General features: G+C 44.7%; 3 protein-coding genes and 1 pseudogene across 5 annotated transcripts; 2 read left to right on the top strand and 2 right to left on the bottom strand.

Moving 5' to 3' along the window:
• The first annotated feature begins 122,923 nt into the window (after positions 1-122,923).
• On the top strand, positions 122,924-181,085 carry SMYD2 (SET and MYND domain containing 2). 2 transcript variants are annotated; one of them, XM_075530301.1, is made up of 12 exons: positions 122,924-123,223; positions 149,709-149,772; positions 158,310-158,420; positions 160,221-160,281; positions 160,894-161,018; positions 167,201-167,268; positions 170,153-170,255; positions 172,531-172,641; positions 174,011-174,131; positions 175,548-175,722; positions 178,059-178,167; positions 180,623-181,085. In XM_075530301.1, exons 1-12 carry the CDS (start codon positions 123,051-123,053, stop codon positions 180,701-180,703), a joined length of 1,302 nt encoding a protein of 433 aa, XP_075386416.1. In that variant the 5' UTR covers positions 122,924-123,050; the 3' UTR covers positions 180,704-181,085. The 2 variants fall into 2 exon arrangements, with proteins under 2 accessions (XP_075386416.1, XP_075386426.1); XM_075530311.1 differs by lacking the exon at positions 149,709-149,772 and having other exon boundaries at positions 123,093-123,223.
• Positions 181,086-188,597: 7,512 nt separating this feature from the next.
• Positions 188,598-417,129, bottom strand: PTPN14 (protein tyrosine phosphatase non-receptor type 14). Of its 2 annotated transcripts, XM_075530321.1 has the most exons (20): positions 416,506-417,125; positions 362,307-362,407; positions 315,021-315,337; positions 302,482-302,651; positions 260,993-261,090; positions 256,722-256,789; positions 245,840-245,910; positions 244,172-244,259; positions 240,706-240,794; positions 236,516-236,603; positions 235,692-235,774; positions 231,936-231,993; positions 228,745-228,823; positions 224,695-226,166; positions 218,112-218,255; positions 216,582-216,800; positions 210,489-210,617; positions 208,265-208,499; positions 200,649-200,812; positions 188,598-196,638 (listed from the first exon to the last, which is right to left on the bottom strand). In XM_075530321.1, the coding sequence occupies exons 3-20, from the start codon at positions 315,192-315,194 to the stop codon at positions 196,510-196,512; spliced, it is 3,558 nt and encodes a 1,185-aa protein (XP_075386436.1). In that variant the 5' UTR covers positions 315,195-315,337; positions 362,307-362,407; positions 416,506-417,125; the 3' UTR covers positions 188,598-196,509. The 2 variants fall into 2 exon arrangements, with proteins under 2 accessions (XP_075386436.1, XP_075386446.1); XM_075530331.1 differs by lacking the exons at positions 208,265-208,499; positions 210,489-210,617 and having other exon boundaries at positions 196,498-196,638; positions 416,506-417,129.
• A 71,423-nt stretch (positions 417,130-488,552) lies between these two features.
• CENPF (centromere protein F) lies at positions 488,553-564,422 on the top strand. Its single transcript, XM_075530343.1, has 20 exons — positions 488,553-488,668; positions 495,738-495,936; positions 497,129-497,325; positions 501,835-501,956; positions 502,365-502,456; positions 504,437-504,728; positions 505,847-506,049; positions 518,980-519,105; positions 520,050-520,178; positions 523,035-523,157; positions 529,506-529,641; positions 532,184-535,572; positions 537,293-541,219; positions 544,324-544,476; positions 548,321-548,497; positions 548,997-549,158; positions 553,461-553,623; positions 554,807-555,283; positions 556,359-556,537; positions 563,539-564,422. Exons 2-20 carry the CDS (start codon positions 495,775-495,777, stop codon positions 563,740-563,742), a joined length of 10,413 nt encoding a protein of 3,470 aa, XP_075386458.1. The 5' UTR covers positions 488,553-488,668; positions 495,738-495,774; the 3' UTR covers positions 563,743-564,422.
• Positions 506,235-506,579, bottom strand: LOC142437380 (mitochondrial import inner membrane translocase subunit TIM14 pseudogene; annotated as a pseudogene).
• Positions 564,423-576,716: the final 12,294 nt, after the last annotated feature.

The following is a 576,716-nucleotide window of genomic DNA, read 5'->3' on the forward strand; positions in this document are numbered from 1 at the left end:
TATACATGATAGATGAAATTATAACACATAATGCATACATTTAATACACATTATATATAATGTATTGTAGCAACCCTATAGGGCAAAGTAGAACCGTCCCAGTTGGTTTCCAAGACTGTAAATCTCATGAAGTGTTAAAAAAAACTTCATCTTTCTTCCTTGGAACAGCTGATGGATTAGAACTACCAACCTTGACGTCAGCAACCCAATGTGTAGCCTACTACTGCCAACAGGGTTGATTTGAAACTGACTGGATGATATATATATTACATGTTACATAATAAATATAGTCATATATTATATATAATAAATATGGTTATCTAATATATTAATATGGATGTTAATATATTATATAAAATACATTTATAAATATATTAATGTTTTAATTATAGTATTTATATAATATCGTATAATAAAATTGTTCATATATCATATCACTATATTTACATATTATGTACATATAATTATATATATATAAAACCCACCAGCCATCTATCAGTTTGTGACACTGTGGTGACTTACGAGTTGCAGTGGTGCTAGAAGCTATGTCACCAGCACGGTCATGCATTGTGACAGGTTTTAGGGGAGCTTCCAAACTAATACCATCGGGGAAAAAAGGTCGGTGATGTAGTTCTGGAAATGGTGGATCACAACAAAATATTATGTTGGAAATGAGCCCCCTAGGCTGGAAAGCACTACACAACCATCACAATAATGGACTGAAATATATAAACCAAGATTTGATAAGTAGTTTAAGTGCTGTTGAAGTCAAACTTGATCATCTGAAATATAAACCTATACCTAACTCACAATAAAAAGGCTAAAAGAAAGAAAGGAAGAAAAACATACCAATCAACAGTCAGGAAGGTGGTGAATGGCTGGTTCATGCTGTTGTATAAGAAGGTGACTGTCAGTTGGTGCAACTGAACAGCAGCTAACACACACACACACACACAAATATACAGTAGTTTGTGGAGAATGGAATTTTTCCAGAAACTTTTTGAAGCCCCACATATATCATAAGCATATACAAGGGGGTATTGCCCCCCAAACAGAATTTTTCCCTAACGTTGTGTATTTAAATCTTTTAACTAAACAACTGTGTCACCTTCAAAGTACGCTTAATACCTTTGTCAAAACAGTGATTTAATTCTTGCAAACAATTTTCAAGCTCATCTATTTGGATAGCTGACACATCTCCATCGGTTTTTTTTTTTTCTTCATCTCTTCTAAGTTTGTAAGTTACTGTCCTTTCAAGTCCCTCTTCATTCGTAGAAACAGAAAGAAGTCACACAGAGTGAGGTCAGGTGAATAAGGTGAATGGGGCAAGTGAGGCATGCTATTTTTGGCCAAACTCTGACACACTGAGATGGCTGCATGAGCGGGCAGCAAAATTAGTCCTCCATCTGCCCCTAATCAGGCCTTTTTTGTCTTACACTGTGTATTAGTCTGGGGACTTTAGAGAAACAAATCCACAGCAGAGAGAGTTTTATATAAAGTTTAAGTATGCATCAAGATAACATCCCCACGCAGTGCTGCCCAAGCCCACAAGTCCAACATTATACCACATGTCCAACACCAACCCACAAAGTCCTCCTCCATCTCACAAAGCACACGCAATGATGCCGACTGCAGAAGGAAAGCCAAGTCAGTGAATGTGTAAACATCTCAGCGCTGGCAGGGATCTCCACTCGGCTGCTCCAGCACCCAGGGCTGCATCGGGGTAGGTCCATGTGACTTCTGCTTGGGGATGTCTTGCAGGAAGTGAGCCTTGCCAGCTAAAGCAGGGAACTTGCTAAGGCAGCTTCACCATGGTCCTACCATCAGAAAGCAAGAGGCCTGAGAACTAGAAAGGCGAGGCTCACCAAGCCATTTATCCCTCCGCCCTCCAATTAGCTCCACATGTGCTTATTGGCCAGGTTGGCACCATAAACTAATTACCTCACACTGTTATGCTGTCTTTCAGAACCTCTAAAGAGAAAGCTTGATGAACAGTCTGACCTGGTGGAATGAACTCCAAATGCACTATGAGTTGACATTTTCATCCATTTGGGAAGTTGATGGATATCCAGGACAAGGTTAGTCCTCAATCCACATTTCACCTCTTTTGAAAACACACAGACACTTGAGCTTGTCCCATAGTACGGTCCTTGTAAGCTGTGTTCAACGTCACAACAGTGTCTGTGGCATTTTTCCCAAGCAGGAAACATTTCATAGATGCACACTGTTCTCTAAAATCAGCCATTACAATAAACAAGGTTTGAGCTAACTTCTTCCACAAAAAATTCATTGTGACTAGAGAGAATCTTCCTGGGCAACTCCACTAGGTGCACTAACTCATAGTGAGTTGCTTGATGCTCATCTAGCAAGAAAAGTACATACTACTAAAGCTCTGCCCAGCGGAGCTTTTTTCCCTGTTTTGGAGGTGAGTTCCCCCTCCTGTGTAAATATACGATGAACTTTTGCAGTACAGGTGTTAACATGCTGGGCTGCTAACAATTAGATTGGCAGTTCAAATCTACTGCCCAGTACAGGGGAACGAACATGGCAATCTGTTTCTATTCAAAGTTCAGCTTTGGAAACCATCTGGAGCAGTTCTGCATCCTACAGAATTTCTATGAGTTGGGATCTACTCAACGGCAATAGGTATATGTTTATACATGTATACATTATACATGTATAATAGTGATCCAAATTATATCTGCATAAATCATACGCAATGTTCAGTACCTAGAAACAAATTAAATAAACTTCTCCCCAATTCTTCTTGATCAAATAGAATTCAAACCCCATGGATTGACTAGTCCCATAGATTTATTACTCTTGGCTAACTTTTCTTTAGTAGCTTTAATTATGGAAATCTTCTTCTATTCTTTGTCTTATTATTTCCTCTTCTCTATCTGTTCTATTTCCTTTTTTTACTCTTCTTAGGGAGCTCTGGTAGTATAGTGGGTTAAGGATTGGGCTATTAACCACAGGCCAGTAGTTCAAGCTCACCAGCCACTCCTTGTTAGAAAGATGAGGTATTCTGCTCCCATGAAGATTAACAATCTCTGAAGCCCTAAATAGCAGTTCTAGTCTATCATATAGTAGTGCTGAGTCAAAATTGATGAGGCTGCTGGGTTTTGTATTCCTCTTAGTTGCAGTTACCCACAGTTTAGTACTGTGGCTAACGGGTTAAGCTGGTGCAGTTAGCAGTTCCAGACAACCAGTATCTCCATGGGAGAAAAATGAGGCTTCCTACTCCTGAAAAGATTTACAGCCTTGGAAACCCACAGGGCTCCTGTAGGGTGGCTGTCAGTAGAAATTAACTTAATGACAATGAGTTTTTCTTTTGTTTGTTTGTTTGTTTTACTTGTGAGTCAACGAATCAATCTTCCATGTCTCTTATCTTTTCATTCATGATTTTCTTCCCTCTGGTTTTTAAATATTTAGTTGGTTGACTTTCTTTTATGAGATTTTTTTTCCCTCTCTAGGTCTCTTAACTCACTGATGTGAATCTCAACAGTTACCACCCTGCTCCTCAAATTATAGTCAGCGTCATACTTTACAAATCTCATATTTCAGTTAGAGAGTTTTTTTGGTCTTTGAGCTAGCCTTGAACCCCTCTAAGTAGTGTTACTCTCTTAAAAGTGACAAGTTTAAAAAAAAAAAGTGACAAGTTTTCTTCAGCTTCTCTGATGGTCTTATTGGATTTTTGTTCACATTTATTAAAAGTCTGCTAGGCTGTCCTCCAAGAGGTTACACAAAGAAGAGGTATAGCTGTAACCCAGGTGGGGACGGAACATGGTAGTAGGACAGGAGGAAAGTCTGAATAGGACAGGCTGGATGAACTATCTGGAGGAAAAACAATGGAACCGACAGTTCCGGGGGGACTTGGGGTGGGGGGAGGTGGGGGTGAGGAAGTGGTGTTAACAAACACAGGGACAAGGGAACAACATGGGACCCAAAATGGTAGTGAGGGGAGAGTGGCAGGCCTGGTGGGGAATGATCAAGGGTAAGGTTGCGTAGAGAAGAGGTATAGCTGTAGCCCAGGTGGGGACGGAGCATGGTAGTAGGGCAGGAGGAAAGTCAAGGGAGATGGAAGAAAGAGCTAGGAGTCAAGGGGCATTTATGGAGGTCTAGACAAAGACAAGTACATGCAAATATATATATGAGGATGGGGAAATAGATCTGTGTGTCTATATTTACAGGTTTAGTATTAAGGTGGCATAAGGACCTTGGGCCTCAAGCACTCCCTCAATGCATGAATACTTTCTTTTATTAAATTGGCACTCTATGATGCTCACCCTCCCGACACAACTGCTGAAGCCAAAGTGGGTGAACAAGTAAATGTGGTGAAAAAGCTGATGGTGCCCGGCTATCAAAAGAGATAGTGTCTGGGGTCTTAAAGGCTTAAAGATAAACAAGCGGCCATCTAGCTCAGAAGCAACAAAGCCCACATGGAAGAACACGCCAGCCTGTGTGATCGCGTGGTCCCGAAGGGATCAGTTATCAGGCGTCAAAGAACAAAAAAATCATATCATTGGCTGCACAACTCCATGATATGATTGCCGAAGACAAACGGGTCCATAAGTAAATATGGCGAAGAAAGCTGATGGTGCCCAGCTATCGAAAGAGATAGTATCTGGGGTCTTAAAGGCTTGTAGGTGAACAAGCGGCCATCTAGCTCAGAAGCAATAAAGCCCTCATGGAAGAAGCACACCAACCTGTGCGATCACAAGGTGCCAAAGGGACCAGGTATAAGCCATCATGCAAAAAAAGTTATATATATATATATATATATATATATATATATATATATATATATATATATATATATATATATATATATACCATAGTGAGTGAAGGGGGAAGTGCAGAGTAGAGACCCAAGGCCCATTTGTCAGCCACTGGAGATCCCCTCACAGAGGGATTTAGGAGAGGAGATGGGTCAGTCAGGGTGCGATGTACTACCGATGAAGAACACAGCTTTTCCCCAGATCCTGGATGCTTCCTACCCCCAACTACCATGATCCAAATTCTACCTTGCAGGACTGGATAGGGCAGAGGTTGTACACTGTTGCATATGGGAGCTGGAGGCACAGGAAACACAAGGTGAATGATACCTTCAGGACCAGGGGTGTGAAGGGTGATACTGGGAGAGTAGAGGGTGAGTGGGTTGGAAAGGTTGAACTGATTACAAGGATCCACATGTGACCTCCTCCCTGGGAGATGGACGGCAGAGAAGGGAGGGAAGGGAGACTCCAGATAGGGCAAGATATGACAAAATGACAATCTGTGATTATCAAGGTCTCATGAGGGAGGGGGGAGCGGGGAGGGAGGGGGGAAAAAAGAGGACCTGATGCAAAGGGCTTAAGTGGAGAGCAAGTGCTTTGAAAATGATTAGGGCAAAGAATGTACGGATGTGCTTTATACAATTGATGTATGTATATGTATGGATTGTGATAAGAGTTGTATGAGCCCCTAATAAAATGTAAAAATAAAAAAATAAGTTTTTAAAAAGTGACAAGTATCTTTCATGCAGATCCACTTCATGTGATTGTTCCAGTTGATCTATACCTATTTGGCTGAAGGGGGCCTTTTTAAGTGTTGTTATTTTTCTTTGCCTGCTCTTGAGGGCCTTGCCCAGCTGTTGAAATTCCCAAGTAGCCCAAGACCTCAATTGCTCTGAGCTACTTGACAGCTGCCTGGCACAACATTAACAGCTAGGTTTAGACTGGGAATGGAGTCAGGTTGCCACCACTCCCAAATAACCTGGAAGCTGGAGATTTAAATCACGCTTCCCTGTATTTTTCAAGAGTCCAAGATCTGGCATTTTATTCACCCTTGTGATTTTGAATATGTAGTTGGGGGTTGGCGGTACTGCTCTGCTTGCCTCCCGGGGCTTGTCATGAGGATCGAGTGAAGCAGTAACACTCCACTGTGAACACTGGTGTGTCTTAGTCATTGCTATGCCTCCAACGCCAGTTCCCCTTCTTTCTTGGAGTAAAGTAATAACAAGGCAAGAGCAAAGAACTTGGGGAGGGTGGGTAGGAAATGTCTATTGCTCATTATAACAATAAATACATAAACTCCTCAAGTCCTATAGAGAAATGCCTATGCATAGAAGAAGTATAAGATGATTTCTAGAAAACCATGAGTTTATCTATTTGACACAAACTGAAGAGAGAAGGCAGCGAAGGGCACTCCCTACCTACCTGTAAAGCAGAAAAACAAGGAGGCTGCAAGTGGAGGATAAGAATGGCTAAGGATAGTCGTGCAGGGGCCCACTGAGGGAGACTAATTTGTCACTCACCCAACATGCTCCCTTGGGCACCCCGTTGTAGATTACCTGTAAAATGCAGAAATAATATGAGAGCTTTGCCATGGGGGGGGGGTGTTATGAAGATCAAGTGGGATATTAACATGTTATACTTTGCACATAATAAACCCCAAACCAAACTCATTGCCATTGAGTTGACGCTGACCCCCAGCCACCCTACAGGGAGAACAGTCCCTGTGGGTTTCTGAGCCTGCAATTCTTTACCGGAGTAGAAAGCCCCGTCTTCCTCCTGAGGAGCTACTGGTGGTTTCCAACTGCTGATAATAAGCTCTAAAAAATAGGAGTAAGGAATACTGGTGATGGAATAAATAAGCATGCAGCTGCTAATCAAAAGGGTTCAGGTTCAAGCCCACCCTATGAAAGTCCTGGCACTCTGCTACAGTAAAAATAATAGACTAGAAAACCATATGGCCCAGGCCTTCTCGTTCACCTGGGATTGCTGCAAGCTGAAATTGGCTCAATAGAACTAATAACGTTTATATGCATTTCTCTTTTCAAACTCTGCTCACTCCATTGGCTGGATTTGACAAGCAGACAGATCTTTTTCTCAATGGTCTAATTTAAATCCCCAGCCTATTAGCCACCATTGAAAAGGGGAAAGAATCCCATTTCTTGCTTGAATTATGAAATGACAGCCCTTCTACAAGGGGCTTAAAGGATGAGTTTTCTCTCTGCCAAGAATAAAAATAAAGTGAAATTAGCATTCTCCTCAGCTGAGCACAGGCCCCAGAGAGACTGGCAACTGTCACGACGTCATCACCACCATGGGGACACGGAGTGCCTGGTGCAACACTGTATATCTAATTATAGAGTCTTTAATTCTCGGGTCTATTTTGGCAGGGATGGCCCCCAGCACAGATTCAAGAGGACAAATAAAGCTTCTGCATCTTAGCACTTGGCTTGGCAGCCAACGAGCGCTGACTGAACACCTGCTCAGTGCTAAGCACCAAGCATTAGGGGGAATCAAGAGAAATTAAAGAGGGGGTCCCTGCCCTTGAAGAGCTTACGGTCTACACAACCCCATGGCTTCTACCCTCTTTCTTAAAATAAAAAAATACACAATCTGGATTGCATAGACTCTTATTTTTGTCATCTTAAATTTATTTGAAAGGTTTTTCTCATCTTAAATTTATGTATGTTATATAATTCAGCTCTCTTAGGGGACTGTGAAGTTTGCAGAGTTTGTGTGACTTGCTCAAGGAAAAACCATGAGTCAATGACTTTTGCAAACTGAGGCCTGACGGATCCTTAAACCTCACACTAACTTCCAACGAGCATGCTGCAAGCAGTGTGCGACCCAGTATTTATCAAGGCCTCATTCTTCCCTTTCCACGTGGCTAGGGAGGAAAACTGATGTAAAGGAACTTTCAGGACAGATTCTAAGGAAAATATCATGGAGGAGAGTCAGTGTGTGCGTGGGCAGCTAGCCCCAGGGGCCGGAATCGTGAACAGGTCATTTGGGTCTGCTTCAGCAGTCCCAGTGGCCACTTACTTCCCAGTTCACCTCCAGCTTAGACTGTCTTGAAGGACCATTCCCAAAGAGCAGGTAGAGAAATAGCTCCTTAGGTTGGGGTCAAACTTTAAAATTTTCCCCACTAAAGCATTCACACAACGTAACCGTTTTCTTGCAGAAATTCCCCCAAAATCTTTAAAGATGGTTTGTTTCATTTAAACTGAATGCCTCCAGCTCCAGTTGACATAGAGTCCTTTTTGACTCGCGGCGACTCCATGTGTTTCAGAGGAGAATTGTGCTCCGCAGGGTTGTCAATGGCTGATGTTTGGAAGTAGATCACCAGGCCTTTCTTCCAAGGCACCCGGGGATGGATTGAACCGCCCACCTATCCATTTTCAGCATCTTCATCATTTGCCTTATCCAGGGACTCCAACCCAAAGGCAAAACTAAAAAGAGCCCTGCTGTCAAGTCAGTTCCAGCTCATCGTGGCCCTTTATAGGACTTCCAAGGCTGTGCATATTCACAAGAGGAGAAAGCCTCATCTTCCTCTTGTGAACTGGCTGGGGGTTCAACCTGTTGACTTTACACTTTAGCAGTCCAGTGAGTAGCCAGGGTTAAGTGAATACTCATCCTCGGAACTCTGCATACCACGCATCGTTCTGGCTACAATTATAAACTCAAAGAATATTCAAAGACTTTGCAGTTAGACAGATGTGGGGGTTCCACCCATCCCAATACTAATTGGTTCTGTATATTCAGACAAATTACTGGAATTCTCCAAGCAAGGGTTTCCCTCTCTTCCAGGGGTGCTATGGTCCTTGGCATCAGTGAGTGAAAGTGCTAGGGCTGATGAAGGGATCAGGGAATTACAATTGCCCTGATCTGCTCTGGCTTTGGGACTGATTTTCACAGGTGACCTTGTCTGTGTGACTTCCTTTCAGTGAGATAACTCCTGTCCTTATTTTGCCATTTTATTGTGAATTGGGTGAAGTTTTAAGAGCAGATCATCTGTTTTCCATTCAGGGATGCAGACAAATGTTGCTTCATCTCAGTGACTGCACTCTGCTCAACATCAGCTCTACAATAGCCACCCCAGAGAGGAATAACACTAGCAAGAGAAAGAAAACACTGCTGCAAAGAAAAGACAACTACAAGAAACTAAAGGAGACCTACATAAAAATCAGGCATCGAATTCTTGCCTTCCATGTGGGAAAAGGTTCAATGCCAATATACCTACCCCATTTGCAGACAGCTTCTTTAAGTGGAGGTTTGCATGCTTCTCTGATGCTTAATGGGAGGTACCCTGGTGATATAGTGGGTTATACATGGGGCTGCTAACCAAAGGCCAGCAGTTTGAGGCCACCAGTTGCTCTGAGGGAGCAAAATGAGGCTATCTCCTGCTGTAAAGATGGAAAGCCTCAGAACCTCTGTGGAGCAATTCTACTCTGTCCTGTATGGTCAATATGACTCAGAATTGACTCCCTGACAGTTGTTTTTATCATGCTTAGCAGGTTTCAGCAGAGCTTCCAGACTAACAGCAACAGCTCCCTACCAAAATTAAGTTAGAAGTACAGGAATTAATTGTGACCAAAGGGTGCTATAACATGAAACTTAATAGGGTCTACTCAACCTACTCTTCTCTCCCCCAAATTCGTCCCCCCTATTTCTAAGTAAAGTCATATGATTTCACGTTGAAAAGGCCAGTTTTCTAAAATAAAAGATTCAATTTACTTAATATTTTACAATTTTATATGCACTGACATATATTATGTCATTAAATTTTCACTATAAGATAAAGTCTAATTTTACAGAATGATTGACTTATAAAGATAGGATTCTCCAAGAAGAAAAAGTATGGATCAAGAGCTACTGTAGCAAATAAGACTAAAATTTATATCATTGATATCCAAAATAGATTCTCAAATGAAAGCTAATGACACACTAACTTGAGCAATCCTTTTATTCATTAATATTCCAAGGAAATAGGAGCCTTGAATGTTGCTGAGGCATAAATTAATCCAACCATTTATTCATTGCAATTGTTTCTGGGGTAGGCAATGTTTATGAGAAAAATATTTTTAAATATAATTGAGAAGGGTATATAGCTGTAAATTTATTCACAGATGCTATGGTTCAAACCCATTATGACTGTGGTAGTTACATAATCTGTTGTCAATTTGAGACTTTTGAGTGAAGGGGTGGAGTTTAGTCTGTCAATCAGGTCACAGCTTGATGACCTCATTTGGAGGTGCTAAGGAGATAAATAGCTCGCTGGAGGCAGGACACATGCTGACTCCCTGGGAGACATCCCTGTTGAGAAGACACATGGAGACAGGCTGATGGATCCAGAGCTCTGGAGCCAAGGTGCCACGTGGAGACCACTGCCAATGCTGAGATGCTTATCCGCCACTGGATCCACAAGACCTTCTATCCACTGACCTGTGATCTTCCTGCATTCAGTGTCATTGCATGTGTTTTGTCAGTCTGAAGAGGACTTTATAGATTGGTATCAGATATATGGGCTTATATTGGACTTTCGGACTTGATCTGGACTAGGCTGGGATGTTTTCTTAATATACGATTGCTCTTTTATTAAAAGCTCTTTCTTATACACATATATGAGTGTCTCTGGATTTGTTTGTCTAGTCAACCCGTACTAACAAAATGACCTTCTGAGCATTAAAATACTGCCCAGTCTTGCCTCACCCTCACAATTAGGTTTGTATTTGATCCCATTGTTGTAGCCATTGTGTCAATCCATCTCATTTAGGGTCGTTCTCTTTCTCACTGACCTTCTACTTTACCAAACACAATCTCCTTTTCCAGGGACTGGTCTCTTCTGCTCTAAGTTCATGTCCAAAGCTCATGAGACAAAGTCTCACCTTCATTGCTTCTTAGCAGCATTCTGACTGGACTTCTTCCAAGACAGAGTTGTTTGGCAGGTCTTATGTATAGTCAAATGAAATGTGGTAGCAGCTTAAAAATCTCAACTTTATGAACCTTTTCTTGTTATTATTGCTATTGATAATGTGTACGTTGAATTAATTTAGCCAGTAAGGAGTTTTAATCTTTGGCATATTGCAATTGAAACATTCTAAGAACTCTATAGCTGAATTGGAGGGAAGGGAAAGAGTTTTGGTCACTTCAGTATTTAGATTTTTTATTTTTAAAAGGGTTAAAAAGTCCACTGACCCATGAAATTTGTCCTCCCAAGCCACATCTGTGGGGTTTCCATTAAACATTGATGTGGCACAAAAAATTAACATTCTTGGCTGGAGGTTGGAGTCCACTCAGACGCTCCCTGGGAGAAAAACCTAGTGATCTATTTCTGAAGTAAAGGAGCCATTTGACCCTGTGAAGCACATGGGATTACTTTGAGTTGACATGATGTCAACTGGCGTAACTGAGGTTTAACATCAGACCTCTGACTCAGGAACCTCTGTTCCCAGGGACCTGACTCTGCTCACGGGCTTTAGTAGCAAATGCATCTCGAATCTACTGCTGGTGGTGTAGTGGGTTAGCCACCAAGTGACTAAGAACAAGGTCAGCAGTTTGAACCCCCGAGCGGATTTACAGCCTTGGAACCCCTAGGGAGCTGTCCTACTATTTCCTATGGAGTCTCTATAAGTCACAATTTACCTGCTAACAGTGGATATAGAGCCATATATTCGAGTCTTTAAAGAATAAACTACTCTCTTTGAATATTCAGCATAAATACACTATCTCCAGAAAGTAAAAGACAACTAGCCTACTCAGATTTGAAAGAAAACACACAGTTGCCAGGTCTTCTCTTAAATGTGTCATCAGATGTGAGTGACTCAGGAAGGTTCAACTTTCCCTGGTATGTACTCTCCAAGGGAAGGGATGTTTTGAAGAGAGCTTTACATAAATCCTCACCACCACCCCCAGTTATGATTATTGAGGTAGCATCTGCATGTGAGATTTAAACGGAAGTCTTCTGAAGCAGATGGTGATGTTTGTTCTTGCCGTGTTTTGAGAGAAAGCTGTAATCTCAGGAAGAACCAGCTTGGACGCCAACGATGACGAAGACTCAGTAACAAGGCGAGTCAGCCAGGAGCCTAAGATGACCCCCGCCAGGTGGTCCAGATGTTTCCTCTCGCAGAGTCCCATCTCTTCATTTCATCTCCACTGCACCCCTGCCAACTTCTTCTACCTAAAAGTGCAAGCTCTTCTCTCCCTCCAAAACCAACAACCTGTGATGTCTCCAAAGAAGCCGGAGGCTCGGAGCTGAGAGAGGATGTGATGATAAAAGTGATCATAAATCCTAAGCCGGATATACTTATGCACCAGTATGAAAAAACACATCCTTATCTATTCCCAGCTCACTGAGTGACATTTCCATGCCGTCTCCAGAAGGTGTTGGTGTGTCCACGGAAATGGTCTTTCTGGAGCCAGTGAGTGGAAAAGAATTGCCCTAGAGGGTGGAAGGTTGTTGATGTTGGAGCCGAGTTCATGGGCTCCGGTGTTGTCCCTGCGGCCAAGGATGAGCGGAAATGGTCTTCTTCAGATACACAAAGAACTGAACAGCATTCTCACTCCTATGCTGTCACTGCTGATTGTTGTTTTCAGCATTCGGCAGAGTGGTGTTCTCAGATCAAGGTCTTCCACGATGATGGATTTAGACAGGGGTGATTCTCTGACTAATTTGCTTTGAGTGAAATGAATACTTAGAAAATCACATTATTCCAAAAACTTCACATCCTTACTTAAAACACAATGGGAAATGGGTTACATGTTTTGAGAATGATGAGGGCAATGAATGTACAAATGTGCTTTAAACAATGTATGTATGGATTGTGATAAGAGTTGTATGAGTCCTTAATAAAACAATATAAATAAATAGAAGTGATCCAGCTTGCCCTGAATATAAAAAAACTATCTTTTATCAAATTCCTCAAGACAATACAAATTATATAAGAAAAACCAACAGCCAACATGGTAGTCAATGGAGAAAAGACGAACCCAATCTCACTGAAAAAGGGGACCAGACAAGAATGCTCCATTATACTGGAGGTTTGAGCTAACAACATTAGGCAAAGAAGAGACATCAAAGGTATTCGTCTGGGGAAGGAAGAGGTGAAACTATCGTTATTTGCAGATGATATGATTTTATATGTGGAAAATCCCAAAAGCTCCACAAGCGGAGTACTGGAAGCAATAGAGGAATTTGGCAGAGTGACAGGATACAAGATCAATAAACAGAAATCCATCAGACTGCTATACACATCAGATAAGATCACAGAGGAGATCTAAAAGGTGGTGCCCTTCATAATAGCCAAGCACAAATTGAAACATCTAGGGCTATAGCTCATTAAAAGAACAAAAACTCTATATGCGAAAAACTACAGAACACTATTACAAGAAGCCAAGAGTGATCTCAACAAACGGAAGAATATCCCATCTTCATGGATTGGAAGGTTCACTGTAGTAAAGATGTCAGTTCTGCCTAAGGCGCTATATAAGTTTAATGCAATCCCGATATAAATACCCTCATCTTCAAAGAAATGGAAAAACTGATTGCCAACATCATCTGGAGAGGGAAGAAGCCCTTAATTAGCAGAGAACTCCTCAAAAAGAAGGACACATTGGGAGGGCTTGCTTTACCTGACTTTAGGACATATTATACAGCCACAATTGTCAAAACCGCATGGTACTGGTATAATGACAGATACTCGGACCAATGGAAAAGAACTGAAAACCCATAAATAAAGAAAGTAAAATATATAGAGAGAGAAATAAAATCATCAGCATACAGAAAACTGATCTTTGATAAGGGCCCAAAAAATATCTGATGGGAAGCAGATGCCCTCTTTAACCAGTGGTGCTGGGAAAAAATGGATAATTGCCTGCAGAAAAATGAAACAAGACCCTTATATCACTCCATGCACAAGAGTAAACTCAAGGTGGATCACAGACCTTGAAGTTAAACGCCAAACTATTAGGGCCATGAATGAGGGAATTGGGACCAATTTGAGAACTCTGGCACATGGAATACATAGGTTATCAGAAATAGGGAAGGACACAAACACAGAGGAGGCACAAATTGAAAAGTGGATGTACTGAAGATAAAACACCTGTCTACATTGAAAGAATCCACCAAGAGAGTAACAAGAGGGTCCACGGGAAAATATCTTTAGCAATGACACATCAGACAAAGGCCTTATCTACAATACTCTGCTAGCTTCCAAAAAGATGAAAACTAATTGCCCACTGAGGAGGTGGGCAAAGGACCTGAACAGAAGTTTCACAGGGGCAGAAATTCAAATGGCCAATAAGCATATGAAGAAATGTTCCAGATCTTTAGCCATAAGAGAAATGCAAATTAAAACCAGAATGAAGTACCACCTGCCACCCTCAAAGATAGCCCAATTCAAAAACTCAGAAAGCAACAAGTGTTGGAGGGGCTGTGGGGAAGCAAGAACTCCCATTCACTGATGGTGGACCTGTAGGTATGTACAGCCACTATGGAAATCGATCTGGTGATATCTAAAACAAATGGAAATCAAGTTACCATACGACCCAGCAATTCCCCTCCTGGGCATATTCACAGAAGAGGCAAGAAACAAACCACAGTCAGACATCTGTGCTCCAATGTTCATTGCAGCATGGTTCACAATTGCAAGGAGTTGGAAACAACCCAAATTTCCATCAACTGACAAGTGGATTAAAAATCTCTGGTATCTACATACAATGGAGTACTACGCATTGCGAAAAAGCAGTGATGAATGTATGAAGCACATCCTCTCATGGGAATAACTAGAGGAAAGCTTGCTAACCGAAGTAGCCAAGCACAAAAGGACAAGTACAACATAAGCTGAGGTAAGCTTAAAAAAATGCACAAGGGGAATAGGAAAAGAAGCTGCCGTATACAAACATTCCTGTGACGAGGACCAGGTAGCATGGCAGGGGCCAGACCAAATCCACGGATACATATGGTAGCCAATTAAAAATGGAAACACAGGGAATCCAGGACAGATGAACCCCTCAGGACCAGTGGTGAGAGTGATGATACCGGGAGGGAGGAGGGAAGGGGAATACAAAGGGGGAACCGATTACAAGGATCTACATATAACCTTCTCCCTAGGGGGTAAACAAAAGAAAAGTGGGTGAAGGGACACATTGGGCACTGTCTGGTATGATAAAATAATAATTAATAAAATTTCAAGGGTTCATCAGGGAGGGGGGATTGGGGAGGGAGAGGGGAAAAAGACAAAAATGAGGAGCTGGTTCCAAGAGCTCAGGTGGAAAGCAAATGTTTGAGAATGATGAGGGCAACAAATGCATAGGTGTGCTTTACACAAGTGATGTATGTATGGATTGTGGTAAGAGTTGTATGAGCCCCAATAAAATGATTTTTTTAATTAATAAATAAAATAAGGAGGGGGGAAAGGGAAAAAATGAAAAAGAAATGAGTAGCGGGGTGACAGGGGAGGGTATTGTTTATATCTCCAAGGGGAGGATATTGTTTATATCTCCACAGGGAAAGAGGGACCAGACTTCAACCTGGTACTCCAAGTTGTGAATGCAACATGCTGGCATGTAGTAAGGAACCAGTGGAGTGGTCTGAGCGTCTGGCCCCAATCCCAGCTACGTGAACAGCTGCCCCTCCCCCACAGAAGAATTTATTTCAGAGGACAGCAGTGAAGCTGCAGCTCAGGGAGAGGGACATGTCTGATCAGAGCACACAAGAGCAAATGAAGGGGGAGGAAGAGATAATGGAGCACACCCTGGCCCATTAAGCCTTGAGGACGATATTCGCACTCAGAGCAGCCAATCCACAGAGAAGACCACATGGCCGGCGCCAGTAAAAGACACAACATCCCTCACTGACCCATAGCCCTACAGGGAACAACACTGGAGACAGTGAGGGAATTCCGCCTGATCTGATCCCAGCACACCGAGGCAAAACACTAAGGGCGTGCAACAGAACAGCCAGAGGAACAGAGCAATGAAGTCCCCAGGGAATGCCAAAAATAGGCTTTGGGGCCAGGGCTTGACACCCCATCAAACTCAACTGGAAAACACTCCTAAAGGTCAACAAACGGTCCTTGAACTAACTATAAGCTTTTCTTTTTTGTTGTTGTGTTATGTTTTTGTTTGGTTGTGTTGTTTTTGTCATTGGCTTTCTGCTGTTGTTGTTGCTTTGTTTTCTTTTGTTGCTTGGTTTTGCTCTGTCTTGTTCTTGTGCATGTTATTATCGCTGCAGGTCTGTCTAAATAAGATATGCTGGATGAAGAAAATGGAGGAGAAAACAACGGGACCGACAGTTCTGGCGGACATGGGAGAGGGGGCGGGGGAAAGGATGTGGTGTTAACAAGCCCAGGGACAAGGGAACAACACGTGATCCAAATCGGTGGTGAGGCGGGTATAGGAGGGCTGGTACGGCATAACCACGGGTAATCAAGAGGAATTGCTGAAACCCAAATGAAGGCTGAGCATGATAGTGGGACAAGAGGAAAGTCAAAGGAAATAGTGGAAAGAGTTAGGAGACAAAGGGCATTTATAGAGGTCTAAATAAAGGCATGTACATATGTAAATATATTTATACATGAAATAGGGAAATAGATTTATGTGCACATATTTATAAGTTTATTATTAAGGTAGCAGATGGACATTGGGCCTCAATTCAAATACTCCCTCAATGCAAGAATATTTTGTTCTATTAAACTAGCATTCCATGATGCTCACTTTCCTTACACAATCGTTGAAGACAAAGCGGCTGCATAAGCAAATGTGGTGAAGAAACCTGAAGATGCCCGCCTACCAAAAGATATAGCATCTAGGATCTTAAAGACTTGAAGGTAAACAAGCAGCCATCTAGCTCAGAAGAAAGCCCACATGGAAGACGCACAACAGCCTGCATGATCATGAGTAGCCAAAAGGATCAGTTATCAGGCATCAAAGAACAAAAAAATTATATCATTGTGAATGAGGGGGAGTGCGGAGTGGGGACCCAAAGCCCATCTGTAGGCAACTGAACATCCCCTTACAGAAGGGTAACGGGGAGGAGATGAGCCAGTCAGGGTGTAGTGTAGCAACGAGGAAACATGCAACTTTCCTTTAGTTCCTAAATGCTTCCTTCCCCCCTCCACCCCACTATCATGATCCCAATTCTACCTTGCAAATCTGGCTAGCCCAGAGGATGTACACTGGTACAGACAGGAACTGGAAACACAGGGAATACAGGGCGATGATCCCTTCAGGACCAGTGGTGAGAGTGGTGATACCAGGAGGGTGGAGGGACAGTGGGATAGATAGGGGGAACCCATTACAAGGATCTACATGTAATCTCCTTCCTGTGGGACGGACAACAGAAAAGTGGGTGAAGGGAGACGCCAGAAAGTGTAAGAGATGACAAAATAATAATTTATAAATTATCGAGGGTTCATGAGGGGATGGGTGAGCGGGGAGGGAGGGAGAAAAATGAGGAACTAATGCCAGGGGCTTACGTGGAGAGCAAATATTTTGAGAATGATGAGGGTAACAAATGTACAAATGTGCTTTATACAATTGATGTATGTATGGATTGTGATAAGAGTTGTATGAGCCCCCAATAAAATGATATTTTTTAAAACTATTTTTCGTCTCTGAATATCAAAATTGATTCCTCCACCACCCTCAAGCCCTATCGGTTATGTGAATTTTTAAATGGATCACAAACCCAACTGAACTTCTTTCTTCACCAAAAACTTCCAAGACCTCACAGAATTTCTTTTCCTTCTTTTTTTCCCCCTTCTTGCTAAAATGTATTCGCATATGGGTTTTTCTCCCACCTTCCATTTCCCAGGAACTAGTGAATGCTTTCATGTGTTGGGGGTTTGGGGAAGTCCTCTGGGACTCTCATTATCAGGGGTGATGCGAGAGATCAGCACATGGTTTCAGTTGGTTTCTGATGGTACCTCACTAAATTAAAAGTGAGCTTACAAAGTCCTGACATTTGTGAACTAGGGTGGATATCAGTTGCATGAGGCTGAATACAGGTAGATCGTTAGAATTTTATTGAATTCCCAAGAGGACTTAAGGAATTGTTGTTTCTTTACCAAATAGTCTATCCTTTTCTCTCCTGATTGGTCTCTCCTGATAACATGCCCAGGGGAAGTGAGATGAAGTCTCACCCTCCTCCTTTCCAAGGAGCTCTGAGGCTGTCCTTCTTCCAACATAAATGTATGTGTGCCCTGACAGTCCAGGCTGTGGACAACATTCTTCACCACATCCTAGTAATTCAAATGCATCAAGTCTCCTTTGACTTTCCTTTCTGACTGCCCAGCTCCCATACGCATAGGAGGAGATTGAAAATACCATACTTGAATCAGACAAGGCCTAGTCATCAAAGTGATATCTTGCTCTTAGAGATTTTGAGAGAGGTCTTCGGTTGTAGATTTTTCCCAGTGCCATATATCTATTGGTTTCTGACTTCTGTTTCCATGGAGGTTGATTGTGGATCCAAGTAAAATGAAATCCTTAACAACTCCAGTATTTTTTGTTTATCGTGATACTTGCTTTTTTGATCCAGTTTAGTGAGGTTTCATTTTCTATCTTTTGTTTGTTCATTCATGTACATATTTTTATTTGGAAATGTTTTCATACTAAATTTCATACTAAATGTTCCTGAGCTAAAACTAAATTTTAGAGACACCGAATATCATTAGTTTATAATAAAAAAGAGAGATGAGGTGATTGCAATGATGAAAGATTGCAGAACTTAACCTCTATCTAGGTGTACACATTTCTGAAAGCAGTGGTTCCACCTCTCTAACCATTCTCTAAATAATCTTATGCTTTTTTATTTAAGCTGAGGTCAAAATGACAGTGTGGGCATTCCTGAGGGTCTCCGATCATGCTCCTTGAGCTTTGGCAACAAAAAGGAGTCTGAAGGTACTAGATCAGGGCTGTAGCAGGGTGGACGTGAACAGGTTTCCCAATAGAATTGTTCAGCCCTTGCTGAAGAGAGTAGGTGCATTGTTGTGATGTTGGCCCGGTGGTGGGGGGACAGTTGGGGGAGGGTGTGCAGACAAGGGGCAGAATTCCTCAATACAACTTCTCTGGCCTTTTCCTCATCAATTAAGTTTTCAAAAATTCTTCCAAATAAGTGCATCTGTTCATCCTGGGTCCTTTGAGAAGAATGATCAAGATTGTATGTATGGAATACCCCCAGATAGTCACTCTTCACTACCCTCTTCGGAGCTGACCACTCTGCCTTGACTTGAACTTGCCCAGCAGATCCCCTAACACATCATCACGGGTCCGGTGGGCGCAATTGTACAGCGATAATAAGTAAGGATCATAGTAAAGTTATTGAGAGCATGAGATAGAAGTATTGAAATAAATGGAGTCAGACATGATTCGTGGTAGCATGTTCACCTCAGCCCCACATGATGGTCCACGTGGAGGGAGAGAGACATTTAATGCTAGCCCAGGCTTTTTTATATTCTCTGGGGACATGCAAGCCTCCTAATTACAGGTGAGGACATACGTCACAGGAAGGGGCTGTGCTTACAGGTAATACAGTAATGAGAGGGGGTGGTCTAGGGACATACACGCAACAGGAAGAGGAGGGATTGGGGATATACATGCGACAAGATGGGCGGACTCTAAATTTAGGATGGCAGCTTAATTTTGACCTGTTCTCTGGATCTCCATAGGATCCATTATCAGCAGGGTGTAAACCCCACCTACTGGAACCAAATAGATGACTGCAGGCATCCATTGTCTTTAACAGCAGGGAATGGAGCCCACTGCAGTCTGGCGACTGATCGCCCTCAGGGAGGATGCCTGTGAGCATCTGACCTCCCCCCACACCCCTCAGAAGCCACTGTTTTGATTGGACTCTTTTTTTGAGGGTGCGGTGGGGGGAGGATTTTGAAGTTCACACTTTTTCCAAGGGTTTTATTGGCATATAATTCACATATTCTACAATTCAGTAGTTCAGTCACACCCAGAAGAGTTGTGACAATCATCACCACAATCCGTTTTAGAGCATTTTCTTTATTCTTCTACTCTTTGTTATTAACTTCACATTTCCCCCATCCCCTCCTGCCACACGCCCAAGGAACCCATTAATCCAGTTATTGTCTCTATAGAGTTACCTAGCCTGCATCGCATCTACAGAAAAAAAAAACTTTAAAAAAATAACAATAGCAAATAAAAACTTCAATAGAAAAGAAAGCAGAGAATATTAAAAGCTAGAACAAATTTAAATTGATCACAAGGGAGGTCAGATGATAGAATATAAATTTTAGCCTAACTGTGTCTGCAGCGGTCTACTTTCCAATGCATTTTAAATGATGGCAATGCTGTTCACATGCCTGCTCCATGCTCAGAGGGGATCCACCGGGCTTAACCCAGGTGTATTTCCCTTTAATTTTTCAAAGAACTGAAACAGCTTTAAAGTGGGTCGGAAGGAAGACCAAATGATAATATATTACATTTGATAATGTTCTCTAATAAAAATAACAATGATGCCTGTAAGGTGAACTAGAGAGATATATAAACCATAGATACATGAATGGAATAGGCATTTGCACTAAATTAAGCCCCAATCTAAGAGCAATTCGTTCTTATGCCATGGCCCTGCTTGATGCTCATCCTCATGAAGAGGTCACTGAAGATAAGGGGGTTGTAAAAAAGTGCGATGATGGCACCTGGCTACCTGCAAGAATAGCATCTGATGTCTTCATGGCTTGTTTTCAAACAAACATCCATCTCAGTGAGGTATCAGCTAAATCCACATGGAAGAAGCACACTAGCCTGTGTAATCCAAGGACTGTAAATAATATAACCCAAATCCAAAGGAGGGAATAGTATTAGAACTTACATTGTGGACACCTGGTTTGCAGAAGGCTATGGATGGCAATGGAAACCCAACATTCATTTGCAGGGCCCACACATGGATTACGCCTCCTTAGGTTAAGCAAAGAAATGGAAACCTAAACACAGACTTGCAAGACAGGCTGAATGAAAAGAAGACCTCAAGAAAACAAGGCAAGGAACGCAGGAACAGAACGAAGAAAGCCAGGGGCACTGCCAAGGCCAGGGTCAGTGCTGGCTAAAACAAAGAATAAAGATGCTGCAGTGACTTGATCTGCGGTGGTTATGTGGATTTTTCCCCCGATAATTAATAAACTATGAAATCTTTGTTTAAAAGGTGGGGGGAGTGGAGTGAGGTTTGGCAGTTCAAAGCTACTTGCTGTTCCAAAGGTGAAATGAATCGGTCTGCTCCTGTAAGGTTTACAAAGCCTCAGAACCCGATGGAGGCTCACTGTCAGTCACAATCCACTGAAGGGCAGTGGATCTGGTTTTCAGCAGCTACTGTGTATCTGGAACTACGCTATGCTGCTTAAATGCATTATTTCATTGACTAGGGACAGCAACACTACAAGATAGGATATTATTACACACGTTCAAAGATAAGGAAACAAATCCTAAAGAGATTCAGAAACGTGGCCAGTTAGTAAGAATTTGAAGTAGATGCGTCTGACGTTGAACCTTTTAAACAATTACAAGGGCGGGAGTACTTCTTATTATAGCAGTTGGCATCCCAAGGTCTAAGCTATTTTCAAAATCTTTACTTGCCTTTTAAAGTTTTTCACTCTGTCACGAGTAAGTGGTGACACCAATACGCTCATAGATACTGGAATATAAACTCGTGTATTCTTGTGCCTTCAAGATTTATCTGTTTTGATAGCTTACATCTAAATAATCATATAAATAGCTCACCTAAACAAAAACTCTCTTCAATACATTTTAAAAGGCATGCAGTGCATAACCTCTGTTCCGGAAATATCCGACAACATAGGCACCTATGGTTACAACACCCATAGAGCCTATTATATTAAAAATCTTAGGTACCAACCAAACTCCAGACTCACTGCGTTGAGTCAATTCTGACGCAGAGCGCCTCTGTAGAACAGAGCAGAACTACCCGTGTGGGTTTCTGGGCTTAACTCTCTACAGGCCTAGAAAGCCTCGTCTTTCTTGTTTGGGACATTTGATGGTTTCGAATTGCTGACCTTGTAGTTAGTAGCCCAATAAGTAACCCGCTAATCCCCCAGGACTCCTCTCAAATCCAAATGAGGTGACAAACTTCAACATATTATTATTATTAGTGCATTGTTATGTTAAAGATCTTTTAGTGGATCTAGAAGTGGAACTTTAATGTTTTTGTGCATAGAAAAATACAGACTCGGATAGACTACAGCAAAAACTGATTAAATGAAGTTAGATATGAACAATTCCTGAAAGTTCAGACAAATTCAACCTAAAATCAGACCTAAGGATGGAATTAATTTATCAACTAGCGAATGCCTGTGTATGATACAGTATTTGCAACATATCCAAATCATACCGCATCTGTGTCAGCCTGGGTAGACTAGAGAAACAAATTCATAGACACTCATCCCAACCCAGTCCAGTCCAAGGCCATAAGTCTGATATTAGCCTATATGTCCAATACCAATCCATAAAGTCCTCTTCAGACTCAGGAAACTGACACAATGATGACAAATGCAGGAAGATCACAGGCCAGTGGGTTGGAAGTCTTCTGGATCCCGTGGCATTGTAAGCATCTCAGTGTTGGCAGGGGTCTCCACGTGGCTTCTCTAGCCCCCAGGGCTCTAGTGTAGTTCCATGTATCTCGTCAGCTACAAAGTCTCCCAGGGAGTCAGTAGTGACAGAGAGTCTCTCTGGCCTCCAAGGAGAAAAAGGTCAGAGTTCCCAGAATTCTCAGGAAACAGTCATGCCCACACAGAGGCCCCATTGGCTATGACCCAATTGACAGACTAGATTCCACCTTCACTCTTAATCCTCTCAAGTCCCAAATTGACACCAGATTATGTAACTACCACAGCATCCTATTCACAGAACATCATACAGACATTAAGCAACACATGACTGTATAAAGCAGTACTGAGACCACACAATTTAGAAACTACAGCATTCTATTATACTTTCTTCTGCTTATCAAAGATCCTCCAACTTCAGGCATTAAGTAGCCTAGGATAATCAAGCAAAAGAAATTTTGTTAACAAAGTATGCCTCCCCTAACCCACTACCATTATAAACCCTATAGGAGAGAGTAGACGTTCCCCCATAAGGGTTCCGAGGCTGTAATCTTAATGGGAGCAGATCACCTGTGGAACAGCTGGTGGGCTCAAACCACCAACCTCTGAGCTAACAGCAGAAAACGTAACTATTGTGCTACTTGTTGTGTTTTATGGGGTGGAAATCTTCCATTTCAAGGTTGAAGAGAAATGGTGAATTCTTTCCCAGTCATAGTTTTCAGGCACATTTTCTCTGCATTCTGGAAATTTCGATGTTCTATAGGAGTTTTCATGACCAGTCCTAGTACCTGGAGCTTCACCTTGACTTCAAATAAGAAAGCCCCTTCCTAACCCATCTATTCACTTGAGCTTTAAGCTGAAGACTTTGGATCTCTTGTTTTGAGGATTCCTAATGAATGGCTGTTTGGGACTACTATATAGTCGCTATTTCATGCTCTCTTTGCTTTTTGTATGGCATCTCTCAGACTAGCAGGCACGGTTTTGCCTGGGTGAATAAGGGTCACTGAAAGTTTTGCCCTACCTCCAAGCCTCTTTTGTTTGTGCAGATAGTGTACAGTCACTTAAAATTTTAATGTGTATAAATCAATAATCCATGTATTTTGATCTTTGAAAACTGTCCTATACATATATACTTTCCTTCCTTGCAAGTTTTAAATTAGATATCATTGCCTAAGTTAATGAGACTATTAACAGAGTTACTGTGTGAGTCTGGGTAGACTAGAGAAACAAGCCCATAGAAACTCATATGTCTATAATAGAGTTTTATATAAAGGGTAATTGTACATTAAGAAAGCATCTCAACCCAGTCCAATCCAAGCCTGTTAGTCTATATTAGGCCATATGTCCAATATCAATCTATAAAGTCCTCATCAGACTCATGAAACACATGCAATGGGGGGCATCAGATGTGGGATGATCACGGGCCAGTGGGTAGAAAGTCTTTGAATGCAGTGATGTTGTAAGCATCTCAGCGCTGACCGGGGTCTCCATCTGGCTTCTTCAGCTTCCAGGGCTGCATCAGAGTAGGTCCATGTGTCTTCTCCAGCTCCCAGGGTGTAGTGCCATGTGTCTTGTCAGGAGAGTGTCTCTCAGGGAGGGAGAAGGGAGAAAAGGATGTCTCCCCTGCTTCCAAGGAGGAAATCCAGAGTTCCCAGAATTCTCAGGAGAAGGCCATGTCCACAGAGGCCTCATTGGCTATGACCCAATTGACAGACTACACTCCAACCCTCATTCTTAATCCTCTCACATCCCAAACTGACACCAGATTATGTAACTACCACAGTCACCATATGCCTCAAGGAAGTGATTTATAATGTTCCCCAATAAGAGGAGAATGATACCTCTAAAGTGAACCAGGAACACATATGAGCCATAGATACATGAATGAATTTTGAGCTCACATTTAATTGTAGCTCTAATCTAAGAACAATGTATTCTTATGCTGTGGCCGTACTCAAAGCTTGCTCTCATTGAAGACATAGGTGTATATGGCAAAGTGTGGTAAGGAAATCAGGTGGTGTGTGGCTATCAGAAAGAATAGCTTCTGGGGATGTGTCTTAAAACAAGGAGCCCTCTGAACCTTGCTGAAGTGGCAGCAGCATCCACACAGAAGTACACCAGCCTGTGTGATTCAGGGATTTCAAATAATTAAATCTAACTATGATACTGCATAGGTTTCGATGGGATTTCCAGACTACAATAAACTAGCAAGAAAGACCTGGTGATCTATTTCCAGAAATGAACCAATAAACATCCTGTGGATAACAATGAGTCAATCCCTTTGTCCATGGAGTCCCCATCAGCTAGGGGCTGGCTCCGGAGCAGCTAACAACATCAGTAACAATATCATATTATTAGAAATAAAAAAAAATTCCGTGAAATCGGGGCAAGTGTCAAGAAGCAGCTCAATTGTTGTTTTGCTCAGTTGTTGTTGCTCAATTGTTGTTTTGCTCAATTGTTGTTTTGCTCAGTTGTTGTTCAGCTCAGTTGTTTTGCATTTTTTTTTAAAACCATCTGTCCAAGAGAGTGATTCTAGCTTGTGTTGTCAGGTGTTGCTGAGGCAGTTCTGACATACGGCCACCCTGTGCTCAGCAAGACCAAACAAAACACTGCCTGGGCCTGGGCCATCTTCCAGTCATCGCCATGTTTGAACCCATTGTTGAGACAATGGCAGTGATTCTAGCCAGAACCTGAAGCATGGACTTTGCTCTGAGACTTGTTTTGACTGTAAAGTGAGGGTATGGTCTAAAGCTGGGCAGTTTGGTTTTCCCTGAGAGGGGGATAAGAGAGGGGTTTTCACTAGATATTTTATAATGATTCTTGCAACTGTGTGATCCTAGGATTACATCTTTTCAGAGGTAAACATTTTGTCCCCCTTAAATAAAGTGGTTGAATGTTTCATGTGTTTGTGACACATTCTTTTAAAAATGGCTAAGTTTTGCAAATAAGAATTATACATATTATGAAACATCTGTATGTTTTCCCTCTAAAACACAGGCTTTTCAGTATGCATGTGGTGTTTTACCCATTTTCTTGAGCATTTCTGATTTGTCATAGGAACATAATCTAATCCTAGACTGATTTCCCTAAGGGATTAGTCAATGTTTTTTAAATGCTTTCTAAATCTTTGGCTTCATAAAATCTTACATCATTCAATATAAATCAAATCTTGATTTCCTGGAAATCCTGGTTAATGTCGACAATCTCTTGAGTCCTCAAAGAGGAGCTGATAACTCAGGAGCTACTTGAAGCCGATTAGTACTTAATGATCACAATGCTCCCAGAAGGAGAGCAATATATTTTTAGCTCTATTTATTCATGTCTTAATAGAAAGAATGGAAACAAATTTTTCAGTTAGTCAGTCTTCAAATATTTATTGAGCACTTTCTGTTTTGTGATGCTACAATATTACTAGGCTAATTTGTCTATTAAGTTAATCCTTTGAATGTACATTGTATTCATCGTGTCTTTGTTTTTTTCCTACACATCACTGTTAGTTATAAAGATTGCATTTGTAGTCATTCTCTTGTAAATTCTTTTCAGTTCATTTCTATTCCAGTTTTCTATCAAGCTATCCAAAAATGTGAGGATGAGTAAGACACTGTAAGAGAAAGATACTCATAGAGAATGCAGTCATGCTTATATACTCTTCTAATTGACCAGTTGTATTATAGGCTTAAAAGCAGCCAAGACTGTATTAATTTATATTTATTGTTTTGACTTCCTCCTTCCCTCCTTTTGCTAATAAGTATACAAATGTTTCACACACTCAGCAGCTAACTGAAAGACTAGAGGTTGGATGCATCTTGAAGGAATGTTCTACCAATCTATGGCTAAGACAGTCCCCAAACTAATAGACTTACTGTATATCCTCGAATACAAGCCAACCGGAGTATAAGCCGAGGTCCCTAATTATTACCTGGGAAACCAGAAAAACTGATTGACTCGAGTGTAATAAGCCTAGGGTGGGAAATGCAGGATGTGAATTAACACAGAGACCAGAGGGGAGAGACGGAGCACAGTCACAGACACATCCTTACCAGTTCAGCTGCCGGCGTAAGTGAATCACTACGGGTGCTTCTGCGAATTGGAGCCGTCCACGTCATAGGACGGCTCTGATTGGTTAGATGTGAGTAAACAAACATTCAAAGCCCTGCAGTGTCAGTGGGGCTTTGAATGAATGGCGGAGGAACCGCAATCACCCGCAAGATGTTACACCTCACTGGGGTACCACTGACCCGTGTATAAGTCGAACCCCAGTTTTTCAGCTAATACATGAGTATATATGGTACTTCCATTGAGTCAATTCTGACTCATCTCGACCCAATAGGACTGAGTAGAACTTCTCCCGTGGGTTTTCAAGACTAACTCTGTAGGAATGCCTCATCTTTCTCCTAGCCTTTGAAAAAGCCCTATTGAACACAGCTCTGTTCTTACACAACCAGTAGAGGCAACATGAGCCAGAATTGACTCCAAGTTTTTGGTGTTGTTGTTGTTTTATTTGTCTTTTTGTTTGTCATTTCCTGATGATAGAAGACTAGCCAATACTGACTTATTGTTATCATTATGCACCGGAGAGTGCCATTGCTAAAGAACTGGCCCAGTCTATGATGATGCTAATGGAGACTCAAAGAGGATGTCCTCATCGGAAAGCCCATCGGTATGCAGGTTGCACGGAAGAACACTGTCTATGGCATTTAAAGGAATCATCTTGTGACACTCGCCAGGAGCAATGGGACAGGGGATGTTCACCACCACCATCCTTATCAATCTAATCACCCACACATGCAATAACCTGATATCTCTTTGATTGCACGATTCCGAGATGATATTTGAGTCTGTTTCTGCTCATCTGCAATGTCCTATTCTGGGAGAAGACATAGGGAGAAGTTCATGGAAAAAAAGACAAATTAACAATCAGGGAATTTTCCTAATGGCCTCTAATATTCCTCCTTGGAGGAAGTGGTATAAATTTGGAGGAGCAAGGAAAATCGAGAAAATACACAAAGACTTAGAAAGGAAAGGATCTGCCAGAAAGAATCCTGTTCATTTGAACAAGTGAATCCTAGGAGAGGACAATGAAAGGGAAAGAGGAGAGAGGAGGAAAGAGAGGATAGGACCCCGGTGGGACCCTGGAAGGACCCTGCCCTGGACACTGGTGAGTGGCTTCTCAGGAGTGAGTGACATTGGACACACAGGATAAGCCTACAGGCCTTTGTGCAGTCTCTGAATACTGGTGTGGATTGGTTTATTCAGAATGAGAGTTTTCGGCTTAAGCATTAGGCTATATCATTAATTTTTTTTAAAGTTTAGGCACACAACACTCTCCGTGACTATTTTTATTTATTATTTACTGCAATTCATTGTAACTCAAATATATTGTAAGTTGTGAACTACCTGAATACATACATTGTGTGGCTAAACAAAATAGATGACTAAAGCTCTGCCCCTTTGGGAAGACATTCCCACATCGCTTCTCTTTCAAGGCCCTCCAAGTAGAGCTAAAGTACAACTGCCAGCAATGTATGGCTTGTACCCATTTATCCATCTGATCCATCCATGACCCGAATTCAGATGTTCTTCTCATACAAGATCACAGATAGCAGGTGAGCTGGCGAAGAGGCCCTTGTACGACAGTGGTGAGCAAATGGAACCCGAGATCCCTGCTTGTGCAGCTTGCTTGTGCCCTAGAGGCCTGCTAATAGGCAACAGGAATGTACCACTCTCATCGAATGACAGGGTGTTGGTGAGGCTTCCCCAGCTAACAATAGAAACATGGTTAAGACAATAGAAACTGGTTCGGGAAGGGCAGTTGGAGCTCCATTTTCACTGGGTGCCTCCATCTCTCCCAGGCACCATCTCTCCATATGCAAGATGTATAGGCAACATACCTGAAACTGTTTACCAAAAGCACAAAATTATCTACTGCATATGCTGTAAAATTACTTCCTGCCATGCCATAGAATCCCACTTATTTCTCACTAAAATCTGCCTTAAACACAGCTAATCAGCTTATCTTCAATAAAGTCTACCATATTTTTTCTGTTTTCATTTTCATACTATCTTTTTTTTAATCGCTTTATTGGGGGGCTCTTACAACTCTGATCACAATCTATACATCCATCTATTATGTCAAGCACATTTGTGTATTTGTTGCATTCATTTTCAAAACATTTGCTTTCTACTTGAGCCCTTGGTTTCAGCTTCTCATTTTTCCCTTCCCTCCCTCACAAACCCTTGATAATTTTTTTTTTTTTTTTTTTATGTCTTACACTGACCAATGTCACTCTTCACCCACTTTTATGTTGTCAGACCACCTGGTAGGGGCTTATATGTCGATCATTGTGATTGCTTTCCCCTATCTGCCCCCGCCTTCCCCTTCCCTTCCTGGTATGGCTACTCCCAATATTGGTCCTGAGGGGTTTATCTGTCTTGGATTCCCTGGGTTTCCAGCTCTTATCTGTATCAGTGTACATGCTCTGGTCTGGCCAGATTTATAAGGTAGAATTGGGGTCATGATAGTGGGGTTGGGGTGGGGGAAACATTAAAGAACTGGAGGAAAATTGTATGTTTCATTGGTGCTATACTGCACCCTGACTGGCTTGTCTCCTCCCCTCAACCCTTCTGTGGGTGTTAACAAACCCAGGAACAAGGGAACAACAAGTGATCTAAAATTGATGGCACAGAGGGTGTAGGATGCCTGGTAGGGCTTGATCAAGGGCAGTGTACCTGGGAGGAATTACTGAAACCCAAATGAAGGCTGAACATGATAGTTGGACAAGAGGAAAGTAAAAGGAAATAGAGGAAAGAACTAGGAGGCAAAGGGCATTTATAGAGGTCTAAATACAGGCATGTACACATGTCAATAGATTTATATATGATGATGGGGAAATAAATCTATGTGCATATATTTATAGGTTTAGTATTAAGGTAGCAGATGGACATTGGGTCTCTATTCAAGTACTCTCCCTCAATACAAGAACACGTTGTTCTAATAACCTGGCATTCTGCAGTGCTCACCTTCCCGACATGACCACTGAAGACAAATCAGGTGCATAAGCAAATGTGGTGAATAAAGCTATGGTGCCCAGCTATCAAAAGTTATAGCATCTGGGTTCTTAACGGTTTAAAGATAAACAAGTAGCCATCTAGCTGAGAAGCAACAAAGCCCACATCGAAGAAGCACACCAGTCTGTGTGATCACGAGGTGTTAATAGATCAGGTATCAGGCATCAAAGACCCAGAACAAAACAACATATCATTGTGAATGAGGGGGAATGAGAGTGGAGACCCAAAGCCCATCTGTGGGCAACTGGACATCCCCACGTCAATTTTTGCATCAATTTAAATCCAAGGGTGACTTCTAAAAGTTCATGAAAAGAAATCCAGTATCTTTCAATTCCATTATCCCTTGAACTTGTGAAGTCCCTTGGTGGAAGCAGAGCCTAAAATTGTACATGCAGAAGTTCAGAGAGTTGGGTTTTCTGCTCATTAAAGTGAAGCCGCAGAGAAGGAAAGCCCAGGGGGTTATAAGATTTACCTGGCTAGCCAAGACAGTCCCATAGTAGACCTCCTGGCCTAAATCCAACCACTCCACCAAGCAGGGCAGGCAAACCACCAAGACGTGTGCTTTCCTGAGGCAACCGCTAACTTAGTTTCTTATTCACCTTCTAAATGCCCAGGACACCTTTGACCTTAAGGAAATAGCAAAGCCTCCCATCCTTAGCCTGCAAACCAAGGTAACTTTGATACTTCGTTGGACAAAATATCTGATGTCGAGGGCCAGCTTTGGCTTCTAATGCTGCCTTTCCCGTGGAAAAAGAGCTGCTAGAACATTCTTATTCTGTGCCTCAGAGCACTAAGACCTTAAATGTAGTTGTGCTTCAAGATTTCCTGGGCTCCTTGCTGAAATCTAAGATCATTTCGGTTATCTTAAAGAGGCAGACCCTCCTCTGCCTCCAGCTAGTAGTTCCTCAGCTCTGGGGGTAGGGTCCAGGCTTCAACCTTCCAGGTGGTTTCGATAGACGTCGTCTAAATGCTTAAAGAAATGTTACAGACACGCTGTTGGTTCTCTCGGGCAGATTTGGACTCATGGACATCCCCCACATGGACATCCCTGTGCGATTCTCCCATGGGGTTTTCTTGGCCTCAGCCCTTATGGGAGCACATAGACTGGATCTTCTCCCAAGCAGCAACCCTGTGGGTTTGATCCATCCAGTCTTCCGGTTAGCAGTCAAGTGCTTAACCACCACGCCACCAGAGTTCCTACACTGCAGCTAGACCCCCAGCAAACTGTTTTTTAATTATTTTATTGGGGTGTCATACAGCTCTTATCACAATCCATCCATACACCCCTTGTCTCAAGCACATTTGTATATATGTTGCCATTATCATTTTCAACACTTTTTCTTTCTATCTGAGCCCTTGGTATCAGCTCATTTTCCCCATCCCCCACCCTCCCTTCCTCATGAACCCTTAATAATTTATAAATTATCATTTTTTCATGTCTTACACTGACCAGTGTCTCTCTTCACCCACATTTCTGTTGTCCATCCCCCTGGGAGAGGGTTATATGTAAATCCTCCTTTCTCCCCCCACCTTCCCCTTCCTCTCCTGGTATCGCTACTCTCATTGTTACTCCTGAGGGGTTTATCTGTCCTGGATTTCCCTGTGTTTCCAGCTTTTATATGTACCCATGTACTTGCTCTGGTGTAGCCTAATTTGTAAGGTAGAATTGAGTTCATGAAAGTCGGGGGAGGGGAGTGCGGGAAGCATTAAAGAACTAGAGGAAAGTTATATGTTTCATTAGTCCTATACTGCACCCTGACTGGCTTGTCTCTTTCTTGTTACCCTTCTGTAAGGGGATGCTCAATTGTCCACAGTTGGGCTTTGGGTCTCCACTCAAAGCTCCCCCTCATTCACATTGATATAATTTTTTGTTTTGGGTCTTTGATGCCTGATCCCTGATCCCATTGATACCTCATAATCACACAGGCTGGTGTACTTCTTCCATGTGGACTTTGTTGCTTCTCAGCTACATGGCCACTTGTTTATCTTCAAGACTTTAGGACACCAGACACTATATCTTTTGATAGCCGGGCACCATCAGCTATCTTCACCACATTTGCTTGTACACTCGCTTTGTCTTCATCGATCTTGTCAGGAAGGTGAGCATCACAGAAAGCCGGGTTATTAGGACAAAGTATTCTTGCATTGAGGGAATACTTGATTAGGGACACAATGTCCATCCCAGCAGACTTTTTTGATGTCACACTGTCTTAGTGTTTGCCCCTCTTTGGGCTTTCCAGGCTCTGGAATATAAGCCTAGGGAATCAGACTTTACAGTGCAAACACTAAAAATCCATAACACTTCAAGGTGCGCATGTGTGTATTAATATGCATTCCTATAGGCAAAAGGTGCACTCAGACCCCATGTGATGACTCATTTTGATTGGTCTCTGTCTATCTACAGAGTTATGGGGGGAGAAAGAGGCTTCCCAAAATAGCAAGCCTGCACTGGAAAAATGAAAGCGCTAATGCCTGGACCTGGAACCATGTCCATAATCCAAACTGATGTCAAAGGGAGACCACTTTGACTATTTCTAGTTCCTGTAAGAAAACAAGCTAATTCACATTCCAAAGGAAAGCCTCTGGGGGAGGGGCGGAAGGGCATCTACAAAATAAATTATTTTATAGTTCTTAAATTCATTCAAACCCTCTGCCTATTCCCTGTGAAGATTCGTGCAGAACGTAAGCCCTCAGCGCCTCAAGCTGGATTTCTCTGGAGCTTGGTTTCTTTGGGCAGCTTTGCCCTGAGGATCTCCCTGGAAGAGCTGACTGCCTGTGAGAAGAGGCTGGTATTACTTCCCAGAGGGCAGAGAAAATGGAGGCGTTGTTCCCCTGTTCTCACTATAGGGGACAGAAAAGTGTTTGGCACATATTACATCAAAGAAGTTCCCCCAAAATCATAATTATTTATACTGTCTTGGGCTGGGTTCTCTGGAGAAGTAAAACCAGTCAAGCACCTATATGTATGTACGCATTGCCATCGATTCAATTCTGACATATAGCAAAAGGATAGGTGCACGTATGTTTTTCAGTGCTTTCCACTTACAGCCACTCTCTGCACAGTAGAACGAACCACTCTGTGGTCCGGCAACATCTTCACAATTGTTCTGATGTTTGGACCCATTGATACAGTCACTTTCTGTGTCGATTCATCGTGTCGAAGGCCTTCCTCTTTTTCACTGTCCCAGTACTTGATCAAGCAGGATGTCCCTCTCCAGGGACTGGTCTCTCCTGGTAATATGTCCAAAGTATGCAAAATGAAGTCTCACCCTCCTTGCCTCAAAGGATCGTTCTGACTGTGCTTCGTCTAAGACAGATTTGTTCTTTTGGCAGTTCATGGTACTCTCGATATTTTTCACAGGCAACATGATTCAGATGCATAGATTCTTCTTTGGTCTTTCTTATTCAAAATGTTCAACTTTCACGTGCATAGGAGGTCATTGTAAATGCCATGGCTTGGAGCAGGCACACCTTAGTTCTCGAATTAATATCCTTACTTTTCAACACACACACACACACACACACAAATCAAGTCAATTCCAGTGCATAGTGAACCTGTAGGACAGAAGAACAGAGCTGCAACCCTTGTGTTTCAGATAATTTAAATCTTTGCTTGAGCAGAGAGCCTCATCTTTCTCCCATTGAGTATCTGGTGGGTTCTAAATGCTGGCCTTGCAGTTAGCAGCTAAATATGCAGCCTACTGTGGTATCAGGGCTCCTTTGTCTGTATACAGAGAAGTGCATATCATGAAAATGGTTCACATCATTACAGAGGCGAACAAGGTCCATGCCCATGGGTCAGGTGTCAGGCTAGAGGGTTCCCCTGACTCACATAGCTGCATAGACTGCTGAACCCAAGGTCAGTAGGTCAGAGGGCAGGGTTCTGGCTAGAGAGGTGAATGAATCCAAAGTTACCAGATGAGATGGAAGGCTACTGATAACTCCTAAGATCTGCAGGCAATACAACAGGCTGCTGGCTCAAATCCAGACAACCAGAGGTCAGATAACAAGCCAAATATGGGTTCTAGACCCAGGAGAAAGGAAGCCAGCTTTTCCACATCGTCTACTTATATTTGAAGCAGGCCACATCCTTGAGTAGATGTCACTGGAAGACAGTGGGTAGTATGTGGAGCTATTAATTACATCTTAACTCAGAATTCTGGCCCAGTCAAGCTGACCCCAAACCTTAGCTATCACATATACCGTTATAAAATTTCCACTTCCCTGTTTTTGGTACCTATATAGAATGCTTTCATATCAACACAATTGAGTGTATGCTCATTACAATTCAAAAGTTGTTTCATAAAGTTGAGCTTCTTCTCCAAAAAATACTGTGCACAGACTCCAGGAGGACTTTCATTTCTCTCATACCTCTGGAGTTATTACTCCTCTCCCAACTCCAGCACCCTTATCACCCTCCTTCAGACCTCCAAGATGCTCAGGCTCAATGGTCCACAGCCTGTGGTTTTCAGAAAGCTTCCCAAATAAAACCCTCTGTGTGGGGAATCTGGAATAAAGAGGTTTGTTTCAGTCACCTGAGGACTGCCTGACTGAGCATTTCTCTTGGTCAAATTTAGCTAAAAAGATGTGTCATCTCTTCCTCCTCCTCCTCCGAAGCTACTTGGATTTTAAGAAGATGAATGAGCCTCTCTGCTCATCTCGCTAACACACATCCGCAGACGCACCATAGTTTCCTAAGACAGAATCTGGTTAGCGCCTTCTGGACTGTCTCCTCAGATCGGCATCTTTGCTCTAGAAATAGCTTTAGGGTGCCTTGCCAGGAGTGACATAAAAACTAAGCTTCCTGTCTTCTGGACTGAGGACCCTTTTGGGGATTTCTTTATTATTTAACATGGTTCTTAAATTTAAAATGACTCAACACTAGAAATCTTTACGAAGAGGGAGGAACAAAAAGCAACCAACGACATATTTCCATTCTAGATTATAGATAGGTGGTCCATTTTTTTCATTAAAATTGTATTTCACTGTGAGTTCATCAACGTCACATGGTTTTATCAAGTCCTCTCTTGAGTCTTGCCCTTCATATTGCAGCGGTTTCATGGCCCAGCATTTTATCTGCATTAAGACAACCTGTTGAGAGTCCAGCGTTGCCTACTTAGAAGGACAGAAGTCACTATCTAATTATCAGCCACAGCAAGAGAGAAAGTGAGTCAGGGAGGCTAACCTAGGGAAGATAGAAAGCCACAGCTTTCGAAATTGCTAATTAGCTAGCTGACTAACATAACAAAACGCACAAATTGGTTGCAGGGTCAAACACACTACTTTCTATTGCTCTTTGCTCAATGGCTCTTTTCTCCTGACCCTTTCCTTTCTGACTTGCCAGGGTGGGTCTCACAACACCTGCATAATGAGTGCAGAAATTATCGTGGGAAACCATTTGAGTTAAAGAGATGAAGTCATTGACAGTGCACTACATAAATATAGGTATGTGTCACTTAACATGCATTTGAGTGACCTCTGAGTGCATGTATCTCCTAAAATTTTTATGTGAGTGGTTTTTCCCAAGCAACCATCCTTTTTGTTCATTATTCCCCCTCATGGTTTTAAAGACTCAGAGCCCAGATTCTTGCAGGAATACTAGAATACAGGTAGGATACAGGCATAGAACATAATTCTGGGTTTCAGACCCTGGGCTTTGTTGGGTGGTCAGATCGCAGATCAATGGCATTGGACAGTGCCAGGGCCTGACTGCACCTATTGCTCGGGTGGGCAGAACAGCAGTTGGGGTGGGCATGCACTATTGAAATAAAACTGGATATTTTTGATTGCTCAGTAAATCATCATCTTGTGTCTACAATTTACTCTGCTGAGGAAAAGGCATGGGGGCCCCATCTGACCTCTGTCTCCCAAGGCAGATGGCCCCAAGGCAGAGGTCAAACATGCCCCCATGCTCCATCCCTTTTTACCTATTCCTGACACTCGGCATCTCTTTCACAGTAGTCTCTGGTTTCTATAAATCATTTAAATGTCCAAATAGAACACAAAAACAATGCTTATAATTATGAGGTTCATTAGGGAAGTCAACAGGTAAAAATTCAGGTGAGAAATATTCATGATGCAATTGTTTGCTTAGGAGATTTTCTACTCGACCGTGCAGGCAGGTTTCTTTTTTTTTTTTTATGATTTAGACATCTCAATGATTTTATTTATTTAACTATTAAAAATCATTTAGTGGGAGCTCTTACAACTCTTATTTTTTAATCATTTTATTAGGGGCTCATACAACTCTTATCACAATCCATACATTCATCAATTGTGTAAAGCACATTTGTTCATTCATTGCCCTCATCATGCTCAAAACATGCGCTCTCCACTTAATCCCCTGGCATCATGTCCTCACTTTTCCCCTTCCTCCCCACTCCCCCCTCCCTCATAAACCCTTGATAATTTATAAATTATTATTTTGTCATATCTTGCCCTGTCCAACGTCTCCCTTCACCCACTTTTCTGTTGTCCATTCCCCAGGGAGGAGGTTACATGTAGATCCTTGTAATTGGTTCCCCCTTTCCAACCCACCCTCCTTCTACCCTCCCAGTATCACCACTCACACCACTGATCCTGAAAGGATCATTCACCCTGGATTCCCTGTGTTTCTGGTTCCTATCTGTACCAGTGTGCCTCCTCTGGTCTAGTCAGACTTACAAGATAGAATTGAGATCATGATAGTGCCGGGGGTGGGGGTAGCACTTAGGAACTAGAGGAAAGTTGTACTTTTCATTGTTGCTACGTCGCACCCTGTCTGGCTCGTCTCCTCCCCAAGACCCCTCTGCAAGGAGATCTCCAGTGGCCTACAAATGGGCTTTAGTTCTCCACTCCGCACTCCCTTCCTCAGTCACTGTGGCAAGAATTTTTGTTCTGATGATACCTGATACCTGATCCCTTCAATACCTCGTGATCACATAGGCTGGTGTGCTTCTTCCATGTGGGCTTTGTTGCTTCTGAGCTAAATGGCCATTTGTTTACCTTCAAGCCTTTAAGACCCCACATGCTATATCTTTTGATAGCCGGGCACCATCAGATTCTTCACCACATTTCCTTATGCACACATTTGTCTTCAGCGATTGTATCATAGAGGTGAGCCCAGAATGATATGATTTTTTGTTCTTTGATGCCTGATAACTGATCCCTTCTGCACCTCATGATCACACAGGCTGGTATGCTTCTTCCATGTGGGCTTTGTTGCTTCTGAGCTAGATGGCCACTTGTTTACCTTCAAGCCTTTAAGACCCCAGATGCTAAATCTTTTGGTAGCCGGGCACCGTCAGCTTTCTTCACCACATTTGCTTATTTACCCGCTTTGTCTTTGGCGGTTGTGTCGGGAAGGTGTGCATCATACAATGCCAATTCAATAGAAGAAAGTATTCTTGCATTGAGGGAGTACTTGAGTGGAGGCCCAATGTCATTCTGCTACCTTAATATTAAACCTATAAATATATGCACATAGATCTATTTCCCCATCCTCATATATAAATATACTTGCATATATGCATGTCTTTATCTAGAACTCTATAAAAGCCCTTTGCCTCCCAGCTCTTTCCTCTATTTCCCTTGACTTTCCTCCTGTCCCACTATCATGCTCAGTCCCCACTAAGGTTTCAGCAATTCCTCTTGGTTAAATTACCCTTGATCATGCCCTACCAGGCCTTCCACACCCTCCTCACCACCAATTTGGATCACTTGTTATTCTCTTGTCCCTGGGTTTGTTAACACCACTTCCTTTCCCCCCACCGCCCCCTCTCCCATGTCCCCCCGGAACTTTCAGTTCCATTGTTTTCTCCTCCAAATTGTTCATCCAGCCTGTCTTATTTAGACAGACCTACGGAGATAATTACATGCACAAAAACAAGACAGAGCAAAACCAAGCAACAATATACAACAAAACAACAACAAACCAATGACAAATAAAAAAACACAACAAGAAAGAAAAGCTTATAGTTAGTTCAAGGATCGTTTGTTGGCCTTTAGGAGTGTTTCCCAGTCCAGTCTGTTGGGGCACCACGCCCTGGCCCCAAAGTACACCTTCAGCATTCCCTGGGAACCTCATCGCTCCATTCCCTTGCTGTTCCGCTGCACTCCCCCATTGCTCTGCCTCAGTGTGGTGGGATCAGGTGGGGTGCAATTCCCACTGTGTCTCGGATGTTGTCCTCTGTAGAGCTATGGGTCAGTGAGGGGGCATCATGTCTCATAGGGTGGCTGGCCATGTGGTCCTCTCTGTGGACTGGCTGCTCTAATTGGGGTCATCGTCCTCAAGGCCTGGTGAGCCAGGATGTGCTCCACTCTCTCCTCCTCCCCTTTCATTAGCACCCTTGTGTTCTGATCAGATATGTCCCTCTCCCTGATCTGCAGATTCAACGCCGTCTTTTGAAATAAATTTTTCTAGGGGGAGGGGCAGGTGTCCACCTAGTAGCTCCCACTGGTTCCCTACTCCAGGCAGGCAGGTTTCTTTCTGGTCATTGGTCTCTTGGCATGACGGCTGCCCTGACTGGACAACAGTGCAAAGTTCTTTCAGGGCTACTAATGAATGCCCAAAGGGCATACCACTCTGCTATTATCCTCATCCCAAAGGGACTTAGCTCCATCTCCATGTGTAAGCAAACCCAGATCCTCATATATGTGCCCAGAGGCACCCCACCCCATAAGCCAGGCCTACTCAGAAGCACTCTGTTTTACTTGTTCTGTGTGCTGGAAAGTGCATCACTCTGTGTCATATTCATCTGCTCTTGTTCTCATTCTGCTGCTGCTGTACCACTCCTTTGGTGTCAAAGCTGTCTCTTAGATCAAGGAGGTTCAATACACAGGCCTCTCAGACGCCAAAGGACACGCTCCCCTCCTGGCTCTTCTCTCTAGCTGGTAGTGAAATCCCCCCTTTCCCATGTCCAAGATGACTCACTTTATATCAAATAGGATGGCAACACAGGACTCATCTCCCACTTCAGAGGAAGGAGTCACAGAAAATCTAATGCGGAGCTTCAAAACTTGGTCAGATACGGAAGAGCTAAGGAGTGGAAGCACAGCATTGTCAGAGATAGTGGTAGAGAGCACTCAAAATGTAACTGAAGAGCTGATTTCCCAGCGTGGATATGAGTGAGCACGGGGTCGTGAGTTGGGTAAAGCCAGTGGAGTGGAACCTGGGGGATTTTCCTTTGCTGATGGGGCATTACTCTGTTTGTCATGATGTTGCTTATTGACTCAATTGTGAGGATTTTTATTTTCATTTTCTTTACAGTTATCTGTAAGTGCTTCAAGTCTTCTTCCCTGGCATCTAGCCAGGTTGATAGAGCCTTCTTCCAATCCAGATGGCGCTTTCTTCTTCATCTAGTCCAGCTTCAAGGATTATTTGCTCAGCTTGCAATTTAATGCCAGTGATATCCTGACACACAAGTTTTCTGACTTGAAACCATGGAGTATTCCATTCTTCTGTTTGAACGGCTACCTCTTATCCTACGTAAAATTTCCACATGTGCACTAGTAAATGTTTGGGAATTCCCATTCTTCACAATATTGTTCAAAGTTTGCTATGGTTCACGCAGTCAAATGCCTTTGCGTGGTCAATAAAACACGAGGGAACATTGTTCTGTTATTCTCTGTTTGCTGCCAAAATTCACCTGGCAATAGTGATGGTCTCCTTTGCTCCATGTCCTCTTCTGAATCCACCTCGAATATACAGCAGTTTTCTATACACACTTCCGACATTTTAAAATTAACTTCAGAAAAAAATTATACTTCTATGTGATACTAATACTGGTATTGATATTAATTGAATTGATATGATATTAATTAATATGATATTGGTATAATGACTGTATCCCTTGCATCTATTTTTTAAGATCACTTTATTGGGGGCTCAAGCAAATCCTTGCATCTTCTTCTGATGCTTCCTGCATCATTCAATATTTTGTCCAAAGAATCCTTGAGTACCACAACTTAAAGTTTGAATTTCTGTCTTCAGTTTTCCATAACAACATTCACTTTGTCTTTGCAAGTTGCCTTTTGATATTGTCTGGTCAGTTCTTTTACTTTCTCATTTCTTCCTTTCCCTTTAACTACTCTTTGGTCAAGAGCAAGTTTCAGTCTCTTGCGGTATCTATTTTGGTCTTTCTTTCCTCCCTGTCTCTTTAAATTACTTTTGTTTTCTTCATATGTTCCTTGTGTCATCTTACAATTTATATGGTTTTCCATCATGAGGGAATGGCGTAGGGGCCATGTCTGACTCCCCTGGCTTCAAATAGGGAGCAGGAGAATCCAGCTCCACACTAGATCAAGGTCAATTGTCATGAGGCAGAGGTCAGACCTGCCTCCACCCTCGATTCTTCTTTACCTTATTTGGATACCATCACAGTATGACAGATGGATGGGGCCTCTAGTAGAGCTGGCCTTCATGCTGTGGATGGACTAAAGCTCTTGAGACCTTCCTTTGTGGATGGGGCACAACTCAAAATGCGAAGAAACAACTGCAAATATCCATTAATAATCAAAATGCAGAATGTACAAAGTATGAATTTAGAATCACGAAGTCATCAAAAGTGAAATGGAATACATACGAATTTATACCCTAGGCACTAGTGAGCTGGAGTCGGCTGGTGTTGGCCATTCTGAATTGAATACCCACAGGTTCTACTAAGCCAGGAATGACTAACCAAAGAGTAATATTTCAAGAGCTGAAGTGCTGTCAGTGATAGGCTAACATATGTATGCATTCAATGAAGACCGATTCGTATGACTATTATTCAAATGTATGCGTTAATTCCAAAAATTAAGAAACTGAAGACTTCCATCAACATCTGCAGTCTGGCATTGACCAAACAGGTGGTCAAGGTTCATTGGTAACTATTGGCAATTGGAACGGGAAAGTTGAAAACAAAGAGGCAGGATGGGATAGTTAGAAAAAATGGCCTTGGTGACAGAAAAGCCAGGGGCTGCATGATAGAAGTTTGCAAGACTAGTGACTCATTCAGGGCAAATACCTGCTTTCATTGCTATTAGAATGTTTTGCAGACATAACGTATATTTATTGAGTCTCTACATTTAGACTCTGGAAACTTCAGTAAAGCAAATACCCCTGCTTTGGTTATTCTTTGCAGTGACTTGGTAACCATTGTGATTCGTGATGGAATAACTTAAGGGTACAATCACTGATTGTAGAAAATCAAATGAAATCCACTGTATATCAGCTAAAATAACCAGCCTGAAACTACCATGGACTTAGCTCGCGTGATCCTTCTGCATAGGCAGTGCCCAGGTCACGAATGTCCAACTAACAAACAAACTGACCTTTAATGGCAGGTAAATTTGTCCTAGTTTTGAAAGGATTAAACCACCCCTATTGGCAAACCTCGACGCTCCACCTTCCCTTGCTGCACATGCAGCTTTTAAATCACTGGGAAGCCATGGAGGCTTTTCTCAGACGGAAGTGAGGTCATTTAAGAATCCTATGCACCCAATCCGACTTAGCTAAAAACCCGACTTAAAGACACACTTTAGATTCTGAGAAGGATGATGGCAGCAAATGTACAAATGTGCTTGACACAATGAATGGATATATGGATTGTGGTAAGAGTTGTATGAGCGCCCAATAAAACGATTTAAAAAACAACAACATTTACCAAAAAAAGATGTCCTTTAGAAATGGATCTCCTTCAGAGCCCAGGAACATCCTGCTTCAATGGACACTCATCAGTGTGAGGACAAATGGCCCAGAACCTGGGGGAGAAAAGAGGGAGAGAGAGGGAGAGAGACCTGCTTTGCCAGGCTCTTCAGTGGCCTCGCTGCAGGAGATCTTAGAACAACAACTACATCCTTGGCAGAAACGAGATCCTGAGCATACATTTCCTTTTCCGCAGCAAATAATGCAAAAAAAAAAAGGTTTAGTGGGGTTCTGTTCTGGTGTTATCTGCTCAGCTGCCCACCCACCCCCACAGCTGGCAATCCAGGCTTCTACTCTGCAGAGCCCTACCATTGACACATATGCCGCTCTGGACACAGAAATGGACAGGACTTGACTCCCTCTTCCAGGTGTACTGACTCCCTGATGGAGTGCTCCAGAAGCTCAGGAAAGGCATCCATTTTCCACTAGCCACGCCCAAACACGGGAGCAGACTCGGGGCTCACTGAAGCTGCAGACAATCCTGCTTCTCACTCTTCTATCTTTGCTTATGGTGCTTGGCACAGGGTCCCAACTCTGTAAGAAACGATGTTCGGGTTTTCTTTATTTATATTCAAATTCTCTTCTTTTCCATCTGGGTGGGACTGTACTAATAAATGCTTACACAGGCTATGAGTGGCCTTTCGTTGCTGGAATAAGTACCAACCTAACTAGTTACTTAAGTAAGTCCTTGGCTGGCATAGGGGGAAAATCACTTTATTGTTCAGAACAAATAATAAAAGGAAAATCCCATGCTGACAGAGGCATAATGTTCCATAAAGGAATGCTAGGGATTATTTCCTGGCCATCTCGCTCATATTTTTGAGAACAATGTCCTAAAGGATGATAACCGTCCTCTTTCCCAACACCCCTCAGTCCTATCGGAGTGAAAAATCATGAGATTCCTGGGCTAATTATAATGATAATTCATAGGCTAATTAAACTGCCTCCAACTTGCTTGTTTTTAATCAAAGAATATTAAATGGGTTTGCCATCCACCAAAAGAGAATTCACTTTGGGTCTCTCATGTTCAGTTGTCTTATAATTGACCTTGTTCATATCTTGACTTGTGTCTATAGTCATACATTCTTTCTTATCAATGACCTAATTATGAATGAAATTCACTGACTTCCTTGAAAGCATGGTGGGAAATCTGAAAAATGGACAAGGATAATGGTTGGACAAACCATAGACATCAGTAAAGCCACTGATTGATTCATGTGCTGAGTGTTTCTGTTACAGAGGTAGCTAGCTCAGTTTTTGGAAAAGAATTTCTATGCCTTCAGAAAGTTTGTGGGAATTGGAATCTTTCCACAAACTGGCTGAAGCCCTCTTGGATATAAATGTAATCATCCCTGACTCAGAGCTGGGGCAAACTTTCCTCTCATGACAAGGACTCATCTCCCAGCATTTGAATCATGAGCTTCTCCGTCCGCTTGCAGTGTGATTCTGGAGAGAGTTGATCTTCCCAGAGACAATGCCCCCAGCCCACCACGCTCCGAGCCAAAGTCTTATCTCAGGTTTGCTCTTGCACAGCCTCCGTGGCCATCTCTCAAGTCCTTTTCCTGTTTATTGCCTTAAAACTGGGAAATGGCTCACTGAACAAAGGCAGGCTCCCAAGGCCAAGCAGTGTGCATCACACTACTAAATACGCAAGCCAATGTCTTTCAAATGTTATTGTGAATCATCTTTCCCTCCTTCCTTCCCGTGGTTCAGTCATCTTGCTGGCTCCAGAGCAGTACCTTTTGTCACAGGTCTCCGCCATTGTCTTTGTCTCCTTTATCCGCTTCCCTGCCTCTCATTTTCCTAAAGGACCTGGCACCCCTGTTTCCACAACATTGTTCCTTCGTTGCAGGAGGGGGGTGGGTGGGAAATCTCTGAATGCAGCAGAAATACAGTTGCAAAGGCCACAGAGTGACATCCTCTTTCACCTGATCTTTATTCATATCTGGCTTTTTAATTGCATTTTTTTCCTTGTCTCAAGCTCCAGGCACCTCCCTTCCTCCCCGACAGGAAGGAACAGTTTCTTTCTCATTCAAAATGCTTTCCTACTGCTATCTGTTCCTCAGAAGTCCAGAGGCCTCTTGGGCCCTGTTGGTTTTTCTCATGTTGGTTGATCTGTTGGCCTTGCTATAGTTTGTTACCTTTTCAACCTTTGTCCCCTTCTTTCCCAACTTAGGCCAGAACTTACAACCTGCTGTCTTTTCTCATCTTCACTATCATTATCTTCAGACCGAGTCTTCCCAAAATGGATTTTTTTTTAAACCAACCCGTTCTCTTTAAAGAAACAAAGAGGAGAGTTGTGTGATGGCCTCCACCGCCTGAGCGTCTGTGGCTTTGTGTGAGTGAGAGCTTCAAACCCAAAGCTAAGCCTTGACTTAACACACAAACTCAATTGACAAGAGGAGTACCCGTGTTCAAGCCCACCAATTGGCCGAGGATACAATCAGAGGGTTATTGGCAGGTATCTTCTTATCTCCCTGGTGCACAGAAAAAACTCAATTCATTAAAATAATAAAAAAAGATCTTGGTCCCTCATGTGAGCGGCATGTGATTTTCCATGAACATTCAGCTCAGAAGGCAACGTGCCTATTATACATTCCATTTATAAATCAAACACCCCTCGCCCTGCGGCTGCACGCTGACATGTCAGCGAGGTTTGGGTCAGCCGCACGCACTTCCACGTGCACAGCAGATTAAGGCAAAGAGACAGGGAAGCGGCTCTTTTTTGCCCCCCTTTTCCACCAGTAATAGGCAGCTTGAACGTTAAAACTGGGCTGAGACTCCAAAACCAAAGCCCATGAACCATCGAAGCAAAGAGACTTGAGATGAAAGACAGGATCTGTGTGTTCCCTTGGATCCTCCACCTTTCTCTCTCTCCCCTTCATCGGGTTCATTGGAAAGCAAAGTGTGTGCGTGCGTGTTTGATTTAAAGAATAGAGCTAGGAAAAGGTGGGAGAAAATCTAGCCCAAGAAAGACTTTGGTTTCTAAAGCTTGTGAAGGTGGTTTGGGGCTTGGGAGTCTAGTGCTTTGTCCAGCCCCAGAGGGGACAACAGGGAGAAACTTTCTGTCCCCGGTTCAGATGGTTGCCAATCAGAAGGCCATGGCGGACCCTGCTGAGGAGCTTCACCATGGAGGCAGTATATACCAAGTCAGCCCAGCCGTATTCTAAGTCACTGCAGGGCCCTCGCTGCGTGTGGGACTGGGTTTATCCTGTGGCCTCCAATCCATGTCAAAAACATGCAATTCACCAAGATCTGCTGGGGGGAAGTTTTCAGTAAGAAACGTCCTACAGTACAAGGCATGTCAAACCTTGCGAACCTTTGCTCTCTCACCCTCATCTCAGCACTCAGAACATTATTAGAGTTTGTTAAGTGTGATAAAATCTAGCCCAATAAAAAATAGAAAACAAAATTGGAATTGACGGGGAGGGAGACCACAAAGGAGAAGAGAGCTACTTGTAATATTTAGTTCCTGTGGAATTTTTTAAAATCCCCTGTACTAGATAAGAACCAGAGAGAAATGAGTTGAAGGGACCTGGAAAGATAAGAACCCACTGAAAAAATTATGTATGATCATGGAAAAATGGTTAAAACCCATGGACTTTGATTCTAAATACTCTTGAGATAAAACTAGCAATGGAAATGAGATACTGTAACGTACTGGTAACATCATTTTTTACCCATATTTTCATATGACCTAATACTTGCAGATCTTCTCCGTGCTCCCTGAGCTTTGGAAACTATAGAGGAAATAATGTAGTGTAACTTCTTGAAAAGGAAAAACAGTCAAGAGAACTGAGACACACGTAGACCGTGCTGTGGTAAGCCAACAAGATACATCACGAATATTTCCCTCCCAGTGATCAGATCTAAGGTAATGATCCAGAACGCAGGTACATTTTAAGATTAGTTGGTTCTGTAAGAAACGATTCCTTGATGGGTTTAATCAACATATAAAACAGCCTTTTCAACCTTGGGTTGAGATCAGACTCATCATTTACTATGGTTTTTTCAAAAGATAGACTGATCAAACCAGTGTCGGGATTCAGTCACTTTGCAGTGGTTCCGCAGAACCGTTACCTAATTTTTTGTTGAGTTTGGCAAGCCAGTTGTTAAAATGGCACTTGCAATCAGGGTTCTCTCTAGGCAGCTGCTTAAGGCAGAAATCACAAATTTGTCTTCCTTACTCTTTTTTAACATTCATCTGCACCACAGCGTATTCTAAGTGTCTGCAGTACTGTTCATTCCATCCACAGGTAGAAATACTTACACAGAACTATGCTCATAATATTTATTTTTTCATTTCATAATACTTGTTATACTTTTGATACACTTTGTTACTTCAGTAAACAAATATCTAATGTCAACAGAAAAGGTGCCAAACAACTTGAACGTGACTTGCTGTCACTGTTTCAGCTTTGTGTCGTGCACCAACTTCCCACAAGATATTATGAGTTAATTATTTAATTCCTGGAAGTGTTCAAAGAGCTAAAAATATCATCAGAACAATTGCTGTTAAATTCAGCAGAATCAGGAAGAGAGTTTTCAAAGATAAACATAATATGTCCAGAGAAAAGAAGTCACCTGCTTCTAATCTAACAAACCCAATGAGTACTGTTTAATTGGCTTACCTCTAAAGGAATGGGATCCCGCTCTTTTTTAATTAATAATTTTATTGAGGGACTCTTACAAATCTTATGACAATCCATCAATCAGTTGTATTAAGCACACTTGTACATATGTTGCCATCAACCTTTCCAAAACATTTTCTTTCTACTTGAGCCTTGGGTATCAAAAACTCTTTTTCCCCTCCCTCCCCACTCTGACACCTTTGTGAATTCTTGATGAATTCTGTATTATTATAATAATTATTATTATATATTATTGTTTTTATTTCACATCTTACACTGTCCATTGTCTCCCTTCACCCACATTTCTGTTATTTGTCCCCCTGGGGGGTGGGATATATATCCAACCTTGTCATCGGTTCCCCCATTCTCCCTCTCCCTCTGGCCCCATTCTCTCCCTCCCTCCGCCCCCATGATCCCCTTACCCTCATAATATTGTTACTCCCACTACTGCTCCTGAGGGTTTGAGTTTTTTAAATCATTTTATTGGGGACTTGTGCAGCTCATCGCAATCCATTAATCCATCCATTGTGTCAAGCACATTTGTACATATGTTGCCATCATCATTCTCAAAACATTTTCTTTCTACTTGAGCCTTAGGTATCAGCTCCTCATTAGTTCCCCTCCCTTCCCATCCCCTCCCTCACAAACCCTTGATAATTTATAAATTATTATTATTTTATAAGGTCATACACTTTCCAACATCTCCCTTTAACCACTTTTCTGTTGCCTGTCCCCATGGGAAGGGGTTATAGATAGATCATTGTAATTAGTTTCCCCTTTCTCCCCCCACCTCCCCCTTACCCTCCTAGTATTGTTACTCTCATTATTGGTACTGAGGGGGTTATCTGTCCTGGATTTCCAGTGTTTCCAGAACTTATCTGTACCCGTGTACATTCTCTGATCTAGCGGGATTTGTAAAGTAGAATTGGGGTCATGATAGTGTGGGGGGGCGCGGTGGGGGGAACATTAAACAACTAGAGGAAAGTTGTATATTTCGTTGGTGCTATACTGCACCCTGCCTGGCTCGTCTCTTCCTTGTGACCCTTCTGTAAGGTGATGTCCAATTGTCTACAGATTGGCTTTTGATTTCCACTCCACACTCCCCCTCATTCACACTGATATGATTTTTGGTTCTGCATCTTTGATGCCTGATACCTGATCCCATGATCACACAGGCTGGTGTGCTTCTCCCAAGTGGACTTTGTTGCTCCTCTGCTAGATGGCCACTTGCTTATCTTCCAGCTTTTAAGACCCCAGACACTACATGTTTTGGCAGCTGGGCACCATCTGCTTTCTTCACCACATTTGCTTATGCACCCATTTTGTCTTCAGTGATCATGTCGGGAAGGTAAGCATAGTCGAATGCCAGGTTATTAGAATGAAGTGTTCTTGCATGGAGGGAGTACTTGAGTAGAGGCCCAATGTCGGTCTGCTACCTTAATGCTTAACATACAAATATATGTACATAGATCTAATTCCAAATCATTATATATAAATATATTTACATATGTACATGCCTGTATTTATTTAGACCTCTATAAATGCCCTTTTCCTTCTAGTTCTTCCCTCTATTTTCTTTTGCTTTCCTCTTCTCCCACTATCATGTTCGGCTTTCATTCAGGTTTCAGTAAATCCTCTCGGCCCTTGATCAAGCCCTATCAGTCATCTTATTCCTTCCTTACGATCAATTTTATATCACTTGTTCTTCCCTTGTCCCTGGATTTGTTAACACCCACTTCCTTTCCCCCTTACCTCTTTCCCAGAACTGTCAGTCCCATTGTTTTCTCCTCCAGAGTGTTTATCCTGCCTATCTTATCTAGATAGATATACAGAGACAATAATAAGCACAAAACAAGGCAGAGCAAAACAAAACAACAACAAACAACAACCAAAGAAAACCTAATGACTTAAAAAAGAAAAGCCTATATATAGTTCCAGGTCTGTTTGTTGAACTTTAGAAGTGTTTTCCGGTCCAGTTTAATGGGGTTCCATGCCCTGGCCCCAACTTCTATTTGTGGTATTTCCAGGACTTCATTGCTTTGCTCCCCTTAATTGATGCTCTGTTGCACACCCTTAGTGTTTCGCCCCAGTGTGCTAGGGTCAGATCGGGCACAATTCCTGCACTGTGCCTCCATTGTTGTCCCTTGTAGCATTATGGCTCAGTGAAGAATGTCATGTCTCATGGTAGGGCTGACCCTATGATCCTCTCTGTGCATTGGCTGCTCTGACTAGTAATATCATCCTCGGGGTTTGGTGGGCCTGGAGGGATCCTACTCTTACCATAAAAAGATGACTAAGGATAAATCAAACAGCCAGTGATGCTCAGATTAATGCAAAGAATACTACAAGTGAGGATGGCAGTCAAAAAGCAATGTATAAATAAATAATGGTTCTGTTGTTTTTGTCAGGTATTATTTAATATTTTAATTGATATTTTAAAACTCTTATGATCTAGCGTTTTGTGCCTCTTTTATTGTGCTTATGTAAGTATTAAGTGTATAAAATAGTAAACTACTTTTTGGCATATCTTTTTTTATATATTTAAAATGGTCATTAGAATAGCAAACCAATTGTTAAATTATTTGAATCCCTCCACTGAGGCAAACCCATAAATACATATTGAGAAGAGTATCAAAGGGTGTGGTCTAGGCATAATAATTTTGGGGGAAAATCCTCAGATAATTCTAATGTATGTCCAAACTCAGAAACAATTGAGGTAGTAATTGGCCCAAGGGCTGTGATGGGTTATTATGTGAACACCGAGTTGACACCCATGTTATTTTTTGTAGTAACAGTAAAAATCCCATGTTGCTCACCTGGGTCCCCATATGGCATGCCAATTATCAGAGGTGGTAGACCTGAGATATGAGACACCAATGGTCCTTCTCAACCCCTCTCTAATATCACTAAGAGTATACTGCCTGGGCGTACTGATAGCAAACAAAATAAGCACATGTCCCATCATTTCCCAAACTTACTTGATCTACTGCCTCTTTTTCAGAAGAAAAATTACTCATCACCCCTTTGACAATTAAAAAATTTTGTCCTATATCCCGTATTCCAGGCTGAAGTGTAAGTATCTGATTTCACACCACCAGCCACCCACTACCCTGGATTGTTTCAGTGCTCGCTTTGGGGAAAGGTGATGTGACTTCAAGTTTAAGGCCATATGGCTTTGTAATAGTAATAAATAATAGTAACAAATGTTACCATTAGCACTGCTTCCACTGTGCATCAAGCCAATTCCAACTCATGACAGCCCCATGTGTGACAGCAGAGAACCGTACTCTGTAGGGTTTCCAGTGGCTACCTTTTTCCTTAGGCTCAGATCGTAGGTCATTGCGAGGGTCTCCATGTGGACCTGAGTGGCCAGCCTTGGGGTAGCAGCTCCAGCAGCTCTGCACACGAACCGTTAGCACTACCACCCAAAGACTCCATTATTGTTAGCAGCAAAGCTTACTAATGTTTTCATTCCATACAGAAACTAAACGCAGAACAGTTTTCATAAGTAATACATAATATAATAGAATATAAACCTATGGAACATTTTTGTTACATTTTCAGAATAGCTTCTAATTAGTCTTTAATGAACTGAGTATAGATGACTCAGGTTGTCAAGGCAGCCATCCACCTAACTTTGCAAGGCAGCTTCGACCTTGGCTGGAGGTCAACACCACAGGTCCAATAAAGCTCATAGTGAGAGCAGAAGCAGGATAAAATCCAATGGATTGATATTTTAAGAAGCTAATTTGCTTAGAAGCAATATTTAGTAAATATATGCCTCATTTGCTCAGAAATGTGCTTCAACCAGTGCAGAATAATTTATCCCTAGAATTTCGTGTTAGGATACATAAGTAAAAGGCGCAGAATGCTAATGCTAATATTATTTTGTTTTGTTTTTGTTTTGAAGAGTTGGTTATGCTCTATGCCCAGATATTTTCTTTCCCTGGTAATTTTATTATTTATCTCTTTCTTTCATGTCCTTATTTGCCATTCTATGGAGCACACTGAAAGCAGAATTTAGTGTGTTTTTTTTACTACAATCAATCCACATTGTGATATCATCTAGTAGTATGGTGTTTAGATAGTACATGTACACAGAATCTTAGAATATTACAGCTGGAAGATTAGAGAACTCCAATCCTATTAGCAAAGAGACCTGGTAGCCTAGTGGGCTACCAGCTGGGCTGGTAACTATAAGTTTAGCAGTTAGAAACCACCAGCTGCTCCGAGGGGAAAAGATGAAGTTTTCTATTTCTGCAAAGACTTATCATCTTGGAAACCCACAGGGGCAGTTGTACACTGTCCTATAAAGTCATGATCACTTTGAGTCAGAATTGGTTTGATGGCAGTCAGTTTAATTTTTGATTTGGATTCCATTAACAAATGGGAAAGTTATGGCACAGAAAGATGAGAAGGGCACAGAAGAGCGCTTAGATGGCCCAGCTGGGTAGGATTCAAGTTCCTGATTCCTGAGCCAATCGTTTACCATTTAAATCACATTGCCCTGGCCAACATTAATTATCAGGATGAATATTTAGGAAATGTGACAGATACTATTTTTTAAATCATTTTATTGGGGCTCTTACAGCTCTTATAACAATCCATACATCCATCCATTATGTCAAGCACAATTGTACATATGTTGCCATCATCATTTTCAAAACATTTTCTTTCTACTTGAGCCCTTAGTATCAGCTCCTCATTTTTCCCTACCTCTCCCACCCTCCCTCCCTCATGAACACTTGATAATTTATAAGTTAATTTGTTTTTCATGTCTTACACTGACTGCTGTCTCCCTTCACTCACTTTTCTGTTGTCTGTCCCCCTGAGAGGGGGCTACATATAAATCATTATAATCAGTTCCCCCTTTCTCCCCTCACCTTCCCCTTCCCCTCCTGGTATTGCTACTCTCATTATTGATCCTGGGGAGTTTATCTGTCCTGGATTCCCTGTGTTTTGAGCTCTTATCTGTATCCAGGTACATGCTCTGGTCTAGCCTTATTTGTAAGGTAGAATTGGGGTCATGATAGTGGTGGGGGCAGGAGCATTAAAGAACAAGAGGAAATTTGTGTTTCATTGGTGCTTTACTGAACCCTGACTGGCTCAGAGAGGTACTAATTTTTAACTGTAGAAATCTGATCATGATCTAAGATCGGAGAAGATGAAGAAGAATAAACTACGTAGGGTGGAGTTTTAACTGCAGATTACATGATCTCTTCTGAAGTATATCAAGTCAATGATAGAATAATAACAATATGCCTGCAAGGAAGACCAATGAAGTAACCATTATTCAACCAATCACTGTTGCCAAAGATTAATACCTTGAAGATTTTTCTAATGTCATTATCGATCTGAAATTGATCAAACTTGCAGTCACGATGTAATGATAACTAACTGAAATGTGAAATTTGGAAACATACAATAAGGCTCAAAACAAACACTCAAACAAATTCACTGCCATTGAGTTGAAGCCAACTCATAGCTACCATATAGGATGAAATAGAACTGGTAGGTCAAGCCTTGAGGGCAACATACCAGCACAAAGCAGTGAGGTCTGGGGGCCTGCCCCTGTCCCAGCTACGTACCAGCAACATACCAGCACGAAGCAGTGAGGTCTGGGGGCCTGCCCCTGTCCCAGCTACGTCAACCCCCGCTCCAGAAGATTGCACTACAGAGGACAGCACTGAAGGTACAGCCCAGGGAGAGGGGTGGGTCTACCTAGACCACATGGGAGCAAACTAAGAGGAAAAAAGAATGAGAGAGTGGACCTCATCCTGGCCCAACAAGCCCCAAGGATGACACTCCTGTTAGGAGCAGCCAAAGCAAAAAGAGGACCATAGGGCCGGCCCCACCATGAAAGACAACAGCCTCTCTCTGACCCATAGTGCTCCAGGGAACAGCATTGGAGACACAGCACAGGAATTGTGCCTGGTCTGACCCCCACCTCACACACACCCCCACACACACCTGAAAAAAACACAAAGGGAGCACAGTAGAACACCAAGGGGAACAAAGCAATGAAGTCCAAGGAATCCCAAAAATAGACTTCAGACACAGAGGGTAGGGCTTGGCACTTCAGCAGACTCGATCAGAAAACATAAGTTCAGCATACAGACCTGGAATTATTTATAGGCCTGTGTTAGTCTGGGTAGAGTAGAGAAACAAATCCACAGGAACTCATAAATATGAGAGAGTTTTATATAAAGGGTAAGTGTACATTAAGAAAGCATCCCAACCCAGTGAGTCCAACATTAACCCATATGTCCAACACCGATCTACAAAGTCCTCCTCAATCTCACAAAACACATGCAATGATGCTGACTGCAGGAGGAAAGCTGAATCAGTGAGCATGTAAGCATCTCAGTGCTGGCAGGGGTCTCCACATGGCTATTCCAGCACCCAGGGCTGCATCAGGGTAGGTCCATGTGGCTTCTTCTCAGGGATGTCTCACAGGAAGTGAGCCTTGCCAGCTGAAGCAGGGAACTGGCTAAGGCTACACGCTGGTTTGACCATCAGAGAGCAAGAGACCCAAGAACCAGAAAGGTAAGGCTCATGGAGCCATTTATCCCTCCGCTCTTCATTTAATCCCACAAGTGTTTATCGGCAAGGTTGGTACAAGAACCTTCTGCTTCTGCTTCTGCTTCTGCTGCTTCTTTCATGTCTATCTTCCATATGCATATATAGCAATGGAAATACTAAGGCTTGTGTCAGGTGCACTTTGGTCCTTGAAGTAACATCCTTGCTTTTAGGTCTGGTGTAACAAATTTACCTAATGCAACACATATTCTGATCTTTTGACTGCTGCTTCCATGAGCATTGATCGTGAATCCAAGAATGAGAAAATCCTGGAAAATTCCAACCTTTTCTCCATTTATTGTGGTATTATCTATTAGTCTAGTTGTGAGATTTGTGAGGACATTGATCTGTAATCCATCCACACAGAAGGCTGCAATCTTTGATCTTCATCATCTACAGCTTCATGTTCCCCTCACTTGCAGCTCACAAGGTTGTGTCCTCTGTATGTTAGCAAACCTTCCTCCAATCCTGATGCCTCATTCTTCTCCATATCATAAAGCTTCTCAGCATGCAGATTGTATAAGGATGATGACAGGATACAACCCTGCTATAGACCTTTTCTGATGCTAAATTATGCAAGATTCCCTTCTTCTGCCTCTTGATCCATCCACAAGTTCCCCATAAGCACCATGAAGTGTTCCGGAATTCCCATTGTTCTCGAGGTGATCCATAGTTTGTTATGATCCACACAGCGGAATGCCTTCTCATAATCAATAAAACACGAGTAAACATCTTTCTGGTATTCTGTGCTTTCAACCAAGATCCATCTGACATCAGTAATGATATCCTTTGTTCCATGAGTGCTTCCAGACCTTCATCAGCTTATTGCAACCTTTCCATTCTCATTCCATCAATTCCTGAGGCCTTGTTTTTGGCTGATTCTTTCAGTGCAGCTTTGACTTCTACCATCAGGACCATTGGTTCTTGTTCATATGCTACCTCCTGAAATGGTAAAATGTGCACTGGTTCTTCTTAGTACAATAACTGCATCATTTCATATCTGCCCAAAGGATCTTTCAATATTGCAACACAATGCTTGAATATTTTCTTTAGTTCTTTCAGTTTAAGCTATGGAGAGCACATTCATCCTTTTTGATTTTCTAACCCAAGTCCTTGCTAAAACCAGGCCTGAGATTTTGGAACAATTGTGGAGCAATTGCTTACATGTAAGTTTAAGGTTGAAGCTGAAGAAAATAAAACATATCCATGAGAGTGAAAATATGTCTTTGAGTCTATCCCACCTGAATTTCAAGAACAGATTTGACCCATTGAACACTAGCGACACAACATCTGATGAGCTGTGGAAGGACATCAAGAACATCACTCTATAAGAAAGCGAAAGGTCATGAGAAATACAAGATCAAAGTAAATGTCAGAAGAGATTCTGAAGCTTGCTCTTAAATATAAAGTTGAATAGAAAATGTCAAAGGGCAGCTTGTGAAGACAAAGTCAACCATTATAATGAAATGTGCACACACCTGGAATTACAAACACAAAATGGAAGACCATGCTCAGCTTATCTTAATCTCTGACCAGTACAGGCTCACAGTTTCAGCGTGTTACCCAGGTCACAGTGAGGAAGCACTTGTCATTTCAAAAGGACTTCATGAAGATCACAGGGGGGTTGCCGTCATCAAGGCCTTAATTGTTTATGACAAAAACAGACTAATCCCGAGATGAAAGTTAGACCATTTATTTAGCTATATAAAGGGTTATAAAATTTGCATTTATTATCCATTAGCTGAGAACTTGAAATACTTTTGGGAAGAATAATATGCATGTAAGACTTTGTTGTTGTTATTGTTTTTGCTCTGGAGTCAATGACCCCTTGCTCCATGGGACAACATGCTGCTCAATCCTGCGCCATCCCCATATCAACTGTGGATTGAACTGTTGACTAATTTTTGAAAGTAGCTTTCCAGGTCTCTCTTCCTAGTCTTTCTTAGTCTAGAATCTCCACTGAAACCTGCCCAGCATTGTAGCAATCTACAAGCTGCCACTGATAGATGGGTGATGGCTAGCCACAAGGTGCGTTGGTCAGGAATTAATTCTGGGTTTCCCACTTGGAAGGTGAGAATTCTCTCACTGAATCAGCACTGTCCCCAGTACACAATACCTACAATTAATGAAAACACACCAACAAGCTTCTCTGGCTCCTACATCCACATATAACACACGTCAACAAATTGCAGATGACTTCTATGTTGTGTCTTTCTCCAGTAAGCCAATAATTCTAATGTTCTAACAAATTGCTCCTGCTGCCACCACAGCACTCTTCTCCCTTCTCAGCTGGGCTAGTCCTTGAAGAGAGTCCACTTCCTTTCAATTTATTCTCTTGACTCTTCTATTGGTTTGAAGATTTTGGAGTGATAATCATAGGGCAAACGCTGTACTCTAACGCTGTACCACCAGTTTTTGACAGTTTGCCACATTTGCTTTCTCCTTTCTCACAAATATTGTCACACCTATACTGCTTGACAATAATTTAGATGCAATTGTTTTACTTTTAAATACTTAATCAAGTGTCACTGAAATATGAGAAAATGTTCCTATATAATAATCATGATAGTGTTACACACAAATTTAACACTGACCTAGTAATATCAAACATAAAGTCCATAATCAAGTATCTGGTGGTTCTGCATTCAAATAATGTCATTTAATTAACTTTATATATATTTATCACTTCCTATATATTGATTATATTTAGGTAATATATATGTGTGTACATATGAATATATGTATCATGTTATTGACATTGATTTTTTATAGCCATTTGATTGGGAGCTCTTACAGCTCTTATAACATTCCATACATCAATTGTATCAAGAATATTGGTACATAAGTTGCCATCATCATTTTCTAAACATTTACTTTCTATTTGAACCCTTGGTATCAGCTCTTCTTTTTTCCTTCCCTCCAACCCCTGTGAGCACTTTTCACACCTTACACATATTACACATATTACACTGTCTTCCTTCACTCATGTTTCTGTTGTTCGTTTCCCCCGGTGTGTGTTTTGGTGGGGGGAGATTGATTTTTTTAAGTGTCTAGGCCAATTCTTTGTGAAGAATGTCCCTTTTGGCTAGTGTGATTCTTCCTTGATGACTACTCTCAGACAATGTATATGACTTAAACGGTGCTGGCAAAGAATATTGAAAGTTACTTGGACGGGCAAAAGGACAACCAAATCTGTTTTGGAAAAAGTACAGCCAGAATGCTCCGTAGAAGCAAGGATACTGAGATTTCATCTCACATACTGTGGACATGTTATCAGGAGAGGCCCGTCCCTGGAGAAGGACACCATGCTTTGTAAAGTAGAGTGGTGGTGAAAACAAAGGAAGGCCGTCATGAAGCTGGATTGACACAGTGGCTGCACATGGACCCAAGCTTAGGAACAATTATACAGATGAAGCAGGATGAGTAGGTGTTTCCTTCTGTCACCCATGGGGCCACTAGAAGGGGGGACAATTCATTGGCACCGATGAATTGGTTAACATTTGGGACAAAAATATCTACCTTAAAATTAGGCTTTTAATAAGTCCATTGATAGCTAAAGAGAGGTACCACAGTGAAGTGCTCATAGATCCAGTCCACACAGCCAAGCCCCCCGGGCTCCAGTCTAGCTCTCCCACACACTATGTGGCATACTTCATAGTTCTTCACCTTCACACACCTGTTTGGGAAGAGGGGCTGAGCATACTGCTGTGCAGATTAAATGGGTTACCGTGTGTCAAGAATTTAGAGAAGCACCTGGCATGTGTAAGGGCTCTGGCAGTGCTAATCTCTTCTCATAGTTTTTACATAACCCTAAGTGATTTCCATTTAGTAATGGAGATGGGGGAGGAAGAAACACAGAAGTTTGCTACCTTTCTTGAGAATTTTAAGTAGATCACATGATGCTGTTGTTTGGGAGGCTTGGGGTGTTTCTATCTTGTCTTTTTCGACAAAGAGCATTTATCAGAGCTTCAAAAGAGAGGAAGACGAAGTCCAGTCCTGGGAAAGGAGATCTTTAGCTGCCCCATATCCAGGGGGCATTGCTCGCAGCTCTCTGGCTGTAAATGAGATAGTAGGCCTTTTGCTTTCCTCAGTAGACTAGACCAACCTACAATTGTTTACTAGGGAAGATGAAGCAAGCAACCATGAGTAATAATGACATACATTCTCTGTTTGGGTAGAAGGCTAATCTAAAATGTGTTTCTGAAGACTAAATATATCACGCGCACGTGCTTGCACACCTCATCCAAACCATGGAAACATGAGGCTCACTCCCTCTGGTGCCAACAGTCTAATTCCTAGCAAGCAGCTGAGTGTCGAGAGTGACTTCCTTATATAATCGCTGTCAGCGCCCAAGGCAGGGGCGCCCCAATGCCTCCCCACCTCAGAGATGATCTACCCCACTGCCACCTCTGATTGTTCTCTTTCAAACGTTCAACACGTGTCTATGAATCCCCTACTTTACATACACTTTAAGACCATGGGGCAAATGTTTCTTATTGTCCAAATTCAAGCTTTCTCCTAGGGCTCAGTTGTTAATAAGGGTTGAAAAAGGAGTCTCCTAAAATAAATAGATAAATAAAATTTTTAAAGGCAGAGCACTCAGCAATAGATTAAACAAGAAATGATTCCGGTCAACCACGATCAGCTCGTTCTTTACATTCCGGGTAGAGAGGCAGAGAAATGAGTGAGAATGAGGAACCCAGCTAAAGAGAGCCTGGACTCACATACCAAGTATCACAATAACAAGCTGTGTGACCTTGAGTACATGGTATAATCTCACTGTTTTTAAAAATTAAAAAGCGTTTTTATCTCAAAATGATATTAGGAGAATTTAAGAAATTATCCCATGTAAGAATCTTAGAATATGTCCCTTGCACATAGTAAGCCCTGTACCTTTTTATCGATTTCGATTCATAGTGATCCCGTGTTAAGAGTAGAATTACATAGGTTGTCTTGGTTGTTATCTTTATGGCGAAATACATCACCAGCTCTTTCTCCCATGGAAGGGCTGAGTGGGTCTGAACCACCAACCTTGTCAGTATAAGCTGAGATGTTAACCATCGTGCCCCCGCGGTTCCTAATGCACTATGTGCGAGTTCGTGTTTACCAGCAGGGTCTCACAGTTGCTTGCAAGCAGCGCTCATTGCAGTGTTTTGGCCTTTTCCTTCTTCCTTCTCTCCTCCTTATTAGAGCAGTTCTCTTCATAGAAAGGTGCAAGAGAGAAGTCTCCCTTTACACCTCAACCCCGGAAGCAAAAGCACACACACTCACATACACACACTCACATACACACACAAGAACAATATTGTAATTCCTCGATTTCCTAAATCATCTTGAAGTGCACTTGCTGCTTAATCTTGTGTTTCCTCTTCTCTGGACCAGTTAAGATGTCGGTGCAGGTTAGGTTGCCATTTGCTTCTCTCTTAGTCTTCTGGGCTCCCACAGCCAGTCTCAGACTCAAGAGATCACTTACCTGCTCACCCACCATTTGTGCACGAACTCTCCCGCCTTCTACTAAGTGGAACAAGATGGGGGGGGGGGGGGATTACACATAACCCTCTTTTTAAACGCACACAAAAAACTAAGAGAATTCTTCTAGTAAAAATAAAACACCTTTAAAGGTTAAAAAAAAGTTTCGAAAAACAAAATTACACTAAAATTTTAAAAGGAAATCTAGTGACTCAGGAAACAATACTCTGGGTTTTGAAAAATAGAGGACTAGGTGGATGATGCTCAAATAGAAATAAGAATAGCCTTTATTTTAAACAGTAATTTTAAATGCAAAACATTACTTGTGAATAAATCATGTTAAGAAAGAATTGTGGACTTCTCATATACTTCTTTGAGAAGTGGTCAGCTTTGGGGAGCATTACATTCTTTAATGTATATTCAACTCACTACCATTGAGTCAGTCCTGCCCATAGTGGCCCTATAGCACAGGGTAGCACTGTCCCAATGGGTTTCTGAAACTTTCTAGTCCTTACATGACTAGAAAGCTTCACCTCTCTCCCTTGGATCAGCTGGTCTTTGAAACTGTGGTGTTAGCAATCCAACATGTAATCCCCTGTGCCACCAGGGATCCTATTAATGTAAACTAGTTGTCGAATTTTTGCATCCGTGCTTTGAGCTTACTTTAGGCTTTGAAAGTTAGTCCAACACAAAATGGGTGCATAAGCAAATGTGGTGAAGAATGCTGATGGTGCCCAGCTATCAAAAAGCTATAGCGCCTGGGGTCTTAAAAGCTTGAAGGTAAACAAGCAGCCATCTACCTGAGAAGCAACAAAGCCCACATGGAAGAAGCACAGCAGCCGGTGTGATAATGAGGTATTGAAGGAATTAGGTATCAGGCATCAAAGACCCAGAATTTTTAAAATCATATCATTGTGAATGAGGGTGCGTGTGCACTGGAGACCCAAAGCTCATCTGTAGATAATTAGACATCCCCTTACAGAAGGGTCACAAGGAGAAGATGAGACAGTCAAGGTGCAGTGTAGCAACCATGAAACATACAACTTTCCTCTAGTTCTTAAATGCTCCCTCCCCCCCGACTATCATGATTCCAATTCTACCTTACAAATCTGGCTAGATGAGAGCATGTACACTGGAACAGATAGGAAATGGAATCACAGGGAATACAAGACAGATATACCCCTCAGGACCAATGGTGAGAGTGGCAATACCAGGAAGGTGGGGTAGAAAAGGGGAACCGATTACAAAGATCTACATATAACCTCTTCTCTGGGGAATGGACAACAGAAAAGTGGGTGAAGGGAGACGTAAGACAGTGTACAATATGACAAAATAATAATAATTTATAAATTATCAACGGTTCATGAGGGAGTGGGGAGCAGGGATGGAGGGGAAAAAATGAGGAGTTGATACCAAGGGCTCAAGTAGAAAGAAAATGTTTTGAGAATGATGATGGCAACAAATCTATAAATGTGTTTGCCAAAATGAGTGGATGTATGGATTGTGATAAGAGTTGTACAAGCCCCCAATAAAATGATTTTTTAATAGAGCCCCTCCCCCAGAAGAATTTACTTCAGAGGATGGAGCTGGAGCTACAGCTTAGGGAGAGGGACATGTCTGATCAGAGCACATGGGAGCAAATGAAGGGGAAGGAAGAGAGAGTGGAACACATCCTTGTCCACCAAGTCTTGAGGACAATATCCCTGCTTAGAACCGCCAATACACAGAGAGGACCAAATGGCTAATCCCACTATGAGACACGAGGTCCCTCGCTGACACAAAACCCTACAGGGGAAAACAATGGAGACACAGTGTGGGAATTGTGCCTGATCTGATCCCACCACATCAAGGCAAAACACTAAGGGCGTGTAACAGAACAGCAAAGGGAGCAGAGCAAAGAATTCCCCAGGGAGTACTAAAAATAGACTTTGGGGTCAGGATGTGGCACTCCATCAGACTCAACTGGAAAACACTCCTAATGGTCAACAAACAGACCTAGAACTATTTACAGGCTTTTCTATTTTTGTCATTGGGTTTTTTTGTTGTTGTTTTGTTTTATTTTGTTGTTTTGTTTTGCTCTGTCTTGTTTTTTGTGCATATTATTATCTCTGCAAGTCTATCTAGATAAGATAGGCTGGATAAACAATCTGGAGGAGAAAACAATGAGACCAGCGGTTCCTGGGGCACATGGAGAGAGGGAGGTGGGGGAAAGGAAATGGTGTTAACAAACCCAGGGACGAGGGAACAACAAGTGATCCAAAATCAGTGGCAAGGAGGGTATAAGAGGCCTGTAGGGCTTGATCACGGGCAATATAACTGAGAGGAATTACTGAAACCCAAATGAAGGCTGAGCATGATAGTGGGACAAAAAGAAAGTAAAAGGAAATAGAGGAAAGAACTAGGAGGCAAAGGACATTTATAGAGTCTCAGTATAGGCATGTACATATGTAAATATATTTATATATGAGGATGGGGAAATGGATCTATGTGCATTTATTTATAGGTTTAGTATTAAGTTAGCAGATGGACATTGGGCCTCCACTCAAGTACTCCCTCAATTTCTATTAAACTGGCATTCCATGATGCTCACTTTGTTCTATTAAACTGGCATTCCATGATGCTCACCTTCCTGACATGATCGCTGAAGACAAAGTGGGTGCATAAGCAAATGTGGTGAAGAAACCTGATGTTGCCCAGCTATCAAAAGATATAGAGTCTGGGGTCTTAAAAGCTTAAAGATAAACAAGCAGCCATCTAGCTGAGAAACAACAAAGTCCATATGGAAGAAGAACACCAGCCTGTGTGATCACAAGTTGTCGAAGGGATCAGATAACAGGCATCAAAGAACAAAAAATCATATCATTGTGAATGAGGGGGCATATGAGTGGAGACCCAAAGCCCATCTGTAGACAGTTGGCAATACCTGTATAGAAGGATCATGGGGAGGAGACAAGTCAGTCAGGGTGCAGTGTAGCAACCATGAAACCTACAACTTTCCTCTAATTCTTAAATGCCTCCTCCCCTACCCACTATCATGATCCCAATTCTACCTTACAAATCCACCTAGAGGATGTACACTGGGACAGGTAGAAACTGGAAACACAGGGAATCCAGGACAGATGAATCCTTCAGGACCAGTGGTGAGAGTGGTGATACCAGGAGGGTGGAGGGAATGTGGGGTAGAAAGGAAGAACCAATCACCTGGATCTACATAGAACCCGCTCCCTGGGTAACAGAAAAGAGAAAAGTGGGTGAAGGGAGACATTGGACAGTGTACGATATAACAAAATAATAATAATTTATAAATTATCAAGGGTTCATGAGGGAGGGGAGAGCAAGGATTGAGGGGGGAAATGAGGAGCTGATACCAAGGGCTCAAGTAGAAAGCAAATGTTTTGAGAATGATGATGACAACAAATGTACAAATGTGTGTGACACAATGGATGGATATATGGATTGTGATATGAGTTGTATGAGCTGCCAATAAAATTATTTTTTAAAAATGAATAAATAAAATAGAAAGGTAGTCCAACAAACCAAGAGATTTCCCCTCATATTTTCAGTATTTTAGAAACTCAATTTGAATCCATCTTGCTTCTGCTGTATAGTTTGTTGTAAAAACTGGAAAGCATACCTTGATAATGCTACAAAATCAGAGGCCTTTGAGTTCACTCTCACTCCCAGCAACCTCTTGTGAGAGAGAGCTATATTCCATACAGTTTTTAATGTTTGGAAGTACATCTCCAGACTTTCTTCCAATATGTCTCTCTGGGTGGACTGGAACCTCCAACCTTTTGGGTAGCAGCCAAGTGTGTTTGCTGGTGGCACCACCCAGGCGCTCTTACAATGCTAGAGCACACTGTAACAATGCTGTCTGTCTAATATACCTGAAAGGTTCCATACATGTATTCTGCAATCAGTTTGCAGGGTTTCCAATTCCCACTATTCAGCTTTGAGACTTCAAGCAAGCCTCAGGGTCTCTAACTGCAGCACAGAGATGCTAGTAGCCCCCCAACCTGTAGCAGCCAGTGCAGATGTTCCTGTGCACCCCCCTTTCTTCTTCTGGCCTCCCTCCCCCCCCCATTTTACTACCTCTAGAAAGGAGCTATGGTGGTATAGCGTTGTTTATGCATTGGGCTGATAACTGCAAGGTCAGTGGTTCAAAACCACCAGCCGCTCCAACTAAGTGGCTCCAACTGGTAGTATTTGTTGTCCTGGCAGGCCCTCGTATTTAGCAAGTGCTGGTGAAGAATGTTGAAAGTATTCTGGACTGCCAAAAAGAACAAACCTGGCCTGAAAGAAGTATAACCATGGTGTTCCTTAGCGGCAAGGACGGCAAAGCTTCATCTTACGTACTTTGGACATGCTATCTGGAGAGGCCAGCCCCTGGAGAAAGAGCTCATGCTTGATAGAGGAGGGGCCACAAAATAGAGGGAGGCCCTCCTTGAGATGGATTGACACAGTGGCTGCAACAATGGGCTCAAGCACAGGAACAATAGCGAGAATGGTCCAGGGCTTGGCAGTGTTTTGCTGTGTTGTTCATGGTGTCACTATGGGTCAGAGCCATCTCAATGTCACCGAAAAACAACTACAGTTTACATAGCAGCTCTCTTGTTATCTCAAGTTGGCCCTACAGAGCCAAGGGGAAATGGAGAACCAGCGAGCTCTGTCGGAGTCCGAACCAACATACAAACTCTTGAGAAATGTTAAGGGAACAGAATAATCCACATAATTGCTTCTATTCACAACACCTGTTACACGCTTGGCCTTAATTGCCAGCGTATAAATACTCCCGACTGAGCGGGAGGATGAAGAAGCTGCTGGTGTATGCTCCCATGACACCCACCACAGGCATTCCATTTTTGTTAATAAGTATAGATACTGGAAAACTTGAACATTCGCTCTCACATGTCTGCTTTTTTTTCCTGTAAAGTGAAAACTCTTTAGATTGTCCTTTAACTGGGTTTCATGGAGTAGTGTCAAGGTTGCTTGCTTGAAGGTAAGCAGCAGGAGTCTTAAGAACTTAATTTTAAGAAATTCAAAGCCCCCAAAATGTACTTTGCACTTTGGGTTTCTTAAACCTATATTTCTTATCCTTTCCAAATAATGTGTCTCTTATGGATGAAATATACACAAAACATGCAGGAAAAAAGGCACCTGAAATGACCTTGGGTGACCAAGTTTTTCTGTTTTTACATGGCAAAGGCTGGGTGTATTATTAAGATTTCTGCACGATAGTATTTCTTGCACTTAACACAGCTCAGAAAGAATTTGCCATTTCCTTATTTCTCTGTTCAAATAGAAGGGCAAGGAAGCTTACTCAAGATGTTTTTTAAAGATTTTGTATATCAGCTCCTGGACAAAACTAACACAGGCGAAATCCCAACATAATAAAACTGGAACATAGGTAATTGGGCTAGGGTGGGGGATCCTCTAAGTAAATTGTTATGGTTCTGGGTCCTAGAAAAAATTATTATTCTTTGCTTCTCTTATCTGAGCCCCCTGCAGACTAGTCTAGTCCATCTCTTCCAGGCCAAACTGCCTGTTTTCTCTCTCTGCTCATATTCACTTTCCTATATTTGTTTCTTCGTTCAATTTGACCACTACCTTTCTCCTCCTCCATGTGTTTCTCTCCTCCTAACTTGGTCTGATCCTGAAGCATTAGTTTTCTCTTCAATTATATTATATATTAAAGATAAAAATGAAAACAATTATTAGAGGAGAGGGAGGGGGAAGCACTCCAACCTTACACACTAATTTTACTTACATTTCTCAATTATTCTTATTAAATTTTGCATATTGTAAGTATAATTCTGCATCCTTTTCTTTATACCAAATATTTTCATTATTTCACAGGTTGTTAGATAAGTTTCATCATCTTCAACCTTGATTCCTTTTCATCTTCAACTCCCCTCTTCAGACTATTCCAGTCACCCCTGAAAATTTACCCCTAAACCTTCCACGGATGAGTCAAAAATCACTTTTAGCTCACATTCTCACATTGCATGCAATTATGCCTAAAGAGTCCTGGAGCTGCAATCATGACACTCTCCGCAAGTGGTCAGTAGTCTAAACCCAATAACTTCTGTGTAAGTGAAAAATGAGGCAGTCTGCTTCTGTACAGAGTACAGCCTTGGAAACCTTATAGAGTTGTGGTTCTCAACCTGTGGGTCGCGACCCCTTTGAGGGTCAAATGACCTTTTCACAGGGGTCGCCCAATTCATAACAGTAGGAAAATTACAGTAATGAAGTAGCAACCAAAATATTTTATGGTTGGGGGGTCACCACAACATGAGGAAGTGCATTAAAGGGTCACAGCATTAGGAAAGTTGAGAACCACTTCGATAGAGAAATTCTACTCTGTCCTGCAGAGTCACTATAAGATGAAAACAGCTCATTGGCAGTAGGCTTGGTTTGGGTCTGTTTCTTCTAATGATATGAGTATTATAATACAAAATATTTTAAATGTTTTAAATAAAATTCCAGTATTCCTGCTGATATATTTGTACAAAACTATTACTTACTTTGAAAGTTAATCTGACTAGTTCAACGATACAGACTTCTGAAAGGCTTAAAATAGATCTTCCCTCTGAATAGTTCCCAAGAGTTTTCAGAGTTCTTGAAAAAAATAACAGGTATTTAAATGGACATTTCATGAATGGTTTCCAACAAGACTCACACTATATTAATGTTTCAGATAAAACTAGTAAAATATACGTAAATATTCTATTGAAAAGCAAGTGGTAATATACTTTAAAGGAACCAAAACTTTAAAAAATATATATGTACATATATATGGAGGCTTTTTTATTAAGGGAATTCTCAGAGCCTTTAACATGTTGATTCATTACCTAACACAACTATAACCCACTGTCATCAAGGGGATTTCAACCCATAGAAACCTAGAATAGAGTCTGAGGTTCTAAATCTTTATAAAATAGAATGTCTCATCCCACAGAGTAAATAGTGGGTTTGAATCACTGACCTTGCAGTTAGAAGTTCAATACTTACCCAACTGCACCACCAGGGATTGGTGTTTAAAAAACACCACTTAAAAATGAATATTAAATAATTTAATAAAAACTTGCTTAATTGTCTAATTTAAATGAACACACATTGTGAATCTTTAAAATGCCAATCCCATGTAGCATCTCTCAAAAAGAAAGAAGGGGTTGGATTTTTTTTCGGGCAGGGAAGGGTTTTGTTAGAGATAGTTTAAAATAACTCTGAAAGATTCATTACTACAGAATTGTTTAAACTAATCAACCCTATAATGCCAAGCATGACATTTTCATAACCTTTAATTAAATGTATATATTAGTATATATATACATTGATAACTATGAAAGTAAAGAATAAAAAGAATTTTTTTCGCTGAAATTAAAAATTCAGGCATTATAGGGTTAAAATCTCCGAGGGACTTCCAGGAAGATGGCAATGGAGCAGCACATAACTGAGGAACTCTGCAGAAATCAGCCCAGTAGAATTACTTGGAAGGAAATTCAACACTGCTGGATCACAGGAGAAGCATCATAAAGATAAGTAGGCACAGATTCACAAGGTTTTAAGGGACTGGGGGCTTTTGGCTTACCACAATGGAGGCCGGCTAGGGCTTGACCTTAACCCTGTCTCAGCCCAATCCAGAACCATTTGGAGCCTGCTCCTGGGCTTAATCTCAACACAGCCACAACTTGCCACCAACTCGGGGCAGGGAATAAACCCTTGCAGCTCCACCAGCAGGGATTGGGGCTCAGCTACATTGTTACTCTTGTTTCCCTCTTTTCTCTCTAACCCCCCCACAGTCTCATCGGGCTTACTCTTTCATTTTTACCCCTCTTTGTCTCTTTCCTGTTCTCTCACACTACACTGCCAACCTCCAGACCACTCACTACCCTTAGCATAGGGCATCTACGCCTGATTCACACCCAGTTAGGGGTGCTCCACCATGTGCAGGTAGCGTGAGGCTGGTGAGAGCCCTGTTGACCTCAACCAGGGGATACTCCACCCAACTTCTTACTGGGAAATTCTTGCCTGTGGGCCTTGGGGCTTAAGGCAGCTCGGCCAACACTCGTTAACATTCCAAGCTGCTGCAGGAACCTCTACTCAACCTCCGCAACACCAAAGCAGGCAACCCACCAGCCTTCTGGGACACTTCCTTGAGAGGGAAGCCACAGCAGGATAAAGTTGTAGGCTAATCCAATAGTGAAATTAGCTGTAGGCAGTTCAAAGAAGTATTCCTAAAAATCTCCCAGAGAGAACCACCCAGTGCTTTTCAACTCCCTGGAAAATGGCACCTGGCTCCTCTAAAACAATGCAAACAGCCATCAGCCCCAACAACCTCAACAACAACAAAAAACAGGAGAAACAAAAGGCAATGCCACAAGATGTCCTGAACATAATGACATGCATACAAGAGGCAGACATTGAGCTGCCACAGAAAGAAAATTTCAGAATGCTGCTTGGAGTCATACAGGATTTGAGGGAAGCAATACAGAAAAGAGATGAAATGATAAAGGAGATAAAGGCCATACACCAAAGGGAAATACAAGAGCTTAGGGAGGAGATAACAAAAACCAGTAGCAGACACACAGACCTCGAGAATTGACTGGAGGAAGCAGAGAAGCGCATCAGTGACTTGGAGGACAGCCAAGCAGACTTTAACAAATGCAAACAAAAATCTAATAAGATCATCAGAGAAGCTTAAGAAAATCTAAGAGCTATGTATGATGCTATGAAGTGGAACAACATTAGAATTATTGGCTTACCGGAGGAAGACACAACATAGAAGTCATCTGCAACAATAGTAACAGAATTCTTGGAGGAAAACTTCCCCAGCATAATGAAGGAAAACCAGGCAACCATTCAGGAGGCTAAAAGAACACCCACTAGACTGAATCCCAAGAAGAAGTCACCAATGCACACAGTAGTGAAGCTATCTAACTTTGAGGAAAAGGAGAAAATCATGAGAGCAGCTAGGGAAAAAACAAGCAATCACATATAAAGGTTCCCAAGTTAGAATATGTTCAGATCTATCAGTAGAGACTATGAAGAAGAAGAGAAAGTGGAGTAGCCTATTCCAAAAATTGAAGGAAAAAAACGCAAACCCAAGAATACCCTACCCAGCCAAATTATCGATCAAGATAACTTTGGAAAAGTAAGAGTCTTCCCAGACAAGGAAAAACTCAAAGAATTCATTAGAAGAAACCCAGGCCTACAAAATATCCTTGCTGACCCAGTATGGGCAGAAGAATAAAACTCACCAAGCATAAATAGGAGACTATCACATAGAACAACCTCACCCAGAGGGCAACAAAGACAAAACAGACCCCAAGATAGCATTGGCTTAAGGATGGAAAGATGTCAAGAATGATACACACACACACACACACACAACACGCTAATAAGAAGGGAAGGCAGGAAAACACCCAACACAAAAGGTATATTATGACATCACAGAGTCTGCAGATGGAGATAATAACCCTGAATATCAATGGCCTGAACTCGGGCATTAAAAGACTGAGGCTAGCAGACTGGCTTAGAAAACACAACCCATCCATCTGCTGCCTACAGGGGACCCACCTTAATGCTACAGATGAAAATAGGCTGAAAATGAAAGGCTGGAGAAAGGAAACAACAATTTTTAAAAAGCAGGGGTTTCAATTCTAATCTCAAATAAAATTGACCTCAAAGTGCAAACCATAAAAAGAGATAAGGAGGGACACTATGTAATGCTCAAGGGAATGGTAGACAAAGAACCACAAAGCATTGTGAACATATATTCCCTGAATGAGAGCGACGCTGAATACATCAACCAAACACTCCAAAAGATGAAAAAAGAAATCACTGCCTCAACAATTATTCTGGGTGACTTAAATACACCGCTCTCTGAGAAAAATAGATCACAGGGAAAGAAACTCAACAAGGAGGCTAGAGATCTAAACACTACAATTAGACAATTTGACCTGATCGATATTTAGAGAGCTTTTCATGCAAATACCAAAAAAAATCACATTCTTTTCAAGCCTTCATGGCACGTATTTGAAGATAGACCACATGCTGGGGCATAAAGAAAATCTAAATAAATTTAAGCACATTGATATCGTACAGGCCTCTCTCTCTCTCTCTGACCACTGCGCCATATGGCTGGAAATCAACAAAAGGAAGACGAAGAAAACAAGAGCAAATAATTGGAGGATGGATAACTCTGTTGCAAAAGGAGTGAGTACTGGCACAGATCAGAAATGAAATTAGGAAATTTCTAGAAACCAACAAGAATGAGAACATGACATACCAAAACTTATGGGATACAGCAAAGGAAGTTATCAGAGGACATTACCTAGCAACACATGCACATCTGAGAAATGAAGAGAGACTCGTGATTGATATGCTGGAACAAAATTTACAACACCTAGAGCAGAGTCAGCAGGAAACTCCTAGTAATAGCAAAAAAAAGAAATAATAAAAACCACCGCTGAAATTAAGGAGAGGGAAAATAAGAAAACTATGGGAAAAATTAATGCTGCTAAAAGTTGGTGCTTTGAAAGGATAAACAGAATCGACAGACTGTTGGAAAACCTAATCAAAGAAAGGAGGGAACAAATTTGAATAGCAAGAATGAGGAATGAAAGAGGGGACAATACAACAGACCCTAATGAAATCAAAAGGATAATTACACAGTACTACGAAGGATTGGGCTCCAAGGAATTCAACAACTTGGAAGACATTGACAAATTCTTGGGAAAACAATCCCTCCCTGTACTATCCTTGATGGGTGGCAAGAATCTCAACAGACCCATAGCAATAGAAAAAATAGCCAAGGTTATCAAGGATTACTGACACACAAAAAAAGCCCCTGGACCAGATGGCTTCGCTGAAGAATTCTACCACGCATTTAGGGAAGAACTAACACCAATCCTACCCAAAATCTTCCAGAACATAGAAAAAGATGGCAAACTCCTGAACTCCTTCTATGAAGCTAGTATAACTCTGATACCAAACACAAGCAAGGATCCCACAAGAATTGAGAACTACAGACCAATATCCCTAATGAACATCTATGCCAAAATCCTTACTGGCCGATAGAATATAAAAGTATAAAAAACAAATAATTCACCATGACCAAGTAGGATTCATACCAGGGATGCAGGGATCAACATATGAAAGAACATTAGGATCATTCATCAAATTGACATGAAAAACTATAAGAACCACATGATAATATTGATAGAGGCAGAAAGAGCATTCACCAACATGAAACACCAGTTCCTGATTAAGACACTTGAGAAGATAGAATGGAAGGAAAATTCCTCAAGACAATACAAGCTATATATGAAAAACCAACACCCAGAGTTGAAGTCAATGGAGAAAAGACTAACACAATCCCACTGAAGAAGGGGACCAGACAAAGATGCCCCTTGTCCCCACTCTTATTTAATATTGTGCTGGAGGTTTTAGCTAACACCATTAGGCAAAGAAAAGACATCAAATGTATTTGTCTGGGGAAGGAAGAGGAGGAACTATCGTTATTTGCAGATGATATAATTTTATATATGAAAAATTGGAAAAGTTCCACAAGGGAAGTACTGGAAGCAATAGAGGAATTTGGCAGAGAGACAGGATACAAGATCAACAAAAGTCCATCGGGCTGTTATACACATCTGATAAGACCACAGAAGAAGAGATCAAAAAGTTGTGCCCTTGACAACAGCCAAACACAAATTGAAATATCTAGGGATATACCTGACTGAAAGAACAAAAGATCTATATGGGGAAAACTACAGAACACTATTATAAGAAACCAAGAGCAACCTCAACAAATGGAAGAATATCCCAAGCTCGTGGATTGGAAGACTCAATATAGTAAAGATGTCAGTTCTGCCAAAGGTACTATATAAATGTAATGCAATCCCGAAATAATTACCCCCATCTTTCTTCAAAGAAATTGGAAAAACTGATTACCAACTTCATATGAAGAGGGAAAAAGCCCAGAATTAGCAGAGAACTCCTCAAGAAGAAGGACACCGTGGGAGGGCTTGCTTTACCTGATTTTAGCACATACTATACAGCCACAGTTGTCAAAACAGCATGGTATTGGTACAATGACAGATACTCAGACCAATGGAAAAGAACTGAAAACCAGGAAATAAAATCATCAGCATACAGACAACTGATCTTTGATAAGAGCCCCCAAAATATCCAATGGGAAGCAGATGCCCTGTTCAACAAGTGGTGCTGGGGGGAAAAAGGATATTTACCTGCAGAAAAATGAAGCAAGACCCTTATCTCACTCAATGCACAAGAATAAACTCAAGGTGGATCACAGACCTTGAAGTTAACCCCCAAACTATTAGGGCCATCAATGAGGGAATTGGGACCAACTTGAGAACTTTGGCACAGGGAATACACAGGCTATTAGAAATAGGGAAGGACACAAACACAGAGGAGGCACAAATTGACAAGTGGGATATACTGAAGATGAAACACCTGTGTACATTGAAAGAATTCACCAAGAGAGTAAAAAGAGAGTCCACAGACTGGGAAAGCATTTTTAGCAATGACACATCAGACAAAGGCCTTATTACTAAAATCTAAAATACTCTGCTAGCTTCCAAAGAGAAAAAAAATTAATTTCCCACTGAGGAGGTGAGCAAAGGACCTGAACAGAAGTTTCACAGGGACAGAAATCCAAATGGTCAATAGACATATGAGAAAATGTTCCCGATCTTTAGCCATAAGAGAAATGCAAATTAAAACAACAATGAGGTACCACCCAAAACCCTCAAAGAAAGCCCAATTCAAAAAATCAGAAAGCAACAAGTGTTGGAGGGGCTGTGGGGAGACAGAAACTCTCATCCACTGCTGGTGGATCTGTAGGTATGTACAGCCATTATGGAAATTGATCTAGTGATATCTAAAACAGATGAAAATCGAGTTACCATATGACCCAGCAATCCCCCTATTGGACATATACCCAAAAGAGACAAGGAACAAACCAAGGCCAGATATCTGTGCTCCACTGTTCATTGTGGCACAGTTCACAATTACAAGGAGTTGGAAACAATCCAAATTTCCATCAACTGATAAGTGGATTAAAAAGCTGTGGTATATCCATATAATGGAGCACTATGTTTCACTAAAAAGCAGTGATGAACTTATGAAACACATAATTGTATGGCAAAAACTGGAGGAAATCATGCTAAGCAAAGTAAGTCAAGCACAATAGGACAAGTACAACATGAATCCACTGAGGTAAGCTTTAACAGAAAAGTGGGTAAGGGAGACGTCGGGCAGTGTAAGATAAGATGAAATAATAATTTCCAAATTATCAAGGGTTCATAAGGAAAGGGGGAGCAGGGAGGGAGGGGGAAGGGAAAAGGGAAAATGAGGAGCTGATTCCAGGAACCCAAGCAGAAAGCGAGTTTGAGAATGATGAGGGCAATGAATGTATAAGTGTGCTTTACACAATTGATGTATGTGTGGATTGTAATTAGAGTTGTATGAGCCCCAATAAAATGATTTTTTTAAAGAGACACCAATAACAAGACAGCGTGTAAAATAGTTTCTGTGTCTAAGTGCATAGCTAAAATATCTAGTCATTAAAAAAAAGTGGAGAGGTCTGAGCGGACAGTCCCAATCCCAACAACATTGACACCTGCCCCTCCCCCCAAAAGAATTTATCTCAGAGGACAGCACTGAATCTGCAGCTCTGGGAGAGGGACATGTCTGATCAGAGTACATGGGAGTAGATAAAGGGTGAGGAGGAGAGTGGAGCACATCCTGGCCCACACGGCCTTGAGGACGATGTTCCTGCTCAGAGCAGCCAGCCCTACAGGGGACAACACTGGAGACACAGTGTGGGAATTGTGCTCATACTGATCCCACCACACTGTGACAAAACACTAAGGGGATGCAACAGAACAGCAAGGAAATAGAGTGGCGAGGTCCCCAGGGAATGCTGAAGGTAGACTTGGGGCCAGGGCTTGGTGCCCCAACAGACTTGACTGGAAAACACTCCTAAAGGCCTACATCAGTCCTTGAACTAACTATAAGCTTTTCTTTCTTGTTGTTGTGTTTTGTTTTGATTTTTTTTCATTGGTTTGTTATTGTTGTTATTTTTGTTGTATATTGTTGCTTGGTTTTTCTCGGTCTTGTTTGTGTGCATGTTATTATCTCCGCAGGTCTGTCTAAATAAGACAGGCTGGATGAACAATCTAGAGGAGAAAGCAACAGGACCAACACTTCCGTGGGGACATGGGATAGGGAGAGGTAGTAGGAAAGGTAGGAGTGTTAACAAACCCAGGGACAAGGGAACAACAAGCGATCCAAATTGGTGGTGAGGAGGCCTCACAGTGTGTGATCAAGGGTACTGTAACCAAGAGGAATTGCTGAAACCCAGAGGGGGGACTGAGCATGATAGTGGGACAGGAGGAAAGTCAAGGGAAATAGAGGAAAGAGCTAGGAGGCAAAGGGCATATATAGAGGTCTAAATAAAGGCATGTACATATGTAAATATATTTATATATGAGGATGGGGAAATAAATCTATGCACATATATTTATAGGTTTAGTATTAAGTTAGCAGAAGGACATTGGGCCTCCACTCAAGTACTCCCTCAATACAAGAACACTTTGTTCTATTAAACTGGCATTTTATGATGCTCACCTTCCCCCAACACAATCGCTGAAGACAAAGCAGGTACATAAGCAAATGTGGTGAGGAAAACTGATGTTGCCTGGCTATCAAAAGATATAGAGTCTGGGGTCTTAAAAGCTTGAAGGTAAACAAGCGGCCATCTAGCTGAGAAGCAACAAAGCCACATGGATAAAGCACGCCAGCCTGCATGAGCACAAGGTGTCGAAGGGATCATGTACTAGGTATCAAAGAACAAAAAATCGTAGCATTGTGTGCTCACCTCCCTAATACAATCGCTGAAGACAAATGGGTGCATAAGCAAATGTGGCAAAGAAAGCTGATGGTGTATAGCGTCTGGGGTCTTAAAGGCTTGAAGTTAAACAAGCAGCCCCATAGCTCAGACGCAACAAAACCCACATGGAAGAAGCACACCAGCCTTTGCGATCATGAAGTGTCGAAGGTATCAGGTATTAGGCATCATCAGAACAAAATATCCTATCATTATGAATGTGGGGGGGAGTGCGGAGTGGAGACCCAAAAGCCCATCTGTATGACATTGGACATCCCCTTACAGAAGGGTCTCGGGGAAGAGATGAGCCAGTCAGGATGGGATGTAGCAATGATGAAAATTAAAACTTACCTCTAGTTCCTAAAAGCTTCCTCCCCCTGACCCACTATCATGATCCCAAATCTGCCTTACAAATCTGGCTAGACCAAAGGATGTATGTACACTGGTACAGATAGGAATCAGAAACACAGGGAATCCAGGGCGGATGATCCCTTCAGGACCAGTGGTGTGAGTGGCGATACTGGGAGGTTGGAGTGGGGATGAGTTGGAAACCGGGAACTGATTACAAGGATCTACATATAACCTCCTCCCTGGGGGATGGACAACAGAAGAGTGGGTAAAGGGAGACGTCGGACAGTGCAAGCCATGACAAAATAATAATTTATAAATTATCAATGGTTCATGAGGGAGGGAGCAGCAGGGAGGAAGGGGAAAAAATGAGGACCAGATGTCTGGGGCTTAAGTGGAGAGCAAATATTTCAGAATGATGAGGGCAATGAATGTACAAATGCCTTTTACACATTTGGATGGATGGATTGTGATCAGAGTTGTATGAGTCCCTAATAAAATGATTAATAAAAAAAAAAGAAACTGGTTACCCAAAAATTGGGCAGAAAAAAAAATCCTCCAAACAACCGCAATGTCCATCATCCGTGGGTTGCTTGAACAACCCCCATGATCCAGCAAAACACCATGTAGCCATTATAAATTCCTGATTTTAAAATACATGGATGATGCTAGAAAACAGCAGATTATAGAACAATAATCTTGCCTCCTCTTTTGGTAGACAGCAGCGAATCAGTACGTGGCAGGTGAGGACACTTCATGGGAGTATCAAGGCCGTGACCTTTAGGAGATCGCAGGCCTTTCATTGGAGGTGCAGTGGATTGGTGAATTTCGCCATCAACTACTGATTAGTAGTCAAGCATTTAACCATTTGTGCCACTCCTAAATATTTTTTACACATTACTGCCTCTTATTATAATTCCATACTTGAGGTTCTTGTCTCTAAATTTCAACGACTAATTTAATTCTAGAAAGATAGGGGTAGTAGAATCCCCAGAGGAGAGGCCATTTTATTTTTCCTGGAACATTAAAAAGAGTCCTATCTGAAGTGCTCTAGGGAACTCATTCCAAGGCCTACTGCAGTGAAGTAACATCAAATGGGATTTACTTAAAGCACAATAAGCATTACAATGGGAGATCATGAACCCTCATGCTCAGGGATCTCAGAGGAAAAATGCAAGTCATAGTTTAGGGTTAGGGTTAGGGTTAGGGTTGAGTGGTGAAGGGGTAAATGAAATTATAATATTCTGATTAGTTTACTATAATTATTTGAAATCAGCCCAAGGTAAACCCAACTAAATCATAATCATTAACATTATTGGTTGTGTGGATACACTGATTGACTAACAGACATATTGAAAGACAAGCGGCCAGGCAGGCTTACATTGCTTTGACTACAAAACCATGGCATGATGGATTCTTCAGGAATTTGTTAACAATTACCTCTTTCAGAGTCTGATCTCTGAGAGAGAATGGAAGCAAAGTCTCCGTGCTTTGGCTCTGAGCAGCAGGATACTAGAGGAGACTGAAATAAAAAATTTCCATGAAGTATTCACATTTTTTTTTCAACCAAACCCAAAGAAACTCATATGCTTCCCAATAATAGGGGTTAGTCCCCGGGAAACAGAAGTGGAAGCTAGAAGACAGGCTGCTGTGGAGTTGGGTTCGAGGTGGATCCATCTCAGAGACTCCATGCAACAGAACAAAGCACCTGGGGGTCCTGCCTCCTCCTCACAATTTTCCTTATTTTTCCGGCCATTGTTGCATCCAGTGTATCAATCCATCCTGTCCCGGGTCTTCCTCTTTTTATTACCCCTCTACTTTACCAAGCATGATGTCCTACTTAGGGACAGGTGTCTCCTGGCAACACGTCTAGAGATGGGAGACAAAACCTCACCCACCTTGCCTGAGGAACATTCTAGCTGTGCTTACTTCTTTGGGCAGCCCATGGCACTTTCAATATTATTTTCCAGCATCTTAATTCAAATGTATCAGTTCTTCTTTGATCTTCCTTATGCAATGTCCAACTTTTACCATCATGTTAGGTCATACCTAAATACCATGCACATGAGGTGATTGGATATGTTACGTTTCTGGATGAGGTTTACCTCAGTTCTTTGCTTCATCTGTAGAAGGGATTCGTGCAGCAGAAGCACTTTTATAATCTAAGTGAGCTTTTATGGAGGAAAGGGACGTTTCGGGTATGACAGCCTCAAAAAGGTAAACACTATTACTGGAAATTGTGCCAGGCTGCGCTGAAGCCTCGTGGGGTTCGCCAATGGGCACAAAAAGCCACGTGGAAAGAGTACAGGAAGGGGGAGCATGAACCCCACACGTGGAACTGGGGAATCCCCGGAAGCCAAGAAGCCAAGAGCATGTGGGCCCGAGTAGGCCCAGAGCAGGTCCTGAGGGGGCACGCAGGTGCGTGTGTGTGCATGTGGGAGAGACCCCCGCACCCTCCACCTGCAGCTGGATAGGAGCAGGGTAAAAGAGGGACTGGCCACAGGCCAAGAGGCTTGCCTGGCTGCAGGCCTGGCTCCTATTCTCTCCCACTCCCCTGGCTGGGGGAGGCATGGTTGAGGGCATTGGCCGATCCTACCAAGTGGTAGGCCCTCCTGTGGGATGCCATGCAGCTGGACCCAGTCTGTACATCCAGGTGGATCTCCTAACTGGGTTCAGGGCTCTTAGTTTGCACATACACAGTTCTGGATTTTCCCATAGTTGTCCAATTAGTGTGCCTGATCTCCCTGAAATCCCTCTATTATGGCCCTATGTAGGCATTGGAGAGATAACCCCCTTTGTTCCTAATCCAGCAACCTAATAAACATACCATGGCCTGGCTCAGACACACCTTTGTCCTCAAAGTACGATCCTCATGGACAGGTTGCATTTGAGTTAGTGGAGTCATTTTACAAACAAGTCAGATGCATCCATCTTGATTTTATACTCCCTCCTTTTGATCAAGGATTTCAGAGAACATCCTTTGATTACACTTATGGGCATACTTCTGCAAAGTTTTGTTGAGATGCCACTTCCAGGTGGTTGCTCAATCTTTGTCCTGTTAAACTTCTTTCCCCCTATATTTCAGATCACCAGCACATTAATTGCCAAGCAACCTAGTAAATCCACCATGCTATTGCTGCACAGCTTATCTTGGTGTGGGGAATAGATAGGCTATGGCAACAACAGAGGAAACCCCTGGCATACTTTTAAATTGCTAATCAAGTTATGAAGCATACTGTTAAATAACTAATTAAGTTCTTTAATTTTGGGATCTGCATGCATTGTTAATGTATAAAATTCTCTGGGCACAAGAGTAAACAGAGTGCCAAATTCTTATGCTAGATGTGCATCTTATAACACATTGTGTAACTCTAATCAAGTTTTTAGTGTTAATATTATTAACTTAGTTTGCAACAGAGGTTATGACCAACAACTATTTGATATCCAATTGAGTAAAGAGATCAAAAAAGGATGGTAAATCACAGGGGTAGAGAGTATAACCTAACAGTCTTTTAATGAATCTTCTTAAGGTCTCCTTGTACTTTTCCCATAGTATTGATCCAAAGCAATCTAAGGGCACACCCTGTTCTACTAGTGAGAAATCTAGAATGATGGGATTATCAAGTACTATCTTCCCTAATGGATCAAAGAATGATTGTGCTGCCAGTCCATTTGTAACATTGTCAACTATTTGAGGTATGGCAGCTGATAGGTTATGAATAGACTGTCCTAACTATATGACACTAAGCCAAGGAATAGGTGCTCACAAAAAACATAGCAACTCCATCCAGGGTAGTCAGCAATAGGATTTCTGAGGTGTTAGGCTACATTGAGAGAGAGGACTTTATTTAAATCACTGTCTAATGAGGACCTCCATGATAGGAATGCCTACTTAAGGGAGCGCCAAAGTTCACAATGTCTCATCACCTATCTCTCCAAGCTGGGTGCAGTTCACTCGTAAGAAAAATTTGGGGGGTAGGAGTCATTTATAGTGCTGCCATTCTGAACTTCTTCAAAGGAATAAATAAGTATGGGGACAGGTTTAATTTTTGTGTGAAGTCAATACCAACGCATAAGAACGCTATAATACTTCCAAGGATGTAAGTGTTTACCTTAGCAGACTGCCACATCTTTCTCCTGCCCAGCAGCTGCTCTGCACAGTCGGCCTGTGGGTTTGCAGGCAAGTGCTTGAACCACTGTGCCAACAGTGCTCTTTTGGGAGCACCTGGGGTCTGTTTAAAATCAAAAGAACTAGGGGAAGATAAGTTTGCATTTATCCATCAAGATTCTCTGTCGTCATAATTACATTTTGATAATCTTCTGAAATTTAATTCTCATTGAGTATTGTTTTGAAAACATGGGTTATTATTGTCAGGGGAAGCCAGCCCCTAACACATCATTATGGGTCCGGTAGGCGCAATTGTACAGCGATAATAAGTAAAGATCATAGTAAACTAATTGAGAGCATGAGAGCTAGAAGAGAAATATTGAAATAAATGGAGTCAGACACAATTCATGGTAGCATGCTCACCTCAGCCCCTCTTGGTGCTCCACGTGGAGGGTCAGAGAGAGATAGTTAATACTAGCCAGGCTTTTATATTCTCTGGGGACATGCAAGCCTCCTAATTACAGGTGAGGACATACGTCACAGGAAGGGGCTGAGAAGCATCAAAGCCCACATGGAAGAAGCACACCAGCTTGGCTGACTATGAGGTGTAGAAGGGACCAGTTATCAGACATCAAAGAACTAAAAATCGTATCAGTGGGTCCCCACCTTCCTGACATGACCACTGAAGACAAACGTATGCATAAGCAAATGTGAAGAAAGCTAATGGTGCCCAGCTGTCAAAAGATATAGCATCTGGGGTCTTAAAGGCTTGAAGATAAACAAGAGGCCATCTAGCTGAGAAGCATCAAAGCCCACATGGAAGAAGCACACCAGCTTGGCTGACCACGAGGTGTAGAAGGGACCAGTTATCAGACATCAAAGAACTAAAAATCATATCAGTGGGTCCCCACCTTTCTGACACGACCAATGAAGACAAATGTATGCATAAGCAATTGTGGTGAAGAAAGCTAATGTTGCCCGGCTATTAAAAGATATAGCGTCTGGGGTCTTAAAGGCTTGAAAATAAACAAGCGGCCATCTAGCTGAAAAGCATCAAAGCCCACATGGAAGAAGTAAACCAGTTTTTCTGACTCTGCAGGGCTTTGAATGTTTGTTTACTCACATCTAACCAATCAGAGCCGTCCTATGACGTGGACGGCTCCAATTCGCAGAAGCACCCGCAGTGATTCACTTACACCAGAAGCTGAACTGGTAAAGATGTGTCTGTGGCTACGCTCCTTTTCTCCCCTCTGGTCTCTGTGTTAACTCACATCCTGCATCCTCCAACCGCACATTGAGGGGGTGGGGGACAGGGGACATTATCATGAAAGTTCTTTTTCAAAGTCTTGTATTATATCCTATTAGAAATGGATACTCTTGAATCGAAACAAAAACACCAGTCATATGAGGCTGGTTTCAAAATGAAGGTTGTGTCAAGAGCAGAAGAGAGCAATAACAGTATTGCAAGGAGGGAATTCTGTGTTGACAAAAAGCAAGTGAGGGAGTGGCGGAAAATGAAGGCTGACTTGGAACAGAGTACAAAAACTAAAAAAGCTCATCATGTTTAATGTCTTTTTATGGGGCTCTAGAGAGTCAATTGCATAAATGGGTTATGGAGTGTCGTCAAAATGGTTACTGTGTAACATGCATGGGAATCCGAATACATGTTCTACAAATGGCTAAGGATGACAAATATAAAGCACCAGGCATTGAAAAATTTGCTGCATAAGCAGGATAATGTACCCGCTTCATGAATAGGTTTGGTCTACTATGTTTGAAACAAAGAACAAAGATTTCCCAGAAATTGCCACAAAACTTTGAAGAAAATATTATGTCATTCCAGTTATTTATTATAAAACAAAGAAGGATTTATAATCATGACCTGGCAGATATTGGGAATATGGATGAAACTGCCATGACTTTTGATCTTCCAAGCAACAGAACTGTGGCAAGTTTAGGAGAAAAATCCATTTTTCTCAAAACCACAGGAAATGAAAAAAAAAAAACACTTTACAGTTGTTCTATCATGTTTGGCTCATGGAACTAAGCTTCATCCTGTCATTATTTTTAAAAGAAAGACCTTGCCTAAAAAGATCAATTTCCCACCAAGAATTACTGTGCATGCACACGTTAAAGGCTGGATAGATGAAGATGGAACCAAAAAATGGCTGGAAGAAATTTGGAACCAACGACCAGGAGCAGCCTTAAAGGAAAAGCCATCGTTATTCGTTTGGGATATGTTCAGAGACCACCTATCAGATGACATTAAAAAATTGGTAAAATCTAGTAAAGTTACTTTAGCCGTTGTTCCAGGTGGGCTTACATCTGTCCTGCAGCCTCTGGATGTATCTTTGTGTTTTTTTTTGGGTTTTTTTGCCTTTCTTTTTTTTTTTTTTTTTTTAATTTTAACAATTTATTGGGGCTCATACAATTCTTTTCACAGTTCATATATATACATACATCAATTGTATAAAGCACATCTGTACAGTCTTTGCCCTAATCATTTTTCTCTCTTTTCTTCTTTTACATTTTATTAGGGACTCATACAACTCTTACCACAGTCCATACATATACATACATCAATTGTATAAAGCACATCCATACATTCCCTGCCCCAATCATTCTCAAGGCATTTGCTCTCCACTTAAGCCCCTTGCATCAGGTCCTCTTTTTTTTCCCCTCCTCCCTCCCCATTCCCCCCTCCCTCATATGCCCTTGGTCATTTGAATAAGCCTTTTAAAGACTGTGTGGAAAGGATGTGGCATGAATGGACGTCATCTGATTAAGCCCGACTAACAAAAGGAGGGAATCTCATGAAGCCTGACATCGAGTTAATAGTAAAGTGGGTTCGAGATGCATGGGAAGATATTCCAGAAGACATGGTGCAACGTGCCTTCCAGAAATGTAGTATTAGTTATGCTATGGATGGCAGTGAAGACTGCGCTTTATATGAAAATGACAGCAGTGATGGTGATGACGGTGATCTCAGTGAGGACAGCGTCTATGATGACCTCACATCAGCTGAAGCTCTGCATTGGGATACACATGATGATGAGGAATCCAGTTTTGAAGGATTTGAACTCTTTACATTTTAGCTTGGTTGCTGATTGAGCTCAGGGAATAGTACTCTTAAGGTATCATTGTTGATACCTTATTGTTTTTGTTGAACCTATTTTCCACTTACTGTGCTGGTTTACTAATGTTAAATGACTTGTCCTTTTATTTATGTTTTTATTTAAATAAATATTTAAAAAGATTACCCCACTGATGTCTCAATTTTTAGTAATTTTACTTTCATTTGTTTTGATTATTGAAACTCACCAATAGATTCTGCTTTTTCCACCCTAGGCTTATACTTGAGTCAATCCGTTTTTCTGGTTTCCCAGGTAATAATTAGGTACCTCGGCTTATACTCGGGTCGGCTTATATTCGAGTATATAGAGTAAATCCAAATATTTTTAAGAATTGCAGAAACATTTGCCTGAAATAACCAAAAAAAGTGAATCTAGAGTAAGTATGAAATGGCTAAATTTCGAGTACACCATTATAGTTAACATTAAAGCATGAAGTCCGAATGCCTCAGCTACGTGCATAACTCCATCACCTTGAGTAAGTGGATCATTCTCTTTGTCATCTGTTTCTCATCTGGGTCTGTTTTAAACCTTAGTTTTAAAACCTTCATTTGGACAGACAGATAAGGTAGCGTCCATGTGAGTGTTCTTTAACTGGGACAGGTGAATTCAAACTCTGATCCTCTGGAGCTTAGTAGCACAGGGGTTTGTTAAAAGCATTAAATAGGGCTCCTTCTACTTAGATTAAAGAGAATCATTTAGCTAATACCTTTTCTAATAAACATAATCCTCAGGCACAACTTCAAGTGTCTTCATCTGTTTCAGAGCTTGATTATTAAAGGTTTCTTTTCTCATAGAGGCTTTTTCTTTTACATAATGAAGTGAAGTCGTACCCTTTTGGAGACAGACAAACCAGCTTCCTAGTGACATACACCACCCAACCCTCTACAACAAAGGCAGAAGAAAGCAGAGTGGAAAACATATAGGTGATAATCCTGGAAATCTGAACGTCAAAGAAGAAGACAACGCGTTCTGATAAACAATATTTGAAAAGGGAAGCAGAACAAAAACTGTGATGCAAAAGAGAGACGGTGTGTGGATCCACACAGAAGGCAATACACACCTTGGTGAGAAGCAAGAACTTTCTTCACAGAATCCTGAATGGGACAGAGACACCGAGGGGCCAGATCCTGGGTGAAACAAGCTGAGCAGATTGGAGGATGGACTTGGGAGAGAAAAATGCAGCAAAGCCGACAAGAATTTCAGTAGCCTAAGCAAATGCAGAGCAAGGAGGACTTCTGTGAAAGAAATCAAAACAAGTCAAAAGTAAGCGCCCCGGTCATTTAGGTATGGGGGCGCTCGTGGACTTGGTTGAATTTTCTTTAGTGTCAACCTTAACCTACATGTGAGCAGGTGACGGTCTGGTCTGCAGTTTTAGCTGGCAGTTGGACTTGTGTTCGCTGCTGATATTGAGCTTGTCCATCATCTCTTCTCAGGAATGTAGTCAATTTTAGTTCTGTTCATTCCATCTGGAGAAGTCCATGTGCACAGTTACCTTTTGTGCTGTTGAAAAAAAGGTATTTGCCATGGAAACATTGTTGGTCTTACAAAATTCTATTAGGGAATCTCTGGCTTTGCTCCCATCACCAAGGCCACATTTTCATCCCATTGTTCCCTCCTCTTTGTTTCCAACTTTTGCATTCCCCATTGTCAATTATTATCGATGCATCTTGATTGGATGTTTGATCAGTTTCAGATGGAAAACATTGGTAAAATTCTTCAATTTCTTCATCACTAGCTTTTGTGGTTGGCACATAAATCTGAATTATAGTGGTATTGACTGGATTTCCTTGAATGCATATGGATATAATTGTATCACAGACAGAGAACTGTACCGGGCATACATCTTGGAAATGTCCTTTCTGATAAATGCAATGCCATTCCCCTTGATTATCTCATTCCCAGCACAGTAAATGACATGATTTTCTGATTCAAAATGGCAAATGCCAGTCCATTCCATCTCACTAATGCCTAGAATGTTAATTTTTATGTGTTCCATTTCATTTTTTGCAACTTCCTATTTTCCTAAATTCAGAGTAGCCTTCCATGTTCCAATTATATAATTGATGTTTGCAGCTGTTTCTTCTCAGTTTGAGTCGTGCCCAATGAGCCAACGAAGGTCTTGAAGACATTGCTCCCCCAGGCTTTACTGTATCCGTGTCCTTTTGTTGACTCTACTTTGAATAGTGGTGATCTGTGTGTACCCATTCCAAAGAAAGGTGACCTCACTGCACACTCAAATAACAGAACAATAGCATTAAGATCACATGTAAGAAAAATTTTCCTACAGATCATCCAACAGTGGCTGCAGCAGTACACTGAGAGGGAGCTTCCGGGGTTCAGACTGGAATCAGAAGAGGACATGGAAAAAGGGCAGCACTGCTGATGCCGGATGGATTGGGGCTGAAAGTAGAGAACACCAGCAAGATGTCTACTTGCATTTTATTGACTCTGCTAAGGCATTCAACTCTGTGGATCATGACAAACTATGGATACCCTTGAGAAGAAAGGGAATCAGAAAACATTTCATTGTGCTCCTGTGGAACCTGTGCATGCCTCAAGAGGCACTTGAGTGAACAGAATGAAGGCATACGATGCGGTTGAAAGTCAGGAAAGATCTGGGCCAGGGTTGTGTCCTCTCACCATACTGATTCAATTTGCGTGATGAGAAAATCATCAGAGAAGTTGAATTATTTGAAGAAGAATGCAGCATCAGCATTGGAGGAAGGCTTAATAACCACATGCGATGTGCAGATATCACAAGCTTACTTTCTGAAAGTGCAGAATACTCGACGGACTTGATGAAGATCCAGGACGGCAGCCTCCAGGATGGATTACAACTCAAAGTAAAGAAGACCATGGTCCTCACAACTAGACCAACAGGTAACATCATGATAAGGGAAGAAAAGGTTGAAGGTATCCAGGATCTTGTCTTGCTTGGATCCACAATCAATGCTCATGGAACCAGCAGTCAAGTGATCAAATGATACATTGCAGTGGGTATATCTGCTGCACAAGCTCTCTTTAAAGTGTTGAAAAGCAAGGATGCTACTTTGAGGACTAAGGGTTGCCTGACCCAAGCCATGGTATTATCAATGGCCTCATATGCATGTGAAAATTGAACACTAAATAAGTAAGACTGAAGAAGAATTGGTGGATTTGAATTATGGTGCTGACAAAGAACATTGAAAAGTACCATGATTTGTCAAAAGAGCAACAAAATCTGTCTTGTTAGAAGTACAACCAGAATGCCCCTTAGCAGCAAGGATGGTGAGCCTTGGTCTCATATACTTTGGACATGTTGTCAGGAGAGACCAGTCCCTGGAGAGGATATCATGCTTGGTAAATCTGAGGGGCAGCAAAAAAAGAGGAAGACCTTTAAGAAGACACATCATTGGGCTCAAATATAAAAATAATTGTTAGCATGGCACACTGTTTTTTTCTCTATTGTGATAAGATATGTGCCCGGTGGAATAAGACCTCCTCAGAGCACAAATGTTTAGAAAGATAGGGCAGATCTAAGATAATTTCCCCATGATCAGTAAATTTGATCTAACAATTCCATTTTGATAAGCAAGTCTCTTCCTAATAAATTACTAGGAGTTTGTGAGTGTGATAATAATTTTAAAAAGAATGCACATCATCAGTGGTCTCTAAACTTGAGAGTCTAAAGGAAGAGCTACCAGTTACCAGTGAGTGAGTTTGCTCATGACTTGAAACCCTGACAACCCTTGAAGATTCAGGAATGCCGGGTGGAGATGCTTGCAGATGTAGGGGTAAATCACAGAGGTGTTTCTGTATCCATTAAGATTGAGCACTATTCTCCATGCCTTTGAAGGACTGTTGATCTGCAACCACTCCTGGAAAAGCATCTAATGTGTCGCCCTACCTTCATTTGGGGATGACACTTTCTCTTTCTTTGTTGATAAGTAAGTAAGCCCTTACATGTTCTGGGTTTCTCACAATAGCAGCAGATTCCAGAGACGCTGGACCCATGGACCTTAGACCTATTCCCGAAGGAGTGTGACAGTCTCTGACGGTGTCCAGGAGACTGTAACTGTAGAGACATGTGTCTTTGTGGATCCTTCACTTTCAGCTCCATTCCTTGAGCCATTTGTTCTAAGGTTTGGACTAAACAAATAGGCAGAAGTGGTCAGTTGTGAAGTTTCAACATTCTCCCTATTTGACTGATGTTTATCTAAGTTAACTACACCAGGAGGTAGCCTTCCTACAAAAATAGAATAAGAGCTGTCTTTTTTTTTTAAGTAAAAATCTTTTTATTGTAATTTGGGTTGGGGGTTCTATTTCAGATGATTAACTTTGTATTCCACAGTCTAAACTACTAAGGAATCCCCTCTCAGCTTGCCTCTCAGCCCTTCTGTGATTTCCCTCCCTCTCCTATGGACCACAAGCTTACACTTTCCCCAAACTAACCCTCAGTCATCTTGTAGCCCCTCGCTTTATCCTTCCTCCTTTGCCCGCATAACTTGGGCAAAATCCCAAATCTGTTCCCTTTGGTATGGAGCTCTTTGTCGTTTATGCCTTACAGCAGTGGTTTCCTATACTCTTTGCCCTCTTGTGGTTGACCCATTGCACTCGGCCTCATGTTCCGGAGGTCCGTACATGTTATGAGGTGTTTCGTGGTTGTGTCATCATGGTTTTAGCGGTGCATAGTAGATATACATTGTGTGTATGTACCAAAGGTTCTCTACCCCTCCTTCTACTGGTGGGCACTTAGGTTATTTGTGTCATCTTGCTTTTATGAATAGTGCTTAGAGCAGTGGATCTCAGCCTTCCTCATGCCGCAACCCTTTCATACCGTGCCCCATGAGGTGGGGACCCCACAACCATAACATTATTTTTGTTGCTACTTCATCACTGCCATTGTGCTACTGTGATGAATTGGGTGACCCCCAAAGGGATCACGAGCTACAGGTTGAGAACAGCTGGCTTATGGGAAGAAGAGTGTGCATGTATCTGTTCATATTATGACTCGTTTTTAGGATATATACCCTAAAAGCAGAGGGATTGTTCGATCATATGGAATTTCTATCCCCAGTTCTCTGAGGGAGCACTGCATCACGTCCCATGGTGGTTGTAGATATTTATAGTCCTGTCAGCGGGGTAGGAGGGACACGATCTCTCTGCAGCCTCTTCAGCATTAAAAGCCATCTTGGCTGTATCATCTTTCAGGCCCAACTCCTAACACTCCGTGAACATTTTAGTTAAGCAGTCTCGGTCATTACAAACGTTCCCCTCCTTTTCTTGCTGGCAAGCCTGATCTGTAGCCCAATTTTACTAGGGAAAATATGATACTAAATTTGCAGTGATAGCTTTAGTTTGAGCTACTAGCTCTGAACTGAAGACATTTGTTGGATAGAGATGATTTTCAAGTTCTTTCCATTCACCTTTGAGCCCCCTCAAGTTCTAGACACACATGTAAGTTATATAGATCAGTGGGGTAAGTCTTTTGAGATTAGGACAAAATTCTTGAGTAACAAATTGTTAGCTATATTGAGGGTTTTCATATGGGGTGGGTAATAACTTAACCATGGCTCAGAGCTCCGCTTTAGAGAAGGGGGCAAAGGTCATCCCAGGCTGTCCTCTTCTGGTTGAGTGCAGTTTACAGTAAAAAGCATCTCCACCACGGAGCTCGCTCCAGCTTTTGGTTTGGCCACTTCCTCTAAAGCAGCGATTCTCAACCTGTGGGTCACGACCCCTTTGGGGGGTCGAACGACCCTTTCACAGGGGCCGCCCAGTTCATCACAGTAGCAAAATGACAGTGATGCAGTAGTAACGAAAATAATTTTATGGTTGGTGGGGGGTCACCACAGCATGAGGAACTGTATGAAAGGGTTGTGGCATGAGGAAGGTTGAGCACCGCTGCTCTATAGAGTGACATGGATGTTCTCGTAAGATATGTTCAGATTGGAGAAACAGGGTTATAGAGCTGTTAGAGGTCAGGTTAGACAGGATTTGCTAAGGAAAAAAAGATGGCCTCCGTCCCTTAGAAAGCAGATTAAAAAAACACTTTGATTTTGAAATTTCGTAGTGAGTTCTGTTTATTTTCATACAGCATCTCACAGTGAGGCTATTGATGTTACTATTATTTTATATTGTAGCAGCTTCCAAATAATCACTTAAATAGGCTTCCTTCAGGTTCTAGTTAATCCTGTAGTAATCATCCTCTAATGTTCTGCACACAAAAAAAGTAATTTATTTAGCTCAAACACTGCTATACGCTGGCCATTTATTGGTACAATTTTTCTTGGGAAGTGCTTGCCACCCTGTAGATACTCAGCCGCATTGCTGTCATAATTCCTGGCCATAGATAAAGCAAGGATTCCAGAGGGAAATGGACCGTAAAGGGGCCATTCCCCATCTTACCAAATATCGGCACATGCCAACAAGAAGTTGTGTTTATGGACTTCACTCACTGCCAATTCTGACCCACAGCAACCCTGTAGAGCAGACCCTGTGAGTTTCCAAGGCAGTCTCTCTTTACAGGAGTAGAAAGCTTCATGTTTCACCCACAGAGAGACTGCTGGTTTCAAACTGCTGACCTTGAGGTTAGCAACCCAATATGTAACCACTACACCACCAGGGCTCCTCCTACACAATGCACTTAGTGGAGCTTTATACTTTTTGTCCACTAGAGGGTACACACCTCAAGCTCTAAATTTTTACCTAAAATGACTTGAACCACAAAAATATAGAGAGAGATAGTTAAGTAAATAAATAAACATTGTAAAGGCCAAAAGCTCAAAAGGTACACTGAAAATCTTAGCATTCCCAGGGTTGGACAAAAAAAATTATCAGGAGCATTTCCCCTTTTGCTTCTTTGGCTTGTAAGATCTGAAAGACTTGCCATGTAGCAACGATGAAAACACAACTCTCTTCTAGTTCCTAAATGCTTCCTCCTCCCCCACTATCATGATCCCAATTCTACCTTACAAATCTGGCTACACCAGAGGATGTACACTGGTACAGATAGCAACTGGAAACATAGGGAATCCAGGGCGGATGATCCCTTCAGGGCCAGTGGTGAGAGTGGTGATACTGGAAGGACCGAAAGAGAGTGGGTTGGAAAGGGGGAACCTATTACAAGGATCTACAGGTGACCTCCTCCATGGAGGACGGACAACAGAAAAGTGGGCGAAGGGAGACGTTGGACAGGGCAAGAGATGACAAAATAATAATTTATAAATTATCAAGGGTTCATGACAGAGAGGGAGGGAGGGAGAGGAAAAATGAAGAGCTAATGCCAGGGGCTGAAGTGGAGAGCAAATGTTTCGAGAATGATGAAGGCAGTGAATGTACAGATATGCTTTACACAATTGATGTATGTATGGATTATTATAAGAGTTGTATGAGCCCCTAATAAAACGATTTTTTTAAAAAAAGATCTGAAAGACACCCCAATGGACAGCTGCTCAGACTGCAAGTTCACACACAGAAAGAAAAGACAGCCGAGTGTGGACACGCTTAACAAGATGCACACAGTACATGGCATGTCTGTAACGCTAAACGACAGCTAAAAACACAAACCTCTGACAAGCTTCCAGCGATGAAGAGCTACGGTGGAAACATTGATCTCCAGTGACATTATAAAACCTCAATCAATCCCAACAGAGCCACACATAACTATAAAAAAGAGTTCATTTTTAAAACACCTTCAGTAAATTCTCAAATTGTCACAAAAAAAAAACACACAAAAACTGGGAGGCACACATAATGATCATTAAGTACCTTAGTCCAGGATATTTGTTGGCCCTTCCAGTCTTCTGGGAAAGATCAGCCAACTACATCAAGTGTTTTAGGGACATGAAACTTATTTCACAGCAGTAAAATTTAAAAGATATTATTTGAAATCAAAATGAACATCACAAGTTCTACCTGACAAATGCAGCTAGACTGGAGCATGTGAACTGGTACAGATAAACCCCCCAGGAACAATAATGGAAGTAGCTCTATGATGAGGGGGGACAATAAGGGGAGAAAGGGGGAAACCTATTGCAATGATCCACACCCTGAGGGGGCACAAACAATAGAAACATGGGTGAAGGGAGATAGTGAATGGTGTAAGATATGAAAATAATAATGTATAATGTATCAAGGGTTCAGGAGGGTGGGAGGGCTGGAGAAGGAGGGAAGAACGAGTTGATCCCAAGGGCTCAAGTGGAAAAAAAAATGTTTTGAAAATGATAATGATGGCAACATATGTACAAATGTGCTTGACACAATGGATGGGTGGATGGATTGTGATAAGAGTTGTACAAGTTCCCAATAAAATGATTTAAAAATAAAAGAAAAAATGTTTTTAATATTGCAATGGGAGATTTTGAATCCTCAGTCCAGATTATAGTGCTGAAGAAGTAAAATAAAATTTCAATACTTTTATTAGTTTACAGTGATTCCTTAAGGTCAGTTTAAGGTGAGATGAAATAAAGCATGATCTTTATGGCTACTTATTATACAAATATATTGATTGACTAAGCAACTAAGCAACATTATTGGAAGACATGAAATCAGGAAGGAGTTTCACGTTGGTTACAAAGAAATGATATACTGTATATTTCCAGGAATTGTTTGTTAATAATTATCTTGCTTAGAGCTTAGATCTTTGGCCAAACGATCTTTGGATAACAATGAAAACAATCTTCTTTAAGTGGAATTCTCCGCCAGTTGGGAGCTGCCTGAGATTCAGGGCTAACTACTCAAAACACAAGACTGAGTCATGAGGGAAATGGAGAGAAGCTGAGGAGAGAAAAGGGGACCCCTACTGAGCTTCTCTGCTTGTCTTGTGCCAAAGGAGGAGGCTTACAAAGTGTCAACTGTAGGAAACATTGAGGGCACAACAACTTCAGGCTCAGGGTGTTCTCAAACTATCAAAACATTCTCCCGTGTAAACACATTCGAAAATATGTTCTGACCTAAGGGAGGATTTCCTCTTGTTTCAAACAAGGAATATCCTTTTCAGTCAGCATTTGCTCCAAGTTCCCGGCACATTCAAACAGTCAGGTCTTGGAGGCTTAATCAGTCTTTGTACCCAAGTCACCCTCCCAGGAAAAAGAGAGCAATCTCCCTTTTCACCTGCTCCTTCTTTATTGCATAACGCAGGTGGTAAAGTTGCTGCTGCGGCAACATATGTGCCAGTCATCTTTTGAAGTACCTGGAGCTAGACAGTAAAACTTGTTAAATATCGAAAATTTGAAGACTATGAGAAAAAACAAAAACATTACAATAACTGCAGTTCCCCGCATCCGTGAAGAAATTCCATGAGACCAAATATTAGGCTTTCACCATGGAAAACTCTCCTGCAAAGTTTTAAGGTTAAAAAAGTTGAGTTTCCTGCGAATAGTAACAAGTTGTTTTCTGAAAGCAGCTTCCAAGTGATTAACTTGGGAGCAGAAGTTAATAGGAAAAAACTCCAGGGAAGTTTTATTTTCAAGGCTGTAAATTACATTATCAGGTAAGGCATAATAAGTAGGGTGAAGTTCCCAATAACATTGTAAGATTTGCTTTGAAGCTTGCACTTCTCGATGGTCTCCTATGCACTGTCCAGCTGCTTCAAAGGATTGCAATCGAGACAACATTCCTATTGGTCCTCGCCTGTCATAACCATCGTTATATGGCTATATGGTTACTCACAAAGTTCCTGTTAGTCATAACCATAACCACAGTCTATAGCAGATGTATATGAATTGATTCAGTACCAATTGTTGCTGTGCCCAAAATTATGACTAGTTAAAAGACATGCTGTTTGACTGAATAAGTAGCCCCTGAGACCACTTTGCTAAAGGGTTTATAAAGATTGATAAACAGAGCCTAGGGTCTTCTAAGATTAACAAAGAACCCAAGCCTAATAAAGCCTTCTTAAAGGAATAACAAGTTTTTTGGGGGATATGGATACACCAAGATATTTTTTAGCACCGTTGCCACTTGAAGTGGTTTTTAAAACTGTCCCCAGGTGACCCCTGCTGCTTGTTGAGTTCAAGTTAGAGGACCTCTTCAGCCAGCCTGAAATTCTGCATCCTCGGTATAAGTTAGGGCCCATGATGGAACTTGACTCATTTTATGGGTACCCACCCATCTCCTAAAGGAAGAGAGTAAAGACAAACACAGGAATAGGTTGGCATTGATGAAACTTTTGTTTAAAGACTTTGCCAACTTGTTCCTAGAGCTCAACACTTAACTGTTCATTCACCTGGGAACTAGGATGCTGCTGAATCATCGGAAGCAGCTGATAAAGCGCCTTTACATCCTCTATACAGAAACTGAGGGTCTTTCAGTAAATGCCTTGGGGCTTTGTCTTCTGCTACTAACCTAAAGATTGGTGGTCCAAACCCATCCAGCAGGTCTGTGGAAGAAAATCCAGCGATACACTTCCATAAAAATTATTTCCAAGAAAACTCCATGAAACAGTTTAACTCAGCAACATTAGTTGTCATGAGTTAGAATGAACTTCATGGTAAAAGTATCTCAAATTTACTTACTGTATATACTTGAATATAAGCCAACCGAGTATAAGCCAAGGTACCTAATTATTACCTGGGAAACCAGAAAAACGGATTGACTCAAGTATAAGCCTAGGGTGGAAAATGCAGTAGCTATTGGTGAGTTTCAATAATCAAAACAAATGAAAGTACAATTACTAAAAATTGAGACATCAGTAGGGTAATCTATTTAAATATTTATTTAAATAAAAAACATAAATGAAAGGACAAGTCATTTAACATTAGCAAACCAGCACAGTAAGTAGAAAATAGGTTCAACAAAAAACAATCAGGTATCAACAATAATACCTTAAGAGTACTATTCCCTGAGCTCAATCAGCAACCAAGCTAAAATGTAAAGAGTTAAAATCCTTCAAAACTGGATTCCTCATCATCATCCGTGTCCCAATGCAGAGCTTCAGCTGATGTGAGGTCATCATAGACACTGTCCTCACTGAGACCGCCATCATTGCTGTCATTTTCATTCAAAGCGCAGTCTTCACTGCCATCCATAGCATTACTAATACTACATTTCTGGAAGGCACATCACACCATGTTCTGGAATGTCTTCCCATACATCTAGAACCCACTTTGCTATTAACTCGATGTCAGGCTTCATGAGATTTCCTCCTTTTGTTAGTCGGGCTTGACCAGATGACATTCATTCATGCCACATCCTTCTCACACGTTCTTTAAAAGGCTTATTCAAAGATACATCCAGAGGCTGCAGGACAGATGTAAGCCCACCTGGAATAACGGCTAAAGTAACTTTACTAGATTTTGCCAATTTTTTAATGTCATTCAATAGGTGGGCTCTGAACATATCCCAAATGAGTAACGATGGCTTTTCCTTTAAGGCTGCTCCTGGTTGTTGGTTCCAAATTTCTTCCAGCCATTTTTTTGGTTCCATCTTCATCTAGCCAGCCTTTAACATGTGCACTCACAGTAATTATTGGTGGGAAATTGATCTTTTTAGGTAAGGTCTTTCTTTTAAAAATCATGACAGGACGCAGTTTAGTTCCATGAGCCAAACATGATAGAACAACTGTAAAGTGTTTGTTTGTTTGTTTTTTCATTTCCTGTGGTTTTGAGAAAAAAATTTTTTTCTCCTAAACTTGCCACAGTTCTGTTGCTTGGAAGATCAAAAGTAATGGCAGTTTCATCCATATTTCCAATATCTTCCAGGTCATGATTATAAATCCTTCTTTGTTTTATAATAAAGGACTGGAATGACATAATTTTTTCTTTAAGGTCTTGTGACAATACTGGGAAATCTTTGTTCTTTGTCTCAAACATAGTAGGCCAAATCTATTCATGAAGCGGGTACACTATTCTGCTGATGCAGCAAATTTTTCAATGCCTGGTGCTTTATACTTGTCATCCTTAGCCATTTGTAAAGCACGTATGCGGATTCCCATGAGTGTTATGCAGTAATCATGTTGACGACACTCCATAACCCATTTATGCAATTGACTCTATAGAGCCCCATAAAAAAGGCGTTAAACTATGATGAGCTTTTTTAGTTTTTGGACTCTGTTCCAAGTCAGCCTTCATTTTCCGCCACTCCCTCACTTCCTTTTCGTCAACACGAAATTCCCTACTTGCAATACTGTTATTGCTCTCTTCTGCTCTTGACACAACCTTCATTTAGAAACCACCCTCATATGACGGGTGTTTTTGGTTTGGTTCAAGAGTATCCATTTATAATAGGATAAAAAAAACAAGACTTTGAAAAAGAACTTTCGTGGTAATGCCCACCCCCGCCTGTGATGTTTTAGCCAGGAGGAGGGGGGCAGTCTGGATGCAGAATGTGAATTAACACAGAGACCAGAGGGGAGAGACTGAGCACAGCCACAGACACATCCTTACCAGTTCAGCTGCTGGCATAAGTGAATCACTACAGGTGCTTCTGCGAATTGGAGCTGTCCACGTCATAGGACGGCTCTGATTGGTTAGATGTGAGTAAACAAACATTCAAAGCCCTGCAGTGTCAGCAGGGCTTTGAATGAACAGCGGAGAAATGGCAATCATGAGAGAGATAACAGGCGCTAGTTCCATTACCTAGGGGTGGGGGGTGGGGGGTACCACTGACCAGTGTATAAACTGAACCCCTGTTTTTCAGCACATTTTTGTGCCGAAAAACTCGGCTTATACACGAGTATATATGGTAGGTATCCTGATGGTACACTAGATGTTAGCTATGTAAAGGCTGAGTCTAATCAAAGTAACATATATCAAGAATGCAACCTATCGTTTCTGAAGCTCTCCACTGAACCCTGAGAGAATTACTTGGTAAACTATTTTAGAGAAGAACATGATTTTGTTTGGTTAGGGTTGTCTTGCTTAAAAGTACATCTTGCTCAGAAAACTAGGTCCCAAACAATTCTCAGCATAGATGCTTACTCAAGATAAGTCTTAGAATTAAATGTCTGCCCTTGGATTACAAAAGGAGAATCTCATAATTGTTTTAAGGTCATGTACTCAATTTAATAGTTACTTTGTAACTTTAAAAATTAATTTAGAAGCATATGTAATCTCCTACCATTAAGATGTAACCTGATGCAGTGTTTTGACCATTTTCTAAATAATGGCCAATCATTGAATTTTTATTGACATTTCTTATATTTTCTAATAAAACCTCACTAATCTGTATCCTCCTTGGATCACTTAATTCAGAGTCCTCTGGATCTTGTGGTTATCAATTCATGCATTGTTGTTCTGTTTCTTTCTGTGCTTGTTTGGTTGGTTGGCTGTTTTCCATTGTGGTGGGGTTTTGGGTTTGGTTTAGTGGAGGTTGGTTCTGGTTTCAGAACTGCAAGGTTTGAATGCGCCTATTGTCCATGTCTCTGAGAAGTGAATGACATGAAGTTTTTGCATCAAAACAAATTCCTTGAAGTTCATCCATCACCCCAGATAGTAGAGTGCTGCTGGAGTAAGCCACACATTTTTACATAGGGTTTTTTTTGAGGTTTAATTGAAGGATATGATTTCATTTGTTGTTGCAAGAATTAGTCTTAGCTAGTGGCAGTAGTAGAGGCTTTGAATTTCTGCAACAACAACAAAAAATCCTATATATTGGTTTTATACCGCAGAAAAGGATATATATGTTGATCAGGATATTGAGCATTGCCATTTCAAGGCCTGTGCTATAAGAGATGCAACAATGCAAAGTCTAAAATGTTTATTAAAAAAGGAAATTTATTTTAAATATCTAAATTTTTTATTTGCTATGGATAAAGATTGATAGATTAATTTCTTAGAATTTTTCAGAGTTTTAATGTCATGTGAGAATAAGTCAAAAGTATTCCTATGAGGGTCCCAGTTCATACACGAATGGGTTCATTCCAAGCAAAACACACTAAAATATGCCTTTTCCATCAGTGGATATCTACAAACAAATTATCTCAGCAATATATTTGTCTTAGTCTTATTAGGGAACTTTTTTTTTTAAGTCCAGTAGAAACAGTGGCTTACAAGAGGATCTGCTGAGCTAATTAAATGTAAGGCAGAGAGGTCAGAAAAGAAGTTTACAGTGACTTTTTTCAGAAATGTCAAAGGGGTGATCTTGATAGCCACCTCTTTTCTGCCAGATTGCAGTACTGTGATGCCCTTCATGTTGCAGCAATGCTGGAAGCCATGTCAGTGATATGGGCACCCAAGGGGAACAGGTTTCAGCAGGGCTTCTGGCCTAAGCATAGACTATGAGCTGTGGGAATGACATCAAGAATATCAGACATGAGGAAAGCAAGGTCATTAAAAAGACAAGAAAGAAAAGATAAAAGTGGGGATCACAAGAGAGTCTGAACCTTGCTCTTAATCCTAGAGTTGCTAAGGCAAACAAAGGAAAGGATGAAGTAAAACAACTGAATGGAAAATTTCAAAACACAGCTTGCAAGAATTATACTGAAATGTGCAAAGACCTAGAGCTAGAAACCTAAAAAGGAAGGACATATTCAACATACCATCCCCCGCAACATATCTCAACTTGAAATAATTAAAGAAAAATTCAAGCTTCAAGTTGTAATAATGAAAGATTCTATGGGCAAGATATTCAATGATTCAGGAAGCATCGAGAGAAAATGGAAGGAATGTACAGTCACTGTACCAAAAGCAAACTAGTTGACGTCCCACCATTTCAAGAGGTAGCATATGACCAAGAATCAATGTTACGAAAGGAAGAAGTCCAAGCTGCTCTGAGGGCATCAGCAATAAACAAGACTTCAGGAATTGATGGACTATCAATCGAAATACTTCAATAAGCTGACGAAGCACTAGAAGTATTCACTCCCTTATTGCAAGAAAATTTTAAGATAGCTACCTCACCAACTGACTAGAAGAGATCTCTATTTGTGCCCATTCCAAAAAAGGTGACTGGACAGAATGCACAAATTATAGAACAATATAATTGATAACATATGCAAGTAAAATTTTGCTGAAGCTCATCCAACAATGGTTGTATGATCATTCTTTGTAAACAGCAAGGACTGTCCTGTGAGAGTTTAATTGGGAAACTTTACACTTTCCATCCTACAGGCCTGCTCTTGCCTGTTCCACCTTCTCTTTGTTCCCAAACCTAAAAGAACACTTGACAGAATCTCAGTATGGGTTCCTGGAGGATGCCAACATTGCTGTTTCGGTGTTCTATGAATCAAAGAGCAAAGGATTCAGGGCAGAGCCAAGGAGACGTAAATGGCATTCTTAGAAGTGTATAGACCTATTTGGGAAATATGTCAACACATGATAGCTTCATTTCTAAAATATTTTTGTTTAATAAAGGTTTCTATGATTTTTTGTAGCAACACTTTTTGACTTACCCTTGTATAATAATGAACTGAGTTTCTTACTGTTAATGTGATAATGCTATGTTTGGTTACTGAGTTGGAGAGTTCATTTCTTCTTTTTATAATATCCCACAAAGGGGAGGACCCAGCTTCTCATTAGAATAAATTTCTGAGTCAATGACTAACACCATAATTTGGGGGGAGGAGGGCCGAAATGTAGGGTTTTAAAATTACTTTTAATCATTTGATTGGAAATAATACAGATATCATAACGTTTCATTGTTCAATCATATCAAGCATTGTACAATTGCTAGCACAATCAGTTTCGATACTTTTTGTTTATTTATTTTTTAATCATTTTATTGGGGATTTGTACAACTCTTATCACAATCCATACATTCATCCACTGTGTCAAGCACATTTGTACATTTGTTGTCATCATCATCATTCTCAAAACATTTTTTCTATTTGAGCCCTTGGTATCAGCTTCTTATTTTTTTCTCCTCCTTCCTCCACCCTCCCTCCTTCATGAACCCTTGATAAATTATAAACAATTTTTTCATGTCTTACACTGACTGATATTTCCCTTCACCCACTTTCTATTGTCCATCCCCCTGGGAGGGGGTTATATGTAGATCATTGTGATCAGTTCCCCCTATCTCCCCCCACCTTACCCTTACCCTCCTGGTATGGTTGTTCTCAATATTGGTCCTGGGGGATTTATCTGTCCTGAATTCCCTGTGTTTCTAGCTCTTATCTGTACCCATGTACATGCTCTGGTCTAGCCAGATTTGTAAGGTAGAACTGAGGTCATAATAGTGGGGGAGAGGAAGCATTAAAGAACTAGAGGAAAGTTATGTGTTTCATCGGTGCTATACTGCACCCTGACTGGCTCATCTCCTCCCTGAGACTCATCTGTAAGGGGATGTCCAATTGCCTACAGATGGGTTTTGGATCTCCATTCTGCACTCGCCCTCATTCACAATGATATGATTTTTTTTAATCATTTTATTAGGGGCTCATACAACTCTTATCACAATCCATACATGCATCAATTATGTAAAGCACATTTGTACATTCATTGCTCTCATCATTCTCAAAACATTTGTTCTCCATTTAAGCCCCAGGTATCAACTCCTCATGTTTTCCTCTCCCTCCCTGCTCCCCACTCCCTCATGAACCCTTGATACTTTATAAATTAGTATTTTGTCATATCTTGCCATGTTCGACATCTCCCTTCACCCACTTTTCTGTTGTCCATCCCCCAGGGAGGAGGTTATATGTAGATCCTTGTAGTTGGTTCCCCTTTTCCACCCCACTCTCTCTCCACATGGTAAGATTTTTTTGTTCTGAGTCTTTGATGCATGATACCCGATCCTATCGACACCTTGTGATCACACAGTCTGGTGTGCTTCTTCCATGTGGACTTTGTTGCTTCTCAGCTAGATGGCTGCTTGTTTACCTACAAGCCTTTAAGATCCCAGATGCTATACCTTTTGATAGCTGGGCACCATCAGCTTTCTTCACCACATTTGCCTATGCACCCATTTGTCTTCAGCGATCATGCCGGGAAGGTGAGCATCATGGAATGCCAGGTTAATAGAACAAAGTGTTCTTGCATTGAGGGAGTACTTGAGTGGAGGCCCAAAGTCCATCTGCTACCTTAATACTAAACCTATAAACATTTGTATATACCTATTTCCTTCCCCCATCATATATATTTACATATGTGCATGCCTGTATTTATTTAGACCTCTATGAATACCCTTTGCCTCCTAGCTCTTTCCTCTATTTCCTTTGACTTTCCTCTTGTCCCACTATCATGTTCAGCCTTCATTTGGGTTTCAGTAATTTCTCTCGGTTACATTGCCCTTGATCAAGCCCTACCAGGCCTCCTATACCCTCCTCACAATTAATTTTAGATCATATGTTGTTCCCTTGTCCCTGGGTTGGTTAACACCCTCTTCGCTCCCCTCCCTCCCCTTGCCTTCCCCACTCCCATGTCCCCCACCAGAACCATTGGTCCCTTTATTTTTTCCTCCAGATTGTTTATCCCACTTATCTAGATACACATGCAGAGATAATAATATGCTCAAAAAACAAGACAGAACAAAACAAAGCAACAAAAGAAAGAAAAGAAAACAACAAAAATTCAATGACAAAAGAGAAAAGCTTATAAATAGTTGCAGGTCTGTTTGTTGACCGTTAGGAGTGTTTTCCAGTCCAGTCTGATGGGCTGCACGCCCTGGCCCCACAGTCCACCTTTGGCGTTCCCTGGGGACCTCGCTGCTCTGCTCTACCTTGCTGTTCTGTAGCACGCCAGTAGTATTTCCCCTCAGTGTGGTGGGATCAGGTGGGGCACAATTTCCATACCATGTCTCCAGTGTTGTACCCTATAACGCAAAAGGTCAGTGAGGGATGATGTGTCTCTTAGTGAGTCCAGCCCTATGGTCCTCTTTGTGCATTGGCTGCTCTGAGCAGGGATATTGTCCTCAGGGATTGGTGGGCCAGGATGTGCTCCACTCTCTCTTCCTCCCCCTCCATTTGCTCTTGTATTCTCTGATCAGACATGTCTCCCTGAGCTGCAGCTTCAGTGCTGTCCTCTGAAGTGAATTCTGGGAGGCCTTGGAGTGGGGGGCTGTCCACGTAGTTGGGATTGGGGCCAGTCCTGAAATGGAGGTTTTACCTTCAAGATCTTTGGTTAAATGACTCAAGTATTGTTTCTTAGTTAAGTGTTCTAAACTTTTGGAATCTTTGTAAGTTTGTAGAACGTCACAAAAGAACTATTCCTGTTTTATAAGGAGAAAAATGCTTTAAATTTTTTAATTTCGGTTTTGTACTTCAAATAGGATTAGAAAATAGTATAACACATTTCAAAATTCTTGACTATTCAGAAATATTTAGATGATTCCAACATGGACCCCAAGAAATGACTACTGACATGACTATCATGAGAAGTCATTATTCCAAAACTCATGGCTCTCACTGATGATATTTTATCAATAATCTTTCATCTAATACTCTAAAATATATTTTTTTCACATGTAATAGAAAACTTTGATAAGTTGGGACTAGAATCCAAAAAATCTACTTAGCATCTCCCCAGAAGAAAATATACTTTAGATGAAATAATAATTAAAGGACTTACTGGAATCTTACTAGAACCAATTCTATATATTATCTCACCAGTACTTGTGCCATTATATTAAAGGGAATTAAAACTTAAATCTATTTGTCTCCGTTAAAGAAGACTAAAATCCCTGCCAACTGAAAGACTTAAACTGAGGTTCAAACCTCCTCATTGACAGAAGCAAATGACATGGAAAATAAATGGCTTTTCCCTAAGACCCGGGAACAAGATTTCATGCAGTTTGCTGGAATTATATGTTTGCCCCCCTGATTATTGACATTATTATGATAATGTAGTTATTACACACATGTAATATTACCCCTTGTTTCAGTATCTTCTTTTTTCATGCAAAGTATTCCTTTATCATAGTTAGTATTTTTATTTTATTTCTATTATTTAGCATAGCTATTATTTTCACATTTTCCTTATATTTGCTTTATTGTGCTACTTTGCAGTTAGTATTCTTTCACTATGATCCATGTCTTAAGAAGCTCAATCAATATTTAGGGCTGGTCATTTAATTTGCCAACAAATCCTCAAATACAGGCATTCTGGCTCAGACCTTTTAGCTATACATGTACCTGGTTTTATTATAAATCTGAATATTCCTTTTGAATTGGTTAAGTTATTTTAAGTTATGGTCCCCTCCAGAAATACACCTGTTTCCAGGTGCCTTGTTTCAAAAGTCCAACTCCTTATTCTCTCGATTCACTATTTACCATGTGATGGTATCAAGCTAATTAATTACAGTGTCTGAGTTCATAAATATCCATCGATCCAGATTGCCTTCTAATTAGAACATAATGTGAGGGAAACAAGTAACTCTGAAAACCAACCCACTCTGAAGATGAGGCGCCTAACTCAGCAAGGCAGGAGACGTGAAATGTGACTAGGAAATATCTTTCTAATGAGATTCACGAGTAAGAGCATCCCAAATTAATCTGTGACTCATCACAGGAGAAAGTGGGTATGATCAGGTCCAAGTTAAATCAAAGTAGCTTCTGCTTTGAGAATGCAGCCTGTCATTAAAGGCTACAGAGCTATTAAACTCTGGGGAGAGAATTTGATTTGGTTGCTTAAGGTTCTTCTGTGCTTAAGAATATACACCCTGCTTTAAACTACTGAGTTCAGAACAATTCTGAATACAGATGCTTACTGAGGGTCTCATGATTGTTTAGAGATCAAATGCACTCAATCACTTTAATAGTTACTTTGTTGCTTAAATATTTGAAAGGAAATCTATATAATCTGCTACCAATCAAATATACCCATATTCAAAGTTGTAACCATTATTTAAATGTCAACCAATCACTGAATTCTTAGTGAACTTTTTTGTATTTTTTAATAAAAACACTCCCAAATGTTTTCTCCTCACATCACTACCATCAAGTAGATGATGATTCATAGCCACCCTGTAGGACAAGGTAGAACTGCTCCTGAGTTTCCAAGACTGTAACTCTTTACAAGAGTAAAAATTCCTGTCTTTTCCCATCAAGCATTTGGTGGTTTCGAACTGCTGACCTTGCAGTTAGAAACTCAAGGCATAATTACTATGTCCCCAGGTCTCCTTAAGAAACTATTAATCCAGTTGCTGTCTCTATAGATTTATCTATCTTGGATTTCCTATACAGAAAAACATCCAAACAAAAAACAACCCCATAACAATGACACAATAAAAGAGAAAAGCCTCAATCGAAAAATAATCTTTGATTTAATTTTAACAGAGACCCCAGTTTGGTCTCTCAAAATGGCAATGGGTTTACTTTGCATTATAAGTACTCATGTGATCTAGTAGGTTTTCAGAGACGTCTTAGAACATGTCATTGTGTTAGGCTGAGTTTTCTAAAGAACCAAAACCAAGTACTCTCATGTACGTATAAGAAATAATTTTATACCAAGAAAGAAATATATGTCAAGAAAATGGTTCCACTAGGGCTAGATGGCAGCTGGAACACATGCAGGGACTGGATGGTGAAGTGGAAGGCAGGCAAGAAGTCTGGAGATCAAAGGCCAGTGGATGCAGACTCATGTAGTTCTACAACCATCATTTTTTCCAGCTCCCTTTCCCCCAATGTCCCCACCCTTCCTGTATCCTCGGGGAACCATTTCTTCTGTAACTAGTTCTGAAGAGCTATCTATCTTGATGTTCATGTACTGCATAATCTTAAAGATACAAATGAGCATATGCAAATCAAACTTGATTAATAAAGTAAAACAAGTAAAAACCATAATAGTAAGAGGAGGAAATGTTCCTTAACGACAGGATAGTTTTATGGCTCATCGGTGCCATATCACACCCTGGATTTATCATCTCTTCCATGTGTCCATTCTGAGAGGGACTGTCCAATTTTCTTACAGGAGGGTTTTGGGTCTCCACTACATCCACGCCCGTCACATCAATTTGGTTGTGTGCTTTGAACTTCTGATAACTCTTCCGTGGACACCTCATGATCAGACAGACTGGTGTGCTTCTTCCATGTGGGCTTCATTGCTTCCCTGCTAGATGGCCACTTGCTTAACTACAAGCCTTAAGACCCCAAAAGCTATATCTTTTGATAGGCACCATTAGCTGTCTTCACCACATTACAGCGATCATGTTAGAAAGGTGAAGATCATAAAATGCCACATTGTCAAAACAAACTATTCTTTTACTGAGCCAGGATTTAAGAGAAGCCCACGTGTTTCCTTGTTGTAAGTGCACCTATATACATATATAAACAAACGCACATATATTTATATATTTTTTTCCTCCTACCCCATTATTATGATTAACAATTGTTCACCTCTCAGTAATTCCTCCCAGACACAAATAGGTTGAACAAACACAATCAGAAATGCTGCACCATCTTCGCTGTCACTTTTAGAACACTTAATCTATTCCCATGTACCCATTATTGCTGGCTCCCTGCTCATCACCCCAACTTCTCCTCCCCTCCCATACGCCCTGAACCCATCAGTCCAGCATTGTCTCAGTAAGATTGCCTATTTTACATATCTTGTATAGATAAACACCAAACAAAAAGATAACACACACACACACACAAAATACCGATAGTCACAAGTCTAACAGGGTTCGTGACATAGTACAGATGGATATCTCTTTGTTACATATAGAGAAGGGCATGTTATAAACCTTCCGTCCTGACCCCGTTTCTTTCAGGTTTCCCTATCCAGGTTTAACAACACATACACCCGTTTAGTCTTCATCCATCGTGTCCAAAAGGCAAGTATCCTGTAAGACCACATTGCTATTCCCTCCGTCAGGGATGGAGCTGTCTAGTGCCCCTGCCGCTGCCTTGCCCCGACCCCAGTTACACCTTAGACTTTCAGTATGGCCCACTTGTGAGCAATCCCCAACCAGTTCAGATGGGGCGTCAAATGCTGTCTCCCAAATCAGAAGCCTACAATCAGGATTCCTCGGGGACTCTATATCTTTGCTCCCATCACCGGTCTGTTGCACTCGTATCTTGGTTTGTCCCAGGAGGACAGGTCAGCGCCTCTCTCCTCGAACTGTACCTTCAGGACTGTCCTCTGAGGATGTCACCTCTAGAGCTGTGACCAGCTCTGCAGTCGTCTCTGGGAATGAGCTGCTCCAAGCAGAAACATCGCCCTCGTGAATTGGCACCTTGGCATGAGGTCTCCTCGTGTTCTCCCTTTCTTGTGGGGATATAAACAAGACCCTCCCTTGGGTTGGTTAGCACCCTGATCCCCCATTATTCTTCCCCCTATCTCTCTGTGGGCCTTAAAGATACACGAAAAGGAAGCAAAATATGCCTTTCAGTGCAGGTACTATTTGCATTTGTAACACCTGGTAGGAATAGAAGGGAAATTAATCAGCATAATAAAGACCAAAATAAATGCCCGATATCTTTCTCAATAGGTAGAAACAGAAAGTATTTCCCTTGCAAATGGGAAACAGACAGGGTTACCCTTTATTGCCTTTCTTACTCAATATTATGCTATGTGATAGTCTAATTGTATGTCAGTTTGGCTGGGCCAACATTATCAGTGGTTGGCAGTTGTGGCCTAATAATCCCCCATGATGTGACCTGAAATAATGTAATCAACTGCATGATGGAATTGCTGTGAGTGGCCATGTAATTTTAAGAAGATTGTGGTGGAATAAAACCCCCTTACTCGGGACACAATCCTGATGTAATTGGAAGGAGGTTTCCTCAAAGGGTCTGACCTAGTTTCTCTAGCAGTATACCCTGTTCAAAAGCTTGTTTGATTCTTGTAGGGTCTGGATCCTGTATGTGGCTCATCAACATCCAATACTTTTGACTTGAATCAATGGTCTGCCTACCCTGGGAGTCTTCAATGGCCAACCATCTGACTTGCCAACCTTGGACTTATTCATCTCTTCAGTGATCAGCCTGTTGTCTTCATGCCTATCTTGGATTCTTCAGCCCCATAGCTAGTTGAGTCAGGAGAATCTCTATCCTCACATCTGGCCCATGAACTTCCTACCTGCCTAGACTTGGATGTGACAGCCTCTACCACTGTGCAAGCCCATTTTCTTTATACATAGAAATTTCTTTCTATAAATACATAGAGAAGCATTTTGGGTTTTGCTTCTTTAGAGAACCAACCTCACTTATATTGGAAGTCTTATCCAGAGCTATTAGACAACAAAAAGAGATCAAAGGCATCCAAATTGGCAAATAAGAAATAAAACTCTCTATTTCACATAATATATGGAAAACCCCAAAGTCTCAACAAGAAAATTGTAGATCAATATATAAAAATTAATCAAATTCCTATGTACTAAGATATCACTAAAGAGGAAATCAAGAAATAAAAACACCATTTACATGAGCCAAAAGATGAAATATTTAGGAATAAACAAAGAAAACTATAAAACATTACAAAAAAGAAACTAAAAGACTTTTATAAATGGAAAAATATACTATGTTCATGGATAAGAAGATATAACATTGTGAAAAATGTCAGTACTATCCAAAGTAACCTATAAATATAATGTAATTCCAGATCCCAGCATCATTCTTTAAAGAGATAGAAAACTGAATTGCCAGGTGTATATGGAAAGAGACCCAGGATACCAAAGTATCACCAAAGAAGGAGGACAAAATAAGAGATCTCACACTTCCTGATTTCAAAATCTACGACTACATAGTCACAATCATCAAAATAGCCTGTATTGGCACAAGGGAAATATAGACCAAGGGATCAAGAACAAAGAATCCAGAAATAAATACCCACCTAGATTGTATCCACCTAGATACAAATGATTTTTTTTGACAGAGAGCCAAAAGATATTAAATGGGCAAGAGATGATCTCTTCAACAAATGTTGCTTACAAAATTGGACTTATTTTTGCCAGAAAGTAAGATAACACCCACGCTTGAACCCATAAACAAAATTGAGCCCAAGATGGATTAAAAAACTAAATGTAAATCCTAGAACTATAAAGATCATCAATGAACAAATAGAGATAAACTTAAGGGTCCCAATACATGGTGTAAACATTATCAAATATAATGAAACAAACACACAGCAAAAGTTAAAATGGATGGCTGGTGCCTCCTAAAACTAACACATTTATATATGTAAAAAGACTTCACAAAAAGAGGAAAAAGAGAATCCACAAGATGGGAAAAAATTGGGGGCAATAATATATTGGACAAGAGACTAATCTCTAGTATCTATGAAACACTTTAACACTTCAGCAAGAAAAAGATGAATAATTAAATGAACAAATAGGCACATGGCATGAACAGACAGTTCACTAAAGAAGATATCCAGGCATCTAACAAACGTGAAAAATGCCCATGATCATTAGCCATCTGAGACATGCAAACCAAAACAATGTTAAGATACCACTTTACAAGGGGAGGGTGCTGTTTATATCTCTACAGGAGCTGGAAAGAGGGCCCAAACTTCAACCCGGTGGGTGCACCAAGACCTGATGCAACATACTGGCATAAGGCAGGGAACCAAGAGAGAGGTCTAGGAGTGGGCCCCAATCCCAACCACATGAACAGCACTTCCCACCCTCGCCCCGCAGAAGAATTAACTTCAGAAGACAGCACTGAAGCTACAGCTCAGGGAGAGGGACATATTTGATCAGAACACACAGGAGCAAATGAAGAGGGAAGGAGAGAGAGTGGAACACATCCTGGCCCACCAAGCCCCGAAGAGGATATTCCTGTTCAGAGCAGCCAATGCATGGAGAGGACCATAGGGCCAGCCCCACCATGAGACACGACGTCCCTCACTGACCCATAGTACTTCAAGGGACAACACTGGAGGCACAGTGTGGGAATTGTGCCTTGTATGACCCCACCACACCGGGGGGAGGGGGGATAGTTCCAAAATGCTAAAGGTGTGCAACGAAGCAGCCAGGGGAACAAAGCAATGAAGTCTCCTGGGAATACCAAAACAAGACTTTGTGGACAGGGCGTGGACTGCAAAACACTCCTAAAGGTCAACAAACAGACTTGGAACTATTTATAGACTTTTTATTTTGTCATAGTTTTTCTTTTGTTGATTTGTTTTACTCTGACTTGTTTTTGTGCTTATTATTATCTCTGCATGTCTATCTAGATAAAATAGGTTCGATAAACAAGCCGGAGGAGAAAACAAAGGGAGGTTGGGAGGGTATGTTATGGGAGAGGCACAGGCAGGGGAAATGAAGTGGGTGTTAACAAACCCAGGGACAGAGGATCAAAAGTGATCTAAAATCGATAGCGAGGAGGGCGTAGGATGCCTGGTAAGGCTTGATCAAGGACATTGTAACCGAGAGGAATTACTGAAACCCAAATGAAGGCTGAACATGATAGTGGGACTTGAGGAAAGTAAAAGGAAATAGAGGAAAGAACTAGGAGGCAAAGGGCATTTATAGAGGTCTAACTAAATACAGGCATGTACCAATGTAAACATATTTATATATGATGATGGGGAAATAGATCTAGTACAAATATTTTATAGGTTTAGTATTAAGGTAGCAGATGGACATTGGGCCTCTACTAAGGTAGCAGATGGACATTGGGCCTCTACTCAAGTACTCCCTCAATGCAAGAACACTTTGTTCTATTAACCTAGCATTTCATGATGCTCACCTTCTTAACACGATCTCTGAAGACAAAATGGGTACATAAGCAAATGTGGTAAAGAAAGCAGATGGTGCCCATCTGTCAAAAGATATAGCATCTGGGGTCTTAAAGATTTGGAAATAAACAAGTGGTCATCTAGTTGAGAAGCAACAAAGTCTACATGGAAGAAGCAGACCAGCCTTTGTGATCATGAGGTGTTGATGGGAACAGGTATCAGGTATCAAAGACCCAGAACAAAAATCCTATCAATGTGAATGAAGGGGGGGGGGTGCAGAGTGGAGACCCAAGGTCCATCTGTAGACAACTGGACATGCCCTTACAGAGGGTCACAAGGAAGAGACGAGCCAGTTAGGGTGCAGTGTAGCATGGTTGAAACATACAACTTTCCTTTAGTTCTTTAATGCTTCTTCCTCTCCTCCCCCCACTATCATGACCCTGATTCTACCTTACAAATCCAGCTAGACCAGAGCATGTACACTGGTACAGATAAGAGCTGGAATCTCAGGGAATCCAGGACAGAAAAACCCCTCAGGACCAATAATGAGAGTAGCGATACCAGGAGGGGAAGGAGAAGGTTGGGGGGGGGGGGGGGGGAGAAAGAGAAAACTGATCACAATGACCTACCTATAACCCCTTCCAGGGGGATGGACAACAGAAAAGTGGGCCAAGGGAGACATCGGTCAGTGTAAGACATGAAAAAGTAATAATTTAGAAATTATCAAGGGTTCATGAGGGAAGGAGGGTGGAGGAAGGAGGGGGCAAAATGAGAGGCTGATACCAACGGCTCAAGTAGAAAGAAAATGTTTTGAAAGTGATGATGGCAACAAATGTACAAACATGCTTGATACAATGGATGGGTGTATGAGTTGCACGAGCCCCAATAAAGTGATTTGAAAAACAATAAAATAAGACTGGAAACCTCAAAAAAATACCACTTTATGCAGCCATTGATAGCCAGGTTTAAAAGAACAATCAGAAAAGAAGCAATCCTGGCGACAGGGTGGTGGAACTGGGACTGCTGGTAGTACTGAAAAATGTGCAACCACTGTGGAAGGTGGTATGGCGCTCTTCAAACAACTGCAAACAGAACAACGTACGACCAGTAATCCCACTACTTGGTATATACCCCAAAGAAGTAAAGAACACAGTAGGAGCAGCTATGTGCATACCCATGTTTACTGCAACGTTATTTACAATAAAACCTAGATACCCATTGGTGGAAGAATGAATAAACAAATTTTGGTACCTATACATAATGGAATACTGTGCATTGTTAAAGAAGAATGGTGAAACTGACAAGCACTTCATGAATTTGGAGGATATCAGGTCGACTGAAATTAGTCACGAAAGGACAAATATTGTATGAGACCCTGTTATTAAAAACAAGATAAAGGTTTTTACACTAAAAGAAATAAACTAAAATGAGTACAATAGATTAGAGGGTAGGCAGGTGTTAACTTGGGTGAAGGGGAAGGTAGCATCCTACTACAGGGAGAGAAGAGAAAGGGGAGGTCAGGACAAGCCATTGGGGGATTTGACAAGTTGTTTTAAGTTGTTGAATGCACAAATGACAACTTAATATGCAAATCCCCATGTAACACAATAAAAAGTTTATTTTAAAAGGTTGAATAATGAAAGGATATGTAAGCTATACAATCCCTGCACTCTCTCCCCCAACACCATGACCCTCAGTACTACGTGATTTCATAAACTATATATTTCAGTTTTTGATTGTGTGGTAGTTATATAATTGTCAATTTAAGAATTAAGCATGTAGGGATGGAGTCTAGCCTGTTAATCAGGTCATAGCTAGTGAGGCTTCTGTGTGGGCATAGCCTTCCCCTAAGGGAATTCTGGTATTTTTCCTCCTTGGAGGTGGGAGACACACCCTGGGAGACATAGCAGCTGAGAAGACACATGGACCCACCCTGATGCTGCCCTGGGAGCTGGAGAAGCCATGCAGAGACCCTGCCAGCGCTGAGATGTTTCCAAAGCCACTGCATCCAGAGACTTCTACCCACTGGCCTATGTCTTCTACATTCGGCGTCATTGCATGTGTTTTGTGAGTCTGAAGAGGGCTTTATTGATTGGTATCAGACATATTAATTTTGGACTTATGGATTTGATCTGGACTGAGCTGGGATGTTTTCTCAATGTTCAATTGCTCTTGTATATAAGTCTCTTTCTTATACACATATGTGTGTCCATGGATTTATTTCTCTAGTCTACCCAGACTAACCCAGATTGTTCTCCATTTCCTATAAAATTCTTAAGATGAGAAAATACAGAGATGTGATTATAGCAAAGTAAAACCAGCAAGTAATGGAAGAAAAAATTGTTCTTCTGCTGCCTTCAAAGTGCTGTTTTGCAGTAATATACATGTCAGTGGAATAAATGAATTTTTATTTAGAACATAAACAGATAAATATTTCTTGCCAACTTTGGTGTACCTTCCAAAAAATAATTAAGTCTTAAATAAATTATATTTAAAGATTATGGATCAACGTGTTTGTTTTTCCCAACCCAAGAAAATATATTACATTACATTTGCTTGAAATTCTAATGACTTTTCAAAAGCTTGAGACAGCACCATCTAATTTACCTATTGCTAGCCCAGATTAGGAAAGAACACGAAGCCGAGTCTCTATGCATTGGAAGAACTCCTAGTTCACATAGGAACGTTCACAGTTCTGCATGGATTCGTCTTCAACACACAGCTCTTAATTATTTTTTCTTCCTCATTTTTTACCCATCTGGATTGGAGCTTAAATATCGGAATACTCAGTTTGCAGAAGGCTCCCGTTATAGTTGTTGATGCCGTTAAGTGCCATCGAGTCGATCATGACCCACAGCGACTTTGTGCACAGCAGAGTGAAACGCTGCCCGGTCCTGTACAATCTTTAAGATTGTTCCCTTACTTCAGCCCATTGTGGCAGTCACAGTGTCAATCCTCTCCCTGAGGGCCTTTCGCCTTTTCACTGCCCTCCACTTTACCAAATATGATGTCCTCCTCCAGGGACTGATCTCTCCTAACGTGTTCAAAGTATGTGAGATGAAATTGCCCTATCCTTGCCTCTAAGGAGCATTCTGGCTGCACTTTCGCCCAAGACAGTCTCCGTTTGTCCTTTCAGTAGTTCATGGTACTTTTAATACTTGATAAAGTGGTCATGATCGACTCGATGGCACTTAACGACATCAACAACTATAACGGGAGCCTTCTGCAAACTGAGTATTCCGATATTTAAGCTCCAATCCAGATGGATGAAAAATGAGGAAGAAAAAAATCAAGAGCTGCGAGTTGAAGAATCCATGCAGAACTGTGAACGTTCCTATGTGAACTAGGAGTTCTTCCAATGCTTAGAAACTCTTGACTTTGTTTTCTTCCCTAATCTTGGCTAACAATAGGTAAATTAGATGGTGCTGTCTCAAGCTTTTGGAAAGCCGAGGCTTGAGTTTTTTCTCTAGTTCTTTCAGTTTAAGATATGCTGAGCTTGGTCTTCCCTTTGGGTTTTCCGATTCTTGGTCTTTGCACACAATTTACAAGAGAAGCCCTGAATCCATTTATAAGTTTCCACATAAATTCAGCCTCCACTGAATTTCTGCTGAGCACGCACTGGCAGCGGGAATAGCTTTCCCCTCAGCAGAGTGTGTTAGAAAGTGGATTACTACCACTCCACTAACCAGTCTAAGGAGAGGGCCAGTCTCCCCTGAGGCTGCGGCGTGAGGGTGTCCTGGATGGAACTTTGGTAAACTAAGGCAATCGGTCAGGAATCCCGTCTTGTCTGCCGTGGTCAGAGGGCCATGGACCAATCTTGTAAGTTCTGTTCAATTAACTTCATGTGTCCCGATCATGGTCCTTTCCCCACTTCTGTCATCTGCCTGTGACTCTGACATACTCACCTGCTGCCATCAGATCAGGTGGAGACAGTTCCTTTGGCCTCTCTCTGTCTTATTTAAGTCTCTAGATCCTGCAGCCGTTTGGATGCCACTGCAGCCTCATGCTAACGGTCTCCCTCATCTGGAGGATGTGCCTTTCTCGTCTTTTCCTGTTTGAGACTTGATAAATGTCCTCCTTGAATCCTAAAATTCATCTTATAATAGAAATAAACTATTCTCACATATTCCAATTCTATATAAAGCTTAAATCTATAAGAGAAACAGAATAAGGTTTTGGTGCTTTAAATATCCCCGCTCGTCTCCCTCTCCTTTTGATGGAAATCTTCGCTCAGTGGAAATTTCCTTGAAAATGTGGCTCCATGTGAGCTATTCAAGGTCGGCAGACTTTGGGAAGAAAGTCAAACTCTGTACATAGTTTCCCCTTCCAATCACTAGAGGACACTGCCTAAAGTTTAAAGTTGTTGTTAATAAGGTACAAGTACAAGATACTTACACACTCCGTGATCATCAGTAAATCTCTTAAGTGGGAAAAGGTGTGTGTGTGTGTGTGTGTGTGTGTGTGTGTGTGTGTGTGTGTGTTGGGGTGGGGGTGGGGGGGAATCCAAACAGTGAGATTTCTCCAGAGATAAAATCAACATTAAATGCTTCCAAATCTATAGCAGAGAAAACATGTCAGTCGAGGGGGGTCTCAATCTTTTTAGCTTTTTATTGGATTTTTAATATCTGGATAGAGCTATTATATTGCTTGAATCATGAGGACAAAGCCAGGTTACGCTTCGTCTTTGCCTCAAATGTAAGAGAACTTGGCAGGGAGTTTAAAACTTCATCAACCTGGCCCTCAAATAGTTATTTCTGTACTTTCCTCTGCCTTCTTTACTCCTCCCACTGTTATAAATAGTTTCCTCCTCTTGGGCAACTCTGCTTGTAGTAAAAACACTGCAATGCGGCTGAGATGCTAGGGTGATGCCTGTAAATTCCATTTAGGGATGCTTTTGCTGCACCTCAGCCTGGAAGCCAAGACTTATTGCTGCTTGTGTCCACAGTCTGTGTTTGCCAACCAGACAACAGGGCTTCCAGGGGTGCCGTTGCCACCAGGACTTGTGGGTTTTCCAAGTCAGCAAATAGGACTCCGTGATCAGAAAAACAATGCACCCCCTCCAAATAACCACAACATACCCTAACACTGTAAGATTCACAAGATACTGTGGATCTCCTTACACTCCTCAGCAATAAAACACTGCCAAAGAGCCAATGCTGGTTCCAGTGGCTCCAAGATGCACCATTGGCAAGTGTTCACTCATTCTATGAATAATGGTTTAATGAACTCTAGAGGGGAGGTGAAAAATACAGCGTTTAGCTCACTCTTTAAAATCACTGTCGCCACTCATTACAATTTCACAGAACTCTAAGTATATCATCCAGAAAATATTTGTGGGTCTGACCTATAACAAGTACTGTGCTATCCACTAGAAGGATTCCAAATAAATACACAGCATCCTCCTTTCAGGGTTTGTTTTTTAAAAAAGAACTTACATGGGAATAGATAGATACACAGTAACATTTTCTGGAAAACATAACATAGGGGAAGGTACCATGTGTGTGCATACCTTGAAAAAGCCAGAACCTATGTAAGGTGGAAACTTGTCAGAGAAGGAAAACTCATATTTCCTCCAAAAAAAAAAAGAGCAACAGAAGAATGGTGACGTCACAGTATCAGAGATGAAAATTTGTAAGATCCCAAAAAACAAGGCAGTCCTGTGGAGTTCCTGCTCTCACAAGCATCATATATAGCAATATATATAGTCAGTGATAACATGATTACATGCAAGTGTGTGTGCGTGTGTGCATGTATATACATAGATAGATAGATAGATAGATAGATAGATAGATAGATAGATAGATAGATAGATAGATAGATAGATAGGGAACCCATATGCCCTGGTGGCATAGTGATTATGCATTGGGCTGCTAACCATAAGACCAGCAGTTCAAAACCACCAGCTGCTCAAAGGGAGAAAGACAGGGCTTTCTACTTCCATAAACAGTTACCAACTCAGAAGCCCACGGGGGAAATTCTACCCTTTCTTAGGGCCCAAGTCAAGGCCAGTGAGGTTGGATTGGTTTTAGAGAGAGAGAGAGAGAGAGAGAGAGAGAGGCTTCAAAGAGCTTGTGGAAAATTTCCATAACATTTTAATTCTATTTTCTATGACCTTTTGGAGACACAAATACAAATATAGGTCTCCATGTACATGTATACATATATATTTAATGATTATGTGCCAAGATGAGAAGATCAGGCTTACCTTAGTAAGTAGACCTTTTTATGAGCAGAAAGGTTTAGAGAAGGCTTCTCAAAATAGAATTCAAGTTGAGGGTGGGAAATACAATTGGAGGCGAGTCTTTAAGTCAGCTAGAAAAGCTTGACATTGGTGGGACAGACTATAAAAAGCAGTGGATAGCTCTTGAAAATAAAGCAGGTTTTTTTTAATTGTTTTATTAGGGGCTCATACAATTCTTATCACAATCCATACATACATCAATTGTGTAAAGCTCATTTGTACTTTCATTGTCCTCATCATTCTGAAAACATTTGCTCTCCACCCAAGCCCCTGGCATCAGCTCATTTTTCCCCTCCCTCCCCGCTCCCCTCTCCCGCATGAACCCTTGATAATTTACTAATTATTTTGTCATATCTTGCACTGTCCGACATCTCCCTTCACCCACTTTTCTGTTGTCCGTCCTCCAGGGAAGAGGTTTTATTTAGATCCTTGTAATGGGTTCCCCCTTTCTAACCCTCCCTCCACCCTCCCAGTATCGCCACTCACACTAATGGTCCTAAAGGGATCATCCACCCTGGATTCCCTGTGTTTCCAGCTTCTATCTGTACCAGTGTATATCCTCTGATCTAGCCAGATTTGTAAAGTAGAATTAGGATCATGATTATGGGGGTGGGGGTGGAGGAAGCATTTAGGAACTAGAGGAAAGTTGTATGTTTCATCGTTGCTACATTGCACCCTGACTGGCTTGTCTCCTCCCCGAGACCCTTCTGTAAGGGGATGTCCAGTGGCCTACAAATGGGCTTTGGGTCTCCACCCCACACTCCCCCCTCATTCACAATGTTATTTTTTGTTCTGATGATGCCTGATCCCTTTGACACCTCGTGATTGCACAGGCTTCTTCCATGTGGGTTTTGTTGCTTCTCAGGTAGATGGCTGCTTGTTTACCTTCAAGCCTTTAAGACCCCAGACACTATCTCTTTTGATAGCCGGGCACCATCAGCTTTCTTCACCACATTTGCTTATTCACCCGCTTTGTCTTCAGTGTTTTTTCGGGAAGGTGAACATCATGGAATGCCAATTTAATAGAAGAAAGTATTCTTGCATTGAGGGAGTACTTGAGTGGAGGTCCAATGTCCATCTGCTGCCTTAATACTAAAACTATAAATATATGCACATAGATCTATTTCCCAATCTTAATATATAAATATATTTGCACATATACATGTGTTTATCTAGACCTCTATAAATGCCCTTTGCCTCCCAGCTCTTTCCTTATTTCCTTTGAGTTTCCCCTTGTCCCACTATCATGCTCAGTCCCTACCAGGGTTTCAGCAATTCCTCTTAGTTACATTACCCTTGATCACGCCCTACAAGGCCTCTACACCCTCCTCACCACCAATTTGGGTCACTTGTTGTTCCCTTGTCTCTGGGTTTGTTAACACCACTTCCTTTCCCCCAACTTCCCCTCTCCCATGTCCGCCAGAACTGCCGGTCCTGTTGTTTTCTCCTCAAGATTGTTCATCCAGCCTATCTTATTTAGACAGACCTGTGGAGATAGCGTGCACAAAAATGAGACAGGGCAAAACTAAGCAACAAAATAATAATAACAACAAGCCAATGACAAAAAAAACCCAAAACAAAACACAACAAGAAAGAAAAGCTTGTAGTTAGCTCAAGGACTGTTTGTTGGCCTTTAGGAGTGTTTTCCAGTTGAGTATGATGGGGTGCCAAGCCCTGACCTCAAAGTTCACCTTCAGCATTCCCTGGGGACCTTGCCACTGTTCCCTTGCTGTTCTGTTGCATCCCCTTAGTGTTTTGCCTCAATGTGGCGGGATCAGATTGGATGCAATTCCCACTGTCTCCAGTGTTGCCCCCTGTAGGGCTATGGGTCAGTGAGGGGCGTTGTGTCTCATAGTGGGGCCGGCCATGTGGTCCTCTCTGTGGACTGGGTGCTCTGAGCAGGAACATCGTCCTCAAGGCCTGGTGGGCCAGGATGTGCTCCACGCTCTCTTCCTCCCCCTTCATCTGCTCCCGTGTGCACTGATCAGATATGTCCCTCTCCCAGAGCTGCAGATTCAGTGCCACACTCTGAAATAAATTCTTCTGGGGGGAGGGGCAGGGTGGTAGTTGGGATTGGGGCCTGCCCCTGAGACCTCGCCACTGGTTCCCTACTCCATGCTGGCATATTGCATTCATATCTTGGAGTATTGGGTTGAAGTCCGGTCCCTCTTTCCCTGTGGAGATATAAACAATACCCTCCCCTTGGGTGGGTTAGTGCCCTGTGCCCCCGCTACCCATTTCTTATTTATTGATTTATTTTCCTTTCCCCACCTCCTTTTTAGTTGGCTACCATATGTATCCCTGTATTTGGTCTGGTCCCTGCCATATTACCTGATCCTCACCCCAGGAATGTTTGTATACAGCTTTTTCCCTATGCCCCTTTTGCATTTTTTTTAAAACATTTCCCTCAGTGGACTCATGTTGTACTTGTCCTGTTGTGTTGGCTTACTTCGCTTAGCATGATGTCCTCCAGTTCTTCCCATGCAGCGATGTGCTTCATATGTTCCTAACTGCTTTTTAGTGATGCATAGTACTCCATTGTATGTATGTACCACAGCTTTTTAATCCAATCATCAGTTGGTGGAAATTTGGGTTGTTTCCAACTCCTTGCAATTGTGAACTGTTCCGCAATGAACATTGGATCACAGATGTCTGGCCTTGGTTTGTTTCTTGCCGCTTCTGGGTATATGCCCAGTAGGGGGATGGAAGCAGGTGTTTTTTAGATAATGCGTTTGAGAGCAACAAAGAACTAAGCCTCGGGGAAGGACTGACAAGGTGACGCTCCTCGACAACCTCAGGTGCTTAAAGAACTGTAACGATTCCCATCATGAGCTCTAACATTCCTGGGTGGTAAAAATAGGTAGAAAGCCAGTCAGTTCTTTGGGGTTACTTCTCAGGTTTGGAGACACATGTGGTGCAAAAGCATTGCTAGTCTGGTGGTGGGTGAGAACATCTGGTCCTTGGACATCCTCAGAACAGGTCTCTGCTGGATTGGACCTTGCCCCCAACTACCGTGGCTCACGGCCTGTTTTAGGGTTTGGGGCACATGGGTCAACAGTGATTCGGTGGTAGAATTCTCATCTCCCACGTGGGAGCCCTAGGTTGGACTCCTGGCTAATACGCACCTCAAATAAAGTGGGAGCTTGTATGTTACTATGACACTAACCAGGTTCCAGTGGAGTTTTCAGAATAAGACAAACTAGGAATAAAGACCTGGCAGTCTAGTTCTAAAAATAAGCCAATGAAAGCCCTATGGATCCCAATGGTCTGATCCCACTGTACATAGGGTTGCCTTGAGTCGGGGATTAACTTAAGGGCAGTTCACAACATGAGTGTGTGGGGAATCCCTGTCAGTCCCACTTCCTAGGAGAGATGTCTAAGCAGTCTCAGACCTTTCTCCCATAAAGTTATTGCTATTACACAGGGGAACACTGTCAGCTACTTGAAAATAGGGGACACAAGTTATCTCTGTTCTGTATCCTCAAAAGCTATGGGAGGGGGTGGTTCTGTTATGTCGCCTCAGTCCCCTAGGGTTACATCTGGAAGAAGCGTAAAGACATTCTTTTCTTAGAGAATCACCCCAATGTCTCTTGCCTTTTTCTCTCAGTCTTCACTTACCCCAGACTCGGAGGATCCATCCAGGCAGGCAGGGTCGTCCATCTTCCTACATTCTCAAGATTTTGCTATGCTTGGAGCCTCGAGCCCCCTCAGATTTTGAACTTTTGTGATTTAAACCCTAGACTTTTTTTTGGTTAATAATCTTTTTAAAAAAATTCTTTTTGCTCACCTTCCCAACAAGATCTCTGAAGACAAAATGGGTACATAAGCAAATATGGTGAAGACAACTGATGGTGCCCAGCTATTGAAAGATATAGCTTCTGGGGTCTTAAAGGCTTAAAGATAAATAGCTGGGAAGCAACAAAGTCCACATGGAAGAAGCACACCAGCCTGTGTGATCATGAGGTGTCAACAGGGTCAGTATCAGAAGACCCATAACAAACAGTCATATCGATGTGAATGAGGGGGTGAGGCAGAGTATAGATCCAAAGCCCATCTGTAGACAATTGGACGTCCTCTCACAGAAGGGTCACAAGGAAGGGATGAGCCAGCCAGTGTGCAGCACTGCACCAATGAAACATATATCATTGTTCTAGTTCTTTAATGCTGCCCCCCACCCCACTATCATGACCCCAGTTCTACCTCACAAATCCAGCTAGACCAGAGCATGTACAGATAAGAGCTCTGAACACATAGGATCCAGGACAGATAACCTCCTCAGGAACAATAATGGGAGTAGCCAGACCATGAGAGTAGTGGGGAGATGGAGGGAGAAAGGGGAACCGATCAACTGCGTAACCAGGCAGGCATTTAGTGCTGGACAGAGTGCTGTACAATGGCCCAGAACATGGGTCCTACTGTCAGCTGGCCTTGCTCGGATACCCCGCCATTCACTTGGGCAAGCCACTTCTGTGATTTAGTGTCCCCATCTGTACAATATTGCTAGGAGAATTGAATGAGAACATATACAAATTGCTTAAAACTGTACCTGGCACACGGCATTTTTGATCTAATTGTTCATAAAAGTAGTTTTCTGGATTGTCAAATTCTTTTGAACCCCAATAAAATATGCAATTTCAGTTTCTTACATTTATTTTGGGGCGCCCTCTTCCCTTGTTAATCCTCTACTCTTCTAAAGATGCTGAAATGTCAGATCCTCTATGAAGTCTTTTTCCTACACTTTGTACAACTTCGTGTTAAAGTGTTTGTTACATATATCTTGTGCTATTGTTTGTATTCATTTCCTACGGCTACTCTAACAAATTACCACAAACGTGATGATTTAAGACATCAGAATTTTATTTTATTACAACCCTAAGAGCCAGGAGCTGAAAATCAGCATCCAGCATAGACTTTCCATCTCAAGATAAATAACTTGATGTCAGTTGCAAGACCCTTTTAAGGCAACATTTATAGATTCCAGGGGTTGGGACAGAGGGATATGGTTAAAAGTCAGAAAAGGAGTGCACCACGAATGCATCCTTTGACCAGATTAGTTCACTTGTGTGCTGAGCAGTGATAGGAAAAGCTGTATGAGATGGAGAAAGCAGCATTCGGATTGGAGGACGATTATGAGCAGCCTGTGGAATGCAGAGGACACAAAAGGCTAGCTGAAAGTGAAGAGGGCTAGGAAAAACTTAATGAAGAAGACCAAAGACCGCAGCCTTCGAGATGGATTACACCTTAGCATGAAGATAACAACAATCCTCCCCACTGGGTCAATAGGCAACATCAAGATAAACGGAGAAGAGGTGGAAGCTTTCAGGATTACATTTTACTTGGATCCACAATCAGCTCCTAATGTCAAATCCATTTCTTCCCCCTTCACTATTGACCTTGCCCTCTGGGCCACTGACATTTCTTCTCTGGATATTTAGTACATTATAAAGCACAACCAAACACATGGCAGTAAAAAAAAAAAAAAAAGAGAGAGAGAGAGATCAAATGCTCTCAAAGATATCCATAAAAAGATGTCAGGTTTACCTGACCCAACCATAGTATTTTCAATTACCTCATATCCATGCAGAAACTAGACAATGAGCAAACAAGAATGAAGAATCAATGCCTTTGAATGTATGATATTGGTGAAGGAATACCGAATATATTATGCCAGACTCACTGATATCAAATCAATTCTTGCTCACAGTGACCCCAGACAACAAAGTGGAACTGTGGGTTTCTGAGACTATAAATATTTACTGAACTAGACAACCTCAGCTTTTCCCTAAGGAGTGGCTGGTGGTTTCAAACTGCTGACCATTGGGTAACTCGCTACACCCGAGGGCTCCTCAGGACTGCCAGAAGGAGGAGCAAATCCGTGTTGGAAGAAGCATAGCCAGAATGTCCCTTGGAAGCAAGGATGGTGAGACATCACCCCAGGAACTTTGGCAGATTGCCAGGAGGAACCAATCTCTAGAGGAGGACATTATGCTTGGTAACGCCCATGAAAAAGAGTTAATACTGAGTAAGATGGCTCAACACAGTGGCTTCAACAATGGGTTCAAGCACAGCAATGAGGACGGCCAGGACTGACAGTATTTGGTTCTGATGTACACGGGGTTCCTACTGAGTCGTAACCAACTCAACAGCACCTAACAACAACAGGAGACAAGGACTACACCATTGTCTACGTGTAAGTTGGTCTATTCACCTTTAAATAGGGACTGTGACCATATAGAGGGGTCCTGTAGCACAGTGGTTAAGCGTTTGTCTGCTAACCAAAAGGTCATTAGTTTGTACCTCCAAGCCGCTCTGAGAGAGATAGGATAGTTTGCTTCCATAAAAATTACAGCCTTGGAAATCACATGGGCAATTTCACTCTGTCCACTCTAAGTGGACACATTTCATTACTGTAAATTTGTGAGCTGTACCCAATAACTGAAAGGCACGCAGAGAAATAATGATATACATATTTACCGTTTATTGGAATTCCTTTATTGCTAAGACTGTACTTCCCTAAAGCAGAGCTCCCTTTTTTGGATTAAGGTGTGGTTAGAAAGTTGCCTTACCCATGAGTTATAACCAAGTCCTAGGTTAGAGGCACTCAGCAATCAGGGTCTTCATCTCTGTGTCGCTTCTCCATGACTAGGTTCCTTCCCATTCCATTCCATTCCTTCCAAGTCATGGGGGGTGGAGGAGGAGGAAGGCCCTGGCAGCTGGAAGGTGACATTCTTTGAATGGGAGAACACTGAGTGGCAGACTGACAAGCATGAGCTGCGTTGAGTGCTGTCATCGGTCTGCCCTGGCCTGAGGTGCTGCCATTCCTTGGCGTTTATTTTAAACACATTTTTCTTCGTAATTTAAGCTCCTAAACTCATGGCTAGTGCTTCAGTGGCCATTCCCCCATCTTGAGTCCCCTGAGTTCAGCCAGGCATTTTTCTAACATGAGGCGGTTTCTTTTCCTGTGCTCTCAAATCAGTCACCTTTACCCACAAGACTAAGCCTGCTCTGGCCACCACTTACCTGGGAAGACAATTCAATAGATGTGTTGTTGTTTTTGTTCCCTGGGCTCTGTAACTATTTTCCAATGAGCAATGAGTGAGTGAGAGAGAGAGAGAGAGAGAGAGAGAGAGAGAGAGAGAGAGAGAGAGAGAGAGAGAGAGAGAAACTGGCCATAAAAATGTAAACCAGGTTACTGTACTTTGCTAAATGAATCCTTGAAAGAGTAAATCAATGATGGTATTATAATCGTTTATGGCTGTACCACACTTTATGGTGCTTTGAAATCAGAATGTGAAAAAAGCTCGTCTATTCTGATGTAACTGGTTGTGGTGATGGTTGCACATAATTGTGAATATGCTGAAAGGCATTGGCTTCTACAGCTTAAAGAGGCGGGTGGCATGGTATGTAAATATTCTCTCTAGCGCGCTCTTTAAGATGTACCAGCTGTAAAACTAGGTGGCCCAAGAGTTTAGTGACGACCTCTTGCCTGGGTAGGAGGAGTGGATTCAGAAATGTCTCAGGATCCGGATGGTCCTTTTATTTACATATAATGTTTACTTGTGCTAGAAGACCATCGTCAGAAGTGACTTAGGTCACCCCAGCATGACTGGAGTAAATGAAGTCCCACAAGAGGGCAACAAGGACAATCCACCAGCCAATATCAACTTGAACTGCCTTCCCCTCCAACTCTGTTTCAGTGACTCCATCTGAGTCCTTCCCACAGCCTTCTTCCTACCAACAGAACGTCGTGCCTACTGTCCCTTTAATCAGAATACTTGTCCCTCCGTCTCTTGATAAATGGCTACTAAGATCCTTTCGCTCTCAGCTCAGACATCACTGACTCAGGAAGACACACCCAGCTGAGACCCAATCTCCTCTGGCTGCCTGAGCTCGTGACCACTGACGGTTTGCATTTGCACCCACTGAACATTTCGTACACACCACAGTAACGCTTGACCCAAACCCAAATGACCAAGCCCGTCGTCACCCAGATGGTTCTGATTCAAGGAGAGTTCAACAGTGTTAGAGAGTAGAACTCCCAACGGGGTATTCCTTGGATTTAATCTTTATGAAGCTGATCAGCAGGACTTTTAGGGGAGAGATCAAATGCAAACTGCCTGGGCCACACAGGAGCAAATGCAAACTGCCTGGGCCACGCAGGAGCTTTAAATGTCACCTACGGAACTGTGCTTGTTGGCAGTGACTTTGTGGATAAGCACATGGAACTGAGATCACATCCTGTAACTTACTCTGTGACCTGGGAAAGAATTCTTCCATTGCCCAATGTTGGTGAAAATGGGAACTCTAACCCTGAACTCACTGGGTAAGATTAACGCTGATAACGTCTTTACTGCACTGCGGACAATCTCTGGGTCCCCATATTCAGTAAGTCACAGTGATCACTACACTATGAACTTCTTCAACGCCACGATTCAGGGCAACCTCTTATCTTTCTATCCTTCATTTATGTTTGTTAAGAAGCGTTATAATCTGTCAGTGCTTCCTAAAATGTATAAATGAAATAGCATCCATGATGTCCTTAACACGCAGACGGGCTTAATCATTTTGCCATGAATATTGGCATCTTTATTGAAGTGCTCAAAATGCTACCAGTCTTATCACACGCATCTTTGCCTTTGCTAAGCTAGTCAAACTGTTATCTCAAATTATGGGTAACGTGACCACTTGAAGCATTCACGTTTTATGCCAAATTCTTTCTTTCCACATTACCGCATTCCAGACAGCTTTAGTCTTCACACAATCCTAAGTGCAACACACGTTATTTTCCTCTCATACAGATAACAGCAGCAGCAGCAGCAGCAGCAGCAGCAGCAGCAGCAGAGTATGTCTAGGACTTATTTGCTAGGCACGGTTCTATGGGCTTTATGTGTGTTAACGTGCTAATCCTCTGATTGACGCATGATGTGATGAACTTTTATAAGATGATTGAGTGATCAAGCAGACTGAATCCACTGCAAATTCTAGCAGTGTTCTGGCCACAGTATCACTTTGGCCTCCAACTAGAGTCTAAGTTCCCTAGGGGAAGGTGGTCTGCTTCTTCTGCAGAATGCACAGTACCAGCGGTGTCACCAATGTTAGTGCCACTATGTGTGACTAACTCCCCCCGCCACTCCACCCCATCCCATATCACCCAGGGACTGCCTCCTGGGTACCAGCAGAATTCTTGGTAATGTTTATGATCAATTTCAATCGCTGAATCATACAGGATATATGTTGTATATGGCTTTAAAACCCAAACCAAACCTTAAACTCTACTGCGAATCCATTTCAACTCGTAGAGACCCTATAGAACAGAAAAGAACTGCTTCTGTGGGTTTCTGCGGCTGTAACTCCTTAGAGAGCACAAGGCCTCATCTTTCTCCCGCTGTGGGGCTGGTAGTTTTGAATTGTAGAACTTGTGGTTAGCAACTCAACGTGTAACACCATTATTAGTAGTAACACTGCACTATTATTAATCAGAGAAGTCTTTAAAATTTTTCTCTCCTTTTCCTCTTTAACTACGCCATTCTCAAGAAAGTTACTGACACAGGTTCACAAATATTAAATAGTATACGTATATTTTAGCTAAAACACTAGCACATTTGACAAAACCAGTAGCTATAAAAACAAGGCCGGGATGTGAAGAACAGTGTGTATTGCCTGCAGCACCAACCGGTACTTGTGGTGCAGATAAGACCACACCACATGTAGCAGCATTTCAATGAGGTAATAATAACAGGTCTGACCCGAGCACATTACGAGGGTCAAAGGTACACTTGCGAGTTTTAGCCTGTATTGATAGATGTAAAGTGGGCTTTGGACATGTTGTTGAGCAACTCGTCTCTGGAGAAGTCATGCATGGGGCAGTAGAAAATGGGGAAAAGATGGACTGACACAGTGGATACACTATCCGGCTCAAAACATAAGAATTGTGAGGCTGGCACAGGACCTGGTAGTTTCCTGCTGTTATGCATAAGGTCACTATGAGTTGGAATACACTGTACGTCACTGGGCTTATGGAAAGTTTTGTTTCAACTAACGCCTGGCATCTTTTTATAAAAAAAGTAGCTTCTGCGGAAAAATCTGCATTAGCATTTCATAGACAATTATTTGGTGTTACTCCTTCGGGCAATGTCATCTGGTGCAGTCCACCTCCCCCTCTCAAGCCTACCGCCCCCCCCCCCCAACATAGTGACGCCACTGCAGAGCCTTGAACTCAGGTGACCGTGCGGTGCATTCTACTTCCGTCCATGTAATCATGGAATAAGCTTCCACTGAGATGCCGAGGTCAAACTGCCATCCCGCCCGTCTCCTGAAAGCTTAAAGTATCACCAGCACACCCATGGGAATACACCCAGGCCTGGCTGTGCAATCCGTTTGACACATGGCCACCCAATAGGCCGGCCCAGAACTGCCCTCCCCCGGGTTTCCAATGCTGCAGATCTTTCCGCCTTCAGCAGCCACGGAGCGTTTAACCATTGCGCCACCGGGGCTCCTTTGGGCATGTAGTGGCCGCGCTCTCCGCTCATCAAACTTTTCTACTGCGGTAGCTCTTTCCCGTTCCCCGTCAGTGTCCCCGTGCTTTCGACAAGGACAGAAGAGCCCAGCGTTGAGAGCTCTCGGGCTGGTCGTCGAGGCCGGGCTCGGGTGCCTGCTCTCCTAGGCGACCCCACCAGGGAGGAAGCAGTGACCCCCACGCCCCGTCGGGTCGCGGAGCCCCCCCACCGGCCTCCCCCCCGGGCCGCAGGAGCGCAGCCCTTCGCGGCTCGCACACCGGAAGCGGCTCCGGAGGCGGCGAGGGTCCCGCGGGGGGCGGGGCGCTGGCTCGGCGCCCCCGGCCGGGGGCGCGCACGGGCCGGGCGGGGCCGCCGTCCCTTCCGGGGAGCGGGCGGGCGGGCGGCCGCCGCCGCGTCGTCCGCACGGCTTCCCACCCCGCCCCCCGCAGCTCCGTGACGCTTCTCCAATAACAGCTCGCGGGGAGCCGCCGCTCGGGGCCCAGCCGGAGCCCAGCGCCCCTTCGCGCAGCGCGCGCCGCCCGCCCGGCTCACTGCCACCATGTGGGCAGACGGCGAGGGCCGCCTGGAGAGGTTCTGCAGCCCGGGCAAGGGCCGGGGGCTGCGGGCCCTGCAGCCCTTCCACGTGGGGGACTTGCTCTTCTCCTGCCCGGCCTACGCCTACGTGCTCACGGTCAACGAGCGGGGCAACCACTGCGAGCACTGCTTCGCCAGGTAGGGCGTCTGGGCGGAGCGGCCGGGAGCCGGGGCCGCCGCGCCGGCGGGCGGCTCGGCGCGCGGCGGGAGGAAGTGCGCGAGGCGCGCGGGGTCCTAGCGCCGGCAGGTGACGGGCGGCGGGGGAGGGAGGGCAGGAAGGGCGCGGCGGCCGGGGCGCGCTCCTCGCGGTCTCGGCCCGGCCACGTGCCTTCGCCCCAGCAGCCCAGTTCGCGCCGCACTCTCGGCCACGGCACGCTGTCCGAGCTGCTCACGCAGGATGCCCTTACACGTGGGCGCGGAGCCAGGTTTGTGCCAAGCATGGGCCTGAGCTGCCCACTCCGTGTGTGACAGTGGGGCCCCAGGTTGGGGTACAGCCACAGTTTCTCACCTCTGACTTATTCTGACGGCGGATGCGTCCTGCCCTCCACAGCCCAGCCCTGCCCCAGGCTGGCCGTCCCCCCGCCCCCCCACTCCCCGAGGAATAAAGTGACTTAATTTCTTGAAAAGTCTGTGGCTCTGCATGTCACTGACCACGCGCCCAGGATTCTCAGGCGCTCCCTGGAGCGCCCGCATTTAGCTACTGCTGGTTCGGGAGTAAGAGAACATGGTCCCTGCAGGCGGTGTGGTTGGGTACTACTTAATTGTAGCATGTGTATGATATGTGTGTTTCCACCCACCCACACATAACTACATTCTCCAGCCTTATGACAGTTTCAGAGCTGGAGAGCGCATTTGGAAATCTCCACTGCAACCGCATCTCCCTCCATTTTATGGCTAAGAACACTGAAGCCCTCCCAGAGAACTGGTTGTTAAATCCACTCCCATCACTAATAAGGAAGAGCCTCCTCATTTCCCACCCAGCTGGGTGCTCTGAATTTACTAAGGCAGGAGACCTGGCTCCCACTGTTCTTTGAAGGAGGAGTATGGCTTCAGTTTCTTTGACCCTCAGTTTCTTCATCTTTAAAATGGAGATTCCCGAGTTGAATACAGCCCTCAGCCCAGCTTGCAGTGAGGTATGCTCTCTGTGTCTTGTTATTACCATAAGATGTAGACTAAGGAGGGACAAAGGCAAAGTATTAGAGTAATCTTGCTCAGACTCCCTGCCAGAACTGTCTTCCACTTGGGGGACCTGGAAAGGAACTAGACACAGACTCATGCAGTGGGCAGATTCAGGGCTGTATGTGATGTGGCTCTTTGAATTGGTGAGCCAAGAGCTAAAGGGTCATGGCACCACTTTGCGACATTTAAGTGAAGTGAGCATTGGGTTTTCCCAAAGTTAAAAAGGCTGCTGTGACTGGTCCCTTGATCTTCTGAGCCTCGCTGTGGCTCAGTCTGCCGCAGTGTGGGTGTCTGCAGTGGCGGGAGCAAAGCATTTCCCCCCCCAGCCCAGAAGGAGCCTCCATTGGGATCCAGGTGATTGCTAGGCCTTCTTGTGAGGTAAGGAGGTGAAAGCCAGGCTCCAGTAGGTGCTCACAAAATAGCTACCTGTCCACTCCTCTAGGGAACTAAAGATCAAATCTCTCTGGGTTCAGAGGGGAAATGAGGAACTGAGGGATTCTTCTCTTTAACTCTCAATCTAACGGCATCTACTCACTGACGGCATGGAGTTGATGCTGGCCCATCATGACCTATAGGACAGGGTAGTGCTGCCCTGCAAGTTTCCAAGACAGTTCCTGTTTACAGGAGTCGGAAGCCCCATCTTTCTCCTGAGGAGAGGCTGGTGGATTCAAACTGTTGACCTTCTAGTTCACAACCCAGTGCATAACCACTAAGCCACCTGGGACCCCACTATCTACTACACACACCCCAAACCCTAAAGCATGAATATACAGTCAGATGTAACTTCACAAATCGTTCAGCCATCGTTTTCCTGCATGTTTCCATTCTGCCTTCAGTTTTCTGATTGATCTTTGTCAATGCCACTGACTGTTGCCTTAGGCCCCACTTGTAATGATGTGTGTGGCTCTGTCCCCAGCCACTGCAGTTTGGCCTTGGCCTTGGCCTTGGGGAACTTTTGTCAACGTCTATATATAGTTTGTCTCCCTCCTCCCCACCTTTGAAGTCAATGAACATAATCCTTTGTTCCTATGATACTCTTGCAATTTGAAGTACCTGTGTACCGAATGCTATGATTTCTGTTCAATCTGATGAGTTAGAATTAGTTCGATTAGGTAGTTCCATTGTCAACTGTTTGCACGTGACCGAGGACAAATCTAGTTCTGCTTATGGGAGTGCCTGTGGGCTGCAAACATGTTCTTCTTGGTGGCACGGCCATCACGTTTCTTGAGCAGTGAAGTTGGAAACACTGACTGCTGGCCCCAAGTTGGCTACCAACTGTGCCACTTTGAAGAGCCTGGCAGGAATACTGTATTCAACTCCTGAAAGGACTTGTGACTCCTGAGTTTCCCGTTCCATAGCTTCAGCCTATCATTTTCCAGTGCTAGATTTGGTTTGCCAAACTCACATTTTACAAAGTTGGATGTTTCAGTTTTATTGTGCTGACCATGACTGAACCACTTCAGACTGGTTCCAGGCCCCGTTTTGTGGCTCCTCCAAAGAGTGGGATCCTGCCTCTTCTGCCACAGGGAAGCTCCTAAAAATATCCATGTCTGCCAATCGGATGTGATTTCCATCAGGCTATGTGTATACACACACATTCCCCAAACCAGACCAAACTCACTACCATCCCATCAACCCAACGTGTAACAACCCTATAGAACAGCAGAACGGCCCTGTGGGTCTCGGAGACTTCCATACTCTCTACGGGAATCGAGGGTCTCATCTTTGTCCCATGGAGTCTTTGGTGGGTTCAGACTGTTGACCTGTGGTTAGCAGCTCAGTGTATAGCACACGACCCCACCAGAGCATCTTTAAACACATACGCTTATATACACATATACATATGTGATACATCAATGTATACATGTCACCCCACCAGAGCATCTTTAAACACATACGCTTATATACACATATACATATGTGATACATCAATGTATGCATGTCACCCCACCAGAGCATCATTAAACACATTATGCATATGTACACATATACATGTGATACATCAATGTGTACATGTCACCCCACCAGAGCATCTTTAATCACACATGCTTATGTACCTAGATACATGTGCGATACACCAATGTATACATGTTACCCCACTAGAGCATCTTTAAACACATATGCTTATGTACCTAGGTACATATGCGATACATCAATGTATGCATGTCACCCCACCAGATCATCTTTAAATATATGCTTATGTACACATATACATATGTGATACATCAATGTATACATGTCACCCCACCAGAGCATCTTTAAACACATACGCTTATGTACATATATACATGTGCGATACATCAGTGTATACATGTTACCCTACCAGAGCATCTTTAAGCACATATACTTATGTACCTAGATACATATGCGATACACCAATGTATACATGTTACCCCACCAGAGCATCTTTAAGCACATACGCTTATGTACATATATACAAATGCTATGTATCAGTGTATACGTATGTAATGCATACATATACACAATTCTGCGAGGCTGTTGGCCAGGCATTTTAAAACTTGTTAGCAGACATTTTAACCCTTTATGTTTACGTATTACAGAAAAGGTGAAGCCTGCTGTTTTCCTAGTTTTCTATCTGAATAGTCCATCAGTGTGCAACTTCTCAGACACCTGCTCAGGTGTCTCTTCTTGATCTCTTATTCTCTTGGCTCATGGGTCACCTGAGAACATACATTGGCTTTTATTTTTTTCCTTGGAATTATTTTTTTCCTTGGGGTAAGAGTAGCAAGACCTACTTACATCCTTCTAGAACGAGCGTTTAGACCCAGTTTCTATGAGCTTCTAATCATTTCTGGATTCCTCAAATGGTTGTTTTAAAGAGTGAAATGTTGGCAGGAGCAGAACACTATAAGATTCCTTAGTCCAAGCTATCAAGTGTTTGAAACTGTTACCCGCCAGTATTCGTCACGTGGTCCCCATGACTTTACCAAACTGTTTATTCATCTTTAGCTGATCTAAGAAAAAAAATAAACGCAACCTAGGACAAAGAGTTGAATCCAGCTCATAGCAATCCTATGGGACAGAATGTAACTGTTCTGTAGGGTTTGTAAGGCCATGATTCCATGATTTTAGGAGTGGACAGCCTCTTTTTTGTCCCATTGAGGGACTGGTGGGTGTGAACGGTTGACCTCATAATTAGCAATCCAGCATGTAGTTGAACTGACAGCACCAGCAGGGCCCTCTGGCAGTAGTAAGCCCAGAAAAATCCTGAGGCTGATTCCTTAGGTTCTCTGAGGTTGACTGGTCCTGACCCGCTTCATTTGTACACCGGAAGGGGACACTTGCCCAGGGGCGGCTATGAATTTTGGCTCTTCTGCGAATTGTAGACTCTAAAGGGAGGAATTGTATCAGATGTTCTCAAATGACAAGTTCTCGATTAAAAATCGCACAATAACTCTGATAGGGGTTACCCCCCCCCCCCGTTGTAGGTGTATTTCTGTAAAATGGGCAGTAAGATTTACGATGCCCTGACAAAAGATTTCCTCTGCAAAGTTACATGAATGAATGAAGGCAAGATTCAGCTAGGCGCCTGTCATGTATTTCCAGTGATGTCATGATGAGAATCATGGTGAAAGCCAATTCGCAGCAGGCAGACATCAGTCATAGCCCCATATTCTCGCTTTACCACATCATTTCTGACACAGCTACATAGAGCATGCACACTCTCCTGATCCTAGCCAGCCAAGCTTAGGTCAGTGCTTGGTGACATAGTGGTAGTGAGTTGAGCTGCTAACCTCAAGGTCAGCAGTTCAGCACCACCAATCCCTCCTTGGGAGAAAGATGGGCTTTCCACTCCTGTAAAGATTTATAGTCTCAGGAAACCCACAGGGGCAGGTCTACCCTGTCGTATAGGGTCACTATGAGTCACCATTGATAGTAGTGAGGTGTTTTTTTTTTCGGATTGGGAATTCATTAATTCAGTGAAGTGACCTACAGGATTCAGAGAATATATCAAATTGGAGTCAGACAAGCCTTCCCGGCTCATCCTTCCCGATCTAGTCCAACACCAACCGTTTCTCCCCTCTTACCCCCATGCTAGGTTACCAGGTTTATTGCACTGGCCGCAAAGAACTCACAACATCCACAACTAGGGGGTTCACTAGGGAAGTTAGGTTGCCACAAGTCAGGCCCGCAGCCAAGTCTCTCCAGTTCTCAGCTTCTCACCAATGTAGCAAAATCTCCCTCTGGTTCTTAGTTTTTCAGCCACAGATCCCTTAGCCTTTGGCTTCATGGGCTAGGAAGCCAGCTCACCTGTCGCTCTGTCCCACAGTCTCACAGTCTTGGGCCAGGGGAGAAGGTACCCCACAGTCTCAGTGCTGCGCCTGAGTCTCCGTGCTACATAGAGTCTGTGAAGTATCTGATCTCCGCAGCTTCTGCCACTTCACACAGAGATCTTGAATGCACTCTTCCAAGCACTTCTGGGTCCCTGTGCTCTCCACTGCTGCTCCAAGGATGGCTATCCTTCTCGCCGAGAGTGGTCATGAAAACGGACCAGTCCTCTCGGTTAGTCATGCACATGTCCTGTTTTAATAGTCCCACCCATCAAACAAATCTGTCTTGGAAGGTACAACCAGAATGCTCCTTAGAGATGAGGGCGGCGAGACTTTGTCTCACGTACTTTGCACACCTTGTCAGGAGAGACCTGTCCCTGGAGAAGGACAGCATGCTCAGTAAAGTGGGGGAGCAGTGAAAAAGAGATCGGCCTTTGGCAAGGTAGACAGACGTGGTCAAGGCGGATTGACGTGGTGGCTGCAGCACTGGGTTCACACGTAACAATCCTGAGGACGGCGCAGGACTGGTCGGCGTTCCATTCTGGTGTGCATAGAGTTGCGATGAATCGAAACCACCTCGCCAGCATCTAGCAACGGCAACGATAACAACAACAGCCCATATACTTGGTGGGACTTAGCGAGACTTGGATAGAAGAGACACATTAGAAAATCTCGCCCCGCCACAGTGGCAGCTTTTCCCCTCACACAGAGTGTGTTTGAAAGTCATGCAGTTCCTGGGCCCACCCTGGGAGGAAAAGGCTTGCCCGCAGGCTTGCACAGAATCTGGGAGTGATTTACCAAAAATAGTTCCCCTGTGTCTATAAAGTTGGGGCCCTGGAGGCTGTGTCTCAGGGCCACATGGACTTTGAGTCATGCCCTGACCATTCCACGGCTAAGTGGTCAACGCCCAGAACCAATTTGGTAAAGTTTGTGTATCTGCAATGGTGCATGCATGTGGTAGTCCGACTGCCACAGTGATGATTTGATCTGCCACAAACAGCGGCTTTGTGAGCCTTCTGTTTTCCATCAGCTCTAAGGAGCCCCCCCACAATAGTCAATTCTTCAGCCAACATTTTAACAACATGCTGATGACGCCCAGGTCCAGATGACTATCTTGGTCTGATTCAGGGGTCTCTAGAATATGTTTGAACTTGGGATCTTTGAACTTTTCTCCCCTAGAACACTAGCACATACTCACACTCATTCACTGCTTTTGACTCGTGCCAGCTCATAGCAATCCTATAGGAGAGGGTCGAACTTCCTCTGTGGGTTTCAGAAACTGTCACTGTTTACGCAGTGGTTATCTACCTTCCTAATGCCGCGACCCTTTAGTACAGTTCCTCATGTTGTCGTGGCCCCCCCAACCATCAAGTTATTTTCGTTGCTACTTCATAACTATAATTTTGCTACTGTTATGAATCGTCATATAAATATGTTATGCAGGATGTATTTTCATTGTTACAAATTGAACATCATTAAAGCATAGTGATTCATCACAGAAACAGTATGTAGTTCTATATTGTGAAATATTTATTTTTAATTACAAATAAATGAAACTTTATCTTGAAGCATGGTGTAGCATGGGTGACAGTCTTCCCTCCAGGTACTCATGTGGGTGTATCTGCATGTGGGCAGACATTCCTGGAGATGGACAGAGGGCCAGTGTCTAGTTTCCTGAGGCCATCGGAAATATGTGTTTTCCGATGGTCTTAATATTTCCAGCGGTCTTAGGCGAGCGACCCTGTGAAAGGGTCGTTGGACTGCTAAAGGAGTCACGACCCACCTGCTGGTTTACGGGAACAGAAAGCCTCATCTTTGTTCAGTGGAGTGGCTAATGGATTCAAACTGCTGACCTTGTGGTTAGCAGCCTGACATGCAACCCACTGCCACACAAGGGTTCCTAGTAGGCTCTCAGCGGCAGTGGAGTTTTCCATTTGTCTGCCCTTGATGAACACTGCTTGCTGAATGTTTGACTTGATCAGCTCATTTGGTTCACTGTTGGGACTCTGGGGTAGCAGTGGGAGAAAGGGAGTCCTGGGACACAGCACATGCTGGGAGTGCTTGTCCAGGGTCGGCCTCATTCCAATGGTACAGGGCCAAGACTAAAGGCAGCAGTCCTCATCCTGTGTCCCCTAGAAGACTGGGAGAAATCCGTGATCTGCTGTCAGTGTTTTTCAGAGTCAGACTCTGTAATGTAATGAAACACAGTGATGCCTCTCTCAAAGCACAAAGCAGACACATTGCCATTGAGTTGATGCTGATTCATAGCAACCCTGCAGGACAGGGTGGGAACCCCCCTCCCCAACCCCCCCCACCTCCCCACCCCGGAGCTTTTCGATATTGTAACTCTTCACTAGAGTAGAAAGCCCCTCCCTTCTCTGGAGGAGGCTGGTGGTATCAAATGGCTGGCCTTGCCATTAGCAGCCCAGCATGTTACCCCTTGCCACCAGTCTACCACAGATACAACTCCTTAGGGGATAAAGGGCAGTCTACCAGCTCTCACGTGTTTAGAATCTTCGTTATTCCCTAACTATTCGATTAATAATAAGCAAATACTTTTGAAAAGAGACATGGAGGAACGTGGAATTTTCCACCTGGCAAGGATACGGTGGCTCAGCTCTGCTCCCATAGCTTCAGGAAAATCCTGGCAGCTGGGGCCAGGAGCCTCCTTCAGGACTTCAGATGTGCCCGGGCCGTAACACACACCTTTTCATACATGGGAGCGTAGGTCTCTTACAGCTTCTCTGGGTTCAGTGACCGAGCCGCATATTTGGAAATGATTTTCAGATGAAAGAGGCAGCACAGAGGCAGGATCTCCTGAGGTGAAACTCAAACCTGGGTGAGATAAAACCGCCTGTTAACACCTTTCCTTCCTAAAAGCCCCTCCACAAATGATCCTTTCCATCAAAAAAAAAATCTGAAGATTCCATGTAAAGTGCCCTTGCTTTACATCCCAGGGCTCTTTGCAGCTCGTCCAGCCCCTCCAGTCCAGTCGCCCTTGACCCGACCAAGGGCGAGTGGGAAGGACACAAGGCCTCATCCCATTTCACGTAGGAAGCTGCAGCAAGCGGGAGAGAGGAAGCCTGTGTCTGGAATTTCACTTACTTTTTGGGGTCAAATATTTCTTGAGTGCCTTCTGTGCCCTTCGGGGACGTGCCCAGCGCGTCCTGCTGCAGGCTCCATCTTCTGCGTCCCTTCCTGGCCTAAGGCTACTGTATGCGTCACCCGGGCACCTTGCTTGCTGCTGCTATACCAGAAGTACCAAACGCAGGTGACTCCCAAGTAATTCATTTTCTCACAGTTTAAAAAGCAACTGCCATCATGTCGATTCTGACTCAGAGTGACCCTGCAGGACAGGGTAGAACTGCCCCTCAGGGTTGCCCAGAGCGCACATCTTCCCAGGAGCAGGAAGCCTCATTGATCTCCCTTGCAGTGGCTGATGGTTTCAAACTGCAGACCTTGTGGAGAGCAACTCAACTCTTGACAGTTTAGGAGGCTAGAAATGACAAATCAGGGCACTGGGTCTAGGAGAGGGCAGGAGCCCTGTCTCTCAGCCCTGGAGGAAAAGTTTGTCTTTTCTTCTCTAGCGCCAGAGTCCTGTCCTGGTGACTCTTAACCCTTTCCATTTGTGCTTGCTTGGTGCCTAATCTCTTTCTACATCACAAAACTGGTTAGGTTCGAAACACACCCTCCACTGAGGTGGCCTCATCAACATAACACAGAAACTTAATCTTAAGTGGACTCACATCCATAGCCACATACAAACCGAAACCAAATTCACTGCCATCAAGTTGACTATAGGACAGAGTAGAATGGCCCCTGAGGATTTCTGACACTAATTCTTGATGGGAGTGGAAAGCCGCCTCTCTCTCCCATGGAGTAGGTGGTTTAGAATTGTGGACCTTGCTGATACAAGTATATAGTTATACCTCAGTTAATGGACTCAACTTGTGTTCAAACACTGAAAAGTTTGAGAACTGAACTTATTTTTCCCCATAAGAAATAATAGAAAACCAAATAATTGGTCCTGAGGCCCCAAAATTCCTTTTTTTTTTTTTGCCCTAATCATTTTTTTTTCTCCTCTTTTCTTTTTTTACATTTTATTAGGGGCTTATACAACTCTTATCACAATCCATACATATACATACATCAATTGTATAAAGCACATCCATACATTCCCTGCCCCAATCATTCTCAAAGCATTTGCTCTCCACTTAAGCCCTTTGCATCAGGTCCTCTTTTTTCCCCCTCCCTCCCCACTCCCCCCTCCCTCATGTGCCCTTGGTAATTTATGTATTGTTATTTTGTCATATCTTGCCCTATCCGGAGTCTCCCTTCCCCCCCTTATCTGCCATCCCTCTCCCAGGGAGGAGGTCACATGTGGATCCTTGTAATCAGCTCCGCCGTTCCAACCCACTCACCCTCCACTCTCCCAGCATCGCCCCTCACACCCTTGGTCCTGAAGGTATCATCCACCCTGGATTCCCTGTGCCTCCAGCCCTCATATGTACCAGTGTACAACCTCTGCCCTATCCAGCCCTGCAAGGTAGAATTCGGATCATGGTAGTTGGGGGTAGGAAGCATCCAGGATCTGGGGGAAAGCTGTGTTCTTCATCGGTACTACCTTGCACCCTGATTGACCATCTCCTCTCCTCAACCTCTCTATGAGGGGATCTCCATTGGCCGACACTTGGGCCTTGGGTCTCCACTCTGCACTTCCCCCTTCATTCAATATGGTATGTGTGTGTGTGTGTGTGTGTATACACACACACACACACACACATATCTCTTATTTTTGGCATGATGCCTTATACCTGGTCCCTTTGGCACCTTGTGATTGCACTGGCTGGTGTGCTTCTTACATGTGGGATTTTCTTTTGTGAAGTGTTTTGTTCTGTTCTTTGTCTGTGGTTTGTTTTTGTTGTTTTGTTGTCTGGTTGTATACTGTTGCTTTGTTTTCCTCTTTCTTGTTTTCGTGCATGTTAGTGTCTCCACAGGTCTGTCTGAATAGGACAGATGGATGAACTATCTGGAGGAAAAACAATGGGACCTACAGTTCCGGGGGGACTTGGGGTGGGGGTAGGGGGAGGTAAGGAAGTGGTGTTAACAAACACAGGGACAAGGGAACAACATGGGACCCAAAATGGTAGAGAGGGGGGAGTGGCAGGCCTGGTGGGGAATGATCAAGGGTAAGGTTGTATAGAGAGAGGTATACTCTAGCCCAGGTGGTGTCAAAGCATGGTTGTAGGGCAGGAGGAAAGTCAAGGGAGATGGAGGAAAGAGCTAGGAGTCAAAGGGCATTTATGGAGGTCTAGACAAAGACATGTACATGCAAATATATATAGGAGGATGGGGAAATAGATCTATGTGTCTATATTTATAGATTAAGTATTAAGGTGGCGGAAGGACCTTGGGCCTCTACTCAAACACTCCCTCAATGCATGAATACTTTCTTTTATTAAATTGGAACTCTATGATGCTCACTCTCCCAACACAACTGCTGAAGCCAAAGTAGGTGAACAAGTAAATGTGGTGAAGAAAGCTGATGGTGCCCAGCTATCAAAAGAGATAGTGACTGGGGTCTTAAAGGCTTGAAGATAAACAAGCGGCCATCTAGCTCAGAAGCAACAAAGTCCACATGGAAGAACACACCAGCCTGTGTGATTGAGTGGTCCCAAAGGGATCAGTTACCAGGCATCAAAGAACAAAAAATCTTATCATTGGCTGCACACCTCCATGATAGGATCGCTGAAGACAAATGGGTGCATAAGCAAATGTGGTGAAGAAAGCTGATGGTGCCCGGCTACCAAAAGAGATAGTGTCTGGGGTCTTAAAGGCTTGAAGGTGAACAAGCGGCCATGTAACTCAGAAGCAACAAAACCCACATGGAAGAAGCACACCAAAATTCCTTTTATAACTTCACTATGGAGGCATTTAGTTTCTTGCACATCACTACTTAGATACACAATCACCAAAGAGTTGTTTCTGATCTATCCAAATTAACAGTAACTTTTCAGCCTCTTCCATGGTCTGGGTTCTTTGTTTCATAGTTAATGATTTCACTACATCAGCTACTTTGCATTTTTTCCCCTCTGAAATCTTGATAATGTCAACTTAGCCATGTTGTATTCAGCTGTTAAATCAGACAAGCGGCGACATGATTTGAATTTCGCAGTGATTTGTTTCTTTAACTCTATTGTGCTTATCACAGTTTTTCTCTTGACTTTACTGCTGTACCACTTTCTTTAGAGCCATGCCATTTGAGCCAGAGTAGCACTTTAGAACCCTTTGTGCTTAAGGTGAGACATGATGTGACACGATGTTTGACTCACCTTCAGCCTTACAGGTTTTTTTGAGTCAGATTTCCAGTTCAACTATAGAACAAAGTTACGAACATTGAGTAGATTTTTCTTCAACTTTGCTGTTTGGGTAGTGTAAAGTTCAAGGATGGAACCGCTCCACAAAACCCAAAAACCCGAAAACCCAAACCCTCTATGGAGTCAATTTCTACTCAGAGAGACCTATGGGACAGGGTGGGACTGCCCCTGTGTCCATATTTATGAGAGCCAAAAGCCTCATCTTTCTCCCACAGAGCATCTGGTGGGTTTGAACTTCTGACCTTGTAATTAGCAGTCCAACATAGAACCAGCCTATTATGGCCCAGAGCTCCTGTGTGGATGTGTATACTCACTGCCATCAAGTTGATGCCAAGCCATAGTTAACCCAATAGGACATGGTAGAACAGTCCTTGTGGGTTCCCGAGACTGTAACTATTTACAGAGATAGAGATTCATTTTTCTCCCAAGAAGTGGCTGGTAGTTTCGAACTGTTGACCTTATGGGCCGCAGCTCAACCCATAACCACTGTACCACCAGGACTCCTGTATACATAAAACCTGGCCTTCCAAGAAGTTCCAACTTAGGAAGACTCCCTTGTGTGAGTTCGGATTTGCAGCACAAGTTTTGAAAACAACTCATTCCATAGACCTGGGGACCAGGAAGTTAAAGTGTAATGCTGTTTTTATCACCTCCTCTCTTTATCACCTCCTATCACCAGGAACTTAACGTGAAAGCCGTTTTTTAGCACTTCCTTGCCCTCTGCCTGTCCCAACAAATAATGCCAAAAATGGATGCATTGTTTCTAAAAGTGTCCAAGATAATTTGATTCTGCTTCCTTGGATCTATTTTGGATAGTTCTGAGAAGTTGGTTTTATTATGATGTTTTGGAATTTATACACAATACATGTAAATTCATATTCTTTGGTATATACCAATTAGTACATAATACAACATAAACAACAAGGCTTTGGATGTTATGTGGCTGTAGATTGTTTTCAAATATGCCAGTACGAACCGAGATTTTGTCATCTGAGACTTTATACTTCTATATGACAAGTTCATTTTCTGTGGCCTCTAATAGACAATAGCAGTGTGTTCTGCTTGAGCCCGTTGCTGTAGCCACTGCATCAGACCACTGAGGATCTTTCTCTTTTTCACTGACCCTCTACCAAGCATGATGCCCATTTCCAGCATGTGCAAAGTAAGGAGACTTAGTCCCTGCCCTCATCTGTAAGGAGCTTTCCAGCTGTACTTTCTCTAAGACCGCGTTGCGCATTCTTCTGGCGGTGCATAGTCTGCTTGGTCATCTTGGCCTAGCCTTGAACTCCTGATTGTATTCAGTGGATTTCAGCACATGTTCTTATCTGGTCAGCCGAGCCCCAGCTGAAGTAATTTTCCATAGCAGGAACCAGGGCAGGCATCCTCCTGATGGTGAGCAGGTTCCAGGGACCCAGGGTGAGGGGGGGCATGTGGGGGATGGCTCTTTCCCTGTCAGCTTTTAGGGCCTCCCCCACCAATCCCCAAATCCCCAGTCGTTACATCGTTAGCTTTTTCCAGAAAATCTGCAGTAGTTTAGTGTGCACTTCCCCTCCATCAGGGAATTGACTGTAGTAACTGCCTCCTCTGGGGTTGAACCAATGACCTTGGCCTCATTAGCACCAGCCTCACCCACACACCTCCCTTTGTGTGAACTTCTGCCGACTCCGCCCCTACCACCCTCAGGGGCCTTCTTTTCAATTACAAAGGCGTTCACACCAACACAATAGAACAGAAGGAAATCAGATCTCTCCAAGACTTCTCTGAAGGACAGAAATATGCCATTTGGCAGGAAAATCATACCAAGAAAAAAGTCTTGAAGGTTCAGGAAACAACTTATCTTTCCTGCCCATGCGTTGGCCCAGAATTCAGCTGTGACTCAGATTCTCCTTCCACCAGAAATTTAAAAGTAGTGTGGGATTCCTAGTGACAACTTACTAGCACACAATCGCATGACTTGTACAGCAATGGCAGGTTCCCGCAGGTAGCACGAGCATGGTGTTGGAGTGGACAGGGCTCGCTTTGTGAGCTGTGTTTCCCAGAATGGCGACATTGCCTCCTGGAACTCTGCAAAAGCAGATAAAAAACCCCAGACTCGCTGCCATCTGGTCATTTCTGGTGGCGGAGTGGGTTACGCACTGGGCTTTGAACCACAAGGTTAGGAACTCAGACCACCAGCTGCTTCGGGGAAGATGAGACTCTATTCTCATACAGATTTTCAGTTTTGGAAACTCACAAGGGCAGTTCTGCCCTGTCTGATAGGATTGTAAGATCCGTGGCTACACTTTATCCTGGATTATTAGTTATGATTTTATTGCGGGTGGTGGGGTGGGGGGGCACTGAGTAATTTTTTTTGAAGGGGATCGTTGGCCAAATCAATTTGGGAACCTGTGTTTCGAAGGAAGATGTGGACCCGAGACTTTAAGTGCTCACCAGTCCCCAGAGAGGAAAATCCACTCTTGTCTTTGTTACATTGTATCTTGTATCAGCTGGTGCTTGTATTAGAGGTGTTCAGGGGTGTGGGTGCCAACTTGATGGGTCCCAGATACCAAAATCCACTCTGGTCTTGATACAGTAAGAAGCATTCAATGATAAATAGCATTTAAGGATAAAAAATAGCATTTAGTGATAAATAGCATTTAATGATAAGTAAATGAGAAATTAATGATAAACTCCTTAAGATAGATCTGTGTGTGTATATACACATATTTAAGTTAGTCAACAGATGTTCATATTTGTCGAGCACATGTTGAGGACACCGTGGAGTTGATTTTGAGCACCGTGGCGACCCACGTGCTGGAGTGGGTTGCTGTGGCCTGGAGTTTTCTAGGCTGCCAGTTTCCTGCGGGCAGATTGCCAGGTCTTCTGTAGAGCGTCGGGGTGGGCTCCAAGGGCCCGCTCTCGGTTAGCAGCACACCCAGGCCTCGGGCTCCTGGTGGGGCTTGCACTCACTGGGTTCTAGAGCCCTAGAGAGCAAGGGAGGGAGCAGCCGTCCCTGCTTAAGCAGGGACTATCCTAGTAGATTGTCATTATTTTGCTCAGAGTGCCTCCGACTTTGTGAAGGTTGTACTAAGATGTTAGATGCTTTTCTTTTCTTTTACTCAGTTTCAAACCAGTGCTCCACGGATAGCATGGAAAATCGGCTAACAAGAAATTGTAAACAACAAAACTTTGCTCCATGTCCTATGCTTTGTCAAATAATACTTACCCAACCCCACAACCGCCACGGAGTCAGTTCTGACTCACCCCCTGTAGGAAAGAGTAGAACTGCCCACGTGGCTCTCTGAGGCTGTACTCATTAGGGGCGCAAGACAGTCTCATTTTCTCTGTCAACTCACGCTTCGGTCTAATGGGATTAGAGAAGCCGTGCAGGTTGTTAATGCCAAACCGGCAGCAGTGGGTAGATGCCTGGACGTCAATGAAATGGAGCCTCGCCACACACCTGAGTAAATAACTGTCACAAGAGAAAAGCCTTTCAGGTTTTCCCCAACTATAAGGCTTTCAGGTTCACAAAGCAGTCAGGATTTAGAAGCAATCTACATAGTTTGCCTAGTATCTAATTTATTCCTCCAGACGGGATTTCAATATTGTTTGAGACCTGGAGCAAAGCCTCCTTCCCCTCCCATTTAAACTCCATTGTAGAGACAGGATGCCTGATGGCAGTGTACCGTGTCTGAGTCTGCTCGATCTGCCACGTTTGGTTTCCTGTGTCGATCCCAGATTCCTTATACAGAGTGACACACATCATGCTTGGTCAAATGGAGGGAGGGGCAGCGGAAAAGAGGAAGACACCCTCGATAAGATGGATTGACATGGGAACTACATACAGCAATGGTCTCAAACACAGGAACAACTGGTGAGGGCTCAGGACCCCGTGTTCCATTCAGTTGTACAGACGGTCTCTAAATCGGAACTGACTCGATGACATCTAACAACTTAAACAGCAGTGAGAGACAGACAGACAAGACAGATACCCCACTGTGTGTTTCTTCTGCCTGACTCGCACAGTTCCATTGACTTAGGTTCTAAAAGTCTACGGTGATTGCTTCAAACAGATTTGTTCCCTTTGTCTTTATCTCATAGCAATGTGTACATCTATCCGGCTCCTGGAGGGCAAGCATTAGCTGGGGTTCACCTCTGTCACCCCAGCGTGTAGCACGGGACTAGCACACGCTTACTAACTCCACAGTCTCGCTTCTGGAACTACTGTATTCGTGGTCTTGGGACCGGCTCCCTCAACTAGCTCACTGTTTGCATTCTTTGAAATGAATGCTCACATTCACTCGCACCGCCCTTTGTGGACTCCCTGTCCCCTTCAGGACAAAGTCAGGACCAAGTCCCTTATGCTGTGTGCCCCTCTACTCTGGCCAGACAATCCTCCACTACTTTTTAAATGTAATCTCTGAACTTAATCACATGGCAGCCCCACCCCTGGACAGTAGAATGCTCCACAGAGTTTCTAGGGCTATGACCTTTCACAGGCAGCTTGTCAGATCCTCCTTCTGGGTGGCTTCAAACCTCCAGCCTTTCAGCCATTTGCACCATTCATTGATTCAACAGCAAACTGACAGCAGCAGCAAGCTCAATGTGGGTGGTCTCCCCAGGAACCCACTAAGGCTCTGTGTCATTCTGCCATTTGCAACCTCCACTACTTCTGTCTGCATTTTCATTTCCTTAGCTTCAAAGGGAAGGAGCCTGGGTGATACTATGGATTGGGTATTGGACTATGAGGTCACTGGTTCAAACCCACCTACTGATCCATGGGACACAGATGAGGCTGCCTCAGAAACCTTAGGGAGCAGGTTGCTCTGTTTGGTATGGTTGCTATGTGTTGGACTTGATTTGATGGGCTACCCTGGAAGATAAATTTTAGGCAGTACCTGATCCCAGGGTGGGGTTGTCCGAAAGATTCTATCCTTGTCAGAGCAGATTCTGTGCCAGCTGGGCCATTTGGTTGCTGAGTCATTCAATCTATTGGTATTTACCCCACCCATAGAGGCCGAGATCCCTCCCCTCCCCCGCCCAGCTCATTTTTCATACAACTGCAAGGGGCCTTCATGAAAAAAAAAACAGAATTAAAAGGTAATGGCATTTTCCACAAATGCTTTGAAGCTTCCCTGTATTCTTCCCATAGAGGCCAGTACAGTACTTTGCATCCAGAAGGTAACACTTTCTGAGCAGCAGTTACTTGATAATTCTTCACTGCCATGTGTACAAGGCTTTGGAGCATGAACGTGATCTTCATTCAGATATAAAAAAGGAATTAACAAGGATTTAGAGAAAAATATCTTGTTAAATCTGCTCAAATAACATGATAAGTTAGAGCTCACCATTGGGACTTAAACGATCAATTCTTTTTTCGCCTAGAACATGATGATGTCTGTGGGAAAATAAAACTTAGAGGGTCAAACAGTGTCATCCATTCATAGTCTCCTATAAGCAAGTTAAAAGGTATATATATTTTCCTACAAGCAAGATTGAGTGGGAAGGGGAAAAAGCAACCCCCCAAATAAACCACAAACGCACGCACACACACAACCTCCCTCCCAACTGCCTTTGAGTCAATTCTGACTCTGAGTGAGCCTATAGGACAGGGTAGAACTGCCCCTCTGGGTTTCTAAGACTGTATCTCTTTCTGGGAGTAGAAAACCTTGTCTTTCTCCCCTAGAGTGACTGGTGGTTTTGAACTGCTGACCTTGCAGTTAGCAGCACAATGTGCATTTCCATTATGCCACCATGTGCCTCTGAAAATACTAGAGAAATGTACTAGGAAAGAAGTAGCAAGGAAATGTTGTTCTTATCTTGCAGGAAATGCAAGATATCACATGTCTTCCGAGGAAAGTCCTAGATGTTTTGAAAGTAGATCCATACATTCTCTGGGTAGGCTGTACTGTTACAGTGATCTTTACAGGATCCACAAGATCAGATTTGACGTAGGTGTTGTAGACAAATTTCATCCCAGCCAGAGCCTTTGTCAAAGGAAACTGAATTCGTGCTGTCATTTTAACAAGGCCAGCCATGGCCCTGACCACTGAGCTCTGTTTCCTTCTTGTGAATCCTGGCTCCAGTTCGGAGAGTTGGGAAAAGCTATTAGTTGCTGCCCTAAATATTTCCCACCTCCCTTGGAGGACCTCTCTAACTTTTAACAAGCCTCAGAACAAAGCCGAGTGCTAAGGCGAAGGTTCAGCAAAGCTCTGGTAAGAAGCTCCCTGCTGCACGTGGCTCCCGTGCCACCGTTACATTGTGGATTAAAGTGATGTGTAGCATCTTTCACTGTCACACAAAAACCCTATAGTATTATCCCTGACCAGGATTATAATAGGGTTCTGCCACAATTCCTCCGATTTTAATTCTCTCCAACAAGATCGGAGGCATTGCTAGTGTAACCACCCTCCTGGGTGGGAGGCTAACTTTGTTTCTGATTGTCTTGTTTCAACCCATGGTGAAGTGATATTGCGCTGCTGGGCTTCCCCCCTCCCTTTTCTCTTTTTCATTTGGCTGGGGCTGCCTCTGTTCAACACAGCATCCTTGTCACTTCTTCTGTCACCGTTAGTTAAAAGTAATTGTTATTGCAAACGTTCTCTTTCATGGTGAAATCCACTAAGCATTCATTTCAGTGGCCCGAAAGTAGGGAGCTTACAAGATCAAATTCCTTTTTATCTAGACCAACAGCACCTGGGGCAATGCGTTAACTAGCAGGAGTTGTTAATTACATCTCCAACTTGTTGATCTTCAGGCTTCTAGGTTTTAAAAGCAAGGAAATTAATCACGGTGTGTGTCTCATTGAGTAGAAAATGACTGGAGCGTGTATTCCAAGTTCTGGTCTAGTCACTAATAATCAAATACTTGCGTTCTCCCTTTGTGGATGGGACCGCTTGCTCCTTAAATTCAAAGAGCTCTTCCATTCATGCAGGGTAATATTTGCCCATAAGACAAAGGCTTTAGAGGCACAATTCTCTAAATACGAGTTGGAGTGAATATGTAATTGAAGATATTTCAGGAGTTGACATTTTTTAAAAAGGAGAGAGCTGCAAGGGCTAATTAAAAGGACAATAGTAATACTTAAAGGGAGCCCTGGTGTCACAGTAAAGTGCCCAGCTTCTTTTTTTTCTTTTTAATTGTTTTATTAGGGGCTCATACAACTCTTATCACAATCCATACATATATCAATTTTGTAAACACATCTGTACACTCATTGTCCTCATCGTTCTCAAAACATTTGCTCTCCACTTAAGCCCTTGGCATCAGGTCCTCATTTTTTCCCCTCTCTCCCCACTCCCCCTCCCTCATGAACCCTTGATAATTTGTAAATTAGTATTTTGCCCTATCTTGCCCTGTCCGGCGTCTCCCTTCACCCACTTTTCTGTTGTCCATCCCCCAGGGAGGAGGTCGCATGTAGATCCTTGTAATCAGTTCCTCTTTTCCAACCCACTCGCCCTCTACCCTCCCAGTATCGCCACTCACACCACTGGTCCTGAAGGGATCATCCGCCCCGCGGATTCCCTGTGTTTTTCAGTTCCTGTCTGTACCAGTGTACATCCTCTGGAATAGTCATACTTGCAAGGTAGAATTCGGATCATGATAGTGGCGGGGGGTGGGGTGGGTGGAAGCATTTAGGAACTAGAGGAAAGTTTTATTTGTCATCGTTGCTACATCACACCCTGACTGGTTCGTCTCTGCCCCTAGACCCCTCTGCAAGGGGATGTCCAGTGAAAGTGCCCAGCTTCTAACTGGAAGGTCAGCAGCGGTTAGAACCCACCAGCCCCTGCCCGGGAGAAAGACTGTCAGCTCCTGTACAGGTACACAGCCCTAAGGACTCCGTGGGGTCTTTGTCAGGACAGCTCTCTGTCCACAGAGGGTCAGGATAAGTTAGAATTCACTTGATGGCCATGGGCTTTTGGCCATTTGGCTTTAGAAGTTCCTGGCATTTATTGAGGACATTTCCTGTACCCAAGTAGTACTTTAAGCATGTCACTTATATTGTGTCATTTCAGAGCAGACCTGTGAGTTATATCTTACAGTTGAGGAAACTGTGGTTCAGGAAGGATTCATGACTGGCCCAAGATCACAAAGTACCCCAAGCCCCAGGAAGGTGAAAGGATTTGAGTTGGGGAGGCAAACACAACTTCTCAGTCTATCATTCCCGGGAGCCAGCCAGCCAGCTAGCCTGTCTCTCTCTCTCTCTCTCTCTCTCTCTCTCTCTCTCTCTCTCTCTCTCTCTCTCTCTCTCTCTCTCTCTCTCTCTCTCTCTCTCTCTCTCTCTCTCTCTCTCTCTCTCTCTCTCTCTCTCTCTCTCTCTCATATCACACACAGCAGCTCAGTAGTTTGAATGCGAGTTCTACTCCACCCCCCTGCCCCCCTCAGCTAGAATTGCTCCAGCCAAAGTGTATCAAAGCTGCTTCTTAGGTTCTTCACTTTCCCTGAGTCTTTTGGCTTTGCAACTGTCTCCTGTGAAGACTCCAGGTCAGAGGAATTTATGTTGAGGAAATTCATGTAGAACCAAACAGTTGGCTCGAGGAGTGGACAGTGAATTCCGTGTCCGTGCCAGGGATGTCTTTTCAGTTGTTAGTGAGAGCTGGCGTGTTCCTGCCCCTGCTCCCCAAGGAGCACTCAGTTCAGCAGGCAGAATGGCAGGGAGAAAACTGCTTTGCACTGAGGGAATACAAAACCCAACTCCTGTTTTTGCCTGTCTTGTTTCAAGGGAAATCTGTCCTCTGGGGAAGTTGGCTGTGAGTGAGGATGCTCTCCAAATCCCATGTTTTAAAAAAGACCTCCTTCATTTTTGTCTTTGAAGCAAAGTGGTATCAATAGGATGCCGCCGGAGCTGTAGGCCTGTGGAGACGCGGAGAGACTGCGTCTGCTTGTTTTTAACCATTACTACTAACTTAACCACCAGTCAAGGAGCCCTGTGTCGCCGTGGTTATGTGTTGAGTGGCTAACCGCAAGGTCAGCAATTCCAACCCACCAGCCACTCCTTGGGAGAAAGAGGAGGCTTTCTATTCCTATAAAGTGTCTGAAACTCCCGGGAGCAGTCCTACCCTGTCCTGTAGGGTTGCTCTGAGTTGAGGTTGAGGAACAGTGAGTTTTTATTTTATTTTTGTGGGTTCATGTAACTTATCTTCGTGGACAGGTTTCATGGTACGCAAGGAAAGATGGCTTGAAGAAGACAGAAACTACACTTCCTTGTGTTCTACATACTTGCCCTGTGACCTCCTTGGACTAGTCATTTCATCATTAAATTACCAGTTGCTGTGGAGGCAATTATAGTTCATGGCAGCCTCATGTCAGACTCTCCCTGCCTTCGAGTGGATTCTGACTCAGTGACCCTATAGGAACAGGCAGAACTGACCCTTTGGATCTCCAAGACTGTAACTCTTTACAGGAGCAGAAAGCTTTCTCATTAGCCCTTAAAAACCCAAACCAAACTCACTGCCTTTGATTGTGACGATGTCAACTCACAGTGACCCTACAGGACAGGGTAGAACTGCCCCTGTGAGTTTCCAACACTAACCCCATTAAGGGAGTAGGAAGCCCTGTGTTTCTCAAGAGGAGTGACTGGTGATTTTGAACTGCTGACTTTGTGCTCAGCAGCCCAATGCTTAGCCACGACACCACCAGGGTTCCTGTGTGTCAGAGTAAAACTTTTTTTCAGTGGCTGATTCTCAGAAGTGAATTAGCAAGCCTTTCTTCCAAGGTGCCTCTCAGTGGACCAGCCTTTCAGGTGATCATGTTAGCCAGTTAAAACTGTTAGGGGCTCCATTTCACCCCTGCTGTGTGTACCATCCAGTGGACTCAGAAAAATTGCGCCTCCTAAGGATGTCCAAGGGGAGTTACAAGTTTGCTGCTAAACTCAAGGTCAACAGTTTGAAACCATGAGTCCACTGGAGAAAGATGGGCAGTTCTATTCCTGTTAAGAGGTATGGTCTCCATGATGAGGGCAACAAATGTACAAATGTGCTTGACACAATGGATGGATGGATAGATTGTGATGAGTTAGTTGTACCAGCCCCAATAAAATGATTTAAGGGGAAAAAAAAGTTACAGTCTCAGTAACTACCTGGAGCAGTTCTACCCTGCACCACAGGGTCACTATGAGTCAGAATCAACTCAGATGGCAATGAGTTTGAGTTTGTTACGGTTTCCAAAGCTGTGACTCTTATGAGATCACGTCATCCGGTCTTTTCAGTGAGTGTCTGGTGAGTTTGAACTGTCGGCCTTTTGGTTATCAGCGTGCTTAACTGCTGTGCCACTGGGCCTACTTATTTCACATCTAGAAAATAGGGATGATAATAATAATTTCTTCATAGAGCTGAGAGGGCTATTAAGGTGTATCAGCAGTTCTCAGAATTGTTGGTCCCAGGGTCTTGCTAATTATAAAAACATTTTGAACAATTTTATCTGGGCTGTGTATCAACATTTACAATAGTTTAATGGAAACATTAATTTTTAAATGTCATCTTAAAATGACTATTACTCTTAACATCTTTATTTTAGAGAAATACATTCTAAAATGAAAGAATTTAATAGAAAGATGTGTTTTCACATTTTTGCAAAAGTTCTTAAAATATTTGCCTTCCTAGACGACCACTGAATTTTCAAATGCGTTTTTTAATGACTTTTTTTTCTCTTGGTTGAATGTTTTTTTCTTTCGGTTGAATATGTGAAAATCTGGCTGCACATTTATAGTTAGAAAGAAGAGAGTGTTTTATAGTCTTTTCAGATAATGGTGACTACTGTTCAAACACGGTCAGTGGTAATTTCATAAAAGGCCAGTTGTAATGTGGAATGAAACCATAGAAATAAACCTTTGTTTCATTAGCATTCATCTTGTATTTTTTTCCCCACCCCCCATCCCTGGTCCCCCGCCCCCTTCTCATCTTGTATTTTTAATGAATCTTTTAACCTTTGCATACTTTAGTAACATCAAGCACTGGTAACTTGAAAACTGTTGGTTAGATTGTACAGATCTTCTAAATATTGACTCATTTCACCATAAGGCAAACAACAAACAAAGGGAAACCAAGCCCATTGCCTGAGCGTCTGTCCTGACTCATTGTCACCTGACAGGACAGAGTAGAGCAGTCCCATAGATTTTTCATGTTAGCTATCAAAAAGACACAATTGCTAACATCATCAACCTATCACGAAAATCATTTTAGTTATTAAGAAGCCATCAAGCTCAGGTGGCAGGTAACTATTTCCCAAACTTGTAATTTTTGCTTGAAAGCCTAGTTTTATCAGTGACAGTGAACACTGACTGCATAGGGCCCCACTCCATTCATTTCAGGAGCGAGCCTGCAAATACTGCAGTCTTAGTAACTACAATTTCTCTGAAGTCTTTCTTCCAAGTAAAGGTGATATCACAAGGGGGAAAGCAGCGATTTTCTGCCGCAGCTCAATCACCCAGTGTTTTTCTTGAGACAGTCGCAGGGCTTTGGCGTGCAGCAGAATTGCTGGTACAGGCCTTGGGCCTCCTCACAGAATGGCAGGGAGACAGATACTCAGGGGTTAAGATTTACTGAAAGTCATACTTGTAACGCTTCATCGGGCATTCTTGGGCATACCTGGCCTTCTTGTGACAGCTTGGCATGAATAATACAGTAGCTTCCAGGACAGTTTGGTGTCACTGTACCTGCAGCTTTACACGCCCCCCTTTTTGCATAATATTTGTCAAGATAGTGGTGGGCGAGGGGAGCACACCAGGCTGTAGTGTGATGTTGAAAATAGTCTTGACCTTGCAGCTAATCTCTGTGGCCCCCGCCCCCCAAGCAGACTGCAGACCCTTCTTTGAGAACCACAGGAGCAGAGACTGGAAATTGCACGATGTTTTGCTGACACTGCGCAGTGAGCTCTTTTCTTTCCTGTTCTTCTTTCTGCGTGGCTCATAGGCTGTGAGGCCAGTTGGTAGCCCTGGAACCTGGCCTTTGGGAGTTGTGCTCTTTGGATGAAATCCCACTAGTGCATTCCCAGTTCACCAGAGCCCGAGGCCTCTGCTCTCTCTGGGCTGTTACTTTGAGGCTGAAAACAAGCCTTGGTTCCAAATCAAACTTAACTGTTGGCTGGAGACCTGTAACCCCTGTATTTCCCATACGTTGGGCAGGCAGTAAATACCCCTTTTGAATGTGACAGCCTTCCCGATCCTTTTATCAGGAGGTCTGCCCCAGGGTCCAGGGCTGCCTTGGCGCCCTTGAGTGTGGATTTTGGATGCCTCCCCAGCCACTGGCATTTAGCAAGGCTTCTAGGTGAGGGGTGGGGGGCTAGTTGTTGGGGAAAGCTGGGGCTTCACTCATATTCTCAGCAAGGTCCTGTGACCCCTGAGAGAACAAATTCGGAAAAAAACGGGCTGTATTGGGTTGTCCTTGGCAGTGGGGCTTAGCTGCCTACCCACTGTGCATTTCCAAGGGCATGGGCTGTGGAGAGCTGGAGAGTATGTCTGGGGGATCCCTCCGGGCCTCTGCTCCCCTTTGCTTTGCTCTGCGCTCTAGGCGGCTCTTCCCAGTCCACACCAGCGGCAGCGGCTCACACCTGCACACAAAGTGGCTTGGCGGTTCTCTCAGGTACACCTCCTTCTCCGCCGGCTGTCCCTCACTACCAAGTCCCAACTTGCAGAGTCAGGCCTAGGAGCCCTTCAGAGGGGCACTGCCCCCCGAGAGTATTTCAGGCCTGAGAACACATACACTCAGCTGGATCCGTGGGTTCCTCTCGGGACTATTGAGCTGTGCAAATTCCGGCTATTTATTTACGCCGCAGCCCCCACGACATGCGCTTTCCTCCCCCACGTTCTGTCATGAAAGCGGGCAGGCAGTCTGGTGAGTTCCAACAGTAGGCATTTTTGGAAAACTTTCCAAGTTCCGTGGGAGTGATGTGGTGACTACCGACCGCTTGCTGGCAAGCGGCCGCAGCCCAGCAACAGTGATGGCCACGCGACAGTGTCTGCCCAGCGCACCTGCCAGCCCTCCTGGGACCTCCCACCGGGCAGGCAGCTTGACCAGTCAGAGCTGCGTCGGGGCGCCCACCCCGTGGGTGAGGGTGCCTGCTCCCGCTCACGGATAGCTCTCTGGATTAAACGGCACAGTTGTTTCCCACTTAAAAAAAAAATCCTGTGTACTTTCGTTCAGTGGCATCACAGGCTGAAAGCTTTGGCTTGTCTGACAGCACACACACTAGGCCTTAACCACTGGGATGTATGTCCAGTGCCCTGTCCTGCACAGGGAGCAGGGAAGGCTCGCGCCAGGCACAGGGAGAATTGACCTGATGACGAGAAGGTGTAAGAGTCACATCTGAATAGACTGACGGGGGTGGGGATGCTGTTTACACCCCACTCAGCTCCCAGGTTGCTCTGTTTAGGATGGTGTCTGCTTGAGAAGAGGTTGCAGCCTTTTCCAATTTAGCTTTCCGGATGGGCCACTTGACTGACCCATGCTAACTCGCACCTTTTGCATTTCTTCATATATATATTTACCTTTATTAACTTTTAGTTTAAGCTTGATTTACGCCCGAGCCACACGTTGTTGTTTCTTCGGTTTCTCTGGGCTCTCTGTGTCTTCTGTGCAGCCTCTTCCGGTTTAGCACGAGTGGTGGTCCTTTCCCTAAGATCGTGTCCTTCAGTGCCGCAGGGGAGCTCCTGCAGGGGTCCATGCGACCGTGAATTCCGTGAGTCCCCCGGTGCATCTTGGGAACCTGGTTCACCTGGATGTGTTCAATGACTCTGGTCTCCACATCTAAACCTTTACATTCAGCGTTCCTTTCTGCATTTTTATGCCTGAGGAGCAAAGACCTGGCACTCTTTGTAGGCCGCCGCCACCCACCTCACAGTCTAGCCGGGTCCGCCAACCAAATCTGCCATGGTCATGGCAGAGGGGCACACACTGCGTTTGCAGAGTGACATCTTTCAAATACTTAGTGACTTTCCATATACGCAGACGCTTGAAGCTTGACCTGTTTCACGGGTGTTCTTAAAATGCACCCAACAATTTGACCTGTTGATTGACACACTTTTGTGGGGTTTTCTGGGCCCAGTGAGTAGAGAACCATGCTGGCAGATCACCTCAGGCCAAGGTGGGAAGTGCCTCTGCCCGTCGTCGCCGCTTCTCAGTGCTAAAGTTGGCCGCCACAGTGTGTTTTCCCCACCCAGCCTATGGCTTTCCCAGGCCTCCACCTCTGTGGTGTCACCAAGGAGCTCTGTCTACTCCTCTTTGAAGCTAACAAACCGAACACCAGTTATCCTGACTTGAAGTCTGATGCTTAATGATCCCATGAGTATTTTGTAAGGTTTCCCACAGCGTATTTTCTAGAAATAGATTGCCAGGGCTTTCTTCCTAGGCACCTCTGTGTGCACTTGAACTGTGAACCTGGTGGTTAGGGGCCAAGTGCCTAGCCATCTGCACCCTTCAGGGTTCCTCGTTAGCAAGTAAGACGGTCAAGACATAGCACCTTTGGCTCTGCCCAGAGTGGAGACTCAGGGTGCAGACTGTGCTGGAGGCCGAGGCCTCCCCAGCCAGCCTCACCCTGAGCCTCAGAGCACGGTTTCCCACGAGGTGCCCTTCACTGCCGGGGCTTGGTAAACCTGTGCGCAGTTGCTCTCCAGTCAGCCTGCTCCTCGGGGACTGAGTCTGGTCAGTGTCCTCTGGGGAAATGCCGCTTCTCAGGGGGAGAGGAAGATACGGGGAATCCTGGCTCCGCTAGCCAGCCAGATGGCTTCTGTGATTTGCATGCTACAACGTGCACGCTTTGCGTTGCTGTGCCTCTCGCCACTACAGTGCCCTTTCTGTTTTTAAGGAAAGAAGGATTGTCCAAGTGTGGAAGATGCAAGCAGGCATTTTACTGCAATGTGGAGTGTCAGGTAGGTGCGGGCCATCTGGTAGGGAGGGCCTGATGTCCCCAAAGATCAGGACCCCAGCACCCCCTCTTCCTTAATCCAGCCTTTAGGACCCAGTCTCAGCACCCTCTGGCGGCTCCCGCCAGAAAGCTCAATTGTGGGACAACATTTCAGTCTGCAGCCTGCATGGTGGAGAGCCCTGTTAAGAGACAGAGCAGTCTGTCACCAGAGTTGACAGCTGGGCCCCAAGAACTGCTCTCCAGAATGAAGCTCCTCTGAGACTCGCCTTGGGAAATTCACACTCCTCCGTTGGTCCTGGAGATTGTCCTCATGGTTCCTCTTCGGCACTTCCTATGACCGGCTCCATGGGCTGTGGGCGGAGGCCAGCGAGACTGTACCTGGAGCTTGTTGTGGAGTTGTTGGGAGCATGCCCTATGGCTCTGTGGGTTAGGTATTAGGCTGCTGAACAAACACAGCCTGATGTTCAGAGCTGTCAGCCACTCCACAGGCTTCTGCTTCCAGGAAGGTTTAGTCTTGGAATTGGGCTCATGCTTGTTCCTGTCAATGGTGGACTGAGAGAGAGGATCAGGGGCTTAGAAACCAGTGGATCTTGAGGTGTTTCAGGAGCAGGCCGGCCAGGGAATTCAGTGGTTTGTATTTTTAAGTTAAACATGTCTAGAAAAATTAACCCTTGAAGCCCTACCTTGGTGAACCTTAGTGATCCTTAGAGAAGCAATCCTAGAAAACCAACATAAAATAGTAGGATGTCACTGTCCCAGCCACCCTGCTGTGTGCTGACTCTGAGTGTAGCAAGTCACAAACCTTCTTTCAGGCTCAGCTTCTTCAGGTGAGAACTGGGGAAACAGCGCCCAGCAGCTGATGGGTTATAAGGGCCAAGTGCCAAGAGTAGATATTATAAAACCGTGCAGCTCAGTACAGATATGAAACGCTCAATAATCTTACTGTCACCTACAGTAAGGTAGAATCTCTAAAGTAGCATTCAGGCTGGGCTAAAGCAAAGCTGTATGCAAAGAATAAGCAGCAGACTTCAGATTTAAGGGGCTTTAAAAAATTCTAAACCTAAGCGGAATAGGTAGAGTCTAAGAACATGAGGACAGGAGCGACATGCCTGCTGCAAATGGGTTCCCCTGTTGTGAGGTTTGCTGCACACCCTTCTTCACAGAGTGCTGCGATGCACAGGTGCCTCTGGGCTTCCCCCACAGGTGAGCTGCTATGCTGCTGGCCATTAGGTCCCCCAAGGTGACCTTGTTTTGCAGAAGCATCACATAGAACAGGGCCCCAGGCACCATTCTTCCAGACTTGCTGACTCAGAAAGCTCATTTATTGGTTTGCATAACTGAGTATTCCAACTTGGATGGGCCGGGATGCCAGCCTTTACTTGACAGTGAGCGTTTTGTCAGCCCACACCGTGCCCTTAAACCTCTTGAAGGTTCAAATCACACTGAGAAGACTTGTGAGTAGCAAGGAACCTCGGGGTGGCAAAAGCAGTAGTGTGCTTGCCATGTTCAGAGGCCTTAGCTTGGGTGCGGGCTCATGACGGGGGGTTCCTTCTGCTAGGCACCCTGCCCCTGGACCAGGGCAGCGTCAGCCCTGGAGAGTTCTCTGCCGTTCCATTTGCCCGTGCTGCTGTCAAGTGTCTAGTGCAGAGGTGGGTGGGGGAACCTTTTTTCTACTAAGGGCCCTGTAGATCAGTGTTTCTCAACCTTCCTAATGCCACAACCCTTTCTTTCATACAGTTCCTCGTGTTGTGGTGACCCCCCCCAACCATAACATTATTTTTGTTGCTACTTCATCACTGTCATTTTGCTACCGTTAGAATTGGACGACCCCTGTGATAGGGTCTTTGGCCTGCAGGGGGGGGGGTCGCGACCCACAGGATGAGAACTCCTGTCTTAGAGGCTCTGCTTTAGGATAAAAAGTGGCACACAAAAAGAGCTGAGATGAAGGCCATTGAATGATTCGCCACCTAAGCAACCATTTTCCTCAGCCGCTAGAGGGGTCCTCTTCAGAGCAGGGCCCCACCCACATGCAGCCCTCAAGGGAGGAGGGCCACCGAGCAGGTGTTTGAATTGGAGCATTGGTTGTCAGGTCCAACCCCATGGTTAGAGAAGAAGCTGGTGTCTGGAGCGGACCTGTGCCTGTCCAAGGCCACATAGTGGCAGACTGGGCCTCGGCTTGTACACTCAGCCTCCAGTGCCGTGTGTGTGCGTGTGTGTGTGTGTAAGGAGGGACTGTGTCATTCTCTCAGAGCAGGAGGCGTGGCTCTGATGGATGGAGGTGAAAGGAGGAACCTCTTCTAATGCCTTTCTCTTTGTCAGAAACCGCTCCAAGACTCCAGAGAGACTCGAATTCTTTCCTGAGGGGTTCCTCTTTCCCCAGGACGCCTCGTCCTGGGGAGCTGTAGGCACCGTGCCCACCCCCTCCGGCCGGCCCCGCCCCTCACAGTGCTGTGGGAGTCTGCTGTATTTCATCAGCTGGGTTGTATCCTACTGTGTACACCTCCCTCTCGCTTCACTTGACTCCGTGTGAATCCTGCCAGAGGACAGGTTTCACTTGACAGTGCATAAAAGGGTAAAGGGAGGAACTGTAAAAGAAACGGGGGTTCCTTTATAGCAAGGTGTATTATTTTCTGACTGGTGTGTATTTTACTGAAATCTATTTATTTGTATAAATGTGATTGGAAAGCTAAATGTATATATATATATTGCTCGGTCACGCCGACTAGCTCATTAAATTGCACCGTGGCACGTCAGAGAGGATCGTGTTAGAAAGTCACTATATAGACTTTCTGTCTAGTGCACCCCAGCATTCTGCCCTGTGCCGCAGAACTCTCTGGGGTGCACCTAAGCCTGTAGACAATATGAGGGACCTGGAAAAAGTTCACGAAAAAGGAGACTGAAGGGGTTGTGGGATTTTTGCACACACTTTCTGAAGCCCCTCAGAGAAAGCAAGGATGGACCTGAGTCAGTGGAGGTCCTAGGATTATGAGTTTGCCTTTGAAAGTAGGAAGGAGTTGAGGGAGAGGGAGAAGGGAAGGAAGGGAGGAAAAATGAGGAGCTGATACCAAGGGCTCAAGCAGAAAGAAAATGGTTTGAGAATGATGAGGGCAACAAATATACAAAAGTGCGTGACACAATGGATGGATGTACAGATTGTGATAAGAGTTGTCTGAGCCCCCAGTAAAATGATTTTTAAAAAAGAAAGTCGGAAAGAGCATCCCCCCTGATGGGGTAAAAAGACCAAGTGTGGAAACTAAAGATACAGGGATATTCTAGTTGTGTGTTGTTGTCTGAAAAGGTACCTACATTGTAGGAAATACTCAGTAGATGCTTCTACAACCAAGTCACTGTTACTGGGTGACTAGTGAGGGGGCCTGAGTCATAGGTTCAGTTCTGGTTAAATCAACTTTGGTGTCTTTGGAAGCATCTCATACTTGGACCTCTCTAGCCCCGCCTCCCAAGTGTGTCATGTTGCCGTCAGAGGGGAAAGTGCGTGAACGGTGGGGAATATGAAACACAACGCATGCCCCCAGCCTGGCTTGGCCACGGCGACCTTCTTCCTGAAGGATGCTCAGCAGGGCCCAGCGCCTTTTGCAGTTTTCCTCTTGAAGAAAAGGGCAGTGGCATGTTGGGAATTCTGGGGTATTTCCTTGCCATTCTACATTTTAAGATCTCACATACATACACGAGGGGACTTTGAAAAGTGCATGGAAAATCCCATTCACTTTGCATTCCATCTGAACCTTTTGAAGCCCTCAAGTACAAGTGGACTGTTAGTAGGGTTGTTTGAAAAGCTCCAGGCAAGTGGTAGAGACGCCCAACACTAGAGACGGCCAGTGGAATCTCCTGTAAAGTGCAGCGCCCGGACCAGAAGGGCTGCACATGTGTCTTTAGCAGAAAGATGGAGATCTCCTCTCTCAGTGCTGGAAGGGATGGTGCGCCACGAGACCACGGTGCAGTGTTGTATGCATCTGTAAGCAATCGTGCTCACACACAACACTAAAGTCTCGCAGAGTACATTACTCTGTTGGCCTGGGAATGAGATGTTTAGGAAGAGGATCAGGGGTGCCAGGAATTCTGTGTTTGGCTTTGTTACAGATGTGATGGCCTAAGTTTGTTTATTATAAAAAGCAACACTGAACCTGTGCCCGTTATGGAAACTCCAGGAAATGCGGGAGAGCATCGACCAGGGAGTCACCGAGCAGCTTTTCCTCCGAGGAAAAGCACCACGGCCCCGGGTCTGTGGCTTCCTCGCCCTGCCCAGGCCCATGGGAAAGTGGGCTCCTACTGCGCCGAAACGGCACGAGGGTCCCAGTCAGAGAGGAAGAACAGGTTACATTTTGAAGAAGATAATAGGAAAAGCAAGGGGAAAACTGACACAGGATTTGGAAAGCATAGTTGTAACACAATAAAGCTATTCCTTGGTAGCATTTGTTCCTGTTCATCAGATTAGTCAGAATTCCCCTCCTGCACCTCACCCCACCCCCAGTTTTGTTCAGTCTGGTGGCTTAGTGTTTGCACAGTGGACTGCTCACTCAGCAGTTTGAAACTACAGGAGAACGGCAGGACTTTCTTCTCCCGTAAAGAGTTACAGTCTCACTCCCTGTCTATGGGCTTGCTCCGAGTCAACATCGACTGTGACAGTGGGCTTGATTTGGTCTGCTTTTATCACTTCTGAAGAGCAGAAGGTGGGCAAGTGGCGTCTGTTGGGTTCTCTGAGATACGTCAAGTCTCTCTCTGATAGTTCTTAGTTGTCGTAGAGTAACTTCAGACTCCTGGCTGCCCCACGTGTACTGAGTGGAAGTAACTGTGGCCCAACAGGGTTTTCCAGATAGACGCAGATCGCCAGGCCTTGGTTCTGAGGTGCTTCTGGGTAGGATCAACCCCCAAACGTCAGAGTAGGAGTCCATCGCGAAGCCGTTTGTACCGTCTAGAGACATCACTCTGATCGGAGAAGGTTTTCAAGACAGTTCTGTCACCTGCTGAGCAGCTCTACCAGATACTGGTATACCTTTTTGCTTGACTTTATTTCTGAATCAGAGCTGTGATTTGAGGTGGTGGAGAGGTACCTGTACTTGCCTGGTCCTCTCCTTTTCCTGGCCTTCAGTAAAGAAAGGGAGCATTCCCTGTGAGTGGGTACATTTCCCTGCATGTAATTCGAGTGATTCCACAATGTCTCGGATCCGCCAGCTGTTTGGTCTCACTGCTCCTGTGAGACCATGTCTGATGTTAGATGCTCCTGCCTTTGTCTCATCTTCTGACACAGCCGGGTACTGCTTGAAGGTGCGTCAGCTCCTCACCCTGCCTTGCGGGGTCTGTTGCAAACTTTGTGTAATGAACTAATACCTGTCCAACCATTTTTGAGCAAAGTCCAACCATTTTTGAGCAGCGTGTTCCCAGTATTGCTTTTAGGGAATTTCGGGGATCAGCTGGTGTATGGGAAAGGGGTTCTAGCCAGGACCCTTGAGGTCATATGAATGAATGCCTGCCTGGTCATCCCAGTTTCAGGTTCAGCATTAGTTGGTAGTTCTTCAAGCTTTACATCCGATTATCACTGTTGGAAGGTGTCACATGGTAGACTCAGAATATTGAAATCACTAAAAAATTCTAGGATCATGCAATTTACAACCAAGGGGACAGGCCTGAAGGGACCCAGAGGCCTGCCAGTGTCTCAGAGCAGCCTCGCCAGAGAGAATGCAGGCTTCCTGAGCCCAAACCAGCGTTCCTGCTTAGCAGTACTCGGCTCACCTCCCATCCCTTTGAAGACATAATAATAAACGCTAATAATGTCATTTGTTCTCTAGAGTCACATTGGTTTATATTATTGCGATTGATTCAGTATGTGGATAAATAACAATTGATTGTATTACTGAGCGTTACTGTAATGTTAGGTGCTCGTTTCTTGTAGGAAGGGCCTAGCCGTTGTTAGATACCAAAGCCTGTGCCCGTCATTGAAAATACCTGCAGCTGAAAGGTCCTTCAAGGACAGAGACCGGTCTTAGAGCATAGGTTCCATAGCGCTGCTGTGGGCAGTGGGCCATTTTCAGCAGTTGTTGATTCATCCACCTGCTTCAGCTGTGGGCCCCCTGGTCCTTCAGGTCTCTGCTGCTGCTGCTGTCTTTGCTTTTGTTTGCAGCTGGGTCCGGCCTCCTCTGCAGCCCCTTCTCTCCACCTAGACTTCTGCTCCAGCAGCTCCTCTTCTGTGCTGTGCATATCTGGTTGTTTTCTTTCACGCCCGGTTCTATGCTTGGCGTAGGGTTATTGAACTCTGCAGAGCATCTTGACACAGAACTTGCGCCAAGGGGCTGTGCCACGGGCCTCGCGTCCTTAGACATGGAAGGCAGGGGTAAGGAGCCATTGTCATTTATCCTATGACTGTACGGAGTGCTCCACACATGCCAGGTATTGGTATAGGTCCTCAGGTTACCGGTCTGAATAAAGCATGCTGCATTCTTTGATTTCCATGGTCGGAGGGAGATAGGTATTAAACAAACCGAACCCCCAGAGAGGTAAGCTGTCAGGTGGCGAGAAGCACTGAGAGAACAGGGAAGCAGGGAAAGGAGGGGGGGGGGTGTATGGAGGAAGGGCTGTTTGGGGCGGGTTAGCTTGGCCCAGGTGACACTCATTACCACAGAGGCTTGGAAGAGTGGCCTGGGAGCCATGCGGCTCTCTTGGGGAAGGGACTGACTACTGGCCAGGAAACACAGGTACCAAGGGTTTGAGGCAACAGCATGGTCAGTGTTTTGCAGGCAGCACCGCACGGAGACTGCTGGGGGGAAGTGGCTGTTGAACAGGTTAGCAGCCGGGCCGTGGAGAAGAATGGAGGGGGCCAGGGCCAGGGGACCGGGGCGGCAGTCCTGGTGAGCAGTCAGCAGGGGACTGCTCCAGGGCAGAAAGGTGGCTGCTCAGGAAAGGTCAGCATCTATATAGTGTCTGAGGAAAGAGGGAACCCAGGAGGGTCCAGGTGGGTGGCCTGAGCTGCTACAAGGTTGCGCTTGCCATTTCCCGAGGGGAGGAGGCTGCGTGAAGTACCGCACAAGCCCCAGCTCTTGTGGGAGTAAGCCTAGGGACTCCCAGCACTGTACAGATTGTGCCTTCTGACAAAGGGGTGATTCCTCATCCCTTCCTCACGCTCAGGTATAAATGTCCCACCTCTCCCACCTTCTCTGTCTCCTGTTTTCTCGAGCCCCCATTCCTCTGGCCAACCTGGCTTTGTCAGAGTTGGCAATGACCTCCAAGATCACCAAATCAGCTCACAGCCACCTCACACACCATGTGTCACCAACCCTACCAGAATCGGCCCGCCCTGATCCAGAGGACTCGCTGCCCTTGGCCTTCCACTGTGTGTTCTCTTGGGCTTCCCCATCGCAACTGAGGGAGCCTTTCAGGAATGGGAGCCTGCCGTCCCCTCTTTGCCTGGGCCAGAAAAGCAAACTTCAAGATCTCCGCCAGGAAGGAAGGCGACATCCCATTTTTATCCAATGACTGCTTAGGAAGACCGTGTTCGTGTAACTCGTCCCAGCGTTGCCCTTGCCTGACTCTCTGAGGGTCCCAAGGAAAGCGCTTCTCTGAGCTCTTTTTGTCACCGATGAAATGGAGCTAGTTGCCTCGTAGGTCAGCCCTCACTTATTGCGCGATGTGAGAACAGCCAGACCAGGACTGCAGGGACGGGGCCACGTCAGCAGCAACAGCCCATGTCACTTTACCCGATGCGGCAGGGCGAGACAGGGCATGGAAAGGGGGCTCTGCTTTGGGCAGTAGGAAGGGACTGCTAAAAGCTGTTCTGGGGCAAAAACACAGCAGGGTTTCTCATTTCAACACACTAGATCAGGCCCGAGGCAAGTGTGTTAATCTGGGTACATTAGAGAAACAAATCCACAGAAACTCATATATATAAGTTTTATCAAAAGGGTAAATGCACATTATAAAAGCATCCCAACCCAGTGCTGTCTAAGCCCGTAAGCCCAACATTAGCCCATATGTCCGACACCGATCTACAAAGTCGTCCTCCATCTCACAAAACACACACAGTGGCACCAACTGCAGGAGGAAAGCAGAATCAGTGAGTGTGTACGCATCTCAGCTGGGCTGCTCCAGCACCCGGGGCTACATCTGGGTAGGTCTTTGCGGCTTCTCCTCAGGGATGTCTTGTAGGAAGTGAGCCTTGCCAGCTGAAGCAGGGAACTGGGTAAGGCAGCTGCACCCTGGTCTGATCATCAGAAAGCAAGAGACCAGGGAACTAGAAAGGCAAGGCTCAGGAAGTCATTTCTCTCTGCCCTTCAGTTAATCCCATATGTGTTTTCTCAGCCAGATTGGCACAATAAACCTTAACTATCTCAGCAAGGTTACGCAGCCACATCTGTCTCATAAGATGTTATTTCCTTTCACTGTGGCGAATACCCTCCTGTTCAAAAGGAAACATATTTCTCTTGACCTTAACCAAGGGAACTTACAGCATCCTCTCTTCTCCCGCTTAATTTTCCTGTGTGTTATTTCGTTATTTATTTATTTTCCCCAAAATGATATTTTCCATCTTCCCAGAAAGAAGATTGGCCCATGCACAAGCTGGAATGTTCTCCCATGGTTGTTTTTGGGGAAAACTGGAATCCTTCCGAGGCTGTTAGGCTAACTGCAAGGATTCTGGCCAAACAGGTGAGGAAATGGGCTGGTGTCCATGTGAATTTTCTGTTTTTTCCCCTTGAAAGTTAGAACATGAATATCTGGCCCACAGTGACAGTATCTTATCCTGTGTTCTCTTGACTTGCTTCCTGTGACATCCAGGTGGACGAGGGGAATAAGACGATGGTTGTTTGCCTTACAGTTTAGTCAGGATATCCCCTAGGGTGGACCAGGAATATAGCCACCATGGGGGTGACATTCTGAGCTTTGGGGGTGGAGGGGCAGGGAGACCTTAGTCTTTCAAGGTGTGAAAGACCAGACTCAATAGAGCTTCCTTAGGGAACAGACTAAGCTGAGAGCTGATGCATAGCATTCGCCTTTTTGCTGTGGCAACCATTGTATCCGCCTCCCTGCAGACAATGTCCGGTCCAGGCAGGTGCTCTCTGAATGCCACCACTGTGGCTCAGAGTCACCAAAGTATTCAAGGCCTGCCTGGAGGGTCAGCCGGTGAAAAGGCAGCATTGTTCTGCCCGAAGGAGCAGCAGCGAAGGTGCAGGTCCTTGATAGCTGTTACCGTGAACATATAAGTAGAGCATTTGGACAGACTGAAAGGGTCTGGGGACATGGTGTCACTGGGCCACCATCGGATGTGCTGTCGGGATGAATGAGTTGGGGCGTGATTGGGTGGCCGATCTTCAGCTGTTACTGATAGTGCTATGGTCAGGAACCAAGAGGAACCGGTGTACTTTCCTGAATGGAAATCCTTCGCAGACAAGATGACTTATTAATCTTCTGGAGAGGCCCCCTGTGAACGGAAGATCTCTGCTACACAAAAGAACCCCAGAAAGGTGTTAGCACGAGTAGGGGGGTCTGACTGTGGTGACGAGTTTACACTGGTTTCATTCAGCTTGTGTGGTAATTACTTCTCTGACTAATCGCCCATTTAAATGACAAGGTACCCGGCCATGGTTCATCTCCACAGGACTCCAGTGATTAAAAAAACACCAGGCCATTTGTATTCTAGTGGCTTGCAAAGGATTAGGGGAGACAGGCTACCACACCACCAAGGGGAAGCTTAACATGTTAACTAGGGAGGTGAGTGTGCCCCACGAGACCACCTGTATCCCCAGATTGAATAGCCAGATTACAAAGACACGGCCTCGGGCCAGCTCTTGAGCTCTTGCCTTTGAACTCTTGTCAACACCAAGTTTATTCATGTCCTCAAAGCCTAGCGGGTTGACTATTGTTGGCTCCTCTTGGGGTGTCTAGAACAAAGACGGCCACACGTTTAAAGTGAATCTGGGCTCCCAGGTACAACCAAAAGAGTTCTTTTTGAAACACGGAATTTGAGATCATTTTCTGTCTCCACTTAAAGTGTGAAATGGATGGGGGATTGGTTTTTGTTCCTTTTCAGAAGGAGAGATAATAAATAGGATGGTGGGTCTTCAGACTTAACCCTTTTAAGTCAGGGCCCCCTAGAACGTAGTCTCCCAGCCCTCATTTGTTCCCATAACAAGCATTTCTGAGCCTACTTTGTGCATAGTGTCATCCGCATGCTAGGAGCCCAGGAGAGAACAGGCTTGGGATGGGGTGGGGGTGGGGGGACCCTGTAAAACATTGTGAGCAAGTATATTGGATTTGGATGTCAGGCAAACACTGCCGCAGACCAAGTTGTGGATGTCTTTGGTAGCGTTCTTCATTGAGTAAGATCACTAAATCGATTCTCTCCACCCCCGCCCTGCCTGCCCCCCCCCCCCACGGCTTTAAAAGTAAAAGCTCTACGTTTTACACTCATGGGTCAAATCTGTCTCCGATTTCTTCTCCGATGCCTAGAAAGTCCAGCCAGAGAGGACGCCGTCCGAGAAGATGCTAGCCGTGAAGGAGTTCGAGTCTCGTGAGTCCCCCTGCCCTCGCTGGGGAGCGGCCTGTCCATGGGGGACAGGGCAGCCTGTGCCTCTGGGAGCAGCGCTGCTGTTGTTACTGACTGGTGCTCCCTTTGGCTCACACACCCTTTGAACAATGAGTTTGACGCCTTTTCCTGGTGTGTCAGGATGACCAGGAAGTAATCGAGGGGGTGGTAGCAACTCACAAGATGGAATACTGCATCCCGGGCCATCCCGCACTGGCTGCTCCGGCTGGCTGCATATTTTGGGATCTGTGCCATGCTGCAGTGCTGTAAACAGCTGAGGCCCTTCTTGGAAAGCACTACATCAGGGGCTGCCCACTTGCTTGACTACAACACAGATCCCAGGGCCACCTTGGGGTGCTGGACCAGGCTTAGGCTGGCTGCCAGTCACCGGTGCTCCTTCTTGACCACGGTTGCTGGGCAGCTGAGTTTCTGTGGCTGGGGTGACTTCTGGCTGCCGGAGGGAGGAGAGAATGGGCTCCTTGCAGCAGGATCTGCCCTAGTCCAGTGCTTTGGGGGTATCCTCTTGGGCAGTAACCGGAGTAAGAGAAACTGAGGGTTTCTCCCTGACGCATGACCGATGGGCTTGTGTGTGCACAGATCTGGATAAGCTGGATAACGAGAAGAGGGACTTGATCCAGAGCGACATTGCCGCTCTCCACCACTTTTACTCCAAGCACCTCGAGTTTCCGGCCACAGAGAACCTCGTGGTGCTTTTTGCACAGGTAAGGATGCCAGCCTGAGGCCCCGCTTCCTTGAGCCTCTCCCTCTCTGAGCCCCAGCCCGACTCCCGCTGACTGAAGAGGAATGGAGATAGGAAGGCATCCGCTTGATGACAAGGCTCTTGACCCGCCTGGCCCTGCTTGCCACTGACGTGCTAGGTGATCTCCGGCAGAGCCACATCTTCCCGGGGCCGGTCCTCCCGGCCGAGTTGAGCACCGACAGGTTGCCTCTGGCTCAGAAAGTTTGTGGAGACAAATGACTGGTCACAGGGTTACCCATGGAAGGCAAAAATGCTCTGATGGTTGAGGGGAGGGGAGGAGAGGGAAAGTCACAAAGCTGGATTATAGACACATGTTAGTTTAGGAGATGGGAAGGGGGTGACTACACAGTATCTGTCACTAAATTAAAGAACGACTCAGGAGTTACAGACCCCACAACAGCAACCCAGCGCTGTGGGAAGGACGGGCGAGTACACATGGGTGTGTGCGCAGACAGGCAAGATGCCCAAGAGGGAAGAGGCAAGAAGTTTCAAGACCGTACCAGTGTGTGGCAGGTGATACTTCTACGAACTTAGTATTGCATGCTGTAGACCTATCCGTCTATGTAATAGAGCAGAATGGGGCGATGCTTTGGTAACGTCTTAGCAAGAACCAAGCACTGGGGTTTGGGATGCTGGAGACTAGTCACAGGGACCCTCCAAGCCAGTTGACAGAATACATGCAGACACTGCCCCATTCTACATTGGTGAGCAGGATTGGAATGTTCAGAGCTTGCCAGCAGATGCCTCAGGTGAGAGAGATACTATTAGTCTCTCTCCGCCCAGAGCAGAGAAAAGTGAAGAAAATTAGTTCACGTGAAGTTTGATCTCCCTCGACCTGAGACCAGAAGAACTAGATGGTGCCTGGCTCCCACTGCCTACTGCTTTTAGAGTGATCACATGAGAGGGTCCTGGGCAGTGGGAGGAAAATGTGGAATGAAACTCGGCGTATGCGACTGGTAGAAGTCCCCAAGACGGTGGCTCTGGATCACCGTTCACTTCTGGAAAAGAGCTCACCCTGATTGCTTAAGTTTCAGCCCAGCCATAAGGCATGTGGTGAACAGTAGCAACCAACCATAAGTGATAAGAGGGCAGCGTTTGCCCAAGGCCACAGCTCAGAAGTCAGGGAGGGGACGCGGAACAGTAGCAAGGAAGTGGGCTCAGTGGGTGGTACCACGCCACGGGGACGGCGATCAGCGAGATGAGAAAACGCTTATTTATTGTTGAATGGAAAATTGATCTGCTCTGTAAGCCTTCACCCAGCTTACAATAAAAAACCTAAACCGAACACAAATAAGTGGCTAGTGTAACACAGGACTATTTCCTATTTCTTATAAAAAGCATTGCCATGGAGTCGATTCTAACCAAGGGCGATGCCAGTGCTCCAGCTCAGAACTGCCCCTGGAGGTGTCCCTGGCGAACTCACAGGCTGCTGTTGTGCGAATGCCAGCCACCAGCCTCCAGACCGGTGGTTCTCAGCTTCCTCAGGCCACCACCCGTTCGTACAGTTCCTCATGTGGTAGTGACCCCCCAACCATAACATCATTTTCATTACTGCTTCATCACTGTTTTGCTACTGTTATGAATCGTGTCACTCCTGTGAAAGGATCGTTCGACCCCCAAAGGGGTCGCGGCCCACAGGTTGAGGACCACTGCTCTAGACTAATAGCCGTGTGCAAACCATTTGTGCCACCCAGGGGCCCAAAGGAAAACACTGCTGGCCAGTCAGCCCTCTGAAGGGATCCAGGAGCCCTGGAAGCACTGCGGCTCGGGTGTCGGGCGGTTTGCTAACCACAAGGTTCAGATCGACCCCTCTGCTCCCCAGGGGAGAGACGCGGCAGTCTGTAAAGATTTCCTCTTGGAAACCTGAGGGCACAGCTCTGCTCTGCTCTGTGCCATGAGGTCGTGATGAGGTGGAATCAACTTGACAGCATTGGGTTTGGTTGTTGTACTTAATGTGCATTGTTGATTCCTTCACACTGAACTCGGGCCAGCAACACCACAACGAAATACCAGGCTGAAGCGTATCTAACACACATGCTCCCCACAAGACACAACACAGCCTTCCTGAACGCAGGAACTCTAGCCGGGCTTCAGCTCTGCAATTGGGGATCAACTCAAGCAAGTATGACGATCAGCACAAAGCCCCAAAAAGGGTGTAACGTGTGGCACTTGGCAGACTGAGAAGGATGCTGGTTCATCCTGAGAGCTGAAGCAAGGCACAGTGTTGCCTGGCTTACCCTCAGCCGCAAACGTGCCGTGTGGGTCGATTTTGGAGTGACAAATGCAATTTAGCAAGTGGGTGCATTTCCCAACGAGCCCTAGTTCAGCTGGTGCAGCTGTTTGAGCACCTGGATGCTGACCTAAAGTTTGGTGATTTTGAACGGATGGAGCAGTGGAAGAAAGACCTGGCAAACCACTCACCTGAAGACGGCAGCCAGGCACAGCTGGAGGGGCGGCTCTGCTCTTGCCTCTTCAGGGGCTATGAGTCGGGGTCCACGTGATGGCACCCAGTAAAGACAACAGCCATTGTTGAATTCACAGATAAGGTATCAATGAACTAGGAACATTGGCTGCCGTTACTTTGTAGGTTTGATAGTTTCATGTGTCAAATTACCATATCCATACGTAAACTGCTAAGGAGCCCTTGCCTATCTTCAGCAGGACACTGGGAACAAACCAGATCTCCACGCCCATTCTGATGCTCCTTGCTGCTGTACAGCCGCAGCCCTGCCCCCTGGGTCATGGGCGGGTGTTGTGGGTTCACTGTGGCCCCACAGCAGCTGGCAGCACAAGGTGACTGCCCTCCCCCTCCGACAGCGTCGAGGTGCGTTTTCATCACCGGGAACGTGTGCATGCCCGGGGAGTGTATTTTTGTGTGCAGCCTCCATCCAGTCTAAATGCTAATTACGACAATAGCTGTAGCAAGGCACTTACGCCTGATTGGACTGAAAGAGAGGGGCTATGGCCCATGCATCTTCCTTAATTTGCAAGTTCACTTTCCCCTCTAGGGATATCTCAAAGGAAAGGGAAGCTGGCACGCAAATTGCTATGCAATTTGCCTTAAACACCATCCCGCCTCCCGAAAAGGAGCAGTACTGACACTTGCTCTTATAGAAGTCTTTGCTTATGAACACACACACACACACACACACACACACACACACACGGTGCGTGCACACACACTCTTCCAGAGTAAGAAGAGGAAGGAAAGGCAGGAAATGGATTGATATTCATGGAGCCTTCAAATCTGAATTTAGAGTCAGAGAACTGACGCAGGGGGATTGACCCAGGGCGAAGGAGACCAGGAAACACAAGAGTCATCCCTATCCCCTCACCCCCTGACCCCAGAGGTGATCAGAGGCTGACTATACCTAGGTCAGTTTTGAAAATTGTCAAGATATTGTTTTCTCCATTCTGCAAATATTTCTCATCATGTGAGGGGCACCGGACACTCCTGAACCATCCCAGTACCCATTGAGACCATAGACATTAACGGGAAGCCAGTCCCCGGTGAAGGTCTTCATATTTGGTAACGTGGAGGGCTAGTGAGAAAAAGGAAGATCATGGTGAGAGGGACCGACACAGGCCTGCAGCCTTGACCTCAACCCTGGCAGTTGTGAGGATGGTGCAAGACCAAGGAAGGGGTGGTCCGTACACTGGCATGGAGGGTTACTTTGAGTTGGAGCTGGTTGATGGCACCCAGCCCCTGTAAGGGATACTTGACACTCCAGTAAACCTTATTAAGTTTTAGTTTACTCTCACCTAGTGTTGGTTGTTGGTCCTTGGCTAATAATCAAAAACCAAACTCTGCCTTCGAGTCAACTCTCACTCACAGTGACCCCGTAGGACAGAGTAGAACCGCCCCTGTGGGTTTCCACGACTGTGAATCTTTACAGGAGTAGTAAACCTCATCTTTCTCCTTTGTAGTAGCTAGTGGTTTCAAACTACTGACCTTGCAGGTAGCAGCTTAACGTACAACCCACTATGCCATTAGGGCTCCTCCACTGATTAATACCCTGAACACGGAATAGGTCAGCTTACTTGGAGTTGGCAAAAGGCTAATTAATATGATACATCTTTTATGTAGAAATGCTCAACTACTTCAGGATTTCAAAGGCTGTGAATTGTTTTACTACGAACCTGTGATAGCCCTTCCTCTTTCCTCGTTTTATATTGAATTGTAAGTACTGCAGGTCAGATCCATCATGGCCCTTATTTTTACATATGTGGAGGTCTTCCAGCGTAGCCATTGGCCAGTTAGTTTTAAGTGAAATTGAGCCACATGAACGCTGAGTTGACCTGAAACATGGAATAGCATGGAATAGCATGACAGGAGCAAGCCTGGCTGTCAGGATGTCCAGTTTTAATTCTGACCCTTGTTCTGCCCTGTTAACGTGGCCTTGAACAGAACATTTAGTCATCCAAGCCTCCTACGCCTCGGCTTCTATAGCTGCAAAGTGAGTGATAGGACGCCCGTGGCGGAATGCGGCAGGTTTAGAAGATGGTGAGTGTGCAGACCCTCGCCTAGTATCCGGCCTGAAGTGCCTCCTTAGCGAATGCTGCTCTAGGAAGCCCATCTGTTGACCTGAAACAGACTAACGGGTTGTTTCCTGGTGTGACCGGAGAGGCTCCTAGTCCGTCTTCTGTGCAGTCTCTGGCTTTGTGACCTGTGCGAGTCACTGCTCCTCCCTGGACCTTGGTGGCAACATCTAATATGTGAAGAGGGAAGAGCTGCCCAGTTCTCAGGTGCCAGATAACCTGTGGAGAACACCTCTTGGTGCTTCCCAGGAGGCACGTGTCCCCCGCAGGCACCGGTTATAGCCAGTTCATCTTTCTGGCCATGCGGCCTGGCCACGCGAGGGCTCACCGAGGCTCACCCTGAGTGTCAGTGTCCAGTGTGAATGTCCAGAGTGGTATAGAAGTTGGGGATGTCCAAGTTTGTACCTTCAGTCTCAGCCCCCTTAACTCCAAGCTGGGTGATCACAGTGGGGAAGTTGGAGCCCGTGGTACCCTGTGCTGTGACACTTTCTTTCAAAGGATGGGCGAGTGGCAGGAGGCGGATTTGGCTGAGATTCGGACCACAGGGCCTCAGTTCCTTACTTCAAGCCCTTGGTCACTCTGTCTCTGGGGTCAGGGGGGCGGGAAGTCACTAGATAGGTTGATGAGGGCTTCGTGTGACACTGGATTGAGTGACTCCTTTTTCGCTCAAGGGGAGAAAACTGAGGACCAAGGGATTCAATAACAATCTCAAAACCTGTGGCATCCTGGGAACTAGATGTCAAGTACCCATGAAGCCCTGTGGGTCTAGGTAGCATTCTTGGACCACTGTAGGTAGTTGAGTAGGTAGGACCGACTAAAGCGGGCGTCCTCAAACTACAGCCCGTGGGCCACATGTGGCCCACAGGGTGTTATTGCCCCGTTTGTTTTTTCCTTCAAAAGAAGGTATGTGCAGTGTGCATAGGAATTTGTTCATAGTTTGTTTGTTTTTTATAGTCCAGTCCTCCAATGGGTCTGAGGGACAGTGAACTGGCCCCCTGTTTAAAAAGTTTGAGGACCCCTGGGCTAAAGAGTCCCAATCGCATCCACTGCCTTGATTGGATTCTGACTCTTCACTACCTTATATAGCATTGTTTCTCAGATTGGGTGATTACCGCCCCCTGGAGGTGCTGCAATGCTTCAAGTTGACTGCAAGCACAGATACCCACACTTTACTCTGCATTGAGGGCTACAGTACAAAGGTTTTTAGCTGTCTGAGGGACACTTGGGCAACTTTTTGTTTTCTGAACGGGGAACCCGTGCTTTTCAGGGTGTGCGATATTTGTGTGAGCAGACAGCCGCATCATTCTCTCATAGAACGACTGGTGGGTTTAAACCACCAACGTCGCAGGTTAGCGACCCGATGCTTAACCCACACTGCCACTTCCAGCCTTCATTGCATGTGTTCATTAATTCACACCTGGGCCAGAGGGCCAGGTTGTTTGTACAAAGTTATACCATGGCCAAAAAAAGAAAGACTGCAAATCACTAAACCAGCACATCTTCCTGGTTTACTTGTTAAAGGGCCAAGTCAGTGAAATGATTCTATCCCAGAGAGGAGCTTCACTCACCTTTCTCTTCTGTCTCTCTCTCCCTCTCCCCCTGCAGGTTAACTGCAATGGCTTCACAATTGAAGACGATGAACTCTCTCATTTGGGATCAGCAATATTTCCGGAGTAGGCTGAGTTTGACTTCGTTCCTCTTCTTTTTCACTAATTTAACACTAATTTGATTTTTTTGATATTTAAATAACCCACCTACCTGCATGTGGCAGGCATGACACACTCCAAGTGCATTAAGACACCTTTTTAAATTCTGCCAGATTTCAAAATATTTCCCCTACACTTAAGGCTCTGAAGGGAGTAGTTAAGAGAAGAGTTGCTTGTTAAGCCCCTCCGGGCAGCGAGCTGTTATCAGAGAACATTTTACAGTGCGCATAGAAGAAGCAGCCTGTGTCCTGCTGAGAAATGTGCTTTCTGCATATCTGTGGTTCTGGAAGTGTTTGGGTTTCTTTGTAGTCAAAGTGAAGCATTAATTGCCAACCAAGAGTTGGCCACAGGCTGGTATAAAGCATCCATGAGCTGCGTCTCCATCTCTCCCTTTTGAAAATCACCAGCACAATTTGGAGGAGGGTAATGGACTTGGAGTGAATTTTCAAAGCGCTGTAGGCCTTTCTCTCTCTCAGCTCCAGGAGGACTCAACACAGTTCCTGAACGGCTAGCCACTTGGCACACGGGGATCTCAGCGGCTGTGGCGGGAGTGGAGGGAGAAGTAGGTCTGGCCATGTGCCAGGTGCACGCTGCGGAGTCCACTCCTGTCAGAGCCATCCTGTGCTCTGTCTGTGAAGTGGGGCTTGATTCCAGGGGCCTGGGTGCTTCCACATTGCTCCTCCGGGCCTCCAGACGCAAACCCTCACTTCATCGATGGAGTGCAGAAGCCCTTCCCTTCCAAGCCCCCACGTGATGCTTGCGCGGCACTGGGGCACTGGTGCCACCTGCACCCTGCTGCGTCCCGGTGCTGCAGGAGCCGCCTGAGGTGGGAGTGGGTGTAGGTCCTGCCTCACTGCTGGGCGATGTGTGGGGAAGCCTGTGCTCCTAGTGTGGGTGTTGGTTCTGCCCAGCCTGAGAGGCAGGTGTCCCGAGCCATGTGACGTGAGCAGCTACTCGGGAGAACAAAAAGACACTCGCGTCCTCTTACTGCCTTTGGGAGGCCCAAATGGTGTCTGCTGTTGGAGTCCTGAGGGAAAGGAAAATGGTGTTTTGGGTAGGGAAACTCCTTGAGATTTTTGCCTCCGGGACAAAAGGAAAGTGTGAAAGATTGTGGCAGACACCCCCCTCCTTGTAGAGAGCCCGCAGGGCCACCCCGGGGCCTGTGACAGACGTAGGGGAGGGCTCTGCTCGAGGCGGTGATTGTCGGGGTGTGCTGGCGCAGGCAGAACAACACTGGGCCGGAAGCTGGTAACATCGGAGAACACAGATTCTCTCGCTCAGTCTGGAAACTGAGTCCAAATCCAGGGCTTGTCAGGAGATCCTTCCATGCCGCCTGAGCCTTGCATGTCTTTTCTCTGCTTTTTACCCAGCCCACCTACTCGTATCTTACCGATGGCAGTGGTGGCAGACCTTCAGCCCTTTTGGCGGGGATACAGTTCACTTCATGGCAGTATCTTACAGGATATAGGTCGGCCATGAGTCTTGAGCAGGAGTTGGTTTCTACCTTTGGTCTCACTGTATTTCCTGATTTCCTTAGGGAGACGCCTGGGAGTGTCTCAAAATGATGCACTTCCGGATTCCTCCATAACGTGGTCCAGGCATCTGCTATCCCTCAAACTGCCCTCTCAGTACCCGACTGACGGGTCTTCCCTCAGCCAGTTGCCCCTGTGACACGTGCCAGGCAGCTGGGTGTGCCACAGCGCAGGTCCTCAAGGACGGAGGCAGGGAAGTTGCTCCTTGTCTGTCCAGGCCTAGAGCTGGAGGTGGGCCACTCTGCCCTCCTGCAGTTGTCCACGGAATTAGTGCCCCTTCAAATCTTGGCAGCCGGCTCTTGGCCAGGCTCAGCCACCCCCTTGCTGTTTTGCTTTCTAGCGACAAGCCTGCGAGGGCTTAGGCTGCTGAAGCATCAGGGTGGTGACACGGGCCACCACGCAGTGGCATGCATGGATGTGCCAGCCGCAGGAGCACGAGCCCCCATTCCCAACAGCTTTAATTGGGGAAAAATCCTTCTGGGCTGAAATCACATGGGCATTGTGATTTCAAAGACCGCATTTTCAGAGATCAAGCACTTTTTCCCTGTAGTTTAGAAATTTTTGTTCTCGGAACTTTGACCTTGATATAATCAGAAAGCTCAAAGCCCTCGCATAGGCGAATCTCTCTGTCCTCCCTGCCATCCCTGAAAAGCAAGCGGCGACAGCAGGGACAGTAATGTCCCAATTTTCCAGATGAGGAAATTGAGGTGCTGGGAGCCCCCCGGTGGGCTTCGGCAGGGGGAGCAATGGGAAGGGGAGCCCACGCCGTCCAAGGAGCCCCTGGTGGCGACTTACTGGCATCTGAAGAAAGCCCGCGTGGGCTGAATCACCCTCGCGGATCACTGCTTGGAAGCCAGCGTCGGGTGAAGGCGCAGTTTGCTGCGGGCTTGGGCTTTCTGACGAACATCTCACAGGAAAGAACTTGCGGGAGGTTTCGTTGCGGGTGGTCTGTGCCTCAGGCGCCACTGTTTTTAGTGTGGATTTCACTTGTCAGTGTGGTCGAAAGTGGTTGTTTGTGGCCCCCGGGCAGCCTGGTCTACCTTCTGAGGCCCCTCTGTGCCAGTCTTTCCCGGGTAGTCCTGCCCTGATCAGCACTGGCCTTACCTTAAAGGCTGAGTGACGCTGCTAAAGGTTAAGATGGTAGATGCATTCAGAATACGGCGGCCAACGAGCCGGCTCCCCCCCCCCCCCACGTTTTGAGGAGGGGGAAAAAATAAAACTGCTCTAACTTACAACAAGCGAGCAGCCAAGCGGAGTAATGGCATAAACAGCGTCCCTCCCTCGCTGAGAAAGGGTTTTTTCCTTCTCCTGATTGACAGCGTTGCATTGATGAACCATAGCTGTTGCCCCAACGTGATTGTGACCTACAAGGGGACCCTGGCAGAGGTGAGAGCCGTGCAGGAAATCAGTCCAGGAGAGGAGGTGAGTGCGTGGCTGCAGATGGCGGTGGCAGGCCGTCTGTGCAGTGTCACTCAGTCCCCAGGCGCTCCAGGGGGCTGGTGGCCACGTGTGGCCTGTCTGGGGGCAGGGCTTCCATCTGGTGCCCACCAGTCCTTGTCTGGCGGAGAAGCACCCGGAGAGAGTAAATGCGATTGAGCTAAATAAGAACGGGTCTAGAGGTTTGCAAAGGAAGGAGGTGGGCGAAATGAAGCGTCCGATTCTCTCTGGTGTGTGTGACTTCCATCGCTGAACGAATGAGTCAAGTTTCGTTTGGGCTTTCTAGTAGAGAGTGCCCCTCCTCTGCCAAGACCGGTCAAAGGCAACCCTCTTTCAAAGAGCGCACAAGGGCCCAGGTGCTGCTGCTGAGGAGCTCCGGCTGACACGTGACCGTTTGGTGGCGTGTCTGTCCCCCACGTGGACATAGCGCCCTTTCCCACGCTTCAGAAATGCCGTTGAGGGGCCAGGTGGGCGCTCAGGTGGGGAGAGCAGGTCTGGTCTGTGGGCCAGAGGCCCCTGAACCAACTGCCATCCACTGGCCTCTGGCCCTCGGTGGCCTCCTGTGCGCCCGCGCCGCTCTGGACGCAGTGAAGCCGAGCAGCACACTCCCAGCTGTGTTCCACGGATTCCCAGGGAGCGCCCTCACCCCACTGGCTGCCCGCGCCCTGCCCAGTGAATGGTGCCGCCTCAGCAAGAAGCGCCCGTGTCTGTCACCCAGTCCTTGCGGTGACCACAGGGACTCTGGCTGCTGTAGAAGACATGCCTCCTCCCGGAAGGCCTGCCCGGCACGTGCTGTTTGTATGCCATGTGCAGTGGTCTCCCCAGCAAGCCACACGCACGCCTTGCAGAGAGCGCTTCCCTGTTGTAGCGGGGACATGATTCTGAGGTGCGTGTGGGCGTGAGGCAGTATTAATGTCGCCGTCCCTGTGTGCAGTGGTCGATGCGGTGACCTCTGCGCGGTCAGTTGCTCTCTGGCCCACCGTGAGCTGGGGCCAGACCTACGTTGGTTTAGTGCAGGTTGTGGGTTGCACCCTTTGCCAAATTGCTCATGAGGAGGCCTCCAGCCCCCTCTGCCCCCATGCCGGGTCCGGGTGTCTGGGTTGCTGGGTGTCTTGTAGAAACTGCCCATGCTTACTTCTTTCTTTCTCACCCAGACTGCTCCATTCTGTTAGAATGTAAGCCGCCAGCCACCCCTGCCTCTAGAGCTGCCTGCAAGAGGGCGGAGTGGTTGGTCCCTTAGACTGGCTCCTGCAGGCCAGCCACACTGGAGTGGCCTCTGTCGCCATCTTCTGGGCCCTTCTGGTGTTGCACTGCGTGCCCTTCAGTCACCGTGGAGGAGGAAATGGGGCAGGTCCCTGCCATGGGAGGCCCCTTGGCTTCTGTTCATGCCTGCCACCCTGCCCTCGGGCACACATCAGAAATGCGGTCATGAGCACCAGAACTTAAGACCGTCACTTGCCCTTGAGAGAGAAGGGAATCCTTTGCCCAGGGCGGCGGAGTGAGCCTTGCGGGTGCTGGGAGTGGGGAGAGCTTGGCTGACCCACAGGCTCCCAGCCCTGTGCCTGGCAGTGCCTGGCCATGCCCGGAGTGGCGGCTGTTTCAGTCCATCTGTTCAGTCAGACGTGCGCCTGGTTGTGGGATGATCAGCAGGCGTGGGCGTAGGGAGTAGGTAATGGGTAGTCAAGTGCTGGTCTCCTCCATATGCTTTGTGCCCGAGGTATAGACCCGGGTGGAGAGGAGTGGAGAGGGAAGCCCAAAGGCAGGGCTTTTCTGAGTTCTGTGGCCCAGCTAGAGGGGCCCGGAGCTCGCCCTGGGGTAAGGGACTGGCCAGCTGGTGTTCTAGAAACTCTTTCCCCTGGACTAGTTGACGCCGTCACCCCAGGCTGTGCGGAGCCTCCTGCCCACCACCGCTGCTGTCAGGAAGAAAGCGGTTGCTGCTTCCGCTCCCGCAGCACTCGGCAGCGAGGGCAAGGGAAACACCTGAGCCTTCCCAGGTTACGGAATGAAAAGATGGAGTAACGGCCCTGGTGACATGCTGTGGGTTAGGCGTCGGGCTGCTAACTGCAAGATTGGTGGTTCCAACCCACCAGCAGCTCCATGGGAGAAAGAAGAGGCTGGCTGCCATTATAAAGCTGCACAATCTCAGAAACCCTAAATAGTCAGAGTCGACTTCACGGCAAATTCAAACAACCAGCCCCACTGCCACCGAGTCAAAATTGCTCTTTAGCAAATCAAAGCTCTGACTCTTTGGCCCTCTCAGGTGTTCACCAGCTACATTGACCTCCTGTATCCAACCGAAGATAGGAACGACCGGTTAAGAGATTCCTATTTCTTCACCTGTGAGTGCCAGGAGTGCACCACCAAAGACAAGGTGAGTGCTGCTGCCCCGGCGGAGGCCCACTCGGAACCCCCCCCCCCCCAACCCGGCATATGCTTTCTGCAGAATGAGCGCCCCTCGTCTGCCACAGCGTGTCCCCTGAAGATGTGGCCGACTCTTTAAGGCAGCCCTGCTCGACAGCCAGGTGGAATCGTTAGACCAGGTGTTCGTGAAAACCTGCTCCTGGTAGCTGGGGAGAACGTATCCATTTCACCTTGTAAATAAGGGCGGGTTCTGTTGAAGAGCTGGTTCTTGAAATGAATGCTGAGACGGGGAGGGAGAGAGAGAGACATGTTCTAGGCCAGGGGTCCTCAAACTTTTTAAACGGGGTCAGTTCACTGTCCCTCAGACCCATTGGAGGGCCGGACTATGGTGTAAAAAAATGTGAACAAACCCCTATGCACACTGCACATATCTTATTTTGAAGTAAAAAAACAAATGGGGCAAAAACACCCGACGGGGCCGGATTGATGTCCGTGGCGGGCCGCATGTGGCCCGCGGTTCACCAGAGTATGTGGACTTATTCCTTGGCTTTATCTAAATTCTTAGGACTGTCATTCCTGAGGAGTCTCTTCTCAATGACTTGTAGATGCGTGAACAGACATACCTGCTCAGAGCAAGCACATTCTAGATTGTCTAGGGAGCCCTGGTGGTATCATGGTTACACATTGGGCTACTCACTGCAAGGTCAGCACTTCAAACCCCATCAGCTGCTCCTTGGAGAGACAAGGCTTTGCCCACTCGTGAAGAGTCACAGGCCTGGAAGCACGTAGGACAGTGCGACTGTGCTGTAGGGTCACCGTGAGTGAGCCCTGATAGTGCAGTGGTTATGCCCGCAGCTGCTAGCCCAGAGGTGGACAGGGGGAACTGTCCCGCTGCACTGCGCGAGGAACACGTGGCAGTCTGCCTCCCTCAAGATTGCCCACTGCCCTGGAGTCCGTTCGACTCCTAGGGGCCCTGCATAGGGTTCCCCAGGCTAACTGCTTCAGGAAGCGGACAGCTTCATCCTTCTTCCCGGAGTGACTGAGGGTTTGAACTGCGGACCTTACTCGGCACCTAGCCCAAGGCACCGCCACGGCTCCTTTCCCTGAAGGCTGTGGCCTGGAAACCCAGTGGGGCTCTTCGCCTCAGCCCGGTCCTGCCAGCGTGCATCGACCCTGCGGCAGTAGGTTTAGGGTTAGGTAATTCGTGTTTCTGTCTTTTAACCCTGCTAGCCGATTTCCTCCTGTTTGTGCTTTTTTTGTACCCCTGGAAGAGCAAGCCCGCCCCCCTTACACGAAATTGCGTAGTGTTTGAGAGGTGTCTCCACCCGTGGCTTCCCCTTAGGTAACTGTACACCTTGCCTTTTGGCTGTTTTGCTCAGGATGAGGCCAAGGTGGAAATCCGGAAGCTGACTGACCCCCCGAAGGCGGAAACCATCCGAGACATGGTCAAGTACGCCCGCAACGTCATTGAGGAGTTCCGCAGGGCCAAGCACTACAAATATATCCTTCACCGCCATGCCCGACAGCTGAGCGCCACACCCTGAGAGGGTGGGGAGTCTGGGAAAGGGCTCAGGAGAGAGGTGGTCTTGAAATTGTGGATTTTGAAGGAAAGAGGGTCTCCTGGTAAACATGGGAAGGTTCAGTGACCACCCGGTAAGATGGTGCCAACCATAAGCAGTGTTGAAGTTTGTTTTGTTTTTTACAGTTTTATTGGCGTAGAATGCACCTATTATGCAATGCAGTAGTTTGGTTTTATTAAGAAGAGTTGTACCAATTCCCACAGTCAATCTTAGAACATTCTCTTCTTTCCTGCAGTCATCGTGATTAACTCCACCTCCCCCCAACCTTCCCTGCCATCCCTCCAAGAAACCCAGTCACTCTCTAGAGACTCCCGCAGCCTGGATTTCATAAGATGATATTTCTGTTTGACTGGTTTGGGCAAGGGCTCAGCCTCATTGCAGAGATTCATTCTCTAAGACTAAAGAACTCGGTCCTCCCAGCCCATTACCTAGGGCTCGTTTCACTCGGGGCAGTGCCGAGTGCGCCCATGTACATAACACGCTCAGCTAGTGCTCACGGGGACACTTGAGGGAGGGTGTGGTCCTCGGGTGGCAGCTAAGGCCACAGGCTCACAGTTGTCAGCCTACTGTCCCAGTTTCCGGGCTCTGCTACTGGTTTGCTGAATACCAAGAGCTGGGCTGTTACTCCCTGTACTGGAGCCCTGGTGGACAGCAGTCAAGCTTCAGTCGCTAACACGAGGCTGTCGGCTTGAAGCCACCCCGCCTCTCCCTTGGAGAAAGGCCTCGGCTCTGCTCCATCGAGAGTAGATTGTGGAAGAGCTTAAGGGACATACTCTGTACTCAATCCCCTGTGGTCCCCTGCGCGTTGAAAATATACATGATGGTCCCTGGAAGCCCCTACCACCACCATGTTACAGCATTTTCTTGAGAATTGACAAGGAATTAGATTTGTACCCCGGAGTAGAACTAGAGGCCATTGATTTGAGGAAGGCCCAGTGTTCCTCTGCATAAGAAAGCTCTTCTCCCCGTGAGGCCCCACTTTAAAATGCCCCATATCTAGCGCTCCAGCGTCTGCCGTCAGCAAAGATTTGGATTCGTGTAGAAGCTTTTGAGGGTCTCTGGTTCTGAGCCCTACGCTTTTCATCCGGCCGTGTTCTCTGCGGTCACTCTGCTTGCTGTTTTGTGTTGCGTTTGAGGTCTTGAGATTCTAGTTTGTTTCTTCAAGAAAAATGTCATTTCTTTCACTCTCGCCTGGTTTTCTACAACTTACTTTTGGGGGTGGGGGTGTGTGCCGGTGGCAATCCAGCGGCCCCCAAGGGCCCCTTGAGCCCAGCCTTGGGGAGTGAGTCTCCCTGCCAGTTTTGCCAGGCCTGTGGTTTCCTTGACGCCACAGCACCCCCTAGTGAGCTGCTGGAGATCTGCGAGCTCAGCCAGGAGAAGATGAGCTCCGTGTTTGAAGACAGTAACGTGTACATGCTGCACATGATGTACCAGGCCATGGGCGTCTGCCTGTACATGCAGGACTGGGAAGGAGCCTTGCGATATGGACAAAAAATCATTAAGCCCTACAGGTGACTGCCTGGCTTTTCTGATGGCCCTGGGAAGGAATGGTGCAGAGTCTCAGCCTCTGCCTGCACCGTGCTGGAGCAGGCCTGGAAGGGCCATCTCTTCTCAGCGTTCACTCTGGAAGGCTGGGCCTAGGACACCGCTCCGCCTGGCCAGGCTCGAATGTGCACCATCTTCGGGAGACCCTGAGGGAGGCAGGTTGAGGTGTTGCAAAAGGTGGAGGGGATGTGTGGCCCTTCCTGAGCCAGCACTAGAGCAGTCAGGGCAGTATTTAAAGTCCCCCCACCCTATTAAGTTATGTGGCACTTACTGATCACTTGGTGACCTCGAAACCCCTGCTTTTCCATAACCACCACACCACCAGGCTCCTCTCAGAAGGGAAGGTTTTGGCATTTTCCCCAACCACATCCATTTCCAAGAGCAGGTTTCAGGAGGCAGCTTCTCCTTGGGCTCCCCCTGCTGGCTACTGGGAGCAATGGGGGCGATAAGTGGAGGGCGCTGACTCCCAGAGACAAACCTGCAAGCACCCTCTTGCTTTTCCAAGTGGCAGCCCGGTTCACGGAGGGTGGCCAGCCTACATGAACAGCAGGTGGGATGTGCTGCCGTAAGGGCTCCCTTGGATTGAAGAAGAAAAAGACAGTTGGATTATTAACTTGGCCTGGTAGCAGATGGTAGCCGTGTTCCTATCCGAGATGGTTATGCCATACAGGAAGTTACGGCCGTGCCTTCTGGTCTTCTGACCGGTCACTTCAGGGCTGGGCTCGGGTGGGGGTGCTCCCAGTCACAGGCACTGTTATGTGCTTTTATGTCACACACTTAGGGGCTCTGCCTCTGACCAAGGGGATTGGACCCAGGCCTTGAGGCTGGACATCTGTGTGTTCCCCAAGCACTGCGGGCATTTCTCAGTCAGCAGCCTTCAGAGTCCCTTCAGGCCCTAAGTCTGGGACTGTATGGTTTGTCCGCACCCCCCACCCCCACCCCATTGCTCTCAGTAGCCAGCAGGGGGAGCCCAAGGGGAAGCTGCCTCCTGAAACCTGCTCTTGGAAGTGGATGTAGTTGGGGAAAATGCCAAAACCTTCCCTTCAGTGAGGAGCCTGGCGGCGTAGTGGCTATGCATTGAGCTACTAACTGGAAGGACAGCAGTTTGAAACCAGCCACTCCTCAGGATTAAGAGGGGACTTTGTACTCCCGTCAAAGAGTTGCTATCCCAGAAACCCCCAGGGTCCGTTCCACCCTGTTCATTTGGGGTGGAGGTGGGGGGTGGGGACTAGGAGTGGAATTGATTCAATGGCAGAGATTTAGTCCCTTCCTTGGGGGCTAGTGAGGAAGCCCTCTGGCCTCTTGCAGACTTTTCCCAGTGAGGTGGAGAGGAAAGTAGGGGTGGACCCCTCAGCCTGGTGGTGGTCCCTCTGCAGGGCCTTGGCCTGGCAGATGACCCCCTCCGGCCCCCGGTTCTCCCCGGGCAGCACAGGTGCCTTCTGCCCAGGAATGCAGGTAGAAGCTCTCTCCGGAACAAGCTTTCAGGATAGGGAGTAGAACAGATTTGCCTGTAAGTAAGCACCCCGTCTCACACAGTCTCCACAACCCACAAGGGCAGCTCTAGCTGCCCTGGGGAGTCACACAGTCGCCATCAGCTACACACACACACACAACACTCAGCAGTGAGCTGCCTCCTGGACTGTGTTTCGGGGGAATGGCCACTGTTAACAGCACCTGCTGATTGAGTGCCCTCTGCCTGGCGACCAGAGCCCTGGCGGCACCATGGCTGGTTACAAGTCGGGCCGCTAGCCACCAGGCCAGCAGTGTGGAAGCACCAGTCGCTCGGCGGGCCAAAGACGGGCTTCCCGCCCTGCCTCTAAAGAGTGACAGCCTTGGACCGTCTCAAGGACAGTTCTCCCCGCCCTGCAGGGCCCCTCACAGTCAGTTTTATGGGGGCGTTGGCCTGACACAGAGCAAGCATCTCTAGAAGGCACAACGTTTTCTCTGACTTCTCGAGTTCTGACAGGCCAAATGGCTCTGCTCAGGAGGGGCATTTCATTTCAAAGATGCTCTCTTGATTGCCGGCCTTCGGGCACCCCAGCATGCAGAAATCCGGGCCTGGATTCAGCATTGTGCTTACGTCACTTGTGGAGAGGATGTCTCTGGGGGTCTTCCTGCGGATTTTCAGAAACACCCAGACCACACAAACCAAAGCACGTGCCCCCAAAGGGTCGCCAGCTGCGTGCCATCCACTCTCGCCCCCTGGGTGCCTGACCCGGTGAGAGGTCTCCTGGCTGCTGGAGAGCTCAGCCCTGGGCCCACCCCGTTGCTCAGGCGACCGTTCTCCTTTGTTTCCCTCCAGTAAGCACTACCCTTTGTACTCCCTCAACGTGGCCTCCATGTGGCTGAAGCTTGGCAGACTGTACCTGGGCCTGGAGCACAAGGCCGCCGGAGAGAAAGCCCTGAGGAAGGTGGGTCTTCCGGCCTGTGGGGAGGGTCTCCGGGTGTGGCCCAGCTCCTCAGGGACATCCCTTGGTGCCTACACCCATTGCGAATGAATGACTGCCTCCACGGCCACCGCTTCTGACCCACCACCGCCCCCCCTCCCCCCCAGGAGTGGAAGGGGCTAGACTAGGGAGGGAAGGAGCCGGCGCTGTCAGCACTTCCTGTGAGGGAAGCAGCTGGGAGGTGCTGGCCAGAGGGCGCTGTCACCTCCTTCAGGGGGAGGCTATGACTTGGGGCACAGCCCTCAGTGGGGGTCTTCTCCATTTGTCTGCCCCAGGGGACCTTGTGGTAAAATCCAAGGGGTTAGATAGAGATCATTGCGAAGTAGAGCCCACAGTGAGGTCACCATTTTTCTTTGAACTCTCCCAAGCCTAATGAGATTTTCCTGATGAGGAAGCCCAGCCAAGGGTGGGTGGTGGAGCCTTAATTCAACCTCTGGGGGTCTTCTTGAGTCCAGAGCACCAGCTCCTTCCCCTTGTGCTGGGGGTGCGACGTCTGGGGGACCCCAGAGCCCGGGCGGCCTGTGGCCCGGGGCTGCCAGAGGGGCTCGGGGAGGGTGGAAGTGAACAGTCTAAGCATCATCCTTGGGGAAAGTTGTGTTCCTATGCAGATAAGGGCATGTTGGGCACCATGTGGCCAGGACTCGGTCTGCAGGCTTCGTCCTCCAGACGCCTGTCTGGGATGCAGGGAGTGCGGCTCCGTGTTCCAGAAGGCAGGGTCGGGTGCCCAGCCAGGCTCCCACGATGGGTTAAGCCTGAAGTGTTCAGTTTTTAAATCACAAGATGACATAGTGAGGCCGAAGAAAAAATTTAGGTCCTGTTCCCAGCCTGTCCTTGTCTCTTTGGAACCGTGAAGAGCTGGTGGGTGGTGCCTTTAACCAGGTGATTCCTGAAGGCCAACCCTGTTACTTGGCCTGCCCCCTCCTGGCCTGAGATTCAAGACGGGACTAGTGTACACTAGAAAGGAAGCCTGCTTCCCAGGCCCTCAGACATTCCATGTTTGAGAGAAGTGATCCCATTTGATACGTGCATTTCTGTGTCACCCACCATCCCAAACGCTTTTTGAGGATCAGTGCCCCCGGGGCGTGTGTCCTATTCCTGTTTTACAAGTGAGGAAAGTGGGGGGCCCAGAGAGGCAACTGGCAGCGATGGAGCCACAGTAAACACCACCTATGCTGCCTGCCTCGCGGTGAAGAAGCCCTGGGGGGCGCCAATGGCACAAGGGGTCGGCGCTTGGCTCCTCTCTGACAGGTCAACGGTTCAAACCTCCCGGCCGTCCTGAGGGAGGGAAATCCTGGCGATCCGCTCCCGTAACAGTTCCAGCCCAGGAAACCCTACGAGAGCAGTGCTCCCGTGTCCTGTGGGGTCAGTCAACTTCGATAGCCGACAGCAAGGGCCTGAAGCAGCCTTAGTGAACCCAGCCTTTGTAGCTCTTCAGAATGAAGCTGCGTCTGTGCTGAAGTGTTCTGCAACGAGGAGAGGAAGGCGTGCACCCTCTGACAGGGTTAAGCTGTCTCCCAGCACCTCCGTCTCTGCTCCGGCCACTGCCAGCATGTGCGCTCGGTTCTGTGCTGGCCAGGCAGTGGAGACCGGCTCACTGGCTGCCGGCCACACGAGTCCTCTTTTCAAAAGCCAGCCTGTGTAGGAGATCATGGGCTCCTTTCTTTCTTCAAAGACAGTTTTATTGGCACTTCGGCCACGTATCATTCAATTCAGTAGTTCAGTCATGTAAACATTTGTTGCACAATCTTTACCACAATCAATTTTATAACAATTTCTTCTTCCTTGTGCCCTTTTGTTATTCTTATAATTTATTTTTATATCAATTTTGACAAAAATATACACAAGAAAACGTTCTCCAGGTTAACAACTTGTACATACATAATTCAGTGCCATTGACGATACTTTCTGTGCTGTACCACCATTACTGACAGCCCTCTCCAAATTATCCCATCACCAAGAGAAACTGCACCTGAGCAAAACTTCCTCCTCCATCCATGGCAGCCATCGGCCAAGTTCGGTTTTTTTGCGTGTAGTTTTCTTAGTATGCACACACCATACACTTTCATAGTAAAACCACTTTTCTAAAGAGTTGTAGCCATCATCATAATCAGTTCTTTTTAAATCATTTTTGTGGTGTCTTAACAGCTCCTAATACCATCCATCCATCCATCCATCCATCCATCCATCCATCCATCCATCCATCCATCCATCGTGTCAAGCACATTTGTACATTTGTTGCCATCGTCGTTTTCAAAAGATATTCTTTCTACTTGAGCCCTTGGCACCAGCTGGAGACCATGCGTTCTATTAGCGAGTTTGCGCACATCCTGGGCCTTAACAAACGAGGTCTCCCTTGCATCAGTGTCGCCTGGGATAGATGGGAAGCCCTTGGTTCTGATCCCTTCTCTCTCTGCCCTAGGCCATCGCCATCATGGAGGTAGCTCACGGCAAAGATCACCCGTACATTTCTGAGATCAAACAGGAAATCGAAAGTCACTGAAGCTATGCGGCAGCCCAGTTTCTATTTGAATCCCAGTACAGAAGCCTGAAAACAAACGTTTGAAATCTTACACATCCCTCCAGAATGTAAATGCTACCTGCACTTCTGCCTTTCTCATTGCTTTCTTGGAGGTGGGTCTTAAACTTCAACTTCAGAAACAAGTTCCTTTTTGAATGCTGCCCGACCCCCAGGTCTATGGCATGATTTCATGTACAATATTCTGCACAGGCTGCGTTGACAAAGTGCAATCCTTTTTCCCCTTCATGCCTGTTGTTTGGAGTAGATGGACGTTTTTTAAATGCCACCTTTCCCCCTCCATGCTTGTTGGTATGTGTCTCAACAAACCTCAGTGGTGCAGGGAATAAAAAAAACAGAACTCGCAGTGTTTCCTCCTTTCTGGGGGAGGGGAGGATCTCCGAGGTGCTCCTACTGTGGAAGTGGCACTTGGGTACACCCCAGTGGCCCCAGGTGGCCCCTCAGCATGGATGGGGCCCAAGGCCTCTACAGGTACAGCCCTGGGGGAGGAAAATGGGATGGGGGGGTGTAAGAAAGAAAAAGTAGGCAGGTACCTTGTAAAGCTCATGGAAAATGGGAACAAAAAGATGGTCCACGTACTTTTTGCAGTCCTTCGTATGTATCGGTGGCAGGGAACCACGGAGTGTGGGGAGCACGTGGCTGTTGATTCCCTGGGGAGGGGAAGGCCTTGTATCCATGAACTGCAGAAAAGCGCTTGAAGGGACTTTTGCTTTCCGGACTGTTTTTGTTTTTCAACCCGTCGAAAAGCATGCTTTCCCTTGTGGGTTCTCAGAATTGTTCTGAGCAGCGGTCTTCCTTGTTTGAAGAGTCTCCAGGGTAAGCTTGAGAAAGCAACGACAACAAAAAAATTTCTTTTCCTTCCCACGTCTCATGTTGTGGAGCAAACATTGATCTCCACTGGCACTCTGCGGGGCGGCCACGTGGACGGAGAAGGGGCTTTGTTACCATCGCAGAGAAGACTGGCTCCCCAGTACTAGGACACTTCTTTTTTGGGGGGGCTCATATAACTCTTCTCACAATCCATACGTACATCAATTGTGTAAACCACATTTGTACATTCATTGCCCTCATCATTCTCAAAACATTTGCTCTCCATGTAAGCCCCTGGCATCAGCTCATTTTTTCCCCTCCCTCCGCCTCCCTCACGAACCCTTGATAATTTATAAATTATTATTTTTGTCATATCTTGCCCTGTCCAACATCTCCCATCACCCACTTTTCTGTTGTTCACCCCCCAGGGCAGAGGTCACATGTAGATCCTTGTCATCTGTTTCCCCTTTCCAACCCAGCCTCCCTCTACCCTCCCAGTATCGCCACCCACACCACTGGTCCTGAAGGGATCATCTGCCCTGGAATCCCTGTGTTTCCAGTTCCTATCTGTACCAGTGTGCCTCCTCTGGTCTAGTCAGATTTGTAAGGTAGAATTCGGATCTTGATAGTGGGGGAGAAGGAAGCATCTAGGAACTAGAGGAAAGTTAGATGTTTCATCATTGCTACATCGTACCCTGACTGGCTCGTCTCCTCCCCGAAACTCTTCTGAAAGGGGATGTCCAGTGGCTTGTAAATGGGCTTTGGGTCACCATTCTGCACCCCCCCCATTCACTATGGCATGATTTTTTGTTCTGATGATGCCTGATACCTGATCCTTTTGACATCTCGTGGTCGCACAGGCTGGTGTGCTTCTTCCATGTAGGTTTTGTTGCTTCTGAGCTAGATGGCCGCTTGCTTACCTTCAAGTCTTTAAGACCCCAGATGCTATATCTTTTGATAGCCAGGCATCATCAGCTTTCTTCACCACATTTGCTTATTCACCTGCTTTGTCTTCAGCGTTTTTTTGTTTTTTTGGGGGGAAGGTCAGCACCACAGAATGGCAATTTAATAGAAGAAAGTTTCTTGCATTGAGGGAGTACTTGAGTGGAGGCCCAATGTCCTGCTACCTTAATACTAAACCTATAAATATAGGCACACATCTATTTCCTCATCCTCATAAATATATCTGCATATGTACATGTCTTTATCTAGACTTCTGTAAATGCCCTTTTCCTCCCAGCTCTTTCCTCTATTTCCTTTGACTTTCCTTTTGTCCCACTAGCATGCTCAGTCTTCATTTGGGTTTTAGTAATTCCTCCTGGTTGTATTACCCTTGATCATGCCCTACCAGGCCTCCCACACCCTCCTCACCACCGATTTGGATTACTTGTTCTCTTGCCCTGGGTTTGTTAACACCACTACTTTTCCCCCCACCACCCCCTCTCCCATGCTCCCCCAGAACTGTGGGTCCCACTGTTGTCTCCTCCAGATTATTCATCCAGTCTAGGACACTTCTTGCAGGAAAGTGTCTTGGAGTCAGAAAGGAACTCCCCTACTGGTTAGTAATTAAAGCCTGTTGGGTTTGCACTTGAATTATCTTGTGATCTTGCACTTGAACTGTTCCAATCTGGAAACGGCTGGAGCATACCTCATGCCTCTCACACACCATTAACTGTGAGCCCTTTGACCCCATGGCAGGGGGTGGGGGTGTCCTGGTGACACGTCACCAATCACTGTGGTATGTGAAGTACTCACAGGCTTGTTAGTGTGGGTTTCAAAAATGCTGACTTCCCTCTTCCTGCGTGGCCAAGCCTACAATACGCCCAGCTCATCATTTCCATAGATCTCATCAAGCTATAAAGGTCTTGCTTGCTTAGAGTAGGTGCAAATCTTGTTTGAATGTGCATGTGCAACTTCACTGACCTCTGCAGTTACATAAATGTTGGAGGGGCTCTGCTGTGGTAGCGGGCTACTCGTTGGATCAGTGGTTCAAACCCACCTGCTCCTGCAGGAGAGAGATGAGGCAATTTGCACCGATGAATGTGTACCCTGAGCCGTGGGCTCTTGGACTCTGCCCCGGAGGGTTGATAGGAGTTGGAAAGGACCCACTCCATAGGTGCCCGATGAGGGGTAGTCCGCTGCCACCCAGAGTGCAGCCTGGGACCCCAGGGGGCCGTTCCACCCTGTCCTACAGGGCCGCTCGCCTGCAGGATCCTGAGTCAGACTGGACTTGGTGTCAGTGGGCTTTTTCAGTTCCTCTGTAGAGATTTGAAAACAGGCCGAATGACAGTGACACACTGTAGCCCGCTCTGACAGTTTGGGTGTCTGTTGCGCACCTGCAGGTGGGCCTCACTCGTTTAAAAGGCACTGAAGGCCTAACCCATCCCACCACCCTCCTGTTGGTGCTCTCCCCCATTTCTGCTGCTATTCCACACAGTACCCTAATGGACACACTTAAATCACGCTACTAGAATGTAAAATTATATTGGGAAATTCTTAAGATAATTGTTGGTTGTTGAAAATATACCCAGTAAACCATGCGGCAATTCATGTCTCCCAGTGCCATTTTGTGATACTAATTATATTCATCTAGCTTTTGACCATTCAACCCTTCTCACGTACCTGTAAGTTGTCCTCCCCATTAACATGAATCCACTGCCCCTACGAGTCAGAATCAGCTTGATGGCTGGGAGTTTGGGTTTTAAGGTAGCTCTCTAATGTTCTGAGCTGCTGTTCCCAGTTTTGGAGCCCTGCTGGTATGGTTCTAAGTTGGGAGGCTAACTGCAAGATCAACAGTTTGAACCCACCCAACTGTTCCAAGGGAGAAAGGTGGATCTTTGTACTCCTGGAAGGTTACCGTCTCTGAAGCTCCCAGGCAGTTCTACCTTGTCCTGTAGGGCCACTGCGAGTCAGAATCAACTGGACGGCCCTGAGTTGGGGTTTGTTGTTGTCGAATTGATCCTGTACAGAGAGTTCTTAAGAGAGCATAGTGCTCAAAGTCGAGCTATTTTAACCGTGAAGATACACTATCGCCCGGATGTAAGGAGACTTCAGGGATACTACTTGCACTTTAAAGATGGTCCCAGGGCGATCCTTTCAGGAGTCCATCTAGCCTTCCTGACACGAGGACAAGGGGGGACGTTTTTGTCTGTCAAGGGCCATTTGGATTTTTCTCACATTCTCGGGCCCGGCTGGTCAAACATGTAATTACCTCACCCCTCACGCGGTGGCGGGAGCAGCTTCTCTTTGGCGAGACGTGATGTGAACTGGTAGTCAGGATTTCCGGGGCCTTTCAAGATCCCCAGGCGAGTCTTAGATAACTTGAAATGTTGTTCTGCATTACCCTTTCCCCGCCCTCCAATTGACTAGGCTTCTTCTGTGGAATCTTCCGTCAAAACGCTCAGCAATGGCCCCAGTGGCGGTTGACCACACATTCCATGTAGATCTCCAGTTCTGACTCTGGTCCAGTGGCCTTGAATGACCGCTTGTCAGCGTCGACGCCCCTGGGCACCGAGCAAGAGCCGGGAGGCAGAGCCACACCACACAGATAGCAGGAGGTGTGTATGCGGCCCATTGGTAAGCTTTTCAAGGTAAAATGTCAGAATCAAATAATAGGAACTTTTATTTGCATCGAGTACCAATAGGAGGTGATAGTACTCATTTTTCCCTGTAATGTTTTTCATTGTTTGTCTTTCTGAGGTGCATTATTTTATTTTCAATGCATTCATCTCTGAAGCTAGGCACTTTTTCATATACTTAGAAGTTATTCTATATCCTTTATGGCTTGGTAGGTCTGGTAATTTGCCTAATTTGCCATTTGTCCGTGTGTGGAGTAATTTTTTCCTGAAGATTATAATCTGCCGCCCTGAGTGTTGGGTATTGGCGTTGTTTTGAGAGTGCCTTCCCGGACTGCCCTGCACTTCCCCTTTCAGGCTATGTGTTGCAAAGGCAGGTTGTTTCCATCTGTCAATGAAGAAGAAACGACTTTAAATTATTATCTAACTGGAAGTTGTTTAATGGTGAAAGATCCAGTTAGATCCTTAATAAAGTTTAATTCTCAAAAACTCTAGCCACTTGCACCAGCATCATTTATTGAATAATTGCTTTCCGCCCTCTGATTGGAAATGCTACTGCCACTGTCCCCCAGGACTCAGCTCTACTCCTACCCCGTCTCGCTCATTGATGGGTCCGCACCAGCTGAGCCTTTCCAAAAGAGGCTACCTTTGTGGTGGACGGGGTTCCTGCTTGGCTTTTGCCGCTCTGTGACGAGCTCTCTTTCCACTGGGTGGAGGGGTCAGGCAAGTCTGGTGAGTGGCTGGAGCTTGTCATTAAAAAGAATACGATGGAGAAGTCGGCCTGGTTCATCCTGTGTGACGTCACTGCCCAGTGGTGGTGCACATGTACATGCCTCCTTGTTGCTCTGACTTTATGTGTAGCTTTCGCTTTGCCTTTCTGGATCTTATATATATATTTTTCTTCTTTCCTTCTTTTTCTTTCTTTCATCTGGTAGTATTTTTACTAGTGGTTGCCATTTTGTCTCTAAGAGGAAACGTTCATTTTTTTTCCACTCAGCAGTTGAAGAAAATAAACTTCTTTATTCATCCATGAAAGATAGTTAAGTGTACCTATTCTTCCCCACCCTGCCCAGCGTGTCACTGCTGTCACCGGCATATAGTAACTATCTATTTTTTTTAAGACATCTTTCAGGAATGACCATTTTCCTTTGCTGCTGCCGCGTTCTGGAGTGACCTTCAGTATTCTCGTTCTCACGATGGGAAACTGGTGGGGGCCTCTAGCAGGTGAAAGACCAGTTAGAGCCAGCTCGGGGGCAGTGACTGAGGCGTAGCAATTAATATGGCTCTCCTAACTCTGGCTTCTTGGGTGATGGATTCTGAGTCTGGATTTGGTACTTGTGGCTGTGGTCCCATTTTGGAGGGAATTCTGTTATAGGATCAAGGTGGGGTTAAGTCTGGGCATTAGCAGAACCAAGTCATAGCCCGGGTTCTTGGGGGCATCCTTCAGTCTAGTAGAGGGTGGGGTTTAAGCTACGATCCTTCCTATTCCCTGGAGGTATGGTTGGCTGAGACACATCACACTTCCATCAAAGTCATTTCTCAGTGTGTAGGGCCATCCGTGACCCCGGAAAAGCACAGGACCATTTGGAAGAGCATGTCTAAGCTCTCTGTGAGGAAGGTGGAGTCCCGAGATCAGATGCACTGGGGACTGGCGCAGAGCTCAGAGCAGCAGTGCTGGCACGGAGGTGCCTCATATGGCCTGAGACGATGGAACTGTGGGACAGAGTGATAGGCATGCTGGCTTCCAGGACCATGTATGTGGCTGAGAGCCTGAGAACTGGAGAGAGACTAAGCTGCTGGCCGAGACGAGCTATTGCTGTGCACCAGTGACTGCTGCCTTAACTGTTTTGCAGAGCCTGACTTGTTGTAACCTGTTAATTTTCTTAATACACTTTTAATCATGAGGATTGCAAGTTGTGTGTGGCCATTGCAGCAAATCACCAAACCCAGCATAGGAGAGCACCACGTGGTCAGTGTCAGCATAGGGTAAGGGATGGGGAGGCATCTGACCCCTGCCACGTGGCAATAGGAAAGCCAGGGGAGACCAGATATGTCTACCTCGATTGCAGTTGGCTACAGTGATAACAACCAAACCAAACCCACTGTCACCGAGTCCATTCTAAATCAGCACCCCCAGACCCACCACTGCTCTGGAGTCCAAATGAGAGTGACCGTCTCCAGGGTTTCTGAAGCTGTACATCTTCACAGGACAGCCCAGCCTCATCTGTCTCCCCTGGGACAGCTGATAGGTAAACCCCACGCCTGCCAAGGTGGTGCTGTCGGGCCAGTTAGACTGCTAACAGGTCTGCACCCAAATCCTCCAGCCACTCCTTGGAGAAAGCGGCACTGCTTGTTCCCCAGTGTCACTGAGTTGTAATCAGCTCAGTTACAGTGGGTTTGGTTTTTGGTTCGGCCAAGTTCCTTCTGACTCACAGCAACCCCCTAGGGGAGAAGAACTGCCCTTAGTGTTTCTGAGATGAGCCCTTACACAGGGGCAGGGAGCCTCACCTTTCTCTGTTGAGCGGCTGGTAGGTTTAAACCACAGACCTTCTTGTGAGCCTCCCTCTGGCATGCTTTGAGGGCTGTGGTCATTTCCGGGAGCTGTTCCTTCTCCACGGCACCCAGGAAAGGGTCCACCCTCGTGAAGAGGGCCCTTGTAGGTGTGCATGGACGACTGAAAATCATGGTGCTGGGCAGCTACCTCCAAACCTAGTGAGTTCAGCCGTTATTAAACGTTGAAAGACAAAAGCAAATACTCCGTGTTTTCTACAGCAGCCGGGGGCCTGGCCTTTTCTAAGTTTGTGTGGGATCTTTCATCAGTGACAGTCTTGGGATGGATGCGATGACCTTGGAGCTTTAGAAGGGATGGGAGGTATGTGACCGATTCCTACAGATCTGTCATGCCATTTGCCTAGTGATCAACTCTTCGGATTTCTGAACCATATGATTTTGGAACTTTCAAGCTAAATATCTTAAAGTGTGATCAAGTTCTACAGGATTGAAAAGTCTATAGATATAGACGGGGGAAAAAAAGAGGAAGCCATTTTTCCAGGCATTTGGTTCATAAAAATGCTCACACCTCCGATCTAGAAGTGAAGTCAATTCCGTGGTTCAGTTTTTAGTTAAAGCTGCCCTACAAGGGTAAAAATGCTGTGGAAGCAGCTTAGAATAATCAGCCTTTGAGATGAAAGGGGGCAGCATTGAGCCCAGGCCAACAGAAGGGTGAGGAGAGGAGGTGGGATGGCAGCAGGAGATGTGGGAGTGAGTGAAGTGTTGGTCCACTGTGGGGATTGCAGTCCACGAGGTGAAACACAATGTGTGTAAAGTGTTGAGTAGAACAGTAATCTACTTTGTACAGTCACCCAGTACACACACACACACACACACACACACACACACACACACACCCCCCTAAAAACCCGTGCTTAAACATGCTTCAATTAAACGACAAAAGAGCCAACTGTTTTCTTTGAAAAAAAAAGTTTATTGCATATGGAAATAATAGATATCTTTTAAAAAAAGGTTAGAATAAAGATCTCACATTTGTGAAGGCACATGTGAAACATTTTACAGCAATAACAAAGGCAGTGTAACATAAGACGATACGCAAGAAGACCAACATCTAAATAAGACTTTTAAAAAAAGATAAACAGTGCAAAAAATACTGTCAAAAGTCAGCCTTATACACCTGGTAATTATGTATAAAGCTGGCGAGCATAAGCTTATTTACTGATAAAATAGCACATAGACTAGCATGCGTAGTTAAGTGTAAGGCTTTTTAATATTAAATTGATAAGGAGTTACATGAAACTATAGTTGCCATGGTATTGATCAAAATCAGTCCCCCAACTTAGGGAATGTCATTAGCTTGTCTGTCCCTCCCCTACTGGACAGCTGTAGCGTGGTGAGGGACCTGGTTTCCATTTTTCAGGGTAACAAGCGACACCCATGGGAAGGGAAAGTGTTCTCAGGATCCCAAGTCCCATGCGGGTGGAATGCATTTTGTACAGCAACATGCATGGTGATTAAACCCACTAGTGTGCCCACACAGCCCCCCGGATCCCAGGGCCACTGCAATAGGATCTTTCAGGGACTGCTGACAGATGGTGGCCTTTTGTGGGCTAACCCAAGAACCTTCAGAACAAACTGCCTTCCAAGTAGGGGACTTTGCTGTACATCAAAGTGAAAACCAACATGTCAAATATTTTGAATTTTACCAAGAGTCACGACATTTTATGAAGCAGACCAACAAAAGCACGAGAACATTGAATTAGGTACAGCTCAGCCACACGGTCCAGTGACAAACTAGATTAGCCTGTTACTTGATGGAACCCACGTTACAGAGGTTATACGTATAATAGTCATCTGCATGTGTAAACTTCATCTCACTGACGAGTCCTTAAGCAGGTTGGTTGGGCACTGACGGCTGGAGGACGCAGGCAGGGCACATCATCTCTGTTGAAGGGGAAACTAACTTCTGAAATGATCACGTCACTGGGTCCTTAACAGGTTCCACATGATGGCAAGAAAATCGAATTGCAAAGAAACTACACAATGTTCAATTTGAGGCGGGTAAGGAAAAGAAAGCTTGCAATTGGAGTCTTTGGTTCTATGCTGAAGGCAAGCATGAGCTGTCCCCGCACCTGGGGGGTGGGCCCGGAGAAGGCCAGCGCTGCCGCTCCGAGCCGCCACTGCTTCCTGAAGTGGCATGAGAGGTGGGGCCCAATCGAACCTCCCCATTCGCCCCGTCGTCGGGCGATGGGCCTCGTCCACGCTCCTTCTGTGGAAACGCACAGCCGTGGAAACCCCACAGGGCGCGTCCACACAGTCTTACAGGGTGGCTTGGAGTTGGGACTGATACTTGGGCCATGGGTTAGCAAACAGGGTAACCTACAGATTGATCGGACAGCTGAGAACAGACTGTGCCATGTGGCCACGTCTTCAGGGAGTAGAGGGCTTCTCTTTCCTCACAGGGGGCCAGTTTTCTGGAAGCAAGCAGGACGCAAGCAGGGTTCATTAGGAAGGAGTCAGAAACTAGCGAGCCTATGACCACACATCCGCCACCGCCTCTGTGATCCTGTGCAGGTTCCCCTCATGTCTTAACGAGGGCCCAAAGGATTCCTCTAACGAGCTAACAGCCACCTTCGGGCCACTGGCAGTGCTGAGCAACCGACAGGACCGAAGGTGGGGGGGTGGGGGAGGGCGGTTCTTCCTGGTTGCTGTTTCCTAACTTTAAATTCATCCTGGCTGCCTCCATGAGCCAACTCCTATTTTCAAATCAAAGTACGATGTTGTCATCTCAGGTGTGGGGCAGTTTCAGACAGTGACTCTCTCAGCATGTCACATTTTGGAAGGGTGACAGAAGGGTCCAGGAAAGTAAAAGGGTACCACCGAGAGTTGGTGCTGAGAACACGTTTTCAGTAAAAGGCCGGCATGGTCCTGGGTGCAGGAGGAGCGCTTAGAAGATGGTGACCTCACCAGATCGCCCACCCTCATGTCCTTCCGGGACCTGAGCCCTGATCGACATTGCTGGGCACAAAGGGGGGGGGGGATGCGCTCTGCACATGCCGGTGATGGCAGGGGAGGAATCCTGTCATGCGCTGAGACTGCTCATAGGGCTGCCAGGAAAGGAAGAGCCACCGGTGGCCAGTGAGGGGACCAGCGAACTCTGGTGACCTACACATCAAGCCCCTGGCATCATTGGGTCTGTCTCCACAGGTGAGGGAGGAGAGCCCATTGTAGCGGTAAGTGTGGGCTTGCCAAGAGAAGCCAACCCACAGCTCCCGTCAGTGGCGTGACTGAAAGCGGGGTGGGGCATCCCAGACATTCCTGAGGGGAGCCAAGAGAATCGATGTACTTTCTGACGACAACTTCAGGGCTGATCTGAACGCCCCCCACCTTCTGCCAGCTCTTCTCCAGGAGAGCTTACAACCCTTTCTGGAAAGGTGGGCCTGGGCGGCCCCACCTGTGACAGAGGCCCTTCCTAACACATCCCTCGTAAAGGGATGTCCCTGAGTTTATTTTTAAGACGCAGGGCTGACCGAGGATCTGATGCACATCCTCCTCATTTACTGCACCAAACAATGAGTGGCCCAGGCGCCTGAGGCCAGGCGCCCTGACACTGGATTTTCCAGGGGACGTTTTCGTTGGGGGTGAAGACCTCGCCTTGGGAAGAAGATGCAGCTATTAGGCTTGAAAAGAGAAGAAGGAATGAATGAAGCTGCGGGCAGGGGAGGTGACGGCTACATGAGCATGGGACAGGCCCCTAAGTAACGGGCACCCCCCACCCCACCCCCGCTCCCACAAGAAGGCCTCTTGCCCTTCAACACTTCAGTAGATAAAACATTTTGGGGTGACGATGAAAACCATTCTGCCACCACGTTTGGAGGTCAAAGGCAGTGAGTGCCAAACACTGTCACAACTCGGAGCACTGCGGCGTAGCGAGCTACACACTGAACCACCAGTTTGCTCCAGGACAAAGAGGAGGCTTTCTACTGCCCAGTTACAGTCTCAGAAACCCACCCGGGCAGTTCTACCCGGCCTGACAGGGTCACTAGGAGTTGGAATCAACTCAATGGCAGTGAAGTTGAGGTTAGAGAAGCCAACCAGGTTGACACGTGAAGAGCCGTGGGGCAGTGGAAAAAATGTGTCCGGTACCCACGGACAACTTGGGTTTCTGTTTGGAAGCAGCACCGGATGATTTGGTACTTTGCTCGCCCGAGAGAAATGGCAGCGTGACGGCTGCCGGATACAAACCAGTCACTCAAACACGGGGCAGCAGGAAAACCTTTGGTAAAACACAAGGGTGCAGACTTCTCACACAGGGCTGTCCTAAGAACTGGAAACACAGGGAATCCAGGACAGATGAACCCCTCAGGACCAGTAGTGAGTGGTGATACCAGGAGGGTGAAGGGAAGGTGGGGGAGAAAGGGGGAACTGATTACAAGGGTCTACATATAACCTCCTCCCTGGGGGACGGACAACAGAAAAGTGGGTGAAGGGAGACATTGGACAGTGTAAGGCATGACAAAGTAATTTATAAATTATCAAGGGGGAAGGGGAAAAGGAAGCTAATTCCAAGGGCTCAAGTAGAAAGCAAATGTCTTGAGAATGATGATGGCAACAATTGTACAAATGTGCTTGACAATGGATGGTTTATGATGAGTTGTATAAGCCCCCAATAAAATGATTTTTAAAAAAGAAAGGGCTGTCCTAAGAACCCAACGCTGACTGTTCGGTGCTTCTGGCTGGTGATTTCTTTCTCTAGGACCGTCCCAATAAAGTGCTGACACTGAGGAGGGGCGAAGGAATGCTTTAACCACCACTTGGGCCTGACCCAATTGGCACCATCTCAGCCCCATGCCTTTGCTCTCCCAAAGCACCCCAAGAACCACACCGTTTCCCAGCAGCCACGCTGTCGTGGGAGAGGCATCAGAAGGCATCTTCAGGGCCCATACATTATGTTCCCTAACCGCTGGGCTGAGGGGTGACAGAAAAACCTCACTCAGATTTTACCCCACAAAAGGGTGGCAGCTGGCAACCCCACAACGACCTGGCTGATAGGCCAGACTGTCAGAAGCAACAGTGAATAACCCTGGGCCTTGGGAGATGGCTTATTCACCAGTTAACCAGCGGTCACGGTGTGACAGCAGCCGGCTCACAGGTAGCCAGCCATGCTCACCAGCACCAGCCTGGACACATGGCGTCCCCAAGAGGAAATGGAGGTGTATGAGGTCTGGTATGGACAGGCCCTGGGCGCCGTGTGACGCAGTACCCAGAGCCCTTCCGTTTGAGCCTGGTGGACCTGCCGAGGCATGGCAGGGTAGGAGACGCTTGTCCTCAAGTCCAAGCCCAGTAGGGGGTGGGAGGTGGGGAAGGGGTGCACAAAGATGAAAGGTGCCCGGATAAGGCAGCCAGGCAAGATGGGAGAAGGTCTTTTGGCTGACGGAGCTGCAAATCAACTTAGGTTCATCTTGAAGTTGGGGGGTGGGAGGTAACGTAAAGGGGATTGCAGTCTTTGTGCACTCGGCAACCTCACGAGACCCAGGAAGAAACAAACTATAATGAGCCTGCGTATGGGTGAATTCTTATTGTAAATAAAATAAGATTCAAATGGACATTTCATTTGGGGCAACCTAAAATTGGCTGGAAATGATCCCAAAGATGGCTGGCTGGGTAAAGTCACTCACCTAGTGTCCCTGCTTGGGTTTGTGAACCAGGGTCTCTGAGTTCTGGGTAAGCCAGTGGCTGGTAACCACAGATGCCTTCCTGCAGAGCCCACAAAGACACTCCCGAAGCTGGTGGAGAAGGGAGGGGCCCCAGGTCACTTGGGCAAGCGATGGCAGTTTACAATTCTCAACCTAGGATCACAGCGACTGCAGATGCCACAATGTCTTCATGCAACCTTGTCAGAGCAGATTGCTCCCTCCCAAGAGCCCATGTGCAGATGTCCGCTCCTCCCGGCATCTACTGTCCCCTCCGACCATGTCACTCAGTGCACTCTCCCCATGTTGACAGAAAGCAAACCACACTGGCATACCTCACAAATGCAGGGGCCCTCCCTTTTGGCCCATCCACATAAGCAGCCACGTGTGTAGACCAATGCTACCACATACAGACGCTACTGCCACGATACTTTCTCAAAGTGGGAGGGTGTCCCCAGAACCCAGTGACCCCCAATAAGGCTTGGCAGGACTTGTTCAGCCTCACCAGCAGTCTTAGCTCCTCCTCCTCAGTAGGAGGAAGGCCTAGAGCTGGGCTCCCACGCCCCAGGGGCTGCAGTGGAGCAGGATGAAGGACGTCGGTCAGGGAGAGGAGGCGAGAGAGAACATGGCTCAGTGAAGAAATTCCAAATCCAGCAGCTGAGAGGTTTAGATGGCCTTGTCATGAGGTGGATTTTTCTTCTCCCCCGTCCCCGACTTCCATTTTTAATTTTCTCCCTTCAAGTCCAAACTGCAGCAATTGCATCGGACAGCTCCAGCTTCAGACTTGATACATCATCAGGAAATCATTCCAAAAGCTCTAACTAGATAACTAATGTAACACACTTTGCTTCAAGGTTTATTCCTTGGCTGGCTTCCCAGCTAGAAAGCATCTCTGGGCAATTATTATGCAGATGCCGGGAGCGGACTCTCAATGGCTGCGCTGATTTAATGGGAGCAAGGTTGGCATCGCCTGCGATGTGAACAAGAGTACAAAAGTGTGCTCAAGAGTCAAAAGCATTTGTCTTTCTAAAACTGAAATACGGATGTAGAAGATAGCAGACTAACTTGGGAATGTTCTCCTTTGGGTTTAAATGCAAATGTCAGTTGGAAAATTGGCTGTTAAACCCACTCCTTCCCCGCATTTGGCGTATTAGCAGATATTCACATGGCCCAAGGTGGGGAGTGGACAGGTTTCCAGGAAGCCTGTACGATGGCTTCGGAGACACCAGATCTCCGTGCTGCCCAGGGCGCACGTGAACAGTGAGCACGTTGGGGCCCTGGGAGATGAAAGGACTGCTGGTGGGGTGTCGGAGACAACTCCATCCACACCGTACATCAGGGACTGCAGAGCAGAGGACCCCAAGGATAGTGGCCCTTTAAGTAAGGAGACAAAACCTCTTCGTCTGAGGAGGATCCTAGGTCTGTGCTTCTCACAGGGCGATTGAGTCCGTCCCACTGAAAAGAAGCACTACACGAATAGTTCTTTCCTGAACACACCGAGAATTCCAGGATCTGCAAAGCTCAGTTGAAAGTATACTTCCTGACCGGTCTTCCCATCTTGGAGCAAGAAGGGAAGCTCTCCAGTCCCCGGGTACTCAGACTCTCAATTCAGTACCGCCACCGTGACACCTGGCCAGAGGTGCAGCTCTGCTGATTGAAAGCATTGATTTATACTCCAAAGCCGCTCTCCGAGAACCTGCGCGTGTGCCCCCCCCCCTCCCATCTGCTGTTGTGTGGAGACAGAAGCCGCACAGGCATGCTCTTTGCGGTCATCGTTCCAGCTCAGGGAAAAAAGACAACCAAGGAAGAAGGCCTGGGAAGCATCAGGTCCAGAACAGCCACGATGCACAGACAGATACTCAAGGAAAACCAGACAACAGAGAGGAGCCTTCCCCCAGAATCCCAGCCAGGGGGGAAATATGTACAGCAGGATTCTTCAGGAATTAAAAGGGAAGAGACGGGTGAGATGGGGCAGAGGTCATCCCACCTTGGACCCCAGAGGGAGTCGCACGGAGAAACATGGAGAGAAGGACTAGCTAAGGACCCCCAGGGGGACAAACAGCCCCTGGTTCTCCACGTGGGCCACGGTCTGGACTGGAGGGTGTGAGCAGGGCCTGTCTGCTCTCCTGGGCCAAGGCTGTGGGCTCCGACTCGGTATGGCTCCTGGCCAGAAAGCCCAGCGCTCAGCTCCCCAGACTGTTCCCTTTACAACCTTTCCAAGGGCTGATGGAAACCCGGAATGCACCCAGTGCCCCCCCTTCAGGCACGGGGCCAGCACAAACAGTATTAACATAAGAACAACGAGCAAGGCTCTGCCTGATGCCTTTCTCTTCCCACTCTGGTCCGTTATCCCTCTCAATCAGGCAGGAGGCCTAAATGAACAGATGGCCTGGCCCAGGGCCTCCAGGCCACCGGGCTGGGCCCACAGAGTGAGCAGGAAGCAGCAGCAGAGGCCCAGGACATAGCTCCCGGCAGGCAAATGTAGACTTTAAGAGCCCAAGATGATGGGTGGTCGGGAAAGACCGGGCACAGAGCTGCCCGTTTAGCCCAGAAGATGGAGGTTAGGTACTATGCTGCAGGGGAGCAGCTCCCCTGGCGGCTCCTGCCTTCCACTCAAGCTTGGAGGCAATAGAGCGAGACGGAGGAAGGCGAGGGCCGAAAGGACGGAGAGAGGAAGTCGAGTAGCCTCAGCGAAGGGTCTTGACCCCTCACATTTTGAATTTGTATCTCAAGATGCATTCTTTTTCTTGCCATCGTGGATTTGTGTACAAGCGATTCCGCTGGTGGATTTCAAGGTTGGTTACAAATCCCTCTGTAACTTCACTAGAGACAAGCACCCTGCTGCCTGCCCGGCCGTTCAGTCATCCCTGCTGCCGTGTTACGATGCAGATCAGTCACCACGTGGTTCAAAGGGAAAGATTAATACACTGTGAAGGCTGCATTACAATGACCACGAACATTATCCAAAAGGGAGGGGGGGAGAGAAAAATAAATTATCTCATATAAAATAATACAGGCGTCTGTCTGGGAAGAACCGCAGCCGCCGCTGGGGACAGCCTGTGGCCGACCTGCTGCCAGCCACCTGCACCCTGCTGGTGAGCAGAGGTTGTCTAGGGAGGGAGGGCCTACCCAGCGGCGAGACGGCGCGGAGTTCCTTCTGGCAGGTGCCGGGTGCCGGGGACTAAATGAGCCGCGAGCTCTGGAGGAACTGGAGGAGGACTTGGTAGACAAACGTGTACTGGGCGATGGTCTGGATCATAAACATCCGTTGCTCCCGGAGGAGCCTCAGCATCATGGGCACTTCCACTTTCTGCAAGAGGAGAGAGAAGGCAGGTCAGTCCGTTGTCCAGACTCTCGGCCCGGGTCCAGTTCCAGATGACGCAGAGGGCTCTGTACCTTGAGGTTTGATCAGAGTTCATTTCCAGCAACTGGAGCTTCGGCTGGCCCCTAGTGGGCCTTTGTCTACATCACACCTCCAACACTAGCAGTCTCATAATACGTTGCCTAGAGCCGTCGATAATGAAATTCTATCATGTTTGTGGAGCATTGCTGCGTGTTGGGCGCTACCACTACATGGAAGAGGCTGACAAGAGGACACACGTTCGCTAGGCAGAGGCAGACTTTTTATGCTCATCAGAGGCTGCTCAGGGGCAATGGGGAGGGTACTGCCGACACGTTTCTTTGAGAGCCAATGACATACTTTTGAAAATAACGTAGTGGTGTTAGATAAGGTGGTGAGTACAGTTAATGCCGCTGAATTTTACACTCGAAAATGGTTGAAATGGCACACTTTCTGTCCTGTAACACCGAGCTGGCTCCTCTGCTGCACCCACATGGTTCTTTTCAGAGAGAGGCCAGATGCCGGTGTGCCGAGAGCCCAGGCTTCTGGAGCTGAACATCCCCGCGCGGCTGCCTCCTAGCGATGGGACAAGGAATACTACACTTCCGACCCCTGGGCGCCCGGTGCTGTCTGCACAAGAGCAATCCCATAGGGTGAGTAGAGGCTACTCAAGTTTACACCTATAAGGCTCGTAGAAACAGTGCTGGCACTGGGCAAGCGGTCAATACCAGTTAGCTCGTTTGTTTGTTTCTGGTTAGCTTTTGTTAGGATATATAGGACGGGGATCCAAATAATTTGTGTGTAAATTCTATTATCTTTTCATTCCATTTCCCCACAAACTTTTTGAAGCTCTTCTCGTGTTATATTCTGATTTTTGGTCATCATTTTCACCAGCCCAACCAGTGTCATGGATCCAGCACAAGAGCCTATGAGACTGAATGCTTCCCCCCCCAACCTAAAAAAAATCCCCCAAACAGTGCATTCTCTGATACGGGGCGGTGTGTGGAACAGGCAAACAACGTCCCTGTTTCTCAATCAAAGGATTCCAATCACCTTGAAGATCCATCCCCACAAGTTCTGCTGCCACTTGACCCCCTAACCTGAGGCAGGTGACATTTGCTCTAACTGGCTGGGAGGGAGTTCCTCCGCTCCACCCCATGAAGAAGGGCCATGTCTGCCAGGAAATCAAAATGAAGACATCTGCTAGTTGGCCAGTAAAAACCTGGCCTTTTGGAATGAGCTCATCTGGGGCCTGGAGTGAAATCCTTTGGGCCGGAAGAAAGCATGGCCAATCATAAGACCAGTGCTTTTGACAGGGAGGAGGCTGGGAGAGGGTGTTACACCCTAACTGCTAACACAAGGTGGGGCGGCGAGCAAGGCAGCAGCAGGCCGCTAGGCTTGTCACCACTGACCAGGAGACCGCCCCCTTCCGGCCCAGCTCACAGCTACACCCCTCTCCACTACCTGTGATTCCGTGTCTGAGCTCAATTAGACCTGGTTAAAATAAAACCTGAAGGGGGGCAATGTCTAGAAACGAAACAGTGGAAAGCCACTTCACTGGGAAAATACTAACCAGGCCTGAAACTATCGGTACAAAGTGGTGAGCCCCACCCCCAGCCGCAGCCAGGGACCCACAGCAAGTATGGACAACGGATAAAGCTGGAAGGGAAGGGAAGCATGAGTCATCTGGCTATCTTTGAATATCAATGGGAACAGAAGTTCTTTCTGGACTGACTGAGTTCCAGAAAGAATGTCCTGGCGTGCACTGGGCACTGAGGAAATCCGCTCTGGAGACCGAGTGGCCCTGCTGGCCAAGTCCCTCGCTCAGCACCATGTGGCTCTGAGGATCAATGAGCCCCGTGTCAGTCATCGCATCATGGAGGCTCAGCCTTTGATGGTCTCCAAAGAGCTCAGAGCGGAACAACCTGCCGTGTCAAGCAAGGCAGAATGGACAGCTTCTCCAGTGGAAACGGGGGAAAAGGAGGGACGGTGGAAGAGATGGCAGGGAACGGAGGAAGGAAGGGGGAGCCGGAGACCAGGAGAACTCTCCCGGCGGGGGCCAATGAGGAGGCCTTCCCCTGCCCTGCAGTCCAAGGGGACCAGTGTGAACTCACACATGCCGCTGCTGTGTGCACGGCTGCACTTTGTCAAGCTCAAGGGTCCAACACTGGGACTTGCAGGCCAGTTATTCCCTGTACCGGAGACCCCGGGGGTGCACACGTTCCAGCGCAGCTATTAACCACAAGGCCAGCAGCTAGAGACATCTGAAGTGCCTGCGAAGCAAGGCATGGTGAGCCACCTCTGACGGCTCCCACCATGGAAAACCCCCAGTGGAGCACAGCTCTACCCCCCCAACCACCCACGGGGTCACCTCGAGTCAAAGGTCTGGCTAGTAGGGACAGGGAACAGAAAGGCATGTAGAGGCACAAAGGTGAGAACTCCCGGAAGATGCTGACGCTGCATTCGGTGGGTGACTTGGATTCCACAGGGGTGTCCTGCCTGGCATTAGGGTTTTCCTGTTTTGTTTTTTTTACATTAGGCCATAGTTCATATATAACCGCTCTTCTGCTTGCCAGCAGTACTCATGTCCCTATGAATACTAAAAGCTCTCAAAATTAATTTTTGAAAGGCAGGGTGTTTGCAATCATTTGGACATGCTGAAACTGAGCATTGATGGCTTTCTGGGGAGGTTTCAATCCAACAGGCTTGGTGGCACCATGTGTACCGGACGTTCCAAACCGTGGAGCACACACACAGGCTGTGAACTGCCTTCCTCAAACGTGCACTCTGGCCGAGCCCTTCGTGGGAAGAACCAAACCACTACAAACGCATCCTTGAATTTGCTGGGCTGGAGAATCGCACACCCGAATGAGAATTAAACAATGCTTGGCATTTGGACAATTTCTTGTCTGGGTGCCACGGCTTAGGGGGCACCACTAGACACTAGCCAAGTCGCTCGGTTATCTTGGGGCATGTGTCTGGTTCCACAGCATGGCAGCTGTGGGGACGGAAGAGAAAATGTAGGCAAGAGTCCTTAGAACCAGCACCGGCGACCAGATGCTGGCGGGCCAGCTTGCCTCAGGGCCAGCCCACGTGAGCCAGACAGGAGTTGTGGCCAGGCCGGTTCTCAGTGTCTGGTCTTTCCCTTGAGGTACGTGAATGTCTCCTTCTTTTGCACCACACAGGGACTCCAAAATTTGTACCCAAACCCAAAGCACCCCCGCTGCCTTGTATGCTAAAACCTGCCATGCCCCGGGTGAAGAAAGTGCAGGGGGACTGCTCCTTAGCCTCTGGTGGCGGTCTGTCTCCTCTGCCCGGAGGCCTCCCCCTTGGTGTCACTCCTAGCCTGACAGCAGTGCGGGCAGGCTGGGCACCCAGGCACCCAGGCTTGGCAGCTCTTCTCCCTGTGGAGCTGGGCTTGCAGGGGCTGCAAAGACAGGTGATGTTTGCCTACTCAGGTGTCTCCCTGGCCTGCTGATGCATACCACTCCAGGTCTAGACTAGAGCAAATTACCACGTTTAAAAGAAAGCCTTGCTCAGAAGCACAGAAAGCATTTTCAAAGCATACACAAATCTTCCCCCCATCGGATTTAGGCCAAAATATATCCTCGAGATACAGCTACACTCTACTCACCCGAATAGCCCAGCATGGAAAATTATCTGCCATGCAGCCAGATGGTCTGCCAGCCACGGTGGGCTTCTGAAGCTAGCTCCCGACCAAGCTTGGGTTCTCCAAATGCTTCCTGCCAAGTGCTCTCATTTCTTACTCTCATCTGGGCAGCTCTGGGAGCAGCCCGGGGCAAAGACAGGAAAGACTGTAAAGGTCAGAGTCAAACACGGAATCTTGGGTCTGGAAAACAGGCTGAGTGTGTGTGTGTATGGGGGGGGGGGACCCCTGGAAAAGAAAGGGCACGGGTAACGGTTTGGCCAGGCCAGCGGGCCTATTTGTGGCTTGCTCGGGAGGAGGCCGAGTGACTTACTTCATTATGCTCCAGGCAGTAGATCATCAGTTCTGAGAGGATGACCACGCCCGTCCGGCCCACCCCTGCGCTGCAGTGGACGACGATGGGGGGGTGCCGGTTCTCGGGGCCTTCCAACATGCTGTTGGTATGGCGACGGACGGACTGGATCTCCTCCAAGTAGGCTGCAAGACAGAAGGCCAATCCTGTCACCCAAACCCTCCGTGGCTTTGCAGAAGACGGGGGAGCAAAGCGGGTGCTGAGTGTCCTTCCCCCACTTTTTTTTTAAAGTGACAATAATTTACAGTTCTTACAAGACACTAATTATTTGGCTGGTGCTCACTGCCTAGTTCTGGATCCAGAAAGGACCAGCTGGGAGTCAAGTAGTTCATGGGAGAATTTGTTCTTTAAATTAAACAGTTCTTTTTAAAAAATTAAATTCTGTTTTCCCCTCTGCAACTCCCCAAGTCCCCCAAGCAGATGATTCTAGACATTACTTACAGCAATTTCTACTATTAACAGCCTGGGACCAGAATGACACGGAGCCCAGTTGAAACCCCTGCCTGTCAGAGCCAATTTCTAGTGGGAAGAGAGCATCCATCTGCCCGCTTCCTCTCCCGCCCTGAGGAGCGAACGGCACGGGAGGCCTGGCGGCAGTTTTAGGTTTCCAAATAGACGGTGCAGGGTCTGCTTCTCGGCATGTGGCTATGATCAAGGCTTTACAGTGGGGAGCCCAGGATGAACCCCCAGCCAAAGGCAGCGTGAGTGGGGGGTGAAGGGGAGTGCGCCATCCCCTCCTCCATCTCCTCCAATAACCGGCGGGGAGGGGAGGTCATGCAATGTCTGCTCACTGACTCCAATGTGACACAGAAGAGATAGGACTGCAGGACAAATGCTCATGCCAGCATCTTGGAACAAGGGGAAGAGTGTGTCTGCGATCGACAGATCGCCCCACACTGCAGAGAGTCCATGACGCATTCGGATCTTTCAGAAGCTTCAGGAAGAAGCTGGTCTGGGAGGCTCTCAATATTTGGCAAACTTCGTTGCTGGGCAACGGGATCAATAAAACTGGAGGGGAAATGCTCAAATTGTTACAGAGAAAATAGTGCTCTGAACTGTCCTAATAATGTAAAAGCATCTGCTCACATGTAATTACAAAGAACCCATATTTTCCATTGCCACGTTATGCAATTATAAAGTGATCGGAAGTAATTTGCCAAAATACATGAGTCATCACAATGTCGGATGAGCACAAACACAACAAACCAAGAGGGACGAAGAGTGGCCTGAGCTGGACAGAGGCAGCAGTGCCTACTGGGCACCTCTAGATGAACTCAAACAACCAGTGCCTAGCATTCTCTTCGTGACCCTGTGCTTGGGGGGAGGTGGGGGGGGTATTAGAGGACCAAGCATTCCGGGCTTCACAAAATAGCAATGGTTGACCTTGGCCTAAATAGAAGATGGAAAATGCAGGGGATGTTGGGCTACATAATCGATGTCACTCTCAAATGGGCTTTGACCAAACAAAAGTAGATACGGTGGATTCTAGCAGAAGCATGCCCTGTCAAAGGCATTAATAAAGTATCTTATAAGACAACGTACTACAGACTTCAGTCGGGTGGCAGGCAATTTAGCCTGGGTACTATTTTGCCACCCACCCCACAGTAGCCTAATTTACCCATGAGCAAAAATATTTTAAAGTTTTCTTAAAACTTAGAAGAAAAGGACAGCCAGTGTTTTTCTTTCTTAACAATGACTTTTTCATTGCGATTTGAGAGGAGGATTCAAGAGCAGGTCATTTTTCTATTCAAGAATCCACACACGTTTCATGCCATTGACTGCAATTCCCTCATTCCTCTTTGCACTTCATCCCCCTTTCCTAACCCTCCTGAACACTGTCCGTGAGGACACGCTGCCCTTTGCGTCTCAGATGGCTGCGTATTGTGAAGTGGACCTTCCTGCTTAGCATTAGTGTTCTCCTTCTAGATCTGTTTGCTCTTGAGCTGAAAATCTGACCATGGGGCTGGGTTCCTTTCCAGATCTGAGCGGTGACTAAGAGCCACTGTCTCAGGGGCTCCAGCAGTCTCTATCTGACCAGCCCACCTGGTCTTTTTTGTGATTTTGAGTTTTGTTCCACACTCTTTCTCTCACTCTATCCAGGCCCTTCTAACGTGATCGCTTTCAGAAGAGCTGGTAGTGGTAACCAGGCACCATCTAGTTCTTCTGACCTCGGGGGTGTGGTGAGTGATGTTTACCTGGACTTTCAGTCAACTGGGCTAATTGTTTTCATGCGTCTTCAATTTCCATCACCTTTCCTTTCTCCAGCTAGGGATGACAAATAACTGCATCTCTGAAGGCAGCGAATAAACCGTCGTTGCAACAGACCACAGATCACCGTTGTTTCCGTCTTTACCTCTGTTGCCTTTAACTCGTGCAAACCTCACCGTGTGCCTTCCTCCATCACGGCTGGCTGGCCTCTCTTTTACTGTAGTGCCTTGCCCTTCACTGGAGCCAGCACCCATTTACCACTGGCCTCTCGTTTACCTTCCCCGTCCACATCTGACAACAATCAAAGAATGCTTCTTCTAGTGTGAAAGGTGACGTTTTTAAAAGAGTGGTCTTATATGGTATTTGCCCTTCAGACTTATTTCACGTCGCACAATGGTCTCCAGATTCATACCTGTCACGAGGGGTTTCATTTTCCTTTAACGCTACATCGTATCACATCGGGTGGATGTCTCATGGTTTGTTTAGCCGTTCTTCCAGGGATGGGCATTTGGGTTGTTTCCGTCCTTTTGATATTATGGACAGCGCGGTGGTGACCACAGCACCGACTTGTGCTACGGCTTTGGTTTTTGCTAGGAAGCAAGGTGAACTCCTGTTTCCAATTTGCGAAAGGCACCACTATGCCTTTCCCTCGGTTTCACAGCCCCACTAGTAACAAAGGAGGGTCCAGTCCCTTGACACCTTTGCTGGCATTTATTGTTCTCTGTGTTTTTGAACTTTGCTTTTACTAATGCCGGTGTGATATGTTGTTGTCTTGAAGTGCATTTGTCTAGTGGCTCTGGTGGTGCAGGGGGTTATGTGCTGGCTGCTGATTGCAAGATCAGTAGTTCAATTCTATTAGCCACTCATTGGGAGAAAGATGAGGCTGCCTCTCCTCCCATAAAGACTTAAATCTCCGATACTCTAAGCGGCAGTGCTTCTCTGTGCTCTCCGTCACTGAGCTGATGCTGACTCATAGTGATCCTGTAGAACAGGGTAAAACTGTCCTTGTGGGTTTCTGACTGCAACACTTTGCGGGAGCAGAATGCCCTATCTTTCCTTCTCCTGAGGAGCAGTTGGTGGTTTTGAACTGCCAACCTTGAGTTTAGCAGCCCAACACATAACCACTACCCCACTCGTTCCTAGAGGGTTTACTGTGATTTAAAAATGGATTCAATGGTAGTGATTCGGTGGGTTTAAAGATTGATGGATCGAGATTATTTTTTCATATGCTTGTTAGCAGCCTGAATATTGTCTTTGGTGAAGTGTCTGTTCATGTTCTCTGCTCATTTTTAAGTTGGATTTTTGGTCTTTTTCTTGTTGAGGTGTTGAATATTTCTATAAGTCTTAGAGATAAGTCCCACGTCTGATATTTCATTGCCAAAACATTTTCCCAGTCTACGTGGTCTCTTGTTACTCTTTTGGTGAGAACATTTGATGCACATGTGTCTGATTTTTAGGAGACCCCGGTCATCTATGTTGCCTTCTGCTATTTGTGGTTTCAGCTATGTGTAACAGGGGCCCATGTATTAAGGCTCCTAAATGTGTCCCAGGTAGTCCTGGTGGTGTAGTGGGTACAAATTGGACTGCTAACTGCAAGGTCAGCAGCTTGAAAATATCAGCCAATCTGTGGGAGAAAGATGAGGCTTTCTAACCCCCATAAAGTGTTGTGGTGGGGCTGGGGGTAGGGAGTTAAGAGGGAGAAAGGACGAGCCGATCACAAGGTTGGATATAGAACCCACTCCCGCCCCAGGTGAATGAATAATCGAATTGTGGGTGAAGGGAGACAACGGACGGTGTAAGATAAGAAATAACAATAATATAAAATTGATCAAGGATTCATGAAGGTAGGAAGGAGGGTGGGGGAAAGTTGATACCAAGGGCTCGAACAGAAAGAAAATGTTTTGGAAATGATGATGGCAACATATGTATGATTGTGCTTGATACAATTGAATTATGGATTGTTATAAGATCTGTAAGGGCCCCCAATAAAATGGTTTTTTTAAAGTTCATCTTGGGAAGTCACAGGGGCAGTTCTACCCTGTCCTACAGCGTTGCTAATAGCCAGAATTATCTAGATGGAAGTGAGTTTGGTTCGGAAGTCTGTCCCTACGTTTTCATGGACAATCTTTATAGTTCTATGTTTTAGTTAGGTTTTTGATCCATTTTGAGATTTTTTGTATGTTTTGAGAGTTGGGTTCTGCTTCATTTTTCTGCAAAAGGATGTCCAGTTTTGCCAGCACTATTTGTTAAAAGGACTTACCATTTCTCCATTTGGTGTGCTGGGACCCTCTCTCAAAGATCAGTCCATGGATGGATTTGACCTTCTAGAAGGCAGTATACAGGGGCACTTCCGAGGCTCTCCATTGTGTTCCCGTGTTCTGTGTCTTCAGTGTGCCACACTGGGATGTTTGGAATACCGCAGCTGGACAGCAGGTTTGGAGATCAGGAGATAAGCGGTCTACTTTGTTCTTTAGTCGTGCTTTGCTTATTTAGAGCCTCCTTCCCTTCCATATACACTAAGCGATTAGTTTATCCATCTCTCTAAAAATGGTGTTGAACTCTGGATTCAGATTGCATTACATCTGTAGATCACTTTGAGCAGTAAGAACATTTTCACAATGCTAAGTCTCCCTATCCATGAGCATGGTATATACTTCCATGTATGTAAGTCTCTTTTGGTTTCCTATAGTAGTGGTTTTATAGTTTTCTGTTTATATTTACTCCTAGGTATTTTGCTTTTGGGGTGGCTATTGTAAATGGTGGTGTTTTCCCGACATCCCTTTCAGAGCTCTCTGTGTTAACATAAAGGAATCCAACTGACTTTTACATTTTGATCTTGCACCCCGTCAACTTTATTGATGTTTTAATTAGTTTCAACAGTTTTCCTGCCAAGTCTTTGGGGTTTTCTAAGAGAAGGATCACATCCATTTGTACACAGTTTAAGTTCCTTGCCAATTCAGATTCTTTATATATCCTCTCTTCAGTTATACCTATGGCTAAGACTTCTAGCACAATTTTGATAGCAACGGTGATAAACATCATCCTTCTCTGTTGATCCTCCTGCACTGGGTCACCGTGCCTGACACAATGACAGCTAAGGACAAATTGGTTCAAATTAAAGTAAGCTTCAGCTGTTTCACCAAAGCTACTAGCCATTCCTCAAACCAATCTTTTATTAATCCCATTCTCTGTCTCCTAGAGAAAGTTTTAACAAATCAATTAGTGAAAAAAAATCACCAGAAGGGGGGTCGTGGTGGGGGTGAACAGTGTCAGGAGGAAAGGATGTTCTGCAAAACATCACTGTCTCCTGATTAATGTGTTGCTCTGCAAATCACTGGCTATTTGATCTCGGATAAACCCCCAAACCTCTCTAGATCCTGCCCTAAATTCTCTGACTCCTATCATCATTGCCACATTCTACTTCTATTTCTCAATCACCAGCACAATGAGAAATGAAATACTTCAAAGTATGCATCAGAATTTCCCTGTGAGAATTATAAAATGGTACAGTTACATATTTAAAAACCTATTCTTTCTATCCTTCTTCCCCTTTCATTTCTTCAACCTACCTCTTTCTCTCCCACTCCGTTATAAGTAAATATAAAAATAAAATCAAGGGTTTTCTTTTTTTTCATTATCCAACACCTCCGCCTGGATGCGGGACTGATGCAGACCATCTGACCTCTGGCCCACTGGAGATTCAGGAACACAGCAAGTATAAATCTGCAAGGAAGCCCAGGACTTGGCCTCCCACCCCCCTTCTTTTATCTCCCCTCATCTTGGTCCTTTGTTTTTATTTTAAGTTATTGTAAAAATGTAGCAAATACTTGCCTATTCACCATGTTTTGCATGTATAATTCATCGATGACATAAGCCATGTTGTACAACCATTACCAATGTCCGTTGCCCAGGGCTTCCTTCCGAGTTAGGTAAGCCAGGAATGTGGTCTCCCCACGAGCGGAGGGCCAAATCTAGGGCAGCTTGTAGGAAGCAGCATCCCTGGATGGTGAAAACAGCTAATGTGCTTGGCTGTCCTCCCAAAGGCCGGCGGTGTGAGTTCACTCGGAAGTGCCTCAGAAGAAATACCTGGGGGAGATCTACTTCCCCCAAATCACCCACTGAAACCCAAGGAGGACAGTTCTACTCTGCCACGACTGGGGCTGCCAAGGTTGGGAGCAACTCAATGAGAAGTTGCATGAGAGCTCCAGTCATCTGGGGAAAGCAGGATGACGGGTCACATCTACCCTGGATTATAAACACTAGCTTCTTTCCGATCAGATTGTGTTGCTGAGTGCCAGGGAGACCACTTTCATTGTGGCTACCCCGTTTGACAGAGCAGAGCTGCTGCACAGGGATTTTCTCGGCTCTCATCTTTACAGGAAGGAATCCTGGTGGTGCCATGGCTAAGTACTTGACTGCTAAAAGAATGGCCAGGCGCAGTTGGAATCACTAGTGGTTCTGTGGGAGACAACTAAAAATCTCATGGCCAAGTAGTCCATTCAAACTCATAGCGGCCTTCCAGGGCAGGGTAGAACTGTCCCTGTTAGAAAGCCCTGTCCTCCTCGGTGGGAGGAAAGATCTGACAATCTGCTCCCTGTAAGATTACAGTAAGGGAACCCTTTGGGGCAGCTCAACTCTGTCTTACAGGGGCACACAATAACAATCTTTATGGGAGCCACTGGTAAGTCACTCTAACAAAGAGCCAGATGGGGATGAATTGCTAACCTTTCAATTAGCAGCTGAATGGTATCCCAGCAAAGTGTGAACACCTTTAAAACCAAGACCTCGGGGCCCATTTTCCTTTCTGTGATCCCAGAGCAAGATCTAGTGAGCACACACTGAATATTAGGCTTTCCGATGCATTACTCCATTGGAGCTGGGTGAACCTATTTCCAAAATAACCGTAGCCAGAAAAAGAACAAAAACAAAGCATCAATGGATTTGTCTTCTGAGCACATTTGGTTCAAGAACCATAAATTGACTTCACTGAAAGGTGGTATATCTTCTTGTGGGTATGAGAAAGTCCTGCGATGTATGGTGGTAGGAAAACCCAGGGCTTGCTTGTGAGATGCAACCCTCCATGGGAAATCTAAAATAAGCTCTTTATGACCCAGTAGTCAAAAGTCTAAACCAAGGTTGAACCAATGAGCTTAACAGTTTTCGCTTATTTGCCTACAAGGTCAACAGCATATAATAAATTGCACTGCGTTCTCCTCGTCTGGTCTACATAGTGCTCAAGGGCATAGGTGTCAAAATCACAACACTTTTGTTACCTAACAGAAACCATTCTCGGGCTTTTCCCTGCACCGCCAACTAATAAACCATCGACGCAGTTGGTAAAACCAACAGAACAGGAAGGCAAAACTTACACAAGAATCCTTGGACGTCCTCAGGGCAGCCATGATCTGGCCAGTCGGTATACTGTAAATGCCACACTGTCCTTTCCTGCCCAGACAAAAGGTGCTTGACCTTCAAGCCTGTGGTTGCATAGCAGCCGGAATCTGTCCGGAACTTTGTGGTGACCTTGAACTTGCCATAGGTGGCTGAGCTGTGCTTGGAACCCAGCTTGGGCCAGTATCGGTGGCTCTTGGTTCGCCCCCCCTCCTGAATCACAAACAAAAGCAAAATTGGAAATGAGGCAGGGGAAGATCTCATCCTCTTCCGCCGATAATCTGAGAACAAAGGCAAGGCAAAGCGCTTCTAGGTTACTAGCTCAGGAGCGTTGTGTGGAGCCTGCCACCCAGCGCACTGCTTACACCCGCGGAGACGTTTCGCCACGCTGGTTGCAGCAGCAGTGGGGTTGTTGAAATGCACAGTGGGGCTGTGGTTGAACGTTAAAGAGAAGAGCCAGGTGCAAACCCCAGCTTCTGGAACAAGCTCAAGCAACAGAGAGGTCAGCAGAGAGGGGGCAGTGTGGGTAGTGAGGGGGAGGTGGTAGGAGAGGGGTCAGAGAGGCCTCTGGATCCGTGGTGAGGACCGGGGATGTTGCATTGTGTGCACCAGGAAGGAGCTGTTGCCAGCCATGGTGCTCCTTCTCCTACAGGCAAGCGGCCCCAAGTCTCAGCCACAGTGGAGCAGGCAGCACAGGACAGTCTTGCGCTTCTTCCTTTATGCCAGAGTCCACGATGCTGTCACTGTCATTGAGGGTCTCCTGGTTTTCCAATCTGACCCTCTGCTTCAGCACCGTCTACCACACCAAGGTGGACAGCAGCTGGCTGCCCTGCCGCTCATGCCTCCTTCATGATGATCATCTTTTCAGAGCAGGTGTGTCCCCCCACCAGTTACAAAATGGGGTTTAAGTTTTCTACGGTTTTGAGGCCTCTGGATTGGGGCTGTAAGAGAGGAGGGAATGTGGCGAAGAAGGAGCCCCAGAGTTGGGGGTTGGGGGCAAGTGCAGGGCTGGCGGTGGGCATGCTTGTCATTATTGAGAGGAGAGCTCAAGTGTGGCATCGGGACGGCTCCTTCTCTGCCCGTGACCTTGACCATTTTCTCCACGGCACCAAACACTCTGCTTGGGCCCTTACTACTGTCTCTCCCATGACAGGGTAAGCTCCACTGGGGCGAAGCCCGTGCCTCTGAGGGGCACACAGATGGTGTGCTCTATTTATTCCTTACAGCAAGAGAATTTCCTGAGGCTGTAAGTCCACTTTAGGGACCTCAGGGACGATTCCTCTTGGTGGGAAGGTCGGCCCAGAGATGTGTAACTGGCTTTAGAGAGGGCCAAGTCCCTATTTAAGTGCCCAATGAGCTGCTCTGGAAAGCAGCTGCTTAGAACAGTCGGTGAAGAGACTTGGACTTTTTTTCCCCCTCAGTTCTTTGTGTTCTCCATTACCTCTTCAGATAGTTCAGAAAGGGGAAGATTATTTGGTAAAACAAAGCAAGCTAGCTCTTTAAAAGACTTCAAAATATAGGTTGGCATCTCATCAAAGGCTAATTTTTTTTGACACGGTTAAAAAAAAAAAGAGGTTGAGAATGTGATGAGAAGAAACATAAAACATCTTCCCCAAAGACGGCAGGCTCAAAGCTGACGGCTGGGCCGACTGGTGGTGTGTGCGGGTTTTTGTTTTTTTTTGCACTATGTAGAGTTCTCCAGTTACAGTAGGAAGACTGTGTTTGGCTTGGCAAAGGAAGAAAACGATTTCTCCCCTCTCCCTCCAGAACAGAGACGTCGGCAGGAACAGCAGCCAGCCTCTGGTCTCTTTTCAGCTGATAAGCGGGCTGGCTAAGCCCGGGTGGGGAATACGTCTGTGTGCGCAGAGCCGTCTAGGGCTCTCAAATGTCAGTCAAGAGACCGCTTGTCTGGCACAGTAAGAGTCAGACGGCTGAAAAGGAGTTTTTAAATTTTCTAAAATGTCAGCTTATGGCATTCCAAGAAAAAGAGTGAAAAACAAGGAGAAAATAGGTCCTGTGACAATAAATGACCTCTGGGGGTGGGGGGAGCCCAAATCGCGGTAGAAGTGAGAAAACACAGGGTCTGCAGAGAGACAGCTCTCTGCACAGGGAGGATGGGGCAGGGAAGTCACGGCCACAAAGCCGGTCTTCGGGCCACCCTTCCCCTGGGAGAAGGCTGGTTGGTGAGGACCACCTGCTTACCTCCTCTGCAGTGACTATGGCGATCACATTCGCCCCCTGCTCCCACACCATCTGCCAGAAGTCGTGGCACGTATGTGGCAGAGGCCCCTGAGTGGCGATGTAGTGCCATTCTGCCCCACCAACCACCACCTGGAGAACAAAGAAAGTATGGGTGAGCGAAGCCTGTCCGCCGGGGCAGCGTCAGCTGCTGAGCACATGTCCCTTTTAAAACCAAGCAAACTCAGCCGTCGAGTTGGTTCCAACTCTCAGTGGCCCTACAGGATGGGGTAGAACTGCCCTTTTGAGTTTTGAAGAATTTTACATTTCAAATCCTTATGGGGGCAAACGGCCATATCTTTCTCCCCAGGAATGGCTGGTGGGTTCCAACTGCGGACGTGATCATTAGCTTAACTCACTACACCGCTAGGGCTCCCTTTTAACCCCCTCTAAATCTTGGATAGTGTTTTGGGGGTAAAATGCAATTAACAACAACTCTAAGACCACGGGTGGCTACTAAAACATTCTCAAATAAAAACCCTTCCGCTACCCAAGCCTATTAAAACATCTACCTGATTTTGTGTGTGTGTATGGGGGGGGGGGGTCTGTGACACAGTGAAATGTACAAGCCAGTGCACCTTAAAAACACCTATGAGCGGTCTTCAAACAGTTCGTGAAAAATGTGTATTATGAAAAATGTATGTCTTGACTTCAAAACGTGGGGCACTAACTAAAGTGAACTCTGAACTACTAGCTTGTTACAACATATCTAAATAGGATCTAGTTTGAGGCCCTAAGAATAAGAAAGCCTCCGTTTGAAACGTGCCCCTAACAGGGCAATATGAATTCTGCTAAGATTAAAGCAAGAGTAAACATCGAAACTCGGGTAAAAAGAATAGTTAGATAACTGATGCTTTAAGAAAAGTTTACGAGGGCAATGGCCCAAAGCAGTCAGCAGTTTGCAAACAGATAACTTGGTTAGAAAAGGAGTGAAATGCTGTTGAAGACGAAGCACACAAGGGCAGACTACCCATATCTATTTATGAGGAAACAATTGTGTCCGTGCCCTGATTAAACAGGGTCTGTGATTAACAGCAGAACCAACAGCCAACGCCATAGACATCTCCACTGGTTCAGCTTATACAACTCTGACTGAAAAATTAAAGTGAAGCAAACTGTTTCTTCGCTAGGTGCCAAAACTGGTGTGCCCAGATTAGCTGCATAGAACAGAGCTTTCGATGGAAATGTTAAACAGGTGGAGTCAAGATCCTGAAGCTTTTTTTCCCCGAGAATTACACAAAGAAAAGAAACAGAGCTTTACCAGTACAATCCTGAGGACAACACATGCCCAAAGCACTGGCTAGCCGGAGGCGGCGGAGGTTAAATCAAAGGGAAAGCAGATCTGTCCAAACCAAAGATCAGGGCAATAGCTTTGGGGATGCTCCAGGCATCTTGCTAGCTAACTTTCTGGAGGGCCAAGAGTTGCTATCATGAAAGTGCTTTGAAAATGTTAGCCAAAGCTTCAGCAGAAAAATGTCCAGGAAAGCTTCACCAGAGAGTTCTCTACCAGGACAATGTCTAATCAAACGAGCGATTTTGAAAGAGTTCTGATGGGCAATCAAATCAGATACTGTAATCCTGATTTGCCTTCGACTGACTTTTTTATTTGCTTATTTCCCAATCTTAAAAAATACTTAAGGGCCATGCATTTTTCCCTCTGGGAATATAAAGAAGGCTGCGTCAACATGATTAAACTCCAGGAGCCTCAGTTCTTTAGCATGATGAATGGCGGGTGTCACCACTAACAAAAGTGCCTTGACCTGGTTGGAGCTTACGTGAGATTTGAAGTTTTCATTTTAAAATGTTTATCTTTTAATTCCATGTCCATGAACTTTTCGAAGGTCCCTGATATGCGCACATCTGGAAGGATGCATTCATACCAGGGGCCTTCAGAAAGTGTGTGGAAAGATTCCATTTGGTTTTAATTCAACTTCCAACACACTTTTTGAAACCCCCTCATATGGACATATGTGTGCAGATACACAGATGCATGCCCACATACCAACACACGTCTGTTTGTGTATCTACATATATCCGCATACAAAAACGTACATGTGCACACGAAAGATTACATGAATGTGTGTACATATAAACTAACAGGGTTTACTTGTGGCAGAAATAATAGCTATGTTTACGATGCGCGGTGCACTCTGGCGCTTTCCATTCTAGTCTATTTAATTTACAAGACAAAAGCAAAACACCTGGTTATAACCACTAAATAGTGTTCATCCCGCCAACATGCTGTGACCCATGGCTTGCAAAGCACTTCCCACGGCTTCCTTGTCAGTGGTGAGAACATCTCCCAGGGGTGCCACGCCTTTTGGAGACACGTCTTCTAGCGCCGGCCGTTCGGATCCATGGGACAGAGCCCCGTCTAACTGTTGCTCTGCAGAGCAGGCGTGGGCGCCTTACAAAAGCCCCGGCGTGAAGAGCACGATGCTTTATGAATCATCTCACCTGTACGCTACTGCAGGACCCAGTCTCCCTTCCTTTCTGACCTTGAAGTCCGAAAATCCCACACTGAAACGCATGGTCATCGGGTCATTGTCCTCGGGTAGGGATGTCTTTGTGGATTTCTGAGACAAGAACTCTTTCAGGAGTCGAGCCTTGTCTTTCCCCTGAGGAATGGCGGGGTTTTGGTTTTTATACCTGCTGACCTTGTTGTTAACAAACCAAAGCGTAACTAACCCACTCCACCATCTGGGCAATCAAGAGAGAGGGCTATCAAGAGCTAGTTTAGAATAAGAAAATAATGACCCCATGCAGCTCAGGGTGATCTTGGGAGGCAAACTGCAGCTACCAAGTTCAGCTGCAGAGACTCGTTCCCTAGCTATTGGTCCAAGGCACTGATCAGGGATAACATGGCAGTCTTCGGGTTTGTTTGTTTCTGTTTTCTCTGTGCCCCGTTCCATCCCCATGCCTCAATACTGCAGCCTCGATTCAGCATTCCAGAAGCAATGAAGTTATCATTGTTTGAAACCATGTTTCCGCCTTTCTTGTATGAAACGATACACTCACTAGATCCCAGTGAGAACAATGTCACTTATTGTCTCACTTCCACAAGGCAGGTCTAGGTCAAACCTGGCAAGCAAAAGCCAGTTTTCCAAGGACGGGTGGGAGAAAGCGTTCACTAGCTTGCTGGCTGTGCGTTTGCTTAGCTGTATAATTGTGATCGTACATGTTAGCTCCTCTGGTACCCGACACACAGAGGCGCTGTACATGCTTCCCGATCATGCTGCTGCCTGGGTTTGCTTCAACATGTACCCAATACCGACAGACAGTAACACCTGCATTACAAACACAACCGCCAGAGCAGCTGAGGCATATTTCTTAAATGCAATTCCATCTCAGGAGCAAATAGATCTCTGCTCTCTGTTGCTGGCTGCTAAGGATCCAGGGAGAAAACATCGGCAAGATAAGACAACTCTATTCCAAATACAAAAGTTCTTGTGAGCTCTGCGGGTCTACTAAACACACCCAGACCGAGGTTTGATCCACAAGCCGAGACGTGGGCTCTGGGGAACACGGAGAGAGGGGCTGGCGCTCTGTTGATTATCCCCAGTGGGCACAGTTCATGCACAGGGGCAGCTTCTTCCTGGGAGCCGAAGGAAGAAGTTGGAAATGTGGGCAAAAGAAGACAATGTAACATTGCCATGGACGGTTTTCACAGAGCAAAAAGCCTATACAAAATGGCTCTGAACAGAAAAAAAAATGGCTCTGTGATCTGCATCTTTGTCTGGGAACCGTACTTTGATCATTTATTTTGCAAGCTAAGCTGAGCTAAACCCCTAAGATTCACCAGTCTGCTTCAGGGTTCGTCCCTTGTGTTAGCTCCTGCTGTCAAACAGAAGCATGGCAGAGGCAGCAGGAGACCCAGGAAGAGGAGCAAAGAACAGATGTGTGGCCGGTTCTCACCACGCACAACGGCCTCTGTGATGAAACCAGAAGAAATGATGGGCGGCAACCAGCGCTGGAGGTTTAGATGAAAGCGTGTACATGAGACTCCTAACCCACAGGGGTACATGTAGAAAAGGACTTAAAATGCTCGTGGACTGCATGCTTTCCAGAACCAAGACCAGGGTGAACCCCTGGCATTACTGTCCTGAGATCATCTTTAAACCTTTAACCAAAAAGCATGCCATGAAGTTGTTTTAAAAACCCAACAGTGGAGTTCCACTCGTGCTCTCGGCCTGGAGCATTGTGCTCGCTGAAGAAGTACCTGCAGGGGATCAAACTGCCAACAGCCACTGCAGAGATTACAGAGGAACCTTCGGAGGCAGTGGGCTTATGCTCGCGAGGAAAGTGTAACTTAGGAAAGGGGGTGAGGATGGTTACACAACTTGAGAAATGTAACCTGGGTCCCTGGGTGGCCCATGTACAAACTGCTGAACTGTATGGATGAACCACCACCAAATAAATTACCAAAAAAAAGATGTTCAGAGTGAAAATAACCCACAGTCTACGCCACCCACTGCCATTGAGTGGACGTCATTGAACCAGACCTTACAGGACAGAGTAGAACTGCCCCTGTGGGTTTCTGACCTGGAAGCAGCAAGTCACATCCTTTTCTCTTAGGGTGGCTGGTGGGTTTGAAGTACTGACTTTTTAGTGACCGGCCCAACTGGTCACCCACGACTTGATTCTACTCTCCGATTCGCAGGCCACTGTATGGGTGTCTCTGCTCCGGGTAGAGAAACACCAGACCTCAACACAGCACATGGCTCACAGTCTCTTTTGAAATCAGATATAACCGATACATGAACCAAATAATCATTAGCTTCAGAGGTGTGAAGAGACCTAGGCTAATTACGCTGCAGCGAAGAGGTCCAGTCAGAAAGGAAAATGACTCCAGGCAAAGCCAGAAACCAATTTCTGGTCCTACTGATCACACTAAACAATGAAAGGGAACGTCGTGTGTTTAAAAATGACATAGAACAACTGCTTTAATGTTAGTATATGGACAGTTCCCCACCTCAGCGTTGTGAGCAAGGGGTAACATTTTAAACACATATACTTTCTAGAGATACTAGGAAAGCCGAGCTGTTTAGGAAATAATTTAGTTGTACAAGCACATGTCCTTTGAATTCTGATTAGGGTTCAGCTAATCTAACTTTCAAGGTCATGAAATGCCAAGATATGGGGGCTGAAGTGTTAGCAAAAGTGCTATGGTTCCCTTTTTTTCAACACAGACTGAGTGGGGGGTGGAACTGGCACAGTGGCGCTTACAAAAATACCTCTTGGTGGGAGGGAGCAGTTGGCAAACAAACATAAAAAGCACGTGGTGTGTGTATAAAAATATGGGAATGCTAAAAATCAAACTAAATCCACTGCCATCAAATCGACTGCAACTCCTAGAAACGCCATACGGCAGGCAGACCGGCCCTGTGCCTTTCCCACACTAACTACGCGATGAAGAAGTCTCGTTTTCCTCCCATGGAGCGGCTGGTGGTTTCAAACTGTTGACCTTAAGGTTGGCAGCCCAACTCATAATGACTGTGCCACCAGGGTAGTAGCTCTGATTTCCAAAGTCTCCATCACCTGTTAATTACAAACGGTAGCGGATAATTCTCAGTGAGTTAAAGGAGAGTAACCCTCCAGGAGCCTCGGAGTGGCACAAACAGCTAACAAATAGAACACTAGCCCAGAGACTATGGGTCCAAGTCTATGCAACGGTCCCTCAGAAGAAAGGTTTGCTAGTCCTGAAAACTCAGCCTCCGGCCTTAAACGCCGGAGCCGGCTCTACCCTGAGGCACACAGGGCGGTCGTGAGTTGGGAGTCGACTCACCGGCAGCTGCTTTGGCTTTTATCACCCGAGAGAATGAGAAGTCACTCTTCACTCCCGACCGGGCTTCAGAGGTGCCCAGCCTTCCTTCTCACTGCGGGGACAGACAAGCCCTTCTCCAGCTGTCTAAGAAAGCACCAGGACCGAAGAGCCTGCAGCGATGGGCCCCAGGACAAGCCAGGATGCACAGTTGCGGCCCTGTGGTTGCTCTTCCCCCCGATTTGCCTGTAACCAGCCGTCGTTGGCAACATTCCGCGCCACGCGCCCCTTCTCACCTTGATGTGGGAGGCGTTGATGTAACCAGTGTTGTTCTCTTTGGTTGGTATCAGCTCCACCCGATTCTCCTCATAAGGGACAACCTCTCGGACCCGGTTGCGGTCGGCGTTTTCGGGGAGGGCTGCTGTGCTGAAAATGCCGTTAGCCTTTTTCTTTGGGATCTGCTCGTATTCCGTGAACACCATGCCCTCTTCCAGCCTCTTCTTCAGCGTTCGGAACTGCAACAGGAAACCAAGCTTCAGCTCGCGGAAGGAGCTGACCCGAACGTTTGCATTGAAGCCACCAGGTGCCTCTAAACAGTCACCCTGATACTTGTTAAGGAGAGGTTTCAAGAGGCGCAGCTCCTGAAAGTAATCCTTGATTACTTTAAAGTCTCTGTATTGCCCACCTGGCTCATTCCTCCTGTCTGAGAACCATTTTCCACCTCCCTCACAATGTACACAGAACAGCTCAAGGATAGATTGCCAGTCTCAGTTAGCCAGGCATCCTTTCCTCCCCTTGCCACAGCTGTTTTCTGAGATAAATTTTAACATGGTACTGGTCTACAGTTCTATAGTTCTGAGGACTAGAGGCGCCCCCCCACCCCCCGCCGCCCGCACGCGCGCTCGCACGCGAACATACACCCACACACATCTTTTAGGGTGGGCTTTGGAGAAACGGCAGGAAACTACTAATTATAATACATTGAATATTCATTTAATTAAATGACCCCTTTAAAGCCTCTTCTGGTTTTAAAAGCATAATAATATTTGACACACATACTAGCAAAAACTTTGGAAGCCTTATGTAATTAGTGCTTTGCTAAATTCTACACATCCTGTGTCTTAACCTCCTGAGAGCAGTACTGGGAAGTACAGGAACCCCCTCTTCGCCTCTAAAACATGATCGTGCAATATCTCTTTGCCTTTTACCATCAAAGGTCCCACGACGCGCTATCCTAATCGCCATAATCAGGCATGTTGTTTTACTACTGCGGAGCAGACGGCGACATAGGAAAACCACTCTAGAAATGCTTGCGTAAAACAATTACCTGGTGCAGCAACACAAATCCTAGCGCTTGAGAGGGATGGCAATCCCTGAAAGGCGCTGACTTGACCAAGGTCGTACAGCCTGCTAGGGGCTGGCCTGCTTAGGTAAGCAGCACTTGACCACTAATCAGAAGGCTGATGGTTCGAATCTACCAGCAACTCCAAGGGAGAAAGATGTGGCAGTTTGGGTCCATAAAGTCTAACGCCTTGGAAACCCCGTGGTGCAGTTAGGTCTGATAGGGCTGCTAGGAAGCCAAAACGACAGCAATTGTTTATTTTGTTGTTGTTGCGATTGTTTCACATCATTGCACCAACTGGACATCGCAGGACCCCTAGCTACTGAAAAGGGTGGATCTGACACCGCCCGTGTAGGCCAGATCTTGCCGAGCTCCCACTGGAGTTAATTCCTCGCACGAAGGCAGAGCTGGCGTGTTCAGGCGAGGAAGGAGCTTTGGAAGCCTCTGAGCAGAGCGAGTCACACGTGATACGGCTGGCACTTACCCTCTCATCTATGTGAACTCGGGTGGCGTCACCCCTGCTCTCGTCTCGCCCCGAGACCCGTGCCACGGAGAGTCCATTGAGCGCTGCCAACATCAGGGGCCTCTTCTGCGCCTCCAGGCCTGCCATCTTTTGCTTCTCCAGATTCTTGGGGCGAGAAAAGGCATGTTCTCATTACTTATGGTGCCAGTAGAATGTGGGAATGTGTTTTAATCTCCCCAAATCTGTAACCCCCTGATCAAGGAATGCAGACAATCACCATCCGTAAAGCAAATTCAAATACTGCCTTCCGGTTCCTCCCACAGTGCCTGCAAGAGCAGGCAGCTACGGGACTCGCCAGCTTTGCTCGGTCATAGCACTCATTAAAAACAAACACAAAAATGGTATTAGCCAGACATTTTTGTTAGGCAAATAAGGGCTGGAGAAAGACAAGCCAAGGAAAAGAGAGAGAGAACTGAATGAGTAATCTAATGCAGTTGTGCTGATGGTCCTTATGCTTTGACTAGATGTAACATTAGTTAAATTAAAAAATAAACTTTTGATTGACAGGTCTAGGTCAGTAAGTGGTAGGGAAAACCTTTCCAGGTCTCCACTGCAAGGGCTAACGCTGAAGATGTCAAGGTTACATTTAATCTCTGGTTGTGGGTGAACTACTGGGCATGGTCCCCAGTATGTGACAAGACGTGGGTCAGTTACCTCACTGCCACCAAGACTGTCGTCTTGGGAGATTCCCATCAGGCCTCCCCTTCCATGCTGCATGCAGCGGGCTCGCAAGGTGCGCAATGACTGCGGGGGTGGAGAGGGGGCACTGGGTGAGGCTCATCTGTGGAAGACCGTGGCTTTGGGGGCTGAGCAGACCAGTGAAAGAAAGCTATCACGGTTTCCAAGGCTAGTTTGGTGTGTTTTTAAAAAGCATTTCCGATCTCTTGATCCGTACCCGACTTACATTGCATCCGAGTTAATAATATCACGTACAACCAAGCCCCAACCGTCCACAGGATGATATCCTTTCTTTACTGGGTGCACCTCTTTAGCACTATGCTGCAAAATGTACTTTTCTGATGTTACTGTTCTCAGATATTCACTCACAGATGTTCAATTCCATGTTTACTGTTCCAAGCACTTGGCAGATTTATTAAGATCTGATAATAAAGGCAGTAATAATGAAAACTCAGAAAGCAAAAACCAAATCACCCAAGGTGTTACATCAGCATCAGCTCGCAACAGCGAGTCATCGGAGCAGAGCCCCGTGGAACAGTATGCAACTGCACGGACCTGCTCTCCGGGACAGGCTCATCACCAGGGCTCTGCTTGGAGGGGAACGGCTGCTGTACTTCCAGACCCTGTACACCAGCGGGCCTCAACGTGAAGGTCGAGACCACATTGGGGGTCGAAGGACCCTTTCACAGGGGTCCTATGACCATCAGAAAACACATATTTCCCCTGGCCTTAGGAACGAGACACCGCTCCTCTATCCATCTCCAGGCGGGTCCGCCCACATGCAGACACGCCCACATATGAGTACCCGGCGTGAAAACTGCTACCCATGCTACACCAGGCTTCAAGACAAAATTTCACTTATTTGTCATTAGAAATAAATATTTCACAATATATAATTACATATTGGTTTTGTGATGAATCACTATGCTTTAATGGTTCAATTTGTAACAATGAAAATACATCCTGCATATCAGATATTTACATGACAATTCATAACAGTAGCAAAATTACAGCTATGAAGTAGCAACAAAAATAATTTTATGGTTGGGGGTCTCCACAACATGAGGAACTGTATCAAAGGGTCTTAGCATGAGGAAGGTTGAGAACCACTGCTCTACACTGACTGAGCTGCGAAACACCTCGGCTCACTAACTTCTGGCAAGTCAATGCGAGTGGGTCCTAATTTTGCCTCAGAAGTTATGGGAGGAGCAGAGAGACTTCTTCATGAATCAGAGGAAGAAATGAGTTTGACAGAGTTTTAAGATCGTGGTCCAAGCTGGAATGAAACTGATCTGCAAATGAATGCAGATTCATCTCTGCCTTGGTTTTTTTTTTTAATGCCTTTTATCACTGTCTCCTGCCATTTATCTATGTCCCCAGTAGAGGGCTGTATTGGTGGGCCCTGGTGCTTGGTGGACCACAGGAATAGGCTCACTCCAACCCAGTGTGGAGGAGACGGCATTACAGCCATGCACATCTCCTCCCTTCCCAGGGGAGCGAGGCTGCCACAGGAAGATGCTCCAGGCACGGAAGAAGCTCATCAGACTCCAAAAAACCCACCACCACAGGACCTGAGGCCAGAAAGTGTCAGACTTTCCAAAAGGCCTTGGTTTCTCAATCCCTGTCGTCTTCTGGGGGAAAGGAGCAGACAGACGTGTTTTCATTTGTGGCTTGTTTTGTGCGGGGAGATCTTCTTCTATCCCTGCCACCTCTTTTCGTTGCGATCCGCTTCACACATCCCTCAAAACTTCAAATAAGCACGCGTTTCGTTCCGGCGGTTTTTCTCTTTCTCCTCACCCATGTGCACTGACAGTGATGCTAACTGGACCGGAGACAAAATGTGAACAGCATGCTCTAGGAGGGAAAGGATTACGAACTATCCAGTGGAAGCAGAGGGCCGTGATAGTTCAATAGTAAGATTCTCACCTCCCATGCAGATGCCAGGAGCCCCCCCCCACCGGGGGGGGGGGGTTAGTGGTGATGCGTGGGGCTGCTGCCTGCAAGGTCAGCAGCTAGAGACACCAGTTTCTCCAGGAGAAGAAGGTGGCTTTCTACTCCCAGAGGGGAGTTACGGTCTCAGAAAGCCACAGGGGCACTCCCACCCCTGTCCTGTAGGGTTGCTCAGAGTCGGAATCGCCTCGATGGCAGTCTGTTTGGTTTGGGTTATGAGAAGGCCTGGGTTTGGTCCCAGTCAATGTCCCTATTTACAGTCACCACCTGTCACAGGAGGCCTGTGGGCTGCAATGACCTCAATGGTTCCATCAGAGCTTCCAGACTAAGACAGAGCAGAAAGACAGAGTTTGTGGTGTTAACCTACTTCTAAGTCAACTTCTGAAAATTAGTGGCAGTTCTGTGGATCACAACGGTCCCCTCTGGGACCAATCGACCAATCAAGGAAGTGGTTTTTGAGTGTCAGTCTGCTGGCCACGGGGCTGCCTTGAGGGCCGTGAATAACAGACAGTGAAAGCTGGCCTGCGGCTCCCCTCCTCCTCCGTAAACCATGGCATTCCTCTTAGCTGCTTCTCACGTACCCTATCAGCTTTTAGCACAGAGAGAAATAAATAAACAAACAACTCAGGAAGAAATAAAGTGGCCTCATCTCTTCTCCACACCTGCCTCCTGGTCAGAGGGATATGCAGTGGGCTGTCTTCGTGGTGCGGGAAGAGGACAGAGGAGTAGCTTTGAAGGCAGCAGGTTCTTGCTTTGCTGCTGCTTTTAAGAAACCCAAGGCTAGGAACTATGGGGGAAAAACGCTTTATTATCAGTGAGTTACTTTTTCCCAAGCTGGAAGCCCACTCCCCCCCATGGCAGCCTGCCCCCACATTCTGCCCCACACCCAGCCAAAACCTTTATTTGCAGAGGGGCCAGCACCTCTTTAACGGTGTCCCTGTAGGCTGCAAACATGGCAAATGTTTCTGCATGCACCAAATTCTCAGCACTACTTTATCTACGGCCACAACCGTGAGTTCTCCCTGAAAGAATGTGGCTTCCTTCCAACGTTCACCCTTGACCGTTCTTCGCAGGCAGGTTCCCAGTGGTGGGTTAGAAAGTCTCAGTGAAGGGAGACCAGTGAAACCCCAGCAATGCAAGTTTGAAGTCACAACTCTTCTGGGTTTCTTAAATAAGCCCCGGGTGCTGCAAATGTTTTTGCCTTGCCTAGTCACCTCAGGACTGGTGGTGTGAACCTTCTTAGGCAGTGCTACAAAACAAAGGTCTCGCTCTCTGCTTCTATAAACATTACAGCCTTAGGAGCAGAGTTCTACTCCCCAGCACATAGGGCCGCCAAGAGTTAGAATCGGCTTGATGGTGATGAGTTGCATTTTGCGAAGGGTACCTTAGGGTAAAACCCACCCACTGCCATCAAGTTGATTCTGACGCATAGTTGGAATCTTGCAATACAGAATAGAATGACCCCTTGGGGTTTTGCAGGAGCAGACAGCCATATCTTTCTCCTGTGGAGCAGCTGGAGGGTTTGAACTGCTGACCTAGTGGTGGGCAGCCCAACGTGTAACCCACCACACTCCCAGGGCTCCTTTAGGGCACAGAGGTGACAGATGCCACTCTGGGCTTGCATCATTATCATAAAGTCACATACCCGCTTTCAGGATGTGAAAACCTCCAGCACCAGCAGCCATGAGGTGTGATGTTTTTAAAGAAGCGCGTACAAAGCAGGGATCGTTTCATTCGAAACGCACTGCTCTGGGTGTGTCCGTTACCTGCATTCAGGGGTGGGGGCTCTGACCAGGCAGCGGGTTCTCTGGATTGTTTCCATTCTAAAGGAATGCTTTATGCTGCCTATTGGGGTGCATCTTCACATGTTATATGTGTGCGCATTCACATAAATTTTTATTTTTTTTTTACACATGCCCTTCAGGGACATTGATTACATTCATCCTGTCATGCGGCCATGACCGCCTCTATCTTTTCCCAAGTGATTCCACATGGAGGGTAAAGTGTTTGATAGAAGCCTTGAAGGTCAACAAGCAGCCATCTAGCTGAGAAGCAACAAAGCCCACATGGAAGAAGCACACCAGCCTGTGCAATCATGAGGTGTCGATGGGATTAGGTGTCAGGTATCAAAGAACAAAAAACATATCATTGTGAATGAGGGGGAGTGCAGAGTGGAGGCGCATCTGTAGGCATTGGACATGCCCTTACAGAAGGGTTGCGGGGAAGAGATGAGCCAGTCAGGGTGCAGTGCAGCAACGATGAAACATACAACTTTCCTCTAGTTCTTTAATGCCACATACACACACACACACACACACACACAAAATCATGATCCCAATTCTACCTTACAAATCTGGCTAGACCAGAGGATGTACACTGGTACAGATAGGAACTGGAAACACAGGGAATCCAGGACAGATAAACCCCTCAGGACCAATAACGAGAGTAGCGATATCGGGAGGGGAAGGGGAAGGTGGGGGAAGATAGGAGTATCTACATATAACCTCCTCCCTAGGGGACAGACAACAGAAAAGTGTAAGACATGGCAATAATCATTTATAAATCATTATCAAGGGTTCCTGAGGGAGGGATGGTGAGGAGGGAGGGGTAAAAATGAGGAGCTCAAGGGCTCAAGTAGAAAGCAAATGCTTTGAGACTGATGAGGGCAACAAATGTACAAATGTGCTTGAGACACTGGACGTATGTATGGATTAGGGTAAGAGTTGTAGGAGCCCCCAGTAAAATGATTTGAAAAAGAAAAAAAGCAAGGTCTTGAAGGAAAAAAAAAAAAGGAAGAAAAAAAGCAGCAGCTGGCTGGGGAATAGAAACTCAAGGTAAAGTCCAAGTAATCTACCCAATGACTACAATTTCTTGAATGCACGTTAAACTTGTGTTCAAGAAAACCTGAATGCAAAGCTGGAAGCAGCAGGTGTAGACGACACTGGCAATGGGTCACAACATACTGAGCGACACAGGAAGCTGCTGCTTGCTCCCCATGACACGGCTCTTGGTAGGTTTCGGGTTGGTTTCTTAGGCCCCAGAAAGAGATGTTGAATTCCTAACCACCCGCCATCCTAGTCTGTTTATGAAACTTTGTTTGAAAACAGGGTTTTTGTTGATGGGATCCAATTGAAGACTAGGCTATTTTGGATGAGAGGCGGCCAACATTCATGGAGTGACATCCTTAGAAGGAGAGGGTATGCTTGGAGATACAAGGACAGGCACGCGCTGAGAAGCCAGCCAGGTGAGGATGTGAGCAGGGACTGGAGTGACGCAACCACTGTCCAAGGAACCAAGGCCTGCAGCAAGCAGCGGGTGCTGGGGAGAAAGCAGAAGGGCTCTCCCTGGGGCCCGCCTGCCTTGGGAGCGCCCCTCGGCCAGCCAGATCAGACAGCTAGCCTGGTGCACTGAGAGGGAATCCCATCGCCTGGTTTCAGAAGAGCCGGTTTGTAACGCGGCTACAGCAGCCTAGGAAACCAAGAGGATATCTAATTGAAAAACAAAAATCTGCCAACAGGCAGAAAGCTGAGGGTGTAGCAGCCCCCACCATCAGGAAGGTGAGCCCTGGAAAAATAGCACAGTCCTGCAGTCAGCACTACCCCTCACCCCACCCCACCCGACTGCTCTGTAAGGAGCCGTGAGCACCAGGCACACCCAACAGAAGCAGCAGCGGGTGGAAGGAAGAAGCACGTCAAAGGGCTAGAAACAAATTTGGGCATAACAGATGGCTGGTACCTCTTTCCGTGCCAATCCTGACATCCCTAACACGGGCCCTTCTCCTGTGCCCCCAGTCTGTTTCCGCGCCTTGACCTCGGCGCGGAGGACATGAACGAGGCGGTCTAAGGTGTGGGGGAGACCCGCCCCCGGCTGTCCCTTCTTCTCGGGGTGACCCCACGAAGGAAGGAAGGACACTTACCCTGATCATCATCTCGCGCTCGATGATGCTGTCCTCCAGGGAGAACATTTCCGACACGGGTCGCTCCTTCACCGGCTCCTTTTTGACGCGCTCCTTCACGCTGGTCAGGTCGGGCTCCGAGAGCGAGGGCCCCAGCGCGGCGCCGCCGTTCCCCGCCGGGGGATCGGCACGGGCGGCGACCTTGGCGGGGCCGTGGCGGAGCACCCGGGCCCGCGCCGCGCCCCCCGCCGGGCCGGCCTGCTCCTGCCTGAGGGCGCCGTTGCTGACGCTCTTCCTGGGGCCCGGGTACTCGGGCGGGGGCTTGTTGGGGATGCGGGCCAGGGCCGCCTGCAGCTGGGCGCTGTACTCCATCTTCTCGTGCAGCACCGGGATGGGCAGCGCCGCCGCCGGGGCCTCCTCTTCCTCCTCGCTCTCGCTGCTGTGGATCAGCATCGTGGCGTCCGAGAAGGTCTTCTTGTGGTGGTACTGGGGCAGCGGGGGCACCTCGTGGCCCCCGGGCGGCTCGGCGGGCGGCCCCGGCTCGCGCAGCGTGCTGCGGCGGGCCATGGGGAGGTTGAGCGACTTGAGCGTCATGGCCTCCATGCCCCGCACCATGTTGCTCATCACCTCCAGGCTGTGGCGCTTGTTGGCGGCGCCGGGATGCTTGGAGGCCGTGAGGGGCTCGCTGACCTCCTGCAGAGACTGGTGCACCACGGGCGAGCTGTCCTCCTGGAAGGTCTTCACGGACAGCTGCACCTTGCGCGTCACCAGGTCCGGGCTGCTGCCGCTCACGTACTTGTGGCGGTGGCTGGCGAGGTCTGGCGTGCTGGTGGCCGGCCGCGGCAGCGGGTAGGGGGGTGGGGGCCTGAAGAGATGGTTTTTGAGCATGTGCGCCGCGCTGTAGGGATGGCCGCCCTGGAGCTGCATGTTGGCCAGCTCCGGGGTGCTCACCGTGTGCGAGATGGCACTCGCCCCGGGCTTGCTGGGCACCATGGGGTTCTTTGGACTTAGGTGGTCGGCCGGGCTGACCAGTTTGTTACTGTAGCCCCCCTGGAGCCCATAAGGGACAGTGTAGGGGTGTCTCTCCCGCATCTCAGGCTGGCTGTACACCAGCTCCTCGGGCTGGTTGTAGGCGTGGGTGTTGATGATGTTGAGGTTCCGCAGAGACTGGCTCTGACTATCCGGGTGCACGACTCCCCGCTTCTTCTGCCGCATGACTGTGTCATAGTCGGGGGTGGGCCTGTAGGAGGGGACAATGATTGCACTGTGCCGGTGGCTGGGGATGTAGTCAGCCCGCATGATGTCGCTCCCAGGGATGCTGAGGTTGGAGGACATGGGAGAGGCCTGTACGAAGCTTTGCGAGCAGTTGAGGGAGTTCACGCTGTGGACGCTGCACACGCTGCCGTTGGTGATGGTGCCGTTCGGGTAATTTAAGTCCAGGCTGTTGTGAGAGTTGCAATATAAGGCTTCTTCGTTCCCGTGGAAGATGCTGTCTACAGGGAGTCAAACAAAGGCACGCACGTGAACCTTCAGGCCATCATACTGCTCAAGTTCAGTCTTACATTTGGCAGGGTGTGGGGCGGGGCATGACTTTAAATTAATCAGTAAATGTAAAAATCCCTCAGTCTCCTCCCACTTAGTAAACTGAAAAACGGATACCTTCTTGGAGAATATTCCAGCACATAGGCATATTCTAAAGGCATACTTTAGAACATTGAAGGGGGCAGGGGGTGGGAGGGCAGGAACCAACCTAAGCAAAGAAAAGGATCCCGGTTGGGGGCAGCTGTGGCCTGGGTACTTACTCCATTTGCTACGAGCTTTGAAACCAAGTGAAAATGGCCTTCCCCAGGACCGTCTACCCCGCCCCCCCCCCCCCAGCTCAGAAACTCTGGGAAAACAAAAACCCTCTCTTGAAGTCACTGCCACTGAGTCCATTCCGAACGACAGCACCCTATCAAAGACTAGAACTATCCCCGTGGGTTTCCAAGACTGCTCCCTGAAGGAGAAAGCCTCTTCTTTCTCCTGTGGAGTAGCTGGTGGTTTCAAACCGCCAACCTGGAGGATGAGCAGCCATAGGACTGCCGTGTCAGGCAGTGGAGGCGGTCAACAAGCGCAGCAGGCATGGCACTACCTGGAGCTGCTCTTTCTGACTTCCAACTAGAAAAGGCCCCTTTGCTTGACAGGCGGTGGAGTGCTCAAAAAGCCTCCAAACAGCAATGCCACCAGCGCTGTAGCATAGCCAGCTAGCTCCTGAGTAGCAGTAAACAAAAAGCAAGCAAACAAAACAAACCCTCACTGCCACAGAGTCGATTCTGACTCACGGTGACTATGTTGAACAGGGTAGAACTGGACTTGTGGGCCTCCAAGACTATGAATCTTTGAAAGACTAGAAAGCCTCATCTTTCTCCTGCAAAGCAGCTGTTGGGTTTTGAACTGCTGACCTTGTGCTAGTAGCCACTAGGGCTCCTTGATTAGCAACCACTGGTGGCAAAACAAAACTGAATCGGGAGTAATTTTGGCCCTTGCCCAAAACCCTCCTCTAGGATTCATTTCATGATTCAGCCAATTCAACCAAACATCATTAACAGTTTAATAGGTAGACAAAAGTCAGATTTCTAAAGTCAGGCCAATTTAGATGCCCAGCATGCCTTCAATCAACATATATACCCCTACGTGCGTACTCACAGACCCCTCTAAAGACAATCTCTTGCCAGGCCAAAGCTAAGAAGGAGGGAAACAGAGATGGGGTGACTGAAATCCCTCTGATGCTGGAAGAGAAGGGTGTGGACATGAACCTCAGTGAGATGAGGCAGGCAGGAAAAGCCAGGAGAACAAGGAGACAAATGTGTGGCATTTAGTCTCCTTGAGGGTTAGGTACTGGACTGCTAACCACAAGGTCAGCAGTTCAAACCCATCGACAACTCCTTGGGAGAAAGAAAAGATTGTCTCTGGAAGATTCAGTCTTAGAGCCTCTAGCTGGGGATGGGCCACGATGAGTCGGAATCGACTCGATGGCAGTGGCTGGGTTGGGTTTTCTGGTGAGTTTTGTGCCTTCTCAGAGACGGGGTTACTTCATTTGCCTGCTCAGGAGAAGCACAGCTCAACGCAATGAGAGCGCCTGGGTTGTCTTCGTTTGGGATCTCACACCTGCACGACACAAGGAGCTGAGCAACGGCCCAGCAACGGCGACCCGGGAACATCTACCACAGCGAAGCGCCAGGACACACGGCAGTGTATGCAGCGACCATGCATGCCGGCGCTGGAGTCAAGTACTGCTTTCCCAATGCAAGGCCCACCAGCTGTGGCCCAAGCTAGCTGTGAGATGGAAGTAAGAGTGGAACTTTTCTCTTTGGGTTGCCGTATATACTCGTATGTAAGCCACAATTTTTAAGCACATTTTTAATGCAGTTTTTGTGGTAACATTAGGTGCCTTGGGTGATGTTCCAGTCGGCTTACACTCTAGTATATATGGTATTTTCAGGATTCAATGGGAAGGCGCTTAGCACAAGTTCAGAACAGGCTGCCACAAAGAGCTCTGGAATAATGTTTCTTGTTATTACTTAGTTACAAGGTTACTGTTACTGAAATGGGCTTTCCCACACCTTCTGCATGTGAGTGACAGAAGAAATCTGCTAACACAGGAGGGGTGGTGGGAGCATGGAACAGCACAAAAGCTGTAGTTAGGAACTGAGATGACCACGTCTCTGGATGTCTGAACTCTCTCGACAGTGTGACAAGCAGCCTGACATGGGCTCGAGGGGCAGGCACTCAGCTGGGCATTGCTGGCATCCTCTCACTGTGAGCCCACGCCCAAAAGGGAGGAGCAACAGTGCCTGCTCTCTGCATCGGCCCCACCTCCCTTCGTAGCAATCCGGGGACCCTCTGTTCTTCCCAGGGCGAATGCATTCTATGCCTCCCACAAAGGGAAGCTTCCAGTTGCTGTCCTTCAGAGGATGGCAGAGTTTCTCGTGAGAGCACCACTGCACAGTCCACTGAAAAAGGCCCTGTTGATCACCAACCCCTAAGTCCCCATCTGAGTCAACATGAAGGGACAGGGAAAGACGGAGTTACCTTGGGACGTGTGGGTCTCCAAGTAGTGCTCACCACACTGGACATGCATGGGCGGCAAGATGTACGGCTGCTGCCTGGGCTGAAACAGAGCACAGCAGTGAGGGGGCAGCTTGGGCGGAAGTACCATCGGCGCACGGGGGAAATCAGCCCAACACGGGATGGTCCCCAGTCACCTAGATCCATGCGGAAGCCCCCCTTTATGCCCAACCCTCTGACTCCTTTTCCTCCTCATCCATGTCCCCATCTCGTCGCCATGTTTGAGGTAGGAGAAACGAGGAGGGAGAAATAAGGAAGTTCAAGGTCAGAAGGTGATGACCACCAGTAGGCTGGATGAAGCTACCATGAAACCCACAGCAGCTGGGCCACCACCGGCCTGCCTGCACTGTCAAGTCTCACGCGCTCTCTGCCTCTGACAGGTGCAGTCCTACCACTTCCTGTCACCCTCGCTTGGTGGAAGATACTGGAGTTTTCCTTCCCTGATCAGTTTCCGCCTCCCACAGGTTCCAGGTATCACTGCATTTACTACCTATTTGCAATGCTCTTTATGCATTCTTTGAAAGACAGACCCAGAGAAGGTACATTGTTATGTCTTATGTAAGAAATTATAAATGTACACAGTCACCCATTCAAATTTGGGTCCCTCCGTTGTGTCTGCGACCCCTCATTAAGCACTTGAGAACTGGGCTGGCGTTAAGTGCTCAGGTGCAGGCTTACATAAACCCACAACAATGGGTGTGTAGTTCTTGAGTCAGGCAGTGCAAGCTAAAAAGAGTACAACTAACTTGGAGAGAAAAAGCAGTAGCAATACTTAGATTAAGTGTTTTGTAAGTCAACAGGGGGAAACAGTGTATGTTTAGATCACTTGCTAATGAGATCTAGAGTCGGTCAGTTAACCTCAGTAGGTCTGTCTCTTTTTTTTGGTCAATAAAAGGCAGTTCCCTACCGCTGGTCCTCCCTGCTTCTACTGCCTGATCCATTTGACTTATATGTTCATACTCACTTGCTGCCATCAAGTCGATTCTACCCCATAGCACTCCCAGAGGACAGGGGAGCACTGTCAAGACTGTTAGCTCTTCATGAGAGCAGAAAGCCTCGTCTCCCTCCCACAGAGGGGCTAGTTCCCTGCGTGCAGCCCCTGAGCCAGCAGCGCCACTCGAAGCCAGAATAAGCCCAGCAGTACACAGGAGCAACCATTCCTTTAGTACGAATAGGAGGCTTGAGTGTGCAAAGAGCAAATCAAGGCTGTCATAGAGATAAGCTGAGGAAAACAATCAGTTTTCTTAAATATTCTCACATATCCCTTTGGCTGGTTTTTGAGAGACAATGGTACTACAATGTTATTCTCCTGTCAAATGTGTTCTCTCTTCTTGGAAGAAGCAACCCAACTCGGTTTTCCATGGAAGAGCAGCAGACCGACAACGGAGCTGTCCGAGAACGGGAGAACAGAAACACACGCAAAGGCAGACCTCGCTTGCCGCCACCTCATTTAAAAACAAACAGAGGTGACTCTTTTAGTCAGTCCTTCAAATGGCCTTTCATGGCCACATACTCCATTTCTTTCCGGATCCGCTACCCAGAGGCCCACCTGGAGACGGCGTGGTAAGCAACAGAAAGGCAAGGGAAACCTGCGGCCGGGAGCCCCAGTTATCATCAAGGAAGCCAAGGGCATGGCTACATCCCGTGCCGCTTGCCTCCCTCAACCCACGCGGCCCTTGGTGCGATGGTTTCCAGGGCAGGGGGAGGAGAAGCCCCGAAGCTGGCTTCCTGCAGATTGTCTTCATCCAAACAAAATAGGAAAACTCCTGCGTCCTCTCTAGATAATTATGACAAAGGATCAGATTGCAAGATCGCCTTCAGCCACCGTGTCTCCTGCAGTGCTCGATGGACGATAAATGGAAAGCCATTTCACTAATTAAGTCTGTGGACTTAAAAGACAAAATAATGTGCCTCTTCCCTGAGTGGCTAACACGGCAACCAGTGCCGTGAGCAAGTGCGCTGGGGCTCCAGAGCAAAAGCCGGTCACCGTCTAGATCTCGGAGGCCCACGTGGTCCAGACTGGGGCCAACACCGAGATCAAGGCGTTCACACGGAGACTCGGGAATTGCTATGTGATCGCATGGCGGCACAAGTCTACAGGTTACGAGATCGTGTTCAGAAAAAAACAAAACAACATCTCCTCAAAACCTTCCTTCTAAAAGGCAGGTTAAAAGTGCACTCCAGTGTAGGCACTGCTTCTGAAGGCAATTACAATGCTAGACTCCTGTGAGCCTGATGGACTAGCTCATCTAGAAAGAAAAATAGGGTGACATGGTTAATAGGTTTTTCTTTTTTCCTTTCAAAATAATCTAAAGCATAATTATTACTTAAAACAGGCACCCCAAAAGAAAAAAACTCCAAAGAAGACTAATTCTCCAGTATCTTATATCACCCTTGAATAAATAGAAAAATAAAACATAGCCTAAACAAAACATATGTACTGAAGTCAGAGCTGTGTTTCCACCTGATGAAGTGAGCAATAAAAAAACAACAAAAACCCCTCAATGTTAAGAAACACCATGGGTTAATTCTAGTTCTCTTGGCTACTTTAAACCTGAGAATTAAAGGTGGGCAAGCGGTCCTTCTCACTGAATAGTCTACCTTGATTCAAGCAAATCCGTGCTTATTAGAAAGGCACCTAGGGACTAGCTGACTAGAACTTAACTGCAAGGTTGGTAGTTCAAGTTGACCCGGGGCAGGGCTCAGAAGCAACACCAGGAGATTTCTTTCAGAAAAAAAACAAGCACTGAACAAGCTATGGAGCATTGTGGACATACGTGGAGTCACCAGGAGTTGAACTCGAGGCAATGAATAGAAATTAATCTGTGGCACATATAACCAAGAGCTATCTATTTCTAAGAACCCGCTGTAGCTAAAAACCACAGTTACACAGCAACGAATGAGCAACAACTGGCTGTCAGCTTGAACGAGATGGCCAGACTCCCTCAGGAGTAGACCCTGAGCTTCACTTACAGAGGTTGGGGACATGGGCCAATACATAGGGGGCGGTATAGATACACATCACACTTGACAGATTGGTGCATTTCTGAGCTTTCACGGGGTCGCGTCACTTTCCCTCTCAAATTCCTAACAAAAGCACACACTAAGGAATCCCAGTGGTTACCCTAGTTGATTACTAAAGATTGCATACATACCAAGGAGGACCGGCTCCAGGTGGGCTGGCGTCTGATGGGGGGTGGAGAATTTGATTGTCTACATGAAAGGGTGAAAAAATGAAGATGGTCAATATCTGCCAGGTATAATGAAGATGGATAAACAGGAGAGAGGAGGGCAAAAAAGACCAGCTGGGTAAGACTTAGACCAAAAGCCACAAAATAGAAAGACTGTTCTGGAATTGAAGCTAAGAATTATTTTAATCTTTTGGGGATTCTTTTTAAAATGTCTGGAGCATATGATACTTTTATGTAAGATTTACAAAGTAGGGTTAAAAGAATGGGGGTAATATCTAAAGAAAGACAAGAGGAAAATAAGCATGACTCAAGAAAATCATCATCATTGTATACATTTTAGTTATCCATTATATATGTATAAAACACATCATTGTTTTTTTAAAAAGGGAAAAATAGTTTTAAAGACCACAAGTCCAAAAACAGACTGAAAATAGATAAGGTTTTCTGAAGATGATCATATCAATACACTTTATTAAGATAATTTAATAAAAGATATTAAGAGATTGTGGTAATGATTATACAACTCTTCTTGATATGATCAAACTACTGAATTGTGCTATATATAGAATAGTTGCTAATAAAACTGTTTAAAATGTATTAAGATACAATTATTAATTACGATGTTATCTTTTATTAAATAAAAGATTTATCTAATCAGACAATTTGCGGCCTAAGAACCAAGATGGATTTTTTTTTTTAATGTAGAGATCTGGATTTCACACATACTGGACACCAAGACAGGTGGAGACTCTGCATTTATTGCTTGGAAGTAAGTTTTCAGTTTTGAACAGAAACTATCCCAGAAAGTTATCTCTGAACTAATAAAACTACTGAATAAAGAATGCTGATCTGTAATACTGGGTGTGTATATATGTACACATATATATGCACATACATATATATACACATATACATATACATAACCTAGAAGTTGTTAAATGCCTTCAGTATGGACTTCAAGTCCTTGTTAAAAAAAACCCTCATAACGCGATCATTGGCATCATAATAAACAGAGAAGTGATTGAAGTTGTCCAGTATTTCATTTTACTTAGGTCCAAAATCAATGTCCGTGAAAGCAGCAGTCAAGAGATGGAATGACATCATGCACAGGGCAAATCTGCTATGAGAGATCGCCTTCAAGTGTTCAAAGGCATGTCCATTTGAAAACGAAGGTGCGCCCGGCCCAAGTCATGTCATTTTCACTTATCATATATGCATGCCAAACATGGACAAGGAAAAAGAAAAACGGAAGAACTGATACGTTTGACTACAGTGTTGGCGAACAGTATTAAATATATCCTGGGCTGAACCAGGATGTAGTACAGCACCAACGAAACATGCATTCCCTTAGTTCTTCAAGGCTTCTCCCCCCACTATCGTGACCCCAGTTCTACCTTACAAATCTGGCATGTACACACAGAATCCAGGACAGATAGCCCCTCAGGAACAATAATAGGAGTAGTGATACCAAGGAGGTAGGGGAAAGGTGCGGGGGAGAAGGGGGAGAGAGGGAGAACCAATCGAAATGATCAACATATTACCATCCGCACTCAGGGGGGAAAATGACAGAAACATGGGTGAAGGGAGACAACAGATGGTGCATTCTTATGAAAATAATTTATAATTTCTCAAGGGCTAGAGGGGAGGAGAAAGAGGGAAAAAAGAAGAGCTGATACCAAGGACTCAAGTAGAAAGAAAATGTTTTGACAATGATGATGGCAATATATGTACAAATAAGCCTGATACAGTTCATGTATGGATTGTTATAAGAACTCTAAAAGATCCTAATAAAATTATTTATAAAAAAGATAAACTAAATAACTATATCCTGGGTTGTTAGAAGAATGAGCACACCTGTCTTAGAAGAAGTACAAACACAGCCAAAACGCTTCTTAGACGCAAAGCTGTTAAGACTTAGTCTACAGTATTTGGGACATGTTATCCAGAGGTCTCGGTCCCTGGAGAGAGGCACCAGGCTTGGTAAAATCGAGCATCAGCAAAAATGAGGAAGCCCTAGACAGGATGCACTGGCACAGGGGCTACCATGGGTCAAGCACAGCAACATCTGAGAGGCTGGTTTCACTCTGTTATACATGTAAGTGCAATGAACTTGAAGACACCCAACAATGGCAACAGAGTAGCCTGTGCTGATACTGACTTGAAAATGTCCCACGACTTTCAGGCGCGTGTGGTGTCTACTGGTGTGTATTTGTGTGTGTGCATTTTATTTTCCTCCTCTTTTAAAAGTTTCCCATCCTTTAGATATATTAAAAAGAGTTGTGTACTCTGTGCAAAGGTTTAGAAAGGGAGTCCTAGCATTTATCAACTAAGAGGTTAGAAATTCCCCGCGGTTGGCAAAGAAAGAGAAAGGAACGATTATTGAGAAAGAAGACAGTAAAAACAGGATTTCTGTTCCATGAGGCTCATTAGTATTAGAACAACGAGGGGAGAGGCCACAACTAAAAATACCAGTGTTCAGTCAACTTCAGAGGAAGGCCGCCTGGAATCCATTGCTCCTGGCTGGTCCCCCACCCATTCCCGCTACAGAAGTCAATGTGGAATTCCAGTCCCTATCAGACGGCCACCCCAGTGGAAAGCAAGAGCAGAGTAGACGTGCACAAAGGAAACATGCGCACAAGGACATGTGCATGTCTAGATCCTGTCTCGGAAGGAAGAGGTGTCTGCTTCATTTGGCACTCCCTGATCAGTCATTCCTCGGAGTGACAGCTACAAACCTGCCGGTAGCCCCAATACCATCAGATACACTTTTAGGTCCCAATTTGCAGTGAGTAGTCTGCAAAAGCCTTCCCAGTGGAGAGCAAGGCTTGTGTTGACCAGATGGCTCAGCTCTAAAGCGGCCTTGCCCTGGCAGCAGGGGCTGCCCCCGGCCGCTTGGATGTGTCCTCTGGGAGTCTGGGGAATGGGAAAGCAGCTATGCGTCTGCATTTACATCTCAGGCAGCTCTTTGAAACAAAATTAAACACCTTGGGCTCCCCAACAGTGGGATGTGCTCAGCCAAGGAACGCCTTTTGAAGGTGACCGAGGTAAAGACGGTGATTGCCGAAGCCCCAGCACGCTGCGGCTGAGGTCAGGGCACGTCGAACTTGGCTCTCATCAGACTCCTCTCTTATCAGCTGTAACTTCCAAATTAAATAGTATCTATATGTGTATGGACTCGGATCGGTGACCTCTATTAGTGGCTTCCGATTCTTCCTCTAATTACCCGGGCCTCTCATTGACAGTCGGCTGACACGACCCGGGAGCACACGCGGGGGTTGCCAACTGTGTCAGCGAAGCGGCCGGGATGACAGGCGCGCCTTTGCTTTCAAGTCGACTCGCCTCCCGGCTGCACGTTTCTGAACACGCTCCGCGACTGACCCCCGGGCGCCCCGGCCAATTGGGGGCTGCTCGGCGACTCCACGCTCAGAGCAGAGGGCGGCCGAGGGGCTAATGCGGGTCAGCGCGTCCAGGAGTGCCGCTCGCCGAGTCAATTTGCGGAATGACTTCTCTAGGGCACGCGGACCCCCGCGGACCCCGTTGGACAGGTTCCTCATTAAATCAGTCCCTCCACCCCTGCCTGGCTCCCCTTTCCTTCTCAGCTGCTCCATGGAAGGAGGGGGCAAGAGCGAAGGACCAGAGCCACCCGCACTGCGTCCGTATCCACAAGGGAGGGCGCGGCGACCCGGGTAAATACTGCGGGCCAGCGCAGCGTCTACTTACTCGGTGCAGATTTTGTTTTGTTTGTAAAACTTGTGCCGTAGTGTAAACAGTCGTGAAATGTATTTGGCGTTTTCGATGTCATCCTTGGAAAAGAAGAGACGGGGTGAAAGTAAACATGTGCACGACTGTGTAAGCATTTCGGTCGGATTCTCCTGCACAGGGCCCCCCTGCAAACCCTCCTTTCCTCCACTCCTGACGGAACACAGGTGGGGCTGGCACACCAACGCTGCTGCTCAGCCAGGCCACAAAGCCCTCCCAAGTGTCTGGCCACTGTCGTTTGCTCGAGAACCCGCGAAGCCCACGGCGCTAGGATCGCACCGGATGAACCGCTGTCCAGGACATGAACTCCACCCCAAGCGCTTGATTTACAAGTGAATCAAGGCCCTGCTTGGGGATCAGGCCCTGGCATTTTTAAATGGCTACAGCGGATGCAGGAACAGAGTCAGTTCTCAGGAACGCCCTCCACAGAAGTCCGGTCTCCTAGCAAACTTCATAACTGCCTTGGGCTGCGATGGTGCACCAGCAACGCCATGCCGGCCGGAGAAAGACGATGCCGTTCAGTAGAACCAAGAATGGTTTTGCTAGGGCTGGAAGGAAAGTGCAGACATGAAGCAGGTGGAGGGCACGCTGAGTCTAGGCAGTCTGCCGAAGCTACTCCACCTGACAGAAACCGCCCTGGCCAGTGACAGGCAGCAGGGGCAGGTGCTGCGAAGCCTCTCTTCAGGAGAATGTCTGCTTTCTCAAGAAAGGCCCTTCCTCTGAAGGGCAGGACCCTGGGAGTGAGCTGTCCACTGTGTGGCCTCTGCCCGGGCCCACTTGCTCACCGTGTGAAAGAGGCTGGTCTCTTCTTTGTTGGGGATTTCCACGAGAATGGTGGACTTGTTGTGAGTGATACTCGCGACATCATTCCACCTGGCCAAGAGAAATGGCAGTCGCTTACCCAAAGGCATTTCCCACCATTCAGGCTCCAATGGGGGGTGGGGGGGGACAGCATCTGATTATGTCAAGTGGGGCTTTATAAATTTTGATTCAATGGTCATTTTATAAAGCCAGATGTATTCCCCCCCTTTCAAAACAGCAAAGTCAAGAAAATGAAACATGTATCTACGCAAACACCTCAAAATCCTTTGTAAAAGTATCACTCTTCGGCCAGGATCGCGTCCTTTGCAATTAGCTCTGAGAAGACTTGCGAGGGGCTTTTGTTGCTGTTATCTGTCATATTTCCAAGTTGACAAGGCATGCCCTGCTTTTTAACGATGGGGAGGGATATTATGTAAAGTCCTATGTACATAGGGATATAGGGTGAAAAAGCCGCATCGACTGCATGTTGCAATGTGGGGGGCGGACTTAGCCTCACCGCCTAGAGGGCAGTGAAGGTCGTTACATTGTCGGGACCTAACCAAGCAAACCGTACAAGAAACCCAGGTCTTTGTGGATCCTCGGGGAAACCATATCCAAAATAAGACCTTATGAGACAGTGAAGTGACACTCCTGCTCTTGTCCAACTGGGAGCCCCATCTGAACTTTTACTGTTACCTGGAGCCCTGCAGTGGTGCAAACGAGCACATACCCAGTTTCCAGGCAGAAGGGTGAGGGTTTGAAATGCCCAGAGGCACCTTGGGAAAAAGCTTGATCATCTATGTCAGAAAGCATTGGCCATTGGAGATTTCATAGAGAGCCCTGCTACTCAGACACACACAAAGTTACCAAAACTCCGAATTGACTTGATGTCAACTGATTTTCCATGGACTTCCCTGCCCTTCCTCTGGAACTGTCCTGGCGGAGCTGTGGTTACACACTCAGTTGCTCCCCTATAGGCTGGTAGTTCAAGTCCACCAGATGCTGGGTGGGAGAAAGAGGTGGCAACTGGCTTCTATAAAGATCACGGCCCATCAAAACTCGATGGGGCTGCGCTACTCACTCAGTCTGGTAGGCTTGCTATGAGTCAGAGTGGACCCAACAGCAATGGGTTTGCTTCAAAGGTTGATCTGTCAGTCTGTCACCTTATATCAGGGGTTCTCAAACTTTTTAAACAGGGGTCAATTCACAGTTCCTCAGACCATTGGAGGCTGGACTATAACTTTTAAAAAAAAAACTATGAACAAATACCTATACACACTGCACATACCTTATTTTGAAATAATAATTTAAAAATGGGGCAAAAACATCCAGTGGGCCAGATAAATGTCCTCGGTGGGCCGCATGTGGCCCGCGGGCCGTAGTTTGAGGACCCCTGCTTCCCTGCCCAAGGCCACGGCTTTTGTAGTCCACTGTGCTGTGGCCCATGGTACCTCCACCAGCCTTTGCCTGGCGAACTCCTGGTTCCCCTGCAGGACTCAGGAGTCATCCTTCCTAGGAAGCCATTCCTCATCCCCGTCGCCCGTCTGCCAGGAGAAGTAACTTCCTCTCGGAGCCATAACATGTGTGAGCACTCTCCCTCTTGCCACACTGGACTGTGATTCTTTATTTCTGGATAAAAATTGTGATTCTTTATTTCTGGATTTATAACTGGAACCCTAATTAGACAAAAGCAGAGCCACCCCAGGACCACTTGCCCTGAACACACAAGGTTTCTTCATCTTGGTACACCAGACTAAGTCAAATGCCTGCCACCGAGCAGACACTCCATAAGTGTTTACTGACAGAGCTAAAGATAATAATGTTGCCTGTCATCTGCACAGAATATGATTCTGTTGTCAACTCTCTAAGGTAGACAAGGCAGGTATTTTTGCTCCTACTTTGGAAGGGAAGTAATTGGGGCACAAATGAGTCCATGACTTAGCTGTGTTCATTTGTCAGGGCTGTGAACCAACTGTGTAAGTATATCTGCTCGGCACAGCTGGTTGCTGGACTCACGGCCCTACCTGATTACATCAATGTGTACTCCTAGCTACATGCTCCTCGGTGAACATCTCTAAAGATAAGAGAGATTTGGTTTCCTCTTTCGAAGCAACTGTCACTGCTCCGGACACAAGCCCTGTCCCATCATAGGCTAGCCATGCCTAAATTCACAGTACGCCATGTTGCTGCTGCGCGCTACTGAGCCAATCTCCACCCAAATCGACCCATGTGGCAGAGGAGAGATGTCTGATAAGGTCCTCTAGGCTGTAATCTTTCTCCTGCTGGGTCACTCGAATTCAACTCATGGCCATTGAGTTGATGCCAACTCACAGCGACCCTATAGGACAGGGTCCAAACTGCCCTGTGAGTTTCTGAGACTGTAACTCTTGATGGGAGTAGAAAGCCCCATCATTCTCCTGCAGTGATCAGTGATTTTGAACTGCTGACTTTATGGTTAGCAGCCCAACGCGTAACCCGTACTCCACCAGAGCTCCTTACAGGGCCACTGTGTGGTTCTAAACCACTTACCTTTCAGTTAACAACCAACTGTTGTTTAACCATTTCAACACCAGTTTTCCTTACATAATACAAAATTCACTGCCACTGAGTTGATTCAGACTCATATTGACCCTTCAGGACAGGGTAGAACTGCCCCCTGAGGGTTTCCAAAACCGTAACTCTTCATGGGAGTAGAAAGCACCATCTTTCTCCTGGAGAGTGGCTAGTGATTTCGAACTGTTGACCTTGGGCCATAATCCACCTGTGTTCTACATGACACTATGGAGGAAGGAAATTCCCAACTAGTAGGGTTTTCAAGATAAATCCAAGAAAGTAGAAGCCTAGATGTACTTCCTCAAGAAACGGCAAAAGTTGTGTCTTACACATATCACATATGAAATATCTCACTCCTTCTATCCCATCTCAATGGTCTACTTTTCCTTTTGAGGAAAGAAGAAATCAAAAGCATCAATTTAGCTATAGAGAAACATATGGGACAAAAAAATGCCTGCATACCTTTGATTGAGAATAAAAATGTACAGTTAGGGCTCTCTACATATTTGTCCGCTTTGCCCAGTTGATGCATAATTTGTTGTAGTTATATAAAATTGATTATGAATAAATTTTAAAGTTTATTGTTTAGCTCCAAAGACCTCTCCATCCACTCACACTTGAACCGTGCTTTTTTTCAAAGATGGAGAGTAAATCTTAAGGGAATGGTGGGGTGGGTGCTGGGGGTAACAAAAGCCAATCAGGAGGCTTCTGTTCAGATAATAGCCTTGCGGGGACGAACAGTAAGTGCTGATCCTGAGAGGGTAGGCGGGCCAAAGTCAACTTCAGAAGTGGGCTGTGTTTGGCCTCTGAAAGCCATCTTTGACCATCTGCCAATGAAATGCACACACAGAGTAAAACTGTTCTCCCAGCAATCATGGGTCGTATTGTCCCGGTAGACTAGAATGGTTTTTTGTGTTTTTTTTGTCACTGACAGTTTAGTGGTTACAAGTTGGGCTAACAACCTAAAAATCAGCCGTTTGAAACCACCAGTGCTCTTTGGAAGAAAGACAAAGCTTTCTACTCCCACAAAGAGCTAGAGCCTCGGAAACCCACAGGGGCAGTTCGGTCCTGTCTTCTGGGGTGGCTGCGCGTCAGAAACGACTCCGTGGTGGTGCAAGTATGTTGAGAGTATGATGAACTCTATGGGTACCAGCACAGAGCAAGTTCATGGTCATGTAACCTGGGGAGAGTTGGAGGTCGGGGTCCAATTCTGGCTCTACTCATGTGAACTGCTAAGGGAGGGCTAACGTGTGAAAATGGCAAAGAGCACCCGGGTCCTTTAGGTTACCACAGCAATAGTACGATGGCTTCTTCAAACCCATCGTCTCGGCTAATGTAACAATGAGTCAGTGCTCTTGCCCACGTGGGTGGCAGAGGGTGCAGGACAACCAGGAGAAGTCAAGTTGGATTTCACAGCCATCTCCAATTCTAGGTCTTCCTTCAGCCTCCGTGGGGCTGACAGCCTGTGTCCTGGAGTCACCTGACTTACACTCAATTCTGACCCACAGTTTGGCTCTTCATTCATTCAGGTAACGTCAGTATCCAGTCATGTTTCCTAATGCCCTTTAAGAAGAAAAGGAGGAGGAGGAGGAGAAGAAACAGTATAGATCCCAAAGACTACCTGTATGTGACTGCTTGTCTTCCAATTCGGCTCCTCACGAAGATCCCCATGAAGAAAATACCCAGGTGCACGCCGTTTCCGTGATTGTCCTGTATTAAGAGCAACAGAAGAGATTTGCGGTGAAAACTGACCCCCAGAAGGCTTTGAGAACCACTCCCTTGGGCCACAGCCCACCCATGGGTACCACGCTCACTTTCCTGCCCACTGCTGGCATGACTCACGGACCGCCTACTGGCAACAAGGTGACCATGTGTGTGGGGGGAGCACTTCCTACAGGACTCACCCCACCACACATCCTGCCCACACAGTCCAGCTGGCAAGGCCGCCCGGGCTCATGGTGGCTCTGTGTGCATCAGAGTAGATCTGGGCTCCCCTGGGGTTTTTAATGCCGGGCACCTTCTAGAAGCCAATCACCAGGCCTTTCTTCTGAGGCACCCACAGGTGGGTCAAGTCCCACTCTTCTAGTTAGAAGGTGAGCTCTGAACTGTCTCTGCCACCCAGGGACCTCTGTGCACCGCAGTGGTACACTTTATTTCTATTTTCTTTTTCCTCGATTTGTCAAATTTCTTGTGTAAGAGGGAATGTTAGGAGGTGTGGTAGTTGATCTCTGGGTTTTCTTTTTCATGTTAATAGCATGTGTAACTTAGTGTTTGTTCTTTTCATCTAAGCTACACATGTGCATAATTTGGGGAGTCAGGGATTCTTTGGGGCGTGTATGAAAGAGACAACAGCAGAAGCTGGCCCCTGTGCTGCCCTTCCCCAGGTCACAGACGTCTGGGTGAGCCAGCCTGCCTCATCGTGTTTGCCCCTTTCTGTTCAGAACCGCGGTTCCCAACCTGTAGGTTGAGACCCCTTTGGAGGTCAAATGATCCTTTCACAGGGGTCACCCGATTCATAACAGTAGCAAAATTACAGTGATGAAGTAGCAACAAAAATAATGTTATGGTTGGGGGGTCACCATAACACGAGGGACTGTATTAAAGGGTCGCAGCATGAGGAAGGTTGAGAACCACTAGTGTGGAACCTCCTGCTTCTCAGTCCTGAGGCATGTTCTCTAGCGGCCACCTCCTGTTTCTGCTGCCCATTCTTTGAAAGAGATTCTACCACTCCATCAGATGCAGGATCTTCTGGGCCTGGTCTCTCATTTTCTTATCTCCTACAGGGTCACCAGGAGCCCGAGTTGACTCAATGAAAGTAAGTTTCAAGCTCAACTTGGAGTGTCAGGTGGTTTAAGGGGTTATTACACTCAATTACGACTTAAATGGCTGGTGATTTGAGCTCACTCAGAGGAGGAGCCTGGTGAATCACTCACAAAAGCCCAGCCCCTGGAAACCCTATGACGCAGAGTTCTACTCAGACACCCACAGAGTGGACAGGAGTTGAAATCTACTGAGTGGCAACGGATGGCTTGTTAGTGGTTTGACTGGCCTCCCCCTCCTAGAAGCACCCAACCTGTCCTTGTGCTCGGGTCGGCAGGAGAGGCTTGAGTAGCGGCCACTCCTGGGTGTGTGGGGAGGAAGGGAGGCAGACCTGGTGGGAGCCTTGAACATTTCCCAGCGGCCACTCGTGGAAGAGCCCACATGAAATACACACGCTCTTCCCTGGTACACGTTCCTGTCACACTTGTGACTTTATTTGGTCAACGAGATCCTGTCAAACCCAGAGGCATGACCTCGCTGCTCTCGTTCCTGGGAGGATTCTTCTTCTGGGCATTCTTGCACTTGGTTCGGAGCTGACCACATCACCTCCCCCAACAGCACTGCTGCCCCGGGCCCTGTCACTGGCTTGGCAGGAATTGTGTGGTCTGTAGGTGGTCACCTTAGTCATGAGCAGATATGTGAGGGAGGGAGGGAAAACGGGGTTGGGGGGGACACCATACCATGGACCTAATACTCTTGCCCTGCTCCAAGTGAGTCAGCAATGCCTGTCCGCCCACTCAGTAGTGGCCACAGGGTCCCCTGAGAACCTAGCCTTCCAAAGGGCAATCTGGAAAACACAGTGGTTTTCAGTACGGTCTCAGCCAACCCTCGCTCCCCACAGCTCAGTATAACTCACAAACCAAAAACAAGTGTATGCTCACAGCCACTAAACTCCCCGCTTTCAGGGGCTGGAAAGTCAGTTTTCTAGAAGTGGATGAAAGTTTACCCTGCTTTCTCAATGATCCAAACATCCTGACTCTATCTGGGCTGCTGAAATGTAAGTGGGGTGCAGATGGCTTCATAAGGCATTATTGCAGGGGAAATGGATTACAACCCTAGGAAGGGCAGCCATTAGAGAAGCAAAAGAAAATTAAACAAATCTAAAGAGAGAGTCATTTAGCCCTTTTCGCAAGCTGTGGCCACCCTGCTTGATTCTACTTGATGCACATGGGCAGCTCTCATTAAGGCAAATTGCAAGCGTGCAACCAAAGAGGAACAGAAGACTTATAAACCAGTCGGGGGAGCCAGTTGGAGTGTATTGTTTGTGCTGAAATTGCAGGCGTGTCCCAAATTGCTGAGATGTGCCAGTTGCTTTAGGATTGAGCTAAAACTCCATTTTTTTTTTTTTTTGTCAAGTTGGTCAGCAGAGAGGAAAATGTGTTTGGATGTGGGCTCAGCCCGATAAATGACCCTGCACCATGATCCCTCCCCCTAACCCTGCCAGCCCCCCAACCACGCCCACTTCAGGTGTATTTATTGCAAATGTCATGACGTGCTGTAAGCGGTTCCCGGGCACCGCTTGGGAAACACCAGAGGGCCTGGGACCCCTCCACGGAGGCAGAGCTGGGGGAACCGATTGTGACTGTACAGCCAGGAGCTGCTTCGTTCTAGCTCCCAAGCAAAGGATCCTCCAACAGTTCAAGGAGGCCACAGAGAGTCAATCACGAGGGAGAAAACTGCTGGCTCAGCTCATAAGCACATGACACCAGCTACTTGTCCCTTGGCCAGGCTGGGTGGGTCCCTTGAAACCTTCAACGCACAGGTTGGGCTGGCGTGTGGAACGTAGAACGGTGTCTTCAAAATGAGAATATGCTGAAGACCAAAGAAGACTTCAAAACATATTTCCAAAAAAAAATAAAAGTCCTCGCTTTACGTACGTGGACTCACCAACAAAGGCAGGCCATGCAGTGACCGGAAAGCAGAGCACTAAGGCACTCTGGTCCACTGCTAACAATGCTGCGTTCTTAAACCACCACCCCTTCAAAAGCCTCGACCCTTCTGGGAGTTCTTCAGCAGTATAAATGGTGCCTGGTAGCAACCCGAAGGTTGAAAGTTCAAATCTACCTGCAGGTGTACTGAAAGAAAGGCCTGCCACCTGGCTTACTGAAAGGGCTCAGCCACTGACGACACTAGGGAGCAGTTCTACTCTGACACGGGGACACTGGACACATGACCACAGGAGAGGGAACTGGCTCAAGGGCGGCCGATTATGTTTTGTTTGAGGCCCTACTGAGAAGATACAGCAAAGACGGGCCAGAGTAGGTTACCTTCACAGGGAAGCTTTCCTGTCCAAACCCATCCAAACGTTCCACTTCATTGATGTACATAAGTTCAGCTTCTGCTGGCAGGATGCCACTGAAATCAACATAACATCAAAAAAGGAAACGGTTATGGGCAACCAAGTGAATGGGAGAGCCCATCCTCCTGCTGGCAAATTCCAGAGCTGTGCTTTAGTGCCTGGTTTCTGGGAAGAGCAATCATCCCCCAGCTGTGCCAGGATGGTGCGTGCAGTAGACCTTAAATTCTGAGCACCCCAGTTTGCAAACGGCTGTGGGTGGCGGTGATAGCCCAAAGTCCATTTGCTGAGTCCCCACATCGATTAAGCCTCCTTGAATTCTTTCGGACCTTTAAACAAGGATACGGATAGTCTTCCCCTCAGATAGGGTGCATTAGAAAGTAGATTATCTCTACTCCTCTCTAGCCAGCCCAGGGCAGGACAGTCTCTCTTAAGGGCTGGCCTGTGTATATATTTGATGGAGGTCCCCATCTGGGGACAGCACAGGAGGTCACTTAGTCATGAATCACACCCTATCGGCTGTGCCCTAAGTCCCTCAGTCAAAGACCCTGTTTCTGCTCTTGTATGCCTACCTATAACTGATATGTATCGATCGGCCACCAGTCATGAATGTGTGACTGTTTCCTTTGTTGTGTTGTGTTGTTAACTAGCATCTAAGATCCCACTGTGTTCGGGACATGGCTTTGTCTTGTCTCTGTCCCTTTTAAGGCGTAAATGCTCACCTTAAGTTATAGTTGAGATGGAGTCTCTTTTGTACCCTAACATGAGTTACTTAGTAATTCGTGAACATCGCCCCCGTAGCCTTGTACTCAACAGAGAAGAGGGGGTAAAGGTAAAGTACTTTCAGAGTCACGGCCCCATAAACACTCAATAACCATCCCAGCCTCCTTGGAAACAATGCTGCCAACTTTCTGAAGGGACTTTCCTCCAACCCGGGAGAAATCTCCACTTTTAACACAAACAACAAGGAAAGAAGAGGCAGAAGGGAGGAAGAAGGTAGAGAGGGAGGGAGGGAGGGAAGAGAAAAATGAAAAGTTCCACTTCGAAAGCCAAGTGGCCAAGCTAAGGGCAGCCTCCTGCACCGGGCCTCTGAGGGGAGCAGGCAAGGAGAGCGGTCTCGCACTGGTGCCAGACATCCATGACGCTCTCGGTGCTTCCGGGAGGGCGCCCTCTCTTCCTTTGCCCTGCTGCTGGGTGATGAGGCTCCGTGGGGAGGTGGCTCTGCCCTTGGCCCTCCCACCCTAAGTAGACCTGCAGGTCTTACTCTCACCTCGGGGAGTCCTGGGCGTCTCAGATTTGTCAACAGGTTTTTAGAAAAACCAGAGAGAGGAATTCTGGTCAACAAATCTACATCTCTGTTGGCTTTCTGATGTTAGAAGAAAATGGTGGGGGTGTAGGTGTGGGGGGGAAGGAGACATAAAGAAGTAAAGGAGGAAGGTAGACTGAGAGAAGGAAGGAGAAGGAGAGCCCAGTTTCAAACTCACATACACCTCCCAGAACAGGCAGGAGTCGGGAGCTTTGTCCGGCACAGGAAGTAGCAGACTTCTGCCGACACAGGGCAGGGGGTGGAGAAGGGAGGCCAATGCCGGCGGCCCTGTGGCCACTGGCTCTCCGTGGACCGAGCAGCCCCGGGACCTACCTGTGGGCTTTGTGTTCTTGGGCTACCTTCTGTGTCAGCTCCTCCAAAACAGCCTCTTCCAGAGCCAAGTCCTGTAGCAACCGAAAGCAGCGCAGGTCAAGGGGATCCACGAATCTGCCGCTGTGCCTGCAGACTTCAAAGCTCCCTCCTCAGATGTTCCCGAGAAGCCCGGCCGCCTCCCGCTCTCCCCTAAACTCCTTCAGAATCAAAGGACCAAAGGGCCGTGTGGCTTTTGTAACAACGGTCTGGCCTCCTCAGAAACCCAGGTTATTTCAAGGTCTGTTTCAGGATGGGGCTGAAATTCTGCAGAGTCCAGAACCTGCACCCTCTCCCCCCCCCCCCGCCCCCATTTCTTCCTTCTTCATTGAGCTGCTTCTCCCTGGCTACTATTCTCAGAATCACTTCTATTGGCGATGCTTTGCATGTGTGTACATCGTTTCAGCTAAAGACGGAGGAATATGTTTCTAGACCTGTTTTCACGAGTCAAGCCCAAGAGGGACCTGGGCCAGGCAGGCTTCTTTGGGCCCCGCTGAGAAGCCGGCAAACTGGCTGAGCCGGGTAGGAAGGCCCACCCCGAGGCACCTTGCCTGCGCTCACGGCACGGGATGGCTGAGGAGCTCACTGACCAGCTGGCCTCTCCAGTGGACACCAGGTCCTTGGTCATGTGATGCCAGCTCTTGCAAGCTCAGGAGAACGAGCTACAAACATCTCTTTCCAACTGCTCCCGTGGCAGTGTTTACAGCCTGGAAACCAGAGCTGTTTAGAGGATGGCCGGCAGAGCCCCACCTGGGATGGCGAGATGGTGTCTAGAGGAAGACATCAGCAGGGACAGGACAGCAACGCGCCGCTGCTGATTCCAAGGCACAGCCGCCTACACGCCGGAGGAGAACTGCCCCCCAAAGGGTTTCCTAGGCTGATCTTTACACAAGCCGATCACCAGCCTTTTTCTCCCACAGGATCAAGGGGCCGGGGTGGGGGGAGGGTGAGTTCAAACTGCCAACCTTTCCCTTAGCAGCTGAACACTTAGCCAGTCATACCACCAGCTCCCCTAAGAGCCTGAGAGATGGGATGAGCTGAGTTCTTCTCATCCCTGGAGGGGCTGGAAGGCTCCTGGCCATGGACCGGCTGTCACCAGCATTCCCCGCAGTCGTTTCCATTGGCTTCTGCTGTGAGCCCCAAGGGGGGGGCCACCTAGTGGCACGGGGGTTAAGTGTTCGGTAGGTTGGAGTTAAACCTACCTGCCGCTTCACGCGAGAAAGGCGGACTTTTTACTTCCAGAATCATGACAGTCTTCCAAACCTTACGGGGCATCTCTGTCCTGCCTACATGGTCACTCTGGCCAGGAGCGGGTTTGGATTTGCAGTGTAAGCTTTGCAGAGAATATTGCTACTCGAACTTGGCCTCTGAGCTGCAGAGAGGGTATCCAGGGACTCTGAACGGTCGCACCTGGGGAGGGCCTGGATCCTGGCGGGGGGAACCAGGCTAATATTCTGACTGCAAACATCCCAAGCAGCTCTTTGTCTTTATTCCAAAATATCCTTGGCATAAAGATTTACCTCCAACTCGGTAACTTTTCACGAAGGGCACGAGACCACAAGAAACGCACCCCTCCAAGGTCAGAAAACATCCCGTCTCAAAACCACGTTACACGGGAAATCACGAATGTTTTGGAAAAAGCAGAGAAACAAAGTGTAGCTATCAACTAGAAACCCAACCCTCTGCAGATGGTTGGGAGACCTCTGGGCAGGAGGAGGGAGCTATGGGCCCATCTGATTTTCCCATGTTAACGGGTCCACGAGCTCTTTCCCACTAGGTCTGAGTCGAGTCCAGAGAAAGGAAACAAACTCAACAGCTCACGTTTTAAGTTGGGTAATAAGGAAAGGTCGCAATGACACTGGAAGAACGTTGGTCTGTGCACGTCTGGGTAGCAATCACCCAACACTCATTTTGAAAATCCAGTTGAAAGGCATGAGGTGACTGAAAAAAATGGAAGATCACAGTGTTCCCTTCAACCTCCGTTTCTACTTTCAAAGAGAAAAGGGCCCCACGCCTCCCCAAGTCGCTATTGTGCTCGCCTGCAACCACCCCGCCCCGGGCCTGGGGGCCCCACTGAGGCATGCCTCTCTGCCACAGAGACACGCCGGGGTGGCAGCGCCCCGGTGAAAAATGGCAGCGTGCGTGCCTGTACACAGCCGCACACCTGTGGCGTGCCCTGTGTACTTAACCGTGTTCTTTTCTAGGCAGAAGAAATGCCACTTGACAAACTCAGTTATTTTATAAGATCAAACACTGCCCTACCTCCCTCCTCCTCCCCCACCGGAGGAATGCATTCTTCCCTTTCAAAGCTCCCACGGAACCAACCAGAAAGTTTACAACCTCCCACAGCTCCCCACTGGGGACTCCATTAAGTCAACACCTGGGCCTGGCAGTCAAAAAAGCCTGCCTGAGACCCAGCTGGACCACGAAGGTGCTCCAGGTAGGCTGCCTTCCTCTCATCTGCACCACGCCTGCCCCCCCCCCACCCTTCCTGGGAGAAGCAAGCCCCATCACACCCTGATCTCTCTCTCCCTGCCATTGAGTCAATGAGTCTGACTCCGATCTACCCGACAGGGCAGGGTAGAACTCACTGTGGGTGGGTTTTGAAGACTTTACTCTTTACGGGAGGAGAAAGCCCCAACTTTCTCCCTCGGAGCAGCTGGTGGTTTTGAACTACTGACCTGACAGTTAGCAGCCCAACTTGTAACCACTATGCCATGGGCTCCTCAATGCAATTCACTGCCATTGAGTCCATGCTGACTCAGAGCGACCCCATAGGGCAGGGTAGACCTGCCCCTTTGAGTTGTTGAGACCATAACTCTTTACGGGAATAAACAGTCTGTCTTTTTCACACAGGGTGGACAGTGGTTTCAAGCGGCTGACTTTTCGGATGGCTGCCCAACACTTACTGACACTGCCACCACGGCTCCTGCCGGACCCACTCGCCTGGCATCACCTGCCCCGTCCCACAACTAGATATAAGCCTTTCCTCCTCCGGACCTCTTTGGCTCCGGGAGTCCCTCGATGGCTCGGCTCCTTCTGCAGTGGGTGGCCGTTGTGACACAGGAGTGTGTGTGCTCCTCTTGGTTGCCAGCCTCTCCTTCCCTTTGCTGCACTGGCCCCACCTGGACGGCAGAGGCTAAGCCTCTTACCACTGCAAAGTTCAGCCACCGCCCCTCTCCTTTTTGACCAAACAACGGGCTCTAGAAATTCTCGGCATACAGTAAACGATCGATGTTCAGCAAATGGAATGTGTAAATAGCACAGTTTCCAACAAGAGGTCTGGCGTGATGCAAAACTGGCTCATAATCTTCTGTACCTTCTGCCAGTCCCCTGCTTGTTTTAAAACGCACTCAGTGATGTCTCCGGAGAACACGTTCCTCGGCCCCTTTACAATTACAGACGAGAGTGAGAATCACAGTACTGATGGCAACAGCTAAACGACGCGACTGAGAATTGACTACGGTCAAGGCCAGAAGTCCATATGCATTGTCCCCTTTCATTCTCACAATAACCTCTGGAACAGGGCTTGTTAGCTTTGTTCTTCTAGAGGTGAAAACTGAGGCGAAGGCACATTCACTAACTTGCTTCGAAGTCATTTCCCTGATAAGTGGCCCAGCTAGGAATGTTGACATAGAATCCCTTGACTGCACCCGGGACACAGCGGGGGTGAGAGAAGCAGGGGGAGTTGACAGAGGATGGCAGAAATCCCAGGCACAGTAAGAGTCCACTCTGCCGGCCAGGGTCAACTTCTGCATGACACCTTGTATGTGAACATGAAAAACAGTCTTTCTGCAGTGGCGGCACTGTCCTCCAGCCAAGCTGTCCGTGTCCACTGTGCACTCAGAATATAGCGAACTCAACAAGGAATGGGCATTTTCTATTAACATTGTAAACAAAATTAAATTCTGATTTTATTTGAATTCTTACTTTAAATTTAATGTGAATACCAACAGCCACATGTGGCTGGTGACTCCCACATTGAGGAGGCTGGTTCTAAGTCCAAGAGTAACACAGTCAGTACGTGTCTGTCTACAGTGAGATGCGTGTGGCTCCGCTGGTTAAGTCTGCAATGTGCCCAGAGGTCAATTCTATCGTTCAGTCTCCACCTTCGTGTCCATCAGCAAGTCCCTATTTTCCAACTACTGTTCCTCCCTCTTTGTTTCCAACCTTTGCATTCAATCAGCAGTAACAGTGCATCTTGGATTGCATGTTTGATCAATTTCTGTCTGAGGTCATTGGTAGAATTCTTCAATGTATTCATCCATAACTTTTGCGGTTGATGCGTAAATTTGAAAAATAGTTGTATTGATCGGGTTTCCTTGAAGGCAGACCCAAGTCCCTGGGTGGGGTGGTACAATTAGTTAACGTGCTGGATTGTTTACTTAAAGGGTGGAGATTCCGTGGGCCAAGAGGTGGTGATCCACTTCTTAAGCCATCAGCCACATTAAATGCTGCGGAGTGCAGTTTTCCTCTGACACACACGAGCTTGCCGTGAGTCAGTCATCGATTCCCCAGCTGTGAGTGTTGTCAGATGCCAGAGTGGTTTCCCACACCCACAGACTAAAACACTGCCCAGTCTTTGCCCAGACTCACCAGTGCTATGCTTGAGGGCCCACTGTCAGCCACGATGCCACTCCATCTCCCACAGGGTCTTCCTCTCTTATCCCGAGTCCTCGAACTACCAGGATGTCCTTCTCTGGGGCCTGAGCTCTCCTGATACCGTGTTCAAGATGCATGAGACCAAGTAGTCTTGCCACCCTCACTTCTAAGGTGCATTTTGGCAGTTCTTCCCCCAAGTCAGACGTGTCCTTCTGGAAGTCCACAGTACTTCCCATACTCCCCACCAACACCATAATTCATAGGCATCGATTCTTGTCTGGGCATCCTTATCCACTGCCCAGCTTTTACTTACATACAAGGCAACTGAAAGCAGCCTGGTTTGGATCAAGTGCACCTTAGTCCTCCAAGGGAAAGCTTCTCTTTTTCACATTTTAAAGAGGCCATGTACAGCAGATCTGCCCAATGAAATATGTCATTTGGCATTTGATTTTCTGATTAATGATTCCCAGAGCGTTGACTGGGGATCCAAGGAAAAGGAAACGCTTGAGCACCTCGATCTCTTCTCCATTCATAATAATGTGGTCGACCGGTCCAGCGGTGGGTGTTTTTGTTTTCTTTTCACTGAATTGTAATCTATGCCGAAGCCGGTAGTCTTTAATCTTCATCAGTAAGTACTACAAGTCTTCTTCAATTTCAACACTGAAAGCTCTGTCATTTGCATATCACAGGTTGTTAATGAACCTGCCTCCCACCCTGACCCCTTGTTCTTCATCTAGTGGGGTTTCTTGGGCTATTTGCTCAGCATACAGACTGAATAATTGTGGAGAAGGAATTAATCCTGGTGTACGCCTCTCCTGGTTGGAAACCACACAATATCTCCTTGTTGTAGTTGAACAATGGCCTCTTGGTCTGTGTACAGGTTGGCACATGAAGTCACATAGGTGTTCTGGAATTCCCATTCTTCGCAATGTTATCCATAGCTCGTTATGATCCACACAATTAATAAGACACAAATAAACTTCTTTCTGGCATTCTCTGCTTTCAGCCAAGATCAATCTGGTATCAAGGATGACATCCATCATTTCACGCCCTCTTCTGAAATCATCTTGGATTTCTGGTAGCTCCCTGTTGATGGACTACTGCATCTAGTGAACTTTAGCAAACACTTTACTTGCATGTGATAGTAATGATATGTGTGACAATTTCTGTAAAATCTGGGGTCACTTTTCCCTGGAAGGGGCACAGATATGAATCTCTTCCATCTATTGGCCAGGTAGCGCTCTTCCAAATGTCTTGGCATAGACTAGTGGGTGCTTCCGACACTACATCAGTTTGATTGGTACTCGGTCAATTCTTGGAGCCTTGCTTTTCATTGATGCCATTGGTGCAGCTTGTACTTTTTCCTTTGGTACCACTTGTCCTTGATCGTATGCTACCTCATGAAATGGAGGGACACTGACAAATTCTTTTTGGCACAGTGACTGTATAATCCATCCATCTTCTTTCGATGCTTCTTGCATCATTTTTGCCCACAGAATCATTCGGTAATACAACTCGAAGCCTGACTTTCTTCTTCAGTTCTTTAAGCTGAGTGTGTCCTCTGTTTTGATTTTCTTCCTTCAGATCATGGCATGTTTCATTACAACACTTTATTTTCTTGTCCTGCCTTTTCAAAATTCCTGTTCAATTCTTTACCTTCATTGTTTCTTCCTCTGCTTTAGCTACTATAATTTCAAGAGCAAATTAAAGAACCCCTTATGACATCTACTGTGGCCTTTTCTCTTTTCTGCCCTTTAAACGATCTCTTGGTTGCTTTCTTCATGTACGATGTCTTTGAGGTCATCTCGCCTGGAGTCACTGGTGGGGATTGTGTCCAATCTTTTCTTCAGATGGTTTCTAACTTCAGGTGGGATGTACTCAAGGTTTTATTTTGGTTCTCGTGGACTTGTTTTTACTTTCTTCAGCTTCAACTTGAACTTACATTTTAGCAATTTGTGACCTGTTCCACAGTTGGCCTAATTTGGTTAATGATATTGAGCTTCTCTGTTGTCTCTTGCCACAGATAAAATCTGTTGGATTCCTGTTAGTCCAGCTAATGAACTTCACATTTATGGTGTTGAAAAAGGTTATGTGCAGTCAATTGTTACTGGTTTTACAAAATTTTATCAGGTCATCTCCCATCTTTTTACCTATCACCAAGGCCATATTTTCCAACTAGTGAACCTTCCTCTTTGTTTCCAATTTTCAAATTCTAATCACTAGAAATTATCAATGCATCCTGATTTCATGTTTGCCCAATAAATCTAGTAGAATTATTCAATTTCTTCACTGGATTTACTAGTTGGTGCACAAATCTGAATTTATGGTAGTCGTATTAACTGGTTTTCCTTACTGGTGTATAGATATTATCATATCACAGATAATATTATACTTCAAATAGACGTGGGGATGATTAGTAAAACATCTTTCCTCTTATAGATGACATTCCTGGCATAATAAATTCTATAACTGTCCATGTCAACTCTTAAATGCCTAGGATCAAACTTCATATGTTCCATTTCATTTTTGAAAACTGCCAGATTCATATGTTGCACATTTTCATCTTGCGTCACGCCCCGTCAGCAGGTGAAGATCCCCAAAGCTTTGCTCTATCCATGTCATTGCCGTTGAATTTACTTCAAGGAGGCAGCTCGTCCCCAGTCGTATTCTGGATGCTTTCCCACCTGAGGGGCTCCTCTCCCAGTCCTAGAGAAGACAGTGTCCCCTTGCTGTTCACAAGACATGCACATGGCTAATCCCCCAGAAACAGATTGCCTATCCCTTCTTCCTAATCTGTTGTTAGTTTGGAAATTCCGCTGAAAGCCACTCATCATGGGGGCCCTGCTGTATTTGAGATACTTACTCTAGATCCCAGCATTGCTCTATAACACACAAGCCACCACAAGCACAACCAACTGACAGACGAGTGGTGACACAGTCGCTGGCTTATTTTTTCAGGTCATCTTTAAGACTGTGGAACAGCACTCAACCCTGGCCTCAACTTACAGCCTATTTGCCAGAGTGTCGGAATGCCAAAAGGGGTTGAAAAGCATCATTGGTTCTCCTCATTCTATTCCATTTGACTGATTCGAACTTACCAAGTTCCAACGCTTTACTCCCCTCACACCAACACCAAAGAACAACCCCACTTGGGAAGTGTGCTTCTGACACTGAGGCCTAGAAAGACCTTTCTTGCTAAGTAATATTCTAATCTCTGACTGAAGGGGGACTTCACAAGCAGAATTAACAGGACATGAAAACCTAATGCTCAGCAGAGAACACTACTGCCATCTTGGTGGAAAGAGCAGGAATAGACCGATTCATGAAATGTTCAAGATTTTGCAGTATTTCTTTGACCTGTAAGAATAAGGAAAGTTTTGGACCAGTTTACACTCATCTCATGTGATAGTCAGGATGTTAACCCCAGTCTCACTCCTTAGTGTCTCAAAACTGAAAAGTTTTGCCATCTTTTTTTTTTAAATGCCATAGCCAACCAGATCCTTTACCTCCAAAATATCTCTTCCCCTGCTCCCTTGTTTGTAGCTTCATTGCTAACAGCTAAATGATAGATACCTCTTGCCCAGACCACTGCAACAGATGACCCAATGATCTCCTCCTACAAAGAGTTTCAGAACTGGTGGTGATGATGTACACACAATTCTTTTAAAAAATGATTTAACTATGGAAATTTTTGATATGTGACTATTATATCAAGAAAACTACTTTAAAAAATAGAAATCAGGCATCAAGGAACAAAAAATTCATATCATTGTGAATGAGGGGGAGTGCAGATTGGGGACCCAAAGCCCATCTGTAGGCAACTGGACATCCCCTTACAGAAGGGTCACAGGGAGGAGAGGAGCCAGTCAGGGTGCAGTGTAGCAATGTTGAAACATACAATTTTCCTCTAGTTCCTAAATTCCTCCTCCCCCTCCCACTATCATGATCCCAATTCTACCTTGCAAATCCAACTAGACGAGAGGATGTACACTGGTACAGATAGGAACTGGAAACACAGGGAATCCAGGACGGATGATCCCTTCAGGACCAGTGGTAAGAGTGGTGATACTGGGAGGATGGAGTAGAAAGGGGGAACCAATTACAAAGATCAACATATAACCTCCTCTCTGGGGGATGGACAACAGAAAAGTTGGTGAAGGGAGATGTCAGACAGTGTAAGATATGACAAAATAATAATAATTTTTAAATTTTCAAGGGCTCATGATAAAGGGGGAGTGGGGACGGAGGGAGAAAATGAGGAGCTGATATCAAGGGCTCAAGTAAAAAGCAAATGTTTTGAGAATGATGATGGCAACGAATGTACAAATGTGCTTGACACAATGTATGTATGTATGTATTGTGATAAGAGTTGTACAAGCCCCCAATAAAATGATTTAGAAAAATAGAAATCAACCTTAAGCAATGGTTCCTATGGGTGAAGGAGAAAGAGCTTTTGCTTAGGGGCATTGAGTTTATGTTCATGGTAGCTGAATAATTTGGAAAAGGATATTAATACTGATTGTGCAACAAGAAGAATATAGTCATTAGCACTGAATTATACATGTAGAAGTTGTTGAATTGGAGAATGTTTTGTTGTGTGCATTTTGGCCATATTAAAAAAAATTCCATGAATAAGAAGTGCAAGGAAGAAGACTGTGTGGTAGAATTGACAGTGGTGATGACTGTACAGCTCTTCTGGATATGATTAAATTCTTGAATTGTATGACATGTGGATGAAGTGCAAAGAAAATTGTCTAAAAAAGAATTCTACTGCTATCATCCAAGGAAGGAACTCAAGTTTTCTAGCCCAGATATTTTCAGTTACATCTACCTCTAAGTCCCTCTGACAACCCTGAGATAGTCAACCTGTCCAGCCTAGTTCTTTCCCAAGCACCCCTGGTAGCTTGCCTTCCCCCTCCTCCCCCAGACCGCACCATTTCAGCATACCTGTTCTTTAAGCTGTAGCTCATGCCACTTAGGCTTTGAGGCTCCGCAACCCTCCAAGCACATGCGACTTCTCTTCCCACAAAGACCTGACTTCTTCATTGCACTTGGCCTTACTTTCTGGTTTTGAATTTTTCTTACTTACCTAGCCATACTGTAGTCTCTTTAAGAACAAGCACCATTTATTATATAACCTAATCTCTCCACCCTCCAGGGGTACCAAGGTCAGTGCTTTGGGCAAAGCCAAAGGTCAGATGATGGTGAAGGATCCTAATTTCTAAACTCGGTGCTAGAAGGTTGGATTGGTTCCGGTTCTTTCTAAATATCACATTTTATGCATCTAATGATAAAAACAGAGTCCAAGGTGGCACCAATGGTTCAGTGCTGACCTACTCACTGAAAGGGTGGGGCTCTAAATGCATCTAAAGGTGACTTGGGAGACAGCCTAGAGATCTGCATCCCAAAGCCCTCTGGAGCAGCACTACTCCCACCCATGGGGTCACCATGAGTCACGATCAACTCACAACAATAATAAAGCCAAGCACCACGCCCTTAAAATTCTTCTCATTTTTTTGAAGCCACCCACAAAAGAAACAAACAAATAAAAACCAACAGTTAGCTAAATAAAATTCCCTTGGGATTAAAACATAGAGACTCATCCTTGGTTTAACCCCAAAGGGATAGTTGTATTTCTTTAAGTTCACCCAATGAGCTTTTATGAGCACATATGCTGTGCTGGACAACAGTGCATGTGACAGACATGGTCCTGGCTCAGAGACCACAGAGCTGACATTCCAGCCGACTGACAACAAAGGGGGAGAAAGGCACACCCAGGAAAGGAGATCAAAAGGAGAGGAGGGCCCCTCTGAGAAGGCCATGTTTGAATTGAGACCCATGTGACAAAAAAGGTCCCAGCATGGGATGACAGGGCAGGACAGAGGAAGAGCACACAAAGTGGGCATGAGCCCATGAGTTTCCAAAAGGATGGGAGCCAGTAGGAGGGAGGGCGACTGGCGCACAGTGGGGACAGGGGGCAGGAGAGTCCTTGGAGGTGCCTCCACCTTCTTCATGTTTAATGTAAAGTGTCACTCCTACTTTTCCAATGACTGGATTTTCCTCTGCAGGGAATTATGTGTGTAAACCCTCTGAGGTATTCAAAGGGGAGAGAGAGAGGAGAGAGAGAGAGAGAGAGAGAAAGAGAGAGAGAGAGAGAGAGAGAGAGAGAGAGAGAGAGAGAGAGAGAGAGAGAGAGACTCAAAGAATGTAGAAAACTAATTAAGAAAAAGGAAATTCCACTTACCATAGGAAACAGTACATATTCTCTGAGGAAATCTTGAGAGTCAAACTGATTATAATCTCCAAAATCAGCTGAGGAAAAGGGTGGGGGAAAGAGAAAGGGAAAGTTTTTATTGCATGAAATTGAAGACGGACTAGAATAAGGCAGACTTATCGCTGTATTTATTCTTCCCTCTGGACCCAACGTCTGCATGGTTATGAAGCAGAAACAGGGCACAGATGTGTTCGGTCCGGTTACTCCGTTTACCCTGCGATGCTATAAATACCCACATTGTCAGCACTTCTGGGGAGAATGGGGAAATCTGAAAGCAATTCCCATTGGGTTCTTGTACATTTTTAAATGAACCTACATGTAACTGTTGGGTAAATATGAACCTAGCCACATCTTAAGAACAACTGCCAAGGGGCCGTTTTCTGTTTTAACTCAAGGTTATTTGGACAACAGAGGAGCAAAACCCATCTACGTCTTTTCATTTCTCTGCAGCTGGAAATTCCCTCTGCAATCACCGTTGGCAAGCCACCTCAAAACTCTCTTCACCTCCCGAACAACCTCACATGCGGCAAGATGCCCCAATTCTGTGCTGTCCTGTTTTCCCTCACAATGGTTATGTTTGAACATGTGTTCAAACTGAATGCTTCCAGCCTGTGGCATCAATAGATCAATGTCATGCTTGCAATTCCATTCCCTCTCATGGAAATCAAACCAGCATAACATTCTCATTTCAGGTAAGAGATTTAGCAGCAGGGAGTATTGGATGCAGGCAGCTTTAAGGTAACAGCAGAGACAGTGGAAGGGGAAACAGCCACAGAGAGGTTGTTGAAAGGGTGAAAACCCACCTACACACTCTGCAGCTAACCATGATCAATTAGTGTGGTAGTCAAGAGCCGACACAATCACCTGCTCAGCCTGCCCTCAAGTTTAATCATCCGTTATCATATTTTATCACAACTTGTATCTCTGATGTTATGCGTTTCTAAGAACCCAGCGAGGGTTCCCAGGAAAATCATTTAAAACGACGATAGCTAAGGGAGGCCTCTCTAAACAGCTGGCTTCCGGAACCCAGTGACACAGGAGACCGGAGTAAGTTCACCCATTAGTCATCCTGAGAGCTCTCATCGTGCTGAATGGACAGGGTAGACTTATGTCTTAAAGGGAGCAGGCTGGACTGGAAGAGGAGGACCATGCCAAATCATCACGTGCTTCTTTCTCTTCAAGGAGTCTTCTCCACTCTTCCAACAAAGCATCTGCTGATGGTTCTCTTGAAACAGGCCTTGGCATCTGTCCTTCCTTTTGCTATATTGGCAGTTGTGACACAACCCGCATTTGCCTGTTTTCATCTCCAGGGTAACATCAGCAGCTCACAATCCAGGAAGTGTTAGGTCCACCAAAAATCACCAAGCAGCATCAAGGACGGCCTGCCTTCCAGACACTTAAGAGGCCAAATGGTTCCATTTCAATTCAAAGTTTGGGGCAGGAGGTTGAGTTTGCAGCTTTTTTTTTTAAAAAAACAAAACAAAGTGTAATAGTTAGGTTTATTGTGCCAGCTAGGCAACCATGGAAAAATATGGGAGAAATGTAATCAGGCTGCCGCTTGATTGGAAAGCGACTGAGATAAATGTCTCTATGAGGCTGCTTCTTCCTCTCTTTCTGCCTGGGTGATTGGACCAGCGTGCTGCTGCCTGAGCTAATCCCTTGCCTCAACTGGATGCTGCACTACCTGTGGGCTGAGCCAGCCCGTGGATTGTGTCACCTTGCTGTGCATCGCTAGAGCTTGAGGCTCCATCAGGACCTGTTTTGCCACACTGCTGGTATATTGTGTCACTGTGCATGTAGCACTAGATCTTGTGGCTCCGTTAGGACCTGCAGCTTCTTAAACAACAGCTGCTGACAGTTTACACTGGCATAGTAGCCGTGTTTAACGAAAACAGTGACTGAAAGAGAAACAGGCTTCTCCTGCAAAAGTATGGCACCGGTGGTCTTCTTGTTTTCAAGAGGGCTAACGGTGACGTAAGAGTCCTGCTGGCAGAGTGGTTTTGTGTTGGGCTGCTAAGCACAAGGTCCACAGTTTGAAACTACCAGCTCTTCTGAGGGTGAGAAAGGAGACTTTCTATGCCTGTAAAGAACGACAGTCTCGAAACCCCTGGGGGCCGCTGTCCCTTGTGCTATTGAATCACTATGAGTCAGCCTTGCCTCAGCGGCAAGGAGGCTGTGTGTAGTGTGTGTGTGTGTTTGTTGAGATAATTATGTCGCTATTCAATGAAAAAGTACTGCACGAAATAGTTGATCTTTGATATTCACGAATTTAGATTTTTTATAAATTATCAACTTGCTAAAATGTATTTGTACATTTACAAATTCTGTACTCCCGAGGTTTTGGTAGCGTTTTGTGGACAGGCGCCCCAAACACACCCACTGTCATTGAGTCACTTCGGACTCCTAAGGACTTCAAATAGGATTTCTGAGAGCACATCTTTCCGGGAGCAGATAGCCTCCTCTTACTCCCGCAGACCCTGTGGTGAGCAGATCAACACCCCATCCACAGCGCCATCAGGGCCCCTTGTGGACGTGCGAAGAACAGTCAAAAATCCGAGTCACTGGCCACACACTTCCCCAGCTGCTTTCTCCCAGCAAGGTGATGCCTGGACTTCTGGTTCCAGCTTTCGTACTGTGAACAAGTATCTTTTGCACGATCCATTTTATTTTGGTGTCGGGTTTTCTCATTTTTATGACCCTTTTCTTTTTTGGTAATGTTCCTGTTTAGCAGGATGCTGATTTGCTGGTTAATACTCCTAAGTGGGAGAAAGAGTGGGATCTTCCGTACAGAGAAAATATGAGAGAGCTTCAAAAAGTTCGTGAGAAAACAGAATTAGAAAGTAATGGATTTTTCCACAAAATGTTTACAGTCCCCTCGTATGTGTGGGAGGTAAGCTTCATTCAGGCATGGGTTACCGCACTGCTGATTGTTAGTTTGAGGTTAATGAATCAACAAGATATACTACACAAGGAACTCAGGCAGGCGCTCACATAAAACTAGGTTATGGACTGAACAGCTGACAAAAATGTGTCCAGAGTTCTGCAGGTACCCAGCTCTGCCTTTCCTGAATAAGCAGTGGCTCAGAATTAACCTAATTCAGTATTCATGTGACTTTATGGAAGGCAAATTCGGTGAATAATGAGACTCAACTGGTTATATATATAGCTACACATAACAATTTAGAGAAAAGCGTGGAGCTGTCTGATGAATCAAATAGGGCAGATTCAAAGACAGCTTTATTATGGCACTTGTGATTACACATGGCAGATAGGCGCGTTTACCTTACCTCTCGATTACTATGAAAGTATACTATGATATCTGAAGCTAACTCCCTCGAAACTGTCGACACAGTCACATAATTACAGCATTCAGCTACCGAATATGGCCACATTCTAGAGTAGGCCAATTCAGGGGGCTGGAAGGTAGGGGTGGTGTTTTCCAAAAGTCCTGAAACGCAGCTTTAATGAAAGGCGGGACAGAAGGTGCTCTCTCGTCAAATCAAACAGAATGGCCCCAGCAGCGGCAGGTTTCCAACAGCTCAGAGAAAAGCACTAGCCAGTCGCCAGCAAAGCCGACGGTCTTCCCATTGTGGATCGGACAGGACCACGCTGAGAGACGGTGCATGCTGCACACCACGTGGACGCACCTTGGATACACGATGCTGTGTGAAATGAGTCGACTGCACGAGGCTAAATATTATTACATCCCACCAACAGGAAAACAGGAGAACCGGCAACTCTAGAGAGATCAACCTCTATTAGGGGTTTCTAAGGCTGGGCAGGAGCCCTGGTGGTATAGTGGTTATGCACTTGGCGGGGATCTAAAAGTCAGCAGTTCAAAACCACCAGCTGCTCCGAGGGAGAAAGATGGGGCTTTCTCCTCCTGTAGATAGTTCCAGTCGCAGGAAGTCATGGGGCAGTTCTAACCTTTTGTGTCGGGTCAGCATGCACTCGATGGCAGTGAGTTGGGTTTTAGAGTTTGGAGGGTTGGGCAGGAAGGGGGGTCTCAATGCTTAGGGGACACTGATTGAGCTTCTGTTCACGGTGAAGGGGAAAAATTGAAAGTGGTGACAGTTGAACAGTATAATATATATGTAGTTGATAACACTGAATTTTTTTGGCACGCAAAACGAAACTGAGTGGTCAACACTCTGTCACATATATATATTTGCACAATGAAAAGGGCCGCCCCAATCAAACAGATCTTACAGGTCCACGCAGTGGTCGCAAGCACACCTTACCTTGCACGGCCAAGCCGGCCAGCCGGATCACCTGCTCCAACGTGCACCGCAGCCGCCCTTCAAGCACATCTTTTTTGACTTGCAGGTAATACTGATACCTGTTCATGGGCACAGAGGAACACACCACTGTAAAAATGCATACTTGGCTGGATTCCCACCCCAGAGCTGCCTCCACCTGGAGAACCCTGTGAACACAGCGGGACACATGGGCAGTGTTGATAAAGGTTATCGCTGTGGAAGATGAAAAAATGGCCTCTGGTCTTTGTTTGATGCGCCAGGTGCTACATCCTGCGCGTGCTCAGTTTGAACACATGCTCACCATGTCATTTATTCAGGGGCAGCAGGCTGAACTACCATTAAGGGCAGAGATGGAGACAAACATGCTCTTCTACACTTGCACGCCCCCCATGTGGCTGCCCGAGCAACATCCAAGAATGCATGGTCCTGAATAAACTCTCAAAGCACAATCTTCTTTGTCACTCAGATGCCTGGTGCGGTCGATCCCCAGTGGTCCACATGACTTCCAATTCGGCTAGAGGGTAGAATCACGCTTCCCTGAGCCAGGCTTCACTCCACATGTCTGCGACTCATAAAAAGTTCATCTCATGCAATACTGAACCTTTCAACCCCAAGTACATTTTCAAACCGGCAAAGTTCAGACGAAAGAATGTGCCCATGCACAACATCGAGCCTCAGACTAGACCACTGTGTGCACAAGTTAACACTGTGCATTGTTTCCCTGCCAGTAAAATCATGCTTGCAGGATTACCGAAACATTTAGACATCTCCTTACCCAGACTCAATTCCAAGACTCGGCCCTCATTGACCAGACTCTTAAAGCCTCCTCTGCCCGTGGACAGGAGGGTGTGAGGAAGTGCTCACAGGGCACAGAGCTTGTCAAAAGGGATGAGAAAGATCAGAAATGAGCAGGGGTGATGATCGCGCAGCATGATGAATGGAATCGATGCCACTGCTGGGACGACACGTGTTTGTTATAAGTTCACCACAGTAAAATAAAGTAACCTGATGGCAGCCAAACAGCACCTCGTCTGGATCTGAATGTGTACCAACTAGTAAGGAGGGATCACGAAAAATCCCCATCAAGTTCAAGGTACTTCTTTTTGTATGTGTCTGAAATGAACTTGTTTATCACCACAGACTCTAGTCTATTCCAATTTCCAACGCACTCTCTCCGCCCATCGAAGGAGTTTCTGACAATATACGTGGTGACAAGAAATGGGCAAATCACCACCTGTTCCTTACTTTTTAGGGAAAAAAAATCAAGAATAAATGAAAGCCTGTGGCAGCAATGATTGTATATGATTGTAAAGAAACATCACACGTCAAATAAAAATATAAGGAATTCCAAGTTGCTCCTGTAAAATATGTGGCTCTATCAATACCTTTTGCACCTCCACATACACGCACGTCCCCAACACCCCTCACTAAAGTCAGGTACCCCACTCACGCTTATTTTCCAATGCTTCACCCACGGTAGGTTAACATAGCAGAAAGGTGGTCCCCATCTGTTATGAAGCCCCCTCAGGAGGGAAGAGCGAGCCCAAAGCAAGTCCGCTCGTGGCTCATGTCAGGGGCGCAGGCTCTGTGGTTCCACCCAGCAGCCCGGGAGCACCAATAAAAATACTTTACATGAGCGCGTTGGTTTCACGAACTACGTGCCTCATCAATTCCCAGCAAATCACCAAGGCTTTATAACCTGATTTAAAATGTATCACTAACTCTTATGTTCAAGTCTGGCCTAATGATGTAGGGTAGGAATCCGTCCATCCCCCGGGGGAACGTTCCGAAAATCCTGCATGAGTAGAGAGAACCCATACTGGGGAGATTTCTTCTCACACCAGATAGCAAGCCTGTTTCCTCTCCGTGTTCTTCACTTCTGCCAATGGTTTCACTCGTCACCTTCGGCCATGACTGTCACTGCCGGGTTAGTTCCAGGTTCCTTCCGGCATTCCTCTTGTGCCTTTGGGGAAGTTCTCAATAGATAGTAATGGGTCCACTCATTTAGTCGCTGTAGCTGTCCCTTTGGGAGACTTCAGGAGCCGCTCTCTGTGACCCCTGAGCCTTTTAGGGAAGATCCTTTTGCTGTAACCTCGTCAGTTCTTAGCTAGGAGAGCTGGTGCCTGTGGAATCCTAGATAAGTGAGTCAAACTCACGGCTCCTGAGTCGATTCTGATTTGCAGAGATCCTGTGGGACAGAGTAGAATTACTCCTTAAGGTTTCTAAGATGATACATCTTCACTGGAGCAGACAGTCTCATATTTCTCTAGCAGAGCGGCTGGTGGGTTTGAAACACAGACCTTAGCAGCCCAATGCCTAGCCCACAGTGCCATTTAGTTAGGCAGCGAACTAATCGAAACAAAACAAAAACCTCAAAGCTCACTGGCTCCTGGGAGTTTTCAGACTGTTTCTCTTTACAGGAGTAGAAAGCCCGTCTAGCCAAGCACGAAGTCCTCAATTATCAAAAACTCTTCATGGCTTCGGAGAGACGGCAGAGAGATCACTGAGAACACTCAGGGAGAAACTGAGGACCACACGAGACTGTGGGCACGGCTATACGGCTGCAGGATGGGCACAGGCTAGTAACACTTTGCAAATTACCTGGTACACTTTTATTCAAAGGGCGCTTTTATCCAATATAATAATTCTGTCCTACAGAAAGACTAAATGGGAAAATAACATCTGAAATTCGATCTCCAATGGATACTTTTTGTGGCTTATTTTTGATTATTCAATTATAAGAATGCAGCAGCGAATCCTTTTTTGGAAACATGCAATTTCATGGAAGCGTACTCCACCCTTTCACAGCTTTGGTGGAGGGGAAAAGGGGGAGGGTATCATGCCAGGAAGTAGCTCTCTGCCAACTTTCCAGAAAGATCCTTTTTGAAAAGCCCAGGAAAAGGTTCTATATTCTTTTCACATTGGAACACAGGGAAGAGCCATCTGACAGCTGAGGGCCAAGGAGCAGATTTCGATCAGGGCTCCTGCTAAGTGTGGGTGTCAACAAGGGTACCTGGGGGATAAATGCACATTGTCCACGTCTGGATACAGCGCTGGCTTTGCTTGTTTCTAATCGACAGAGAAGGTTCATTTGTGGACGGAATGCGAGTTTCTCTCAGTGATGGCGAAAACACCTTCCCCACAGGGTGCGGGCAACTGACTGATAACCGGCAGACTGCTCTGTCTGGAGTGTGCCCATGCCTTAAGAAGAAAAAAAGTGACTTTTCCGAGTTCCTTCCTCCCCTAAGACCCGGACAGGGAGGTTTTTTGTTTTGTTTTTTACATTCCATCCTGGGCCACATCAGTGAGAGCATTCAATATTGCATTCTGGTTCGGTCTCAAAGAACGCTTTGAAAGAACAGCCCGTGGAATGATGCTCAACAATCGATTCACTGCTAAGACCTCTAAGCTGCCTTTCTAATTCACACGACCAGACTAAGGACCTTTATAGGAGAAACTACCCGAGCCTTGGGTGGAACGTGTTTGACTTGAAGTCCGATTAGTAAGCCTCAGATGGGGAAATTCCATGTGGTGTTTCAAAGAAAACATGGCCTGTCCTACCCTAGAACCGCAGATGAGAGGAGAGGAAGTCTTTAAAAATATTTATCCCACCTCTCACACAAGTGAAATATTCATTGCAAGCCTGGGTCAGAGAAGTGACGTGCGTCAAACGGGAAACAGCCAGGTAAAACAAGAAAGGCCTGAGGGCTGATGTGGGTCATACATCTACCTCGCATAGAGCACAAGGGGATGGAGCTGGGGAACAGCGTGGGCCAGAATGCTGCTCGAAATGTTTGCTTCTGCTTTGACCAGGCCTTCTCCTGTGGAGGGGTCAGATCGCTGACTTCATAAGCCCCGGGAGCAGCTTTGCAGGCAGAGAAATGGGGGTATAATTGGTGCATGTTTCTCTCAAATAAATGTTCCGAGCCTGGTTCTCCCCTGCACGGTCCAGGCAGTGTGACCCCTCAGGGACACGTAAAGCAAACCAATCCCACAGTCTCCACGTGGGTTCTGAACTAGGACAACCCTATGGGCCAGGCTAAAGCTGCTCCTGTGGGTTTCCAAAATCTTTAACGTTTGGAACTTTGTAAAATACTCTTTACGAGCATAGAAAGCCTCATCTTTCTCCCGCAGAATTGTGGTTTCAAATCGCTGACCTCGTGGCTAGCAGCCCAACACATTAACGACTAGACCAGTGGTTCTCAACTTGTGGGTCGTGACCCCTCTGGGGGGCGAACAACCCTTTCACAGGGGTCACCTGATTCATAACAGTAACAAAAGTACAGTCATGAAGTAGCAAGGAACATAATGTTCTGGTCGGGGGTCACCATAACACGAGGAACTGCGTGAGAGAGTGGCAGCCTGAGGAAGGTGGAGAGCCGCTGCACACCATCTGGGCTCCTGGAATACGCAAGTGGGGCAAAAAAAGGAACCCTGGTTTTTAAAAGCCGCTGAGACGTGGGGTGGGGAGGGGTGGGGTGGGTTGATAGTCGAGCCTGGTGGCTGCTAATGGGAAGGTGAGTGGTTTGAGCCCACAGACCTCCACAGGAGAAGGATGTCGCCGTACAGTCGGCTCCCACCACAAGGGCAGCCCAGGGCACCCTGTGCAGGCAGGTCTGCTCTAGCCTGCAAGGTCCCAGGGGTCGGAGGCCACTCTCAGGAAGCGGGCTGAGGTGGTTGGTCTATCACCAGCATGGTTTTGCCTCTGCTATCCAATCGGAGAGTCTTTATAAACCACGCCCAATCCTTTCATCCATAAGGATGGCGACTGTGAAGGAAGAATGACCAGCCCCCACACCCTCCCCGCGACCAGGACCAGCTCCGTTTGGAGCCACCTTTTCTACCCGGCAACCACACTGATGAAACAGGGGATTCTGATCGCAAGTCACGGCAGGGACGCCCTCAGACCCACCAAAGTCTGGCCGTGAAACCACCACGACCTGGCGCCTGGGCAGGGTGGCTGTGTCCGGATGGGCTCGGTGGCAGAGTCTTCTGACCTGGGGACTCCAGCCTTACAATCCGCAGCGTGGAAGGGAGGGCTTTCTTTGCTAGCTCCTAAACGAAGGCTGCGTGTGTCTCCGTATGCCGCGTTGAAATTTAAAGTTTTCCATTGAAATCCTAATACACAATGTGGTTCACACGTGGGCCCCCGGGTTATTCCAGCTCATTTCCCCCCAGCAGCACTTCACTGGCTGCCCCGCCCCCAATAACACACACACACACACACACACACACACACACACACACACTTTGGAAGAGAAAGAAAAGGGAGCCCACGCCTACTGCATCTGGGGACTTGCTAAGTGCAGAAAGTATCACCGAGGGAGAAGAGGGACAGCCCACCATGGGAGAAGCAGGGCAGAGCCCGCTGCCGCAGGGGCAGGTTTCGGAATGCGGGTGTCAGACGACGTCAGACACAGTAGAAGTCCGTCCCGCACACAGTCCGCCGGTCACCGGGAACGTCCAGTCGGGATCGCACGCGCTGGTCTGGACTGCCTTGGGTTGCGATCCCAGTGCCCAACCTGGGGAAGCCGTAGGAACCGGGGAGAGCATTCACCACAGGACCCCGCCGCCCATGGAGGCCTGAGAGGAGGAGAAATGGCTTTTTCACAGTGAAAAACGGGTCTGCGAAAGCCACTGCCACTACCACACAGCCCCTCGCTGGACGCCATCAGAGCAGTAGCCCGCTTCCCAGCGCGCCCCATATCACGGTTGGGAGGGAGGTGGCACTCTGGAGCAGGAAGCCGTCCACACCACTGCATCATCCCTAAGGACCACAGCCAGGGCTGAGACGGGCAGAGGGACCGGAAAAGACAGGTCCTCTTTTCACTGCTACTGTTCAAACGAGGAGCCCTGCTGGCATAATGGGTTATGGGCTGGGCTGCTAAACACATGGTCAAGAGTTCAAAACCACTGGCCATCCATGGGAGACAAGGAGGAGGAATTTTACTCTGCCCTATAGGGTCGTGAGTGGGTGCGGGAAGGAGTGAGTGAGAATGAGTGTGAGTGTGTGAATGAGTAAAGTTGGAAAGGAGTGCAAAGGCCAAACCCCTCTCCAATGGGCAATACCAGAGGGCATGTGCTGTAAAGCTTGAGACCCAGGTCTCCCGGGACAGTGCAGTCGGCCCAGCATCCCCACTGCTTTCTCTGTTATAAAAGCCAGTGAAGAAGAGACACAGGACAAGGTGTTTTCAAACTTGGGGGTGGGGGAGGGCAGGGCAGCAAAGGAGGGATGTTTGAAATCTCAGCCAGACAAAGGTATCAGGAGGAGAGAGAGTACATTCCACCCATTCCACCGGTGCTTCCTGGCTGTCAATCCAGATAAAGGACAGGTGGTCCTTGCTGACCCCCGCCTGCCAGCACCAGATAAACCTGACTCCCTCCCTCCCTGCCTGCCAGTCTCCTCAGCCCTCCAGCCCCAGCCCCTGGGTAGAGTTTCCGTTTATGATTAAGTATAATACCTTGTTTGGTGCCCGACCCTCCGCGCTCTAAGAGCTTTCACATATTTACCGAGTGTTTCACAGACAGCGAGAGCTCTGCCTCATCTAACAGACTGCACAGCCGGCGCACCTGCAATGCGGCAAACGCTGGACTGGTTCAAAAGGAGGGGTAAAAGAGACCAGCATGAATAAACACTCACTGTCACAGAGTTGTGCCCGACTCCAGGCAACCCTACCGGTCAGAACAGAACCGCCCCGTGGGTTTCCGAGACTGTGCATCTTCACAGGAGTGGAAAGTCTTGTCTTCCTCCTGCAGTAGCTGGGGCTTTCAAACTGCTGACCGTGCAGTTAGCAGACCAAAGAGTAACCCGTTATGCGAGCAGTGGTCTTGAAGAACTAATAAAGATAACCTTAAATGGGAATTGTTTTTCTCCTAACCTCTAACGTGCCACAAGCTGTTACATGTGCATGCAAAGAAACCCACCCCACCCCCCACACACCAGAATACACAGGTATACCCAGACACAAACAAGACAAGGTTTTCCTGGCAAAAGTTCAATTTCAGAAGTTTTCAACAGTCATCGATCAAGGTTCTATTTGCCAGGGCCAGCTCACTTCTCATTGAGGCTCCTTAAGTGTCAGTGAGTCAAAGCACTGCAATTCTTCCCTAAGAAGGATAATGTTTGTTTAAATGCACACAAACACTCACAGGGGAAAAAAGCCAATGACAGCAAGGTGTTGCCAAAGAGAGAGGCATGCCGCAACCTGAGCCTGACTTTCTGCTCTTGAACTCTTGCATTAATTATAACAAATTATAGAGAATCCAAGCACAGTTTGTGTGTACAATGAATTCCCTAATAACAGCCCATAATTTAATCAGGGTTTCTCTTTAAACAAGAAAAACTCATTCCCTACAATATATCAGAGAGGGAGAGTAAATATCCACACACCACTTCCTCTGGTGTAATAATTCTATGTTGGGGGGGGAGGTGGCACAGATTCCTTTAAGCATAGGCTCCCAAATGTATCTGGCCTACCGCCACATTTTCAGGAGGTTAAAAAAAAAAGTACATGCATCCCTGGCAATTAAAAACTTTTGTACTATAGCCCATAATCGAGGTTAAAGTGTAGGCATCTGCTTTTGCAGCCCTCACAGCCAATGAATTGTTTTAGTGCCCTCCAGGGGGCGATCTAGCTCACTTTGGGAAACAGCAAATGCTATGCATGTTCACAGGATTTAAAAGCAGGACCTAAAAAAAAAAAAAGCAGGACCTGACGCGGAGGGCTTAAGTGGAGAGCAAATGCTTTGAAAATGATTAGGGCAAAGAATGTACAGATGTGCTTTATACAATTGATGGATGTATATGTATGGATTGTGATGAGAGTTATATGAGCCCCTGATAAAATATTTTTTTTAAGGATTTAAAAGCAGGTGGGTGGTTTGGACGTTTGTGTTATGACGCTCTCAGTTAGGAAAGCTTAGGGACACACCTAGAACATCCCAGCCTCGAAGCGAAATACTACTGCTCTACACAGTTTGATGGGTGATGTAAACAAGCTGAATCTGTTTACAAATCTCTAATGTTGTACATGTCCAGAAAGTTGAAAAGGTAAATGTCTGATCACATATACACTTACTGCAATTTTAAAAATGAAATAAAAACTCCAATGACTTAGAAAACCTTCTGAGGTTCTTAAACAAGTTAAACATGGGTCCACATAACCCAGCAATTCAACTTACATATGTTCACACAAAAACATGTGGAAGGATGCTGATTAACAGTAGCCAAAAGAGTGTAAAGAACCCCAATATCTATTAGCAGATGAAGAGACTTTTAAAATGTACTATATTTATATAAAGGAATACTATTGGGTTATTAAAAAATCACCAGAGTAATAAGTGAATGTAAAGATGGGAGAAGTTTTTGGCAATGGAATGCCTGATGAAGGTCTAATCTCTAAAAGTTATAGAAAATCCCCAAAGCTTTAAGAACAAAAGGTAAACAATTAAATTAAAAAATGGGCAAAGGACATAAACACACACCTTCACCAGAGAAGATATTCCGGTGGCCCACAAGAAACCACGAAGAGATGCTCACAGTCGTTAGCCATTAGAGATGCACATCAAATCAACCAGGAGATATCATCTCATCCCTGAAAAAAATGACCCTTACTGAAAAGCAAAACAGAGAACAAAAGCTGACTGGCCTGCAGGGAGATTGGAACCTGACCTGCAGTGTGTATGAGTTGAACCTTCCCACAAAACAGTACCATCACTCCAGGACACGGGATGGGGTTTCTTAAAAAGTACATGGGATATATATATATATTATATAATCATATTATATTATTATATATACCCCAGAGCCAGAAGAGCTGTGGCACAAATAGGATGAATGGGTAAACAATCTGCAGGGCTTACAGTCAAGGGAATAATATGTAACAATAAAGAGAAACGGTGAATCCTGAAACACACCCTAAGGTGGATGAATTTGGAAGGCATTAGGCATTCTGCTGAATGAAATGTCGATTATAAAAGGGCAAATACGTAATGAGACCCAGAAGAGATTTATACGCAAATAAAAAGATTCTGCGATGGGTACCATGGAAGGCTAGGGAGAGAGAATCAGGAACTTGATAGTACCCAAGAGTTAACCATGGTGAGCGAAAAGGTGATGTACAATGCGGGGGAATGTGTGGGAGCACAACATGAACCAAGGTAAGGAAGGCAATGAGAGGCAAGAAAGACAGCTGTGATCAACACCGGAGCAGAAACAACCCTGCAACCACAGCAAGAACGAGCAAGAGCTGTGAGTCGATACATAGGTAACTGTACGCCAAACAAGTGAGGGCGGTCGCACGGGAGTACACCACAAGCATGTTTACGAGGGGGCTTCAAAGCGCTCAAGGGACAAATTCCATGATCTTCTTTCTTACTATTCCATGATTTTTTTCCATTCCATTTTCCACGATCATTTTGAAGCCGCCTCGGTTAGGTAAGCTCACGGATATTTCTACATACATGTTTGTACAGTCTGCCGGTATCCTCCAATTCGCCCCCAGGAGGCACTGACAGAATCTACTTAGGCAACGGACTGAGAAAACTACCTGACGGCTATATAAACCAGAGTCTGCAGGCTGACATCTAGATGGATGGTCAAACCCCAGCTCACAAAGTTAATGTTCTATATTCTAGTCTGATGAGTGATGGTTGAAGTCTCAAAAGCTTTTGAGTAGCCGTCTAAGAAGCTACTGTTGGTCTTTTTCCATCTGGAGCCAAAGAGAATGAGACGAATCAAAGACACATGAACGCACAGGTCCAGAGGTCTAATGGTCTACATGAACCACAACCTCTTCTAACTCGAGACCAGAAGAACTAGAGAGTGTCCAGTTACTATTCCTGGTCATGTGGAGCTGGGCAATCAGAGAAGGTCGGTTAGAATGGGTGGAAAATATAGAACAAAATTTAAAAGCCAGAGTTACTGGTGTAAAAGAGATGGGAGGAAATCCTGATACTGTTATCCTATGTCAATTGTCCAAATTGAAACTCCAGATACTCCCAGAGGCCAGCTCTCAGCCAAATAATAATAATAAACATTAGCACCCCATGAAGTACCTACGCAACACCCGTGGGCAGTTCTTTGCCCAAAACAAAGTTGAGAAGGAAGAGGGCCTGGGAAGCCGAATGAATACAGACAAGGACCCCAGGGAGGAACTGTCAGCGTGCTCACGCACTGGGGGGCGGTATCAATGAAAGACAACAACTGTGTATAAATGATTGACTGAAAGCTAATTTGATGCACAAACGTTCACAATGACATGCTGCCACGCAGACGACCGTGAAAACCTTACAGTAAGTATAACTGAGTCCTACTCATGCTGTATGACTGCACTGACGCGAAATGCTCAGAATAGGCAAATCCCGCTGTGTTTGATAGAGGCTTAGGGAAGTGGGATTAGGGACTGACAGCTAAGGGCTACAGGGTTTCTTTCTGGGATTATAAAGATATTTTAGAATTGGCAGTGGAAGAGTTGTACAACTTTGTGAATATATTTTAAAGCCACTGAAGTTTATGAAATAAAATGGTCAGTTTTATGTTGTGTGAATTCTAGTTCACTTTAAAAGCAAAAACCTTCTAAACACCCAGGACAGTACATCAGGCCATTCATGAGCTCTCCCTCCCTGTTCCACCGCACACCCTCCACTTGAGCTGGGTCGATTGAAGCCGTTCCCAGTACTCACGCTGCTCTTTTCTAGCTCCTGGCTGCTGTCAGCAGGAGCTCCGGGGGCAGAGTGGTTGCACTTTGGGCTACTACTGGCAGGGTCAGCTGTTTGAAACCACCAGTGGCCCTGAAGGAGAAAGACGGGGCTTTCTATTCCCGCAGAGTTACAGTCTCAGAAACTCACAGGGGCAGTTCTACCTCATCCTGCCGGGTCACCTTTAGGCAGACTCGCCTTGCTGGCAGTGCGTTTTGAATGAGCTGGTTTGGGGTTTGTTTGTTTGTTTGTTTAAACCATTTTCTTGGGGACTCGTACAACTTTTATCACAATTCGTCTATCCATGTTTGTTGCCATCATCACTCTCAAAACATTTGTGTTCTACTTGAGCCCTTGGTATCCTCATTTTTCCCCTCCCCCCATCCTTTCTCCCTCACGAATCCTTTATAATTTATAAATTATTATTTTTTTCATGTCTCTTCCACTGTCTGATATCTCCCTTCACCCACTTTTCTGTTGTCCATCCCCCAGGGAGGAAGCTATATGTAGATCCTTGTAATCAGTTCCCCCTTTCTACACTACCTTCCCCTTCCCCTCCTGGTATCACTACTCACATTATTGGTCCTGAGGGGATTATGTGTCCTGGATTCCCTGTGTTTCCAGATGAGCTGTTTTATCTGTCTAGATGCCTGTACTCTTCCATTTGGATAACCATTTGCTCGTCTTTTCAGGCTCAGGGTAAATACACCACCTCTCTTAAAGTTGCCCAAACTCTCTCAAACCAGTTGCCCTTCTCCCAGGCCCCACAGCCCTCTCAAGGCTCAGCTGGATCCGGGGTGCACACACTGTCATAGCCTCACACTCCGTGTGATCTGGGTCTGATCAAATTTTGAACCAAAGCACCTGGCACCAGGTGGACCCTCAATACATGTTTCTGAGTTATAGAAGATGCACAGAGTCTCTGCAGGGAGACAAAATGAGGGCAAAAACAGGCAACCAGACAGACAGACAGAAGACAGAAGAGGAGGGGAGGAGAAAGTGTGGGGAAGGGAGGTCAGAGGAATGACGGCAGGCTACCTCTCTCATGCTAAGGTTATTAGATGTTCTTTCCATGGTAAGGGAAACCCAAACCACACCAAACACACTGCTGCTGGGTGGGTGCCGACTCAGAGAGACCCTATAGGGCAGGGTAGAACTGGTCGTGAGTTTCCGAGACTAACTCTTTACGTGAGTGGAAAGTCTCATCTGTCTTCTGAGGATTGGCTGGTGGTTTTGAACTGCTGACCTTGTGGTGAGCAGTGCACCTCAGAACCAATACATCCTCGAGGCTCCTGTCAAGAAATAGAACCAATCACATGTCAAGCAAGAAGCCTTACGAAACTCTTGCTTTGATGTAGAGGGTAAAAAGAAGGAAGAACCCCTCCGTGTGGGCCCCAAAGGAGGAAACCTCCCTCCTTACTTGCAAATGATTGAAACTCTTTTCCAAGCTACCCAGGAGAGAAGGAAGAACTGGAGGATAAGTCACATCCAAGGACTAACAGCATAAAATAAACCTTACAGTGGGCAAGACCCCAAACCAAACACACTGCTGTTGGATGGATTTCCATTCATAGGACAGAGTAGAATTTCCCCCCTAAGGGTTTCATGCTGTCTTCTTTACAGAAATGGACTGCCACGTCATTCTCCCATGGAGTTTAACCAGCAGCCTTTTGGTTTGCAGCTAAATACTTTAACCGCGGCACCATCAGGGCACCTGTGCTGTCTGCTGAAGGAGCACAAATTAAGGTGAATCAGGCCCATGGCTGGCCAACATCGCTCCTCTACATTGCAGCTGTAAAGTACTGAGCTTTACCCCTCTTCCACGAGTAATCAATATGGCTTAACTCATCAGGTCCAAATATACACCTACCTACCCTGAAAACCACTTGCTCATACCATTACCTACAGCTCCACTGTGGGAAAATGGAACTTCAATTACATTTGGGAGCCAGTGAGTCAACGACCCAAAGATCCTTCGCCCTGGTAGAGAGTCAGGACCGTGGTTCAGAAGTCTGTATAACAACCTAAAAATGTTGGCGCTCCTGCAGATGGAAGGCCGTGCTGTTGTCTGTACAACATGCCTGGTCTAAAGAAGAAAGTAAGATGTGAAGATGTATGAGCATGGCACAGGAGCACCACCTCTGTGAATGGGCATGAGTTCTCCCTCATAATCCCCACATGCTCATAAATAAGCAACTGCCAACAGAAACCAGTTCTCCCAACCATGAAGTAATGGGCCAGGAAATAATGTCCCACAGCTGAGAAGGAAATGCTAACAGGCCCAACCAATGTCTGATGAATGGATGCTGGGGTTCACGTCTTTAATTAGCGGCATCTCCCAGAGACTATGGTAGAAATACAAGCCCCCAGCCAATAACAAGTCATTTCTGTGGCGGGGCATACCGTGTGTGTAATCAATGGCGTTGACCACAAACCTCCATGTAGAAGGAAGCAAATGAAGATGACACTGGGCCCCTACCTTCTTCCATCCAGCTCCATACCATCATAGCTCAAGAGGCCTTACATTGGTTTACAGATTCAGACACACAGTGAGTATAAGTAATGTTTCCTTGGAAGTGAGCTGCCCAAATAGTGGCATCAAACAATCCTGAGCTCGGCTGCAAACCAAAAAGCCCAAGGTATCCAATCTCTAGGTGTTGCTCAATGTAAGGCCTTCCCCAGGCACCAGCCAGGAGTAATTCATTCCACCCTTCCTGTTCTTCTTGGTGTATTTTATAACTCTAACATGGACAGGATCTCACAATTTATTTGTGGCCCATTTCTGCCCCTGGGCTATATTAAAAGTTTGCTTTGTTTATCTTCACATTTTTCTCCAATGCCTACCATACACCATGGGCCTTCACTGTACGCTGAGATCGGAGTACGACATCAGGACAGTCACACTGGGTGTGGCTTTCTGTAAGAGCCGGGCAAGTACAGTCTGGCAGGAAGAAGCTTGACATGGCTTTTATGGAATGTTGAAAGAAGTCATAAAAGCATACAAATGTCTATCAAAAGCTTCCCTAGACCAGAATCCTCCAACGCAGAAGTGCTCATCAATTTCCCTACACAGTAAGAAATGAGAGTTGAAGCAATCATCCCCCATGAAACTGCTTTGCACTTGCGGTTTTGCGCATGTGGCATTTTGTGTTGGGTCTCTCTCACAGGATTCCTCTAAATCTGCTGCTGTGGTCCCCAATTAAACCAGTTGCCAACCAGTAAACTCTGACTCATGGCCAACCCATGTGCGTCAGAGTAGAACTATGCTCCACAGGGTTTTCACTGACGTGTGTGTGTGTGTGTTTTCCCAGAAGTAGACTGCCCAATCACCCAGCTGTTGATTTTAATGTCTACAACCTTTCAGTAAACAGTTAACCATTTACACCAGGAGTGAGGAACCTCCGGTACGCAGGCATTTGCCACCATCAATACCAGTTCCCATCACACACCGCACCAAAGAGAAGCGGTCCCAGCCGTCTCAATGGGGACGAGTCAATGAGCGACTTGACCAGCATGGCCCTGGAAGGATGTGAGACATATCCAAATGGCTCTTGGCAGAAAGAAAGGGCCTCCTTCCTGATTTGTACCGCCCAAGGAACCCGGGAGAGCACAGGGCTCCTGTCTTGCTAGGTCTTCTGGTCAAGAGCTGTAAAAAGGAAACGGAAAAGTCTGCAGCTTCTACAAGTCTGGGGAAGAGATGACAAAGGAAGAAAGGAAGAGTGAATGCAACTTCCTTCTCTTACTGTCATGGCATCAGGTGATCTGCCCAAGTGGCTCGCCTGACCCAGAAAATGACACAAAACCATGCAGGTCCATTTCGTGAACACCTGGGGAACTGCCCCGGCAGTTTGCTCATCAAGGGCGTGCGCACACGTCTGGAAAGCTACCGAGTGTCTGAAGGATGGCACCTTGCAGAAGCCGCGTGTGCCCTTCTGTCATTCCGATGGGGGAGTTGGCTGGCACGCCCAGGCGAGGCAGTGGGGCTGGACACCAGGCCGGCGGCCTGAAAGGAACGCCGGATTTTCGCTGCACAGGCATAAAAATGCAGAAAAGACACAGAATGTAAGGGTTTAGACATGGAGACCAGAGGGTCATTGAGCACGTCCAGGTGAACAAAGCCCCCAAGATGCACCATCAGACCCAGAAGCCATGATATCGGGTGGACCCCTACGTGAGCTCCCTTTGCCTCACTGAGATGACCCTCCCCGGGAAGGAGCAAACTGGTCCTGAACCAGAAGAGGAGGCTGCACGGAAGAAAGATCTCCCAGAAGAAAGCGAAGAGGCAAAACTGCATGGCTCCAGAGTAAACTAAGCTTACAGTAAAAGCTAATGAGAGTGCAAAACAGAATAAATGGCAGAGGGAAACAGGAAGGGAGATGAGCTGAACTGTACGATGCTGTAAACACATTGTAACCTGAGCCCAGAGCAATGCCCTGGCTTTCAACTGCTGGAACTGAATCGTTTCTCTTGTAGACTCTTTAAAGAGAGCGGCAACTATGAGGTGTGCCAACAACTGACAGAGAAAAAAGTACCAAACCAGCAAACATCTCAGTGCGCAAGAACCTAGTATTTTCTTACACGTTAATTTCTGCCAGAATTTTGCTTGATAGTTTCAAGCGTGGAAATGTCCTTTCTACAATTCTTCCTTTCTGCCTGCTTCTGAAGCCCTCTGTTGCAAAGAGCGCAGACCTACACTGTTGAGTGCGGTTCTCGCATGCCATGTGTGTCCGTGAGTGCTCTGCTTTGTGGTTGCCTTACTCTGAAAAGCAATCTGCCACAACCTTCCACAGAGCAAGCACGAAGGTTAGAAGCCTGCTGCTGTCAAGTCGATTCCCACCCTAGACAGGGTTTCCCAGGCTGCGATTCTTTTTTTTTTTTAAAGGTTTTGGTTTATTAAGGTTTATTGGTTGTTGGTTTTTTTTAAAAATCATTTTATTGGGGGCTCGTACAATTCTTATCACTACCCATACATCCATCCATTATGTCAAGCGCATATGTACATTTGTTGCCATCATCATTCTCAAAATAATTGCCTTCCACTTGAGCCCTTAATATCAGCTGCTCGTTTTCCCCCTCCCTCCCCACTCCCCCTACCCCATGAACCCTTCCTAATTCATAAATTATTATTTTGCCATATGTTACACTGTCCAACATCTCCCCCTGACCTCTTCTCTGATGTCCATCCCCCAGGGAGGAGGCTATACGTAGATTCCTGTAATCAGTTCCTGCTCTCTACCCCACGTTTCCTCCACCCTCCACGTATCGCCATTCTCACCACTGGTCCTGGAGGAGTCATCTGCCCTGGATTCCCTGTGTTTCCAGTTGCTATCTGTACCAGTGTACATCCTCTGGTCTAGCCTGATTTGTAAGGTAGAATTGAGATCATGATAGTGGGGGGTCGGGGAGAGGGGTCAGGCTGCGATTCTTTTTTTTTTTTAACAGGAAATTTTCATTATCTTTTCTTTTTCTTTTTTAAATTTTAACAATTTATTAGGGGCTCATACAATTCTTATCACAGTCCATACATATACATACATCAATTGTATAAAGCACATCTGTACAGTCTTTGCCCTAATCATTTTTTCTCCTCTTTTCTTTTTTTACATTTTATTAGGGACTCATACAACTCTTATCACCATCCATACATATACATACATCAATTGTATAAAGCACATCCATACATTCCCTGCCCCAATCATTCTCAAGGCATTTGCTCTCCACTTAACAGGCTGCGATTCTTTATGGGAGCAGAGAACCTCATCTTTCTCCTGCAGCTGGTGGGGTTTTGGCACTTACTTTGTAGTTAATAGTCCAAAGCTTACCCAACAGCACCAAGAGAGTGCTGAGGTAGGGACTGTAATGTCCTAGAGACAGATAGATGTACAACACCATTTGCTGGTGGTATCGTGGTTACACGTTGGGCTGTAATTTGCAAAGTCAGAGTTCAGAAACCACCAGTGACAACGAGGAAGATAGATGAGCTTTTCTACTCAGGTGAAGAGTGACAGTCTCAGAAACTCGCAGGGGGGAGTTCTACCCTGTCCTGTAGGGTCACTAAGAGTTGGCAGCGACTTGCTGACAGCAAGTTCATTTGCTGTACTATGGTAGCCTAGTGTTGCTATGATGTGGGAACCTGTACTACCAGTATGTCAAACACCACTGAAGGGGCTTCCGCAGAGCTTCCAGACTGGCACAGACTAGGAACCAAGCCTGGCGAGTCCATTAAAATTCCCCAGGTCGCAACAGACAATCGTGCAGTATGGTGCCGGAAGATGAGTCTCCTGGGTCAGAAGGCGCTCAAAGCACACAGGGGTGGCAATGATGGACTTGAACATGCCACTGACCACGAAGCTGGGGCAGGCCTGGCTAATGTTGTATTCTCTTGTACAGAAAGTCACTGTGGGTTGGAGCCAACTGCCGAGCAACGAGAGAGAAAAATGACCTGTGACCAGTGGGGTACACAGCGGAAGGACTCCTTTGTGTAGGACATGGGGACAAGAAAGGAGGCATGGCCGTCACACAGAGGACTGTAAGTCCAAGTTCAGCGGAAATTCTTCATTTCTCCTTTTCCATGGAGGAAGCTGTAATATACACTGCCTCCTGTTAAACACATTCTGTGTTAAAGAACTTAAGAGTAACTGTCGCCAGGGAAACCACACAATGAAATGTCACCTCAGGAACCAAGAATTCAGCATCACGAGACCCAGAAAAGATACACGTTAGAAGCATCAGAGGTGACTATTGGCAGGCAGGCCCCATGGCATAAGGCCACGTGCACAGGAGGGGCTTCCTCCTACCCAGAAGGAGGGCCCAGGGATCTGACTTCATTCATTCCAGTTCCACTCCCTACTGAGCAGGGTACTGAGTCAGAGTCTGCATGTCCACGAGACCCCCTGGGACTTGGGGCGGGCACAAGTGATGTGGATCCTACATTACGATGTTGCCTTTCTTCACAGCAACATGGGAAAGAATGACGTGTGGCATCAGGAGGCACCCGAAGGGTGAGGGCACCAGCCAGGGCGAGCCCAGCGGGGTGGGCCAGGATGGCAGCAGGGCACGGGGAAGGACGCAGCCAGATGTGGATCTATTTCCAAGGTGTGTAAGAAGAAGGGAGAGCGCAAGGATGAAGGCCAAGTTTCTGGGCCGAGCAACTGAAATGAAAGTTTTAGACACAGTCTTCTCCCTGTCAGAAAATTGACAGAGTGCTCTTTCCCAGCACAGACTCAGGGCAAAGTGAACCGAAACTACTGGGGTTAAAGAGGGGTGGGGTGGGGGTGAGGAGACTGTCCCAGTATTATCTTCCACTAAAAACTACAAGTTCAAGAAAGTCATTAAGCCACTTCAGTCAAACACTTGACCTAATCTTGAAAGAACAGGGGTTGTCTGGTAAAGAGCCCACTCTCTGGTTTTCATTGTGCTTCGGTGTCTGTCACAGAAGCATCCCTGCCGAAGAAAGCCAACAGCCCCTGCTCCCTGCTTCCTACAGCCTGAGCCTGCCACAGCCAACGCTCACGTGGTGTTTGTCAAAAAGGCTGCAAACACACTCTGGCAAAAAGCAACGGAAACTCAAATCAAGTGGGCTTCCTACTTCGTCCCCATTACAAGACTGCCACATTAAAAACATCAACAACAACAAACTCCCACCAGCAAATACAGGAATAATCACAGCAAACAGTGGTCTTTGCACCAGAACATGTTTCAAGCACAGGGAGCCCCTGTTACTGATAGGAATTGCTTACTCTTTAGAATAGCCGTTTCTCAACCTGGGGGTCGTGACCCCTTTGGGGGTCGAATGACCCTTTCACAGGGATCGCCTGATCCATAACAGTAGCAAAATTACAATTAGGAAGTAGCAACAAAAATAATATTATTTGATAAAATAACCATTTTATTAAATAATTTAATACATGAGGAACTGTATTAAAAGGGTCGCGGCATTTGGAAGGTTGAGAACCACTGCTTTAGATGTACCGGGGAGAAATCAGACTTAGAATCCCTGCCCCGACCGCCTTCCCTTCCTTCAGTTGTGATTCACTAATCAGAATCGCGGGCCTTTGTCAATGGGCACCTCATTCCACTGGCATCACCCCAAAGCTCCCTTATCTCTCTGCCCAGAAAGATGCTGCCAGGAGAAAGCTGCCCCACAGGCCTTCGCGGCTCAGATATTAATGGGAAAGAGTGGCATCTTGGGGTACTCTAAATTGTGGAGGGTGCCTTGTGGTTATCAAGGAACATGCAGTCAAAATGTTAGCTGGAGGCCTGCCTGCCAGGGGATGCTTTCAAGGCGGAGGGGAGGAAGAAAGGAAGTGGGAAATGCTCCCGGCCCTGGCCGAGAACTGTTGTCAGGAGACACTGAGTGGACCAGTCAGACGGGTCAGGAAGTAGCGTCAGTAAGGAAGAAATATTCTTGCGATGTCTCAGATGTTTGCCTTTATCGTCAAGCAACGGTAAGCCAATAAAGATTTTTTGATAAAAGAAAACTAGTTTAGAACATCGTTTAAGAAGGATGTTTGGAGTTGGTATGTCTGTCCTGCTATAGGCATGGTGTGATACACACCTCCCTAAGGGTCGTATCGTGTCTGTCTGCCCAGTGTGCTGCACTCAGTGTGCTGGATCGGACCCATGGTGATCCTACCCACAACAGAACAAAATGCTGCATGGGCCTCACACTGTTCCTATGCTTCAGCCCGCTGCTGTAGCCACTGTCCATCCATCTTGTTGACAGGCTTCCTCTCTCTCACTGCCCCTCCACTTGACCAACCATGATGTCCTTCTCCAGGGACTGCTCTCTCCTGACCACACGTGCACAGTGTCTAAGACAGATCTTGCCATCCTTGCCTCGAAGGAGCATGATGGCTGTACTTCTCCCAAGACAGATCAGTTTGTCCTTGTAACACTCAGGGAATATTCAAAGTATGGACTAATGAATGAAAGACTGTCTTCTGACAACAACAAAATCAAGAATAAGATGTGGATACATGGGGGGAAAATGAACAAGCCTCTGTCATAGAAGGGAGGGGAGGAGGGATGAAGGCAGGGAGGAGGGAGACTTCTAAATGCTGCTTTCTGGGAAGTGGAGATGGGGGGTCTCAGTGTTTATTGTCTGGGAATGAAGAGAAAAGGCACACTGATTCTGGGGTGGGAGTGTCGCCTGGCGTGTTAGACGGAGTTGACTCGAGAAACAAATCCAAAGGCGCTCATGTACGTGTAGGAGAGAGCTTTCTATGGAGAAGTACTTCCGCACCAATAAACCACCCCACCCAAGTCAAACTCAAGTTCATAAGCCCTTCTTCCAACTCACGAAACCATCTGCAATGACGCAGAATGCAAGAACATCACCTGGTGGTGGGTGCAAGGCCCTGGGATCCGTTGATGGTGGACATACCTCCAGGGCTTGTGCAGGTCTCCGTGTGGCATCAACAGGAAGGTGAAGGGCGAGAGGAGTGGGAGGCAGGACCCTCCTATGGGGAGGTCACGCCCACAAGGAGGCACCATCAGGCCGTGACCTGACTGACAGGCTAGACTCCACGCCACACATAAAGTTGACGCGAAATTATGTAACTACCACAGCTGGTAACCTCTGAGAAGATACTGTGAGTAAAACGGATGTTAACACCAACGTTTCTAGGATTCAAGAGGATGTGAAAAAATAGGGGATAGAAAAATTTGCAAGCAGCAGGTACACAAAATGGAGTACAGGGATTTTGACTTTTGAGAGTAGGCATGGATAAAAGTTGAGGAGGATCAAGCAAAACGGGTACAAAGGCCAAGCAAGGAGAAGACAGCAGACACTGGGTCCTTGGACCGCGACGGAAGGTGCGAGGCAGGACTGACGCGTGGTGGGGGAGCATGTGTCCTCCAAAACCACCTCAGCAGAAGCAGCCTGAACTTTGCTCCAACGCTGGTCAACTAATCATCTAACTGGCAAGATCATATTCCGTAAGGAGGAGCCAAGTCTGCATTTCTTAAACGAAAAGGACAAGAGGCTAATTGGTGCAATGTCCCAATTCGTGTCCTTCAGGCCCCTCACTGTGTTGGTAGGTATCAGCCAGTCAACTCCCCGCGTTAACAACCCCTTGTGGCCGAGAAGAGCCACCGCCCCATGGCGGTTTCTGAAATGATCACGGAAGCACTTCACCAAGTCTTTCTCCCCGGCTGGGCGGCTTCGCAGCTGTCAAATGCACCCAAGCTTCCTGACTGTCCTCCACAGTTACAAATACGTACTGGGATCCGTGCTCCAAACCTAGATTAGCTGTGTCTCCCTTATTCTGGTGGTCTCTAACGCACTTAGTTACATGCTCAGAACAAGGGGAGGGGAAAATGTTTTAGTTGTGTGTGCAAATGAGCAAGCGAGCAGTCACATAAAAAATAAGCATCATAGTGGAGGGTGAGTGGGTTGGAAAGGGGGAACTGATTACAAGGAGCCACATGTGACCTCTTCCCTGGGAGAGGGACAGCAGAGAAGGGGGGAAGGGAGACCCCGAATAGGGCAAGATATGACAAAATAACGAGGTATAAACTACCAAGGGCATATGAGAGGGGGGAAAAGGGAGCGAGGGGGGGGAAAAAAAAGAGGACCTGATGCAAGGGGCTTAAGTGAAGAGCAAATGCCTTGAGAATGATTGGGACAGGGAATGTATGGGTGTGCTTTATACAATTGATGTATGTATATGTATGGATTGTGGTAAGAGTTGTTGGAGTCCCTAATAAAATGTAAAAGAAGAAAAGAGGAGAAAAAAATGATTAGGGCAAAGACTGTACAGATGTGCTTTATACAATTGATGTATGTATATGTATGAACTGTGAAAAGAATTGTATCAGCCCCAATAAATTGTTAAAAAAATAAAAAATAAAAAATAAAAAAAATAAGCATCACAGAATGAAGCATCAGAATATCTGTAATTCAACATTTTCCTCCTACGGATGCCCAAAGCTCTAACTGGCTAGCTAATCATATTCTATAAATACACCACACTCTAAATTAGAAAATAACCACGTAAACCATGAAGGAAAAATGCCGACTTTCGAGTGTAATGGCTAAGCAATTCCTGGCACACTCTTGAAAATATTTGATGAGCCACACGTTAAGAACACAATTTTCCTTTATCTGTTATGTTCCAACTTCCTGTGGATAAAACATTTCCAAGGTGATTAAAAAAATAGTGGAATATTGAGTGTGTGTGTGTGTGTGTGTGTGTGTGTGTGTACTGTCAGAATATTAGCCTTCAGGAAAATATTTTTCAGTGTTCTTAACAAACGGCAAGAGCACATGTGTATAGACGTGTGTGAGACATACACAGAAAACTTCTCAGTGTGCAGAGGTCACAGAATCTGCTTGGAAAATCAGGGTGACTACTATCTAATAATAAGCCTCTCTACCTGTACATATTGAATTTGCCGGACTGTGCTTCCGGTTGGGCAGGTGCATCAAGGATTGCCAGGAACCACTGTGGAAAACAGTCTTTTAAAACCAACCCATCAGGAAACGGAACTCATGCTTTCACAACTTTTGGCTTCCATGATTTTATTGTTGTTTCTCAAGTGTATATACATTCACCTTGCATTAGCCAAAATGAAGTAGAAATCACCATGTTGGAGAATGGCATGAGAATGAACATACAAATGAAATTTATTTTACAAAATCCTTGTTCTGAAATTATTTTAAAATCTACAATATCAAAACCTGGGGAAACAATGAGAAAATTCTCAGTCCAGTCTCACACATCCAACATAAAATCATTATGATTTGGAGTTGACTCAATGGCAGTGGTTTTTTGAGTAATATCACTCAGGCCATGTAGTAGTTATATAATCTGTTGTCAATTTGAGAAGATTATGAGTGAAGGGGTGGAGTCTAGTCTGTCAATCATTTCACAGCCAATGAGGCCTCTGTGTGGGCATGGCCTTCCCCTGAGGATTCTGTGAATTCCTGTATTTCCTCCTTAGAGGTGAGAAACTCTCTCTCTATGTTGACTCTGTGAGAGATGCTCTACTGACAAGACAATGGCACTATGCCAATAGACCTCATGCCCTGGGAGCTGGAGAAGCCATATGGAGACCCCTGCCAGCGCTGAGATGCTGACGCCACTGGATCCACAAGACTTCCCACCCACTGGCCTGTGATCTTCCTGCATTCGGCATCATTGATTGTGTAGATATATAGGCTAATATCAGACTTATGGACTTGATCTGGGCTGTTTTCTCAATATTCAATTGCTCTTGTATATAAATCTCCTTAGATTTGTTTCTCTAGTCTGCTCAGACTAACGCAGGCCGGTTATTATGACTCCTACAAAGGAAACCACGTGGCACTGCATTTTCACCCAGGAATCTCGCTTCACATCAAATTCACCAACATAACAAAGAACACCTGCTCTAAGGGAAAGACATCGGGATATGGTTGCTTTCACTTCCGCAAACTGTAAAGAGTAAGAAGGAGCTGTGGTGTGAGGACGGGCAAACTTGGGACTGTTAACCAGAGTCAGCAGCTCAAACCCACCAGTTTCTCCATGGGAAAGTCATGGGTGTGTGCGCTCAGAGATTCATCACCTCCGAAACCCTGTCTAGTCACGATGAGCTGGAATCAACTTGACGGCAGTGGGCCTGTGGTTATAATAACTATAAATAATAAATAAGTACATGTAATAAGTAAGGATCACTTGAGGCACTAACAAAAACTGATGTTCTTTAGGAAATCAGGTGTTGGGTAGAGAAATCTGCTTTTTCCCCTTTCATGCCACCAGTGATTCTGACCATCCTTAGTTGAAGACACTTCCCAAACCAAGGGCCTCCAATGATTGCGGTTTTGGTGGTTTTGGTGGTTTGTTTTCAGTCTTAACTCGCCAAGAGCCCATCATCCTATAGTGATCTTTCACTGGAAGCGGTTTATCCTCCTCGGACTGTAACTCCGCTTCAGGTTACAAACACTGCAAGATTAGCATCAGGCCAGCCTGTCCCCTCCTGCTGCAGCCAGCCTGGTCTCCCTGTCATAAACAGCTGCTCAGACCATCTGCGAAGCTGCAAGCTAAGGCTTGCCTTATCCTGTTTCTGAGCACTTGCTCGATAGATAACCTTAGCTGCCCCCACTCAGCGCAGTGACCGCGCCGGCCTGGGCGCTCTGCACAGCGGAGCGCTCTCTTCCCTTGGACAGGAAGGTGAGTGGGGAAGTGAGTGACCTCTCTGGCTATCAGACATGCTGAGGATACCCACTGCTGTGGAGCTGATTCTCACTCACAGCGGTCCTACAGGACTAAGCCGAACTGCTCCTTAACGTTTCCAGAGGGGCGAATCTTTAACCGGCAGACAGCCTCATTTTTCTCCCTGTGGTTAGCAGCACATCACTTAGCCCACTGTGCCACCAGGGCTCCTATGCTGTGATGGTGTTTTGTCTCCTTGTTAGCTCCTGTCTCCCATAACACGCTCAACTTTTCCTCTGGGTTCTACAATTCACTGTCATCACTACACTGAAATCATAGCCAATATTCAAGACGGAGGTGTTTATGAAAGAAGTTACAAGGCAGGTGAGAAATGGGCAGGAGAGAGCTGTTCGGTCTCACATGTTACAGTGTTTCTTTAGAGCTGCTATAAGTGACTAAAAAGCAGGTCACTCCATTTACTGTAAGCCTCTAGCCACAGGCACTCAGCTCCATTTCTGAGTCTTCAAACCCAGCTCTCCCAATTAAGGGCCCAGAGGCACCCTACTCCACAAGCCAGCCTCTGGCTCCTGGTTCTGTTGCTGCTGCTGCTCCTGTGTCACTCCACCACTGTGAAAACTGTCTGCTGGATCTAGAGGATTCACTGTGGACCCCATCCTACTCTTGCTGGTCGTGAGTCCCCTACCTCCTGCTTCTCACAGGCTCAATTTACGTCCAGCAGGATGATAATCACAATGGTCCAGTTACAGTCACTCCCAGCTGAATCCTATCAATATCCCCCCTGCTTCTCTTACCTAGACCCTCCAGAGAAATCGTTTGGCGGGTGTTACAGAGACTAATGGCTAGAAGAGCACATTAAATAATTCGCTGCCCTGTAGATAACAATTTTTGTCGCTTGAGGGTGGACTTCAGTGCTGGGGACTCGTGAGTCAGCACCAAGTTCATATGCAATACAAACATATCCCATTTCTATGTAATACTGTGCATTTATAGTGTTTACATTAGAAAAATTCAATTTGTGATTTGGGAATTATTAATGAGTCACTATGAGTTAGAGTAGACTCAATGGCAGTGAGTTTGGTTTTGAGAACCATCATAGGTCTGTGACGGACTCACCGTGATGGCCTGAAGGTTACCATGAAGTGGAAAGCTCTGCCACTGATGTTTCAAATACCAGCAGGGCTGTCCACAGGTGTGGTTCAGGAGCTCCCAAATGAAGACGGACTAAGAAGAAAGGCCTGGCTGTCTACTTCCAAAAATTAGACAAGAAAACCTGATGGATCGTCATGGAATATTTTCTGATATTGTGGTAGAACAGGAAGCCCTGAAAATGCACAGTGGTGTGAGATGACATGATGCAGGACTGGACGATGTTCTGTTCTGCTGGACGCTGGGTCTCACAAGTAGAGAGCTGAGTAGAAGGCAACTCCGAGATCACAGGCCCAAACACCACGCCTACTGCCAGTGAGTCATCCCGACGCAGAGCAATCCCTCGGGAGAGCACACAACTGCTCCACAAGGTTCCCAAGGTTTTTATAATCTTTATACAATCAGTCTGCCTCATCGGGCCCCTTTGGAGCAGCTAGTGGGATTCAAACTGCCGACCTTTCAGTCAGTAGCCAAGCTTATAACTTATACTGTGCTACCAGAACTCCTAACAACAATTCCACAATGGCCCTGTTGTGGCTTGACTTGGCTAGAACAATTTCCCAGGGCTCTCTTTCCTGTACCTTTCTAGTTAGTGTGGGCTAGCAGAGATTCTTCTGCCTGGCGACCCTACACAGCTTCTCGGGAGATGCAGTAAATTCTTGTCACCTCTACACTATCTTCTTTATTTAAAAACTTTTTTTTAGTACTCATATTATGAACCAAAGGCTGTCGTAGCACCGTGGGTCAGATATTGGACTGCTCTCTGCAAGGTCGGCAGTTCAAACCCACCAGCTGCTGCTCCCTGGGAGAAAGTGGAAACTACCTGCTCATGTAAAGACTGAGTCATGGAAACCCTTATAGGGTTGCTAAGAGTTGGAACCAACTGGGTGGCAGGAGCTTAAGTGTTTGTGTGTGTTTTATGTTGTGAACACACTAATCGTATGCTTCTGAATCAATCCCATTTCTGACACTGGGTTTGTGATCCTTATCCCTCTATGACATTGTTCTGTTTGGGGGGGGCACTTTCTGTTTTATTTCTAGCTATTATTTTCCTTGTAGAGTGGACCAAATATAAATACGTTGATGACCACACCCATCATTCAAAGTAGACAGCGTCATTCTGGCATTCAAATTGGCATCTGTGCCGCTTAGAGGGGAAAACAAAAAGTCCCAATTTCCAGTTGATCATTTATTTCGATGACCCAAACCGCTGAGCTTTCTCATTCTGTTGAACACGGGGTCGCTGAGTCAGAACCCGCTCCAGGGCGCAACAACAGCAGCATGGCCCTGGCTACAGTCCTTGGTGTGAAGAAAGCTCCGTTGCCTTCTACAAAGCAGGGTTGCTGGCCCCCAATCCATTTGCTATTAACCTTACTTCCCTGGCATGTGGCTACTGAGGTAGCACGTGTCTGATTGGTGCTGGAGGGTGACAGGTAAAAGGTGCTGGGATTTACCAAGTTAATGGTAACTCATCTTTCGGTGGCAGGGCAGCAAGGACGAGATGTCTACTCCATCCCTCCGGCTGCCACCAGTGACTGACAGGCTGACCTTGGAGAGCATGCTGTAAACTGAAACATGTTGCTATGATTACTCTCCTCCACTTTCACCAACTACACCAGCAAAAGCAGTATCATTATTTCACAGTCACACCTGGTAACCTGACGCCCGCTGACACCTTCCCACCTCGGCTGATTTCCAGGGTCTCAATTGCCCCGCTCTTCTGAAAGGGTGCGTGCCAGCTGAAAGCCTTTCACTTTCACTGGGCCCAGGGCTGGAGATGGCTGACAAAAATGTTAAATAAAACCCATCTCACTTCCAATCTCTTCATAATGCCCACTATTTAGAAGACTCCACTCAAAGCAGGGCCTGTTCTCCCCTATCCTTTGTTTCCTCTGTCTAAACAACTTCCTCCTCTTTGACAACGTTCACCCACCCCTTCCAATTCCACAGCCCGTCTTCAATGTGGTGGCCTGGGGGGGCGGGGAGCCTTGGCAAAGGTGGTTTGAAAATTTAAATAGCTCCTACCTCTATCCTCTCCCAGGTCTGCCTGCTCCACTACCTAAAAGGACTACAGTACTGGTCTTAAGGGTGTGTTCCTTGGTAGCACAACATGGTAAGCACCCAGCTACTGGCCCAAAATTTGGGAGTTCAAACCCAGGAGGTGCCTCACACAATGTTTTGTTTATATAATGAGTTACCTGTTGGGCTGCTAACTCCAAGTTCTGCAGTTCAAATCCACCAGCCAGATATTGGGAGAAAGATGAGGCTTTCTACTCCCATTAAGATTTAGTCTCAGAAGCTCACAGGGGCATTCTCTGCGCTATGGGTCGTTATGAGTCAGAACTGACTCCCTGGCCGTTGTACCTCAGAAGAAAGATCAGGTTACCAGCTCTCAAAAGGGCACAACATTGACAATGAAACGGAGCACAGGCCCATGCTGCACACCTGCCAGACTGGACAGCAACTGGTTGGCTGCTTTAAAAGCTGGGTCTGTCACTCAACAGCCATGTGAGCCTGGCCAAGCAATCCTTTGACTTCTCTGATTCTCCATCAGTCAAGTGCAGCAAGTGGCCGACAGGAGGGAGCTTCAGAAAGTTCACGGAGAAATGGAATTACAAGATAGCAGATTTTTTCCCCCAAACTTTTTGAAGCTGTCTTGTCTAACCTGTCATGTTAGATATAAAATGTTATATTTATATATAAATCCTAGGATGTTGAAAAAAAATCCTATGATCCCTCTCTTGAAAGAAGGTGAATTCTTCTTTCTCAAATAGGCTGTTTGTTTAAGATTCATGTGATGCTTTATTTTTTTCGTGACCTAGGGGTCTCTTGATACCCTTCGAATGGATGGAAGCTGTATAGGTAATCAGAGATGAGAGAGGGACTGTAAATGCTAGTGAGAATCTGACAAACGTCAGCACATCTCTAACAGAAATTAACAGAGTGACATATACACACGTCTGGGAGTGTTCACGACACAGAAATACATCTTCAAATAAGAGAAGTTGTCATCTCACACTGGCTCGGCCATCTCGAGCTGTCTGGTCAGGGGAGTGTAGGAGGCTGGCACATCAGTAATACCAGCTAACATCCATCCCATCCCTCGCCAGAGAGAAGCAGTGTCGGGCATCACATTAGGGCTGAGTGAATTAAACGGCTTGCCCCTCGAATGGTGTTCTAAATATCCAAATGGCTCTTGGCAGCCAAGGGTCCCCACGCCTGCTCTGCAGTCTCTTTGGGGCTGGAAGCTGAGAGGGGTAAGGGCAATGGGGCCAACGAGAAGGCATGTTTAGTCCAAGTATTCAGAAGCACTTCAAGTTTCAAGGGGGCTTGAAAAAGCTCTCTCAAAAAGTCGAATTGAAAGACCATGGGAAAAGGCCCACAAGCTTGTGAAGCCCTCTCTTACATAGAGAGCGCAAGTATCAAAGGCCACAAGTTAAATGCACACCAGGCCAGACAGGTCGGCTACACATGGTGCTCCTACCACCACAGAGAGTGGGGTAAGCTGGACCAAATAGTCTCGTCTTTAAAGGATCTACTGCATTACTTGAAAAACAGCCCGAGCTTACAAACAAACTCGTTTCCATGGAGTTGATGCTCACTCGAGGAGACTCCATGTGTGTCTGAGTAGCTCAGAGCATCAGAGGGCTCATTCTCAATGACGGAGTTGGGGGCGGTAGAGCACCAGGCCTTTCCTCTCCAGGGACTGCAACTCCCAAGCTTGTGGGTCGCAGCTGAGCAAATTAACCATTTCAGCACCCAAGGACTCCCCAGGTGAAAGGGATTCCACCTCTATCAGCCCTCCCATTCTCATACTACCCCCCACCCCCCCTCCTGCCCCCGGTGTTTATCGCCTCTGATTTCAATGGGACTTCAGTCACCTGAGGAGCCCAGGTGGCATCACAGTAATGTGCTAGGCTGCAGTCCATAAGGTCAGCAGTTCAAAGCCACCAGCTGCTCAGCAAGCAGGAGAATATGAGGCTTTCAACTCCCATGAAGAGTGACAGGCTCGGAAAAAACAGGAGAAGTACTATAGGGTGGCTGTGAGTCAGAATCAACAGGACAGTAGTGAGTCTGGTTTTGTTTGGTGATTCAGTCACCTGGATTTCTTTGCTAAGACTTTAGTCTAAACCAGCGGTTCTCAACCTTTCACAGGGGTCGCCTGACTCATAACAGTACTGAAATTACAGTTATGAAGTAGCAACGAAAATCATTTTATGGTTGGGGGTCACCACCACGAGGAACTGTATGAAAGGGTTGCAGCAGTAGGAAGGTTGAGACGACTAGTCTAAACAAAGTGTGTGCGCACACACACGTCCCCTCTGCCAACCCAGGAAGTGAGCGAAGGATTTATCACTCTGGCAAAGTAAACAGTTCCATTTACTTTATGGCCTATACCTGCACTTGTTAGTAATAAAACTTCTCTCTGTGTCTGGGGGAAAAAAACCCAGTCCTTGCTTGGAGAGGAATGATAGTCCTGATTTCATGGGGCTCGAGTTGCGGCTGAAGGAACCCCGGTGGTGCTGCCAGTTAAGCACTGGGTTGCTAACTGTGGTGCTCAGGTTCAAGTCTGCACCGGGGAAGATTTGCCCTCTTCAGGGTCAATATGAGGCTGAGTTGCCTGGGTGCTAGTGGGGTTGGTTTTTGCCTTTTCGTAAGGGCTGCAAGAGAGCAATGCCACCTTGACGCTGGCGACAACTTGCACATACACGCTCACTGCGCAGGACGACTGTTGGGGAGTTGCCTTCGCTGATGGGTTGCAAACAGTGCCCCACAGACGCTCGCAGAAGGCGAACGCTCTCAGGTGGGGGTTCAGAGGGCTTGTGTCCAAGCAGACACCGCTGAGCCATACACAGGCACAGAAAGGATCCAGTGCTTTCCAGATCCCGGTGGCGCGGGGGCTGTGGGCGTCATCTCTGCGGCCTCTTTAAAGTCTGGTTCCGGCACTTTCCCCTGAAGGCCTGGTGGTGCCCAGGGCAGTGTTTGGCCGCTAACGAAAAAGGCAGTGGTGTGAATGCCGTCCTTTCTTAAGAGCAAGACGAGGCAGCGCCGCTTCTCTCCAATCTGACTCGGTAGTACCCGCTCCCTGTGCAGCGCAGGGACTGCAGAGCAGTGGGTTTGGTTTGCGATGGGTTCCCAACCCATCCCTGATTTAATGTCCCACCACTGAGAGAAAGGGGGGGGCGGGAGTAGAGTACATGATTTTTGCAAATAATTTCTGCAAACACCTACTTCCTTGTGGCCTCCCTCAGCACCGATTTTTTTTTTTTCAAATCCAGTATTGAAATTAACACACCATCCCCAATCCCACCCATGATAACGACATCCTACAAATCTTAAAAATCCTGTGTACGAAAGCCGATGTCTTTTTTAAAAATCCCTATAGCATAGCCCGCGTGCTTTGACGTGCCCAGACACCTTTCCTTCAGCTCCTGTTTGTTCTTCCCCGCTCCCCACCCTCAGCGAAAGGTAAACACGGCAGCCTGGATCATCCTGTTCTAGTCAGCTCTTGAAAAATAAAATACTTAACATTTCTAACCCATGCTCTATTACAAATATTTATTATTTCCTGGGCTGAATGTTGGATCTCATTTTAGACACCTGCAATGGAACACTAATAAAGAACTATTTAGCATGAATGAATGTGTGCGTGCACAAATGAACAGAGGGCTCTTCAGAAATCAAGAACACAAGGAAAACAAAATCAATAACCTGCTTAAGGATGTTAGGGATCTTGAGACTGCTTGACAGAAACATTGCTTCTGTTTCACTTGGGAGAGGTTAAGAATAGATCAATCAACTGTGAGATTAAAACAGGCACTACTTAGAATACTTTAAAGCAGAGGTTTCTTTGAGGTACACTACCCCTATTTGCTGTAAACATTGCTCTATTTGAGGGGAAAGCAGCAGAGGTGACAGTATATTTTGTTTTACAGCATGCAAATTAAACCTTTCAGATGTAGTCACGAATGCTAACAGACAGCTTCTTTTGAAATACAAACGGCTCCTCTAATTCTAAGTTTTCTTTAATTAAAAGGCACCTGCAGTGAACAATAAACTATATTCCTGGTATTAGTTCAACACACACACATAAACAGTTTTATTTTACTGTATGTGTTTTCTCTTTCCTCAAATGAAAACCGTGGAGACCCATCAGGTTCTATTTCAAGGATAACTTCACTTTGTTCACCGATGCCTCACTTTTTTTCCTGATGGTCCCAAGATGGAGTGTAAGTGGTTTGCTCTTGAATGCTAACCTAAAGCTTGGTAGTTTGAACCAATCAGTGCAGCAACGGAAGAAAGACCTGGAGACCTGCTGTGGTTACTGCTGCTGGCTGCCCTGGAGAGGACCCTGCGTGTGCAGAGGAGGGTTCTGTGGGCAGCAGAGTGTCCTAGGGCACTCAAGGTTGTGCAGATCACAGTCACGAAAACCTTAGGGAGTTGACTGTAACACATGAGCCACAGTGAGTCAGGATCCACCTGACGGCAACTAACATCTGGTTCTAACGGCAGCACCAAAATAAAACCAAACTCACTGCCACTGAGTCGATTCTGACTCACCGTGACACTATAGGACAGGGCCCTGTGAGTCTCCGAGACTAATTTCAGGAGTTGAAAGCCTCACCTTTTTCCCTCGGAGCAGCTTGTGGGTTTGAACTGCTGATCTTTCAACTAGCAGCCCTGGGAGTAACTGTGTTAGTCTAGAGAAACAAATTCATAGACACTCATATGTGTATAAGGAAGAGCTTCATGTACAAAGCAATTGAATATTGAGAAAACATCCCAGCCCAGTCCAGATCAAGTCCCTAAGTCTGATATTAGCCCATAGGTCTGATATGGTCTATGAAGTCCTCTTCAGACTCACGAAACACAAGCAATGACGCTGAATGCAGGCCGATCACAGGCTTGTGGGTGGAAAGTCTTGGGGCTCCAGTTGAGGCAGAAGCATCTCAGCACTGGTGTGGATCTTCGCATGGCTCCTCTGGGTCCAGGGCTCTGGCTGACATCAGCGTATCTTCATGTGGTTCGCTGTCAGTGATGTCTCACAGGGAGTGAGCGTGTGTCCCCGCCTCAAGCAAGCTATTTATCTCCTTAGCAACTTCAAATGCGGTCATCCAGCTGTGAGCTGATTGACAGGCTAACCTCCACTCCTTCACTCCGAAGTCTCGAATTGACAACAGATTAGGTAACAACCGCGGTAGCCCACTTTCTCCTGGCAGTAAGCTGCCTAAATAGCACTTACCCATCTAGCAAATGCTATCTTTTTCATCACCCAAGAGCAAATGCAGTGGCTTCTCATTGACTCTGGGTCACAGTGATCCTTTGGGCAGGGGGAAACTGTTCCATCGCGTTTCCGGGGCTGTAACTGTCGCAGAGGCAGAAAGCCCCAGCTTCCCTCTGCAGAGTGGCTGCTGGGTTAAAACTGCAAACCTCTGGCTACCAACTGAATGCTTAACCACCGCGCCACCAGGGTCTCTGCTTCCAGAGGGAGGGAAAAGAAACGCAACTCTTCCAATTTCCTAGACCCACGCCATGCAGGGCGCACTAATAAGCTCACTTGAATTCAAACGTCGGCGGCGTGGTCAACGTCAGAGCCAATCGTGAGGAGGCCGCAGGTGAGGGTTGAGACCAGCAGATTCATTCACTTCCCTGAAGGAAATGATATGCTTTCACAGCAGCTTCTCAGTCTCTGCGAAGATTCTCCAGTGAGTCGAGGCCGGCAGTCAAGTGACCAGGGCCACATTTCTCTCTGTGTATTTGCAGAAACAGTGCCAATGTTATTTTTGTTCCTCGGGGTTTTCGCTAGACACATTTTGTTTTTAGTCACACTCCTGAGCATCAGACTCAACACCACCTGCAAAGCGGGTACCTCACAGAGATGAACAGAGGAGAGACGAGGAGGTGGCCAGGGCAGAACCAGCTCTGTTAGTCCGGGTAGACTAGAGAAACAAATTCAGAGACACTCATGTGTAAGAAAGAGGTTTACATCAAAGAGTAATTGTACATTAAGAAAGCATCCCAGCACAGTCCAGTCCAAGTCCATAAGTCCAATATTAGCCCATATGTCCAGTACCAGTCCATAAGTTCCTCTTCAGACTCATGCAACACATGTAATGATGCCAAATGCAGGAAGAACACAGGCCAGTAAATGGGAAGCCTTGTGGGTCCAGTGGTGGTGGAAGAATCTCAGCGCTGGCATGGGTCTCCATGTGACTCCTCAGCTCCAGGGCTCTGGCTCTATCAGCCTCTCTCCATGTGCCTTGTCAACAAGAATGTCTCTCAGTGAGTGGATGAGTGGCCTGCCTGCAGCCAGCTATTCATCTCCTTAGCGCCTCCAAATGAGGTCATCAAGCTGCCACCTGATTGACAGGCTAAACTCCACCCCTTCACTCTTAAGTCTCAAGTTGGCAACAGATTGTATAACTACCACAATCTCATCATGTGATCTCCCTTTTGACCCATTTTAAAAGCTGTTTCAGTTTTTTTTTTTTAATTGAGGAAGAAATATATGTAGCTTAAGCCCCTAGTGAATCCCTTCTGACCATGAACCGGGGATGTGAACAGCCTGTCATGCAGAATGCATTGGAAAGTGGATCATTATAGATGCAGTTACATTAAATTCTAGCACTCTATCATTCGATTTCCCTTATGATCCACTTAAATTTGTATTTTTAATATTTTCTGCTTTCTTTTCAATTGGGGTTTTTAATGTTTTTCTTTGTAATTGTTGTTAGGGTTTTTTTTTTTAATGTTTTTCTGTATCTGAAATTCAGCACAGGTCAATCTACAGAAACAGTAACTGAATTAACGGCTCCTTGGGGGCATGGCAGGGGAGGATGGGGGTAAATGGGGAGCTCATAACGAATAGTACACGAATGGAGAAGATGTTCTAAACCTGACTGTGGGGATGATTATACAACTCTTCGTGATGTGACTAAACTACTGAATTGTATGATATGTGGATTATATACAACTGTTGGAAGAAAAAAAACAGAACAAAAGAGCAACTTAAGAGATCCAGCACTTTGGGGAAAATGTTAAGATCTATGCCTTTATTTTTATATTCCCACCAACTAGCCAGCCATCTAGGATGGAATAAGCTGAAATAGTAAGCCAGCAGCAAACAACAAATGGCCACTCACTTTGTGGTCAATTAATCTTTTGAGAAAGTCATTCCTGTCTTCAAGGTGGTTGTTTGTTCATAGACGGCCATTTCCCCTCACATGTTCTCATAGATTACATTAACGGCCCAGAAAAATGTTTGAGATTATATTCCAGTATCAACAGCATCTTAAAATATCTGGCAGAGAACCACGCTGCTCTTGAGAACAATTCTCCATTCACCAGTGGGAGCTGGCCAGGAGGAGGATTTGCCATTCTCAGCAAATTATTCGATCCAGGGTGAATTTGGGTGGAATCTTGCACCTGGGCTTGAAGGAGTCCCCTATTTCCCAGCCCACGGAAAACGTTCAATATCATTAAAATGGCATTTCCAATAATAAAAGAACTGGGAAAAACAAAATAAAAGGTGCGGTAAAAGGCAATAAACACACCACCACAATTAGGAGGCAGGTTGCAAACTTGCTAACAGGTGTGCACGAGGCCGGCTGGGATGTCAGCAGCCAGAATCCACTGGGAGGTTACTGACTAGCAGAAACCAGTGGGGAAAAGCATCCCAATTCACACAAAGGGTGGATGCTTTCTATAGGGTCATCGGGAACTGCTTCCTGAAAACTACTTCAGTTAAAACCAACACAAAACGAAACACAGAAAGCTATTTTTGCCTTCATGGAAAGGCAAGGTGTCATTTAAGAAACCCTAATGGTGCAGTGGTTAAGTGCTCAGCTGCGTCAATTTAAGACATGGCGGTCTGCTCCCGTAGAGGAAACCTTACGGACACTCCTGCCCTGCCTTATCAGGGTGTCAGGAACCAGATCAACTCTGGCAACAGACTGAGCTTAAGCTAGTCTGCCTTTGCCACCGTTAGGCCCTAGGCCCAAAGTTTAACTGCAAGAACGGGGCCCCCGTCCCTTCCTTGTCTGAAATTGCACCCATCTGTTTCCCTTCTTAGGAGGCCTAATAGTCCTATTGAGTAAGTGAAGAGCTAGCAGTTCAAACCCAGCAGCCACTCTGAGGGAGAAAGATGGGGCTGTCTGTTCCTATAAAGATTTGGAAAGCTTCAGCGGGAGGGGGAAATATATACATATATATGCTGTGAGTTGGAATTGACTCAATCACAGTGGGTGAGCTGAAGAATTTCCTTGTTGGAGTCCCTGAGTGGTGTCAATAGTTAATGGGCTTAGTTTCTATTCAAAAAGTTGTAGGTTCAAGTCCATCCAGAGGCACCTGAGAAGAAAGACCTGGCAGTCTACCTCCCCCCAATACAACCATCAAAAATACTATGGAGCACAGTTCTATTCTGACACACAATAAGATCGCCATGATGTGAAGTCTCCACGTTGTTTTTGCTTTGTTTTCACTTCCTTTGATGCTATCATTAAAGAAAAAAAAATAAGGAAGACCTTGAAGGAAATGGATTGACACAGTGGTTGCAGCAATGGGCTCGGGCCTAGAGGCAATTGTGAGGATGGCACAGGACTGCCAGGGCTTGGTTCTGCCGTATGTAGGGGCTCGATGGTACCAAACAACAATATCATCATAAAAAATGCATTTGCCCTTTTTATGGTACCCAACACAATTCTAAATTTAAAAAAATCCTATCCTACAGGTTCTTCACGGGCAAGAACCACATTTAGCAATGAATGTGCCACCCGAGCTGATGGCAGGGTACAATGCACATTGTGCACAGAACGGGGACCCACAGGAGCAGAAGAGGTGGGGCTCGGCTGCAAAGAGAGTGGCCATGCTCTCCACAGGCCCGGGGCTGCCCCGCGGCGCTGGAGTTGCCCAGGTGCTGAGGCTCCCCTTGACGGGCAGAGCAATCACAGGTACAGTGCTTATCCCAGGCACCTGCCTGCCCCCGCTACAAACGGGCACTCGGAAAGAAGGAAATGCTGCCTGACCGCCTGGTGCCATTTCGACACCACTATGCAAAGGAGCCCTGAGGGTTGCAGTGGATATGTATTGGGCTGTGATGCGCAAGGTAAGCGGTTCGAAACTACCAGCAGCCCCTTGGCCAAAAGGGAAATCATCCTGCACCTATGAAAAGTTAGTCTCAGAAACCCACAAGGACAGTTCGCCGCTGTCCTCCAGGGTCCATATGAGTCAGCCTCGACTCCAAGGCAGTGAGTTTGTTTGGTTTTTAGTGCACCATGCAAGGGGGACCTGCTTACGCTGTTGGGTAAGCATTGGACTGTTAAAATAGCAAAGGCCAAAATTTTCCTCGGAAACAAGTTCAAACCCACCTGCCCAGCCGGGGGAGAAAGATGAGGCTGTCTTCCCCGTAAAGATTTTCAGCCTCGGAAACCCCCCACAAGGTCCCTGTGAGTTGGAATCAGCTCATTGGCAGTGACCTAGGGCTGCACCATGCAAACATGTCATGTAACGTTGAACACAAAAATAAATACGTTTGGATAAAAATTAAAATGCCCCAGGTTTTAACATTTGAAAATCCGTGTACACACTTAGCAACTTAAGTTTTGAAGCCCAATTCTCTCTTCCAAGTGTTACTTTTTCTCTTACCAGTTTTCTCCTTGGAACTGCAAAGGAGAAAAGGAAAGAAAAAGCTAAAGCAAGCCTTCCTCACTTAGAGAGACCTGGAACACCCCCAGATCTACGCGAACAGCCATGGTCTTGGCCAGCAGTGCTGACTTGCTATTATTAAATATCCTTCTGGTGAACGGAGAATTTCTTTCCGTCTTACAATCTATTTTTCCCGTGTCCAGAAAAAAAAATCTGAAAGCCATGTGTTGGTAATGTGTCAGTTGCTATGTAAATCAATAAAACACATTACAAAACTCTTTCCTTTGAGTCAAGGGATCATCACGCGGGAAGATGAACTGCTAGCAAGAGTCCCTTCACAGAAACAGAAAAGCTGGCAGAGAGAAACACGTGAAGCCAAGCTCATTAGAAAACATCATGGTGGTCCCAGTCCTTGAGCCATTCTAACCAAACGGGAAAGGTAGCATCAAAAGTACTTTCCAAAGCCCCCAGGTCGAGGAGTGAACCTTTTGGAGATGTGTTCGCAAAGCTCAAGGGCTCTCCACTCTTGAATGCCTATGGTTACACTTTTGTAGTAACAGCCAAGGATTTTTACCCCCTTTTATTTATGCTTTGATTATATTCTCCTTTGGAAATCTTCTGTCTCCATCACCTAACAGCAGGACCTGAGTCTTCTGTTTCTTCTCTGACTCAGTCGATGGCCTCTCGGCAAGTCCCGCACCAAAGTCATATCCAACAGTCATCGTACTGGGATGAGATGCACTATGCCCCAAAAGTACTACATTCCAATTTCCTAATTAAAAAACAACAAGCCAACTAAGACTTGATTACTTCAATAAAGGCATTGAAAAACTGGCCACCAACTTCATTCTCCAATTTTTGTTGTGTTGTTCAGAACATGCTGCTACTGACTTGCAAGCTTTCGAGGGTAGGCTTGTATGAGGGCAGGAAAGAAATGTTTGTAAAGGATCTCTCCCCTTTATACCTAAGAATCCTGATGCACACGAACTTACCAAACAAACCCCAAACAGCCAGCTGCCAGTAACAACCAAGTATTGATGCTAGACTCCCTTATCCACAGTCATGGAATAACCATTCATGACTAATGCTAGAGAACCCGTTTTACTCTCAAACTGAAATAGGCAGGCCGCTGCAAACAGGTTTGGTTGGCTCCAGACAAAGGCTTATTTTTTGAAGCACAGATGGTCGAAGGGTTGCCTCCTCCAACAGGGTTGCCCACAGATGAAAGACAGATTTCTATTTCTAATCTATGCAAATATCACACTGTGTGGCATCACAAAGACTAACTGTTCTGGGACAGACACTGCAGATCCCAGGTGCTCCCAGAGATGCCAGGGCCCACCTCCACCTGAGATGCGCAGTAACTCACACAACAGCCAGGTGACTGGAGAGTTAGCCATTAACCCGCTCCTAATGAATGTTGTTTGGACCTTCTGTGAAGCATTCCTCTGGAATCCTGCCCCACCACCGCTGCTTCTCCTTGGCTGCTCTGCTCCGTAGCTGGTTTCAAGATTCACTTTGAATTCCAGATGCTTCTAAAAACCTCCCAAGAAGGCTCCAAGTCCCAAAGGCTCCTAATGAGAGGTCAGCAACATCCTTCACCATGAGTTCAGCTCATCTGTTGGTCTCTAACGCCAACTCGGAAGCTCTGATCATTTAAAGACATTTGTTCTGCCCAAAGCATGACTCTTGTGCAGTCTAGTCCATCTGCCAACAACTCCCGGCAGGTTTCACTGGTGGCACTGGCATGTCTGCATCTCCCTAGCTCCTATCTCTGACTTGCTCAGATACCACAGGCGCATTCCATTTGGGGGTGGGGGCAGCGATGCTGAACAGGGAACCACAACTTTCCTAGGCCAGTGCCTTCATGTCGAACATTGTAGTTCCTACAGAGGTTATACCTGAAACTTACTGGCTTAGTTGAAATGTTTACATCTACTCTGAAATGTTGTCTTAAATACACCAAGCTACGAAACAAAATTATTTTTTTGCTGTTTTTTTTTTAAGTGGGGGAGTCCTTAATTACCACCAGCAAAACATTTTACCCGGTACCTCAATTTGTAAGCTATAAGCATTTACTTGATTTTTTTTTTTTAGTTTATGAATGCAAATATTGACACATTCTAAACTGGCACCTACCGATGTTCCAGGCTAACTATACTTGTAAAAATCTACAACTGTGAAGAGTCCCAGAGGTTGACGATTGCTTCTCAAGCCTCTACGAACGTCAGAGTCACTTGAGGGACGCCGTTTCCTCTAAGAGTACATCCTTCCTCTAGAGCTCAACTCTAGACATTGCAGTCTCGACCCAGGGGCAGTCCCAGAATCTACACTTACTCCTCCAACATGGCAGTCTCCTCTCCACGACTCCACACACAACACCAGGTTGTAGCAGAACCACACCACTAACCCTTGCAGGAGGCTGCCTGTCCCATTTTTATATGGCTTTGAGTATGAGACACTGTTCCTAACATGAGCCAAAACAACCCAAGTCTTTCAAGCCCTTGAACTTAATACATACTATTGGCTTAATTTTAAAGCTAACACAGAATTTGTCCTTCCCATAAGATGATGTCTTCCAATTTCAGGAGACAACTACTGCTTCCTGTAAGTTTTTGTTTCCTTAAGCTTAACCGACCTTAAAGAAAAAGAAATGATAATGTAGTTTCTTTTAAATGCATTGTTTCTTTGAAAAGCACACTTTCTAGGCCCTTTCCCATTTCAACTGCTCTCCTTCAACGAGAGAGATTGTAGAACAAGTCTGTCTGATACCAGGCTTCCAGATCTTGCTCTGTTTGGAAAACATCATGTATGACAATGCTCTTCCTAAACTAAATGTTGTGTCCAAAATGAGACACAATTTGGAAATGATGATGGCAACATATGTACAGATGTGCTTGATACACTTGATGTATAGATTATTATAAGAGCTGTGAGAGGCTCAATAAAATAATTTTTTTAAATCAGACATAACACTCCAGTCTGAGAAAAGTCAGCCTCAAGAACTTGAACTTGTAGTTCCACGTCAATGGCTAAGTTTTGTATGTGGAGAGTGGTTAGTTACATACAGGTTTAAATAAGAAAAAAAAAAAAGCTTCTAATGAAAATTGTTTCCTGCTTTCACAAATTTACCTTTATTTTAAAGTTCCTTCTGGCTATTTTCCCTCACAAATAAGTCTGTCTGAAGTAACGCTCTTCTTTTGCATACACTGAGCTTTTCAAAATGGAAGCTAATTTAGAGTCTGCATTCGACCTGTGTCACTGATGGCCTTGCATTTAATAGCCCCCCACCCCCCAAATCAGCAAGTATTTATTAACCCCCTGCTACACTACGCTCACTGTCATCAAGTTGACAGGACTCATCCGGCGCCCAGGGCACAGTGGGAGCCGCTCCTGTGGCTTCCTGAGACTGCAAACCTTTGCAGGAGCAGAAACCCTCCCTCTCCAAACCAGCTGGAAGTGCAAACAGCTTGCCTTGCAGCTCGTAACTCCGCGCATAACCCACGATGTCACCAGGGCACTTGGCACTTCTAGCCCGGTGTGAATTCATGGTGGAATACTCCAGGAGAACTCCAGGGCCAGGGGACCCATCCATTTCAAGAAGCTAATGATGCTTGGGGGCAGAAGGATTTACATTGATAAAACAACCTGAAAACCCAGCGTTGAATGAGAGGCGCAGGAAAGACAGAACACAATGGTCTCCAGGTCAGACTGTGAGTGACCTCACAGCTCCATTACCTCACACATCTACTTTGGATTAACTTTTCAAGAAATAAAAGAAAAATAGAAGCCATCGCTTAAAATGGCTAGGAAAATCACAAGGGCATCTTCATTTCAGAAATGTGCCATTGGAGAAGCCGTGCATCAAACAGACGGTAGCTCCTTCTAAGCACACCACCCGCATTGCTTCGTGAGCACTCTCATCCCACGACCGAGGAAAGGGCGCAAAAGCAGGAGCTCTGTGAGCGACATCTTACTCTCGGAAATCTCCCATGGGGTGAGGAGAAGCTAGGTATTTCCATGAAAAACACCGACTGATAAAAGAGCTGAACCCACACCAACAAAACGCACTCGCTTCCCACACAGAATCGCAGACTGTCAGAAGTTTAGCAACCGATCCAAAACCCTGGATAAGTTGAGAAGGGCAGGTGCCATCCTGAACACGTGGGTGGCTTCTCCAAGGTGGCACAGTCACTGGGCAGCAGGGAGGCATCAACACCTAGGTCTCCTCTACAAGGTCCACTGCTTCCCATTTCCTCTTACTTAACCAAAGCCAGCCAGCACCCTCGCCTCTCAGTGCCACCTCCCCACCCCACCCACTACGGGCTCCATTTGTAGTTGCCAGCTCAATCCGTGACTCCGAAGTCAGGTGAACTTGGTGCTTGTGGGTGCTTTGAAGGGAGGAGCGCATAAAAACACACGAGGGGGTTATTCCCCTCCCCCTCTTTTAATTAAACGTTGGAAGCGCCCGATCACCTACCATCTGTAATAAAACACTTGTTTGCAGCTCCACCCTAAGTTCTACCTGGCTCCAGGTGACCTCACTCCTACAACCTTCCAGGAACCACTGGGGTTAGCCAATCAATCCGAACAAGGATTCTACAGCTGCACGGCAACGGTGCCATTGCTCCAACTGCCCCAACCTCCGCCTTACACCACACACACCACACACACACACACACACACACACACACACACACACACACTTTCACTCACTCACTCATACCCTACATCAACCAGCACATCTACTTTGTCTGACAATTAGTCTACACCCATATATGGAACATGGGGTGAGGGTGGGGGGTGGGAGCGGGACACGGCACCTACCTTGTGGCCTCTTGCTGCAGCCAGGACACATTTGGCACATAGAACATGACTCCGAAAAAAAGCAGAGGCTCATTAGCAAATTTGTCCAGATGTTTCTTCAGAGGCTTCTCCAGCTCCACCCATCGTGCTTGCTGGCTCTTGCTGAGAAACCAAAGGCCAAAGTAGTGTGTCTAGATGAAAGGATGAAATCCCATCAGTGCATTGTTTACAGAGCATCCCCAGACCACCCAGGGAGCATAGGCCCAATGCCTGGTGTCAACTTCAGTCCCCGGGCCCATACCCAGGAACCCAGCTTTTACTTTCAGGGGAGAAACTGTATCTGGAGGCACAGTACCCCACACTCATCCCCACTGCCGTCCTCATCCCCTCTGTACATGTGCTTGGAGCAAGGCTCTGTGGAGCCACGGGTACCAGCAGAGCCTGTGTGGGCTGAGGGCGGTGTCCACGTCAGAGCACGTTGCCGACTGGCTAAGATTGGAAGGCTGATTCTCCCGTGTGCCCCCTGAATGATGTGTGATCTCACATGGAACATGCTGGCAAAGGCCAGCACAGTCCCTGAGCCTCCTGTCCATTAAACTCATTACTCAACTCCCGAGACCAAGCCCTCTGCCAGTAGAGCACTTTCACACGGCCCCAGATTTGCACACGTCACTCTTTTTAGAGCCTGAACAAAGCCATTCGACACTCTCCCATTTTGGAGTGCGCGAACTGCCGCAACGCTCTCCCCAGTTTCCAGCTGGGTGGGCGCGCCTCCTCGCCCCTGCAGCCCCAAGAGGTGGTTGGACGAGGACAATTGTGGTAGGGTTTGATCGATGACCGGGAGGGCTTCACCTTCAGAGTTGAAACCCCAACCAGTTTCGTTCTGAACAACATGCCAAATGAGGAGCAGGGGCGCTGTCACGCATCCACGCAGCCACGTTTGTATGAATTCATGCTGGGCTTTAAGGATCAGCATGGCAATCACGGGAACGAGATCACTGTGTTTGACGCACTCTCTCATATGTCAATTATAGCCCAGAACGGGCTTGCAACACACCTGGAAACCTGCCTCCAAAAGGATATTTTTATTACAATGTTCCATTTCCAAGGGCATTCTTGGGTGAGCGTTCCCACCCCAGCTGGCTGCCCCCACAATTCAACCACAGCCCAATCCCACCACAGGTCTACCATGAGCTGTCAGTTCTGACGCTGGCTTGACAAGGAGACCCTGTAAGTGGGTTTTGCCCGGATGGGAGAGCAAAGGGTCTCTCCGCTTTCCCCCATAGGGTGAGCTCACCACAGACATGCATGCGTTTCTCAAGCTGCAGGAGTGCCAACACACAGAGCCCAGGCCACGTTTCTGGCTATTTTGAGACAAACGTGGCTGAGTGGAGTCTGATGCTATTGCTCACTCCCCAGTGTGCTTGAGTCTAGTCACGCTGTTCCCAGGTTCCAGACGGTGTGAGGGAAGGAAACATGGCTGAGTTGACAGCAAACGGGCTCTGGAGTCACTGTTATCTCCCAGCTTTGGCCCACTGGCTTTGTGCAAGGTGCTGAGCTTCCCTGGCCCAGGACATTCTCGCCTGTCAAGTGGGAATGAGGGTAAGAACCATCACCCTCAAGGCTGTTGGGTGTACATGTGAAACCATGCCCATAAATCATGTGCATCCATGATGAAGAACGACTTCCCCCACAGGGCTCCCCACGCCTGCTGCTATTCCTACCAGCACCGCCACGTCCCGGAGACTTTCAAACAAAGTCACGCAACGGGCAAGTGTGCACGAAGAAGGGCCTCTTTAAAGCAGGCCTTCCCAACACCGTGGTTATCTCAATCATGTCAGACATATATGGGAGCTCAACCGAGAGTAAGGAAGACCGAGGAAGGGTTGACGTGTTTAAAGAATGCTGTTGGCAAAGAACAGAGACGCGGCCATAAATCACCAGAAGAATGAGCACATGGGTCTTGGAAGAAGTACAGCCACTAGGCTTCTTAGAAGAGAGGTTGGCGAGATTTCGCCTCACATACTTTGGACGTGTTGTCAGGAGAGACCAGTGCCTGGAGAAGGACCTCATGCTCGGTAAAGTACAAGGGCAAACTCTCTCTCACAAGATGGATTGACAGCGTGGCTGCAAGCCTGGGCTCAAAGGCAATCTCGTGAGGATGCTGCAGGACTGGAGAGCGTCTCCCTCTGTCCCCCAGAACCCACTCGGTGCCACCTAAGCACCACCCCCACCCACCACGGCTGTCGCCATCACTGGTCAGTGAAAGCAGGCAAGTGCCAGGAACCTTCTGCACGAGCACCCAGGGACCCTCAGAGAGCTGAGTTAAATGGAAATAAATGAAACAGGAGGAGCCAACGCAGAGCCAGAAGGCTTGTACGTGACATAAAAATTCAAAAGGTCTAAGGAAAATAATCATTACGAAACAGTACTTGCCCTAAGATTTTCTGGGGAATCTCATTACAGATGTTTATGAGACACTGGAACATCACTTGGCTGCTATCTTAGGGGATCTACGATGCAGGCTTAAACTAACCTGAAATGAGGTAATCTGGCTTCTTAATTTAATAAACCTGTCTGAAAAGGGCCCAGGGCAGTTCTCCATGACACCGAGCTCCTTCATGGAGCCCGGTGCCGTACTGGGGCATCCCACTGTTTTCTGTGGCTTAGAGTGAGCCTGTCTACAATGAGGTAATAGAGAGAAACTGAAATGTGCTACGTAATCATTATCAGTGTTGGAGAGCATCTTTTTATAAGCATAAGTATGTGGGGGGGGGGTTGAGGGGGTGCTTCAGACTGCCAAAAAGAATCGCCATGATTTATTGTCTTCCAAAGTAGTTTTGACATCTGGGGAAAACATTTTTGACCACTCTCCATTCAATTTTTAACACCCATTCAAATGACAAAGGGTTTACAGTATCTGCATAGACATTCTACAACTGAATTTGGAAAGAAGAAAATATTTTATTGTCCATATGCCTTTAAGATAGATATTTTATGAACATTTCTTCAAATTCCTACCCATCCAGATTATTAAACCAGATTTGAATGCCCCCCACAAAAAACAGACCAGAGAAAAGATTTCCATGGAGGACCCACACAGGTGCACTGCACACATGCTACAAATATGCATGCGCACATGTGTGCACACACTTAAGGACACAAACACTCCAGCACACACAAGCATGCCAACTGATAAGGAAAGGATGAGGGACAAATCTATGTCTCACACACACACAGTCAACCACGCATAATGTAGGATATTTCAGGGCAACTCATCCTGCAAGTGACCTATGAGAAAATCCATGACCACTTGAGAAGTGGGCTTTTGTTGGGCAGGGCCTTTGGGGCAGGCACAGCGGGTAATGTGGAGGCTACAGTCTCTACGTAGTCAGGGCCTGGTCTCCCTGATTTGCAAAGTCCTGTCCTCATATATCTAGTACAAACTGAAGCCCATTTACAGAGATCCCCTGACTTTTTCTGGAAGCTGTGCTCAAAGTCACTCACTTTCTCCACTCTGACCTACTCTTTCTTCCGCTAGCTGTTTCCCTGCTCCGGAATCCTCGCTAGAGAAGGCGGCCCTCCTGAACCTTCTTCGCCTGCTTGAGCCCCGACCCCGTGTACCACAAGCGCACGTGCATCCCGCTGCCCCTCTGGAGATGGAAACGTCTAGGAGCTCCCTTACACTGGCCCGCTCACCACTCGACTTCCTGCGCATTAGCCCAGGGGTTGTAATCCCATCAGGCCCAGCTGAGACCACCAGGCCTCCTCATGACACAGTGGCCAGTTAAACGCTAGCTCAATTTTGGAAACCGAGCTTCCCTGCTAAACACTGCCACATGGCCGAGGACACGGTGGTGGTTGATTTCAAACAGAAACCACCTCTCTGCTGACCAAAAGGGTTCCATTTTACTGCCTGAGGAAACGCTTGAAACATTTGCTTTCTCTTATGACTGGGGCGCCAAGCTGAAGGCAAGTCCATCGAAGTCTCACAATATGTCAGGCTAGGATCCCATCCCCCTGTCATGAATCAAGTTTTCTAGAAGAAAAAGGACAGCAGGGAGCTCAGGTGTCATGAGCTCTGCAAGGGGTTATTGCCAGGATGAAAAACGAAGGGGTTCCCAAGGAGAAGAGCCGCGTCGCTGAACTAGTTCCTCAAACACACCCTTCTGTGGTAAAGTAATGAAAGCAGAGGCAGGCCCACATGCTGCTGCCCCGTGAGTCATGCTCTGTGTGACTGGGTTGGGGGTCCTGCTTTAAGGGGCAGCATGGATGTTGGTAACCCTCACAGGTGGGCTCATCTCTCCAGCTGGACGAGCTGCTGGTGAGCGCTTCAGTGTCGCACTCAGACCTCGCGTTCGAATCACGAGCCGAGTCCGGCGCCGAAAGGCCTTGACACATAGTTTAAGGGGTTTGTCCTCACCTGTTGCTTTGCACAGGAGGTGATGCTGCCTGTCACCTTCGTGGGGAGGTTCTCTGGGGGTTTTGTTTCTCCCGTTCTGTGACCAATGGCATGGCTTTGATGCTTGCAGTTGGCAAGCATTCCAGATGTGCTCTTGGCAGTTAAGGAGGGATTAAGCCCATGGCCATATCTCAAGCATTTTGAAGGGCTAATCATGCAGAAGAAAAAGTTTAAAATACCTCGAGTTAGGTTGTAAGAGGCTGTCTGTCTGCCCCAGTGTTTCGGTCGTAAATTAGGAGCGGAGAGGTTTGGTACGTCTCCGCGTTAAATACACGGGAGTTGCCTAAGAGTACGAGAAGTTCCACTGAGGCATGGAAAATACTTCAGAAAGATGACTAAACGCAGGCTCCGAGGCAGCACTCCATGCAATTACATTCCAAAGGCTCTGGAATATAAACCACTGCGCATCAGATGGATGACTGTTTGGGGAGGAAAAAATCAACCCAAAAAACCCTTGTGTGCAATCAACCTCAACTCTGGGTAGATCTGGGATTTCTACAATTGACAGGTCTATAATTAACAACGGCACCACCTTCATTTTCTTATCCAACCTCTTCATAAAGCTTCAGGAAGAGAAACGGCAGAGCAATGCAAGCCAAGAAGCAACTCTCCTAGCCAAGAAAAGTCTCCCTTCTGGGGAGCAGGGCTCCCATAGAATACACAGAAAGATGAAGGCTGACTTGATCCAGACCAGAGAGTTACGTCACCTCCACAGGTGTCATAGAGAAGATGGCGGCACCGATGTCATTTTACCTTATGGGGCTGATTTAAGGTAGCATGATTCCACATTAACATTTCTACAAAGGCAAAAATGTAATACAAAATTCAAAGGCCTGGAATCTCTCCAGCACGCCACTGTGAGTCAATTCTTTTAATGTATTTTTTAATACTTTTATTGGGAGCTCTTATATCTCTTATCACAATCCATACAGTCATTCATGTGCCAAGCACATTTGCACATATGCTGCCATCATCATTTTCAAAGCATTTTCTTTCTACTTGAGCCCTTGATATCAGCTCCTTAGTTCCCCCCTCCCTCCCTTATAAATCCTTGATAAATTATAGATTATTATTTTCATATCTTACATCATCCTCTCTCACCCTTCCCCCTCTTTTCTATTGTTTGTCCCACTGGGATGGAGTTATATGTTGATCCTGTGATGGATTCCCCCTTTTTGCCCCCACCTTCCCCTAATCCTCCTGGTACCTCTATTCTCATTGTTGGCCCTGAAAAATTTATCTATCCTGGATTCCTTGTGTTTCGGAGTCTTATGTGTAGCAGTGTGCATGCTCTGGTCTAATCTGACTTATAAGGTAGAACTGAGGTCATGAGAGTGTGGGGAAGGAAGCGCCAAAGAACTAGAGGGAAGTTGTCTGTTTCATCGATGCGCTACTGCACCCTGACTGGCTCATCTGTTCCTCGTGACCCTTCTGGGAGGGGATGTCCAACTGTCTACAGATGGGCTCTGTGGCTCAATTCTTAATCCATGTTGTTTTGTTTAATCCTCTGCAAACACAGAGACGGATATGGTAAGCAAGCTCCAGTAGGCAACAAAATTGCACGATTATCTGTTGTTGTTGTTGTTAAGTGTTGTGGAGATGGTTCCACCTCATAGCAGAAGAACAAAACCCTACCTGATCCTGCACCATCCTTGCATTTGTCGTTGGAGCTCATTTCGGGCAGGCACTGTGCTGCTTCATGTCATTGTGTGGCTTCCTTTTCTTATCTGACCCTCAAATCACCAAACATGATGTTTTCTTCCCCAAGTACTGGTCTTTCTGGATAACATACCCGAAGAATGTGAGACAAAGCCTCAACATCCTCACTTCTAAGAACAAGTCTGCATATACTTCTTCCAAGACAGATGTGTTTGTTCTTCCAGCCATTTTTCAATAGTCCTCACCAACATTAGAATTCATCCGCACTAACGTGCATCTGGGCTTTCTTGGTCACTGTTAAGTTTTTACATGCCTGTGAGGTAATTGAAAATACCATGGCTTGGATCAGGCACACCTTAGTCCTCAAAATGATATCCTTGCTTTTCAACACTTGCAAGTGGTCTTGTGCAGCAGATTTATCCAATGCAATCCTTTGTTTGATATCGCAACTCCTGCTATCCTAGGCGTTAATTCTGGAACCAAGTATCATGCAATCCTTGACAACAATCAATATTTTCTCCCTTTATGGTATTCCCTTGTTGTGCTCAAACAATTGCCTCTTGGTCTACATACAAGTTCCACTTGAGGACAGGTCAATATTTTGGAGCCATCCATATATAAAACAGAAGCAAACATCTTTCTGGTATTTTGTGCTTTCAGCCAAGATCGAGCTGATGTCAGCAATGTCATCCTCTTCTGAAGCTGGCCCCTCCCGCTGATATATTGTTGCAGCTATTTCTGCATTATCTTCAACTAAGTCTTACTTGTATGTTATATTCATGGTAGTGCTTGATAATTTCGGTGTTCTCTGGGTTGTCTTCCTTTGGAATGGGCACAAATACAGCCCTCTTCCAGTGGGTGGGTCAGGCAAATGTCTTTACAGCTGCTGGCATAGATAAGTGAGAGCTTCCAGTGCCGCAAAAGCTTGTTGAGATTCTGAAAATGTATTCATTCAACTTCCGGCACGTTGGTTTTCATGAATGTCTTCACTGCAGCTTGGATTTCTTCCTTTAATGTGATCGGTTCTTGACCAAACACTACCTCTTAAAATAGCTGGATGTTGTCCAGTTCTTTTTGATATAGTGATTCTGTATATTCCATCCATCTTCTTTAATGCGTCCTGCATCATTCGATATTTTGCACATAAAATCCCTTCAATATTGAAATTTGAGTCTTGAATTTTCCTTCACTTCTTTCAGCTTGAGAAATGTTGAGTGTACTCTTCATTTTTAGCTTTCTACCTCGAGGTCTTTGCACATTTCATTATCATGCATTACTCTGTCTTTGATAGCTGCCCTCTAAAATCTTCTGTTCATTTCTTTTGATGCATCATTTCTTCCTTTTGCTTTGGCTACTCTAAGTTTAAGAAAGAGATTTAGAATCTCCCCTCCCTCCCTTTCCTGTCTTTCGCATGACCTTTTTGCTTTCTCAGTGTATAATATTCTTGATGGCATCCCACCACTCGCCAGTTTTAGGTCATCAGTGTTCACTGGAGCAAACTGTTAGCAGCCTGGAGCGTAACTACAGTGCCATCAGAGCCCCTGAAACCCAGACTGCCTAGGGTCCAACAGCCTCTCAACGTTGTCAGCTCCATGTCACAGACAGGTCCTCTGTGAGGGGGTGGCTTCCTGTCTGCAAAATGGGGACAGTATTTGTAGTCTCCTTACATGCTCGTTAAATGAATCAAATGAGATGTGTACAGAGTGCCCAGGACACTATTTGGTCCACTGAAAGGTAGCTGTTATTATAATTATTCTTCCTGACACATTTTAAGAAATGCTGTCCTATTGAGCCTAGTTAAAATTCCGAGTTAGACACACCAAGCCTGTTAAGTCAACTGTTGCTTACCTTGCCACACTTAACCCTCAGCAGGCTGCCAAAGTGCCCTCCACACACAAAAACCAAACCGAACCAGACTCACTGCCTTTGAGTCAATGCTGACTTACAGTGACCACATTGGACAAGACAGAATGGCCTCTAGGGGTTTACAAGACAGTAACACTTTACATTGGTAGAAAGCCTTGTCTTTCTCCAGTGGAGTGGCTGATGGTTTTGAACAGCTGACCTTGCAGTTTATAGACCCATGTCTAAACAACTATGCCACCAAGGTCCCATCACACACAAACAGACCTGTGCAAACTAAACTTTGCCCTTCCTGAGACGTCCCATGCTCCTTGCTGTTTCTAAGCTTCAGCTGGGGGCCACTCCCTTTGCTCTGTTTCTTCTTGGTAGTACTCTAAACGCCAGCGCTATTGAGAGTAGAGGCTGTCACATTCAGCTGTCTGTTCCCAGGGCCTGACTGTAATGCTCAACCATAATCTTACACAATAAGCATGGCACTTACATAATCTCCTGTCAACTTGCAAAGGGTGGAGTCTAGGCCTGTCAATCAGGTTGCAGCTTGATGGCTTCATTTGGAGATGCCATGGATATAAATAGCTCACTGGAGGCCAGATTCTCTCTCTTTCTCTCTCTCTCTCTCTCTCTTTCTCTCTCTCTTCCTTCTTCCTGCTGACAAGGCACAAGGAGCTACACTGATGCCCCCAGACCCCTGGAGCTGGAGGAGCCATGTGGAGACTCACACCAGCGCAGAGATGCTTCCATCACCACTGGATCCACAAGACTTTCCACCAACTGGGCTGTGATCTTCCTGCATTCAGCATCATTGCATGGCTGCATAAGTCTAAAGAGGAATTTATGGTCTAGTATTGACATATGGGATAATATCAGACTTATGGACTTGATCTGGACTGGGCTGGGATGTTTTCTTAATTGCTCTTTGATATAAATTTCTCCCTTGCATATGAGTGTCTCTGGATTTGTTTCTGTAGTCAACCCGGACTAACACACAGGGTTTCTCAGCCTATTAACCAGGTATAGGACCTCTGAATTCCATTTTTAAAAGTTGACATGTCAGTGCATTAAAGCTCAATTCAACTCTCAAAAAGTCTACCATTTCTGCCCATGTGGAATTTCTATTTTAAAGCTCCCTCTTAGGGATAAACCTACTCTACAGGTGACTTCTAATGGCACAGCCAATACCTAACACCAGATGGTTCCAAGACTTCACAACATAATATTAAACATGCTGGTTACATTTTTCATCTACCTCCTCCTCTCAAACACCATGGACTCCATTGGGGAAAAACACCCAAACTTAAGGCAAAAGTGGAAGTGGAGCATACAGCCCCTGCGTAATCTGACCTGTTTTTATGAGTGGAGTGTACCTTCCTTGAGGTGTGTGTGAGCCAAGTGGTCTCTGGCTATACTTCATCCTTTAATTCATGAGTGTCTATAGGATTGATGCATAAAAGGTTGAGGGATGCCCCCTCTACTGTACCAGTCATAGATGGAAAGCACACCATTCAAACAACACGCGATGAGAACTCATGCGGACACACCCATTCCAGGCAGGTCAAAATCCAGTCGACATTCAGCAGGAGCCCCACCTGAGCCCTGGGACCTCAGTCACACCACCACGCATTCTCCCTGGCTGAAGCTGGACTTCACTGCTGTTGCCTTTGTGTGGCAATGCAGTCATGGATGCAGGGGTCTCGGTCCCCTCTTTAAGGGAGCCCCCAAATGAAGTCATCAAGCTGAACCTGATTGACAGACTAGACTCCGCCCCCTTGCAAGTTGACAGGAGCTTATCTGAATGCCACACCCTGGTCGAGCATTTCCATACCCTGTGGAAAGTGATGAATACGATGCGTGTACCCAGATGCCCTTTCCCTTGTACTCTCCCCTCTAGCTCTACCGTCCACCCCAGAAGTTGCAGGAATGGATGCCTGCTCAGCACCCGAGAAAGGCCAGTCACCCTCGGGCACAATCCTGGGCATTAGCAAATCCAGGCTGCGGTAAGGAGGATACACTTGCCCTGCCTCGGCCTTCTGAACTCCTGTGTATCCTGCAAGACCCACCCCAAAGACGGAAGGCTCTGCTGATGGGTCAGGGGGGCTTCCTGCCCCCTTCCCGCAGGCCTACCTTGCCTTCTTTCCTCACAGCATCCCCAGTCCTTCCACACGGCTTATTTCAGTCTTGAAGACAAAACTAGACCTTATTGATCTGATTGCCCCAAGTCCTCCATCACTGCCTGGAACAGTGTAGCTGTTCAATAGTTCCTTCGCTAGGAAATTCATGGCTTGTTTTGCTTTTGTTGTGTTTTTTCCAGAGACTTCCAAATCTGAACAATGTTAAGTTCTTAGACACCACACGAAGCATTTCCCAGACAGGAACTCTCAGTATTTACAACTACTGGTGGTATGATTGCAGCTTCCCAGGTGGGAAGCTTGATGTTCAAAGAGACCCAGTAAGTTTCCCACAGCTCCCTAGAAAAGAGCGACAGGAGCACCATTCAGCCCAAAGCCTGAGACCTAAAGCAGTGTTTTCAGCCTTCCTCAGGCCACGACCCTTTAATACAGTTCCTCATGTTGTGGTGATCCCCCCCCTCATCCATGTAATTATTTTCATTGCTCCTTCATCACTGTAATTTTGCTACTGTGATGAATTGGGCAACCCCTGAGATAGGGCCGTTCAACCTCCAAAGGGGTCACGACCCATAGGCTGAGAACTGCTGGTCTAAAGCTTGTTGTTTGTAGCTAGTATTTAGCCAAATGCTACGCTGCGTCCCCAAGAATCCTGAAGCTACTCAACCTGAGCTAGCGGGAGGAGTGCAAAGTAAAACCTCTGCCCCACCGAATCCACAATTTAAACTGCATCACAGTAAGAGCAGTATCAAGTTGACAACTTTTTAGCCTATGTAAGTATTCCTCACATATAGAATTATAGATCAAATGTTTTTATAAGGCCATAAAAATAGGAAAGGAAATGCCACTGCATTTAAAAATCTATCTCCAATTTAAAATTTAATAATAATTTAGAGCAGTCTTCTGCCCAATCAACCCACATCCTTATTCTTCCCTTCTACCCATACATATATACACATGTGCCTGGTGGGGGGCAAATGGTTAATGTTTTCCGCTGTGAACTGGAAGGGGTGGGGGAGGAGGAAGGTTAGAATGAAGTCTACCCCCGGGGGCCTCCAAAGAAAGGCCTGGTGATCTGATTCCTGTGGGGCGGGGGGAGTCCACAGTTCTACCCTAGTACACAGGGGATCACCATGAGTCAGGACCAAAGGGATGGTAACTGGGTCCTGTGCTGCTTAGAAAGAAAAAAGAAGCTGCTACCAGATAGCACGGTGCGAACACTGCTCATGCTGATACGATTGCATCAGCTATCAGCAACACATCTGCTGGGCAGGCCAGTGTCCTGTAGGAAAATAAACTTCCAGGGAAGACTCTTATCACTGACACCAGAGTAGAAATGCAGTGGGAAGCAGAAGAGCTACTCCAAGTAAAACCTCCTCCTAGAGGCAAGCTAGCTTTAACATAACTCCCTTATTTAAGGAGAAGAGGTTGGGCTGAGGCATGTGGGAAGAGACTCAATGTGATGACTTAAAACAGGGTACCCCCACTCTTCCCTGTCATCCTGAGTTACTGGGCAGTGCTGTTCCTTCTCCCTCCGAGAAGCCAGGGCCTAAGGTTAGGCCACAACATTTCTTGCTCTCAGAATGTCTTGGATCTCAGGGGAGCTTGCAGACAGCTCAGTATCTGCGAGCATGCAACCGCCCCACCTTCTCCCACTGGCCCACATGGCACAGGAGCGGCTCTCAAGCTGCAAACACTCTGAGTGTGGGTTTCTCACCAGAGCCCTTGTTCCCACGTGTCTGAAAGCCGGGAACATTATACAGGCTGGACTGTTATAAAGGAGATCCTGCCCAACGTGTTTTTTCTAGAAGGACCCCATGACATTTTGAACCTGTCAACCTTCTGTTTACCTCAAGACCCAAGAGAAGTCTCGGAGGTCAGTAGAAGGAAAGCAAGAACCTCAAGGAATCTGAAAAGGAACAAAAAATCCATCTTCTCACAGGCAACCACAAGGAGCCTCACTAAGCACATTCACTTCAAATATGCGCTCCCCCACCCCCCAACTTTCTGGTTTTCCTTTTGGAGGAGAAAATATAGAAGCAAACAAACAAATGAAGCAGCTGCTTCGTGGGAGTTTTTTCCTGATAGGCAGCCAGATGCCAAATCACAGGCTATTGGTGATTGTTTAAAATAGAGCAAATGACTTTGGTGGGGAGCACCTCTCATTTCCAGCTCTCCCAGCCCTTCCCGTGGCTGAAAGAGAGAGGAAACCACCGCCCAACGCAAGCTCCAGGTGGTGGTCTTACTTCTCCCAGCACCAGGGCAGGTCTCCCTATCCAGGAGCAAGTCCTTGCTAAGAATAACTGGTCTTTTGTAGACACACAAAAATTTGGCTTGTGCCAAGGGACAGATGGCTGGTTCCTTCAGACAACTGAATGTTCTCCTTTATACAACTCCATGTGTGTGTGCTTGCACGCGTGCATATGCACACACACACACACACACACACTTACCTCCCGCAGCTCCAGCCTCTGAGCCACAGCTTCCAGGCACTCCTGGCCGGTGCTTTCCACCGACAGTGTGCACTCGATCACATTGCTGTCCAACAGGCGGATCCGGGTGACAAAGCAGTTCTTGCTGAGCACGTTGTAGCGCCGCGTCCGGCGGAGCTTCAGACCGAAAGGCATGGCTCTGCGGCCCTCGGATGCCGCCTTCCCCACTTGCCGAGTGCGTCCTGGAGACGTCCTTAGCAGCTTCGTGGTGATGTGAGCCCACTACTGACCGCGCTCCTCCAGAGGTGGAAGACAGTGTCCATTCCCAGGGTGGGACTCTGGAATAGAGTGGCGAACGGAAAATAAACGACAAGGTCATTAACTGCAAGGAAAGCGCCTAACTCTACACAAAAGCGTAGCAAGCCCCAGCTCCTGGGTGTCTGGGAAAAGCCATCGTCTTTACTAGCTTACACAAGTGATATACAGAACCCACTTTATGACTGAGGAAACTGAGGCTGGACGAGAGAAATCAGTCAGCAAGGAAGCACAGAGTAAACAGCTCAATGTCTACCCAAGACCTTTGTGCATTTTTCAGCCTACAACCCTATTTGCTCAAGGGAAAGGCTCAATGATTTACGTGGGACCCTGAACCTGAACTTAAACTGTCACCTTGTCCCTCCTCACTCACTCACTCACTTACTCCCAAGGAGTTGATGGTGACTCACAGAAAACCCTATAAAACAGGGTAGAACCGCCCCTGTGGTTTCTGAGACTGTCGACCTTCAAGGATGTAGAAAGTCTCATCTTTCTCCCGCTGGTCCCTCTATAATTTTATACATGTTGAATTATTTACTTTGAGGTAGACATTTTTTAATATAGCTAGATTAACACAAACATGGGCGACATAAAATGGCAGAGGAAACATTAAATAGCTACTTTCCACATAACCTTTTAAAAACATATGAAAGAGTGAACACACGTAAAACCACTCCCTGTTATCATTTTCAGTTGGTTTTGGTTGGTTTTAGGCCAATATTTAGCCACCTTATTATTATTTTGCTCCCTTACAAAACGCTCTGTGCACAGTCCTGTCCCCAAATTACAGATCATGTACCTCGCTAGGAACCAGACTAGTGCCAGCAGAATGCCCGACCACAGGAAAGCGATGGCATCACCACCGTGCAGAGCACTAGCAATAACAATAACACAACCAGGAGCCAAGCTTCCCGCCCCCCCGCCCCCCCCCCCCAGTCTCCAGTGGTCCTCTGGGGACGCTCCTGAAGGGCATCCTCCAAAGGACAGCTTTCCTGTTCTGTTCTCACTCACTCACGTGACTGCTTTGTTAGCTTCAGCTCACCTTCACGCCCTTCCTCCACCTGCTGACGAAGAATCACCCCTGAGCCCGAGGCACTCGGACGAGCAAATATGAGTAACGACTTACTTGCATGCATTCTTGAATTCATAAACAAAAAGGCTTCAATAGCGCTAAGTCACCCTCTGCCAGGACCCAGCTCACGGAGGCTGTCGGGACACAGCCCTAGAACACAGCAGAACACTCCCCCAAGACTCCCACACAGCCAGCACATTCCTTAGCATGACAGGTAGATGTTTTATGATGGTTTAAAATACATAGGCGAGAGACTCAGCTTGGGAAAATATATTAACATGTCTAAATCACTGTAAGTTGGCAGCGTCTCGTGTTTTCCTCCAAAGTTGGCCAACCTGGCTTCTTGAGATCTGCAGGAAAGACTACAGGGGGGCCTACCCCCAAAACAGCAGAGCCAGAATTCAAAGCCAGAGGCCAAACTTGCTGAAGCACAGGACAGAAGGTGCCAAGACTCATTCCTCCGTGAGCCAGAGAGCCCCAAACACAGGAAAATAAACAAACCAACGTTTTCTCTGTGGACACAGTCACATTTCTAATGCAGGGCCAGGTACTTTACATCTTGGGTGTGTCTCTGTTTAAACAGCTCTGAAAGAATGTGGCAAGCTTGGTGCAAGATTATCTCAGCCACCAGTGACAGCAGGCCCTCCTTCTCATTCTATGAGATGCCAGCTGCGGCACATAGCCAGGGAAACCGCAGAACAATCGGTATGCCTTGATGGTCCCAGTTCCAAAAATACACAAATACACACGCAAAAGCAAATGTAAAAGGATGTGACGCTCACCACAACTGGCAGCAGTTTTCTCAGTCTGGTGGTGATTTTAATATATTCCATAATGAACTTTTATTATTTTTAAACAAACAATAACTTTTTTAAAGTGTCAAATTAACCAGGAAACCTGCCAAGGAAGATATAAGAAAGCTGGTCATATCCTTCCAAAAGTCAATTATCATTAAACAAAAATTCAAGGGTGAGACAGGTGAGTAGGCTATGCTAGAGTAAAAATAAAATTAAGGAATTGTTAAAAACACACACACACACACACACACACACACACACACACACACACAAAGCAATGTGTCCCTTGGTTAAATCCTGACTTAAAAAAATACCTTTGAAAGACATATCAGGACTAATTAGGAAAACTGAAATAGAGAATGGATACAGTCTGATGCTAACACACTGTTGTTGCTTTTCTCTGGGTTTTGGTCATAGAACTGTGGTTGTGTAAGGAAATGGCTTAAGAATACCTATACTTATAGGTAGATGCCTGGTGGTATGGTAAGTTATGCACTGGGCTGCCAAACGCAAGGTCAGCAGATTGAAACTACCAGCCACTCCGCAGAAGAAATACAAGGTTTTCCATACCTGTAAACAGTTACAGTCTCAAAACCCCACAGGGGCAATTCTATACTGCCCTAAGGATTTGCTATGTGCTAGACCTGACTCGATGGCAGTAAGCTTTTACATAGTCATAGATACATATGTCGGAGTAAAACTGATATACTCAGGATATATTTATAGGTAAAATGTCATGCTGCCTGTAACATCCTTTCAATGGCAATTAAAAAGCACTGCTAAATATGTATACATATAAGCACATCATATGTTCAGAGCTGAAACAAACATGACAGTGTTAATAGCTGTTAAAATGAGGCAATGAGCATGCGGACATTTACTATATCATTCTTATCACCTTTCTGCGTGCTGGCAAAATTTTATAATCAAAAGTTTTTTCAGAAACCAACGCCGCAGCAGCCCTAGGCCCGAGTACTACAATGCTCCAATCACAGTAACAGCGACAGGGATACCATATGCCCTCAGTTCGACTCAGACTCACAGGGCCCGTATGTGACGGTAGAACTGGCTGCTCACTAGGTTTTCTTGGCTGGAAACTTGACAGAAGCAAGCTGCTGGGTCTTCTTCCCATGGAGCCGCTGGTTTAGTTTGAACCGCCAACCTTTAAATAGCAGTCACATGTTGACCGTTTGCATCTTTTGAAGGCTGTGTGACCCGCACAGGCAGAAGTGTGTAATCTTTATCTCAGCCGTTCTCAACCTGTGGGTTGCGACCCCTTTGGATTGAACGACCTTTTCACAGGGGTTGCCCAATTTATAACAGTAGCAAAATGACAGTGATGAAGTAGCAATGAAAATAATGTTATGGTTGGGGGTCACCACCACATGAGGAACTGTAGGAAAGGGTCGCGGTATTAGGAAGGTTGAGAACCACTGCTCTATCTGAACTCAACAGTCATTTGTGTTTCTTTTAATGCACAAATATAACTTTATGTCAGAAGTATTAATGCACACCGACTCTAAGCTCCTCCCTAGCAGAAACCCATCTTTTCTATCTTTCACATCATCTCAGTTACTTAAATAAAAGCCCACTGACACCGAGTCAGAGCTCTGCCTCTGGAAAGATCTTCTAGGCCCTCCCGTGAGATGCCCTGACCTATAGGAAGAAACCCTGGCGGCACCTTGGGTTACACATCGGCCTTCTACCCACTCTGGGGGGAAAAGGTAAAGCTTTCTACTCCCTCAATGGTTTAGTCTGGGAAACCCACAGGGTCGGTTTTCTACCCTGCCCCAGAGGGCCACTGGGAATCAGAATGCACTGGATGGCAGTGAGAGTTTTAGCTGAGTACTTCAAGGAAGGACAGACACGCCCAAATCTTCCCAGGAAAACAACCTGACTGGCAGTAACCTCTAGTGATCAGACCCTTTCAGTGTTAACTTTTAAATAGTCTAGCCCACTTTTTATGCAGCCCCGGTGGCACTGTGGTTACACATTGGGCCGAGACCCACATGGTCGGTGGCTCAAGACCACCAGAAGCTCGTTGGGAGAAAGACAGGGCTTTCTACTCCTGCTATACCCTGTCCGATAGGGTTGTTATGAGTTGGCATCATATCATAATGGAAACGACACCGGTTTCCCATTGCCATAGCACCCGTTCCAACTCACAGCAGCCTCAGGCATGTCAGCACACAGCAGGGCCCCACACAGCTTCTTTTTTTTTTTTTTTAAAGTTTCATTAGCACTTCACTCACGTGTCTTAAAATACAGTAATTCCATCAGATCAAGAAGAGTTGTACAATCATCACCCGTTCAATCCGAGAACAAATTATTCTTCCTGTACTCATTGTGACTCATGTACTTTTTTCTAATTGTGGCAGAAGGATACACAACAAAACATCCCCCAACTACACCACGTCTGCATGTATCATCCAGTGCCATGGGCCGTGGTCTTCCTGCCGGGCAGCCAGGACTGAAGTCCTTTTCCACATTATTCCACCACCAATGACATCAACTCAATGCCCCCTGAGCAAGCCTGCCTCCTCCTTCACCAGGGTACCCAGGCCTCGAGTTTGGTTTCTTTCTCTCTCTCCTTTGAGAAGTTTTCTTGATATAATATTCATATAGCATACACACGCATGGTGGACTCGGTTTTAAAAGAGTTCTGTAGACATCACCACAAGCAGTGCTCGTGCTCCCTCACCCCTACCCATAAGGTTCCCAATGCCTGGTTTTCTTCAAAATGAGATCAGCAGGCCTTTCTTCCGAGGCACCACTGGGTGGTTGAGCCTCTAACACTTGGGTTAGCAGTTGAGCACGGTCAATGTTTATGCCACCCAGGGACTCCTAGAATAATGCCACACACAGGTGAAAGTTCCATCTTTTTTGTTTTAATTATTTTATTAGGGGCTCGTACAACTCTTATCACAATCCATACGTCCATCGAAAGTTCTATCTTAAAGATAGGGCCATTCCCCGCTGTTATTTTCAAGCCGGTGCCCTCGGTTTTGCCTTCGATTAGCAGAGAAAGCGGGGATCGGAGTACTTCACCATTTAGTGTATTTGACAAGAAGCCCCTCCAAAGACCTCCTCTCCCTTACATCGCCTGGCGCCTAGCAGCCCCTCCTCATTTCCCCAAAAGGCTCTCTGGGGCCTCCACGTTGACTTTATCACGCAAACCTTATAAAGCCTCGAGCGAAATGCCAAATTCTCACACAAAGGTCACAGATTTGTCATGCTTTAATATTTTTTACTGTGAGACCCACTTTTCAAAAGATTAATTTTTTAAAATGACACTTCCTTTTTGAAAAATACATTAGGCAGTCATTGTACAAGTCTGGAGGCATTTTTTAAAACGGAAACCCTCTTTATTATAAAAGAGCCCTTAAACTATGTCATTTTCCTTGTCTACTTTTCAAGAACATGCCTGGTAGGTAACATCAAGCAGCCATTGTTTGCAAGACCCATTCATGGAAGTCAGAGCAGCACTTTACTCTCTCTCTTTTTTTTTTTTTGGAATAGAGTGAAACTGATGGTGCTGACTCCTGATTTTTCCCCCAAGAGAAATAGAAATGTATCCTCATGTCAAAATAAGGCCTGCCAATTCTTTGCCCTCGAGGCGGCTCAGAAAGCAAACCTCACGCACCGAGGTCTAGAGTAATTTGGAATGCCGAGCAAAGGAGGAAACTGGCAGAGAAAAGGCCCCAAACTCGCTGCACTCTCTACGTCTGAGGTCTTTGCCTTGGGAAGGATGATCCCAATGTCTTCCAGGCCGAGAAGCTATTGGCTCTGAGCATGGCGGCCTGTAAGGAGGAGCGCCCGCTGGGTAGGAGGAGAGAGCATGGGGTACACTCAGCATCTCCCTCTGGTTAGTCAGGAAAGGCTCCAACCAGAGAGGCCTGCTTCCACCCCACACTATGTCTCACCTCAGCCTCAGTTGAATCACCGAGCAAGAGCCCATCTGCCTCACAGCAAACAAACAAACACAATGCTTCTGGCGAGCACTGAGAAGGTGCAGGCTGCCTGCTCCCCGTCCTCCCTCCTACTAGGCTAGGTTTGGGCCACAGGAGAACAAAACACTTGTGCAAACATGGGCGTGGGGTCTTAGCCACCTCCGGTGGAGAAAGTCCTTCGAAAGAAAAGAAGAAGGCCACGAAGGATTCAGAAGTTGCCGTGAAGCTATGATACTCCGACGGGAAGACTGACCAAGTCTAAAACCAGCAGGCGCTTCTCCCCACCTCAGCCACTGCTACCTGGTTGTCACCCAAAGTCAAGGACACCTGAAGATGACCATCTGACTCAGAGCCTGGTGAAAAGACTACAGCTATCTGTCTGTCCTTTTTATCTCACTCAATAATGTGCACGGTGTCTGGCATCAGCAAATGCCTTTTCTTTATCAAGCGATTATCAGTCCCACCCACACTCCCTTCCGGCTTGGTCCCCATTTGGCCTATGGCACCTCAGTCTCTCCCTCTCACCAGAGTAACTTCGGATTCACCTTAGCTCCCCAGCCAGAAGCCTGAGGGAAAGGTCTGCCATATCCAATGTGGTCTGCTCTTTTACTATACGCAGCATGCTGTGCAGGAGTTGCAATTTGTGCTAAGAACCAGAGTCAGCTCTCAATTCACAGCCACATAGGGTGACCGAGGAAAGCTACCTGCAGGGGTTTCCAGCTGCCGTCCTCATGGGACTGGACGGAGAGTTCTTCCAAAAATCCTCTGGGTACGTTCGAACCACCAAGCATGTAGTTAGCAGCTGAGCCCTTACCCACGGAGCCTACAGGGCTCCTTTTTGAACATGGCACCCAGGCACCCATTATTACTGTCCAGTGGGATCCGACCCACAGTGACCCTCTGAGGCCAGTAAACCCCGAAGGGTTGCCCATGCTGTTAACCGTTACAGAGACACACACTGCTGCATCTTTCTCCAGCAGAGTGCTGGTGGCTTCGAAACTCCGACCCTCTGGTTAGCAGCTGAAAGCTAAACCATGGTGCCACCAGCGCGCCTAAGCTCCAACTACCGGGACTCAAGCCCCCTTCACAACTTGCCAAACGAGGGACCACAGGCAGGTCCCCCCGTGCGGTGGCGGCCTTCCATCTGTAGGAGGGGTAGCAGCTGCACAGTTCTGTCTCCATCGTGCAGAAGCCTACAGTGGGACTGCAGGAATTTGGGACTTTGAAAAGAAGTCGATGCTGTGTGCATTGGTGCCTGCTATGGGGAAAGGGCACAGTAAAGCCAAGAATTCTAAAAGGACGTGCCATTTCTGGTAATGGATTGTCTTCTCCTGGGAGTGGTCCCACAGACCAGAGAGATGCCATATCCTAAAGAAATTCATTGCCAAACCCACCCACCCCCACCTACAACCCCCCCAAACACACACACACGAACTGCCAAAGGGACCAGATGTGTGGTGGTGTGTTTGAGGCCGCTGTTTGCCGGATATCAGCGTTGTCCACACTGTACCTGGAAGGTCTCTTCTCCATGAGCTGACAGGAGACAAGAGCGGACAACATGCAGGCTTCTGAGGTCACTTAAAGACCCGCCCCAGAGCTGTCAGCCAGTTTCCCAGCAGCTCCGATGCATGTTTCCATCACAAATACAGGCTGTGGATTCCTGGATTTCATACTCTCCTCACCCCCCTTCCCAAACCTATCAGTGGAAAAACATTACGAGTTGAAAATAAAAAGGTAAGATGGCTTCTCGTCGTATTGAAAAAACTCATTCGCCTGATCTGAGAAATCTTTAAATACAATAAGAAGTAGAAAGAGCTTTCCTGAATACCCACCAAACACTCTTTAATCCACTTTTTACTGAATTACCTGGACGGTCTATAGGGAAATAAAAGATGAAGATTCAACCCCCACCCTCAAACACGGCCGACACATTCTTCTAGCTGCCAGACTGTGTTACATGGACTGCCCACCTTGCCCGCCCCGTCCTCCCTCGCCATCCCCAAAGGTCAGAAATCACCAAGAACAGTTCACGGCTGTGCAGCTGCCCCTGGCTCCCCATCTGCCAGCACGGGGCGTTTCTAGCCTTCCATATTATTATTATGCCTCTAAGCACACGTCCCGCAACGACGGCATCCTGCTCTGGGTGCGAGAAAGGAAAAGCTGATGCACCCATCCATCCTGCGCACAAACCTGCACAGATAAGCAAGAGGGCATTTTTCTGAGAGGTTTAAAAGGGGGATGTGGGTGGGCTGGGGTGGGTGTGTGTAGAAAAAGAGTTGAAAATGTCTTTGCTGATTATCCCTAAAGTATAGCCAGCAGGAAAGTTTGTTTGGTTTGGTGAAATGAAGACTCCAATCTTAGTCTCTTCTGCATATTTCTTACAGCCATACCGTCCCAGAATTATAGCAGCACATTATTTTGAGCCAAGTTTAAAAGAAAAAAAATTAACACAAGTCCTCCACCTGAGCGCTCCAGAGTGGTCGAATTTGAAAACTCCCTCAGGGCTTAGTGCCATTAACGGACGTCCAAACCTCCGGTGGAGAGAGGGAAAGATATTTGTCGCAAAACACATTTTCCAACTCTCCTGTGTGCTGACCATGCAAGCAAGTCCATGGGCAGTGCCAAAACATGGGCAACCACGGGCATGCTTAAGCCCACCCACGGGCACGTTCGAAGATAAGCTGGGCGGTCTGTTGGAGGAAGGCCACCATCCTACCAAGCCCTGCGGAACCATTTTGGTTCTGTCCACGTGGGCACAGTGTGCGTCAGAACCGTCCCAGCGACAACAGACCACAGCGACACCATCGCTACCAGCCAATGACCTCTGGAGTCCCTCCGGAAGCTGTGCCGGCAGTGGCAAGTGTATACGCAGTGCCTGGTACCCTGCACTCGATGACCAAACCACAGGTAGCTTGGCGGCAGCAGCCTCCTCTATGCAGAACACAGCTGACAGCCAGCTACATAAAGACCTCGCTCCACATCACAAACGTAGCTTAGGACACAGAAGGCCCCCGACAGCGCATCACTCAGAACTTGACATGACCAAGCCAAAAAAACCAAGCCCACTGCCACCAAGCCCACTCCGACCCACAGTGACCCTCCGTAGGGTGACCGCGGCTGTACATCTTTGCAAGAGCAGCCAGCGCATCCTTCTCCCTCGCAGGGGCCGGTGAGGTTGAACAAGCAATCATGTGGTTGACTTCAAAGCGCTTCCCCAACAGGTTTCTAGAGACAGGAACTCTGCGAAGGGAGGGTCTTACCAAGGAAGAGTTCACTTATGAACGGACCGCAACTTTTCACGGAAGGTGTTCAAGAGTTCAGCTTGAATAGTCATGGATGAATATTATGTGGCCTGGGGCAGGGTGGGCACCCCCTGTAGGGACACAGGTGAACCAACACGGTGTGATTGTGTGGTATTCATGCTTTGTTCTCCAGTTTTGAAAGTGTTTGAAATTTTCAATAAAGTCGGCGGTGAGAAAGGGTGCATGCGACACGTGTCCTCACCAAGGCTAGGTAAAGTACCTGGTACCAGCTGCCTGCAGGCCCTTTGCAGAGGAAAGTGATACACACAAGGGGCCAGGGGTTTCCTGCAGGCCCCACGCCCTCTTGCCCTCCCCAAAATAAAAAGTGCGTTCAACTTGAGCAAACAGAGAGCTTTGCCCATTTTCAAGACAGAAGGAAGAATTTGGTGTGTAGTCCAGGTGAGTAGCTGGATAACACGCCTCCTCTGGTGGACTATCTTCAGATATGGCACCGAGGCCACCTCAGGTTTGCTCACTCACTGCCCTGAGTCGATGCTGACTCAGCGCAGCCTTACAGGACAGGGTAAACTGGCCCTGTGATTTTCCAGGACTGTAACTCTTCATGGGAGTAGAAAGCCTCATCTTCCTCCTCCGAAGTGGCTGGTGGTTTGGAACTGAGCTTGCAGTTAGCAGTCCAACACACAACCCACTACTCCCCAAGGCTCCTTAACTTGAGGCTCCAATTTCAGCCGTAGGACGTTCCATCCCGAAGGCAGGGCAGTAGAATACGGGTCCCACCGGAGCACCACGCCAGCACCTCTTACCTACAAGACCTTCCTTCTGCCTTTGAAGTCTGCTTTAGGAGTGGGAGATCCCTGCTCTTGTTTGTGGGCTGTCTGGTTGATTCTGATTCATAGGACCCCATGTGACAGAATAGAACCACCCACAGAGTTTCCTACGTGTCACCCTTACAGAGCAGACTCCCAGATCTTTTCTCCTGCAGAGCTGCCATCTGGATTCGAACTGCTGACCTTTTAGTTAGCCGTTGCGCACCTAACCATTATGCCACAAGCACTCCTTGGGAGAATTCTAGCATGCGAATATATACTCTTAATTGTTTGTTTTTTTAATCTGACAGCACCATCACAAAAACAGTGGGCAGGTTTCCAGGCTCTAGGCTTATGACTCACTTGTCCCAGCAGAAGAGACACGCTGAAGACGATCACACCTTGAACTTGCTGCAACCTCCTCAGAAGATGTGGGCTAAGGGACAGCATGGCCACACAGAAGGGCCCTTCCGGCCAGGCTGCTGCCTGAGAGCTCCCTGAGCACAGTTTTCCACACCTCTGCTTCCGTTTCCTTGCTGCCCATGCCATTGAAGGGAGATCCCTATACTTCCCTCCCAGCTCCAGGCCTTTCGGATGGGAGGGCTCACCTGGGTCACTTCCAAGTCACACAGTGAGCAGCAGCCAAATGCCTCTGCCAATGGCCTCCTTCTGGCCTGATCACCTGGCACGGAGTGCCCTAGGGTCAGGTCTCATCCACTTGCTTCCCTAGCCCTACCAGTGGCCCTTGCCCAGGTGCAGTGTGACCACGGCTCAGGGGGACAATAACAGGAGCCCCCTCATGGGGTTACTTTGAGAGTTCTGGGAGCTAGTAAGACAGCATGTGCAATGCCTACACCAGGCTTGTCACAGTCAAGTCACGAAGATCTCACGTGTGTCACAGTAGATCTGCCCCTGCGGGGCTTTCAAAGGCTGAGTGTTCAGAAGTAGAACACCAGGCTCCTCACAACGCCAAATGCACTGCCATTGTGTCAGTGCCGACTCATGGCGACATTATAGGACAGGGGAGAGCTGCCTCCGTGAGTTTCCCACTGTAACTTTTTTATGGGAGTAGAAAGCCCTGTTTTCCTCCTGCAAAGTGGCTGCTGATTTCGAACTGTTGACTTTGCACTTATCAGTCCAATGCATAACCACTAAGATATCAGGGCTCCTTGTTTGTGCCCAGGGTATGCTCAAATCACCTTTTGGTTACAACCAAGTTCATTAACCATTTGCAGCACCACTAGGGGACTCTGAGAGAACCGTGTAAGGCCTGTGTTTGCTGTTTCCGCGATTACTGCGGTTGCTTTGTTACTGAGTAGGGAGCCCTGGCGGCTTCGTGGGTTACGTATTGGGCTGCTACCCACAGAGTCAGCAGTCAGAAAGCCCCGGCCTCTCCGAGGACAATGATGAGGCTTTCTACTCCCATAAAGAGTTACAGCCTTGGAAGGCCACAGGGCAGTTCCACCCTGTCCTATAGGTGGCCATGAGGTGGAATCAACTCGGTGGCAAAAAATGTGGTTTCTTTTACCAAAGACTGCTGGAAGCCCAGGGAAATGCAAGCTGCGTGTCTAACTATGCCCACAATAAACACTGCCATCCAACAAGCCAATTGGTACACAGCAGGGGATTTTTTAAAAGTTAAGACTCTTCGACATCAGAAGACGGGGCATGAAAGTGCAACAAGCGGCGACAGGCCCAGTAGCTTGGCACCGTGACAGGGGGTTTTAGATCCGTGACCACTCCAGTGAGTCAGGGACACTACCATGTGGGTTCTCCAGGGCTATCCTGAATCAGAGGAGAGAAAGAATGAAAAGCAGGTATGAACTAGTGTCCGCTGCTGAAGAGCTGTATAATCTGGACTGATGTAACCCAATGTTCCTTGCTAATCGGGAAGCCAAAGCCTCTACACAGAGGTGGGGGTGATATGAATTGCAAGTCGGCTACACAGGCGTAGGCATGCATGCACATGCACACACTGCGAGCACAGTGTGATGACCCCCCCTTCTTTCTGTGTGTGAGACACACACACGCGCGCGCGCACACACACGCTCAGTTATGGGGGGTTTTTGGAACAAGTTACATTGTACCCGGCAGCTCCCGGTGGCATTACTAAGGACAAGCTGCACACCTTTATCCCTGCAACTTTTATCTCAATAACTGTACTAAATGCCATCTGTTGGTTTACTAGCATTCCTGATGCCACTGGTGACCTTAAAAACTGAAGATTGGCTACCTGGTTGGTGCTGGGCAGGTCTGGGCTTTCCAAGGCGAGACCCGGCTGGCACATGGAGCTGGTTCAGCCCACAGTCTGCAGCCCTGGAGCGGGTGAGCACCGCCAGGAAGGCAAAGGTCAAATGCTTTCCTTCTCAAATGATTGGCCCTCTGGTACAATCTATGTCTGTGAACTCAAGGGAGTTTCCATGGAATATTGTGAAATCAGTTTCAGAGTTGTGTGTGTGTGCGTGTGCGTGTGCGTGTGTGTGTGTGTGTGTGTGTGTTTATGGAACCTTGGAGACTGTTGAGGGGGGCAGGGCAGCAGCATTTCTACCCTCAAGGTGTAGGAGAATTAGTGAAGGAACATCTACTTTTCCTTCATGCTATTTTTGGATTATTGATATTACATTAAAAAAATTCAAACCACTTACACTCGGCCCCAACTATAAGTAAGATATGTAAGAAACTTTGGATGGTGGTTATAGTCACAATACCAGTCATCATTTATCATTTCAGCTACAATGTCAGTAGAACTATTAATATAAGCCAAGAGTTATGCTAAAGACTTCCATAAGTTATTTCATTTCATCACAATCCCAATACATACATAGAACAGAAGCTACATAACTTGCCCAAATTTCCAGAATTTGCAAAGGGGATAGAGTTACTCCAAAACCCAATCTTTCCCACTAAATTATACTTTAAGATGCATTTCCACCATTGCTCCATACACAACAATACCTAGACCACTCTACCATAACTCCATACACAACAATACCTAGACCACTCTACCATTACTCCATACACAACAATACCTAGACCACTCTACCATAACTCCATACACAACAATACCTAGACCAATCTACCATAACTCCATACACAACAATACCTAGACCACTCTACCATAACCACATGGCTTTCACTGCCATCTCCACATCCAACAAAGTCATGGAAAAAATCCATTACCTTTTAACTCCGTTTTTCCAAGAAACTTTTTATATACCGATTAAAAGAAAAAGAAAAAAAGAAAGCATTTAGACTCAAACATTCCCTTTCAAAATCAGAACTGGTGGAAACCACTCAGATTCTAAGACTTACCGAATGAGTATTCAGTCTCTTGAATCAGAAAAGTTAGAAATGTCCCTTGCTCTCTACTTTAACAAATGTTTAATAATTGTTATCCTTTCTGAGTAGACATATAAGAAATTTAGGAATTGTAAAAAACTAAAGTCAATAAAAACCAAGATAACACATCCAGAGGTGGCCAATGTAAAAACCTTGCATATTTTGTTCCTCTTTAAAATAGAAGTATATGCTTAATTTACTCACGTAATAAGTTATATTTAATTTCCCATATTACCGACAATTCTTCCAAAAAAGATCCTAAATTCTTGCGTAATATGTTCACCTACTCTTTCACCATCCCCCATTAAAACAGGCTGCTTCTGACTTTTTCCTATTGTTTAAAATAATTTGCCTATATACCTCTAATTTTTTCTATTAGATTCCTATCAAAATCTCAAAACCAAACTAACTGCCAGTGAGTCGATTCCAACTCAGTGACCCTATGGAGCAGGGTAGAACTGTTCCTGTGGGTTTCAGAGGCTGTAGTTCATCACAGGAGTAGAAAGCCTCATCTTTGTACCATGGAGCAGCTGGTAGTTTTGAACTACTGACCTTGTAGTTAGCAGCCCAATGAGGAACCACTATGCCACCAAGGCTCCTGGATCAGATTCTTAGGAAGGAATGATACCAAGTAATAAGGCTTCACTTTTCTGTTTCTTGATGCATATTCCTCAATTGTTTCTTATAAGATTGCCAAATGAAGAAACTGTGTTAAATTACAATGGTTGCTATTTCTTTACCCATGATTGAATACGTTCCTTCCTCAGTATTCAATAAAGACAATCAATAAATCAATTCAACAAAAGGAATCAAATGTGGTGTCAAAAGACCCAAATAATGGGTATAGTTTTTTTTCCTCTCTCTAATGAGCTACCTTAACCATGATTCACGAAGGTAGTAAAAAAGCTCTCCTAAATTTAGGAATTTCTACTAAAATGGGGGTACATTAAAAACTCAATGTCAAAAAAAAACCAAAAACTCAATGTCCCCAAATTATATCTTCCAACATTCAGTCTGCAATAAATATAGGGAATTGTGAATCAGGAGAAAGATGAGGCTTTCTATTCCCATAATGAGTTACAGTCTTGGAAACCCACAGGGGCAGTTTTATTCTGCACTACAGGGTCACTGTGACTCAGAACTGACTCGAAGGCAATGAGGCTGAGTGAGTCCTATAGGTAGCACAGCAGCTATTATGCTCCACGGCCAGCCCAAAGGTTGGTGGTTCAAACCCACCACCTGCTCCTTAAAAATATATATATGGCAGTCTGCTTCCATGCAACTACAGCTTTGAAGACCCTATGAGGGAAGTTCTACTCAGTTCTCTAGGTTGCCATGAGGACAAGCTTTGTTGTTGGTTTGGAGGAATGACCTTGTCATGACTCTTTCTCAAAAACGTCAGTAATTTCACATTGACCTCCATCAGGTGGCAGCTAGGTTCACTTGAAGGACAAAAGAAAACGTTGCGGGGTCTGAATATCAAATAGTCGTGCTTCCTTATATGATATATCATTCCCTCAAAGACTATTCATGCAGCACAGAACATGGATTGTGCTATTTCCCACAGAACAACAAAAGACGCCCTCGCTGCCAACCACATTACTTGAAAGGCTTGATAAGGGTGAAAACAAAGACAGCAGGGACCCTGGGCAGATGAGAGATTAGCCCCAAGAGAGGCAAAAGTGAGGAAGAAACAAGGTGTGGACATGCACCCACAGCGACTCTCGGGAGACGGTTCTGGGCTTGGAAAACGCACAAAATGTGTAAAGCAGGAAGAGCCAAAAGGAGCAGGGGAGATAGTGACGGTAAATGAAGAGCTTCATCAGCTTTTGCCTGACGGTTGTGTCCAGGCTCATTTTCGTTTTCCTAAAGGTGCTATATGAAATGAAAGCAGTCGGGAGGCTCAGGCAATTACAGAACAAAGAATAGAATTTTCAATAGCTTACTGATCTCACCAATATGTATAGTTTTAAAAACTGGTCCATTTAAGCCCTTCAATTAAACACCGGAGCCGCACAAAGCCCGGTAACTATACCAGTTGTCATCGAGTTTGATCCAAGTCCTGGTGACGCACTGTGTGTCAAGAGTACAATTGTGTTCCCCAGGCTTTCCAGGGGAGCTTTTCTGAAGTAGGTCACCAGGCCTTTCCTCTGAAGTGACTCTGGCTAGACTCACCCCTCCAGTCTTCAGGTCAGCAGCGAGCACGTGAGCCATATGCACCCCAGAGGCTCCTCCAGGAGAAGGACTCGGCTTTCTACTCCAGAAAGAGCGCCAGTCGCGGACTGCACAGAGGGCAGTTCTACCCCATCATCTAGGGTCACTCACTATGCATCAGCAGTGACTCATGTGTGAGGGGTCTGGGTTTGGGAAGATCCTCAAGAGCACGACCGAACTTAAAAGCTTCTAGAAAGTGGCTCAGCTGCCACTGACCCGCCTCGGTCGGTGAAGGATCCCACATGGCTGGACGGAAACTCTCTCTAAAAGCCATTGACTGGATAGCTTGGGGAGACGATACCCCGAAACCCAAAGGCTGTTGCCAACTCACTGAAGTCCTGGAAAGAGGTCCTCACCTCCAGGTTGGCAGTTCTCCCTGAGGCGCCTCCCACTATCGAGTGGGTTTACTACAAGGCCAACATGGCCAAGGCCAGCTTACTGGAAAATTTGAGAAGAAGTTTAAGGCCCTGAAATCCTTGTGCCAGAGGATAAATGTACTGCCCTGGGGGATGCTGAAGAAAAAGAAGTCAAGACGTGTCCCGGGTTTGTGTCTCTTTCCAATACCAGGATTGAGGAGTACCACAGGCAGCTGGGGAAAATGAGGAACATCATTCCATTTGACCAGATGACCATTGATGGCTTGAATGAAATCTTCCCTGAAACCAAGTTAGACATGACCAAGTATCCCTACAGGCCTCATCAGCCAGTGAGAATTTATAAAGCTGAGTCTGAGCAGACACGCTGGCCCTCCTATGAGGAGCTCTGAAAAGTAAAAATAAGACTGCTAAAAAAAAAAAAGAGGTGGCTGAAACATCAAAGAGAAATGATTCAAGAGTTGGGTGTGTCCTGATGCAAGCATAGTGGTGCCCGTAGGGCTGAGATACCCTGTGGGAGATGTAAGGACAGGCCAAAGAATGCCTGGGGCTACCCAGCACTGGAGACCAGCTCTCCCCTCCAGATCGTAAAGTGAGGTTGGCTTAGTCAGCACACTGATCTGAATAGTTCTGATCTAAAACTCTTCCTGGTATTTAAGTGAATGTCCTTAATCTATTTCTCCTGTGGTATTTCTGTGAGAGCCATTCAGGAAGCTGTTACAAGCCTTTGTCTCCCACCTCAACCACTGTCATCCACGCTAACATTTAATAAACACTTGTTGTTTATAAGTTTAGTTTACCTACTGGTATTGTATGTTTATTAACTCAGTAGCATGTTAGTACAAGCAACAGGTCTACTGACTAATGTATCCAGATACAATAATATATACAGATTATTTTGCAGACGATGTGATTGTCTCTGAGTCCAAATCCAAACTCACTACTATGAAGTCAAGTCCAACTCATAGGGACCCAATCAGCTAAAGTAGAACTGCCTTTGTGAGTTTCAGAGGCTGTAACTCCTTATGAAAGTCAAAAACCTCATCTTTCTCCCATGGATTAGATGATGGGTTTGAACTGCTGACCTTGCCGTTAGCAACCCAGTGCATGTCCATTACACCATCAGGGCTTCCTTGTGCCCCTAGGCCGTAGTAAAATAAGCCTGGTGCAGGGGAGTAACGAAAGCTCATAAGGAGAAAGTGATTGCTGGAGTTGCTTTTCGCTGTTGTTTTCCCCTCTGTGCTCTTCCTCGCTGCCTCTTCCCCTTTCTGTGCTCCAGGTTGCTCTCCTACTAAATATGAACAGCAACTCTCTGGCCTGCCTAATTTAACAAATAATAGTTTTAGGTTAATATGAGGCCACAGATGTAACTGCATTTTAGAAAATCCTAAAACACTGTAAGAATGATTAGTTCACAAAAAACAAAGTCTCTCTGTGTGTGTGTGAAGGTGTGTGTTTGGACACTGTGTATTTTTAATCCCCTAACAACATGTTTACATAAGCTCCTGAAACAGCAATCCCTTGTAGTTCGATACCATTGAGTAGACTCTAATCACCATGCACAAGTGCTTCCCAGTCCTGCTCCATCTTCACGGACCTTGGTGTGCTTGTGTCCGCTGTAGCGGTTACTATGTCACCCATTTTACTGAGGAGCCCCCTCCTTTTTGCAAACACATGAGGTGACTGAAAGGCTGCGACTTGGGTCTGATGTACCTTAGTCATTAGTGACGACTAAGCGTCTTAACATTTTAAACAGATCTTGTGTAGCAGATTTGCCCAGTGAAGCAATGGAGAAGAGGGTATACTTTTCCAAATAACTACGTGAAATTGTGAAAAGTTAGTGCTCTCCAATTTACACCATAACTTGAGGGGAGGATTGACCCCAAATCACTTCAGACTTAGGCACCAGGCCTGAGTCTCGCCCAAGAGTCAGGATGCTGCACGGGACCAACGCCACCACAGGAAGGCTCATCAGGGATGCCCTGAGGATGCCCTGAAGACTGTTTGCAGGATTCACGCAGCAAGAGAGGAGCTTCGGGAAATCTGGGAGCACCAGGAGCAAGACCTCATCAGGCACAGGTAAGATACTTCTCTTGCTGTCATTGTCAAGGGCAGGCCAACGCAGAGGGACTAGTGAAGGAGAATCCAAAATACACCAACTAACCTAGAGCGCCAACCGAATGCTCCACTATCACTTGTGTAACACAGAAGGCTAATCTAAACTCAAGGCGTCTTGGAGAAGCAAAGGATGGTTCGGCGCTACCTTGCTAATGGAAAAGTGGCAGTCCAAACCCACCAATGGCTCCGTGGAAGGAAAGATCTAATTCCCATCTGTCCTCATAAAGATTGCAGCCTAGGACACCTATGGCACAGTTCTCCTGTACCCTACACCGGGACTCAGGTTGGAACTGACTCAATGGTACACACAAGAGCAGCAATCTAAATGAAGTCTAAAGTCCACCCACCGACACTCCCACCTCCCACCCTGCAGCTTGGAGCACAGATGTCTACAGATGCTGCCATTATGGTCAGTGTTACTCCAGGGATTAGTGAACTGTGGTCAGTGAATGTTCAAGACCAAAAACCTTGACCTTACTGAACCAGTTACAACTGAGAGAGCATTCCCTCCACACTAAACACACATTACTTCTAATTCAGCACTAGCCCTACAGCCAACACTGCCTTCATTTCACATCTGAGTGTCCTGGAGCTTTCTTAATCTACTTAAGACCCCCCACTAGTTGACAACAGCGCCAACTCTCTCTCCACTAAGTCATGTAGTCTTCCATGCTACCTTCCATAGGACTCAGGTAGAGCCTGGAGGGATCACTCACTCAACCCGCTGCCATCAAGTAGATTCCAGCTCCTGGAAGCCCTGCAGGACAAAGCAAAACCGCGCCACACCTTTACAGAAGCACAAAACCTCATCTCTCTCCCAGAGCAGCTAGCAGTTTCGAACTTCTGGCCTTGTGGGTAGCAGTCCAACACATAGCACCCCACCCTTCGCCACCAGGTCGGGAGGGATACAAGGAAGTAAATCTCTATCATTGGAAACGTAGTTCAGAGATCATTAACTATTGGCATAACGTGATACAAAAAGTTATCCCATTACAGAAATTGACTCTTTGCAGTAGAGGGTGGGGCAACTGAAACAAAGTTGTGAGATCATCAGAGGCCCAGAACAACAAGGAAAAGAACTGAGATGAAGGGAATTGAAGGGCGGGAACTTGATGTCCCGATTCAGTTTACTCGGCTTTCACTCTACACACGTGAGGCATCACCTGGTAGTGCTCCTCCCGGGGGGGGGGGGGGGGGGGGGGACTGTCTTGTTTTGTTGTTAAACAACCTCTCTTTGGACCCTCACACCATTCCCAGCAGCCAACCAAAGACCTAGCTTGATACGGCAGTGCTAAAAAAAATCAAGACATCAGATAGGTGAAAGTGTTAAAACGTTTAGCAGACAAATTGACAGATCCGAAAATGTAATTCTAGTTGAGCTGCTAATCACGAGATCAGCAGCTTGAACCCCCCAGTCGCTCCCCGGGAGAAAGAGGAGGCTTTCTACTGCAGAAAGACAGTCTTGGGAAACCCACAGTGGCAGTTCTACCCTGTCCCTTAGGGTTGCTATGAGTTGGAAATGACTTGAAGGTGGTTAATTTGGTCTTTTGGGTGTTCTCAGTCTTGGAAAGTTGACACAGTCACTCAAACCTGCAAGCCCTCTACCTTTTAATACACGTTGACTGACACCTTCCATCTGCATCCACAGAGAACTTCTTCACATTCTTTTGCCAAAATAGCACTCAATCTATATGTGTTGTATTATTAGGGTAAGTGTAGAAGTGATCACATATCGGGCTATTTTCTCTCCTCTTATAATCCAACTCCAATATTAATGTGGTTTTTGGTTTGGTTTCCAACAAATTAAACAGATTTTCTAGGATATATCCCAAAGTCATTGATTCGTGGGATTTCATGTGTGTAGAGAAAGAAAGCGAGAGGCAGAAACGAAGTAAAGGAGAATCAAAGAGAGAAAGCAAGGTGGCAGCCCTCTTTCTGAAAGGTCTCAAAGCCAAGAGGATTAAGCTGAGTCAAGGACAATTCAATGAAAAGGCAACATAATCAGCTTACTATTTGCATTAACATAAGGAAAGAGTTTGCAAGCAAATTTCTGAGAAGTGACATGCAAAACGTCTTAACCATGAAAGGCAACGTCAGCCAACCAATGTTGGAATCTCTGGCCAATACAACATAATGGGCTGTGCCTGGGACAGGTGGTGGAAGAGCAAGACAGGGACTGCTGTCCCGGAATTATCTAGTATCACACAACGGCCCCAGGCACAGAACAAGGACAGGCAATGTAAAGGGCAGAGCTGGGACCTAATGTCCATGCCCTTCATCACAGTACCCACTCAGCCCAAAGACTTTGCAACATGACCCAGTATGGCACCGGGAGTGAGAGTGAGGCTGTATATATGAGCATATAGTGTATGTATGACCACATGAGACAATACATATGAGCGTGCGACTGAGCACTACAGACTTACGAGCCAACCTTTCAAAGCTAAGACCATCTCCACCCCAACTTGAACTGAATTTCGCCCTGGTCACAGGCAACCCTTCCTACTGACATGCCAAGGAAAATACATAGGAAGTTGAATTTGCTGTCCCTGTTAAATGGCCCAACCCATGTTTTGTATAAGCATGTGAGTGGATTGTCACAAATATTTATCCAGTACAGTTGATTCTCGTTACTCACAGATTCCATATTTATAAATTCACCTCCACTGCCATCCAGTTAATCAGACTCATAGCAAACCAATATAGGGTTTCTGAGACTATAAATATTTACAACAGAGGTCAGCCTTATCTTTCTCTTTCAGAATAGCTGGTAGGTTTGAACCACCAACCTTGTGATTAGTAGCCTGGTGGATAACTTACTGCGCCACCCACCAAATCACTACCATTGAGTCAATTCCCATGGGCTTGGTCAAAGAGCGCCCCTATACAGGGTTTCCAAGAACTTATAAATCGTTATGGGAGCAGACAGTCCCATATCTCTCCTGAGGATTGACAGCGGATTTTGAAATCACTGACTTTGCAGCAAGATCTGTGATAACATATCATTATTAAAAGGAGTTAGGGTTATAGGAAACATTAGAGTATCAAACTTTTAGATTCAGCTCTTTATTAACTGTGTGACCTCAGGTGAATTACCTAGATTATCTGAGCTTTGTTATTTGTTTCTGCATTTGTAAACTGTGGGTAAGAAAGCCTGTTTTATCGTGTTATTATGAAGATAAACTCAGAATGTATACTGAGTTTGTACACTGTAACAGCCAGTAACTGTTCACTCAAACACCAAACTCACTACCCTTGAATCTGTTCCAGCTCACAGTGACCCTATGGGACCGAGTACAACTGACCTTGTGGGTTTTCAACATTCTCACTCCTTCCGGAGTAAAACGTCTCCTCTGTCGCCCATGGGGCAGCTGGCGGTTTCAAACGACTGGCAGCCCAGCTCCTCACCCCCCCCCCACAATCGCGTGACCGTCAGTTACCATCATTTACCTTTCAAAGGCAACACAGAGGAAGTACTGGGCCTACTGGTCATTGCCCTGCTGGTCCTCGGACTCCACGCTGTGCATCAGTGTTGTGGGTAGCCGCCACCAAGTCTGCCTTTCCCTCGTGGTGACGCCATGTGTTACTGGGTAGAATTGAGCTCCCTGGGGTTTCCTTGGCTATAATGCTAAGCAAACAAACAAAACCACACTGCCACCAACTCCATTCCAACTCTTGGCAAGCTCAGACAGGGTTTGTGAGACGGTAAACGTTCCTGGTAGCCGACAGTCTCATCTGCCACGCATGGGGCAGCCCAGGGCCAAACTCATGCCGCAGAGTCACTGCAGCCAACTCACCTGCCAGCAGCTAAGATGTCTCTGTAGTCCTCGATTCATACGGTGGCACTTCATGGCCAAAGCCAACAAGAAGCCCGAGCCTCCAGTACACATGTCCCCAGCTGAGGTCAAGCAAAGTCACACTCTCCCTTCTTGTTTCTGCTCTCATGCTGGAAACGCATAGCCTTTTTGGCAATTTGGCTAGTGCCAGGATTTTTGGCATTGGAGGGTTTGTTTCCATTTGTTGGTTATTTCATGGCCCCCGTTGCAGTCCTGGGGCGCTGTCTGGTGTTCCCACGGAAAGCTCTAATGTGTCTGATGGGGTAAATATGTAGATGGAAAGCTTCATCCGGTATGGAGCCAGTGCCAAAGTGCTCAGTGTTCATGAACCAACAATTTCATACCAGCCAGAAAAAAGGAAGAAGAATTTGCTGGTCTACACAGGAGGCCTTGAACGTGCTACCGCAACAGCTATCATGCGTGATGAAGCGAGGGAACAGGTGGAAAATGTCTTGTATTCATGAGATAAAAACCAATGAACATAGCACAGTGGTCAGGTAAGCACTGCTGTGAGGCTGAAAGCCAGAGAAATGTATGATCACACGGCCTAGGGCACAAAACTATCAAAGCTGCCTCAGCTATTGTTTAGTTAAACACACTCTATATATTTTAAATAAAGTATCCTATTAAACAGGGTATCTTCAAGCAGACACACACATCAAACAAGGCTATATCTTGATTGATTGATTGATTGATGCAAATGTTGTGACCAGAGGGCCACAGAATCCTGAGCCTGTACCTTGCCCTGAGCACAGTGATTCCATCTGAGTGTTGGCAGCGACTTTATTCGGGATAGTTATTGAGAGTAACCAGCAGCATCTGCACCTAATATGTACCAGGCCCTCTGCTAAAGAAAAGCGAGATGGCGGCTTTGGGCAACCAGAGCTAACAGTACTCAGCCAGTCTGCCTCTGAGCCTTAACCTGTCTCGGAATGAGACGACCCCTCTGTCCGCAAGGCGCGCTAAAGAACAGAAATTACTACAGCATCTACATAGGGCAACGCCAGGGCTGAGCACATAAAAATCACTGGCAACAAATCAAATCAGTCACTGCCACAAGACTTATTTTATCTCTTTAACATGATTTGAAAAACCCTCGTGGTGTAGTGGGTTACGTGTGGGGTTGCTAACGGCAGGGTCAGCAGTTTGAATCTACCTGCCACTCCGTAGGATAAAGATGAGGTTTTCCACCCCTGTAAATAGTTACAGTCTTGGAAATGACCACAGTTCTACTCTGGTCGCTACAGTCGCCATGTGTTGGGATCCACTTGATGGCTGTGAGAGCTGAGAGTTAATAATAACTGTCCTTTTAAAAATGCTAACTACTGGAACATCAAAAAACACCATTCACGTTCACTCATTCAACTGACTTTCGCTGAGAACCTACAAGGAGGTCAGACGTTGTGGCTCTAAATGTGAGTGAGACGCAGCTCTGATCTTCAGAGTAGGGACCCCAGGGTCCGACAATGCAAATGCCCTTCTCTGGCAAGCAGTTTCTGACAGATAGCTAGATTTGAATTTGCCTCAGGGGCTCAAGAGGGAAGAGAATGCTTTGAAAATGATGATGGCGGCATACGTGCAAATGTGCCTGACACGCTGGATGTATGTATGGATTGTGATAAGAGATGTAAGAGCCCCTGATGAAAGTATTTGGGAAAAAAGATTTGCCAAAAATGATACCAAAAGAAATATTATTGCTTTTCTCTCTTATAAACATCCCCAGTAGCAAACACAGAGATCAGAACAGGCCCTTGGCTTAGAAGCCGTGCTTCTGCTGGGTTGGAATGCACTGCACCAAAACTGGTTCACCGTCACCTCTCAAAATAAGAACTTCATCCTATGTTCCCATTGGGATATTAAAGGATATCAGAACTTCCTGAAGCCATGATGTAGTAAGACTGCTCCTAAATAGGAAAAAGGTGTCCTAAGGATTACTTTTCAAGGTGTAGCTCTTGCCTGCCTAGTAATGCTACTAACAGAGAGAATGGTAATCATGATGCTGGTCATAGTAATTGTAGCTACAAGCTACCATGCATTATGCTGAACAGTCTTTGAATGATGTCATTTAATCCTTGAATCAGCCCTATGAAATAAACACAGCAATTCCCATTTTACAGACAAGGAACTTGACTCTGAAAGAAGTTGATGGTTGGAAACTGATTGGGGTAGCAATTATACAATTCTACTTGATATGATTGAGTTATGGAACGATGTTATATGTATTAAATCCCAACTTAAAAATAAAAAAAGTTGAAACTTTGCCCAAGACACAAAACTAGGAAGTTCTAGAGCCAAGTCTATTGCCTTCAACCCCAAATGCTGAACCCATTGTCTTTGCCATCATCCCTCACTTGCCTTTCCCCACAGGCACCGGTCACTCTCAGTGGCAGGAACCCACAAAGCCTTTCCAGTCTCCGAGTCTATCAGTGCCACTTCCCTGCTTTACGATCTCATCCGGACAACTCCAGCTTGTCTTTCAGAACAACTACTCATGAATTCACTTGGACTTACCTTTCAAGGAAACGGTTCCAGACTGCCGGAAGTACATTAAATAGTGTCCCCCCAAAAGCTCAGAAGATGACCTTCTTTGGAAATAAAGTCTCTGCTCATATAATTAAGATGTGGTCACACTGGATTAGCCACCTCCTCTGTCTGTTTGCCATACCGTGACAGCCTCAGGGTTACTATGAGGCTGGGAGTTATGCCATTGATATTTCAAATACCACCAGAGTCGCCCACGGTGGGTAGGTTCAGGGGACTGTTCCGACGAAGACAACCTAGAGAGAAAGGCCCGATGATTAGCCAGTGACTACCTTGAGGATCCATCACAACAGAGCACTGTCTACTTACTGATTTCGGACACGTCATCAGGATAATTAATCACCAAAAGAGGAAACCATGTCTGGTAAAGCAGAGAGCCACCAAGGGAATGGGAGGCCCTCAGAGAAAGAAGATGGACTGGCGTAAAAGTCACAACAACCGGTTTTAAAATGCTAATGACCTTGAAATCATCTCTACATGTTCCACATGAGCGAGCATGGACTTGATGACAGCTAACAATACCAGCAACAATGTGAAAGGGTGGGCCCTAACTCCAATGGCTGGTGTCCTGTACAAAAAGAGAGGACACGAAACTCAGAGGAAAGACACTATGAGACAATGACGGAAGAGGTTGGAGTAATGTACTTATAAACCAAGGGATATTCAGGAATGCCTGCAGCCACCAGAAGCTTGGAGGCCATGAAAAATTCTTCCCTAGAACCTTTAGACGGAGCAGGACCCTGTGAACACCCTAATTTTGAATGTCTAGCCTCTAGCCTTTAGAACTGTCCAAAAATAGTTATGTTCTTTAAAGTCCCTCGGTTTGTGGTATTTTAACCTGACAGCCCTAGGAGCTACTCAAGGTCACGGATCGTTTCATATCCACCTAGGAAGCATCACAGTCCAACAAAGCCATTGTATCAATTCCAACTCACAGTAACCTTTATGAAAGCAGACAGCCTCATCTTTATCCACAGGAGCTACTGCTGGGTTTGAACCACTGACCTTGGAATTCGCAGCCCAACATCTAACCACAGTACCAGCAGACTTCAAATCAACTAAGTGGGTAGGGGGTGGGTTGGTTGGCTGGTTAAAAACTGAAGAAGGCAAGAGAATTAAAGGTAAGGGATTATCTCATTCTGGAAAGTTTTTAGAGAAAAATCTATCTGAGTTCAAGTCCTGATTGACCTCTAAACAGAGATGGGAAATGTCCAGCCCATCAAGTTGTATAAGCCCCATGAAACTACCACTGTAATCATCCCACTCATTCAGGAGAAGCAGTTCCAGCCATCACATTAATTCAATATCTGATCAGGATAACCTGTGAATAATGTTATAAATATCCAAATGGCCCCGGCAGAAAAATATGTTCCCCATTATGAGTGCAGGCAGCCTCATCTTTCTCCAGAGGAGCTGCTATTGGGTTTGAACGACTGGCCTTTGGATTAGCAGGCAAACATATAACACAGTAGACACTGTATAGTTAAAAATGGCAGTCACCTCATGTCATTTTCTTTCTTTTTTATTATTAAATATTTTTACTGAGGACTCTTACATCTCATCACAATCCATACATTCATCCATTGTGTCAGGCACATTTGCACATATGCTGCCATCATCGTTTTCAAAGCATTCTCTTCCCACTTGAGCGCTTGATATTATCTTCTCAATTTCCACCTCCCTCCCCCGCCTGCCCTCCCTCATAAACCCTTGATAAGTTATAGATTATTATTTTTACATCTTATATCGTCCTCTGTCACCCTTCACCCACTTTTCTGATGTTCATCCCCCTGGGAGAAGGTTATGTTGATCCTTGTGATTGATTCCCCCTGTCTCCCCCCCCCATCCCCTTCCCCTCCTGGTAACTCTATTCTCATTGTTGGCCCTGAGGGGGTTATCTAGCCTAGATTCCTTGTGTTGTGGACTCTTATCTATAGCAGGTTCTGGTCTAATACGATTTGTAAGGTAAAACTAGAGAAAAGTTGTGTGTTTCTTCAGTGCTTTACTGCACCCTGACTGGCTCATCTCTTCCTTGTGACCCTTCCATGAAGGGATGTCCAATTGTCTACTGATGGGCTTTGGGTCTCCATTCCATGCCCACCCCCAACTTCACATTGGTTATGATTTTGTTCTGGGCCACCTAATGTGATTTTCTTCAAAACATATGGCTATGAATAAGACAGCAGAAATATTTTCCATTGTGTATTTATAAGCAAAAAAACATGAGATGTCAGAATTCAAAATTTTAGTTATGCTACTTTAAGAAATAGAATTGCTTGATATGGCATGAGAAGCAAAGAGAACATTTACTTTTAAATTATTTTTCTTAGAAGATTTAAAAATTGATGGATTTCATTACAATTAATCATGTAGGACTGGGATTGGCCTGGGAAATTAAAAGCAAGCCCACTTTTATGGTCTTTTGATGCTGAAACACAGTGTTCGTTCGGATCAAACTGTATGTAAGAGTCTCACAGAACTCCCTTACTGACTGCCAGCACTGCTCACCAGAAGTCTGACTTGCATTCAGCAGTGTTGATCGAGCACAATTGGATTTACCCTTATTTGCTTGTTTGTTTTGGATTTACCTTTAGGCATATAATGAAAACTTCTGACCTTTAGAAACAATTTGGGACTGAGACTAAGAGCTTAAGTTATATGTACAAGGAGAATTTCCCTATCAGCCTAGTTCTTCTGAGAAGCACCCACCAGGGCAAACTTCTGGTGTATATATATGATATTATAAATATTCTAACATACTACATAATGTTTCTGAATTATAAGTAATATATATTATGAATACTCTAACATATATAATGTTTCTGCAGTCTAAGCAATATCATATATGTGTATCTACACGCACATTAACATAATAGATTTTAGTCCTAAAACCCAGAAATGATACCAAAAAGATACTAAGACAAGTAAAAAAGTCGTGTTAAACATTCAGACGCCCTTATTAAACACGAACACAGAGTGTAAAGCTATACTTCCATGATAGAGGCCTTCATCTAGGTCATTGGTTCCCAGATGTCTTTTGCCCACAGCTTCCCCTTTTAGAAAATAAAAACAACTAACACTACTAAAAACTTTTGTGTTATAGCCCATAAACCAAACTCAACGCCATCGAGTCAGTTCTGACTCACGGCAACCCCACAGGACAGGGTAGACATGCCCCTGTGGGTTTTCTGAGACTGAAACTCTTTAGAGGAGTAGAAAGCCTCGTCTTTCTCCTGAGGAGCAACTGGTAGTTTCCAACTGCTGACCTCGAGGTTAGCTGCCCGATGTGTAAGCCAGGGGTCCTCAAACTTTTTAAACAGGGGGCCAGTTCACTGTCCCTCAGACCCATTGAAGGGCCGGCCTATAGTTTTAAAAAGAAAACTATGAACAAATTCCTATGCACACTGCACATATCTTATTTTGAAGTAAAAAAATAAACCGAGCAAAAACACTCGACGGGCCAGATAAATGTCCTCAACGGGCCACATGTGGCCCACGGGCCGTAGTTTGAGGACGCCTAGTGTAAGCACTACACCACCAGGGCTCCTTCTAATCCAGGGTAAGTATAGGTATCTGCTTTTGCAGGCCCCCACAATCATTCCAGTACCCCACAAGGAGCAGTATCTTCCATTTCAGGAAACACTGTAATCTAACCCTTCCCCCCCCAAAAAAGTTTGTATTTTCCAATTTATACCACATCAAAATGGCAGTTTCAGCACAAAGTTTTTACTCTAGATGTTCTTTCTAGAATATTGTTAAATCCAAGACTTGTCCCCCATCACCATTCATTCCATAAGATCTTCATTGGCTTTAATATTACTTAAAAGACTAATGGAAAGATCAGATCCTGGAACTAGCTGATCTTCCTGTATCCTTCTGTTCCTGTGTTTAAGGCACTCTAGTAAGATGAAGACAAGTGAATCACTTAGAGAACTGGTCCTGAAGCCATCTGTTGATCTCAGAGACATGTTTAAACAAGTTTTGTTTTTGGAATGAACCTGTGCAGGTATGAACTGGAAATCTAGTCGCACTACTTATTGCTTTACTCTCCACAGCATCGATTATACCTAGACTAGGCGTCGGCAAAGTTCTGAGACAGAGGAGCCAAGCCTGTTCCTCACAACAGTTTCAAAATGATTCAAACGCCATAAATATATACTCTTTTGCCAACTAATGAAATCACCATTTAAAAAATAATATCCTTGAAATGAAACTTGGATAGTTTTATTTTCATTTTCCGTTTCACTTCTGAGCCACATGTACGCACCTGTGTTAGTCTGGGTTGACTACAGAAACAAATCCAGAGACACTCATGTGTGTGAGAGAGAGCTTTATGTCAAAGAGTAATTGTATATCAAGAAAACATCCCAGCCCAGTCCAGATCAAGTCCATAAGTCTGATATTAGCCAATATGTCCTATAGCAGTCTAAAAATTCCGCTTCAGACTCACGCAACACACGCAAAGATGACAAAGACAGGAAGATCACAGACCAGTGGGTAGAAGATCTTGTGGATCCAGTGGCAGTGGAAGCATCTCAGCACTGTCATGGGTCTCCACATGTCTCCTCCAGCTCTCTGAGTGTCTCAACAGCAGGAAAGGGAAGGCAGAGAGAGAGTGGTTCTGGTCTCCAGTGAGCTATTTAATTCTGTCACACCTTTAAATGAGGTCATCAAACTGCCACCTGATTGACAGGCGATAGTCACGCAAGTTGACGGGAGGTTATGTAACTGCCACAGCACTGAAAGAGCTGACTAAGGCTCAGGAACCATATTTTTCGAACCCCTGATGTACATGACCTAGTCTACTCATAAAACCTGGTTTCTCCTTTCAATGCTGGGATTGCCCTTCCTAGTTTCAAATGGAGTATTTTCATTTACTATTCCATATTCTAAGGAGCCTGCTGGTATGGTGCTTTACCATGCTCAGCTGCTAGCCACAAGGCCAATGGTTCAAACCCACCAGCCACTCTGCACAAGAAAGATAGGGCAGGCTGCGTCCATAAGCCCTTGGAAAGCCTGTGCTGTGCAGTGAGGGCGCCATACGTAGGAATCAAATCAACAGCAGCGAGTTTTAACAGATTATCTCATTCTCTGCTTATTTCCACTCTCCGTGCGATCTTGGAAACTATGTGGTATTGATTCTTTTAATGGATTAAACATCTATTAAAATAACCTATTTAACATGGGATAGTATGTTAAAGTGCTGGGAGAACACAAAGGTGAATAAGAGATCAGCCTGTCCCATCCCAATCAATAACCACGTAACTGACCCAGAAAACGGAAAGTTACCGGGGCCAGAGGAGAGGCACCACGAACCTTTGACCTATGCAGGTTCAGCGGCTTTAAGCTCATTCCCAAAGGCGCACGGAGTAGAGTCACAAATATACTGAGATACATGTAGCGCCAGCTTAATTCTGACAGAATTAAAAATAACCTCTATCAATTAGTGAAGGCATCTAGGTGGCAAAGCACTGGGCTGCGAACAGAAAGGATATTTTGAGTTCACCCGGCAGCCCCATGGGAGAAAGGAGTTGGTGATCTATTCTATAAAGACTGCAGCTCTTAGAAACCCTCTGGGGCAGTAGGGTCACATGATGCAGAAATGACTCAGGGGCACACACCAACAACAACACATTATTTGGAGTCGCGGATGGTTAACACATTCAGAAAGGTCTACACTGTGCTCCCTTCCCACTAAAATATGTGTTGGAATCCTGATCTCTGTGAGTAATACATGTGACTGTAATTCCCTTAGGGAATACAGGTTTTCCTATATTAATGAGGGGTACATATATTAAGCCCCTATGTAGGACATGCCCTAGCCCTGATGGATTCTGATTTACAAGGAGCAACATACACAGAGAGGAGGCACAAACAAAGGAAGATGACGTCACATGAAGACTGCCAAGGAATCAAAGGAGACTAGAGGCCACAGAGGCTGAAGGCGCCAATGAATGATCTGCTAACCAAATACTGGGGATTCAAACCCACCCAGGGCCCCCTGGGCAACAGTCTGGAGGTCTACTTCTGCAGAGATAACAGCCTCCAAAGTCCGGGGGCCAGTCCAAGCCTGTCACTTAGGGTTTACTATGAGTTGGATTCGATGGCACCCAAAGACAACAGCCTACGGAATCCCTCAAAGACATAACTGACCTTTGAAGCGATGTGTGGTATTTCTGTCACAGTCATATTAGGAAATAAGATAAAATTCAAGGAAAGAAAGGTCTCTCGTGACATTGCTACAGGACTGGGCAGGAGAAAGGGAGATTCTCTCCCTTGACAAGAGCCGAGGGAAAGAGCCAACAAGTATAATTAGCCATGCTGACCATGTGTCATCCTCACCACAAGTGAACTTAAGGGAAGAGATGCCTGAAAGACCTGGGATTCCTCTTGTCTGACTCACTGAACTAAACAGGTCTTGGAAACCACTTAATAAATAATGCGAGGCCATGAAGCAACTCCCTGGGATCGGGAGCCAGCGTTCCCGTGGTCAGATGCGTTTTCTCGTCTCTCAGCCACATCTCAGAAAGAGGTGGAGATACACCGAGTAGCCAATGGAGTAAAAAGCTAAAACCAGTCTAACTCAAAGAGTGTTGTGCGTTCTGAATAATGCCAAGTTTGAGTTTGAGCCAACTATGAAACCTTGGGCAAACTTCTAAACTGCTCTCGGCCTCCCCTGACGATGAAAAACACAGGAAGGACACATCGCGGGTTATTGGAAGGATTAAATGGGCTCACACACACAAAGCTGTTATCAGAGGAGCTGGCACACGAATGAACGCGGGGCCCATTCTTGGTACATCTATTACAATTAGTGAGAAGGTAACTAGATTACTATTAGTGAGAAGGCAATTACAAAAAAAATCACTGCTCAGAACTGACAATAATGAGCTCAAGAAAGAAGGAAATGGCCTGACATTGGTTGTGGTGGTGACAGCACCATTCTTCTTACTATGATTCAACTACTGAATTCTACGAGATGTGAATTACAAAACTGCCTCGGAAGAAACGAAGCCGTCAACAAAACAGCTTTAAAAATCAGTGCTCAAGAGAATTTACAAGGAAGTCTAAAAAACAATAATCCATTGCATACCTCATGGGAAAAAAATTAATTCAAATGAAGCCCAGACATAAGAATCGAATGATTAAAAAAAAATCTTCAGAAACATTTAATACATGTGTCATTACTTGTATTGATTGTATTTGTACAGAATAGGTATTTGGAGAAACTGAAGTGATCAAATTAAGATGGAGTAAGAAATTCTGCATTTGAAAGCGGGCTGAGGGTTATTTTCATCTATCTTTTCACACCCACAGATAAACATCACTTCATGTTTCTTTTCTAAACATAAAAATAAAACTCTCCTGGCAGCCGTGGTCCTGTGCATACAAAGTGCTCAGTAATTTTCCATCTCAGTTTTGCACTCACAGATTTAGAAATGTGCTTCGGTTCTTAACAAAAATATTTATGCTTTGAAATTTGTATTACTCCTGCCTAACTAGGTCCCCGTGAATTGATGAGAAAGGTATCCATGAGGAAGTGCGGAATCATAGTGTGCAGAATGTTCTAGAGCAGAAGGTTAAACGACAGAGCACACTTTATGACTGTAACAGGATAGGGCTGGATACAGAGGGAGGCTCCCAGCCAAGGGAGCTCTGCCCAGGGCTTCAATGGAACGAACACATTTTAGCTTCACAGAACACTGGCCGCATGACCTCCACCAACTCTCTGAAATCCCTGGAAAAAGTGGGGCACTGTTACCTCCAACGCTCTCCTAACTTCAAATGGATCATCAAATCACAGGCTTTCTGTTTCTATCTTTCTTTTTATTTTAAGCTATGCCTTGCTTTTCAGATGAAAATATTTGGGTGACGGCGAAGACAATGGGTACCAAGGAAGAAGTTGGTAAAAAGTTATCAGAGTAAGAGACTGAGAGGTTGGCGAGAGTTAAAGGCAACAGAGGCAAATACTGTTGGGCACACAACCCTGCAAAAACGGTGTCCCATGAGCAGATGCATAGACAGACACGCAGAGTGGGAGTACTCCCATGCATATACAGAGATTTGACAGAAGACAGTGGTGCATGTTCATTTATCTTGGCTGCAAAGATATCCATGAATTTAGCAGCATGTATACGAGACAAAATTATTAATATTCCTTAGATATAACCAAACTCCTAGAGGGAAGGAGTCGCTGGACCTGGGGATCAGTATCAAAATCTTGGGGGACATCAAGGCATACTGGCAGAAGCAAAGAGAGTGACCTCCAACCTACTTGGGTGAGTAGTGACTAAGGTCTTAAAAGCCCATTAGGAGCCACCGATTGAAACCATCGATGTTTCTCCCCCCAGAGAAAAGAAGTGTGATAAAAGCCAAAGACGTGTGGACAGAATCAGTCCAGTGGACTAACAGAACACACAAGCATCAGTCTTCATAACCCTGAGACCAGAAGAACTAGATGCTTCCAGCGACTGTTCTGAAAAGATCATAGTAGAAGGTCCTAGGGGGGTAAGGGGAGAGGGATGTGAAACAAAACCCCAAACCACAAGAGCCCAGGCTTGGTGGTCAGAAAGAGGCAGTTGGGAGCCCCGAGACTCTGGCCCTTAGCCACCCCTCAGGTCTGGAACGGAACCCACTTCTTGTGGTTAAAAAAAGGAAAGAATTTAAGATGTAAGGGGCATCATTTAGCTAGCATCAATGTTCAGAGGGTTAAGAAAGAAGGGAGACTGGAAACTGGAACCGCCAGGGGAAAGCAGAATAAGGGATGGACTATTGAGGGGATTGCAACAGATGAGGTGAAACTAAACATGTATGGATTGTTGAATTTAAAACTCATGATCTGCTCTGCAAACCTTCAACTAATTCACGAAAAAAAGGGTTTTAAAAAGAATATAAAGGGCAGGGGGGAGGGTGGGGAGGAGGGATCGGGCTAGAACTTAAAAGAATTCTGAGTGAAAGTCCTAAGCAAGAGAGACATACAACCTAAAGTTCCTTATGTTACCTATGAACCTTCTTTTCTCAATTGATGGTTCAATTGGAAAATGTCATATAAATGTCTAGTTTCCCCAAAGACACACTACTAAAAAAATAATACTATGAAATAATACTCAATAAGGGAAAGTCTAGGGTTTTTTTTAAAGTTTGTTGAAAATTTCTATTATCTTTCCATTCCTTCTCTCAACAATTATTTTTTGAAGCCTCCTTGTAAAATGAGGCATATTTAAATAGGAACACACATGAGGTTAGTCCAAACACCAGTGCTTTAAAAACATCAAAATTAAAAAATCAAACTAAGACGCTATTATTTTGTGACCTCTCTCCTCCAGGTAGAGCAGGTGTTGTCGCCTTCTCCAGGTACTCTGACTGACACCACATCAAAGGGCCATGCTCTGGCATCGTCAGGGGATTCGAATTGTGCTCTGCTCAATGATCTTTGAGTGTATGGAGCAAACACAAGTCTGGAGACAAGATAAGGCTGTAGGGTGGTCAGGTTTCCTAAGGAAATGCTCAGGGGACAGCCCTTCTACCTTTGAAGAGTGAGCAGGTTCAGTGATAGGGAAAACAAACAAACAAACAAACTCTTCAGCACAATTTTCTGTGCTTGTCTATTTTCTTAAAGTTTCGTCCTAACAAACCTCCATGACACTTCATTTTAAAAGTTTATCAAGATTACCACTTTCAAATTAAAAAAAAAAAGACACCATAATCTCTGGGAAGAACTGACTCAGCAGATCCCCTCAGAAGCTACCTGATTAGACCATTTATAGGCCCCTTCACCGTGGCGAAAACAAGCGTATCACTGAGCGAACTTGTGTGCATTATCTACTGATGACAGAGCCATGTTGAAGCAGGTTTCTGCTTGGAGTAAACCCATGCATGTATGAATTGAAGCCCTGGCAGCAGCAAAACGTTTCGATCTTACCCTCGTGTGTGTTCTATTTTTTAAATACATAGGCTTTTAATTTCCTCGTCTCCCCTGTAAGAGAAAGTCTTCATCGTCCTACAGGCGATGTCTACAGGCACTCCAATATCTTTCTAGTGAGACCATGGTGGTAAGTAATTTGACAATACCGATTAAAAGTTTTAAATTCAAATATGGTCTGCAGGCACAGTCTGCCTCCTGAGTGGTTAATGTTGATGTGTGGGCAGGAAACCCTAGAAGCTGCAGAAAGTAAGGTTCAGCCTCTTTCCATCTTTCAACCCTTCCAAAGGATAGCACAACCGGAGGATACTCGTCTTTGACTAGACAGAATTCATCCATATGGAAAATCATAACTCCCTAGAGGTCCCAAGCCCGGGTGCTTTCCTGCTGAGTGAGTGACTCATTGGCCCACTGAGGTCTTCAGATCAATCGGCAAACAAATCATGTACAAATGTAAGCATATCAATCATATCCTTGGCGGAGCAACTTATTTGCCCTTTGGGAACCCAATTAGCCTTTCATGTCTGAGTAGTCGGACGAGACTCCTTCTGAAGCAACTGGTGTTATTTTTCACACTGACCCTGATTCCTAGTCCTAGGATGAAAGGCATCATTTAAACCTCAATACTGCATACACCCTGGGCCCAGCAACCCCACTCCTACGAATTTATTGTCAGATCGATCCATGCATGTATGAAAAATTCTTCATAATTGACAAATCTGGAAGCAACATAAAAGCACACCAAAAGGACAGGCAAAACAGTGATGTGTCCGCGTGGTAGACCAAGGAATCAGCCCTGGTGTTGTGGTGGGTTATGCAAGGGAATGCTAACCCCAAGGTCGGCGGGTCGAAACCACCAGTCTCCCCTGAGGAGAAAAATAAGGCTTTCCGAAACCCACAGGGGCAGTTGTACTCTGTCCTATAGGGTGGCTGTGGGCTGTAATCAATTCCATGGCAGTCAGTTTGTTTGTTTTGTTTCTGAATACATGAGGAATCCCTGCGTAGCGCAGTGAATACACTCAGTTGCTACCTGACAGGTTCAACTCCACTGAGGGCGCCACCGAAGAAAGGTCTCAAAATGCTTCTCATCAATCAACCACTGACAGCTCTAAAGAACGCAGGTCTACTTGGACACACCTGGGGCCACCGCGGAACAGAGGAGCCTCACTAGCAGCTAGTTGGTCGATTCATGCAATGTTAAAAGGCAATAAAAGGTACTGATGATTCCAAACCAAACTCACTGCCAGAGTCCATTCCAACTCACAGTGACCCTACAGGTCAGGACAGGACTGCCCCTGTGGGCTTCTGACACTGTATGCTTTTATTTTTTTAAAGTTTTATTACCACTTCATCCTCATATCATACAATTCAATCGTTCAATCCTATCCAGAAGAGTTGTTTCTTGAGGGTTTCTGAGAGTTAACTCTACAGGAGTAGAAAGCCTCTTCGTTCTCCCGGCTGGTTCTGTCCCAACCGCCCTCCTTTCAGTTAGCAGGCAAGTGACTCACCGCCAGGACTCCAGAGCTCCTCTTATTGACGATTAGGAACAGCATGTCATTACCACGTAAGGGAAAGGGAGATGGGAGAATACATGCTGGTACACACACGAAATATTTCTGGGAGAATATACCAAAAACTAATGGCCCCTGACCTCTTGGGGGGAGGGCGGGGACCTGCAGACTAGAACGCACAACACGGATGGGATCCTCCGTGCTTTCTGAATGTTGCTTCATCAAACAAACAAAACTCAAACAAAATAAATACCATCTACAATGCTTTAAATTATCACATTTTTATCCCCAAGAAGAAGACTTCAAAGCCAATGCTTTCAAGTGCATAGTCAAATGATCCACTTACGTGAACTCTCTCAGTCTGCCAAAGTTCACAGAACTCTTCCTCGTGTTTTTAAGTGGCTTGTCTGGCACACTCTCTGGAAAGTTGTTATATTGGGTCCACTTTGAATATAGATTTCCCCCAAAGTGCCTACAAGAAAACTAGCGAAAAGACAAGGACACTCGGCTCAGTTGACAGTGTCTCTAACCCCAGATCCACTCATCACGTTACAGGAAGCGTGACTTCAAAGCCCTGCATTTCCTCCGGGAACTCTGGCCCCTGGGGACACTTCAGCACAGGCCCCTGAGGAGGGGAAAGGCAGAGGGTCTTACCTGCAGGGTTCTGGCAGCTCCTCGTGTGCAGAGCAATTTCTGTGCTCGGCAGTGAATCCAGATACTCATTTACAGCATTTGAATCCAGTATGAAATCAAGGATGGTGTGTTTAAGAACGAAAGCTCCTTACTGAATAGTTCCTCAAAGCAATACGCCCATGTGCAGACAAACATGTGTCTACATTTTAATATGCTCATACTTGATGCAATTTTGAGAGAAACTCCAAAAAGTTATCTCAGCTGCTTGGGACAAAGCGGGCTTAGGCCTCAAATTCCACACCGGAAAGAACCTCGAATCCGCCTTCTAACTTTTCCAGTCACCCTCGCTCACTGAATTGCCTCTCCAAGTCAATTCCGACTTTGTTGCAGCGCCCTGACTTGCACAGCTCTTTCAGAAGCATGCCTTGACTCTGAAGCAGTCTCCACTTGAGAGGGTTGTCATACAATGTCACCCTTTCAGCAACCAACAAGAAAGTACGGGAAGGTGGGGAGAGCAGGGGGAGGAAGAGGGAACCCCACCCCCCAGGGGAACAAACAACAGAAATAAATCATGGGGGAAGTGAGACAGTGGTCAGTGTAAGATATGGAAATAATAATAATTTATAATTTATCAAGGGTGGGGGTAGAGAGAAAAAAGAGGAGCTGATCCTAAGGGCTCAATAGAAAGTAAATGTTTAGAAAATCATGATGCTAACATATGTATAAATATGCCTGATACATTTGATGTATGGGTTGTCATAAGAGCTGTAAGAGCCCCCCAAAAATGATCTCTTATTTAAAGAAAAAAATGAAAGACAGTCACTGGCACCCTCCCTCCTTAACACAGGGCAGGTGACTCTTTTTATACAAAAAAATTGTTTTATTTCCATATACTTCACATATCATACAATGTGATCGTTCAATCCTACTAAGAATGGGCGCACTCACACCACAAGCAAGTTGAAACAGCTCTAAACTAGGTCTTTGGGGAGATGAGATGAGAAGATGCCGCATTTCCTAACTCGCTCTGCCGTCACTGACTTCACCATGCTCTCTCTGAGAGCAAGGCAATCCTCGTCCCTGTACTCTCATCACGGGGGATTCGCCGTCGGAGCTCTTCTCGGCCAACCCCCTCATGCAAGACAAGGAGGAACACATTGGGGTGCTGGCAACACTTGTTAAGGACCATCAAGTCCGCTCCCACTCACAGGGACCCTGCCCAGGCCTGTGGCATCCTCACAGTGATGATGTTTGAGCCCTTTATTGCAGCCACTGTGTCAGGCCATCTCACTGAGGACCTTCCTCTCTTCCAGGCACCTTGTACTCTATCAAGCATGACGTCTTTCTTCAGGTGGTCCCTCCTGAAACCGTCTAAAGCATGTGAGACAAAGTCTCACTGTCCTGACTTCCATGGAGAGTCCTAGCTGTCCTACATCCTGGGCCAAGCTGTTCCTTCTTCCGAAGTCCCTGGTACTTTCAATATCCCTTGAAGACTCCATAATTCAATCCTGTCAATTCTTTAGTCTCCTTTGGTCATTGGGAACAACTGGCATATTTAAATTATAATGCTGGTGATTAGAATAAAAACCTCGGGTCAATCTACTTCTGCCCCTTCTGAGCCAGACAACTGATTTGCATTCTCTGGAAGCCTCAGTTTCCCCATTGTAAAATAAGCCCCAACTTCCTATAATACTCTGCACTGAGTAGTAAGGATCACATACAAAATACATATATATACAATTAGTCTAGTATACTGCCAAGTACACCCTAGGCTCTGAAAAACACTGTACAATTATCCTTGAGGCTTCCTCCCCCGCCACTACCATGACCCCATGCTGCTTCTCAAGTCAGACTAGACCGGAGCATGTACACAGGTATAGAAAGGGATGGGACCTCGCGACACACACCATCCAGGAACAGGAGTGGGAATAGTGATACCAGAAGGGGAGGGGGGAGAGGAGGAGAGGAAAGAGGGAAGGAGAAAGGGGGAACCGATCACCATGATCGACACATAACCAAACACCCCTCTACAGGGGGAAGAACAACAGAAAGCATGGGGGAAAGAGACAGTGGTCGGTGTGAGAGATGAGAATAATAATAATGTATAATCTATCAGGGGGTTATGGGAGGGGGAGGAGAGCTGATACCAAAGGCTCAATGGAAAGTAAATGTCTAGAAAAGAATGAGGGCAACATATGTACAAACATGCCTGATTCAATTGATGTTTGGATTGTGATAAGAGTTATACAAGCCCCCAATAAAATGATTAAAAAACTGTAAAATTATGTAAATATTATATATGACTGCAAAGCTAAGGGAATAAAAGTAAGCAATTCAATTTAAGCTTTGGAGGAAATACAGTATCTGCATGCTGAAGAAATGCAAGAAATTATCAAGAACAAAGGCAGGCTTATTTAAATATGTATGTGCTTCATAATAAGATACTGTAAAATAACTTTATGAATAATATCATAGAAAGCATGCATGTGCAAAATGAAAAACTGAAGCAATGTTGTTCTGATATCAATTTCTTGCATACAATATAACAAGATTCCTCTCAAGGATCCTTTATAAAAGACAAAAAAATAGATGGAGAGTTGTTCATATTTAACATTAAAAAAACTCTATTAGTGATGATGACAGCAAATGTACATATGTGCTTGACACAATGGATGTATGTATTGATTGTGATAAGATTTGTACGAGCCCCCAATAAAATGATTTTTTTAAAAGATACAAAAAAAATCTATTAGATGGGAGAGAAGGAAAGAGGAGCTGATACAAAGGGCTCAAATAGAAAGTTACAGTTTACAAGATAATGATGGTAACGTATGTACAAATACGATGCAATTGATGTATAGATTGTATAAAAGCTGTAAGAGCACCCAATATAATGGCTTTTTAATTAAAAATATGATCTTAAAAAAAACAAAAGAAATCTATTATTTCGAACCAGTGTTTCCCAACGTAGATGATATCACACATAAGGGGGGCGGTTGCTGACATGATCTAAGGGGAGCTAATACTTATACTTTACCCTCGATTGTGGCAATAATACAAAAGTTTTTGATTGCTAAAGAGTGCTGAGTAATTTTTTTCTTCAAAGGGGGCAGAGGCCAAATAAGTTTGGGAAACTATGATCAAAGTTATTCATAATATACTTAGATATTATCAGCCTAACTTTATTTATAAAACTAGACAAAATTATCGCAAAATAAAATCAACTAACAAGACAAAATCTGATTAATACAGAATATGGGGGTCTTCGCATCAAAGACCCAGAACAAAAATTCTTATCAGTGTGAATGAGGGGGGGTGCAGAGTGGAGACCCAAAGCCCATCTGTAGCCAATTGGACATCCCCTTACAGAAGGGTCACAGGGAAGAGACGAGCCAGTCAGGGTGCAGTATAGCACTGATGAAACATACAACTTTCCTCTAGTTCTTTAATGCTTCCTCCCCTCCCCCCACTATCATGACCCCAATTCTACCTTACAAATCTGGCTAGACCAGAGCATGTGCACAGGCACAGATAAGAGCTGGAAACACGGGGAATCCAGGACAGATCAAGCCCTCGGGGGACAGACAACAGAAAAGTGGGTAAAGGGAGATATCGGTCAGTGTAAGACAAGAAAAAATAATAATAATTTATAAAGTATCAAGGGTTTGGGAAGAAGGATGGGGGAGGGAAGGGGGAAACGAGAGCTGAGACGAAGGGCTCAAGTAGAAAGCAGATGTTTTGAGAATGATGATGGCAACCAATGTGCACATGTGCTTGACAGGGATGCATGCATGGATGTGATAGGAGCTGTGTGAGCCCCCAATAAAATGATTTTTAAAATAATAAAATGTGGGGGTCTTAATGTCCAACTGTGAAGATTGTACCATTAGTTTGTTTTGGAGAAACGTATCATTAAAAGGAAAATGTCCAATTCACAATAGCAAAGACTTGGAAACAGCCTAAGTTTCCATCGATAGGCGAGTGGATTAGCAAACTTTGGCACATACACACAATGGAGTATTATGCAGCACTAAAAAACACCGATGAGCACATGAAACACGTTATTTCATGGGAAGAGCTGGAAGGAATTATGTTAAGCGAGGTAAGCCAGACCCAAAGGGACAGGTACAACATGAGTCCCCTGAGGTAAGTACAATCAGCATGACAGAAATGGGGCATGAATCCACCCAAGGGGAGGGTATGGTTTATATCTCCACAGGGAAAGCGGGACCAGACTTCAACCCAGTGTCGCAAGGTGTGAATGCAATATCCCGGCGTGGAGGACGGAACCGGTGGAGAGGTCTGGGAGGCTGGCCCCAGCACCATAAATTAAGTGGATTCCTGCCCCTCCCCCGAAAAGAACTTGTTCCAAAGGACGACATTGACCCTGCAGCTATGGGAGATGGACATATTTGATCAGAGCACACGGGAGCAGATGAAGGGGCAGGAGGAGAGAGTGGAGCACAGCCTGGCCCACCAGGCCGTGATGATGATGTTCCTGAGTAGAGCAGTCAGTCCACAGAGAGAACAACATGGCTGGCCCTACTATGAGACATGATGCCCCTCAGTGACTAAGGGCGATACAGGGGACAGCACCGGAGACACAGTATGGGAATTGCACCTGACCTGATCCCACCACACCGAGGCAAATCACTGGGGGAGTGCAGCGGAACAGCAAGGGAATGGAGTGGCAAGGTCCCCAGGGAATGCTGAAAGCGGACTTTGGGGCCAGGGCGTGGTGCCCCAACAGACTGGACTGGAAAACGCTCCTAAGGGCCAGCAAAGATCCCTGAACTAACTACAAGCTTTTCTCTTGTGAACTGCTTTGTTCTGTTCTTTTTCAGTGGTTTGTTTTGGTTGTATTGTTGTCTGGTTGTACATTGTTGCTTTGTGTTCCTCTGTCTAGTTTTCGTGCATGTTAGTGACCCCACAGGTCTGTCTGAATAGGACAGGCTGGATGAACTATCTGGATGAAAAACAACGGGACCGACAGTTCCGGGGGGACTTGGGGTGGGGGGTAGGGGGGGTAAGGAAGTGGTGTTAACAAACCCAGGGACAAGGGAAAAACATGGGACCCCAAAGGGTAGAGAAGGGGGAGTGGCAGGCCTGATGGGAAATGATCAAGGGTAAGGTTGCTTAGAGAAGAGGTATACTCTAGCCCAGGGGGCGATGAAGCATGGTAGTAGGGCAGGAGGAAGGTCAAGGGAGATGGAGGAAAGAGCTAGGAGTCAAAGGGCATTCATGGAGGTCTAGACAAAGACATGTACATGCATATATATATAGGAGGTTGGGGAAATAGATCTTTGTGTCGATATTTATAGGTCAAGTATTAAGGTGGCGGAAGGACCTTGGGCCTCTACTCAAACACTCCCTCTATGCATGAATACCTTCTTTTATTAAATTGGAACTCTATGATGCTCACTCTCCCGACACAACGGCTGGAGCCAAAGTGTGTGAACAAGTAAATGTGGTGAAGAAAGCTGATGGTGCCCGGCTATCAAAAGAGATAGTGACTGGGGTCTTAAAGGCTTGAAGATAAACAAGCGGCCATCTAGCTCAGAAGCAACAAAGTCCACATGGAAGAACACACCAGCCTGTGTGATCGAGTGGTCCCAAAGGGATCAGTTACCAGGCATCAAAGAACAAAAAATCATATCATTGACTGCACACCTCCATGATAGGATCGCTGAAGACAAATGGGTGCACAAGCAAATGTGGTGAAGAAAGCTGATGGTGCCCGGCTATCAAAAGAGATAGTGTCTGGGGTCTTAAAGGCTTGAAGGTGAACAAGCGGCCATCTCGCTCAGAAACAAATAAGCCCACATGGAAGAAGCACACCGGCCAGTGCGATCACGAGGTGCCCAAGGGACCAGATATAAGGCAGCATGCAAAAAAAAAAAAAAAGATATGTGTGTGTATGTATGTGTATATGTATATATGTATGTGTATATATATATTATATTAAATGAAGGGGGAAGTGCAGAGTGGAGACCCAAGGCCCAAGTGTCGGCCAATGGAGATCCCCTCATAGAGGGGCTTAGGAGAGGAGATGGGTTAACTAGGGTGTGAGGTAGTATTGATGAAGAACACAGCTTTCCCCCAGATCCTGGATGCTTCCTCCCCCCAACTACCATGATCCGAATTCTACCTTGCAGGGCTGGATAGGACAGAGGCTGTACACTGGTACATATGAGGGTTGGAGGTACAGGGAATCCAGGGTGGATGATACCTTCAGAACCAAGGGTGTGAGGGACGATGCTGGGAGAGTGGAGGGTGAGTGGGTTGGAAAGGGGGAACTGATTACAAGGATCCACATGTGACCTCTTCCCTGGGAGAGGGACAGCAGAGAAGGGGGGAAGGGAGACCCCGAATAGGGCAATATATGACAAAATAACGAGGTATGAATTACCAAGGGCATATGAGGGAGGGGGGAAAGGGGAGGGAGGGTCGGGGGGGAAAAGAGGACCTGATGCAAGGGGCTTAAGTGGAGAGCAAATGCCTTGAGAATGATTGGGGCAGGGAATGTATGGATGTGCTTTATACAATTGATGTACGTATATGTATGGATTGTGGTAAGAGTTGTTGGAGTCCCTAATAAAATGTAAAAGAAGAAAAGAGAAAAAAATGATTAGGGCAAAGACTGTACAGATGTGCTTTATACAATTGATGTATGTATATGTATGAACTGTGTAAAGAATTGTATCAGCCCCAATAAATTGTTAAAAAAAAAAAAAAAAGGAAAATGTCAATGCACTTCTGTTAAAACAAAACAAAACAGTGATCAAACAAGAACACTGCTAATATAACGAGGCAAACTCAGCTGAGAGCGAAGCCAGGCACTGCTCTAAGGACTTTATATAAACTCACTCACTATATTGTAAGGATGGCACAGGACCAGCAGTCCCTAACAACACATCTCACTGGGCAGTCGACATCATCTCTAATGACAAGTGAGAGGTGACTTGTATCTAAAGATATGCTTACATTTGAGGGCTGGTGCGGGAAAAGGCACTGATGTCTTTTTCAGAGAGCATTCTACTACACTGCTTGGTAATCAGAAGGGCTGAATGTAACCTAAACACAGAGAAGTGACTTCAGCCATAATTTAACATCAAGCAACTCTCTTTTCACTGCCAATAAAGAGATGTCCATTTGTAAGACAAGATCAACTTTTAAACTGAGTTGTTTATGAGGCAGGAAAATCAAAACCAGCACTCAATTTTCACTCAGAATTATTACATTTCAGCTCATCTTGGTCTCACAGCTGCCCTCTCCCAAAGCCACACCCAGCACGTAACTACCTACATGGTGTCCCTGAGATCACAGTGTTGTGTTGTCCGTAATTGAACAGTAAGGTAGTGCCATCAGGGCAAACCTTATACGAGAGGGTACACCCCAAAACACAGAATTGCGCTGGGCTCGGCGGAGCTGTCATAGTACATATGTTTCCCACTAGGTGCACATTCAGTAACTCTCTCTGAGTTAGTGCACCCAGTGGCATCGCCTGGGAAGGTTCTCCCTGGTCATAGTGAATTTTTTTCATAAAAGCTGATTCACTCAAACCTCATTTTTTGAGATGACCAATTTAAGAGAACAGTGTTCAGCTGTGAAATTCTGCTTCCTGCTTGGGAAAAAATGCCACAAAAATAGTTGTGATATTAAACACAGCTTACAAGAATAGTACTGTGGGTATGAGTGGTTTTCTCATTTCAAAAAAGTTTATGAGTGGTTTTCTCATTTCAAAAAAGGTGAAATGTTGGTTGATGACAAGCCTCATTTAAGATGCCCATCAACTTCCAGAATGGATGAAAATGTTGGCTTATAGTGCATTTGGAGTTCATTCCACCAGGTCAGACTGTTAACTCATTTATATTTAGAGCTTCTAAAAAGATTGCCCAACAGTGTGTGACAAAAACCATGATTTATGGTAGACGGGGGACTGGTTTTGCACCACTACTATGCAAGCATCTCAGTGCACCAGTTTTGGGCAAAAACAGCACACCTCTCTTGCCCCACATATCTTACACACCTGACCTCACTCTGTGCACCTTCTTTTTGTTTCCATGAATGAACAGGGACATGAGAGGAAAACGATTTGATGATGCAGAAGAAGTGAATTAAAAAATGAGGGAGGTGCTGTCAGCCATGCAAACAGAGGAGTTTGAAAAACTCTTTCCCAGAATGGAACCGCAGATTTGACAAATGTATATTAAGTATAATGGGAGTACTTTGTAGGTGATAAGGTTGTTTTGCATAAAAATAAAATAAAATAACTATATAGCTTTGGGGCTGGTACCCCTTGCACTTTTACCTGCAGGAGTGTAGACTACTTCAGCAGCGATAGAGAGGTTGTCTTTTTTCTCTGCATGTACAATATTTTTATCCATTCAGCAGCAAACATTCCTGACTTCACTTACTCAAGTAAAGTTGAATAATGTTTTCACGGAGTCTCTGGGATTGGCCCAGAAGCCCAAAGCAGCCAATGGGGTCTGAGTCTCTACCACTTGTCTACAAAGAGTTCTCTTGCCAGTGTAAGAAAAGGTCAGGAAATTCAAGTACTTCCCCCAGTACTTGGAAATGGTCCTTCGAGTGCTGCCAGTGTCCTCTCTTCCTGATTCCTCCCCAACCAGTTACTGAAATGTGGAAAGGTCAACTTGAGACCAGAGGAAAGTCTCCCAACCCTAGAGCACAGTAGGCAGCACCTGCTGTACCGCCCCTATGCCTTCATCCTGGGCAAACCCAACACTCTACCCAAGAGGATTCAGGACTTGACCCTGGAGCCAGAGGAGGAACTTTCCGTCCAGGGCCAAACCAGGAACCTAGCCTGAGTGCTTCAGGTGTATGATCCTCCTGTAGTCCTTACAGCGAAGCCCTCAAGTGGGTGTTCTTCCGGAACATCAGGACGACCACTAATGCTGCTGAGGCCAACCTGAAGCACACCAATTCGAGGACTGGCAGAAGCAGGGTTTACAGAGCCCAAAAACCCACAGTCTGCTTTTCCAGGCCCATCTCTGAACTGAAAGGGCAGCACATGAAATAAGCATGGAATAAGAAACCTGAACTAAATTATGTATTCCCAAAGCAATACTCTGAAAGGCCCTGGGGAATGGGTGATCAATGGAGCAGGCCTAACCTCTAGCAAGCTCCAGCTGGGAGAGATAAACAGGCAAACAAGTCTTAGACCAGCCCAGGACATCGAGGGGCTGTGTGTCTGCAAGTTGGCGATACTTCCCGCTGCAGGTAAAATAGATGCTGAGCCGGAGGACAGGCAAGACTGGCTTGGGCTAGGAAAAAGTAACTTCCTTAATGTCAGGATGAGGTTGGCAGCTTTTGATAATGAAGAGGTCGGCTAAGCAGATGAAGTTTTCACAGGACACCTTCACCAAGGTCCAGATACAGGAGCAGTGGCAAATTAGAGCAGACCAGCAATGACTTCTCTTGGAGGCATTTTGCCTTTAAGAGACTTGTGATCAACTGTATGGAGAGGTCTGGAAGCTGGTGGAATTTTAAGAGCCACTGCAACAAAGATCAGAGTTCCAGATAAGCTTTACACATCTGTCTTGGGTGCTTAAGAGTTCCAGATAAGCTTTACACATCTGTCTTGGGTGCTTCAGAGTTCCAGATAAGCTTTACACATCTGTCTTGGGTGCGGCTCTCAACTGCCCCAGGGAAACCAGTGAAAGGACAGCAGAGGACTAGAGGCAGAGGAGGACTACACACTAGGGCAAACCTTTATGAGACTGATTACCAGCAGGAGGACCCCCACAAAACACAGTGCAAGGCCACAGCCCAAAAAGGGCCCTTGAGAGGATATAAGAAGACAGTGCTTTAAAATTCAGTGTCAAACCTCAAAGCGAGGTCAAATCAGAAGCAACTGAGCAATAGCCAAGGAGGCTGTCAAAGGATTCCTGATGGCCAGCGGTGGAGTGGCCAGCCTCACAGCGTGGTACAGAAGGCTGAACCTGACACGCAGTAGTCTGTAGAACTTTCTCAAGACATTCGGCTACAAAACAGAAACCAGCATCCCCCCCCCCCTTTTTTTTAACTTAAATAGTATGTAATAGGCAAAAAAGATTCTAGCCCTGACTGAACCGTCAGCTCAGGGGATGCACAGATAACTCTGAAGTAAATCTAAGCCCAGAGAGACAGCGCAAGAGCCCTTGGCCACTGCATGCCCACAGCCATTACCTGAGAGAGCACCAGAAGGTGCCCTGGCCATCGCGTCCAGTCCTGCACCCAGCAGCCTGTAAGACCTTTACAGCGCTCTTTACAGAGGCTGATGCCACGCGCTTCCCAGGAAGCAGCTGCGGGTTCAAACACTGAGTCTGAGGCGCAGTGAGGACAGAAGGTACGGGCATTTCCTGAGCTAGAGGCCTGCGAGGAACGGAAATGAGACCGGGATAACGAGTGTGGACTCCCTCACTCCATAATCACAAACTACTCGGAACACACAAGACGCGATTTTCTACCAAATGTTTAAATGTATAACAGCTATTTCTAATGTTTCCAGAATGTTTTCAGGCCGGCAAGAAAACCGGAAGCTGTAGTTGGGACACAAGAAGTGGAAAAATAGAACATGCATCTTCGGGGTGACAGGATTCTGCCAGGTGACTTACCTGCTGGTTGGCTCATTAACCAGGAATGCAGCGGCTCTCTGAGAAGTCAACTTGGGGGTCAGCAGCAGCGGTCAGCTCGTTCAGCCCGCCCGGAGCAGCCCCTGTCAGAAGACAAAAGCCACATATGTTACTTGCTCCTTTTATTTGTATCTTTTTTCCATCATCTTTTTGCAGCCCAGATGACGGTCCCCATGTATAACAGTGTGCCGCTGTATGAACAGCAGAGCAAAGAAGGGCAGGTCTGCAAACAACAGCAATGTTATTGTCGGTCCGTCCGTCCCCCCACCCACCGCCGTGTTCTGCAGAAGGGCCATTCTACAATGATCTCGAACTTCACATCTGGGATCAAATTAAATGAAAATTTGGTAGCAATCACCCCACTAGTTCCCAAAGATGGCAAACTGCATAGGAACCAGCTGCTCTCCTTGTAGGATGCGAGTTGTACAACGTCTATGGCACAGAAACTTTTTTTTTTGCAAAAGGGAAAATTAAACCCCAAACTTCATAACCCCCACATATTACTTTTTTAGAAAAAAAGCAGAAGGTATAAGGTCTTAGTGAGACATAAGGAAAAGTTAACCATTATTCATTAAAAGCAGTAGGTTTCATCCAAGAGCAGGTGTTATGTCTGGCATGTTACCAGGGGCTAACCATTAACCCAGTGGCTCACAATACCTCAACAACCCTCCCTCCTGACCCTCCCTCCCCCTCGGCCACTGAAACCATGAAAAGGCAGGAATGTCTCCAGTTTCCAGGCTGCAGCCAGGGTTAATTGGGCCTCAACACAGAGCATCGCAGAGGCTGAGCCCTTGCTGTTTTCCCCCGATTCATCCTGAGTCAGGAGGAGGCCACGTGTATTTATACTTGGTTGGTTATTGACACTTCTTGTATACCTGTCTCTATGGACACACATCATATTGACATGTGAAAGCAACCACACATTTTCTTTAAAAACAACATAATTGTACACTACTAACTTATAAAGGAAACTATGCGGTACTGTATATTTATATAACATTTATCATACTTAACATCATATGACATTTGAGATACTGGATTCAACGTGTTGGAAAGGTAGTTTGGGTCGGCCAATACGGCAACCTCCGCTGCATTCTGTCTTTACATTTAATGTTTACTTTCTAAGAACTTTTTGGCTGCATTTCTTGCCGAAGAAATGTTTTCGTGAATGAAACCGATGTACTGGGATTAATACTTACTCTACGTCCATGTCAAATTGATGAGTATTCATCGAGAGAGGTATACTACACAGAGAACTTGGAGGTTAGGAGGCTTAGAAGAAAATGAATTTGGACATACATTTGTCTCATTCAACGGATACAAGTCAGCATAAAGGGTAGAAGGTAAATGTAAACAGCTTCTGTAATTTTCAGCAGGGAAACCAAAATGCATCAAAATGACATGTCCCATAAACCTAGTACTAAACTTATAGGGGGCTGGGGGGGTATTCAAGAGTAATCTGTAGTAGTTTCTAATCCTAAAACCACAAATTGGTAATCATAAAGTTACATTTTGGCTTCTCCTGGATTTGGAGAACGGTTTTTTGCCAAGGTGATTCTATCACCTTTATTTTGATCCGGTCAGGCCCAACACACAATCAAGAGAGGCCTCAAAAAGTTGGTGGACACCCTCCATGAACTACTCCATTTCCCATGAGCGTTTGTAAGCATGCTCGTAGAGGACAGAGAGCGCGTCCACTGCCCTGGAGTTGACGCCGATGCACAGCATCCCAACAGGACATGGTGGGACCACCCCCGTGCGTTTCTAAAATGGTAACTCTTCACGGGAGTAGAAAGCACCATCTTTCTTCCCAGAAAGGCTGGTGGTTTCAAACTGTGGACCCTGTGCTTAGCTGCCGAACACATAACCACCATACCACCAGAGCGCCTGAGAGAGGGATCATTCACTCTTTTGGGGGGTTGGGAGGTGAGGTGGGGGTTCATTTAATTGATCTCTTTTCTAAGTTCCCTAAATTCTGCCAGCATCAGATGATCTCAGCTTCCTACAGAGAAGCCCACATCCGCATCATCATTCCCTACCTCACCTCCCTTCTCTGACTCACTAAAAAGTCCACCCAGATTCCATGAGTTTTCTCAGGAGGGTAAGCGGCAGCTGTACTGCTGGTGAGATGTTGCAATCCACCAGAAGAAAGAATCGAAGCAAAAAGGCCTGGCAGCAGCTTCAAACCCTATGGAGCTCATTTCTCTTCTGATGCTATCAACATGTCAGGGTTGACTCAGCTGCCCCTGGCTGGTTTGGATACAGGATGACCTGTACTTTATCTGGATGACTCTAAATTTCGGCCAGGACAAAATCACCACTCCAAGAATGAATGATCTGTTGTTCACAAAGCAGTTAAAAGCCAGAGGCCGGGGTTCCCAGCATCAGTTTCTGATCCTTCGTTGACTCCGTGAGGCAGGTTGGTTGGAACACCTCTTTGCTTCTCTTTGAAGGATAGGACAAGGTCATGGGGAGGTTTTCGCAGGCTACAATCAAACCAAAATTCAAACTCACTGCCACTGAGTCGAGGATTGCTCCCAGTGACCCTGTAGGACCGGGAAGAACTACCCTGGTTAATTTCTGCAACTGTAACTCTTTACAGGAATAGAAAGCCCCATGTTTTTCCCATGGAGCTGGCTGGTGATTTCAAACTGCCGACCTTGCAGTTAGCAGTTCAGAAACAGGATGCCACCGGGGCTCCTCACACTGTGACCACAAGTTAGTAATGTTATTGTACACATCCTTACACGTAAAGGTCACCATATGCATTTGTAGAAACCTTGCCATCTCGGATGTAAATCTCAGACCTCAGATGTACTATTGCTACTCAACAGTAAACAAGCCTCCTGGTCCTAATGTAACAATGTGACAGAACTGTGCATGTCAAAATGGGTAAACACATCCATATATGCATTTATCATTTACTGTGTCTAATTTATCAAAATTTAAATAATAATAAGAAGAAACCCAGTCTAACCACAGAGTCAAACCAGAAGCATTTTGACCTCTGAAGTACACTTCACACCACATCTAACTGAAAGATGGTCTGGTCAGGGGTAGGAAGTTAGAAGACCTAAAAGATAGTTGGGGCAGGTAGTAAAGAGGAGAATAGGAAATGTGGCAACCTGAGAATGGAATGCGGCCCAGACTTCCATGTTTCTATTTCACAGACCCTTGTGGTAGACCCCCTTTCTAGATTCTGCAGAGTCTGCCCTAAGCAAAACGTCTAAACCGCTGCTTGCAGTCTGGTCTGGACAGCTTTATTTAAAGAATCTGTTTCCAGCATTTGAAAAATCAAGGTATTTCCAATACAGTTTTCCAATGTTAGGTCTTGGGGGTTGCGGGGGGTGGGGAGGAATGTGAGTGCATTGGGCTGAATTTGAGCCTGCCAACCATTAGTGAATGGGTCCATCCAGGGATAGGGCAAGACCACAGTCACCTCACCACCCCCGATCGACCCCCCTGCCTCCCTATTGTGTCTACTGGCTTATTTCATTCATCTACAGGCCCTGCCAGGCCCACAGGCATCTGAGCCCTTAGCCAGCACTGAATCCTGTACGTGGGCTCTGGAGTCAAACTTCATAAGGTTTAGATCCCAAACCTAGCACTTACTATGAGCTATGTGGCTTGAGCTTACACGCTTGTTTCCTCAACTTAAAAATTTTAAAACATGATGTGTTGGGGGTGGGGAGGGGGGAGAAAAGGGGGAGGAGGGCTGAAGATTAAATAATAATGGTATTTATTTTATAGAACTGGCATAAAGATTAAATGAAATAAGCAAACTTTAACTACTCCTATCTTGATTGAATACGATGAATGATTAAGTATGCATCACTACTGAAGATGAAGGAGTCTTGATGGCACAGGGGTTAGGCACTATGCTAACTGTTGTGTTGGTGGTTCAAGCTCACCAGCTACTACACGAGCTGAAGATGTGTCTGTCTGCTTCTGAAAAGGGTCAGAGACCCTATGCAGCATCTCTGTCCAATAGGAACAGCCAAGAGTTGGAACTGACTCCCTGGAAATGAGTTTGTTTGGATTGTTTACTGCGTTTGTTAGTACTGCATTCAGCAGCAGCAGCAGCATTATGGCAGGAAAATTAAGTAAAATGTGGAAGGAATTCCAGGTCCCAATGTAACAGGGAGTTAAAAATCTCATCACATAAACCCCCTCCACTTTCTTTTTTGAACCCTTTACTGTCCCCACCCTACCCCCACCCCAGCCCCCCAGGTGGTCTAGGAGCCCCAGGTGGTCATTTACCACCTCTATGCTCCCAGGCTACAAATTCCAAGCAACAAACAGAGTCAACAGAGAGCCCCAGGGCTGGAAAAGAGAGGGTGATCTTCCAGTTCAGCCTTTTTTAGGACCTTCCACTGGGAGGTGTGGTCCACATTGCTGGTTGACCCCATTGGCTGAATTAAGCCCACCTGGCCTAGATTGGGGCCCACTGAGATGTATCACCCACCTGGGTGTACTGTCCCCCTAGCTCGGGGCCTAAATTGGCTCATGCCCTTTAGCCTTTATCAGCTTCCAACTTCCTGTAGGGGCGCCCCTAGGCTTGGAGAGCAACAACCCCATATCCAGCTACCTAAAATTTCCACCTTCTAACAGCACAGATAAAACAGGCCCTAGACAGGCCGATAGATGGGTAAGTGGAGAAATGACGTTCAAAAATTGTAAAACTGGCATAGTATTCCATCCTCCCTCCCCCCAAAAAGAAAAAGTTGCTGTAAACCCAACCAGAACTTCCAGCCTTTGGCTGAGCAGCTGAGCAAGCACAGCATCTGTACCTCTGAGAACTCTGTGCAGCCGTTGACAGACAGGAAAAGATGACAGTGGTTTCCAAATGGACACAGGGGACTTTGTCAGATCCTGCACATTCCAGGTCGCTTGCAAGACTCTCAGTTCCAACAAGCTCCTCAGGCAGGAGGGGTAGAGCCCGGCAGATCCCCAGACTGCTCTGATAGTTCCAATGTGCGCAAACTCCTAGGGCAGCAGCTCAAATCCCCACTCTACCACGCTGACTCCGATGGCACTACGAGCTCAAAGACCATGCACTGAAGACGCCAGAAGAAGCGTGCTTGCTGTGTGACCTCAGAACCTTCATCCACAGAAGGGAAAGCGGTCCATCTTGTGGGGCTATGGGCACCTGGACCCAGTGTGGAGACCAGAACAGACATTCCCGTAAGGCCCATGCTAAGCCCTGTGAATCCAGCTCTGCTCCTCACGTCAGCACGGAGCATCCTGTCCCTCCATCTTCCACGGCAATAACTGAGTAAAACTAACAAGAGAGGAAGCTGCTGGGCGAATACTACACTCCGTGAAATAAGCCAATCACAGAAGGGCATATGTTATGAGGCCAGTTAGAAGGGGGGGGGGGTGATAAAGACTTTCACACCAAAGGGAACAGACTTGGGAGTGGGGTGTGTGTGTGTGTGTGTGTGTGTGTGTGTGTGTGTTGAGGGCAGTGGCAAGAGAGGGAAGGTGAAGCAGTGGGCTAGACTATGGAGAACAGAAATCAAAGAGTGAGTGAAGAGAAGGGTAAACTATTGGGAGGATTGACGAGTGCTTTAAACTCTTGAACACAAGTCGATGGTTCAAAATGTAAACTCTAGATAAAGACATGTACACATGCAAATATATTTATACATGAGAATGGGGAAATAGATCTATGTGCATATGTTTATAAGGTTAGTATTAAGGTAGCAGAGGGACATTGGACCTCCACTCAAGTACTCCCTCAATGCAAGAATACTTTCTTCAATTAAATTGACATTCTATGATGCTAACCTTCCCAACACACCACTGAAGACAAAGTGGGTGAACAACTAAATGTGGTGAAGAAAGTTGATGGTGCCTGGCTATCAAAAGAGATAGCGTCTGGAGTCTTAAAGGCTTGAAGGTAAACAAGCAGTCATCTGGCTCAGAAGCAATAAAGTCCACATGGAAGAAGCACATCAGCCTGTGTGACCAAGAGGTGCTGGAGGGATCAGTTATCAGGCATCAAAGAACAAAAAAATCATATCATTGTGTGCTCACCTCCCTGATACGACTGCTAAAGGCAAATGGGTGCATAAGCAAATGTGGCGAAGAAAGATGATGGTGCCCAGCTATCAAAAGATATAGCGTCTGGGGTCTTAAAGGCTTGAAGGTAAACAAGTGGCCATCTAGCTCAGAAGCAACAAAGCCCACATGGAAGAAGCACACCAGCCTGTGCGATCACAAGGTGTCAAGGGATCAGGTATCAGGCATCATCAGAACAAAAAAATCTTACCACAGTGAATGAGTGGGAGTGTGGAGTGGAGACCCAAAGCCCATTTGTAGGCCACTGGACATCCCCTTACAGAAGGGTCTTGGGGAGGAGATGAGACAGTCAGGGTGTGATGTAGCAACTTTGAAAAATACAACTTTCCTCTAGTTCCTAAATGCTTCCTTCCCCCACTCCCACTACCATGGTCCGAATCCTACCTTGCAAGTCTGACTAGACCAGAGGATGTACACTGGTACAGATGGGAAACGGAAACACAGGGAAGCCAGGGCGGATGATCCTCTCAGGACCAGGGGTATGAGTGGTGATACTGGGAGGGCATAGGGAGGGTGGGTGGAAAAGGGGAACTTATTTCAAGGATCTATATGTGACCTCCTCCCTGGGGGACATACAACAGAAAAGTGGGGGAAGGGAGACATGGGACAGAGCAAGATATGACAAAATAATAATTTATAAATTATCAAGGGTTCATGAGGAAGTGGGGATTGGGGAGGGAGAGGGAAAAAAGAGGACCTGATACCAGGGGCTTGAGTGGAGAGCAAATGTTTTGAGAATGATGAGGGCAATGAATGTACAAATGTGCTTTACACAATTGATGTATGTATATGTATGGATTGTGATAAGAGTTGTATGAGTCCCTAATAAAATGTAAGAAAAGAAAAGAAAATTAGGGCAAAGAATGTACATGTACTTTATACAATTGATGTATGTATATGTATGGATTGTGATAAGAGTTGTATGAGCCCCTAATAAAACCTTTTAAAAAATGTAAACTCCTACTAATATACACTTTTAAAATGTTTAAAACAAAAAGAAAGGAAGAAATTCTTTCTTCTTAGTCTTGAATTTTGTTATTAAAAATTCCACAGAAGATTTCTGTGGCAGTGACATAATCTCCTGTCAACTTGAAGAAGGGGTGGAGTCTAGCCTGTCAATCAAGTGATAGCCAATGAAGCCTCAGTGTGGGAATGGTCTTCTCCTGAGAATTTTGGGAACTCCTGTCTTCCTCCCTGGAGGCAGGACACACACTCTCTCTGCTAGACATTCCTGTTGACAAGTCACATGGGGGTATGTTGATGGAGCCAGAGCCCTGGAGCTGGAGGAGGCAAATGGAGACCCACGCCAGCTCTGAGATGCTTCCACTGCCAATGGATCCACAAGACTTTCCACCCACTGGCCTGTGATCTTCCTGCATTTGGTGTCATTGTATGTGTTGTGTGAGTCTGAAGAGGAATTTATAGACTGGAATTGGGCATATGTGCTAATATCGGACTTTTGGACTTGATCTAGACTGGGCTGAGATGAGTTCTTAATGCACAATTACTCTTTATATAAAGCTTTTTCTTATATACATACATGAGTCTCCCTCGATTTGTTTTTCTAGTCTACCCAGACTAACAAAAACCCAGATATTCTGGAATCATTGAGATGGGCTAGCACCCCAAAACTATTACCCTGAGGCCATCTTTAAACAGATCAAAACAATGCCTGGGCCATATGCCACCCGCACAATTGTTGCAGCCACGGTCACCTCCTATCCCTGAGAGCCACCTTCGTTTCACAGCCCTCCACTTTATCAAGCATGATGTCCTTCTCAAGGGACGGGTCACCCCGATTAACACGTCCACAGTACATGAGATGAAGTCCCACCAACCTTTCTCCTAAGGAGTACGCGGTCTTCTTCCAAGATAGAGTCCTTTATTCTTCCGCCCATACACAGTGCTTTCAGTATTTCTCACTTTTTCAAAGAAGTTCCTCATTTCTGGGGATAATTCTCTTGGCCCCTCTCATCCAAAATCCTTAAAGCAGAAAGTATGCTTACGGAAGCTGCATGTACCCCACCAACTCCACTAGCCCCTCACGTTAGGTTCCCAAGAAAATCTCCCTCTGTTGATATGTGCACAGAGGACGAGCCCAATCACCAAAGAAGAGTCAATCTTTACGCTTCCCCATTCCTCTCGAAGCCACAGTGGCCAGGGGGTGGGTCTCTTTTCCTTGTGATGTGGTTAGTGTCGTGTCAAATGTTGACAGGACAAGGGACTGAGTAGTGAGGTATGTTATCTACAGCACACCGCTTCAGACTGCTACCCTTTGCCAAGACACCGGTGACTGAGGCAACACATTGCTGCCCCAAATGGAACACCTCTAACAGAGTCAGTGCTGGGAAATGTGTGCCAGGCAGACCTTACATTTGCCAGAAACGCAGCATTCTTGTCAAACAGACTTAGAGAGGCTGACTTTCTGGCTAGACATCATTCTTGCCAGAACAGCACCAGGGCAAAATGAACACCAAGCATTGGTGAAGTGTATCTGAAGCTGCCTACAACTAAAAGCTCACCCAGGCAAATTCGCATGGTTACCAGAGTTTTAGGATGTTTCTTTGGGGAGAGATTCAAAGGGAAATAGGAAGGTAATTGTCTTCGAAAATACTGGACTAACCAATATAAGGGAGAAAAACTCTGGTACAACAGACAGGTACCAAGTATACCATCTGGAACACTCATCTTTCCAGATGATGCACAATCCTCTGTTCATCATACCCTGGCTCCCGGCTGGAAGGCAATTCTGTCCTGTCACACCACCCCACTTGCCCTAGCCAACAGCCATCCTGGGCGACTCCCAGCTTCCTAAATATGCTCTGCGATCCAAGGCATCCCTCTAGACCTCTCTCACACATGGCTCATTTCTTTCTCCCCTCCCAGCCAAATAACTCCTGTTCAGCCTTCACCACCCAGCAGTTTCCACTAAGGCAAACGATATCAGTCCTTCTTCTAAGCCAGTGGTTCTCAACCGTTCTAATGCTGCGACCCTTTAATACAGTTCCTCATATTGTGGGAACCCCCAACCATAAAATCATTTTTGTTGCTACTTCATCACTGTCATTTTGCTACTGTGATGAATCAGGCGACCCCTGTGAAAGGGTCCTTAGACCCCAAAGGGGTCGCGACCCACAGGTTGAGAACTACTGCAAATGTTCACAATCAATATGGTGCTCCCAGCACAAAATGAGCAGTCCTCGCTGCCGGTCAATGTTGCTTCTGCCTCACATGTTCTGCTGCCTGTGTGGTGACAGCAGGTTTGTTGATGTGGTTATACTGTTGTGTGCTGTTGGGCAGATTCAGACTCATCATGACCCTGCATGACCGAGTGGAGCTGGCCCATAAGGCTCCTAGGCTGTAATCCTCACGGGAGCACCTTGCCAGGGCTGTTCTCAAGTGCACCAGCTGGGGCGTTCAAACCCTTGACCTTTCAGTTAGCAGTTGAGCACTTAACCGATGCACCACTAGGTCTCCTTGGAAGTTTTCTCAGTAGGCACACTTAAAAAATGCATTACCAGAAATGCTAGTTCTTCCTTTCTTTCTTATTTATTTATTTATTAAGTCGTTCACAAAGGACAATTATTCCAAAACATACAGAGAATAAATGGAAAACGGAGAACCCTTCCTTAGGAATATCTCACGGGTATACCAAGTATCGATGAAAAACTAAGAGGAATTGAAGGCAATGTCAGGATGATACTGAGTCTACAGGACATGCTTGGATTCAATGTGGTAGGTCAGGTCACCAGATGGTATGATGACAACACCTAAAGGAAGTAGTAACCGTCCACCAATCACTAGTATCCAAAAATCTTCCACAGCATGAATCACAAGCTGTACATAAAAAATGAAGTTGCTGGGTGTTACCAATGGTTAATAATTGATTGCCAACCAAATGTTCAAACGGTCGAGCCCAGCAGTCCTTCCTGAAGTACCTTAAACAAAATATGCCTGGTAATTACTTTAGGAAACTCAGCCACTGAAAACCCTATTCGGCATAATTCCATTTTAATATATATGTAGCCATTATGACTCAGAAGGGATTCAATAGCAGTTGGTAACGTATATAAAAACATACAAGAAACCGCTAGCAACGCAGAACAACTTTATTCTGAGATGAAATAAAAAAATAAATCGAGGGGCTTTTGGGCTGGGAGAAAGGACTTTAAAAAATTATTTCATTAGGAGCTCATACAACTCTTATCACAATACATACATACATTAATTGTGTAAAGCACACTTGTACACTCATTGCCCTGATCATTCTCAAAACATCCACTCTCTGCTTAAGCCCCCAGCATTAGCTCCTCATTTTTACCCCTCCCTCCCTGCTCCCCCCTCCTTCATGAACCCTTGATAATTTATAAATCATTTTGTTGTACCGTCCAACGTCTCCCCTCACCCACTTTTCTGTGGTCCGTCCCCCAGGGAGGAGGTTCCATGTAGATCCTTGTAATCGGTTCCCTTTCCAACCTACCCTTCCTCCACCTTCCCAGTATCACCACTCTCACCACTGGTCCTGAAGGGATCATCCGCCCTGAATCCCCTGTTTCCAGTTCCTATCTGTACCAGTGTACATCCTCTGGTCTAGCCAGATTTGTAAGATAGAATTGGAATCATGATAGTGGGGGAGGAAGGAAGCATTTAGGAACTAAAGGAAAGTTGCATTTTTCATTGTTGCTACATTTCACCCTGACTGGCTCGTCTCCTCCCAGTGACCCTTCTGTAAGGGGATGTCCAGTGGCCTACCAATGGGCTTTGGGTCTCCACTCCATACACACACCCCCATTCACAATGAAATGATTTTTCTGTTCTGATGATGCCTGATCCCTTTGACACCTCATGATCTCACAGGCTGGTGTGCTTCTTCCATGTGGACTTTATTGCGTCTGAGGTAGATGGCCGCTTGTTTACCAGAGAGAAAGGACTTCAGATGGAGAATACTTACAACAAAAAAGCCTCTAAAGAAGAAAGGAGGACTTTAAAACCAGTTTTCCAAAGTTTGATGGCCAATGAAGCAAAACTGAAGCAAACCCTTTGTAAAATGGGGATGTCCAGAACTAAAACTGACCAGAAAAATGGCCAGTAAACACCTTACTGTCCCTCTTTGGGAGCACAGTCAACCTGCCTCCAAGAGGACAAGGGCAGGGGGTGGTGCAGAGCAGCCCAGCTGCTTGACTCACAGAATCGGAAGCCACAGTGCCCACTCAAAGGTGGCTTTGGAATGTGTGCCCTTCTGCAGGCCTGGCCACAGTCCAGTCTCCAGCATCAGACTCTTGAAAGGACTCATGGTATCTTTTCTGAGTCTCTCCTTCCAGGAGTTGCCTCTGTCATTTGTCCATTCTGATATTGTGGGGCACAAAAGAGACCCAAAATCCAGATATAATTATGGAGACACAGTCATTAAGTCTTAAACAGGACAAAGACAAAGATGATTCATGTGGATGAAGGAGACCATTAGCACTAGGCCATAATGGCATTCCAGGGTCTACAGGAGACACCAATTCCACAGGCCACGAAAGTGCCAAGGCAACTCACAAAGGTCGAATCAACACATCACACTTGCAGGCAGACCACAGAAGCAGGAATGGGACTACGACTGAGGCAAGTATATTATTCAAGGGAGAAAAGCTTACAAGATTGGTTCAGGGCCTTTCTACTAAGGCAGTCAGGATGTGACTCAAGAGGGTGCAGACCAATGTACTCCATCAAGGTCACACCAAACAAGTCCTGAAGGGCTAGGCTGACCTCTGGAATGGTTAGCCGTGGTATCAATCCACTTTCTAATCACTCTGCCCGAGCGCAGAGCTTACTCACTCACTCAAAACTCACTGCCTCCAAGTGAATTCTGACTCATGGAGGCCTTATAGGGCAGAATGAAACTCCTCCTGTGGATTCCTGAAGGTATACATCTTCATGGGAATAGACAGCCTCCTGTTTCGGTCACAGAAGGACTGCAGTCCTTCGACTTAGCCAGCCAACCCAACCTATTCGCATTGCCAGTGAAAGGCAAGAAAGAATTTGATGGAGACTCAAAACTGGATCTGTAAATGACAGCCTTCCACCCGCCTAATGGTGACAATTTAAGCACCAACGTACTAGTCATCAGTCCACATCACTCAAATGTTAAACTTTGGAGTTTTTGATCATTTTGATGTGCCAGTAATGACTTACAGTCACGGAAACTCACAGGGGCAGCTCAGTGAGTTTGGTTTGTTGAGTTGGGCACGAATCATTTTGAAGCCCCAGAAGAAACCATGCTTTGGTATATTTTTATAACCCCTTCACTACCACCTCCCCTTAACCATAAATAAATATCTGTTCAAAGGTTGTACTGGGTACTATATGTGAAAATTTAGCAATGCTGGTGTCTTCTTCCCAAGGGTGAGATTACTGATTGACAAGGAAATGGCTCGGAAACCCTACATCATGTAAAAAACATTAGCGCCATTTCTTTCCCGCAACCACTGATTTTTATATTCACCATTACTAATAAAAGACTCCCCACAGAGACTCAGAGACAATCTTCTTTAGGAAATTACATCCTCAGGACTGCAATATTTATTTCACTTTATCTCTACATGAGGTCACTGAGCAGATTAAAAACACCACAATAGCTGTTCTAAGTACAGGCTCATTTCTCTAGAACACTATTGTTTTCCATCATCCATTGTGATCCATGGGGAAGTGTACAAAGACTAAAAAAAAGCAGACAGTGATCAAGAAAGGTACTTACACAAAGAGGATGGGTCTTCAAAAATGAACCTCGTGTGGGGCCTCCTGAGTAGAGCTCAAATTCGGAGCACCAGGTTTGCAGAAGGCTACAGATAACAGTGAAAACCCCAAATCCACGTAGATTCCCCATGTGGGTTAAGCCCTCACTGAATTCCTTCTGACCATTAACAGGCTTGCCTTCAAACAAACTCTGACTATAACAGCTAGCCCACAAGTCATTTTCTGCTCAACTGAAATAAAAGAGGCAGGTAAAAAAAATATTTTGAAAACAATTAACAATCTACAATCTATCAAGGGGCCATGAGGGGGGGGGGGGGCGATGAGGAACTGATCCCAAGGGCTCAATGGAAAGTAAATGTCTAGAAAAGAACGATGGAACATATGTACGAATATGTCAGATACAAATGATGTTTGGATTATAACAAGAGTTGTAAGAGCCCCCAATAAAACGATTTTTAAAAAAACAACTAACTGTAAAACAAAGTTTTACATGTAAACAGTAACATAAAACATGGAAGCATGAAACAAAAAGGAAACAAGACCCATGAATGTCTGGTCTGTGTCCTGTTTTACACTCCAGGTATGGTGATTTTAAGCTACTTCATTAATTTGGTGACGTAGTTTCATTAGAAAACTGTTTTCAGTTGTGTCAAGTATCAAGCAGCATGGTCTCACAGGTGAACCCATTGCATTCCTCTATCAAAGTTCTCCCAACCAAACACCTCACTGCCATCAATCAATGCGGACTCATAGTGGCCCTATGGGGCATACAACTGCCCCGTGAGTTTCTGAGACTAACTCCTTTCCCTGGGTAGAAAGCCCTCCTTTCTTCCAGAGGAGAGGCTGGTTGTTTTGAATTGCGGACCTGGAGATGATAGCCCAATCTGTAACCTCTACACCACCAGGTCTCCTCCTCCATTCTGTTGAATTTATCCCACTTAGATATTCATATTCCCTGTCCCTTAATTGCAATGCAGTTCTCAAGTCATTTCTGCAGTCCCATAATCAGCAAGAACAATGTCTCTGTGTTGTCATTATTGCTAGAGTCTATTCCAGCTCATGGTGACCCCAGGGGTGCAGAGTACAAGCGGTCTGTCCAAGGCTTTGGGGGTTCCGAATCGGATCACCAGTTCTGTCTCCTGGGGAGTCTCTGGGTGGGAACGACCCACTGCAGTTTAGGCCAGTAGTTGAGCACTTCATCATGTGTGCCAACCAAGTACTCCTAACAGACATGAATATTTCCAGAGACAATCTGGAAAAAGCAAATACTTAAATAATACTAAAATCTTACTTCAAGTTCTAAAGCTTTACATTTTATAGACCAGACCAAGAGTAAATTTTTCTTATATACTCAGTAGACCTAGTCGGCCCAGACTTTTCTGGAGCCCTGATGATGTAGGGATTACACATTGGTCTGCTAACCTCAAGGTCAGCAGTTCAAAACCACCAGCTAGGTCTATGGGAGAAAGATGAGGCTTTCAACTTCTGTAAAGAGCTACCGTCTCAGCAGCATCCAGGGCAGCTCTGCCCTGTCCTACAGGGTTGCTCTGCCGGAGCTGACTCGATGGCAATGAGTTTGGTTTGGCCTAGACTTCTGCTATAGGTAAAACGGAGAGCTGCCTGTCTACATTTTTGTTCTAACAGCATATACAATGAGGACTCTTTCCAGTGAACCTACATTATTAGATATCCAGAGTTTACCTCTGCTACCCCATCAAACCTGTGTGTGTGTGTGTGTGTGTGTGTGTGTGTGAGAGAGAGAGAGAGAGAGAGAGAGAGAGAGAGAGAGAGAGAGAGAGAGAGAGAGAGAGAGAGAGAGAGAGAGAGAGAGAGAATCCATCAGATAAGCTCGGCCTCTCATTTGGGGTAAATACAATGAAAAGATGAGCCACAGCCAGGCTGACCAAAAGGACAACAAAGAAATGACTGACCGCAGGGCTTCCTCTGTGACTGTGTGGTAAGGAGAGGAAAAAATGGGGTGGGATGGGGTGGGGTGGGGTGGGGTGGGGGCAGGGTATGACAAAACCTAGCTGGTTCTAGATTTATTTTCCCCCCTTAATTGGAAAATGCGTTAAGCAAAAAAATCAAGTTAACTCCACTATAAGGGAGCACACAGAATACACTAGGAATGGCGGAACTGAAGTCTGGGTTAGAGAAGGGGAGAGCAAAGGAAAGAAAAAGCCAGCAGATCAACATTCAAATGCTTCAGGACGCCCAGAAGGGCAAAGTGCGGAGCCTCTGAGCAGTGCGCAGGCAAGAAGAGAATGGTTTCCCTGGCACTCGGTCACCAAATCCACCCATGACCATGGCGCCAAAGCTACACCAGTGACTTGAAGGCCATCTCTCCACAGTAGGGACAGAGAGCAGACTAAAGGGTCCCAACCAGCCCTCTCAGTCTCCACTTTTACTGTTCTGCATGCCCCATATACTTCCCCCGCCAACCCACCCCCAGCGCTTCAACTTGTTGAGTTTATTGGGATCAATCTTGTGATTAAGTGCCTTGTAAATAAATACAAAACATTTCACCAGTTCACTCAAATGTTTTATTGCCTGACCTCCTGCTTGGAGGTTACACTTGGAGCTCAAGAAAGGAATGTCATAAGCATTCTTTTCAACCCACCTGGACTAAATTGATACGTACCCCAAGTTAGTGCCTTTTTGGGGTTTTCTGGGGATGGGATGGGGGTGGGGGTGGGGGTAGGGATGGGGGAGGTGGGGGGTAGGGATGGGGGAGGTGGGGGGTAGGGATGGGGGAGGTGGGGGTGGTGTGTGGGGGGGTGTGGGTGTGTCCCCGTCCCCTACTGATCCTTCCTTGCTTTTTTTTAACCCAGGGGAATTGAAATGGATTCACAGTGGCTGCCTGGTCCACAAGCCACTTCACACAAGAAATTTCCTAAGTGAAAAAATAAAATTTGAACTGGCAGCATTTGTTTGTTGGTTTGTTTTTAAGGAGCTACAGGGAATAAGTAAAATGTGACGAAGAAAAAAAGTTCTGTTGAAAAGGCAAACTACGTAAAAGGCCCAGGGTGCATATGGCATTAATTTGAGTAAAAAATATTGCTCCCATAAATATATAAATGCAGTACCTGGTTTTAATAAAGTCTTTGCCAATCCTCTAATTAGTTCGTGGGGGGCCAAAACTTCTTCGCTACCTCTTTAGCTCAGATACAGGTAAAAGCTTTCTGAAAGAAAATGCTAACACAATAAAAAACAATTAAAACCGATCTCTGTGCTGTGAGGGGGGAAATGCATATACACCAAGTTGACGGCAGCATAAAGAAATAGCAACAAAAAGGAGCAGGAAGAGTTGAATGAGGAGAATTATTGCGAGTGCAGAGGAGAGGGCTTTGCCTGGCCTCGCAGCGACCCTGCGTTCGTCGAGTGCAGGCGTGCAGCGTGGCCGAGTCCTGCAGCATCACTCAACTGCGCTCCGTCCACTTTGTAGCCACTGCTAATTCAGCTCACTGAGTCTTCCGTTGACCGCTCACCCCCTCCAACGTACCGAGCATAATGCCCTTCTCCAGAGACGAGCCTCCTCTGATGCCGTCCCACAGTAGGTGAGACACAAAGTAGGTGCACTTTTGCTTGTTCTTTTGGTAGTGCATGGTATATTTAAGATTCATCACCAAGATTACATTTCAAAGACATGAATTCTTCTTTACTTAGCCTTTCTTATACACTGTCCAGTTTTCTCATGCATACGAAGCGACTGAAAATACCATGGCTTGGGGCAGGCGTGCTGTGATAGTTAGGTTTATTGTGCCAACCTGGCTAATAGAAACAAATGGGATTAATCAGGTTGACATTGATTGGAGGACAAAGAGATAAATGGCTCTGCAAAGCCCGCCCCCATCTCTCTTGCTCTCTGGTGATCTGCTATTGTAGCTAGTTCACTGCCTCAACCTGTGTGCTACACCACCTGTGGGCCAAGCCAACATGTGGATCATGGATTGTGGTGCTAGAGCTTGAGACTCCTTTGAGACCTGCTTCACCAAGCTGCTGGTGCGTACACCACTAAAGCTTGAGGCTGGTGGATCCTATCGCCTTGCATTGCTTGAGCTTGATATTCCATCCGGGCCTGCTTTGCTAAACTCCTCAGCTAGTGACTGTTGCTGACCCACCTTGCTGTCTGCTGCCTGTGGGCAGCCTTGTCTGAAGGAAGAATCCGCAGTCTGCTTCCTTGACCTTGGACCCCACAGCCCACATGGGTCGAAGGACTTCTAGTATATTAACTGTTCCAGGAAAAGGAGTTGAACTGAGTGAGCCCTCTGTACTGCTGCGCTGTGTGGACGAATTAGCTGTTATATCCCTTCTCACTGTAATATAATCATATATAAATATAAATGTATATTTATAAATATATACATACATATAAAATCCTAAGTGCCCGGGGTTTGTTTCTCTAGAGAACCCTGCCTAACATGCGCATCTTAGTCCTCAAAGTGACATGTTTGCTTTTTAACACTTACAAGATTTATTTTCTTTTGCAATAGATTTTCACAGCACACAGAATTATTAAGAGCATCAAAGAAAACAGTAAAAGGGCAATAATGATACATCATGTGTCCCCCATCCCACTCCCTCTACAAGTTCTAGGAGGCAACTCAAACCATGTTTCAGAGTATTCTTGGTTTTTTTGTTTTTGCTTGGTCTGCAAAAAAATACAAATGTGGCACATCTTACGATATTCTTCCCCACAATGAGAGACTGCAGTATCAGTAATGTAGCATCTCTTAAGGATTTACATAGCTGGCTCAGAAGGTCAAAGGTTTGATGGATCCCTGGGAGAAAAAAGGACCTAGCAATCGGCTCCAGTAAAGATTACAGCCTAGAGCTAATATCAGAGTTCAAGAAAGAAAGATTTTGACAATGATGGTGGCAGCAAATGTACAATTATGCTTGATCTAATTGAACTATGGATTCTTTATCTGTAAGAGCTCCCAGTAAAAGGTTTTAAAAAAAGATTACAGCCTAGGGAACCCCTTGGGGCAACTCTGCTCTGTCATACAGTGTCTTCAGGCATCTGAATCAACAGGACAGTGCCTACAAACAGCAGCTGCATAATCACTAGCAAGGGCAATCTACCGGTTAAATTAACGTCTCACTTTTTAAACCTTGATTTACATAATGACTGACCAATAGTTAGCTGCTTCAACTAATTTTCTCAAATAATTTCCTATGTACAGAAAAGGAGCACCAACAAGCAGACCAAGAGAATGGCTCAGAGGAATGTACAGTCCACGAATCTTTTATACCATGCTCTGAAACAAATTCACTTTCCTAAGGACATTTGCTCGTCAGCATAGAGAGTTAACAAATGTCGTGGAGTCTAAAAGCAAATGGTGCCTAAGTGGAAGATGCTACAGAGATGTGCTACGGGCAGACACCAAGGTATTGTAAATGAAGGGCAGAACTTTAAGGAACAAAGCACCAGGGTTAGCCTTTGTATTGGGTTTCTGAAAAGAATCCGAGTGATTTCAGTGCTCTTTTCCTTTCTAAGTAGCCAGACAAGTAGGAGCTACAGAGGCCTCGTGCCTGGTAAGCTAACTTCAGGATGCAGCGCTATATACTGATTGATTGTATGATCATAGTCACTGAGGTCCCAATGACTAAAGGACTCTGGACTTTGAGGATCCTCAGTAGGGGCTTACAGGATGGTGAGAACACTCATTCATTTAGGGAATCTGTACAGCAAGTCCTTAAGAAAAGTAGGAAAGTGCATGAACATTCAGGGATCTCTCCTAGACCTTGTCTGTGTTAGTCTGGGTACATTAGAGAAACAAATCCACAGAAACTCATATGTATGAGAGCTTTTCATATAAAGGGTAAGTGCACATCAAGAAAACATCCCAATCCAGTGTTGCCCAAGCGCACAAGTCCAACATTAACCCATAAGTCCGACACCTATGCACAAAGTCCTCCTCCATCTCACAAAACACACACAATGCCGCCAACTGCAGGAAGAAAGCTGAATCAGTGAGCGTGTAAGCATCTCAACACTGGCGTGGGGCTCCACACGGCTGCTATGGGGGTAGGCCCATGTGGATTCTCCTCAGGAATGTCTTGCAGGAAGTGAGCCTTGCCAGCTGAAGCAGGAAACTGGCTAAGGCAGCTGCACCCTGGTCCAACCATTAGAAAGCAAGAGACCCAAGAACTAGAAAGGTTAGGCTCATGGAGTCATTTATCCCTCTACCCTTCAATTAACTCCACATGTGTTTATCAACCAGGTTGGCACAATTAACTACCGCATTATCTAATGCATCTCATTACTTGTATGCTTTCTGGTTGTAAGTAATGGGTTTAACTGTTGAGTAAGTATAGGCAGGAGCCCTAGTGGCTTAGTGGGTAACTTGTTGAGCTGCTAACTGCAAAATCTACAATTCAAAATCCCCAGTTGCTCAGCAGGAGGAAGATGAGGCTCTCTAATCCTGTAAAGATTGATGATCTATCTTGGAAGCCCACAGGGGCAGTTCTATCCTGTCTTATAGGGTCGCTATGAGTCAGAAATGATGCAATGGCAGTGAGTGTTGAGGGTTTTTAAATTAAGTATAGATACAGTAACTGTCTCTGTGAATCTGATGAGTGCTATATGATAGGGGCAGCAAGAGTTGGCAGTACAGTGTCAATTTGTATAGACTCCACTCTGGGTGACAAGAAAAGGCTGCACGGGAGTAAGTGAAGAAGGATAGATTCTTCCTAGTTTGTCACCAATCCCAGGGTGCTAGAGAGAAAGGGCAGCTACTGGGACTGCAGGGACTTGTCTAGATGCTGTGCCCAGAGTTGTCCTCTGATGGCCTAGCCTCAGGCAGCCAGGGACGTTTTGACCTGGGCTCAGGAATAAGATCCGGTCTTAACTGGATGTTTAGGTTCAGAAAGAAAGGTTTGCCATGGAAGTGGCTTTTGATGAGGAATGGAAATGGGGGAAGATGGAGCCTGGATCTATTTACAGCTGGAAACTGGATTCGGGCTGATCCTTACCACGCAGTCGGTAATAAAGGAGGGTTCTCCCACCTTGTCCCCCTTGTAGAGTGCAGGTTAGGATGTCATCCTCACACCCCTTAATTGATTCCATGTACAGTTTTGTTGTTAATACTTAGCTGCCGCTGTCAGTTGCCACGAGTTGGCTCTGACACATGGTGACCTTATGTGTAACAGGAGCAAATGCTGCCCATTCCTGCATCACCTTCGTGGAGGACAGCTTTAAGTGCATATTTGTGGCTATTGTGTGAGTCCATCTCACTGAGGGTTACAGATATCAATTAGATTTACAATGCTAAACAAGGTCAGCTGAGAGATAAAACCACCCAGCTCACTGCCATGGGCCTATTCCAATCCACAGAGGCCCTGGGAAAGAGAGCAGAGAGCCTTATCTTTCTCCCATGCAGTGGTTGGTGGGTTCAAACTGCTGGCCTTTCTGTAAGCAACCCAACTCATGACATTCTATGCCAGCAGGGTTCCTTTGAGAGAGGAGGCCTATTAAAAAGCAAAGAAGCACCAAACTCAAGGTTTTTTCTTAATTTTCAGTGGTGATCAGAAGCTCACTACCTACCAAAGTGGAAGGGGCTTTGTATTTTCACAACGTAAGACCCAAGAGGGCAGGGATGGTCCAGTTTTCTTGACTTTTGTTTGTTTCCACAGGTCTCTCACAGGAACGCACCTGCTTCTCCCACTCCCCCTAGTCTCTTCCCACGTTCCTTTGTTGCTGGTATTAGTTGCTGTCAAGTCAGCTCCAAGTAGCGGCAATCCACAACCAACAGAAAGCAACTCTTCCCAATCCGGCGCCATCGTCACCTGGCTGGAATGCCCGCTGGGGCAGCCGCCACGCATGTTGAGTAGCTTCACACCTAAGGGGCTCATCTTCCAGCACTGTAGCAGACCGCGTCTGTCAGGCCCCATAAGCTTTCCACTGGCCCCTCATTACCTTCCTCACCTGCTTGTTTTAATCCAGAAGCTCTGCTGCATCTGTCCTCATGGGTGACTATGCTGACATTCAAAATATCAGTGGTACAGCTTCCAGCATCACAGCAAGCTGCAAGCTCCCAGCGTATAAGAAATTGACAGATGGTGGTAGCACATTCTCCTTACACACCCCATGTTAGTAGTCTTCCTCAATGAAGAATGGATCCATCCAGTATTTACAGCCAACAAGAGTCCCTGGAGGTAGCTTTTATGAAAGTATCAGGGGCTCAGGAGTCTATGTTCCACAGTGTGCACCAGAAGGCTGGCCCAGGTACACTGGCCCCCACTACAAAACCCAGGACCCCCCCTACAAGGGCTGACCTGGAGCCTTGCACTTCCTGTTATTCAGCACAGAGGTTGGGAGTCTATTTGGGGGCTAAAATAATACTTAAGAGAGAGGCTACATAAAGAGCATGCTACATAAAGAGCATGCTACATAAAGAGCATGCTACATAAAGAGCTTAAAGGGCTTTTACCACAGAGCTGAGAACTTCAATACCAATTTTAATATAGGTTCTGATGCCACAGAAAAACAAAAATCTGGAACCATGCCTTTATTGAGTGGACAATATGTCAAGGCAGTAAAAGTAAACAGTAAAAGAATGAATGGCAATTTTTTGCAATAAAAAGAAATTGTATGCATTACGTGTGTGTGTGATGTTACACAAATAAATACTTTTGCTCAAATTAAAATCTGATTGCTTGGAGAGATAAGTAAGCAACATAAAGGTATGTTATGACAAGTGAAAGGTCTCGAAATGTTGCAAGACCAAAGCAAAGAGAATAGAATAGATAGGTAGGTACACAGGTAAATGGACAGACAGACAGATATTCTATGAAATCTGACTTTCAGACTATGCTTCTATCCAGCAACTCCTTATATCTCAGCTAAGACTTCTGTTTAGAAATTACTCACCCATGACCCAGTCTGCTTTCCTTTCCCTTCTTTATCTATTCTGTATTTCTAACTGCTCTCTAAAGATTTCCAGCCCAGAATTAAAAATTCCCCAGTGTCTCAAATTAGTTCAAAATAAGTTATGAGATCCTCAGAGAAAATTAATGTAATGAATGTATGTTCTAAAGACATCCATCTGCAGGGGAGGGGGTCAGGAAACCTAAAACCCTAGAGATGCTGTAGCAAGTCTCAAGAGGATACAAATCTCAGCTCAGCAGTTGCCAAAGAGGCAAACGGTAAGCACGTGTTAAAGATCAACACAGTGACAGCACTCCTGACCCTCAGAAGCTCACCACTATGGAGTAAGTTCGGACTCAGAGACCCTGTAAGTAGAATTGCTGTTCTGGCAGGAAGAGGCCAGGTGAGTTCAACGTGTTGATTTGGGTAGGCCACAGGTTCCTACTACTGACCCTATCTGAGAAGAGATTTGGCAAGTCAGTGCCTGCTCTGTCATGGAGCAGTATTTTTGAAGTGAGGAGCAAGTATTGTCCTTTTCCACAGAAGAGAAATATTTCTGATAAACTCCCATTATCCCCTCATCTTCAATGGTTGCCAGTCCTTAACCAGGCAGCATTTTGGGATGACTTGAAAGGACCTCAGAGACTACAGTAAGATTTTTTAAATGCATTCAACAAAATATCAAATGAATGCCAAACCAAGTATCTGAGGTGGGTTCAAAAAGATAGTGAATAAATGGAATTAAAAGATAATAAAATTTCCCATGAACTTATAACTGCATGTTAAATATAAATAGCCCATTTTTCTTGGGCATAATCAGAAATAAGTGTCCTGTTATTTTAATAAGCTAAAGTATCACTGAAAAAAAAGTTTAAATTTAGTGTTTATATTTGCTACTTAACTCGCTTTCTAGAGAAAATTACATTCAACAACTAGTTGTTTAATCTGGAAATAATAACAGTTTACAAATTCAACTACAGAACAGAGTTTAAAACATTGTTTTAAGGAATCTTTGAAAAATTTTCCAATGTGAGGCTGGGCTTCTTAGGAATCACGGTCTACTGACCAACATATGAATGATGGGGAGACTGAGTCATGAGTCACAAAGGAACTTGCCTAAAACCAAAAGAGCTAATTGGCCGCCAACACAGGGCTCTGGTTTCTGAAATTCCACATGAGCGCACTTTCCACTCTACCACAGGGGTGATGGTGGGGGAGGGTTGGAGAGTTTGCACAAATTCAAACTGGACGCGGCCCATTACACTTCTACACAGAGTGGTTTCATCTTGCATGGCCTAAGGGACTCTGGTTTAGCAACCTAGAATTTCCTTAGAATGGAGCTGACTCTTGAATAGGTAGTGGCTGTTTTAGACATAGGTGTGATCAAAGTGATTACCGTCAAATTGGAGTTGAAGTGTACATACACCAAGGAATTCAAATACTGTTCAAAGAAGTCACTATATGGGTTTCTAGGTCAAGCAATAATGTATTGAAAAATATTTTCATGTATTCGATGAATATTCACCGTAAGGAGGCTCCACATAGAATCGCCTTAGGAAAGATTCAAAGGTTCCCCCAGAGCAAACCAAACACATGGTCACTGACTGGATTCCAACTCAGAGTGACCAATAGGACAGAGCAGAACTACCTCATATGGTCCCCAAGGCTGCTCTCTTTACAGAAGCAAACTGCCCCCATCTTCCTCCCATGCAAAAGCTAGTAGACTTGAATCACTGACTGTTACACTGCAGAAACGAATCCAGAAACACTCACATATGTGTGAGAAAGAGCTTTATGTCAAGAAGTAATGCTACACCAGGAAAACACCCCAGTCCAGTCCAGTCCAGTCTGACACTAGCCCATCAATCCCTCTTCGGATTCACACAGGCACACGCAGTAATGCAGAATGCAGGGAGATCACAGGTCAATGTGATCCAATGACAGTGGCCACATGGAAAGTGAAGCAGATAGGGGGGGGGGGTCCACAAGCCCTTTATCTTGGCCATGCCTCCAAATGAGGTAATCAAGTTGCAACCTGATTGACAGGCTAAACTCCTCCACCCCTACACTTTATTTATCAAGTTGACATGAAACTATGTGACTACTACACAGCCGAAGTCCGTAACCACTGCGTCCCCAGCAAACTTTTTTGAGAGAAATGGCACTCCTCCAAAGGTACACCCAGCCATGAAAACGGATCCAGGATTACATGTGAGTGTTGAATGGACCCAAGTCCCTGGGAAATATAATCAGTTCAAAGTTGGGAGTTCTAATCCACCTAGAGATGTCTCTGAATAAAAAGGCCTAGCCATTTACTTTCCAAAACTCAGCCAGTGTAAACCCCCTGGGGCAATTCTACTCTGCCATACGTGGAGTCAATGTCAGAGCAGCTCAACAGCAGCTGGCCTTGACTGGCAGGACACAGCAAAGAAGAAACCATAGACAACCCAAAGAAAAAGACAATGGCGGAAAATGTCCAAATTCAATACATTGCCATTTTGTGGATTCTGACTCATGGCGACCCTACAGGACTGAGTAGAATGGCCCTCGTGGGTTTCTAAGACTATAATTCTTTAGAGAGTCTCATCTTTCTCTTACCAAGTTGCTGGTGGTTTCGAACTGCTCGCTTGCGGTGAGCAGCCCAACGCCCAACCACTAGAGGCAACACTTAGTAGTGAGGGTAGTAGAGAGAAGAGGTGATGCCTGCAGCAGACGGAAAGGTACATGCAGCGGAGCAGGTGGCAGGAAAAGCCCTGCCTTCGACAGAAGACGGCTCTGGTCAGGACACACCAGTCAAATGGGATGTTCAGGGTACCTGGAGCCTTCTGTCCAGATGTGGACAGAAGCTTCTGACCACGTATTGGGTCTGCTCCTTTGCTTTGCCTGCTAAGAAATGTGGAACCAAGAGTGAACAACACGAATGTAGAAACTTATCAGAAGAACCTAAGGGTTAAGGGAATTCGTCTCATGCACAACCCAAAAGGACTTGTATCTGAGAAAATCAGCTATCTCAATGTCTTTGTAAAGAGGTTAAATCACCCTCATCTTTATAATAAAACTAGCAATGTAGACTACATACACTGACATTTCTGTTGCCTGGTCAGGAGAGCCTTGAAAAAAAAATAACTTACATGTTTAACCTTCCTTTTTAGTCCTCCTTTTCATTAGCCAAAGTTTCCATCAATAAAATAATATTTCCTCTTGACAGTTACACTCGGTATGCCAAATAGTCATGTACTACAGAATAGTCTGTGTTTTATAGTAGTTCAGAAACGTGTGCTAAGGAACAACCAGCTAAATAAGCAATAAATTAGAAAACCCTTCACTGTCGTTGGGCACAGCTGTTGAGCAGAGCGTGCACTCTCTGGGGAAAATGCAGCTCAGTGGTTCTGAAAATATTTCTCCCGCATCACTCTATTATTTGTTTTGCTTAATCTGGAAAATAGCAATAGAGTACTTACCCGGATGATTAAAATATTAGAAATGCTGATAGTGAGAAGCACTTCTCTTTAAAGCTTTACCAATCAAAACATACTGAATATCAACTAAGGAATCAATAACTGAAGAGAAGACCTTGATTTCTAGTGATTGATATCCTAATATTATAAATTAGTCTATAAAATAAGACAATGAATAAATAAGAGCCTTATTCATGATAAAGTCTATTGCTAAAAATGTTATGGAAAATAATGCTGGCATATGTAAACTAATCAATCTTTGGAACAACAGTTTTGCAACAAAAAAAAGAATATACAAATGTGTACATTAGCACTGGTGCATATGGGAGCTGGAGGCACAGGGAATCCAGGGTGGACGATACCTTCAGGACCAGGGGTGTGAGGGGCGATGCTGGGAGAGTGGAGGGTGAGTGGGTTGGAACGGGGGAACTGATTACAAGGATCCACATGTAACCTCCTCCCTGGGAGATAGACGGCAGAGAAGGGGGGGAAGGGAGACTCCGGATAGGGCAAGATATGACAAAATAACAATCTGTGGATTATCAAGGGCTCATGAGGGAGGGGGGAGCAGGGAGGGAGGGGGGAAAAAAAGAGGACCTGATGCAGAGGGCTTAAGTGGAGAGCAAAGCTTTGAGAGTGATTAGGGCAAAGAATGTACAGATGTGCTTTATAGAATTGATGTATGTATATGCATGGATTGTGATAAGAGTTGTATGAGCCCCTAATAAAATGTTTTTTAAAAATGTGTACATTAGATTCTTTGATGCACGGGGGATTTCAACTCAAAGAAAGAGTTTGAAAGAAGACACTACATGTGAAAGTATATTAATGGAATTTTATTTATAAAAGCCCCCAAAAGTCTGGAAATAATCCAAATAGCCAACAAATGGAAAAATGCTAATTATAGCATATTCATTCCATGAATTATACATTGAGATTATGTACAAACATGAAAAAAGACATCCTGCTTAGTACCGTAAAGGGTCAGTGAGAAGGAGGAAGGCACTGAGTAAGATGGATTGACAGTCTGACTGCGTTAATAGGCTGATACAGAAAAGTGAGGGCAGTGTTTCCTTCTGTAATTCACGGGGTCACTAGGCCACTTGAAGAACGGAAGCATGGCTGCCTTTATATATGGGCTTTAAAGTGATAGCCAGAGGTAGTAGTCAAGAACGATGGGTCCTAATCCATGTCGGGGATACCCGTCTACAAACCAAGACGGATCCTAGTAGCAAGAGAAGATAGGTTTCTCAGGCAGGTACCCTAAAACAAGCATCTGTCCGAGACCACTTAGCACACTAGCACAATGTTGTCTATCAAGGACACTGTCTACAGGGAAATTAACACGGTTTTCCTCCTGGAAGACAATCTAACAATTCATGGGCATCAACAAGCAAGCACTGATTACTATACAATGGGCACTGGGTCATAAGAACCACAAATTTGTAGTATATTTTACAAACTAGTCATTGCATTGACTCTTCAGTGTTCTTCGTGGACAACTACGGTATTTTCAAAAGACCAAGTCTGGTGTAAGGTTTTTTTTTAAGTGCTTATTAACCATAGGTGGGCAGTAGTGGTCCCATAGCAGATTTTGAACCTCTCGTGAAGAATTCTGACCGAGGAACCTCGAGCAGAGCCACCATCTCTGTCTGTTCTCTGTCTGTCAGTGGGTGCCTGAATGTGCTATGATACTGAACACGTTTCAGAGGAGCTCTCAAACTAGGACAGACCAGAAAAGCCTGGAGATCTGCTTGTGGGAAATCAACCACTGAAAACCTTGGGGGCCACATGGTCTGTGTCCATGGTACAGGGGATGGCTGCTATGAACCAGAGTCTGCTTAGAGGCAGTGAAAAACAAAGAGTAGTCATAGACCAGTGGTTCTCAACCTGTGGGTCATGACCCTTTGGGGGTCAAACGACCCTTTCACAGGGGTCGCTAGATTCATAACAATAGCAAAATGACAGTGATGAAGTAGCAACGAAAATAATTTTATGGTTGGGGGTCACCACAACATGAAGAACTGTATTAAAGGCTCGGGACATTAGGAAGGTTGAGAGCCACTGCCTTAGACCTTCCGAGATCAACAATTACAACTTAAGGCTGACAGTTTGTCATTCATCAGTTTAAAGCACACACGCGGAATCTACTGGTAGGCCAACACACATTAGAAACGAGGAATAGGAAAGGGATGAAAGATGGAAGTGAAAGGAGAAAACACTAGGGAGTGGGGAATGTAAAACGAACTGAATTGAGAACCAAGTACCACAAGGCGATCAATCCTAGACCTGGAAGTTAAACATGGATAACATTTTATATGCCCTTAGCCTCAACTCTCAAAATAAAGAACTCATTGAAGTAAACAGAAGGCAAATATAAGTACCGTATATACTCGAATATAAGCCGACCCGAGTATAAGCTGAGGTACCTATTACCTGGGAAACCAGAAAAACTGATTGACTCGAGTATAAGCCTAGGGTGGAAAATGCAGAAGCTATTGCTGGGTTTCAATAATCAAAACAAATGAAAATAAAATTACTAAAATTGAGACATCAGTGGGGTAATCTATTTAAATATCTATTTTAAATAAAAACAAGTCATTTAACATTAGCAAACCAGCACAGTAAGTGGAAAATAGGGTCAACAAAAACAATAAGATATCAACAATGATACCTTAAGAGTACTATTCCCTGAGCTCAATCAGCAACCAAGCTAAAATGTAAAGAGTTAAAATCCTTCAAAACTGGATTCCTCATGATCATCTGTATCCCAAAGCAGAGGTCCATCTGGTGTGAGGTCGTCATAGACGCTGTCCTCACTGAGATCGCTGTCATCACCATCACTGCTGTCATTTTCATACAGAGCACAGTCTTCACTGCCATCCACAGCATTACTAATACTACATTTCCGGAAGGCACGCTGCACCATGTCTTCTGGAATGTCTTCCCATGCATCTTGAACCCACTTTGCTATTAACTCTACGTCTGGCTTCATGAGATTTCCTCCTTCTGTTAGTCGGGCTTGACCAGATGACATCCATTCATGCCACATCCTTCGCACACGGTCTTTAAAAGGCTTATTCAAAGATACACGTCATAGGACGGCTCTGATTGGTTAGATGTGAGTAAACAAACATTCAAAGCCCTGCAGTGTCAGCGGGGCTTTGAGTGAACAGCGGAGAAACGGCAATCACCCGCGAGATAATGGGCGCTTGTCCTGGGGGGGGGGGATGGGGGGGGGAGTGAGATGTTACACCTCGCTGGGGTACCACTGACCCATGTATAAGCCGAACCTCAGTTTTTCAGCACATTTTTTGTGCTGAAAAACCTGGCTTATACACGAGTATATACAGTATTTCTTTTGTTCCTAAAACCATTTTTTGTTTCTAAAACATAATGTAAGGCATGTTTACAATGAGAATGACACCTTTAAAGGGAGTTCAGTAATTAAGTTTTTAATAAATTGGGCCTATATATGTAAGAATGCAAAATTAGCAAGCATCCTATATTTCCACACAGATTTCTGGAAAGCTGTCAGGCTGTAATTATCTCCAAGCCTTCTCAGTGCCACCTCAGCAGAGAGGCTGAGAACCCAGCATTCAAAAAAAATATGTGCCTATCCTAAAGGCAAAGCATAATAAACCAATAGGCTCACAACTTTCAGAGAAATCTGTACTAAATTCCAAGACAACTTATTCAAAATGGACTGATGTTGAGCTAAGAGTCCGTTTTAGGAATAAGCATCCAAAGACTTCCAAACATTCCATCAATCTCTAACCAATTCAAATTCATATTCTTACAGCCTTATTCTCAGTCTTAATCATCCCACCATTAATGCCATTAGTACTCTTACATGCTCATACTGTTAACATTTTGAAGCCAGCAACTACAACTTTCAAATTGGTGCTGATTCACCTAATGGTGTCTGGTTCACACGTCAGTCAGCTGCATTCTCTCAGCGTAGCACCGCTTCCCACAGAGCTCGAAGCCTTCCTGCGTGACTTACCAGGCTGCGTCTCCAAACGCAGAGCATCGGTTCCTCACTTCTGTGGAATGTTGACATGCCTCCTCAACTGCATCCCCATGACAGTTAGTTGCAGGATCCAATGCACAGACCCAGACCCCCACCCTCGACTTCCCATCACACACACAAACCAAATCAACCCATCTGTCTATGGATTCTACATTGTGTGGCCCTGAAGAGTTCACATTATCTGCGTCCTGCAAGTCTTCTTGTCTCTATTGTGAAGTCTCAGAGGGGAATGAGGAAATAAACCCAAAGGTATTTATATTTATGACTAGGTCTAAAAGCCAACCAAACTCAGCCCCCTTTCATAGCGACTCTAAAGGTCAGAAAAGCAACTGCCCCACAGGGTTTCCTAGGCTGTAAATCTTTATGGAAGCAGGCTGCTACATCTTTCTCCCACGGAGTGGCTGGTGAGTTCGAACTACTGACTCTTCAGTACAGCGAAGCATTTAACCACTGGGCCACTAAGACCTCTGAGTTCATCTAGCAGAAGTCAAGGACACCTCATCAGAAGCTGAAGACGCACAGCAATGGGAAACTGACACAAACAGAGCAAGCCAAGTGAGAGGATACAGTTGAGAATAAAAAGTTTTTATTTATAATCTGAGAGGAAATACTGTAGCAAAGACTGGTTCTTAAGTTTCAGTTGCTATTTTTGCTACATGAACCCTACGGCAATAGGTTAATATGAAAGCCAAGGAATTAAAGTTACCCAATTGCACTGCAGATAAATTCCCTCTCTTAAGACATGAAAATATGGCACACAATTCAGCGATCTGAGAAGGCTCAGCCATCTGGTCAGTCCCACAGTAATAGTTACGTTCACTTGATTTCAATAATATTCTTAACCCTCACTTCAAATGTATGCTTTAATTTCCCCCACTGTTTTGTTTGATGTTGAGGATAAAGATATATTCAAGAAACAGAGACAAGGGTGGGTGGAAAGGAGAAACTGATTACAAGAATCTCCATGTGACCTCCTCCCTGGGGGATGGACTACAGAGAAGTGGGTGAAGGGAGATGTCGGACAGTGTGAGATATGACAAAATAATAATTTATAAATAATCAAGGGGTCCTAGGGGGGTGGAAGGAGGGGGGGAGGGGACAAAATGAGGAGCTGATGCCAGGGGCTTGAACGGAGGGAAAATGTTTTGAGTATGATGATGGCAACAAATGTACAAATGTGCTTGACACAATGGATGGACGTATGGATTGTGATAAGAGTTGTATGAGCCCCCAATAAAATGATTTTAAAAAAAGAAACAGAAGACTAAGAAAAATAGGAGGCAAAGGAAACAAAGGGAGAGTGAAAAAAGTATTTCTCACAATGACTTTCAGAAAGCCAGGAAAGCGTCACACATGGCCCAGGTTTATTCAATTCAACTGATGAATAATAACATAGTGTGGTCTGGTTTTGTATTTAACCATCATTTGTCATTACAAAACTTAAACTAGAGAGCGATCATGAATCTAATACAATGAAAATTACAACAGCTAACACTAAAAGGCTATGAAGGCAGTGTGTCCTTAAATATTGATGAAGACACCATAAAGTGAAGTCCTGCAAGAGGCTCAATCTGGCCATATGTAACAAGATCTAAGCCCTTCACACCCTCTGCCCTAAAAGGCCTACTTTGGAAACAATATCCCAAGGAAAGCGTCCAAATAAAATAAAGTAACTTGCTCAACAATGTGTATAGCAGCGCTATTTATAATTGCTAAAACTGGAAGCAATCCAAATACCAAGCCATCAGGGAATTATAGTCAATCATGACTGACTGTAAAGGATTAGATGATTGTTCCCAGTTCTTTGCTCTCTTCCTGCAATATATCTCACCCATTTTCTTTGACGTGCTTGGGAAATCTATGGAGTGGGCTTCAGTCCCTGATTCACCGACTCTGCTGTTGGTCATGTGATACATTTTGGCCAATGGGATCTGAGCAGACAACTTATTTGCTACCTCCAAGTAGCATGCGTCTCACTGCATTCTTGCCCTTGGCCCAAGAGAATGGCATGTCCCAGAGAGAGACACGGGATGCAGAGCTGAGCCCAGGCAGGCCACACTGAGCTCTAGCCAGCCCACAGCACCCATGTAACATATGGAAAAAATAAATATTTGTTGTAAGCCACTAAGATGTTGAAACCCTTTTTGGTTACCAGAGCAAAAACTGACTAAATGATCAAGATATGGTGAGTAAAATAATAGCTGATATAACATGCTACTTTTATAAAACCAACAACTTGTCCAAAAGTCAAAGACAAGAATGACAGGCACACACTAACAACATCTATATAAAGTAAAGGTGAGCCAGCAAGGACCAGGAATTAATTTAGAGTTTCATAACAGTCTAGACTTCTATTTTGTCATGGAAGCATGTGGTGTTTATGCATATGTGTATGTAAGTCCTTTCGTTTCCACTTAAATGATACTTCCAAAATGCATTTTCAATCATTCTACACACATTCATAAGAGAAATAATTCCATCATCCTGTTTATTTTGTGTGCTTTAAGTATTACGAAGCAAAATAAATGTAAAGTAAAGTGAGGATCCTTGAACAGTAATGGAAAAAGTAAGCAGAGTACAAGGGTTATTATTCAGCTTCTGAATTCTATTAGTTCACTAAGGGTTATTACTCGGCTCCTAAATTCTGTTACGCTTTTTGGTCAGACGATAGGAAGAAACTGGAAAAGAAAAACAAGAGTCAGGAGCAACTACTAGCCAGACTGTATGACTTCCTAGTCACCAAACCCTTGTGTTTGCAAAGCAAGGTGTACGGGACCCCAACTACAGCAAAATGAAGTCGTGTTTCCTTTTATCTTTACAACCCATGTTCATATTTCCACTGTACCCATTCATGAGATTCAAGAGTTATGCCAATGTCTGTTATAAAGAGAAACCTCCCACATAAGACTATACTCCAAAAGAAAACCTAACTCCCTCACCACCCAGAGGTGACTCAGAACAAAGGCCTGGCAAATCCACTTCCAAAGGATCGCGGTCTTGCCCACCCTGGGAACACGGTTCCACTCTGCACCGCTAGGGCTGCCAGGCGCCAGAATCATGCAGCCGGCCACTACAGTAAGGGATCAGTTCTAGGCAAGGTTTTCCCTTTCCCCTTAGAGAGGCGGTCACACAGGGGTCACAGGTATGGACAAGCTCTGGGTCCGTGCCCAGGCTTGGATCCCCGCTCCAGCACTCTCGTAGCCATGCCCCCATGACCCTACATAATGACACTGAACTCCGGGCCCACGAGTGTTCGGAGTCTCACGAGCTTTTCACCGTTGACAAGGCAGTGTTTTACCATGTTTCCATGGCTGTTTGGTTTGATGAAAATGTCTGACTTTTGTGATCACCCTTATCTCCTGGATCTTCTGAGACATCACGGAGGGGCTTGGGCTCCCAGAAGGACAGCTGGATGACCAAATCAAGAGTGCGGTCCAACAGAAATACGCACATAATAAATGCATATAACAAACCATGTGCAAATCTCAAATCAGGCATGCCATTCTTGGATTTTAATCGTCACACTCCAAAAGTGAAATAGAAATAGGTGAAATGGAAATGTATTGTAAAAATAGATTTTCTTTAACCAAGCTATCCAAAATATTATCACTTCAACATGGAATCAATTCTTAAAACCTTTTTTGTTTTTAATTCTTAAAATCTTAATGAGATAGCTTACATTCTTCTTTTGTCTTCTTAACTAACTAAGTCTTTGAAATCTACTGTGTACCTGGCAGTTACACCAGATCTGGAGGAAATTCAAACTAAGTTGCAAATGTTCAGCGGCATCTGTGGCTAATGGCTACTTTATGTATTATTTAGTCTTTGAGAGAAAGCACCACAGAAAATATTCTAAGAGTGAAACATCAAAATGCAATCATTAAACAAACTGATGGGACAAAAGCGCCAGGAATGGCTAGAAAAGGACTAGGAAAAGGTGAGAAAGCAAAGGAGTCGGGAGGAAGGGAGGAAAAGGGGAAGGCACATGTAGCCATTAACAACCTGGGTGGTGGAATCAGAGGGAAAAGGTTAAAATCCCACTTCCGCTTACTAGCTGCATGATTTTAGCAATCACCTCTATAAAGCTCTTATTTCTCTGAGATATGCTATCGATAAAAATAACATCTCTTTCACAAGACTGTTAGAACTCTAAAGGTTGTAGAAGGAAAGTGGTTTCTTCGTACATCAAGTTCTGCGTTGTGAAAGGCCGTGGAAGAAATTGCTGGGGCATGTACACAGGAGCCCTGGTGGCATAGTGGGTGATACATTGGGCTGTTAACTGCAAGGTCAGCAGTTCAAAACAACCAGCCACTCCTGGGGAGTAAGATGAGAATTTATATTCCTGTAAAGAGTTAGTCTCAGAAGCCCAAAGGGGCAGTTGTAGTCTGTCCTGTGAGGTCACTGTGTGTCAGAAAGGACTGAATGGCAGTGAATTACATTTGTTTTTTTGTGTGCAAACACTTAAGAGGTCATGGTGGAGAAAAATAGGTCTTACACATTCACAAATGTCTTTGCTAAAAGCCAAATTATACAAAATAATTTCAACAGCAGTTGCTAAAAGTAAAAGAATTGCCAATGACATTCCTAAAGCCCTTAATGACTTACACCTCCTTGGCCTACCTTAGCCAAAGAAAATTGGCGATATTGCCAGTAAGTGCGGAGGGAAGATCGATGCCCAGAATTTGAAAATCCAAGCACATTATCTGGCTTCTAATAGACAGACTACTGGATACATCAAAATCTTTCTTTGAAGGACAATGCTCCTGTGCATGCCTCAAATTTAATCTGGTCATTCGTCTGGACATTGTAACATAAATATGTAAAATCAGGCTAAATGTTTATTTACTCTCCCTTCAACTTTCTCTTAAAGTAGGTCTTGTGAATAAATCTCCGATTGTTTCAGACTTGTTCTTTTTCTGTGCTCTAAAACTAGCAGCAGAGGGAATCAAAATCACTTGATTCCCTCCAACCTACTCCAACAATTCCCTCCAACAACTTTACTAATTCAGATTTTGAGTTTCTTAAAGTCAGCAAACATGTCCTCTCTTTCCCAGGTGCCTTTTAAACCAAGATATTTCCCAGGAGTATTCCCCAGTGGTGTCCTGGGTTACGCACTGGACTGCTTATCACAAGGTGAGAACTTCAAAACCCACCGGCTACTCTAAGGGAGAAAGAGGAGGCTTGCTGGTCTTGGAAAGAGTTCCAGTTTCAGACAACCCCAGGGACAAGTCTACTCTATTTTATAGGGTCATTCTGAGTTAGAATCAGTTTGGTGGCAAGTAGTGTGTGTTTTCGTTTGTTTGAAGGTGTTTTGATTTGTGTTTTGTTTGTTTTGTATTCCATGGAATATTCCTGTTCCTTGAGAGTGTAACCAAGAAACCAAGCCCAGAACGATGAGTCTGTGTGAGGCTGGGTTGTCTCGAGAAACAAAACCAGTGACCCTCATCTATGTGTAAGAAGGAACTTGTTCTCAAGAAGTAAATTTATAACAAGACAGCATCCCAGCCCAGTGCAACTCCGGTCCATGGATCTGATGCTGACTGTAGGCCTCTTCAGACAGCCCCATGACAGAGAAGGGCACAGCAAGATGCAAGACCACTGGCCGATTGTGGCAGAGTGGCATGGCGCCAAGGTCAGTGGAAACACAGCAGGGCCTGGACAGCCTCTCAGGGTTGGGCGGGCCCCTGGAGGCAGACACAAAGTCCCAGCAAGGAGGGAAGCAAAGGGACATGGGGAGAGAGACAGTTCCCAGTTTCTCTCTCATACAAAGGCCACACCCTCAGAGGGGTGTCATTGATTGATTGGCTAGATTCCACCTCTACCTACACTTGCATACAAATTCAAGTTGACATAAACTCTAACTGCCACCACATCAATCCATCCTCATAGCAACCTTTTGCCAGGTGTGGGAGGCTGTAAGTGTCTATGGGGTGGATCACCTTTTTCTCCCTACAAATAGCAGCTGGTTTGTTTGAATCCCCGCCACTGCAGTGAGCAATCCCTCGCCCACAGCCATTCCATAAAAATCAAAGGCAAGCCTTTATAAGGAGATGAATTTGGCTTTGAAACCCACTTGTTTATTATAAGACTCATCAGAGTCCCTGTCTGCTCCTGCGAACACACTGTCACTCTCCGAGGGGCAGGGGGGCTGTGAGTCCTCCTAAGCATCACACTGGGAACTACTATTCGGTTTAGGTAGATTTCAAACCACTCTGCCATGATCACAGTTTCACCAGCCTATTTATGTGGGAAAATAATATGAACTCGAACGCCAAATGATAGGGAGATAGCGCCATTCTCCTGTGGCCAGAGATGTCCCTATGAGACTTCGGCCCCGGGGTTTTCTGGCCTGACAGGCTCTGTTCTCAATAAGTTTTTTCTTATTCTGAATAAGTTCTGCCCTTTTTTCCCCTTTCAGCCCTGAAAAATACTTGGAGAAAAAAAATTCAAATCCAAATGGAGCAAGAACTTGTCACAAGTCTCCAAAATGGAGATACTTGATTTAAACTTTGGATCTATCTCTGAGTTAACAGGGGGGAACAAAAAAAAGTTGAAATGTAGTTGGCCTTGAGTGCATTCCAACTTAGGGTCCCCCTGAATGAAGGGGTCAGGGAGAAAATTGCTCCACGGGTGTGATGTCAACTTGTTAAATAGGTTATAGGGTGGAGTCGAACCTGTCAATCAGTTCATAGCCAATGAGGCCTCTGTGTGGACATGGCCTTCTTTTGAGGATGCTGGGAACTCCTGTCTTCTTCCCTGGAGGTGGAAAATACACTCTTCTGCTTGCCATTCCTGTTGACAAGCCACATGAGCTACGCTGATGGAGCCAAACCCCTGGAGGTGCAGGAGCCATGTGGAGACTCCTGCCAGCAATGAGATGCTTCCACCCACCACTGGATCCACTAGACTGTCCACCCACTGGCCTGTGATCTTCCTGCATTCAGCGTCATTGCATGTGTTGCATGAGTCTGAAGAGGAATTTATAAATTGGTACCAGACATAGGTGCTAATATCGGACTTTGGGACTTGATCTGGACTGGGCTGGGATGTTTTCTCAATATACAATTGCTCTTGGATATAAAGCGCTTTCTTATACACATATGAGTATCTATGAATTTGTTTCTCTAGTCTATCCGGACTCACTCAGCAGGGTTGCCAGTAGGTGATTTTGTGGAAGCAAATGACCAGGCCCTTCTTTTAAGGGGCCTCTGGGATGGATTAGAACAGCCATCCTTGCAGAGAGCAGTGGCATGGGTCAGTCATTTGTGCTATCCAGAGGGTACCAGGCGAAGCCACTTCACATTCACAGAGAGAGGGAAAACTCCTAACTAGACCCATATGGGCAAAGGGGCCTGCAGGGCACCCCTGTACAAAGTCTGGCACCAAGAAACTAAGTCTTATTTTGACAACAACTAAGCAGCTGCTCGGCACAAATCATCCTCGTCGGCCGTTATTTTTAGCTGCCTCTTAAGTAAAACAGTAATTTTCTAAAGAACATAATCAAGACGAAAACCTGCAAACCTTCACCATCTAGCAGATGCCAGCTCAGGGACATGATAGGACAGAGAGAGCTTCCCATAGCGTTTCCGAGGCTGTAATCTTTACGAGGACGTTTCCAAAAGTTTGCGAAGAAAAATGGAATTAAAAGGTAGTGAGATTTTTCCACACAGTGTTGACACTCACTTGTCTTGTCACATCTTTATCCCAGGGAGTGGCTGGTGGTTCAAAGTGTCAAGCTTTCAGTTAGCAGCCAAGCACTTCAATCATGGAACCACCAGACTCACGATAAATCATACAGGCACGAATTGCATTGTTATTTGGGAGCTTTAATTTATTTCCATCAGTCCATTTTTATCCCTCATATAAATCACCACTCACTGCCATGGAGTTGATTTTGATTCCAACGGCAAATATTTGGGAGCAGATAGCCTCATCTTTCTCCCAAGGGGCAGCTGGGTTTGAACCACCAACCTTGCTGTTAGTAAGCTAAAACCTAACCCATGGTGCCCCCGGGGTTCCTTTCATCGATAGTCCATAGCAAATTCCTTACTCAAAATAAAATAATTCATATGATTTTATCTTATAAAAGTGTACTGATTTAAGAAAGCACAGGCCATCTAGAATATTAGTTAGAATGAACATGGATTTAAACATAAAGTTCTAAAAGCCAGGCCCATTTTTCAAATGATAATTTGAAAGACCTATTTAAGTCTTCGGGGGAGGTGGGTACGTTCATCATCAAAAGCACACTTAACAAAATGTGTAATGGGAGAGGGAGGGGGAGAAAATCTAATAGATCACCAAAATCCATTGGCAGAACTGAATGTTAATTGCCTCCTGGACACTTAATTGAAATCTAATTGCTGGCTTGAGCTGTCACCACTGACCCCGGTAACAGACTAGTGCACCCTTCATAAGCCTAATATGGCATAATCCTCCTTCATTATGGCTATTATCGCCCGGAGTAGGGCACAGCTGCTACAGAGACAAGCTCTCGGGCACTCCTCTCAATGGATGTATCTATCACTTCTTCCGCGCAGAGCAGCAAGTGTGGATGGCAGGGACTATCCTTCCAACAAGTGGTACCACTTAACAGCCAGACTTACTTCTAAATTGAAACACACTATCACACACACAGCACTGCTACAGAAACCATAAACATACCCCATGGTTTGAAAAAACAGTATCACCAATAAGTCAATAGAAAAAGAAGAAGCAATACATGTAGGTCACAATCTAAATTCCAGATATGGAGTTCATGAACTTAATACTGGTCCACTTCAATTTTTTTAAACCATTTTATTGGGGGGTTCTCACAACTCTTGTTACAATCCATACATCAATTGTATCTGACATATTTGTACATATATTCCATCGTTCTTTTCTAAACATTAACTTTTCATTGAAACCCTTGGGATCAGCTTACACTTCATTTTTTTAAAGCTATTTCAATTAAAAACATTTCTCTTGAATTTCCTTGTTGTTGCTACCCTTTGCCCAGCTGGTCCCTAACTCATGGCAGGCAGGGAGCCCATGCAGAACAGAATGAAGCACTGCCAAGTCCTGTACCATCCTCATGATCAACTGTAGAATGGACCACTGATCCAAAAGGCTTTCATTGGCAAATTTTCAAAAGGAGATTGCCAGACCACTCTTCCAGGTTCATCTTAGATGGAAAGCTCTGCGGAAACCTGTTCAACATCATAGCAACACGCAAACCCCCGTGGACAGAAAGGTGAGCGCAGCTGTGCACAAGGGGCGTTGTACAGGAATCAACTCCATGTCTCTTGTGCGGGAAGTGAGACTGTCCCACCAAAACCTCGGTGCCACAATTCCCCAAGCATCTCCTCTTAACCAGGTAATAAGTATCCAGAGATAAAATAAATCACAGCAGGTGTCCTCCATGAATGCACACCTTTGGGGAGATACAGTGGGATGCATGTTATAGTAAAGGATGCGCCACGTACTGTGCTGTGGTTGTTGGGTGTCCACTCACTGCCATCGAGTCAATTCTGAAAGCTGACTCAGAGCTGCCCTGCGGCTCCCAAGACTGTAAATCCATACGGCAGTAGAAAGCCTCTTCTTTCTCCTGCAGAGCGGTTGGGGCTTCCAATTGCTGACCTCCAGGTTAGCAGCCCAAATCATAACCACGATGCTACCAGGCCTCCTCACTTTAGACCTAAGGGAGACTATAATAAACACACACCTTCCCCCACACAGCTTAGAAAATAAAATACCATCTCCTTCCTCATCTCCATCGCCACTTCTCCCCAACACACACACACACACACACACACACACACACACGTACGCCTGGTGCTTGATGTCTAGCCTCGAGCCCTTCATGATGCCTTCATTGGTTACCTGCAGCCCACACTAGTCACCAGAGTTAACCCTGACTCAGAGGAACCCTAAGTATGTCTTTATGCGTCCGTGCAAAATTGTGTTCCATAGAGATTCCTATCGCTGATTTTTCCCAAGTAACTCAATTGCCAAGCTTTGCCTCCAAGGCATTTTGGAGTGGGCTAGTATGACCACCTTCAGCTAGTAATCAGGCACATTAGCCATTTGCTTTGCCCAGGGGCTACTATTACCTATGTGCTCCTAAATGATGGGGAATGACAGGAAGGATTTTATGTGGCAGAGAGACAAAACCACAAGAGTGTGAGAAGAGACTGCAGAGCAGCAGTTCTCAACCTGTGGGTCACGACCCCTTTGGGGGGCTGGAATGACCTTTTCACAGGGGTCACCCGTTTCATAACAGTAGCAAAATGACAGTGATGAAGTAGCAACGAAAATAATTTTATGGTTGGGGGTCACCACAACATGAGGAACTGTATTGAAGGGTCGCCGGCATTAGGAAGATGGAGAACCACTGGTGTCAAGAGTAGACTGGGTCCAGCTCTGACAATAGCAGGACCAGGTGATCACTTGGACACAGTGGTGTGAGGATGGGAGTCTTCCCTGAAGACTGTCATAACGCAGCGGGACTAGACAGGTGACCAGGCCATCCGGGCTGAGTGCTGTGAGGGATTGGAGGAAGAGTGCTACAGGTTACATCCCATAGGCAGGTTAACCAGGGTCCAAAGTGGGATGAGGTTCAGTGCCAAAAGTAAAACGGCTGGCAGGCCTCAGCAGGGAATCAAGGCAGGGTTACCTGCCCAGAGGAATGTGGTATTTAATGTGGGCCTGAAGGACGGTGGTCCAAGAGGAGAGAGGATTCCTGGGCATGGAAACTGCAAGACCATACGTGGAAAATGACTGGGCTCTCAGAGGAAACAACTGCAGCTTGGCAGAACGCGGGGGAAGTGTGGGGTATAAATCTGCAGCAATTGGTGGATCATTTGGAGATTATTTGTGGAGAACCTTAAAGCAATCGAGATGAAGTCTGTTTATACAATTCATAACAAATTCACTTTCAGGACCATGAAGTCTGCCTCAATCCCTTCTACTTGAGAGCTAAAATAATGGTGTGAGCCGATCTGGTGATTTGGGGGATAACATCAAGGGTACTACTGTGTCTTACTATGGTTCTAGAGGGAGGACAGGGGGTCTTGGTTACAAACAGGCTGGCAAATCTGCCTTGACGGGATGCCACGGAGAGTGTCTCTGTCTTTCACTTTAAAGATGAGTAACGTCATGGCTGAGTAGTGAAGGCTACTGTCTTTTCCTCTTTTATATAAGATATAAAAAAGAAAACCACACATAGGAGTAAAATCAGGCATATTCTCATCACTATAGCTAAGCATGCACAAAACAATTTTGTTTTATGCCTTGACCCCAAATGCTATTTCCTAAATCTTTTGGAATATGTACACTTCCTCATTCTGCAAGGTTTCCTAGGTTTGAAGACTGGGGGGTGGGGGCAAAGGGGGGCTAATTATCACATTTTCTAAGTAGCGGAGTAAGACAAAACATTATTACACCAGTTGCCTTTGAGTTGATTATGACTCATAACCCCTGTGTAGACAAACTTGCTCTCCATACAGTTTTCCAGAAATTCCAGATTTGGGGGACAGATTGCCACACCTTTCTTCCAAGGTGCCTCCAGGTAGACTCACACTTCCAACTTTTCAGATAGTAGCTGACAACTTTAACATCTGCACTATCCAAGGAGGCAGGAACAATACTAAGGAGGAATCATGTAGGCAGCTTCAGAAAATACGTGGAGTTGCCCCCCTGTCCCCCGCAAAAAAAAAGAATTGCACTCGGTGGGGAGAGCTTTCATAGAACACATTTTTCCAGCTAGACAAGCATCCAGCAACTCGCTCTGAGTTGGTGCACCAAGTGGAGCTGACTGGGAAGGTTCTCTCTGTTCACAGTGAATTTTTTCATAAAGGTTGTTTTGCTCAAACCTTGTTTTTTTGTGATGGCCTTAAGAGAATAGCAATGTGGCTGAGCAATTTTGTTTCCTGCTTGGGAAGAATGCCCCAGAAACTATTGTTATGTTAAACAGAGTTTACAAGGACAGCGCTATGGGAAAAACCCAAGTGTCTGAGTGGTTTTCTTGTTTCAAAAAGGTGTAATTAAAAAAAAAAAAAAAGGTGAACTGTGATTGAAGACAAATCTCATTCTGGACATCAACTTCCCCAAAGGATGAAAATGTTGACTTGTGGTGCATTTGGAGTTTGTTCCACCAGGTCAGACTGTTAATCAAGCTTTCTATTTAGAGGTTATGAAAAGATTGTGTAACAGTGTGCAACAAAAAAGGCCTGATTTGTGGCAGACGGGGGACTGGTTTTGCCACCACAATAAACCTAGTCATGCAGCCATCTCAATGAGCCAGGTTTGGGCAAAAAATAGCATGCCTCTCTTGCAAAATGTACCTGACCTCACTCCATGGGACATCTTTTTGTTTCTGAGAATGAATGATGAGGGACATGAAAGGACAGCAATTTGATGACATAGAAGAGGTGAAAAAAAAATGAGTAAGATGCTGTCAGCCATCCAAACATGAACTTGAAAAAAGTTTCCCAGAATAGAATCATAGATTTGACAAATGTATTAAGTATGATGGAGAGTACTTTGAAGGTGATATGGTTCTTTTGTAAAAAATTTTTTTAAAATTTTAAATACATGGCTTTAAAAAATTCTGGTTTTTTGTTAAAGTATTTCCTTGTAGCTTATAGTTGTGCTTTCTTTGTTCAAATCCAATATGTGTAATAAATAGCACCGATATCTCTTTATTTAAAAAAAAAAACATCTCCCTTTTTAAAAAATTTAATTTTATTGTGGACTCTTACAGGTCTTATAATATTACATACATCAATTGTATCAAGCATATTTGTATATAGGTGTTTACTATTTTAAATCACTCGTCATCATTAGCCTGATGCAATGCCAATTGAGGGGCCCCAGTGGTGCTGCCGAGTAGGCATTGAGTTGCTCACCCTAAGTCAGGCAGTTCACAGTCACCAGTTGCTCCCTAGGAGAAAGATTTACAGCCTCAGAAACCCTATAAAGAAAGGGTTGCTACTCACCCTCACTCATTCACTCTCTCACTAACTCACCCTCACTCACTCACTCTCTCTTACACTCTCACTACTCACTCACTAACTAAAAGCAAAAAAAATGTTTAAAAATATATATATATATTTCTTCTTAAAAAGAAAGGGTTGCCCTGCGTCAGAATGGACTCGAAGACAGTCATTGCACTGGGAGGCTTTTTACTGAGCTTACCAAGAAACAACTACTGCATTCCAAAGCAGGCTGGGTGGACTCTAGACCCTCAGGCTGGCATTTCAGAAATGCATTCATTCACTGATTTTATCAACTTTCTGCAGCAGCACCTAACTTAGAGGCTTGTTAGAGGATTTATGGGGGGAAAAAAAAACAAAAAACACCCTCATTGTCATCAAGTGCAAACTGACTAGTGGTGACCCTATAGTGCCGGGCAGAGCAGGACAGTCCCCTGAGTTAGATTAAGAGTGTTTACAGGGGTAGAAAACACCATCTTTCTCCTGCAGAGGGCTGGTGGTTTGGAACTAAAGGCACTTATTAATTTAAATCACTTTGCTGGAGGCTCATACAGCTCTTATCACAACCCATCCATCCATCCATTGTATCAAGCACATTTGTTGCCATTATCATTTTAAAAATATTTGCTTTCTACTTGGGCCCTTGGTATCAGCTCATTTTCCCTCCCTCTCCTACCCTCCCTCTATTATGAACCCTTGATAATTTATAATTATTATTTTTTCATGTCTTACACTGACCGATATCTTCCTTCACCCACTTTTCTGTTGTCCAACACCGAGGGAGGAGGTTATATGTAGATCCTTGTAATCAGTTCCGCCTTTCTACCCTACCTTCACTCCACCCTCCCCGTATCCCTACTCTCACCACTGGTCCTGAGGGATTCATCTATCCTGGATTCCCTGTGTTTCCAGTTCCTATTTGTACCAGTGTTCATCCTCTGGTCTAGCTGAATTTGCAAGGTAGAATTGGGATCATGATAGTGGGGGGTGGAAGCATCAGAGAACTAGAGAAAGTTGTATGTTTCATCATGCTATACTGCACCCTGACTGGCTCATCTCTTCCTTGTGACCCCTCTGTAAGAGGATTAAAGGCACTTTCAATATTTATATAAAGTGTGGCATCCCTGACTGGTGTACACTGTGGTAGTTCATTCGGCAGTGATCTGAAAGGACAGAGGCTCAAGTCCTCCTGGAGGTGCCTCTGAACCAAAACCTGGCAATCTACTCCTGAATACTCAACCACTGAACTCTACTCCACTGGTCATTCGAATGTTTTGATCTGCAGCCATGTTGCGGTGACCGTTTTCTTTGACCTCCCAGGTCCTCCTTACAGCTGTGTGTCTCAGTAGACTCGAACAAACACCATTCTTGGCCTCATTCATTTGAATTGTTATGTCTCAGTAGTTATCTTGTTCTTGTCCCTTGAAAGACTTAATAAATGTTCTCCTTAAGTAACATCTACAAAACGGGAAGAAAATCCTGTGGCAAACGGTTGTTCTACTCCGCCACAGTTGGAAACACCTGTGACAGCGGTTACACATTGGGCAGTTAACCTCAAGGCCAGCAGGTCAAACCAACCTGCTTCAAGATGTCCATGGCCCCGATCAAGTGGGTCACGTCACTGCTTCAGATGCAGCATGCTGAAGCAAGCAGATCGAGGCCGACGAGCCGAGCCAGCGCCTTGCGGACTGCATCGGAACATCAAGGGGCAGGGCAGGCACTCCTTCCCGCCGACACCTGGCCAACGTCATCGGATACTTCCCCACCCAGGCCCTCAAGGTCGCCTTCAAGGGTAAGTACAAGCTGGTCTTCCTGGGCAGCCTGGCTTCAGGAAGGGCAGCCAGTGCCACCTCCCTGTGCTCGGTCTGCATGTGGGACTTAGCCCACACACACCTGGCACCTAACATTGGCAAGCCGGGCACGAGTTCAAAGGACCTGGGAGACTACCTGGTCAGTGTCACTGACTCAGCCAGCATCCGCAGCCTCCACGAGGGGTTCAGCATGTGTACGGCCTCATCAGTGACCACGCCGCCTACTTCGGTGTCCACAGCGCAGCCTAAGGGAGCAGCTCGCAACCCCAAGAACAAGCGCATGGGGGGCAGCTGGATGATTGTGCAGAGCGTGGCAGCTGTAGCCCCTTCGACACCGTGTGACACTGCATGAAGGACACAGTCGGGCAAAAAGGAGCGGGCATCACGGCCAGGGCACCCTGTACTGCAGGTGGAAGATCTTCCAGCACCCAGGTGGCAAGGCCTTCAAGGGCACCCGGTCCCAGGAGCTGCGCAGCGCAGCAGGTGCTGTGCCTTTGAGCTGGTGGGCCAGGTCTTCTAGGTCCTGCCCACCGCCGGAGGCGCCCCGCCTCGGACAATGCCTTCAGGAACCCCGTGGGTCCACCTCTGTCCGCATCACGTGGTCAGGGGCGCAGTGGAACCTGAGGCAGCTGCAGGTCCGGGGTGGGGTCGTGACCCATAGTAAGCCCCGCTCCCTTCTGCCGCGTCTGCTGTTTATTACAGAATCACATCTCCCTATCATGCTGCATGCAGCTGGCCCGCGGGCACCCCATCCGCACCGCCTGCCTTCCACTAGGAGGCACTAAATCCAAGGCACGTTCTTCAAGTATCCAAAATCCTCCAGCTACTGGAGGATTCCACCGCAGATTGAGGATGGCAGCAGCCCCAGCTCCTCAGATTGTAAAGAGAAATGCAAGAAACAGGCAAGAAGGGGACAACACGAAAGCACAAGTCTTCCAAATCAAATGAGAACTGCGACTCGGATTGACAAGGAATTTGACTTGTTCCCTGTTCTTCTCAAACACACTGGACAAAGACCCGAGGAAGCAGCTTCAACTGGAGAAAGAAAAGCCAACGGTCGGCATGGCTGTATGGCTCCCCTGCCTCCCAGGGGAATGCCACTTACAGGAGGGGACCTGTCTCCTCCCAGCTGCTGGTTCGGGTCTGCAGCTGATTCCCTGTCCTCCTGTCTGTCCACTGGCCGGCCACTACAACACGTGATTCATTTAAAAGTCCTCCCCCGGGGTGGAGGGTGCAGGGCAAGGGAATCTCAGCTCTTCCCTGGCTTCTTCTCACTCCTTGGGGAGAATACTTAATTCCCACAGATACCAGAGGCTTGTGTTTGCTCGGATGTGGAGGTAATAAAAGCTGATTTTTTTTCTAATCGCTACCTAGTATATAAGTATGAGTGCATATTTATTATGTACAAGGAGTCCTGGTGGCATAGTAGCTCCACGTTGGGCTGCTAATGCAAAATCAAGCGGTTCAAAACCACCAGCAGCTGCTCCAAGAAACAGAGGCAGCTTTCTACTCCCGTAAAGAGTCAGTCTTGGAAGCCCACCGGGGCAGTTCTGCCCAGTCCTATAAAGTCACTATGAGTTGTGAGGGTTTATTTTTTTCGGGGGGTGGGGGTGGGGTTGCTGGGATACAGAAGCTGATACTAGTGTGGTTATTGATATACAACCTCCAAGGTGGGCGGGGCTTCTGAGAAGAAGACTTGATGCTTACACAGGGAGAAGCTTGCAACCAACCATGTATCAGGGATGGGGAAGGTAGGCAAGCCTAACTGGTGAGATAAAACCCACCAGGACAGGTAGGTCCACCATGCTAAGAGGCTATAAGGGAAGGAATGCCTAGCTGTGAGGCGGAGGAGTGTCAGCTAAGGGGGAGGAGCCTGAATGCCCACGGGTGAGGCAGGCAGCATGGGGAGGGGGGTCACTCTAGGTCAGATGTGTAACAATGAACAGGGAATTCAACTCTAGCCTGGGTTAGCAGCCCTGCCACACAGATACGGGAAGAGCAGCAGGTGAGGATGGGAAGGTACTCAGAGGTAAACAAGCTTCATTATAAAGGCAGTGCTGAGCAAAAGACTGATTTAAATGGGGCTATGTTTTTTTTAAAAAAAGAAAGCAACATAATTTGGTGGTTTTTAATCCCTTTTTAAGGAAAGTAGATAAGAATACACCCAAAGGCAGCCTTTGAAGCTTTGAGAACAATCACAAGAAGCAGTGAGGATGAAGGGAAGAGAGAAATGTGAAAATGCTTTAGGGGCACAAAAGGCATAAGGACTGAAATTTGTTATTGAGGGCCAAAGGAAATAGGGAGTGAGGGGATAACAATGAGTCTGTGAGAACTTGTGCAGCAAACTCAACAGATGACCAAGATAGAAAACGCAAAAGAGGTAGGTTTCATTACAAGAAACTGCAGGGTTCAATATGAAACAGGTTAAAATTGAACTTACAATGAACAAACCACCAGATCAATCAAACTGTTCTGAGTCAGAAAACTCCAAGTTGGTGATGGAGAGGGCTTCCTTTCCCCAGCATACATACTGTATCTCTGTGACATTTTGTATCCTACAGTCAATGCAGGGCTGCTGTATCGCAGAAAAAGATGGAACTTTCTGACTTAGTTACATAATCTGGTTTCAATTTGGGACTTGAGAGGATGAAAAGTGAAAAGGTGGCGCCTAGTGTGTCAATCAAGTCAATTGCTGTAATTTCTCTTTGGAGGTGGGAGGCACTGTCTCTCTAGGTTCACTCCCTTGGAGACTCTACTGACAAGGCTGACTCCCTGTGAGACATCCCTGAGGAGAAGCCAAATGGACCTACCCTGATGCGGCCCCAGGTACTGGAGAAGCCACGTGGAGACCCCTAACAGTGCTGAGATGCTTACAATGCCACTGGATCCACAAGACTTCCCCCCACCCACTGGCCTGTGATCTTCCTGTATTCAGTGTCATTGCATGTGTTTCATGAGTCAAAAAAGGACTTTAGAAGATAAACAAGCAGCCATCTAGCTCAGAAGCAACAAGCCCACATGGAAGAAGCACACCAGTCTGTGTGATCAGGAGGTGTCAAAGGTCTCAAATATCAGGCATCATCAGAACAAAAAATCATATCATTGTGAATGAGGTGGGAGTGCAGAGTGGAGGCCCAAAGCCCATTTGTAGGTCACTGGACATCCCCTACAGAAAGGTCTCAGGGAGATGAGTCAGTCAGGGGGAAATGTAGTAATGATGAAACATACAACTTTCCTCTAGTTCCTAAATGCATTCTCCGTGCGCCGTCCCCCCCCCCCATCATGATCCCAATTCTACCTTACAAATCTGGCCAGACCACAGGATGTACACTGGTACAGACAGGAACTGAAAACACAGGGATTCCAGAGCGGATGATCCCTTCAGGACCAGTGGTGTGAGTGGCGATACTGGGAGGGTATAGGGAGGGTGGGTTGGAAAGTGGGGACACATTTCAAGGATCTACATATAACCTCCTTCCTGGGAGACAGACAACAGAAAAGTGGGTGAAGGGAGACGTTGGACAGTGCAAGATATGACAAAATAATAATTTGTAAATTATCAAGGGTTCATGAGGGAGGGGGAAACAGCAAGGGAGGGGGAAAATGAGGAGCTGATGGCAAGGCTTGGATGGAGAGCAGATGTTTTGAGAATGATGAGGACAATGAATGTAAAATGCGTTTTACACAAATGATGTATGTAGGGATTGTGATAAGAGTTGTATAAATCCCTAATGAAATGATTAAATAGAGGACTTTATAGATTGATATCGGACTTATGGGCTAAAATCGGACTATAGACCTGATCTGGACTGGGCTGGGATAGTTTCTCAATATTCAATTGCTCTTATATATAAAGCTCTTTCCGATACACATATGAGTGTCTATGAATTTGTTTCTCTAGTCTACCCAGACTAACCACACCTTCCAATGAGAGTAAGTTTCCAGTAACTGGGGGACTGGGAAACTTACTTGTTGGTGATAAAAAAAGAAGGTAGTGGGAAGGAGGTTTTGGTAACCTCAGATTTTTTGGTAACCTCAGATTCAACTCTGATTATTTTACTTTTTATTCTGGAATAAATATTTCAATTAAAAACTTTTTTTTCCAAACCAGAGAAAAAGGGCCATTAGAATGGCAATATCTAATAACTTCATATTCAGCATGGGTCTAGCAAGCAATACATGGCCATTAGTTGACCCCCACCCCCTTCCCCCAGACTCTCTACAGCTCAACAGCAGCATCCAGAAACAGAATCTTTCAAACCAAAGCAATGAAAATTGACTCCCACACCAAACTTGAGGAATAGTTAGTAGACAAAACGGAGATTCCTTAGCCCAGTGGTTTTCAAATGCAGTCAATCAGGGACCAGGATCATCAGCAATGGCAGGCAGTGCCTAGAAAATACACGTCTCAGGCTCTACCCCATCCCTCCACTCCCAAAACAAACAAACTCACTGCCGTTGGGTCCACTTGGACTCATATTGATCCTATAGAGCAAGGGGTTTCCAAAACTGTAAATCTTTACAAGTGTAGAAAGTCTCAACTTTCTCTTATGGACCTGCTGAAGGATTTGAACTGCTGACCATTTGTTTAGCAGCCCAACTCATTACCCACTACACTACCAGTGCCTCCAAGGTCCCATACCAGAGCGACAGAATCAGAAACCGAGTGGAGTAGGAAGCAGTAATCTCTTTTAACAAGCCCTCCAAGGATTCTGAAGCTGGCTGGAGTTTCGGACTGCTTCAGCTACCCAGTTACAGGAGGGATGGGAGTGTGAAAGAAATCTCCCCCACCCCAGAAGGATTTCCAAAGACACCAGAAAGTAATGACATTTGTCTATGGACGTTCTCAAACCCTTATCATATCTTAGGTAAACCTTGATTTATTACATCTATCATTGTGTTTTTAAATGAATGCATTTAAAATGAATTTTAAATGAATGCATTTAAACATAAAAGTTATGCTTATTTAGTAGAAATATAAATGATCTTTAAATAAAATCTTTTCATTTGGGAAAAAAAAGTAAGAGCTAGCAATGCATACTCTTCTACTCAGATCAGCATTAGAAACTCCTGTTAATTATCGACAATGAGGAATTTTTCACTCAGTCTAAGCTAAAAACTTACGCGGCAAAATAAATGACACAACACAGTAAGCCTCCCTCCCCAAGTAAAGAAAACATCTACTTCAACAGTAAACTCACAATCTTTAGTCCTGGTAATATAATGGTTAAAGCACTCGGCCGCTAACGTTAAGTTGGTGGCTCAAAGCCACCCTGCAACTCTGCAGGACAAGTAGCTGGAGACCTGCTCCCGTGAAGAGTGCAGCCTAGGAAACCAGATGGAGCAATTCTACATTGATGCCCAGGGTCGCTAAGCATTGGACTCACTCTACTGGACAGCACACAAAACAACACATGCACCGATGATCTTCTGCTACCTGCACCACCAGTTGACCCCTTTCCAAGTTTCTAACCAGACTTCTCCCCACTGACCAGCACCAACCACTGATGGGATGGGCACTACATTACAGCATCTGTGGGTGGGTGATGCTCAACAGTCTTCTGGATTAAGCTAACTGACCAGGTGGAGGCTGAAACTCTTGAGGCTAATTTAGCTCCCTAAGAACTAAATGTAATCACCCACATATCAAATTTTATAAAAAAGACTGATCCAAGAATGGACACAATTTCAGCAGCAAGAACTAGTTGGTAAATCAAGCAAAAACTGGATGAAACGATCTAACATCATGCCTATGAGTGTAAGCCCAACAGGAAAAGGGCAGAGGAAATTGCCACAATGTGACCATGCTAGTCACCATCCCGCTTACACCCATGACCAACCACCTCTTCAAAGAAGGATTTAGTCACTACTAGCTTTATCCTCAGCAGCTTCGTGCTTAAACACTGCATCTATCGTTTAGCAAATCCAATTCAGAGATGATTTTCCTAATCAGCATGCAAGCAATGTATAGAAATGGCATTGCTGGTCTGCAAAAATGAGAATTTTCTCTGCCTTCCACTGCAAAACTCTCAGTCAGATCTGCATATTTCCTAGGTTTTCTCCCCCTGACTCCTCCAGGGGAGTGGGACGGCACCCTCATATGACCTGGCTAGCCTGCCAGTGCTGTATATCTTCAACCTGGGAAGGCTGACACACCTGCCCTGCTGCTGTGGTTAACATTCCCTCCCACTGGGAAGCTGATATGAAGATCTCAGAGTTACTGTTTGTTAAATACCTGAGGCTTCTGAGATGAAAGGCAACATTAAAGTTCAAGCGGTCTGCGGCTGGCATTACACTAGAGATGCTGCAGCTGATTCTTTATACTTGGGCTTCAAAGAAGGAAATCGAGGCTGTGCTGATAAACTAGCTTTCACCCTCTTATTAAAGGCAGGCAAATGTATTCTAGCCTTCCTTAATTAACTAAATTTCAACACAAGGGAAAACTAAAAGAGCCAAGCACACTACTTGGAGTCTATTCCAACTCACAGTGACTCTAAAAGACAGAGTAGAATGGCTCCTTAGGGTTCCTCTGGGGGAAGAGGTAGGGGTGGGGGTAGGCTGGGGGATTGGAACCACCAACCTTTCAGTTAAGAGCCAGACACACTGCGTCACCAGAGCTCCTTAGAAACACATGGAGCCTTGCGATTTGATCCACATGGTCAATTCGAAAGCACCAGCAGCTCTTCAGGAGAAAGACTGGGTTTGCTACTCCCGTAAACAATTAGTCTAGAAAACCCACATATGGGGTCGCTATGAGTCAGCATTGACTGAATGGCAGAGTTCAGATTTTTTAGTTTTGTTTTATATCCCCCCCCCAAAAAAAACCACTGCCAGCCAGTCAATTCCAAATCTTAGTGACCCTTTAAACAAGAGGGCTTCAGAAAGTTCACAGAAAAATCCCATTATCTTTAAATTCCATTTTCCCAAGAACATTTGGAAGCCCCTTCATATTTGCTTGCACTAGACCCCTGTTATAGTCAACAGTATACAGGGAGAAGGACACCTGGGCCCTTCTCACCCTGGTGGCTGGGCCCTGCAGCTCCAAATCTCCACCAGTATAAAGAGATGGCCACATGGCAGCTGCCAGCTAACACATTTGCTTTGAGCCAACAGACCTCCCCCACCCCACCCCAAAAAGACAAAGCTTTGTATGCATGCTGGCATGCATGTGAATTCAGGCTGCGGTGGGGGTGGGGTGGGGGTAGGGGCACACACAAAGAGCACATTCATGGCCACATATAACTTCTTGCACATATAAATAGCCATCCTTGACCCAAAACCTTCTCTGTGGGCAAAGGCCACAGAATTCCCCATTCTATGAATTAGATATAACCAGTTCCATCTTACAGACAAAGAAATCGAGACTCAGAGAGACTGTGAAACTTGCCCAACATCGCCCAGCTGAAAAAGGACAACGCTGGAGTCCAGACCTAGCTGGATTTCAAACTCCCAACCCCGGCTCCCCGACCCTGACAGCCAGGAAAAACTGCAGAACTTGCCAGGAGAAGGGTAAATTAAATCAAATTAAGTCAGCAGGGTGGGGAGGGTTGCGTTGCAGTCTTATTTTAGACACTGATTTTTCACCTCCTACCTACGAAAGCCCTTTGTGTTTGCTTTCCCTCGTTCCTTTTTCAACCAGGGAAGCAGCAATAATTTAATTGGCTAATTAGGAATTGCATCTTCTCTCCCCTCATTGCCGCCCCGCCCCCACCCCCACCCCTGCCCCTGATTTGTATCAAAGAGCACAGCACTGTTCTGAACACTTAAAAGGACTGAGGAAGTTCAAATGCAGGATAGTTTGTCTTGGCAGAAGACAAGAATATGGGACCCAAGTGGGCCATAGTGTGCATTCAAATGGTTGATGGCTTCCCTGGAGCAAACTAGAACTGGGGGGGTTGGGGGTGGGGACGGGGAGCTCTTGTTTTCTGACACCGGCCCATCAACTCAGGACAAATAAGACTCCTCCTAAGATGCTGCCGTTCTTCCACGTTAAGACAATTTCTGTTTTTTTCCACTGCCACGTCCATGCCAAATGTCAGGGCAAGCCTGCACCACTCTGACTGAGTCCAGCACAGGGAGCTGTGTTTAAGCGTAATGAAGGAAGTTGGGCAGCTGCCTGAGAGAGCCGAAGAGGGCTTCTTTGAGTCCATTTCTCCCAGGCTCCCTTTACTTGCAGGGGGAACCAAACGTCTCTAAAGGGGCTGCTCTTGAAATAAGAGAAGGTGTTGGTGGAGGAGTTTGGATAAACACCCAAAGTCATAGGAAGCCAGGGTGCTCCTCCCACTCCGATGTATTGACCCGAGGTCACAGAAAGCTGGACCTTTGCCACCTGGGCTGGGATTCATACTACGCTGTCACTTTAGCCTAGTGAAGAGGCACCCTTGAAAGGCAAACTTCAGACCGAGCATGACCGCATTTCGGAACTTTTAGAACCTTATGGAACTTTTAGAACCTTATGGAACTTTTCGGGACATTAGATGCACTGAATCTTGGGCCATGAGGCTACCACCACCTACAAGAAGATAATCAGTTTTTGTCAAGTTTCAGATGAAGAGAAATTGGTGAGTGCGCCAGAGCAATCATCAGGACCTGGAAAAGTGGAGGGCAGTGTAACACACATGAAGGAATCTGCATGTCCTGCTCGCCCATTCAGATTAGGCCACAAGACACCAGCCTATTCAGCTTCCCCTCACCACTACCCCACCCACAAATGAAAAGGTATATCATCCGCACTAGTGCCAAATAAAATTTGAACGCTCATACCAACTGCTGATTTTAGAAACAGCATTGGACCTAGAGGTGAACTCTCTCCTCTGGTACTACTTGATTCTCATGAGTGGGTAAATATGCTTCTAGTTTAATTTCTGATTAAAAAAAAAAAAAAGCTAGCTGTAGCAACACTGCATCTACCTGTCAAAGAGCCCCCACCGGCCCAGAGATAGCTTGTTCCTCTTTGTTTGAATGACCGGATGCTCACTTTGCACAAGCTGTTTTCTCTTTCCCTGGAATTCTCTTCCCCAATTACTCCACCAGGTGATCGAGTTCCACCTTCTCCCTCAAAGCCCAACCCGCACCTCATCTCTACCAAGCTACGGAACCAGTCCCCACCGCCACCCCCACAGGCCCCATTCTTGACAAGTAACTGGTCTGCCCCTGGGTTTCCTCAAGGAGGTTGCCAGCTGCCTACTCTCCGAGGGCTATGATCTTGGTTTCTAGCACAGAGTTGAAGTTCAGCACGAGGTTTGCTGAATGAATGAGTGAACTACCCTACCTCAAGAAATTAACACATAGCTGGCAATCCTGTCACCGCGCATGCAGGCTGCAGTCTAGGGTTTCCCCCACCAGTCACAAAGAGCAAGTAACAGCCAGTCGCTGGACAGACTAAAAGCCGAACCCCACAATCTTTTTAAATTGTAGGTGGAGATCGTGTTGAGGGTGACAGGAGGGGAAGTGGAAGGGGGAGAAAGGTACGTGCAACACTAACTCACTGTTCTCTCTGGAAGAAGAGGTGAAAACCCCACTTGCAAGTACTTAAAGACGTATTCAGGGCCAGGCAGGAAAGACGTGACGGGCGAGAAGGATGTTAATATTGGGGAGCTGGAGACCTGGTCTGAAATTACGCGGCCGCGGGTTCTCTTTAGGAGCCAGTCCAGGTTGGGGCCAAGATCCCCAGACTTTCGGCGGCCCGGCTAGGGCCTGGTAGGAGGGCATGAAAACACCTCTCCTCTCCCTCCCCAGATCCTGTCCTCATGGGTGGGAGGATGGCAGCGCTGGCGACGCGGAGCTGCATGCCCCTCCGCTGCAGCGACTGCAACATTGTTCCCCAACAGCGTCTCTCTTTCACCTCTTTCAACGGACTGGGCACCCCTGACTGCCTTCTCCAGGCCCTCTCCCACTCCCCCCAAAACTGAAGGCAACTAGGAGGAGGGGGCGAGAGGGCGGCTTTATCTGCAAGCTATCCAGACAGCGCTCACCTTCGAGCTTAACTGCCCGAAGAAGCTGGGCGCCAAGGCGGGCAGCTCCCACCGGGAAATAAAACCCCTGCGGGGCGGCCGCCCGGAGTCCCCGCTACCCTGTCCGGCGCACCCGGCCGCCGATCGCGAGTTGGCGCTGCCAGTGTTGGCCCAAGTCACCCTCTTGGCGCCAGGAGCGCCGAGGCGGCTCCAGAGCTCGGGTCCCGACTCCAGCCCTACCCGCGCCAGCCTTACCTGCCTCCACGACCCGCGTCCGTGTCCCGAGTCCCGCGTCGAGAGGTTGTCCTCCGCGGCGGCGGAGCCCCAATTCCCCGAGGAATTGATCCCGGTGGCTGGCGGCGGAGGGGCGGGGAAAGGAGCCGGAGGAGGCGACAGGGGAGAGAGGTTTCCGCTCGGCTCCGGCCGGGAGAGTCCGTGCAGGGAAGCCAACGAGGGGGAAAGCCGAAGGACGGGCTGGTCCCGCCGGCGGGGGGCCGCGGCGAGAAGGCCGGGGACCACGAGTGAGGTGGGAGGGGAAGGACCAGCAGCCGCCACTTTGTGCCGGCAGCTCGCGGACGATCGCAGCGGCGAGGGGAGAAGGGAGCCGGGGGACAAGGGGCGCAGCAACCTGCCCCCAGCCTGCGCCCGCAGCGCACAGGGAAGAGAAAGTTGGGAAGAACTTTTCGGGGCTGGGAGAGCCAGAGCGGCAGGAAATGCGAGCAGCCGGAGAGGAGGGAGGAAGGGGCCGTGCGAGTGGGAGGGGACGGAGCAGGCGCCAGCGGCGGGGCTCCCCCACCCCCGGGCCGGGCTCGGCAGCGCTCGGGACCAGGAGGCGGAGGGACGAGGGAGGGAGGCTGGGGCGCGCGGCTGGGGGCGGAGAGGAATGCGGGCCGGGAGGCGCGCGCCGGGGACGCACAGCCGGAGGCCGGGCGCGCGCGGGCGCGCGTCCGTGCCTGCGCGCGCTGCTGAGCGCTGAAACGTGGAGCCCGAGCTCCCTGGCTGCGGGCGCGCGGGGCTGCGGACGTCACGGCGCTGGAATCCGAAGAATGCAGGGCTGCGGGAGCTCTTTCTGCCGGCGGGGGACAAGTCGCGCACTTTTCTTGCAGGAGCTTTTGGAAATGTTGTAAAAAGGGGAGAGATGAAACTCCCCGCGTTAAGGGGCGTGGGAGGGAGGGCAGGGGAGCCGTCGATTGCCAACCCCAAGCGGCGCCCCTCCGGACGATCAGGGAAAATCCCACTTAGGTCTTCGAGGACCTCAGGGCCGAGGCAGCAGGAGGAACTTGCTCACTGAGAGCGAGCACAAGCCACCGGAATCGGGAACCCTCCAAGCCTCCGCGGAAGGCAGATCAAAGTGTAGGTGGCCTCGTGGAGTGGCCAATCTTAGCTCTTTCTCCCGGGGACCCCCGTTCGGAACCTCAGGACACACTGTACTGGGTGCCTTGACCACCTCTCCACGTCCCACCACCTTTGGAATCCTAAAAGTGTATTTGTGTTGAGAGTTGGAATATGTCGTCTTCCCGGTTCGGGCCACGCCACAAAATCGCCCCACCCAGTCTGGGTTGGCAACTGGGACGGCACTTCCTCAGCGCGTTCGGAGGTGGAGTTAATGGGATGCAGCTGGCACGATGGAAAAAGCTAGGCGGCCGGCTGGCTATCTGGGTTTTAGGCCCAGCCCTACCCTGCTGGCGAGGGATTGGGTAGCTGAGAAATATCCCAGCCCCAGTGATCCTGGGCTTCTAAACCAAAGCCAAACCACTGCCATTGAGTCAAAAGCTGGAGCGAGCTGTAAAATGGATGAGTCTGAGGTCCTTTCCGTTGCTGAAAAATAGAATTAAAAACCATGATTCCAGCCCAGTCTTTTCAACTCCTCTTTTGAAGGGACTTTGAAATAATTGTAACAAAACATTTAACCCAAAATGACAATGTCCAAACGTTATTTACAAAAACCATTGTGACTGACATCTTTGAGCATGTGCCAGCCTCCGGAGAGTGATACAGATGGCCAAAAAGAGGGAAGGAAAGGCTAGAAGGAAAGATGACAAAAGGTGCTGAAACTTTCAGGGTAACAGATGAGTAGGCACTCGGATGGTGGACTTGCTGGGTTTCCCAAGAAAACTTGGGGGGGGGGGTTGTCCTCTGTTCTGAGGAGCTCTGGTGGCATTGTGATTAAGAGGCAGGCTGCTAACATCAAGGTGAGCAATTTGAAAACTACCTGCTGCCCCTGGGTGAAGGAGCAGGCTTTCTACTCTTGTGAAGAGTTAGCCTTTGACACCACAGGCGCAGTTCTACCCTGTGCTATAGGTTGCTACGAGTCAGACCCAATTCCATGGCATAATTACTCTTTTCCCAGAAGCAGAGATGGACGAGCATTCTCCATTCTTCTGCATTCTAATTCCAATTTCTTAGGTGAGGAAAGTGAGGCTGTAAGAAGGATGCAGTTCACCAACAGCCACACCACGTAGTAAAATATCATCATGAACCTCAGTCTGGTCTAACGTGCATGCTGTTAATCTTCTGGATTAGTTTAATTTACAATTAAGCAGAGTTAGTTGTCAAGATAAGTGCTTGAAATTCCCCAATGAGACTCAACCTCATGATCTTTCCTGAGAGGAGGAGGCCTCTTGGAGATTTATGGGAAGAAAGGTGGCATTGTGTATTGTTACTCTATGGTCATGGTGATTCTCTGCTCTGAGCACAGCCTGCTGAGGCTGGTATGACAGAGAAAAGAACCTTGCAGTCAGACACAAGAATTCTATCTGGTTCTGCTTCTGGTTAACTCTTGCCATTAAGTAAAACCCTTCACCTCTGTGCTGGTTTGTTTTAAGTGGAGTATTGACATGGAAGACAGCTTCCTTGGATTAGTTCGTCTCTGAGGTCTTCTCCAGGTCTGAGTGTGCAGAAGCAGCTACTCCTCCAAGCAGAGGGCAGGTCTACAGAAGAAACTAAGTGATGAGACCAACAGGAACTGTTTTCCCATTGCCCTGTGAATCAAAATGAATGTTTAGAATCATGTGAGTGTTCAATGGTAAATGAGTGCTCATCCTAAGGACTTATGTCTTAAATGTAAATGCATTATGAAAACAAGAAATCATGATATTAATTTTAAAGCCTGTAAAATATATCTAGCCAGCCATATTTCTCTTTCTTTCGATCACAGAAAGGCAATGCAGGTAAGAATCTTTTAAAAATAGGATCTGCAACTTGAAATGAAAAAGACCTGTCGTTCTCTGAATAAACATATAAAAGCTACTCACCAGCTCATTTTAAAAATGGAAAAAATTTACTCATTTTCTACATCTGTGACATCATGCTCAAATCTCTTGACTATGCATCAGGGAGACCTGGCATCTGGTTGATGGGTTAGACCCCAGGCACTTCACTACCCATTTACTCTAAAGTTTTGCAACCTTAGCAACCTAAGCAACCGATTGACATTCAATTTCCCAGCAAAATACTTCAATTCGTTCTCAACCCGATGCAAAGAGTACAGAATGCCAACATTCTCAACTGTTTCCATGCTTCCTCCCACGCCCAATATGTTTCTTACATAAATGCATTAATTTTATTCTTTCAAAAACACTGAAGTCACTAAAAGCAAAACAAATCACAGTCCTGAATCAAGCAAACTGGAAATAAGACTTTGTTGAGAAGTCTGTGAAGATGCCAAAGGAACCATTTGTAGTGTTTCTCAAAGTGGGTGATACTGCCCCCTGGAGGGTCCTGGAATGAACCAGGGAGGCTGCAAAAGCAGATACCTACACTTTACCCTGTATCCTGGGCTATGGTTTAAAAGGTTTTAATTGCTAAGGGGGCCCTGAGTTTTTAAAATTTTTTTCTGAAAAGGTAAAACAAGTTTGGGACTTATGTTCTAAAACATTAAAATTATTATAGTATATTTGTACACTGTATATATCCCCAGTCTAATTTCAGTTACTAAAAGGATATGCCCACTTACAGTGAAAGGGAAGGAGAAATGGGGAGAGTTTTCAAAATATCCATCCTCTCTGTATCCCTTGTTCCTCAGTGCTGATTCCCTGAGTCTACTGGAGATTTGGACGTGTGTGTGTGTGTGTGTGTGTGTGTGTGTGTGTAAGAGAGAGAGAGAGAGAGAGAGAGAGAGAGAGAGAGAGAGAGAGAGAGAGAGAGAGAGAGAGAATGTGTGTAAAATATTTTAGATGGTGTTTCATGGATCACAAATTTCAAATAAATATATAGCTCTATGATTTTTTCCTATGTATATCATGTGATCACCACCCAGATCAAGATATAGAAAAACTTCACTACCTCAGACATTTCTTTCTACCCCTAAAATGTTCTGCATGCTCCCTGCCCTTCAGGCAGACCTCTATCCCCTAGATTAACTTTGGCAGTTCTTGAACTCATTTAAGTGGGCATACGGATACTTTTATATCTGACTTCTTTTGCTCAAAATTAGTGTTTGAGATACGTTTACATCGCTCAAGGTGTCTACTTTATTTTTTAAAAAAGAATATCTCACAAGTGTTTATCCATCCTCTATTAATGAATTGGGCAGGAAAATAATTGTATACTTCCCAAATAATTCAAGTATGCCTGTCCCCCTTCCAATGCAGAACCACTGACTTTACAGTGAAAATATAACAAAATAAGGCTTGATTAACTAATGCCTACCAAACAAATGTTAAATAACAGAAGAAAGGAAGACTTTTAGAACAACCATGTTTAAAAGTGCTTTAATTGTGGTATACATTCAAAGCATCTTGTCAACACAAACATGTTAGGAAATTCACCAAAAAAATTAACTTCTTGTACTCTAGTGATTTTTTTAAGTCGTATGACTCTGCACAGGTGTGTACAGGCATGAGTTTTGTGTGCTGCACAACTCTAGTAGCAGGAACAGGTCACAAAGCGGATGGCATCCTCAGGGAGTGTGCAGGGTGGGAGCCCTTACCTAATACTATGAGATCTCTGTTGCAAGGTGGCTTCGTGGTTTCTGTTTTAGAAGAATCATTTCTGACTGGAGACTGAACCTGCTTCCCTCTCAGCTTTGTCTGTAGGCTTTTCAGCTTTCCGAAGACAACAACCATCCAAAGCCTGGCTTTCTAGAGTCCAGGCTAATGACACTGAGAAGCCATACCGTTAGCAAATGCTGGCAGAATGGAATACTGGAATACTTTTATGGGGACATAGATAAAACAAGCAGAACATCTCTTTGGCCTTGCTCTCCAGTCCCTTTAGAAGGCCCAGCTATCTGCACCCATTTTGCAAGGGGGTACCCCACAAATGGATTTTTTTCCAAGCTATGTATTTATTTATTTATTTTACAAAATAACCTTATCACCTGCAAAGTACTCTCCATTACACTCAATACATTTGACTAATCTGCAATTCCATTCTGGGAAACATTTTTCAAACTTATCTGTTTGAATGGCTGACAGCACCTCTCCCCTTTTTTCCTTCATCTCTTCTATGTTGTCAAATTGCTGTCCTTTCATGTCCCTCTGTAGTCGCAAAAACAAAAGAAGTCAAACATAGTGAGGAATGGTGAGTAAGGTGCATGGGGCAAGAGAGGCATGCTGTTTTGTTTGTTTTTTGCCAAAAACTGGTGCACAGAGATGGCTGCTTTAGCAGGTGCATTGTAGTGGTAACAAAACCAGTCCCCCATCTGCCACAAAACAGGTCGTTTTGTCTCACACACACTGTTATGCAATCTTTTCAGAACCTATCTTGATTAACAGCCTGACCTGGTGGAACAAATTTCAAACGCACTATCCCCCCTCACATTAAAAAAAGAGAGAGAGAGCATTGTCTTGATCTTTGATTTCATTTGACAAGTTCTTTGGACGAGGTGATGATGGCTTGATTGATGTTTGCTTTTGAGGTCATCAGAATAGCGCCATGTCTTGTCACCAGTCATGACCTTGGGGGAAAAAACGTCTGACTCACTTCAGAGCTGTTCATTCAAAGCATGGCATGTTTCCAGTTGATGATTTTTTTTCCTGGTCAGTCAGAACCCGAGGCACAAATTTCCCAATGACCTTTCTCGTTCCCAAATCTTCCGTTAAAATTCACTGACCTGAGCTCCAAGATAGTCCAGATAACTACTCTTCAGTGGTCTGTTGTTGGTCTTTGCACACAAGAGCACAAATTTTGTCAACATTTTTATGCATTTGGGAAGTTAATGGACATCCAGAACGAGGTTTGTCATTAATCAACATTTCACCTTTTTTGAAACAAAGCCGCTCATACACTTGAGTTTTTCCCTTAGTGCTGTCCTAATAAACCGTGTTCAACATTAAAACTGTTTCTGTGGCATTTTTCCAGAGCAGGAAACAAAATTTCACGGTCATGTGCTATTCTCTTAAACCAGCCATCACAAAAACAAGGCTCAAACAAAACCGCTTTACGAGAAACCTCAGTGACCAGAGAGAACCTTCCCAGGTGACACCACTGGATGCACTAAGTCAGAGCGAGTTGCAAGATGTTGACCTAGCGGGGAAAGTTTTGCCCAGCATAGCTTTTTTTCTTGTTTTCTTTTTTTGGGGGGTACCCCCTCGTATGTCACACTTTATCTGCCATCTCATCATCTTTCTGAGTGTCTTGAGTCTCTCATTCCTCACGTGCTACCATACTTGACTTCTGGTTACCCCAGTGCCTGACACCTCTCATGTCATTTCTCTTACCTTTACCGTCTCTCAGGGAAAGGTACCCTCTCTGCCACAGGAGCCCTCCTGACTTAAGTCGAAGATCAGAGAGCCCTCCCCACAAAAACAAAAAACAAGAGAAAAGATGTTCTGTGACTGTCAGTCTAAGCCACAAGTGACAATTTCCTTGGTTACCTTCTGGGAAACAAATACAAGAGGTGTACTGCTGTAGTTTTCAAGTAGAGAGAAGAAAGGTGGATCTTCCTTAGGACACTGTACCAGCTCCCCTAGCAGCTGTTCTGGGCTTAATAGGAACCACTGCTTCTCAGCCTGCACATGCCATGCATGGGCACGCATGCCCAGACATTAGCATTGCCTCTCTGGGGCACCCTGACCAAGAAGAATTTGCCTAACAGTCTCAGAAACCCACAGGGGCAGTTCAGTCCTGTTCAAGAGGGCCATTATGAGTCAGAAATGATTTAATGGCAGTGAGTTTGTTTGTTTAGTTTGAGTGCTTAGGAGGATGCTTGGTGCCATAGTCGATTATGTGTTGGCTGCTAACCTCAAGGTCTGATCACAGTTCAACTCTACCAGTTACTCCCTTGCTCTGGGGGCTAAAGATGTAGCTTTCCAATCCCTTAAAGAGTTACAGTCTTGGAAACCCTTGGGGAAGTTGTATCCTGCCCTATAGGGTCATTATGATTCAAAATCAGAATTGACTCAATGGCAATTATTACACAAGAGGGCTACTTACCATAGGGCTGCAGTTCGAAACCACCAGTTGCTTCACTGGAAAAGGAACAACAGTTTCTATTCTCACAAGGTTACAGTCTCAGAAACCCATGGGGGCAGTGTGCAGTGAAATTGGTTTGCATTTGGAAGTAGATTTGGTATAGTAAAAAGGCAGTGATTCTTCCGAAAAGGAGGCTTTTCTACGCCTGAACTCTTAAAATGTTTATTTCTACATACATAATTTTAAAAATTTAAAAGAATAAAGTGAGTAAACAAATAAAACACTCCCACTAATCAGACAAATATCAAACTCAGATGAACAGATTGAAGATAAATAGCAAAGCCAATTAGTTTAGTAAACGCTCTTTTGGCTGACAAAGAATAAGTCTCCAAAGTATTTGAGTCAGCAGAGACATACTAGACACTGAAATGGGCCATGGGATTGGTGAGAAAAACGGGTGGGGCTAGGGAACCAGGAGGGCTCTGCCGGCTCCTCCGGCCAGCTCCTGTCCTCTGTGTCTGTGTATATCCAGCCTTCATCGCTGTGAGACACTGGACAAAGAACCAGCCCTCTCAGACCTGAGCGTCCTCCCTGTAAGAGTGAGATCATCTATCTCACTGGTGGTGGTGGCTGCTGGCAAGTCAGCCCCCAGCTCATGTGGAAGGCTGCTAGGTCCTGCACCTTCCTCCTGACCTTGCTAGACTATAGCACTTATCTAGTCATAGGGTGAGCAACTCAAAACTCACTGGCCTCCAGTCAATTCCTACTCCTAGAGACCCCTCCGGGCAGGGTAGAACTGTCCGCTGTGGGATTATGAAACTACCTCTTGATGGGAGTAGAAAGCCTTGTCTTTGTCCCTCAGAGCAGCTGGTAGTTTTGAATTGGTGACCTTGCAGCTAGTGGCCCAACACATAACCACTATGCCACCAGGGCTCCTCCATGGGGTTTTAGTGATGGTTAAATGGGTCAATATGTATAAGGCCCTTAAAGTAGTCCCGGGTACACATTAAGCTGACACACTGTACCTATTAATAATATCATCAACTTCATTCTCTCTCCCTGCAGACTAGGTTTCAGCACTTCAGTAGGAACTCAATCTCCAGTTACTAAGAGACAGACTCTGAATGGTTTGGCCCAGTTATCGGTCCAGGGTCTGAGGGAAGATCCAGAACTGCTGTGTCCAGGCCCTAAACTTTCAGGTGGGAAGGATAGTTCTTAGCAAAAAGAATAGTGCAGAAGGGCATGTGAAAATGTGTTTACCAGGTCAACATGGAAAGTGAGGCATTCTTACCAAGTCTGAGAAATCTTTCAGTTCTTGTGGAACTGTGTGCAGTGTGTATGCAAAAGGCCAAACCTGTTTTCTGATGTGCAGGAGAAGAAAGTAGCTCACCCAGAAGATGACTGACTCAGGAAGGGAGGGACAGAGACCACAGGGCTGGCTCTGCCCCAGGAACAATGCCCAGTCCTCCATAATCAAGTGTGTAGCCCGAGCCGTCCTTGTAACAGTGTGTGCAGTGACAGTATCTCTTCTTACAGAAAAATTGACCGAGGCTTCAAAATATTAGGTGCAAGATATTAACTGTTGGGACCACGATTCAAGCCAGGACTCTTCTCATTTCAAAAAGTCATCTTCAAAAAAAAATCATCTTTCGAATTCACGATGTTGCCGCAAAGTGTGTTAAGTTCCACCATATGTCAGACAGGAGGGTGAGGGCGTGTCCCCAACCGTACGGCAGAAACACAGGAAATGAAAGCTTCAGGACAGTGTGTCTTCTTAGTTTCCCATGACGGTAGTTCTGACCAGGGGACAGGAGTTCCTGTGCTAATGTGCTCGGCTACGAACCATGAGGTTGGAATGTACTCAGTGGAATCGCAAAAGAAGCGACGGCGATTTATTTCTGAAAAAACCGGCCATTGACAGCCCCATGGAGAGCACAGTTCTCTTCTGACACAGGTTTGCTCGCTGAGTGGGAGGTGACGCTACAGGACACAACCGTACTTGACTGAGATTAATTGTACTAATGAGAAGAACTATAGCCAAAGGATGTGTCTTTAATTGGTTTTGAATGCTTCCCCCCTTCTCCCCCATCTCCCCCGTTTTTCTGAGCGCACCCAAAACTCAGAACGGAGTGCACTCAATACTCGGATTGGAAACTGCTGCAGTAAAATCAGAGAGCAAAATCTTCCCAACGGCTTTCATACCCAGCCACTTAGCTCACCCATCCCGGGACTTTTATGAGTGTATGTACTCATCCATTAAGCAGCCGAAACCCAAGAAGCGGTAAGTTGAGTCAGTGGTCCTCCTGCTTCAGGGAACAGAGCTACTGACCCTGGCAGGAAGGCATACGTTCCGGGAGTGTGGAATGTGGAATAGTGGTTCCTGTTCATGATGTCAATCTCCACGGGCTAGAAACACCCACCAGATGCCTTGATTTCTAAGAATAATGATGAAGGCAGCAGCCATGAACGGAAAGGAAGTGCTCATTCGGTTTCCGTTCCCGTTCGGGGCCATGTCCTAGGAAGGTGCATGGCTATAGCGTTTCCTGAGGCTGACGAAGGAGCCATCAGCACCTTCAGGGAGGTGCTTGAGGTCAGGTAAATGGTATCTAATCTTCTCCAAACCAACTGCTGGCTGCTATTTGGTGAAGTGATCACGGGGAAAGGCACAAGGGTACTGAGAATAACCGGGTTAGGGAAATTCTTACTAAAATCTTAAAATTATTGCTCATAGAAGATAAATAAGAGGGCGATTAGGCATGGTGCTATTATAAGAGGTCAGAAGTCAGTACATCTTCTGAGTTAAAAGGCAATCGATCACACTTTCCATTATGCACATTTCTTAATCTGTTCCCACCCACCTTGGATGGAAACTCTCTGGAGCTAGAAGTCTATCGCCACCTTCTCATTACGATGGTGCTCAGAACACAAAGGCAGGTCCAGATATGCTGGGGAGTATTTCCAACTGCACAAACCCCCTGGAACCTGAGAAAGTTGGATTCTACTGTTATGGACCACAGACTCTCCCCGTTGTAGTCTTCCTAGACAGTAAATTTAAATAAAGACCCAACAGGGGGAAATGAGTTCATTTGTGTTTCTTTTATCTCTCTGGTACTGGACGGACGTGATTTTTCAAGTGTCATTGTAACATTTAGATGGCATTGTGGACAGCTAAGAATGCAAACTGTACCGCCAGATTCCTGGGGATGAGCAATGGGTAGCTCTCCTGAGGGACGGCAAATGCAGACATGACTGGAAGATAAAACGACAATAGGAGTGTGTTTGTTTCCAACCTGCACAGCTGTTGCCAGAACACCCCTCTGAAAGGTCTGGTGCATGACAGGAATCTTCTGCTGTGATTAGCGACCAGGAACACCCTCCACCGGGGGAGGGAAGGAGCAGGTTGTGCTTGGGATGTCTTTCTAAAGACCGTGGATGCCCTAGCCCCAAGGAGTGAGATAGGGTTACCCACAGGCACGGGCAGGCCTGTGTAAGAGAATCCAACAGCACTAAATCAAAGCCTCCCCTAAGATTGGGTTGCTTCCTGGCTGCCTCCCCAAGAACGAGGAGTGACTCAGTGTGACTGGCTCTCGTACTTCAAAGATGTCTGAGCAATTCCCATGGACTTGCACAAGGACAATTAGAGGGCTGGTTGAAAGTGACCACTGCAGATGGAAAGATACGACCCATGGCCAGCAGGAGCAGAACGAAAAGGGAAATTGCTGCAGAACGTCAGTTTTGAAGCATTTTATGTGACTACGCGGCAGAAGGATCTTCTAACATTTTATGTCCTCCACAGAGATCTTAGTACCCTAAGAAAGCGAACGTTTCACTTCATGTTTATTGGCACCTCTGGTTTTGTATAATTTCAAACCTAAGTAATTTCAAGAAGAAGAAAGATTTTTAGTGATAAATAGGGTCTTGGGGAGGTCTCACAGGATCCAGCTGCTGACTAGCTCTCTGATCTAATTTCTGACCTCCATTCCATGGCTCACTCCACTCCAGTGACCTTGGCACTTGACCATTCTGTGAGCAGACCATGTACTCTCACACCTCAGGGTCCTTGCACTAGCTGTCCCTTCCACCCAGAAAGAATTCCATTCCCCAAGGTGGGTCCCCACTCCTTCACTAGGTTCATTCCTCCGACACGGTGTGCATCACTGCCATGTGGGATGCTGCTGTGCCAATGATATTTCAAATACCAGCAAGGTCATCTATGATGGGAAGATTTCAGTGGAGCTTGGAGACAAAAAGAAACTATGAAGAAAGTTCTGGTGATCTGCTTTAGAAAATGAACCAGTGAAAACCTATAGTCTCCAACAGAAAAATGTCTGACTCAATTACTTTGGACACATCATCAGGAGGAATACATTTATGAAGAAAGACATCATGTTTGGTGAATCAGAAGACCAACAGGGGCAAAGACCCTCAATGAGATGATTTGACATAATAGCTGTAATGATGGACTCAATCAAGCTAGCAATTGTGAGGATGAAGCAGACCTAGGAAACATTTTGTTCTGTTAAACATAAGGTTGTCATAAATCAAAGCCAATTCCCGGGCAGTTACTGGTATGTCTGTCTGTCTGTCTATCTATCTATCTATCTATCTACCATCTTATCCTTATCCTTGAGTGCAACAAATGGTTTGTGCTTGAACTAACTTAAAGGTTGGTGGTTCCAACCAACCCAGAGGTGTGGTGAAAGAAAGGTCTGGGGATATGCTTCTATAAAGACTGTAGCCAAGAGAACCCGGTAACACAGAGAGTAGCCTTAAGTCAGAATTGACTCAACTGCCACAGGCTTTGGTTTGGTAACTATCTCTGTCTGTCCCTACCCACCTACTTACCTTCCTACCCACTTATCTACTTACCCGCCCATCGATCTAAGTATAAGAAACACAAAACAAAACAGGTGAATCGTTGTTTGGCATTGAGTCGATTCCAACTCAAAGCAAACTTACAGGATAGAGCAGAACCCGGTCTCACAGGGTTTCCACGGCTGTGCTCTGTATGTAAAGAAAACCCAAATCTGTGAAGGTGGGGAGTGGGAGCTAGGGAGGGTGAAGGGATTTGTGGAGCAAACAATGTATGCGGAAGAGGGGAGGGAGCACTAGAAGGGATTGTGATTATACAATTCATTTTAAAACCACTTTAACCATGGAACTATATGATATGTGAATTCTATATCAAGAAAACCACAAAAGGAAAGAAAGAATTAAAGAAAGAAGCCAAACTTGACCAATGGTTACCCTAGGTGAAGAGGAAAGATTTGTGTAGAGGCATGAGTTTATGTCAATGGTGGTAGAATAATATGGAAAAGGATATCAGTAGTGATTGTATGGCATGGTGAGTATAATCAGTGACACTGAATTATACAAGTGGAGTAATGGAATTGGAGAATTTTCCGTTATGTGTATTTTTGCCACAATTAGAAAAAAATAATTACATGAATAACAATGACTACAAGGAAGAAGAAAGTGTTCTATAATTCAATATAATGACAATTGTACGTCTCTTCTTGATATGGTTGAATTACTGAAGAGTATGACATGTGGATAAAGTGCAACTGACAGCAATGATCAACACATAAGCACCCGTACCCCCCCCCCCCACAAGGGGAATGAGCAACAGAAACTGTGGGGGAAGTAAGGGAAAACAACAGTTTATAATTTATCAAGGGGTCATGAAGGTGGGAGGGGGAAGGAAGGGAAAAAAGAGGAGCTGATATTCTGGGTTCCAGTAGAAAGTAAATGTTTAGAAAATAGTGATGCCAACATATGTACAAAGATGCTTGCTACAATTGATGTATGGATTGTTATAAGAGCTGTAAAGGCCTCTAATAAAATGAACTTTTAATTAAAAATAAATACTCAACAACAACAAACAAGGAAATTCCTCACATCTGGACCAATAGGTAATATTATAAATGGAGAAAAGATTGAAGTTATCAGGGGTTTCATCTTGTTTGGATCTACAATCAATGTTTATGAAAGCAACTATCAAGAGATCAAAAGATGTGTGGCGTTGGGTAAATCTGCTGTACAAGACCTCTTTAAAGTATTGAAAAGAAAGGATGTTACTTTGAGGACCAAGGTGGACCTGATCCAAACCACAGTATACTCAGTTGCCTCATATGCAAATAAATTGAACTTGAATTAGGAAGACTGAGGAAGAATCAATACCCTTCAGTTATGATGCTGGTGTACAATATTGAAATTACCATGGACTCCCAAAAGAACAAACAAATCTGTTTTGGGAACAAGTACAGCTAGAATGCTCCTTAGAAACCAGGATGGTGAGACTTCATCTCACATAATTTGGACCTGTTATCAGGAGAGAACAAACTCACTGCCATCGAGTCAATTCCAACTCATGATGACCCTCTTGGACAGAGTAGAGCTGTCCCTGGGGGGTTCTGAGACTGAAACTCTTTGGGGGAATAGAAAGCCTCATCTTTCTCCCTTGGAGTGGCTGGTGGTTTCAAAGTACTGACTTTGTGAGTGGAACAATTGACATAGTGGCTGCAACAATGGGTTCATAAGAACAATTGCAAAGACGGTGCAGGACAGGGCAGTGTTTCACTTTGTTGTGCACAGGTCACTGGGAGGCAGAGCCGACTCCACAGCACCCACAACAGCAACCATCTCTGTGCAGAGAGAATGTCACATTTTCCTCCCTCTGAGCCACTGGTGGGGTGCACTACAAAATGCCAGCCGTTATTTGGTACGAGCAAATGATTTTGTTTTGAATCTGGAAGTATACATACTACACTTTTTAATAATATGAAAAAAGTGACATTTTCACTTATATTAAATGGGTCTATAAATTTATCAGAATAAGTTCATGGATGCCATGCTTTGTAGAAAACACAATATAAAAAAATTCCATACTTATGAAACCAACTTGTTTGTGACCAGCTAGAAGGAATATTCACTAAAAAGAAATCACTGTAGGCTACAGCAATGGGTTTCACTAACTTGTGAACACCGTTACTGATTTAAATGTTTAAATTACATTTGATTTACATATGCCTTTTCAAATACACACAGCCTTGTTCCAGGATGTGGATCTGAAGTCAGGTTAGGTAATTTCGATACAGTGTTAATGAATTAATTCTGACTCAGAGAGCCCAGGCAGCAGGGCAAAAAGGCTCCATAGCAGGGGTCCTCAAACTACGGCCTGAGGGCCACATGCGGCCCACCGAGGACATTTATCCAGCCCGCCAGGTGTGTTTGCTGCCACTGCCTGTCCTACATGAAAATAAGATATGTGCAGTGTGCATAGGAATTTGTTCATAGTTTTTTTTAAACTATAGTCCAGCCCTCCAACGGTCTGAGGGACAGTGAACTGGCCCCATGTTTTAAAAGTTTGAGGACCCCTGCTCCAAAGGATTTTTAGGTTATATGGGACAAAATTGACTACATCTTTCTCCCATGAAGCCAGTAGGTAGCTTTGAACTGCCAAACTTAAGATTAGCAGACAAGTGCCATTGTGCCACCAGGGATCCTTAACCTTAGTACAAGGCAGCAAAATAACAGGTCAGTCCTACTATTCATTTAAAAACCACCCGTTTCTGGTAGAATTATTCTAGTAAAGTAGCTGATAACCACAGAATATTGCGTTAACCTAACGGAAATTAAAACATATTTTTAAAATGAGGGGGTCGGGGAGTAGCTGATAAATTAATCATAGCAGACTTGTTCTGGAAGGGTGAGGAGAAAAGAAAGCTCAGCAAGCTTAGAAATGTAAGTAGAAACGAAATATAATAAACACATGAAGCTTATTTCAGAGAGAGAGAAACACTTAGTGTGCACATCCATCTTGTTGTCTCTCTTCTGGCAAGAATCAGAAGATGGACTTGTGGGCCTTTCTGCATTCCAGGCACCACCAACTTCCACCCATCTGCCCAAATGTCCTGCCACTGAGCAGATTCCAACCCTCAGAGACCCTCTGGGACAGAAAAGAGCTCCCCCATGGGGTTTTGAACACTGAATCCATATGGGAACAGACTGCCCCATCATTCTCCCCTGGAACAGAGCGGCTGCTGCTGGATTTGAACCCCTTCCATTCAGTTAAGCAGTGGAACACGTTAACCATAGGGCCACACCCAGTTCCTCCCATCTGCTTAGCCAGCTCCATAGGGTCAATGTAATCAATGTAATGCTTCCGTGAAGTTCTCTCCAATTGAGGAGAGCACTTCTCCATTGAATTTTTCTGAAGATTTCGTATCCACATTTACACTCGTACTTGGGTAAACATAATCTATTTACAGCTTAATTGCATGTTGAGTGAAGGAGGCCTGGTGGCACAGAGAGTTAAGCGTTAGCTGCTAACCAAAAAGGCTGGTGGGTGGAGTCCCCTCAGAGACTCCCTAGGAGGAAGACGAGGTGGCCTGCTCCCGGGAAGAGGATAGCACGGACAACCCGTGGCACTGCTGCTCTCTCACACGGAGTCACCGTGAGTTGGAATCAACTCAAAGGCAGCCAACAACAATATCGACATATATAGATTAATATTACTTATTCATTTTCATTAATCAGTTGATGTTAACATTGTTTCAGAAGCATTTAATTAATCCTTCTGTCAGCCAAGTGCTGATAATATTAATTTGAGTAAGCCTTTTTGAGGGAAGCTGTGTAAAATTCTTCCATAATTAGACTGAAGGCGGGTCTTGTCATAATGCTTTGACACTTCCCTATATTTAACTTAGCATTTTGAGTAAATACATGCGTTTCAAAAAAGATCACGGGTGTGATTTCAAAGAAATACGATATAGGGAAAATGTTTTATAGCTAATTTGGGTGGGAGGGGGAGAGCATTATTATTCTGTTTTTCTGTCTTCCTTAATTTTAAAAAGAATCTTTCAAATAAAATGATATCTGGCATAAACCTTCAAGAAATATAATGACATCATCAAATCACGAATATAGGAATATGATTTAAATAAATCTTAAGAAGGGACATCGAGACACTGTTCTGACACACATTCTGACACTGTTCAAAATAGCACTTTGCATAAGAACTGCAAATGAAGGCTATACAAGAATCTTAATAATTACTAAACTTTGAAAACCATATGAAGGAAGGTAACAATTCTTACAATGGGGCCCCTAACACAAGTTTCAAAATATCAAATAACTACTATTTTGCAACGTTGCGTCTCTACGTCTGTCTTAGATGTGAGCAAAGACACTCCTTTGTTGATTTGCAGCAAGCAAAATCACTAGCACCAATTTGACTTGGAAAAGAAAATTGAGAGAAGTTCCTAAACCCACGGAGGATTAGTCATTTCTTAACCAGTTTCTGTCACCTAGAGAGTAAATATTACTATGCGATTAGACAAGACCATCCATTTCCTCAAAAATGCACAGACTGCCAAAACAAATGATCTGTCTGGGAGGAAACACAGACAGAATGTTCCTTAGAAATGAGGTTGGTGAGAAGGCATCTCTTGTGATATTGGACACATTACCAGGAGGGACCAGCTCCCGCAAAAGGACATCATGCTTGATGACGTCGGCAAAAGAGGAAAGCCCTTGAGGAGATGGGTTAACCCAGGGCTGCACCAATGGACTCAAGCATGGCGATGTGAGGCGGGCGCCGGACCGGGCAGCGCTTTGTTCTGTTGTGCATAAGGTTGCTGGAAGTTGGAACCAACTAGACTGCACTTAAAACAATAGAGGTTTTTTTTTTTTTAATTGGCAGAATGGAGATTGATGATGCATGGTCTGAGCCTTTCCCCTCCAGCTGTTGGTAACTATGCCCAGACCATGGCGCATGTGGCTCCAGCATCCCCATAGGACACATGGCGAGCTTAGTGTGTGAGCTCACCTTGGTGTCTTAGCACTTAGAGTGTGAAAGTAAACAGTGACATATTCACTTTTTCTAAAATTTGCATTTGAATTTATCATAGTTCTCTAGTGCCTTGTGTGAGTCTAAGTAGGCTAGAGAAACAAATTCATGGACACGCATATGTGTATAAGAAAGCTTTATATACCAGAACAATTGAATATTGAGAAAACATCCCAGTCCAGTCCAGATCAAGTCTATAAGTCTGATATCAGCCCATATTTCCAATATTAATCTATAAATTCCTCTTCAGACTCACAAAACACATGCAATGATGCTAAATTCAGGATGATCACAGGCCAGTGGGTAGGAAGTCCAGTGGATCCAGTGGCATAAGCATCAGCACTGGCAGGGGTATCCACGTAGCTTCTCCAGCTCCATCCAGAGCTCTGGATCCATCAGCCTGTCTCCATGTGTCTTCTCAACACGGATGTCTCACAGGGAGTGAGCATGTGTCCCGCCTCCAGCGAGCTAACTGTCTCCTTAGCACCTCCAAATGAGGTCATCAAGCTACTACTTGATTGACAGGCTAGACTCCACCCCTTCACTCTGAATCCTCAAATTGACACCAGATTAATAATTACAACATGCTTCATTTTGGAGAAAACCTAATATAAAATTTTTAATTTATGAAATAAATCTGGTTTGGAGTAGTTTCTTGGTTAAGACAGATCACCAGGGTTATAGCCATGAACTTTTTTTTCCTGGTTCCTTTTTTAAAAGAAAACTTTATTAACCATTTTATTGGCTCTTACAAATCTTATAACAATCCATCATTCAAGTGTATTAAGCACACTTGTACATATGCTGCCATCAACATTTCCAAAATATTTTTTCTACTTGAGCCCTTGATAGCAGCTCCTCTTTTTTTTCCTCCCTTTCCCACCATCCCACATTAATGAATCCTTGATCAATTATATATTACTATTGTTATCTTCTGTCTTATACTGTCCATTGTCTTTCTCCACCCACATTTCTGTTATTTGTGCGCTGGGAGTGTTATAGATCCAACCTTATGATGGGGTCTCCCTTACATGCTCTTCACTCCCCCCCTCACCATCCCCTTACTCTCGTGATCTTGCTACTCCCACCACTGCTCCTGAAGGTTTTCTCTGTCCTGAATTCCATGTGTTGAGAGTTCTTATCTGCACTAATGTGTGTACTCCAGTCTAGCTGGATTTGTAAGGTAGAACTGGGTCATGGTAGTGGCAGGAGGAAGCATTCAGGAACTAGAGAAATTATGCATGTTTTTCAGTGCTTATACTGCCCCCTGGTTGAGTCATCCCTTCCTTGTAACCCTTCAGTTGGGTGGGGGGGATGTCCAATTGTCTACAGATGGGCTGTGGATCTCCACTCCAAGCCCCGTCTTTCACACTGATGTAATTGTTTGTTTGGGATCTTTTGATACCTGATCCTGTTGACACAGCAGGATCACACAAGCTGGTGTGCTTCTTTTCTGTGGACTTATTTGCTTCCTTGCTAGAAAGCTACTAGTTTAGCTTCAAGCCTTTAAGACCCCACATGCTATATCTTTTGATAGCCAGGCACCATCTGCTTTCTTCACCACATTTGCTTATGCACCCCTTCTGTCTTCAACGATCATATAGGGAAGGTGACTATCAAAGAGTGCCAGGTTATTAGAATAAAGTGTTATTTGTTTAGGAAGGCCTTGAGTAGAGGCCCAAAGTCCATCTGCTATCTTTATACTTAACATATAAATACATGTACATTGGCTCTATACTTTTCATTATAAATTAATATTTTACATGCCTATAGCTATACCTCTATAAGTAGCTTTTGCCTCCTTGTTCTTTCCTCTATTTCTTTTCACCTTCCTCCTGTCCCCCTAGTATGCTCACTCTCCATTCAGCTCTCAGTAATTCCTCTCAGATATATTGCACTAGTTCAAACCCCACCAGGCATTATACACTCTCCTCACTATCAATTTTAGATCTCTCTCTCACTCTCTCTCTTTTTTTGCTTTTTATTATTTAAAAATTAAATAAAATTTTTATTTGGGGGTTCTTACAGCTCTTATCGCAATCCATACATATATCCATTGTGTCAAACACATCTGTACCTATGTTGTCATCATCTTTTCAAAACATTTTTTTCTACTTGAGCCCCTGACATCAGTTCCTCATTATTTCCCTCTCCCTTCTCCACCCTCTCTCCCACATGTCGCCTTGATAATTTATAATTTTTTATGTCAATCATTGTGATCAGTTCCCCCTTATTCCCATCCACCCCCCCACACACACACTACCCTTATCCTCCTAGTATCACTGCTCCCCTTATTGGTGCTCCCCTTATTGGTCCTGAGCAATTTTAGATCTCTTGTTGTTCCCTTATCCCTGAGTTTGTTGGCTCCCCACTGACCCTCCCTTCCCCCTCCTCTCCCATGTTCACCAGACCATGGACTCTTATAAATAGTAAGTACCAGGACTGAGTTTAATCATGAATTCAATATTTACACAAATTCTCTCTCTTCTACACAGACATATATATGCATGCTCATGTTCACACCCACACCCACACACATCATCATCATCTAAGACCTGAGTTAAGGTCAGAGACGTGAGATTATTACAAATTGCAATAATTGGCCACCAACCCTATAATTCACACAGAGGCCTTTGTGTCCCAAGCAATACCCTAAGGGGAATTGGCCTAATGAGTCTTTTCACTCTAAAATACTATTCTATTCCAACTGGCTTCTCTATGAAACCACCTGCTGTATCAGGGGATTTGGGAGCTCACAGTTTCCTCATAGATCTTCACAAAACCTCCCATTTGAAAGGGTTTTGTGTATGTTTTAGGAACTACACACGATGGGATTCCCTGTGGTTCTCAAGCTTTGGTTATCTTACATTTGGAATTTTCAGGGGCCCTGGTGGCCTAACAGGTTACGCGTTGGGGGGCTAACTGAAAGGTCAGCATTTGAAACCACCAGCGGCTCTTGGGAGAAAGAGTTCCGGTCTCTGAAATCCAAAGGGGCAAGTCTATTCTGTCATACAGACGTGTTATGAGTTGAGATAGAGTCAATGGCAGTGAGTTTGGTTTGGGTTTGAGCCAATAATAAATAGCCTTTCAACCTTCAAACACCAGAGCATAGCACTCCATGAGTACTGAGGCATTCCATAGCTAAAGCAAGACAAAACCAACAAGCAAAGTGGTTATCTTTTCCAAAACCTCTGAAAAAAGAAATACATATATAAAATTTTCTTAAATTCATGTCTTTCTCCCATATAGTTTCTTAAATTTCTATTGCCTGTCCCCATTTAGCTATGAGTGGAGGAATGGCAGTATAAGCAAGTAGCAAGTTAATATATGCAAAACTTGGAAAACCACTTTTTACAGTAAATTATTTTAGTATACTGCTACATAAAATACACATACATAAAAGAGAGTATAAACATGCTTTTGATAGATCTTACATAACAAGACAACTGACATAGTTCAAATCAATGCTAATTTAATACAAGTGATGTTTCATTAAAATGAAATGAATACTAGCAATATGAATATAGGACAGGCTCATACACTACATTCAACTTTTAAAATGTAAATTCTGGGTACTCTACATCATGCCTAGCCATCAGATGTCTGTCCATGGAAGCCGATGTTGAACAGTTGAACTCTAATGCTGACCAGTTCTCCGTAGAGCTTCTGAGTAAGATGAGCTAGGAAGAGAAGCCTGGCATCTAATTATGAAAATGGATCACAATGGACTGACCGGTCCCAAAACTTGGAGCTGGTGGACGGTGAGGCAGCATTTCATTATGTTACACATAGGGTTGTCATAAGCCAGGGGCCAACTCTATGACAGCTAACAAGAAGATCAGCTTCCTGAACTCTCACTATGTACCAGGGCTTATACTGGGCAGTAGGTACAAGTAGATACAGCCAGACAGGCTCTGCCCCATAGAAGCTAGAGCCCACTGAGGACATAAATGTTAAATAATTTATGAGCCCCAATATATTCCTACTTTTAAATTGTCTTCAATTTCATGACAAAAAACTGGATATCAAGACCGAATGAATCTCGCAAATCAGAGCTGAGAGACACTGGTCTTGAGAACAATGCATCTTTTATATAAGCTGCCTCCTATAGACTAGACAGATCTCCGGGGCCAGGCTGAAGAATGCGGAACATCCTGTCTTTCCTATGCCCATCTCTCCTCTTTATTCCTCATTCCCAGGTGCCCAGGCACCAACTTCCTTCCTTCTTCCTCCTTCAGAAAGAGCAAACCCCTGTGTGCAATCGGGCTGTGTAAGGTGATGCCTAGGATATCTGATAGCCACCTGGGTTTAGGCCTGACAGCGGGCTTTCTGTTGTACACATGTTGTGGTGGCTCCTCAATCTTCAGTTTGATTGGCTTCTTGGCACCATTTCACTCAGGAGACTAGTATCTCTTTCTTGAAACACACCCTCTCTTGGCAACTCCTCCTGGCCATTCTTGTTCCAGCCTCTTTCTAAATGCTGGAGGAGCCCTAGTAGTGTAGCGGGTTATGTGTTTGGCTGCTAAATGCAAAGTCAGCAGTTCAAAACCACCACCTGCTCTATGAGAGACAGTTGAGGCTTTCGACTTCCATGAAGATTCAGTCTCAGAAACCCACAGGGGAAGTTCTACTCTGTCCTGTAGGGATGCTCTGAGTCAGCATCGACTTGACAGCAGTGAGAGTTTGCTTTGTACAGGCTGGAATTGCTCAGTGGTCAGTCTTGACCTCTGTCCTATGTTCTTTCCTTGAGTAATTGCACCCATTCACATAGCTTCAAATACGATCTCCATATAATGGCAAACTCACACATCCAATCCCATTGCTTTGCTAGTCTCCCTTAAACTAGTTGCCATGGAGTTGCTTCTGCCTCAGGGCAGCCCTTGGTGTGTCAGAGCGGAACTGCGCTTTAGGGTTTCAACGGTGAGACCTCTCAGAAGTCCATCATCGGGTCTCTCTGCCAAGGAGCCTCCGGGTGAATTCAGAACACCAGTCAATGCGTTCGTAGCTGAGCCCTTAACATTTTCACCAGCCAGGCACTCCTAGTCCAGATCATTAAAGTAACACCCCCATCCATTTGATTGTTCACCACAGAACCTGGGAGAATCCTTAAGACACTCGCCTTCCACCTTCTCCCTCCATTCCATCATCTAACCTTGAATCAGCTCACATCTGTTCATCTCCTCTGCTAATACATTGGGCCATGCTATCATCATTCCCTCCTAGCACCCCCTCTAACACCCCCCACCCCCAACCAACCTCTATAGTAACCTCCTGGGTATGAGTCAGCTTCTATTCTTGGACTCCCTCCAATCTCTTTTTCATGCATCAGCCATATGGTAGTAGACTGGAGGAACAAATTCACTGACACATATATGTGTAAGAGAGAACTTTATATCAAAGAGCAATTGTATATTAAGAAATATCCCAGCCCAGTGCAGATCAAGGCCCTAAGTGCAATATTAGCCCATCTGTCTGACACTAGTCCATAATTCCTCTTTAGTGTCATGCAGCCATGCAACGATGCTGAATGGAGGAAGACCGCAGTGAGTAGAAAGTCTTGTGGATCCAGTGGTGTGGTGGTGGAAGCATCTCAGCACTGGTGTGGGTCTCCTTGTGGCTCCTCCAGATCCAGGGCTCTGGCTCCATCAGTGTGTCTCTCTGTGGCTTGTCAACTGGTATGTGAAGCAGAGAGTGTGTCCCACCTCCAGGGAGGAAGACAGGTGGTCCCAGAATCCTTAGGAGAAGGCCATGTCCACATAGAGGTCTCATTGGCTCTGACCTGATTGACACGCTAGACTCCACCCTTTCCATCAAGTTGACAGGAGATTATGTCACTGCCACAAGCCATTTCTTCCCAGGTTAAAAGCCTTCAATCATCCTCTATAGTAGTTTGTAAAAACAAAAACATAAATATTTTGCTAAAATTTTTGCATGACATAACATCTGCAAATATCTCCAATCTCCTTTTTACTTCTCTTCCTTTGGCTCACTTTGCCCAAGACATACTGGCTTTTATTTTTGCCAACTTCTTTTCTGCCAGATGGTTTTGGACTATGCCCTTCTCTCTATAAGGGCAGCTGTTAACCTTTGTGTTCCTGAGAGTGGACTCTTTCTCCACAGAGCTCAGCATCAATACTGCTTCCTCCAGCCTTCCCGAATCATCCTGCCAGAGGATCTGATTAATTTCTATATTGTCATGTGCTTGGCTTCCATGTACTATTTTCTTACATCCTATACCTTGAGAAGGGTCTAGAATTTTTTTTTCCTTATTAGCATTCCCAGAGCTGGACATATAATAGAATTTCTTAGTAAGGGCATTATTTCCAAAATTCTCCCTCATCTGTGTTTTTATAGTCTCAAATTTTGCAATTACAGATATCATGTTTAACTACTCTCAGCTTCCTTATTGTATTTGCATACACACACACGAGGGAGTACCCCCCAAAACTGGAACTTTATTTTCCCAAAGCAATATTTTTTTTTTCAGAAAGCAACCTTATCTACCAAGGGCATATGAGGGAGGGGGGAATGGGGAGGGAGGGGGGAAAAAAAAAGAGGACCTGATGCAAGGGGCTTAAGTGGAGAGCAAATGACTTGAGAATGATTGGGTCAGAGAATGTATGGATGTGCTTTATACAATTGATGTATGTATATGTATGGATTGTGGTAAGAGTTGTATGAGTCCCTAATAAAATGTAAAAGAAGAAAAGAGAAAAAAATGATTAGGGAAAAGACTGTACAGATGTGCTTTATACAATTGATGTATGTATATGTATGAACTGTGAAAAGAATTGTATGAGCCCCAATAAATTGTTAAAATAAAATTTTAAAAAGATACAGATAATAAAAGGCAATAATAATGAAAACATTTTAAAAAAAAGCAACCTTATCATGTATGTTCAATGTACTCTCCATTACACTTAATACATTTGTCAAATCTTCAATTCCATTCTGGGAAACGTTTACAAACACATCTGTTTGGATAGCTGACAGCACCCCCCCCCCTTGTTTTTTGTTCACCACCTCTTCTATGTCATCAAATTGCTGTGCTTTCATTTCATTCATGGAGACAAAAAGAAGTTTCACAGAGTGAAGTCAGGTGAGAAAGGTGAGTGGAGCAAGAGAGGCATGCTGTTTTTGCCCCAAACTGGCTCACTGAGATGGCTACGAGACCAGGGGTATTGTCGTGGTGGCAAAACCAGTCTCCCGTCTGCCACAAAGCAGGCCTTTTTTGTTGCATACTGTTACACAATCTTTTCAGAACCTCTAAGTAGAAAGCTTGATTAACCGTCTGACCAGGTGGCATGAACTCCAAATTCACTAAGAGTTGACATTTTCATCTGTTTGGAAAGGTGACAGATGTCCAGGATGAGGTTTGCCATCAATCTACATTTCACCTTTTTGAAATGAGAAAACCACTTGTACACTTGAGTTTTTCCCATAGTGCTGTCCTTGTAAGCTGTGTTCCACATCAAATTTCACAGCCACATGCTGTTCTCTTAATACAGTCATCACAAAAAAAGAGGTTTGAGAGAAACTGCTTTTATGAAAAAATTCACTGTGACCTTCCCAGGCAGCACCACTAGGCGCACCAACTCAGAGTGAGTTGCTGGATGCTTGCCTAGTGGGGAAAAGATGTACTATGTAAGCTCCGCTCCCTCTAGTGCAATTCTGGGGTGTTTTTTTTGTGGGGGGGAGGGCACCCCCGCGTGCATAAACAAATACACAGAGATTTTTTTCTTTCCTCTTTTCTTTTTCCTTTCCTCCTACCCAACTATTATGTTTACCATCATTCACCTCTCAGTAATTCCTCTCAGATACAATTTGATTGATTAAACTGAACCAGATGGTTGATATGCTCCTCATCCATCAATTTTAGAACACTTACTATTCATCTGTTCCTGTCATCGTTGGCTCCCCACCTCTCCTCCCCATTCACTTCCCAAAGCCCCCAGGAACTGTCAGAGCAGTCATGTGTCTGTAAGATTGCCTGCCCCGCCTATCTTGTATAGATAAACACCAAAAAGGAAAAAAGTCAATCAATCAATCAACATGCGGAGTCACAAGATTAACAGGGATCCTGACATAGAGCAGATAATGTCTCTCTATTAAATAGAGAGAAGGGGGGACAAAAAGCAAAATAAATAATAAAATAAATACAGAGGACATGTTATAAGCCATCCGTCCAGTCTCACATTCTTCCAAAGCTGCAAAGTCTAAGTCCGCTTACCTAACAACTCATACACCTTTCAGTCTTCGCCATTCACGTCTGACAGGTGAGCATCCTAACATCCCATTGCTATTCCTGCAGTCAGGGATGAAGTGGTCTAGGGCCCCCTTCCCCACCCCAGTTACACCTTTAGACATTCAGTGTCCCCCAAGCAGTACAGATGGCATGTAAAGTGCTGCACCCCAAGTCAGAAGTCTACAATTGGGATACTTCAAAGACTCCGTGGCATCGCCTCCATCACTGGTCTGTTGAGTTCCCCTCTTGATTTGCCTCATGTGTGTGGGTGGGCCAGACCAGCCGCGGTCCCCGAGCTGCATCTTCAGGGCACTGTCATCTGGGGGAAGCGCATCATGTCTCAAGTCGAGGCTGGCTCTGCAGAAACTGTTACTCATTCTGGAATCAGAAAGCCTCATCTTTCTCCCAGGAGCAACCCACTTCCACTCAAGCACCGTCGAAAGGCAAGCTCCAGATATAAGAATAATAGTTCTCCTGTTATTGGGAACTTTAAGCAAGTTTTGGTAAGGGGAGGAAAAGGCAAGATGGCGGTTGTCTAGTTCACTGTAATTCTCACAGGCAATATTGCTTTCCAGACTCTCTTGCTTTTAGTGCTCATCGGCTGCCCTCCCTGAGACCACGCTAATGCACAATGAGCCGATGTGTTACAGAGTGGAACCGAGTTCCATAGGGTTTTCTTGGCCGTACAACTACTCCTCACTGACAGTCATCTTGTGACACAATATTTCCCATTACAATAATAGTAAAACATCTATTTTCTGCAATACAATAAGTGTGTGTCTGGCAGAAAAGGTGGCTGAGGTGCAAAGTGAGAGCCATGCAAGCTGTGATGGTTAAGATTATGACCTGACTGGGCTGAGTCATGATTCTCTGTGGCTTGGCATCCATGTCGTGATGTAATCACTCTCCATTTTATGATTTAATATGATCACCCTGCATTTTCATATAATGCCCATTTTTGCATAAGGACATGGTCTTTGTTGATAATTGAGAAATTGGTGTGATCTTTATGGATGTGAACCATCAAAGCTTTCCTCCACAGTACTGCTGGGTTGGCTCAAACCTCCAACCTTTGGTTAATATTGAACTGAGTGCAAACTGTTCCCATTACCCAGAGAACTTTCACAGTTACCAATGAGACAACTCAATAGGGTTTTCAATGGCTGATAAATTGCCAGGCTTCTGAAGGGATCAGTTATCAGGCATCATCAGAACAAAAAATCATATCATAGTGAATGGGGGGGGGTTGAATGTGGAGACCCAAAGCCCATTTGTAGGTCACTGGACACCCCCTACAGAAGGGTCTCGGGGAGATGAGCCAGTCAGGGTGTGACGTAGCAATGATGAAACATACAACTTTCCTCTAGTTCCTAAATGCTTTCTCCTCCCCCACTATCATGATTCCAGTTCTACCTTGCAAATCTGATTAGACCAGAGGATGTACACTGGTGCAGATAGGAACTAGAAACACAGGGAATCCAGGGTGGATGATCCCTTCAAGACCAGTGGTGTGAGTTGCAATACTGGGAGGGTGGGTTGGAAAGGGGGAACTGATTACAAGGATCTACATGTCACCTCCTCCCTGGGGGACAGACAACAGAAGAGTGGGTAAGGGGAGACGTCGGACAGGGCAAGATATGACAAAATAATATTTATAAATGAACAAGTATTCATGAGGGAGGGGGGAGGGTCAAGGGAGGAGAAAAAATGAGGAGCTGATGCCAGGGGCTTAGGTGGAGAGCAGATGTTTTGAGAGTGATGAGGGCAATGAATGTACAAATGTGCTTTACAAAATTGATGTATGCATAGATTGTGATAAGAGTTGTATGGGCCCCTAATAAACAATTTTAAAAATTGCCAGGCTTTTCTTCTGAGGCACTTAAGCAAGGACTTAACCCTCCAATCGTTTGGTTAGTAATGGGGAACCTACCATAGTCTGTGCCACCCAGGGGCTCCTTGTAGTTCCTCCAACAAACAAACTCACTGCCATCAAGTCCATTGTGCCTCACAGTGACCCTACAGGACAGGGTAGAACTGTCCCTGTGGATTTCTTAGGTGATAACTTTAGAGGAATAGAAAGCCTCGTCTTTCTCCTGTGGAACAGTTAGTGGTTTCAAACTGCTGATCTTGTGGTTAGCAGTTAAATGTGTAACCTGCTACACCACTAGTGCACCCCTTGCTTATTTATTGCCATTTTTGCTTTAATTTCCTCCTCTTTCTTCATCATGTTTTCCTCTGACTCAGTAGTCTTGCTTGCAGCTCTCCACACCTGATAATTCTGGAGTGCTTCATTCATGTGCAGGTGTGTAACTTTGTATTTGGGAATCCTGGGTTTTTCTTCACCATCATTTTCTTTAGCATGACTAAAGGCAGCAAAAACCCTTTGTCTTGTACCACAATAGGAAGAGCACACGCAGCCTTTCCAATGGAGGTAATAATTAACAGACATGTTCAACAGAAAACAATACAGCATCTGTTCACCATGCTGCCCCCACAGAAAGGAAAGGGAGAGTGAGAATGCAGATGCTCACTGACCACCGTCAGGAGACAGCTCGGCTCAGAACCACGCGAAGGTGTCCAAAGGTGGTAAAACCTCGGACGCCGCCGGCCTGGAAACAGAGTGTCTTAGTTACATACTGCTTCCATAACAAGAACCTATGTCCTTAAAGAACAGACATGTATTTTCTCCTCATGCAGGAAGCTAGAAATCTAAATCCAGAGAATCGCTCTGGGAGAGGTTCGTCCGTGTTAGTCATGCCAGGAATTCCTTGGGGGTTGTTGGGATTCCTTAGCATTCCATGCCATCTATCTTCCCCTTGTGTGTATGTCTCTGTGTCTGTTCTGCATATATATGCATATAATAGTGTGCATGTATAATTTCTTATATATATACATATCAGAAATAATTAAGCTTAGGAACCACCTTACTCTGGTAATGGCTTCATTAATAGAACAAAAGAAAACCCCTATTTCTGAACAGCATCCTATTTAAAAGCATGGGGCTTAGGATTTCAAAACATACTTTCTAAAATACTCACTGCCATCAAGCTGATGCTGACTCATAGCGACCCTATAGGACAGGGTAGAATTGCCCGAGTGAGTTTCCAAGACTATAACTCTTTACAGGAATAGAAAGCCTCATCTGTCTCCAGAGGAAAGGCTTGTGGTTTTGAACTTGTTGACCTTGTAGATTGCAACCCAATGCTTATGCACAATGCCCACAGGACTCCTAACACCTATTTTGGGAGCATACAACTTAATAAACAATGCATATCAAGACCAGAGATAATGTTAATTCCAGGCACTGTTAAATAAGTAACACCCATCTGTAATCCTTGCACAGTACAGTGATGGAGGGAAGCTTAGCTAAGCGGTGAATGTTTTGGGCCACTTGCTTTTCCTGTTTCTCCTGGAAATAATCTTTTCCCCAATTGATTGAGCACTTCAGGTGGTAGGGGAAGGCAGAGGTTGGGGCAGGATACTATCTTCAGTTTGGTCTACTTTGCTTTTCTTTAGAAGTACCAATGGAAGGGGTTGAAATTAATGAGGCAAAGATGAGATTCTGAATTATCAGTGCATTTCAAGTATATCTATCTGTTCACGTTTACTCCATTCGTATGGGTCGACTGCACTCAGTTTCCTTTAGACTTCTTTAGATAGAGAAGTCTAGTCTCACGAGAGAGAATCACTTCTTTTCACCAAGGTTCTCTGTTATTTTTAATGGAGGTCTAAAAATTTAGGAAGACTCTTTTGACTTTTTGTTGCTTATAAAGTGCCCTAAATAATTTTGTTTAATATCTTTGATAGAGAATGGGGTTCCCGAGTGTCTGTAAAGAACATTTGAGCATGTGGTCCCTGAAGTAGAATGTAAGTAGCATAGTATTATACTCTGTATGTATTAATTTCTCCCTCAGTACATCCAGTCCTTGTAGGAGAAATAACTTCCATTCTTTTGGATTGTTTTTAAATTCTAATGTCAGAGAACTTTTTGCAAAAGCCAAATATGGATTGGTGTTTATGGGCTGTGCGTTGCTAAGTTAAAATAACAGCCTGCCTAGATGCAAGAGCAGAGACAAGCCAATCAGTTATGCTGTACCTCTCTGAGTACAGTAAACAATAGAGGTCAGGCCAGGAAGATTGGGAAGTTTTTAAAAACTAAGAAAGAAAAGGACAGTCAGGGGCAAAAAGAAGGGCATTTGTCTTCAGTTGGCCAGTCGGCTCAAAGTTTCTACCAGGAGCAGTAAAATTGGTCAGCAACTTGACTGCCTCTAGCAGGAGAGCATTGTGTGGGCTGGGTTGTTTTGTTGTTGTTGGGTAGGATCTTTTGGAGTACCCGGAGTTGGGCTTGAAGGACAGTGAAGGGTTAAAATGAAGAGAGTAAATTGAGAAAATTCCAGATAGAGTTGGATACAGGCTGAAAGGCCAGATGAAAACCATGGTCTAGGGAACTGATGAAGGTGGTTGCCCTGCCCCAGGGCGGGGCTGCCTGGGGGAAGGTTATCCGCCTCCTCTTCTCTGAAGGAAGGTTCTGAGCAGGTCCTAGCACGACTGGTAGTTGCCCACGCTGGTTGGGTTTGGCAGAAAGCCTCCATTAGGAGCTTTTGGAAGGCCTAAGGAAATGACTTCCCAGTTCAACCACATGTAAATCCAACTTTCCCCATTTTTGCCATTAGACACTTTTAATATTGCTTGAACAATGGAAGAGAGGAGAAAAGGTTATGTTTTTCCAGAGCAATTAATTTAGGTATGTTATTTGGGTAACTAATAAATGTACCAAAAGAATGAACAAGTCTGTCTTGGACAAAAATGCAGCCATTATGTGTAATCATGGTGAGACTTGGATTCACATAGTTGGGGTGTTATCAGGAGAGACCTCTGGATGTCTGCAGAGAAGGACACCGTGTTCCACAAAGCAGAAACCGAAGATCAGCAGAAAAGAGTGTCTCAACAAGATCGATGGGCACAGGACTGGGCACCGCTGGGCTGAACTATACCTGCCATGCGGAGGACGGCACAGGACTGGGCACCACTGGGCTGAACAATCCTGCCATGCGGAGGACGGCACAGGACTGGGCACCGCTGGGCTGAACTATACCTGCCATGCGGAGGACGGCACAGGACTGGGCACCGCTGGGCTGAACTATACCTGCCATGCAGAGGACGGCACAGGACTGGGCACCGCTAGGCTCTGTTACACAGCGAGGCTGGTGTGGCTGAGAGGCAGCTCAAGGGCACCTCACTCAATCATGATGTCCTAGTATGATTTATTCTCCATTTAAAATGCAAGGTAAAGCAGACTCCATACAAAGATGACCCTGGAATTCTCATTCTCTCTCTCTCTCTCTCTCTCTCTCTCTCTCTCTCTCTCTCTCTCTCTCTCTCTCTCTCTCACACACACACACACACACACACACACACCACATACACAGAGTGAGAGAGTTCTAGCCTATACCCATCACCCACTGTCTCCAGTAAAATTCTGACCTTGGGTCCATTTAATAACTCTAGTTAGTGAAGGTAATGGAGGAAATCCTAACTTTGTCTTTTTAACTCATAATGAACATATGACTATGTATACTCACTGAATAGGAAAAAGGGAATTATCATGTCATTTGGAGAAAAGTTGCCATTGACACCCCCCACATACACACACACAGAAGTTGAGGGAACAGGAGGCAAGAAATAAAAACCCAAACACCACGTCGACCTAAGTACCTAGTATCCTCTTCCTTTCTTTCTTTGTTCATTCTTGACTTGTACCACGAAGATCCCAGGCCACGTTGAGAGTTTCCCAAATTTGGTTCTTGGTTATTCTGAAACACTCCTTTTTGGGATATGCAAGTGTTGTCTGTGGCTCTTGATTAGAAATAGTCATGGCCCCAAATGCCCCAATTAGTTTGTTCTCCTCCTGCTCTATTATCATTCATGTAGAATCCAAGTCTCTAGGAGAAACTAAACACACACAAACACACAAAAACCACTCACACACCTGGCCTGGCACACAAATCCCAAAGGGCTGAATGCCAAAGCAGATCCTCCAACTATAAGAATCAAGCCCTTCATTGTCTGGTCGTTGGGTCTGCCAGCCAAGGAGGAAGAGGAAGCTTGCCTGGTGGTTGCAGGAGTTTGGAATGCAAAACCCCAACCAAGTAGTTACTCGCTGTGGTTTGGGAGCTTTGTCCAGGGAGTTAAGACCAATGGGCACCTCTTTTCTAAATACCATTCTAGTCAAGACATTCGCACCTACACCTAAAGTCTTTGAACCCACTCCAGCCAGCACCCTTTCCATCGTGCTTTACCACCATACTAGTTTTTCAAGCAAATCTCTTTTGAGTACTGGTGCACAGATTACCCAGATCTCTAGCCTATTAGGTCACTATTTAAGACGAGCTGACCTGATACCCTCCCTAAAAGCCCTTAGTAGGCATTTTATTGCCGTGTGCCAACCTCAGCCAAAGCCTGGCTGGACATTTGCACGGGCCGAGTTTGATTTATAGTTTAGACATTTGTGTCGGGGTCGGGGCGGTTTAAGAGGTAGGGCTTGATTTTGCTGTAGTTAAACTATATGAGGGTGTGCATTTAGACTGCATGTTTGCTAGCAATCCACTTTAACAGCTCATTTTAAAATGCTTTATTGGAAAAGGAATTCAGATTACATAATCATGAAAAACAAACCTGTTGCCACCCAGCATGAGCTAACATGTTACCGGCCTTCATGGCCTGAGGTCATTAAGCTAGCCCCAGATTCAGACACTGGAAAGAATGCCAGGCGAAACCATAAATCTGCCAGTGTTGTTGAAATCACAGTCACTCCGTGGCAACCACAATTGACAGGTCACCTGGCGTTAGGGCGCAGCGCGTTAGGACTTTGGGGGGAGGAAGCACATGCTAGGAATGCCAGGGTGTACGAAGGATTAAGGTGCTCACGTGCTAATCTGAAGATTTGCTGGTTCCAGTTCATGCAGCAATGTCTTAGACGAGAGGCCTGGTGGTCTACGGTTAAATTGGTGCTCATTTACTGATGATATGAAACCAACCCAGTGCCAGCACACTGATTCCAGCTCAGAGCTCTCCTGTAGGTCAGAGGAGGATTGCTCCACAGCATTCCCAAGGCCAGAACTTTTACAGAGCTGACGGCCACACCTTTCTCCCACAGACCAAGTGGTGGGTTCGAACCATCGATCTCTTGGCTAGCAGCCCAGTGCTTAACCACTGCACCACCAGGGATCCTACTGAGGACTAGGGCTATCTGACGACAGATTCTGAGCAACCTTCAAGCCTGTTGGAGGAGCTTGTGAGATCGCTCTTCTCGGCAGGAAAGCCACCCTTGATGTTACCAGTCTCCTCAGATTCCTCTTTCCGTTGGAAGTCTTCCCTGACACCACACCGCTGGTTGAGTGACTAATGGACGCTGGTCTGGTGGGCTGACCACAAGCAGAAACCGCCCATTAGATTTTAACTGAGGAATGCTGTAGTTTTGCAGTTTTAAGTAGTTGATTTCAGGTGGCCTCAGGAGCTCAGAACAGGATTGAAATCTCTGAGGGAGCTTTCAAAAGCGATGGAAAAATTCCTTCAGTTTTCCGTTTCATGCTTCCATGCATTTTTAGATGCCTTCTCATCCAATGCCCGGCTTGAGGGTCATATACGATCTCTTTCTGAAAACCACTACTTTAGGTTCCTAGAGGAAATCTATTGACATCAGCCATGAGACTGGAGTGACGGGGAGACACTGAAATGGACCACTGTCACATTTCAGATAAGTGAGGAAGACTTTCATGCTTCAAGCAAAACTTTGACCTAAATTTCTGTTGCACCCCAAAATGAAAAAAAAAATCCGACAAACTGAATTCTGACACATCAAATCTGTCAATAACCAGCTCAACATATTCTCTTTCTGGTGACTAATACACTTTATAAACTTACTATGAGGTGTGAAAATCCTCACAGCTCGTCCAGCAGAAAGCGCCGTTGGGGAGGTGACACGAACTGTGCAGGACCTAGCTGCCCTGGAGACCTTACCTGGTGGCCTGGTGCAAAGGACTTTACACAGGTTCTCACTGAGGTTCCTAACAACCCGGTTAGGTGTGCAGGGGTGAAGAGAGCCTGAGGAACTTGCTCAAGGTCTCACAATGTCAAGTTCCTTGGCTGGATCCCTACACTCCTGCACTATCTTGCCTCCTTGTAATCAGACTATGTAGGAAATAGGGTGGGGGGGGAGTTCCCCAACAGTTTTCTGATTGTATGATTTACATTATCATTCAATCAAATCAGGAAGAGTTGTACAATCATCACCACAATCAGTTTTAGAACAATTTCTTCATTCTTATATTCGTTGTTATTAGCGCCTCATTCCCCCCAACCTCCTTGGCCATACCAACGAACCATACATGCAGTCACTGTCCCTATAGATTTACCCATCCTGGATTTCACATACAGAAAGACATTAAGAAAAAAGGCCACAGACAACATATGTACAAATGTGCTTGATGCATGGATGAATGACGGAATGTGATCAGAAATGTAAGAGCCCCCAATAAATGTATTTTTTTAAAAGACCGCAGGGTGGAAGGTGTGTTTGTGGAGGGGTTGAGAGAGAGAAAAAAAGAGGAGCTGATACCAAGGGCTCAAGCAGAAATAAAAAGGTTTGAAAATGATGATGGCAACATATGTACAAATGTGTTTGATACAATGGATTCTTATGAAATAATTTATTAATAATAAAAACTCTAACACCAATAACAAAGTAAAATGGACAAGAACCTTAGTTGACAAGAACATGTTAAAAACTAAGCCCCTGGTGAATCCCCTTTCACATGGACGGAGGATGAGAATAGCTTTGTTGTCATGCAGAATGTACTGGGCACAGAAGCAGTTAGGAATTCACCTAGCAAGGAAACAATATGGTTGTCAGCAACATGCTACCTCTGTGCTCACAGAATACACATTCTATTCTATTGCACTTTTTCATAAACAAAACTTTCTCTTAAGAATTAGAGATTAAGTGAACTTTCGGATAACTGTTGAAAACGCTCAATTGTTCCTGTTTTTTGCCTCAAGGAATCTGGGAGCACCTTGTCTCAGAAGAAGCAAGATGATAGGTAATTTCTGTGCAAATTACATGAGACAAAGTATCTCCATCTGCACATGTAAAGAGCACTCTGACTGTATTTCCTTCGAGTAGTATTAATATTAATCTGGAAGTCATGGGACATTCAATATTCTTCAACACCACCATGCCAATGCATTGCTTCTCTGGTATTCCGCACATATTGTCCAGCCTTCATGTTAAACTCGGCGTAACTGGAAGGTAGCATGGCTTGCAAGGGACATTTTTGCTCTTTACCACTTTGTTGCTTTATTTTTCTTTAACCCTTTGAAGAAATCTTGTGCAGCAGATTTGCCAGTACAATATGTTGTTTGATTTATTGACTACTACTTCCATGAACATTGATTGTGGATCCAAGTAAAACAAAAATCCTGGACAACTTCTTTGGATATTTGGATATCGTTTATTGATCTACTTGTGAGAATTTATTTTTATGTTTAGATGTAATCTATTCTGAAAGCTGCAATTTTTCTTTTTCACGTACCATTTTATTAGGAGCTAATAATCCTGACATCATACGATTCCATAGTTCTAGCGTACCAGGTTGTGTCATACAATTGCTACCAAAATAGTTTTAGACCATTTTCTTCCTTCTTAAACTCCTTGATATTAGCTCCCCTTAACCTCCACACCTTCCCCACGATACCCCCCAGGAAGCCTAACCTACTGTATATACTCATGTATTAACCGAGTTTGTCAGCACAAAAAATGTGCTGAAAAACTGGGGTTCGGCTTATACACGGGTCAGTGGTACCCCAGCAAGGTGTAACATCTCACTGCACCACCCCCCCCCCCCGTAACGGGACGAGCACCCGTTATCTTGTGGGTGATTGCCATTTCTCTACTGTTCATTCACAACATTGCAGGGCTTTGAATGTTTGTTTACTCACATCTAACCAATCAGAGCCGTCCTATGATGTGTATCTTTGAATAAGTCTTTTAAAGACAGTGTGCAAAGGATGTGGCATGAATGGATGTCATCTGGTCAAGCCCGACTAACAGAAGGAGGAAATCTCATGAAGCCTGACATCGAGTTAATAGCAAAGTGGGTTCGAGATGCGTGGGAAGACATTCCAGAAGACATGGTGTGACGCGCCTTCCAGAAATGTGGTATTAGTAATGCTGTGGATGGCAGTGAAGACTGTGCTTTGTATGAAAATGACAGCAGTGATGGTGATGACGGTGATCTCAGTGAGGACAGCATCTATGATGGGATATGGATGATGAGGAGGAATCCAGTTTTGAAGGATTTTAACTCCTTACATTTTAGCTTGGTTGCTGATTGAGCTCAGGGAATAGTACTCTTAAGGTATCATTGTTGATACCTGATTGTTTTTGTTGAACCTCTTTTCCACTTACTGTGCTGGTTTATTAATGTTAAATGACTTGCCCTTTTATTTATATTTTTTATTTAAAATAAATATTTAAATAGATTACCCCACTGATGTCTCAATTTTTAGTAATTTTATTTTCATTTGTTTTGATTATTGAAATTCAGCAATAGCTTCTGCATTTTCCACCCTAGGCTTATATTTGAGTCAATCAGTTTTTCTGGTTTCCCAGGTAATAATTAGGTGCCTCGGCTTATACTCGGGTCGGCTTATATTCGAGTATATATGGTAGTTGTTGTCTCTGTAGGTTTACCTATCCTGGGTTTCTTATAATAAAAACATACAAAAACACATAAGAGAGAGTCGAGAAGGCTACTGACAATGACAAAATACAACCCAGATAACCCCCAAAATGAAAAAAAAAACCCAGAAAATATTAAAACCTAGATCAAGCCCAAAGTGTATTAGAATGGAGATCCAGTGTCAAGGTTTCAACTGTTCAAGTCAGATTGATCATTTTAATCTCCTATGGCCATCTCTCCAATACAATCTGTTTTAATCTTCACCAGTAAGTGCTTCCAGGGTGGCTTTCCTGCTGAGAGGAGCGATCTCACAAGCTCCATAGACTTCCAACGCCTTGGATTCTTTGTTGAACATGCAGATTGAATAAGCATGGTGAAAGGATGTAACCCTGATATGCTCCTCTCCTGGTGTTCAGTCATGCAGCACTACCTTGTTTTAAAGCTCCATAGAGGCACAGTTAGGTTTGATGGAATTCCCTTATGATCCACACCATTGAATATCTTTGTAGCCAATTAAACACACATAGACATCTTTCTGGTATTCTCTGCTTTGCACCCAAATTCTCCTTCCATGTCCTCTTTTGAATCTGGCTTGAAGTTCAGGAAGCACTCTAGTGATATACTGCTGCAACCATTTTTGAATGATCTTCAATTAACTTTTACTTGCATGTGCTATTAACAATATCGTTCCACAATTTCCACATTCTCTTGCATCATCTTTCTTTGGAGGTGCATAAATATGGATCTTTTTCAGTTGGTTGGCCAGGTAGCTCTCCCTCAGATTTCTTGGCATAAGTGAGTGACCATTTCCTACAATGCATCAGCTTGTTGAAACATCTCAGTTGGTATTCTGTCAATTCCTGGAGCCTTGTTTTTCATCCATGTCTTTAGTGTAGGTTGGCCTTTCTTAACATCATCAGTTCTTGACCATATGCTTGACTCATATGTTTGAATGTTGACCAATTCTTTTTGGTTCCGTAAATCTGTGTGTTCCTTCCATCTTTGAATGCTTCCTGCATGACTCATTATTTTGCCCATAGAATGCTTCCCCATTGCAATTTGAGGGTAGTGTTTTTTCTTCAATTCTTTTAGCTTGAGAAATGCTGAAAAAATGTTCTTCTCTTTTGGTTTTCTAACTCCAGACCTTCGCACATTTCATTATAATATTTACTTTGTGGAGCTATACATTGTATAGAAATAAATACCTTATGCAATTAGTTTTCTTAGTTTAAGGGTTTGGGTGATTGTTTTCTGGCTTGCTCAGTCATTTGGCCTAATATTTTAAGAGTTTCTGCTCTCCCTCATACTTCAGTGGATTCTGTCTGGAATTTTTTAAGCTTGCAAATGGCCATCCAAGTTCAGCAATTGGTCTATATTCATGTAAAGCAATAGAGGAAACGGAGATTTACAAATTAGAGAAGATGGTTTGTAGGTCTAATTGCTTTATGAACAAGCTACCTCCCTCATCATAAAACCAGAAGAAACGGATATTGTCTGGCTAACATTCCTGAACAGTTAGATCAGGAACATGTAGATGGATCTTGATCAAAAGGGGAAAACTGTGGAGAATTTACAATTGTAATCAGAAACCAGACTAACTGGAGACATTGAGACTGGAGGTACCTCCAGATCCATTTCCCAGAAACAGCTTTTGAACTTTGAGCTGAAATCATTTCATGAAGTCATGTTTAAACTAAAGAACAATTTAACTCAATAAATAACACCTGCCTTGAGCACTGTGCCCTAGGGAAGAATGATCTATATGAGACTGAAATGGCAACAGTAATTCTCAAGCACAAATGACAACTTTGATGGGCAGAGATTAGATGTTAATGACAGTGGAACAGTAGCGTGGGGACAGACTAATGACACAAAGCAAAGTATGTGAGCATTGCCAATGCACGTGTAAAAGCGGAAAGAGTGTGCTTTCTCTCTCTCACACACACAAACACACACACGCACAGGCTTAAGAAAACGAAGAGGATGATGAGCCTATAAGGGCAGCAAGTAGAATAAGTGTTTCAGGGAGTGGGAGGGGGGCCTTGGTTGGGGAATAAAAGGGAGATGATCCATGCCAAAGAGTCCAGGAAGAAAAAGAACGTTTGGAAACTGATTGTGGTAGCAATTGTACAATACTGCTTGACGTGATTGAACTATGGAATAATGTGATATATATTAACTTGCAATTACTAATACACCAAAAAAGAAAGTGAAGAGGAGATATCAGATTTACCCACTTATTAAAATTTGAATATTATTTAATGCAGATGTATCTGACATATTATTCCAACAAGACCATGGTAGAATATGGAAGTACAAAGTGATCGACAAAACTCATCCTACGTTGTTTTAATGCAACTAGTAGTCGTAATAGAGCTCTGGTGGTGCGGTGGGCTAAGCACTCCATTGCTAAGCCAAAGGTTGTTGGCTTGAATCCACCGGCTGTTCCACAGTACAAAGATAAGGCAGTTGGCTTCCTGGAAGAATTACAGCCTCAGAAACTCTGTAAGGCAGTTCTACTCTGTCCCGTAGGGTCTCTAGGCATCAAGAGTCATCCCAAACTGGGGGATGTCAGGACTATAGAAGAAGTAAACCAAGACCAATCCAGCAAGCACAGGTCACATGGGAGCTTTATAAAGTAAATTTCTAAATTCCACCCCAGACCTTTAAAATCGAAACTAGGTGTGATCACAATGTTGGCTTTACAAAGCGGCTTTCCCTGTTATTCTTAGGGGCACTACAGCTTGGGAACACCTTTACCTTTATTTCAAGGTGTCAAGAGTCAAGGGTCACAGAGGTCAGGAATGTTAAGGGTTTTTCCATGGTTAATCTCACACCTGGACCAAAACTGTTATTGAAAGTGAGAGAGAGACCAAGTGAAGTTGCACTTACTCAGGTGGCAAATTTGCTCATATCCTTGAACAAACTTGTCTTGGAAGGCGGGAGATTGATCACTAACCACATTACATCATTGTCTTTTTGGGAACCTGGATTTGCATAAGCCACTATCTTTCTTTAAGGATCAGATTTCAAAGTGAGGAGTAGAAACTATAATGAGCATTGATTGATTGAACACTCTGGGAGAAAGAAGCACTAGTTATGTGTTTTGTTTTTTCCCTAGGAAGTGCTACTAAAGTATTGAAAAAATACAAATAATTTTACTTTATGCACATCATATGGATCATAAGACAAGTACTGTAAGCTTTTCTAAAGGGACTGAATCTGAAACGACCGTATGTTAGCTGTGTAACCTGTTTTCTTTATTTGCACTTTTAGCTCATGTGAATTTTCAGAAAGCTTTTGCTTGCACTGACATTGGCTGAAAAATAAGCATTTTTATACTCGTAGGTTCAACATTTTAGCCTAGTGAATATTCTCATTTCCTAAATTATTTTTTATATATCTTAAAGATGTTTGGAATATCTTAGACTGTGTTGTTATTTTATTGCTAATATTTATTTGTATGGATTAGATAATGTTGTCTGTGTAAGTGGTCCTGGCATCGATGCTGACTCCTGGCATCCCCCGTGTGTAGACTAGAACTGCTCCCTCGGGTTTCCGAAGGACAGCGCCCGGCCATTCTTCCAAGGGGCCCCTGGGTGGGTTTGAACTGGCAAATGTTTTGCTAGTAAATGAACACTAAACCATTTGTATGCCCAGGGACACCTTAATTACGTACTACTTTATTATATAAAAACTAGGATTATGGGTCATTGCTTTCACTTTCATGTTTCACCACTTTACATAAGTCCATGTTATTTAAGACGAGAAGGAGCAAGAACATCAAATAAGCGGCGGGAGAGATAAAAGGAGATGGGAGGGAGAAATCAGGGTCTGTGCACAACTGAGATTCCTCAGAAGTGACTCCTCAGCGGAGTTTGTGGAGCTTTGGGAAGGTATAGGGAATCACCTAGTGGTAGGAGTTGAAACAACAAGTTTAAAGATCCCTTTTTGCTGTTCTTCAATTCTTGTCATTGAATAGTGTCCCTATGGTTTGTAATCGATTTATTTAAAATCCAGACATGGAATATTCCTTTTTATAATTAATTTTATTTAAACAACACTAAGAAGTTTAATATTTAACATTTATTCCCAAAGATTTCTTTAAAACTAATTTTAATCATTTTATTGGGAGCTCTTACAGATAACATAACAATCCATAATTCAATCACATCAAGCAGTATTGTACAATTTCCACCACAGTCTGTTTTGATACATTTTCTTTCTTTTTGAACTCTTTGATCTCAGCTCCCCTTTATCCCCGGCCTTCCCAACTCCACCCTCCAGGAACATATTTTTTTCCCCCATAATAGTTTTTTTTCCCATATTTTACACAATCTAATATATCGATTCATATACAATTCTGTTGTTAAATCCCATTGAGTGGGGTTATATAGTCATCAATGCTTCAGCGACCTAGTCCCCTTCTTCTCCCCACCTCCTCTCTGCCTGTACCCCAAGGAACCATTACTCCTGTTACTGTTTCTGAAGGTTATCTATCTTGGCTTTCATGTACCAAGAGATCTTAAATATACAAATGAACATACTCAAATCTAACATGATTATTAGAGAACTAGAGGATGGTTATATCATTCATCGGTGCTACACTGCACCCTGAATTTATCATCCCTTCTGTGGGACCCTTCTGAGAGGGCTGTCCAATTATCTTATGGGTGGGTTTTGGATCTCCACTTTACATCACTTTACATTTGGGTCTCATACCCCTTCATATCATTTTTTTTTTGCAAAGCATGCTTTCTTAAAATAACTCAACATCTCCGAGCAGCAAATTAAAAAAAATAATTCTTGTCCAAGAGAATTGTTCCATAGTCTAAGCAAGTCCGGGCATGCACAAAACGAGCATGAAAGCATGAGCTTAGTCTTCCAGAAACTCCTGGTCCGAAGTCACCAAACCAAAGTCCAAAGCCACCACGTCAGTTCCAACTCATAGCCATCCCATAGGACAGAGTAGCACGGTTTCCAAGGCTGCACTCTTGATGGGAACAGACGGTCAGATCTTTTTCCTGAGTAGTGGCTGGTGGGTTTGAACTATGGACCTTTCAGATAGTAGCCAGGTGCTTAGTTATTGCATTACCCGGGCTTCCTCAAAATGAAGAGTGTTGGGCAAATGTATGGTACCTCCCTTTTCGTTTAGACTCCCCACAAGTCAGAGACTAAAGGAGACTTGAGCAGAATGAGATTTCCTGGCAGTTTATTTGGGTGATGATTGCGGAAGTCAAGTGAAGGGCAGGAGACGGGGCAGGGAAGGAAGACAAGCCAACAGAAGAGAGCAACTTCTCAGTCTTGGCTGTGGGGGCTAAGAGCTCTATCCTTCCAGGAGGTCTCAGAATTGCCTGTGTTGTTCTTGCTAGGTGCCCCTGAGTCAGCTCTGACCCATAGTGACCCTGTGCACAACAGAACGAAACACTGCCTGGTCCTGCCCGAGCCTCACAACTATCGTCCATTTATTAGACCTTCAAACATCTGACAATGTTTCGGTTCTACGCATCCAATTTTTAGCAGCTACTTCCTCTGAAGTGGGTAGATAATTCCTTCCTCAAAGTCTGTTCCTAGTCTGGAAGCTCCGCTGAAACCTGTTCACTTTGGGTGGCCCTGGCGGTATTTAAAATACCAGTGACATCATTCCAGCAACACATAAGCCACCAGAGTATGACAAACTGACAGACAAGTGGTGCCCGTGTGAGGGACAAAAAGTAGGGGCATGCAAAGTCTGACTCCTGGTCTGTGTTTATGACTGGCTAAGCAGAGCCCTACACCTTTGGACAAAACCGTAGAGGAGAAAAGCTGAGAGACCAGTAGCTTGTATCCGAGCTAGAGCTTCCACAGAACTGTTCACCCGATCTGGGCCTGAAAGCTAAGGAGGCCAAGGCATCAAATATAGCACACAGCTTACCCTGTTTAGATCCGCTTGTCCCCATGTCATGGATTGAATTGTGTCCCCCACCCTCTAAATTAAAAATAAAAAGTGTCAACTTGGCTGGATCATGGTTCTCAGTAGTTTGGCATTTATGTAATGATGTATTTATTCCCTATGAGTGATTTGATGTGATCAGTCAATCAGTTGTAAGGAGATTAGGATGGGCTACAACACCCTTACTTAGGTCACTGCCCTAATCTACTGTACGGTGAAATTCCCTGCGTGTGGACCGCATCACCTCTTACAAGAGGATAAAAGGAGAGACACGTGAGCAGGGAAGGGGGCCCTCAGTATCACCAAGAAAAAAGAGCCAGGAGTGGAGCAAGTCCTTTGGACCCAGCGTCCCTGTACGGAAAACCTCCCAGACGCAGGGGGAGACTGATGTCAAGCCACATGGGACGTCTATGGAGTGTTGATCTCACAGCTGTTGAAAGGAGTCAGACCTTCGCCTGGAGCCCACAGAGAGAGAAAGCCTCCCCACACATTTCTGTCGTTCACCGCCATTCCCCGGGGGCATCTCTCTTCTCACAGCACTGTGGCTCCTGGATGCCATCAAGCAGGTTCCCACTCAGAGATCGCATCATTCCATTGTTCAACCACATCAAGCAAGTATTGCGCAATCACTACCCCAATCCGTTTCCAAACATTTGTTCCTTCCTGAACTCCATGACATCAGCTCCCTTCTACCTCCCCCGACCCCCACTCTCCCCCCACCCGAAACCCTTCTACTTATTGTCTCTATAGGTTCATCAAACCTGGGCTTCACATACTGAAAAACAGAAAATGTCGAATAAAAATTCAAGAGGGTGATCCCAAATGACATAATACATTGGAGATACACCCCAATGTGGACAAACAAAACAAATATAGAAAATGTTGAAAACCAGATCAGGCCTAACGTGCACCAGAGGGGGGGATCAACTGACAAGGTTTTAGCCGTTCAAGTCAGAGTTATCCTTTGATCTTCTAGACTCATCTCTCCAATGCACTCTGTTTAGTAACCACTTTCCTCCCATCTGTCTATTGGGAATAAAGGGAAATCACTGGAGGCTTATATCCTATGTAGCTCCCCCAAATGTCATCCACAGCCTTCTGCAAACAGGATTCTTACAATTTAGGCTCTGATACTATTCCCTCGTTTGACTTTGGATCATATATCAATCTATCTTCTTGAGGGCCTTCCTCATTTTTGCTGTCCTCGTCCATTTTTCCAGACATGATGTCCCTCTCCAGAGACTGGTCTCTCCTGAGCACATGTCCAAAGTATGCAAGACAAGTTTCACCCTCCTTGCCTAAGGAGCACTCTGGCCGTACTTCTTCCAAGATAGATTGGTCAACAATTTAGAAGCCCATGGTGCCTTTAGCATTCTTCTCCAGCCCCACAATTCCAATACATTACTTCTTCATTGGTCTCCTTTATTCAATATCCAACTTTCCTTTGCATGAGAGGCACATGAAAATGCCATGGCTTCAGTCAGTTGCACCTCAGTCCTCCAAGAAACATTCTTGCTTTTCAATACTCTAAAGAGGTCTTGTGCAGATTTACCCAGTGCAACATATTTTTTGATTTATTGACTGCTGCTTCCATGAGCATTGATTATAAAGCCAAGCAAGACAATAGTCAAGCAAGACAAAAACCATGACAACTTCAACCTGTCTCCATTTATCATGATGTTACGAATTGGTCCAGTTGTGAGGACCTTTGCCTTCTTTACATTGAGTCATAATCCATAAAGAAGACTGCAATCCTTGATCTTCATCAGCAAGTGCTTCAAGTCCTCCTCACTTTCAGCAAGCAAGGTGGTGTCATCTGTAGATCACAGATTGTTAATAAGCCCTCCTCCAATCTTGATACCACATTCTTCTTCATATGAGCCAGCTTCTCTGATGATTCGCTCAGCATCGAGTGTGAATAAGTATGGTGAGAGGATACAACCGTGTCACACGCCTTTCCTGATTTTAAATCATGCACTACCCCCTTGCTCCATTGAAACTGCTTCTTGACCCATGTACAAGATCTGCATGAGCACAATGAAGTGTTCTGGAATTCCCATTCTTCTCAAAGTTAGCAATAGTTTGTTACGACCCACACAGTTAAATGCCTTTGCTTAGTAAATAAAACACAAGGAAAGTTATTTCTGGTATTCTCTGCTTTGAGCTAGGATTCATCTGACATCAGCAATGATGTCTCTCATTCCATAGCCTCTTCGCAATCCGGCCTGAACCTTTGCTTGCTCCCTGTTACTGTGCTACTGCATCCATTGTTGGATGATCTTCAACAAAAATTGACGTGCATGTGATGTTAATGATATTGTTGTATAATTTGAGCATTGTATTGAGTCATATTTCTTTAGAATGGGTACAAATATGGAACTATTCCTGTCATTTAACCAAGTAGCTGTCTTCCAAATTTCCTGGCATAGGCCAGTGAGTTCTTCCAGTGCTTCAGCAGCTTGTTGAGACTTTTCAATTGGTATTCCATCAATTCCTGGAGCCTTGTTTCTGGGTAATGTTTTCAGTGCTTAACTTCCTTCAGCACTTTTGGTTCTTATTTATATGCTTCCTCCTGAGATGGTGGAACGGTGGCTAGTTCTTTTTGGTAGAGTGGTCCTGTGTATTCTTTCCATCTTTTTTTCATGCTTCATGCACAATTCAATATTTTGCCCATAAAATCTTCCACTATGTGGGCGAAAAGCTGTTTAATCCTTAAGCAAACAGGAAAGGATCACCACCTTCCATGGCTCATTGCCCATGGGAAAAGGCTGCTGAAGCAATGGCTGGCCTGTCTCTCCGCCTGAGCTAACAGACACTTGCCTCCGGTTCCCTGACTAAAGCCACAGAAGGCAGCAGTCTCTCAAGTTGCCAGTTTCTTCATGTTCCCAGACTCTCCCGCCCACACCCATCCCCCATCTGTGAATAACTTGGCTGATGTATTAATGTTTTGCAAACCTTCAAATTGTGAACTATCCCTTAGAGTAAACCTGTCACGTGTTGCAGGCTGCGTGCTGGGAAGATATTTAAGCGTGCCCCTAATAAATGTTGGGGTCCTGGAGTGTCTATGCTGCAGGGACCCCACCCACATCCTAACTTTTGACTATCCCTTTTGTATATAGATTTTCTCATTTCTGATCATGCACCCTCTCAAACCTGTTCGTAATGTAAGATAAGAGGCAGTCTCGAAATTACCTTACACCACTATTGCAACTTGAGTTTTCCTTTTATTTCTTTCATTTTAAGATATGCTGAGTGTGTTCTTCCATTGTGCGTTTCTAACGCTGGGTTTTTGCCCATTTCCTTATAATTTTTTACTTCATCTTCTTGAGCTGACCTTTGAGGAATTTCTGTTCACGCACCCATAGTTGATGCAGGCCACACCCTCCAGAAGACTCCTTTTCAGTTGATTGGCTGCTCTTGGCAGATCTTATCATGGAAATGTTCACATTATTTCAGAGCTCATCAAGATATCTGACTACACCATTACATAAATGTAAAATTATATTATAACTGCCAAACCCCAGAACTTGTCATACAACCTTAAATTTCACCGCACTTTAGGAGGTGTGGGTTGCTCTTGCTTGTTTCCCGTTATCCCTGGGGGTAAAAGGGCACCCCAGTCAGATCCAAACACATCCTTCACTGTTCCCTGCATGTAATGGTAACTCCACCTTCTCGAAAATGACCAGGTTTGATCAAGCTCACTAGTACAGGGCGCTCTTATTTGCCTGCTGTTCCAAAGCAGTGGAGATCAGTGGTGACTTCAACGTTTCATAGGACTCTTCTGTAACAGTGGGTCCCCAGTGAGGCAAGTGGTTTGACAGCAGCTATTAACCAAGCGCAGATATTCAAACGCATTTCACTCGCGGACTAAAACAAGTTCTGAATAAAATTGCAAACATATGAGAATTACAGAATACTTTAGTGTGTGCATGCAGAAGCTTTACATAGACCAAGAGGCAGTGCTGTGAACAGAATAAAGAGATATTGCATGGCTTCAGATCGGGAAAGGTGGGAGTCAGCAGTGTATCCTTTCACCATACTTATGAAATCTGTATGCTGAGCAAATAATCCGAGAAGATGGAGTATACGAAGAAGAACAAGGCATCAGGGTCAAAGGCAGACTCCATTAACAACCTGCAGTATGCCGCTGACACGCCTTGCTTGTTGTAAGCAAGGAATATGTGAAGCACTAGCTGATATGGATCAAGGATTGCTGCCTTCGGTGTGGTTTGGAATTCAATGTTGAAAAAAAAAACCTCAAAAATTCCACAACTAGACCAATAGATAACATTATGATACACAGAGAAATTATTGAAGTTGTCAAAAATTTCACTTTACTTAGATCCACAATCAATGCTCATGGAAACACCCGTCAAGAAATCAAATGAGGTAGTTTATTGTGTCAACCTGGCCGATAGACACATGTGGGATTAATTGAAGGGCGGAGGGATAAATGGCTCAGTGAACCTCACCTTTCTAGTTCTCAGGTCTCTTGCTTTGTGATGGTCGCACCAGGGTGCAGCTGCCTTAGCAGTTCCCTGCTTCAGCTTACAAGGCTGGCTTCCTGCAAGACATCCCCAAGGAGAAGGAAGGACCTACCCCGATGCAGCCCTGGGTGCTGGAGCAGCCGTGTGGAGACCCCTGCCAGCGCTGAGATGCTTACACCTTCACTGATTTGTCTTTCCTCCTGCAGTCAGCATCACTGTGTCTGCTTTGTGAGTTGGAGGAGGACTTTGTGGATTGGTGTTGGACATATGGGTTAATGGGTTAATGTTGGACTTGTGGGCTTGGGCAGCACTGGGTTGGGATGTTTTCTTGATGCGCACTTACCTTTACATAAAACTCTCTTATACATGAGTTGCTGTGGATTTGTTTCTCTAAGGTACCCAGACTAATACAAAATATTATTGCATTGGGCAATGATGCTCGCCAGATCTCTGTACGGTGTCAAAGAGCCAAGATGTCACTTTGAGGACTTGGCTCAGATGTATTTGGAAGTGGATAATGAGTGGAGAAGACCAGAGAAGAATTGGCGCATCTGAACCGGATGCATCTGTTGTTGAAAAATATTGAAGGGCCGTGGACTGCCGGAAGAAAAAATAAATCTGTGCTGGAGGAAGTGCAGTCAGACTGCTCCTGAAAAAAAGGATGTTGAGCTGCTTGATATACTTCAGGGACGTTATCAGGAGAGACCAGCTCTGGAAAATGACATCGATGAGCTGTGATGAGTGAAAGAGAAGAGGGACTGGCACGGTGGGGGCAGCAATGGGCTCAAGCATGGTGATGATGATAAGGTGGCACAAGACCACGTGGTCTCTCATTCTTCTTCCTATGAGGTCATTACGAGTTGGAGCCTACTCAACTGTGCTTAACAACGACATTGGCCAAAAGATGCGAAGTTTGAGGTTATCTGGTGGCAGTACAGAAGAGAGGCCTAATGATCCACTTCTATAAGATGGTAGCCACTGAAAAGCCCCTGGAACACAGTCTAAAGTCACCATCAATCAGAATCGACTCAACTGCAGTGAAATGATTGTGTGTGTGTGTGTGTGCGTGTGTGTAACTGAGGGTGACTCTGCCCACTCTTCACTTTACCCAGAAGAACCAAAGCTATGGGAAGCACAGATAGGTTCTGGGGATTCATAATTCGAAGCTCCGATTTTTCTTCCACTTTTGTTTCTTGGACCAGCTTGATATAGTGTTCAATGCAAATAATGTATTTTGGAAGATAAGACCCCAATTTTTAAAAACATTTTTATTGTCACCTAATCCACATATCATACAATGCAATCCTTCAATCACTCCATCATACCAAGAAGAATTATACAATCAATTTTAGAACATCCCCCTCGTACTCACCACCTTTAAATCACAATCCGTCCTAGTGCTCCCCCCCCCTTCATTATTTGCTCCTGAAATCTCCTTCCCCTCCCCATTTCCCACCCCTCCCCCTACTCCCACCACAAGCCCTTGCATCAGTTAGTCTCTGTGCATCCACTCCTTCTGTGCTTTACAAACTGGGAAACCCGACATGAACAATAAAACACAAAATTGAAGTAAAGTGGTGTGGATAAAAAATAATAATATAAATATAAAAATATAAATAATGAATAAGAAAGAACTGTCCACAATCCGTATTTAAAAAGCCAGGGAAGAAATTTTTATCATGGAACACGCAAGAGAATAGGTTCAGGTTGGGTCATTAGGGAGATCAAGTGACCAAGGATTAAGTTTGATCCAGCATAATCAAAGTTACAATGTCTGATACTGAGGTTGTTCAAGACCCTGGCCAGTGGCTAGTGGGGGGTCTGTCAGAGGCTTAACCTACCTAGTTACTCTGCAGATGGGTTTTGGACCCCCCCTCCATAGGCTTCTACCAATTGGGTATTCATAATACTAGCTCTGATACTTTTCCCTTTATTGTATTTGAATTTTGTTATTGTCATCTTTGTATCATACACGCTGGTGTGCTTCTTCCATGTGGACTTAGTTGACTCCTCACTTAGATGGCTGTTTGTTTGAAAACAAGCCTTTAAGATCCCAGACACTATTCCGATTGATAGCTGGGTACCATCTGCATTCCTCCCCACACTTTGCTGTAGTTCCCTGCTCTTCAGTGATCATTTCATGAAGGTGAGTATCCAGCAGGGCCATGTGATCTCACTGTTCTTGGGTTGAGGCTGGATTTAAGTTGGAACTCAGAATCCATCTGCATGCCCATGAGATGTGCATGACTTAGGTTTACTTTGGCTTAAGGCCCCAACTCTGCAGAATGCTGTGGTGAGCTAGTTGAATTTTTAATAGGCTATGCCATTAAGGTATCAGACCAGCTATTTCTGGGAACTTTGTAGGACATGGTAGGACCAGTAAAACCCATGGTCATGTACACATTTCTCAATAAAATGGTTTTCTTGGTTCAAGGTGTTCATGGTTGTACAAACCAAACCTGCGGAGTACTGGCAGAAGCACCCCAGGGAAGATAAACCCGTATCTGGAGTACATATCGACTCTTTCAGGGTGGATAGGATCCCAGTGCAATCCCTTTGTCTGGCGCCAAGCTAATTGTTTCTACTTGATAGAGTCACATACTGAGTGTCAGGCCAGTCTGCTGCTAACAAGCTGGTTATTTAGCAGATTTAGCAAGGAGAGAAGCTTTGGTGAGAGGGAGTCTAGGTTGTTATGCCCATACTCCTCTATATTCTCCATCCCAGACACCATGGTTCTTCTGATGATGGGACCATTGTGCATGTACTAGGGCAGCCGAGGCCATCTACTGGACAATTTACCAAATTATCCTGTCCACCAGTTGTTTCGTATGTCCTCTCTACAGAATGCTCTCTCATGGACATTGATATAAAAAGAAAGGATACACACACTTTGTTCCTACTCCGATGAGATCAGTCATGGGATTCAGCTGTTTTACACCAGTTCAGTAGTACTGACACCTATCTAATATTTTTGTTGTGTTTGGTGAACAGGTGGGTAAAACGGCTGTTGTAATCAAGGTTCTCTCTAAGGTGGGTGTCATGACAACCACACAATGGAGAGACTACATTGTATATTCCTTACTTTTTGAAAACATTCCTCTGCAAAGCAATGTATTCTAAGCACCAATGGTAATCCATCCATAGATATAAAAATTTAGAAGGAACTATTCTTAATATTTATTTTTTCATCTCATAAAACTCATTATACTTGTGATGAAATACTACTTTTTATTCCCTTGCGTTTATGTCAGTAAAGAGATAGAGTACCAAACAACCACTGAAAAGATGGTCAAGGAGAAAGCACATAACTGATGATGCTCAGATGAAAGCAAAGAATCTTGATAGTGAGCATGCCAATCAAGAAGCTATACAGAAATATCTGAGCAGTTTTATTGTCTTTTGCCTTGTATTTATTATTTTTCATTAATATTTTAACTCATAACATAATCTAGTGTTATGTACCTCTTTTCTTGTTCTTAAATGTTAACTGTATGAAATAACTATCTTTTGTATGTCTTTTTATACTTAAAACAGTAATTAGGGCAGTGAACTGGTTGTTAAAGTATTTGAATCCCACCCCTGCATAAGATCTATTCCCAATTCACACGTCTAAAATTCTAGGATTCCAATAATTTGTTTGTTCCTTCTTGGTCCATGACTTATCAACCAAATTATTTGCTCAGATATTCATGTATAACTAGATGCAGGACCATTCCTTCCATCACATAAACAATAATCTGTTTTATTCTTTAAAAAAATCACTTTACTGGGGGCTCATACAGCTCTTATCCATACATACAAACATACATAGTGTGAAGCACATTTGCACATATGTTGCCATCAGCAATTTCAAAACATTTTCTTTCTACTTGAGCCCTTGGTATCAGCTCATTTCCCCTCTCCCCCACCTTTCCTCACTCAAGAACCCTTGATAATTTATCCATTATTATTATTTTTCATGTCTTACACTGACTGATGTCTCCCTTTGCCCACTTTTCTGTTGTCCACTCCCCTGGGTGGGGGTTATATGGGGATCATTGTGATTGGTTCCCCCTCTCTCCACCCACCTTCCCCTCCCTCTTCTGGTGTCACTACTCTCACTATTGGTCTTGAGGGGTTTATCTGTCCTGGATTCCTTGTGTTTCCAGCTCTTATCTGTACCAGTGAACAAGCTCTGGTCTAGCTGGATTTATAAGGTAGAATTGGGGTCATGATAGTGGGGGGTAGGAAGCATTAAAGAACTAGAGGAAAGTTATAGGTTTCAATGGTGCTGTACTGCACCTGACTGGCTCATCTCTTCCTTGTGACCTTTCTGTAAGGGGATGTCCAATTGTCTACAGATGGCCTTTGGGTCTCCACTCCACACTTCCCTCATTCACAATGATATGATTTTTTTAAAATAAATTTATTTATTTATTTATTTTAACAATTTATTGGGGCTGATACAATTCTTTTCACAGTTCATACATATACATACATCAATTGTATAAAGCACATCTGTACAGTCTTTGCCCTAATCATTTTTTTCTCTTTTCTTCTTTTACATTTTATTAGGGACTCAAACAACTCTTACCACAATCCATACATATACATACATCAATTGTATAAAGCACATCCATACATTCCCTGCCCCAATCATTCTCAAGGCATTTGCTCTCCACTTAAGCCCCTTGCATCAGGTCTTCTTTTTGATATGATTTTTTGTTCTGGGTCTTTGATGCCTGATACCTGGTCCCATCAACAGCTCATGATCACACTTGTATACTTTTTCCATGTGGGCTCTGCTGCTTCTCAGCTAGATGGCCCCCTGTGTATCTTCAAGCCCTTCAGACCCCAGATATTTGCAGAGCTTGTGTGCTCGTTGCTGCGTGTGTACAGGAGCTTGGCTGCCCTTTATGGCAATTACTGTGACCTTGATATTGTCAAGGGTGCTTAGTGCTGGAATTAATAGCACTTGGAGGTGACCAAAGAAAAGATCAATAAAGTCAAACAGAAACTAAGAACCTATCCAAATGAAGCACAAAAAGAAGTAAGACTGAGAAAATAAAGGGTCTCAGTGATTTATGAAATCACATTAAACAAAACAAAACAAAGGAGTTCCAGAAATAAGAGAGTGGGAGAGAACAAATATTTGAACAAATAATGTACAACAACCTTCCAAATATGCTAGAACCATAAATGTACAGCACCAGTAAACTCCATGAATTCAGTAAGTCCCAAGCAGTATTGTGGTTGCTATTGCCATCGAGTTGATTCTGACTCATGGAAACTATTATGGTGATAGTTTATGAATGATAACTGGCATAAGCTGATTTCCTGGGAACTGGGGATTAATGATCTCCCCACCTACCCATTTCTCCAGAATTTCTGACACCAGCCTTCCACACAGCCCTCATTCCCTAGCCACCAGGGTTAGGTCAGACTTTAAGTTATGAGGGTTCTTTCACTCACTGCAATAGTTCACAGAAAGTATTATACCGACAACGGCTGGTTTTATTAAAGCAAAATAATCTAGTTCAGGGTCATCATAAGGAAGGTAGATGAACAAGGTAAAGGAAGTTTCCCGTTCAAATGTCTGGCTCTCAGAAAAGCCACATCAACCTCTCTGCATGAACCAGAAAACTCTGCTTTTATTATTTTTAAGAGTGTTAGTGTGCTGGCCTTTTATTGCCCGCTCCTCCAAGAATGGCTACATAACTGTCTACTGAGGTTAGTGGTTAGGCCCTTCCAGATTTGTGTGCTCTGGTCTACCAGCCAGCCCTACTTGCCAACACAAATTGTAAGGTATGGCCTGGTAGTTCCAGAACACACGATCTCAATTTCTCCACGGGTTATTCCCTGGAGCCAAGGATAAGGCCACAATACTTAACTCCATAATTATGTATAACACAGTAAAAGGCTGCCTGATTCCATGCCATGCCCATTTTCATTGGTACGTTTGAGTCCAATTCCACGGCTATTGCATGTGTCTACCTCCCTGCAGGTTTCTCTTGTTTACAATGGCCTTCTACTGCACCAAACAGAACAGCAATTGGTGTCACACAGGATAAACACAAATAACACTCTTTGCAGCATGGCGTAAACAAACAAAAGGAGGATCAGGAGAAAATGGTAAAAGCTATCAGCACAAGGGGACATATCAGGGAAACATCTGGCCCACGGTTACATGTACTCCTTACAGAAGCTGTATAAGCCAGAGGGAAACGGAAGGACATCATGAAAGCACTATTAGGGAAAAAGAACAGAAAACAAACTGACAACCTAGAATTCTATAGCAAAAATATCTCCAAACATGACACAAAATACATTTTTAGACAAAGGAAAATGGAGTTATTGCCAGTTAGAAAAATCCCTTTAGAGAGAAGAAATATGTTACAAATGCATATACAGAAGGACATTTGTCAGAACTGAAAGTCGTTTCTGACGAGCAGTCTAGATACGTGGATTAATGTAACATTGGTTTTAAAATTTTTAGTTTAAAGTTTTCTGTGAAAGAAAATTACTTTTTAAATAGCAACTACACTTTTGAAACAGTAACTACAATTTATTATAAGGTTCATAGGGGAATCTTGGTGTGCAAATGGTTACTCCCCTGACTGCAAGCTGAAACGCAGCTCAAGTCCACCCAGTGACAAGCTTCCCCCAGACCTTTGGAAGACAGGACTGGTTATCCGCTTCTGAAGGGTCACAGCCCTGGTAGCCGCCCGGCTCCAGTCTTCACCATGAGTTGGGAAAGCCTGGATGACCATGAACAACAACACAGAGTTCGTCATACATGACAACGTAAAAATGTATGACAAAATAGCACGAATGTTAGGAATGGGAAAATAAATCTGCTGCTGAGTTATATCTGAAATCATATCATATTCTTAGAAGGTAGATTTGTGATAAAACAAGGATGGATATTGTTAACCTTTGGATCCCCTACTGCATAATGAAACCAAAAGTCATTACTGTTAACAAACTAATGTTGGCAATAAGAGAATACTCAACTACTCCAAAAAAAAACTAGGAAGAGAAGCAAAGATCCCCTGGTAGAACAGACAGAAACACCAAGATTTAAAAAGAACTGTTTCACTTATTAATCTAAATAGAAATGGCATAAAAGACTTCAATTGAAATGGTAGGAGTACCAGATTGGATAAAGAAGTAGGATATATATATATATATATATATATATATATATATATATATATATATATATATATATATATAAATAATGTGTGTGTTATCTACAAGAAACACGTTTTAACTGTACAGACACACACAAGTTAAGCAAAAAAGAGTAGAAAAGATATACCACTTAAACAACAACTATAAGAAAGTTGATGCGGCTAGATTAACTGCTAGAGAGAGTAGATTTCAGGACAAGGAATATTACCAGAGCCAAAAGGGGTCATTTCACAATGATAAAAGGATCAAGTCATCAAGAATAACAATTTATGTATCCATTCAATAATAGAGCATCAAATTTCATGAAGCAAACCGACAGAAGAAAAAGGGGGATTAGACAAATCCACAATTATAGTTTGAATTGCAATACTCTTATTTTAGTAAATGATAGATCAAGTGGACAGAAAATCCATAATGATACGGAAGGCAAAACTGACATACTTGGTATTTATAGAACACTTTATTGTAAACTTCAAAGTACACATTCTTTCAAGAGTACATGGCACACCCAACAAGCCTGACAATAGGTTGGATCATAAAATAAACCTTATTAAATTTAAGAGGACTGAAACCATACAGAATGTTTTTTGTAATGGCAACAGAACTAAACCAGAAATTCATACACAGGAAGATCTGGAAGATTAAAAAATATTTGGGAATTAAACAATATACTTTCAAAATGTATAAAAAGAGAAATTAAGAAATATACTTGAACTGAAAGAAAATGAAAAGATAACTAACTTTATGACATCAGTTAAAGGTAACTGAAGTTTTACCTGCTTACAGTAGAAAATAATAAAATCTTAAATCAGTGATGTGTGCTTCTATTTTATGAAGTTAATAAGAGAAGAGTGAAGTATGCTCAAACCAAGAGTAAATATAAAAGCATAAATCAGTGAAATACAAAATGGAGAAATACTAAAGGAAAACCACACTCTTTGAAAACAAAATAAAATTGACAAAACTCAACTTGGAATAATCTCAGAAAGACAGAGAGAGAATACACAAGTTATCAACATGAGGAACAAAAGAGGACATATAACTATATAACATTAAAAGAATAATATTTTAAATTATGGAAAGTTATGTACCAATAATTTTGACAACCTAGTTGAAATAGATAAAGGTCTTGATCACCATTTACCAACACTGAATAAAGTAAAAATAGAAAATCTGAAAGAAATGTTCAAGCAAACATTTAAATTCAGTTAGCCTCACTTCTCAAGAAACTCTAGGTTCAAGCATTTTAGAAACAAGTTAGATCAGTCCTACACAAACCCTTTAAAAAATGGGACAAGGTAGAAATATTTTCCAACTCATTTTATGAGGCCACCATTCATGGGACACCCGAACCAGACAAGCTCTCATTATGCTTCGCTTACATAACAACAAAGGAAACCTGTTGTTAGGTGTTATTGCGTCGGCTCCGACCCATAGCGACCTGTGCACAACAGAAGTAAACACTTCCTGGTCCTGCGCCAGCCTCCCCACTGTTCCCAGGCCTGAGCCCTTTGATGCAGCCCCTGTGCCGGTCCATCTGCTTGAGGGCCTTCCTCTCTGTCGCTGTCCCTCCGCTGTACCAAACATGATGTTCTTCCCCAGGGACTGGTCTCTTGTGACACTATGTCCAAAGTATAGAAGACGAAGTCACGCCCTTTTTGCCTCTAAAGGAGCACTCTGTCATTACTTCTTCCCATACAGATCACCTTGTCCTTTTAGGAGTCCATGGTATTTTCAATATTCTTCCCCAGCACCACAATTCAAATGCATCGATGCTTCTTGGTCTCCCTTATTCAGTGTGCATATGATGTAATGGAGAATACATACCATGGCTTAGGGCAGGTGCACCTTAGTTAAAGAGGTCGTGTGCAGCAGATTTATCCTATGCAACACAGCTTTTGATCCCTTGACTCCTGCTTCCATGAGCATGGATTATGGATCCACGCAAGACAGAGGCCATGACAACTCCTACCTTTTCTCCATTGATCGTGATGTTGCCTGTTGTGGGGCTTCTGGTCTCCCTGACATTGAGTCATAATCCACACTGAAGGCTGCAATCCTTGATCTTCATCAGACAGTGCTTCAAGTCCTCCTCACTTTCAGCAAGCAAGGTTGTGTCATCTGCATACCGCAGGTTGTTAATAAGCCTTCATGACAGTAAGTCAAAAATTGCTGCAAAATCATAGAAACATTAAATAAAAATATAGAAATATGATGTTTTGTTTCTACCATATTCTCCATGTAGATCTATAAACTCTCTAGCCCTTCCCTGAAGAAGTCAGTGTTCTTAGATTTAGATCATGTCAAAACAGTATCCTTTTGCCTTAAGAGGCAAAATTCTTAAGCCTTCCAAAATTGATATATGTAGGTTCAAGTGGGCATCCTTAGGGAACATCAATTGTCTTCCTTTAAAATGTTCTTTGAGTTTAGAGGGCAAAAAAGAAGTCTGAAGGGGCCAGATCAGGGCTTCAGGGTAGATGGGGTACACTTGCCCATGAAATGCTCAGAGGGAGCCCTTCTTACCCTCAAAGAATGAGCACGTGTCATGTTGTGATGGAAATAAACTTTCCTCAGGCTAATTTTCCTGGCCGATTCTCACCCGTGCAGCTTTTAATAATTAAAAAAAACCCTTTATAATAAGGCCCTGTGATTATCCTGAGTTAGTCATGAAAATCTAGCAAGATGGCCCCTGTGGACTCCCAAAAGCTAGTGGCAATAACCTTCTGAGCTGACCTCTCTGTCTTGATTATAACTGACCCAGATCCCTGTGGAAGCCACTATTTGGGTTGGACCTTGCTCTTGGTATTTTATTGGTAAAATACAGACTTCTCTCTGGTTACAATTCATTCCACAAAATCTCCTTGTTAGCTTTTGTTTTTCTCATCAGACTGATGGAAAGATTTGCTCTTTAGCTAGCTGATCTTTGCACAATACTTTTGGCACCCATTGAGTTAAATGTTGCTGAGACAAAAATGTGCATGCAAATTAAAAAATTTAAAAATCATATCACATCAGAAAAAATTAAAGAAGACAAAGAGAGATATGTCATGGATTATAAGAGTCAATATTCCTTTTTTGTCCTCTAAGAGTTTAATTGATATACAATTCACATATCATGCAATTAAATCTTTGACTATTCATATTAAAAAGTTGTGAAATCATCAACGCAATCATTTGTAGAACATATTTTCCACTTTTCTACTCATTATTATTATCTTTTCTCTTCCCTCTAACCTCATAACCCTAAGAAGCTATTACTCTCTATATTTGCATATCCTGGACTCAAAATGCTGAAGCCTCCTAAAATTGATGTAGGTGAGTTCAATCAAAATCCCAGGAGGCTTTATAGAGAGATTGATAATCAAATTTAAATTTTTTTATTTAAAAATGCCCTAGAGTCACAAGGAAGGGATGAATTAACCAGGGCACAGTAAAGCACCAGTGAAACACACAATCTTCCTTTGGTTCCTTGAAGCTTCCTCACCCCCAACTATCATGACCCCAGTACTGCCTTTCACTGCGGGCTAGACCAAAGCATGTGCATAGGTACAGATAAGAGCTAAAAGTTCATGACACAGGGAACCCAGGAACAGGAATGGGAGTAGCAATACCAAGAGGGTAGGGGAAAGGTGAGGAGAGGAGGGGAGGAAGTGGAATCACTCAGTGATCAACACATCACCATCTCTCCACCTCCTCCCTACCCCAGGGTGGGTGGGGGTGGGGGAATGAACACCAGAAACCATGGGGGAAGGGAGACAGTGGTTGGTGTAAGATAGGAAAAAAAAAGATTTATAATTTATCAAGGGGTTAAAAGGATGGAGAGGGAGAGGAAGGGAAAAAAGAGGATCTGATACCAAGGGCTCAATAGAAAGTAAATGTCTAGAAAATAATGATGGCAACATATGTACAAATATGCTTGATACAATTGATGTATGGATTGTTATAAGAACTGTAAGAGCCCCCAACAAAATGATCTTTTAATGAAAAAAAAAAAGCCCTAGAATAGACAACACAAGTTTTAAAGAGAGTAGACTTGGAAGACTTCCATTACCTACTTCACAATTCACTATAAAGCTACCGTAATCAGGACAATGTAATGCATGTGTAAAAACAAATATATAGATCACTGGAACAAATTTGATATAAATAGGTCCATAGTCATATCATTGATTGACTTTCAACAAATGTACTAAGGTAATTCATTGGGGAAAAGAAAATTTCTTTAACAAGTGGTAAAGCAATAAAATCTTTATATAAAAATATGTTGATTTCAAACTTTATTTCATACCATACATGAAAATAAACTGAAAATGGATCATAGACATAAATACAAAAACTAAAACCATAAAATACTTTGAGTATATGCATATAAATTTCCCAGGGGGAAATACAGGAGAGAAAAATCTTTGCAAACTTGAAATAAAAAAAATACCATGTAAGAATATGAATAATTAGACTCCATTGAAGTAAAAAATTTTTAGAAAGACATCATTCAGATATTAAAAAGATAAACCACAGGCCAGGAGAAATGCTTGTGAAATATATATCTGAAAGAGGTCTTGTATCCAGGATGTATGAGAACTCATAATAAGAAAAATAAGTCAATTTTTAAAAACTATTAACAAGTGTATGAAAAGATGCTCAATGCCATTAGTCATCAGATAAATACTGATTAAGTCCACAGTGAGATATAACTATGTACATACTACTTAGAGTGGCATGAATTAAAAAATCTGAAAATAGCAAGTAAATTGGTCAAGATATGAATCAGCTGGAATACCCATGCATTATGGTGGTATGAAATGTCACATGTAACTTTTGGACATTTCTTTCTTTCAGAGTTTTTTTTATTAACTACTTTTATTGGGGGCTCTTACATCTCTTATCACAATTCATATATTCATCTAGTGTGTCAAGCACATTTGCACATATGCTGCCACCATCTGTTTCAAAGCATTCTCTTTCCACTTGAGCCCCCTTGATATTAGCTCCCCATTTCTTATCCCTCCCCCCATGAACTCTTGATAAGTTATAGATTATTATTTTCATATCTTACATCATTCTCCGTTGCCCCTCACCCACTTTTCCATTTTTCGTCCCCCAGGGAGGGGGTTATAGGTTGATCTTTGTGATCCATACCCCTTTCTCCCCCACCCTGCCCTTATCCTCCTGGTATCTCTACTCTCATCGTTGGCCCTGAGGAGTTTATCTATCCTGGATTCCCTGTGTTTTGGGCTCTTACCTGTAGCAGTGTGCATGCTCTGATCTAATCCAATTTGTAAGGTAGAATTGAGTTCATGATAATGGGGGGAAGGAAGCACCAAAGAACTAGAGGAAAGTTGTGTGTTTCATCGGTGCTATACTGCACCCTGATTGGCTCATCTCTTCCCTGTGACCCCTCTGTGAGGGGGTGTCCAAATGTCCACAAATGGGCATTGGGTCTCCATTCCATGCCCCATTCCCCCAATGCACATTGGGTATGATTTTGTTCTGGACCTTAGATGCCTGATACCTGATCCCATCAACACCTCGTGATCACATAGGCTGGTGTGCTTCTTCCACATTGGCTTTGTTGCTTCTCGGCTAGATGGTCGTTTGTTTGTCTTCAAGCCTTAAGACCCCACATGCTATATTTTTTGATAGCCAGGCACTAGCTGCTTTCTTCACCACATTTGCTTATGCACTCATTTTGTCTTCAGCAATCATGTCGGGAAGGTGAGCATCACAAATTGCTGGATCATTAGAACAAAGTTAATTAAACAAAGTTCTTGTGTTTAGGGAGTACTTGAGTCGAAGCCCAATTGGACATTTCTTAAAAGCTTCAACATACACTTATGATTTGACTTAGTTATTTCACTCATCTATTTCACAAGAGAAATGAAAACCATGATCCATGCAAAGACTTGCACAAAAAAGTACACAGCAGCTTTGCTAAAAATAGTCCCAAACAGGAAACAGCATAAATGCCAATCCACTAGTGAATGAATAAAACAATTGTATGTCCTTGCTGCCGCCCCACCCCAAATGCTGAGAAATAAAAAAATATATATGGTTATGTAAACCAATCAGGGTGAATCTCAAAAATGTGCTGAATGAATGAGATCAGAAATAAAAGCCCTCTCTGTATAATTCTGGTTTTATGTTGCTATAGAGAAAACAAATTCATGGGTAGAAAACAGACCAGGGGGTGGGGGGTCTAGGAACTGTTGTGGTGGGTAGCTGGGAAGGGGCAGACATGAAGAAATTTTTAAAAATAATTTTATTGGGGGCTCATACAATTCTTATCACAATCCATACATTTATCCATTGTGTCAGATACATTTGTACATTTGTTGCAATCATCATTCTCAAAACATTTGCTTTTTACTTGAGCCCTTGGTATCAGCTCCTCATTTCCCCCCTCCCTCCCTGCTCCCTCTCATTCATGAACCCTTGATAATTTATAAATTATTATTTTGTTATATCTTACACTGTCCGACGTCTCCCCTCATCCACTTCTCTGGTGTCCATCCCCTAAGGTGGAGGTTATATGTAGATCCTTATAATCGGCTCCCCCTTTCTATCCCACCTTCCCTCCACCCTCCAGGTATTGCCAGTCTCACCACTGGTCCTGAAGGGGTCATCTGTCCCTGTGTTTCCAGTTCCTATCTGTAACAGTGTACATCCTCTGGTCTAGCCGGATTTGTAAGGTAGAACTGGGATCATGATAGTGGGGGGAGGAGGCATTTAAGAAGTAGAGGAAAGCTGTATGTTTCATCGATGCTACCCTGCAAACTGACTGGCTCATCTCCACCCCATGACCCTTCAGTAAGGGAGTGTCCAGTTGCCTACAGATGGGCTTTGTTTGGGTCTCCACTCTGCACTTTGGGTCTCTCACCCACATTTACAATGATATGATTTTTTTGTTCTTTGATGCCTGATCCCTTTGACTCCTCTTGGTCACACAGGCTGGTGTGCTTCTTCCATGTGGGCTTTGTTGCTTCTAAGCTAGATGGCCGCTTGTTTACCTTCAAGTGTTTAAGACCCCAGATGCTACATCTTTTGATAACCGGGCACCATCAGCTTTCTTGACCACATTTGCTTATGCACGCATTTGTCTTCAGTGATCATATAGGGAAGGTGGGCACCCACTGATAAGATTTTTTGTTCTTTTTTTTTTCCAATCATTTTATTAGGGGCTCGTACAACTCTTATCACAATCTATACATACATCCATGTATCAAGCACATTTGCACATTTGTTGCCATCATCATTCTCAAAACATTTGATTTCTACTTGAGCCCTTGGTATCAGCTCCTCATTTTAAAAAATAATTTATTAGGGACAACTCCTATCACAATCCATATATACATCAATTGTGTAAAGCACATTTGTACATTCGTTGCCCTCATCATTCTCAAAACATTTGCTCTCTACCCAAGCCCCTGGCATCAGGTTCTCATTTTTTCTCCTTCTGCCCCCTCCCCCTCCCTTATGAACCCTTGATAATTTATAGATTATTATTTTGTCATATCTTGCTCTGTCTCACGTCTCCCTTCCCCCACTTTTCTGTTGTCCGTCCCCCAGGCAGGAGGTCACATGTATATCCTTGAAATAGGTTCCCCCTTTCCAACCCACCCTCCCTAAACCCTCCCAGTATCGCCACTCACACCACTGGTCCTGAGGGGATCATCCGCCTTGGCTTCCCTGTGTTTCCAGTTCCTATCTGTACCAGTGTACATCCTCTGATCTAGTCAGACTTGCAAGGTAGGATTCGGATCATGACAGTGGGAGGGTGGGGAGGAAGCATTTAGGAACTAGAGGAAAGTTGTATTTTTCAAAGTTGCTACATTACACCCTGACTCTCTTGTCTCCTCCCCAAGACCCTTCTGTGAGGGGATCTCCAGTGGCCTACAAATGGGCTTTGGGTCTCCACTCCGCTGCTCATTCACTATGGTAAGATTTTTTGTCCTGATGATGCCTGATACCTGATCCCTTGACACCTCGTGATCTCACAGGCTGGTGTGGTGCTTCCACGTGGGCTTTGTTGCTTCTGAGCTAGATAGCCACTTGTTTACCTTCAAGGCTTTAAGACCCCAGAAGCTATATCTTTTGATAGCCGGGAACCATAGCTTTCTTCAACCATTTGTCTTTAGCGGTCGTATCAGGGAGGTGAGCACATAATGATATGATTTTTTGTTCTTTGATGCCTGATACCTGGTCCCTTCTATACCTTGTGGCCACACAGGCTGGTGTGCTTCATGAAGACATTTTTGATGTGAGGAAGTGTTTATATTTTAATGTTGGTGATGGCTTCAGATGTATATACATCCATCAAAATCATTACACTGAATATAAAACATGAGTACATTTTAATTCATGTAAATTATATTGCAATAATTTTTTTTTATCTAGATTTTTTTCAAATGGATAAACACAAAACTATGTGCTACCTAAACACATATGAAGCCATAAGGCACAGACAGAAATGTTGAAAGGAGATGTAAACACATCTTTCATATTACAATCCTACCAACAACTAGATAACATCAACACAAATAAATGAAAGCAACAACTGCCCAAGTGATGTTCCTGAGCAAAGTCATTTCATAATTAGGTAGATACAGGTATAATTACAAAATGTGTTAAGTTTTCATGTAGCTGTGGCATTTATATGAAACAATGAAAAATGAATCACTGCTTGAAACAATGGGCTATATTGTCTTCATGATTCACACACAGAGAAAAGCTTTTATTTATAGAAATTAATTTCATTTTTGAGAAAAATGATTAATTAAAATGACCATGACAACATAAATAAAATATAAAAAGACATGAAATGGGCAGAGAAAGATGGTGACAGGTGGAGGGAAATGTGATATTGAGAAAGCATTTACTTACTTATTTTACAGGGAAGGTTGTCAGCAGCTTACGTGCTAACAGGGAAAATCCAAGTCCCTGGGTGGTGCAAATGGCTGATGCGCTTGACTGGTAACCAAAGGGTTGGCAGCTCAAATCCACCCAGCGATACCTTGGGAGAAAGGCCTGGTAATCAGTCACTGAAAACTCTTTGGAGCACAGCTCTATTCAGAGGATTATATTGGGTCGCCATGAGTTAGTGTGATCTTTTTTCAAAATCATTTTATTGGGAATTCCTACAGAAATCATATTTTCCATAGGTCAATCAAATCAAGGAGTATTGTTCAATTGCTACCCCAATCAGTTTCAAAACATCCTCTTCCTTCTTGAACTCCTGGACATCGACTCCCTTTTGGAGGCCCCCAGCCGAGGCATGCTGATGGAAGCTGTTTTGTTTGGGTTTAGGCAAAACCAGAAGAAGAGCAGTTCCAGATTCTTGTTTAGGAGGGCATAACGCAGGGAGCGAAGGGCTGCAGAACACAGAGGAATTGTTCTTCAGTGGGAAGAGTCAAAACAATGTCCTCATTGTTGAACCAGGAAAAAACCAAACACACAAACGGAAGGAAGAATGGGCAGAGGTATTGGCAAATAAACGGTTTGGTGGTAGAATGTGAAAGGCAGTCTGATAATTATTTCTCTGTGGAGTAGGCCATGAGACCATCTTCTGAGAGCCAGAGTGGAGACGGCGGCTTGAGGAGGTGGGAGAGACCCGGAGGCTGGGAGAGTGGCCTAAGGAGCAACATCGAAGCCCAGCGTTAGGGATTTCACCAGTCCATTGTGCAGCAGCAGCGTGTCTGGGGAGGGTATGGACAATTATCTCTACACAGGTTGGGGGAGACCGAAAACAAGAGGTGAAGGAGTTGAGGCTTGCACGTATGATCCTACAAATGGCACTATAAAAGGAGCAAGGTGGGCAAACCCCGCCTGTATCATTAACGGTGTACCAAGGACCAACTGCAGGGCCCGCAGCACTCACCTTACCACATTTCCACCCTTTGTGCCCAGTCACCTTTTGGGCAGTTCCCTCTCTGACTTTAACCACACACAGCTAGGCCCAACTTCATCCCCAGCTATCCTGAGCCATGTCAAACAATCCCTGACCACCTGAAGCCAGGTCATCAGGGCGCAGCTCTCGAAAGCTGCAGTTCCCTACACTTAAACCCAGCTGACCTCTGCCCCTAGTTCCCTGGCACTAGGTCACATATAGCAAGCCTTTGTCCTTCTTTGTCACCTGCCCATGCAGCCATTTCCTATCATCTAACCAGAGCTGGACCTCTGCAGAATCTGTGCTACCAGCCCCTGATGGTCTGTTGCTCCGGTGGATTCACTGATTATCAGAGGCTATTTATGCTCGCCTGAAAGGAGACCAGTGCAGAGAAGCATCAGGCCAGGTCTGGGAGAAGCCACAGCATGACACTCCCATTGTCTCTAGGGACATAATGCATCCTCTCTTATCCAAGGACATTTTTACTAATTTCAGAAACCCGCCCCCTCTCCCCCAAACTACTCCAAGAACCCTTGTCCCTGGGCTCAGTGAACATGCATTACTTGGGTCTTAATGCATAGATACAATCAAAGAAGATTCATGACTGAATTAGGCCCAAGTGGTTAATGGTCATGAGATGGGCTGCCAGGGACAGCAGTTGGAAGCCCTCAGCTACTCCACAGGAGAAAGAGGCGGCTTCCTACTCCTGTGCAGATTAGCAGTCTCCGAAACCCTGGGGGCAGCTCTTCTCTGTCCGAGAGGGTTGCTATGAGTCAGAATTGGCCAGATGGCAGTGGGTGGGGGTTCCCTTCCTGAAGTCAGTCGGTGGTGGGTCACAGTGGTTTTATAGTCCCTACTTGTCTGGCTATTTAGGAAAACTAAGGGATCTTGATTATTTCAGTGGTTTTCAGTCACCCCGGCCAAAGGAAGGCCAAAGCAAGGACCCTAGCAAAAGAATGACCAGGGAGTGCAGAGTGGAGACTCAAAGCCCAATAGCAGCCAAACGCACACCCCTTACTGAAGGGCTGTGGGGAGGAGATGAACTAGGCAGGGTGCAGGGTAGCAACGATGAAACATATAACTTTCCTCTAGTTCTTAAATACTTCCTCCCCCCCACTATCGTGATCCCAATTCTACCTTACAAATCTGGCTAGACCAGAGGATGCACATTGGCACTGATAGCAACTGGAAACACAGGGAATCCAGGACTGATGAGTCCTCCAGGACCAGTGATGACAGTGGCGATGCCTGGAGGGTGGAGAGAATGTGGGGTAGAAAAGGGAACTGATTACAAGAATCTACATATAGCCTCCTCCCTGGGGGAGGGACAGCAGAGAAGAAGGTGGGGAGAGACGTCAGACAGTGTAATATATGACAAAATAATAATAATTTATGAGTGATGAAGGGTTATGAGGAAGGGGGAGTGGGGAGGGAGGGGAAAATGAGCAGGAGATATTAAGGGCTCAAGCAGAAGGCAAATGTTTTGAGAATGACGATGGCAACAAATGTACATATGTTCTTGACACAATGGATGGATGTATGGATTGTGATAAGAATTGTATGAGCCCCCAATAAAATGATTAAAAAAGAATGACCAGGGAAGGTGGATCATAATATCTAAGCTGGAGCGGAAAAGATGGGAAGATGCAAGAGTGCTGACTTACAGAGAAAAAAATGTAGGTGATAGATAATGCGGGTGTGGCTTTTAGAAGAGAACAGAAGGCTGAAAATAAACTCTGAGAATACATCCATCTACCTTTGGTTGAATGGAAATCCTCTTCTTCCCCACCCCCACCCGAGTGCAGGTGAGGGAACATGGAGGTAGGGAAGACCCATACAATTGAAATGACTCACAAACAGCACAGACATTATTAGAATGGTTTCCTAGGACACGATTTCCTTGTTCAAAGATTGAGTGGAGGATTTACATTTCCTGATTTCAAAACATTCTATCAAACCACACTAACCAACACATTCTGGCACTGGTATAATGACGGACACATTGAACAGCAAACAGAATTGAGAGTCTGGAAATAGAAAGTGAACATTTTTGGTCATTTGATTTTCAACATGGTGCCAAATCCATTTAACGAAAGAAAGAATCTTTTCAACAATAGTGTTGGCATAGGGGCAGGCTGAACAGGTGTAGGAGGGGCCATGGGTGCACCGTGAATTATTTACTATGGCTCTTCTCGTCCTAGCTGCTGTTACTCCCACCAAAACGACTCTCATTCTCCTGATGGATCTGAGTGGGGGAAGAGACTGGTTGTATTATATGATTCAGGTGTGAGTAATTTCGATCCTGCTGGGTATAAAGTGCGCCTCTCCGAAGTAGTGAGTGGGGCCTTATTACCAGCAAGACCTAGTAGTGGAGCATCCTCTGGACCTCAGGATCCTTGGTCAGCGATCTTCCTTATCCAAAAGATAGCTGGGACACCAAAGGAGTGCAAAGGGGCAGCAGTAGCAGAACCAACAGCCAGAGCATGAGGCAGAGCAGCGGCCCCCGCCCCCAGGCGGCAGAACAAGTACTTCTGGGCAGGAGACTAGCTTGTAAAGATGGACCGGATACATTTGACTCTGCCCCCACTGGCCTTGATCTCCCTGCTTCCCCTTTCTGGTTCATTCTCAGCTCTGTGAGTGTGAAGAGGGCTCCAGCTAGCTTTGTGTTCACGGACTTGAGTTGGGTTGGGATGGGACACCTTCCTGATATAAAGTTCTTTTTATGCATGTATGTGCATCACCACTTTTATTTCTCTAGACATTCCAGCCTACACCATCCTATTTTGGTGAGTAGCAATTCGGGCCTTAAATGCTCCTCAGGTGCAATTATTGGTCTCTTGTTGTCTAGAGAAAAGAAAACTGAGGATGCAGAGAAACAATACCAGGAACTAATAGACAAGTGAGTTGCACCTTCTGTGATTCGGGGATCAGAAGAATTATATGGTGCCTAGCTACCACTATACTGCTCTGAGGGGGATCACATTACCCGGTCCTTCATAGAATGAACGAAAAACATGGAACAAAACTCAATGTCATTTAAAAAAGAAACAAACAAGTCAGGTTTACTGGTCAGATAGAACTGATGGAACTCCCAAGATGATGGCTTCAATTACCCTTCACACCTGGAAAGGAACCCACCCCCATGGCTCGGTTTTCAGCCAAACAACAGACAGTTCTATACGGGGAACAAGAACACAGGCAGGCACACCTTAGAATAATTATCCATTGACAGTAAATACCCACTGTGACCAGAAGTGTAGCTAGTACTGAAGCAATGCTCAGAGGGGTTAGGAAGGAAGGAGGGCTTGAGACAGGAAGCTCTGAAAGGAAGTGAGATTCATCTTTCATCGCAGGGACCGTAATCAATAACATGGAATCAAATGTGTATGAATTGTTGAATGGAAAACTGGTCTGCTCGATAGACCTTTACTTAATTTACAATAAAAAAAAAGTCTTTTAAAAGTGACTTCATAGTTTACAGGAGAAAATGAAATAATCTCAGTAGCTGCAAAGTGCCTTGAATAAATTCAAAATCCAATCTAGACTTTTAATTCACATGCTAGTAGAATCCATGAAATAACTCATATTTAACTGTTTAGCTGGATAACACACACACAGAGGAAGGAAGCTGGGCCCATACCTCATACCAGGTACGAAATGAACTCAATATGGATCCAGGACCGACATTTATGAAACTTAGCCAGGAAACTCGTAGAAGAGAACGCAGAACAGTGGTTAGGAGTCTAGTTTTTGTCAGTGGGTTTTTATATAGGGCACCAACAGCACAAACAACTAAAGCCAGAACAGGTCCGTTGGACTTCACTAAAACTGAAAACGTTTATACAGCAAAGGCTTTATCAATAAAGTGAAAATCCAACCTAAAAATTGGGAGAATGTTTTGGGGAGCCATATATCAGCTAGAAGTGTAATTTCCAGATGAACTCCTACAATGAATCAGCAAAAAGACAAAGGACTCATTCAAAATTGAGGCAAAGGTCTTGAATAGCTATTTCACTGAAAAAGAAGACATACAAATGAACAAGAAGATTATTAAAAAAAGAAAAAAGACTAAGCACTGTTAGTCATTGGTTGTTGAGGCCAGAAGCAGACTGCCAGGGTTTCCTCTCCTGGAGGGGCTGGGTGGTCCAAACCTGCCCCCTGGCCTGTAGCAGCCACCAGAGCTACTTTCAGAGTCGGTCAACCAAACCAAACTCAGAGGCATTGGGTAGATGCTGACTCATAGTCATGACGGAAATGCACATCAGAACCACAGTGAGCTAACACTGGGATAGCTGCACTCAGAAAACAATTGTTGGTAAAAAAAAATGTTGAAAAATTAGAATCCTTACTCTTGCTGCTGAAATTATAAAAATGGAACCACTATTGTGGCTTAAACCCCTCAGCTGTTCCTTGGGAGAAAGATGTGGCAGCTGGTTTCCCTAAATATTGGGAATTCGTCAGGGCAGTTCTACTCGGTCCTGTAGGGTCACCAAACCAAAAAAACCCAAACGCAATAGCTATTGCGTCTATTCTGATTTACGGCGATCCTATAGGATGCAGTAGAACTGTCCTTTTGGGTTTCTGAGAGTTCAAATCTTTTCAGGAGTAGACAGCCTTCTCCCTCAGAGCAGCTGGTGGTTTTGAAATACTGATCGTGCAGTTGTAGGCCAATCTCAATATGCAAAGGTACTTAATCTTATCCCCACTATTCCATCACAAGCTCCTTGTAGGGAATTAACTCCATGGCAACAAGTTTGGCATCTGCTTCCTTCCCCCCCTTTTATTGTGGAAAACAATTTAGCAGTTCCTCAAAAAAGATAAACATGGAATCCACAAATCAAAATCCAAACTCACTGCCATCAAGTAGATTATGACTCATAGTGGCCCTATATGATAACTATAGAATTATAGAACACAAATAGAACTGTGAGTTTTCACGACTGAAACTCTATGGGAGTAGAAAGCCTCATCTTTTCCCCCAAGAAGTTGGCTGGTGGCTTTGAACTGCTGGTCTTGTGGTTAGCAGCCCAATGTGTAACCACTAAACCATGATCCATTAATTCCACTTTTTCTTACAAGTGTATACCCCACGGAATTGTAAGCAGGAATGCAAAGATTCCTGTACATCAATGCTCATTATAACACTGCTCATAGTAGCCAAAAGTTGAAACAACTTATATTTTCATCAACAGATGGATAAACAAAATGTAGTGTATAGGAGTCAATGAAATACTATTCAGTCAATAAAGGAAATCAAGTCCTGAAACAACATCATGGATGATCTCTGAAAACATTATACTAAGTGAAACCAGTCAGGTACAAGAGGTTAAATATAGTATTGTCCCACTTATATGAAACATCTAGAATTTTATGACCTAGAACTAGCAAATGGGCCCTGGTTTTCTACTGCTGTACAGTTAGTCTCAGGCACCCACAAGGGGTTTCTATGAGTCAGCATTGGCTGTAAGACGGGGAGTTATTTTTTAGAATTAGCAAACAGAGACCAAAGCAGTGCATGACAAGATCCATCCTCTTCCATATAAGACTCCAGTGAAGATGTACAGTCTCAGAAGCCCAAAGGAGCACTCCTACTCTGTCCTATAGGGCTGCTACGAATACACAGCAACTGGATCACAGCGGGTTTTCTCCAAATGGTGTTTTCATCTTTGAAGATGGTCTGCTTTTAATATGATTATGTGTAGTTATGAATCAGGAAGATACTGGGAATGAAAAAATGACTGATCTATTTTAAAAGAAGGCTGAGGCTGATGGGAGGTGGGTGGGGTGGGTGGAAGGAGAGGAAGACATATACATAAATATACCACAACACAAGCTGGACATCCTAGAAGTGAAGGATAAATCAAGCACTGGGGAAAATCTAGGAATGTCTTTCCTAAAGGGATAGGGGGATAGGCAGATTTTATAGGCAGATATTCAAATTGAATAAGGCAGGGTGAGCAGAGTCTGCTAGAGGAGGAGAAGAGAGAATAATCTAGGGCAGGGGTCCTCAAAGTTTTTAAACAGGGGGCCAGTTCACTGTCCTTCAGATCTGTTGGATGGCTGGACTATAATTTCAAAAAAACCCCACAAAACTATGAACAAATTCCTATGCATACTGCACATATCTTATTTTGAAGTAAAAACCAAATCAAACGGGGCAAAAACACCCAGTGGGCTGGATAAATGTCCTCAGCGGGCCATGTACGCTCCATGGGCTGTGTACGTTCCAAGGGTTGTAGTTTGAGGACCCCTGATCTAGGCCTTAGGAACAATCGAGTGCAAGGTGGAGAGAGGACGGTAGACCTTTTGGAACCTTTTCAGGGGGACAGGTGCAAATCAAACCCACACGGATATGTTAATTCACAATTGTTTTCTTTATGCCCTCAAAAGCTTGTTTTTTTTAATGGAATATAGAAATAAGATACACACACACAAACGAATGTTGTTAGGTGTCATCCAGTCAGTTCCGACACAGCGACCCTCTGCCCAAATAAAATTGTTGCTGCTCCAGCCTCACAATTGTTATGAATGAGTCCACTGTGGCCGTCACTCCCTCAACAGTCATCCTACATATTAATATGAAACTAGTAGTCTTCCTAAAGAGAAGAGCTTATGTCCTCGGAGCGACCTCCTCTCAGGGACTTTGGATGTGTTATCAGTGAGACCAGTCCCTGGAGAAGGTCACTAGGTTTGATAAAATGGAGGAAAAAGAAGTCCCTTGTGTTAGTCCAGGTAGATTAGAGAAACAAATTCATTGACACTCATATACGTGTAAGAAAGAACTTTACATAAAGAGTAATATTCAGAAAATATCCCTAGCCCAGATCAAATGCATCAGCTCAGTGTTAGCCCATATGTCCAATCCCAGTCTATAAATTCCTCTTCAGACTCACAAACACATGCAATGACACTGAAATCAGGAAGATCACAGGCCAGTGTGAGGAAAGTCTTGGGTATCCAGTGGCAGCGGAAGCATCTCAGCACTGGCAGGGGTCTCCATGTGGCTCCGCCAGCTCCAGGGTTCCGGCTCCATCAGCGTAGCTCAAGTGGCTTGTCAACAGCAATGTGTAGCAGAGAGAGTATGTTTAGCTTCCAGCGAGCTATTATCTCGGTTGTGCCTCCAAATGAGGTCATCAAGCTGCGACCCGATTGACAGGCTAGACTCCAAATTGACAGATTTCCCCCACATCCTGACCCCAGTGCTGCTTCTCACTCTGGACTAGACTGGAGTGTGTACACAGGTACAGATATGAGATAAAAGCTCACGACACATGGAATCGAGAAACAAGAATGAGAATAGCTATACCAGAAGGGTAAGGAGCAGGGGGGGAGGGGAGAGAGGGAAGGGGGAACTGATCCCAATGATCCATACGTAACCACACACACCCCTCCAGGGGGAAGAACAACAGAAACCATGGGGGAAGAGAGATAGCAGTCAGTATGAGATAAGAAAATAATAATTTATAATCTATCAAGGGGTCATGAGGGCGAGGGGTGAGGGAGGGAAAAAAGGAGCTGATACCAAGCAAGGGCTCAATGGAAAATAAATGTCTAGAAAATGATGGTGGCAACATATGTACAAATATGCCTGATACAATTAATGTATGGATTGTGATAAGAGCTGTAAGGGCCCTCAATAAAATGGTCTTTTACTTACAAAAAAAGGTAATCCACATACTGGGATAGAAAGTACAGTTGTGTTTTTCTTTTTTGAACATAGCAGTTGCTATGTTCTATAAGTCTCCACCCCCACCCCCAAATCGACAGTCCATTATGTAACTGCCACAACCCTAGAGGAGATGGGTTGTTGTGGAGGTTGCAACAATAGCCCCAAAGATAACTGTGAGGTGGCACAGTCAGGTATTGATGTCACAGGGTTGTTATAAGTCGGAACCCTGGAGGGCATCTGACAATATCAGCTTCGAAAATTCTTTTGGCTGCGATGCTTGAACCCGCCAGCGAGTATCCAGTCTCCTGTGACAAGATGATCACTAGAGAGCAACAGAAGATCCTGCACATTGTTTTCAGTTCCTAGTTACTTAGCTTCTGTGTCCAAGGCTTGTTCAGAATGTGCTGGGTGCAGCATGCATAGTACCTCGTATCTATGTCCTAAGTGAAATATTTAATAAAGATACGTGCTGTCTCTGGGTAAGTTTTCTACAGACCGCACACGCGACAGACTACATCCGCATAATCAGCTGGCCCATTCCCTGGCTTTTGTCAAAATAATCCCAAACGCGTTGCCCAGCGGATGGGCCAGACTAGAGCCCCTCCTAGGGGATTTGAACGCGGTTTACAACGCAGCTCTAGCAGCGGCTGGGCGTTCCCACCTCCGACCTGCGGCCGGCAGCCGGAGCTCAACCGTGGCGCCACCAGAACAAAACAGCGGTTCAAAGCAGCAAAGGCAGGCCACGACAAGGAAGGTTCAAAACAACACAAAAACACCCAAAACACAACCACCCCTAACGCGTTAAAGCAGGCGCAGGCGCCTTAGAGCGTGAGGACTTGATTTTAAAAACCCATTCAAAAGGGCCAATCAGAGGACTCCTTCCCGACGCGGGCGCTCGGATTGGCCCGGTAGAACTTACCAGGGACCAATGGGCTTGCCGGAGCGGGTTGCCGGGCCGGAAGTAGGCTTGTGGGAACGGGTGGCGGCCGCGGGCCGTTTGAATCCAGACTGCGCTTGGTCCCGGGGCGCCGCGTCGGAACCCGGCTCCGTGGGGAGCTGCTTTCCCGGTTCCGGTGGAAGGGTGAGCGTCCGGCTGAGGCCCGGTTCTGGCCACGGGCGCGGGGAGCGACACGGCCAGCGGGGGAGGGAAAGCCGGCTTGCCCGTGCGCCGACGGCCCTCTGGGTCAGCAAGTCGCGCTGCCGCTGTTTCCAAGCTGCCTGTTCGCCCTGCAGCCCGTGGGAATGCGGGCCGCGGTCCTTGGCGGTGTGGCGCGGAAGAAAGCGTGGGGTTTGTTCGGGGCGGCGGGTGGGGAGTGGGTTGTTAATGACGAGAGCGTGTCGCTCCTCTTTCTCGCCTTCCCGCGTTTATTCCTTCGCTCCCGTGGGCCAGGCCCCAGGAACCAAGCGGCTTGAGCGCCGTCCCTTGTCTCGCTCGCTCCGAGGCCCGGCTGGTGGCCGCAGGCAGGGTCGGAGGCGACTCCCCGAGAAGGAAGGCAGAAAACGCGCCTGCCAGGCCCGGGGCGCACCAGACTAACGAGGGATCGGAATGGGGATGGGTGATTCGGGCGTGAGCTTCTCTCGACGTATTTAGGCTACAAAGGACGGCATTTTCTGGAAGACGACTGGCCTGTAAAGCCTTCCAGGGACTTAGTATTGAGGGCTACCTTCACCCCACTAGCCTTAACATTTCACATTTCAGGTTCGCATTAAACATTCCCCCCCCCCCCCCATTTGCTCGGAGTGGCCTGATAGACTTTGAAATGGAAAAAAGCCCTCCCAATTTGCCAGTCCTCTTCTGGTTCCTTTATTCTTGCCTGTTTTCTGCATCACTCCTTTTATTCCAGGGCTCGGTTTAGTATTAAAAACCAAAACCAAAACCTGTGCATTCACAGCCTGTTGACAATAGCTGGAAATGGATTGTTCTTTCAGCCTAGTTCTAAAGACCAAAGAATAAGTAATGTAAAATTCCTACCGAGTTTTTTAAAACCACTAAGATGTGGTTGAGAAAGAGACAGGGCACATCACAGAGTGCAGTAGGCTGAAAGTTACAACCCCCTCCTTGCCAAAAAACAACCCCCCCCAAAAGTTTTCATGACTAATATAAGTAGCCTGCATAGAGGGTTCACCAGGTGACATCACTCAAAGCCTTTAATAACTTTAAAATGTACTTCAGCCTTACAGTAACCCCAAGAAGTTGCCATCATTGTTTTAATCTCATTTTACAAATAAGGATACAGACACAGAACAATTTGCTTACATGCCAGAGTATGTACAGTTAAGAGCTCTTGATACCGAATCCAGGGCAGATAATACCCTTCAGGAACAAATGGGAGTAGCTATTGATGTAGGGGAAAATGAGGGAAGAAAGGGGGGACTGATGGCAATGATGGACATATAGCCCTACCCCCCCAGGGTGATGAGCAACAGAAACATGGGTAAATGGAGACAGCGGACGGTATAAGATATAATAATTTATAATATGTCAAGGGTTTATGAGGGTGGGGGAGGTAGGTAAAAAATGAGCTGATACCAAGGGCTCAAGTAGAAAGAGAATGTTTTGAAAAGGATGATGGCAACATATGTACAAATGGGCTTGACAAAATGGATATATGGATTGTTAGGAGATGTAAGAGCCCCCAATAAAATGATTTTATAAAAAGAAGAAAATAATTTGCCTAAGGTCACCCATTTTGTAAGTAGCTGAGATGGTATTTGAATCCAGCTTTGAAACATTAAGGCTCTGTACCTGTTTCCTGGTCCAGGTCCTGTGGAGTTGACTTTACGGCCCTATGTAATGAGTCTATTACTAATGTGACACTCACCGTTTGTCATTTATTCTTGCATGCATTCATTCAACAAGTTAGAACTGCTGGGAGGAGAAAAGGGGCAGCTGTGCCACGCGAGACTGATCCCGAGAGGTCAGCTCTCCTTCCCACAGGAGGAGATACTTGAACCGAGGGACTAAGCTTGAGTGGGGAATTAACAATGTGAAGAAGGGAAAGAACATCTGCTGCCAAATAACTTGTGCATTTTATTTATTTATAGAACCTACCTTACTTGGTGGTGTAGTGGTTATGGGTTGGGTTGCTAACAGCAAAGTCAGCAGTTTAAAACCAAGGGCTCAGAGGGAGAAAAAGGGGCTCTTTACCCCTATAAAGAATTAAAAATTAAAGTTTTTTAATACATCATCTTATTGGGGGCTTGTACAACTCTTATCACAATCCACACATACATTCATTGTGTCAAGCACATTTGTAGATTTTTTGCCATCATTTAAAAAAATTTTATTGGGGGTTCGTACAATTCTTATTACAATCCATACATACATCCATTGTGTCAAGCACATATGTAAATTTGTTGCCATCATCATTCTCAAAACATTTGCCTTCTACTTGAGCCCTTAATATCAGCTGCTCATTTTCCCCCTCCCTTCCCACTCCCCCCTACTTCATGAACCCTTCATAATTCATAAATTATTATTTTGACATATGTTACACTGTCCGACGTCTCCCCCTGCCCTCTTGTCTGCTGTCCATGCCCTAGGGAAGAGGCTATACGTAGATTCTTGTAATCAGTTACCCCTTTCTACCCCACATTCCCTCCACCCTCCAGGCTTCGCCACTCACCACTGTTCCTTAAGGAGTCATGTGTCCTGCATTCCCTGTGTTTCCAGTTGCTATCTGTACCAATGTATATCCTCTGGTCTAGCCAGATTTGTAAGGTAGAATTGGGATCATGATAGTGGGGGGGGGGAGGAGGAGAAGAAAGCATTTAAGAACTAGAAGAAAGTTATATGTTTCATTGTTGCTACCCTGCACCCTGACTGGCTCATTTCTTACCCACAACCTTTCAGTAAGGGGTGTCCCTTGGCTACCGATGGGCTTTGAGTCTCCACTTTGCACTCACCCACATTTACAATAATAGGATTTTTTGTTTCTTGGTGATTGATACCTGATCCTTTCAACAGCTCGTGGTCACGCAGGCTGGTGTGTTTCTTCCATGTAGCCTTTGTTGCTTCTGAACTAGATGTTGCCATCATTTTCAAGGCATTTTCTTTCTTCTTGAGCCCTTGGTATCAGCTTGTCATTCCCCCCCCTTCCTTCCTCACCCTCCCTCATGAACCCTTGATAATTTATAAATTATTATTTTTTCATGTCTTACACTGATGTCTCACTCCACCCACTTTTGTCCATTCCTCATTGTTATTCCTCCATGTCCATTATTGTTGGTTACTCCTTTTTTCCCCCACCTTTCCCTTCCCCTCCTGGTATGGCTACTCTCAATATTGGTCCTGAGGGGTTTATCTGTCCTGGATTCCCTGTGTTTCTAGCTCTTATCTCTACCCATATACATGCTCTTTCCAGATAGATTTGTAAGGTAGAATTGAGGTCATGATAGTGGGGAGGAGTAAGAATTAAAGAACCAGAGGAAAGTTGTATGTTTCAATGGTACAATATTGCACCCTGACTGACTCATCTCCTCCCTGCGACCCATCTGTAAGGTTGTCCAATTGCCTACAGATGGGCTTTGGGTCTCCACTTGCACTCCCCCTCATTTGCAGTGTTAAGATGTTTTGTTCTGTGTCTTTGATGCCTGATACCTGATCCTATTGACACCTCATGATCACACAGCTGGTGTGCTTCTTCCATGTGGGCTTTGTTGCTTCTCAGCTAGATGGCAGCTTGTTTATCTTCAGGCCTTTAAGATGCTATATCTTTTGATAGGCGGCACCATCAGCTTTCTTCACCACATCTGCCTATGTACCCATTTTGCCTTCAGGGATCCTGTAGGGACGGTGAGCATCATAGAATACAGGATTATTAGAATGAAGTGTTCTTGCATTGAGGAATTCTTGAGTAGAGACCCAATGTCCATCTGCTACCTTAATACTAAAGCTAAAAATATACGTATATAGATCTGTTTCTCCATTGTCATATATAAATATATTTACATATGTACATGTCTTTATTTAGACCTCTATAAATGCCCTTTGCCTCCTAGTTCTTTCCTCTATTTCCTTTGACTTTCCTCTTGTCCCACTATCATGTTCAGCCTTCATTTGGTTTTCAGTAATTCCTCTTTGTTACATTGCCCTTGTTCAAGTCTTTTTGTTGTTGTTTTTTTAATCGTTTTATTAGGGGCTCAGACAAATCATCACAATCCACACATACATCCATTGTGTAAAGCACATTTGTACATTCATTGCCCTCATCATTCTCAAAACATTTGCTAACTACTTAAGCCCCTGGCATCAGTTCCTCATTTTCAACCCCTCCCTCTCTGCTCCCCCTCCCTCATGAACCCTTGATAATTTATAATTTATTGTTTTGTCATATCTTGCCCTATCCGACGTCTGCCTTCACCCACTTTTCTGTTGTCCGTCCCCCAGGGAGGAGGTCACCTGTAAATCTTTGTAATCGGTTCCCCCTTTCCAACCCACCCTCCCACTACCCTCTCAGTATCTCCACTCACACCCCTGGTCCTGAAGGGATCATTTGCCCTGGATTCCCTGTGTTTCCAGTTCCTATCTGTACCTGTGTATATCCTCTGGTCTAGCCAGACTTGCAAGGTAGGATTGGGATCATGATAGTGGGTGGGAGGGCGGGGAGGAAGCATTTAGGAATTAGAGGAAAGTTGTATTTTTCATTGTTGCTACATCACACCCTGACTAGCTCGTCTCCTCCCCGAGACCCTTCTGTAAGGGGATGTCAAGTGGCCTACAAATGGGCTTTGGGTCTCCACTCTGCACTCCCCCCCTCATTCACTGTGGTAAGATTTTTTTGTCCTGATGATGCCTGATACCTGATCCCTTCGACACTTCGTGATCACACAGGCTGGTGTGCTTCTTCCATGTGGGCTTTGTTGCTTCTGAGCCAGATATCTTCCATGTGGGCTTTGTTGCTTCTGAGCTAGATGGCCGCTTGTTTACCTTCAAGCCTTTAAGACCCCAGACGCTGTATCTTTTCATAGTTGGACACCATCAGCTTTTTTCACCATATTTGCTTATTCACCTTTGTCTTCAGCGTTGTGTCTGGAAGGTGAGCATCATAGAATGCTAATTTAATAGAAGAAAGTATTTTTGCATTGAGGGGGTACTTGAGTGGAGGCCCAATGTCCTTCTGTACCTTAAATACTAAACCTATAAATATATGCACATAGATCTATTTCCCCATTTTCATATATAATTATATTTGCATATGTACACGTCTTTATCTAGACCTCTATAAATGCCCTTTGCCTCTCAGCTCTTTCCTCTATTTCCCTTGACTTTCCTCCTGTCCCACTTTCATGCTCAGGCCCACCAAGGTTTCAGCAATTCCTCTTGGTTACATTACCCATGATCATGCCCTACCAGACCTCCCACACCCTCCTCACCACTGATATCGCACACTTGTTCCCTTGTCACTGGCTTTGTTAACACCACTACCTTTACCCCCACCTCCCCCTCTCCGATGGCCCCCCCGGGAACTGTTGGTCCTCTTTTTTTCTCCTCCAGATTGTTCATCCAGCCAATCTTATTTAGACAGGCCTGTGGAGATAATAACATGCACAAAAACAAGACAGAGCAAAACCAAGCCACAATATGCAGCAAAACAACAATAAACCAATGACAAAATAACAAGATAAAACACATCAAGAAAGAAAAGCTTGTAGTTAGTTCAAGGATCGTTTGTTGGCCTTTAGGAGTGTTTTCCAGTCTAGTCTGTTAGGGCACCACGCCCTGGGCTCATAGTCTACCTTCAGCTTTCCCTGGGGACTTCACTGCACGATTCCCTTGCTGTCCTGTTGCACACCCTTAGTGTTTTGCCTCGGTGTGGCGGGATCAGATCCCTTGATCAAGTCTTACCAGGCCTCTTATACCCTCCTAGTCATCAATTTTAGATCACTTGTTGTTCCCTTGTACCTGAGTTTGTTGACATCTACTTCCTTTTCCCCTTTTCCCCTTCTCCCCTTCTCCCATGTGCCTACAGAATGGTTGGTCCCCTTGTTTTATCCCACGTATCTTATCTGGATAGACGCGCAGAAATAATATGCACAAACACAAAGCAACAAAAGAAAACAAAACCAACGATAAAAAACAGAAAGAAAAGCCTATAAATAGTTCAAGGCCTGTTTGTTGACCTTTACGAGTGTTTTCCACTAGAGTCTGATGGGGTACCATGCCCTGGCCTCACAGTCTGTTTTTGGTATTCCCGGGGACATCATTGCTTTGCTCCCATTGCTTTTCTGTTGCACACCCTTAGTGCTTTGCCTTGGTGTGGTGTGGTCAGGTTGAGCACAATTCCTGCACTGTGTCTCCAGTGTTGTCCCCCGTAGTGCTTTGGATCAGTGAGGGTCATCACGTCTCATAGTGGGACCGGCTCTATGGTCCTCTGTGCATTGGCTACTCTGAGCAGTAATATCATCCTCAGGGCTTGTTGGGCCAGGATGTGTTCCACTCTTTTGGTCCCGTGTGCTCTGATCAGACATGTCCCTACCCCTCAGCTGTAGCTTCAGTGCTGTCCTCTGGAGTGAATTCTTCTGGGCGGAGGGGGGTCTGTCTGTGTAGTTGGGATTGGGGCCGGCCCCCTTGTGAAGGGTTATAGTCTAAGAAACTCACAGGGGCAATTCTACCTTGCTGTCCTTATAGGTTTCCTATGACTCAGCATCAACTCAGTGGCGGTGAGTGAGTAATGTCATCTGAAAATCTTAAAGCAAAATATTCCTATTTTGTATTACAAAAGCTGAGCTGTAGGGGTTAGGTAGCCATGTAAGTCAAAACTGATAAGTGAGAAAACAGGAATGCAAGGGGAGGCCAACCAACTACATTCAAAACAAAACAAAAAACCTCAATTGGTATGGACTCAGTCATGACCTTTTGTAAACCTTTATGAGGACCGCCGCATCTTTCTCCTAGAATGTAAGTGGTGGGTTTGAACTTCCAACCTTGTGGTCATTAGCCCCGTGTTTAACCCAGGATGCTACCAGAGCTCCTTAAGCCTGTTATGTACTTAATAATCTAAGTTAATTGCTTCCAGGTCATGGAGAAGATAAATACTATACTTGGCTATCTTTATAAATGCGAGGTTTTGAAACTGGATTCTTAAATGTGGTTTGATAAACTGGTTGGTTTTGGAGACTTTAAGATTGACAGAGTTGTTTCTTTACAGTTATTTATAAATGTTTGGGTAAAAAAAGGCAAGCAAAATGAGCTGGGTTTTAGAAGAGTGGAAGGAAGGCCTGCCTACAAGAGCGCTTCAGAAAATTCAAGAACTTGAAGGACAGCTCGACAAATTAAAGAAAGAAAGGCAGCAAAGGCAGTTTCAGCTCGAAACGCTGGAGGCTGCATTGCAGAAGCAAAAACAGAAGGTACGATCACTGAAAGGATGGTGTTTAAAACAGTTCATTCATTGTTTGGATTAAGCTTTTTTTTTTGTTTGTTTAATGCAATTATTTTATTTTATTTATTTTATATTTTTCATTTTTTAAATACATCTTTTTATTGGGGCTCATACAACTCTTATCACAATCCATACATACATCAATTGAGCAAAGCACCCTTATACAATCGTTGCACTCGTCATTCTCAAAATTCGCTTTCCACTTGGGTTCCTGGAACCAGCTTGGGTTTCCTCTTTTTTTTTTTTCCCTCCCTCCGCGCTCCCCCCTGGATTAAGTTTTTAAATTTAATGAGGGGATTTTGCTACCTGCAGGTGGTAATCTACATTTCCTCATTTCTTGTTTTATAAAATGCAATTGCCACTAATTTTCATCTTCATTTGGGCTTACCAGCTAATATTTAGGGTTACTGACTTCCACTTTTAGTTTGAACTGTGTTTTGGGGAGTGCTTTCCATTTTTAAGTAACAAGGCCAAAGAGCTCTGGCTGTGAATATGGAGCAAAATTAACAATGATTGGGTTTTTTTTTTTAGTGTAGGCTTTTCACTGGAATTTGCAAATCTTGTATCTTTAGGGCCTTCTCTGGTATAATCACTGCTTCTAAATAATTTTGTTGGAGAATTTTCCAGTTCCTCAGAAATAACTAGGCTTAGCAGCTGAATTGGAAATGAATTGTTAAGGGAGATTTGTAGCTTCTAATTTTTTATTATAAAAAATATCGAACTAAATATAGGATCAGAATACAAAATCTGTGATAAAATACAAATAAAGTTTGCCATTTTTAAGTGACATTAAATGCATATACCGTGTGGTAAAATATCACCACTATTTATTTGCAAAGCTTTGGCCTTACCTCAAACAGAGAGTCAATACCTGACCCTTTAGACCTCTGTCCGTCTCCCCACCATCCAGGATTTTTTTCACTTCTTGCCTAGGAAGGTTATGTGCAGCCTTGACTGATGGCAGCATCATTCAAGACGTAGAATTTTCCTGCCGATAGGCTTCGAAGTGTGTCACTTAAAATGTGATCACACACAGTACTGACAGCTGGATTATTACAGCCATGCCTGAGAAATTTTCAGCCAGTGTTAGTCATATTCATAAATAATGTTTGACAGATTCATGAATAAGTGAACATCATTTTCTGAACAATCTCATTTAGGTTGAAAATGAAAAAACAGAGGGCACGAACCTGAAAAGGGAGAACCAAAGCTTGATGGAAATGTGTGAGAATCTGGAGAAAACTAAGCAGAAGATTTCTCATGAACTTCAAGCCAAGGAGTCCCAAGTGAATTTCCAGGAAGGACAACTGAACTCAAGCAAAAAACAAATCGAACAGCTGGAACAGGAACTTAAAAGGTAGTTGTTTACAAATGACATTTATATGGATTTGGTTTTTATACAAGGGGCCTTCCAAAAACTCACAACAAAATGTAAAAGTAAAAGGTAGTGGAAATTTTTATCAACTGTTTGGAGTCACCAAATGTGTTTGTTTTCCTTCTCCAGTATGTATGTAGTTAGACATGGTGAGGTTCTATTTCCCCTTTTTGTGGCAGAAATAATGATCCAGGCAAATAATTCTTTCCTAAAAATCTCAAAACTTCTATTGCAAGACTAGTAATTTATCTTTTTTTAAAAATTTAAATCATTTTATTGGGGGCTCATACAATTCTTATCACAATTCATACATATATCCATTGTGTCAAGCACATATGTACATTTGTTGCCATCATCATTCTCAATTTATCTTTTTTAGCAACTTGTTTAAATTTGTCTAATGGTTGCTTGCTTAATCTGTTCAGTAAAAAAGCAATAACAAGCAGTTGTTTTCCAGTTGATTCTGACTCTCGGCAACCCCTAGGACTATATTCCATTGGGCTTCCAATGGTTGATAATTGGAAATGGATTGCCAAATCTGTCTTTTGAAGTGCCCGAAGCGTTTGCACTACAAGGGACTCACTTGATTCATGTCATGTTTATTAAGCTGCTATAGATAAGGGCTTCAGAAAATTCTGTTATCTGTTAGGTTCATTTTCTTATAAACTTTTTGAAGCCCCTAGTGTTCTAGTGCATTGCCCTCCTGGATTTTACTTTAGAGAAATATTTAGATTCTCAATTTGCAATTTCTAGTTAATATTATCAGTGAAAAGTATAAGATGTATTGGATTGAATCATTAAGGGAACCCTCAAGGAAAAGGGATTTTTCTGTTGAATCTTGACGTCTCAGTAGGAGTTGGCCACGAAGGATGATTTCAGCAGAGAGAATTGTGTGTTGAGAAGCCGGAAAAAGGCGAGATGCTCAGGGACCCCAGAGTAGTGCAGTAAGGAACTGAGTAGACACCAGTCATGACAGATGAAGTTGGGTAACTAAGGAGGGTCAGTGTAGGAAGGCTTAACATCACCCTGAACAGTAGACAGCTATGGAAGGTTTGAGCATGGGACTGCATGGTGAAGTGTGAGAAAGATCACCGTGACTGCAATAAGGAGAGTTGTTGAGAAGGGATTGAACTGGAGCAGGGAGACCCTGAAGGAGAGACAGACCTAGGAGAGAGAGAACAAGCTTGAATTTACATACGTAAATCGGTGAAAAATCAGTACGTTTCAGTGACTGGTTGGCTGTGAGGGAGAACAGTATCAGGGGAGAAAAAGATGATTCCTAAGATTCCGGGTTGGAGAGCAAGACAAGTGCTTGTTCCCTGAGAGAGGAGGTAGTTTTGAGAGGAATAGCCGAGGCTATGCTTGGATAAGACTTATTCAGAGAGTTAGATAAGTAAACCTGGCAACTGTTGTCATCAAGTAAAAGTATAGAGTAAGATCGATTCCAGAACCTTGAGAGATAGCATTGCATAATCGTGAAAGATAAGAAAAGGAAATTGAAGTGAAGGTGGAATGAATACTGGGAGAATTATGGTATCATTGAAGTCAAGAGAAGGTGGAAGTTCAAGGAGGAAGGAGAGCAATCATCTCACAATTGTGCAGAGAAATCTGTATATCTTGAATATAAGAATTAATATTGAAGATGTTAATAGAAAAGATAAAATAAGTTCTGTCCATGGGAAAGTAGATGATGGGATTCTAACACAGGAGTGGATTGTGCATTATTCTAGGTTTTATTTTATACGTGTTCTGAAAGGATGGAAGAAGGAAAAGGTAAATAAATGCAGTCAAGGTTGAAGGATGAAAGTTCAAGCATGGCTTAGACTGAGGGGCGTGTGTGTGTGTGTGTGTGTGTGTGTGTGTGTGTAAGTAAGCTTGAGGGTGATGAATAGGGAAGCAAGAGTTGGAGAAGCACCTCATGGTCTACTTGAAGCTGGAGACCATGATTTTATAGTGGAACGTTTTTGTTAATTAATGAAAGATTTCTGTGGTACATACTATAAGTTGATTAGATTTGCTGAGGAATCATTATTCTCAGCTCATATATTGTTTCTTTCGTCCCAAAATATGGAGCTCAGAGAAACTAGGGACACAGAGGCACCTTCTTCACTCCCTATGTGGAGTAAGGCTCCCATGTGTAAACAGCCCAGGGGCCACTTCTGACCACCTCTGACTTTCCTGTTGCCACGAAGTAGAGGTCAGGCATGCCTCCCTTCTTTACCAGTTCTGATGCAAACCCTTCCTCTCATGACACTGCTTCTTTGCTGGCTTCTATAGTTTGTTGAAGTGGCCACACACAACTCGAATACGACTCGCGATTAAGGGCGTTAACTGGTGAAATTAACAGGTTACCACAGCCAGGGTCAGGAAACATGAAGGATATAGTCATTGGTCCACAACAGTATCTCTTCTCAGCCTGCAGCCGTGCCTCGCTGTCTCTGTGGGCCAGGGAGGTCAACACTGCTGTCTCAGAGTCTCAGCATTGCTCCTCTGCTCTGGCTCATGGTCTCCTTGCTTTGGCCTCTGCTGTTGGCCTGGTTCCTATGCTCTGTGCTATAGTCTCCTTGCTGCAGCCTCTGGTGCCGTAGGCCGGCTCTGTCACTTGAGACAGTGACCCTGAACATGCTCCACTGATGATTTTCCTTCCTTTATGTTCCTGGGAATATGTAGGAGGAATGGCTGTGATGGAAGTGTGGTTTTCCTCTTCTAGTAGAGCATTGTTGTTGTGTTAGGTGCACTGAGTCTGTTCCAACCCATTGCGATACGGATACACAACAGAACGAAACTGCCCGGCCCGGCCCCATCCTCACAATTGTTCCCATGCCTGAGCCCATTGTTGCAGCCACTGTGTCAGTCCATCTCACGGAGGGCCTTCCTCTTTCATGGTCCTTTCACTTTACCGAGCATGCTGTCCTACTCTAGGGACTGGCCTCTCCTGACAACATGTCCAAAGTATGCGAGATGAAGCCTCGCCACCCTTGCCTCTGAGGCAGCGGTTCTCCACCTTCCTCATGCCGCAGCCCTTTAATACAGTTCCTCATGTTGTGGTGACCTCCAATCATAAAATTAGTTTTGTTGCTACTTCATAACTATAGTTTTGTACTGTTATGAATTTGGCAACCCCAGTGAGAAGAGCGTTCGCCCCGCAAAGGGGTCATGACTCACAGGTTGAGAACTGCTGCTCTAAGGAGCACTCTGGACACATTTCTTTCAAGATAGATTGGTTTGACCTTTTTGCAGTCTGATTCTTTCACTGTTCTTCACCAGTACCACAATTCAAATGTATACCCCTAGCGGACCATCCCTCCAAGGAAACAAAGGGTCATGACTTGGCTCCCACCGTCTGCTAAGGCGGATACTTAATCCCAGCGTAATCTAGTATTGCAGAGAACTTGCTCCAAAATGGGATGACAGCCACAGTCGAGAGGCCAGAATTTATAATACATCACATACAGGATTATGGCTAGGAGTAGACCATGTTGACTACATCTCAGGCCACCCCCTGGCTCTTCTAGCCATTAACACATTCATACTTGCATAATTGAATTCCCCTTTTCTTGCACTTACACCTAAAATGATAATTCTTATCATCATCAAATGTCATCATGGACATTCATACCTCAGTCATGTAATTCCATCAACATCTAGTCTCACCCTCTTTCCCAAACTTAACAAGAAAAGAGGACAACTATTCTGTGGGGATCCTCCCTTGTTAATTTCTTTGGCCGCTATGGACACCATGAGACTTGTGAGTCAGCATCTTCTTGCTTCCTGGTGTATATCATTGAGGGGTTCATTGTAGTTCCCTTATTAAGCTAAAATTGGATAGTGGAGACTTGGAAGGGTTGAGCCCTCTGACATCATGGGTTGCTTGGTTCTGAGATGTGTTTAGAACTTACTTGAATTATAGAGATGTTTCTGCATTTATGTACATATATAACCTTTCCCCCTTTTTTTGTGTGCAGCCATATATATCTTTTCTAGAGGTCTAATGATAACTCATTTTTATTTCTTTTAAAAATGTTATAGAACTTTTGATAATTCTCTAAAGTCTGTGCTTTTGTCATGAAGAAATACAATAAATCACCTCAGGTCCCTCTTCATGACTTGTTCTCCATTCTCAGAGATGTCTATTTCCTCCCTGGTTTCTTAGTTGGGCTTTTACATCCCCATGCCTCTCTGACTAGAATAGAAAATATGCTTGGGCTCTGTCCCTAACCCCCGACTCTTCATTGGTACTGTAGTGGTTAGTACAGGTCCTCATTAGAGAGAGCCTTTTCGACATTGGGTCATTATTGGTTTCTTTGATGACGGGGCGTGTGTATGTCTGACACATTAGCACTTCCTAAATGTCTGTTGGATAAAGGAAGTGGTATGAATTCCTAGAGGGGTGGGATTCTTTGTGAGTGGATTACTGTTTTTGGTTTTGGTGATTTGGAGCCGTTGCTCTGCTCTAAATGATTTGGTGTCCTCTTGGGCTTTTTCTACCAGGTATAAATCAGAGCTTGAAAGAAGCCAACACTCTGCGACACCTGCAGACGTTTCTCTGAATCCCGGGGGAACACCCCAGAAAGTCTTTCCAACTCCACTCACACCTAGTCAGCATTACAGTGGTAAGAATTTGGTGCTGAGAGGTTTTAATTCCATCTAATAAGCAAATTAACTCAGTAGTGACACCACCTTTTAATGTAGGCCTTAAAAACTGACACTACTTTTTCCATAGTATTTGCATGCTTGAACTAGATTGAAACACTGAGCCTTTAAACTCTTCTCATCCTTTATGTTATGTGGTATGCTTTAAAAGTAGTTCGTCTTTCGAATGTTCCAAACACCCGTGTTTCTGTGTGAGTTAAAATTTGAGAAATTTGATCCGCATTTTGATCCTTTGTCCTAGCACGATGTTCTTTCTATTTTGGTGTACTCACTCATTTTCAGATTCTCTTCTGTAACGACTATTGACCTGTGAAATTCTCCATGAAATTAGTGATGGAAAAAATCAAGCGGTATTTCATTGTGTTTAGGTTCCAGGTATGAAGACCTAAAAGAAAAATATAATAAAGAAGTTGAAGAACGAAAAAGATTAGAGGCAGAGGTTAAAACCTTGCAGGCCAAAGTAAGTTAATTCAGGGGTATTGATTGATAGGGGCTACAGCGAGGTTAGGTGATGGAAATTTGCTTTACCTAGAGTGGACACTTATTTCTTACACTGAGAAAATTCTCCTGGCTTATTGATTGTGACGATTTATAAGTTTTAGTTTTGAAAATAGGTATGCGTGAAATTGTGTAGGGAGCTTAGTGTATCTCTAAACGTTCAATATTCATAATCTAGAAATCATCGCCATATAAATATTTTCCACTAAAAACTAATGCTAGATTGACACAGATGCCACAGTGGGTTCAAACCTGACAGTGATTGTGAGGGTTGTGTAGGACTGGACAGGGTATTGTTCTGTTGTCCGTAGGATAACACACTGAAGGACTCAGCAACTGCTAATAACAACAAACAACAACAAGAACTAATGATAAGAGTGGGTTTGGAGAGGGTAGGATGCCTCGAGGCAGCGGTTTCTTTTGCAGCCCTTCTGATGGGCTCTGGTGATTCCTAACAGACATTGAGGTTTGGGGATCATTATTTATGAGCTGTTGGTTCAGAGAAGATTATCAGCATCTTGAGTCTTTTAAATAAGCTGCTAATAAGAGTATTTAGCTACTTCTTAGATATGAGTAAAGAAGCTACGAGAGTGAGAGAGGTGGTTAAAGAAGATTGACCTAATCTCCACAAAAAGTCCTATAGTTCAGGAGGCCTGGCCCTGACAATACTTGCTACACAGATGTGCTGAATTTTTCCCTATTTATGTCTATGATATGTTGTGTGTTAGGGGAAACCCAGTTCAGCATTAATTGACATTTCAGCTATACATAAAAACTTGCTGAGGTGGCACAATTCAGTAAAAATTTAATGCTGATGTAGGTAGATACTGTAAATTTAAGCCACTGAGATACTGTAGATAATGAGAATTTAAGAATCAGGAAAAAAAATCAGTATCAGCCACCTATTTGTTATAATTATGACAAGTTCTTTTTGTGCCTTTATTACCACCATTATTTTGAAGTCACTGAAATTATGTTCAGCAAAGGCATTGCTTAGCAAGACAAACCAACTAGAAATTGTCTGGTTTGTCCTAGATGTACCGTGTTGTTTCTGTCCCCGTCACTCATTTGTGCCAGTTCTCCTGATAGTGATGCTCAGAGTCTCTTTCTGGAGGAGTATGAGTCTCCATGATGGCATTTCTCTTACTATGGCAAGAAAAGCTCTCACTGTAAGGAATCGAATACAGCATTTAAAGCTAAGGCAATTCAAAGCAGATAATTTACAAAATTTTTATTCCATAACAGTTTTTTGGAGGAAGGTTAAGTTCTGAAAAGCATTTTTAGGCTGATTTTTAGTCTCTGTACAGAGCTATAGGAGGACTTGACCGACGATAGGCAAGGAAAGTCAGATTGAAGATGGCGGTGAACACTCACATGTCTAGTGGAGTATAAAAGGATTACGGAATATGTACTAAGCATTGTAAATAGTCTGAGCCTCAGCTGGCACTGGCTTAAATGCTGGGAAATCTGATCTTTAGAGAATTCCATCATTGGATCCTGGAGCTTGGTGGTTGCCTTGAGTTGGTGAATGTTCTTTTTTTATAGGTTTAGAAAATTTTTGTTTTCACTTGTTTTTAAAAATTGGGTCAAAATATATACAAGAAACATTTAGCAATTTCATAATCATTATCACTACCCTCTTCTGAATTATTGTGCCACCAGTATTGCAAACTGCTTTTCAAACAGTAGCTTTCCCTCTCACCCTCTTAGCACGAATACACTTCTCATTTCTACACATGTGCCCGTTTCATGAAGTATTGTGCTTTTGTGAGTGGCTTTCTGTCACTCAGCATGTTGTTTCAGGCGTGGCAGGGAACAGTCCTCTTTCTGAGTGACTGACAGTGGGAGCTTTAGCTCCTTTTTATTATTGCTTCATGCTCTCTGAGAATAGTAATGAATATTGAGATTTTTAGGGGGCTCTGAGGCATTTCTCTTCTTGCAGAAAGCAAGTCCTGCTATTTCCCAAAGCACTATGAATCACCGAGAGATTGCTCGACATCAGGCGTCCTCGTCTGTGTTCTCATGGCAACAGGAGAAGACCCCAAGTCGTTGCCTTTCGTCTAGCACTTGGAAAACTCCGAGTCGGAGAGGCTTCTCTGCATCTTACTCTGCTGGGGAACAAGACGTGACGCCGAGTAGGTCAGCTCTGCAAGTAGGGCAGAAAGACATGAATGGCAGCATCTGTGATGATTCCAGCCATATTCATATGGATCAACTAAAAGCCCAGAATCAAGGTAACTCCATACACTAAGCTTAGTTTAAATGCAGTGTGCTTGATACAGTTTAAGAAGTGATTTTCAAGATTATTTTGGTCCTGGAGAGTACTTAATGTATTTTGTTTTAGATATCAGTGATATCCCATACTGTCTTTTCCTTAAAGAGTAGAGATGGCATTGCAGTCTGGGAATGTATCTTTATTTGCATTAGGAAAAGCTGGTGCCCAGCAGCCTTCAAAAGTAGGATGGGTGGATGAATAACAGGGTCAGTAGAATGGTCACAGCACTCCCACACTTGGAGCCTGTGTGGCCACTTTTGTAGCCCTGTGATCTGACTCACTTTGGCCAGAGGCATGGCACATGTCTGCAACACAGCTTTCCTTTGCAATGCCAGCTTCTCCATATGGGATCAAACCTGTAACCTTGGCTGCTGTACCGTGCTGGAGCTGACAGCCAAGGAAACCAGGTGGTGTTTTGGAATCTACTCTGTAGAATATGATAATTTCCTGTATGAGGATATATTGAAAATCACCATCAGTGTTCACTGGTGAGAACTGTCAGCCTGCCAATACTATTGGAACCAATTTATATGTATATGTGTGTACAGGGAGAGGGAGGATAAAAAAAATGTTAATTTTGGCAGTATAGGAGATTCACACTGTCTTGATCTTCACTGGAGGTGAAGCTACCAGAAAATATAGGAGAGTGGTTCTTTTTACGGTTTAGCGCGAATTTGCATTCATACAGGCACGAAACAAGTGTTAGTCTTAGTCTGTCAGTGTATAAACCCAAGTAGTAATTTTAACAGAGGGTGTTACATATGATGCACTTTTTGCAGTCAAAATAAAACTGTTTTAGGATAGCATTTGCCCTCCACCACCACTCCTCATCCCCATCCCCCAGGTTTCTTTTCAAGTATAGGAAAATCTATTTGCCTGTTTTCTATAAGGGTATTTGAATGGAAATGATAATTGAGGCTAAACATTGAAATTTAAGCTAGTTAAAAGTAGCTCAGTGTTTAATGCAAATTAATTTATATTTATCTCAGCAAAGATATCACAGTAAGGTAATAAGTAACTGATAAGTTATTTGGTGGAGAATGCATATTGAAATGTGGATTTTGTTTGTGATTTTAGAACTAAGAAGCCAGATTAGTGAATTAGAAGTACATCTACAAGGCAAAGAAAAAGAAATGAAAATCCAAGTGAATAAATTTCAAGAACTCCAACTCCAACTAGAGACAGCAAAAGTAGAGTTATCTGACAAAGAGAAAGTTTTGAACAAAAGTAGAGATGAACTAGTGAGAACAACAGCACAGTATGACCAGGCATCAACTAAGGTATTTATTTTTTCTGGGGTAATTGAAAATCTTCATTTTACCATATAGATCATTGGAACAAGAACATACACTTAAATTCATGAAATCAGCTGTATATTTTTAAACCAAAGCTTTGAGGCATTTTATTATAAAAACTCAGACTCATATAAACTAATTGTTACTTCAAAATTCATCAAACATTTACTTCATTTGTTAGCTTGGCCTTCTAGTAAATCTTTAGCTTTGTTGATTTTGGCTTTTATCTAAGAATAGATATCTGGGTGATTTAAGAGTCTTAATTTGTTGATGAGCATCTCTTAGTTTTCCTTTATTGGCAGTAGGACTTCTACTTAGAATTAGTACTGCATCCATGTTGTCATTTTGTGTTCCAATCCACATTGGTAACAGCCACCACTGGAGGCAGATTTTGGTAGATTTTGAAAAATTTGTTTTACTTGTGGCTCCACGTGCTTGATGTCTTGTAAAACATAACTGTCTGCAAATTCTGCAGCAGCAATGGTCAGTCCAACTGTGACCACTCTTCTGGCCATGGCTTTGGCTTGGCTGTCCTGCCTCCAACTGGCGCACAGTTCATCCCAGCCAAAGGCCGAGGCCACCTGCCCCACACCTCTACCAGAAAGCGACAGGTCAACATTATTAAGGATCTTCATTAATACATACTAGATAGTGTTGATGCCACTGAACTTGTAAGATGATTCAGAATTGGCCAGTCTGGGGTCAGATCTTGGTTTCACATTTTCTTCGCTGAGTGAGTGGCTCTGGGCAAGTCACTGATCTCTTTTATGTCTCAAGGTGTGGTGAGTAATAAAAACAGTGCTTACACAGCACCTGAGACACACTGGTGGTATACTGTTAATTACTTGGCTGCTAATTGAAAGTTGATAGTTCGAACTCACCCAGTGGGAGGAAGACCAATCTGCTCCTATAAAGCTTCCATCCCAGAAAACCCTGTGGGGGTGGGGGTGGGGGTGAGGGTGAGTTCTCTTGTCATGAGAGTTGCTGTGATTAAGAATCAACTTGACAGCATCCGACACCACTAATACATGCAGCACCTGACAGTGTGCGCTTGGCCCGTAGAAGAAGGCACATACACATACTAAATTAATGAAGCTTTAAAAGAATTTTAAGAGATGGTAGGATTTAGGTTGATCTAGTTTTACTGTCTAGCCTATAAGTGCATAAGCCCTGATCGCATTGTCTGTAAGTGTTGGACTGCTAACCTCAAGGTCGGAGGTTGGAACTCAGCAGCCACTCCATGGAATAAATTTAAGGTTTTCTGCTCCCGTAAAGATATATAGCCTTGGGAACCCTATATAGTCACTAGGAGTTGGAATTGACTCGCTGATAGTGGGTTTGTTTTTTCATATGTGAACATAGTCCTTTTTAAAAAAAATTTTAATTTATTGGGAGCTCATATAATGCTTTATCACAATCCATTAGTCCATCCATTGTGTCAAACACATTTGTACATTTGTTGTCATCCTCATTCACAAAACATTTTCTTTCTACTTGAGCCCTTGGTACCAGCGCATTTTTCCCCTCCCTCTTGCCCCCCCGCCCATGAACCCTTAATAATTTATAAATTATTATTCTTCTGTCATGTCTTCCACTGTCCGATGTCTCCATTCACCCACTTTTCTATTGTCCTTCCCCCAGGGAGGGAGTTATATGTAGATCCTTGTAATCAGTTCCCCCTACCCTCCCAGCGTTGCCACTCTTAACACTGGTCCTGAGGGGTTCACCTGTCCTGGATTCCCTGTGTTTCCAGTTCCTATCTACCAGTGTACACCCTCTGGTCTAGCTGGTTTTGTAAGGTGGAATTGGGATCATGATAGTGGTGGGGAAGAAGGATTTAAGAACTAGAGGAACGTATGTTTCATCGTTGCTTCACTGCACCCTGACTGGCTTGTCTCCTCCCCACAACCCTTCTTTAAAGGGATGTCCAGTGGCCTACAGATGGGCTTTGGATTCTCACTCTGCACTCCCCCTCATTCACAATGATATGATTTTTTATTCTTTGATGCCTGATACTTGATACCATAGTCACCTTGTGGTCACACAGGCTGGTGTGCTTCTTCCATATGGGCTTTGTTGCTTCTCAGCTAGATGGTTGCTTGTTTATCTTCAAGGAGGATACTCCTTTTTTAGGCCTCAGTTAAGACTAAGCTAGTCTGTTTTTAGGCTTGTAAAAAAGCTTTCAATCTTTTACTTGCATGTGCTTTGCCTCCAACCTACCTATATCCTTAATGATTTTTTTCTTTTCAAAATTATTTTATTGTGGGCTCATAGAGCTCTTCTCACAACACATACACACACATCCATTGCGTCAAGCACATTTGTGCATTTGCCATCACATTCTCAAAGTACCCTCCTTCTACTTGTGCTCCCGCTATCAGCTCCTCATTTTTTCCCCTCCCCGTGTGTTCCTTTTTTCTGTGCATTCATTCACTCACTTGTTTGCCAATTAAGTGCCTACCATATTCAATTTGAAACCACCAGCTGCTTGGTGGAAGAAAAATGAGGCTTTCTACTCTCATAAGCACTTAGTTTCAGAAACCTGTAGGGGTAGTTCTGCTCTGACTTACTAGGGTCATGAATTGGAATCCAAGTCTCCAGCTGTGGAGCAGTGAGGAAACAGGCAGCACTCGTAGTTGGACTGTGTTGTAGGAGGTAGAGTAATGAAATTAAAGGTGTGACACATATATGGTGAGAAGTGGAGAAAAATAATCTCTTTATCAGCCAGATTTTGATGTTTTCTGAACATGATGTTTAGGCCTAATACTTTGCTCACACTTGCCCTTCTGCTAGAAACCTTCTTCAGGTGTGACTCTTGGCATCTTTCCCTCCTTGTGAGCTCCGACTCTTCCTTGCAGTGAAAACTGTTTTTCCTGGCACTGCCTTAGGGGTTTTATTGTGGTTGTTTGTGTCCTAACCCTGTGGCTCCTACATTTGGTTATTATATTGAATGGGAACCTTACAAAATTGACCTAGTCAGACCCATTCCTGAGATAAACCTATGAGATTTACAGAAATTCTTCACATTGTATCACCATGCTCATTGTCTGTACCCATATCGTTTCTTCACAGTTAATTTAGACCAGTGCTCCCCAAGTGTGTGACACCACCACTGCAGGGCTTGCTGGAGTGATCCGGGTGCTGCTAAAGCAGATAGCTAACATTGCATCCGGATTGTGGCCTATAGTAACAAAGTGTTTAATTGCCAGTGGGGGCTGGGGGGTGGGGGTGATGAGGTCGGCGCTGAGTAATTTCCTTTCTAAAATAAGACAGTAGGCCAATGAGCTTGGAAATCTGTGATTGAAACTCTAGATGACACACTGCCATCAAGTTGACTTTGACTCATAACTACCCTATGGCCACCTACAGGGCAAGAGGCACTGGTTTCCTTAAAGATCTCGTGTGTTTTAGATTAACTTGTTAGTGTTCATTCAGATAGTTCTTTATAAGATAGGGAACTTATTTTTTTATTTCTATTTTTAAAAATCATTTTATTAGGGGCTCTTACCACTCTTATCACAATCCTTCCATCCATCCATTGTGTCAAGCACATTTTGTACATTTGTTGCCATCTTCAACCTCAAAACATTTTCTTTCTGCTTGAGCCCTTGGTATCAACTCCTCATTCCCCATGAGCTCTCTTCCCTCCCAAACCTTTCATAATTCATAATTATTATTTTTTTCATGTCTTACACTGTCCGATGTCTCCCTTCACCCACTTTTTTGTTGTGCAGCCCCCAGGGAAGGGGTTCTATGTAGATCCTTGTGATCGGTTCCCCCTCTCTCCCCTACCTAGGATTAAGTACAAGCCTGAAGCCCATTCTTAGATTTTTTTTTTTAAATCTGCTTTTGTCTCCTTTTAGACATCTTGTTACTTTATGGTAGAGAGTCTTATTGACTATCTCCTCATTCATTTTGTTTTGTTTTTTAATTTCCTCTGAGATTTTCTCTTTGCCCCATGGATTATTTAGAAGTATGTTGTTTGGTTTTGGAGATTTTCCTCTGCTTTCTAGTATTTATTTCCATTTTGATTCCACTGTTACCAGATTTAGCTCTTTAAAATATGTGGCGGTTTTTTATAGGCTATGACATAGCCAAGGAATGTTGGTGATGTAGTAGACTCCACACAGAGCTACTAAACACAAGGTCCGAGGTTTGAGCCTATGTTGTCAGTTCCCATGAAGATTTAAAAAGTCTCGGAAACCCAAATGGGATGTTCAGCTCAGTCCTGTGGGGTCACTAAGAATCTGAATGGACAATTGAGTTTGAAATTATTTTTAAGATAAAGCCTGTTTTGTTTTATGCCTTATGGACAGTTGAAAAACTAATTCTGCTGTTGACTGGGAGAGGCTTTAACAGTGTTATAGATTTTACAGGTTATTTTACAGGTTCATAAATACTTTTCAGTTCTTTCATATCTGTTGATTTTCTGTCTAGTTCTATCAATTGAGACAGGGATGTTGACATCTCACACTATAATTGTGAACTTATTTCTCCTTTTAGTTCTATCAGCCTTTGCTTCATATGCTTTCTTAGCTCTGTTGTTGGGTACATTAACCCTTATTTAATAATGTTACTCATTGTCACTGGTAATTTCCTTTGCTCTGAAGTCTATTGTTTATGAAACTAGTGTAACTACTCTCGCTTGATGTTTACATAATATATCTTTGTCTATTTTTCTTTAAACCTTATTATATTTGAAGAGAATTTCTTAAAGACAGCATGTAGTTCATGGAATCATATTTTAAGAAGTCTAGTATCTATATTTTATTTAGACCATTTACATTTAATGTAATTTTTAATTTGTGAGGGCTTAAGCCTGCTACTTTGTTTCCTGCTTCTTCTTCTTTTTTCTATTTTTAGCATTATTTTTTTCCCCATGTTTTCCTATGGACTACTTAAACTTTTTGGCTTATTTATAATTAAATTGTTTTGAAACCACCAACTGCTCCTCATGAGAAAGTTGGGACTGACTTACCGTAGTCTTGGAAACCCACAGGAGCAGTTCTACCCTGTCCTATAGGGTCCTTGTGAGTTGACATCGACTCCTGGCAGCTTTAGTTTTTTCTATAGTCAAATTGTAAGAATATATGTATATAGCAAACATTTTCCATTTCCAAATTTTGTGTGTACAATTCAGTGATACCGTATGCACCATATTATACGCCATCATCACGATCCACTTCCAAATGTTTTCATCCTTCTTTATAATCGAAACTTAGGATCCTGTCCTTGGGAAGCACGAATAGAATCTGATCTCTACATTTGCTCATTTTGGGTGTATCATAAAAATGGGACATACAACATTGTAGAACTGATTTATTCCAACTAGCTTAGTGTTTTTGAAGTCCACCTGTAGCATGTGTTAGAACCTTATTTCTCTTTACGATTGAATAATGTTCTATGTATATTTTTAAATTGTGAATTAGGTGGGGGCAGGGGGCTACTCTTCAGATCTCTGCATTTGACAATTCAAACCAGTCATCAACTGTGACACACCCCACAGCACCTGCATCCTATCCTCCTCCCATCCCCTGATTTCTCTTCACCCAATGGACTTCCCATCTTCCCTTCCACCCAAGTCACTTCCTTGTCATCCTATTAGTCTTTGGATTTATCTTCTCACCCTTACCCTCCATTGCTAGGGAACCACCACAGTCTGTCACCCTTTGGTAGACAAGTCTTTGTCTTGTTCTTTTATCCTTATAGCAGTGGTCTCATAAATATTTGCCGTTTTGTGATGGACTGTCTTAATTCGGCATAATGTTCTCCAAGTCCATTTGTATCTTGGAGTGTTTTGTGGCTTCATCAGTGTTGTTATTTTTAGCAATGCATACTATTCCAGTATGCATATATCACAGTTTCTTTATCCATTCTTCTATTGGTGGGCATTTGGCCTATTTACAACTGCCTTTGTGAAATATGCTGCAACGAATATGAGAGTCGATATGTCTGTTTGTGGTTTAGCTCTTACTTCATCAGGGCACATACCCAGCAGAAGTATTGCTAGATGGTATGCAATTTGTATTCCAGTTTGTTTGAGGTAATCCTCATATTGTTTTCTACAAAGGTTTTCTATATTTATAGACCTACCAGCAGTATATGAAAGTTCCAGTGTTTCCACATTTTCTCCAGCATTTGTTGTTGTTTTTTTTTTTAATTTGGCTGTCATTGACATAATATAAATATATTATTTATATACGACATTTTGTTTGCCCATGTGTCTATTGCTATGTACTTGGGCTATTTCTACTTTTTGTCTATGGTGAGTACTACAATAGTGATCACTACTGTGTAAAGAATTGTTTTGTGTTTCTTTTTTGCAAATCCTAGGAATGGAGTTGCTGGGTGATGGGTTAATTCTGTGTAGTAACTTTTTTAGTTAGGACCAGCTTGTTTTTCCACAGGGGCTATTCTATAATTCCATCAAAACTGAATGGGAGGGTTTCAACTTGTCCAGTACTCACCAACACTTTTTTTTCCCTTTTTCATCATAGGTATCCTAGTGGTTAAATTGTATCTAATTGTAGCTTCAAAATGCATTTCCTTAATGACTATTCACATTAAGCATCTTTTCATGTGCTTGCTGGTCATTTGTATATCTTTGGAAAAATGTGTATTTAAATGCTTTGTCTATTTTTTGATTGGGTGTTTGTCCTCTGTTGTGTTTTTGAATGTTTTTATTTTGAACATTTTAGGTAAAAGTTTGCACAGCAAATTAGTTTTACATTCAGTAATATGTACACAAACGATATGGCATTGGTTCTTATCTCCCCAGTGATCACTGTTCCTTATTTTAGTCTTCCTTCTCCATTTCTTTCTCTAGTTTCCCGCTCTTACCTTCCTCCCTTTGCTTTTGGACAAATGTTGCCTGTTTGGTCGTGTTTAATGGAGTGATCTAAGGAGCACATTCCTTGTAGGTGTTACTGCATATTTTATAGACCCATCTATTATCTGCTTTAGAGATAACCTCTGGGAATGCCTGTAGTTTCAGGGTAAAAGTATATTATGGTATGATTCTCTGGAGTTCCTTCAGTCACTGTGAGTCCAGAATGTTGTTCTTTATGAATTTGAGTTTTGTTTTCCATTTTCCTTCCCTTCTAACTTGGATCTTGTATTGAGTCCCTGGTTAGAGTGGTTGGTAGTGATAGTTGGGCATCATCTAGTTCTTTAGTATCAAGTTAGAATAGGCTGTGATTCCCGTGGGTCATTAGTCCTGTTGAAGTAATTACATCATTGTTTCTTTGAGTTCATACACTCTCCTTTGATCCATCAAGAAGAGACCAATTGCTGTATCTTAGATGGCTACTAAGGTTTTTTTTTAAAATCATTTTATTGGGGCTTGTACAACTCTTATCACAATCCATACATATATCCATTGTGTCAAGCACACTTGTACATTTGTTGCCAACATCATTTTCAAAACATATTCTTACTACTTGAGCCCTTGGTATCAGCTCATTTTTCCTCTTCCCTCTTCACTCCCCCCTCCCTCATGAACCCTTGATAATTTGTAAATTATTTTCTTTTCATGTCTTATACTGTCCAATGTCTCCCTCACCCACTTTCCTGTTGTCTGTCCCCCAGGGAGAGGGTTATATGTAAATCATTGTGATCGATTCTCCTTTTCTCTTCCCATCTTTCCCTTGCCCTCCTGGTATCGCTACTCATTATTGGTCTTGAGGGGTTTATCTGTTCTGGGTTCCCTGTGTTTCCAGCTCTTATCTGTACCAGTGTACATGCTCTGGTTTATCCTGATTTGTAAGGTAGAGTTGGGATCATGATCATGGAGGGAGGAAGCATTAAAGAACTAGAGGAAAGTTGTATGCTTCGTTGGTTCTATGCTACACCCTAACTGGCTCATTTCCTCCCTACGATCCTTCTATAAGGGCATGTCCAGTTGCCTACAGATGGGCTTTGGGTCTCCACTCCACACACCCCCCTCATTCACAATGATATGATTTTTTTTGGGGGGGTTGCTACTCAAGCTTTTAAGACTTCAGTTACTACTCATCAAAGTAGGATGTCAGCCATTATCTTTGTGAATGATGTTATGCCAATTAGATGTTGTCTGGGACATCCTTAGGCTTCAAACCTGGTAAATCAGTACTATGACAGATTTGGGTATGTCTAAGAAGTTTCCGTAACTGTCTCTATATCTAGGAACATGCACTCCCCCAAAAGGAGCTCAGGTGGCATGTAGTGGGTGACGCATGGGGCTGCTTACCTTAAGGTGAGCAGTTTGAAACCACAAGCCACAACAGGGGAGAAAAATGGTCTTTCTGCTTCCATAAAGATCCACAGCCTCAGAAGTCTGTGGGGGCTATTCTACTCGGGGCTCGCAGATTGTTGTGAGTCGGAATCAACTTGATGGCAATGTGTTAGATTTTCCGTTTGAAATTCCCATATAGCCTTCTACACTTGAATAGCATGCATACATGTCTGCTTATGTAGATATTACTGCTTGCAGAATTGTATCTGTTGTAGCATTTGCCTTGATCACCTGGTGTGCTGACTTCATCCATATTGTGTATTTCCTTTATTCACAATAATTGACAGATGTCTTCTATTTAGTCTGTGACTTTCTCATCCCCGATACCCATCCAAGAATGTTGCTTCCTGTGTGTAAACATATTCCTGACTTTTTATCAATGTGGTCTCATAGTGTTTGTTATTTTGTGATTTACATATTTCACTCAGCACAGTGTCTATTTGGTTCATTCGTATTATGAGAAGTTTTACAGACTCATCATTCTTTATTGTTGCATAGTATTCTATTATGTGTTTTCCACATTTTATTTATTCAGTCATCTGTTGGTTGCTTAGGTGTTTCTATCTTTTTGCTGTTGCCAATAATGCTGTCTTAAACATGGTGTTCCATCAATACAGTTTTTTGTAGAACTTTCTTAAGTGGTTGCTCTAGACTTTATATTCTATGTATGCCAGTTATCAGCCTTCTTTGATCATTTTACCACTTTGAGGTAACTGTAGAAAACTTACCTTTCTTTTTGTTCCTTTACCCTACATTAGCTCACTACCCAAAAAACGCACTGCCGGGTCAATTGTAAGTCATAAGTGACCTTATAGGACAGACTACAACTGCCCCTCTGGGTTTTGATTGATGTAAATCTTTAAGCGAGCAGAAAAGCAGGCGTTTTTGAACTGCTGACTTATGATTAGCAGCCCAACGTGTAATTCACTAGGCCACTAGGGTCCACACATAGTTTATAATGGTCTTAAACATTTTCCTCAGCAATATGCAGTAATTATGTTATTTGCAGCAATTATGTTATTTGTAGTATAGTTATGTTCTAGAAAATCCTTGCCAATGCAGAATTAGTGAATTCTGAATTGGCCTGGTTTGAGCTCAGTTGGGAATTATTCGCAGCACAGCGCTTGGACGTGTCTAAATGACTTAGAAATTGCCACGAGTATTTTTGTTGCAAATAGGCAAATTTATGACTATAGAATTTGCAAATAATGAGGGTTGACTCTTTAGAATTACATCAGGCTGTGCTACAATTTTTTGTTTCATCTTTTAAATATGTAGAAAAGTAAAGGGAATGAAAGCCTATTTGATTTCTGTTGCTTCTTACTATGTTCTTTTTCCTTCTGATTGCTTGCAAGGTTTCTTTTGTCACATCTTTAGTAGTCCTGCTGGTAACAAATTCTCTCAGTTGTCTTTCATTGAAGAATGCTCTAACTTGCTCTTTATTACTGAAGGATATATTTGCTGGGTATAGGATTCCATGTTGACAGTTCTTTTCCTTTAGTACCATTGTGTTGCTTCCCAGAGTCAGAGGCCCCTAGTTAGCTTGCCTTCTCTTCTTTCAGAGATCTAGGGTGTTTAGTTATTTGTAGCAGGAGCTATAGAAAAAAGTAAGTCTGTACCATTATCTGGAAGTGGAGTTCTGACTTATTTAGACATGTAATCTTCCCATAGCATATGTTGTTTTAGACCTAATATTGATGGAATGGTAAGGAATCGAGAACCTCCTTGTATCCATATATTTATTCTTTGCACATAATCTTGAGTTCATAGTGGTAATTTGGTCTTTTAAGTTGAAAGGCTTGCATTTGATTCCTGGATCCGCCATGTTCCAGTTGTATTGATTGTGGAGCTTTTTAAATAATTTCTAAGCATCAGCTGTTTCATTAAATGATGGTAATAATAGCTTTCTCATAAGATTGTTGTGGCGATAATTTTTAAGAAACCTTTAGCTTAGTGCCTGGCACATGGTAAACTTATAATAACATGAGGTATTATCATATTGAGTTTATAGCCATGCTCATTTTAAGTTTCAGTTTTGCTATATCATGCCTTCCTAAGTATGAGAATTTATATTTACCCTTTTATACACATTTTACCCTGTAAAGTTTAGATATGACAACATACTTGATGAGATAAAATTTTACCAATTAAAATTTTGATGAAGGCCGTGAGAAAGCAGAACCCTCTCTATTAGAAACTTTCCTCTAGGCTCCTTTGCCCAATCTCCTTTTGAGCTCTTTTCCCCCATAAGACCACAAGCCCATCTAACAAAAATCCAGTCGACCTTTTTCTTCCTTTTGACTTTAAGAATAATAAGACTGTGCCAAGTGAGTTACAGAAATTAAATTATGCTGTTTATGTTATTCCCTGATGTATCAATAGAGTTACCAATCAAATAAAATGAAGCCAATTAAAAATAAATGAATAAATAAAAAGTAAGTATTGTGGAATGTAAGCTATTTCTAGTATGCTTGTTTTCCAAGTGCTCACCTTCCAGGTGGGGTATAAGAGTTAAAGTCTTGTAGAAACAGAGTGCTGAGGCTGGCAACAGACCTGGAGTTTAGCACCTACATTTTATAAATGAGAAACTTGGGCTAAGAGTTCTGAGTGAGTCTCCAGGACTATGCACTTTGTCATTATTTATGAGGACTTGGTCGTTGGTCACTGTTGTAAGGTAAATATGGATCATTCATGACACCTAGTGGTCAACTGCTTTGATATGTATCGTGCATTGGAATAAAGTGTAAATGCTTCCGCAGGTCTCCTTTCCCCAATGTTTTAAGAGGGAAGAATTCATGGTTCTGAGGAAATTTGGTAGAATGTTTTGCAGTTTAAAGGAGAGCCAGCAGAGGGAGCCAAGGGTTCATTCATAATCTTCAGCATGCATACCTTTTACCTGAGAATTGCCAACCATCAGAAGTTTAGAACAATCATCTGGGCAGTGGCTTTGTCTGAGTTGTTCATTTTGCATTCTCAGTACCCAGAATAATCCCTGACATCTTCCAAATACAAGCCAAAGACTACCATCAAAGAATTCTAACTCACAGTCACTCTATAGGAAGAGAAGAACTTCCTCCAGTTCGAAGGCTGTAAATCTTTATGGGAACATAATGCCTCATCTTTCTCCCATGGAGTGGCTGGTGAGTTTGAACTCCCAGCCTTGTAGTTAGTAGACTAATGTGGCAGCAGTTGACATTTAATATTTGCTTTTGAATTCCTCTTGTTATAACCTGTAATACTACCCCTTCTCAAACCAAACTCACTGCCATTGAGGCATTTCTGACTCATAGTGACTTCTATTTAAGAACACCAAATAAAACAAAGACTGTAAAGAACAAAGGCGTTTGAATGTGTGGGGCATAGTTCCTAAACCTTTCAGAAAAAAAATTACCTAGAGCCTTGGCAATGAAAAAGTTTTGTACTGTCATTCAGGATTAAGTGTAGGTACCTGCTTTTGCAGCTCTCCTGCATCATTCCAGTGTTCCCCAGGAGGTGGTATTGCTTACTTTGGAAAACACTGGTCTAGGGCAGTGGATTGATTTGATCCCGTTTACTTATTCTTTGAGTTTCAATTTTTATTGTTCTGATATTTGTATAACCATGTGGCCATTTATGGATAGCGTTGCTCTTTTCATATTTAGTTATTAATTATTGGACTGTTAGGTCTTCTGATAAGGTATTGTCAGAGTGATTTCTTTTCCTCTCCCTTTTTAGTTAAGGTTACAGCATTTCTAAGAGTTCTAAATGAGATTATAATGAATCTTAGAGAAATCTACCTAGTAGATGAAGATTTACTAAGTTTGGGCAGATTTCTCTTGGACCAGGGAGTTCTTCCCAACCTATGGGAAGTTTTCTTACCTTTCTACACGACTGTAGAGTTGTTTTATAGGCAGTTTAGGGATTTGAGCAGCAAGGGGGGTGGGATTCAAAGGAATGAGGCTCAGCATTTGAAGAATTCAGACCAACTTACCTTAATTTAAGTTTAGAAGAATGTTCTAAATTTTAAAGTAGCATATATATATATATATATATATATATATATATTTAAAACCGTGTCTCAGGGATGACTGACGGATCAGGGCTGTGGCCATACGGAAAGGCGACAGGAACCTTTTCAGTATTGCTGTGGTAGCTTAATTAAAAACCTCTTAGGATTTTTCCTGAACCTCTAGAAAGTTAAAGGGACTTACAGAGAGCATTGTGGATCATTTTAATACTTAAAATTTCCAACAAAATCATTACATTTGAAACAGACTTGCATTTGAAGGTAGTGGGCACCCTCTGCTCATTCCCAGATGTGACAAAGGTCAGCACACTGCGCAGTAACCTCGCTTTCGAGTAACCAACCAAATGCTCCAAACGAGTGCTCCCCCGGGATTCTGGCCTCTCTTGCCACAGTGCGGATGACTTCATGTTTACTTAAACACGCTGGCCCTTTACATCTTTGCTAATGTTTCCTCAGTAGGACTCTTCTGTGTGCTAAAGTAATTACTGTAGTTTTGATACTTGTCTGATATCTTTATTTCATAGATTTTGGGTATAAAACTATCAAAATCCACTGGTAAACTTCAACCGAGTCTTAGAACTAGTATGTTTCCTTGAGTAATTTTCGTTGTGTATTAAGTGTTTTCTTTTGTTGTTAGTGTGCTACATTGGAACAAAAACTGAAAAAATTGACCGAAGATTTGAGTTGTCAGCGACAGAATGCAGAAAGTGCTAGATACTCCCTTGAGCAGAAAATCAAGGAAAGGGAAAAGGAGTTTCAGCAGGTAAGGTGAACAGATCTGTGAGAAGTTTGTCTGGAAAACTCTTGCCAGAATTTCATACTCTGATCATTGAAAGGAAGAGTTGTTCTCATCGTGCGGCCTTTTCATTAGTGGGTGAGTGGGTGGATGGGGGAGATGTTCTATGAGCTTTTGTGCCTGTCAGTTTTTTACTGGAGAAGGAAATTGGAAGCCAGGATTTTGTTTTATCCATGTTTTCTGATCTGTATGAGACTTGTTACTGAATAAGATAGGAAAGGATCATATTTCTTCTTTCCAATACTTTGCCTGCTGTGAGGGAAAATTGTCTTAGCTGCTCCCACTGTTTTAAAGACTATGGGTTGGCTAATAATGAAAAAAGTACTTGCTGTAGTGGGAAGAGAAGTTTTAGGACAATTTAATGGTGAAGTGTATTGCTGCCAATCTTTTTTCCTTTAGGTGGTTTATCCTGAAAGGGTATCACATGGATTAAGAATTCTATATAGCCTTTGAATAAGCATCACTGCAGATGTGAGTTTGGTATCCTTCTGTGGTTAACAAAGTTGATTGGTGACATGTTTTCTATCCCTCTAAGCTGAAGACCATTGTAACGGGTATGTGCTGTGATTTTGATGTTAGTGTACTTTCTCAGCTGAGCTGTGACTGCCCCAGCTCAGCTCATCTTCTTTGCCTCCTGCCCGCCAATGATTAGTTTGAGATTCAGGCATGAGGAAACAGACCAGTTTCTTTGTGGGCAACTAAAGGACTCCTTCCCCTTCCCCTTCAGAGACTTGGATTTGATTACCAGGACCAGTGCTAGGGCTAATTATGTTTTTCATTAAGTGGATGGTCGGCTGGGCTCCCTATTGTCTACTGTCCTTTCAACCTAGCACGGCTCACAGGCTTGTACCTCCCAAGAACCTCCCCTCTTAATCATTGTCAGTTTAATGTGTATATGTTTTGCTTTCTAGGAGCTTGCCTGTCAACAGCGGTCTTTCCAAACCTTGGACCAAGAGTGCACTCAGATGAAAGCCAAACTTACCCAGGAGCTACAGCAGGCCAAGAATACTCATAATATCCTACAGGCTGAATTGGATAAAGTATGGCACTAACTTTTTTCTTTCCTCAGTCATCCTTTTATTACTTAACAATTTTTTGTTGCCATACCAGACAGGCAGTACTTTTAAAAGAAAGAATGCTCTAGCCACTTTTTGTTTATCAACAGATGAAGTGCAATGGGAGTTTTCTAGGTTTCCGTTTTCTTATCTCGCGAAGGAGGAGGTTGTTAAAATTTCAGATCTGAAAGCCCGTGTGTGTCCCTGATACTGATTCTTGGTTGTGTGATCAGGTGGGAGCTGTCCTGCATAATTTATATCCAATAGCATCGCTCTTCTCTTCAAAGCCTTGCAATCATCTTCTGCCTCTCAGTGAAAGGCAGGTCCTTCCACAGGTTGCAGTACACTAGATGGCCTCCTGCAGCCCCTCCCAGTTTCATCTTCTTTCAGCTGCCTGACCTTGCCGTTGGCAGAAGAACACATCAAACACATACTGTCTCTAGGCCTTTACTCTTGCTGCTCCCTCTTCCTGCAATGCCCTTTCCCTAGAGCAGAGGTTCTCAAACTTCCTAATGCCGCGACCCTTTAATACAGTTCCTCATGTCGTAGTGACTCCCCACCATAAAATTTAATAATAATCTTGCTACTGTTATGAATCGTAATATACATAAATATCTGCTATGCAGGATGTATTTTCATTGTTACAAATTGAACATAATTAGCATAATGATTAATCACAAAAATATGTAATTATATATTACAAAATATTTATTTCTAATTACAAATAAATGAAATTTAGTCTTGGAGCGTGGTGTAGTATGGGTAATAGTCTTCATGCCGGGTACTTGTATGTGGGCGGACCCACCTGGAGACAGATAGAGGAGCGGTGTCTCAGTTCCTAAGACCATTGGATATGTGTGTTTTCTGATGGTCTTAGAACCCCTGTGAAAAGGTCATTCGACCCTCAAAGGGGTCGTGATCCACAGGTTGAAAACTGCTGCCCTAGATAGAGCTGCAAAGCTTCTTCCTGCTTTCACTTGAGCTACCTGCTCAAATATTACCTTATCAATGAAATTGTCTCGTCACCACATATATTCCTGCCCAGTACTTTGTTACCTGTATTCTGCTTTCCCCCCCTTCCCCAGAGTAATTACTATCTCCTCAAAATCTTATAGGTTATTTATTTTTATACTCTAGTTCACTCCTATAACACCCGAGATACTGAGTATCTATAGCTGTAAGATGGCAGGACATGGGCAGTAGAGTCATTTATTCTCTTTGCTACTTTGTTTGACAGAAAGTACGCATTTCTACTTTAACTCTGAATATGTCAGATACTCATCTGTTGTCTGAGTCACGTTAATTTCTAAAATTAAGACATCATTTAAGTAGAGCCTTGTACATTGCATATAATATAGTCGAGGCACCAGGGCTGGGGCTTGGGAGCTGAGGATGGGAGATGGGGGGTGAAGCTAACGCTTATTGATACCTGTTCTATTTGAGGAATTAAGTGAAGTGTTTTTAGACGTACTGTCTACCCATCTGTCTAAATGTAACAAAAATAAATTCAAAAAAATTCTCATTCCCCTTCCTAGGATAAATTTTTATGAACATTTCAGTGGGTCTTTGAAGGCTTTTTAAAAAGTACATTTATAGGTGCTTATTGGTTTTCATTTTAATTAAAAGGAGAACTTTCTGTTGGTATTGTCTAAGCCTTGGCTCTGTTGAACATTTTGTAGTATATTTAATCTGTGTGATGGATATATAGGTTCCCAGTGTTTCCTTATTCACTCTAGCATTGTTGGTAATTTCTTTGTGAAGTTTTGTGTGTGTTTGTGTGTCTGTGTAGAATTTCTATAAAGTCAATTTCTAGACATGAAACTGGTAGTTTAGAAGGCACATTCTGTCTGACATTTTATAGATAGTGCCAGGTTGCCCTCCAAGAAATTTATAGCGGTTTATCCTCACCCCAGCTATGAGTGAAGACCTTTCCCGTCTCATCTTTGCTGATAGATATCCTGATTTTACCAATGTTGCCAACTAAGGAATGAAAAAATGACACCAGAAATGACACTGAGGCGTTTTTTAGAAGTTGGTTCTTGTTTTTCTATTTGTATTTTCCTATTTTTTTCTGTTTCTATCCTCTATTTCTTATACTTGTCATTTTGTAAATTGTGTTGTTGATATATACTTTATTTCTATGGATGTGATCCTGCAGTCTCATGGAGTTCCAACCTGTGAGAGTTGGAGATCCACGAGCCTGCCTTGTTTTTTTCGGGGGTTTGCAAGTTCTCTGCCTATTGCTATGCATTCTTGCCAGTATTTTGTTTCTCTTTTACTGTTTTTTTTCTCTCTCAAAACTATTTGAGTTTTCCTTTTCTGACAGGTTTTTTGCCTTCTGGAGGTCCAAGTTTTGGTAGACTTTACTGTATTGCAAATGTGTTCTCCATCTGTTTCTTGCCTTAATTTGTTTTATGTTGGCTTCTTTTAAGGTGTTATACTTTTCTGCGTAAATGCTTTTATTTTGTGACCTTCTCCCTTAACCCAGTTTCTTTTGTTTTCTGTATATTGTCCCTACATCATGTCACAGGCTCCTTTTTTTTTTTTTTCCGGTTCTTTATAGGGACTACGATATTTGCTGTGACACATGTTGTGTCCCACAGGATGGAGATCATAAATGATTGTATCCAATAATCTTGTTAATGCTTACGTACTAGATATTATTTGTAAAGATCCAAGGTGCATGTATTGTTAAATTGTAAACCGATCTGCTCTGTAAACATTTACCGAGTTCACAATAAAAAATTTGCAGAGAGAAATGAAGTAATGATATTTTAAAAATTAAGAAAAAAGATTAACTATTGCTTTATTTTGTTTGTTTCTTCACCCTTCTTGGTATAGGTCACATCAGGAAAGCAACAGTTAGAAAAAAAAATGGAAGAGTTTAACCAAAAATTCTGCAGAACTGAACAGGCCTTACAGGCATGTGTGGTCAAAGAGAATGAGCTAAGGAGAAGCAGTGAGGTAAGGAGTAGAGATAAGTATTTATCAACTTTGGTTAGGAGTAAAAAAAATATGAGTGCTAAATGGATTCCTAGATTGTTTTTCAGAAGTTCATCATGCTCCAGATGAGTGGGCTTCAAGAAATTTGTGGAAATAGTCCATTATCTTTTTTCCATTTTCTCATGAACTCTTCGAAGCCTTCTCATATAGTCAGTCTTCTCTTTTATTTAACAGAGGACACTGGGTGGAGCTTTCATAGTATGCGTTTTTCCCCCGCTAGGTGAGCATCAAGCAACTCACTCCGAATTGGTACCCAGTGGCGTCACCTGTTTTCATAAAATCAGTTTCTTTCCACCCTCTTTTTTTGTGATGGCCCATTTAATAGAACAGGGTGTGGCTATGAAATTTTGTTTCCTGCTTAGGAAAAATGCCGCAGAAATTGTTGTGATATTTAAAACAGCTTACAAGGACAGCGCTATGGGCAGAAGTCATGTATGTGAATCGTTTTCTCATTTCAAAAAAGGTGAAATGTCAATTGATGACAAATCTCGTTCTGGACACTTGTCAACTTTTTGAATGGATGGAAATGACAGCAAAATCCATGCACTTGTGCTCTATGACCAACAATGGACCGTTGAAGAGCTGGGGAAGTTAGCTGGGCTATATTGGAGTCCGGTTCAGTGAATTTTAATGGAAGATTTGGGAAATTTGTACCTTGGGTTCTGACTGACCAGCAAAAAAAAAAGCATCGAGTGGAAACATACTGTGCTTTGAAAGAACATCTCCGAAGTGACCCAGACTTCTTTTTTACCAGGTCAAGCTTTCTATTTAGAGGTTCTGAAAAGATTGCTTGCCATTGTGTGACTGAAAAAGCCTGATCTGTGCCTGGCGTGGGACTGGTTTACCACCATGGCAATGCGCCTGCTCATGCAGCCATCTCAGTGTGCCAGTTTTTGGCAACAACAGCATTCCTCTTTTGCCCCACGTACCTTAGTTTGACTGTACTCCATGGTAGTGGGTTTTGTTTATATAAACATTGCATAAATAATAATAGGAAACCATGGATGGTATTAGGAACTTGTGCATTTTTTAAAACCTTTTATTTTAATGCTAGGCCTTTAGACCACCTAGGAGACTGGAAATGAAAAACAAAAAGGAAAAAATATACCAACTCATAAAGTAAATTCTAATTCAAAGTTACCATGTAGGATTCTCTAAATGGAAAGAAACAGAATTGGTGTTGGGAATTACTCGGAGTGGAAAAGGGGATGGCTTTTGATTCAACATATATAAAAACCTTTGTAGAAAGTCATATATTTGCATAAACAAAAGTAATAACAGATGCAAGAGTTTCTTGCTTTAAAAGTCTTATGAAAGCATTAAGTAATATTCATGGTTTTTGAGATTCATCTTCATTATACTAAAAAGAGTAGATGATGCTTCACAGACAGCATAGATGCTAGGAATACTCTATCCATCGGCTTTTGTTCATACAGACTGGTAGTTTGGCATCTGAGTTTGTTTGGTGTGCTGGAGTTTATTATAAAGGACTTAATTAAGAACCACTTAGGGACAGTTAATAGACTGAAGCAATTTGAATAGAGCCATAAATCAATATTGTAATTTTAGGAAGAAATGCAATAGAAGGTGGTGGAGATTTCTCCTCCCACACGTCATTGCCAAGAATGTATTCCCTGTCATTCTTGAAATACTCTCTGATCACTCTAGTCTGTAAAGATTCTTATTTTAAAAATTTTCTCTAAAGAACAGTTAATTATTCAGGTGAGAAAAATCTAAATGCATCTACTCCCAAAGCTTTGAGTGTGTGTCCTGATTGCAAAACCAGCACATCTGTTAGTAGCAAAAAGGCAGTAGTTATAGCAGCACGCCTCAGAGGACAAATGCTGCTGCAGACAGGAAGCCAGAACCCAAGCTACCCAAGTGGAAGAAAACTATCTGATGATGGCTTGCTTTCATTAGTGAACATTTTGAAATGGAAGTTTTTGTTTCAGCAAAACAAATGTTTGCCTTTTGGCCAGTGGGGACCAACCAACAGATGCTTCTGCTAACATTTCCACAGGCAGCCTGGCACCGAACTCTTCCCTCTGTGAGCTTCCCTCCAGGCATCAACTCTCCTGCGACTCCACTGGCTGCTCGGTGGAAACGTTTTGTAAAAGCAATTGTCTGGTTAAGTAAGAGCTTCCAAACATTTTTAACATTGTTCACTTGACCCAAGTTGCAGTAGGCTGGACGTTGTCATGCAGGTTGTTTCTGAAGACTTGTTCATTCCCACAAGGTCTGGCTTGTCAGCAGTAGAGCTTCTGCAGATGGCTCTAGCCTTTACTAAGTTAAATGCATGGTATGCTTGAATTTTATTTTTCTGTCAAATGAGAGTAGTCATGAAAGTATGTTGGACAATGCCTGGTGATTTACTTTTTGTTTGGATGTGTGTGTTCGTTCTTTGAGGGTGACATCAAGAGTTTAGCTGGCTGTTGACCTTGAATTAGAATTGCAATCCGCTAAGTTGTTTAACCAGTCTGAGCAGTGGTCAAATGGTGCTGACTTTAGATTGAGAGAGAACTGACATTGATTGTATTGCTTTCCCACCATTGACCTGCTGTGTGATCTTGGGAAAATGAAGTGCCTTCTCGCAGCTTGACTTTTTTCATCTGTATACTTTAAAAACTAAACCAGTTGCTGTTGAGTTGATTCTGACTCACGGTGACCTCACGTGTGCCAGAGTATAATTGTGCTCCTGAGTTTTCAATGGCTAATTTTTAAAGAAGTAAATTGCCAGTCATTTCTTCTGAGGCACTTTTGGGTGGACTTTTGAACCATGTCTAGCCATTTGGGTTATAGTTGAGCCCTTAACTACTTATGCCACCCATGTGGCCTCATTTGTATGTTCGGGCTAATAATGTCCCCTTTTTAAGACTGTAATAATGGCTACATTAAGTGTTGCATGTGAAGTGCTTTGCCCCTGTTTAATACAGTGTGTTATTACAGCCCACCTGTTCACTACTTTGGTCTTCAGAACTGTTACGGGCTTTTGATGTTGCCATTGTTTACTGTCACCAATAGACATAGAAAATGATAAGGAGGTCACAGTGCACTTGAGCTTTTTAATGTTGAAATTTTATCTTCTGCTCTATCTGGATAGTTTTCTCTATCTACTTATAAGCAAATACAGACAAGTTTAGCATGTTTGTATATTTTGGATGCTAGCAGAATGTGACGGTTGTAGTGAAAGTTTCCTTGTTCATGTTTAGTAAACTAATATGCTGCTTACACTGAGAAATGATCAATGCTGGAAATGTAATTTAATGGCTCAATTAAGGGTAGAGTTAAATTTTAGTATCTAAGAGAATGGAGGGTTTAGACAAGCTATTCATCCAGTATCCAGTGCCAGCCCAGTAAGTGGTATTGGGTTTGGGCAATAAAATACCCCCATTTGACGGTCAAGATCAGGAAACACTAGCTTGGGGATCTTTCCAAGCACCCGGATCTGCATTGCACTAGGTCCTCTAAGGAGTTTGGTCTGGCAGGCAAGAATGACTGGCGGAAAGGGAAAACCCATCCTTTGCATCATCCTCTTTTCACGATATAGATTTTACTCAGCAGGGGACGTATTAAGCTTAATTCATGGATGGGATCATGAAATGCCACACAGTAACTGAAATTTGTTTTGTCTGGCCCTAGGAAATGATGTTTCCCTCGCTGCTCCTAAACCGAAGTCGATCTGGGTGGAATTGCTTGCTAAGCTCCAATGTTGGCTTGTGGTTATAGGGAATTGTGTTGTGTTTTTCTAGAATAGTGCCCAATTTTGTACATCATATGATGTACAAGGGATGCCTAGGAGAATATATCTTTGTATGCTTAACTCATTGTTGATAATGAGCTACACATTCAAGTCTTAAGTGGCTGTGGTCTCGTCGAAAACTAATTACTGGTGGATGGCAGCCGACATACAGATCCATTTTCAGATGCTTGTTTTCTAAATTCTGGCCTTTTAAAGTCTTGGGTTGGTCATAGCCCTAGCATGATAAGCCTGCTGGGTCCCAGGATTGGCTGAACATTTCTTCATTGGCAATAAAATATTTGCGGAGCTAGTGCCAGAAGAGAGAAAGCCATTTTAATCTTTCCATTAAGCTTGCTTTTCGTTTAAATGTCTCCAGTTATGGGCAGAGAGATTGACAGACACATAAATATACGTAATCTCCTTCCTCCCAGCTACCATCTTCTCTCTTACTCTCCTTCCTTCCTTCCATTGGGATGCACTCAGCTTTTGGTACACAATGTGTTCCCAGCTTTCTTGTTGAACCTCCAGATATAATTGATTGATTAATTCTTTAGTACAATCCACTGAACTGCCTCCATGGGGCTTATAGAAGCTGACTGCCTCATCTGTCTCTCAAAGAGTGGTTTTTGGGCTTGAACCGTTCACCTTTTAGATTGCCAATTGGATATAGCATAATAATGCTACACCAATTTTAGGTGTAATACTTGCTGGTCACTCTATTGCTGAAATCATTCAACAGTTCTCAGCGTCGGTCATGTAGGTCTGGCTAATGGTAAATCTTGGGAAACAATACTACTATTGACTGCTCCATCAGCCTTGTTAAAGTGCTTTAAAGGTGTTTCCCCTTTCATATCTCTGATTTCATTTGAGTGGTGATTGTACTGAACCTGAAGAACAAACAAGTGACTATAATTTCTGTGGTTTACTGATGCTAATTTAGATCTGTAACATTGCTGCATCTTAATGATCATTCTGTAAAATTTAGCACTAACTAATGTGATCTTTAGCTTGTCAAAGCTGCCCACCACTTCTAATTGATGCCTGAAGTTTAGCCGAGTGGAAGGGAGGAGGGATTAAGACAAAGGAGCTAAGGAATATAACTACAACAGGCTGTCTTAATTAATGAAGAGATGAATATGTACCTGAATAGGACAGTGATCAGCAAGTTTTCAAGTACTTTTTACTAGCCAGATTTTCCCTTTTCTTGAATTTGGCTGTGCGACATGGGTACCCATCTGCTGGTGGTAACCAGAGTGATAATTGAGGGCAGCTTTCCAGCACAGCACTGCCATCGCCATCTTTTTCTTAATGATGCCGGAGGATGGGTCTCAATGGTTTCTTTAAGATTCAAAAATTTCTCCCATTTCTCAGAGGGGAGTTTGATATTTTAAAATAAGTTTTCAAAACTATGTTAAATCAACAAAGAATATATGACCTCTGCCTTCTCCCAAGTATTGGATGGATGTGTTGCCGCTGTCAGCTTGGAAGAGTGTGTGCCAGCTCTCTGGTCCAGAGGCTGGCATATAATACAGAGTGAGTAAATCATTCGATAAAATGATTGAAAGTTGAAAAACAGGTGGAGGAATATGAATTGAGGATTTATTTGAGGATGTACATCTTTATGTGGCTAGTAAGCCATAGTTTTTTAATCTGACATGCAGACATTGCTTAGTTTGGAGAGTCAGTAAAATAAATAGTCTCCCTAGATTAATAGACCAGATCTGCATATCTAGCTCTGTTATTTTACTGCATATCTTTACCAGATATTTCATTTAGTCAAGTATGCAGAGAACTTGTTTTTACCAGGAAAACGCAGATGCGCCATCCTGAATGAATTCTTCTGTTCTCTGTGCTTCTTGTTTTAAGTAGTGCTGACAGTCTCTTACACCCATCCACTTCCTGAGTCGCTAGGAGCAGAGTGGCTCAGAAGCTACTCCCTGCCAACAGTTTTTGTCGTTATTGTTTTGATGTGTTTACACTGCATTTCTGATACTATAGTTGACCCCACTGCAGGGGCTGGGGATACCTACCTTGAGGGCAGGGACGCTGTTTTCTGTTTGCATCTTTCAGAATGCCCAGCACAGTACCTGACACAGTACCTTATTTTCCTGTTAAACCTTTGCTGACGATACTTTCACCTGGAAAGGCATGGGGAAAGCACAAATTTGTGACATGAATATTTTGTTAAATAAACACTTCAAATCTTTGCAAAGATGTACTTAATCATTAAGATGTGATGGAAACATGTGTCTTCCCTCTGAGGATCTTGTAAATAGGATTTTCCATATGTGCTTACTATTTAACACACAAAGTCAGAAAGTTCAAAGAAATGTGTTTCTTAGGAAAAAAATTAACAGATTTGCTCTGGTTTCTGCATATAGTATTTAGTTTTTAGTTTAGTTTCTGCACATAGTATTAAGTATTTCTGATTTCGTCAAGTACTCAAAGTGAAATTGATTTTTCCCCTAGTGAGATGTACAAACAATTCCATGAGGGATCCTCACTATGACAGAAGCCCTAACTTGTTTGAGCATTTTCTTTGTCAGTAACCAACTCTGTGTTTATTTTAGGAAATGAAGAAGGAAAGCCACCTTCTTAAGAATCAATCTGAGCAAAGGGCCCGAGAACTCTGCCACCTGGAGGATGAACTCAAGAAGACCAAGGAGAATTTAAATCAAAGCCAGAAGTTTGCAGAAGAAATGAAAGGTAAACTTACGTGTTTTATAGTTATTTCTCAAAGCTAATGTTCCCACAAGACATGGTGGGGGACTTTGGCATATTAGTGAATCTTTGAATTTTCAGTATTGTCACCCAGAAAGATGTCTACGTCTGATGTGGAGTCTGAGTTTAGTGTCCAGAGCAATACTGGATAGCATTTTATTGGAACATAGTGAGTTCCCAAATGCCTGGCGTTCAGAACTTTGAAGCCAGAGGGTAAATGTTTGCTACACCAAAATCTAAACCATCAATGCCATTTCCTTCCTGAGAGTAATTACTCTTCGTGTGTGTTTGTTGGTTGCATCCAGACTGCTCATTACCTCTTCACTCATTACCATTTCTATGATAGAAGACACAAGCCTATGTTAATGCATGTTCTCTAAGCTCTTCATCACTTGTTTTTTGGTGGCTTACTTGATTGAATGATTTTATTGTCTTATTTTAAAGCCAAAGAATTTTGGTATATGCACTAAAGGAATCTAACATTAGTTTCATATCTGTTTGCAGCACATGTCTTAAAAAACAACAGTAGCATTTTATTGGGTTTTCAGTGAAAGTGTGCAGAGCAAATTCATTCCCCATTCAGCAATTCCTTCGTATATTGTGTTGTGACATTGTTTGCTTACTCCCTAATGTGTCAGCATTCTCCTTATTTCTGCCTTGGCTTTCCTGTTTCTAACCTCCAGTATCCTTGCCTTCTTAGCTTTATTTTTGAGCAGAAGTTGCCCATTTATCTCATATAATTGATTGTTGTAAGGCACACCTCACAGGTCTTATTTGTTTGATAGGTAGTATTTGGTAAAGAGATGACTTCTGAGAGTAGCTTCAGTTAGCAGGGTGCCTGCTGTAGGGAGATGGTCTTGGGGTACCTCTAGTTACTCTTAGTCTATTAAGTTTGGTCTTTTTTTATCAATCTACCTTTTGTTTTGGGTTTCTCTCACATCCCAACTGAAATCTTTCATTGTGTCCCTGACCACAGCTGTCAACAGTGCTAGTCAGGCACCGCCTAGTTCTTCTGGTGTTAGACCAGAATAGGTGGTGGTTTGTGTGGGGTTCATTCACTCTCTTTGTCCCAGATGAGAATAGACAATTGCATATTAGTTGGTAAGATGGCCACTAACAATTTTTAAAGACCTCAGACACTATTCATCAAGTTTGGTTGTAGAATATCATCTTTGTGAACTGTGTTAAACCAATTGACCTAAATGTACTTTGAGAATATGGGCCTTAGGCTTCAAGCCTATAACTTAGTCCCATATAAAGTTGTTTTTTTGGGTGTGCCCCTAAGTACTATGTAATAATGTAATGAATAGAATAGCATTTCTATATGAAATACCAATACATGTACACAAACGTCCACAACTGTACTTTGTGCACATGCATGTCCCCCATACATATAGATCATACATAGCTGTCCATGTAACAACATACGCACTTTAGGTTGCTATTACTTTAATGCAGAGCTCTTGTGCTGCTGTTCAGTAAGTGTTGAGCTGCTGATAGAAAGATAAAGCTTTCTATTCCTATAAAGATTTACAGTCTTTATAGAACAGTTCTCCCCTGTTGGTTTTTCCATTTTATTAAACAATGTTGTGATTTGGATCAGCATTACAGTATCTCTATAGATTGCATGTAGTAGTATCCATATTTTCACAATATTAAGTTGTGACATGTGCCTTTGCTTAATTATCTTCTGTGGCATAATTTGCATATCTAACATTTCCTTTGACTAATTTGTGAAATATGTCTTACACTTTGATATAACTATTATTTCATTCTAATTTTCCTAAGATATGTTTTAAACTGAGATTAGGACATTAAACATGTATTATTTTCTACAATGGAACACTTGAGATTATAATGCAAGTTACTTTTATCTTCTGAGCTTCTCCCTTAAGAAAGACACTTGATGCTTGTGAGCCTTTTTTAATACTGGTTTAATGAAACTATTTGTAGTTATTCTTGAATAGGAGGGATCATTGGGAAGAGATGAGCTACTGGTAGAAAATAAGATGGTGGTTCAGTTGGAAAAAGTTTGTGCTTGATTCTCATATTCTTAGACAATGTTTGGTACTTTATCAGGGAGCTTCCAAAGGTTTGTGGAAAATAGAATGATAAGATAATTGGATTTTTTCATGTTGTAGGTAATTAAGCTTCTTGGAATGAATAACCATCCACCAAAATTCCATTTTTCTCATTTATCTATACATATCCACCCTCCTACCCACTGCCATCAAGTTGATTCTGGTTCATAGAGATTCTGTACAGGGTTCTAAGTCAATACACCTTTATACTGACTTATGGGAACAGATAGCCTCCTTTTCTGCAGAGCAGCTGGTGGAGTTTGAACTGTTGATGTTGTAGATAGTAGTCGACCACTTCCCCAGAAGCTTAGATGATTACTAGGCAATCTACTTTTTAGAAAAATACCCTGGTAACAATGCCATTTTATCGTAGAACATGTTTTAGAGTTTAGGATTCTTGTAGAATAAATACTAAAGCATTATTGTTATTTTTCCCCCTTCCTTAGCCAAGAATGCTTCTCAGGAAATAGTAGTAAGAGATCTTCAAGAAAAAATAAATCAACAAGACAACTCCTGTACTTTAGAGAAACTGAAACTTGCCCTGGCTGATCTGGAGAAGCAACGAGATTGTTCGCAAGACCTTTTGAAGAAAAGGGAGCATCACATTGAGCAACTGAATGAAAAGCTGAGCACCGCCGATAACGAGTCTCGGGCTTTGTTGACTGCTCTGGAGTTGCAGACGAAGGAATGTGCAGAATTGAAAGAGGAGAAAACTCTGTTTGCTCATTGGAAAAGTGAAAGAGAACATCTTTTAAATCAGATAGAATCAGAAAAGGAAACATTACAGGGCAAAATTAATCACTTGGAAACTTGCTTGAAGACTCAGCAAATAAAAAATCACGAATACAATGAGAGAGTGAAAACAATGGAAATGGAAAGAGAAAACCTAAGTGCTGAGGTCAGAAGCCTCCACAGTGTGGTTGATAGTAAGAGTGTGGAAATGGAAGCCCAGAAACTAGCTTATACAGAACTCCAGCAGAAAGCCAAGCTCTCAGAGCAGAAACATGAGAAGGAAAGAGAAAATTTGTGTTTGAAAACTTCTAAGCTTACTGAACAAGTTGAAGATCTAGAACATAAACTTCGGTTACTGTCACATGAACTAATGGACAAAGAGCAACGTTACCAAGACTTGCATGCTGAATTTGAGAACTTCAGAGCGCTCCCAAGATCCAAAGATCCTTCTCCTGAGATAAACGAGGAGCATCGCAATAGTCTTTCAGCTTCTGTGCAGCAGGCTGCAGTGAACAGCGCCCTTTCAAAGACAGTTGGCGAACCAGAAAGCATGCCTTTAGAAAGCACCAGGTGCCATCCACAAGCAGACCAAAGCTCCACAGACTGTGCTGTATCACAAAACAGAGTCGCTTCTCTTGAGGATTCATTAGAATGCCAAAAACAGATGACCTCAGATCTGCAGAAGCAATGTGAAGAGTTGGTGCAAATCAAAGGAGAAATGGAAGAAAATCTCATTAAAGCAGAACAGATGCATAAAAATTTTGTGGCTGAGACAAATAAGCACATTAATAAGTTACAAGAAGACACTTCTGTTCATCAAAATGTTATTGCTGAAACTTTAATTGCTCTTGAAGACAAGGAGAAGGAGCTGCAACTTTTGAGTGAAAAATTGGAGATTCAGCAAGCAGAGTATCAGAAATTAAAAGACAGCAGTGGTCTACTTGAAGACTCTCTAAGGGAGCAACAACTTTTGTCTGAAACCTTGAACTCAGAGAAGAAAGAAATGGGTTCTCTCCTTTCTCTAAGTAAACAAGAAATTGAAGAACTAACCCAAGAAAACGAGAGTCTGAAGGAAATGAATGCCGCCTTAGACCAAGAGAGAAAGAACTTGCTCCAAAAAAGTGAGCATCTTTCCAAGGGTGCTGAAGAAAGAGAGAGAAGCTTTTCAGAGAGATCTGATCAGTACAAACAGGAGAAACTTACTTTACTACACAGATGTGAAGAAGCAGAAAGTGCATTTGAGGGTCTTAAAGAAAACTACGAAGCAGTACAACAGAAGAACTCTAGATTAGAATGTTTGCTGAATGAATGTACTAGTCTTTGTGAAACCAGAAAGAATGAGTTAGAACAGCTCAAGGAGACGTTTTCAAGGGAACACCAAGCGCTAGCAGCAAAATTAGCGGTAGCTGAAGAAGGAAAACAGAGTTTAATGGTGGAGTTGGAGACTGTGCAGCATGATTGGAGATCTGAGATGACAGATATCCAACAGAATTCCAAAGGTGTGGCTGATGATTTAAGGCAGGAAATTATGACTTTAAAAGAAAATCAAAGGCAGATGCAAAAGGAAATTGATGTCTTACTGGAAGAAAAGGAGAGTTTGATGAAATTAAAGACTGAGCCCCAATATCAAAATCTAGAATTGGCACCAGTCAGCAATGCTGTGAGAGAACGACAGTGTGTGATAGATAAATACAATGCTGAATGTCAGATGGAGCTTGATATGGAAGGCATGTCTCTAGACAGTTATAATGCACACTTAAGAGAGTTGGAAACTGTGATAAGAAACATGGAATTAAAACTTGAGGAAAGTGAGAAGGGGAAGGCATGTCTGCAGCAAGAATTACACAGGATTAGAAGAGAATTGGAAGCAGGAAATTTGAAACAAGACACTCAAACACAAGAAATTAGTGATTTTAAAGATTGCGAAGTAGACAATGAAGAAAAATATATATCAGTGCTTCCTGAGTTGTCTGCCAGTCAAGATGACTCCACACATCTCCCATCTTCTTTACAAACAGTAATGACCACGCTGAGTGAGCTAGAGAAAATGTGTGCAATATCACAGGTGGAAAAGTGTGACCTAACATCTGATCAGAACGACTCAAGATCAGCATCTCTCACAGTGACCAGCAGAGCAACAGAAGCAGAGAAACTAGTAAATGATGTTAAAATATTAAACGATGAAAATGGTCTCCAACGTGAGTTAGTGAAACCGATGCCAGAAGGGGATTTTGGTGAACAGCAAGATGAGCAGAATCCTCTGTCATTGAGTCCTTTGGATGACAGCAATTTCCAGGAGCACTTGACACTGTCAAGCAAAGAAGTTCAAATGCATTTTGTTGAATTACAGGAGAAATTCTCATCTTTACAAAGTGAACACAAAATCTTATACGAGCAGCACCATCACATGAGTTCAAAGATGTCAGAACTTCAGTCCTATGTTGACACATTAAAGGCAGAAAATTCAATCTTGTCAATGAATCTGAGAAACTTACAAGATGACATGGCAAAGGATGTGACTGAGGAGGGACGTATTCTGTCACTGTCATTCTCTGGTGTGACTGATAACTCTATTCTTAAAAGTTTTGGGGAATTCTCTTTTTGCAAAGATCTTTTGGAACAGACAGGAGAAATATCTCCTTTGAAAAATTTGGAAGACAGTGTTTCCGCGAAGCAGTCTGATTCGCATGAGATAGCCTGTAGCAGCCTGCAGGAGGGCACTCAGAACAAGGAAGACATTCCCTCTGCCCCTGTGACGAGTGTTGGAGACCTTGAGACTCTTTGTCAGATGTACCTTCAGGCCCTCAAGAAGTTGGAGCAGGAAGTGGAAAGTCAAGGCACTATGAAAAATAAAGAAATCCAAGAGCTTGAACAGTTGCTAAGTTTTGAAAGGAAAGAGCTTGATTGCCTTCGAAAGCAGTATATGTCAGAAAGTGAACAGTGGGAACGGAAGCTGAAAAGCGTGACAGTGGAAATGGAGTCCCAGTTGGCAGCGGAAAAAAAGCAGACTGCACACCTGTCACTCGAGCTAGAAGTCGCACGACTCCAGCTACAAGGTCTGGACTTAAGTTCACGGTCTTTGCTTGGCACTGACTTAGAAGATGTAAGTACATGAGATTTGCATGCTATTTCCCACTAGTTACATAATTTATACTTAGAGTACATGTTTGCTGAATTGCAAACGATATTTCAGTTAAGATTTTTAGGGTTCATGAAATAACTAAATTATATACCTGCTCTGATTCAGAATGAATAGAACTTTTAGAAAATGAGTATGCCTTATTTGGGGACACTTCGTTGGTTTGACTTGTGATTGTTAATTGCAAGCAAGTTGATTTTTAGTCAAGGCAACCCCATGTATGTAGAGTAGACCTATTCTGAGGTTTGCGAGACCTTTTGGAAGCAGATTTGGCACACCTGTTTTCCTCGGTGCCTCTGGCCTGGTAATTGTTCCGTGCTTAACCACATGGCTCATCATGTTCACTCATAGCTGACTTCTGGCACCGCTGAGTGTGTCCGAGTAAAACTGTGCTCCATAGCATTTTAAAGGGCTCATATTTCAGCATTTTTTCCAAGGTGCTTCTGGGTGGATTAGAACCTCCTTTTGATTAGTAGACGAGGTTGTGTGACCCAGAGACTCCATACTATTTATTACATGGAAAATTATTAGAGATGGTTTTAAAGTCTCCTGCAGAAAATTAGAGTATAGAGTCAGACAGAGGTCCTCTTTAGGATGTGTATGTGCTTGTTCTCTGAATTATAAAGCACAGTTAAGTATTGGATTTGAATTACAGGGTGAGGTAGAATTTAACCTCACATGCTGCTTCGGACACTTTTTAATGTTACAGAATAATAGTCATGAAATAGATGTGGAAGATTCTCATATAACCAAAGTTCCTCTCTTAATTTGCAGTGATACAAGTAGATGGTTTGTTATTTAAACAGTAATTTCTTTAATAAGTAGTTATTGACTAATTTTGACATTTTTTATTCATCAATCAGCATAATAATAAATGCAGTGTGGTATAGGCATGTCACTTGATACCCTTTGTTGTCTTCTGTTATGTATGGAAGGCAAGCAGTGGAGGTGGGAGTAGTAATAGTAGCACCTGGGAATCTTCATTGTGCAGATGAGGAACCAGTGAATCTCCAAGACACATTGCTTGCAAGTGCTAGGTTCATTCCTTGGACTAGGAATCTGGTCATGAAACTTTTTCTTAGAATGTATACAATAAATGCTTAAGATGGAGAGGGAACATTTTGTGTGAAATTTGTTTGCTTTTTATTTGATAATCATATAGGAAAATTTTAAGTTGGGGTTGGGGGATGCTATTTAGAATACTCCTAGCAAGATTAGAGCAATCAAATTTAGATGGCTTGTAATTTAGATGGTAAGGTCAATGGCCTATCTTCCTGATATATCTGGCCCGTGATATATGCCTTCTCCAAGAATGTTGACAGTTTAATTGAGATAGATCTGAATGCAGAAAAAAGTGTGGAGGAAATCGTCACTTGAATCATCAAGAGAATGTGTTTAGCTCGGGCGAGAAGCTAATTTCTTTTCTTTTTTGAGAAGCTAATTTCTATAAAGTAATAATTAAGCTTCCTATTTTCTATTTTGTTTCTCCTTTAATCTTTTTTTAAAAGTTTTATTCTCAATCCACATATCACATAATCCAGTATTTCAGTCATATCAAGAAGACTTGTACAGTCATCGCCACAATTGATTTAGAATATCCACCCCCCACGGTTAAATAACTTTTAACATGAGTTGTGCTGTTGCCATCAGTTTTGTTAATTCTGTCTGGCTATTTTATTTATAGGCTATTCAAGGCGGAATTGAGAGCGGTGACATCAAAGAATATACTCCAAAAACTAAAAGAATACCAAAGCAGGACATTCATCAGATTTGTGAAAAAGACGTTCAGCGGGACCTTAGTCTGGAGCCGGAGAAAATAACCGAGACTGATGCAATCAGACAGACTGGAGAACTGTCTAGGGAGCCGTCTTTGGAAACAAACTGTCTGACTCCAGTGCAAGACAGAACTCAGGACAGTTCAGAGTGCATTTCTGAATCATCTCTCTCTTATTCTAGTGCTTTAGTGCCTGCAGATTTTCTAGAGAATCAGGTAGCCATTCAGAATCTCCAACTACAGGTAAAAGAGACATCAAACGAGAATTTGAAATTACTTTGTATCATAGACGAGCGTGACAAAAAACTTGAAGCTTTGCTAAACGAAATAAAGGAATTAGTTTCACAAATTGATTTACAGAAAGTACAAATAACGACCAAGATTGAAGCATGCACAGAATTGGAAAAAGTGGTAGAGGAACTTAAGAAAGAAAAATCAGATTTAAGAGAAAAATTGGAATTTTTCTCCTGTGGTAACTCAGAGTTATCTCAGAAAGTAAAAACGTTGGAAGGCTTCAGTTCTAATTTAGATATGACTGATAAGGTGTCAGATGAAATTATTGAAGATAATGTAGGCATGGTGAATGACAACTGGAAAGAGAAATTTCTTTATGTAGAAAATGAGCTTGAGAGAATGAAATCTGAGAAGGCTAGCATGGAGCATCACGCCCTCTCCATGGAATCTAACTTGGAAACATTGCAGACAGAGAAGCTGCGTTCAGAAAAGGACAATGAAAACAAGCAGAACGCTATCACCTCTCTTGAAGAAGAACTCTCTGTTGTCACAATGGAGAGAAATCAGCTTCGTGGAGAAATAGATATTATGTCCAGAGAAAACAAAAAACTGCGCCAGCTGTCTGAAAGGATGAAGGAAAAAATACAAGACCTTGAGTCTCATAATGGTGAATGTCTGCATCGCCTTCAAGTTGTGGAGGCTGAGATCGAGGAGAAGGCAGCACAGCTTCAGGCTCTATCCTCCAATGCGAATGGGCTGTTAAAGGAGAAAGCTGAACTCCAGGTGCAATTGCGTACTCTGGAACAGGATTCACAGGTACTCTCTTTGGTAAAAGGAGATCTGGAAAACCAAGTTGGACTATTGAATACAGAGAGAGACTTGCTTGTAAGGGACTTAGAAAGCCTGCAGAACAAACTGAATCAGTCCGAAGATGAAAAAGTTACCCACTCTAAGGCCTTAGAGGCTGCATTAATGGAGAAAGGTGAGATCGCAGTGAGGCTGAACTCGACACAAGAAGAAGTGCACCAGCTGAGAAGTGGCATTGAGAAACTGAAAGTCCGAATTGAGGGCGATGAGAAGAAACAACTCCATGTCTTAGAGAAACTGAAAGAAAGTGAGCGTCATTCTGATTTCCTTAAGGATAAAGTTGAGAATCTTGAACGGGAGTTGCAGATGTCAGAAGAAAACCACGAGCTTGCTATTCTTGATGCTGAGAATTCCAAAGCAGAAGTGGAGACTTTCCAATCAAAAATAGAGGAGATGGCAGAAATACTGAAAGGTTTAGAATTAGACCTTGTCACAATAAGGTCTGAAAAAGAAAATCTGACGAAAGAACTAAAAGAAAAGCAAAATCAAGTGTTAGAATTTGAGCCCTTGGTTTCGTCACTTAGGAGCCTCATCGAAGAAAAGGAACTAGAGAAAATACAGGCGAAAGAAGAATGTAAGATTTCTGTAGAGTTGCTTCAGACACAGTTGAAAGAAGTAAATATGGAAATAATGGCCTTGTGTGCTAACCAAGAGACATGTACAGCCCAAGACGAGAACGTGGACTTTTCAACAAAGGAAGGATGTCAACTGAGAAATAGCATTGAAAAGCTGAAAGTCCACCTGGCAGCAGATGAAAAGAAGCAGCTTCATGTTTTGGAAACACTGAAGGAGAGTGAGCACATTACCGATTTGCTCAAGGGCAGAGTGGAGAATCTGGAAAGGGAACTAGAAGTTGCAGGGAAAGCTCGACAACGGCTCGGTCTTGATGCTGAAAATTCCAAAACTGAGGCAGAGACTCTTAAAGCAGAAATACAAGAGATGACTGAAAGCTTGAAAAGTTTAGAATTAGATCTTGCCACAGTAAGGTCTGAAAAAGAAAATTTGACAAAAGAGCTACAAGAAAAACAGTGTCAGATGTCTGAGTTAGACACGTTTGTCTTTTCACTTAAAAGCCTATTAGAAGAAAAGGAGCAAGAGAAAGTACAGATGAAGGAAGACTGCGAAAGCGCTTTAAATTTGCTTCAAACACAATTGAAGGAAGTAAACACGAAAATCGTAGCCTTGTGTGAAGACCAAGAGATATGTCCAGCCCAGGAAGAGGGTCTGGGCTCTCCGGCAGAGGAAATCTGTCAGCTGAGAAGTAACATAGAAAAGCTGCACGTCTGCATTGCGGCCGACGAAAAGAAGCAGCTTCGCGTGTTAGAAACACTGAAGGAAAGCGAACGCAGTGCAGATTTGCTCAAGGGCAGAGTAGAGAACCTTGAAAGAGAACTAGAAATTACAGGGAGAAAACAAGAGCTTGCTGTTCTTGATGCTGAGAATTCCAAGGCCGAGGTAGAGACTCTGAAGGCAAAAATAGAAGAGATGACTGGAAGCTCAAAAGGCTTGCAATTAGATCTTGTCACATTAAGGTCTGAAAAAGAAAATCTGACACAACAGCTACAAGACGCGCAGAGCCAAGTGTCTGAGTTAGACACGTTTGTCTCTTCACTTAAAAGCCTATTAGAAGAAAAGGAGCAAGAGAAAGTACAGATGAAGGAAGAATCTGAAACTGTAGTGGAGATGCTTCAAACACATTTAAAGGAACTTAATGATGAAGTAGCAGCCATGTGTGATGACCAAGGGGTTTCGATGGTCAAAGAAGAGGGTCTGGGCTCTCCAGCAGTGGAAATCTGCCAGCTGAGAAGTAACGTTGAAAAGCTGAAAGTCTGCATTGCAGCCGAGGCAAAGAAGCAGCTTCGCGTGTTAGAAACACTGAAAGAAAGCGAACACAATGCAGATTTGCTCAAGCGCAGAGTAGAGAACTTCGAAAGAGAACTAGAAATTACAGGGAAAAAACAAGAGCTTGCTGTTCTTGATGCTGAGAATTCCAAGGCTGAGGTAGAGAGTCTCAACATAAAGATGGAAGAACTGGCCCAAAATCTGAGGGATTTGGAAATAGATCTTGTCAATGTAAGATCAGAAAAAGAAAACCTTTCAAAAGGGTTACAAACTGAGCAAGGGCGAGTATCTGAATTAGAAGTACTGAATTCTTCATTAAAAAATCTACTACAAGAAAAAGAACAAGAAAATGTACAGATGGAAAAGGAATCTAAAGTTGCAGTGGAGTCGCTTCAAACACAATTAAAAGAACTAAATGAAAAAGTCGCCGCTTTGTGTATTGACCTGGAGACATGTAAGTCCAAAGAACAAAATCTGAGCAGTGAGGTGGATTCTCTTGAGCACCAGAAGGCTCAATTGCTAAAAGGCTTTGAAGAGGCCAAGCATAATTACATTAATTTGCAGTCTACTGTGGATGGCCTCATTCAAGAAGTAGAAGATGGCAAGCGGACACTTGAGGAGAAGCATGAAGAAATCAATATACTAAAAAATCAAATAAAAAATCAGGAGCAGTTAGCCTCTAAACTGTCCCAGATGGAAGAAGAACAGCAACTTTGGCAAAAGCAAAAAACAGAACTGGGAAGTCGGACGGTAGAATTGGAGCAGAAGATCCACGTGTTGCAATCCAAAAATGCCACTCTGCAGGACACTTTAGAAAGAATGCAGAATTCTTACAAGGATATTGAGAAGGAGCTTGAGTTGACGAAAATGGAAAAAATATCCTTTATAGAAAAGGTAAATGTCTTTAAAAAATTTTACATTTTTAATTGTTGAAACTAATATTTTGTTTACATTGAGTGAGGGCTTACATAGCGGTTTAAGGTTCCCATTCAAAGCTTTCTATGAAAGTTGTTCAGTGGCAGTTGTTAAATTCTCCCCAACATGGGAACATTCTAACTTGTACTCTGGTTGTTCTGCTTATATTAATCTAGTGTCCCTGCTCCCTTTTCATCTTTATTTTAAGGTAATTGTTAACCATTTAGGTCTTCTAGGTGCATAGTCTCAGAATGTCAGTTAGTCTCTATTAGGGTCCAGCTATTGCGGCCCTAATTAGAACAGTGGTATTGGTAGCCAGCACCATTTAGTTCTGACCTCAAGGTAGATGAGGCCCTAGTGTGTGTAGACTCTTGTCATGTAGATGGATTTCTTCTCTGAATCTTTGATTTCCTTTCTCTCTTTTTCTTTTGTTCTTGGCAACTGGAAACCAATAATTAGATAGCAGCTCACAAGTTTACCAAACTAGAATGTAGAACATTGTTTTATGAACTATATTTTGCCAGTTGACTGAGCTGTTCCATGAATCTAAAACTTTAGGACAAGGTTCTGCTTCTAATCTTTCAAATCCAGAAACCCAAGCCTCTGAGTGTTTGGTTGTTTAATCGCGTTAACATTTAATTGACTTAGTTCTGGGGAGAGGACCTACTATGTGAATTAGATTTTCATATAGAGCAGTGGTTCGCAACTTTCCTAATGTTGCAACCCTTTCATACGGTTACTCATGTTGTGGTGAGCCTCCCACCCACCCCTCCCCAATCATAAAATTATTTTCGTTACTACTTCATAACTGTAAGTGAATCGGGCGACCCCTGTGAAAGGGTCGTTCAACCCCCCAAGGGGGTCACTACCCAGAGGTTGAGAACCGCTGACCTAGAGAGTGTGTCACTTTGGACCAACTGCGTAGGCTTTAACTTTACGGGGCCTTGTGGGAGCATTATGTCTGCTCTTGAATACCAACTCTTATGACATGTTCACATGAGATACTTCATGGATTGACTTGCCTCTCATGTAGCACCTCCACATTGGTAAGGTGGTGCATATGCACAGATCTTGATCTGAATTCTTTTTCCTTTTCTTTCAGTAGATCAGAATGGAATGTGTTTTTGTCAGACCCGCAACTCACAGTACTCTCTTTGTTGCAGAGTAGAATTGTTCCACGACTATTACCCTTTTTAAAAAAAAATCATTTTATTAGGGGCACATACAACTCTTATCACAATCCATACATATATCAATTGTGTAAAGCACAGTTGTACATTCATTGCCCTCATCATTCTCAAAACATTTGCTCTCCACGTAAGCCCCTGGCATCAGCTTCTCATTTCCCCCCTCCCTCCCCATCCCCCCTCCCTCAAGAACTCTTGATAATTTATAAATTATTATTTTGTCATATCTTACACTGTCCTTTGTCTCCCTTCACCCACTTTTCTGTTGTCTGTCCCTCAGGGACGAGGTTATATGTAGATCCTTGTAATCGGTTTCCCCTCTCGACCCCACCCTTTCTCCACTCTCCTGGCATCACCACCCTCACCACTGGTCCTGAAGGGATCATCCGCCCTGGATTCCCTGTGTTTCTAGTTTCTCTCTGTACCAGTGTACATGCCCTGGTCTAGCCAGATTTGTAAGATAGAATTGGGATCATGATATTGGGTGGTGCGGGGAGGGGGGCGGGGAGGGGAGGAGGGCGGGCTTTCAGGAACTAGAGGAAAGTTGTATGTTTCATTGTTGCTACACTGCACCCTGACTGGCTTGTCTCCTCCCCGCCACTTTTCCGTAAGGGCATCTCCAGTGGCCTACAGATGGGCTTTGGGTCTCCACTCCGCACTCCCCATCATTCACAATGATAAGGTTTTTTTGTTCTGATGATGCCTGATACCTGATCCTTCAACACCTCATGATCACCCAGACTGGTGTGCTTCTTCCATATGGGCTTTGTTGCTTCTGAGCTAGATGTCCACTTGTTTACCTGCAAGCCTTTAGACTATTCACCTTTATGGCAGCAATTTGCCCAGGTCACCCTTTGGGTCAGCAGTGGATCACAAACCACCCATGCCTGATGGAGAGCATACCAGACCAAAACCAAACCCACTGCTATTGAGTCAGTTATGACACATAGTGAACCCTGTATTGGATTTCTGAGGCTAAATCTGTACAGGAACAGGACAGCCCCATCTTCTGCAGAGTGGCTGGTGGATTTTTGAATTGCAGACTGCAGTTAGCAGTCCCAAGTCTAACCCATAGCAGCACCAGTGCTCTTCTCTTCCTCCATCTTTTTACCTTTAAGGAAGGAGAAAGGTAATATGAAAAAATTATCCATTTTAACCAAGAAAACACCCGGCCTCTCTTTTGGGGCTTTATGCTTTCATTCCTCTCTTTGTGCAGCATTTCCTAGTCAGTTAGCTGTGACCAGGAAGCTCCATAATAGAGAAAAAGTAAGTTTTGCCCAGTGTGCTTACTTACTGATAAAGGAAAGTAAATTCCTTCAATTTAAAATTTTTCCTGGACAAATATTAAAAGGAAAAGGGAGTGTTCAGGAAATAGAATTAATCCTAGGTGCATCTTTTCAAAAATTTTCAGGTTTTTATGGAGCTTGCAAGAGATGGCAGTTACTGTAGAGATGATTAGACGATGGATTTCAGGCTGTTACCCCTTCAAGGGACAATTCCAAATCACAGGCATGTTCTTTGTAGATAAGTCTGACATTTTGGATTACCCGATACCCAAGAACACATAAAAAATCTAAGAAGCTCCATTATACAATATTCTCTGATGTTTACATGTAGTGTAATACCTCCATGCAGGCTTTCCAGACTTAGTAATATTACTTCTCTTTATCATTCCTTTCTTTTTACTGTTTTCTGCTACTGTCTTTGCTGAAGAGAAAAGATAAGCTTACCAGTAAGTTTTTAGAACATTGGCTAAGTGGATTAGTAAACTGAAGATAAACCAAGTTTCGTTTAATTTTTTAAGAGGAAAGTAAATGTCAGTATGTTGTATCAGGATGATTAATTTGATTAAAACAGACATCCATCAATAGATCCTAAAAAAAGATTACTTTTCAGGTCAAAACATTGACTGAGAAGGAAGTGGAGCTGCAGAGGGAAATGCAGGAGGTGGTGCAGAACACTGCAGTGGCCAAAGCAGAATCTGAAGGAGAGAAAAACAGGCTCACTGAAGAGTTAAACTTAGTGCTGGAAGAAATCAAGAATATCAAAGTAAGTTCCTCTCTGGTAGATTCATTGGACTCTGATAATTCAGTGTGCACACTCACTGCTTACGGTTTGACATGGCATCAGTAATGCACCAACTTTTTTGGCTTTTGAATAAAATAATCCAGAGTTGATATTCAGATTGGACTTGGGAGCAATCACGACCATCCAGCACTGTTAAGAGCAGGAAGGAATCATGAGTGGCCTCTGAATAGTGAAAACTCCAGTTATGGGGCCCAAGAATTTCTTCATTGAGGAGACCCTGGTATTATAGTAACTCATATTAGAAGCAGTTTTTATGACTCTGGTACCCTCGCTTGCCACAGATCAGAAGCCAGAATTTGCTAGAGGCAGATGCACTGACAGATGCTAAGAACTAAAATAATAGCAGAAGGGAAGTCACAGTAACATGTAGTGACAACCTCATGCGGGTGCTATTTTAGGGTCGGATTGATGTGGCAAATCTACATAGCACGTGGGCTGCTAGTTCCCATGGCTATTTACGTACCACATACGCTGTCACAGACTCGGTTCTGACTTATGGCAATCCCATGTGTGTCAGAGTAGGACTCTGTTGGCTAGGGTTTTCAGTGAGTGGTGTTTTAGAAGAATGTTGTCAGGCCTGTCTTCCAAAGTGCTTCTAGATGGATTCGAACCTCCTACCATTCAAGTGAGTACTAACCGTTTTTACCACGCAGAGACTCTTGCAGTCACATGCACTGCTAATTCATAAGTTCCTTTTCTCTGACATCATGTTACACTGCCCATAGTCGTGGCTGCCACTCAGGCAGAATGGGCAGAAGAACTGAAACCTGTCTGCTAAACCTAATTGAGTGGTGAGCGTTTCCAGCTCCCAAAGTCCTCATGCACTTTTAGAATGGCAGAATAAAAGATAGCCATGATGATGTCCCCTGTGAACAGAGTGTTGAGACTGTATCTGTAATTCCCTAGATAAGGAGTCAGGGAAATCTGTACTCCTTTTTTTTTTTTTTTGGTGTGTGTGTGTTTGTCGTACACTATTTCATTTTAATACAGTAATTTATTTACAACAGACAACTTTGTCATTTCATCTAAGCAGTTGACTAAATTTTCTGACCACTTTGTTTTTCTTGGACGAGCTGGTGAGCTCTACCTAGGCAGAAGTTCCTGTGATTGGTATTTGAATGATAAATCTGTAGAAATCTCGTTTGGTGCTGAGAGACTGGGACTATTCCCCATATGTTGTTATGTGCATTTCATTCTTAGGCTTTGTTGTTATTAGTTGTTACCAAGTTGATTTTGAATCATATTGACTCCATGTGACATTGTAGAATTGCCCTTTGAACTTTCCTAGGCTGTAATATTTATAAGAACAGATGGCGAGGTCTGTAAAACTACTGCGTGGATTCTAACCACTAACCTTTTTGTGTGGACCCAAGTGGCTTCCTTAGGCTGTACACCCCAAACTCCTTCCTTAGGCTCTACATGCCAAACTAAACTGCAGTCATAGAATTTATTGCTGCTCACAGCAACATTGTAGGACAGAGTAGATCTGCCACACAGTATTTCTAAGGCTATGGGATCAGACGATTTCACCTTTCTTTAATGTAGCTGGTGGGTTCAAACTGCAGACTTTTTGGTTCCCAGCCAAGTGCTTAACTGCTGTGTCACTAAGGCTCCAACTTAGACTCTACTAAGAGAAAACCTTTATGTTCACCCTTGGTCCCCACATGTGATTATGTTGGTTTGAAATGACTATGTATTCAAACTATAAATAATCAATGCTTCCAGATTGAGGAGCTAGACTGTTGAACAAGACAGCTCTGGTTTTGGCACATAATAAATAGGTAATGTTTAAAATAATCTTAAACTTGTAAGTGCCCTGAAGGCAAGAAGTACCGGTAGGTTTCTTAGATGTGGTTTGGGTGAGGAATGGGCCGTGTGGACAGATTGAGCAACTTGACTTAGATGGCATGGTCAAAGAAGGTCACCTGCAGGATGAGCCAGAGCGCAAGGCTTGGTGAAGAGAGGAGAGGAGCATGCAGGGTCTAATGAGCAATGTGATAAACGCTCTGCTGTTAGAAAGAACTTTGTAATTTAAAAACTGGCATGGAAGCTAAATGATTGAAGCCACAGAGAAAAGGAAATGAACAAAGATTGGAGAGGTAGGAATTAAAATAAGATGATTGAAATGTGTCATCAAATACATTAGCCTGGAATGTATCGAGAGACGTAGAATGGAAATGCTATTGTGCTAGTTGAGTGTGTGTATGTGTGTGTGTATATGTATGTATGTATATATATATATAGCAGCTAGCTGTTAGTGGAAGAAAATACAGATGGATGTAAGATGTAGCATAGAGACACTTGAGCCTGTGAGGTAGAAGAGGAGGAATAATTCAAGAACACAAGACTTTGAGGCAAACCAGGAGAGTGTTATTCTCTAGAAGTCTAGAGTGGAGGTTGTCTTGGAAAGGAAGGGATGGTCAGCAGCCATTAAGACTTCTTCGGGGTCATTTGAAATTAAAACTGAAATATACCCTTGGGTTTAGCAGCTCAGTTTGGGGTCAGTGATGCCCAGAAATGGTAGTTCAGAAGGTGCTGGGGCAAGGGTCTGGGGAGAAGAGTGAAATAACATGCCTAGGCAATGTTTTAAATAAGCTTGACTTTGAAGACCAGCTAGGAAATGGGGCGATTCTTGAGCAGATGTGGGTCATGAAAGGACTTTTTAGAATATGTTTCTGTGCTGACAGGAATAATGCAGTAGAAAGTAGACGGCGAGGCTGTAATGAATGGGACAAGAGAGGAAGGAAGGTCAAGTAACTGGAAGATCCACACCTTGAGAAGAGAAGAGGCATGGGTTCTCAACATATGAAATTAGATTCTAGCATCTTTATTTCTTTTTCTTAAGCTTTATTTTATCTTGTCTATTGTGTTAAATATACACGTGACAAAAATGTTTTTCACTCCAGTGATCTTCACATACAAGTTCAATGTCATTAGTTATGTTCATCATGTTATTCAACCATCACCCTTATCTGCTCCCCAACTCTTCCAGTGTTCTTTGTAGAAGCTCAGTGGCCCTATAGGCATTGAGTCCTCTCCACACACTCATCTCCCAGGGAGGGATTGGCTGTGCTGTCTTAGCAAGAAGCTTCAGGAAGGAAGGAGAAGGTGAAGTGTAGGGTCAGGGCAATTATAGGAATATGAGCTCCCCGGCTACCACTGTTGATCTCTGAGTTCAGGAAACTTGTCTATTTGTTGTGGAATTGTTTGTGTTTGAGATGAGGAGATAACCGTGAAATGGTCCTTTTGAAGAGTAGGACAGGAAAAAGAACTACAGGGTGGTGTTGCTGAGTATTTTCTAGAGGTTTCTAGAAGTTTTCCCAAGAAGCAGCTGTGTGAGGTTCTGTCAGCCCTGCACAGTGGTAGGAGAGAGCAACCAGAAATTGTGGGCATTTGGAAGAAAACTCTTAAGGATAGAACATGGAACTTAAGCTTGGTTAAGGAAGAAAATGATGAATAATAATTCTGAAGGGTGATGCTGCTTATGGGGTCAATTAATTGTTGCAATGGAAGTACTTGAGTGCTCGAACCTGGCAGTGTAAGAGGATATGGTCCCAGAGTGGCTGAGTTGAACTAGGGATTTCAGTGGGTCTGTGGTCTCTGGGGGTGTGACCTTGGTGAGTCAGTTTTGGGTTGGAACATAATAGTGTCACTGGAGATACCACAATTTTAAATGAATGTGTTTCTTAGAATTACAGTGCTATTCTATGTAGATTTCGTTTAGTCTGTAAACAATATTTTTTCTTACCACTAAGTATTTCCTAAAGATCTGTGTCCACGTTCTTAATTTTGCTTTCCTGTTCAGATTCAGTTGAAGGACCTCATGCTAGAAAACAGCGAATTGAAGGAGAGTTTGGATTGTGTACACAAAGACCAGGTGAAAAAGGAGGAGAAGCTGAGGGAAGAAATAGCTGAATATCAGCTGCAGCTTCAGGAGGCGGAAGAGAAACACCGGACTTTGCTTCTGGATGCAAACAAACAAGTAAACTTGGGGTTTGGTTCCTGGCGACGGTGGGAGATGGGTGTGCTGGCATTCTAAGTAATAAGGTATATTTTGCAAGATCACAATTCTGCATTATTCAAAGGGACCACATCATAAATCTTTTGTTAGGCCTTCCCTGGTGGCACAAAGGGTTTACACTTGACTGCTGACCTCTAAGGGGTTGCCAGTTTGAACCCGTCTGTGGCGCCATGACAGAAAGACCACAGAGACTCTTGTCCAAACCTTATAGAGGACAGAGGAAAATGTGAGGTCACTGTTCATCGGAATCCACAGCAGTGATTTTTTGGATGCAGGGGCAGCGTTAGGCACTCCCTGATTATCTGTACGCTTTATTTCCTAACTTGAGTTTTGAGAACATTTTTAATGTGGAGCAGAACAGGAGACTCACAGTGACTGCTTGCAGTGGTCCTTGGCCCAGTGCTTGTGTTTTCCTGAGAAAGCAGAGCCTCCTGGCTGAAGTGGCCTTTTTCTGCCCTAGCATGAAATGGAAACACAGACGTACCGAGAGAAGCTAGCTGCTAAAGAAGACTGCCTCAGCTCCCAGAGGCTGGAGATGGACCTCGTGAAGTCCTCCAAAGAGGAGCTCAATAAGTCCTTAAAAACTGCTAATGAGATGTTAGAAGAATTGAAGAAAACAAAGGTATGTGCATTTCTCAGTGTTACCTGACTTAAATTGTTTTATATAGGTAATAGTTTTTTAAAAAAATTATTGTGGCAATAAATTGCCATTTCAACATTTTTACGGATACAATTTAGTGATATTATGTTCCTTATGTTATGCAATCTTGACTCATCATCCCTAACAAACACTCAATACACCCATAAGCAGTAACCTCCCCACTTCCTCTCCCCTCAGTCACTGTTACCTACTAATCTTCTTTGGTCTCTACACATTTGTGTACTCTTGGTATTTTATGTACGTGGCATATAATATTTGTCCTTGTATGTCTGACTTATGTCATTAAGCATAACGGTTTTAAGATTCTTTCGTATTACAGTATCTATTTGTTGTTATTGTTATGTCCCATCAAGTTTGTTCTGATTCATAGTGACCCGATCAATGACAGAATGAGACATTTCTTGATTTTGTACCATTCTTTCAATTCTTGGCAGCCACATGTCACCCCTCTTGGTGAGGGCTGTGTTAGTCAGGATTGACTAGAGAAATAAATTCATAGACACTCATATTTGTATAAAAAAGAGCTTTCTATAAAAGAGCAGTGTATATTGAGAAAATAGCCCAGTCCAGATCAAGTCCGTAAGTCTAATAATATCCCATGTGTCCAATACTAGTCAATAAATTCCTCTTTAGACTCACGCAGCACATACAATGATGCCAGATGCAAGAAGATCACTGCCCAGTGGGTAGAAGCTCTTGTGGATCCAGTGGCAGTAGAAGCATCTCAACACCAGTGTGGATTTCCATGGGCACCCTCCAGCTCTCTGAGTCTCTCAACAGCAGGAAAGGAAGGCAGAAGGAGTGGGTCTGGCTTCCAGTGAGCGATTTATCTCTGTTGCTCCTCCAAATGAGGTCATCAAGCTGTGACTGGATTGACAAGCTAGACTCCACCCCTTTGCTTAAATTCACTGGAGATTATGTAACTGCCACCAGGGTCTTCCTTATTTTCACTCACTCTACTTAACTAAGGCTCAACACTTTTCTGTAGGGATTGGTTTCTCATAACATTCGGAGTACTTGAGATGAAGTCTCATCTCCTTTCTTGACTGCTGATTCCATGGGTGTTGCTTGTGGAACCAAGTAAAATGAAATCCTTGACAACCTCAGTATGTTTTTCTTGATGCTGCTTCTTGGTCTAGTTGTGATGAATATTGTATATGTTGTGTAATGCACTGTAAAGTGTGTATGTAGTTTCTGAAGTTTATCAGTGCTTCCACTCGCCTGTGCTTTCGGTAAGCAGAAGTATGTCATATGCTTTTGCATGTTATTAATGAGCCTTCCTCCAAAATTGGAGCCACATTCTTCATGTAGTCCAGCTTCTCTTTTTTGCTCATTGTACAGACTGAATAAATATGGTGCAAGGATGCACCCCTGATGCCTGCCTGTCCTGATTTCAGCCAGGCAATCATCCCTTGTTCTATTTGAATGATTATGTCTTGGTCTGTGTATAGGTTCTGTTTGAATGCAATGAAGTGTTTGAAATTCCCTCCCTTTTTTTCATAGTTTTTTTATGATGCACACAGTTGAGTTCCTTTCGATACAACCTTCGTGCACACCCTTCTTGCTGCTAAATACACCATATCCCCATACTTTGTTTGCATGTCTGCCTCTTTGTCCATGCGGAGAATGCAAGAGCACAATGGGGTGCCCTGAATAGCATGTACAGCCCTTCTTTCGATTCCAGGAGAGATTGGTTCCAGGAACTGCCACTCCCCAATACCAGAATTCACAGTCACACAAGTCCCTTATTAAAATGACACCGTATTTGTTTATAACCTCTGCACATCCTCATGTGTACTTTAAATCATCTCTAGATTATTTATAACAATAAAATGAAATGTTTTATAAATACCACTTTATGTTTCCCCTTAGCCTTTGAGGATTGCTTTGACCACTTGCTTTTTGCGAACCATATTTCCCCATGTAAATGAGAGTTTCACACAACACCAGAAGCCAAAGGTTGAGATACTAAGTCAGTGATTTTCAACCTTCCTCATGCCGAGGCCCCTCAATATAGTTCCTCATGTGGTAACCACCCCCAACCATAAAATTATTTTCGTTGCTACTTCATAACTAATTTTGTTACTGTTATGAATTGGGTAACTCCTGTGAAAGGGTCATTCAGCCCCCAAAGGGGTTGTGGCCCACAGGTTGAGAACCGCTGTGCTAAGTGAACAGTGCTCAGACAAGTGTAAGGGAGAGACTGAGGATCTGTGAAATGTTGAGAGACTATACATTATTTCATTGATGTGTATTCAGTAGAGTGCGCTGTGCACAACTAATTAATATTTTACTTTCTGGAATGCTTTTATTTGGACTATTTTCAGTACTTGGTTGGTGGAACCTGTAGATGCAGAAATGGCAGATAATGGAAACCCAACTGTTAGCACTTCATTTATCTCTCTGGTTGATTTTATTGTGTGTGTGTGATGACTCTTAGTGGCACGGTGGTTGGTGGTTAGAGGATTTGACTTGCTAATGCAGAGTCAGTGGTCTGAACCCACTAGCTTCCCTACCGGAGCAAGATGTGACAGTCTTTTTCTGTAGAGATGACAGCCAAACGACAAGATGTATTTGTCCTATAGGACTGCTGTGAGTCTGAATTGACACCATGCCATGGGTTTGGAGTATGTACACAACACATTTTTGTTCATCCATCCATGAGTTGATGGACACGGTTGTTTCCCTCTTTTGGTTATTGTGTATAGTGCTGCAGTAAACATCGGTGTACACATCTCTTTGTGAGCTTCTGCTTTCAGGTCTTTGGGGTGTGTACGTGGGAGTGGAATTACTAGTCATATGGTGGTAAGTCAATGTTTAACTATTTGAGGAAACCGCCAACTTGTCCACAGCAACTGCTCTTTTCCCACCGTCATGTGGTTTTCACTGCATCCTTACCAATGCTCTTACTCCATAGGCCAGAGACGGGGCACTTTGCCCCTGGAGTGTGGGCACTTGCACTCTCTAAGTTGAGTCAACTTCGTGGTTGTGGGTTATGTGGAAAATAAATCCCTGCCAGTGAAGTTCTTTACTGGGAGACTTAAGTTTTCTAATTAAATGCAAACCAATAAAATTTAAAACAACATTATAAGTGATGTTCTTCTACAACAAAACGAGAGATTCTGGGTTTAAAACAGACGTGGTTCTGTGTTTATTTCTTTAGTAATTTCTGTGTGCTAAATCTTGTTCTGTGGATACTATTTATTTGTATGCATATTATGTGCAAAATGGTACTTTGCTAGTTGAGTATATCTTTTCAGATCCTGTATTACTTTAATTAGATATCAGTTGCTAAGCATTTCAAAAATTTAATTAGATGGATGTCCAATCCACTTGTTGGAATCAGGCAGAGAAAAATTTGAAAGTGCAGCTTTCCTGCTACATTTTAAATAAATTATTTCAAGGTGAAGCAGAGATGAGCTCTGCATAGCATAGCAACATGAATATGATGATGTATCATGAATATGTTGTGCAGTCTTTTGGTTTCCCCACCCCCCTCTTTGTTTCATCTGCCTTTACATGTTAATGATCCCTTATCAAAATCTCTTGCAGGTAGATTGTTTTAGAATTCAGCATCTTTTAAGCTATTGCAGAATATAATGCATATACTATATATTATATAGAACCCCAGTGGTTATGGGCATTATTTCACACTGAAGTGCTATCATATTTCTATAGTCTACTATGTGGACATTCTCACCAAATGGGCTGAAGTCTGTAAAGACCTTCCTTTCTCCTCAGGGTAGGTTTCCCTTCTAAGTCAGTTCAGAACTTCCTTTGGATTTTGGAATTATGGCTAAGTAACTGTCATGTGAACCTGCACTCTTATGAAGTGTCTGATAACACAGCCCATGAAGCATTCGATTCTATTTCAACTATTAGAAAACTTAAATTTATTTTGTGAGTAGCAATGTCAGTGTTCATTTGGTATGAGTAAAACAAATGCAATATTAGGTAGTGAAATTGACCCGTCAGGATTTGTCTTTGGATACCTGAGCCTCACTGTGTAAGTGTGATTTCCCATTGCTACACACAGAAGTATGGCATTATTTTAGGAATTGTGATTTATGGTTGCTGATATTATGTAAACACATTTATTGGCAGACTTCAGAAAGCAAATTCTTAATGCATTGTCTATCTTATGTTTTTCTGGGCATAATCATCATTCTTATACTTAGACGTTTCCTAATTACATCTGTTAATTGTTTTGCTATATGTTCACCAAAAAATTTCAGATTTTAAACGAAAGTATTTGTTTTGTAGATGGACAACCTAAAGTATATAAATCAGTTAAAGAAGGAAAATGAACATGCACAGGGGAAAATGAAGTTGTTGATCAAGTCCTGTAAACAACTGGAAGGAGAAAAGGAAGTGTTACAGAAAGAGCTGTCTCATCTTGAAGCGACTCGGGAAAAACAGACAACAGGTGAGTGTTCACTGTGGAGCAGATCACTCATCCTACATGATTTCCCAATAGTGAAATTTAGCACAGGTGTGGTGTGCCTGGATTAGACGGTGTTTTCACTCGTCTGTTACTTAGTGCTGACTTTAGCAGTTATCCATCTCCCAGTTTCCGAACTTTGTACTCATTTGGGACCATTATGAGATTCAGAATGAAGCCTGCAATTTGAGGTAGAGTTATCCCTTCTGCTTTAACACACAGGCAACTGGCTTTTTGGTATGGAGTTGTCCCAGGGGGGTTGGGGGGGTTGTGTGTGTGTGTGTGTTCATCTAAGTAGATTCTGTCTCTGAGGCAGACTGGTATGTGAGCTGGTATTACTAATTTACAGACAGCTGATGTTCGTTCTCCTTGACCGGTCCTTGTGAGTGAACCAAAGGGAAAGGAAAAGGGTATTTGGAAGGCAGTATAAAGTGTATTGGTGTTTCATGGAGTCTCTTTAATGGAATTGATGCCAATCATGGCAGTTCAAAGTTGCCCAAGATTCCTGTGCTTTATAATGTTACTCATCACCTTATGTTTGTCCCTTCAAATAAGCTTGTCAGTTTTTAAAAAATTTAACTTGCCTCCATCCTGCTTTCCAAAGCTCACAAACACTTGTTTTCTTACATTATTTTACGCTTCACCCACTTATCGTGGAAAGAATGGACAAAGGATAGCAGAAGGAGATAGAATGAGTTATTAAATATTGTATGAGTAGCTCCATAGGATATATGGTGGGTTGGTTAGATTGAATTTGGGATTTTGGTGAATTTTTTTAAAGCAATTCCAGTAAAAGTTGTATGCTCCATTTGAAGAATATGCATTAATTTGTTTTTCTAAGTGCATTGAATTCACACCATGTGACAGAGTAGAACTGTCCCATAGAGTTTTCCTGGCAGTGCACTTCATGGAAGCAGATCTCCAGGTCTGTCTCTGACAGAGCTACTTGGTGGTTTCTGACTGCCAGCCTTTTGGTTATCACCCAGGTGTTTAGGCATCTGTGTCACTGGAGCTTGTTGTACCTTGATATGATACCAACTCCCCCATCAAACAAAGGAACTGAAAACGAAAGCACCGCTGTAATGTTACCCTATTTTCAATGACCACTGTTCGCTAGAGAAGCATCAAGCTATTTGTATACGTGATGTGTTAACTTTATTTTTGTTAGGTGCTGTTGTGGATGCTAATGTGGATGAATTAATGACTGAGATTAAAGAGCTCAAGGAAACTCTTGAAGAAAAAACCCACGAGGCAGACGAATACTTGGATAAGTACTGTTCCCTGCTTATAAGCCACGAAAATGTAGAGAAAGCAAAAGAGATGTTAGAAGCACAAGTTTCTCGTCTGAGTTCTCAGCAGTCTAAACGTAATCTCCGAAGTTCACCTTTGTCAAACTCAGTTGTTCCAGAAGTGTCTCCAGCCCCTTCTGTTAATGAAAGGAAGATGTCAGCCAGCCAAAGTAAGGTTTCAGGCAAGAGGCAGCGGTCCAGTGGGATTCGAGAGAGCAGTGGTGGACCAGCGCCTTCCACACCAGAGACAGTTTCTAAAAAGAGCCGGAAGGCAGCCAGCAGTGGTGTTCAGTCTGCAGGTGACACTGAAGACACTGGGTTTGAGCCAGAGGGGCTTCCAGAAGTTGTAAAGAAAGGTATGTATAATCTTGAAAATCCAGAATGTGTACAGTTAATTCGTGCCTGAAAAGACCAAAGTATATTTTTTATGTTAGTGGGTAGCATTACTAATTGACTTTTTGAAAAGGTAATGCGCTTATAAATTGGATCACATAAATTATATATAAATCCACAAGGTGGTTTTAAAAAAGCTAATGGAAAATGGAACTAAAATATAATGGGATTTTTCTACACGCTTTGAAATGGCTTCTTATGTACCGTATATACTCGAGTATAAGCCGAGTTTTCCAGCACATTTTAAATGCAGTTTTTGTGGTAAAATTAGGTGCCTCAGCTGATACTCGGGTCGGCTTATACTGAATATATGCAGTACTTATATATGAAGGTAGGTCTTTTCTAACTTTACTATTATGAGAGAATAACTAGGATTCAATCACTCCTGCTACATTACAAAAAGAGCTGGTAGACATGAAATGTAATCATCAATCAGTTTGGAACCTGGTGTTTCTCGGGTGACAACTCCCCAAATTGAGGAGACTTTTGCAGCTTCCCTAGCTGCATGCTAGCTGACCTGCTCTAAGACAGTGAGTGAGCTGGGCGGCACGGATGATCCCGGCCCCCGGGACGGAGCCACTTAACATGCTTTCTATCTTTGTTTTTTTTAACCCACGTATTCTCAGCATGGCCCACAGAACTGGCCAGTGTAGAAACGTTATTAATGATCCATGACAAAAGAAGAACAGAAGTTGAGAAGACGAGTTTTGAAATTTTAACAACTTAAAAGACTACAGTCATTTTTCTACTGATTTATTCGTACTGTGTTACACAAAAGGGCCCTTCCTCACTGGTTGTAAGTTATACACATACCTGCGTGTGTGGGATCCCAATGGGTTTCCTTTTCCACTGAGGTTACTATCTTTTTCATCAGAGGAAACCTGTTTATGTAATTTGATCGCTCCATAGACAGCATTGACCTTTGGAATGCCCTCGTTTTTAGTACAACTTTCCCAGGTGCTTATCATCTCAAGAGCAGATAGATTTGGACAGGTCTCTGTGGAGCTCTAGGCATTCGGACAGTGTTCTTGCCCTTAGGGTTTGCTGATATCCCTACCGGAAAGACAAGCCCGTACATCCTGCGGAGGACCACCATGACCACCAGAACCAGTCCGCGCCTGGCTGCACAGAAGTCAGCACTGTCCCCCTTAAGCGTCCACCAAGAAAATCTTGCGGAGACCTCCAAACCAACACCTGGTGGCAGTAGACCACACAAGGTAAGCTGCTGTGACCACCTCCTGTTTGGAATGTGGGGAATTGCAGTGTTTCTGAGCAAGGCCTAGATTTCTGACTCCGGGGCTCCTGGTCTATAAAGTTGGGCCTTTCCTCAGTGTGTATAAATCAGTCAGCCATGAGAAGAGTGGAGAGCAAGCAAGAACAACCCTGACATTATCCTGCTATACACGCTCCTCCTTGACTAAACATGGCACTGACAGAGTTTGATGAGAAATGGCGATGTTAGATCCAGCGACACAAAGAATTTGTAAGGATGTCTCAAGCATTGCTCTGCGGAGAAATAAGCTCATTGACGTTAAATTTCAGGAAACAGTCTTTTTCGTTAAATTAGGACTTAATAGGTTTGTTGTTGACTGTTCTCTTTAAGGGAAGAGAGGAGTTTGGCACTTTAAAAAAACATCATTTTATTGGGAGCTCGTACAACTCTTATTACAATCCAGACACACATCCATTGTGTCGAGCACATTTGTACGTATGTTGCCATCATCGTTTTCAAAGCAGTTTCTTTTTACTTGAGCCCTTGGTATCAGCTGCTCATTTAAAAAAAATCATTGAGGGCTCGTATAACTCATCACAATCCATACCTACATCCACTGTGTCAAGCACATTTGTACGTTTGTTACTTTCATCATTCTCAAAACATTTGCTTTCTACTTCAGCCCTTGGTATCAGCTCATCATTTTTTCCCTCCCTCCCTGCTTGCCCTTCCCTCATGAAACCTTGATAATTTATAAAATATTATTTTTGTCATATCTTACACTGTCTGACATCTCCCTTCACTCACTTTTATGTTGTCCATACCCCATGGAGGAGGTTCTATGTAGATCCTTGTAATCGGTTCTCTCTTTCTACCCCACCTTCCTCCCTCCATCCTCCTGGGATTGCCACTCCACACTGGTCCTGAAGGCATCATCCGCCCTGGATTCCCTGTGTCTCCAATTCCTATCTATACCTATGTACAATCTCTGGTCTAGCCAGATTTGTAAGTTGGAATTGGGATGATAATTGTGGGGCGGGGAGAGGAAGCATTTAGGAACTAGAGGAAACTTGTGTGTTTCATCGTTGCTATATTGCACCCTGACTGGCTCGTCTCCTCCCCACGACTCTTCTGTAAGGGGATGTCCAGTTGCCTACAGATGGATCCTGGATCTCCAATCTGCACTCCCCCTCATTCACAATGATTTGATTTTTTGTTCTTTGATGTCTGATAACTGATCCCTTCGACACCTTATGATCACACAGGCTGGTGTGTTCTTCCATGTGGACTTTCTTGCTTCTTATCTAGATGGCAGAAGGTAGAAAGTCTTGTGGATACAATGGCCGAGGAAGCATCTCAGCGTTAGCGTGGGTTTCTATGTGGCTCCTCCAGCTCTCCTTCTGTGACTCTTCAATAGGAAGGTGAAGTAGAGGCTGTCTCTGGCCTCAGCGAATCTGTGAGTGGCTTGTCAACAGGAAGAGGAAGGCAGAGAGAGAGGGGAAGTTCCGAGAATCCTCATGGAAATGCCAAGCCCCAAAGGAGGCATCATCAGGCTGTGACCTGATTGACAGGCTAGACTTCATCCCTACACTTATTTTTCAAGTGACATGAAATTATTGAACTCCCACAATTGTGGATCCAGGTAAGACAGTCCTTGACAACTTCAACCTTTCCTCCGCTTAGCATGATGTTCCTTATGAGGATTTTGTGTTTCCATGCTGAACACTATAATCCTTGATCATCAGCAAGTGCTCCAATCCGCCTCACTTTCAGCAGGCAAAGTTGTGTCAACTGCAACTGGAGGTTGTTAATAAGCCTCCCTCCAATCCAGATGCTGCATTCTTCTTCCTCTAATCCTACTTGTCTGATGATTTGCTCAGCGAATTGATTGAACAAGTATGATGAGAGGATACAACCCTGATGTACACCTGCCGAGTTCCTTCAGTTTCAGATATGCTGAGTGTGTTCTTCCCATTTGGTTTTCTAATTCTAGGTCCTTGCACATTGCATTAGAATGGGCTTTGTCTTCTTGAGCTGAACTTTGAAATTTTCTGTTCAGCTTCTTGACATCATCCTTTCTTCCATTTGCTTTAGCTGCTCTCTGATTAAGAGCAGATTTCAGAGTGTCTTCTGACATGCCCTTTTTTCTGTTCTTCCCTGTCTTTTTAAAGAACGGTGGTCTTGATGTTCTCCCACAGCTCAACAGGTCGTCTGTTATTAGTGTTCAGTACCTCAAATCTGCCCTGGAGATGTTCTTGTTCTCGCAATTCAGGTGGGATAGACTCAAGGTTGGATTTTGGCTCCTGTGGACTTGTTTTAATTTCCTTCAGCTTTATCGTGAACTTAAATATGAGCAATTGAAGATGGCCCGTTACACAGTGGACTCCTGGTCTGGTTTTAGCTACTGAGACTGAGCTTCTTCACCGTGTCTTCCCACGGACGTAGCTAATTTAATTTCTGTGTAATCCATCTGGAGAAGTGAGGTCTACCTTTTGTATTGCTATAAAAAGTATTTGCTATAAATAAGCCATTGGTTTTGCAAAATTCTACCATGCGATTTCCAACTTCATTTCTATCACCAAGTCTATTTTCTAAATACTGTTCCCTCCTCTGTGTTTCCAACGGTATCATTCTAATCACCAATAAGTATCAGTGCAACTTGGTGGCATGTTTCATCAATTTCAGGCTGAAGAATTCTTCAATTTCCTCATCACTAACCTTTGTGGAAAGCCTATTCTGGAGTAGGGTTTACTATTTTCCTTTATAGATGTCTTGCAGCCACTCAATCCGACAGTCAGTACTAATCCATTCCTGCCTCTCTCTCACTTTTGAGGAGCATATAAGTTAATTGTCTCTTAAAACACATTATACCACCACACACCACTATCACTCCCATTATCTTAAGGGAACTCATTTTATTGAAATTACTTGTCTATATATTTTCAGATCTGTGGAATGAGTTCTGTGTGGTTACTTATTTTACCTAATATTTGCCTGTGTCCTTGGCATAGTGCCTGACATTCACAAATGTTTGCTGAACGAATGAAGTAAAGGCAATACTAGTAGCGTGAAAAGTGTGGCACGAAATCATCTGAGGAAATCACTACTGGGTCTCTTTTCCTCTTCTTTTATGAGGAAGTAACTGTAAAAGCAGTTTGTTTATGGCATTTTAAAGTTGCTGTCCAGGAAAAAGAGCTTTGCACACTAGGGGGCCTGCTCTCCACACTGCTGTTGAGTCTGCTGACCAGGGAGTAGTAACCATGGTTTCCTGGCAGTTTGTGTTCTGTGCATTAGCCACCGGCAGGCAGTTCAGTGGCACTGGCAGGTACGCATTGCTCAGCAATTTCGTGCAACCTGCAAATGGTAGGTTTCCCTTGAGAAGAGGGTATTATAGGTGCCTTCATGACATTGTTCACTCTTCATAACCAGCCTAGTGGGTTTTAATTTAATTCACATTTTCTGAGCCCTGCAAAATGCTTGTCTCATCTGTTAAGCATATTTTATCATATTGTTTTAAAAATAAAGGGCAAATTCTCATTTCCTAGGGCAAAATTACTTAGAAATTCAGGATTATGTATTCACCCTGATGTGACTGGCAGAGTTTTTAGAGAGATAATTCCCTAGGTCATTTAGCAGGACTGTTAGTGACAGCTAATAATATTTTTATTTATTTTAAATTTAAAAAATCATTTTATTGTGAGCTCGTATAACTCTTATCACAATCCATACATCCATCCATGTGTCAAGCACATTTGTACATTTGTTGCCTTCATCATTTTCAAAACATTTTCTTTCTACTTGAGCCCTTGGTATCAGCTCCTCCTTTCCCTCCCTTACGAACCCTTGATAATTTATAAATTATTATTATTTTTTGATGTCTTACACTGACCGCTGTCTCCCTTCATTCATTTTTCTGTTGTCGCCTCCCTAGGAGGAGGTTATATGTAGATCGTTGTGATCAGTTCCCCATCTTCCCTTCCCCTTCCCCTTCCCCTTCCCCTCCTGATATTGCTACTCTCATTATTGGTTCTGAGGGCTTTATCTGTCCTGGATGTCCTGTGTTTCTAGGTCTTATCTGTACCCGTGTACATGCTCTGGTCTAGCCAGATCTGTAAGGCAGAATTGGAGTCATGATAGTGGTGGGGAAGAAGCATTAAAGGCACTAGAGGAAAGTTGTATGCTTCAGTGGTGCTATACTGCATCCTGACTGCCTTGTCTTCCTTGTGACCCTTCTGTAAGGGGATGTCCAATTGTCTACAGATGGACTTTGGGTCATCACTCTGCACTCCCCCTCATTCACAATGATATGATTTTTTGTTCTGGGTTTTTCATGTTTGATACGTGATCTTATCGACACCTCATGATCACCCAGGCTGGTGTGCTTCTTCCATGTTGACTTTGTCGCATCTCAGCTAGATGACCGCTTGTTTATCTTCAAGCCTTTAAGACCCCAGACACAATATCTTTTGATAGCTGGGCATCAGACAGCTGATAATCTTAATGGAAAATAACAGGAGAGAGAGAGAATATGAATATTTGGATAAGTTGAGGATTGGTTTGGTGTGGGTGTAAATTTGGATTAGTTGAGGATTGTTCTCTAGCTAGGTTGAGTAAGCCCAAGAGAGCCTGGGGAACTAGGGAGTTCGGGTGAGTATGGACAGGGCCTCCCTGAGCCTGGGTCGACGGCAAGTCTATATGCTGTGGAACCCTTTGTGGATGGCAGGGATGTGTGTCATCATCACAGCTTCCCTCAGCATTTTAATGGGGGACTTGTGTTTCTTTCCACGAGTGACTTTCATTCTCACTGCACCGTCTGCATCCTTACCCTCTCGCCATTGTGACCGTAGCCATCATTGGTAACATGATTAGAGGGTGGGTGTGCTCACTGTCTTCAGTGTTTAAATACTTAGTGAATTTTACCTTGTGGGTATTGGGGGAGGGGCATCAAAGGTGGTTCAGTGAAAGAATTCACACCGTTCTTAGGAGAGATTCAGATTGATTTTGGACTAGTGCATCTGTCTGTGGATGCATGTGTTGCTATGATGTTGAACAGGCATTAGGCGGAACATCCAAACTAGGTCTAGAAAGAAAGGCCTGGCACTTGTACTTCCTAAAATCAGCCTGTGAAAATCCTATTGGAATATGGTGTTTCATTTGGAGATAGTCATGTGTATAGATATTGTTTCATTCTATTGTGCTTGGGACCCCCTTAATGACAGCAAGCAATAATTGGTGGACTGACTGACATGAGAATCAGAGCTATAGTTTCAGCTCCGTTCAGTATAATTTTCCCAGTTTGGTGTTGGAGAAGTTGAATCTCAGGAAGAAGCTAAAGGAAGGAATGGGTTTGGGCCATTTCATTGGAATTAGGAAAGAGCTTTACTGGCGTAACTTCCTTTTTCCCTGGTGTGACATCTTGCTTCTTATGGTCGAAGATTTGACTTGACTCTATTGCATCAGATAGGTTCAAAGGAAAGGCCTGTAAAACCAGTACCAGTAAACGCTTTAATTTTTTTCTTTGAACTTTACATGGACGGTAATTTTCCATTAAGTCCTCACCCTCCTTCAAGGACTGCTCCTTTTAAGTGTCCTGCATGTAATCTGATGGAGAGGCAAGCTTTCCACGATTTGATCTGTTGGCCAGATTTACTATGTTTTCTGTACCGAAAAGTATTTAACTGCCTCTTAAAACCACATACTTCCTATGGAAAGAATATAAATGGGAAAAAAATATTTCCATTCATTTTTCTTTTGTTTCAGAAGGCGGTCACTGGAAGTCAGTTGCTCAGGGAGAGAGTTTTCTGTCACAGTTGCTTCTTGGCACCATGCTGAACACGTACTGGCCCTTATTAAGAGCCTTGTCCCCTCCTCTTTTTCATGACCCTGTGGATGCTATTTTTTACTGCCCTGTCAACCTCAGGAAGCTTTCCCTCTGCCAGCCGCCCTACTCTCTCCTGTCCTTCCATTCCCATATGTTCTGGGAAGTCTCCTCTCAAGAGTGGGATGCTCAGGAAACGATTTGTTCTTTCTGGATATGATTATTAGCTAGCTGCCTTTTTGCCACAATCTAAATCAGACGGGGGAAACAAAACATGTAAGTACCAGTGTGTGAGGAGCAGGGGCCTAGGTCTTTTATACATTGTGGATATAGCTTCTAGCCTGTGAAGGTAGAATGACTCTTTGTACCTATTTTGAATGAATGCAGGGACTCAGGACAGATGGGAGCCAGTTTGGGTTTCCACTGTCAGAAAACTTTAGAAAAGTCAGTTCACCAGATTTTGTTGCATCACCCATAAGTTATATATCAGGCATATGTACCCCATATTAGAGATACACCAGACCCAGGTTGACAGAATCAGTTAAGCACTCGACACCTAACTGAAAGGTTGCCAGTTTGAATGTATCCAGAGGTACCGTGGAAGATGGGCTTGGCAATCTGCTTTGAAAGGTCGCGCAGCCCTGAAGACAATTCTACTGTACACATTTTGGGTTTACCCTGAGTCAGAACTGTGATGGCGGTTCTCAGCAGCAGCAACAATAAAAGATAAGAAAAAAAAATCTCTCAGCCCTTGAATCAGTTCTGACACATAGTGCCTCCTATAGACTGGAATAAAACTGCTCCAAAGGGTGTCCTGGAGTGTGGAGCAGAAAGCCACATGTTGTCCTAGGGATTGGCTGGTGGGCTTGAAATGCTGACCTCTCAGTAACAGCCTGGCATTTAACTCTGTGCGACCACGACTCTGTACAAGGGATGGAGTTGGTGGATATGTTACCCATGCTGTGGGAGGAGAGTCTGGGTAGCAGACATGGTGGAGGAAGGCTGGGAAATGCCTTGCCCAACCGTATCTGGCATCCTCCTCGCGTGTCTTAGCTGTGGGACCAGTTCTTAGGGAAGAAGAACTACTGAATAGAATTTAAGGTAAGCTTAAGTGATGTTACCTATTTTTCATGTAGCAATGTGGATAGATATATTGTCAACCTCTAACAAAGATGTTTGTGTTGCAGGGCAAGACTGCTCAGCAGAGCCCAGAGAACTCAGACGCTGCCATCCAAGAGCCCGTCACAAAATCCCTCTCCTCCAGAAACTGCTCTGAGAAGCGCTTGGCTGACAGCCCCAGAGAGGGACTGAGGGCCAAGCGAGTCCAGTTTGCCTCCAGCTCGGATGCTGGACCTGACCTCAAGAACAACGAGAACTGTAGGGTCCAGTAAAAGAGATCCAGTCTCCCTGAGTGTTGGGACTCCTGCTGAGACATTTCATTAGTTTCATGCTGATAGGCAAGAAACCCGCAGTCCTTTAGACCTCTAGAGGAACGGCCCCTTTCTCTCTCCCCTGGGCCTGCATTGGAAAGGACTGATCACCAGTCACCACTAACATTCTAACTTTGGAGAAAACTTTATAATTAAATAGCAAATACCATGTAACAACTTCTGCTTTTAGACATTACTCTTAAAAAAATTCTAAATCGAATGCTTCTAATGAACAGCATCTAGCAAAATGTGAACTTGTTTTACAATGAGATTTTAGACCAAGAGTTTCTTTGAGCTGAGTAAATGAAGGAATATAGCATGTTGTGTTCTGTTAAGGAAACATATGTATAGTTATGTATATGAGTGCTTATTTTTCTCTCTCAGTGTGTTTTATAAATCTTTGTGTTTCTACACTGTACATATTTGTGTGTTGGGGAGGCCAGGAGGTATGTTTATTACCAGTTAGTTTCCTTGCAGGCTCTTCTGTAGAAGAATTATCAAGTTCCTGTCAGGTGTGCTGTTTTTTAGTGTGTGTTTTTTTTTTTTTAAGACTACTTTGTTGCAATTCTTTGGCTTGCCTTTTCTTATCTGGTGCCATTGTATTTAAATATGGTTTTCTTTTTTCCCCCTTTGTCTTAAAAATAAAGTTACTTTTGTTTTTTCTAAAAATGATTTCTAAATAAATTCATTATAAAATGATGTTATTTCTTTCTAGTTTCAACAGTCTCTAAAAAATATGAGCAAGTGGTTCAGGTCTTGAACTAAATGATAGTAGAATATTTAATGAGCATAATTATCTTGAAAAATATGAAAAGGATGTGGCTCCTGAAGAGTATGTTAGAACACATGTCCAGGCTGATGCCTAGCGCCCTGGACGCACTCGGCCTGGTAACAAGCCCATGGTATTCTCCAGTACATTTGTCGATGGTGTGCAGTCATAATGATACATACCACATTAAAAACATTTGAGCAAGCTCTTGTGCTCTTGAATCTGGGTTTCAAAAAAACTCAGGACAGGAGTTTGTAAAAAGATGGCCATAATTTGCTCCTGTTAGTTCAGATTAATAAACACTGTTTTTTATATTTTAAAATTATCTGCAAGATGGCTACTACTATTGGAAAGTGCCCCAAGAATATTGAGCTGTGCTCAGTATTCATTTGCAGAAAGTTATATTCTGTCACTTTTGTTGTATGGAGCTGTGCATGGGTCTGGTGCAGTCTCTTCATAAAATCTCCCTGGGTGACGTGTACCCAGGGGCATGGCCCTGAGTCCAGAGTTGGCAGTGGCCCGTCGGCATCCTGGCCATCTCTAGTTATTAGAAGATTCCATTCAGTGGGTCTTGCTGGGCCTGTTCTTCGGGTCCCTGAAAGTATCTTCAGCTCTCCCCAGCTGTGCCCCACTCTTGTTTCTATTTCAATGACTGTTCGACTTGCTTTCCCTTTCCCTTTTAACGAAAGAATTGGTGACAGTCTTCTAGATAGGCCGCCAGGACGTTAAATACGCCGTTCTCAAGTTAGCAATCCTCCTCATGCTACTTGGAGCTGAGCTGCATATGAAACGAAAAGGGACCAGCTGTGTAGTCCTAACTCAAGTAATTAGCCAGTTGAATCAAAAGATGTTAGCCGATGATTTATGATGAAGTCTCAAGATTTTGGAATTGGATCCTTTTAAAGATCCCTGTCAAAAGACAATGAAAACACGTAAAGATAAGATTTTGGATGCAAAATTTAGTAAAATACAGACAGAGTGAGTCTGAGGTCAGAATGACTGGAATCCTCATTCCACCTTATGCAAATTCTTCCAAGGTAGCTAGTTATGATGATTAAGTAAGTTAAATCAGCTTATTGATATTTATATCTAAATGCTATTTTGAATATAGATAATCCCAACAAAAGCTCTGAACTCGCTACCATTGAGTCAATCCTTGGTGACCTCCTGGAGATTCCTAAGACTACTGGAGTAGAAAGTATAGCCTTTCTCCCAAGGAGCTGCTGGTGGTTTTGAACTGCTGACCATGCAGATTGCATTCCAATATCATGTACCACGGATGCTTAGAATTAGTATATACCAAGGGCTCAAATAGAAAGTAAATGTTTAGAAAATAATGATGGCAACAAATGTACAAATATTCATGGTACAATTGATGTATGGATTGTGATAAGAGCTCTCAATAAAATCTTTAAATGAAGTAGATATTTCAGCTTAAAACTCAAGATAATTAACAGCACATTAATTACAGATTAAATTCTATGCTACAAAAGAAGCCACTAATCACAGTACCGCTGTTTGCTTAACAAATGAGTTTAATCACTTAGATTTTATACATATTCAATTTCTGGTTGTGTAAATGGACCATTCACTGCTTTGGAATTTTTGTTTGTCTTGTTAAATACAAGGAGGCTTCAAAAAGCATGTGGGGAAAAGTCCCTCTAGAAAATACTCATACTTTTCCATGAAGTTTTCGAGGCCCACTTAAATCCTAAAAAAGTTGCCGGTGATTTAATTACCAAGTAGATTGTGTGCCTGGAGTTCAAATGTAAGTTTATTGGAACTAAGAATATAGGTTCTTAGACAAGAACGTTGCAAATTATTCCTAAATTCGAGGTCACAATATTTCGCCCATAAATTAAAATTGCTATTATGTCTGTTCCTGTTATATGGAACCTGTAATAAGTATTATTTCTTTGGAATTAATTTTTTAAGAATCACATTACTAGAAACTCACTTTTTTACCCTTCAAACATTTCTCATGTGTCCCACATTTCTTGTTTTGGGGTACTGGGCAGGAGCTCTGGTGGTATTGTTGGTTAACCATTGCTTTGCTACTTGGCAAGGTTGGTGGTTCCAACCCACCAGCAACTCTGAAGGAGAAAGGTGAGACCGTGAAGATTTGTAGCAGTAGGCACCCTGTACAAAACCATTAAATGGTGGGATAGACTTGCTGGCAGTAGGTGTGATGGATGGGACAGGAATTCTATTCTGTTGTGGAGAGAGAAATAGGACTGAAGATTCCTATCCATAGTGTGTCCAGACTGCTGTTCCCATTATGAAGGAGAAAGTGGTGGCTTTATGCTAGCTTGGTGCTGTTGGCAACACTAGTTCTGCTTAGTGATATATTACACAGAGAAGTTTACACGGCTTATTTAATTGATATTTTAGAAAATTATAAGGGAGCACCTCTCCCCAAGCTTCTTCCACTCTCCCCAAACTTCCTCCATGTTTCAGGTCTTGTAGAAGTTTCAGCCCATAAGATTCCCACCAGCTCCAGTCCCTTCAGTGCAAAGATTGTTGCAGGTGCTTGCTTTCTTCCTTTCTTTTCCAGGGAATCTTAAGGATGACAGGAGTGTAATGTTTATCTGTACAAAAATGCTGTACTTAACAAAGGACATCTTTGCTATTTCAAATAATTAGTTCATGTGATATTTACTAATCTTGTGAGGTGGATCCAAAATTCTGACTTCATAGATCTTAAAAGGTGATTAAGTTAGTGGCAGGACAAAACTGAGGACTGGAGTCTTGGCCCCCAGCCCAAAGCTCTTTGAAACTCCTCATAATCTCTGATACCCTCCAGTAAGCGGTAAATCGGTTCATCCAATTGACCAAGAATTGACTAGGAGCATTGCCGGACCATTTTAAGACCCCTTAGAACGCTAGGGCTTCAGACAACTTCAACTTCACATTTGTTCAAACTTCTTTGAACCTTTAGGTAGAGTCCTGAGATGATTCAAAGATTTAATGTGCTTGCTTGCCAACTGAAAGATTAGAGGTCCCTTGGAGCAAGGTCTGCTTATCCAGTTCTGAAAAATCTGCCATTGAAAACCCAGTCGATTATGGTTCTGTCTGGACACACATTGGGGTCACCATGAGTTGAAATCAACTCCAGGTGAACTTACATTTTAAAAAAAAAATAACCGTTAGCTGTAGTGAGGATTTGGCATCTAAGAGTCCAGAAAAAGACATATTTTTGTCATAGTAGGGAATTTCACTTTCATTTTCTCCAACTCTGTTTGCAAGGGTATAGGGAACAGCGCACCCTTCCACCATTACAGAATTCTAGCCACGCATGGGGATTTTCCTGAGTTTTCAATGTGAACCACTCCACACGCTGTTGAAGTCACAGCTGTGTTATCTAACAGCACTTGCTGGCCGAGTGCCCGCTCCCTCCTGCTAGACCTTGACTCCTGGCTCATCCACATGGATCCTGCTTGCCATCTGTTTGTTGTTTTAATGGTCATGGTCTTGGGCTTAGGCCAGCGAAGGGTCTTGGCTGTGCCCTGGGTTAGTGTGCATCCCTCTGGTGATATTGACCGTAGGGTGCACACCCGTGCAGCCACATGGTGAGGTGGCAGGGTGGAGTGGGGGCTGGGTGGGGAGGTGTCACTTTTATTAGGATGGCAGGCATTTGAGAGGGGGAAGACGTGCAACTGCTCTGGTGTGTAAATAGCTTACAGTGGATGTGGAGATGGCTCCTTTTGCTTCCAGACCTACAAAGACCTGGAGCAGACAGGTGAGCTACATCTTGGCTCTGTCTGAATAGGATTTTCACCCTTTGGGTTCCCTCCATGTGGAAGTACCAGCTGTTCCCAGACTTTCATGTATATATTTCAATGGCAGGGATTAAGTTCTAGAATTAAAAATCAGTCCTTTCTGAGATTCACTACAACATCCACCTACCAATCTGTTGTCATGAGGAGCAGGAGCTCAGATCGGCATCCAACTTTTGTTCCAGCATGTAGAAAAGAATTAGATTCCCTCTCCCCCTGCCCCTTTTGAAATAATCATAAACCCATTTAAGAAGAGAATATATTGGTTTGGAAGCATCTCACACTGATTTCCCAAATGTGCCATAGGTTATAGTCAAGAAGAATTCGTCTTTGAAGCAAGTTCAGCCAAGTTTTATTATCCCCAGGCTGAATATCCTTGTGGCTTGTGGCAAAGACGCTTACCCACCCCATTGCTACTTCTGCTTTATTTTTTCCCTTGCCAATTGGACCTCACTTTTGCTCAGATACTAGATGGCAATTGACTCAGGGAGCACGGCCCAGGAAGGAATGCTAACTACTACAGACCAAGTAGGAGCACACCAGTCTGCGGACTGTCTCAGGATTACCCTGCCATCCCAGAGCAGCAGGGGGCCCTGCCAGGAAGATGGGATGTAACTGGGTCCTGGGTAAGGGGCACCTCTGAAGGCACTCCGCACCTTTTGTCATGCCACAGCATAAACCATTCTTTTAAAAAACAGCTTCCAGAAGGGAATTCTGTTACTTTACCCTAAAGTTGTTCGAAATACTTGCTGACTGTTTCCAGATATTTTTAGTCCCCGCCCACTCTGCTTACACGCTGAGTTCTGCCTTGATCTTGAGCAAGAAAGCTTTTAGGAATTCAGTCGTATCTTTCTCCTCTTTTCTCCAGGTCTGCCGTGGAAAGCAATTCTGGGTAGCTTGTTACTGAGCACAGATCTGAAACCACGGTAGCCTCTGAAAGGGACTGAGGTACATTGGGGAAGGATTGAAGGTGGTGACATCGACCTTTCTAACGCCTCTTGATTCAAGACTTTCACGTGACTTCGGTAGTCAGTCCATTGTAATTTCCCTAGCACTCCTGTCATGTAAAGTATAATACCAGATGCTTAAGTCAAATGAGTGCTTGTACATACGTAACCATATGATAAAATTTAATTTTCTAGATCTGTGCTGCTTTGAAGATAAGCGGAGATCCTGAGTGGGACATGGCTTTCCTCACATTCCACTGTATATCTGGAAATCTCGATGTCTAGCTGCCCAGGATAGGGATTTTAAACAACAAAGCTTGGGTCAGTCAATGTGTGGCGCTATTTGCCTCTTCTAAAATATAAACAATAAACAATTCTTAGTATTGGAAGGAGTAGCAAGTTTGGAACATAGCAAGAAAACTCTTGAGGTCAATGCATTTGGGATATCCCTTCTCTCTGCTTCGCCTAAGGCAGGGATTCTCAACATTCCTCAAGCTGTGAGCCTTTCATACAGTTCCTAATGTTGTGGTGACCCCTAACCATAAAATTATTTTTATTGGTACTTTATCACTGTCAGTTTGCTACTGTGATGAATCGGGCGATCCTGTGAAAGGGTCCTTCGACCCCCAAAGGGGTCACGATGCACAGGTTGAGAACCGCTGGCCTGAGGACTGGGGCTATGACTAGATAAAGCTGGCCGGAAACCATAATTAGCTGGCCAGCTGCAGAGAGATGTGGACACGAGCCTGTTAATGGAAAGCGTGCCCACTCAGTTTCCAGGGGCAGGTTTACACCCCTCTCCACATCTCTCACCAAGCTTCCTTTTCAAACTAAAGCCCACACTCACGCTGCCTCCACCCAGCCAGCAAGCCCACATGCTCCAGTTCACGCATGCCTGCACTATTACAAACCAAGCGGGCTGAAACCCGTCTCTGCAGGTGGTGCACGGCTGCATTAGTGGTTCTTAGCCTTACGAGGGTACCTTCAAAACAACAACACAAAAGACACCCAAAAGATCAGCCACCTCCGAGTCGATCCACCCGTCAGCCTTAAAGCAAGACCAAGGAAGATGAATGATGTTATGGGATGAATCATAACCACAGACACATCTTGGATGTACCAACATGATCCAGACAGCAAGGACCATCCAAACCAGGGTATTGTGGGGCCCTGCTGTGTCAGCTCCAGCCACGGCAGACAGGCCAGCAGAGGAGGTTATGTCAACTGTTTTTGAGGGATCCCCAAGGGGTGATCTTGATAGATTTTCTCCAAGGACACGGACAAACACAGGGGCTTATGAGGAAACTTTCAGAAAACTAGAAATATATTACTGAGAAAAGGTCAGGAAATTTGCACTGAAGCAAAAATTTCCCCATCATACAACGCACCTGCTCACTCTTAAGGAGTTGGAAAGGCTGGCCTATGGGATCTTCACTGGAAGACCTGGCTCTGCCAATCCCAGAGCCCCGATGGCGTCTCTTTAGCCTTCCTTTCTGTTCACAACACTTAAAGAACACGTCAAAGGAACATGGTTTGAGTCCTTCCAGGATGTTGAAACTGCCACTTTGAGTGGTGTAAATTGAAGAACAGAGAATTTTTCAGGGCAAGGTTAGAGAGATGGAAATCCCATCTTTCAGAAATGTAGACCGAGCTGGAGGACATGTCGAGAGACAACAGCTCCACATTTTGAGATTAGGGTTTCATCAAGGCTTCTATACTTTTGTAGCAATGCTTTGTGACTTACCCAGTTATACTGTCATCAAATCAGCCCTAACTCATGGCCCCCTTCTGCACAGCGGAACAAAATGCTGCCTGCCCTGGGGTCAGCCCCATGATCAGATATGGATGGACCGTGGTCCCACATGAGGTTTTTATTTGCTGAAGTAGGTTCAGAAGTAGATTGCCAGGCCTTTCTTCCTAATCTGTGGTGGCCTAGAAGCTCCCCTGAAACTTGTTTAGCAAGACAGAAACACTTCAGTCTTCACAGACTGGGAGGGTCTACAAATGAAGAGCACGGGGCGGACTGACCTTAAGTCTCAATGTGCACGGAATGTGAGAATTCTTTTTCTTTTAAAAATCATTTTGCTGATCACGATCCGTACATCGATCCATTGTGTCAAGCACATTTGAATATTTGCCCTCAAAACATTTGCTTTCTACTTGAGCCCTTGGTATCAGTGCCTCATTTTTCCATCTCCCTCCATCACTCTTTGTTCCTCATAAATCCTTGAAAATTTATAAATAATAATAATTTTTTTCATGTCTTACACTGTCTGACGTCTCCCTTCACCAGTTTTCTGCTGTCTGTTCCCCAAGGAGGGGGTTATCTGTAGATCATTGTGATCAGTTCCCCCTTTCTTTTATACCTTCCCCTTCCCCTCTTGGTATTGCTACTCTCATTATTGGTCCTGAATGGTTTATCTGTCCTGGATTCCCTGTGCTTCCAGCTCTTATCTGTACTCATGAACATGCTCTCATCTAGCTGGATTTGTAAGGTAGAATTGGGATCATGATCGTGGGGGTGGGCGGAGAGGAAGCATGAAAGAAGTAGAGGAAACTTGTATGTTTCATTGGTGCTATACTGCACCCTGACTGTCTCATCTCCCCGTGACACTTTTGTAAGGGGATGTCCATTTGCCTACAGATGGGCTTTGGGTCTCCACTCTGTACTCCTTCTCATTCACAATGATATGATTTTTTGTTCTGGGTCTTTGATGCCTGATACCTGATCCTATCGACACCTTGTGATCACACATAGATCTATATGCACATAGATCTGTTTCCACCATTCTAATATATAAATGTATTTACATATGTACATGCCTGTATTTAGACCTCTATAAATGCCATTTGCCTCCTATTGCTTTCTTCTGTTTCCTTTTACTTTCCTCTTGTCCCACTATCATGCTCAGCCTTCATTTGAGTTTCAGTATTTCCTCTCAGTTACATTGCCCTTGATCAAACCCTCGCAGGTCTCCTACACCCTCCTCACCATTGATTTTAGATCACTTGTTGTTTCCTTGTCCCTGGGTTTAACAGCCACTTCTTTTCCCTCACCTCCCCCTCTCCCATATCCCCCTGGAACCGTTGCTCCCATTGTTTTCTCCTCCATATTGTTTATCCCGCCTATCTTATCTAGATAGACCTGCACAGATAATAATATGAACAAAAATCAAGACAGAGCAAAACAAAAGAAAACAACAACAACAAAAAAAGACCAAAAAAGAAAAAGCCTATAAATAATTCAAGGTCTGTTTGTTGACCTTTAGGAGTGTTTTCCGGTGGAGTCTGATGGGTGTCACACCCTGGCCCCAAAGTCCATTTTTGGTATTCCCTGGGGACTTCATTGCTCTGCTCCCCTTGGTGTTCTTAGTGTTTCTCCTCGGTGTGGTGGGGTCAGATAGGGTGCAATTCCCACACTGTGTCTCCAGTGTTGTTTCCCACAGCACTATGGGTCAGTGAGGGATGTCATGTTTCAATAGTGGGGCCAGCCCTATGGTCCTCTCTGTGCATTGGCTACTCTGAGCGGGGATATCATCCTCAAGTCTTGATGGGCCAGGACATGCTCCACTCTCTCTTCCTCCCTCTTCATTTGCTCCTGTGTGTTCTGATCAGACATGTCCCTCACCTGGAGCTGGAGCTTCAGTGCTGTCCTGTGAAATAAATTCTTCTCTGGGGACGGGGTGGGCTGTCCACGTAGTTGGGATTGGGATCAGCTTCATTTATACACTCTAAGACTTCTCTTTAAGTAGTTCTTAAATATGACAGCATGTCTTTTACCCAATTTGGGCTTTTACTTAAAAAAATCCTTGATATATATATATATATATATATATATATGGATTGTGATTAGAGTTGTATGAGCCCCCAATAAAATGATTTTTAAAAATTCCTTGAATATACTCATGGAAAAGCTACAGTAATTATCGATGGATCACACTTTTATTGTAGGTCGGCGCCTTTGATCCTGTGTACGGCGGACAAGACACTGCTGGACACTGCACCATCCTCACAATTTGTCTCATGCTTAAGCCCATTGTTTCAGCCACGATATTATTTCATCTTCTCGAGGGTCGACCTCTTTTTCACTGCCCCTCTGTTATACCTGCCTTTCCAGGGCCTCATCTCTCCTGATAACATGTCCAAAGTATGTGAGATGCAGTCACGTCGTCCTTGCTTCTGGTTGTACTTCTTCCAAGCCAGATTTGCTTGTTCTTTAGAAATATATGGTACTTTCAATATTTTTTTCACTAGCCCCATACTTCAAATGCGTTGATTTTTTTGGGGTGTGTGCGTGTGTCTTCCTTATTCAATGTCTAACTTTCACATGACTATGAAGCAATTGAAAACATCATGACTTGACTTAGTCCTTAAAGTAACATCCTTGCTTTCCAACTTTAAAAGACCTTGTGCATCAGAATCACCCTTCGCAATGAGTTGTTTGATCTCATGACTGCTGGTTCCATGAACATTGATTCTGGATCTAAGCAAGATGAAATCATTGATAGCTTCAACCTTTTCTCCATTTATCATGATGTTATCTCTTGGTCTGGTTGTGAGGATTTTGGTTTACTTTCTAGGATTAACCCATATGACTTACTAATTTAAAAAAGCTAGAGTATAATTGCGTAGACACTGAAGATGGATTCCCCCCGCCCCCCAGTAGAAACAATGAGACTGTAGCTGTTGTCTTAGATTTTTTAAAAAACTTTTTATTAGGGGCTTATCAACTCTTATCACAGTCCATACATATACATACATCAATTGTATAAAGCACATCTGTACATTCTTTGCCCTCATCGTTTTCTTTTTTTTTTCTCCTCTTTTCTTTTTTTACATTTTATTAGGGACTCATACAACTTTATCACTATCCATACATATACATACATCAGTTGTATAAAGCACATCCATACATTCCCTGCCCCAATCATTCTCAAAGCATTTGCTCTCCACTTAAGCCCTTTGCATCAGGTCCTCTTTTTTTTTCCCCCTCCCTCCCTGCGCCCCCCTGTCTTAGATTTTTATAAAGAAAGCTGAACAGGGATAAATCAGTTTCATTTTGGAAGCAGTTAGGGTTGTAATCATATCTCAGAATTTCCTCTCTCCCTCTTGCTTGGAGTCCTTATGGCATTGTGGGTGACATGCGGGGCCGCTAACGCCAACCCAAGTGAAACCAGCAGTCACTCCTTAGGAGAAAGGTGTGACTATCAACTTCAGTAAAGACTCCCAACCTTGGAAAGACACAGTGGAAGTTCTACTCTGCTTCATCGGGTTTATACACGTCAGACCTGATTTGATGGCAGTTTGGCTTTAGAACTTGGAAAGCGAATTGAAAATTTACGGGTTTGAACTCACTCAACGTCTAGTGGGAGAAAGACATGGTGCTCTGTTCCTGTAAAGACTGAAAGCCTTGGGAACCTGAAGGGCGGGTTCTATTTTGTTCTTTAAGAATAGACTCAGCAATAACTGATTTTTTAAAAAGTTATAGCTTGGAGCTATAACTAAAACCCCAACCAAACTATTTGGCTTATGGCTCCTCAATCCACTCACTCCTTGACCCACTTTCAAATTGATTTTCATTGTTCCTCAGACTCCTTCCAAATCCCAAAATTCAACCTGACTCTTCAGGGCTCAAAGCAAGCCCCACCTTCCCTAATACCTACTTTCTTACCACCTCTTCCTGGAGTGGCTCCATGGTTTCTCATTTGATAACCATTCCAATCACAGCTGTGTGACACTGGCTACATTATTATGTATTGACCTCTTTCTTTTACTGAGTTCAATGACTTTTTAGAGATAATAGCATGTCATTCCACTCTATACCTCAGGGTCTAGCACAAAACCCAGTCCACAAATACTCACCAGTAGTTGTTGCCCAGGTGATAGCTGCCTCCTCTCTTTTATCAGAACATAAGAAGAGTGAGAGAGAAGTTTCCAGAGAGGCACTAATTTATCCACTTTAACTCTGGCTGGCACAAAGAGCTATTTTACCAGCAGTGTTAAATGCATCTTGACAAACAAAAATATTCCTCCTCAGCTGTCTCCTGGGGGAATTCCAAAGCCATCTGTCTTAGCCCAGACCCGCAGAGCTATTCCATAGACAAGCACTCGCCCTCCCACCTATTTGGCCGCCGTTAACACTCATTATGCAGGCCAGAGAATTCTCCATTTTTCTTTGAAATAAAAATCAAGAAGGCATATAGTTCAAGGATTTAATCACAGAAAGGTCAAGAAATGGACAACCAGGAGTTTTGTGTGTATTTCAACATTACACACACACACACACACACACACACACACACACACACCCCTCAACAAATAAGATGAGCTTGCTGACTTCCAGGAAAGTAGAATCTACTGAATCCTATCACCTTAATTTTGGAATCTGTGCCAATGTTTGATGTACAGAGCTTGCCATCTGTCTCAGGGGAAGAGCAGGTTGTCTAGACTGGCTCACAAACGCTAAGTACCTAAGTACGATCTCAGGAGAAACGTCTAGCCTACTTAACTGTTAACATTCATCTGTTTTGTTACTTTTTAACAATCATTGCTTGCTTGCAAAACATTCCCCCCCTTTCATTATTGGTGCTTTCTAAGTGTCATTTATAAGGCTGTTTTTCTTAGCTGAACACCTACGTTTCCATAGTTGCTCACCACAGTTGAGACTCTGTCCATTGTCTGTGTTTTGTCATCTCCCCTCCTGATAAGCTTTCTCAGGGCGAGATGATAAGGGCCATGGGGCAGCTGGGCGAAGAAGTTACCAGCCCCTTCCTGTGCTCCCCTCAGCACCCCTCTGAGCCTCACCTCTTGGCTTTGGCAATGACAGTTGGGTTCAGTAGCAGCATCTGGATTCAGTTTACGACTCTTCCAACACTCATCAGTCTCATTGTGCTCGCCTCACAGAATGTACTCTAGTGAGGGCCTTCCTCCGAACATTTGCGTTTTTATCATTTCCACCCCTGCCCTTGGCTCCTCGACCTTAGAAGTGCTAGTGGCGTATTACAGCATCTTCCTCTGTGAATCCTCGGTGTTCTTTCTTGGCCCTCTCAGTTCTTCAGTAACTAGTTAACATTTTAAAACATGCATATTCACTTCACTCTGCTTAAATAACTTGTGTTCATTTCTCCTCTGGATTGGACTTTGATATAGATGGGCATGTACTTAGAGATCATCAAAACATTTTAAGGAAACCCAGATTAGGGGAACTATGGAAGCAATAACTGGGTGAATAGATTCAGAGGAGGCCGGTGGGAAATGGGGATCGAGCAACAAGCCTACAAAGAAGAAGGAATGTCCTGGAATGGATTGTGGTGATCACTGCATAACTCTCAGGAATGTGAATAGAACATGGAAACCTATTTGAGTTGTGTCGATGAAATGGGAGATAAGCTAACTAAAAACATTTTAAAGAAAATGTTTAATCCATATTTTTCACCATCTTAA

This window comes from Tenrec ecaudatus, chromosome 1, assembly GCF_050624435.1.
Source record: "Tenrec ecaudatus isolate mTenEca1 chromosome 1, mTenEca1.hap1, whole genome shotgun sequence".
Taxonomy (NCBI): domain Eukaryota; kingdom Metazoa; phylum Chordata; class Mammalia; order Afrosoricida; family Tenrecidae; genus Tenrec; species Tenrec ecaudatus.

What these genes read in the sequence shown, in the direction of transcription:
- CENPF (XM_075530343.1), top strand. Translation starts at nt 495,775, where the DNA reads ATGAGCTGGGTTTTAGAAGAGTGGAAGGAAGGCCTGCCTACAAGAGCG. An exon ending in TACAGGCTGAATTGGATAAA is followed by an intron (nt 520,179 to 523,034) that starts GTATGGCACTAA and finishes TTCTTGGTATAG; the next exon opens with GTCACATCAGGAAAGCAACA. An exon ending in AAATATCCTTTATAGAAAAG is followed by an intron (nt 541,220 to 544,323) that starts GTAAATGTCTTT and finishes ATTACTTTTCAG; the next exon opens with GTCAAAACATTGACTGAGAA.
- SMYD2 (XM_075530301.1), top strand. Translation starts at nt 123,051, where the DNA reads ATGTGGGCAGACGGCGAGGGCCGCCTGGAGAGGTTCTGCAGCCCGGGC. An exon ending in TGCGAGCACTGCTTCGCCAG is followed by an intron (nt 123,224 to 149,708) that starts GTAGGGCGTCTG and finishes TCTGTTTTTAAG; the next exon opens with GAAAGAAGGATTGTCCAAGT. An exon ending in GAGAGAAAGCCCTGAGGAAG is followed by an intron (nt 178,168 to 180,622) that starts GTGGGTCTTCCG and finishes TCTCTGCCCTAG; the next exon opens with GCCATCGCCATCATGGAGGT.
- PTPN14 (XM_075530321.1), bottom strand. Translation starts at nt 315,194, where the DNA reads ATGCCTTTCGGTCTGAAGCTCCGCCGGACGCGGCGCTACAACGTGCTC. An exon ending in TCAACGCCTCCCACATCAAG is followed by an intron (nt 210,618 to 216,581) that starts GTGAGAAGGGGC and finishes TTTGTTCTCCAG; the next exon opens with GTGGTGGTTGGTGGGGCAGA. An exon ending in GGACGTCCAAGGATTCTTGT is followed by an intron (nt 200,813 to 208,264) that starts GTAAGTTTTGCC and finishes TCTGTCTTGCAG; the next exon opens with CCTACTTGGAGGAGATCCAG.